General features: G+C 41.2%; 3 protein-coding genes and 1 long non-coding RNA gene across 8 annotated transcripts; 2 read left to right on the top strand and 2 right to left on the bottom strand.

Moving 5' to 3' along the window:
• Positions 1–28,939: 28,939 nt before the first annotated feature.
• On the top strand, positions 28,940–42,141 carry LOC141580623 (uncharacterized). 2 transcript variants are annotated; one of them, XR_012512886.1, is made up of 5 exons: positions 28,940–29,763; positions 31,048–31,169; positions 35,194–35,403; positions 38,121–38,320; positions 38,824–42,141. It is a non-coding gene; the product is annotated as an uncharacterized LOC141580623 (long non-coding RNA). The 2 variants fall into 2 exon arrangements; XR_012512885.1 differs by having other exon boundaries at positions 38,121–42,141.
• A 4,810-nt stretch (positions 42,142–46,951) lies between these two features.
• Positions 46,952–106,669, top strand: DCP2 (decapping mRNA 2). 2 transcript variants are annotated; one of them, XM_003920693.4, is made up of 11 exons: positions 46,952–47,211; positions 60,627–60,778; positions 68,939–69,066; positions 69,479–69,577; positions 83,997–84,149; positions 84,266–84,378; positions 84,481–84,588; positions 87,667–87,802; positions 90,963–91,064; positions 96,575–96,626; positions 98,951–106,669. In XM_003920693.4, exons 1-11 carry the CDS (start codon positions 47,159–47,161, stop codon positions 99,112–99,114), a joined length of 1,260 nt encoding a protein of 419 aa, XP_003920742.3. In that variant the 5' UTR covers positions 46,952–47,158; the 3' UTR covers positions 99,115–106,669. The 2 variants fall into 2 exon arrangements, with proteins under 2 accessions (XP_003920742.3, XP_074238656.1); XM_074382555.1 differs by lacking the exons at positions 60,627–60,778; positions 68,939–69,066 and having other exon boundaries at positions 47,119–47,211.
• Positions 106,670–110,206: 3,537 nt separating this feature from the next.
• Positions 110,207–556,063, bottom strand: MCC (MCC regulator of WNT signaling pathway). Of its 3 annotated transcripts, XM_074382537.1 has the most exons (19): positions 555,888–556,063; positions 468,593–468,837; positions 422,704–422,915; positions 234,196–234,309; positions 224,072–224,214; positions 204,870–205,012; positions 186,295–186,458; positions 183,765–183,971; positions 167,144–167,290; positions 166,084–166,173; positions 164,835–164,983; positions 159,631–159,771; positions 156,962–157,065; positions 152,905–153,088; positions 140,970–141,204; positions 135,309–135,515; positions 130,139–130,239; positions 114,277–114,399; positions 110,207–112,885 (listed from the first exon to the last, which is right to left on the bottom strand). In XM_074382537.1, the coding sequence occupies exons 1-19, from the start codon at positions 556,028–556,030 to the stop codon at positions 112,705–112,707; spliced, it is 3,033 nt and encodes a 1,010-aa protein (XP_074238638.1). In that variant the 5' UTR covers positions 556,031–556,063; the 3' UTR covers positions 110,207–112,704. The 3 variants fall into 3 exon arrangements, with proteins under 3 accessions (XP_074238638.1, XP_003920740.1, XP_074238640.1); XM_003920691.4 differs by lacking the exons at positions 422,704–422,915; positions 468,593–468,837; positions 555,888–556,063 and adding an exon at positions 383,583–384,241; XM_074382539.1 differs by lacking the exons at positions 422,704–422,915; positions 468,593–468,837; positions 555,888–556,063 and adding an exon at positions 321,622–332,679.
• TSSK1B (testis specific serine kinase 1B) lies at positions 507,239–515,552 on the bottom strand. Its single transcript, XM_074382531.1, has one exon. It carries the CDS (start codon positions 508,792–508,794, stop codon positions 507,658–507,660), a length of 1,137 nt encoding a protein of 378 aa, XP_074238632.1. The 5' UTR covers positions 508,795–515,552; the 3' UTR covers positions 507,239–507,657.
• Positions 556,064–566,296: the final 10,233 nt, after the last annotated feature.

The raw sequence follows: 566,296 nt of genomic DNA, 5'->3' as shown, positions 1-566,296 counted from the left end.
GTATCGATCCGCTTCACCCTCAAGATCGTCCCAATCAATACCCTCATCAATGCCTTCGTCCTCTGAATTATTGGCTCCACTGGCTAGCCATACAATCCTCTTTCGATATTTTGGGTTAGCTAATTTTTGTTTAAGGCCTGCGGCTACACGTTCAGCAAATTTCTCTAAGGAGCACACAGACCCATCGCTCTCCGCGGGTTTCTGTTCCTCTTTACCAGAGTTGCTATTAAATGACATTAAGTCAGCTTCCCCTGACTTTTTCTCCTTGCCCTCTTTGGGTTCTGGTTTCTCCAGAACTAATGAATTTTCTTTAAAGGGGGGACTTTTATCGGACAAATTTTTACATGAGTCTCTCAGGCAAGTTTCCCACTGGGTTATGAGATTAGCAATGACTGGATCGTCATGTTTTCGGGTAATGACCTCATTTATCAGATTCCAGTATGAAAAAGCAATTACAGGGACCTTTTGAAGCCCAAAAGCATCATAATAATTTTTTAGGGCGTCCCCTACTCTTTTCCAACATTTTTGATCTATGGTTCCTTCCTGAGGGAACCAGGGACAAACGTCCTTAATATAATCAAAATATTTAATTAACTGGTTTACTTTCACCTTTACTCCTCGCGCCTTTAATGCTATGCTTAATTCTTCTACAAACAACTCATGCTTACTAATTTCCTGACCCATAATATCGTCGTCCTCTTACCAGAGAGCAAGGCCGCAGCTGGTTCCCGCGGTGACTCCTCCTCTGGATTTCTTCCTTCAATCCGGCCGGCTTCGACGACGTCCCTCACTGTGTCCCTCGTACTTCGAGCCCCACGTTGGGCGCCAAACTGTCCTGACCTGCAGGACGACAACAAGGGCCTGAAGGGAGGGAGTGGGGATGGATGGGCAGGAGACGCGAGAAATGGAGACAAGACAGGAGTCTGATCAAGTCTTGTTTATTGTTGCTGAGCTCACAGCTTAAATAGGCCAGGCAGGGAGGCAGGGCAAAGGAAGCTTGCAGTTGGAAAATTTTGGCCTGGTGTGCCTTGTGCCGCTACCAGCCCCGTGCCGCCTCGTGCCGTCCACGGGCTGGACCTGAATCATCAGGACTTGAGCCTTCCACAAGCGGCACCTGGGCTCTCTTGGCCCCAGGATTTGGCCTGTGCTCACAGCTTCCCACACCTTGGCCTTCCGAAATGCTGGGATTACAGGCGTGAACCACAGTGCCAGAACTTCAGTTGACTTTTAGATATGAACCCTAGATAGAAACCAAGCTGACTACCTTTTTTTTTTTTTTTAATGTCCTAGGTTTATTATCCACTTAATTGTTCAGCAAATGATTGCTGAGTGCCTATAAAATGCCAGTCATGCTGTTAAGCTAAAATAAACATTTTTTTTTCACTTACTCTGTCACCTAGGCTGGAGTATAGTGGTGCGATCTCAGCTCATGGCAACTTCTGCCTCCTGGGTTCAAGCGATATTTGTGTCTCAGCCTCCTGAGTAGCTGGGATTGCAGGCATAAGCCTCCATGCCCAACTAATTTTTGTGCTTTTAGTAAAGTCTGGTTCTCACCATATTGGTGAGGCTGGTCTCAACCCCAAGTGATCCATCTGCCTTGGCCTCCCAAAGTGCTGGGATTACAAGCAGGAGCCACCACACCCAGCCAAAAAACTAAACATTTTTATTGGCATTAATAACATAAAACAAAATGGATAAGTATAAATTTGACATGAACCTGTGATATACTTACTTATTGATTTATTAATTTATTCTGAGACAGAGTCTCACTCTCTCTGTTGCCCAGGCTACAGTACAGTGGCATAATCTTGGCTCACTGCAACCTCTGCCTCCTGAGTTCAAGTGATTCTTCTGCCTCAGCCTCCTGAGTAGCTGGGATTACAGGTGTGTGCCACCACACTGGGCTAATTTTTTTGTATTTTTATTAGAGACAGGATTTCACCATGTTAGCCCAGCTGGTCTTAAACTCCTGAACTCAAATGATCCTCCTATCTCAGCCTCCCAGAGTGCTGTGATTACAGGCATGAGCCACTGCACCTGGCCTGTGTTGTATATATTTAAAGAAAAGTATATAACCTGACTGGGGAACATTATAGTCTAAGAACATATTCATATTATAAATAATTTTCCTCAAATATATATGTAAGTTTAACACAATCTCAACATTTGGGATTTGACAAAATGATTCTAAATTTCACCAGTAAGAATAAACAAACATGTGAAAGGAACTAGTAACATTTCAAAATAGAAAGGTCTGAGCAGAGCATGCCTTATCACATATATAGCTACAGTAATTAAAACTATGGGTCCTGGTGCAGGGATGGGCAAACCACAGAAATACAATATGTGGACAGTTCAATATATACATGACATTAGCATGTCATATGGTTCGAAATTGTCTCCTCCACAATTCAGGTGTTGCCAATGTGACAATATTAAAAGGTGGGCCCTTTAAGAGGTGATTAGGCCATGAGGGCTCCTCCCCTGTGGTTAGGATTAAGTACCCTTGTAAAGCGGCTTTATAAGGGACAGGGAGTCAGACTTGTTTTTTGCCCTTCCACCTTCTGCCATGAGAAGATACACTGCTTCTCCCCTCTGGAGCAGACAGTTTTCAAGGAATCATCTCAGAAGCAGAGACTGGACTCTCAGTAGACAACAAACCTGCCAGCACCTTGATCTTGAACTTCCCAGCCACCAGGACAGAAAGAAAAAAAAAATATGTTCTTTATAAATTACCCAGTATTAGGTATTTTGTTATAGCAGCACAAATAGACTAAGACAGCATGTGAACAAAAGTGGAGGAGAATGGTGAAAAAACAGACAAAACAAACATGAATCTAAGAATCAAAAAGCAAACCTGGAAAAATACTTTATATATGTGTACTGTAAAAGGGATCAATAATTTTATATATAAGCAGTTATCTAAGAAAGCCATAAAAATTCCAAGAACAGTGTACAAAATATATGAATAGGAAAATACAGAAAATAAAAAAAAATAAGTAAAATAGGCTGGGCGTGGTGGCTCACACCTATAATCCCAGCACTTTAGGAGGCTGAGGCGGGCAGATCACCTGAGGTCGGGAATTCGAGACCAGCCTGACCAAAAAGGAGAAACCTCATCTCTACTAAAAATACAAAATTAGCTGGGCATGGTGGGGCATGCCTGTAATATCAGCTACTCTGGAGGCCAAGGCAGGAGAATTGCTTGAACCCAGGTATAAAGAGCTGTTTGTTATGTGTACTTTGATGATTTTCTGACATAGTATTTTTTTTTTAGAATAGATAACACATATATGTATAAAGTAAAAATTTGAAGTTTCCTCTGCTTATCCACCCTTCCCTTCCATCTCATTGTCTCATGTTAAAAATCTGAGCCTGGGCTTGGGTACCTCTCAAGTACAAAAAAAAAAAAAAAAAAAAAAAGAGAGAGAAAAAAATCTGAGCCTGGGCAACATGGCAAAACCCTGTCTCTACAAAAATTACAGACGTTAGCCAGGCATGGTGCCATGCACCTGTAGTCCCACCTACTCAGGAGGCTGAAGTGGGCAGATCACTTGAGCCTGGGAGGTCTAGGCTACAGTGTGTGGTGATGGCACCACTGCACTCCAGCCTAGAAGACAGACTGAGACCCTGTCTCAAAAAAATCCACAAAAAACAAAAATTGGTTTGGATCCTGTCAGATGATTTTCTTTCCTTCTTTCTTTTTCTTTTTTTAGATGAAGTTTTTCTCTTGTTGCCCAGGCTGGAGTGCAATGGCGTGATCTCGGCTCATTACAACCTCTGCCTCCTGCTTCAAGCAATTCCCCTGCCTCAGCCTCCCACGTAACTGGGATCACAAGCATGCGCCACCATGCCCAGCTAATTTTGTATTTTTAGTAGAGACGGGGTTTCTCCATGTTGGTCAGGCTGGTCTTGAACTCCCAGCCTCAGGTGATCTGTCCACCTGGGCCTCCCAAAGTACTGAGATTACAGGTGTGAGCCACTGTGCTTGGCCCCTGTCAGTAATTTTCTGTACAAATAAAATCACATATTTGTGTGTCTACATATGGATTTATATTCGTATCTACATGTAAGCATACAGGATTTTTATTTTTTATTTTTTTTTAAAGCCAGTCAAATTTAGCAGTGGAACATACAGGATTTTTAAATGAAATATGGGTCATACTATGTACATGTATATACATACATATATATTGCATTTTAGGATTTGGGGTACATGTGAAGAACATGCAAGATTGTGGCATAGATACACTCGTGGCAGTGTGATTTGCTGCCTTCTTCCCCATCACCTATATCTGGCATTTCTCCCTATGCTATCTCTCCCCAACTCCCCATCCCCTGCTGTCCCTCCCCTATTTCCCCCCAACAGATCCCAGTGTGTAGTGCTCCCCTCCCTGTGTCCATGTGTTTTCATTGTTCAACACCCACCTATGAGTGAGAACATGCGGTGTTTGATTTTCTGCTCTTGTGTCAGTTTGCTGAGGATGATGGTTACCAGGTTCATCCATGTCCCTACAAAGGACATGAACTCGTCATTTTTGATGGCTGCATAGTATTCTATGGTGTATTTGTGCCACATTTTCCCTGTCCAGTCTATCATTGATGGGCATTTGGGTTGGTTCCAGGTCTTTGCTATTGTTAACAGTGCTGCAATGAACATTTGTGTGCACATGTCCTTATAGTAGAACGATTTATAATGCTTTGGATATAGACCCAGTAATGGGATTGCTGGGTCAAATGAAATTTCTATTTCTAGGTCCTTGAGGAATTGCCACACTGTCTTCCACAATGGTTGAACTAATTTACACTCCCACCAACAGTGTAAGTGTTCCTATTTCTCTACATCCTCTCCAGCATCTGTTGTCTCTGGATTTTTTAATGATCACCATTCTGACTGGTGTGAGATGGTATCTCAATGTAGTTTTGATTTGCATTTCTCTGATGACCAGTGATGATGAGCGTTTTTTCATATGTTTGTTGGCCTCATGTATGTCTTCTTTTGTAAAGTATCTGTTCATATCTTTTGCCTGCTTTTGAATGGGCTTGTTTGTTTTTTTCTTGTAAACCTGTTTTAGTTCTTTGTAAATTCTGGATATCAGCCCTTTGTCAGATGGGTAAACTGCAAAATTTTTTTCCCATTCTGTTGGTTGCCGATTTATTCTAATGACTGTTTCTTTTGCCGTGCAGAAGCTGTGGGGTTTGATTAGGTCCCATTTATCTATTTTGGCTTTTGTTGCCAATGCTTTTGGTGTTTTGGTCATGAAGTCCTTGCCTATACGCCTATGTCCTGAATGATTTTGCCTAGATTTTCTTCTAGGGTTTTTATGGTGTTAGGTCTTATGTTTAAGTCTTTATATGTACATGTATTATTCAATAACTTGCTTTGTCTACAATATATCAAGAATATGATATATTAAATTTTTTAAGTAAGTCAGGGTAGAGAAAGGGGTATGTGTGCAGACCAAAAAAGTCTGGGCAAACAGATTTTTTAGTGGAGAGAGCACTGATGATTTTTTCTTTTTTTTTTTCTTTTTTTTTTGAGACAGACTCTTACTCTGGCCCCCAGGCTGGAGTGCAGTGATATGATTGCGGCTCACTGCCGCAATCTCCCAGGCTCAGGTGATTCTCCCACTTTAGCCTCCCCAGTAGTTGGGACTATAGGCACATACCACCACGCCTGGCTAATTTGTGTATTTTTTTTTAAGAGACGGGGTTTCACCATGTTGCCCAGGCTCATCTTGAACTCCTGAGCTCAAGGGATCTTCCTACCTCGGCCTCCCAAAGTTCTGGGATTACAGGTGTGAGCTACTGCACCTGGGCAACTTTTATTTGTTTGATATATATTAATGTTTAACTTTTAAAAATAATGAATATGTATTACATTTTTTTTTTTTTTTTTTTTTTTTTGAGACGGAGTTTCACTCTTGTTACCCAGGCTGGAGTGCAATGGCGCGATCTCAGCTCACCGCAACCTCTGCCTCCTGGGTTCAGGCAATTCTCCTGCCTCAGCCTCCTGAGTAGCTGGGATTACAGGCACGCACCACCACGCCCAGCTAATTTTTGTATTTTTAGTAGAGACGGGGTTTCACTATGTTGACCAGGATGGTCTCGATCTCTTGACCTTGTGATCCACCTGCCTCGGCCTCCCAAAGTGCTGGGATTACAGGCTTGAGCCACTGCACCCAGCCTTGAACAGTTATTTCTAGTAAGTCCAGCAATAACAGGACAAACAGAAGCTACCACAACGGGAAGGAATTAAAAACCGCAATAATTTTGTTGCCATTTTTGTTATTGCTATAGCTGATGAGATTGATTTCCTTTTGGAAGCCAAGGAGCTGAGCTATAAATGACACTTCCAAGGTGAACAGAGGGAGAATGCCTTCTATGCAGTCAGCGTTCTGTACCATTCATTTTGTTAGGCTGCAGGGCTGCAAGGAACACGGCCTACCTGGTGTGTAGATTGAGTCCTGGCTAAACTGGGGCATTTACTGGGGCACATCTACAGCCCCTTCAATGTCTTTTTTCCTCTGAGGATGAATACTCTTCTACTCCCACCCTCATTTTCTTTTTCTTTTTTGTTTCTTTTCTTTCTTTCTTTCTTTCTTTTTTTTTTTTTTATTTTTGAGGCAGAGTTTTGTTCCTGTTGCCCAGGCTAGAGTGCAATGTCACAATCTCGGCTCACCGCAACCTCTGCCTCCTGGTTGCAAGTGATTCTCCTGCTTCAGCCTTCCAAGTAGCTGGGATTACAGGCATGCGCCATCACACCCAGCTAATTTTGTGTTTTTAGTAGAGATGGGGGTTCCATTGTGTTGGTTAGGTTGGTTTCGAACTCCCAACCTCTGGTGATCTGCCAACCTCAACCTCCCAAAGTGTTGGGATTACAGACTTGATCCACCACGCCTGGCCCTCATTTTGTTTATAAAATCTGCTTTCAGAAAAAGTCTGAAACGTACTTACAATGTGCTACCTTGACCCAGGTTATTTTATCTAAATAGGGAACAAATCTTAGGGCCATGTTGGGGCTAGAATGAGCAAGTCTGGCACAGTCTTTAGACCTTTACTAAATATCTGAAGATGAGGGCTCCAAGACAAGCTGCCCCTGTATCTATACAGTCATGAGTTTGTAGCTATAATAAAATATTTTACTCCGTGAAGTTCTGGCCCTGTGGATGTGGATGTTTTTAATGCCTTTGTGGATGTCTTTCTCCTCTATGTATGGCCTCCTTGCTTTTTATGCCCCTATTTCTTTTTCTCTCATTTCTTTTCATCTTTACTTTTTCCTCTTACTTGGCCATAATATATTGCAAAAGCTGATTTCTTACTGACTTTTTCAAGTAACTTTAATTTCTGTATACTTTATGTTAAGAGTGAAACTTGGCTGGCACTTATTTGGAGGTTAGGGGTCGACTAGGTTTTATATTCCATTATCACTAATTGGCGTTGCATTATTCATTTATTGGTTTATTTCTCCCAATAGGATGTAAACGCCCTGAGAGCTGGGCCTTGGTCTTATTCTTTGCTGTATCCCAATTGGGTCCACTCTGCCCCCACAGCAGAGGTCCTTCTTTTACCCTGTCCCAATCCCAATCCTTTCCTTTTCCCCTGAAAGTAATTACATCTTGAGTTTTATGTTCATTGCCTCCTTGCTTTCTTTATAGTTCTGTCACCCATGATGTACCCCTAAACTCTGAAGCTTAATTTGGCTTCTAACTATACATCTTTTAAGTCTCCTCCACTCTACCCCTTCAATTCCCTTTGCCTCACCTTTTACAACTTACTTCTGAAAGAAACTGTGTTGTTTTATTTGATTTGTAGAGTTTCCCACATCTGTATTTTGCTGATCACATTTCCATGTAATTTATCCTTTTCTGTCTTCTGCATTTTCTATAAATTGGTAGTGAGATTATGGGCTTGATCAGATTCAGGTACAATTTTCTGGCTAGACTCCTTTGTAGGTGACATGTAGAAAATGTGTAATAACCTATTGTCTCTCTTTGTGTGATGTTGGCAACCACTGATCCATTAATTCATCAGGAATGGAAAAACTTATCTACTTCTACTTGCTTACTTTGTATAGAAAAGACAGAATAAAGCCAGGCGCGGTGGCTCAAGCCTGTAATCCCAGCACTTTGGGAGGCCAAGGCGGGTGGATCACGAGGTCGAGAGATCGAGACCATCCTGGTCAACATGGAAAAACCCCATCTCTACTAAAAATACAAAAAATTAGCTGGGCATGGTGGCGCGTGCCTGTAATCTCAGCTACTCAGGAGGCTGAGGTAGGAGAATTGCTTGAACCAAGGAGGTAGAGGTTGTGGTGAGCTGAGATCGCGCCATTGCACTCCAGCCTGGGTAACAAGAGCGAAACTCCGTCTCAAAAAAACAAACAAACAAAAAAAAAAAGAAAAGAAAAGACAGAATAAATGCTTAATGAAAATGCAACTTTAGGTCTACAAAATATTTGAAATAAATATATAAAAACAGGAGAATGTACTAACCATCCTACAGCAAAAGATCTACTAAAAACACACTTCAGTTAGAAGAACAGTAAACCCAGAGAGAGAGAATTAGATGTAAGCAAGAATGAAGAGCATGGAAATTGATAAATTAAGTTGGTAAGTACAATTGACTATCTTTTTTTTTTTTTTTTTTTTTTTTTTGAGACAGAGTTTCACTCTTGTTGCCCAGTCTGGAGTGCAGTGGCATGGTCTCAGCTCACTGCAACCTCTGCCTCCCAGGTTCAAGCAATTCTCCTGCCTCAGCCTCCTGAGTAGCTATAATACAGTCATGTGCCACCATACCCCAGCTAATTTTTTGTATTTTTAGTAGACATGAGGTTTCACCATGTTTACCAGGCTAGTCTGGAACTCCTGACCTCAGGTGGTCCACCCTCATTGGCCTCCCAAAGTGCTGGGATTACAGGCGTGAGTCACTGCGTCCAGCCATACCATTAACTATCATATAAAAAATAATCTGAGGGTTAAAAATAATGTGAGGGGCGGGCATAGTGGCTCACACCTGTAATCCCAGCACTTTGGGAGGCTGAGGCGGGCAGATCACCTGAGGTTGGGAGTTTGAGACTAGCCTTGTCAACATGGTGAAACCCCGTCTCTACTAAAAATACAAAAATTAGTTGGCTATCGTAATGGGCACCTGTAATCCCAGCTACCCGAGAGGCTGAGACAGAATTGCTTGAACTGGGAGATAGAGGTTGCAGTGAGCGAAGATTGCGCCATTGCACTCCAGCCTGGGTGACAAGAGCAAAACTCCATCTCAAAGTAAAATAAAATAAATAAAAATAATAACGTGGGAGTACTTAATAGGTAATTAAATCATGTTTATCTTTGTGTCTTGTTCAGGAGAAGGAAAAAACACTGTATAACTTGAGACTTTATAGGAAAAATGTAGAGATAGATATTTATGATAAAAAATAGCAATGCAACAAAATAAAAGAAGAAGAAAAAAGCAATGCTACGCATAGCTTTAAAACCAACAAAGAAGGAAAGAAGAATATACAAAACTTCAAAAGTCCCAAAGAAGAGAGAGGAATAAAAGGAGAAATAGAAAAAAGATAGTAAAGCGGAGACCTAATTTAGATGGTACAAATAAACTTAAATATACCAGGATGATTATATAAGTTAATTAGATAAAATTCATTTACTAATATATAAAAATTATCTTGTTTGATTAACAGGCAAGCAAACAATAGTGTCAAGAAGCCCACTTAAAACTATTCCAAAATTTGAAAATAAAAGTAAAGAAAAACATAACAATCAAATACAAATTAAAAAAAAGTATGCAGAAATGTTAATAATATGTAATGGAATTACAGCAAACAAATTGGAATTTTTTTTTTTTTTTTTGAGATAAAGTCTCGTTCTGTCACCCAGGCTGGAGTGCAGTGGCACAATCTCAGCTCACTGCAACCTCTGCCTCCCAAGCTCAAGCAATTCTCATGCCTCAGCTTCCCAAGTAGCTGGGATTACAGGCACCTGCCACCATGCCCAGCTAATTTTTGTATTTTTAGTAGAGATGGGTTTTTGACCGGGCTGGTCTCAAACTGATTACCTCAAGTAATACCCCTTATTTAGCCTCCCAAAGCCCTGGGATTACAGGCATGAGGCCTGAATAAAACTTAAGATGAAAAGCATCATTTGGGATAAAAATTGAAACTTTTTAATGACAGAATAATTTAAGTCAGGCATGGTGGTTCATGCCTGCAGTTCCAGCACTTTGGGAGGCTAAGGTGATTGGATTGCTAGAGTTTAGGAGTTCAAGACCAGCCTGGGCAACATGACTAACCCCATCTCTACAAAAAAATACAAAAATTAGCCAGGTGTTGTGACATGCACCTGTGATCCCAGCTACTTAGGAGGCTGAGGTAGGAGGATTGATTGAGCCCAGCATATAGATGGTTACAGTGAGCTGTGATTAAGCCATTGCACTCCAGCCTGGGGGATAGAGTAAGACTTTGTGTCAGAGAGAGAGAGAGAGAGAGAGAGAGAGAGAGAGAGAGAGAGAGAAAGACTTAGTATGAATCAGCGCATGAGAGAGAGAGAGAGAAAGAGAGAAAGAAAGAAAGAAGAAAGAAAGCAAGCAAAAAGAAAGAAAGAGAAAGAAAGACTTAGTATGAACCAGCACATCCCCAGCTGCATTGACTACAGGAAGAAATTCCTGTTTGAGAAAAGTAGAGGGAAAAGTAAAGGGGACTTTATCTTGCTCCTGAGGTATGAGCTTCGCAACAGTGAATATAGAGCAAATAAGAAGGCTCTTAGAGTCCCTGAGTCCAGACCTAGGCCCTTGGACAGCATTTCTGGACCCACCCTGGGCCAGAGGGGAGCCTACTGCCCTGAAGGCTGTATTGTTTTTTTTTTGTTTTTTTTTGTTTTTGAGATAGAATCTCACTCCATCGCCCAGGCTGGAGTGTGCAGTGGCGCAATCTCTGTTCACTGCAACCTCTGCCTCCTGGATTCAAGCCATTCTTCTGCCTCAGCCTTCCAAGTAGCTGGGATTGCAGGTGCCCACCACCACAGCCAGCTAATTTTTGCATGTTTAGCAGAGATGGGATTTCATCATGTTGGCCAGACTGGTCTCGAACTTCTGACCTCAAGTGATCCTCCCACCTTGGCCTCCCAAAGTGCTGGGATTACAGATGTGAGCCATCACTCCCAGCCTGAAGGCTGTATTTTTAGTAGAGACAGGGTTTCACCATGTTGGCCAGGCTGGTTTCCAGCTCCTGGCCTCTAATGATATGCCTGCCTCAGCTTCCCAAAGTGGTGGGATTACAGGCATGAGCCACCGTGCCAGGACTAATCGTTTCAATTGATTCTGAAAAAACATTTGATAAAATTCAATATCCCTTCATAATAAAAGCCTCAAAAAACTCGATATAAAAAGAACGTATTTCAGTCCATGTATGATGGGCCCACAGCTAGTATCATACTGAACAGGGAAAAATGAAAAGCCTTTCCTCTACTATCTGGAAAAAGACAAGGATTCCCACTGTCACTACTGTTATTCAGCATAGTACTGGAAATTCTAACTAGAGCAATAAAACAAAAGAAATAAAGTTCATCCAAACTGGAAAGGAAGAAGTCAAATTATACTTACTTTCAGATAATCTGATCTTATATTTGCAAAAACAAAAACAAAAATGCACCAAAAAAGTATTATAATTGACAAACAAATTCAGTAAAGTTGCAGGATACAAAATCAACATAAAACAATCAGTTGCATTTCTATATGCCAACAGTGAACAATCTGAAAAAAAAAATTTAAAAGTAATCTCATGTACAATGGCCACAAACAAAATAAATACCAAGAAGTGAAAGTGAAAATTAACCAAAGAAGTGAAAGATCTTTATAATGAAAACTATAAAACACTCATGAAAAAAATAAAAAGATATTTTATATTCGTGGATTGGGAGAGTCAATAGTGTTAAAATGTTCATACTACTCAAAGCGATCTACAGTTTCAATGCAATCCCTATCAAAATATCAGTGACATTTTTCAGGAAAACAGAGAAAGGAATCTTAAAATGTATATGAAACCACAATAGCCAAAGCAATCCTGAGCAAAAAGAACAAAATTGGAGGAATCACATTATCTGACTTCAAATTATACTGTATAGTAACCAAAATAGCATGGTACGGGCATAAAAACAGTTGTATAGACCACCGGAACAAAATAGAGAACCCAGAAACAAATCCACACACCTACAGTGAACTCATTTTTGACAAAGGTGGCAAGAACATACACTGGGGAAAAGACAGTCTCTTCAATAAATGGTGCTAGGAAAACTGGTTGTCTATATGTGGAAGAATGAAACTAAACCCCCATCTCTTGCCACATACAAAAATCAAATAAGAAATTGATTAAAGACAAATCTGAGACCTCAAACTATGAAACTACTATGAGAAAACATTGGGAAAACTCTCCAGAACATTGGTCTGGGCAAAGATTTCTGAAGTAGTACCCCACGAGCACAGTCATCCAAAGCAAAAAAATGGATCACATCCAGTTAAAATGCTTCTGCACAGCAAAGGAAACAATCAACAAAGTGAAGAGCCAACCTACAAAATGGGAGAAAATATGTGCCAACTACCCATGTGACATGGGATTAATAACGAGAATATAGAAGGAGCTCAAACAACTCTGTAGGGAAAAATCTAATAACTCCATTTAAAAATGGGCAAAATATTTGAGAAGATATTTCTCCTAAGAAGACATACAGATGACAAGTATGTGAAAAGGTGCTCAACATCATTGCTCATCAAAGAAATGCAAATCAAAACTACTATGAGATATCACCTCACCCCTGTTAAGGTAGCTGTTATACAAAAGAGAGGCAATAACCAAATGCTGGAGAGGATGTGAAGAAAAGGGAACCCTTTGTACAGTTAGTGGGTATGTAAATTAGTACACCCACTATGGAGGTTCCTCAAAAAAAACTAAAACTAGAGCTACTATATGATCTAGTAATTCCACTGCTGGATATATGACTAACGAAAAGGAAATCTGTATGGCAAAGAGATCTCTCTCTCTCTCTCTTTTTAAAATATATATTTTATTGCATTTTAGGTTTTCAGGTACATGTGAAGAACATGCAAGATTGTTGCATAGGTATATACATGGCAATGTGGTTTGCTGCCTTCCTCCCCATTACCTATATCTGGCATTTCTCCCCATGTTATCCCTCCCCAACTCCCTACCCCCTGCTGTACCTCTCCTAGTTCCCCCCTCCCCAGTGTGTGACGCTCCGCTCCCTGTGTCCATGTGTTCTCATTGTTCAACACCTGCCTATCAGTGAGAACATGTGGTCTTTGATTTTCTGTTCTTGTATCAGTTTGCTGAGAATGATGGCTTCCAGGTTCATCCATGTCCCTGCAAAGGACACAAACTCATCAGTTTTTATGGCTGCATAGGATTCCATGGTGTATGTGTGCCACGTTTTCCCTGTCCAGTCCATCATCGATGGGCATTTGGGTTGGTTCCGGGTCTTTGCTATTGTAAACAGTGCCATAATGAACATTCGTGTGCATGTGTCCTTATAATAGAACGATTTATAATCCTTTGGATATATACTCAGTAATGGGATTTCTGGGTCAAATGGAATTTCGATTTCTAGGTCCTTGAGGAATCACACTGTCTTCCACAATGGTTGAACTAATTTACACTCCCACCAACAGCGTAAGTGTTCCTATTTCTCCACATCCTTTCCAGCATCTGTTGTCTCCAGATTTTTTAATGATAGCCATTTTAACTGGCATGAGATGGTATCTCAATGTGGTTTTGATTTGCATTTCTCAAATGACCAGTGATGATGAGCATTTTTTCATGTGTTTATTGGCCTCATATATGTCTTCTTTTGTAAAATGTCTGTTCATATCCTTTGCCCACTGTTGAATGGGCTTGTTTTTTTCTTGTATAACCATTTTAGTTCTTTGTAGATTCTGGTTATTAGCCTTTTGTCAGATGAGTAGATTGCAAAAATTTTTTCCCATTCTGTTGGTTGCTGACTCACTCTAATGATTGTTTCTTTTGCTGTTCAGAAGCTCTGGAGTTTAATTAGGTCCCATTTGTCTATTTTGGCTTTTGTTGCCAATGCTTTTGGTGTTTTAGTCATGAAGTCCTTGCCTATGCCTATGTCCTGAATGGTTTTACCTAGATTTTCTTCCAGGGTTTTTATGATGTTAGGTCTTATGTTTAAGTCTTTAATCCATCTGGAGTTAATTTTAGTGTAAGGTGTCAGGAAAGGGTCCAGTTTCTGCTTTCTGCACATGGCTAGCCAGTTTTCCCAAGACCATTTATTAAACAGGGAATCCTTTCCCCGTTGCTTGTTTTTGTCAGCTTTGTCAAAGATTGGTTAGTTATAGTTATGTGGTGTTGCCTCCAAGGCCTCTGTTCTGTTCCATTCATCTGTGTCTCTGTTTTAGTAACAGTACCATGCTGTTTTTATTGCTGTAGCCTTGTAGTAGACTTTGAAGTCAGGTAGCGTGATGCCTCCAGCTTTGTTCCTTTTGCTTGACCTGGCTATGCGGGCTCTCTCTTGGTTTCAGATGAAGTTTACGGTGATTTTCTCCAGTTCTGTGAAGAAGGTCATTGGTAGCTTGATGGGGATAGCATTGAATCTGTAAATTACTTTGGGTAATATGGCCATGTTCATGATATTGATTCTTCCTAACCATGAGCATGGAATGTTTCCCATCTGTTTGTGTCCTCTCTTATTTTGTTGAGCAGTGGTTTGTAGTTCTCCTTGAAGAGGTCCTTTACATTCTTTGTTAGTTGTATTCCTAGGTATTTTATTCTCTTTGTAGCAATTGTGAATGGCAGTTCATTCTTGATTTGGCTCTCTTTAAGTCTGTTATTGGTATATAGGAATCTTGTGATTTTTGCACATTGATTTTGCGTCCTCAGACTTTGCTGAAGTTGCTACTCAGTTTCAGGAGATTTGGGGCTGAGATGATTGGGTCTTCTAAATATACAATCATGTCATCTGCAAATAGAGACAATTTGATTTCCTCCTTTCCTAATTGAATACCTTTTATTTCTTTTTCTTGCCTGATTGCTCTGGCTAGAACTTCCAATACTATATTGAATAGGAGTGGTGAGAGAGGGCATCCTTGTCTAGTGCCAGATTTCGAAGGGAATGCTTCCAGTTTTTGTCCATTCAGTATGATATTGGCTGTGGTCTCTCGTAAATAGCTTTTATTATTTTGAGATATGTTCCATCAATACCTAGTTTATTGAGAGTTTTTGGCATAAAGGGTTGTTGAATGTTGTCAAAGGCCTTCTCTGCATCTATTGAGATAATCATGTGGTTTTTGTCTTTGGCTCTGTTTATTTGGTGAAATACATTTATAGACTTGCGTATGTTGAACCAGCCTTGCATCCCTAGGATGAAACCTACTTGATCGTGATGGATAAACTTTTTGATGTGCTGTTGCAATTGGCTTGCCAGTATTTTATTGAAGATTTTTGCATCTATGTTCATCATGGATATTGGCCTGAAGTTTTCTTTTCTTGTTGAGTCTCTGCCGGGTTTTGGTATCGGAATGATATTGGTCTCATAAAATGATTTGGGAAGGATTCCCTCTTTTTGGATTGTTTGGAATAGTTTCAGAAGGAGTGGTACCAACTCCTCTTTGTTTGTCTGGTAGAATTTGGCTGTGAACCCATCTGGACCTGGGCTTTTTTTTGGTTGGTAGGCTATTAATGCCTGCCTCACGTTCAGCCCTTGTTACTGGTGTATTCAGGGTTTCGACTTCTTCCTGGTTTAGGCTTGGGAGGTTGCATGTGTCCAGGAATTTATTCATTTCTTTCAGGTTTACTGGTTTATGTGCATATAGTTGTTTGTCGTAATCTCTGATGGTGGTTTGTATTTCTGTGGAATCTGTAGTGATATCCCCTTAATCTTTTTTTTTTTCTTCATCTATTTGATTCTTCTCTCTTTTCTTTTTTATTAATCAGGCTAGTGGTCTGTTTTGTTGATCTTTTCCAAAAATCAGCTCCTGGATTTATTGATATTTTGAAGGGCTTTTTGTGTCTCTATCTCCTTCAGTTCTGCTCTGATCATAGTTATTTCTCGTCTTCTGCTAGGTTTTGAATTTTTAAAATCTTGCTCCTCTAGCTCTTTCAATTTTGATGATAGGGTGTCAATTTAAAATTATTCCTTGCTTCTCATATGGGCATTTATTGCTATATATTTTCCTCTAGACACTGCTTTAAATGTGTCCCAGAGATTCTGGTATATTGTGTCTTCATTCTTGTTGGTTTTGAAAAACATCTTTATTTCTGCCTTCATTTCATTGTTTATCCAGTGAACATTCCAGAACCAGTTATTCAGTTTCCATGAAGTTGTGCAGTTCTGAGTTAGTTTCTTAATCCTGAGTTCTAATTTGAATTGCACTGTGGTCTGAGAGACTGTTACGATTTCCCTTTTTTTGCATTTGCTGAGGAGTGACTTACTTCCAATTATGTGGTCAATTTTAGAGTAGGTGTGATATGGTGCTGAGAAGAATGTATAGTCTGTGGATTTGGGGTGGGAGTTCTGTAAATGTCTATTAGGTTTGCTTGGTCCAGGTCTGAGTTCAAGTCCTGGATATCCTTGTTAATTTTCTGTCTCGTTGATCTGTCTGATATTGACAGTGGAGTGTTAAGTCTCCCAGTATTATTGTGTGGGAGTTTAAGTCTCTTTGTAAGTCATTAAGAATTTGTTTTATGTATCTGGGTGCTCCTGTATTGGGTGCATATGTATTTAGGATCATTAGCTCTTCTTGTTGCATTGATCGTTTTACCATTATGTAATGCCCTTCTTTGTCTCTTTTGATCTTTGTTTGTTTAAAGTCTATTTTATCAGAGACTAGGATTGCAAGTCCTGCTGGTTTTTTTTGTTTTTTGTTTTTTGTTTTTTGTTTTTTTTTCTCTCTCTCTATTTCCTTGGTAAATCTTCCTCCATCCTTTTATTTTGAACCTATGTGTATCCTTGCATGTAAGATGGGTTTCCTGGATACAGCACACTGATGGGTTTTGGCTCTTTATCCAATTTGCCAGTCTGTGTCTTTTGAATGGGAAATTTAGCCCATTTATATTTAGGGTTAATATTTTTATGTGTGAATTTGAAATTGTCATTTTGATGCTAGCCGGTTATTTTGCCTGTTAGTTGATGCAGTTTATTCATTGTGCTGATGCTCTTTACCATTTGGTATATTTTTGGAGTGGCTGGTACTGGTTGTTCCTTTCTATGTGTAGTGCTTCTTTCTAGGAGCTCTTGTAAAGCAGGCCTGGTGGTGATGAAATCTCTGAGTAATTGCTAGTTCATAAAGGATTTTATTTCTCCTTCACTTATGAAACTCAGTTTGGCTGGATATGAAATTCTAGGTTGAACGTTCTTTTCTTTAAGGATGTTGAATATTGGCCCCCACTCTCTTCTGGCTTGTAGAATTTCTGCTGAGAGATCTGCTATGAGTCTGATGGGCTTCTCTTTGTGGGTAACCTGACCTTTCTCTTCGGCTGCCCTTAGTATTTTCTCCTTCATTTCACTCCTGGTGAATCTGACGATTATGTGCCTTGGGGTTGCTCTTCTTGAGGAATATCTTTGTGGTGTTCTCTGTATTTCCTGGACTTGAATATTGGCCTGCCTTGCTAGGTTGGAGAAGTTCTCCTGGATAATATCCTGAAGAGTGTTTTCCAGCTTGGATTCATTCTCTTTGTCACATTCAGGTACACCTATCAAATGAACATTAAGTCTTTTCACACAATCCCATATTTCTTTGAGGCTTTGTTCATTTCTTTTTACTCTTTTTTCTCTAATCTTGCCTTCTTGTTTTATTTCATTGAGTTGATCTTCGACCTCTGATATACTTTCTTCTGCTTGGTCAATTCAGCTATTAAAACTTGTGTGTGCTTTGCGAAGTTCTCGTGTTGTGTTTTTCAGCTCCATCAGTTCATTTATATTCCTCTCTAAGCTGTTTATTCTCGTTAACATTTTGTCAAACCTTTTTTCAAGGCTCTTAGTTTCTTTGCTTTGGGTTAGAACATGTTATTTTGGCTCACAGAAGTTTCTTATTACCCACCTTCTGAAGCCTGTTTCTATCAATTCATAAGACTCATTCTCCATCCAGCCTTGTTCCCTTGCTGGTGAGGAGTTGTGATCCCTTGGAGGAGGAGAGGCATTCTGGTTTTGGGTGTTTTCATTCTTTTTGTGCTGGTTTCTTTTCATCTTTGTGGATTTATTTACCTGTGGTCTTTGTAGTTGGTGACTCTCAGATGGGGTCTCTGAGTGGATGTCCTGTTTGTTAATGATGAAGTTATTTCTCTCTGTTTCTTAGTTTTCCTTCTAGCAGTCGGGTCCCTCTGCTGTCTGCTGCAGGTCCTCTCCAGACCCTGCTTGCCTGGGGATCACATGCAGCAGCTGCAGAACAGTTAGGGTTGCTGCCAGTTTCTTCTTCTGCTATCTTTGTCCCAGAAGGATACCCGCCAGATGTCAGCCTGAGCTCTCCTTTATGAGGTGATTCTTTGGATATATGGGGGTCAGGGAGCTGCTTGAGGAGAAAGTCTGTCATTTTTAGGAGCTCAAGTGCTGAGCTGTGAGCTCTTTTGTTAGATTCAGAGCTGCTGGGCAGGTACATTTAAGTCTGCTGTAGCAGACCTCATAACCGCCTTTTTTTCCCCAGGTGCTCTGTTCTGGGAAGGTAGCTCTTTATTTATAAGTTCTGTTGTGCTGCTGCCTTTTTTCAGGGATGCTCTGCCCAGCAAGGAGGCAGTGTAGTCACAGTCTGCCAGCAGAGGTGTTGCTGAGCTGCTCTGGGCTCCACCCAGCTGCCGTGTAAACTTCCCTGCAGTCCTGTTTATAGGGGTATAGTTAGAACTGCTCAGCAATGGCAGCCGCCCTCTGTAATGGTGGACTCTCTCTATAAGGGTGGACTGTCTCAGCAATGGCAGGCTGCCTCAGTAATGGCAGACTGCCTTGGCAATGGTGGACCACCTCAGCAATGGCAGACTACCTCGGTAGTGGTGAACTGCCTTGGTAATGGTGGAGGCCCCTCCTCCACAGAGCTGGACCATCCCAGGTTCAGCTGTTCTTGCTGCGAAACTCTGGATCCAGAGCGTTTCAGATTGCTGGTCTTTTCAGGGGTGGGACCAGCTGATCCTGATCACCTGGCTCCCTGACTCAGACCCCTTTTTTTATTAGTTGAATGAGTGACTCTGTCTCCCAGGCATTCCAGTCACCAATTGAAATGGCGCCTGGATTTGTGTGAGATTTTGTGCTGAGACCCATGGCTCCAGCTGAAACAGCTGCGCTAGAGACTTGTCATGCTTTTTCACCCAGAAATCTCCTGGCCTGGCTCCCTGTTTCAGTCCCCTTTTCATCAGTTGAATGGACGACTCCGTTTCCCAGGCCCTGCAGTCGCCAGCTGAAATGGCACCCCGGACCCACGTGAGTTTTTTGTGTGGAGACCCACTGCGCTGGCCTAAACAGCTGTGCTGGAGACCCGTGGTGCTCCTCTGCCCAGGAATCTCCTGGTCTGTGGGCAATACAAATCTATCTGGAAATGCAGCGACTACTCACACTCCATGCTCTCGCTGGGAGCTGCACTCCAGAGCTGCTCCTACTCAGCCATCTTGGATTTCTCCTCCAGAAATCTCTTTACTGTGGCACTTTCACAATAGCCAAGATTTGGAAGCAACCTAAATGTCCATCAACGGATAAATGGATAAAGAAAATGTGGTACTTATACACAATGGAGTACTATTCAGCCATAAAAAGGAATGAGACCTTGTCATTTTCAACAACATAGATGGAACTGGATGACATTAGGTTAAGAGAAATAAGTCAGGCACAGAAAGACAAACATCACATGTTCTCACTAATTTGTGGAATCTGAAAATCTAAACAATTGGACCAGGTGCAGTGGCTCACACCTGTAATCCCAGCACCTTGGGAGGCTGAGGTGGGTGGATCACTTGAGGTCAGGAGTTCAAGACTAGCCCGGCCAACATGTGAAGCCCCATCTCTACTAAAAATACAAAAATTACCCAGGCATGGTGGCTGGTGCCTGTAGTCTCAATTACTCAGGAGGCTGAGGCAGGAGAATCACTTGAACCTGGGAGGCAGAGGTTGCAGTGAGCTGAGATTGTGCCACTGCACTCCAGCTTCTGTGACAGAGACTCTGTCACCAAAATAAATAAACAAAAATAAAAACACTGAACTCATGGAAAAAGAGAGTAGAAGAATGGTTACCATAGGTTTGGAAGGGTAGTTGGTTGTGGGGAGGTGGGGATAGTTAATAGGCATAAAAAAATAGAAGGGATGAATAAGACTTAGTATTTGATAGTACAACAGGGTGATTATAGTCAATAATAAATTAATTATACATTTAAAAATATTAATAACTAAAACAGTATAATTGGATTGTTTATAACACAAAGGATAATACTTGATGGGATGGATACCTCATTCTTTATGATGTGATGATTACACATTGCATGCTTGTATTGAAATATTTCATATGCCACATAAATACATAGATCTATATAACCACAATAATTAAATATAAAAAAAATTTTAAAGAATTTACCAGAGGAAATGGCAATAAAGAGCCATGGTTTTAAAACAAATAAAAGGGAAAACGATCAAATTAGAAGGTTAATGAACCAAATCTCAATCAAGGAAGAAGATGTTAACCCTCCTCTAATGAATAAATCAAGCTGGTCAAAAGAAATAAAATTAGTAAGCTTGATTGAATTGATATAAAAGAAATAGAGCCTCATGGACCTAAATTAAACATTTTGCTAATATATAATTCTCTTCATTTTATCTAATTTTACTCAGGTATTAAGTAAATCAGATGTGGGCAAACCTTTTGCCAAATTAGTGAGTAGCTTTTGAATAACAAGAAAAATGATCATTTGCAATATTCATTGAATCTTGTTAACATGAATTATAGTGAATGAAGACCTGCAGCAAGGTTAATTAAAAATTCAAACTTTTAACAATTGCAGCAAGGATTTGGCTATTGACTCAGGAGAAGCAATACAAAAAGAACACTTTGAAACTTTGCAAATTAACTTGGTTAATCACTGCACAAGGGAGCAGAAAATAGATCCAAATGTTTTCTTCCACCTAATAAAAGATTTGCAAAATAAAAAAGAAAAGAAAAGAAATAGAACAGAGCTTGCACTTGATGGGCCACAAGATATTGATCCCCATAAGCCATACGGTGGGCAGGGTAGGAACTGGGTTGCTGAAGCCTCTGCACTGTGACAGACTGTATTAACATTAATCAAGACAGGACATGGGGAGATGGTAGCTCTCATGTTTTACTTGTGAGAGTCTAAATTGTTATAACCGTTTTGGAGAGCTCTTTGGCATTATCAAATTTGGAGATAAGCATACTGAGCAATTCTACTTGTAAGTCTGCACCCTAGAGAAACTCGACTGTGTGTGCATAAGTAGATATGAATAAGAACATTCCTTGCAGTATTTTTTCTGAACCTGGGAAAAAACTGGAATTAACTAAAACGTCCATCAACATGAAAATGGATTTACTAAAATGAAATTCTAGATAGCAGTTAAATGATGTAGAGTACTGTATAAATATGAGATAAACTACAAATATATACTGCGATGAGAAAAGAGAAACTGCAGAATGCTAGGTAGAATAATGATAACACTAAAAAATTTTTTAAATGTGCTGCATTTTATTACATAAAATTATAATCAGTAAAATAATATACTAATTTAATTTAGCTTCATTTTAACTAAAATTTAAAATGTTTTTCTTTTATGGTAATGCAGAAAATTACTCTGAACACCTAACTCACACATCACTCAATATTATAAGTTAAGCACTTACAAAGATTATGCATCTTACATTTTAATGTCCTTACTCTTCTAAAGGTCATAAATAATGCTGACCTAATAAAATATTTCTTATCACTGAGGTAGCTACAATTGACTATGTGCTTTCACATGTTAATACAATATAAATGAAAAAATAGTATGAAGTAATTTGTGAGTTTAGTTACATAATTTGCTTTTCAAAAAAATGTATATTTTTGAAGGAAAAAAATATACTTCAAATGTGAGTATAACTCTCCAAACAATCTTCTACTCCTTTTAAAGTCATATACAAATAAGCCAGGCATGGTGGCTCCCGCTTGGTAATCCCAGCACTTTGGAAGGCTGAGGCAGGCAAACCACCTGAGGATAGGAATTTGAGACCAGCCTCGCCGACATGGCAAAACCCCATCTCTACTAAAAATACAAACATTATCTGGGCGTGTTAGCATGTGCCTGTAATCCCAGCTACTCGGGAGGCTGAGACAGGAGAATCTCTTGAACCCAGGAGGCCAAGGTTGCAGTGAGCCGAGATCATGCCACCACACTCCAGCCTAGGTGACATAGCAAGACTCTGTCTCAAAAAAAAATAATAATAATAAAGTTATATACAGATAATTTATCTAACAACTTTAGATTTGCATTATTTTCTATATTGAACACTGTGATTTATTCTAATATCTGAAGCATTGGGGCCACATATTGATTTTACTGAATTGTCCTTCACTTTATTTATTTATCTATTTTTTTTTTTTTCAGACGGAGTTTCACTCTTGTTACTCAGGCTGGAGTGCAATGGCGCAATCTCGGCTCACCGCAACCTCCGCCTCCTGGGTTCAGGCAATTCTCCTGCCTCAGCCTCCTGAGTAGCTGGGATTGCAGGCACGCGCCACCATGCCCAGCTAATTTTTTGTATTTTTAGTAGAGACGGGGTTTCACCATGTTGACCAGGTTGGTCTCGATCTCTTGACCTCGTGATCCACCCGCCTCGGCCTCCCAAAGTGCTGGGATTACAGGCTTGAGCCACCGCGCCCGGCTTCACTTTATTTTTCATTTATAAATACACTCAAGTCAAGTCAGGTTTGCGTGACTTAAGTAGAATTAATTAGTCAACAGTTGCACATTTATTGAATGTTATCTCTGCAAAGTCCTGTAGGAATTTCAAAATAAATGTAAGATTTTTTCCTTATTCTCAAAGAATTTAAAATCTAATCCTAGGCTGGGCATGGTGGCTCATGCCTGCGATCCCAGCACTTTGGGAGGCTGACGCGGGAGGATTGCTTGAGCTCAGGAGTTGGAGACCAGCCTGGGCAACATGGCAAAACCTCATCTCTATAAAAATACAAAAATTAGCTGGACATGGTGACATGTACCTGTAGTCCCAGCCATTTGGGCGACTAAGGTGAGAGGATTGCCTGAGACTACAGTGAGTTGTGATTGTGCCACTGAACTCCAGTCCTAGAGGTAAGACCAACAGAGAACAATAAAACAACATGTGGTCTACCCTTGCATGTTATGTGTCATGAGAATTTAGAAAAGTTGGAGGTCAGGGTGGGCTCTGATAGCAGTTGGTGAAGGATCATGAAGTGAGTGAAATCTGAGCTGGGTTTTTAAAAATAATAATTTACTCTGGTGCAGAGAAGGAATTTAAAAGTAAGACTTTCCTTGCATTATGTTCTACTTCCATATCTGAGGAAGATGGACTTCCATCAGACATTGCACTGGATTTAAAAGCTACACAACCCATTAAATATTGGTCCAGTAGGGAACCTTGGGATTGGATAACTCAGTGCTCAATACTTTCTCTGCCCCAACTCTTTACTTAGTTGGAAACCTAAATTGGAGTAAAGATCATGGCATCCTTTCTCTCCCCTCAGAATCTGATATAACTTATTGCAAGGAGCTATACCCATTCAGATGTGCAAAAGTGAGAAGAATTTACTAAACACATATTGAGGTTTAGTAGACATGGACAGTCAGGATTCAGAGGGTCTGTGTATTGGAACGTCAGGCTTGAAATCTGTTCCCTCTGGCTCTCCTGTCTTTCTTCCCTTTCTTTTTCTGCCTTGGTTCCTTGTCTTTGTTGTGCGGCTTCCTTTGTTCACTCATCTTGAAGATAACCCAAAATGTCAACCTTGATTTATCTAAACTTTATTGAGTGATTTTTAAAAATATATAGAGAGAGACAGGGTTTTCTTATGTTGCCCAGGCTGTTCTTGAACTTTTGGGATCAAGGGATCCTCATGCCTCGGCCTCCCAAAGTGCTAGGATTATAGGTGTAAGCCATTACACCCAGCCAGTCTATCTAAAGTTTAGATGCACATTTCCTTTGCTTTTGCAAGTTTACTCCTTGGAATTTGTACTGTAGATTCTCATACAAATGTGCAGAAATTAAATGTATAAATATCTTTGGGGAAAAAAGCTGAAAGCAACCTAAATGTCCATTACCAAAGGACTATGTAAATAAATTATGGTATATACATTCTTCTTTTTCTCTTTCTTTCTTTTTTTTTTGAGACAGAGTCTCGTTCTGTTGCCCAGGCTGGAGTGCAGTGGTGTGATCTTGGCTCACTGCAACCTCTGCCTCCTGGGTTCAAACGATCATACTGCCTCAGCCTCCCACGTAGCTGGAATTATAAGTGTGTGCCACCACACTGGCTGATTTTTTTTTTTTTTTTTAAATAAATAGAGATGGGGTTTCACTATGTTAGCCAGACTGGTCTCAAACTCCTGACCTCAAGTGATCTGCCACCTTGGCCTCCCAAAGTGCTGAGATTACAGGTATGAGCCACCTCGCCAAGTCAAATTATGGTATAACTCATTCAGTACATTTCTAGTGGTTACCAATATTTCTTTTCTCTTTTTTCTTTCTTCTCTTTTTTATTTCGAGACAGCGTCTTGCTCTATCATCCAGACCGGAGTGTAGTGGTGTGATCACAGCTCATTGCAGCCTCTGCCTCCCGGGCTTAACTCATCCTCCCACCTCAGTGCCTTAACAGAACACAAATTTATTTCTTGTGCATGTGATTTTGGTGGTATTTATCAAAGTATAACCTAGATCGTTTTGATTGACACAGTATACTGTGGAGTTGGTAAAATAAGTGAATATATGTAATTAAATGGAAAATGTCCAAGGTATATTAAATAATAAAAAACAAGGAACATAACTATATTGAATTGTTCTATTTGTAATTTTTTTTTCAATAAAGTTGTCTATAGAAAAAGAAAGACTAAGGAACTCTTCCAAGTTAAAGGGAACTAAAGAGGCTGACAACTAAATGGCATATACATCTTGGATTGGATCCTGGACCAAAAAAAGTTCTTTTTCTTTTGCTATAAAATATGCTAGTAATTAGTGAAATTTTAATAAGGTCTACAGATTAGGTAATATTACATTGGTGTTAATTTCTTGATTTTTATAATTATGCTACAGTTATAAAGGAAAATGTTTTTAGGAAACACACTGATGTGTTTAGTGGTAAAGTGGCATCATATTCGCAATTAAATCCAAAATTGTTCTGAAAAAATACACAGAGAGAAAGGATAATGAAGCAAATATAGTAAAATGCTAATATTTGGGGAGTCCGGATGAAGGGTATATTTTTTGTGCTATTTTTATAATTTTTCTGTAAGTCTGAAATCATTTTTCAAAACAAAATCCCAAAATATCTTTCTAGATACATATATGTGGTTATATATGCTTAGAATTTTTTAAAAACTATAGAATATGGTTATCTTTAGGTAGGGAAATGGGTAGATGAAACTGAAGTCATAGGGTTGAAAATAGACTTTTATTTTTCTTTGGGTACTCTTGTATTCCACTTGAATTTTCTAGAGATAATAAACGTTTGTTGTGTTCAGACACAAAGTTTTGAGGTGGCTTGTTTTGTAGTAATAGATAACTAATGTATCAGATGACTCCTCACAAAATAGAAACTTGTTGTCAGGGAGAGCGACAACAACCTAAACCACAGCCAAAAGAGTAAGAATTTATCAAGATTCAATTATAACAAGAAACAGTTTCTGGAAACATTAAGAATAGTTTTCTAATTTTATAATTTAGTAGATAAACTTTAAATAAAGGTGGTAATGGTAAAATGAATTAGTGGTCTAGAAAATTAAGTGGAAGTAAGATTTCAAACCACAGGGAAAAACAGTAGAAGACAGATTTAAAGATACGGAGAAGAAATAAGCAATTGAAGTGGTGAAAAAATATAAAAGACTTGGAGGATAGTGAAGATGCAACATGTAAATATGATTATCAAAGGCAGAAAAGAAACAAATGGAGGAGACGCAATAATTAAACAAAAAAAAAGAAGAAAATTTATCTGAGTTAAAGAACATTTTGAATTAAAAGATTACAGGTTTACCTGAGTTTCAGTTAGTTGCTTTTTGGTTTCTGATTTTTTTTGAGACAAGCTTTCACTCTGTCATCCAGGCTGGAGTGCACTGGGTTGAATATGGATCACTGCAGCCTCAACCTTCTGGTCTCAAGGGATCCTCCTGCCTCGGCTTCCCCTACAGCTGGGACCATAGGTGCATCCTACCACACCTGGCTAATATTTTTTATTTTCTATAGAGATGGAGTCTCATTATGTTGCCCAGGGTAGTCTCCAACCCCTGGGCTCAAGTGATTCTCCATTCCTCAGCCTTGCAAAGTGCTGGGATTACAAGCGTGAGCCACTGTGCCCAGCTTTCAGTCAGATTGATTAAAAAATAATAGCAACAATGACAAAAATATATACCTCCATAGAGCATACTCTGGTAAAAATCTAGAACTCCAAGAATCAAAAGTAATAATGTTAGAATCTGTTGGGTATAGAGATAACATAGTTTAAAAGGAAAATATCAGCCTGGCATCACTTTTCTCATCAAAAACCTGAAGCTAGAGAAAATGAAGTAAAATCTATAGACTACTGAAAGAACAAACAATGCTACCTGAGAATCTTTACCCAATTGAGGTACTGTTAGGGTAAAAGAAAGGTCTATGTGGACCCACAAAGATTCAGAGATCACAGAAGTGCCCCCTTGATGATACGGATAATTGAATCAGAACTGTGGTGAAGGGCGGCCAGCACACTTATTTACTGTGAAGTAAAAATGAATCTGACTCTGATCCAGAACTCCTTTTGTGTGCATTCAAGATAAAATTAATAAACATGAATACATAAATATGAATTAATAAAGATGAATACCATGAATAGAGATAAAACCCAACAATCACTTTTTACCAAGATGCAATAATTGAAAAGAATATTAACTCCTATGACTGGGGGTAATAGAGGTGACTACAAGAGTGGACATGCTTGTCTGTTAAACTTGGATAGAGAAGTTCAATAGAGTCCATTGGGAACACAATCTGACAGTAGCTATTAAAATGTATTTGTTACTATTTTATTTTATTTTTGAGGTAGGGTCTTGCTGTGTTGCCCAGGCTGGAGTGCAGTGGCATGATCTCAGCTTACTGCAACCTCTACCTCCTGGGTTCAAGCAATCCTCATGCCTCAACCTCCCGCGTAGCTGGGATTACAGGCATGCACCACCATGGCCCAGCTAATTTTTGTATTTTTAGTAGTGTTGGAGTTTTGCCATGTTGACCAGGCTGGTCTTCAAGTCCTGGCTAGAAGTCATCCACCCACCTCGGTCTCCCAAATTGCTGAGATTACAGGCCTGAGCCACCACACAGGCCTAAAACTTAAAATATGCATTCCTTTGCTCCTCTTATCTTACTGCTGCTAGTCCTTAGAAATAAAGGCACCAGCCGGGCGCGGTGGCTCAAGCCTGTAATCCCAGCACTTTGGGAGGCCGAGGCGGGCAGGAGAATTGCCTGACCCCAGGAGGCGGAGGTTGCGGTGAGCCGAGATCGCGCCATTGCACTCCAGCCTGGGTAACAAGGGCGAAACTCCGTCTCAAAAAAAAAAAAAAAAAAAAAAAGGCACCAGAACATAAGAACTTGAATACAAAGATTTTCATTGTAGCACTTTTTGTAGAGACAAAAAGCTATGTGCCCTTCAAGAAGAAATTATTACTGAGTTGTAGTATATTCACCTCAATGAATATTAAGCAACACAGAATATTAGCTACTTAAAAGAATGAGTGAACTCTCTACCCGTTGACTTGGAGAGATGTCCACTATGTGTTTTTAATAAGAAAGGGAAATGCAGATAAATTTGTAGTCTTTTATTTTGTAAACAGTGAGGAGAAAAATTCCCATGCATATATGTTTGTTTAGACAGGCGTCCCCAAACTACAGCCCGCGGGCCGCATGCAGCCCCCTGAGGCCATTTATCCGGCCCCCCACCGCACTTCAGGAAGGGGCACCTCTTTCACTGGTGGTCAGTGAGAGGAGCACAGTATGTGGCGGCCCTCAAACAGTCTGAGGGACAGTGAACTGGCCCCCTGTGTAAAAAGTTTGGGGACGCCTGGTTTAGAGAGTAGGGAGAAGGTATGTGAAGATACACACTGGGTTGTTAACATTTCTAGGAGTAGAGGAACAGGGTTAGAAGAAAGAGGAAAGAGAGGAGAGGTAAGTAAGACTGGGGACATAGCAGGGCAGGGGAAATGAGCAATAATCCAGTATTCATGATAAGCATAGCACCTGTTAGAGTGGGCTGTTGCTTTGCAAATAAAACTTTAAATTTGTGAAAACTAGCATATGTTTTTGTATAGCTTTTATGGTTGTTTTCTAATTATAGAGCTCTGGCAGAATGGATGTTTTACCTAAATTAGGGATACATGCTGTATTATTCAAGTTTAGCAATGCAAATTTTCTTCTGTAGGAAATTTAATGAACAGAAAATTTTAATGTAGGTACTGAAACAATGCCAAACCAGCAGTTCTTTTGAAACTTGGCAGTCTGCCTGTGGGACATTATTTGTTATTCTTTCCCAAACAAATATCTCTGAAGAAATGGCATTCAAAAGCCAGAGGTAGATAATCTTTAAGATTTATATACTTTGGGTTCACATAAACTCACTGTCATGAAAATAATGGTATATATGGCCAAATGTATGGAAATTGACAATCCGCTTTTGCATATTAATAATATCATGGCTTGGTCTTTGTAAGCATAAAAGATGCCTACATTCTTTATTCCCAGAGTGAGTCCTTTCATTGATTTGTATTAATTTTTCATATTCAAAGTTAGGAAGATTAACTTTTAGAAAGTCATTTACTACTAAAAATAGTGAAACTCTCATAGGTAGTAAAATAATGTATACTAATTTTTGCTTAAAAAAGAAATTTTTTGTTAAGAATGTCTGTGTGAGTGATGAAGGTTAATGTATTAACTCCCTTCATGAACATTTGCATTTATAAAAGGAAGAAAGCTTTAAGACAATGGGATAATACTCTAAAATGCTATTTTCAACATTAAGGAAAACAAGGATTGGGCCCCTAAAGGGCAGGGAGCTGTCTACTATGCAAATAGCTAGAGCCTAGAGAAGTGGGCCCTGTTGCTGGCCACCTGGCTCCCTGTCCTTAAACCAATTCCATCTCTCAGAGGCTACTAGCCAGCAAAGGCCAGATGCAGACCCTCCCAGTTTAATCAGAACAGTTACCAAAATCTTGTTCATTTCTTCGTCTCTGACTTGGAAAGTGTAGTGTCCTTATGCAACACCTCCATTCCAATTCTGCATCTCTTCCCCAAATTCTGATTCTGCTTACGGCCATCTGTATGTGCTATTTGTACCTGGCTTCCAGGGTGCTGTTTGGCTTTTCATTTTCTCAAATGGTTTTGAGCTGGACTGTCTTCATCTGTTTTACAGGGCTCTTTGTCGTGCTGACAGAAAGTTACATGGGATGGAAAAATGTGCTTTCAGGGTTGCTTGAAGAGTGTTGAATTGAAATGAAGACTAAGCGGAGTGATTTTCAAGGTTAAAGGTCCTATTAGAGCCATTATATGCAAGTACTACCAAGCAGATGGGTAAGTTGGTTACTCAGTGTTTCTTTAGTCTGTGGGACTTGAGGTGCAGTGCCAAACACTGCAGCTCAGATTTCTTTCAGGCTTTCACCTCTGTAGCTTGTTGACTCATTGTTTTCTTAGAGATGTGAATAATGTTAGCGAACTGTCTAATTCAGCTCTTCCCACTCGGACCTATGAGACAGTTTTCTGCAAATATCATATTTCACTTATGATATAGATTTTATTATTGTAAATCAGAGTGTTCCCAATTTCTCCAAGTGTTGGTGGTCATTCTTGTTTGTGCCAAATTAGCGGGTTCTAAGCTTCTGTCTCTATTTCCAAGGTTGTCCTCTTGCTTTGGCCAGTTGATCCACTCCTGCCAATCATCTTTTGCTCTCTTATCACTTTTTAAAAAATGCTTTTTTGCTTTCCTAATAACCATATATTCCAGATGTAGGTACACACCTCTCCTTTGATTCCCCAAAACATAGTGAGAGCAGACTCAGTGTGTTAGTTAGGGCTCTTGATTGTAAGAGACAGAAATTCTATTCAAACTGGTATTAAAGAACAACAGCCGGGCTTGTTGGTGCGTGCCTGTAGTCCCAGCTTCTCCGGAGGCTGAGGTGGGAGGATCACTTGAGCCCAGAAGCTCTGGGCTGTAGTGCACTATGCTGATTGGGTGTCGGCACTAAGTTCGGCATCAATATAGTAACCTCCCGGGAGAGGGGACCACCGGGTTGCCTAAGTAGGGGTTAACTGGCCCAGGGTGGAAATGGAGCAGGTCAAAACTTTCGTGCTGATCAGTAATGGGGTCGCACCTATGAATCGCCATTGCACTCCAGCATGGGCAATATAGTGAGTCTCTGTCTCAAAAAAAAAAAAAAAAAAAAAAGAACAACAACAATGACTAAAAAGATAGTGTGTTGGCTAAGGTAATGAAAGATCCAGGGAATATATGTAGTTTGAGGCTCATTTGGATTCTGGGACTCAAACAGTAAGATAAGAAATTGGTTCTTCAGAGTAATGGAGTTTGAAAAAGAAAATAAAAAAGAAAAAGAAAGTGGCTTCTCTTTATCTTTTTCCCCTGCTTTCTTCTGTTTCGGCTTCGTTCTCATGCAAGCTCTCTTGAGTGGTAGTAGAGAAAGCACTAGAATCCCCAGGCTTATGTTCCCAGCACTTTAGCAAGCCCAGCAGAAAGAAGCAGCTTTTCTTTTCCAATCAGTTCAGAAAACATCTCCATGTTGGGTCTTTGGCAGCTTGGCTTGGGTTAATAGCTTCTTTCTTTCTTTTTTTTTTGTTTTTAAGATGGAGTCTCTGTCACCCAGGCTGGAATGCAGTGGCATGATTTCGGCTCACTGCAACTTCTGCCTCCGGGGTTCAAGTGATTGATTCTCTAGCCTCAGCCTCCTGAGCAGCTGGGATTACAGGTAGGTGCCATCACGCCCGGCTGTTGTTCTTTAATACCAGTTTGAATAGAATTTCTGTCTCTTACAATCAAGAGCCCTTTTTGGATTTTTTAGTAGAGACAGTTTTCACCACGTTGGTCAGGCTGGTCTCGAACACCTGACCTCAGGTGATCCACCTGCCTCGGCCTCCCAAAGTGCTAGGATTACAGGCGTGAGCCACTGCACCCGGCCTCCTAGCTTATTTCTTAATCAAGGTGACAAGTACTCTTGGAGGTTGGTGTGAGGGTGGAGGGGTGGGAGGTGAGGAATCAAACGCAGCCAGAGTACGTGAATGAGAGTGGGGAAGGAGTTGTTCCTGAAGGAAAAAGAGGTTTATGTTTCCAGAGAGAAAATGAACACTGAGAAGTTAAAAAAAAAAAAAAAAAGGCAGATACTCATTACACTTGGACATTAGCAAAGAAAATTACCTTGCAGAAAAGGAAAAAGAATCTCCCTTAAAATGAAAGCATGTTGATATTCTGGCTCCTAGATCCATCTGTGCAGCGGGCTGCTCTTCTGGCTGTCACCCTCCTTAGGCCTCTGGTGCCAGGAGCATCTTTGAGATCATAGGTGAGAGATGAGGATTCTCTACCTGGAGCTCTACACAGGCCACCACACCCAGCTAATTTTTGTATTTTTAGTAGAGATGGGGTTTCACCACGTTGGCCAGGCTGCTCAAACTCCTGACCTTGTGATCTACCCACCTCGGCCTTCCAAAGTGCTGGGATTACAGGCATGAGCCACTGCACTCAGCTGCTAATCGGCTGATTTTAAGATAGAGATCACGGGATCATGGATCATTCAGGTGGGCCTGATATAATCAGAGAGGCTCTTAAAAGTGAAAAAAGAAGGAGTGAGTCAGAGGGAAGACGAATGATGAAAAAGCTGAGTGATGCAGCATAAGAAGGAATCACTTGCTATTTCTGCTTGGAAGATGGTGGAAGAGGAGCGTTAGCTGAGGAAGGTAGATGACCTCTGAAAGCTGGAAAAAACAAGCACACTGATTGTTTCTTACAGCCTTCACTAGGGAGCACAGCCTTGCCAACACCTTGATTAGAGCCCAGTGAGATTCGTGTTGGGCTGCTTACCTACAGAACTGAGATAATATGTTTGTTTGTTTGTTTTGAGACAGAGTCTCACTCTGTTCCCCCAGCTGGAGTGTAGCGGTGCAATCTCGGCTCACTGCAACCTCTGCCTCCCTGGTTCAAGCCATTCTCCTGCCTCAGCCTCCGGAGTAGTTGGGATTATAGGCGCCTGCCACCATGCCCAGCTAATTTTTGCATTTTCAGTAGAGAAGGGGTTTTGCCATGTTGGCCAGACTAGTCTGGAACTCCTGACCTCAAGTGATCTGCCCACCTCAGCCTCCCAAAGTGCTAGGATTACAGGCATGAGCCACTGTACCAGGTCATACGTTTGTTTTGTTTAAGCCAGCAAGTCCCTGGTGATTTGTTATAACAGCAGTAGAAAACTAATTACAAAGTGAGATTGTATCACTCTTTGGCAGTGCTGTAATGACTAAAAGAAGGGTAACTCTAAGGAGGAGGTTTCACTGTATGAGAAAGGGTTTCTTCAGAGACCTGAATCATTTAACCAGAAAATACTGCCATTTCCTTAACTCCTTAGAAATGGAGTCCTATATATGCCAAAAGCTGCAGTTTTAAAGTCGTGTTCTTGTACTAAAAATGTTACTCAGCAGTATGATGCAAAATTTAAAAATGGAAAAAAGGAATGAACACCCTCTGCTGGTAGCAGATAAAACAGACTTGACTTATTGTGGATTCTGGAAGTAGGTCTACCCAGGTTGGGCCTCTGGAGAGGGTTACACAACTGGGGATTTAGGAGGTACATGAAGACCAGGCACTGTAGAGTTATGGGGCCAAACATAGCTGAGTTTACCAGTGAGTGATTGCAGAGGTGCTTCTTTGTATTTCTTTGTTCATCTCTTTTTTTTTTTTTTTTTTTTTTTTAGACGTAGTTTCGTTCTTGTTGCCCAGGCTGAAGTGCAATGGCACAATCTCGGCTCACCACAACCTCCACCTCCCAGGTTTAAGTGATTCTCCTGCCTCAGCCTCCCGAGTAGCTGGATTACAGGAATGTACAACCACACCTGGCTAATTTTTGTATTTTTAGTAGAGACGGGGTTTCTCTGTGTTGTTCAGGCTGGTCTCGAATTCCTGACCTCAGGCGATCCACCCCCCTCAGCCTCCCAAAGTGCTGGCATTACAGGTGTGAGCCACCACACGTGGCCTTCATCATTGTTTTTTTTTTTTTTTTTTTTTTTTTTTAACAAAACCTCTTCTTTTAAAGAATTCAGCGTAAGGGACACTGTAAGACAAATCTGTTTTTCCAGTTAAGATGCTTACAAGGTCATTAAGAAAAGAAACACCAGCCTTGGCCAGGGGTGGTGGCACACGCCTGTAATCACAGCACTCAGCTGAGGCGAGTGGATTGCCTGATATCAGGAGTTCAAGACCAGCCTGACCAATATGGTGAAACCCCGTCCCTATTAAAAATACAAAAATTAGCTGGGCGTGGTGACATGTGCCTGTAATCCTCGTTACTTGGGAGGCTGAGGCATAAGAATTGCTTGAACCCAGGAGGTGGAGAGGATTGTGCCACCTCCTTAGTAGCTGGGATTACAGGCACTTACCACCATGCCTGGCTAATTTTTGTATTTTTAGTAGAGATGGGGTTTCACCATGTTGGTCAGGTTGATCTTGAACTCCTGACCTTGTGATCCACCCACCTCAGCCACCCAAAGTGCTAGAATTATGGGTGTTAGCCACCGTACCTGGCTGCTTAAAGCTTTTCTACTTGGGTGTGACAATTCCATTTGTCCTCTTTCAGCTGCGTCCTCCCATTCTGGGCAAATATATCAGTGCACAGGAGTTACATATGACAGGGAACAGGAAGGCGAGGGCAAAAGGAAAGGGGGACAGTCTAGAGTTCAAGAGTTGTTTTATGTACAGTGTAAAATACATTTATACATATTATGTTTATATTTCACATACATTTACATATTATTACACACTTATGTTTGTTAGAATATTATATATCTCATGTATTTAATATATACAGATAGAGCAAGTGAGCTCTGTATTAGGACTCTGGTCAAAGTAACAAAAACCTAACTGAGCTAGAATGAGTTCATCTTTTCCTACAGGTTAGAAAGATGAGATTCACTCTTAGAAAGCAGAGATTCACTCTGGTTTCATTTTATTTTGAGCTAGGGTCTTGCTTTGTCACCCAGGCTGGAGTACAGTGGCACTATCATGGCCCGCTGCAGCCTTGACCTCCCAGGCTCAAGCAATTTTCTGTCCTCAGCCTTTCAAGTAGTTGGGACCACAGGTGCCACCATACCCCACTAATCTTTTTTGTTTTCATAGAGATGGGATCTCTCTATGTTGCTCCAGCTGGTCTCAAATTCATAGGTTCAAGCAATCCTCCTGACTCATCCTCCCAAAGTGCTGGGATTATAGGCAGGCCACCATGTCTGGCCTCTTTCTGTTTTTTAAAAAGAGATTCTTACCCATTTTGAGGTCTTGCATCTCATCACCTTCCTAGTCACCTCAGCACATATTTGGTGATAACTCACTCATTTGCCTATTCTTTGGTTAACAAATGTTTATAGAGGTCATAGATATGACTGGGATATTCTAAGCACTGGGGAATCAGTGGGTAAGTTAGAAAAGACCCTGCTTTCTTGTAAACATTATAGTATATTGGGGGAGAGGATTGAAAACATTTTAAATTGAAGAAGCATAGTATGAAGGAAACAAAAACATGTGATAGATAATGACAGTAGAGACTATTTATTTATTTACTTACTTATTTAGAGACCGAGTCTCATTCTGTCACCCAGGCTTGAGTACAGTAGCGCAATTGTAGCTTACTGCAACCTCTGTCTCCTGGGTTCAAGTGATTCTCCTGCCTCAGCCTCTTAACAATCTGGGAGTACAGGCATGTGCCACCACACCTGGCTAATTTTTGTATTTTTTTTTTTTAGTAGAGACAAGGTTTCACCATGTTGGCCAGGCTGGTCTCAAACTCCGGACCTCAGCTGATCCACCTGCCTCGGCCTCCCAAAGTGCTGGGATTACAGGTGTGAGCCACTGCGCCCAGCTGAGACTATTTCAGTGGAGTGGCCAAGGAAGATTTTTTGAAGAGATGACATTTAACCTACATATAAAAGATGAAAAGGAGGGAATCATGGAAGGTGGGTGCAGCATTCCAGGCAGAGTGAATGGTATATGGAAAGAGCCTGGGGTGCTTGATGAATTTCAAAAAAGCTAATGTGGCTGGAGTATAGTAGCGACAGATGAAGATGGACACAGGATGAAGCTACAGTGACATTTAGTGCTGTATCATGTAAGGTCTCTTAGGTAGCAAACTAGAGGTTGCTCTGAGAATCATGAAGATTTTTAATCAGGAAAGTGATGTGATTAAATGTATGTCTTTTTTTGTTGTTGTTTATTTTTATAGAGTCAAGGTCTTATAGAGATGCAGTCTTGCTATGTTGGCCAGGCTGTATTGGGCTTAAGGGATCTCCTGAGTAACTGGGACTAGAGGCACATGCCACCATGCCCAGCATTCAAATTTGTGTTTTAAGATGATCACTCTTAGGCCAGTTGCGGTGGATCATGTCTGTAATCCCAGCAGTTTGGAAGGCCGAGGCAGGAGGATTGCTTGAGCCTGGTAGTTTGAGACAAGCCTAGGCAACATAGTACAACTGTCTCTCCAAAAAAATACAAAAATTAGTGAGGCATGGTGGCACACACCTGTAGTCCAAGCTACCTGGGAGGCTGAGGCAGGAGGATCACTTGAGCTCAAGGGTGTGAGCTATGATCACACTACTGTACTTCAACCTGGGCAAGAGAGTCAGACCTTGACTCTAAAAAATTAAAATAAACAAATAAATAAATAAGTAAAAGATTATTACTCTTTTTTGCCTAGGTTGGAGTGCAGTGGTGCAAGGTTACAGTGGTTCATAACTCACTGTAACCTTGAACTCCTGGGATCAAGGGATCCCCCCACTTCAGCCTCTGGAGTAGCTGGGAATATGGGTATACACTACCACACATTTTTTTTTTTAAACTTTGTAGATACAGGATCTTACTATATTGCTCAGGCTGGTCTCTAACTCCTAGCCAGGAGCAATCCCCAAACCTCAGCTTCCTTAAATGTGGGGATTACAGGAGTAAGCCACCATGCCCTGCCTGATCACGCTTGCTGCTATGTGGAGAACAGATTAAAATGGAGCACGGGTGCAAGACAGGAGACCAGTTAGAAACTGACTGAAGTGGTCTAAGTGAGAAGTGCTGTGGCCTGGACTAAGGTGGGGAAAGCTGAGGTGGAGGAAATGGGGATGGATCTTAGATTATGTTTTGGTGGTAGACTGGATAGGAATTGCTGATGTATTGGGCATAGTGATACATGAGAAAAACAGAAATCAACAGATGCTCTTAAGTTTTCTGGTTTAAGCTACTGGATGGAGAGAGGAACATATAAATTAAAATGATTTAGGCTCAAATAACAGATAGCTTTGGCTTAAGAAATATTTAGTTCATTGTAAGTTCAGAAGTAGAATAGGCTTTGGGTTTCACTTAGTTCTTGAGGAGTCCAGCTCCTGGTTAAAAACCTACATGTGGTTTTTCAGGTCTGTCTGACCATAGGTGATTACAGAGCCTCTACCTGGCAGGCCTTATGGGGGAAGGCTGTCCTCCTCACCACAGGCTTGGTACACAGCCAGTGCGCTGCAGGCGCTGATACAGTCACGGGCCACATGACAGCATTTCAATGAACAACATATTCGAAGGTGTTGGTTCTATAAGATTATAATACCATATTTTGACTGTGCCTTTTTGTGTTTAGATATTTTTAGATATATAAATCCTTACTATTGTGTTACAATTGCCTACAGTATTCAGTATAGTAACATACTGTACAAGTTTGTAGCCTGGGAGCAATAGACTGTACTAAATAGCCTAGGTAGGTTATGCCATCTAGGTTTGTGTCAGTATACTCTATAATGTTCACACAATGACAAAATTCCCTAACGATGTATTTTTCAGAATGTATCCTGTTCTGAAGCAACTCATGACTGTAAATATTTGCATTCCTATCCCTGGTGCCTCTCTCATTCCTAGGTTTCTAGGAATGCAGAGGCTTTTTTTTTCTTTTGAGATAGGGTCTGGCTCTGTCACCCAGGCTGGAGTGCAGTGGTACAATCTCAGCACTGGAGTGCAGTGGTGCAAGTTTACAGTGGCTTCCCGGGTTCAAGCAATCCTCCCACCTAAGCCTCCTGAGTAGCTACAGGTGGATGCCACCATGCCAGGCTAATTTTTTGTAGCTTTTGTAGAGACAGCGTTTTGCCACGTTGCCTAGGCTGGCCTCAAACTCAGTAGCTCAAGCAATCTGCCAGCCTCGGCCTCCTGAAGTGTTGGGATTACAGCCGTGTGCCACTGTGCCTGGCTGGGGAGAGGCTTCTTTAGGCTTCTCTGCCGAGGCATCCTTATGAGGAGGGAAGGAGAAACCTTGACATTCTTTTCCAGGTTGTCTAGATGCTCAGTACTTTTCCACTCCTAGCCCATTCCCCCTTGCCCTCCCTACTCCACCTCAGAGGCCATAAAACTGCTAGAGCTTTTTCTTCGGGGATCCCTTAACAATGATATGACTCCATGACCCCCCACATATATGCTGACCCATGTGACCCCTGGCTAGTGCCAGTTCAATGGGGGAAATGGAACAGAAACAGTGGGCACTTTCTCTGGTTTTAGACTCTTGTTTCTATCATTGTAGTAAAGGCTACTCTTTCATTTTTAGCTTGTTAGTCTAATTGGCTACGCTAATACCTGTTAGCTCAGCTAGTACTCTCTTTCTCTCTCCCTCTCTCCTAGCCCAGTTCCTGACTGTTCTATATCCATTTTCCTACAGCTCTTTCATCTTTGTCGTACTCCACATGTTAGCTTCAACCTCAAGGTGATAGCGAGTAGTAGTATCTCAGTCACTGAGTACTGGCTGTAGAAGTTCCAGACATCATATCCTGACCTGATGACATCTTGAAAGAAGAGAGACTTTTTCATCATGAGGTTTTAAGCAAGAGTTCTACAATGTACACTGACTGGACTATGTAGGTATGTACCTGTCCAGAGAATGGGTACATTTCCAGGGATTGGAGTGTAGTTTTTGACTTACCAACCAGATCTTGGCCTTTGATCCAAAAGTGTTTCTGCTTCCCCAAAGTCATATGTGCTGTGGAGGGAGGCTAACGGATACATGTCTTAATCAGGATTCTGTTAGGAAAGGGTAAGGGGTTAATTCAGAGCCTGCTATTAATATATAATTTGCAGAGCCTATTCCCTGCATGAAAATATGGAGCTCCTTCTTCAAAAGCAGGAAAAAAGTGTCACTAAAGGTACTAGAAAGCCAGGTGAGGTGGCATACACCTATAGTGTTAGTTATGCAGGAGGACTGCTGAGCCCCGGAGTTTAAGTCTGACTTGGGCAATAAACCAAGACCCATCTCTTAACCACATCAACAACAAAAATACTAAAATATAAAGCCTTTTCCTTTCTTTCAAAGTTTCTCTCTTGACTTATGGTGTTTTGACATTTAATGTCATTCTTTTTTTGTTTAGACGGAGTCTCGCTCTTGTTGCCCAGGCTGGAATGCAATGGCACAATCTTGGCTCACCACAACTTCTGCATCTTGATTCTCCTGCCTCAGCCTCCCGAGTAGCTGGGACTACAGGCGCACGCCATCATGCCCAGCTAATTTTTGTGTTTTTAGTAGAAACAGGGTTTTACCATGTTGGCCAGGATGGTGTTGATCTCTTGACATTGTGATCCACCCACCTCGGCCTCCCAAAGCGCTAGGATTACAGGCATAAGACACCATAATGTCATTCTAAGTAAAAACAAATTAAAATCATTGCAAAGAATTTCACCATCTTTATATTATGCAATGCTAGTTTTAAATGCAAATATAAAAACATTTAACTTGTATGTGGAATCACTGAAATTACACAATTCTTATTTCACACTTTACACATATATGATGTATTTCATTGTTACCAGAACAGTAGAAATGCTGTACAAAAGTCATCTGTTGTTATGTCACTTCTTGACATGCACAAACATATTCTACCACATTCTCTACCTTCTTATTGATGAAGAAAAACTGAAAAGAAAAGGAAAAGATGGGTTGCTCTATCTTCCCCTTTCCTTCTGTGTCATCATTTTCCGTGTAAGTGATTGGCTAAATCAGAAAAGCAATAGGAAAAGATATGGTAGAGTTTCTTGGTTCTTTGTGTTTTCTAGACTGCCATTATCTTCTTGCATTGGAACAAGTTCTGATTCACAGGAAGCTTGGCCTCTTAGGGCTGACAGCGATCCAACCTATTCAGTTGTAATGTGCCTCTGTCTTTCTTACTCTGAATCTTGCTGAACTTTCATGCATTGTGAGTTCAGTGAAATTCTGTTTAAATAGGACAATGCAAATGCTATATGCAAATGGCATGGCAAGGAGTGAATGGACATGCATATCGCAAGTCTCAGCTCTGCTCATGCTCCATTGTCCCTCCACTTTCACTTACAAAGTCCAAGTTCAAAAACAAAACTGAGAATTTCAATATGGTAACAGCAGAGCATTAAACCAAACACGGGGTCTTTCTGAGTGCAGGGTTCGGTGCAACTATATGGTTTATACACATAAGCACACAGCTGGCACTGGGTAAATGAGTGCTGGGTAGGCAAACAGGAATGACCACTCCAATGGAAAAGAGTTTGTGTGTAAAAAGTAAAAAAACCCAACAACAAAAAGCAAGATACTTTAGGCAGCAAGTGTTTATATTTTGCTCATGCAGAATCTGGAGCAAATGCTCCAGGGTAGCTCTCCTCCAAGCAGTAAACTTAAGGGTCTGTGCTTTTTCCATAATGTGACTCCACTATCTAAAGTGTTCTTTGCTTTCAGCTGGGAAGAGAAAAGAGAGAATACAAAAAATTACATGAAAATTGCATGAAGCATTTCAAGAGCTATACTTTGAAGCTGGATATATTACTTTATCTTCATTCTACTGGCCGGAACTCAATTGCCTTTTTCCCTCTAAATGCAAGGAGGCCTGTGAATCCAGGAAAAGGAAATGGGATTGTCAGTGACATGGTTTGGCTCTGTCCTACCCAAATCTCATCTTGAATTGTAGCTTCCATAATACCCATGTGTCATGGGAGGGACCTGGTGGGAGGTAACTGAATCATGGGGCTGAGTCTTTCCTTTGTTGTTCTCGTGGCAGTGAATAAATCTCACGAGATCTGATGGTTCTATATAGGGGAGTTTCCAGCACATGTTCTTTTCACCTGCTACCATGTCAGACGTGACTTTGCTCCTCCTTCACCTTCTGCCATGATTGTGAGGCTTCCTCAGCCATGTGGAACTGTGAGTCAATTAAACCTCTTTCTTTTATAAATTACCCAATCTTGGGTATGTCTTTATTAGCAGTGTGAGAACGGACTAATACAGTCAGCATCTAGTAAGACTCTGCCAGAGAGATCAAGGGAGATTTTTGTTTCTTGGTAGATGTTACTAAAACATTTTACATGCTTTGGGAGACAGAATACTAGAAAGAGGGTGGGGCTAACAGAAGGGGCAATTATGTGTTGCTCCATAAACATTGACTTGAACCATAAGAACTTTGTAGGGATGTGAAAAAGCTTTGAGAGATTTAATTTAACCTCAGTCAATTTAAAAGACCAGTAAGCAAGTTAAATATTTTTAGGATTCTCTCAGCCCCAAATCTCCTGAAACTGATAAGCAAATTCAGCAAAGTCTCAGGATACAAAATCAATGTGCAAAAATCACAAGAATTTCTATACACCAATAACAGACTTAAAGAGAGCCAAATCAAGAACGAACTGCCATTCACAATTGCTACAAAGAGAATAAAAGACCTAGCAATACAACTAGCGAAGAATGTAAAGGACCTCTTCAAGGAGAACTACAAACCACTGCTCAACGAAACAAGAGAGAACACAAACAGATGGAGAAACATTCCATGCTCGTGGTTAGGTAGAATCAATGTCGTGAAAATGGCCATACTGCCCAGGGTAATTTATAGATTCAACACTATCCCCATCAAGCTACCAATGACTTTCTTCACAGAACTGGAAAAAACCACTTTAAACTTCATATGGAACCAAAAGAGAGCCCACATAGCCAAGTCAATTCTAAGCAAAAAGAACAAAGCTGGAGGCATCACACTACATGACTTCAAACTCTACTACAAGGCTACAGTAACCGAAACAGCATGGTACTGGTACCAAAACAGAGTTATAGACCAATGGAACAGAACAGAGGCCTAGGAGGCAATGCCACACATCTACAATCAACTGACCTTTGACAAACCTGATAAAAAAAAAAGCAACGGGGAAAGGATTCCCTGTTTAATAAATGTCGTTTGGAAAACTGGCTAGCCATGTGCAGAAAGCAGAAACTGGACCCTTTCCTGACACCTTACACTAAAATTAACTCCAGATGGATTAAAGACTTATACATAAGACCTAACACCATAAAAACCCTAGAAGAAGATCCAGGCAAAACCATTCAGGACATAGGCATAGGCAAGGACTTCATGACTAAAACAACAAAAGCATTGGCAACAAAAGCCAAAATAGATAAATGGGATCTAATCAAACTCCACAGCTTCTGCACAGCAAAAGAATCGGACTTTAGAGTGAATTGGCAACCAACAGAATGGGAAAAAATTTTTGCAATCTACCCATCTGACAAAGGGCTGATATCCAGAATCTACAAAGAACTAAAACAGATTTACAAGAAAAAAAACAAGCCCACTCAAAAGTGAGTGAAGACACTTTACAAAAGAAGACATACATGCGGCCAACAAACATATGAAAAAATGCTCATCATCACTAGTTATTAGAGAAATGCAAATCAAAACCACATTGAGATACCATCTCATGCCAGTTAGAATGGTGATCATTAAAAAATCTGGAGACAACAGATGGTGGAGAGGATGTGGAGAAATAGGAACACTTACACTGTTGGTGGGAGTGTAAATTAGTTCAACCATTGTGGAAGACAGTGTGGTGATTCCTCAAGGACCTAGAAATAGAAATTCCATTTGACCCAGCAATCCCATTAGTGGGTATATATCCAAAGGATTATAAATTGTTCTATTATAAGGACACATGCACCCAAATGTTCATTGCAGCACTGTTTACAATAGCAAAGACTTGGTACCAACCCAAATGCCCATCGATGATAAACTGGACAGGGAAAATGTGGCACATATACACCATGGAATACTATGCAGCCATAAAAACTGATGAGTTTGTGTCCTTTGCAGGGACATGGATGAACCTGGAAACCCTCATTCTCAGCAAACTGACACAGGAACAGAAAATCAAACACCACATGTTCTCACTCATAAGTGGGTGTTGAACAATGAGAACACATGGACACAGGGAGAGAAGCATCACACACTGGAGTCTGTGGAGGGGAACTAGAGGAGGGACAGTGGGGGGTGGGGAGTTGGAGAGTGATAACATGGGGAGAAATGCCAGATATAGGTGATGGGGAGGAAGGCAGCAAACCACACTGCCATGTGTGTACCTTACATGTTTTTCACATGTACCCCCAAACCTAAAATGCAGTAAAAAAAAATTTTTTAAGATTCAACGACAGCTTGTTTTGTTGTAAGATTATTATACTTGAATTTTATACTATAATGTGCTGTACAGTCATGGATAATAATTGTTGTGTCATCCTCCCTAAGGCAGAATTCCTCCTATGAATTTAGAACTGAATTCTAGTCCTGACTCTATTACATACCGTCAATTAATCATTAATGTTTGAATCATTTAATCTTTATAAGCCTCATTAATCTCTATTTAATGTAGTAATAAAGACTAAATGAGGCCAGGCACGGTGGCTCATGCCTGTAATCCCAGTGCTTTGGGAAGCTGAGGTAGGAAGAATGCTTGAGGCCAGGAGTTTAGGACTAGAATAAGCAACCTGTGAAACCTTGTCTCTACAGACTTTTTTAAAAAAAAATAATTAGTTAGGCCTGGTGGTGTGCACATGTACTCCTAGCTACTTGGGAGGGTGGGGTGGAAGATGGGGCCCAGGAGTTGGAGGTCACAGTGAGCTATGATAGTGCCACTGCACTTCCACCTGGACAACACAGTGGGATCTTTTTACAAAAAAAAAAAAGAAAAGAAGAAGAAGAAGAAGAAGAAGAAGAAGAAGAAGAAGAAGAAGAAGAAGAAGAAGACGACGACGACGACGACGACGACGACGACTAAATGAGATAGCGTATTTTAAAACTATGAAGGTTTTAATCAACCCAATTATTTAAAAATCAAATTAATATCATACTTTAAGAATCCTACCATCTCCTGTTCTCCTGCTCCCTCAACAAGCTCCACTTTGTTATTCTTTTCACCTGGGTCCTGTGAACAATTGGATGGAATTGAGGCCTTGGTGTCCCTCTTAATTTTGACAGGGATGGCACCAGGTTCAAAAGGCTGAAGAAGAGACCCAGAGCCAGCAAATGAGTCATATGGTTTATTGAGGGGAAACTTACATACAGAGTGGTCCACCGGCAGTGGGCTGGACACGAGAACCACACCATCTGCAGAAAGCATGCAGTTTATATAGCATTTTCATTTAGAGCCCTCTCACTAACAGCTGTCACCTGGCAACCTTCATTTAGCCCAATATAGAGGGTCTAGACCTCCTGTACGGCCTGCATTCTACAGGGCTCAGATGTTCCTCGTAGATGAGGAATGAGTCTTGATTGTCCCCACTTGGAACTGCGAACATATTCAGCTTGTCTGCCATACAGAGTCATTTCCCTGGGTATACTTAAGTTACTGCTGTCAGGTGCCTCTACCATATACTTGGGTTCTTTGGAAGCCATGGCTGGGGGTGCTGCTATAAGGGTTGCACTAGTCTAGCTCCTGAAAATCTGTGTGTGAGGAGGCAGCAGAGGGATGGGATGTGGGCAAGATAATATCTTGGACCACAGACATCTCAGAATTTTTTTTTTCTTTTTTTTTGAGACAGAGTTTTACTCTGTCGCCCAGGCTGCAATGCAATGGTGCGTTATCAGCTCACTGTAACCTCCACCTCCTGGGTTCAAGTGATTCTCCTGCCTCAGCCTCCCCAGTAGCTGGGATTACAGGCATGTGCCACCATGCCCAGCTAATTTTTTGCATTTTTAGTAGAGATGGGGTTTCATTGTGTTAGCCAGGATGGTCTCAATTTCCTGACCTCATGATCTGCCCACCTTGGCCTCCCAAAGTGCTGGGATGACCGGCGTGAGCCACCGTGCCTGGCCAGAAACTTTTTTTTTTTTTTTAGACAGAGTTTCACGCTGTCACCCAGGCTGCAGTGCAATGGCATGATCTTAGCTCACTGCAACCTCTGCCTCCCAGGTTCACTCGATTCACCTGTCTCCTGAGTAGCTGGGATTACAGACTCACACCACCACATCTGGCTAATTTTTTTGTATTTTCAGTAGAGAGAGAGTTTCACTATGTTGGCCAGACTGGTCTTGAACTCCTGACCTTGTGATCCACCTGCCTATTGTTTCACTGCCATCATGTAGAGTACTATAAAGACTAGACTTGAGCTCCAAGTGGGACAACTAAGAAAACCATTATAGTGTCCCCCACTCAGAGAAAAGACGTTTAGTCAAAACAGGTAGAATGCACACCCAGCCAAATAGAACTGAAGGGGCTCACTCTTACCCTTATCAATCCACTCACTACACTGGCTAGCTGTTCAACTGCTAGCCTCTGCATTTCTTTGCCCGAGGGCTTTTTCTGGCCACCAGAGCCCATCTTGCTGCCCATGTAGCAGGCTGGAGTGCAGGCCCCAGGAGCTGCCCTCAGCCAATGAAGGAAGTTGGTATATAAATCCCCATCTCTCTCAGCCTTTGAGTGGGGTAACTCTGAGGTATATATTTTACACTGGCCTCCGGAGTTCTCCAGTGACAATAAGCTCCAGTTGACCACAGTGCTAATTTCCTTGATAATAAACCCTTTGGCATTCTTCCCTTCCCTGATTCACTTTCCTGCTCTGCTACCAGTGTTTCCCAGGGGCGCCTCCCTCATAGGCTATCTGCACTCAAAACCTTGTCTCAGTGCCTGCTTCTTAGGAAATCTTAAATAAAACTTGGGCTGCACTAGGAGAACTGAATAAAGTAAATGGAATACTGTGCTTTGTACTGGACTCCCAGAATACTTGAAGCTGTGCCTGGAAGCATTTTTTCTTTAGGGAATTTGATCAGCAGAGAGAATTATGTACAGACCCTGATGCCATGTGTTCCCAACCAACAGCTCAGCCAGGTCATCCTCCAGTGAAGCTGTCAGGAAACAAGTCCCACCTACAAGCTGCGAGTTTCCAATTAGCTTCCAATTGACTCCAAGTTAAGGCCTTACTCTTAAGTGTAAGTTAATAGTCAAGGACTACAGAAGTTTCTAATAGGATAGATGAGACCAATATAACAGCTAAAAGCAGCTGAGAGGAATAAGACTAGACAGGGAGAAGAAAATGTCAAAATCTATTATTAATATCCTCAGAAGCATAAAATATATGAAGCAAGAATATGACACCACAAGAAAGGGACGTTTGAAGAACAAAATAGAACTCTGAAGAAGTAAAAACTAGTTGTCTGGAAGATAAATTTGAGAAATTCTCCAAGAAAGACGAGGAAAAAAAAAAGGAAAACAGGGTAGCAAAATAGATGGTGATGGGCCCCTTATGCTGAGAGCTTGGGCTTGATCATACAGCAGAAGCTGAAAAGATAACTTGTTCATATCTGAGTAGAACAAAACAAAACATAGGCAGTTGCACAGGCCAAGAATGGAAGCAGGGTCACTGGTTAGGCACCTCTTGCTGTAGTATGGAGAAAGGATGCAAAACTGAGGTATACAGCAGCATTTACAAATTTAGACAAAAGATGGCAGATTAAATGGCAGAACAGACTAAACTCGTGACGGAGCAGGTGTGTGTGGGCCTGTGGGTCTGATATAAGACGAAGAACAGATGGATCCAATTTCTCTGAAGAATCCAAACGGATGGGACGCCATTAAGCAAAATGAGGAATGAATAAGGACGAGCAGGTTGGGGTTGGTTTGTGCAGGGGGTGGAACACAGATCAGAGTGCAGGTTAAATCAATATTTGCTGAGATTTCACTAGGTTCTAGATACGGACATAAAGTCCTTCATACTTGGAACCAGGTGCCTCAGGAAGGACAGAGGTAAGCTACCTCGAAAACAGATAACCCTCTGCAGGGATTTGTAGTTGAAGAGGCACAGCTCTTGTCCTGGAGTTGGTGGGGGCAGCGATAAGTACAAGATACTTGGTGACAGGAATCACGAATACACTCTTGTTTTGAACCGGGTCAGCCCTGCAGAGGAACGAGCGACTGCTCAATCACTACGAGGTCCTTCAGAACAAGCCAAAGTCCCGGATGTGTGTCTCCGGGTCCACACTGAAGCCCCGAGCCCTCCAAACTTCCTAGAAGCGCGCAGGACGCATGGTGCGCATGCGTATAGCCACCCCGAAGGCGGCGGGAAGTTGGTTTTCTGAGTAGCAACAGAGCAGCTTGAAGACGGATTGGAAGTAGCGGACCAATAAACAAAGGTCTCATTGGCTTAGCGTGCTCAGGCTCACAACTCTTCAGCTTCCCATTGGACCTTTCAAGCGAGCAGGGGCGTGACTCCACTGGCTCCGCCCCGAGCCTTGGCCCAGTATCGGGGTCCAAGGCTGAGGGAGCGGGACGGAAGTGAGCGGGTCCCGCCCCTTCCCCTTCTCGTCTCGGTTGGAGTCGTCTTCACCGCGGCTGCCTCGGCTGCTCGCTCTCCGGTGAGCCGGAGTCCTCGTGCAGTACCCTGAGTCCCCGGCCGCGCGGAGCCGGGATGCACTGTTCCTGCTGTGGGTCCACATCATGGAGACCAAACGGGTGGAGATTCCCGGCAGCGTCCTGGACGATCTCTGCAGGTACCGCGCTGCCCCCTTTCGCCCCCGCCAGGTTTTCTGAGTTTCGCCGATCCCCAGAGGCCTCCGGGTCTCCTTCCCCGCCCACGTCCAGGTCCTGGCTTTCCTTCCCCGCCGCTGCTTGCTTTCCTCCGTCGACCCTGCTCTCCGACGACACCGCCCCTCTCTTTCCGTCGCAGCCTCCCTGTTTCTCACGGCCCTCCATCCTTCCCCGCGGAACACCCGGAATTTCCTCATTTTTTAAGTTACCCAACTATTTTGCTTTCCCGCAGGCTCAGCCGCTTCGCCAGAGCCTGTCTTAGCGTTTTTTCGCCGCCGCCTCCCTCCCCCATTGTTTTTTCTGCTTCTGTGACTTTCCCATCCCGTGCAACACCCCCCCACCCCGTCTCATTCCCCATTCTGAAGGAAGACCCCCAGAGTAGTAATTTAAGCCTTAGGATCCCAGGTGCGCGTATCTGCGCAAGGAGCAATATTCGGACTTACTGTCACGCCTGCGTGTTGTCTATGGCATTCTCTGTAAATTCCTGTAAGGAATTACTCTCTTCCACATCCCTAGATTTGTCTTTAGGGGAGAGAGGGGAAAAGTCTAGAGCTGCTTTTCTTTTTATCCTTGATTATCCTATTTTAAAGGTAATTATCAACCACGGGGTTTTAATTCTGGGTATATACTTCACGGAAGTATTTGTCAACTCTGATTTCAGATAGTCAGACACGTGTATTTTACTTAAAAACATTTCTTTTCTGAAGGTAAAATTTGGGGTGCAATGATACCCTGAGTTGTCGCCAAGTGTGTGTGGATTCTGAAGTAAATTTAAATTACAAATGAGTAAAAGCTCTGATAAATAACACCTTTTCCCTCACACTATTTATGTTTTGAAAGGCAGGGCTTTAGCAGTTGTATCTCCTTCACGCTGTTTTTTTTAATGGGAAGGAAAGAACTGCTTTTGCAGAGGTACCCCCTGCCCCAAGACAGTCTCGCTCTGTCGCCCAGGCTGGAGTGCAGTGCAGTGGCGCGATCTCGGCTCACTGTAACCTTTGCCTTCTGGGTTCTAGCAGTTCTCGCCTCAGCCTCCTGAGCAGCAGGGATTACAGGCGCCTGCCACCACGCCCAGCTAATTTTTTCTATTTTTAGTGGAGAGGGGGTTTCACCGTCCTGGAGAGATAGCGTAGGTCTTGAACTCGGACCTCGTGGTCCACCCGTCTCGGCCTCCCAAAGTGCTGGGATTATGGGCGTGAGCAATGGCTCCCGGCCTGGAGTGTCTGCTGTGTGCCAGGCACTACACATATATTGTCTTATTTAATCCTCAGTTAGCCCTGTTTGGTAGGTGCACTTACTGTATTTCCATCTTCATCTGCGCAGACAGATTCAGAAACTTTGTAATTTACGTAACAAAGTTAGGTGACATTCATACTAATTGACAAAATCAAGATTTGAAACCTATTCCTTTTTTTTAACGATGCCTGTGCTTTTTCTCTCACACCAAGAGGATGTAATAAGTTTAACGTTTACCTCACGGAAGTACATGCAGAGAAGTAAATAGCCTAATTTTACACCTAATAAGAATGGTGTTGTATTTCTTTGGTGATGGTAGATTTATAATTTTTGAATTATGGTAGAGTCAAGTGAACCACTGAAAAGGCATTTAGTTTCTTGTCCCAAATTTTGTTAAAAAAGAAAAATTTGATATGTGTATGTTGGTAAATAGTGGGATTTATGAGATTGTGATCTTTATTTTTTGTTTCCAAGATTTTTTTAACGGGTATGCATTTTATAGTTAGAAAGAAATTGAAGATAAGTATTTAGAAGGGTGAGCAGTAATTAGCTGTGGGTTAATAGGGGTAAGAGTTGATGTAGAAAATTGGGAGGTAATCTTACACATTTTACAGACATCAGAGCTAGTCTTCCTACTAGTATTGAGGTTAATTTGCACCTTATCTAGGATTACATCATTTAAAGAAGTGGTGTCAGCTATTATGATTTTGTGTATGGAACCTATTCACAATATAATTATGTTGTGTTTTGTAAACAATATGTTAAACACCTGTCAAGTGTTAAAGATACTTGGTTTCCCAGTGAGTGTGTTTACACTATTTATACACATATTTTTGAATGAAGTAACATTTGTTTCCTTTCAAGAAATTTCTTTTTGCAGTTACTGTTTTTGGCTGTATAAGTAAGGATATGATCTATTTAAAAATTAGGGTTAGCTTTAATAGTGAAACTAACCATTTTTCAGAACTTCAGGTTTTAAAATAAATGCCATTTTCAAGTTGCTATTTATAGCTTTAACTAATTGAAAGATTTTTAATGTTACTGATTCAAGCTTTTGATTTTGGGTTAAAAAATTGTTTACACTTAGAATTTGGTAAACTTCTGTACAAATAAAGCTGAATTTGAGGTTAATTTTTCTGGGCTTCTTTGTTCTTTTTAATGTACCTCTTGATTTATGAATTCAATCTAGATGCTTGTTTTTACTCCCTTCATTTTTTGCCCCAATTCTGTTGCTTGTTACTGTATTTAGGAAGTTTTTTTTTTTTTAATGTTTTACTTTGTTTTTTGATAAATTATGTTTCTGTTAAATCTTGCCTTTTAATGTGAAAAATTAAAGCAGGAGACTTAAATTTTCAAAATGTGACTTTGTAACCATTAGACTGCTCATAACCTAAGGCAGAGTGTTATTTTTTCAGATGCTTTACTCTGTAACATTTCATTTGTTGGAATATTGTGCAGCTATTATAAATTCCTGAGGCAACTAGCACACGGTAAACTGAGGGAAAATGTTTGTGTATTAAAAAGACGTACAGAGTATACTGAGTGAGATACTTACTTAGTCCCTTGGTGCCTTTTGTTAAATTTTTAAGTGTGTGTGTTGAGGGGGGCTTGGGGGAGAGGGGTGGGTAATTTGTATATGTATTTGTATGCAGAAAGAATATGCACCAAACTAATAACACTGGTTGGGTTCAGAGTGGAGTGGAATTAGAGGAGAGTAAGGAAAGAGCCTTTTGTCTTTTTAAAAATTAATTAGTTAATTAATTAATTATTTAGAGACAGGGTTTCACTGTGTTGGCTAGGATGGTCTTGATCTCTTGACCTTGTGATCCGCCCCCTTCGGCCTCCCAAAGTGCTGGGATTACAGGCGTGAGCCACCGCACCCAGCCTAAGAGTCTTGTCTTTCAGTATTCTAGTGAACAAAAACTGCCTCATAATTTAAAATGTATGTGTAAAGGTAAATCTGCAGCATTTTATGGGTATACTTGTTTTTGATGTACCATGGTTTTAGCATTAAAACTCAAATACAGAGTTTTTTAATACTGTTTAGCTTATTAAAGAATTGAAAAGCATGTTTTTAAAGTAGAAACTGAAAACTGCAGTTTAAGTTGTTTGCTTCAAAGAAATGCTTGGAATTTTTTTTAAGCCCTTTGAAGAACTGGTTATAGTAAGGCCTAAGGCCACACTAGTGTTAAAAGGAGAAAGGTATTTTCTGGCAGCTTGTGTTGCTGCTATTTTGGTGATAGTGTAGGTTAATTAAATAATTGGTGCTTATCTTCAGCTAGCCATTTTAGTGTTGAATTCAACTGGAACATTTTTCTACTAAGTAATTGCAATCCTTGGGCTAATGTTGTATCTGTAGGAACATTGAGAAAATAACATTTTGTGTGATGCAGTTTTCCCATAACAAATTGAAGGCATTTTATTTCAGCTGTTACTATATACATGTATACGTACTTTTAAATCTTTAAAACAGATCAAAAGCATTCACAGAATGACAGCATTAGTTGTTTAATTTTCATACATCAGCTTTTTCTTTTAAGTCAGCTTTTTACTATTAAAAATATGTAATCATGTGCATGGTTTTTTACTATTAAAAATATGTAATCATGTGAAAAGAGAAAGATTTATAAATGACAGGCAACAGTCTTAGTTTCTTACTCTACCCTTTTCTATTCCTGTTGAGGCATTGACTTTTTTGGGGAGGGGGGTATGTGTGTTTTTCTGGTGGATACCTCAATATTTTAAAATATGCCAGTTTCTTGTTTTAACTTTAGTTATTGAATTGGGGATTTGGTTCAACTTGGTAGATGCTAGGTGAGAGTTCAGTTTACCACACCCACTATTGCCCCCATCCTACTTCTCATATGCCTGTTTCAGTATTTTAAATTGTTCTATTGTTTACCTTTCTGATTTTATAATTTTTTTTTTTTTTTAAGAGATAGGGTCTTGCTGCATTGCCCAGGCTGGAGTGCAGTGGCATGATCATAGCTCACTGTAACTTCCAACTTCTGGGCTCAAGCTATCCACTTGGCTTAGTCTCCTGAGAAGCCAGGACTACAGGCATGTACCACCATGCCCAGGTATTAAAAAAAAAATTTTTTTTTTTTTTTTTTTTTTGGTAGGGCTGGCATCTTTGCCCAGCCTGGTCTCAAACTTACTTATAGCCTGAAGCAATCCTCCTGTCTCAGACCTCCCAAAATGTTGAGATTACAGGTGTGAGCTACTATGCTGGCCCCTTTGTGACTTTAATGTACTTAAAATTATATTTCTTTCTTTTTTTTTTTTTTAACCAACTTACACTATTTCTTGAGTCTCTGTTTGATAAGTTGAGATGACTAGTGCCTCTTTTTTTTCCTGTCCATTCCCTCGGCTTCTATCCAGATTAAGTTTTAAAAAATTAAGATTCATAATCTTTATATCCCATTTTGTAAATTTAAGTCTGTTATATTTTGTACTATTGATTGTAAAAGCTGAATAGTAATAATGCAGTGTAGTGTAAATTGGTACATACTTTTTACAGTAGAGGCAAATCTGCAGTGGCTAGTTTCTTTTCCGTCGGGGTATAGTTAAGATCCCTTTGTAAGTGTCTTGCAGGATATCTGAATGAATTCTCCATTCTTCATTCTACAAATTGGTCAAAATGATGCTACCATTTAGTTTTTTCTTTGGGGAAAGAAATATATGCTTTCATTATTATTGCCTGATGCCTTCTAATTTTCTGAGACAGAGTCTTGCTCTGTTGCCCAGGTTGGAGGCAATAACGCAGTCTCAGCTCACTGCAATCTCTGCCTCCCGCATTCAAGCGATTCTCCTGCCTCTCTGCCTCCGGAGTAGCCACGATTATAGGTGCCTGCCACCATGCCCTTTTTTATATTTTTAGTAGAGACAGAGTTTCACCGTGTGTTGTCCAGTCTGGTGTTGAACTCTGACCTCGGGTGATCCACTAACCTTGGCCTCCCAAAGTGCTGGGATTACAGGTGGGAACCATTGCTCCTGGCCTCTTCTGGCTATTCTTGAAATCCATTTGTTGAGGGGGTGGTGGGGGCAGTTGGCTTTCTGTTCTAACTTTGGTGTTTTTGCTTCACATCTGGGCTGCGATTCTGTTGTACGGATACTCCTCTCTCCAACATGTCCAAAGTTTCTAGCTGCTTTTTTCACCCCTTCTCATCTGCTTCCTTATTTTATCCTCATTCATACTTTCTACAGAATCCTTTTTTCCCTTTAGACTGTGCTCTTGGGGACCTCTATCCTCCTAGTCCAGTCTGGACTGGTTGCTCCCTAGACTTGCCAAGCAACTGGCATACTAGAATTCACTTTCACAACTCTCCAAGGTGGTACTTATTCTTTCTTGAATCTCATGTTTTATCTTTTCTTGATTTTCATTCTTGTTTTGCTTGTGTACATTTTAAGTTAACTTCTTTTGGGGGTCATTAGGAAGTAAACTGAGTCCTTTAATGTCTGAAATACCTGTTTCTCTTTGCACACTTATGTTCCCACGTGGTCTAGGGTCCACATTTTGAGTACCAGTGTCCAGGTGATATCCTCCATACTGTTTTCCACTGCTTCTGTTGGTTATAGTAATGATAGCTTTTTCCCCCCTGCCAAGGGATCTTAACTTAGTTATTGTATATTTAAAAAAGGAAAAATACAGTTGTTCTGAAAAAGAAATAGTCTCTTCTAAATTTCTTTTAGGATAATAATTCGACCTTTTGACCCTCACCCCTGTTTTCTTATGGTTCCTCAATTAGGTTTTTGTCGGGCTCAGTTAATTTTTTTTTCTTGTCATGCTTCGAATTTCCCTTAGATGGTAGGTGATTTTTGGTTGCCTTTTTATATTAATGATGAGACAGTTGAGGGGTTTATTCATTAATAGGTTTGTTTATGTGAGTAGGGAGCTGGCTCTTACACTTGAGGGTTTTTCATTTTTTTTTAGTAAAAATAAAGCAGACTTTAAAAGATAAACGTGGTGGTTGTCAGTTTTGGTTAATCAAGTTGGGCTCAAGTGTTTCACAGGTTTTAAATGCCATCACATGGACTGGCATGCCAAGGGCATTCTGAATGCCAATTACAGATTGAAGTTCTTTCAGAAACCAAGGTGTTACCAAAAACTGGTGGAGTTTGGGTTTCTCTTAAAGTCAGACTAAAACACTTCTTAACTAGAGTAAATAGATTACTTGGTTCTGAAAGTTAAAACTCTATGCTGAGTAATTACCCTCCCTTTCTCCACAAGTCCCTAAGGCAGTATTACAGTTGCAGCTGGCAGTTAAAATTTCAACATTTCAGCAGAGCAGGGCTGAGGAGAACGGGAGAAAATGAAAAGCAAAATTAATGTAATTAATATAGGGAGCTTTTAATATATATATATGTGTGTATATATATACGTATATATATACACACATATATACGTATATATACATATATATATACACACACACACACACACACACACATATATATGGGATCTTGCATTGTTGACCAGGCTGGATTTGAACTCCTGGGCTTGAGTAGCTGAAATTGAGTAGCTGGAATTTTAGGCATGTACTGTCATGCCTGGTAAGGCAATATAGGAACATAAAGACTCATAGTAGGATTGACTTATGAGACCTTTGAGTACTGAAGGATGTGACTTTCCAAGTACGTATGGTCTATGGAATGACAATGCAGAGGATCAAAAATAGACACTGCAGAATTTCTCAACACTGGGGACAGAAGGGAGATGTTAGAAGCATCCAGACTGAAAAAAATGTCATATACAACACATTAAGAATCTGAATGGCTTTTGTCCTTGGCATGAATTAGAAGCAGAAAGAAAAAAACCTAAATGGCTTCAATCTTCTCATTATCAAAATTGGAAGTTGAAATGAGAGAGCAATGTTGAAAATTCTGAAAGAAAATCATTTCCAACTTAGAATTCTTTACCCAAATTATCAAATGTGAGGATAAAGACATTTTCAGATGTACAGTATCTCAATATTTATCTCCCCTTCGTATCCTTACTCCACAAGATAAGTGAAGACGTACTTCATAAAAACAAGGAAGTAAATTAGGGAGGATGAAGAGAAAAATAAAAGAAACATGACCTCTGTGGGATAAATGTCTGGGGAACTATAGGATGTTAGTGAAAGGGCAGTGTAGTGGTGACATGTGTAGCAGGTGTAAAAGACAGCCGGTTTAGACTAGAACAGATCATAAGACTAAAAGTCTTCAAGATGAAACTGATGGATCTGAATTGTGAAAAAAATCACAATGGAGATGGTTATATCCAAAAAGGAGTCAGGTGGGCTTAAGGAGTTGGACCCCAGTCACATACACATCCAGATGGAGTTTTACCTGCTGAACTGGGCCATAGTCTAAAACTAGCTGCATTTGATTTGAGCTGTATATACTGGGCCTCATCAACCTCCTGGAGAGATAACCATGCCCAGCTACAATGATCATGGACTAGAGACATCCTAAGCTGACAACTATTCATCATTAATCATGGACTGTGCTAAAACATTCCAGATACGTAAATTTACAGTAGCCCTTAAAAGCTCTGCCTAATCTTGCCTGGATGGAACATGATTTAGCTGCTTGCTAGATTTATGTATCCCATATTGCAATTCCTAAAAACCAGATTAAGATGCCGTTTCTTTCATTTGCTATTCCAATGTTGTTTTTATTTCTTAATTAAAAAAAAAAAAATAGGCCGGGCGTGGTGGCTCAAGCCTATAATCCCAGCACTTTGGGAGGCCGAGGCGGGTGGATCACGAGGTCAAGAGATCGAGACCATCCTGGTCAACATGGTGAAACCTCGTCTCTACTAAAAATTCAAAAAATTAGCTGGGCATGGTGGCGCGTGCCTATAATTCCAGCTACTCAGGAGGCTGAGCCAGGAGAATTGCCTGAACCCAGGAGGCGGAGGTTGCGGTGAGCCGAGATCTTGCCATTGCACTCCAGCCTGGGTAACAAGAGCGAAACTCCGTCTCAAAAAAAAAAAAACAAAAAACGTAAAGGGCAAATTTCATCCAACCCCACTTTTCTTGAGGCCGGGCGCGGTGGCTCAAGCCTGTAATCCCAGCACTTTGGGAGGCCGAGGCGGGTGGATCACGAGGTCGAGAGATCGAGACCATCCTGGTCAACATGGTGAAACCCCGTCTCTACTAAAGGTGCAAAAAATCAGCTGGGCATGGTGGCGCGTGCCTGTAATCCCATCTACTCAGGAGGCTGAGGCAGGAGAATTGCCTGAACCCAGGAGGCGGAGGTGGCGGTGAGCCGAGATCGCGCCATTGCTCTCCAGCCTGGGTAACCAGAGCGAAACTCTGTCTCAAAAAAAAAAAAAAAAAAATATATATATATATATTTTTGAGACAGTGTTTCGCTGTCACCCAGGCTGGAGTGTAGTGACATGATCATAGCCCACTGTAGCCTTGAACACCTGGGCTCAAGTGATCTTCCTGCCTTAGCCTCCCCGGTAGCTAGGACTACAGATGCATACCACTATGCCTGGCTAATTTTTAAATTCTTTTGTTGAGATGATTCTCTTGTAATTGGAGAAGAATATTCTTATTCCTTAGAGTTTTAGACTGTGAGTCCCCATTGCTACCACCTTTGTAACTATAATGGGATTGCTTAGGGGCTGTGGTGTAATAGAATGGAGAAAAGGGAAATTTTTGCCAATGTCTCCTGAGTGTTAGTCTCACTATGTTGCCCATGCTGGTCGCAGACTCCTTGCCTCAAGTAATCCTCCTGTCTTGGCCTCCCAAGTGTTGGGATTATAGGCATGAACCACCTTGTGCAGCTTATTTCTCATTACTTGACTGAATTAACACCCTGAGAAAGAAGCGTAAGAAACTAGTGGAAGATTGAATTAGTGACAAGTGTAGAGAAAATGAAACAAAGGCAGTGACAACAGTTACTAATTATGAGGAAAACAAGGGATTGTACAGGAAAATAATCAGGTTTGCCTTCACATGCTTTGTTGTGAATTGCATTTCAGTCATTGCAATGTAAAGGCTGTTTTTTTTTTTTTTTTTTAAATGGAATCTTGCTCTGTCACCAGGCTGGTGTGCAGTGGTGTGATCTTAGCTCACTGCAAACTACCCGCATCCAGGTTCAAGCGATTCTCCTGCCTCAGCCTCCCAAGTAGCTGGGACTATAGGCATACAAAACCAGGCCCAGCTAATTTTTGTATTTTTAGTGGAGATGGAGTTTCACTATGTTGGCCAGGATGGTCTTGATCTCTTGACCTCGTGATCCACCAGCCTCAGCCTCCTGCTGGAATTACAGGCATGAGCCACCATACCTGGCTAAGGCTGAATTTTCATCTAACCCAGTAATTATCAGCTGGGAGTGATTTTGCTCCCCTCAGGGAATATTTGACAGTACCTGGAGATATTTTTGGGTCACAACTTGGTGGGCAGTACTGTTGACATTTAATGGGTGGAAGCTGGGGATGTTGCCAAACATCCTGCAACACTCAGGACAGCTCCTTTTAACATAGGATTATGTGTTCCAGAGTGTCAACAGCGTCAGAGTTTAGAAGCTAGCAAAAACTATAATTTTGTTGGGAGAATGTAAAGATGAGAAAGGTATATGGGATGGAAGTGGACATAGAGTTAATTCCTCATCTTTCATAGTGGAAGTCTGTAGAAAATGTTCCAAACTGAAAAAATAGCTTTTTTGTTTTTTTGGAGACATAGAGATACATTAAATACAACTAGATAAAACAGTGCTAGTTTTTGCAGTGCTGTTTTCCTGTGTGTGCCATGCAGTGGCCAGTATGTGACGTGGGCAGTGGTTTATATTGTAGTTTAGTTCTTAAAAGACTATGATCTGTTTATTGTCGAATCATAGCATGTGTAGCTCAGGGTTGAGCCCCAAAGTCATAAACGATTTTATGGGACCGTTTTCCTGAGCTGCCATCTCTCTCTCTCCCCTTGTGTTTCTTAGGTCTCCAGGGCTCTCTTTTGGTTCCATGGCCAGAAAACCACTCTTAGTGCGAGTGCCAGTATCTGGGACCAAGCACTAGAGGACAGACAGAAAAAGCAGCAGTGGTTGGCTTTACTCTTGGGAACACATAGCTCTTGTAATTGGAGAAGAATATTCTTACTCCTTAGAGTTTTAGACTCTGGTCCAAAACTGCTACAACCTCTCTAACTGTGATGAGATTGCTTAGGGGGTGGGGTGTGAGAGAATGAAGTAAAGGAAAGAGAAATTTTCGCCACTGTCTCCTGAGTCTTAGAAGACCCCATTAGACTCCCTTCCTGATCCTTGAGACAGAACTAGAGGGCTTCTGGGGCGCACTCTGCAGATGCCCACTTTTAAATCCTAATCCAAGCCAAAGGGTGGGAAAATGGTAAATTTACTTTGAATACTGGTCTTCTCCAGTTATTCTACTTTTTAGGATTCTCAAATACCTGTTCCATGCATTGTGTCCAGGTTTTATAGCTGCATTTTATGGGAAGGACAGAGTAATGTGTGCTTACTCCATCTTATCAGGCAGAGGACTCTCTGTAAGCATTTAGAAGATAAATTATATCACTCAGTATGTGTTAGACAATTTGCTAGACTGTGGGAGTAAATTATGCAAGGATACAGTATTACTGTCTCAGTGAACTCATTTGGAAGGGTTTGTGGATGATAGTAAAACTCAGATAATTGCTGTAATGGAGTGGGAGACTGAGAGTATGTAAGTCTGTTCAGGGTAGTCTGGTATACCTACATAAAATAAATAATGTTTGTGGGAGCTAAGCTATGAGGATGCAATGGCATAAGAATGATACAATGGCCAGGCACTGTGGCTCACGCCTATAATTCCAGCACTTTGGGAGGTCGAGGCGGGTGGATCACGAGGTCAGGAGATGGAGACCATCCTGACTGACACAGTCTCTACTAAAAATACAAAACCCTGTCTCTACTAAAAATACAAAAAATTAGCTGAGCGCGGTGGCATTTGCCTGTAGTTCCAGCTACTTGGGAGGCTAAGGCAGGAGAATCACTTGAACCCAGGAACCAGGAAGTAGAGGTTGCAGTAAGTTAAGATCACACCATTGCATTACAGCCTGGGTGACAAAGCGAGACTCTGTCTCAAAAAAAAAAAAAAAAAAAAAGATGTAATGGACTTTGGGGACTCTGAAACAAGGGTGGGAGGGAGATGAAGGATTAAAAAAACCTACAGGTTGGGTACAGTGTGTACTGTTTGGGTGATGGTGCACCAGAATCTCAAAAATAAACATTAAATAACTTACCCATGTAACCAAAAACCACCTGCTCCCTAAAAACTATTGAAATACAATAAAATAAAAATAAAGGTCAGGGGTGGTGGCCCACACCTGCAATTCCAGCACTTTGGGAGGCTGAGGTGAGTGAGTCACTTGAGGTTGGGAGTTTGAGAGCAGCCTGACCAACATGGAGAAACCCCATCTCTACTAAAAATACAAAATTAGCTGGCTGTGGTGGCACATGCCTCTAATTCCAGCTACTCCGGAGGCTGAAGCAGGATAATTGCTTCAACCTGGGAGGCGGAGTTTGCAGTGAGTGGAGATCACACCACTGCACTCCAGCCTGTCTCCAAAAATAAATACATGAATAAATTAAAATTAAAAAGGAGTGGTAAATCTCAAAGGGATGAATTAGGAGTTTGCTAGATGGGCAAGAGAGGAGAGTAGACAGAGCATATAGGTGGCAACTTATGATAGTTTTGAGAATTAGGTGTCCTTGGGTATAAAGAACATCAGAGTCATAAAAGAGGTTACACATGTGGGCAGGGACCACATCCCAAATGCCATGTAACAGAATTTAAGTTTTTATGTCTTACATAATGCCGTAAGAGTTACATGTTACATTTTTTGTTTTTAGTGTATATGCAGGCTAAGCTGCTTTTCCCCATGGTGGTTCTGTATTGAGATGATTACTGTACAAACAGCCCTGTCATTCATTTGCTATTAAAATGTTACATTTATTTTATAATTTAGAAGTACATTTTTGAGATTTAGTTTGAAACTTGTAAACAGCCGACAATTATTTAGTGTGTTAGTGATTAAACAAGTAGTTAAATTGGTTGGTACTATTTAAAAACATATATATATATATATATTTGAGACAGTCTTGCTCTGTCACTAGGCTGGAGTGCAGTGGTGCGATACCAGCTCACTGCCACCTCCGCCTGTTGTGGTTCAAGTGATTCCCCTGCCCCAGCCTCCCGAGTAGCTGGGACTACAGGTGTGTGCCATCATGCCTGGCTAATTTTTACTAGAGACAGGGTTTCACCTTGTTGGCCAAGATGGTCTTGATCTTCTGACCTTGTAATCCACCTACCTTGGCTTCCCAATGTGCTAGGATTATAGGCATGAGTCGTCATGCATGGCCATTATTTTTAATTTTAAAAAATGACTCTAAAAACCAGTGGACTTCAATCTATCTCTGACAGTTGCTGGGAAAAGGGATTACCAAAAATGCTTAACAGTGGAAAAAGTAATTGATAACTGCTTAATGACTATTGTAAATTGATGAATTTTAACTTATATGTTTTATAATAAAGGGGTTTATTATCTTAATTACATATGCGTACATGCAATATACTGTGAATTTCTATGTAAAAGAAATACGTCTTTCCCTCCTTTCCTTATTGTACATGGAAAAGACAATTTAGGGTTTTCAAAAATGAATATATTTGAAAGTTAGAGGCTCTGCAGATGAGGCTCTTTGGGAAGTCTAGTGTATTAATGAGCAACAGAATATTGTTTTTTTATCCAGTATTTCTTAATATTTTATATGCGAAGATTATGTAGTAACAAACATTTTAAAATGTAATTTTATGAATATATTTACTTGTGTTCCTGGAAATGTTGCCAGACATGAGAGGAAGTGGAGTTTTTGTTGCTCACTTTTGTTAGTGAGCTCTTAAGCATATGTCTGTATTTGTGAACAGAGGGTCCACAGATTCAGAACAAATTGTATTAGAAGTGAGATACATTTGGTGTCTTCTCTTTAAGACTCATCTTTCCCATAGTAATTTCCTTCAAATGTTAATCGCTTCCTTGAACAATTCTGCTCTTGGTCCCTTTTTTAAATTGGTGGGTCAGGTATGAAGCACTTAAATAGGTTAAGATAAATCATTAATAGTTTGTAAATGTAATTTTTGTATGTGTTTTGTTTTTGACAGCCGATTTATTTTGCATATTCCCAGCGAGGAAAGAGACAATGCAATCCGAGTGTGTTTTCAGATTGAACTTGCCCATTGGTTTTACTTGGATTTCTACATGCAGAACACACCAGGATTACCTCAGTGTGGGATAAGAGACTTTGCTAAAGCTGATATCCTTTTTATTACTGTAATGACTATCTTTCTTGTTAGTAAAATATTTTAGCAAAATTTCCTTTTGCTTGTCTTTTCAGATTTTAAAACTAATAGAGAAGAACATATTTGATTGCTAAAAATTGTCAAACATAAACAGTAAACACAATTTAATATTCTTTTATACAGAGGACTCCTTGAAATGTACACTGATTACATTTGATTTTTTTTTTTTTATGAATAGCTATTCTGTAACTCTTACTCTTGCTGCTCCATGTAACCAGATGATCTTTAATCAGATTATGGCTTTTCTGATTTTTCTTTTTTTTTTTTTTAGAGACAGGATCTTGCTCTGTTGCTCAGACTGAAGTGCAGTGATGTGATTCTAGCTTACTGTAGTCTTGAACTCCTGCTTAAGCAATCTTCCCGCCTAGCCTCCGAGTAGCTGGGACTACAGGCATGCACCACCATCGCTGCTAATTTTTTAAAAATGTATTGTAGAGATGAGGGTCTCTCTTTGTTGCCCAGCTTAGACTTGAACTCCTGGCCTCAAGCAATCCTCCTACCTTGGCCTCCTAAAATGCTGAGATTAGAGTTGTGAGCCACTGTGCCCAGAGAAATTTATTAAATAATTATTGAATGTTTACTATGTTTAAAGCAGTATTTTTAGTTCTGTGGCAAATGAAAAGTCCTTGCTTGGTGCGGTGGCTCACACCTGTAATCCCAGTACTTTTGAGAGGCCAAGACTGGTGGATTGTCAGAACTCAGGAGTTTTGAGACCAGCTTGGGCATCATAGAGAAACCTCATCTCTACCAAAAATACAAAAACAGTTACCTGGGCATGGTGGCGTGTACCTGTGGTCCCATCTACTTGGGAAGCTGAGGCAGGAGGATTGCTTGAACCTGGGAGGCGCAGGTTGCAGTAAGCTGATACTGCACCACTGCACTCCAGCCTGGGCAATAGAGACTCCATCTCAAAAGAAATGTCATCCTTGCCTTCAGAGAAGCTTTTCGCCCCATGTACATTCCAGGCAGAAACTTGTCGTGATTTATTAGTTATGAAAGATTCACTTGAATATTTAAGATTATAAAAGAAACTGTCATAAGGCAAATAATTGAATACTTTCTAATGGTTCTGATAGTACATGTTTTTAGATTTTGGAAAACTAGTGGAAATATTTTAGGCAAAGCTATAGGATCTTCTCAGAAAGGGGGAATATGTTTTAGATAAAGAAAAACTGGAGATTTGAAAAAATGTTATCTCAAGAAATAAGTTTACATTGAACAGGTCTTCTCATGGGGCCAGAATATGGTTAGAAAGTCATATGGGGAGATGATGGGATTGTATGGGTTCTTAAATCTTGAGCCAAAGCACTTTGATTTTTATTTATTTATTTATTTCCAAGACAGAGTCTCGCTTTGTTGCCCAGGCTGGAGTGCTGTGGTGTGATCTTGGCTCACTGTAGCCTTCACCTCCAGGGTTAAACTAGAGTTGGAGTAGTTATTGGGAACCTGGAATACCCTCATTCTCAGCCACCTGTCACTTTGCTTTAGCTTCATGAAGTATGGAACCCTTAGGGCTCTGCAGAAAATGGATGAAACAGTATATATTCTATAATAGTTAACTGTTAACCATAGCACATTTTTGAGTAAGGGTAAAGAATATTACTCTGATCATTTGAAAATGGTATCCAAGATTTATTGGTTGATCTGTTACATCACTTGAGATTCAAGGCAATAAGGTCGTGAGCTACAGTAGTGGGAGTAAAAAGGAAACACTGATGCGAGACAGATTTCAAAGGAAGAAGTGATCAAACCATTTGATTAAATGTATAGATGTTAATGAGGAATCAAAGGGGAATAGAAAGATATTGAGCACTATCTTTGTTAAAGGCCTTGGTGATAGGGTCTCTGGAGAAATCATAGTAGACTGGTGTTCAGGAGTTATAATCTAGTTATGGAAACACCAAGAGGTGGCTTATGCCTGTAATCCCAGCACTTTGGGAGGCTGAGGTGGGCAGATCACCAGGTCAAGAAATCAAGACCATCATGGACAACATGGTGAAACCCCGTCTGTACTAAAAATAAAAGATTAGCTGGACGTGGTAGCGCATGCCTGCACTCCTAGCTACTCGGGAGGCTGAGGCAGGAGACTTGGTTGAACCTGGGAGTCAGAAGTTTAAGTGAACCGAGATCACACCATTGTATTCCAGCCTGGGTTACAGAGTGAGACTCCATCTCAAAACAAAGAAACAAACAAAAACCAAAAACACCAAGAACCTTGTTTTAGGCTTTTTTTTTTGAGACAGAGTCTTGCTGTGTCACCCAGGATGGAGTGCAATGGTATGATCTCGGCTCACTGCAATCTCTGCCTCCTGGGTTCAAGCAGTTCTTCTGCCTCAGCCTCCTGAGTAGCTGGAATTGCAAGCATGTGCCACCATGCCTGGCTAATTTTTTTTGTATTTTTAGTAGAGGTGGGGTTTCACCATATTGGCCAGGCTGGTCTCCAACTCCTGACCTTGTGATCTGCCTGCCTCAGCCTCCCAAAGTGCTGGGATTACAGCATGGACCACCAGGCCTGGCCCTAGGTGTGTTTCTTTTAAGTTGATTAACTAAGAATAGTTAAATGGAGAAGGAATGTTTAATGTGGTACACTTGAGTAAATAACTGCATGGTTACTCTGTGCCAGGCATTATGCGGTGAACAGAATGGACTCAATATCTTCAAGAAGATTAGACAAAGACAGGAAAGGAAATGATTACAGTGCAGTGTGGTAAGATGTGATAGGGAAGCACAGTGTTCAGTGGGAACAAGAAGAGGGATACCCACTTAAGATGTGGGGGCTATGAATTTGATTCCCATCTTGGCCACTCAAAAATCTTAGGTAGGTTTTAAAATTTCTCTTAGATGAGGATCCCAGTTTTCTCCTAAAAAATAAAGTTTTTAATAGTATCTAATTTAAAGGGTAAGTTTGAGAAGCAAATATATTTGTAAATGTAAATCATTTACCTGGCAGAGTGATCAATAAAGTTAATAAGTAGTCAATAAATGTTAACTAGTACTCCAGTAAAAAAGATTTGGGAGCTAGGTAGAAGCCTTCTTTGAGATAGTGATTTATGTGAGGAAAATCTGAGGAAGTGAAAAAAGTGAGTGTATTTTAGACTAAATGAGAAAGATAAGAAATAATGCTACAGAATAATTCAGGAGCTTAAACATGTAGGGCTCTTGTGAGCCATATTTCTTTAAAAAAAATACAAATTCAAAAATATCTTTTAGTTTGGGAAAAAACTTCAACTTTCAGAGATGGTGAAAGCACATGACTCAACCGCCATCATACCCGTCCGTATTCATCCATTATTAACATTTTTCCACATTTGCTAACTTCTCCCTATAAGGGTGTTTTTGCAAGACCACTGTAGAATAGTGTGAACAGTGAATTGGAGGAAGGCAAGACTGGATTCGGGGAGTCTAGTTAACATGCTGTTTTATATTTCCTAGAGAGAGAAAGAAAACCTGTGGTAGTAGAAATGAATAAAAGAGGTTAAATTTGAAAGTTATCGAGGAGTTAAGATTGGTGATAACTTAGATATCTGAGGAGAAGTAGAAGAAAGGATGGTACCCAGGTTTCTAGTGTGAGCAGTTGAGTGTATGAGAGTGCCATCCCATTGATAGGAAAATGAGAAATGTTGTAGGGAATTGATGGGTTCAGTTGTGGGCAAATTGAGTTTATGTTTCATGTGGGATATTACAGTAGAGAAGACTGTACTTTGATAAGAACATAAGTTCTAGAGCCATGCATCCTTTGAGTTAGCATCCTTTCTTTGCCGCTTACTAGCTGTGTATCCATATTGTGGAATTTGTCTATGTCTGTTTTCTCTTTTGTAAGTTATGGATAGTTTTGTGGTTTTTTCTTTTTTTCTTCAGTAAGCACTCAGCAATGTGGATATAGACAAGGGTATCCCAGATTTGCTCCTTGGCTGAAGTTGTGCTAGGGGTTTTACTAAACATGTAAAGCCAGACTTTTAATACCTTTTAGAATCTTAGCAGGCCCTTAGAGAACCATAGAGCTTCCTGGAATGGTTAATGTTGTATCCAAGCCTTTTTTTTTTTTTTTTGAGACAGTGTTTCGCTCTGTTATCCAGGCTGCACTGCAGTGGTGCAGTGTTGGCTCACCACAACTTCTGCCTCCTGGGTTCAAGTGATTATCCTGCCTCAGCCCGAGTAGCTGGGATTACAGGCGTGCAGCACCATGCCTGGCTAATTTTTGTATTTTTAGTAGAGACAGGGTTTCATCATGTTGGTCAAGCTGGTCTGGAACTCACCTCGTGACCCACCTACCTCGGCCTCCCAAAGTGCTAGAATTATAGACATGAGCCACCGCGCCTGGCTGTAACCAAGCTTTTATCTTTTTTCGCCTCCCCAAATGAAGGCATGAACTAATTACATTGAGATTAACTTTGCGCTTGTCTTTAAAAAAAAAAAAAGTTATAGGGATAGGGTCTCACTATGTTGCCCAGGCTGGTCTTTAATTCCTGGGCTCAAGCATTCCTCCTCCCTTGGCCTCCCAAAGTACTGGGATTATAGATATGAGACACCACACCCGGCCAAATTACAGTGTTGCCATAGATGGCTGACTGGCTTGGGCTCTGAGGACCTATTTCATTTTTGCTACAACTGAAAAACTGAAACAAATTTTAAATTACAGAATTGTAGAACAAATAAAATTCAAATTAATTTGATGTGATTTTTTTAAAAATCATTTTTCATCACAATGAATGAATATTAATGCTGACGACTTTGAGGGTGTTTTGAGTTTGGTATACCTGTACTAATACCACCTTTCTTGCTCCATCTGTTACGAAACATTCCTTTCTGTGTTACGTTGTGTGTCATTTGATCGTAATGCATCATTTGTATATTAGGTTTATTTCTGTTTTTAATAGTCTGTAGCAATTAAAGTAGTGCTAGTAACAATATGGTCTCTGAAATCAAGTGGTAGTATTTGATACATATGGTCATTTAGATAACTGAAAATATGCTGAGATTGTGTGTTAGATTAACATCAAAATGAAAACATGGAGTATACACATTTTTTTTTCCCATAGCAGAGACAAATGAACATTTATTTTTGTGCCTTTCTTCCTATGTGTATTTCAAGTCTTTTTCAAAACAAGGCCCTAGGAATCTCCAGGTTCAGTTATATCCTTGGGCCTGGTCAACAGCTACAGAAGTCTTAGGGAGCCTTGTACAAATGCTAGAGTTACTGATTTACCAACATTAAACCCTAGGATAGAAGATGAAATAAAGCAGGACTCCTTCCTCTGTGGAATGTGCTGATTTCACATGAGGTGGCAGCCAATGTAGAAAACGCTGGAATTTTTCCTTGGAACCAGACTCTGACGAGAGGTGCTTGCTGCCTCCTGGGTTCAAATGATTCTTCTACCTCAGCCTCCTGAGTAGCTGGGATTACAGTCATGTGCCAACAATGCCTGGCTAATTTTTGCAATTTTTGTAGAGACAGGGTTTCTCCATGTTGGTCAGGCTGGTCACAGACTCCCAACCTCAGATAATCCCGCCTCAGCCTCCCAAAGTGCTGGGGTTACAGGTATGAGTCACTGCGCTTGGCCAGCTACTACTGTCTTTTCCTAGGCCCTACCTTTCCAGTTTTTGAAGATAAAGCAGGAAATAATCTTCTCTGAAGATACTTGATAAAAATTCCCAAAAAACAAAAACACATACTTCTCCTTGATAAAGATTTACTGCAGTTTGGTACCTGGGTCTAGTTGAGATGGTAGATGAGCTGATTGATGTGTTCACCCTGATAGCCAGGTGTGCCCATCTTCTTGAGGAAGCCCATTCTATTTTTTGTAGCATGATGGGGCCCCTGAGAGGTGGAACGAGCACAAGAACCATGAGATCTGGAAATACTTCCCCGAGAAGGCAATTTCATGAATGAGGTCTTCTAAGCAGATGACACCAGACTTCTCCAGGAGTTCCTCAATCACTGAGTTGTCTGTCAGAGGGATGGTCTTATTCTTGACCTTGGCTTGTCTACATTTCAAAGTGAGTTCCTGGACTGACTTCAGATTTGGAATTCCCCTGGTCACATAAGATTCCACTATACGCAGCATTTTTAGGTTCTCGGGGTGACTGTAAAAGTCACCATGAAAAATTTTATTTAGGTGAAGTCTTACAGTGGTTCTCTGCACCAGTAAACTCACGCCATCCATCCTTTCAATGCGTATAGCAAAGGCCAAGGAATTTTTATCTGGCAATTCCAAGGCATGAGGTTTCACTTTTTGTCATCTGAGGTACACCTTGTCATGTTTCTGCCACCAGGAATCATATAGGAATTATTACAGTCTCTTAAACTTGAGCTCTTTTCCTTTCCTCTGCTCCTTCTTTGCCAAAAGTGGCTGCTTTGCTTGGGTGGCTTTGAGGGCTTGGTAAGCCTTCCTCTTTTTCAGGAGGTTTTCTGGAATCAAAAGAATTTTTCTTTGCTCTTGCACTGCCATCTTCCTAGTGTTGCAACTATGATCCCGCACAACCCCACCACATGGGGAAAACAGCATTCGCTGTGTTTCTTTGCCCTCTGTTTTCTGCCTTCCCCCCTTTCTTCCCCCCTTTCTTCCCCCCTTTCTTCCCCCCTTTCTTCCCCCCATTTCTTCCCCCCTTTCTTCCTCCCTTCCTTTCCCTTCCTTCTCCCTCTCCTCTTCCCCTCCTTTGTCTCCCTCTGTTGCCCAGATGTTGCAGTGGTGTGATCTTGGCTCACTGCAACCTCTGCCTCCCAGGTTGAAACGATTCTCCTGTCTCAGCCTCCTGAGTAGCTGAGATTACAGGCGCATGCCACCGTGCCCAGCTAATTTTTGTATTTTTAGTGGAGACAGAGTTTCACCATGTTGGTCAGGCTGGTCTCGAACTCCTGAACTTGTGATCCGCCCATTTTGGCCTCTCAAAATGCTGGGATTATAGGCATGAGCCACCACACGTGGCTGAGTATACAAGTTTTTACTGAAGAATTGAGGACCCTTAAAAGTGTGACCTCAGTTTGAGAGATACTATTATAAATTATTTACTCCATTTTTAATAATTAACAGTATTATAGTCATGAGGCGTTTGATAGCATGTAGTGTTGGAGTCTGAGCATATAATTTCTGGGTTTAGATTTTACATACTTTATTAATCTTTTACAGTGGCCACTTTTAGAGGGAGGCATGCCTAGTTTCTTTGAAACGGGCTCTTTTCCTTAATAACTAGATTTGCCTCTCTGTAATCCTTAAAGTAAAACTTCAGGCCGGGCACGGTGGCTCAAGCCTGTAATCCCAGCACTTTGGGAGGCCGAGGTGGGTGGATCACGAGGTCAAGAAATCGAGACCATCCTGGTCAACATGGTGAAACCCCGTCTCTACTAAAAATACAAAAATTAGCTGGGCATGGTGGAACGTGCCTGTAGTCCCAACTACTCAGGAGGCTGAGGCAGGAGAATTGCCTGAACCCAGGAGGCAGAGGTTGCAGTGAGCTGAGATCGCACCATTGCACTCCAGCTTGGGTAACAAGAGTGAAACTCCGTCTCAAAAAAAAAAAAAAAACTTCATAAAAGTGTTCTTCATTATGGAAACAATACATATGTGGTAAACAGTGTAGAACGGCATACCTCATCTGTGCTTCTTCCCAGAATTAATCACTTTATTTTCTGATGTAATAGTTTCCTTCTCTTAGCAATATATTTTCTTCTGTTTCTTGCTATCACTTTATGTATGTACCTCTGTTTCTTATTAACACATTAGTATCTCTAACTACCTGGTATTATGAGTTTGACTCACTTGATGAGAAGTGTTCTAGGTGTTTACATGGTCCAGAATTAATTTGTGTTAACTCAGGGATCCAAGACTGTGAGTACTCAAAATTTACTTGATTTGTGTGTAGGCTATAAATGCAAAAGTTAACCATGACTTTTTAAGAGAAAACGAATGTGGAAAAAACAAAAACACCACCTGCCTCAGCTTCTCAAAGTGTTGGGATTACAGGCGTGAGCCACCATGCCCAGCCAAAATGCTACACTTAAATGAGGGAAGATTAATTTCACAAAAAATACATGATTGATTTAAATAGGTCTCTTTCTGTATATAATGTCTCAAACCATATTAGGGAGAAAGTAACTTCCTTGACACTCTTTATACTCTTCAGTCATTGTCCGTTTTTGCTGCCTCAAGGTGAAGATGTGGAAAAAGTTTTGGATGAATGGAAGGAATATAAAATGGGAGTACCAACATATGGTGCAATTATTCTTGATGAGACACTTGAAAATGTGAGTGTAATAAAATAAAGATTTTTATTAAATGGTGATTGTTAGTGTGCTAACAAAATTTCTTATGTAGTGTTCTAAATTGAGGTTTTAAAATATACTTAGATTTTTAATGCTAAAAGACCAGGTTTTATATATTTTATCTGCATGCTAGGTCCGCACATTTTTTACTTGTTGCAGTTATGGTGTGGTACAAAGAAGTGTCGCTTTATTGTTGAAGAAATACGTTTTGAAATAAGCAGAATGCTTTCATACTAGTGGTGGTATATTCAGACTCATGGAAGATACTTTAACCAAATACTGTGTAAAATTATTGACGATAATACCTCAAGTAAGAAGAAAAATGCCTTTGGTTTTTAGAAAGGAGCATGGAAAAGGAGGGCAAATTTGATTTTTACCTCTGTTTGTTTTGTAGGTACTACTGGTTCAGGGGTATCTAGCAAAATCAGGCTGGGGATTTCCAAAAGGAAAAGTAAATAAAGAAGAAGCTCCTCATGATTGTGCTGCTAGAGAGGTAAGTTATTCCAGTGTGATACACAATAAATTTGGCTGTTAGGCTCTGAATGTGTGTGTGTGGTTTTTTTTTTTTTAGCCATACAGACTTACTTCTTTGGACTGTCTTAACTCTTTCTAGAACTTGAGTACATGAAGTAACTTAAATTTTTTGACAACACTGTTGATTCTTTTATCTGCATCTCTTTTGATTTTTTCTTCTCTTACCTGTTCCCATATTTTTACTGTCCATTTTGTATTTTGTTCCCTTCTTTATGATGATATTTTCCCCACCTTTCCCTTTAGAATTAGATTTGCACTTGGTGAAACATTTTGGCTATTATAGGTCTTGTTTTATGTTTGTAATCTTGGCTTTCAGACAAGTGCACAATTTGGCTTCTCTAAGAAATTTAAATTTGTTGCTGAAAACCTATTCAACCTTCCCACTACCTATAGGATCAAGTTTAATTCTTTAATTATTTAAACTCTGTCTCCTCTCCCCAACAGAAATATTAACAGTTTCTGAATTTATCACATTCTCAGTCAAAGCAATTTATTCTCTGTCACTTGAACTTGACTGATTTGTTTCGGCTTTTAAATTTTTGCTGTTATTTCCCTACCTGGAATGTCCTCTCTTGTTCCTTCCTGCTCAGCTCCTATCTAGATATGTTCCTAATCCCAGCTGAAATCCCTTTTCCCTGGAAGACTGCCACTGCCACCAACTAACTCTGTGTATAGGGCTTAAGTTTCTTTTCTCTGTCTGTCTGTCTGTGTATAGATATACACACACATACACATATTATTTTTGGTATAGGATCTCCCTTTGTTGCCAGGCTGGAGTCCATTATAGCTCACTGCAGCCTTAACCTCCTGGGCTGAAGTGATCCTTCTGCCTCAGCCTCCAAAGTAGCTGGACTACAGGCGTGCAGCACCATGCCTAGCTAATATTTTTGATTTTATTTTTTGTAGAGGTGAAGTCTCACTGTGATGCCCAGGCTGGTTTTGAACTTCTGAGCTCAAGTGATCCTTCCTCTTCAGCCTCCCGAAGTGTTGGGATTACAGGCATGAGCCACCGTGCCTGGCTGGGTCTTAGTTTCTTAAAATAAAGTTTGGAATGGATGTTCTTTGTAGTTCATTCTTTTTTTTTTTTTTTTTTTTTTTTTTTTTCTTTTTAAGACACAATCTTGTTCTGTCATTAAGGTTGGAGGGCAGTGACGTGATCATAGTGCACTGTAGCCTCAACCTCCTGGGCTCAAGCAGTCCTCTTGCCTCAGCCTCCCAAGTAGCTGGGACCACAGTTGCATGCCACGAGGCCTGGCAAATTTTTTAATTATTTATTTATTTTTACTTTTTAGAGATGGGGGTCTCACTATGTTTCCCACGCTTGTCTTGAACTCCTGGGCTCAAGTGAACTTCCTGCCTCAGCCCCACAAAGTGCTGGGATTATAGGCATCAGCCACCATGCCCAGCCTTCATTCTTATGTAGAATTCTATTTTAAAATCTTACCAATTAGCTGTAGTGAACAGTAGTCTCTGAACTTCAGTAGCAATTACTATCTTTACTATTCATGTGGCACTAATTATGTAATACCTTGTGATGGATTGTTTATTATTAATTTCTTACTGTTTATCACACAATTTATCATTTGTTGCACAATTATGTATTCTTGAGATTTGAGAAGTAGAACTAATAGGAAGTATGAAATAAAGGAAAGCAGATTGGCCTAGGAGTTGAAAGATTTTTGTTCTAGGATAGATTTTGTTACCCAGTACCCTAGAGAGTTTAGACTAGTCACTTAACATCTTTAAGCTATAAAGACCTTTAAGGAGATTTAGTCAAATCCTTTAGAGGTAATATCTTTAAGGAAAAAAACTAAGGTGTTAGTGATTTGAATTTAAGACTTTTTGAAATGGTAATAATGGAGTTTGTGGCATGTTTTGTTAGTTTATTGCCTTGACTATTTACTGCTTACTTTTAAGTTTGGATGTAACTATTAAGGAGGGATAATAGTTAAAAATTTTTAAATTGCTGGTGGTTATTATAGAAAAACCATTAGGGGTTATTCACTTTGGAATAGGATTTAAAAAAAGATTGAAAATGCTGTATTTTAAATTTGTTATGGAACAGGTTTCCCATGCTGTTATTTACAACAGCCTATAGACGAAGCTGTTGTCTATGAGTAAATGAAGATCAGTTCACACCCCTTAAAATTGAAAGAGAAGGTGAGGAATTGCCACATACTCGAAGAGCTTTTCTTGGTATAGAGGGTAGGAAATGACGTGAGCATTTGTAAAAGTTTTCCCTTTTATATCCACAAACTTGGTAGTTCTCTTGCTCGTAAGCAAGGAGAAAATAGAAATCAGTAGTATCCTACTTAGAGGAATTGATTGTAGTGCTGTGCATTCAATTAGACTGGTTTACAGCAGTAAGGTGGTCGTCTAGGTAGGAAGAAGATATTACATCAGTTGGAATAATGAAACAGTTTCATTTTAGGTTTTTGTCCTGCTTTGGGGAAGTACAGGCATTCTGAGGAACCATAGTCTCTTAATTTCAGGGAAAATTTTTTCTTTTTTATAATAAAAGTTAATCCTAACCTCTAAACATTCTTTTTGATGTTCATGACATCCTTTTATAGCTGACCAAGGAACTTCAATTTCAGTAAATTTTTGGATTAGAATTTTTAAAGGCAAGTTTGACTTTTACTGTTTTTTAAATGACCTACTTTGTCATAAAGTTTGGGATTAGGGTGAAGTGTTGCTGTTTTAGTCTGCTGGGGCTACTATAACAAAATATCACAGATCGAGTGACTTAAACAATAGAAATTTATTTTGCAACAGTTCTGGAGGCTGGGAATGCCGAGATCAAGGTGGCTTACAGATTAACACCTTGCTGAGTGCTCTCATGGCCTTCCGGCATCTGTGTAGAAAGAGCTCTGGTGTCTCTTCCTCTTGTAAAAATGGCACCAGCCCTATCAGATTAGGCTCCTGCCCTTATGGATCTCATTTAACCTTTATTACTTCCTCACAGCCCTATCTCCAAATACAGTTACATTTTGGGTTAGGGCTGCAACAGATGAATTTTTGGGCAGGGGTACATAATTTAGTCCGTAGCAGTGGCCATTTTTGAATGATAGTATTAAGCTAGGATTACAGTTTGTCCTTCTGCCACTTGGTGGTGCTGCAGTATAAAAGAAGTTGCAAGGCTTGACGAAGTGACACTACCAGTTGTAAACGAGATGGTTATTCCATTCTTTATAGTTTATTAATGCTTCGTTTTTCCTTTTCATTTCCACTTGTATTAACAAATGAGGAAATATTTTGTTGTAGTTTTCTGTCTAGTGATTAGACTTAGAATGATGTCTTAAGCACTTTTCTTTTTTCTTGCATTTAAAGTTACACAGTTCTGCCATGAGTACTTAAAATTTTTAGTTGCTAATAGCATTTTTATTTAGCTTACCATAGCATTTATGCAGTTATATTAATGTTGTTGATTTATTATATTTGGCAATCCAGACATGTTTTATTACACTGTAGCAGAATTTGGCACATCCCCAACAGGGACGTTAGGTGGCCAACAAGCTGCTTAGAAGGTGTAAGTAATTATCAATAGAAAGCAAAGGGAAAACTGACTTTTTTTTTTTTAAAAGGGCAGTCTTAATTAGTAATTTCACTCTTCTATTTTACCTTTTGGTTCACCCTTGTTGATTTGAGTATTTCTGAACGGTTTATTCAGTGAAACAGATTTAGGACTGTCCAGAGACAAAATCACAACAAATTTAAAGATTGTGATGAGTTTATTTGTAATTTTAGAAATAAACAGCTTTTGGCTGGGCATGGTGGCTCACACCTGTAATCTTAGCACTTTGGGAGGCCGAGGCGGGCGGATCATGAGGTCAAGAGATTGAGACCATACTGGACAACATGGTGAAACCCCATCTCTATTTTAAAAAGTAGTATTCTTTTTTCTTTTTAATTTTTTATATTGCACTTAGGTTCTGGGATACATGTGCAAAACATGCAGGATTGTTGCATAGGTACATGCATGGCAATGTGGTTTGCTGCCTCCATCCCCCGTCACCTACATGTGGTATTTCTCCCCGTTATCCCTCCCTAACCTCATTACCCGCCCTATTCCCTCTCAATAGACCTCGGTGTGTGACGCTCCCCTCCCATTGTCCATGAGTTCTCATTGTTCAACATCTATCCATGAGTAAGAACATGTGGTGTTTGTTTTTCTGTTCTTGTGTCAGTTTGCTGAGAATGATGGTTTCCAGATTCATCCATGTCCCTACAAAGGACACAAACTAATTTTTTATGGCTGCATAATATTCCAGGGTGTATGTGTACCACATTTTCGTTGTTCAGTCTATCATTGATGGGCATTTAGGTTGGTTCCAGGTCTTTGCTGTTGTAAACAGTGCTGCAGTGAACATACGTGTATATGTGTCTTTATAATAGAATGATTTATAATCCTTTGGATATATACCTAGTAATGGGATTGCTGGGGCAAATGGAATTTCTGTTTCTAGATCCTTAAGGAATCGCCACACTGTCTTCCATAATGGTTGAACTAATTTACACTCCTACCAACAGTGTAAAAGTGTTCCTATTTCTCCACATCCTCTCCAGCATCTGTTGTCTCCAGATTTTTTAATGATCACCATTCTAACTGGTGTGAGATGGTATCTCAATGTGATTTTTGATTTGCATTTCTCTAATGACCAGTGATGATGAGCATTTTTTCATATGTTTGTTGGCTTCATAAATGTCTTCTTTTGAAAAGTGTCTGTTCATGTCCTTTGCCCACTTTTGAATGGGTTTGCTTGTTTTTTTTTCTTGTAAATCTGTTTTAGTTCTTTGTAGATTCTGGATATCAGCCCTTTGTCAGATGAGTGCATTTCAAAAGTTTTCCCATTCTCTTGGTTGCCAGTTCACTCAAATGATTGTTTCTTTTGCTGTACAGGAACTCTGGAGATTGATTAGGTCCCATTTGTCTATTTTGGCTTTTGCTGCCAATGTTTTTGGTGTTTTAGTCATGAAGTCCTTGCCTATACCTATATCCTGAATGGTTTTGCCTAGGTTTTATTCTAGGATTTTTATGGTGTTAGGTCTTATGTTTAAGTCTTAATCCATCTGGAGTTAATTTTAGTGTAAGGTGTCAGGAAGGGGTCCAGTTTCTGCTTTCTGCACATGGCTAGCCAGTTTTTCCAGCATCGTTTATTAAACAGGAAATCCTTTCCCCATTGATTGTTTTTATGAGGTTTGTCAAAGATCGGTTGGTTGTAGATGTGTGGTGTTGCCTCCTAGGCCTCTGTTCTGTTCCATTGGTCTATGTCTCTGTTTTGGTACCAGTACCATGTTGTTTTGGTTACTGCAGTCTTTTAATATAGTTTGAAGTTACGTAGTGTGATGCCTCCAGCTTTGTTCTTTTTGCTTAGAATTGTCTTGGTTATGTGGGCTCTCCTGGTTTCATATGAAGTTTAAGGTGGTTTTTCCCAGTTCTGTGAAGAGGGTCATAGGTAGCTTGATGGAGGTGTGTTGAATCTGTAGATTACTTTGGGCAGTATGGCCATTTTCATTATATTGGTTCTTCTAACCATGAGCATGGAATATTTTTCCATTTGTTTGTGTCCTATTTCCTTGAGCAGTAGTTTGTAGTTCTCCTTGAAGAGGTCCTTTATATCCTTTGTTAGTTGTATTCCTAGGTATTTTCTTCTCTTTGTAGCAATTGTGAATGGTAGTTTGTTCTTGATTTGACACTCTTTAATCCATTTGTATAGGAATGCTTGTGATTTCTGCACATTGATTTTGTATCCTCAGACTTTGCTGAAGTTGCTAATCAGTTTCAGGCGCTTTTGGGCCGAGAGGATGGGGTCTTCTAAATACACAATCATGTTGTCTGCAAATAGTGACAGTTTGACTTCTTCTTTTCCTAATTGAATACCCTTTATTTCTTTTTCTTGCCTGATTGCTCTGGCTAGAACTTCTAATACTATATTGAATAGGAGTTGTGAGAGAGGGCATCCTTGTCTAGTGCCAGATTTCAAAGGGAGTGCTTCCATTTTTTTGCCCATTCAGTATGATATTGGCTGTGGATATGTCATAAATAGCTTTTATTATTTTGAGTTATGTTCCATCTATACCTAGTTTATTGAGAGTTTTTAGCATAAAGCGCTGTTGAATTTTATCAAAGGCCTTCTCTGCATCTATTGAGATAATCATGTGGTTTTTGTCTTTGGCTCTGTTTATGTGGTGGATTATGTTTATAGACTTGCGTATGTTGAACCAGCCTTGCATCAAGTAGGATGAAGCCTACTTGATCATGATGGATAAGCTTTTTGATGTGCTGTTGCAGTCGGTTTGCCAGTAGTTTATTGAAGATTTTTGTATCTGTGTTCATCATGGATATTGGCCTGAAGTTTTCTTTTCTTTTGTGTCTCTGCTGGGTTTTGGTATCAGGATGATGTTGGTCTCATAAAATGATTTGGGAAGGATTCCCTCTTTTTGGACTGATTGGAATAGTTTCAGAAGGAGTGGTACCAACTCCTCTTTGTATGTCTGGTAGAATTCGGCTGTGAACTCATCTGGACCTGGGCTTTTTTTGGGTAGTAGGCTCTAAATTGCTGCCTCAACTTCAGTCCTTGTTATTGGTGTATTCAGGGTTTTGACTTCTTCCTGGTTTATGCTTGGGAGGATGCAAGTATCCAGGAATTTATCAATTTCTTCAATGTTTACTGGTTTTTGTGCATAGAGTTGTTTGTAGTAATCTCTGATGGTAATTTCTATTTCTGTGGAATCAGTGGTGATACCTCCTTTATCTTTTTTTTTTTTTTTTTTTTTTTTTGCATCTATTTGATTCTTCTCTCTTTTCTTTTTTATTCATCTGGCTAGTGGTCTATTTTATTGATCTTTTCAGAAAACCAGCTCCTGGATTTATTAAATTTTTTTTTTTTGAAGGGTTTTGTGTGTGTCTATCTCCTTCAGTTCTGCTCTGATGTTAGTTATTTCTTGTTTTCTGCTAGCTGTTAAGTTTTTTTGATCTTCTCCTCTAGCTCTTTCATTTTTGATGATAGGGTGTCAATTTTAGATCTTTCCTTGCTTCTCGTGGGCATTTATTGCTATAAATTTTCTTCTAGACACTGCTTTAAATGTGTCCCAGAGATTCTGGTATGTTGTGTCTTCATTCTCGTTGGTTTCGAAAAACATCTTTATTTCTGCCTTCATTTCATTGTTTATCCAGTCAACATTCAAGAGCCAGTTCAATTTCCATGAAGTTGTGCAGTTCTGAGTTAATTTCTTAATCCTGAGTTCTAATTTGGTTGCACTCTGGTCTGAGTGACTGTTATGATTTCCGTTCTTTTACATTTGCTTAGGAGTAATTTAGTTTCAATCATGTGGTCAATTTTAGAGTAGGTGTGATGTGGTTCTGAGAAGAATGTATAGTCTGTCAATATAGGGTGGAGAGTTCTGTAGATGTCTATCAGGTTTGCTTGGTCCAGATCTGAGTCCAAGTCCTGGATATCCTTGTTAATTTTCTGTCTCGTTGATCTGTCTAATATTGACAGTGGAGTGTTAAAGTCTCCCAGTGTTACTGTGTGGGAGTCTAAGTCTCTTTGTAGGTTGTTAAGAACTTGCTTTATGAACATGGGTGCTCCTGTATTGGGTGTGTATAAATTTAGGATCGTTAGCTCTTCTTGTTGCATTGATCCTTTTACCATTATGTAATACCCTTCTTTGTCTCTTTTGGTCTTGTTGGTTTAAAGTCTGTTTTATCAGAGACTGGGATTGCAACTCCTGCTTAATTTTGCTCTCCATTTGCTTGGTAAATCTTCCTCCATCCCTTTATTTTGAGCCTGTGTGTCCTTGCATGTGAGATGGGTTTCCTGGATACAGCACACCAATAGTTTTTGACTTTTTATCCGGTTTGCCAGTCTGCATCTTTTGACTGGGACATTTAACCCATTTACATTTAAGGTTAATATTGTTATGTGTGAATTTGATCCTACCATTTTGATGCTAGCTGGTTGTTTTGCCCATTAGTTTTCACAGTTTCTTCATTGTGTCAATGCTTTCTACCATTTGGTAAGTTTTTGGAGTGGGTGGTACTGGTCGTTCCTTTCTATGTTTAGTGTTCCTTTCAGGAGCTTCTGTAAGGCAGGCCTGGTGGTGACGAAATATCTCAGCATTTGCTTGTTTTTAAAGGGTTTTATTTCTCCTTTGCTTATGAGGCTTAGTTTGGCTGGATATGAAATTCTGGGTTGAAAGTTCTTTTCTTTAAGGATGTTGTATATTGACCCCCACTCTCTTCTGGCCTATAGGGTTTCTGCTGAGAGATCTGCTGTGAGCCTGATGGGCTTTGCTTTGTGGGTGACCCAAACTTTCTCTCTGGCTGCCCTTAGCATTTTCTCCTTAGTTTTAACCTTGGTGAATCTGACAATTATGTGCCTTGGGGTTGTTCTTCTTGAGGAATATCTTTGTGGTGTTCTCTGTATTTCCTGGACTTGAATATTGGCGTGCCTTGGTAGGCTGGGGAAATTCTCCGGATGATATCCTGAAGAGTGTTTTTCAGCTTGGATTCATTCTGTCCGTCACATTCAGGTATGCCTATCAAACGTACATTAGGTCTTTTCACATAATCCCGTATTTCTTGGAGTCTTTGTTCATTTCTTTTCACTCTTTTTTCTCTAATCTTGCCTTCTCGTTTTATTTCATTGAGTTGATCTTTAATCTCTGATATCCTTTCTTCTGATTGGTTGATTCAGCTGCTGAAACTTGTGTATGCTTCGCAAAGTTCTCTTTTGTTTTTCAGCTCCTTCAGGTCATTTATATTCTTCTCTAAGCTGTTTATTCTTGTTAGTATTTTGTCAAACCTTTTTTCAAGGTTCTTTGTTTCTTTGCATTGGGTTAGAACACGTTCTTTTAGCTCAGAGAAGTTTCTTATTACTCACCTTGTAAAGCCTATTTCTGTCAGTTCATCAGACTCATTCTCCATCCAGCTTTGTTCTTTTGCTGGTGACAAGTTGTGATCCCTTGGAGGAGGAGAGGCGTTCTGGTTTTGGCTGTTTTTATCCTTTTTACGCTGGTTTCTTCCCATCTTTGTGGATTTATCTACCTGTGTTCTTTGTAGTTCTTCACTTTTGGGTTGGGTCTCTGAGTGGATGTCCTTTTAGTTGATGATGAAGTTAATTTTTTTCTGTTTTTTAGTTTTCCTTCTAACAGTCAGGGCCCTCTGCTATAGGACTGCTGGAGGTCCACTCAAGACCCTGCTTGCCTAGGGGTCATCTGTGGTGCCTACAGAAGAGTAAGAGTTGTTGCCAGTTTCTTATTGTTATCTTTGTCCCAGAAGGATATCTGCCAGATGTCAGCCTGAGCTCTCCTTTATGAGATGGCTCTTTGGATCTACGGGGATCAGGGAGCTGCTTGAGGAGTCAGTGTGCCCCTTACAGGAGCTTAAGTACTGAGCTGTGAGCTCTGTTGTTCTGTTCAGAGCTGCTGGGCAGGTACGTTTTAAGTCTGCTGCAATGGAATTCATAACCACCTTTTTTTCCCAGGTGCTTTGTCCTGGGAAGGTGGGGCTTTATTTATAAGTTCCTGACACACTGCTGCTTTTTTTCAGAGATGCCCTGCCCAGTTAGGAGGAAGCCTAGTCACAGTCTGCCAGCAGAAGTGTTGCTGAGCTCTCCAGGGCTCTGCCCAGCTGCTGTGTGAACTTCCTTGTGGTTTTGTTTATAGAGGTATAGTTAGAACGCTCTCGGTAATGGCAGTCTGCCTCAGTAATGGTGGACTCCATAATGGCAGATACCCTTCCACCAACAGAGCTGGACTGTCCCAGGTCCAGCTGTGCTTGCTGTGAAATTCTCAGTCGAGAGCATTTCAGATTGCTGGTCTTTGTGGGAGTGGTACCCGCCAAGCCAGATCATCTGGCTTCCTGTTTGAGCCCCCTTTTTTTCAGTTGAATGGGTGGCTCTGTTTCCCCAGTGTTCCAGGTGCCAGTTGAAACAGCCACCCCGATTTGTGTGAGTTTTTGTGCAGAGACCCACTGTGCTGGCTCAAACAGACAGGCTGAAAACTCGTGGCGCTTTTCACTCCGGAAATCTCCTGGTCTGTGGGCAATAATAACTCGTTAGGAAATGCTATGTTCACTCACGCTCTGCGTTGTTCTCGCTGGGAACTGCACTCCAGAGCTGTTCCCATTCGGCCATCTTGGATCTGCCTCTCAGGCAACATTTTATTTCATAAAATAGAACGAGCATTTCAATGAGCTGAGCAAAGGAGGTTGGCTTTAAAGACAGAAAAGAGCTGAGGAAAGCAGAACCGAAAATAAAATGCAGACTGGCGTTTCAAAGTTACTTTTCTTTTTATTTTTTATTTTATTTATTTATTTTTTGAGACGGAGTTTTCGCTCTTGTTTCCCAGGCTGGAGTGCAATGGCACGATCTCGGCTCACCACAACCTCCGCCTCCTGGGTTCAGGCAATTCTCCTGCCTCAGCCTCCTGAGTAGCTGTGATTACAGGCACGTGCCACCATGCCCAGCTAATTTTTTGTATTTTTAGTAGAGACGGGGTTTCACCATGTTGACCAGGATGGTCTCGATTTCTTGACCTCGTGATCCACCCGCCTCGGCCTCCCAAAGTGCTGGGATTACAGGCTTGAGCCACCGCGCCTGGCCAAAGTTACTTTTCTTCTAAAGGTTAAAGTGGAGAGAGCTTCCTTGTCATGCTAAAACTGGCCTGTTTTAGGATTTGGCTGTTAGCTCAAAACTCCACATTTCTTGGAGGTCAGCAAAACAGCTTAGTTTTGGTTTGGTGACATGGAATGTTAGCATGAGTAATTCCATTTTGCTTAGGTCTCTTGGGGCCTACTGCGGGAGTGCAGTCCATACCATGGCCTCCTGTAAGTTTTATTTAACAGAACAAAGAAAGGCATAGTAACCTCAGTTGTATTTTTGTTGTCATTTGTGTTGAAACATCAACTTTCTTGAGAAAAAGCAAGTAATACTTAGCTGTTTACTTGTGGTTTGAAGATTTAATATTGTTCCTTATTATTTGGCAAAACAGTATGTTTTATTGTAATGAAACTGACTTTAATATGCACTTATATAATTTAATAGAATTTTTACAAAGCATCTGTTGGTCAGTTTATTCTGCCTCTTTCTATAGGTTTATAGGATGAAGATTATAGACAGGAGTTCGTTGTCTTTGTACACTGCTGCTCTTTGGTTAACACTTTAAAAAAATTTTTACATGTGGATTTTTATCTGATAACGTGAGAAGTTGATGCTATTCCTTGTGCCAAGAAAATTAAACAATGCCTTATAACACAGGAATAGATTTGATTCACTTCACAGGAGATGTAGTAAGAAAATTTTTGTGTTTGGTGTCTATTCATATATTTTAGCTATTTAAACTTTTTCCTGGCAAATATTTGATGAGAATACTTGACTAATTTTAGAGGCAAATCTGTCTTACCACTTTAAGAATTGATTGGACAGTTTGAATCTACCTCTTCTAGTGCTGGTGGCCCCTGTTTTTTTGCCTCATATTGTACTAAACCCTCCCATGTAATTCTTAAGCTATAGCCATTCCCAGCTATCTAAACAGAAGGCCTTTTTTCTCCTTGTTGGTTTGGCAAACTCCTATTTATCTTTTAAATCCTAGATCCTGTGTATCCAGTGGATGGGATGCTGTCCATAACCAAAAGTGACCATTCCGCAACTCTCAAACATGTATACTAAAAGCTGAGTTAGGCACCCTCCTTCTCATAATACTTGCATTAAATTTTTTTCTATTGTAGACTGAACTCCCTAAAGGGCACTGCTTGCTTTATTCATTACTGAATTCATTGCCTAGGACAATGGCTGTCACCTATTATTTTTTGAGATGGAGTCTTGCTCTGTCACCCAGGCTAGAGTGTAGTGGCGCAATCTTGGGTCCCTGCAACCTCTGCCTCCTGAGTTTAAGCAATTCTCCTGCCTCAGCCTCAGCAGGGACTATAGGCATTTGGCTAAGTTTTGCATTTTTAGTACAGACACCATGCCCAGACGCCTGTCACTTATTAAGTACAAATTACATAATTGAGTGAAATCACTAAAAAGAACTAAACATGGCTGGGGGTGATGGCTCATGCCTGTAATCCCAGCACTTCGAGAGGCCAAGCTGGGTTGATCACGAGGTCTGGAGTTCAAGACCAGCCTGGTCAAGATGGTGAAATCCTGTCACTACTAAAAATGCAAAAATTAGCCTAGCCCAGTGTGGTGGCAGGTGCCTGTAATCCAAGCTACTCGGGAGTCTAAGGCAGAGAACTGCTTGAACCCGGGAGGCAGAGGCTGCAGTGAGCTGAGATCGCACCAGTGCACTTCAACCTGGGTGACACAGTGAGACTCCACCTCAAAACAAAGCAAAACAAAAAAACTAAACATTCTAGTTAAATGTGACCCCATAAAAATTACATTAAGGATAAGATAATTTCATATGTAGAGAAGCATAGATTAATTCATAGAATAGACTTTAGTTAATGTTTTGCCATATTTGCTATATACTTTTGATAAATGTATGTGTAGAGTTTTTTTATTATTGCTGAATTATTTAAGAATAAATTGCGGACATGGTGCCCCTTTGTCCTTAATTGCTTTTGCATGTATGTTTTAAGAACCAGGAATCTTTTTAGGGTAGTGACAGTGAAATTCTCAAATTCAGGAATGTAACATTGATATGGTGCTGTTTGTTTCTAATGGACAGTTTATATTCACATTCACTAATTGCGCATTATGATTCTTTCAGCAGTTGACACCCGCTTGTCTATCCAGGATCCAATTCAGGCTCATTTGTTGCATTTGCATTTAATTGATAGGTCTCTTCAGTCTCCTTTAATCTGAGGCTGTTCCTCACTTTTTCTTCAGTACTTTTTTTTTATTAAGCATATATTTAGTTGGATACTATTTGTAACACAAAGATAACAGGCTCTGCCCACAAGGAATGTAGATTATATGATTTACTTTTGGCATAATTTCTAATTATGCAGATTCACATGACTAGCTATCTGTACTTCTGATTTTTGAGGGATTAATCAAAGAATGGAGCTAAAGAGAATATAAAACTAGAAATAAGAACTATATAAAAATTACTTTTTAAACCTTTTTCTGTTTTTTTTTTTGTTGTTGTTGTTTGTTTTTAAGACAGAGTCTTGCTCTGTTACCTAGACCGGAGAGCAGCGGGGCAGTGATCATGGCTCTCTGTAGCCTGGAACTCCTGGGATCAAGCGATCCTCTCACCCCAGCCTACTGAGTAACTAGAAAAATAGGGTTGATCACCCAAGGTCAAGAGTTTGAGACCATGTGGCCAACATGGTGAAACCCTGTCTCTACTAAAAATAAAAAATTAGCCAGGCATGGTGATGGGTGCCTATAATCCCAGCTATTCAGAAGGCTGAGGCAGGATAACTGCTTGAAATTGAATCTGAGAGGTGGAGGTTTCCATGAGCTGACAGACCCTGCCATTGCACTCCAGCCTGGGCAACAAGAGCAAAACTCCATCTCAAAAGAAAAGAAAAAAAACATTGTGCACCACCATGGCACGCTAATTTTTATTCTTATTTTTTGTATAGATGGAGTCTCACTATATTGCTTAGGCTGGTCTCAAACACCTGGGCTCAAGTGATCCTCCCTTTTGGCCTCCCATAGTGCTGAGATTGCAGGTGTGAGCCACTTTTTGAAGTCCCATTTTTTTGAAGTCCAGTTACTTGTCTTACACACACACACACCCCCCCCTCAGTTTTTAATATATTCTGAATATTGAATGTATTGTCTCTTCTGGTTTATCTTTTGACTCTTAATGGTGTCTTTGAAGACAGTTGCGCATACTGGTAAACTTTTAAGTAAACCAGTCTTAATTGTTAAAATTATAAATCTAATCCATCAAGATTGATTTATTAACCAAAAACATTAAGCTCTGTCTCAAGCAGTAGATTAGACCTTAGTTTTGAAGAAAAAGAAAAGCATCTGGACTTTTACTCTGATGTGAATGCTCAGACACCATGTATAAGTCAATTCCACATGATTGATGGTTTAATTACCTTATCTTCTGTATATAAATGTTAAGTTTTGGGGAATGGGACATTTTGAAACCTCTATCACTAGCCTTCAGAATTTTATTCTGGGAAATATGTATAGTTGTGGTGTGTTTGAATGACAGCGATCAGGTCTACAGTGGACTGGTTCTGCATATACCTCTAATACCACCTGTGGATACAGTATTAGAAACAATGTTGGACAAATGAACTTTTCTTAAAATCTCATATACACTTCTATACTAATCTGTCATTTCTAGAAATAGTAAATACAAATAAAGTCCCACTTTTCTAGGTTTTTGTTTTTGGAATAAATTTTAATGAATTGGAGACGTACAGCTAAAATGAAAAGTTCATCCGAATGTGTTATTTCCAGGTGTTTGAAGAAACTGGTTTTGATATCAAAGACTATATTTGTAAGGATGATTACATTGAACTTCGAATTAATGACCAGCTTGCTCGTTTATACATCATTCCAGGAATTCCAAAAGATACAAAATTTAACCCAAAAACTAGAAGAGAAATTCGGGTATGTAACAAGAATATTTTCAGGTTATTTGACAATATCCCAAATGAATAAGTAGGGAATTCCATTTATAAACTCCTTGATAAGAACTAACTAAATTATCTCCTTCTGTGTTTCAGAACATTGAGTGGTTCTCCATTGAGAAATTGCCTTGTCATAGAAATGATATGACCCCCAAATCCAAACTTGGTTTGGCACCTAACAAATTTTTTATGGCCATTCCCTTTATTAGGTATGTTCATATTTTTTGAAATATAAAACTGACTTTCATGATTCTGATAGTCCTCTTCTGTCGGTAGCCATATTTTGAAAGTGAATTCTTACATTTCTGCAGACCATTAAGGGACTGGCTTTCTCGAAGATTTGGTGATTCCTCAGACAGTGACAATGGATTTTCATCAACTGGTAGCACACCAGCTAAACCCACTGTGGAAAAATTGAGGTAAAAAAATATATTCATGGAATCCTGATTATCTGATAGTTTTTAAAAGTAGAATAATAGTATTTTGCTCCTAAAGTTTGCAAAGGGCGTAATATTTCTTTTTATAGATACCCTTTTGTTATTGTTCTCACAGATAATAGAAGATTTTTTAAAGGGTTTCTTTTGGGATGAAAAAGGTTAATTGAAGTTGGAAAGGGGCTTCAGGCACATTTTAAAATAGTATACTCAAGAGGATACCAGCTTCTTCGATGGATAGGTAGAACACTAGGAAAAGATGAAAAATTCCTGTGTCGTGTGTTCTTAATGTTACTTCTCTGTTTTCATATCCTACTTTTAAGATAATTGAGTTTTCTGAAGCTGTTTGGATAGAGGGTATATTGAGATTTGTTTTCTTCTAGGGATAGAAAGGTTGCTAATATAGCTTGTTAAATTGGAGATAGAACAGTGAAGACTTGGGTTTTAATAAAAAAAACTTCCCTATCAGAGACTATATATTACTAAGAGTAACTACTACATGGACATGAACCTTGAAGAACATTTTCTTGCTTGGAACTTTTTGTTTTTGTTTTAGAAGCAGGGTCTTGCTTTGTTGCCCAGGCTGGAGTACAGTGGTGGTATGATCATAGCTCACCATAGCCTTGACCTCCCAGACTCAAGTAATCCTCCCACCTTAGTCTCCTGAGTAGCTGGGAACACAGACACATGCCACTAAGCCTGGCTAATTTTTTTTTATTTTTTGTGGAGATGGGGCTCTCTCTATTTGCCCAGGCTGTTCTTGAACTTCTGGGCTCCAGTGATTCTCCTACCTCATCTTCCCAAAGTTTTGAGATTATAGGTATAAGCCATCATGCCCAGCCTCAGACTTATAACTTATTTGCATCCCAGTCACAGTTACAGAGCTGGGCGTGGTGGCTCATGCCTGTAATCCTAGCACTTTGGGAGGCCGAGGCGGGTGGATCACGAGGTCAAGAGATCGAGACCATCCTGGTCAACATGGTGAAACCCCGTCTCTACTAAAAATACAAATAAAAAAATTAGCTGGGCATGGTGGTGCATGCCTGTAATCCCAGCTACTCAGGAGGCTGAGGCAATATAATTGACTGAACCCAGGAGGCGGAGGTTACGGTGAGCCGAGATCGTGCCATTGCACTCCAGCCTGGCTAACAAGAGCGAAACTCCGTCTCCAAAAAAAAAAAAAAAAAGAAAAGAAAAGAAAAACACAGTTACAGAGTAGACTGGGGAAGTAACTTTGTTAAATAAGTCTATATTTTTAAGCATACATACATAAATGTTAAGCATAATCACCTTGTTAGAAAGTTGCCTATGTTAGATTCACAGAGAGTTGATTTTTACATTTTCTGTAATTTGGGTTTGTTTTTATAACAGAGCTTCAGAAATTAAATAGCAGTAAACCACCTCTATAGTCAGTATTTCTTAAATAGGTAGCATTCTGTTTTAGATGTGAGGACAGGAGCTTGGACTAAATGCCTTGGTATCTTTTAGAATATATGCTTATAGTCACCAAAATACATAATATTAGTCAAAGGTGGAACAGTAGAGAAAAAGTAGGCAGGAATTGCAGTCATGATTTAAAAGAAGCAAAGACACTGCCAGAAAGTTATTAAATAGTGACAGTGTTTGAAAAAAGAGTGTATGTATGCTCATGTTTGGAAGAACCTATTCAATGTAATGTGTGATATGATTCCCCTATCTTTTAGTCTAGAGTTTGTGGTCTTGGGGAGTGGGTAGGGAAATGATAAAGCAACTTCTAGTCATATTTCAGGTTTTTTAATGGAGAGTAGTATGTATTTTTAAAATACAGACTAATGTCTATGATGATGTATTGGAGGAAATGTCTAAATTCTGTTAAAAGAGAGGATTGACTGAAATTTTATTATGATTTTTAAACGGGAAAGGAATAACTGAACTGAAGTAGTCTGAAACAATCTTACTATGACATGATTCTTGGGATCAGTGACTCTGGACTATGTTATACATGTAAATGGTACTATCTTACCTTATTAACTACTGCATAAGTACAACCTTTTTTTTTTTCCTGAGGTGGAGTCTCTGTCACCCAGGCTGGAGTGCAGTGGTGTGATCTCGGTTCAGTGCATCCTCCACCTCCCGGGTTCAAGCAATCCTCCTGCCTCAGCCTCAGCCTCCCAAGTAGCTGTGACTACAGGTGCATGCCATCACACCCAGCTAATTTTTGTATTTTTAGTAGAAATGGGGTTTCACCATGTTGGTCAGGCTGGTCTCGAACTCCTGACCTCAAGTGATCTACCCTACCCTCAGCCTCCCAAAGTACTGGGATTATAGGTGAGCTACCATGTCTGGCCTACATGAGTACAACATTTTAAAATTAGATTCTTTTGCAGAAGAATTCGAGACTGGCTCTTCACTTAATTTGCTTAATTTTCATGATCTTATCCCTTTAATTTTTTACTTTAGAGGGTAGCTTCTTCACTTAATTTTCATTATCTTATCCTTTTAATTTTTTACTTTAGATGGTAGCTTACTTTCTCAGATCCTCTTCCAGCTAGGATGTGGTCTGTAACTTGACTTGTTCAGTGTCAGAAAATTAGCAGGGCATGGTGGCGTGTGCCTGTAGTCTCAGCTACTTGGGAGGCTGAGATGAGAGAATGGCTTTAACCTTAGAGGTTGAGGCCGCCTTGAGCTGTGATCCTGCCATTGTACTCCAGCCTGGATGACAGGGAAACCCAGTCTCAAAAAGAAGGAAAATGTACATTCATTTACATTCTCCATATTTTTAAAGAGTATACTATAATCACTTATAGGGAAAAGATGGTCTGGATAATTTTTTAAAGTCTAGGATGAAAAATAATAATGGCTTATTAATTCATTCAAGAAATATTTACCGAATACCAGGCACTTATCTGGGTGATGGGGATAAAGCAGTAGACAAAACAGATTAAAATCTCTGCTCTTGTATAACTTATATTCCAGTGGGGGTGATAGACAATAAGAAAATATGTAGTCTGTAAATTATTAAGATGTTAAAAGAACTGTAAGTGAACATTTTCTGATCTGATTATTTTTTAAATCTTGGTATAGTCGAACCAAATTCCGCCACAGTCAGCAGTTATTTCCTGATGGTTCTCCTGGTGACCAGTGGGTAAAGCACAGGCAACCACTGCAGCAAAAGCCATATAATAATCATTCTGAAATGTCTGACCTTTTAAAAGGAAAGGTAAGTGATACACAATTACAGTCTTTTCAGAAATTTAGATCATTTTGCTTTGAAATCATTCTCAATTAATGAATTACATCTTTATAATTACAGAGAGCTCTGAGTTACTGATCAAAGTCTCTATGTTACTTACTTGTGATTTGAAACAGGGCTGAGGCTTCTTAACGTTTACAGTTCTGGTGTAAATCCAGTGCAGTGGATAATAGGAGTTAACATCCGACTTTGGTGTAAAAGCTGCCAATGAAAGGTTCATTTAAAAACAAGTCATAAGGAAAATATTTTCCAAATTAAGATAAGTGGGATCTTTTGGCTTTTGTTCAGGAAGAAGTAACAACGTATTGTGAACTTCTATTTTCATCATTGTATTCTAGTGTATAATTACACTGCTATTAATATTTGTTTTCCTTTTTCCACATGTTCTAAGCACCACAGTTTATTTATACCACCGTTAATGCACGTTTTGGTTGTTTCCAGTGCTGCTATGAACACTTTTTATACATGTCTTTTGATGAATATACACAATTCTGTGTAACTAAAAGGAAAGAAAAGTAGAATTGTTGGATCACTAGATGCGTCTGTGTTACCTATTTGCCAATTTTCTCAAGTTATTTATATCCTCAGCAAAATACATGAGAGTTCTAATAGTTCTGCACCCTTGCTAATATTTGGTATTATCTGTCTTTTTAATTTCAGGTTTCAATGTTACTCTTGTTTTTGTTTTTTTTTAATTAAAAAAATATACTGGGCTTGTTAAAATTAAACTTTTGTGCTTCAGAGGACATTATCAAAACAGTGAAAAGACAGTCAACAAAATGGGAGAAAATATTGGCAAATTATATGTAAGATAAGGGGTTAATATCCAGAATATGTAAAGAATTCTTAGGACTCAACCACAAAACAACCTAATTTAAAACTGGACAAATGACTTGAATAGACGGTTCTCCAAAGATGATATGCAAATGGCCAGTAAGTACACCAGAGATGCTCAACATTATTAATAATTAGTGGTATATCAACAGTGAGATACCACTTCTTACCCATTAGGATGGCCATAATAAAAAGAAAAGATAGAAAACAAGTGTTGGTGATGATGTGGAGAAACTGGATCCCTTGTGCATTGCTGGTGGGAGTGTAAAATGGTGCAGCTGCTGTGGAAAACAGTTTGGCAATTTCTCAGTTAAAATAGAGTTACCATATGACTCAGCAATTCCATTCCTAGGTATATACCCCAAAGAATTGAAAGCAGGAACTTAAACAGTTAATTTGTAACCAGTGTTCATAGCAGCATTATTCACAATAACCAAAAGGTGGAAACAACCAGTATGCCTGTGAAAAGATGAATGGATAAACAATGTGGTGTATACACATAATGAAATATGATTCAGCCTTAAAGAAGTGAGATTAAGAAATGAAATTCTGCCCAGGCTCGGTGACTCATGCCTGTAATCCTAACTCTTTAGGAGGCCAAGGCAGGCAGATTACTTGAGCCCAGTAGTTGGAGGACCCACCTGGGCAGCCTGGCAATACCCTGTCTGTACCACTAAAAATATAAAAAATTAGCCAGACATGGCTGTACTTCCTTTAGTTCCAGCTACTTGGGAGGCTGAGATGGGAGACTCACCTGAGCCTGGGAAATCAAAGCTGTGATAGTGCCACTGCGTTCCAGCCTGGGCAACGGGAGTGAGATTGTGTCTCATAAAAAGATAATTCTGAAACATGCTACAATATGGGTGAACCTTGAGGGCATTTTAAGTGAAATAAGCCAGACACAAAAGGATAAATATTGTGTTAATGTTATTCCATTTCTAAATGGATATATTCATAGAGATACAAAGTCAGAGATTACCAAGGCTAGAGGGATGGGAGAATAGGGAGCGATTGTTTATTGGTTATGAAGTTTCTGTTTGGCATGATTTTAAAAAAGTTAGCGAAGTGGGCAGTGTTGACTGTATACTTAATGCCTCTGAATTATACACTCACAAATGGCTGATGTGGCAAATTGTATGTATATTGTACCACAACTTAAAAGTATACTGAGAAGAGTGGAATGAAAGTAAATCACAAGTGTGTAGTAACATGAGTCACTCAAAGCCATATTTCCCTCACATCACTTACTTAGGTTTTTGTTTTCCAGCAGTGTTAGCAACTGGTTGTTTTTTTCTATAGGTAGGAATATAAATATTCATATATATTTATATATTTAGAAGTTCTTCCTATTTATACTGTTTTAGCTAGTCCTCAAATAGCTGTTGTTTTAAGGTCTCAAAGGACAAATTAACGTTTAAAATGTTCGTTTTAATTTAAAGTTAAGAATTTTTTGGTGGGAAAATTAACTCATTTTAAAGCAGTTTAACAGAAGGATTTAAACTATTGCATGTCTAACTAGGAATAATGGTCCAAATTTTAAAAACATTAGTCTTGGCTGGGCATGGTGGCTCACGCCTGTAATCCCAGCACTTTGGGAGGCCCAAGGTGAGCGGATCACTTGAGGTCAGGAGTTTGAGACCAGCCTGGCTAACATGGTGAAACCCTGTCTCTATTAAAAATACAAAAATTACCTAGACGTAGTGGCATGTGCCTGTAATCCCAGTTACTCAGGAGACTGAGGCTGGAGAATTGCTTGAACCTGGGAGGCAGAGATGGCAGTTAGCCAACCACTGTGCTGTAACCTGGGCAACAGAGTGAGACTCCATCTCAAAAAAAAATTAATCTATTATTATTTTATAAAAAGTGATTATTTACTTAATAGTGCTTATTAATAATTTAAAGCTGATTTCTTGGGTAACAATTGATTACATACATCTACCCATTTCCTGCTTTAAGAACTGTGGCCAACGTGCCATCTGCATTCCTTTACAGAGAGGTTCCATTTATGCATTAGAAACAAGATCTATAAGCAGATATTGGATAAAGTAAGAGGTATGGAAAGCTTTCTAGGGGCAATTTTATTTGCTATTTCTTAGCTTTAGAGAACTCTTGGTTTGGGAAGCACTGACTTTTATAAGAAAATACATTGATAGGGTGATTCGTGAAAATTTTGGGTAGGAGAAGCTTTGCTAAAAAAAACTTAATTCATCCAGCTAAATGTAATTCATGGGTATTTTTTTGTGCTATTACATTATACTATAGATTCATATTTTATTTCTTATTGGAAAAACAGAATCCGAGTATGAGGGGAAATGGCAGAAAACAGTATCAAGATTCACCTAATCAAAAGAAAAGAACAAATGGGCTTCAGCCAGCGAAGCAGAATTCTTTGATGGTAAGTTACAGTTCTCACACTAAGTAGGCAATTCATCCTTTGAAGAGTGAAACAAGGGCATTGCCAACGCACAGGAATGTTACTTGCTTTGTTCTTATTTTAATTGATATACCGATAGGATTTTTATGTAGCTGAGTTGTGCACTATTCACACACTAAAAATCTCTTTAGCTCCTCTTATTACAAATTTGTAATGTTGATTCAACAGCATATCTAATGTTGACTGGATAAACAATGAAATGAAGGCAGAAATAGAGATGTTCTTCGAAACCAGCGAGAATGAAGACACAACATACCAGAATCTCTGAGACACATTTAAAGCAGTGTCAAGAGGAAAATATATAGCAATAAATGCCCACATGAGAAGCAAGGAGAGATCAAAATTGACACCCTAGCATCAAAATTGAAAGAGCTAGAGGAGCAAGACCTAAAAAACTCAAAACCTAGTAGAAGACAAGAAATAAATAAGATCAGAGCAGAACTGAAGGAGATAAGAGACAGAAAAAACCCTTCAAAAAAATCAATAAATCCAGGAACTGGTTTTTCGAAAAGATTAACAAAATAGACCACTAGCCAGATTAATAAAAAAGAAAAGAGAATAATCAAATTGATGCAATAAAAAACGATAAAGGGATATCACCACAGATTCCACAGAAATTCAAACCATCATCAGAGATTATTACAAAGAACTCTATGCACATAAACTAGTAAACCTGGAAGAAATGGATAAATTCCTGGACACTCGCATCCTCCCAAGCCTAAACCAGGAAGAAGTCGAAACCTTGAATAGACCAATAACAAGGTTTGAAGTTGAGGCAGCAATTAAGAGCTTACCACCCAAGAAAAGCCAAGATCCAGATGGGTTCACAGCCGAATTCTACCAGACATTCCTTCTGAAACTATTCCAAATAATCCAAAAAGAGGGAATCCTTCCCAAATCATTTTATGAGACCAACATCATCCTGATACCAAAACCTGGCAGAGTCTCAGCAAGAAAAGAAAACTTCAGGCCAATACCCATGATGAACATAGATGTAAAAATCTTCAATAAAATACTGGCAAACCGATTGCAACAGCACATCAAAAAGCTTATCCACCATGATCAAGTAGGCTTCATCCCAGGGATGCAAGGCTGGTTCAACATACGCAAGTCTATAAACATAATTCACCACATAAACAGAACCAAAGACAAAAACCACACGATTATCTCAATTGATGCAGAGAAGGCCTTCAACAAAATTCAACAGCCCTTTATGCTAAAAACCTTCAGTAAACTAGGTATTGAAGGAAGGTATCTCAACATAATAAAAGCTATTTACAACAAACCAACAGCCAATATCATGCTGAATGGACAAAAACTGGTAGCATTCCCTTTGAAATCTGGCAGTAGACAAGGATGCCCTCTCTCACCACTCCTATTCAGTATAGTACTGGAAGTTCTAGCCAGAGCAATCAGGCAAGAAAAAGAAATAAAGGATATTCAAATAGGAAAGGAGGAAGTCAAATTGTCTCTATTTGCAGATGACATGATTATGTATTTAGAAGACCGCATCGTCTCAGTCCAAAATCTCCTGAAACTGATTAGCAACTTCAGCAAAGTCTCAGGATACAAAATCAATGTGCAAAATTCACAAGCATTCCTATACACCAATAACTGACTTAAAGAGAGCCAAATCAAGAACAAACTGCCATTCAGAATTGCTACAAAGAGAATAAAATACCTAGGAATACAACTAACAAGGAACATAAAGGACCTCTTCAAGGAGAACTACAAACCACTGCTCAACGAAATAAAGAGAGGACACAGGCCGGGCGCGGTGGCTCAAGCCTGTAATCCCAGCGCTTTGGGAGGCCGAGGCGGGTGGATCACGAGGTCAAGAGATCGAGACCATCTTGGTCAACATTGTGAAACCCCGTCTCTATGAAAAATACAAAAAATTAGCTGGGCATGGTGGCGTGTGCCTGTAATCTCAGCTACTCAGGAGGCTGAGACAGGAGAATTGCCTGAACCCAGGAGGCGGAGGTTGCGGTGAGCCGAGATCGCGCCATTGCACTCCAGCCTGGGTAACAAGAGCGAAACTCCGTCTCAAAAAAAAAAGAAAAAGAGAGGACACAAACAGTGGAGAAACATTCCATGTTGATGGTTAGGAAGAACCAATATCGTGAAAATGGCCATACTGCCCAAAGTAATCTACAGATTCAACGCTATTCCCATCAAGCTACCAATGACTTTCTTCACAGAACTGGAAAAAACCACCTTAAACTTCATATGGAACAAAAAGAGAGCCCGCATAGCCAAGTCAATTCTAAGCAAAAAGAACAAAGTGGGAGGCATCACACTACCAGACTTCAAAATATATTACAAGGCTACAGTAATCAAAACGGCATGTTACTGGTACCAAAACAGAGATATAGACCAATGGAACAGAACAGAGTCCTCGTAGGCAACACAACACATCTACAACCATCCGATCTTTGACAAACCTGACAAAAGCAACAGGGAAAGGATTCCCTGTTTAATAAATGGTCTTGGGAAAACTGGCTAGCCATGTGCAGAAAGCAGAAACTGGACCCTTCCTGACACCTTACACTAAAATTAACTCCAGCTGGATTAAAGACTTAAACATAAGACCTAACACCATAAAAACCCTAGAAGAAAATCTAGGCAAAACCATTCAGGACATAGGTGTAAGCAAGGACTTCATGACCAAAACACCAGAAACATTAGCAACAAAAGCCAAAATAGACAAATGGGACCTAATCAAACTCCACAGCTTCTGCATGGCAAAAGAAACAGTCATTAGAGTGAATTGGCAACCAACAGAATGGGAAAAAGTTTTTGCAGTCAACCCATCTGACAAAGGGCTGATACCCAGAATTTACAAAGAACTAAAACAGATTTACAAGAAAAAAAACAAGCCCATTCAAAAGTGGGCAAAGGATATGAACAGACGCTTTACAAAAGAAGACATACATGAGGCCAACAAACATATGAAAAAATGCTCATCATCACTAGTCATTAGAGAAATGCAAATCAAAACTACATTGAGATACTATCTCACGCCAGTTAGCATGGCGATCGTTAAAAAATCTGGAAACAACAGATGCTGGAGAGGATATGGAGAAATAAGGACAGTTTTACACTGTTGGTGAGAGTGTAATTTAGTTCAACCATTGTGGAAGATAGTGTGGTGAGTCCTCAAGGACCTAGAAATAGAAATTCCATATGACCCAGCAATCCCATTACTGGGTCTATATCCAAAGGATTATAAATCGTTCTACTATAAGGACACATGCACACGAATGTTCATTGCAGCACTGTTTACAATAGCAAAGACTTGGAACCAACCCAAATGCCCATCGATGATAGACTGGACAGGGAAAATGTGGCACATTATACACCATGGAATATTATATGGCCATCAAAAACGATGAGTTCGTGTTCTTTGTAGGGACATGGATGAACCTGGAAGCCATCATTCTCAGCAAACTGACACAAGAACAGAAAATCAAACATGACATGTTCTCACTCATAGGCGGGTGTTGAACAGTGAGAAAATAAATAAAATTCAATAGCTGTTTCTAACAAAAACGAGATGGGTAACTTATTGATAATGTACAAGTGTTAATTGTCCTCAAATTAACATATAAATGCAATATGATACCAATAAAAATTTCTTACAGATTTTTTTGGGAGAACTTCACAAATTACTCAGATTTGTCTAGAAGAACTTGAATAGATTTTAAAAAGTTTTTTAAGAAGAAAGTTGATGGAGAGCAAGTACATGAGCAGTTTTTAAGAGAAGAAATAAAAAGGACTGATAAACATAAAAGTCTTAAATTGTTTATGTAGTCAAAGAATGTAAATTGAAATGGGATACCATTTCTCTGTTCAGATTGGCACAGATGAAAACATTGTTAACCAGTTGTGTATTGAGTATATTGGTAACACATAAAAATTACTAATTGGTACATCTTTCTGGAGAGGAGTTTTGCTGTATCAAAACCCTCAAACAGTGCTCACTTTTTCCTTAGAAGAGGAATTTAAACAATGTCCACCCCCTTTGTAATAATGAAAACATGGAAAATAATCTAAATATCCAAGAAGATGATATTAAATATAGTATCGTATATCTGTGCAGTGGATTACCGTGAAGTTGCTAAAAATGTGTATTTGTTGAAAAAGAAATTTGTTCACAATATATTCTATTTTAAAAGATTATTGCCGGGCGCGGTGGCTCAAGCCTGTAATCCCAGCACTTTAGGAGGCCGAGGCGGGTGGATCACGAGGTCAAGAGATTGAGACCATCCTGGTCAACATGGTGAAACCCCGTCTCTACTAAAAATAAAAAAATTAGCTGGGCATGGTGGCGCGTGCCTGTAATCCCAGCTACTCAGGAGGCTGAGGCAGGAGAATTGCCTGAACCCAGGAGGCAGAGGTTGCGGTGAGTCGAGATCGCGCCATTGTACTCCAGCCTGGGTAATAAGAGCGAAACTCCGTCTCAAAAAAAAAAAAAAAAGATTATTGGACACTAATATGTATTGTATAATTCCATTTAAAGTTTGTACAATTGTATGAAAAGATTTTAACACACATCTTCATGTCAAGAAGCTAGAAAGATGTAATAGTGATTAACTGTGAGTTGAGAAATGTAATGAATAATCTTTTTTTTTTTTTGAGACAGGGCCTCTGTTGTCTATACAGTGGCACATTCATTGCTCGCTGTAGCCTTGAACTTCTGGGCTCAAGGCATCTTCCTGCCTCAGCTAATTTTTTTTTTTTTTTTTTTGAGACAGGGTTTTGCTCTTTAATATTTTAAATAAGTAAATAATTGCAGTCATCCAGGCGGAAATGCAGTGTTACAATCTTGGCTCACTGCAGCCTCAGCCCTCCTTGGTTCAAGCAGTCCTCCCACCTCAGCACCAGAGTAGCTGGGACTATAGGTGTGTGTCACCATGCATGACTAATTCTTGTATTATTATTATTTTTTTTAGTAGAAATGGGCTTTGCCATGTTGTCCAGACTGGTCTTGAACTCCTAGGCTCAAGTGATCCTCATCGTCTCGCCTCCCAAATTGCTGGGATTACAGCTGTGAGCCACTGTGCCTGGCCACCTCGCTAAATTAATTAGCTCTGGATGATTTTTATGTTTTAGAAATACAAATAAAATGTGTTTGCTAGGCTGGTCTCAAACTCCTGGCCTCAAGTGATCTTCTTGCTTTGGTCTCTCAAAGTGCTGGGATTACAGGCATGAACCACCACACCTAAGCACTACTTGTCTATTTTTTAAAAATTTCTTTATAATATATATGTATGTAATACAGACCTAAAAAAAAATTTAGGTGTAAAAAGTAAATACAAAATACAAAAATACTGGTGAGAGAATGGGATGATGATTATATTCCTGGTTCAATTTTCTCCCTGATAAATTTGATAATATATCTTTTGATTTTTAATAAGTGAAATAACTGGTAACTGTGTTGTGTGTATGTGTGTGTGTTTTTTAAATAGAAGTGCGAAAAGAAACTTCATCCACGGAAACTTCAGGATAATTTCGAAACAGGCAAGTCATTTCCTATCTTTTTATAATGTCTGCCTTGTGGGATTTGCTTTGGTTTACCTAACTTTGCGTATGCGATATATGATAGTTAAGCAGGAAGAGTTGCATATGTTCTGTAGAAAGAGTTCATAGAGTTCTCTAAATAAGAAATCATTTAGATGATGAAGTTACTTGCCTTCACACTGCTATTTGTTTTATGAATGTTAAGCCTTAGTGCTGTGCATGAATATTTTAAATAAATAATTGCATATGGATTTGTGGGGAGGGTAAAAAGATTCCAGTATTGTAAAGGCCAGGAATCTCATTCTCACATCTGTATAAGGGGTTCACTGACTTTAGAAGTTGAAAATTTTGGGGGTAATCACTCTTGTTCTTCCCACATACACATTAGTAAATTTGTATGCCTTTTTTCCAATTAAAAGAAAAATTTCACCCTTTTTGGAGGTAATGTTCAACTTTTTAAGGTGATACTAAGTATAGGTTTTATTAAAAATGCTTGCAATTTGTCCTTTGATTATGAAAAGTAGATGTGTTACCTGATTTGCAAAGTAATCCTGATGAATGTAGAAAGCGCTTTGTTAAATACTGATTTAGTACCTCCTATTTGAAAGTGCAGTAGACTATTTTTTCTTAGGTGCTATTTTGAATTGTATGAAATTCCCATTTATTCACCATCTAAATTTAAGGCTTTTGTGTAGAAAAGTCTAAGAAATGAAAAGCATTATCATATTCTTCTTCTGTAATACTGTCTGTTATTTAAGCAAGATAATACTATTTTAAAAGAGATGCCTTAACCCTATTATGGAAAGTGACTGTTAACTGTGAAGAAAGGAACTCTCATTAGAATTTAGTTTGATATAGTCCCACTTGTTTATTTTTGTTTTTGTTAACTGTGCTTTTGGTGTCATATCAAAAAAAAAAAAACCATTGTGAAGATCGGTATCAGAGAGCTTTTTTCCCTGTTTTCTTCTAGGAATGCTACAGTTTCAGGTTTTGCATTTAAGTCTTTCATCTATTTTGAGTTCATTTTTATGTCTCATATATGATAAGGATCTATTTCTTTATATGTGGCTATCCAGTTTTCCTGGCACCATTTATTGAAGAGTCTATTATTTCTCCTTATTGGATTTTAGTATATAGAAGTTAATGGGGGTATAAGTCCTCTTAATAGGATTTTTTTCTGGCCGTTTTGGGTGGTGGGGACGTGATAGGCTGATAGCAAAATTTAATTAACATATATTCAGAAATTAGTTATTTCACAGAATCTTTTTAAAGCCCTAAGTTCAGGGACATAAAAAAGGTACACCATGCCAGCCTGGGCAACATAGCAAGACAACATCTCTACAAAAATTAAAAATTAGCCAGCTGTGCTGACATATGCCTGTAGTCCCAGCTACTTAAAAGGCTGAGGCAAAAATATATCTGTCTTAGTGGGGCATTATATGGATATATAAAATTTTGAGTTGTCTTGAGAACTATAAAAGAATTTGTAACCTGGGAAGCCTCATCCTCATTTCAGACTTTATTTCTGCCCCAGCTTCTTGATGTTCATTCCAAACCTGCTTTCTAGTCAAGTCCCTGATTTATTTAAAAGGGGTTGGGGGGTGGGGGGGAAGACCAGATAAATTGGAGTTTTGATGTACTATTTTGAAAATTTGAATTTTTTTTTTTTTTTTTTTTTTGAGACGGAGTTTCGCTCTTGTTACTCAGGCTGGAGTGCAATGGCGCGATCTCGGCTCACCGCAACCTCCGCCTTCTGGGTTCAAGCAATTCTCCTGCCTCAGCCTCCTGAGTAACTGGGATTACAGGCATGTGCCACCATGCCCAGCTAATTTTTGTATTTTTAGTAGAGACGGGGTTTCACCATGTTGACCAGGATGGTCTCGATCTCTCGACCTCGTGATCCACCCGCCTCGGCCTCCTAAAGTGCTGGGATTACAGGCTTGAGCCACCGCGCCCGGCCTGAATTTTTCTTTATGGTGACAAATTCCTGGAAATCTTGGTAAACCCCACCTTTATTTTTTTTATGAGAAAACACACATATAGGAGGTAAAGGTACTCATTTTGAAAGCAAAGGAATATCTAGGGTCTTAATGGCTGAGATTAGGATTTTGAATATGAGGAAATAGTAATAGATTGAAAATGTAGTTGAGCACCAGTTTAGGGAAAGGAAACTACATGTCTTGGTGGTTCTCTTTAGGGTTAAATTTAGTGTGTGGGAAGATAAACGTACACTCAGAACTAATTCTTTTGTAACAAAAGGCAAAGGACAGTATTTGATTTCTTACTAAGGTTACTGAGCTTATTTATTTTGTTTTTTTAAACAGATGCTGTATATGACTTACCTAGCTTCAGTGAAGACCAGTTGCTAGAACATGCTGAGGGACAGCCTGTGGCGTGTAATGGACATTGCAAGGTCCCCTTTTCATCCAGAACTTTTTTGAGTTTCAAGTTTGATCATAATGCTATAATGAAAATCTTGGACCTTTGATAGGAGCAGATGTATCGTAAATGTTGCAGGACCAGAGACCTGTTGCATTTAAGTGGGTGTCTCCTCAAGCCTTACCTTTCTCAGGTGTTTTAAAGAAATGCAGGGAGGCAATGTTTCTGAAGACATTTTTTGTTTATAAGAGAGAGTAGAAAGAAACATGAGTTTGCACTGTAAATGCAGTTATAACCTTTTATACAGATATACCTTTTCAGTGTTTAGTGCAAGTTTAAATTGCTTTTGTTGAGGGCATTCTGTGTGACTGTGGGTTTTATTTTTTATTCTGGTTAAGAAAATAATGTATTCAGTTACTGTCAAATAGCCAAGTTAATGGGAATGCTCCATCTACGTATTACAGTGATTGCAATAATGAAGTATTTCAAAGAGACTTAAAATAATGCCCAATTATTAATGCAAGAGCTGAGATGTCACATTCGTCAAGATTACAGGTGATCTACTTTGGTGGCATTTTGTACTTCTGCTTCTAACCACTGAGGCTCTCTAATCTTCCTCTGGTGTTTAGTTGAAAGGATTTATTGAAAATGGCTTCTGGAATATAATATGCATGTCCAAAATGAACTCTTAGCACTTCATAAGGACAAAGTCTGTAGCCTGGAGGGGATTGAGTGGATGGGAGTTGATGCTGTGATTTTGAGTTTGGTTGCGTGCAGTCAAGTGAGACTGCTGAAGAAAATGTAGCAGAGAGTATGGAGGCTGGGACCCAGCAGCTACTTTGGGTCATGTGTTTACCATCCTGCCTCCAACCCTTGAGTATTATAGACTTTTGTTCTTGTGGGAATTTCTTCTGTATTCCAGTTGTGTAAATATGTATGAAAAACTGACATTACTAGGTATTACATTGCATCTCCAGTATTGATCTTTGGAAACTGATGTTATATTAGGTTCCAATTTGCAATAATAGCAGAGACTGACATGCTTTTATTGGCCTGCTAAGCTCCTGGATGATGGAGTGAGAAGGGAAGGGGTATGTAGTTTACCCAAGTCTAAATAAAGCATTTCACTAGGTCACATGTTATGTATATGTGTTACGTAACAGTAACATACATAACTCACTCCTAGGAATGTATTTTGCTTCAGGATTTTTAACTTCAAATAAGGATGGCAGTGCCCATTTTAAGGACGATTTCAGCTATAATTGAGGACAATCACCAGGGTGTTAAGGGGGCTTTAGTGTTTTGGCTGCATCTGACCTCATTAAAGGAATTTCTTTGGAATGCGGGTGGGGGGTGTTTGAGTATATGTGTGTGTGTGTATCTGTCATGTGGGTTTTAAAAATCCTTTTTTACAGTGGTATCCACAAAATACTTCTCTGCTTATAAATGTAATTGTAGAAATCTTTATTCTGTATAGGTAGCCTATTTAATCAGGTTCCACTGAACCTTGTGGGACTTTTAAAAGAAGGGCTATTTAAGGAATTCACTTGTTAGTACTTTGCTTTAGCTTTTAAATGGCTTGATTTTAAAGAAGAAATTCTATTTATTAATGGAAGAGTCACCCTTTTGGTGCTAAGCAGGAGAATTCACAATTACAGCAGTGTGTATAGAATTATGATACTCAGAATCCTCCATCTTTTAATGTGACAAATTTTTGAATCCTGTGACCTTTGCTTTTTAATGCATTATATGATTGTGTTTGAAAGCTTTTACTGTTCTTTTCAGAAATACAGCTGCTTTGCTTGGGTCTCTTTGAGCCATATTTATAGTTGGTCCCAGCATTCCAGACTTCTGTTAAATTGTTAAAGGAGTGAAAATGTAGTTTGCCTGGCAGATGAATAATTTTCACTCATTTATTATCTTCTAGAAACCATTTAACTTTTACTGCTTGTGTGTGTGTGTGTGTGTGTGTGTGTGTGTGTGTAAGTGCATACTTTGGCCAGTCTTTCTGGTGCCTGTAGAGTTGGATTTTTCAGCTCTCAATACTGAAGCAAAAGAGATTAGAGTTAGTTACCAGAAGTATGGCCTCTAACGGTGTTGAGCCTTTTCAAGAACCAACAGATTATCTTGTGATTACAGTAGTAATGTTATTGCTGTTGCGCTGCTTTATTTAATGCACTGTGGAACAAAATATATAAGGGTATTGTTGGGACGTGATTATGATTAGTGGGCTTTTAGCTCTCCTCAAAGTTTGAGGTTAAAAAAATATTAAAAGATATGAGTTAAAGTTTATGTGTATGATGTGACTTAACTATGCAGAAAAATATTTAAGTTGGATGTACCTGTTTTATGTACATCTGCTATACTTACTCCCTCAGACCTGGGTATTAGTTTCTCAGTGTTCAGGTTACCTTGAGAATGGCCATGCTTAATGAACTAGATTTCTCATTTGAGAAATTTTGGTATGGTTTGAGGAAATCAAGTGATAAAGGAGTATGCTGAATATGCAATAATTTACTTCTGAGTGCTGCATTTTAAGAAGCTAGATGAGAAGAGTAGTCAGTTGGCTTCATTATGTTTTATATCTTTGAGAGAGATGCAGGTCTTAGAATTTACTTTTTGAATGTTATGTTCCAACCTTATATGTTCCAAGGTGCAGTGCACTGTGAATCTTTTATTTAAAAAAAACCTTGTAGGTGCTTTTATGTATAACTTTAATGATTTATAAGATGCTAAATGAATTGTTTTCATACCTAACCATTGTAATCCAAAAGAAGGATGTGGTTTACATGCTTTTCAAAAATTTTTGTTAAGAAATAGCAAATGAATGGTTTAGGATTTCAAATAGTGATACCCTCCTGGGACATGAGCATTTGGAGAAGTCTGAGCACCTAATATAACTCATTTAGTATTGGTGAAATTTGATTAAAGATGTTGGAAAATTAAGTTGGATTTTTGTATTCATATATAAAGGAAAGTTTCCCAATGCTGTCAAAGGAATTGTGGTCACTACTTGCTGTTCTGAGCTTTGAATATCCTTATTTTTCTATCAGATATCAATTAGTAAGTATGGTTAATGAAGACATAAAATGAAAGTAATTGTATGCAGTATGATTGAGTTAGTACTTTTCCTTTTGAAGGCTTTAGTAATTTGTATGTAGTGTCAAAAGGAATTCAAATCTAAGTGAATACAGCCTCCTCCTATAGGATTTAGATTCTTCTATAAAATTCACTATATTGTGTCCTATAGAAAAGTTAAGGTCTGAGTGCATGTGTGCATTAAAAACATTTCACTACCTATTCTCTCATGGACCTGCTTTTTGCCCTTTCTTTTTTCATCTCCAACAGTTAAACAATAAGGAGAGCAAAGTTAATTATAACAATTAGACATTTTGCCACGTTACTTTTGTTACCACAATACCCAGTCTTGGCTTTTTATCTTTATTTTTGTACCAGTGACCTCCCTGCTCCCTGAGATTTTAACATCTATTGTGTTTCTATATTTTCTAAGACAGTATTTTTTTAATATGTTAATCATAGTTATAATAAATCAGATTCATTAACTTTTCTTCCTAGTAATTTTGATTTGGATTATTTTCTAACCTGGGGGATGGGGTTCATATGTATTATTGTAACTTTAGATTAATAAGCAAGACAAACTTTTTTTTTGTTTGTTTGAAGGTATTCTTTACATACCTGTCTCTAGAAAAACAAATGTTAGGCTGGGTGTGGTGGCTCATGCCTGTAATCCCAGCACTTTGGGAGGCCTAGGCGGGCATATCATCTGAGGTTGGGAGTTCGAGACCAGCCTGATCAACATGAAGAAACCCTGTCTCTACTAAAAGCACAAAATTAGCCGGGCATGGTGGTACATGCCTGTAGTCCCGGCTACTTGGGAGGCTGAGACAGGAGGATTGCTTGAACCCAGGAGGCAGAGGTTGCAGTGAGCCGGGATCACACCATTGCGCTCCAGCCTGGGTGATAGTGCGAGACACCATCTCCACAAAAAAAAAAAAAAGGAAAAACAAATGTTAGTAGAAACAATTTGGTCAAACCTTACTCCTGACAGCTTGGTAAAGTCAAGGTAGAATTTCTCACTGTGTATTATGTCCTAAGACTTTAAAGTGTCTAGTTGCCAAAAATTCTAAAAATGAGATTATGACGGGCTTTCTTAGCATCTTTTTTCTTCTTAAAATTGAATTGCTCTTAAAGTCTGTACTCTTCTGTCAGAAAGATGGCAGATTGCAAATACGTAATACAGGCTTTGCCCCATGTTTTCAAAGTAGTATTCTGGATTGCAGTTTCAAAAAAACATGATAGATTATTATTATAGAATCAAAGTGTCCTGAAGGGAGAATAGCTATAGTTGCTGGGCAAAGAGTATAAGAAAGAAATTTTAGAGTATTTATCAATACTTGAGTGCTACATTATGTTCCAGGCTAGAAATGTGATCATTGCATGGCCTAAGTGTAGCCATTCATATATATATATATATATATATGAAAAAAATACATATATATGTATAGCCATTATCAAGTGTTTTCTACCCCTGGTTAAAGTTAATTTTTTCAAGTATGATTGCCAAGCAATCCAGTGAATTTTTTCTCATTTTAAAGACCAATGTTGAGGAGTCTGGTCCTTCCTGTGCTAATACCATAGAACTCTAGTCAAACTGGAGTGCACTGCTTTCTTACAGGAAGACAACCCAGAGCACACAGCCATAATCTGCTGTGGTGTCAGTCACATCACAGTGTAGGTATACATTTGTCCTGAATGTGATTAATTTCCTTTCCATCTCACTTCCTTGTGACAAATAGCATTTACTATTGAAATAGTAGTCTGTAAGTTGGGAAAAGAGTGAAAGTAACTCTCATACTTGGGAGTGGACTTGAAGGGTTGACTTCCACCAGCTGAGGACAAACAAGTACAAAGAAAAACTGTGATAAAGTATGGAGGTCTTGAGGGCTGTTCATAATGGAATTTTTAATCTGGGTTATCAGAGTAATGAAATCACCAATAAAACATTTCATGTATCTTGTATCTTCTGTGGTTAGCAGAGGAGTATGGTCTCACTATGTTAGCAGCTTGAAGGCACAACCTAAAAGGAATGAGCCTTCACAAGGTGCTTCACATTAGTTGGGTAGTATTGGTCAAGGGTACTCTGAAGAATGAATACAAAAATCAGTTGCCTGTGTTTGTAACATTGTCCCACATGGACTCTAGCCTTCAGTAGACCAGTCTTTCAGTCTGGTAGGAGACTAAGGCCCTGAATATGTTTTCTGCTTTTTGGTGGAAGGCTTTCTGCAAGTGGTTGGGTGGTTTTTGGATTATTGGCCACTGTTCGTTCAGTGCCATTTGAAGACCTGTTTCTTAATCCCTTTTCTTGGTGTGACTGGCCAGGAAAAAGCCACTGAGTCCTTTTTTTCCTCCCTGGTGACTTGTCCCTTCTGTAGAATAATCTTTTTAAATTTATGTTGCATCTCTATGATAAACCTTCCAGACTTGCAAGCAGTGATTTTATCTTTCCTTCCTGAGAAGCTGATCTCACTTTTGATGTTTGGGTCACAAACAGATAGGAGGGCTGTGGATACCTGTGCTCTTTTGAGTCTCAATGCTTGTAGCTTTCACATTGGCTTGGAAACAAAGAACAGACTTCTGTGGGGTTCTACGGTGAAATGGACAGTGTTCTGCTGGTCCTCAGTCTGAGAGGTCTTAGGTAACATTCTTAGTATAGTGGAATTTCTGAGGTCAAATTTAACATGTTATTTTTTTCTCCTTTTAGTTCATTAAATCTGAGGTTCTAAATCTGTAGCTTCATTTTGGGCACAAGTCTGCATTGTCATTTTTTAAGCTTTAAGAGATTGACACATGCTTTTGTGATATTTAGGAATAGACTGGATGGCAGCAAATGAAAGTAAAGGTTTTCAACCGTGAATGAAATTTCGAAAGATAATTTTTCAGCAGTTGGTTGATTAGATAAGTTAGTGCTTTTGGAACATATGAGTAACAGTAGACTTGTATTCTTCATGCACAATACATATGATATGCACTGACAGAAAAGCACAGAAGACATAACTGCTAGAGTTTCATTGTGCATTTCACTACTGTTCTAGGGCACTGCTGTCTCTTTGGTTCATTTTAGATTTGTGTTAGGATATTGCACAAATAATCATTTAATGTTAAATGCACGTGTTCAAAGAAATCAGTATTAAAGTTTTTCACTGATATTTCACTTTAGAGTTAGGACAGGAGACAGCTAACCTGACTTCCATATTATAAATAATAGAAACTTTTTCTTCAGTAACAAAAATAGGAAAAGACAATAAAACCGTAACTATTTTGCTTTATGTCTGTTTTTAATAAATAATTGTTTTGCAGTTTGCTTTATTAGCTTAATACCTTATAGTACTTAAAAAAAAATCATCCTTGGTAAGTATTGGACTCATCCTAGATCCATGTACAATTCAGACTTTTATCTGTTAGCTTTAGTAAAAATTTAAAATGATCTCATTTCAGAATAAAACAAATGGAATTATAGTTCATATATTAGCAATTTAAGTGAAATTCTCTTAATAAGATTGTCTTTTGTCTAACCAAAATAGGGCACACAGATTAGTGTGGATGGAAAAGGGGGTAAGACTTGACTTTTTAATACTGTGCCTATTTCCAAAATAAGATTTGATGTGGCTTTTTACATTATGCTGTAAAGACTAGGGTTATGTTAAAGAAAGATACATAATCTACATAGTCTTAAAACAATTTGCTTGGGAGTAAGTTTTAGTCGGAAAAAGGTGAAGATATTTATGTTAAGTCATATTAAGCAAATTATTTTGAGACCTACTTTTGCTGGTAGACAAATTGAGGAAATGTTTCACTTAATATATGACGGTCAATGAAAAAAACCAGACTTTAGAGTAAATGTGATAACCAAGTAGATTTGTGAACTTTATTTCTTTAGTAATTATTTTTGTCAGACATGAAATGATTTAACCTTTAATTTTTGCCTAGATTATAGCAGTGTTTCATGATTTTACCTTATAGGGCATTTCAATGCTTGGAGAAAGACTGTATAAGTAAACCTACTTCAAATGATTCTGTTCATGGTAGTATAGAGTCCTTGGTGCATTTTTTGGGAACTGTCAAACATTTACTGACAGAAGAAAAGGAACCCCAAAACACTTGTTGTGTTCACCTTTTTATAAGAACTGAAACATTTTGAACAGGTTGTATTGTGTTTCTGGATTTATGGTGGCGTGGTTGGACAGCAACTTTGTCTTTTTCCCTCAGTGTTAATGAAAGGATAAAGACTGATTGACTTTAACCTCTCGTTGGGTATGACTATCAAAGGATTTCCAGTGATTCACGTATGTGAATTGGAGTTTAAATGTTTGCAGGATTACTGTACTTCCAAAGACCCACTAGAATGTCAGCTGTACTCTATATTCTCCACTAAGAAAATGAACAAAATCCTATGTCTTAACAGGTATGCTCTAACTTTTTGAAAGCTTTTTGATGTAAATAATACTAGGTTAAAAACTAATCTTACAAAATACAGTTCGAATGATGGAAGATTGTTCACATATTGGCTTTCTGTACAAAAACATTGTGTTAGACTGTAATGTAATATCAATAAAATTGGCTGCTTGGGCAGTTTTAGTTACTACCTTAGTCTGGTTTCTGCTACTGTTACTTGTTATCATAGGTTCTGAGTTGCTCATTGTGGTTGCTGTTTCTTTGGACCAATAAAAAATGTCAAGTATGAGATGAACATAATAAAATTATGTTTGTGTAACAGGAAGAAATATTAAAAAGTACAGAATCTCTGAAAAAATGAAAATATCTCAAACAAGTTTGTTGCTTTAAAGCAAGATTATCGTGAATGGCTTGGGATGTGAATTAATTAGGTATTTAAAATCCAGCAATTCTTAAGTTTGTGCTAGAATCAGGTTTTGCAATAGGAATACCTAACATTGGATCGAGACAGAAATACATTCTTTTCCATCAGAGACCTCAGCTCTATGACAGTAATTTTTATTTAAAATTTTCAAAAGGGGAGTGACCAGGGTGTTATACTTACTGTCAGAGGTACTTTGCTTCCTTAGTGACAGCTTGACAACATTGTAATCTTTCTGTAACAGACATGTTGCAAAGCTGCTTGCCATCTTGTTGTCCTGTATTACTTCCTTGCACTTCCAGTCCTTGATTACATTCCTTGTTTTGATGATCTTTAAAGAGGGGGAAAGACTCTTCAATAGGAAACTTCCTGGTTACGCCAAATATGAAAAAGTAGCCAAATAAAAATGGGCTATAAATGAGATTTCTTGTCCATTTTGATCTAATAAAGTCTTTTTTCTAGTGCCTCTGCTTTGACCAGGGCTCTTGATTTCATTTAAGCATCATGGATTTGATACGCCTGTATGGCAAACAGTTCTACAGAAGGATAGGCTTACTCTTTAATTAACACAGTTAAGGTACACCATGGAATTAGAAATATTTATTCAGAATATAAGAATGTTTGTAAAATATTATAAATGTCTCTGTATAAATAAATGGAGTCTTAAAAAAACAATTCTATATCAAATAACAAAGTAGCTGTTTTACAGCAGCTAAAGCTAAAGGCATCTGGAAACATTTAAAGAGTACAAGTGAAGAATCTAAAAAATTACAAGGTATAGAACAGTGTTAAGTAGCAATTTTAAAATGAGATTTTTCAGTACAAACAGTAGAACAATACTGACAAATGCAAACTTAGTCACATGTGCTTTAATAACTGACAATACATTCAGGCAGGTTTTTCTAATTCAAGTCTATAGCACATTTTCAAATAATAGGAAACAAATCTCATGCAAAGTAAATAAGTCTTGACAAGATGTCTAAAAACTGATTAGAACTAGAAAAAAAGTGGACATGTTTTATTACCTTTGCATTAGGTACAAACTAAAGATTATCAGGGGCTCTTAATCACTTGGCGGTCCTGACATGAGCACTATAAGTGAATACTATGAGTTCTACAAACAGAACATTTTTCCACATGAATTTGATTTGCAAAAAGTGCAAAAGTGGAAGAGCAAGAATTACTAAGTAGGGGATCAGTTTGACTGGCAGGGGGTCATGGAATTTTGTATGTAACTTGCTTTGTTCTGCTGAGCTGGTATTTCATATGATTTGCAGATGAATGGCCATGGGAAGATGAGGGTACTAGTCAAGGATGTGGTTTTTCATAGTAGTTGCTGTTTCTGGGACTGAATGATGTTTTTGTCTTGGTCACATGCAAAATCTCACCCAGATGTAATGTGACAGAGAATTTACCTAGTGTAACCCTTAGGCAAAAATGTATAATGGTCTGCATGTGAAACTCTCTCTACACAGGTATTAGCAAAACAAAAATACATGAACAGCTGCTATTCAACTTTTGTACTCCTTTCCACTTGTTTATATTTTAACAGCCACTGAGAGATCAGTGATGCTGTGGTGACAATGGTCAGCACTATTTCTTAGAGAATACAAATGTATTAGCTTAGAGAGTAATTTCAGGTGTGTGAAACAGGAGATACTTCTGAAGGCCACAGGTTCATAAACTTTTAAGATTTGTAGGATGTAGATAAACTTTAAGAACTGGGTAGTGAAGGCATAATTTTTGTTTTGTAACCAGTTACGCCTCTTCTATAAACTCGATAGAGTGCTCAAAGGTGAGTCAAACTTGTATCATTCCTTGTCGGATAGGCTGTTCCCATTGGATAAGAAAAACTGCTAAATGTTGTTCTGAAAATTTTTATAGTGTTCTACAAAGCCATCACCTTCTGCAGAAAACAAGTTACTTATGTTCCACCTCTCCATCCCCTGCTAAAAACTTTGGCCGTCTTATGGCTGCACCCTAATCAAGGTCAGTGCAGAAATCTCAACCATTATAGAAGTCTGTTACTGTCTGGCTCTAAAAATATTCTAATAGTTCTGTTTGCTGAATCTAGAAGTAGGTGGAGCTATAAATAGTTTAATAGAATGAATGGGACATACTCCCAATTAAGAATTTGCAAATGGTTTAAAGACTTAAGGAGGAAAAGACACTTGCAGAAATTACTGTTGTTTTTTTTTATTATCTTGATATCAATTTATTTAAAAGCTTGGTAATTCAAACTCTTGGGAGCTTTAAGGTTGACTGATAGACCTGAAAAGTGATTGCTGGATAATTCTTGTGGGCTGCAGGAACATCTTAGAAAGGAACAGGTAGCTATGGAGGTTCTTTAATTCATGCCAGTGACAGGCAGTCCAATCTTCATCAGGTAACTATGGGGCTTTTTTTTTTTCTTTTAAAATAATTTATCCAGTTAGGAACTAGAAGATTTTCCTATAGTTTCATGTTTTCCTTAGAGTGGTAAATATCTAACTACTCCCTAACAGTTTTTAGGAAAAAGCCTATGCGCTCTGATTTGGACTGCCTTTTGGAGTAGAATGTCAAGGCTCCCTGTGATCCCTTTAATATTTTGCTGCAAGCTTAGAGAAGACTTAGTCCATGCATCTGAAAGGAGGAATTAAGCAATTATGTTTAACTGGTACTTAATTTTTAAAATTAACATTTCAGTTTCAGGCAGCTTGGATATCAACTTCAGAAAGCTGACAAGCCAGCAGATGAGAGTGATGCAAGTTTCAAAACGGAATCTTACTGCTCCTCAGTCCATGACAGGTTTTGTAGCTGGTAAGCTCACACACTGATGGCACTCTAACTATGAACAGAAGTCTCTTTTGCTTGTGATTTGTGCAGTTGGTTTTGTTTGCCTCAGTTCCACAGTGGGAAATATGCTCCAAGAGAACTGTGAAATGTGTCCTTTTGCTCCGTGCCCATTTCTTCAAAAGTCAAAGACTGAACAGAGATGGTGACTGACTGAAAGGGCGGGGGGTTAACCACTGAGGAAACTAGAGAAAACAATTCAAAATATGAGATCTGAAGGTTTTTAACTTCATGTAAGTTAGAATCAAGTTCATTGTTTGCCCCCAATGGAGATGTTAATGTAAAATAGCTCCTATTTAGAGAAAAATTCAGGTAGAGCCAGGTTATACACAAAGGAAAATTACCCAGGCACCTGCAAGCATTTATTTAATCAGTATACAGTAGCTCCCACAATTAGCATAATCAAGTGCCTGCTAGTTCACCTTCAACAAGGAATATGTCTTGAGGAGTATTTGAAAAATACAAGGAAAGGAAAAACTTTTATAGCTTTTTTATTATACATATTTATAAAAGTAACACTTTTGCCTGCAAAATAGTTTTTACCAAATCATCACATATTTGAAAGTATTAAAGTAAGGTCAGGTAGGATGCGTAACACTGGGGCCCTTAACAAAGGAGCTGAAAGCCTCTTCTGCCTGGAGGAATTACAGGGCCAAAAAGGGAAGGTTCTCTTACTTTTACCTGGAGCAAGAATGGAGGCAGAAGTCAGTAGGCAGGATTTTATTCTTGGCATTGGTGAAAATGAAAACTGTCCATTTGATGCCTGCTTAATCACAAAAGAGAAAGTCATGCACATCCCAATTTGCTCAGGGGAGAACATTTCCTTAGGCAAGCTGGAAAAACGGTGAAAACTTTTTTTTTTGGCATATGTTTTTCAGCCAAAACATTTTCCTCATGAAAAAAATGCAACTTTATACAAAAAGTGAAAATTGATTTTTAAAAAATCACAACAGTGGCAGGGCATGATGGCTCGTGCCTGTAATCCCAGCATTTTGGGAGGCTAAGGTGGGTGGATTGCCTGCAGTCAGGAGTTTAAGACTAGCCTGACCAGCGTGGCGAAACCCCATCTCTACTTTAAAAAAAAAAAAAAAAAAAACTAAAATAACCCAGGTGTGGTGGCAGATGCCTGTAATTCCACCTACTGAGGAGGCTGAGGCAGAATTGCTTGAACCTGGGAGGCGGAGGTTGCAGTGAGCCAAGATAACACTATTTGCACTACTGTACTCCAGCCTGGGTGACGAGAGTGAGACTCCATCTCAAAAAAAAGCACAGGAACTAACTTTGACCAAATGATTGCTAGACACCAGTGGGCATTTTCATAGTAATCAGAGCACCCCAAAGGTTGTCCTTCCAGACTGATAACCAGTTGATTTGTTTTGTTTGGAGATGGGCAGTCTCACTCCTGGCCTCTCAGTGGTTGCTTTTAGGATAGAACTGTCTACCCTCCGGATTGGTGGCTGGAGTATCCTCCATTGAACGGAAGGCTGTAGAATTTGTATCATGCTCTGAAAATAGACCCACCCATAGCTCGTGGACATAAAAGATTCTACTGCAGAAGCCTCATCAACTTTAATTTGTAGTCAACTGTGGCATTCAAACACATTTTTCATAGGGAACTTTGGATGGATTCTCTGATGCTACAGAAAAAAAGCAGGAATGGTCCTTTAAGTATCAGTATAGAACTGAAGGAGAAAGGGTAAAACTGAAGGTTACAGCAGAAAAAGAATAATGAATTTAAGATGGAAGACCTTCCTGAAAGAATTCAGGTACTTTGGTCCTGCCTAGTCCTGTCAGCATTTTGCTTGAAATTTAACCTTTTAGGCACCATATGCTAACCATCATAATGTATCTAGGGGCAAAAAAAAGAAGCCTTAGCATCCATTCCCTTACCCTGTCCCTCACATGACAGCAGAGCTAAGTCTTGAACCAGGGGTTAAGCAGCACTCTTAAGTAGGCATGATCAGTTTTGCAAAATGTTCAGTATCTCTTATGTCTTGTCCTTAGGTAGAGACAGGTCCAGAGCTACAAAAGTACTTGTGGAAGAGATTTGATTCAGCAGAACAGCAATTATGTAGTGCCCTGGGGCGAGAAGTGTTAATAATGCTTCTCTGCTCTTAAAGAAACCCCTGATAAAATGTTCGTTCCACTACAGGCATCAAAAAGATTCTCAGCTCTAAGTCTTGGATATTAATAAGGCTCCACTGAGAGGGAGAAATCCCAGAATCAAGAGAGCGCTCCCTTCCCAGCCCTGCTTCCAAAATGAAGGCTGAAGGAAATTTTTATTCTCTAAATACAAAATTGTTCAGGTGCAGTCCTGGTGGTGGTCTATTTGTAACTTTAGTGTATCTGGGACTGTAAGTAACACCTGTTTACCCTCTTCCCATGACCTGTAACTCCCAGAGAATGCCTCTTATGACTGATTCTATCTTAAAGTTGAGTCCTGAGACTTGAAAAACAAAGCCTTGCTGCAGTAAGCAAATCAGCAATCCTTTTAAATGCAGGAGGCACACACAGGTCTGTGTGTCAGTTTTCCCATGAAGCAGGAAGAAAGAGGGAAACGAGATGATAGAAGATGAGCCCACCATCTACCAGAAAGAGGATAGAATGGAAAATCTTACAGAAACAAATGCTTGGGACCCCACTGATGCACAGTCGCCAGACCAGAAAAGGAGGGTGAGTGAGTGCTGAAGGCAGAAACGAAGTTCTGCTGAGCAGGCACAGAGCTTGTGTTTACACACTGTCGTGGGCTCTGGAAGGAAGAGCTGGCACCTCTGAATACAGTCCACAGTGTCACCATGGCCAATTGCCCCAAAGACTGAGTTGGGCCACTCCATTGTCCAAGTGCCATCCTACCTGCCAGCCTTCCCTTTCCTCCTCCTCCCAACAAGTACTTTGTCTCCAGGGGCCCCTCTGTCCTCAGTGGCCTGCTGTGGTTTAGGTCCCATGGGCAGAACTCCGATGCCTGAGTGCTGATTACAGTGAAGTTTCATTGGTGTGTGGCCTGGAGTTCTCTTCCTCCAGCAGAGCTATTCTTTGCTTGAGCATCCTCACTTGAGTCTCATGTCTCTCCACCATGGCCATCATCTGAGACTCCAACTTCTTCAGTTTGTTTTGATGCTTCTTCTTTGCTTTCTCATAGGCAGCCACCAGGTTGCTAGGTGGGAATGAAGGGAAATCAGGATGAAGATTCATCCTAAGTAGTATTGGGACACACTGTCCTGTCCACTGGATAACCAGCTTTAGTGAGCACTGCTCTGAAGAAAGATCACTCAGCCTCCTCAGTTAAGAATCTCAAACCTAGTAGTCAGAGGAGCAGCAGCACCAGGATATCAACACTCATGGCCAGTCACCTACTGGCTTCACCAAGATGAATGAAGCCCAGCTGCTAGAGGCTGGTCACTATCACATATTAGAAGGGGTTCTAAGAGTCAAACCAACAATCCAGATCAGCCAAGTCCAAAACAGTGTGGGTCTATTTGTTGCTCCATGGTTACTTGCCATATAGTCAAGTGTACCTTACAGGAGAGTATTCCTGAGGCACTGCACTCAAAGTGACTGTACCTGGGATGAGAGTAGAGCGGTTGTTTTTGTTCCCACTTCCCTTTAATGCTTTGGGCTGGTGGGACTCAGAGTACTCAATTAGGCCATAAGCCAGTGCTGCAAAGCCAGACATGGAATAAAGAGGCCTTGGAACTATCTCTACCAGAGTCTGGTGGGTGAGGGTATACAGTAAGCCCACATAAGTCCAGTCCATGTACAGTCGTCATCCCTACAGCTGCAGTTCTCCCAAGTGATCTGAGGACTCACCCCCAGGTAGTTTTAAAACCCATTCAGGAGGTCTGTGAGGTCTTGAGCTTTTATTTCCAACTATAGAGCTGGATAATGCCAGGTGTTATCAATATACATCCACATACTGTTGACTGCTGAAGCAAATATGAGAAACCAGCTGTCTTCTGTTAAGCCAGACATTAAAGATTTGCAAAACCAGTGCCACTCTTCTAATTTCTGGGAAAATAGTTTTTGATTAAAATGCCATTTCTGTTACATCTAGTGTGTTTGGTTTTTTTTGTAACCGAATAAAAAACTGAGTTTATCTTGGTTTCAGTTTCTAATAAAAGCTGTTTAAATTCCTTCATTTTTTTATAGAGTCCTGAGCCCAGTCTTAGAGCATCATTTCCTAAAGTATTCCAATGGATATTGTATTGCTCAAAACAATTCCATAGCCAATTTTGTTTGGAAAATATTGGCTTAAACAGACTTTTTATTGTATGACTTCTCAGAACCTTTAAGATACATAGTATCAGGAGAAGGACACCACAGTATGCCACGTTTGGCCAAAGGATGCTGATACTGAGCATTTCTTAAGTTTCCGGAACATCTTGGGAGATGCTGCTCTAAGACGGCCAGACAGGGACTCACCTACTCTCCAGAGTTGGTTCTCTGGAGTTAGGGAAATGTCCATCCCTGATGCTATGTCTACATGCAGTTGTCAGTGTAAGTACTGCAGGGGGAGGGTGGAGGCGCTGGGTATAGGGAGATTTTTACCTGTTGGCCCGCTTTAGATCATTCACAAACTCTGCAGATTGCTGATGTCGGATTTCACTGCTCTTGGTAAGTCTCTCCAAGGCACTCACCAGCTCTTGAACTCTGGCCTTCAACTTCTTTTCTCTATATTGAGACAAAATATGCCATAAGTAGTTTGAGATGATACTGGAGGTTCCCACTACCTGGGAAGTGGTGACAAATGAAGAGGAAGATTTAGCTTGCAAAGCCTAAAGGCAAGGGAGAGGAAAAGATATTCAAGAGCCCAACAGCACTGCTGTCACCCAAATGAATGCCTCTTCACCAGTGCACTCAAAGCCCATTTCTTCAATGATAAAGGCTTTTTAAAGATCTTCTGTGTCAAAGAAACAAGACAGGAATTTGTTTCTAGTCTTCCAGCTAATCTAGAAGTTCCCTTCTACTACTGGTGTGCCAGACCCTCAGCAATGAGTGCAGCCTGACCCAAAACCCTGTCTCAGTCTCCATCCGTTTCTTTTTCACGTGTCCGAAGCAGGCCTGAACCACTCACAGATTGAGCAACCTACCTTGGACAGGTCCCCACTGATTGAGACCAACATGATCCTACCTTGCCAAAAACAAATGGTAGTAGAGGGAGTAGAAATGATACTCTTCATTGTAAGGGTCCTTATTTCCCATAAAATTACCTCTGCACTTTTGACTACCTGCTCTCCACAGGCAAAGCAGCTTCAGGTTCTGTGGACTCTCTACTTTGGTAACCCAAACTAATTGACTTAGAGTCAGCTCAGGGAGGTTTCCTGTGTTGTCAGCTCATTGCCTTACTGTAATTCCCACAAGACCCAGCAGGGAAACACTAATCAGTGCCTTCCTGACTACCCTGCTTCCCTTCCAAGGTCCCCATCACATGCACAGTGTTACTCCACTTAGTATCACACTCAGCACTCGGCAGTATGTACTGGAGCCATTAGGCTCCCTCATGGGCATATCGGGTTCTAGAGTGGCAAGGACGTTACTTGGTTTGGTTCCCCAATGCACCCCTAGTGCCGAGCACCGTGCTGGGGTGACAGCTTCTAGTGACTGTTAAAAAAGCTTTAGAACGATTCTTTGGGACATACTCAGAAACCAGAGTTTAGGGAAGGAATTCCTCTGAAAAGGACTCACTGAATGTAGAATATAAGTTAGCATGTTTAATATATAAGACAGTTGGGTAGGATTTAGCCAAATAATAATGGACATATCCCTTGACTAAGCAACTAGGAATTTACAGAGGTACTAGAAGCACAAGTTCCTAAAGACAATCACTTACAGTTGGATTCACTTCGGCATTGGTTACAATGATGCCTAATAAAGAAAGGGAGACAACCAGGGAACTGGTTAATCAAGGCCTACCCATGCTACTGAAATGATCTGCTTAAGAATATTATTTAAATGCAGGTGGAAGGCTGGGGGCAATGGCTCATGCCTGTAATCCCAGCTTTAGGAGGCCAAGGAGTATGGATTACTTGAGCTCAGAAATTCAAGACCAGCCCGGGCAACATGGCGAAACTCTACAAAACTTAGCCAGATATGATGACTCATGCCTATAGTCCCAGCTACTCAGAAGGCAGAGGTGGAAGGATTGCTTGAGCCCAGGAGGTTGAGCCATAATCACCCCACTGCATTCAGCTTGGGTGATAGTGAGACCATCTCATAAAAAAAAATGGCAGATGGTCATGCACTGCCATGGGAGGATATCTGATACATTAAGTGAAAAGGGTGAGTTCTAAAGATGCTATTTTTGTAAAAACTGAAAAGCTGAGTGTGAATATCTGACACTAATGAGACTAGAAGGCTAAACACAAACTCAACAATGCTTAACCCATGCAAGGGGGTTTCTGGGAGGCTTTCATTTTCTACTTCACTCATGCACTGCTTGATATTTTTACACTTGTGTATGTTTTGTGTAAAGTGTGAGTTAGAGTCGTGCAGGAAGGGCATGGGAATGTGACCTTGGGGTAGAAGGCTCCTTTCTGATGCCCAAATGGTTCAGACCCTGGTTCTCCTTTCCTGGCTTTTCATGTATCTAATCTTTTACATTTCCGCATTTAGCTACTACGAGTAGCTAAAGAGCTTGGTAAGTCAAGCCCTCCAAACTGATCAATGAAGAAAGGAATTAAACATAAAATTCAGGACTGCTTTTGGAGAGAGGATGGAAGGGGCAGGATCTTTAAGGGAAGTCTAGCAACCAGCCCTCTGCCCAGAACTCATTTTTCGGTGAGTCTTCCCACCCGCCTCTGCTAAGCCTGAAGGAACCTGTTTCTCCTGGGCCCTAGCAGCTGCAACATCTTGGATCTGGCTGCATTTCCTCCTGGCAATGGAGAGTCAAGCCCTACCAGTATATATAAATACCTGGCAGCATTTCCTACCAGCGGTGAGGATGGTGTTTTAGGAAAGGGGCTCCCTTCCTCCTCGCCCACCCCCCAACACTTCCTCAGCCTTCACAGCAGCCCTCCTCCAGTGAAGAGAAACTAGGGACTCCAGCTTCCCTCCAGCTAAAAAGAGGGGAGAAGGATTATTTGCCCTGTATTTTATTATTGTTTAGAGCCTTTATCTTTTCGTTCTTATGTCAATAGTGTAAAAAAGGAAAAAAGAAAACTGAAGAGTTAAAAATGTAACCACAAACTCAGTAAGAAATTCACAACAAAAACTATGGGATGCTACCTACAGCAGTCAAATCCCCTGCCTCTCCCAATCCTATCCACACTTAGCAAACAGGGAGAATGGAAATCCCAGCCCTTCCACCAGACAAAAGCCTTCCTTTCCCAGCACCCAGGCTCTAAGGGGACCAGAGGGAACTTTCTGGTTCTGGCAGACTCCAAAGGAGGACAGAACCACAGGAGGGCAGAAGAGGATCTCTCAGACCCAGTCCAACCCCAGCTTGGGGTGTGGCAGGGGTGGGGAGTAGTCATTGCTGGGAGCTCAGAACTGCCTGGCCTCCAGAAGGGAAAGGGAGTGAACTGCTGGGAGAAACCCCTGGAAAGAACTATGATGCTCATTTATTTAAAGATGCAAAGATGAGGCCAAACTGCAAACTTAAACCTAAAATTTGGGTTTATCTGTTTTCATTTGAGTGAGACAGACACCTGCAGTATAAGAGTGATGACTTCAGCATCATTCATCAGGACCCAAAGAAACGCTAAACCATTGCCAAGTAACAGCTGCTCTAGACCTGCGTGTCCAACACAGCAGCCACTAGCCACGCAGGTGGCTGTCTGAGCTCTTGAAATGTGTCTGGTCCAAATTGAGATGGGCTCTAGGTGTAAAATGCACATTGGAATTTGAAGACAACTACAAAAAAATGTAAAATCTGTTTTGTTTTTAAAATGCTGATTACATATTGAAATATTTTGGATATACTGGGTTACATGTTATTAAAATTAATTTCATGTGTCTTTACTTTTTCCATGGGGCTACTAGAAAATTTAAAATTACATACATGCCTTGCATTTGAGGCTCATATTATATCACTAGTGAACAGTGCTGCTCTAGAGCAATTGTTCAATGTTGTCAGAGGCATGTGAACCCGAGCAATTCTATCTTAAATAGGAGCTAGGTAAAAAGGAGGCTGAGACCTACTGGGCTGCATTCCCAGATGGTTAAGGCATTCTAAGTCACGAGATAGGAGGTCAGCACAAAATACAGGTCATAAAGACCTTGCAGATAAAACAAGTCACACTAAAGAAGCCAGCCAAAACAGCAAACCCAAGATGCCCATGAGAGTGACCCCTGGTTGTCCTCAATCCTACACTCCCACCAGTGCCACGACAGTTTACAAATGCCATGGCAGTGTCAGGAAATTATCCTATATGGTCTAAAAAGGGAGGTACGAATAATCCACTGCTTGTTTAGCATATCATAAAAAAAAAAAAAAAAAAAGGCAACCAGCAGCCTTCAAGGCTGCTCTCTGGAGTAGCCATTCTTTGATTCCTTTACTAATAAACTTGTTTTCACTTTACTCTGTGGACTCGCCCTGAATTCTTTTTTGCACGAGATCCACGAACCCTCTCTTGGGGTCTGGATCGGGACCCTTTTCCAGTAACAATATTACCAGGTATTTTCCCTGGCTTCTGACTCAGTAGGTGTGGTTTGAAACTCAGGAACTGCAGTTTAACAAGCGTCCCACAGCTGACTCCTGTTATCAGGCAAACTTGGGGGACTGGTGTAAGGCAGAAGAGTTCCTCACCTGGACCTGATGATGAGCTTCAGTTACCCTGGAACTGACTTTCTGAATTGATGCAAAATTGCAAGCATGGGTACGTTTTGCTCAAGTCTGCGGTTTTCCTCAGATTTTCAAAGGATGACTTGGAAAATGTAAAGAAACATATCTTACTAATTCGAGTCACATTGAAACCTCAACCATTCTTGTTCCTTTCTAGTTCTAATTTAAATTTGCTTGGCCTTTAGTTTTTATGTATGGTTTAGGTATATAAGGTAGGCCAAAATGAGCACTTCCTTGGCTTCACACAGATGAGAAAGCAAAAACTCAACACATGTTCCATATGCACCTTCAATAGTCATGTATTCACCCAGTGTTTCCTGGAATAGCCAGAAATGCATAATCTATTCCTTTTTTATTCCTAGGAGTATCAGCACTCACAAATATACCCCAAACCATCAAGCAAAAACAATGCTAGATTGTAATGACTGTGACAACCCAGTTCCCCCAGTACACACAGGGATTTCAGTTCCATGTCTTCCCACTTCAGTATTTGGGCTTCTTATTTCTGGTCACAAAAGGTCCTACAGAGCCAGGGTGAGACTTTTTTTCAAGAGATAGGGTCTTGCTCTGTCATCCAGGCTGGAATGCAGTGGCACAAATCACAGTTCACTGCAGCCTCGACCTCCCGGGTTCAAGCAAACCCCTCATCTCGGCCTCCTGAGTGGCTGGGACTACAGGTGTGTTACCACCATGCTAGGCTGATTCTTAAAACTTTTTTTGTAGAAATATTCACAAACTACTGGCTGGTCACAAACTACTGGGCTCTCATGGTCCTCGCACTTTGCCCTCCCCAAATGCTGAGATTATAGGCCCAAGCAACCCCACCTAGTAGGTTCTTTTTAATTGAAACATAATGGGGTACGTTTCAATGCAGTGGAATAATCACAAGGAATTTAAGAGACAGACTCGTGGTGGGAATTTCAAGGTAATAGGAAAACCAAGGTGGCTTGCCAGTAAGCTGGGCAGAGCGAGCTTACTGGTATACCTGGGTAGCCTGGAGATACAGCTTTGTGAGCAATCAGTAAGGAGGTTGTATTCTCCCTAAAACAAAAAGGCCGCCGGGCGCGGTGGCTCAAGCCTGTAATCCCAGCACTTTGGGAGGCCGAGGCGGGTGGATCACGAGGTCAAGAGATCGAGACCATCCTGGTCAACATGGTGACACCCCGTCTCTACTAAAAATACAAAAAATTAGCTGGGCATGGTGGCACGTGCCTGTAATCCCAGCTACTGAGGAGGCTGAGGCAGGAGAATTGCCTGAACCTAGAAGGCAGAGGTTGCGGTGAGCCAAGATCGCGCCATTGCACTCCAGCCTGGGTAACAAAAGCGAAACTCCGTCTGAAAAAAAAAACCAAAAAAAACCAGAAAGGCCAGCAGCAGTACTCTATGATTAGACAGAGGCCAAATGAGCTGCAGGAGTCATCGGCTGAGAGCCCAGTCCCAATGAGGCTTATGAGTGGCTTCGCAGCCGGCCAGGAAACCTTTCAGAGGAGCTGTAATCAGACCAAACCGCAGGGAGTCATAGCCATGTAGCCACAGGGCCTGGAATTTCTTAGTAATTGCTGATTATATGGAATTAGTTACTAAGAGAATTGTCTGCATATGTGATTTCTCTAGTCCTCACCTTCCATTTACTTTTAACCCATCAGGCTCTGCCTCCAATGACAGGGCTCGCTGGGCTCACCAGTGATCTCCATGTTGTTGCCTCCAGTGGTCCTACCTATCCTTTTCTTACCTGCCCGCACCACCTGCAGGCTGACCAACTCTTTACTCATGGCTTGTACAAGGCCTCCAGAGCCTGCATTTCATCCTGATTCATTAGCTGCTCCCTTTCTATACTCCAAAATACTAGGTGTTGTTTAGGACTTGGGCCTGGCCTGTATTTTATCCTACCCTTTTCTCTTTATTTTTTATTTTTTTATTTTTTTAGTAGAGACGGGGTTTCACATATTGGCCGGGCTGGTCTTGAACTCCTGATCTTGCGATCTGCCCACCTCGGCCTCCCAAAGTGCTGGGATTACAGGCGTCAGCCACTGTGCCCGGCCGCTATTTTACCCTGTTCTCTAAGGGACTCCCTCCATTCCCTTTTCCTAAAAAATGTGTGCTAAAAACATACACATTCTTATCTCCAGGCCTTTCCTTGAGTCTCTGGACTTGCCTATCTGCAGCCTCTTAACTGGCATCTGCGATTTCACATGTCCAGAGGATGACTTCCCAGATGACCTCCCACAGCCACTCTCTCTCGTGTGTCAGCAAATGGCACCACCATTCACCTGGTTACTCACTGGGCTCAGGTATCTCTCACTGTCAGAGTGTTCTCACTGATACAATTTTTGCAAAGGTGGTTTCAGTTACTTAGAGTCAGCCTTAACTCCTCCTCCCCTCATCCTCCACACCTGTTCATCAGCAAACTGTATCTACCAATTCTTGTCCTGCCATTTGTCACCACACCCAGGTCCAAATGGTCATCACTTCTCACATGGACAACCGCGACAGCCTGCTAACTGGTTTCTCTGTCTCCACCCCTGCCCTCTGTCCTGGTTTTCACACAGCAGCCTGGGTAGCATTTCACATGACAGATCTGATCATGTTACTGCCCTTCAGTGCCTTTCACCTACACTTAGAATAAACCCTGTGGTCTTGCCCGGACCTCTAAGGCCCTGCTTGACCTGAGCACTGCTTGCTGGGCCTTTGGGCTACGGGAATCACCCTGGCCCTGCTGGAATCCTGCAGGTCCTCAGCACACCCCTACACACCCAGGGCCTCTGCCTGGGATGTGTTTCTGCCTCTCTCCTCCTCAACTCAGCTTCAGTGCCACCTCCCAGAGAGGCTCAGCCTGACCACCCATCTAAACTCAAGTCCCAGAGCTATGACATCACCGCACCTTGCCATTCCTTCATATTATTCATTGGAAACTATTTATTTTATTGGAAAAAAACAAACCTCCACAGTGACTATTACATCACCCTATTTCCTTCATGGTAATCACCACAATGTTTTGTTTTGTTTTGTTTTTCAAAAATCCAGGCAGCAGGTAAGTCCTTTATAAGGATAAAGTCATTCAATTCCCACATAAACTTTGAAGTCAGTGCTACCATGATTCACATTTTTAAAGATGAGGAACTTTTTTTTTTTTTGAGAGGGAATCTTGCTCTTTCCCCCAGGCTGGAGGGCAGTGGCGTGATCTCAAGCTGACTGCAACCTCCATTGCTTGGGTTCGAGCAATTCTCCTGCCTCAGCTTCCTGAGTAGCTGGGATCACAGGCGCACACCACCATGCCAAGCGAATGTTTGTTTTTTAGTAGGGATGAGGTTTCACCATGTTGGCCAGGCCAGTCTCGAACTTCTGACCTCAGGTGATCCACCTGCGCTGGCCTCCAAAGCACTAGGATTACAGGCGTGAGCCACCACACCTGGCCGATAGATGAGGAACTTAAGATTAGTTAAGAGACTTGCCCGTAGCCAGTCACCTGCAGAACCGAGACTCCCACCTGGGATTCTGTCTGCAGAGCCTGTGCCCTTACCCATCTCGCTGAAGTAGCCTGTGATTCATAAACGGAATACAGTAGAGTGCAAGATAAACAAGACCTTCACTGAATAGCACAGGCCCGCAGACTAAGGAGTGTCCCCAGATAATGAGGTTCTGCAGGTATGCATGTGGCTGTGTTTTGCCAGGAGGAGCAGCATGAGGACAATAGCAGATTTTTTTTTTTTTTTTTTTTTTTTTTTTTTTTTTTTTTTTTTTTTTTGCCCAGACTTCACCACAAACACTTTTCTTGTCCAGGAAAAGTACCTGGAATTTTCACAAGACTTGCCGGTGGCTACTGTGTGTTCCAGTGCCCTCCACCACTCTGCCTTTATGAGATACCAGGCGAGGCCGCCTTCTCTTTGAGCTTTCGGGATGTTGGGGGAATGATAGAAAAGTCAAAGAAATCTGAGTTACTCAAGCCACAACTCCTTCAATCCCTTGAGGGAGCCTCAGTCTTTACCCTCTGTGCTTCTAGGCCCTTGGCTCTGGGGCTCAGCATTTTATTTGCGTGCTAATGAACCCACAGGTGCACTTTATGTTTCATTAATGTCCTGCAGACCCATGTGCTTTTGTGGAATTCTAAGTACAACTTCCATTGCTTGATTGCTTTAATAAATCAACCAAATATGAAGGATCAGCAAGTGCATGTTTAAGAACAGCACCTTTTATAATAATGGTCCTGCTAATGAACCAGTGAAGATTCTGCTGCTTGTTTATTCAGTGGGGGCTCCCTTTTAACAAGCACCCCACCCAGTTCCCTCTTCATTTTATCCCACTCTGTGTAGCTCAAAAACAGTATTCATCCACAGCTGCTGAAATCGGGGTCAACTAGTGTCATTCTTTTTCCATTCATGGCCAAATGTTGGTTCCTACAAGTCTGGAAGTTTTCTACAGTTGGGAGGATAGTTTTGAACTTGGACATGGATTTGAACTCCGAGGAGTCTCGGTTTGTTCTAGGGCACTGTTAATAGGCAACGGCTAATCCCGAGTATGTTTTCAGGTATTTTGGTGGCAGAATCAAACAGCAGAATGACCCATCAGGACACTACTTTGTGAGTTCTGAGGCACTGAGGGTCAGTGTAATAGAAAGGAATGGAAGGGATTTTAAGGAAAGAATATGACCTACGGACCAGAGGCTGGGAGGAGAGACTTACAAGTTACAATCTTGGATCGTTAGGAGAAGGGGACTTTTAACCTAAATAGGAACTCTTCAAAGGGCAGGAAAAACGGAATTGTTTTGGATGTGCTGTTGTGAGGCTCTGGCATATTTGGGTGGAGATGTCCAGTGAGCATGAGGTTGAGATGATTTAGGGACCATTTAGAAGAAACAGCTGAAGACATCAGAGTTGAAGTCATGTACTTGGCTGAGGAAGCCATGATCCTTTCCCTTAAAAGGACTCTTGTTTTGTGGGGGGATTGAGGGTTAAGGAGGGTAGCTGGCAGTAGAACCCAGCCCATTAAGAAATGAGCAGTGGAGTGTTTTATGATAGAAGGAAATTCAGGGAATAAGGGAACCAAAAAAGAAGTGGGAGAGGGTGTCATTTCTGCTGGGAGGAGGGAAGAGAACATCCAGATCCATTTTACAGACAGGCTGAAGTCACACTGATGTGAATGTTTGGGGAACGGGGTTGGGCAGGGGCAGGGCCAGGGCAAAAGCGGCTGTAAGAGTGAAGCCCCAGAGGCATAAGAGGAAGAGCAGTCTGGCGTGTGGGTGTGGGTGGTGGGGGCATGGGTAGGAGGTGAGCGAGGGGACGGCTCAGGCAGACCACACAACTGGCCGAGGAGCCTGGACACCCTCGGGGCACGGGAGGTTGCCAGTAATTGGGTCCAGTAAGCAGAATACTAAAATGCACCCAGGATTTCTGCCTTTTAGTGTATATATACCTTCCCTAGTTATTTCATCAAACCTTAATCTAGTTGCTGCTGTGAAGGAATTTTCCAGATGTAACTAAGGTCCCCAAACAGCTAACCTTAAGATAAGGAGATTTTTTTTTTGAGTGGACCTGACCTAATGAGGCGAGTCTGTAGAAAGGCCTGGGCTCTTCCTGGAAATAGAGATGAAGCATGGGAGGGATTTGTCTGAGGGAGGTTCTCGCTGCTGGCTTTGCAGAAGGAGTGTGAGGGCTCTAGGAGCTGACAGCCCCCAGACCAAAAGCCAGTGAGAAAATGGGACCTGTGCCCTGCAGTCCCAGGGAACTGAATTCCACCCACAAGCAAGAGGAGTGTGGGAGCAGAGTCCTCTCTAGAGTCCCAGAGAAAACACAGCCCCAGAGGGCACTTCGATTGCAGCCCTGCAAGACCCTAGGTGGAGAAGCCAGTCATGCTGCGCCCAGACACCTGATGCACAGAATCTGTGGGCTAACGACGGGTGTTGTTTCAGGCCACGTTCATGATAATTTGTTACACAACAATAGAAAACTATTACAGGGGCACCATCGGGTTTACATCCTGTAAGGTTACTGTTTGACCCTGAAGGATTTCTGTCCTTGTATTGGATTATTCTTAGGAGCACACTGTGCTCTGCTGCCTCCTCCTCCTCCTTTTTAGAAGAGCAGAGGGTCTCACTGTGGACCAGGCTGGAGCAATCCTCCCGCCTTAGCCTCCTGAGTAGCTGGGACTACAGGCATATGCCACTACACCAAGCTGTCCCTCCTCCTTTTTTTCCCTGAGGCAGAATCTCGCTCTGCCACCCAGGCTGGAGTACAGTGCGTGATCTTGGCTCACTGCAACCTGCGCCTCCTGGGTTCAAGCAATTCTCCTGCCCCAGCCTCCCAAGTAGCTGGGACTACAGGCGCAGGCCACCATGCCTAATTTTTTTTATTTTTAGTAGAGATGGAGTTTCATCATGCTGGCCAAGCTGGTCTCGAACTCCAGACCTTGTGATCCGCCTGCCTTGACCTCCCAAAATGCTGGGATTATAGGCATGAGCCACTGCACCTAGCTCAAGGTGTTGCTTCTTAAAAAAAAATTCCTTGATAGTTTTGCTGCCTGCACAGCAAAGGTTCTCAAACCACTTGTCTTCACTTCCTGCCTCTCACCTTCTTAATCCACCCTCATCTTGACGTGCTTGGCCTCCTGGCTTTGAAGTAGTTTCTTTTCTCAGCTTCTGATCCTCCCCTGCTAGTAGATGTTCTAAGGTCTGCCCCCAGGAAATCCCCCATCTAAGTAACCTGCACAGCAGCGGTGCATGACCAGGGATGATGGGGGCAATTCCCACTCTGTCTCTTTGAACCCTGGGACTCTGCCTCCTGTGCCTTCCCCTTCCTCTGTGGCCACCTCCACTCCCCATCAGGGAGGGTTCAGGCCCTCCAGACCTGGTCTCTCGTGATCACACTCATCAGATGGAACCCTCCTGCCACTGGATGTCTCCTTACAGGGCTCTGGCATGCAGTCCTGTGTCCCAGCAGCGGCAGCTTGCCTGCTTGCTATTCAGCAGAAAGAGGGAAGGATGCCCTCCTCTGGTGGATGAGTCAGGGGCATCCTGTCCCTGGACAGAACGGCCGCTGTGATTTGTCCATCGCCTTAATGTGGCACTTTACGGAACCATCTGGCACACACGCAGACACAGGTGGCATATCCCAGTTCCCCGGAGGGTGGGTGCAGCCCCTGAAGGATCTGAGACTGAATGACTGCAGCCTCCTGGAGGGAGGGATAGTGTGTAGGGCTTGCCTTGCCCTGCTCCTGGGTAGAGCGAAAGGCGAATGCCTGTGAGGCGGCACCACGCGCTGCGCGTCACCACGGCACAGGCCCCTTCTGTCTACTCCCGGTCTCCTAGCACTGAGGAAGCACAGATCCTTTCTTGAAAAATGTATTTTTTACTTATTTTTTTAAAGACGGAGTCTCGCCATGTTGCCCAGGCTGGATTTGAACTCCTAGCCTCAAGGGATTGTCCTGCCTCAGCCTCCCCAGGAACTCCAGGTGTATGCCACGGCTCAAATCCTTACTTTGTTATCAGCAAGACTAAGGCTGACATACGGCATTGCTTAGAAGCTCTGTGTGTTTAAGGAGGTCTTCCTCCTGTGACTGCACCTCATTTGCCTTCCACACTGGCAGACCAAAGCATGGCTGTTTAGTGGAGGCACAGAGGTTTCTCACTGCCCAGACCAGTCACACAGGGGGTAGTGTCTTCAGGTAAATGAGTGGGCTCAGCTCCCTTATCTGCAAGCAAACTCAACGCTGCCAGCACATGTGGGTGCAAGGGCTCCCCGCAGAGAATGTAGAAACATGTGGACTTCCTCACTGCCTCACTGTGTGACCTTGAGAGATCACTCAGCCTTGCTGTTCTAGTCCCCCCCAGATCATATGGAGAGCAGCACCTGCTCCCAGCTGCCTCCCAAGAACATGACGGAGACGAACTAGTCTGCTCCTCTCAGCTGTGCTTGGGTCCCGAGGGCAGGCATCATGTGAGTACTAAAAAAGAGTCATTTCTGAAAATTCCCTTATTTAGCTGCCTTTTTATAGATCACTTATTTGGTGGAAAGATCATTCAGTTAAATTTTACTAGGACCAAGGGCGAGAGACAGATCTGAGAAAGAGAGGTTTTTATAGCACACAGGCTGGATGGACAAGAGTGAAAACAAGATACCCTGATAAGAAAACATCTCATGTGCCAGACTGGAAACCTGGTCATCCAGATGGGGTTTTATGGCAATGCCAGAGCCAGCAAACTGCAATAACTGTTCACTGAAGTGGGGGCAATGAAATCAGACCAGATGGGAGGTATACATACAGTAAATGTGGGGTGGCATGGAGCCCTGGTTTTGTTCCAAACAGAAGAAAGTTAGGAGAAGACACACAGAGAGCCAGGGCTGGGTGGCAAGGCCAGCCAGGTGAGGGGAGGTTGGGTTGGGGACAGTCATGACCCAGAACCAGTGACTGAAGTGTCACAGGGCCCCTTCCCTGGGATGGCTGATTCTCCTTAGGGACAGCCCATGGCTTAGCCTCTTCCTCCTCCCTTAGCAACACCCGATCTTTTCAGTCTGGCTATCTGGGCCCACAGTTGTGGTGTCTGGAACCATCCTTTTTTCAAGGGAGAAACATCGCTGAAAATGCTGGTAAGATTCCCCCAGCTGACCTCAACCTTGAGCTCGGCAGTGATTTCATACCTTCAAAAAAGGTGTTAGTTTTCATTTGATTTTTAAAAATAAAAACCTCAGGAATAGCCACTTCGAAGGTATATAATACAAACCCAAACCGTAGCCCTGAGGTGTGTGCCCTGTACACCCCATGAAATGACGGTTCCCGTTTCTAAGCTCTATTTACAGCATCATTATGTTATTTTCCTTTTTCCTTTACCTCTGTGGGTTCGTTCTTGGCTCCATCCATCTAGGTCTTGATTAGAAATCCATGCTAACCAACTTAAGGCTGGTTATTGGAAATCCACTGCGAGTGACAGGACAAATGAAATCTCTTTATGTTAAGTCAGCACAACCTGCATCTTCCTTGTGCCAGCAAAGGCCTCTGAGGTTTGCGGAATTTGAAACATTTAGGGCTTAGCTTACAGATACAATATCCAAACAGCTCCCAGTTGGAAATGGGGAGTGGATTTCCATCCCATGTTTCTGGCACACTTAAGTCATTAGGATTTGTTGAGAGCATTTTTCTGTGCAGCTTTTCTCTTCCCCTCTCCAACCAGAACAATTACCATTTAACTACACAGCCAGAGGTGCTGGCAAAGTAAAAACAGAGCTATTACAACTTGGAAGGAAAGACAAAAAGTGACAGTAAATCAGGAAGGTAGTGAAGTTCCCCATAACGCAACCTTCCATCCACCATCAGCTTGGAGGCCATCCTCAAACAGGCCTGCTGGATCAAGTTCGAGGACTGAGAATACACTGTAGCCTTCTCCTCCCACCCTAAATCCCCAGAAATGACAGGAAAGACATTTTTTAAAACCCCTGAGCATCTTAGAAAGGAGTGCTCTTTGTGTACCAGAAACCATGTGCAATCATAAAAAATGAAAGGCAGATGTTTTCTTCTTCCTGAAAAAGGAAACCACAACTCAAAATGCAGGCAGAAAAATGCTCTGCAAAAGGAAGAAGGGGATTCAGAGGTGCTCCAGCCAGAGGTGTTGGCTACCAGAACGGGAGGGGATCAGACGCTCAGGTCAGATACGCAAACTAGAGAGCTGTTATTAACCAGGAGGCATAGAAAGCCCAGGAGACAGATTCTGATATGACCCAGCTGACCGCACTCTAAAGGAACTGGCTACATTTTCTGGGTAGCAGGCTGTATTAAGTAGATACAGAACTCTCAAATAGGATGGCTGGACATGGTGGCTCATGCCTGTAATCCCAGCACGTTGGGAGGACAAGGCAGATGGATCACCTGAGGTCAGGAGTTCCAGACCAGCCTGGCCAACATGGTGAAACCCAGTCTCTACTAAAAATACAAAAAATTAGCCAGATGTGGTGGCACATGCCTGAGTCACAGCCACTCTGGAGGCTGAGGCAGGAGAATTGCTTGAACGTGGGAGAAGGAGGTTGCAGTGAACCAAGATCGCACCACTGCACTCCAGCCTGGGCAACAGAGTAAGACAGAGTCTTACTCTGTCTCAAAAAGAAAAAAAAAAAAAAAAAAAAACAAACAAACAAGAAAGAAAAAACCCTCAAACAGGTGACCTAGGAATTTAAGGTATAAGAATGAACACACAAACAAGAACCATCAAATATTTAAAGAAAGCCAACACTAAGAGTCACAAAACTCAACTATGAAAAGAATTACATGTGAAGAAACAGAGTTAATACAGCAGACAAAAAAGATTAAGGAATGTAAGGGCTGGGCATGGAGGTACATGCCTGTAATCCCAACATTTTGGGAGGCCAAGGCGGGAGGATCACTTGAGCCCTCATAAAAAATGAAAGGCAGATGTTTTCTGACCTTTCAGTTTTGAGACCTGCCTGGGGAACATAGGGAGACCCTGTCTCAACAACAACAACAAAAAATTAGGTGTACGGGCATGTGCCTGTGATCCTGGCTACTTGGGAGGCTGGGGTGGGAGGATCACTTGAGCCTGGGAGGTTGAGGCTGCAATGAGCTGTGACTGTGCCACTGCACTCCAGCTGGGGCAACAGAATGAGATTCTTTCTCAAAAAAAAAAAAAAAATAAGCATACTAAAAATCCTCAAAGAGATCCAAGAAGATATCATATCACTTAAAAAGAGATCATAGATTTAATCACCAAAATACAAAAACTCAATATATAGGTCAAACATCACAATGAATCTAAAGAATAAATTCGTTAGCTGGAAAACTGAGCCCAAAAATCTCTCTCTCCAGAACTCCAACTATCTGATAGGGCAGCCACTAGCCACATGTGGCTCCTGAGCATTTGAAATGTCTGAGTTTGAGATCTGCTGAGGTGTGAAATACATACCAGGTTTTGAAAAACTTAGTTAAAAAAACCATAAAATATTTCATTAATAGTTTTAGAAAATATTGATTATATGTTAAAATAATTTAGACATATTGTGTTAAAATGCTATTAAAGTGAATTTCAGCTGTTTTCATTCTTTTTAATGTGGCTACTAGAAACTTTAAAATTATGTATGTGCTTCACATGACATTTCTACTGGACAATGCTGCTACAGAAGCCAGAAAAAAACAAGTGATGGAAAGAAGGTATGAAAAGGTAAGATATGGAAGACAGAGCTGGATGAATCAGGATCTGTTTCCTCTTACAGAAAGAGATAAAGAATTGGGGGATGGTGAGGGGGAAAAAACACTGAAATAACAGAGGAAAATTTCCCAGAACTAAATAAATACACGCTGAAGGAAAGCATTCCTGCCGAAGTTGGAAACAAGATAAGAATGCCTGTTTTCACTTCACGATTCAACACTGTCCTAAAGTTTCTAGCCAATGCAACAAGTAACAAAAAAGGACAGAGAATTTTCTTCTTACAGACAAAACAACTGCCTAAGTGCTCTCTCCTCACTCTGTTTTGAAAGTCGGGGCACCAACAGGCCTTTTCCATTTCTAGCCTCCAAGACACGGGCAAAGGGGAACACATCAGCACCTTCTCCTTTCTCGAGCAGCTAACAGAACTTGGAACAAAGCCTCCAGGCGCAGGATAAACACCTGTGCGGTAAGGAAAGGGTGCTTACCGACGGATGGCGTTGGTGAACTCCGCTGCCAGCTCACTCTCACTGCACGTAGTCCTGAGTTCGGCTAGGGACAGAGCTGGGGAGGCAGCATCAGCACACTCCTGATAACAGCAAACACATTCCTGTTAGACCTGAATCCAAGCCGGACAGAACCCTGGAAATCTGCCGCAGTGTGGTCGGTGGCTAGGGCAATGATGGCAGCAGTGTGGGTGCTGGACGGTGCTCTCAGATCGTGCTCATGGGGAAAGCCTGGCAGCAAGCCAAAGAGCCCCCTGTGCTCCCAGACCTCTGGCTCCTTTTGCAGGCTGGCCATTGCGGTGGGGATGACACCCGGCGTGCTCTGAGCTCACGCAGACGCCAGGCACTGGTTTAAGCGCACCATATGCATTCAATCACTTAATCACCACAAGTACTCTCGGAGGCAGGAACTATTATTACCCACATTTTACCAAGGAGGAAATTAAGGCACAGAGAAGTTACGCTGCCCAGTCACCAGCTAGGAAATTGTGGAACCAGGATCCAAACCCAGGCTGTGTGGCCCCCAGATCAATTTCTTGACTACTAGGTGAGGCCTCTCGTAATCATCAAAGACAAGTGAGAAATACCTGTGAATATCCTTGTTGCCCCACCCACTTCTCCTTGGAGGAAACCAATCTCCTCTAGATTTAGGAGCTTTACTGGGTTCTTAATCATCAAGAAAACCCAGGTGAGGAAGAGGAAGACAGAAGTGTGCCCGCACCCCCCCACCCTGCAGATAAGGAAACTGAAGAGCCAGAGCTCCAGATCCTAGAGTGAAGGCTATTCAAGGCAGTGGCCATGGCTGAGAGCTCTCTGTTTCATGCACACAGCGGGCGGCAGCCACACTACATAACAACGGCCAGGGGAGGGCATTCATTGGATGATCTCTCAACAGACACGAAGAGCTGCCGAGCTGCCGGCCTCAGAATAAAAATCTTGTCATCTGTTGCAGGAGATGGAATGTAAACAGAAAATTGTATCATAAGATGTGAGCTACAGAGAAGCAAGGGTTGAGTGCTGGAAGTCCAGGCACGTGGTCTCCTGAGGCAGTTCCTCGGCAGTGGTGCTGCCAACACCCGAGCGCTCTTCCCTCTGCCGTGTCCTCTGCCTGGACCGCTTCCCACCTCCTTTCTATCTACCTGTGCTCGGAGACCCAAGTCCCCTGTCCACCACCCTTGCAATCTGTTGAGATTCCCACAACATCCTCACTTTTTGTACACCCATTCCCATTTGATGTTAACATTTCAGGAGACTCCTTAAAGACAGGGACTGCTTTGTCTCATTCACGGTGCCTCGCACTGAACATACTTGGCAGTAGCTGGTGCACACGGACAAGAATTTCAAAAACCTAATACAACTTGGATAAAATTTGGAATCCAGCTGTGGCAATCAGAGGGGAGCTTTTTAAAGAGGCATGAACACTCACCCAGCGGAGCAAGAATAAATGTTTGACACCCAAATGTGGCCCGCCGGCTGTTTTTGTATGACCCACAGGATAAGAATGGCTTTTCTATTTTTAAAATCATTTAAAAAGTCAAAAGAAGAATATTTTGCAACAGGTAGAAATTACATGAAATTTAAATGTCAACGTCTACACATAAAGCGTTACCAGAGGTCAGGCTTGGTGGCTTATGCCTGTAATCCCAGCACTTTGAGAGGCCAAGGTGGGTGGATCACTTGAGGTCAGGAGTTCAAGGCCAGCCTGACCAAACAGGTGAAACCCCATCTCTATAAAAACACAAAATTAGCTGGGTGTAGTGGTACATGCCTGTAGTCCCAGATACTTGGGAGGCTGAGGCAGGAGAATCACTTGAACCTGGTAGGTGGAGGTTGCAATGAGCTGAGATCACACCATTGAACTCCCGCCTGGCAACAAGAATGAAACTCTGTCTCAAAAAAAAAAAAAAAAGTAATAATAAATACATAAATGAAGTGTTACTGGAACACAGCCATGCCCACTCGTCTCCCTGTTGCTTCTGCCTTTGCTCTAGCATCTGACAATAGCAGACCTGAGTAGCTGCAGCTGCGTTCAAATGACCCATAAGCCCTACAACATTCACCGTGTGGCCCTTCACAGAAAAGTGCTCACTCCTGCTCTAGACGCTCTGCCTCATTCACCAACAGACCAGATGAAGAGCCCAGATGAGAAACTTTATTTAAACAATAAATGGATCTACTATTTAAAAGGCAAGATAATCAGCTCATTCTTATTTCATTACCTTAAAAACACAACATACTCTTATAAAGCTTCTTACTGTAATGTTAAAAAAAAAATCATCTGGCCGTTTCCATCAAAGAGATTTTCTTACTTTTTTTTTTTTTCTTTTGAGTTGGGAGTCTTGCTCTTTTGCTCAGGATGGAGTGCAGTGGCATGATCTCTGCTCACTGCAACCTCCGCCTCCCAGGTTCAAGCAATTCTCGTGCTTCAGCCTCCCAAGTAGCCAGGATTACAGTTGCCCATCACCATGCCCAGCTAATTTTTGTATTTTTAGTAAAGACGGGGTTTCACCCTGCTGGCCGTGCTGGTCTTCAACTCGTGACCTCAAGTTATACCCGCTTTGGGCTCCCAAAGTGCTGGGATTATAGTTATGAGCCACCATGTCCAGCCAAATTTCCTTACTTTGAAGCCACTCCACATAACAGTGTTTCCCCCAGACAAAATAAATACCAGGAACTAGGGGAAACTGCTCAGTTCATGGGCCTTCTGGCAAGAACCTGGTAAGTCCATTTCCACCACACCCTAAGAACACATACACAAACACTACTGCTCTGTCTCTCAGGATCTGTCCCTAACTGACTGCTAACAAACTCAAAAGCCAAAAAAAAAAAAAAAAAAAAAAAAGATTTTTTTGAAAGTGTGTGTATGGAACAGGAAAACCCACCTTCCCGAGCCCCAGACACTGCCACGTGAAACAGCACTGCGTGGCTGGTGTCCACCCACACTGCACAGCCTGATTCGCCTCCCCCAGCCTTGGGCAGATGGCTTCATAGTGCAATTGGCGCAGTGACTTCTCTAAAGCGCAAACTTTATCACATCGTCTCCTGCTGAAGCCCTTCCATGATTCCGCAGGGCCCTCAAGATAACTCCAGCCAATGCATCGATTCCACTCCTCTCATCAGCCGAAGGGTGGCTTCTTCTCTTCCCTCTTCAACAGGCTGGCTCCCACTCTCTACTGGGGCTCAGTTCAGAAGTTCATTTCTTCCCGAAAACCTGTCCTCAATCTCCACAGTGGACATTTGTGTCTTGCTTGTGGCCTCCCCTGGTGCTAGGAATTGATCCTCGCACTGGGGACATTCTATCACTGCTCTGTGATCATCTGTTTGCCCACCAGTCTCCTAAGAACACAGCTTCCTGAAGGACAGACTGCCTGTCTATCACAGAGCTGCCTCTAGCACCCTGCCTCGGTTCTGCCGTGCTGTGGGGGCCAAATCACATTTATCAGCTGAACAGATGAATAGAAAGCAGCCAGGGTCTTGGGAGGGTGGGCCTGGCTGGGTGCTCAGCACGTGGGAGGTGGGAAAAGGCATAGCTGTGGCCATTTGTGAATCATGCTTTAGAATTCTTAACTATTTTTGGAGTGGCAATTCACTGCCACATGATATCCGCACTGTTCCTTCTTTCCCAGGTACGTGGCTCCCCTGGAGACGATCCTGCTCCTGTCCTATGAGAAGCCGCGTATTAGACTAGCAAATTGGCGTATGACTGCGAGCCCCAGGTCTGAAACAAACGGGTCGAGAGAAGCTTGTATTTATTAGGAATAGAAAAATATGATGCACAGAATATAGGGGACACTTGGACAAGAAATATAATTCTTTAGAGTCCACAGTTTGTTTTTTTTTTTCCCGCAATGCAGTATTTGGAAAATTCTGAGATGCAGGATAATGGAATGAACTTGGATTCCAGAAACAAAACAAAACAAAACAAAACACTTGGGGGCTGATAAGAGAGTGAGGTTGCAAAATTCTGCCACCAGACAGCTCACTCTCAGATGACCTAGGCTCCGTAAGCCAAGGCTTCCTTCCTCCTCCTCTGTCTGCAGGCGGCTTCCCGCTTACTACCCCATGACAGCAGAAATGCCAGCAGGAAGGAGCTGAGGAGGAAATCCAGCGAAAGGAAGAGGGCCCGTTAGTGGACCTGGGCTAAATCCCAACTCTGCCATTTGTCAGCTGTGAGACTCTGCACTTCTTTGAGCCTCATTTTCCTCATGGAAGTGGGGATAACTATTCTTTCCTCAGACCTGTGAGACTTAAGGGTGACAATAAATGCAATCATTGGTACAGAAGTACCATAGCTCCCCCTTAACTGCGGCTTTGCCTTCTGTGGTTTGTTACTCAAGGCCAACCATGGTCTGAAAATATTAAATGGAAAATCCCAGAAACAAGGAATTCCTAAGTTTTAAATTGTGCACCATTCTGAGCAACGTGATGAAATCTTGCACTGTCCCGGGCCATCACTCCTTCTTAGTCCAGCGCAGCCACAACGTGGATACTCCACCACCAGCTGTCATTTAGTAGCTGTCTCAGTTATCAGATCAACTGTCCCTGTGTCACAGTGCTTGTGTTCAAGTAACCCTATGTCATGCAATAATGGCCCCAAAGAGCAACAGTAATGATGCTAGCATATGGTTCAAATTGTTCTATTAATATTTTATTAGTTGTTGTTAATCTCTTACTGTGCCTAACTTATAAATTCAACTTCATCACAGGTATGTATAGGGGAAAATGTAGAATATATAAGTTCAGTATTATCCGTGGTTTCAGGCATCCCTAGGGGATTTTGGATCGTACCCCTTGCAGATAAAGGGGGCACTGTTGTACCCATAAACCAACAAATGAGGTCTGCCGTGTGACAGAGGATTAGACGAAGGAGGTGAGACCAGTATCAGTGGACAGTTGCAGAGACTGCTCCTCTAATGTGACTGCGATATGTGAAAAGGTTTCCACTACTACATAAAGTGAGATTTGGTATTTCTAATATGTAGACTGGTTTCGTTACACTCAGAATGTCACCTCCTTAGATACCTAGCAATGGCCTGCAGTTCTTATGCAAATACAAGAACGGAGGCAGCTGGGCAGTGAGGTGTGGTCAGTGGTCACTGGGCATCACGGGAGACCTGAGCCTAAGGGTGTACCTGAGCCACTCCGGCCCTACCTTGCTGGGTTTGTCTTTGCCACCGCTGCTGGTGGAGCTGAGGGACCGCATCCGCTGCTCCTTCTGCTCCTCCACCTCGGACTTCAGGTGCTCGATGTGGACCAGGTAGGCCTGCTCCTGAGCCTCCCGCGTGCTCAGCTTCAGCTCCAGGGCCTTCTTCTCTTTCTCCAGCAGGTAGAGCTGGGCCTTCAGCTCAGCCATCTCCTCCTACAGAGCAAGGAGCACAAAGCACATGAGGCGCCTACGATCTGAGAACAGGGCTGGCTGCTGCCAAGTGGGTGGGTGGGTGGTCCTCGGCAATGTCCCACAGACCCATGGGAGAGTTATCACTTTGAAGTTGTCAGTAGGATGAGTGGGAAGAGACGTGGCAGCTGTTGCCACACTTCCGAAGAAATGACATGTGGACAAGGCCATGCATTTATCAGTCTATGAACTAGACCCGAGACAAAAGGGTAGAAGTTAAAGGCAAGTGGATTGTGGTTCAATATAGGGAAAAGCTTTCTAGCACCTGGAGCCCCCACATGGGTACATGGGCCTTGATGGAAACCTGTTCTCTGGCCTGCAGAGGCTTAGCTTCATCTGCCAGAGGCTATAAAGTCACCTCTGTGTGGAAGGCTTCTTCTGGCCAAGTCCCTTCCAATTCCCATTTTGGTTTCCACAGCACCAAAGGGATATTTAACCACTCCCACAACAATTGTCGCTGGGCCAGGCAGGCGGCAAACACCTGCGGCTGCATCAACCTCCAGCTCTTGCTTACTTCTCAGGGCCCAAATGAAATCAATGGAAACAGTGTCCTTCACAGGTGACTGCTCATCAGATGACTTCTACAAGTAGCCTAAGAACTCAAAAGAGAATGATGCGTGGAGAATAAGAAGTGAATCCAAATAGGACAGTGCCATCCTGGGACTAGGAGCCAAGAACAATGACAGCCACCAGCCTTTACTGAGCACGTGGCACTGTGCTCAGTGTTCACATGACGTGGCTCATTTAATCTTCCCAACTTGAGGTAGGCATTGCAACAATTTCCACTGACAGACGGGAAACTGAGGCACACAGAGAAAAATCCCGCTGCCTATGGCTATTGGGTAAGCTGTGGAGCCAGAAATTGCAGCCAAGCTGTCTGGCTCAGAGCCCAGGCCTATAACCACTAAGCTACACTGCCTCCTTCCCTTTCAAGGTGAGTCCACGCACGACTCTTGTCCCTTACCTCTGCTGGAGGGTGACTCCACCACCCCAGGGCCACCAGGTCCAGCATCCCCAGACCACCTTGAGACGGACCACGGAGGCTGGACCTTGAGTCCTCACCAGAGGTGAGTTCAGATTCCACCCACCCGTGAAGTGGCCTTTCTGAAATAAGAAGCCACAGGCCTGGTGCAGTCTCCGGTGAACTGAGGGGTAGCTGTTTTCACTCTCCAATGTGGAGAAATAGCTAGAGGGCACCCCTCAAGAGGGACGTCAGCCAATGTGCTCAGTAAACTTCTCAGAACAGGCCAGCCCTTCTTTCCCCTAAATTTCAGACATAAAAGCCAGAATGAAAGGTGTGCCATGCCCAGAGCCTTCTCATCTTTTGCCATTGGAAGCAGGATGCTGAAGGCTCTGGAAACACTGCATACTGAGCTAATGTGATGGTCGCTCCCAGAACAAACATATAACTGCATGCCTGAAATAAGGAAAGAGAAACCCATGGGTGCCAGAAACGAAGAGGGATCGCTGCCAGAGGGAACGGCAAGGAGGACGCGTGCCGGCCAGCGAGGCGTCAGGCCGTCTGCGGGCCCTCCACACGGGGGCTTAGCATTACACAAGGCCAGGGCCATGGCCTCTGAGGCAGAGAGCCACAGCTCAGACCCCAACGTGAACAGGACTCTCAATGGGCTGCCCAGAATAAGACACTAGAAAACTTCCTTTGTGGAGATGTGGCAAGGACACTTGTCATCTCTCAGGCTCTGGGTGGGAAAAGAAAGAAAAATCTCTTTCGAGGAATTAAACCTCAAGCTCTCGTCATGTGTAGGTTTGGTATAGGATTCCTGAGCCGAGAACCTAACGCAACTAGTCCCACACCTCAGAAACTGATGAGTCCCAACAGATCTAAACACAGAACTACTCTGTAAGGACATCTGCAACCCAGGATCCACAGGGCCCCACGGAAGACAGTTTCCTCGGAGGAGGAGCTGGTGCTGGCATTCTACCCGCTGCCCCCGCCACCAAGGAAATGAGAATGAATCAGCACTGACGTAGAACCAGCAGATGCAAAAAGTAAGAGTCAGCATTTAGAGGAAGCAGAAATAACAACGTGAAAAACTAGAAAATAAAAAGATACAGAAGTCGTAATGGAGAGATAAGATGTTCAAAAAGGAAGAGAAGGCCAGGCCTGGTGCCCCACACCTGTAATCCCAGAATTTTGGGAGGCTGAGGTGGGTGGATGACGTGAGCCCAGGAGTTTGAGACTGGCCTGGGCAACACAGTGAGATCCTGTTTCCACAAAAAAATAAACTTGAAAAATCAGCTGGGTAGGGCGGTGCCTTCCTGTAGTCCCAGCTACTTGGGAGGCTGAGGCAGGAGGATCACTTCAGCCCCAGGGTGAGGCTACGGTGAGCCATGACAGCGTCACTGCACTCCAACCTGGGCAACACAGCGAGACCCTGTCTCAAAAAACAGCAAAGAAACAACAAAAACAACAAGGGTGGATTTGAGGAGGAACCAAGCAGATCATCTGGAAATGAAGATGTACTAAAAAACAGAAACGAATTTCTCAGCAGTTGGATCCTAGAAAACGGTGAAAATCTGACATAATCTGCTGGGTAATGGATTTTTTTTTTTTTTGGAGATGGAGTCTCACACTGTCACACTGGGGATAGAGTGCAGTGGCGCTGATCTCGGCTCACTGCAAACTCTGCCTCCCGGGTTCAAGCAAGTCTCCTTCCTCAGCCTCTCAAGTACCTGGGACTGCAGGGGCCCACCACCATATCCCGCTAATATTTAGTATTTTTAGTAGAGACAGGGTTTCTCTATGTTGGCCAAGCTGGTCTCAAACTCCTGACATTGTGATCCACCCACCTCAGCCTCCCAAAGTGCTGGGATTACAGGTGTGAGCCACCACGCCTGGCTGGATGATGGATTTGGTATGGGTGAGTACATGTCCCCAGGCAGACTGGGAGGGGCTCATAGGAAAAGGAGATGAGTGAAGTTTAGCCTTCAAGAAAGCCATAGGGAACTGAGCCAGAGTGCCAGCAATGGCTGCCCTGGATCATATTATGGATTGTTCCCCTCCGACCTCTTTATAAATTCTACTTTTTTAGAAAATGTCTAAGATGAGTATACATTTTATTTTCAAGTAGCAAAGGGAGTATCAGAATTTTTATCCGAACTAAAATGTCTTTCTTGGCTAGAATACCTGTGAATTTATCACAGGACGTACTGACCAATTTTAAAGAGGAAATCCTTGGTCTTTGGCCACAAGAATCAAGATGTTTGGAATAAACAATGGAAGAAGGGTGGCCTCAGGGCTCGTGCCACAGGGTGCAAGGGTCTGCAAAGGGGGCTCCAACTGGGGGAAAAGTCACTACAATGGTGGACCCAAGGCTGGCTTATAAGCAATGAGACGTGGAATCAGCCAAAGCAGCGTGAGAATTCTCCAGAGAGAGGCCGGAATGGGAGCAGGGTGGGTGGATGAAGATGAGCCAGTTTGGAAATCACTGGGGTGGGGGCAGAGGTGAGATTCCTGCATCTGTTACCACTGCCTAGTGTCTTCCCACACATCACCCAGATTCTAGCTCAAGAAGCCCCCGGGGGCAGGGGGCCGGGCTGTGCTGAGTGAGTCACCCCTGAGGGTGTCAGGATGGCTGCTGCTGCCAGCTCCCTTCCACTCTCCAGAGGGGGTTGTTTTTCTCCCTGCCACGGACAGTACTGATCACAACAGGAGCCATTAACTCAGCACTGCCACGACCCACTCTGGCTTGCTAGACTCCGGTTCCTGACCATTACCAGGCTTCTGCCTGAGAACAGCCCCTTCCTATCCTCACTCCTGGGAGCCGGCGGCGCAGCAGAATCCAAGGCTGTGCAAATTCAGGCCTTTGCTCACAGGAGAGTGGAATTCGGAAAGCAGGTTAGGACCAGCAGCAGAGTCCGGTGGTTGACCCAAGGCCCACAGGAGTGGCTCCAAGCAAGTTCCCACCTGTGCTGTGGCCTGAGACGCAGGGTGCAGTGACAAGGGACCACGCTCCTGGCAGGCTGTTCTTTTGTTCCCACTCCACCTGTGCGCACTGCAGTCCAGTTCCGATGCTAACTACTTGGAGTTGGTGCAGACCCCATAGGTTAAGGACAAAGTCCTCCACAGGCTCCCCTCCCTTCAGACGCCAGCCCCAAGTCTCCAGCAGGACGAGCCTCTCTGGCCACTGAAACACTTCTGACTGCCTTGCCTAAAAATTCGGGGGAACCCATGACCCCTCTGAGGGGTTGCTAAAACATCTTGCAGAATGAATGAAAGCACTATCCTTACGATTACATTTTTTTTTTTTTTATAAAGGGTGTAAAGAGGGTGAAGGCTGAGAGAGTCCCAAGCGCAGATCATCTGGGCCCTCTCCCCACTGAGTCGTGGTGTGGCCCTCCTGACTCATTAATGAGCTTCAGGTCCATAGTTTTCATGAGGGCTTCATTACACAGGCATGACTGATGAAATCATTGGCCACAGGATGGAACTCAGTCTCTGGCTCTCCTCCCCTCCCCGGAGGTCAGGTGGCTGAAAGTACCAATCCTCCATCACACACCTGGTCCTCTGATGACCAGTCCACATCCTCACATTGTCTAGGGTCCACCATAAGTCACCTCATCCGCATCACAAAGACACTCCCAGCACAGCAAGAAACTCCAGGGGTTTCTGAAACTCTGTCCCAGAACCAAGGACAAATACGAGATACGGTCTTGCTTATACCACAGCTGCCTTCTGAGAGCACGTATCAGGTGAAGGGCTGGTGCCTGGCACTCCACACCAGAGAAAAAGGCAAAGTGGTGTCCTGCTGAGGGATGGTAGTTTAACCACTTCCCAGCTGGGGAGCCCAGCTTTCCAAGAAAACTCCCTGCTGTACAAACTCCCTGCAGATAGCTCCACCTGCAGCTGCAGGGCCCAGTGTTCAGATCTGCTGAAACACTGACCTCATCAGCACTGTACACCTTCACTGGAGGGCACTATGGACTGAGCAGGCTCCACACAGCACCAAAGGTGCAGGGTGTCAGGAAACCAGGGCTTTCGGCCAAACTCTGCAACTGGCCTCACCCTGTTCTCCCCCTGCCGGGAGTTAACGGCAGCATCAGCAACCCAAGACATATTTCCAAGCATTCTAGTGGGTCAACTTAGATGGGCAGAGGCTCCACCATGCAGAGGTCTGACCTGGCTTAACTTAGAGGATGAAGGGGTCCAAAGTTGGGCTGGGATACCCTGAGAAATTCCTTAGAATTCAACTGCCCTGTCCAGAAACACCCAGCCCAAGTGACCCCCAGACACAGTGAAATCAGCTCTGTCTATAAATAAGGGTCTGGCTCTTCTCTGGGCAGAGGTGACTGAACACAGAAGGGTCGATTCCTCCTTATGGGCTGGACCTGCCTTGAAAGGCTGTTCAGATTTCCTCCTGGGGGCAGCCTAGCACACAGGACCTGCCCACCGCATACCTTCATGGCCATGAGCTCCTGCATCAGCACGGCGTTTTCCAGGTCCAGCCTTTGGCTGTCTCCCCGGGGCTTGACGTCATAGCTGAGCGGATCGATGTGGATGCTTTCCAGCTCCAACATGGTCAGCTTGACTGCAGCCCTGTCATTCTTGAGCTGCTGTATATAATCCTTCAGCCTCTGCTCGTCTTCTTTAGTGAACTCGGTGTCGCAGCTACTGGCTGTGGAGCTGGTTGTGCTGAGGAAGAAAAGAAAAAAGACCCACCACCCTGTGGTATTCCAAGTCATGGCTTATAGATCTTTCTCCTCACTCTTCCCCACACTCCCTCTCCCCAGTGTTATTTAGATGGCAATCCAAAAATAAGTATTCTTCACAGCATAGGAAAATGAAACCACCTTTTAGGAGATAATTAAGTATGAAGAATAAAAGAAATGTTTACACTCTTTGACGCAACACTGTGGACTGCAGAGACGAATTTCTAAGGAAATAATTCCACAGAAGCAAAAAGATACACATACAAAGAAATATAATCCAAAATACAGTTTAGTGAATTGTCACACCTATCAAAAGGAGGGAAATCATGTGGAATTTACAGCGATCATTGTAATACATAAAATTATAGTGATATTGACAATGGTGGTGATATTTTGAGGAAATAAAAGATATTATAAGACATAATAAAAATGATATTCATGTGGTCAGAACTTTAAAAAGCAAATCTGTTAAGGCAACAAAAGGTGAAGCCCAGAACACCTAGGGCATGATCCACGATATGTGGCACATACTCACACGTGCTTGCAGGTATCCCAGGCTGCGGCAGCTGTCCCTGCAGAGCAGCACTGAAGGTGACTGTTATGCTGTGATTACTTCTGTTGTTTGCAACATGTACCATGAAAATCACAGGGGTGATAACACAGCAATAACCACTATGGGAGGGGGTACCCCCAGGCCTCCACAGCAGAGTCCGAGAATAGTGTCCACCAGAGGGACTCGGGCTGGCCCAAGGGCCCTTGACAACCCAAGGGGAATGGTGATCAGGCGGGAGCCCTCAGCTGAACCCCAGGCCTGTGGTGGCCGGGGAAGGTTTCTAGGGGACCAAAGTACCATGAAAGGGGGAGCATCACTGGAAGACTGAGGCTATGGCTCTCAAGTGCGCTCTGGCCTTTCCCAGCAGTGGGCAGGCTGCTCCCTGTGCCTCTGAATAAGGCCCACTCTCCTCAGCGGGGACTCTGAGGCCAGCGTGCACCGACAGTTTCTCTGCACTTGGGCTGGGCCTTCCTGGGCTTGACTCACCTCTCATGGAACTGGTCTGAAGATGCCAGAGGAACAAGCAGAGGCCTACTGACCTTGCATCAAAACAGGCCAGGCTGTGTGGTCATGTCTGTTGCTAAAGATTTGGAAAGTGAAGCTCAGAGACGTTAAGTGGTCAGCTGAGTCATATGGCTGGAAAAGGTGCAACTAGATTTGGGCCGCAGCCTCATGCCACAGCCCTATCCTTGTCCCAAGACTCCTGCAGATAGATAGAAGCTATGCCAGGGACCAGGAGTGACTTCCACAGGCTGCCAGATGCCACAAACCCAGGCCTGCCCTCATCTCACACTGCAAAGGGGTAACAGCCAGGACCCCAACTCAGCAGGTGCAGTCCCCTCCCCACAGCCTGGACGTGGGTGAGGGCAGCCCCATTCTTATACATGACACATTGCTGCGAAGACAAGGCTTCCGGGGAGAGAAAAGGTAAACCGAGATAATGGCTGGAGCTTTGCTGCTCACAGGAGGAAGAGGCTACCGTAGGGCTTGGGGTGGTCCTCAGGTCAGAGAACCCCTTCTAGGATGGGAAACTCCTGAGCACCAGAAACCCTTTGGGGATGCATCTCACCCCCTCTGTTCCATCAGGACAGGTGGGAAGTCCCTTGGAGATAAGGCCAGCAAGATCAGCCTGACCATTAAACACCAACTCTTCAGAGGCTGTGCCCGGTAAGCTTCCGTGTCAGCTGGGCTAGGCTATGTGCACAGTTGCTTGGCCAACCACTAGGTTAGGCATTGCTGTGAAGGTGTTTTTTACATGTGATTATCATTAAAATCAAGAGACTACAGGGTGACTATCTCCATAACATGAGTGAACCTCATCTAATTAGAGAGACCTTAAGGGAAAAGACTGAGATTCCCCAAAAGGGAAGAAATTCTGCCTGCAGACAGCCTTCAGAGTCAGGATTGCAACATCAGCTCTTCTCTGGGTCTCCAGCCTGACCTGCAGACTTCAGATTTGCCAGCTCTACAATCAAATGGGCCAATTCCTTTTTTTTTTTTTCCTTAGAACTTAGAACAATTCTAACAGGCCAATTCCTTAAAATAAATCGCTATTTGTGATTTACATTTTGTATCTATATCAATAGATCAATCTTGAACTCTCTCTTTATATCTAGGTATAGATATCTCCATACAGATCTATCTCCCATTGGTTCTGAATCTCTGCACAGCCCTAACAGCAAAGCGCTACCTTTACATGTGACCCGAGCGTCTTATACACTTTGCATATTTCCCGTCTTCTCATCTCTAAAACAAAGGTAATCACAGTACATGCTTCATAAAGTCAGGGTAAAGACTAAATGAGGTAGAATTAGAAGTGTTTATAGTAGCAAAGACATGGACTCAACCTACATCTCCATCAATGGTAACTGGATAAAGAAAATGTGGCACGTCTACACCACGGAATGCTACGCAGCCATAAAAAAAGAATGAATGTCATTTGTAGAAACTTGGATGAAGCTGGAAGCCATTATCCTTAGCAAACTAATGTGGGAACAGAAAACCAAATACCACATGTTCTTACTTATAAAGGGGAGCTAAATGATGAGAACACGTGATCACAAAAAGCGGAACAACAGATAATGGGCCCTACTTGTGGGTACAGAATGGGAGGCGGGAGAGATCGGGAAAAATAACGAACGTGTACTAGGCTTAATACCTGGGTGATAAAATAATCTATACAACAAACCTCCATGACAAGAGTTTACCTGTATAACAAATCTGCACATGTACCCTTCAACTTAAAAGTTAAAAAAAAATTAGAAGTATTTAGAACAGTGCCCAGCACATAGTAAGCACTCAATAAACAGCTTTCATTTATTAGAAAAATATGAAAATGCCTACTATGAGGTTCTGGAAAAATCCCTTCCCTCGGAAAACTCGTATTGTATTACAGGAGACCAGGAAGTGAAATACACAGCACGTGAGATGGTGAAAACTGAAGCAGGGAAGAGGTGTGGAGAGTGCAGAGTGGGCACGGGGTGATTATTTGGGATTGAGCTGCAGGGAAGGCCTGTGTGATCCAGTGACAGGGTGAAGCTAAGGAAAGTGAGAGAGGGGGCTGCGTGGATGTTTATAGGACACAGTAAATGCAAAGGCTCTAGGCAAGGAGTGCGGCCAGCAGAACGAGATGGTGGCTGAAGCAGAGTCAAGCAGGGGAGAGGAAGGAGGAGAAATGGTCAGAGAGGAAGTGTGTGGGAGGGAACGGGTGCCAGGTCACACAGCATTTTATAAGGGCTGTGTCTTTTTCTCTAGGATTAGGATGGAAGCTGTTGGGGGTTTTAACAGGGAGGGACGTGATCTGCCTTACATTACAACAGGATCCCTCCGGCTTCTACAATGAGGAGAGATGCAGGGAGGCCAGGGAAGAGGCAGGGGTGCCTCGGGAGCTACAGCAACAATTCCAGGGAGAGACGGTAGAAGCTTAAAGCAAGGTGGGAGCAGGGAAGGCAGGGAGAAGGATAAAAATGACTACTGATCTTCAGCATTATGTTTCCTCAAGCTGTGTTTTAAAGGGATGAGAGGGGAGCAGCAGCAACACCCTGCAGCTGGAACACTTCACAGGCTATTCCACAGTGAAACGAGGCCGCTCAAGGGAAGTGCAAAGACAGCAAACGGCGTCAACAGCAGAGGGCACTGAGGAGCCGGGCTCTGCATCAGCGGACGCATCCGAAGGACGCTCAGCATCTCAACGAAGGCCTGTCTGCCTGCAACGAGCCCAGCGGCAGGCACGCCTCACACAAAACCCCCAAGTAGATCTCGGGAGCTCACCTTCACAGATCGTCAACACTGATGTGGAGGCACAGACATCTAATGTTCCACAGGCGAACGAGCAACAAAATTAGAGCAAACTCAAGTGCTGGCACTGTTCGCAAAGCGTTCCACAGGCCGAGGGTGGAGATGTCCTCCCAGCCTCGGCGTGTTTGGACAGAGTGGCGCTGGGAGACGGCAGCGCTGCTCTTCCAGTTACTTGGGAGGTTTCAGGAATAAAATCCTTCCTTGTGAAGCTGGGACACAGGGCGTGGGGTTAACTTACCCCTCTAGTCTTTCCTTTCATTAAAAATTATTTTGAAACATTTCAAACCTACAGAAAAACACAGAATAACCAACACCTGTGTGCCCACCACCCACAAGACATTGTGGTATATTTTCTTCAGACTATTTTTTGGGAAATATAAATTTATACTTAAAACACTTTCTGACTTTCATTTAAAGTAAAAATCATGAAATTCCAAGAGCTGTGAAAGCTAGCATTCTCTAATTACCCTGCAGGAACTGAAGTGATAATATTTTGGCAGATTTTCCATTTAGCAGGACTCGTCTACCCCAGCAGTTCTCCAAGAGGGGTCCTGGGCTGGCCAAATCAGCAGCCCCTAGGGACTTGCTAGAAACACACACTCCAGGGCCCACTGTCAAGACCTCCAGAGTCAGGAACTCTGAAGGTAGGGCCCAGAAACCTGGGTTTTAATACATCCTCTAGGTGACTCTGATGCACGCTCAGGTGTGAGAACCACTGGTCTACCCCTCAGGTTAAGTGGGCATTTGCTCGGTATCCTGCAAGGTGACTGGATGTTCCCAGGTTTTCTATATAGAGGCCATGATGCTCCTGGCATCTCCGGTGGGTGTCAGGGTCTATGAACAGGTCTCTGATGTCAGTCAGACCTGGATAAATGTTCCTTCTCTGCCACATCCTCACTTTGTGGTCCAGAGTAAATTAGCCGATGTTTCTGGGCTGCAGGAAACAGGAATGCTAAGGATTCCTGCCTCACCAAGTTGTGGAAAGGATACCACAGGCCCTGAAGCAGGCAGCTGGTGCTGTCACACAGCACCCGTCCTGTGGGAGGAGAAGGGACGGGTCGCCACTTTCCTAATGGCTTTGCCAAAAGCCCCACAATGCCCAACACCAGGCTCAGAGATCCCCTGAGCTGTCGGCCATCTGCAGGTCATCCAGAATCCCTCCATCCCACGGAGAACAGAAGCCACCAGCGGTTGAGTGGACTTGAGAAATCACCTAGCCCTGTCTGGGAGAACATGAAAGTCAGCAGGCAGACTGCCAGGTGTGGCCCCCGCTTAGGGCCGGGAGCCTGGTCCATGCCAGGCAGGGAAGGCTTCTGTGTCACCCTCTTTGCTATGAGTATAGTTTTCAAAGAGGAAGGAAATAAGAAAAAAAAAATAACAAAAGATCCCAGTCCACAGATCTTGCCCTGTTGGAAGCACAGAGCTTTAAAATGCTTTTAGTGGAGGAAAGTTTAATTTCAAGATAAACCCCACAGCCCCTCCGGCTTCCCTCTCTCGCTTCCAGGACAGCAGCGGGGAACAGATCAGGCGAGGTTAATTACAATTCTGCTTTGAGCTCTTAACGTTTCACTGCAGAATATGATTATGACAATGGTAGGGGAGGGGAAGCCACCGGCCTTTTCTCTGGCCTCACAGACAAAGGCGCTGGCGGTCTCCCGAGGCCTGTTGCTGGCTGCCGGGCGAGGGTTAAGTCATCCATTAACTTTCCCAGCTTGGAATGCTGGATGATCTCAGTTGTCAAGGGAGAATCAATCACCTTCTGTGGCTGCATTATTCCTCCTCTCCAGATCGGGAGGCTGTCCATATATTCTCTAAGAGAGACTGTGGGGGAAGGCTAATGACAAAAACGCTAGCCACGCGTGTGTGTCTTACTCTGGCTTCTTGAGGAGCTAGTCCAGGACGTGTGGGTTTTTGCTTTCCATGATCCACTGCTGGCGCTCCGGTCATGCTGGCTTTCCTCTGCATCTGTTCATTGCCAGCAGCTCTTCCAGCACACAGCACAGGCAGCCAGCCTGCATGTAGCCCTGTGGGAGCGCGGGACTGGCTGGTTCGAGACTGTTCAGGCCAACCCACCCTCCACCTACCAGGTCCGCTATGGGAGATGCTGTTCAAACCAGCTGTTGATGTCAAACATTTTCTCTTCTATCCCTCTCCACCATGCCCCATCTCTCCTCAAGACAGCTCCCCAGCCTGCTCATTAGAATACAAATTCATATTTCTTAGCCTTCTCAGCTTGCTTTGGCAGAAGGCTAGAAGGATATTTCGTTTCTTTTGCCTTGAAAATCCGTGATGGCATTTTCCTGAACTTTTCATCAACATTTTACCTGGCCCCAGCTGAGATCTGATTTCCATCAAGGAGCAGCTCGTTTTTAGAAGGAAAGTGTCCTGGGGGTGGGCATCTGTTTTGCTGAGCATGTGAAATTTATTTGAACGGAGGGGGGGGCGGGGGGTGTCAGTCCAGGTGATATTTGGCATTTAAGTCATTCCAGAGTGACCCCCATTCCTTTAAGCAGAAGCTTGAGCCTTGGCTGCTTTCCTGTACCTTTTACTGCTGTGCTGAGGGTATACCCCTATCCCTTCTTTTTTGAGTTTATAGCAAAGGACTAAAAACGCTTAACAAACTCTAAACCTCTTATGTTTGTATGCTCTTGAATGGTTATCAGAATTCTCGAGGAGAAGATATACATTAAATGAGGGTAGATTATATAATAAATAGTCCTACAACTGTCTAGCCAAAAAGTCCTATGATTGTCTAGCAAAATATAGGCATGGGAAAACGTGCTGTCAGACAACGAACGTCCTCAAAAACTGCTTGAGTCCAGAAAGGTCCTAAGAATTTAGCTGATAGTGGAAGTCAAAATAAGAAACAGAAAATTTTAGAAGAAAAACTCCGTATATGCAGCAATTTTTAAAGGTGCTGTCATAAAGGTTACTCATAGCACACCAAGATAGATACCATCCAGGTTTCTATCGGCAGGGAGCTGAGATTGTACCACTGCACTCCAGCCTGGGCTGGAAAAATTAAGCATTATAAATTAAGCATTAGAAAAATTAAGCATTATAAATGACTTTAGATGCCACTAAAAATAAAGAGGTACGAGTTGAAATTATAAGGTGTTTTTTTTCTTACACATTAGCCAAATTGTGAAAAAAGACTTACTACCAGTATTGCCACAGATTTGGAGAAAGAGCCTGGCTGCAGTGTCCGTGGCTGCAGGAAAGTAACTGGATGATGGATGGAGGGCTATTTGACATTTGAAGCATTAATCATCTTTGAGGCAGCCAATTCCATCTCTTAGAACTGGTCTCACAGAAACTGCACAAGAGGAACAGCTATAAGGACAAGGACAGTGGCTGCAGCAATGCTGTAATTGTGGAAACTGGATACAGATGTGTCAGAGGAAAGTGTTCAAATATACAGCAGTGTTGTCAGCCAATGGAAAACTGCAACTACTGGAAACAATGACACATACAGGAAGATGTTTAAGAGTATAACACTAAGGGGAAAATGCATGTTTCAAGAGTCCACATCATTGGATCCTCATGAGCTTACAAATGAGATGTAGTCAGCCAGGCACGGTAGGTGGCTCACGCCTGTAATCCCAGAACTTTGGGAGGTCAAGGAGGACAGATCATGAGGTCAGGAGATTGAGACCATCCTGGTCAACATGGTGAAATCTCGTCTCTACTAAAAATACAAAAATTAGCTGGATGTGGTGGCAGGCGCCTGTAATCCCAGCTACTCGGGAGACTAAGGTAGGAGAATCACTTGAACCTGGGAGGTGGAGGTTGTAGTGAGCCCAGATAGCGCCACCATGCTCTAGCCTGGGCAACAGACTGAGACTCTGTTTCAAAAAAAAAAAAAAAAAAATTGAGATATAGTCACGTTTTTGAAGATGTGTTTTGGCGTACCAAGTACCTGCCTTCCAAACTCTTCTGCTGAGACTTATCCCTTTTCTTCTCCCTCCCCGGGCTCCTCTGAAAACCACCTTGGCCTCCCGCTCCCATGGCCACAGACCATCACAGCCCACCTGGGCAAGATGTCCCTTTCCCAGGATTTTCTGACTTGACACCAGGGAAACCAGCCAGCTTTGTGTACAAATGCAGGTGGTGGGCTGGTTGTCTGTCACCTGGGGAAGGCTGCCCCCCAAAACAGGAAGGATAATGTAGGCTGTGTGCAAGGGCCATCCACACTAGACCCGGAGGCTGGGTCTGCTGCTGTTCTGTCTTAGGCAGCCCTCTGCCCAGGTATGCAGCTCATGCGTGCGAGATCTGACACCCTTCCAGTAAGACCCCTTTCCATTTAAGCTATTTGAGCATGTTTCTATTCTTTGCAACCATGCATCTTAACTAACAAAAAAGGCAGTGAAATCTGTAGGCATATACCCCAAACTGTTCCCAGTGTCCTTTCCAGTGAGAGTCCTAGAACGGAGAATTTTACTATCCTATGCATTTTGCAATGCTGAGATTTTAACTGCTTATTTTTACAACAAGCATACAGTTCTTTTGAAATCAAGAAGATAGATCTCACTTGAAAAAAGCATAAAAAGCATTTCGTATCTATACCTTGTTCTCACAGAACCTAAAAGGTAAGTGACGAGGACATTTGAGCAGGAGGACTTATCGTATGCTGTCATGTCAAGGATGTGTCTGAGCTCGTCTGTAGAGCTCACTCACACCAGTAAGTGTTCGTCCCCAAGGACTTTGGACAGACTCTCCTGACACATGGATGGAAAAGCGTCTCTCTTCAGTAAAGATGACTGTCAGCCAGATCTAGTCTCTCGTTGCCTGAAACTTCTTGATGGTGAGATAGGACAGGCCTGTCCTAACTAGGTGACTGTTTCAAAACACTCACCCTTTCAATGGACATAATTTCACTCTCCTCAACTTTTTTTTCTACCCCAATGAAACTTTATCTTAACCCAGACTAGTTCAGAGAGTGACAGCTGGGCATCTCTTGAGCACTTGCTGCCGTCCAGTCCAATTTGAGGATTACGCCCCAGAGTGAGTGGCCAGACAGGCAGCACCCCGACTGCTGGAGGTACCCACAGGCTCATGGCAAGGCTGCAACCAGCATTCTCACGGCTCTCCCTGATCCCCATCTGGTGCTGAGACAAGGGCCTCAATTTCAGTCTCTGAGAGTGCAGACTTGCTGTGGCCGATCCCGTCTTGGCCACAGTTCCTTTGTGGACCGAGATCGGTGACTGCACTGCACAGGAGATGCACTGTGAGGCTTGGCGCAGATGGTGGGCTTGACCAAGGATTCCTATGTCCACTTCCCAACACCTTAGTCCATGTGCCTCTTTGTCATGATACGTTGATAAAGCCATCTAGGCAATCAACCTAGTCACTCTGTCCCTAAGACTATTAGACTTTCTGATGAGGCCATGGCTGTATTTTTCACAAATGAAGTAGCACCAACCCTGGGCTCCTGCCAAGTCAACCAAGAGCTGGCTATCACTTTTATTTTTTTGCTGGTTAACTACCCCTCTCCCGCTCCGCTCTAAAACCATTCACTCTCCTGTCATTAGGAGCTGCCTACGGGCTGCCAGGAATGCCATTGGAGGCCTGATACTCAGCATTCCTTTCCTGAACCTTTGAGGTGGAGCTCAGATGTTCTGATGAGAACTCTCTAGGCTGGTGGTTACAGTAGAAGGAAAGGGGATTTGCTGGGCCACATAAAGCTTCAACTCAGAAACATCCTTTTCTTTAAGTTCATAAACTCGACATGGGGGAATGTCTGAGCCAGAATGGCAAGATTTACAAACAAAATTACTATAATTATCCTGGTTAAGAAAGGGGTCTGGTGGTTTGGGACTTGATTCTAAACCCACGTTTAACATAAAGCAGTAGAATTGCATCAGGTTCTAAGAACGTGGAGTGACAAATGAGTGCCCTGTGTGTAGCTCTTCTGCGCTCACTCAGAGCTGCTCTGATTTGGGCAGGAGGGTCAAAGTGAGTTTTTAAAGGAGAACTGAGTGAAATTGGAGCTAAAGACCTCTGTACTTGGATGGGAAGACCCATTTGAGACTGAAATCAATTTAAGAGCCATTCTTTGGTGAGGTTATCCTTGGAAATAATGACTCTGTGTTTTGAATTTATCTCAGTCTGCAGAAACATAGGATCCCAAAGTAAATTTCTCTAAGAAAACTGTCTCAAAATCAAGGCTCACCTGTAAGTTCAAGAACTTCTAACAAATATACAAAAAGCTAAACAGATGGTGATAACATTGTCTTCACTCCTGACTCATTCTAAATTTGTCTCTGATTCAGAATAAAACAGTAAAATTCTTTTTGGGGATAGGGAGGTTTGGGCAAATGATCTGTAGCACAAACCTCAGAAGCTACTGAAACAGCACACGTTTCCTGTCAAGCAAATTCTTATGTTCGCTCGTGAAACACCACAGCATCACTGACATGAGAACTACGTTTCTATACTAAATAAACACACAAATTATAGATTATATACATCTGGAAAAGTCATTAGGAAGAGCATCTGCTTTCTGTGTTTACACAGTAGAATCTCGTTTTATGAAAATAAATTATGATCTGTGCTTCACTGAATGAGACAACTGTTGCCAAAGAAGAATTAAGTCCCCTGTGTTTGTGGGCACCTGGCTGAGCGCATTACGGGGCTTGTCCCCTCTCCTGGGACATCTGTGCCAGTACAGGTAAATGGAGGCACTGAGGTAGATGGTGGGTCCCACCAGGGGGAAAGAGAGAGGCGAACATTAACTTGCTTTCCAGCCCCAAGAAAGCATCAGTATTTCTCCTCTGGCTCTCAACAGTCTATCTATCTTTACGCAGTACTGGTCACTTAGTCTGCAGGTAGATGTTGTTTTGCTATGTCATGAGGTCCCATGTGGGAAGAACAATATGCTCAGTGCTGAAATCCCACGTTCCCGCCCAGGTTTCCCTCTTATTCATCAGGCAGGTCGCTGACAAATCCCTGAGCCAAGGTTTTCTCACCTGTGAAAATGGGGTGAGTTACCCTTCCAAGTCTTTCACAATTTGGCAATTATGTAAGAATCTCTAACAAAGTGCCTTCTAGACTGTGGACTGGCAAATAAAGGGAAGGCATTCATGTTTTTAGGGCTTTGGTGGCAGGAAGTGAGAAGGTAAGTCAAAAGGATTTCATTCTGACTCTCCACTCCCATCCAAAATAATCAAATGACTTCAGCAAATTACGCTCAGCAAGTCTTCACTGCTTTCTTCCTCATCTTTTTCAAGCACCCACTTTAGTTTCCGTGCTTCACAGGCAGTGAACTTGACCTCCAGTCATGACTGAGCACCTATAAGCATGTGCTGTGAACGTGGCATCACTCCATGGGACAAAGGAGACAGGAAGAGACACTCTTGCCTGAGAAGAGCTTATAGAGGATGGAGGCGCCAGAGCACGGGAGAGTAGTATCTGGAACTAGCATGGGCTGCACTGGGCCTTGGGACCCGAGGGGCCATTTGCAGCAAACAGGTCTTAACTATCCCAAGTGCTTCCTGGAAATCACGAATTAAAAAGCAATGGAGAACAGAACAATGCAGGGAAAATGGATCTGACAGAAAGGTAGGTTTGCATTCCATCTCTACCACTTTCCACAGCAAACCACTCCTCTCTGGACCGTAGTTTCCACATTGGCAAAATCAGAGGGCCACTTTCTAGCTCTTCTGTTCTGATCCTTCGATTCCTTTTGAGATGGAGCAGGCTGCAAGCCAGAAGCCATGTGTGCCTTTTCCCAAGCCACACAGTCCCCAAGAGCTGGGTCACTGCATACCAAGTCCCATGAACAGATGCCACTTGGACACATGCCCACCTCGGGGCAGGAAGGCTGAGCGTTACCTGGTGTGGCTGTTGGAGGACAGGCTCTCCCAGGGCTGCACGCTGCAGCCAGCCACGGCGAAGGCTCCCCCACAGCTGCCGTCCAGCTTCATGAGCAGGGCCTTGGCAGCGTTCTCGGCTGTCTTCCGGCAGTCATGAGCTCGCTTGAGCATCTGAGTGATGTTTTCATCCCCCGACTGGTCTCCTATGTGGCAGAGAAGCCAATGGATTAATCGACATAGGCCTGGACAAGGCAGGCCTGAGAGTGACTGTGCATAATTCACTCTCAGTTCCTTAGGGCAGAGGTGGCACTGTGGAAGGGAACTCGCAGTGCCCAGCTGAAGAGAAAATCTGTGCTCTGGGCCTGCCACTATCACTTAGAAGCTGCACGTGGGAAGGTATTTCTTTGCTCTTTCTCTGGGCTCCACTGGCCTCATGGACAGATGTAGGGGTTAGCCATTGGGATCCCCATATTTCTGTCTCCAGCTCTAACATACTCCCATTTTTCTAACGATCCAGGCTCCTGACTTCTCCTCCCATTCAGTCACAAGTCATGTGGCCATTCCTCTGTGAATGAGGGAAGGAGAAAGTGGGGCAAAACTGTGCCATTTTTCCGTATGTCTGTAGCTTTGGTTAGAGTCCTGTGTCAGGGCAAGAGAGACAAAACTAATGGTTCAGACAAGAGCTTTAGATTGGCTGTGTATCATATGTACCCAAGCCACCCCGCCCCTGCTCTTGGCTTGGTAATCGTGCTGAACTCAGATGCCTCCGGGAGCCAGGCAACTGGGCTAGTGCAGAACATTAGGGTGTGCTGGGCACCCCCACAGACCAGGCAGTGAAGACTCTGCCCCAAATCTTCACATTTCTGTTGTGTTTAAAAAACTTTGCTGGAACAGACAAAACTATACAGATATTGAAAAGATCACGGGTGGCTGAACTGAGATGGGAGGACTGCTTGAGCCTAGGAGTTCAAATCCAGCCTGGGTAATAGAGCAAGACCCTGTCTCAAAACAACAGCGAGAACAGCAGCAACAACAATGCTTGCCAGGGGTTGCGGGAGGAACGAACCGGTGGAGCCAGAGAACTTTCAGGGCAGTGAACTACTCTGTATGACATTATTAACAGTGGACTCACATTATTATGCATTGGCCCAAACCCATAGAATGTATAGCACCAAGAGTGAACCCTGATGTAAACGATGGGCTCTGGGTGATGATGATGATGTGTCACTGCAGCTTCATCACTCGTAACTACTACACTGCCCTGGTGGGGGATGCTGAAAATAGGGGAGGCTGTGCGTGTTGCTGGGTCAGGCATATGGGAAATCTCTATACCTTCCTCTCAATTTTGCTGTGAACCCAAAACTACTCTAAAAAAACAAAGTCTTAAAAAAGCAAAACAAAACATCAACTGTGCCGGCTAAACAAATCATTGGTTTGCTACCTATACAGCACAGATCCATGCTCTTCCAAATATTTTTAAATGAAATCTCATGCCAAAGCATGCAAAATGCTATCCTAACATACAAAAAAGGTAAACATGGAATTGGATGAGGTGGGCAGAATTGGGGGATCACACTCAGAGGCTCACCCTCCAACTCCACTGCTGAGGCCAAAGAAACTCCTCCAGCTTCCCAGGGCACAGTTTGAAAAGCACTGGCCTACAGCATCTATGCATGAAAGAATGAACAGAAGGCATGCCTGTGACATCAACGAGAAACAAAGAGAAAAGACCCACAATTATGGACACTGTGGGTGCATGTCGCAAACGAGTTCTTGCTTTGCTGTGCAACAGCTCTGCAGCATGGTGGGGCCATATGACGGCCAGCCACTGCTATAGCAGCATGCAAGGGCGAGGCTTGAGGGGAACCTGCTAAAAATCAAGCCTGCCCTCAGCACTGGAGAGTGGGCAGGAAATAGGGTGGGCCCATTCTGCAGGCCAAAAATCTCTGAAACTCCCTCCTGTCATTTCTCTGACAACCTTCATGCCTGTCTTCTCTCTACAAATAAGACATTTTACATACATCTCACTGCTGACTGCTATTTGGAAGTAGGCATGACATTACTGACTGGCTCATCTTATAAATGTACATATGAGCTTCCCAGTATTAGGTGAATACAAAGCATTTAATTACTGATTTTGGATATTTAAAAGCCAGATTTATTTAAGCTCTGTCAGCTCCTAAACCAAATAACTGCACTGAGTAGGTCCAAGCCTTACGAAACGTACCTTGTGAGGCCTGAACAGGTTAAGACATTCCTCTGATACCAACTGGAAATACAATGATTGACTTTTTTCCTTTAATTTATCATTTTTAATACGTATTTTTTTAAAAAAACCTGACAGCAGGCCAAGATCATTTTAGAATCTGTTTCATATGAGGAATAAAGTTTTATGGTTCAGTTAAAAGACCCTGAAAAATGAGGTTTCTAATGGAAATGCTGGCAGAGTTTCTACTTCTAGGCTGGGCTGGTAATACTATTAAAAAAAAAAACCAGAGGGAGGAGCAGAGCGTGGCTCCCCATACAAATGAAGGCGCGCTCTTTTGTGGGATCACTTGGATATGAAGCAGGAAATTAATACCCAGGATACTGCCCTTCCTTCAGATTTGCTTCAGATTCCTCTGCAAGTCAAAACTGAAGGATGAAACACATGTGAGTGTTCAGTGCAAAAGCGAGCCCCCAGGCAAGGGGGAGGAGCAGGGAAGGAGGACAGGAGGGTGCATTCAGAAGGAGCCTGGATGGTGACCTTCTTTGCAGGGTGTGTCCTGGATGGACAAGTCCTAATGGAAGCTCACAGCAGAAAGCCGGTCCGTGACAGAGACCTGGCCACCATACGTGGGAATGCCTGGCCTGTCCGTCTTTGACTCCGGAGTGACCTGGTCACCTTGGCTTTCTGTTTACTTGCTGCCGCCTCTCTGAAGGCTAAGGGGATGGCCAGGGCTTAGCTCCACATGGAGAGAGATGGCCACCTCTCTCCTTGGGTCTCCCTTTCCTCTGAGCACTATTTTTATTGCAGTCCTCCTCACATCACTGCAGGCTCAGAGCCATAATCACTGGCCATGTTTTAGCAAATGCTGCTGCTGCCTAGAATGACATGCTTGTGTCTGTTCCAATCAGATATTCCTTCCAGCTTACTCAAAATTGAGGGATAGAAGTGAGTGGACAGTACAGATCTCAAGGTACAGGTCAGGCCAACAGGGCACTGGACCCTAGGGCTGGGGCAAGGACAGGCACAGGAAGGCGAGGTGGGCCAGCAGGGTCAGCATTCTGTGACGCTGACATGAGCATGGGGTGAAACTACTACTTCTTTATTCATAAAACACCTGGAGACCTGGCAGGGGAAACCATGTTTCAAAACTACTCAAAAGCTGGGTGTGGTGGCTCATGCCTGTGATCCTAGCACTTTGACAGGCTGAGGCAGGTGGATCACCCGAGGTCAGGAGTTTGAGACCAGCCTGACCAACATGGTGAAACTCCGTCTCTACTAAAAATACAGAATTAGCTGGGCCTGTAATCCCGGTTACTTGGGAGGCTGAGGCAGGAGAATGCTTGAATCTGGGAGGTGCAGGTTGCAGTGAGGCAAGATCGTACCATTGCACTCCAGCCTGGGCAACAAGAGCAAAACTCCATCTCAGAAAAAAGCTAAACAAAACAAATACTACTCAGAGAGAGATAAACTTGGAGAAGCTCAACCAACACAGCGAGGTGAGGTGAAGGCCACGTGGCAGCAGTGTGCACCTTGACAACTGGCATCACAGTAGGGGCTACAGCCACGCTGGCCCCTTTCATCGCTGATGCAGCCCCAGCTCCATCTGGCCCCACTGTCAGCCCAGGAGAATGCCGCTCCTAAGAAGGCTTGTTTGTTTTAACTTGTCGGTAATTCTGTTTCCACTCCAGTTCTTGCTGCATTCAACATAAACAATTTACCCATTCAGTCATGAGGAAAAATGAAAAACGCACTTGACAACCCAATTTTGTGTTGTCAGGAGATGATTCAATGCCAGCCGCTGAGACAGGGGCAGGAGAAAAGGAGGCAGGGTGACAAGAGGAGGAAGGGGGACTCCGGAGACACTCACCAGGGGAGGACCCCACGCCCGCTGCTCGGAACTGCCCCAGGATGAGGCTCTGCTCACTCTCGGCCAGCGCCAGGAGGAGTTCGTAGGCTTCGATGCACTGCTCGCTGAAACAAAGCACACGTGGCTTCAGCCCTGGCAGGGAACAGCGGGCACCTTCAATGCAGCACTGCTGGTTCCTGCCTGGGAGGCAGCTCAGGTGCTGTCTCAGCCTCACTCTCCACACAGGCAAGGAAACCACCCATGCATATTCCCAGGACAGGGCCAGGGGCTTGCTCTTTTATTGGCCTTTTTATTTTGAAACCTTTAACTAGGCTCTGGAAAAATACAAGACAAACAGTGAAGGTGGGAGAGGCCACGTGTCGTCCCTCAGTGAGCAGCTGAACGAACCATGTGATTCCCTGTGATAGGCCGCTCCAGGCAGCTCTGCTGAGCCCACACCCCGGTGTGCACACCCTTGTGCTGTCCCCCATCCACACTGTACCAGGGTTGGTCTGTGTGACAGAAGCGATAGCAGGTCACTTTCAAAATTAGCTTAGTAAAAAACCCAAACTTCCATCTTGGTCACTCTCTCACTTCACTCTCTCTCAGACCATCCTCTCTGGTGCAGGCCAGTTGATGCGTTGTGAAGACTCACGAGCAGCCCTATGGAGAGGCCCGTGTCGGGAGTAATGACTAAGCCTCCAGCCTCTAGCCACGTGAGTAAGCCTTCTTACAGCAGATCCTCTAAGCCCCTCGCTGACGTCTCAGATGACACAGCCCTGGCTGACAGCTTGACCAGAACCTCACAAGAGACTGCGAGCCAGAACCACCAACTAAGCCACTCCCAGGTCCTTGAAACTGTGATGCAGTAAGTGATTAGCCATACAACAATAGGTAACTAATATAACATCCCACAAAGAGATGATTTTGACTTAGACCTGTACTATTCAGTATAGTATCTGCTAGCCACAAATAGCTACTTAAATGGAAAACATTTTGAACTAAATAAAATGAAAAATTCCATTCCTTCATTGCAGTAGCCATACTTCCTATGTTCAATAGTCACACATGGCTAGTGGTTACCATATTGGGCAGTGCATATAGAGAACAGTTCCATCATCACAGAAAAGTTCCATTAGATTTTCATAAAACTCTAAGTGCTTAAAGTGCCTCATGAAACATTCTTAGGCCTTCACAAAATCTCTAGCAGTTTGAGTTTGGATTTCAAGGAGGAGGAAACACAATCAAGTCTTCTTTGGGCCCATCATTCATTGGGCAAACAAGGTAAAACTGAATCAAAGAACAGTCTCTTTCCTGTAGCCTGAGACCCACATGGACCATGTCCACACAAGAGGAGGTGAAACATTTACACAGCATCCTCAGGGTTCCAGATAAGATGCCTGCAGTAGAAACATCTCCTCTTTTCGCAAGTAATTGTCTAGCTTCTTCAAGCTGAACAGGGGATATGGTGCTTTCTTTAGTCAACACACCATTTGTTTTGACTGCCTTTATTTTCATTGTCCTTTACTAAGCGTTAAGACAAAGGGCTGAAATGCTAGCCCTAGGTGCTGCCAGCTGCTCATTTCAAGGGCAGTTCATATTCCAGGGCTGTGAGGACATTTCCTTATCCATGAGGTGTACTAATATGGAGAAAGACCTTTCTGCTCAAAGGCAAATTGTGGGTGGACAGCAGCCAGTTTCAAGGGTTATCACAGATGGATTATCTGCTTGCTTTGGTGTGTGTAAACCAGAAGGATTGCTCTCTAGCGTTGGTCTCATTTATTTTGCTTTGATTATTTCCTGAACAAACAAGAATGTTTCTTAAAACAATACTGAACTTTCCAGAGGATGCTAATGTATGATACAGTCAACTACTCTGAGGCCTTGGCAAATATGCTTAAGTGGTAACACTAATAAAAGAACCCCATGATGATAATAAGAAGGCATAGTTTTGCAGCTTTAAACAAGCGGTGACTTTAAAACAGATAAATTTCAAAGTGACAAGGCAGAAAAAAAAAATGGTCCATTCAAATGACCACTTGTTCACCAATGACTAAATTGTAGTTATTTAAATTGGCTTGTTTTCACGACAAAAAATCAGCAACGCACCTGAAGAGCCAGGAAAATATTCCTATCCTTTGACCTACCGTTCCTGCCTCAGGGATTTTATCCAGAGGAAAACATTCAAAACAATGAAGATCTTATCTGCATTAAATTATTCATCAGAGAATTATTTTTAATACTAAAAGTCTAAATGTCTTTTAGAAAAGAGAGTAATTAAAATAACAATATAAAAACTTGATGCAAGGGTTACAGCCATTCAGAATAGAGACTATTAAAAGCAACATTTTAAAACTATGACAAAATGAAGAAACAGAATGCACTAGATTTGTAACAATGTAAACAATGAATATGAATAAAAATCTCAAGAACAAATGAATATCTAACACAAAAATTGATATTTTGAGTGACAGTACTTAAATAAATTATATTTGAGGTGAATATGTGAGGAGGAACATATCTGTTTACTAACATCCTATTCATTCCTCTTAAATGATATTTTCCGGTCCAAACCCCTAGGTATGCCTTCTAAAAGCCTATTTCTGCTTTATGCTGAAGGTTACTCTGGATGCATTTCTACACTGAAGTGGCTCCAAACATCCAGTGTGTGTGTTGTGCTCTTTTCCTACCTGTACTGCAAGGCCAGCCTCAGCGCTGTGGCGTTGGATTCGTATTTTCCCACCAGCATGCTCATCCTCTCGGCATTGCTTTTACATTCCTCCAGGGTTATGGTCAGGAGGTCATTTTGGGATTTGAGGTGCTCAATGCGGCTGCAAACAACAAAAGTCACTTTCACCCTAGGGTTGTAATTCATTTGCCAATATTCAGTTGTCTCGTTTGTATTCAGGCCAGAAAAGCATGTTAGGATGTGGGCTTGTCAGATGAGTAACTGACACAGTATTTTGTCAAAGCAGCAACTCTACATAAAAGTATCACTGAACTCTGTGTGAATAAGAAATAAAAAATAAGCTCCCGGGTTATTTCCCACCCAGCCATTGGCAGGCTCACTGCAGGTCTATCATGAGCAGGGTACAGCGCTAGGCTCTGGGGATACTTCAAGGAAAGGCGACGGCTGTGCAACCTCCAGGCCCCCATCATGGGGAACATCTGGTGGGCTTAGATACGTCACCCTCCACATGCAGGAATGAAAAGCTGCATCACAGCAGTCATGGCTCTTTGTTAAGCTTTTGCTTTAGTGATTCTCCCAGTAGCCCTTTGAATTCAGTGTTGTTATTCCCATTTCTCAGATGAGGAAATAGAGGTCCAGCAACATTAAGTATCTTGCCCTGAGATTTGAATCAGGTAGTTTGACCCCGGATCCTGTCCTCCTAATCACAAACTACAGAGAGAACCAAAGGATGAATCAGTGAGCGAACAGGAACCTGCCCTGGTGGGACACGGACCAGGAGCTGCGGAACGTACCCAAAGCTCCTTTCAGGTTACAGAGCCTAGCAACTCTAACTAGTGGTAGGATAAGCGGTGGGAACTTGGAAGTTTTATAGGATTCACAACTGTAGATTCAGGGCAAATGGGTTTGTGGCAAAGTCAGCGAACACATGAAAAATACAATCCTTTAGCTTATCCATTTTCTGTCTTAGGGCACAGATGCTCTCGATGCCACAATTCATTTTCCATGGGACACATCTATTTGTAGTACTCTGACCATTAAGTCTTAAAGAGAAACAGTTTCACACACACAAAATGCAAACGATTTGAAAAGTTAAGGGGTCTGGAAGCCATTAGCTTCAAGGAAAAATCTTAGACTCACACCTCAGAGCAGAGTATGAAGACATTTGCCAACATGGGAGACACCTGGTGAGTGTATAACTAAGAACACTGCCAGGCTCTGGCCATTCCAAGGTCATTTCAAGGTAAGGTGTTATGAGAATGCTTTTCTGCCTCTGTTCATGTTAAGACTTCTTGAACAGAGTCCCTGTTCTCTCATTTACTTTTCAACTTGCTCCAGTCTACATTTAGTCCCTGCTAATTTGATGAAGCCTTTATCCAACTCTTAGACCTCCATGTGGCCAAACCCATCTTAGGGTCCTTCTCAGGCAACACCCTACTGACCTATTACTCTTTCCTTCTTTTTTTTTTTTTTTTTTTTTTTTTGAGACAGAGTCTCACTCTGCTGCCAGGCTGGAGTGCAGTGGCACAATCTCGGCTCGCTGCAACCTCTGACTACCTGGTTCAAGCAATTCTCCCACCTCAGCCTCCCAAGCAGCTGGGATTACAGGCACGCACCACCATACCCAGCTAATTTTTGTATTTTTAGCAGAGACTGAGTTTCATTATGTTGGCCAGGCTTCTCTCCATCTCCTGACCTTGTGATCTGCCTGCCTTGGCCTCTCAAAGTGCTGGGATTACAGGAGTGAGCCACTGAGCCCGGCCTACTCTTACCTTCTTAAAGAGCTCCAGGTCTTAAGCCATGGTGGGTCTCTGCTGGTTTTCTTCCTGTCCAAGAAGCTATTTCCTTTCAGTCTTCTTTGCTAGATGCTCATTCTCTATAAAACTGGTAAGGCTTGGCATTCCCTTGGGGCTGTCCTAGGGTCCCCTCTGCTATCAACACTCCCACACTAGGGGTGATTTCTACCCAGTCCCACGACTTTCTCTAGCCTAGAGCTTTCTTCTGAGGGCCAGGTTCACATATCCAGCTGCCTTCCTGACAGTTCCCTTTGCTGTCACATTACCACCTCCAATTTAACATTCCAAAGTGGGATCCTTGATTTTCCCTGAATCTTTTCCTCCCTTATCTTCTCCATCTCAGTAAATGCCACCACCATCTACCCGACACTACATGCTAGACCAAGCCTGTCCAACCTGTGGGCTGCATGTGACACTACACAAATTTGTAAACTTTCTTAAAACATGACTTTTTTTTGCAGTCTGTTTTAGTTAATCAGCTATTAGTGTTAGTGTATTTTATGCTTGGCCTGAGACATTTCTCTTCTTCCAAGATTGGACACCCCTGCACTAGACCCTTGAGAATCTTTTTTGAGACCATCCCTTCTCTCATCCAGCTGGAACCCAGCTATAGTCTCCAGTGCTTTCAGCTCCGCACATGCCGTGCAGAGCATGAAGCATGAAGCCCCTGGACCCATCCCGCTACATGCCCTGGCCCACTGCAAAGATAGTGCTGCTTCCACTTTTTTTTTTTTTTTTTTTTTTTGAGATGGAGTTTCGCTGTTGTTGCCCAGGCTTGAGTGCAATGGCATGATGTTGGCTCACTGCAACCTCCGTCTCCCAGGTTCGAGCAACTCTCCTGCCTCAGACTCCCAAGTACCTGGGATTATAGGCAAGTACCACCATGCCTCCCTGGCTAATTTTTTGTACTTTTAGTAGAGACCGGGTTTCTCCATGTTGGTCAGGCTGGTCTCAAACTCCTGACCTCAGGTGATCCGCCCACCCCAGCCTCCCAAAGTGCTGGGAATAGAGGCGTGAGCCACTGCGCCTGGCTTGCTGCTTCCACTCTTACCCCTCCCTTCCCATTCTCCACAGCCGGGTGAGCTTCCACTGTGTCAATCAGATCTTGTTCTCCCACATTTGAAACCCTTTAATGACTTCCAATTACACTTAGAATAAAGAGTGAAATGTGTCCATGGCATCAAAATCCACACCGAAGCCAGCCCCTGCTCTCTGCCCACTTGTCTCGTGTAGCTTCGTCCCCTTACTCCATTTCAGTTCCACTGGCCTTTGGACAGTTCCTCTTTCTCCCCTCATGGCTGTTAAGTGGCCATAAGAACATCAGTTTGCCTTATGGCTACTTTTTAAAAAATTAATCTTAACGTAAGCCTCCCCTCTTCAGACACCTTCCCTGATTACCCATCAAAAAATAAACCCTCCCCGAGCTTCTGCTGGTGTCCTATTTATTTCATTCTTGTGTCTTTCTTGTCATCTTACTTGTTTTCTCTTCGGTTTATTTTCCCTAACAGAATACAAGCTCCAAGAGAGAAGGCACCTGATCTGTTTTGCTTTGCTTTGCATGCCACACAGCCTAGCATACAGTAGACGCTTAACACAGATTTGTCAAAGAAGGAAAACATTTTGGTGAGTAGGGATGACACCTCCCCTGCCAGTCATGAAATTAAAGGCTAACGTACTTTGAGAGTAATAGGCCTCCACCTCTGAGGTAGGTAGTTAAAATAGCAGACATCAGGATATACTGGTAGATTATTTCTAAGTACTTCCAGGTTCCTGCAGCAGCTAGGATCACAGAGATGACAACAGAGGTGAGGTCAAAGGGTAGGGGTTGGAATTCCATCTCAGCTACTTAATAGCTCTGGATTTAAGGTAAGTCACTCAACTTGCAACTTCAAAGCCTTTGTTTTCTCATTTGCAAAAGGGACTACTTTACCCTCAGAAGTTGAGGATTAAGTGGCTGTCTGTGAGAGCCCTTTGTAAGGTGTTGAACACCATAATAACATGAGCTACAAGCAAAATATTTCCCCCTTCTTTGGTATCTCTTGGGTGCATGTAACTAAGTAGGAAGCAACTCCCCTATTCAAGTTCAGCCACAAAGCCAACTTGTTAAATCTCGGAATCTGTAGAGAGGAGTTCCTCACTAAACTGAGGTCCCCCTGAAGGCATCTGACTTCATTAAATTGCAAAGGGCGTATCTGATTCAATTTTTAAGCACTCCCAGGCCAGTGATACAAAAAAGACCGCTCTTTACTGCCATGAAGTAATCATCAGGATTATCACTGTTAAGTATTTTGGATTTAATAAGGAAACCATTTAATTTCAAGATTTAAAATGACCTAGATTGCCAATTACCTTAGTTCTCAAGAACTATATTAAACAGCCTCAAATCAGGGAGGACTAACATGATAATTCAATTTATTCAGGTTTGCCACACACAAGGGGAATGGAATTAAGGAATGGTGGATGGGGAATGGTATACATATTTCTTCCTGGTTAGCTCATAAGCCTGTCAAATTCTTACAGTGCTCTCCCACTAAAGATTGGAAGGTCAAGGCAGCCGTACCACACTTGGATGTGACTTAACAGGCCATTCTGCACTGCAGAGCCAATTCTGAGGCCCGATGGTTTCCATGGTTTGGCCCTGGTCCTTCTCCTTTGCTTTGTTAGCAACTCCCTCATCACTGGGATGACTCATAAGACAGTCTTTGCCAGCAGGCAAAAGGGCAAACTGAAATTACCTCTTTTGCAAGACTTGAAAAGAATTCACAAACAGGGTATGTATACGGTAAAATTACTCTAGGTAAAGACAGTTAGGATAGGATGTAGGGAGCCAAGACTGAGCACATCTGCAAAGAACATAAAATCAGGCAACCCTCAGGAAGAGGAAGGACAGAGTCCAGTAGGCCTGGTCTGGAATGGCTCTACCAGACTGCCTTTGCTGGTTCCAGTAGTTCCAGGTGCCCCTGGGATGCTGACTCAACATTCCAGAACTTCCTTGTGTGGTTCTCCGGAGCACAGGCCTGCATGCTTGGCAGCCACCTGTGACCTACTTGCCATTCTGTATGAACTGCTCCCAGGACTTTGTAATTTGCAAGGTCCAGGGTGAAACAAAACAGCGGGCTCCCTTGTTCAACAGTATTAAGAATTTAAAATGGGACAGCAGAGCAGTGAAGCAAGTACAGCACCTTTCTAAGCATGCGGACCATGTGAATGCCCAGGCCACAGCTGCGATGGCAGCGCAGACTACCGTGAGCACTTCTCTGACGACAAGGTGGTGGGAACTTCCAACCCCAGCAGCCTGAGAGTGTTGCTCTATGTCATAATACATAAACCACCTTGAATAGATCTTTGGAAAGAGAGGAGTAGCGGCTCCTCCCTGCCCCAGAATCACATCCATAGCATCTCTCCTTACCTGTTCAGCCGTTCTGTTTCCACCTCAAACTCTCGAATCTTGCTTTCAGAGATGGCAGATCCATGTGAGTAGAGTGTTTGGAAAATCTCCTGGATGTTGGAGCAGTCCTGAAGTGAGTGGGCCAGGTGTTCCGCTACACTGCTGGATACCTGTAAGAGTAAGCATTAATTCCCCTTTGGAATGTGTCATTTCAGAGATGCTGGTCCCCAGGCACGTTTTGTATGCAAAATAATTTAAAGCTGATATTCCTTGAGAACTGGGGACAGGAAGGATGGTTACCCTGATGGTTCTCAGTTTGTATGACAGCATCCTAGTATGAAAAGCTAACTATTAAATACTATAAAAGCAGTAGGAAAAAAATAAAAATCACAACAGGATCAAAACATGGCTTCATCCCCAAGCATGTGGTGCTGGGCAGCCAGGATGGGGACATCATGCCTTCCTGGAGTTCCTAAAATTCTGAATGTTGAACAGAGTCAGGACTTCTTTCCCCCATCCTGAATTCTCTGCCACTCCAGGCCACTGTCCTGGTTTCTGTAGCCCTGGAGAGGGGCTGACTCCTTCATTTTTCACAATTTGGCTTTGGCATGGAATCTGAATGCATGCAATTTTTGCTCAGTGTAAAATTCTGAATTAGGGCCTTCACATGCTACCCAGGCTCTCTCTGCCTCTGAGGATCAAATAGCTGACTCTCCGAGACTCATCTCCAATCCTAAAAAAACTCGTAAGGAACTGAAACTACTTCCTTTTCACCATCCATCAGCTCTTACAGTCCCAGGGGGTTCCAAGACTCCACAAATAAAAACTCTGGGACTGAACTGAAGGTGCTGGTCTTTCCTACCACTGGGCTGGGCTTCAAAGACAGTATTCCTCCTCAGCAGAGAGCACACCCCCTTTCAAGAGATGGATGTACAAAAGGCAAAGTTCTCCTGGGTAGCAGGGTGATATAAGACAGATACTTCAAGACTTTCATCTATATCACCAAGAACTGGACCTAAATAAGTTCTTTCTGAATGGTTTCAAGGAAAGGAAAAAAACTCTCCCTTAAAGCTGAAGAAGTAATTCACCATATGGATGGAAATCACCATACATTTTAATTTGATCCTTTGGAGGGAAATCAGGTATGATTTACTATTGTAACTAACCAGTTTATTGGAGATGGACTTTGGAAGTTCTTCTGTTATCTATAATCCATCATCTGCATAGCCCTACCAAGTACTTTCTTGCCTTGCTTCTCGTGAACACTCACCCCTATGCTACTGATTTCTGAGCCCAGGACTGGCCGATCAGATGACGAAGATTCAGACCTTGTCTTTGATAGCTTCACCCTCTCAGCAATCTTAAAAGAGAAAACAAAACATTATCAAAAACTATACACCACTCCCCGAGATAAACTGCTGGGACTATGTTTATACAGGGCTACTGTTTAGCCATGTCAGCTAAATGATTAATGAACTTCTTAAGAAAAGCTCACTTGTCCAATTTTTCAACCACCAGCTTAAGCCAGGACCTTTCAACTTCAGCACTGCTGATATTTTGGCTTGTATAATTCTTTTTGTGGGGGTCTGTCCCGTGCATTGTAGGATATTTAGCAGCATCTTGGCCTCTAGCCACAAGATGCCAGTAGCACTCCAATTGTGACTATCAAAAATGCCTCTAGATGTTGCCAAATGTCCCCTGGAGGACAAAATCACTTCTGGTTAGAAAACACTGGTTTAACCTAACTTATTAAATTTGATAGTTAGGAATCAACCTTACTGTGGGGGCTATGAGGGCCACCAGGCACCATTTTAATAGTCTCTCTGAGGCAGACTCAACAATATGTGCTGGGGGGCTGTGGCAGCAAATGGGTGGGGCTACTTCTCCTGGCTGCTACAGCCTGTCCATCATAATCTGTTTTTCTTTTTTCTGGCAGAGCTGTCAGTCTTGTGAGTGGGGAGATCATTGGATCATTACTCAAGGTCCCTCACTAGGCTGAACCTTAGTCTTTGAGAGCAACTCTGTCCACTGTGAAGTATTGGAGCACTTGACAAAATGTCTCACTCTCCATAATGACTTGTCAGCTGTGACATTCTCCAGCTGGCTGATTAATGAGAGCTGGCGTCTAGGTTGCAGCTGAGAGAGACTTAAAACTATTAGTGGGTTATCTCTCCTTGCAGCTCCTGCATAGAAGGCCTGTACAAGGTCCCAAGGGAAGTCTCTTGGGCTGTCTCAGCTAAGGGCATGCCTGTACAGTGGCTAGGATGAGCCTGGTGCTTCCAGATAACAGGAGGTGTTCCCGCTCATCGGGTCCATCCCCAGGAACTCACTTTGGCGATGGGAATGTCATTGCTGCTGCTGCTCGTGCTGAGTTCTCCAGTGCTGGGGTTAATCGGGCGGTTGGTGGAAGTGAGGCGGCCAGGGCTGGAGGGACCTGTGGCCTGCACGCTCTGTAGTCGAGTTTGAAGCTCTCTGACCTGAAATCATAAAGATTTTAGACAGAGTTGGTGGTTTCCCTGGCTAAAGAGCAAAACATCTGGATGGGTAGATGGTGGGGGTTTCATTTACATTAAGGGATCAGCCACTGAAAAGCTAGGTTTGGTGAGTCCACATAAAAGTCACTATTCTTTTTTTTTTTTGGACTAACAATGTTTTTTAAATGAATCAGTTTCTTAAATCACATATAATACAAAAAGTAGAGTTACAAACCAAAATAACAATATTACCACTTTTTATAATTGCTCAAGAGTCACCATATTCTTAACTGAATCTGCCACAGACCATCTTCTATGCTTCACAAGCATGAGGTGAACATATTATGGAAGGCACTGGAAGCTTCCAGGATGGATGGCCACCTTTTTTTTTTTTTTTTTTTTTTTTTTTTTTTTTTTTTTTGAGACAGGGTCTTGCTCTGTTGCCCAGGCTGGAATGCAGTGGTGCAACCATGGCTCACTGCAGCCTTGATCTCCTGGGCTCAAGGGATCCTCAGCTTCCTGAGCAGCCGGGCCTAGGTGCACACACCACACCTGGCTAACTTTTACATTTTTTTTGTAAAGACAGAGTTTCACCGTATTGCCAGGGCTGGTCTTAAACTCCTGTGCTTAAGTGGTTCTCCCACCTCAGCCCCTCAAAGTGCTGGGATTACAAGCATGAGCCACTGAGCCTAGCCACTGGATAACCACCTTTAGGGAATGTTTATTCATTCAGCCCCAAGTACCTGGACAGCGCTGGGGACTGCAGACAGAGGACCCAGGATGAAGTCACTACTCTCATGGAACTCAGAGCCCAGAGGAGAGAGGAATGATTTCAACACAAGGGCACCTCAGAGTTATAAATTTATACTTCAAGTGTTACGGATAGCAGAAAAAGGGAAGCGTGTAACTGCAACTGAAGTCATCCAGAGAAAGCTGAAAGGGCAGTGGTACTTGAGCAATCTTAAAGGAGAGCAAGTGAGGAGCTGGCTTCAGTGGTGATATGCTTAGGGGTAAGGGGGAGGGGAGCACAGGTGCTGGGATGACATGCTATGTTTGAAGAGCTACAAGTTAGTCAGTATATGTGGTTTAGAAGAAGTGCCTGCATTGGGGAAAAGATTAGGCTAAGAGAAGAGACAGCGATGGAGCCAGCACCTTTTCCCCAAGGAATTGGATTTACCTGCAATTTACCTACAGATGGGATTATCCCTTGGACATTAGGTAGGGAAGTCTAAATAGATGTTCTATATATAAAAAAGAAACATGGGACCCTTGAATTACATTTAAAACACATATTTACCTGCACAGAAATTAATGTCCAAGTCCTGCTTCTCTTTAATTACAATTGTGTGACTTCCAAAGAGAGTATTCCAAGTAACTGAAGAGAGTTGCTAGAGATGGGTCTTTCATAACCTTGGTCAGTTTCAGAATGAAGGCGCAGCGTCTACCTGAAGGGGCAAACTGACCACAGCACCTGAGGGTCCTTAGAAATGGGCACCAGACTTTGCCAGGCTGAGAAGAGTTAGCACTAGGATATTTAAAGCAGGGCTTTTCAAAGAGAGTAGTATACTCGAATCCCCCAGAGGGGTTGTTAAAACAGATTCCAGGTCCCCACCCCCGGGATTCTGATTTAGGAGGGTTGGATGAAGCGCAAGATCTGCATGTCTAATAAGCTCCCAAAAGACACTGATGCTGCCAGTCAGGGGACCATACCTTGAGCAGCGCTGACCTAAGGGACTTCCAAGGTCACAAAGCACTTTAATCTCATAAACAGGAGTGGAGCGATGCCCTGCCGCCAAGAGCTTCTAGACAAGGGCAGAGAACAGGCACATGGCCCCTTCTCTTTTAAAAGGCACTGGAAAGCTTTTCATATTAAATGTCTGGGATGTCTCCATCCTGCTAACTTGGGAACCAAAAGTAATTGAAATTTCAATAATTCATCAACATATTAGAAGCCAAAATAGGAAAATTCCCTCAAAGCAAATTGCATTCAATAGTGGAACAGTTCAAAAGTGCCTAATGGTCTGCCACGGGTTCCAGTAATAGAGCATCGATGGAGATGCGTGCTGTCCTCAAACCACACCAGACACAGGGCTCAAAATAGCCTCAAGAACAGGAAAATACATCCAAGTAGAAGCCAAATGGTACTGCTGGTGAGAGATTACAGGATTCTTTCTGAAATGGTCCCTGACAAACCAAAAATGGGTACCAGGGTAGACACCTCATTATGCCACAAAGAGAGAATGGGCAAAGAGAGGGGGCTCATTCACTCCCCCAGGCCTGGGGAAACCTCCCAGGTGAAGACCATGAATTCAGTTTTTACTGCTGATGAGTCTGATAAGGTCCTGAAAAATTAACAATGTTAACACCATTCCAGAACCTAAATGGTGTCTGCACTGCATGCAAGACTATCAATGGTCTGTTCTTCGAATCCCTACAGGCCTACTCAGCTGCTTTTTTATTCCGTATTTTCTTTTGAAAAAATACGGATACAAAAATTCCTGGGCAATTTATAAAGACTTTATTAAAACTATCAATGTTTTAAAAACATTTATTCTTCTAATCACAAAAGTAAAACAGGCTCATTATAGAAAACGTAGAAGACACTAAAACATAAAAACAGTTGAAGTGCTTAAGTTCTTTCTTACTCTACAGAGGCAATTACTTCTAGTCATTTTTCTTGCTGTATGTGCGCACACATGTGCTTAAAATAGTTTCAAAATCTAAATATCTACTTTCACTTTAAAAGCTTTGGACCCAGAGAATGTCTCTGAAAAATAAAGGATGATAAATATGTTTATTTTGGGCTATGCTTTATTATTTAATGATAATTGCTAGCCAGTAGAAAGAAATCCAGCTGAAGGGAGTGCAGCGTGCCTGTCAGGGAAAGAAAGACAGCTGGTTAAGTGGTCTTCTCCCCATCTTTTGATTTGAGAGTGAGAATCTTAATTTATAGGAATAAAAGCAAGAAATGAAGGCTGAAGCCAAAATGCTGAGTCAGCTTAGGCATGGCCTGGGAAAGAGGCAGAAACATAGTTAACAGAGTTCTCACTTTTATTCTCACCCATTGTAGTGGATTGGATTATGTCTCCCCCAAAAGATATGTCCAAATTTGAATCCCCAGTACCTGTGTATGTGACCTTATCTCAAAAGAGGGTCTTTGTAGATATAACTTAAAATTAACGATCTTGAGGCAAGATAATCTGATTTGGGGTGGGCCCTATGTGTGATGACTGGTGTTCTTACAAGAGAAAAGCAAGAGATATTTAAGACACAGTCACAGAGACACAAGGAAGAAATGTCTTGTGAAGATGAAGACAGAGATTGGACAGAGCCAAGGGACACCAAGGGCGATCAGAAGTTGGAAGAGGCAAGTGTGGCTCTGCCAGCACCTTGAGTTTGGAATTCTAGACTCCAGAACGGTGAGAGTTTGTGGCAATTAAAATATCCCTCCTTCACTGAAGATTTATTTTTTTGAGGCAGGGTCTCACTATGTTGCCCAGGCTGGCCTCAAACTCCTGGGCTCAAGGGATGCTCCCTCTTAGCCTCCCAAGTAGCTGGGGCTACAGGGGCATGCCACTGCACATGGCTATTTTGTGTGTGTGTGTGTGTGTGTGTGTGTCTCACAGTCCCACTCTGTTACCCAGGCTGGAGTGCAGTGGTGTGATCTTGGCTTACTGCACCCTCCACCTCCTGGGTTCAAGCAGTTCTCCTGCCTCAGCCGCCCAAGTAGCTGGGACTACAGGCACGCACCACCATGCCCAGCTAAATTTTTTATTTTTAGTAGAGACGAGGTTTCACCAGCACATGGCTATTTTTATTGAAGGAAGTATGTTTCTCTCTACAGAATATATATTTTGGAGTCAAGTGATAGCCAAGAATCAAGGCTGAGTCAGGGACTGCTACTTGTGGGAATATCATTCATTGCCCTTTTTCTCAACTGGGGTTCCTCAACACCAGAACATGACCTGATAGGCCATTTTTTTTTTAACTACTCCTGAAGTTACTGTATAGCTGGTAAACATTACAATGGCAAACATGCTCTGAAAGAGGGTTGCCAACAAGGAGTGTCAAAGAGCAGAAGAAACCTGGCTGGTCCCTGCCTCCCTCAAGCAGGCAACACTGGAACTGAACCTTGAAGGCTGAGCTGTTCAACGAGGAAACAGAGAAGGAAAGATAATGGGGAGACGCTGGAAGGTTCAAGTAGGGAAATGACATTAAAAGGCCACAGTTGTTTCTCTCTCACGTTTAACGGTTTTGTAAAAATCATTCGATTACAGGAGAAAATGGACTGAAGTAAGGAAGAGAAAGTTGGTAAGCCAAGAGCTCTACTGATGGTTGAGGTGGGAAATTAGGAGTCAGCGAAGTGGGAGAAAGGATGGCAAGATACACTCTAGACCAGCACCAGCCACCAGAACTTCCTGTAAGGACGGAAATGCTCTAGACTGGCGCTGTGTGCTATGGTGGCCCAGCGCCACAAATGGCTGTACGCACTTGCAACGTGCCTGGTGTACCCAAGGAACTGAATTTTTAATTGTGTTTTAATTTATTTAAATTCAAACCTAAATAGTTGTATGTGGCTAGTAGTTACTGTATACATCAGTGCAGTTCTAAAAATATTCAAGGAGGTTAAAAAAAAAAAAAAAGACCCAAACTTGTGTCTGGGGTGACTTAGCGGATCACAGAGTTACTGAGCAATGAGAAAGGAAAACCTAAAGAGAAGCTCATCTTTTCAGAAAGAAATGACCAGGGCCGACGAAGTCTGCAGCTGACAATGATGTCAGCGTTGGACGTGCTGAATTTGAGAAAACAATTGGGTATGTGAGGGAGGGTTTATCAGTCAACAATTAGAAATGTAAGTCTGAAGGAAAGCGATTAGAACCGGATAGACATAGGAACGCCAGGCGTGGAGAAGGTCCAGGGAGGAGGTGTGGCAGTCAGGCGGGCAGAGCACCTGTGTGTAGCTGGCAGGAGCGGAGGGTCAGTGGAGGACAGGGAGACAGGGACACCTTTTTCTCACAGAGGGGAGAGAAGGAGGTGAGGATGGGTAATAAGAAAGGTGGTTTGCGGACTGTCAGGGGAAGATGGGAAACAGGGCCTCCCATCAGATGGCTTCTATTTTCTCTGCGAGGCATGAGGGGGGATTGTCAGAAATGAGGAAGGAGGCTGACCTAGGACCAAAAAAGGAAAAAAAAAAAAAAAAAAGGAAGTAGCTTACACAGCAGTACTGAGAGCTCAGCTGAACTCCCTCTTTGAAGATAGTAGACTGAGGAACATACTGTTTTCTTCCAACTCTGGAGACCTCATTAAAATAACAGTACAAAAGAAAAAAGGATTAAAACCACAACAGAGATAAGAATGGGCTTGGGGCATTGGCAGAAACAAAATTTGGAAACATTCCTCAATGGCCAAGCGAAAGGAAGAGTACTGATGAAAGAAACAGAATGAAAAAAATTGTGTAATGTATACAAAGAGAGGCCGCCGTGTATAGAGGGAGGATGGCAGGCTCTGATTCAGCTTTGGCAGAGAGCAGGAAGGACAAGAATGAGAACAGAGGCTTTCAGAGGTTAACAGAGGTTAGAGTTCTGCAACTGTATACAACAACTGAAACTTCCCAGCACATGACAGCCTCAGCTAAAGTCAGCAGATGTCCCTATTAAAAATGCATAGAAATGCTGCATAAAAAAGTAACAATGAGAAATAAGTTCATTGCCAAGGTTAAAAGACAGCAAAATCTCCAGGTGCCAGAAATGAGAAATAAAGCTGAAAGGGTTTCCGGGAGATGGTACCACCGCAAGCCCAGGGGCTAGGAGCAGGGCGCAGAATGTGAGTGTGGGAGGCAGGAGACGGAGGCGCCTGTGAGTCCGGCTGCATGAGCTGATCCTTCTGCCTCATGCCGGGAGCTTCTCTGCCTCAGCCCTCGGCAAAAAACTGAAAGTGCTGTCTGCAGAAGGAGTCCCAAGGAAGTGCAGAGGGGTCAACCTTCAGGAACCCAAATCCCAGACCAGTGGCACCTTTGGGTGTGAAGTCCAACTTTATACTATCTGTATACTGTGGGACTCCAAACTTGACATGAACACTGGCAACTGGCTTGGATTTTGCCAGGCCACCTACTGCCTCGGAAACCGCCTGATTTGTAAGTCATCCGGTATCATGAGAGAACAGGAGATGTGAGCTTCCCATGACTGGGAGCCCAGGCCCTCAAAGCTGCCAGACACAGAGCAGGGACAACTACAGAGAACAGAAGATAAAACAAGAGAGCAAGCAATCTTAATCAGGAGCTGAATTCACCCTGGAAGAAATGAAAATAAAGCAACTGGTAAACCACATCACAATAGCTACACTGAGGATCCTTAAAGAGATAAAGGAAATAATTCCCTTAAGAAGTAATAAAACAAAAATAGATATTAAATCTTAAAAGCCTTCTCTTGGGGTGAGGGACGGTGGCTCCAGTGGTAATCTCAGCACTTTGGGAGGCCAAGGTGGGAGGACTTCCTGAGCCCAGGGGTTTGAGACCAGCAACATTGCAAGATCCTTTCTCTATAATAAATAACAAAGAAAAATAAATTAGCCAGGTGTGGTACATGTACCTGTAGTCCCAGCTGCTCAGGAAGCTGAGGTGGTAGGATTGCTTGAGCCTGGGAAATCGAGGCTGCAGTGAGCTAGGAGTATCACACCACTGCACTCCAGCCTGGGTGATGGAGTGACACACACACACACACCCTCTGCCTGGGATAGAGGCATCTCAGGGTCTGTGGCTCTGTGGATGCTGTTCTGTTTCATTCAGTACTGCACTCCCAACACCTTCAACAGGGACTGACACAGTCTCAATAAAATCTCTTGAATGCCCTAAAAAAACCTATCACCCCAAATCTAATGCCTTAGAATATTGTATTAGCCTGAATAATGGTCCCCAAAGGCATCCACGTCCTAAAGCCCGAGAATTGTGAATGCAACCTTGAATGGCAAAAGGGAATTGAGATGGGTAGAGTACCACGGATCATCTAGGTGGACTCAGACACCACAGGACCCCTGTGAGAGGGAAGCAGGACTGCCAGAATTAGAGTTCTGAAGATGCTATGCTACTGGCTTTGAAGATGAAGGAAGCGGCAGAGTCAAAGGATGCAGGCTCCCTCTAGATGCTGGAAATGACCAGGAAGTATATTCTCCCCTCCAGCCTCCAGAAAGGTATAGCCCTCATGACACTTTCATTTTCACGAATGAGATGCATTTTGGACTTCAGACCTCCCAGAACTGTAAGATGATAAAGTTGTGTTGTTTTAAGCCATTAAGCTCGTGATGATTTGTTACAGCAGCCAAAGGAGATTATACAGCTATCATCAAGAGTGTGGGCAAAAATAAAAACACTCTCAAAGATTAAGAATCTATCATCTACAGATCTTTGCTGAAAGAATTTCCTAAGGATACATGATTTTCAGTAGCAAACCTGAGAAAAATGGGGTGAAAGAAACAATGGAGTACAAGAGCTGGCAGGGATGCAGGGGTCCTCCTTTGCTGCTGCTGGGTGGATGGACTGACCTGCATTCCTGAAAGCTGCCCTGCAGAACACGGTCAAAGCAAGACTATACATACTCTGAGACTCAGCAGTTTCACTCCTGGACATGTGATCCTGAGAAATTCCCACCGGGCCGCTGGAGACACGTGCAAGGGACCATGCCCTGGAGCATGTTTGTGGTCATGGGAAGTGAGAAGCAATTTGATTGTCAGCTGCAGTAAATAGGTCACTACAGAATGCTAGAAGCCCTTTGACACATAGGGCCAGATGTACACACAACCATATGGACAAACCTTAAAATCAGAAGGCTGAGGAGAAAAATGTAAGAGGACAGCACAGTAACATATAAGTAAATTAAAAGTAGCACAAAACACTATCTTAGGACACACATGAAATGGGGGGAAGGGAATGGGATATTATAGGGGATAAATTATTTATAAGGAATAAATAAATTAAAAGAGGGACCAGTGAATGTGACTGATGAATATAATTAGCTTCTCTCTCTGCCCTGAGTTCCGAATTAGAACAAACAAAAACCAGGCGTGGTGGTGCGCACCTGTGGTCCCAGCTACTCAGGCAGCTTGACAGGCAGGAGGATTGCTTAGCCCAGAATTCAAGGGTCGAGTGCACTGTGACTGCACCTGTCAATAGCCACTAGGCAACATAGTCAGATCGCCCCCCCCCACCCCACCCCCGACCCCAATCAGTCCAAAAGAAAGTAAATGATGCAAGCCAGGAGCACGACAGATTAGGCAGAGTGGGAAAGTGAGATATTGGGGGAGTTTGGCGCCAGAGCTGTCAAAGACAAAGGGTGTGCACAGAAGCACGTTTCCAAAGTGATAGGAAATTCCTTGGAAACGTTAGGCTAGGCAAGCACAAGGCAAGTCAGCTACGCAGACACTTCAGTCTCTGAGGACAATTGCAGGAGCACAGACAAGAGTCAGCTGATGAAGTCATCTGTGAATATGGCTCACAGATGAGTGACAAGCAGGAAGGCACTGGAGTCCGGAGCAGGATCAGAAACATTTTTGTTAGCCATGAAAGAAAAAGTCTGTTCCGCTGATGATATGTAGCTGATGATATGCTCACTGGGTAGTTGTAATTTCAGGCAATTAGGTTGTAATTCATAATTTCATTGTGTAATGGAGCTGGTTGAGATGAGATGATTTCCACACTGTACAAGGGTGAGAATCACTAGGCTGGAAAAGCTCTACTTAATGAGCTTCATACAGTTAGTCCCTATGCAGTTTTTGGAAAGCTGCTGCCTCAAAGTCCAGGGTTTGTAGGTATTTTGCTGAGAAGCACACCTCTTATTGGAGATTGTATAAGATTTTTCTTAAAGCCTTCAAGTAAAGAAATCAGAATCTATTTACAGCAAATACATATTTCTTCCTACAAATTGAATTTACATAGTATTTCAAGAAAGTGGTATTTTATTGTTAATGGCAACTTTAACTAGGTGGAAACAGAAGAGAGAGACCATGAAATAGAAGGAAAAAAAATCCAACAGCATTTCCATCTCTCGGTAGGTTTCTTAAGTGTGCTATTTTCTCTTCTGTTCTATAGCCCACTAAAGTACCTGGATGTGATTATCAAAATGGTTATTGGAAAAGGCCAGCATTTTGGCAATCTTCTTATTTTTTTTTTTTTCTTTTTGAGACAGAGTCTCACACTGTCACCTGGGCTGGTGTGCCGTGCTGGCTGGCTGCAACCTCTTGCCTCCTGGGTTCTAGTGATTCTCCTGCCTCAGTTTCCTGAGTAGCTGGGATTACAGGTGTCTGCTACCACGCCTGGCTAATTTTTTGTGTTTTTAGTAGAGATGGGGTTTCTCACTCTGTTGGCCAGGCTGGTCTCAAACTCCTGACCTCATGATCCACATGCCTCAGCCTCCCAAAGTGCTGGGATAACAGGCGTGAGCCACCACATCCAGCCAATCTTCCTAATTTCTTTCTTTTTTTTTTTTGAGACGGAGTTTTGCTCGTTACCCAGGCTGGAGTGCAATGGCGCGATCCCGGCTCACTGCAGCCTCCGCCTCCTGGGTTCAGGCAATTCTCCTGCCTCAGCCTCCTGAGTAGCTGGGACTACAGGCACGCGCCACCATGCCCAGCTAATTTTTTGTATTTTTAGTAGAGACGGGGTTTCACCATGTTGACCAGGATGGTCTCGATCTCTTGACCTCGTGATCCACCCATCTCGGCCTCCCAAAGTGCTGGGATTACAGGCGTGAGCCACCGCACCCGGCCATCCTCCCAATTTCTTAACAGCTTTTAGACAAATTGAGTCAGCTTCTTTTGTGTTAGCCAAGAGCTAGCCTTTAAGCAGCCTGGCCTCCTCATAGGTAAAGGGAGGCCAGGGTGAGTAAGCAAATACTGGTGCCCACAGCCGAAAGCTGCCTCACAATCTCTGTGGCTAAGTGTGTGTGAGGCCCTTGTAGAGTAACTAGAAGCTATGTCCATGGAAGAGGTGAAAGAACCAGGATTCTGGGAATTCTCTGCTTTGGATTCCCCCTAAAACTCCATCAGTCTACGGAAAGGAAGGGAACACAGCACTGGACTCAGGTCAAGATAAATGCATGAAGACCATCAGCTTCCTGTTTCTGCAACAAGCTCATTGTACCTTCATGCAGCATTGTCTGAGAATGCCAGGAGTGGGTCTGTGAAACCCTAAGGAATCTGGCCCCCATGGTGCCGTAACAGAGGATGTTTTACCTGCTGCTGGTTTGTGTGGAAGTCGGGCTAGGAGGAGGACAAAGGTGGACAGAAGGCCACAGGAAAGTGGTCTAAACAAAAGAACAATGACAAGCGCCTCTCCTACTAAGGCCACCAGATCCCAAATTTTGGTACCAAGAGTTAATATCAATGTAGACGTGGTTGTTAAAACTTTTGTGAATCTCTGTTTTCCCATCTCTAAAAAGGGTATAATAATAGTATCTATCAGGTAGGAGTCTGGCACAGATTAAACAAAATGTGCATAAATCACTGCCCATCACAGGTGTTTGAAATATGTTTTGGGCTATAATTTAGGTTTTTAAAATTATTTCTTTTTAGAGACAGGGTCTTGTGTTATTACCCACGTGGGAGTACGGTGGTGTGACCACAGCTCACTGCAGCCTTGATCTCCTGGGCTCAAGCCATCATCCCACCTTAGCTCCCTGCGTAGCTGGGACTACGGATGCACACCATTACACTTAGCTAATTTAAAAAAATTTTTTTTTTTTTTTTTTATAGAAAAGGGTTCTTGCTATGTTACCCAGGCTGGTGATTTAGGCTTTGAGTAAGTACTGCTTTGCCTTTAGAGGTATCTGATTTTAGTCTGAGAGAGGTCCAGTTCGAGAGGGGTTCAGACTGCAAATGTTCACAGAATGTCATTATCAATATTATTAAATAAACCCTACTGAACTGGCACTGGTAGACAGCTCCCTGTGGAACTGATTTCCTTCACTGGGCAAGCTGGGGGATTTGGCACTGTGCCAGGCAGTGCCTCTATGCCTTGGGAGCCCTGGGGTGCCTGTGCCCTGCTGGCTTCCACCCTCCCTCCTCTTCTAGCTCAGATCACCCTCCTGAAGAGACAGCGCAGGGCGGGCTCCACTGAACAGGCAGCTTCCCCAGCAGACACCGGGCTCATCACTGTTACATCGTGGGCCCACGAGGAGCCGGCCAGGCACAAGCTGAAGGCAGACAGCCTGTGGCGCTTTCTCTCAGTTCACCTGCAGAGGGCGAAGTACAGGATGCTTGAAGAGGCTCTTGGCCCACGTCCAATGAGAGACTGAAGGACACTGCCTATCCCTTCCCTGTCTCCAAGTGCTGACCGCAGCCATGATGTGGGGGAGTGTGCTGGGGCACTACCCTATTCACGGACTCAGTGGCTCATGGAAAGGCCTGGGCAGACATCCTCTGAAAGAGCTTCTCAATGATTCTGACACAATGTGTGAAATCACCACAAAATGGATGAGTGAAACCGCCTGTTTCTCTGGAACTCTGATTCACAGCCAAGCCTGACTGGTATCATGGTCGAAGCATGTAAGTCAGCTGCATCAGAAACTTGTACTGTTGGACAAACATCCATGTGCTCCTCCATGTTCCTTAGCCCCTTGATGGTTAGGTAACGCTGCCTGTCTAGTTCTGGAGAACAGGCAGTGAGCAGAAGCATTTAAACGCCATGGTGGGACCTTCTGAGTGGGCTCTTAGGTGGTAGACAGCTAACAGTCTGAGTTTCTGAGTGAATGTATGGATTAGAGATGTGCACCTGTGCCCTAACCTGCACTGAACATATGGTGCAAGCAAGAAACAGTGTGCCATGCCGCTGAGATCTGGGGAGTGAACCTGTTATTGCAGAAAGACCTAGCCTCATACTGACTAATATACCAGCCACACAAAAGAAGAGCCATCTGAGCCCCCACATGGAAGGAGCACCCGAAAGCCAGATCTGGCTCCTTTCAGCTCCCTCCCACGCAGATAGATGAGAGCTGGGGAGAGCTGGTAGGAGTGGGGTTGAGACAGGGCTTGTTTTTTACAGAACTTTTATGAATTTAAACTCAGCTAATACTGGCATCCTCTTCCTTATCCTGTAAATAAATTCCTATAAATAAATGGGACAAATAAGAAATGAACAAAGTTCCATAAAGGACAAAAAAAGAAGACTCAGTTTATATGTGAATATCAAATCGTCAAAAGCTGTGAGATACAGATCATTCTCTATAATCCATACTTTTTGTTTTATGCTTAATTTAAAAATCAGAGGACAAAGAAAAAAAAAGTAATCACATACTGCCCAGATTTAACCTCTGTTAAGATTTTAGCATATCAGTGTCCTCTCTATTTCTATGTATATACTTTTACATATTAAAAATCATACAATGATATGAATATATTCACTTAAAAATAAATTAGAATATGATAGAGAAGTTTAAGGTCCCTTTGAGCCCTACACAACATATTATCATTGTGATATTGGTTTGTATTTTTCTGGTCTATGCTCAATATTTTTATATACACACATATGAATATATGGAAAATGGAAATTTATACAGCTATACATTCATAATAAATATAAAGTACTATTTCAGAGTCTGCATTTTCTCTATATAGCCCTGTGGTCAAGAAAAGCAACACAGAGAGGAGATAGAGTGGGACCAGCTCATATGGGATCATGGCCAAATGAGGCTAAAAAAGATTTGAGGGAAAACACAGATGAATCTTTATTGAACCTCCATAAGATCACAACAGTTATACTTCCAGGCTGGTCTCAAACTCCTGGGCTCAAGCAATCCTCCTGCCTTGGCCTCCCAGAGTGTTGGAATTATAAGTGTGAGCCACTGTACCTGGCCGAGGGTGACTTTTATTTGGTTCAAAATAACATGTCTACTTGTCTCTTGAATTTACTGTGGCAATGAAACCAGAAGCCAGACCCCCAGGGTGAAAGAAATGCAGGACAGACAGATGGAACTCCTTCCCAGACATGCAGAAAATAACCAGGTAGATAGAGCACACTGCGTAAGGAAGAAATTGTCAACACCACCTTATGATGTGAACAAGCAGAACTTTCTGAAGAATTTCTACAAAATCTCAGAAGGAACTTAGGTGGCTGATTTGTGTTCAAGTCTATGATTCAGTGGGACACAGTTTCATGTGTTTCATGTGTCTGTGGTCACATCAAGCTTGCTCTGCCAAGCACACTGAGGAAAGCACTGATTATTTTTGCCACATTGTGGCTGACTTAAATAATTTAGCTTAAAAAATACAAACGACGTGGAGAAAGTGGTCCCTGCCAACACACGACTCTCTGGGGAGCTCTCAGGGCATTCTCTGTATTTATGTGTCCCCACCACTTGACATATACCTTTCCAGTGACCTGTTTACTTGCCTGTCTCCCCAGCATCCTTGAGGTCAGGGACTGTGTCCTATATATCACTGTAACCCCTTTGCCTGGCACAGAGATGACCAACCATACTTATGAAATGAATGAATGAATGAAGAATAAAGTGCTTCCTTTCTAGAGTAATTAATTGTACCTTGCCTACATTAAGCCCACTTCTTTAAGTGTGAGGAAATACATAGTTATGTTACAGAGAATACAGAAATAAATGATTGCCTCATTCAATAATGAACTAGGACCAATAATAAAATTGCCTGTTGTTCCTTAGTTACTGCTCTGCCCCTAGCCCAATTTGTTAACTGACTACATTAAAGATCTAATTTAATTAAATCTTGAACAAAGCTCAGAAGACCTACAGAGAGCACTTTGCTTAATTACAGGCAGGGTTCAAGCACCAATCCTATTGATCTGGTCAGTTAAAATTCCATACAATGAAGGAGGACAAAGAAAAAAAAAACTGGCTCCAATTCCTTGTCAAGGAACTTTGATGAACTGTGGATTCATAGCTGCTAAAAAGACAGCAAAGGCAAACCAGTCTTGTACTCTACTGTCACAAGGATAAAAATAAAATGGTACCTCAGTCGCTCTGCGGAGCTACACATAGTGAAGAACAGAAGACAGTGACAACCACGAAGGACAGATCCCTCCAGAGGGAAATAAAGTATACTAGGTGGGAGAATGGGTGGTGGCTGGAAGAAGGCTTCCGGCACTTAATGCCTAGTAAACGGGCATTGAAATGCATCTAGGAACTTTTAGGGATCCACATTCATCTTGAAATAAAAAGAAATAAATCCAATTCATGGTATGCATATAAATTCCTGAGAACATCTCTAGTCGAGGAAGAGATAAAAGTTACTCAACATTATTTGAAGGTAACTGAAATAAAGGTCATATAAAACCATACCAGCTGCACAAACTTTAAAAGGCAACAGATGTGACTGGAAGAAAGGTTTTGATTAAAATGTGTGCATGTGTGCAGGCCTGTATGTATATGTATGTAAATATCCAATGTCCATGTTAGAGTTCTTGAAACATCTAAGGATTCCTATTAAAAAAATGACAGGATCGTGTTCAACTTTGCATGTCACTCAATAGGTAACTCTAGATTTTACTACAAAGAACTACTACTAATTTTCTGAGCATTTACTATGTGCCAGATATCGCCTAACAACTTTATGAACTTTATGAAATTCATAACAACAATATGAATATCATCTAATGTTTGCTTTGGGTGCTATAATTGTGCCACTTTGTGGCAGAGTAAACTGAGGCACAGAGTGGTTAAGCAACTTTCCAAAGACTCGTGGTAACTTGGCAGTAAGGCTATGCACGACCCAGGCAGTCTGGCCCCACAGCCCAGGTACCTAGTGTAGTACCTTCACACTGCGCTATTCTTAATACTGATCTCCAGAGTTGTAAAACACACTGGAAGGTCGGGAGGGGGTCTTTTCATTGTTTGCTAGTCCACAATCAAGGGCTGGCAAGTGAGAGGAGAAAATTCATTCTATACCACAGTATGTAATTACACCTAAGACCAACAATTTCCCTCACAAAACACGTACCATCAGAATGCACATGCTAAGAGCAAGCACATACCTAATTAGGGCATCAGTCATAATCACTGGGGAGTGTAATCCAGGAAATTACAGGTGGCGTAGGCTTTAGTGCTAAGCAGATTTCATCATGTTGCCCAGATAAAGCCTTTGCTGACTGGGATGATTTACACCTGCTGATACAAGTATGGAGACTGGCATCTGATATAGCTGTGTGCTGAAAATACGCTTATGCACGTGAGTTAAGACAAAATGGTGCTCAGATGAGACGCAGCAGGGCCAGTCTTTTAATTATGACATTAGCACAAATGAAGAAGAGTTGATAACATTCAAAAATAGTAATTTCTTCCATATTTTTTAAATGAGGAAGAGTTTACAACATTCAAAAATGGTAATTTCTTCTACGTTTTTACATAATGGCAACTAAGAATACTTACATGTGGATTAAAAACAAAAAGACGTACATATGCTGATCTTGTTGAAGAATAGAAGGCCGAGTTATTTACAAGGTATTTTTTATGGCTAAAGGAGCAAGAGCAATGGTGAAGGATGATGAGACCCGCTAGATGTATTTCTCCCCTTCTAAGTCTACTTTATCTGTATTCAAAATTACCAGTCAGAGCACAACTAGAAAACAAGTTTCTAATATTGCCAAGACCGAGAGAGAGTAAGGCAAATCTAGTAATTCAAAGCGAAGTTCAGAGGGAATTGTCTGATTGAAGAATTCACTGCTTCGCCCCTAGTCCAATCACAGATCAATCTCACAGCCAAACACAGAAGTGCTTGTCGGTTCCTGGGATTTAAGACTCCATCTTGGATAAATTTAGGGCTTTTAACAATTCTGCCAAACATTTCTATCCTGAAACATTAGTTCCTTCAGTAATGAATACATGTCCTAAACAAAATGGTACTCAAACTAGTTCGGGCCCTAGGTGAATAGCAGGAATCATATACACATCTGCAAACAGAGAGACACATACATAATACGCATACGTACATTAAACAGACGCGTATACACACATACATAGGTTCACACGATGTACAAGATATGGTGATTTTAACTTCTTATCTGCACCAGAAGAGATGACATTCTACCCTACATTCACTCTAAGTAAATGAGAGCAGGTGCTATAAAGCTCAAGAAAATTTTATAGAAAACGTTAAAAGGGGAATATTCCAGATTTCTTTTTCAAATTCTAAAAATACTGTTAGTTTATCTTAGAGAAGAACATTTTAATTGAGCTTAGAAAAGATGCGCTTACCCTGGAGAGTTGAGAATCATTGCCCCGATGTATTTTTACCTACCAGTCAGATTTAAGATTCCAGAGAAAAGTGCTTTTTTTAAAAAAAATCTTACCTCTACACCTTAGCAATTTCAAACTATTTTTCTTTTAAGAAGGACTTCATAACAAGAAAGAGATGGTGATTCCCAAGATTACAAATGCCACAAAAACATGGTGCCCCTGGTGCTACACACCAGCCTCTCTCAGCCCCATGCCCGGGAAGGGCCTGGCCATGGTGGATGCAGCCCGCTCACCCTCCTCCGGAGCCGGTCCCGCTCCTCCCGGATTGCATTCATCGTGGCCTTGGTCCGGTTCAGTTCTTCCTCTTTGCTGCACAGCATGGCGGTCAGGCTCTCATTCTCTTCCCTCAGTCCAGCGAGCTCCTTCTCCCACCGAGACCTCTCTTCAGCCAGGTTGGGATATAGGTCCCGGCCAAGCACCCCCTCAATCTCCTCGACTGTCTGTAAAACACAGCCCCAAAGAAAAATCAAGTAAGTTACCTTGGAGAAAGGGGATGGGAAGAAAACAGGCCGAACAGGAGTAAATGTCCACAGAGGAGTGTGGACATCTAGAACCACTTTGTTATAAATACTGATCATGAGTAGGGACCACCCCAAAGTTATCTTGTCCCCAGTTTCAGAGGAGGATCTGCCACTTGCCTGGGGTACAGTCTGTGTTACCCAGCACCCTTCAGAGTAAGAAAAGCAGTGAGTCCTCTCCTGGCGGCTGAGTCTATCTGTGGTGCTAGCTGACACATCCACACAATGCTTATTTCCTTCACTTGAGTTCCAGAGTTGGTGGATACACACAACCAGGCAGAAGGCCATTTAGTGATCCTGGTAATGCGAGGACAAACATGAGGTTGTAAACTGCATACAAAATCTAACTTGAAGTTTCCTAAATTATAGGCCTCCCACATGCCAACTCAGCAATAAGATAGGTCACATTACCATTTCCAGCTTTTAGTGCCACATCCAAATTCAGATGGTGTGAATGAGGTTCAGTCCCAAGATGTGAAAGACAAAAATAAACCTCATTGACACAGAAAAGAGGAAGCTCATTGGAGAGATTTCTAAGACAGCAGGGATTTAATTAATCAATAACACAGCTTCGAACTGTAAAGGAAAATCCTAGTTGCACATACAGAGTTTTTAAAAATACATTTAAAAACATTTAATAGGGAAGAAACATGCATAATATTAGGAAAAAAGGAAGAAGTCATTCTGTTTACTCTTATAAACTGTTCATTCACATTTACTGTCCTTCGAAAAAGGAAGCACAAGTCAGTGGATAGTGAAACAAGAGGGAGAATTACTATGCAGAAGTAGAAGGCAGTGAAGAGATGGGGTAAGAAACAGAGGGATGACCAGGTGCGGTGGCTCATGCCTGTAATCCCAGCACTTTGGGAGGCCCAGGCGGGTGGATCACCTAAGGTCAGGAGTTCAAGACCAGCCTGACCAACATGGTGAAACCCTGTCTCTACTAAAAATACAAAAATTAGCCAGGCGTCATAGCAGGCGCCTGTAATCTCAGCTACTCTGGAGGCTGAGGCAGGGAGAATTGCTTGAACCTGGGAGGCAGAGGTTGCAGGGAGCTGAGATCACATCACTGCACTCCAGCCTGGGTGACAGAGCAAGACTCTGTCTCAAACAAAACAAAACAAAACAAAAAAGAAATGGTAGGCCTCAGATACTAAATAAGGGTACATCACTCTAGGATGCTCACGTTGGTTCTCAAATCTGGCTGCCCTTTGCCCATGAGCTGCTTTATCCTTCCTTCCAATCTAAAGACTCTTCTCTTACTTGGCTCTGCTCCAGACCCTGTGCTTTGTCCCTAGATGGTTGGTAGAGGTCCTTGGCCTCCTCCTTCCCTCTCAACCCTGAGGCTGGGGCTAGATCTAAGTTGTCATTACAATCAAATACAGGGTCCAGGAGATTCCAGATAAAAAAAAACACCAGGAACTGCTTCTCCCTGCCCTGAACCACATCAACTACATATTTGCAACTGAGATGAAGAAAGATGGAAAGCCGGCAGTGTTACAAACATGCATCACAGTTTACCTTGTGACGCGACAGTTCTTTCGTGCAAGCCAGAATTCCGACTGATAGAAACTTGGGCCTGCATTTTCTCTTTGCATGGGCTACTCTGAGACTTTTAAATTTGAATTGCTATGCCCAGGCCACTAAGTTATGCCAAAGGAATATAAAGATACGATTTTTTCTGAATTCAATAAGCCTTGACTTTCCCATCATTCACAATGAGTTTGTGGATGCAACAAATTCTTCTCACCTCCTCAAACAGCAAGAAGAAAACACGTTACAGGCGTGGCTGAGACCCGGCTCCAGTGTGCTGGGGATAGATGACTCAGTCAGGCCTGAACCTTCCTCCCTGTTAGCACCATGAATTGATGACTCCTGAAATGATATTCTAGAGGCCTTATAGCTTTAATAAACCTTCCAGGCTAAATGCGCAACTTAAGAGTGCTCTGTGATGAACCACACTAAAATAACATGGTTCAATTCTAGCAGTCGAATGGTTTCCAAGTCAATTGTCCTTTCTGCTGCAAAGCCAGTGAAACTGACTGCTGACATCATGACTTTTTCTGAAGTAATTCAGCCCAACCAGAATTTACAGGGCCCCCTACACCATGGCCCCATCTATAGTATGGCTGTTATGGAAACATTCATCCCTAACAAGCATGTGAAAACTGCACTTCAAGAGAAGGACTGGACCATTTCCCTTACAGAACCTCCAAGGGCCTCACCAAGGGTGAGGGTGGTCTACCTTAATCGCCAGGTCGCAGTGCTCGCTGGCCGTGGTGAGCTGCTCGATGTGCCTGTCCACCTCGGCCACGGAGAGGCTGCAGCTGCTCTTCTTCCTGCCGCAGACGACATTCTCCAGCCCTGTCAGCACCCTCTGCAGTTCGGAGTTCAGGTCGCTGCAGTTGTCTGCGAGTGAATGAAGACAAAATGCATTAGGCAGGGCAACAAACGCTCTGTTTTGCTTATCATGAGGGACCCATTCAGGTAATGGGATGGCAATGGAGCATGACATTTCAGAGTTCACCACCAGCCAACCTAACCTCACAGGCACAGCCTCTGAGGCGTGGAGCCAATACAAAGCTCTTTTAATTAAGGAGTTTCAGATGATGGTCATTTTCTGAATTTTCTTGTCTTTTACTCAAAGCAGCCACATCTTGAGTTTCTTTAGTAAGAACAAAGAAATATCGGCCAGGCGCGGTGGCTCAAGCCTGTAATCGCAGCACTTTGGGAGGCCGAGGCAGGTGGATCACGAGGTCAAGAGATCGAGACCATCCTGGTCAACATGGTGAAACCCCGTCTCTACTAAAAATACAAAAAATTAGCTGGGCATGGTGGCACGTGCCTGTAGTCCCAGCTACTCAGGAGGCTGAGGCAGGAGAATTGCCTGAACCCAGGAGGCGGAGGTTGCGGTGAGCCGAGATCGCGCCATTGCACTCCAACCTGGGTAACAAGAGCGAAACTCCGTCTCAAAAAAAAAAAAAAAAAAAAAAAAAAGAAATGTCTAGAAGAGGTTGTTGGTACTAACGGAGCCTTCTGGTCAACCTGTGTGCTCAGTCGCTCTGACAAGCACTAACTGTGGAAAAATCCCGAAACTTCACTAAATATAAGAAAAACTCTCAGAACGAGCAGAGACACTAGGTATTTTGAAAAACAGAAACTGTGCAAGAGACAGTCCTTGCTCTCAATGAGCCTGGAAACAGGACTTTTCTATGACAGAGCCAATACGCTCCACCTTTGCGATTTAATCCACGTTCTTTCATCAGGGGAAAAAAACCAAACTGTTCTAACTAATTCCATCTTGTTCTCCACCTAAGGTAACCAATGCTAATAATTTGATTTTGACTTAAAAACCTGGGTTGCTTTGAACTGCTGGACATGCAGGGCCTGGTCAGAGAAGTAAAAAATAATTATTATGTGACCTAGATGTATCTTAGAAAACAGTTTTACTGGGGAAAAAAACTTCCCTTAAAGTCAAATATGAATTTTGCAACCCACTTTTTTGGATTCTGTATATCGCCATGTCATTCAGTTATTGCTGCAAGGCCGATGCTGACTGACCATATACAGTCCTTCAGAGTACATCCTTCCCCTACATCCAGCCTGACTCTGCATGAAAGTCACTCAGTGTCTTCCAGTTCCTTCTTCTCTCCTGCATGCTTCTCACCGCAGCTTCCATGTACTAACATGGTCGACTGCTTTTGGGACTTACCTTTGGAAGACTTCAAGAAAACTCTTGGCATAACAGGAACAGGACTTCTCAGAATATTTTAGTCAACCTCATCTGGTTGCCTGTATCTGTAAATTACCTAAATCTAGAGACACCAGCCTAAGGCTTTCACTCCAACCAGTACACACAACTACTCCACCTATTCTCAAATCTGTTCCTTCCCGATCTCTCCCATCTCCATGAATGGCACCTCTATCCACCTGGTTACTCAGGTTAGCTCTGAGGCAACCTTCTATGCCTTTGCCTGACATTCTAAATCCAATTCATCTTGTGACCACAACCTCCAAAACTTATCCTCAAACTGACCTCTTCCTACCATCTCCACTGACACCACCCTGCTCTAAGCCGTCATTCTCTCTCGACTGAGCCACTCTAACAATCTCCCACCTCCACTCTCCACGTGGTCACCAAAGTGAGCCTCCTAAAAGCACAGTTCAGAACAAGTTACTTTCTTAGCCCAAACTGTCCAATGGCTTCCCATGATCATTCATCTAAAGTCCCAACTCCTTACCAGAGTCTGTAAAACTCTGCATGATCAAGACTGCTGTGCTCCGTTCACGCTGCACCATGGAATTCCCTGGGGAGCTTTTATAAACTATGCATGCCCAGGCCCCACCCCAGACCAATTAGATTCACAATCTCTGGGAGTGGGGCTTGCACAATGGAAACTTGAGGTTCCTCAGGTAATTCTAACATGCAGTCAGAGTGAGAACCACCCATCTGACCTTGCCTCACCAGTCAATCTTCCCCTTGTTCATGATGCTCCATTCACACTCCTGGTCTTCTGTTCTCTCCTGGAACATGTCAAACTCCTGTCTGCTCCATGGATTCCTTTTCTTTTGCTGTTTCCTTTGTCTAGACTGATTTTTTAAAATTTTAATTAAAAAGAAACACAACCTTTTAGAGACAGGGTGTTGGTCTGTCACTCAGGCTGGAGTGCAGAGGTGCAATCCTAGCTCACTAAAGCTTCAAACTCTTGGGCTCGACCTAGCCTCCCACCTCAGCCTCCCAAGTAAGTAGGACTCCAGGCACACATCACCACACCCAGCTCATGTTTTTATTTTTGTGTAGAGAGAGGGCCTATGTTGCCCAAACTGGTCTCAAACTTTTGGCCTCAAGTGATCCTCCTGCCGAAGGCTTCCAAAGTGCTGAGATTACGGGCATGTGCCACCATGCCTGGCCAACCAAATTTCTAAATATCATTCAGCTCTCAGCTTAAATACTACCTCCCCAACAAGCTCTTCCCTATCTAAAGCGCAGAGTTTCACCTCCTTCCTTGCCCGGTCCCTATCTTCTTATCCTATTTTGTTTTCATGGCAATTATCGCTATCTGATCTAACTTACATGTTTGGTTTTTCTCCTCTATTAAAACATAAGCTCCAGGAAAGAAGGGACTTTGATCTGCCTCATTATTGTATCTCCAAAACAGAATAGTGTTGGCGATCAAATATTATTTTTTTAAATGAGCAAAAAGAAACACATCACCATTTATTTAAGAGACAAGAAGGCCAGAAACAGACTGTCAATTGCAGCAAGTTTTTCTTTTTCTTTTTTTGATTTGGAGTCTCACTCTGTCTCCCAGGCTGGAGTGCAGAGGTACAGTCTCAGTTCACTGCAACCTCTGCCTCCTGGGTTCAAGAGATTCTATTGCAGCCTCCCAAGTAGCTGGGATTACAGGTGCACGCCACCACACCTAGCTAATTTTTGTATTTTTAGTAGAGACAGGGTTTCACCACGTTGGCCAGTCTAGTCTCCAACTCTCTACCTCAGTTCTTTTGTTCCTTGATATGAACCTGGACCTGAGCTAAGAACTAGGACACTCATCACTGCAGAGACCCTCTGAAGATGGAGGCAGGTGGACACCACCAACTGGAGGCAAAGGACCCAAGTGAGGAGCAGCACTCCTCAGGACCACACTACCAGCCTCTGAATGACCGTGTGCCCTCTGGTGCCAGTCTCCTGGTCTCCAGAGCTGGTGTGAACACACTACCATGTGCATTAAGCACTCATGAGTGAGTTACTCATGAAATAGTCATTCTGTGCCGATTTCCCTAGTGCAAGTCCACCAGATGCAATAATCACACTGCACATGTCTGCAGAGGGGTTCTCACAGCAGGGCTGGAGGGGTGGTAACAGACGCTTCCTGAGGGTGCAGGGTTATAGGGAGCAGGAGCGGGGGCTAGGGATGTGACCAGTATTTCTTTCTCATACTTTAATTGGCCAGTTGCCGAGCCCTGGACTCAGGCCAGAAGCAGAGGGAGAAGATGAGTAAGAGGCCAACTTTAACTGTGAGAGACTCCCAGTTGTACAAAGCCACTGCCCCACCTCTCAGCTGCCCATCACTACTGTAAGGAAAGTAACCAGGGGCCAGACACTGTGGCTTATGCCTGTAAACTCAGCACTTTGGAAGGCTGAGGCGGGTGGATCACCTGAGATCAGGAGTTCAAAACCAGCCTGGGCAATATTGTGAAACCCTGTCTTTACTAAAATTAGAAAAACTAGCCGGGTATGGTGGCACACACCTGTAATCCCAGTTACCGGGGAAGCTGAGGCAGGAAAATAGCTTGGACCCGGGAGGCAGAGACTGTAGTGAGCTGAAATTTCACTCCAGCCTGGGCGATAGAGCAAGATGCAACACTCCATCTCAAAAATAAATAGATAGATAGATAGATAGATAGATAGATAGAAAAAGAAAGGAAAGTAGCCAGGCACGGGGGCTCATGCCTGTAATCCCAACACTCTGGGAGGCCGAGGCAGGCGGATCATGAGGTTAGGAGTTCGAGACCAGCCTGACCAACATGGTGAAACCCCATCTCTACTAAAACTACAAAAGTTAGCTGGGCATGGTGGTGCACGCCTATAGTCCCAGCTACACAGGAGGCTGAGGTAGGAGAATTGCTTGAACCCAGGAGGCAGAGGCTACAGTGAGCCGAGATCGTGCCATTGCCCTATAGCCTGGGGGAACAGAATGAGACTCCATCTCCAAAAAAAAACAGAGCAGACACAAGACAGAGAGTTGGCAAGATGTGGGGTTATTTAAATTGATGCACAGATTTTAAAGAGAATCTGCCCTTCAAACTAAGGAGGGCTAATACATGCTTTCTTTGGTCAGAGGGAGCTGAATGTATAAAAATACAGATGGGGTGATAAACCCCACAAAGTCCAGTTTGTGCTGTGGAGCTCTGTACTGTGTCTTCACACAGGCCCATCAGTGACAAGTTGGCACTTGGCTATTGCTATTGGACAAGCTGTCCATTGCTATTTTTCCCTGTTTGGAGTCTCATGGGAGGACGAGGATGAGTACACCCATCACCACTCACCCCCAGCATCCACAAGGCTCCAGACAGGACAGAACTGTCTTTCAGAGTCTGTGGCATGAGGTGCCACAGTAGGTCCTAAGTACAGGAGTAGAGTTGCTGTATAATATGGTAATTCTATGTTTAACTAAAACAATGAAAAGCAGTGACTCAACTGTACTCCAATATTCACTGCAGCATTATTCACGATGGCAAAAGGTGGAAATAGCCCAGGGGTCCACCGACAGATGAAGGAGCAAAATGTGGTCTCTTAATACAATGTCATGTTATTCAGCCTTAAAAAAGAAAGAAACTTCGTTTACATGCTACAACATGGATGAACTTTGAAAACATTATACTAATTAGAATAAACCAGATACAACATGACAAATATTTTCACGAATACAAAGTATCTAGAACAGGCAAATGCACAGACAGGAGACAGACTTTACCAGGTGGGGGGGATGGGAGAATAGGGAGTTATTGTTTAATGGGTACAGAGTTTATGTTGGCATGGAAATGTCCTGCAAACAGGTGGTGGTGATGGTCATATCAACTCTGTGAATGCCACTGAACTGTACACTTAGAAATGACTGCCATGGTAAATTTCATGTTTATGTTACCACAATAAAAATGATATAATACATGTATTTCAGTGAGTAAATGAGGAGATAAAAGCAAATAGGCATCTATGAAATGGAAAACAGTAACCTTCAAGAGTGGCAGTACATTCAGAAAGGATTTGAGGTACTGTAATTCAATTCAAAAAACTTTTTCCCCTGTGGGTTGGAGAGCAGGAGAAGGAAGAGCGAGCTAGGGGAAGTCTTTGGACAAGAAGGCGGAATGTACTCTTTAGACAAACCCTGGCCCCCTGCCGTGGCCCCTGCCTGCGACTCCATGAAGGGCAGCACTGAGGCAGGCCACTGGGGTTCTCCCTCAGCCTCTGCTGTATTTAATTTTTTTATTTTAAAAATTATTATTTTTTTTTTCCCGAGATGGTCTCATTACATTGCCCAGGCTGGTACTGAACTCCTGGACTCAATCAATTCTCCCACCTCAGCTTCCCAAGTGGCTGGGATTACAGGCGTGAGCCACCTGCGCTGTGCTTTCTGCATAAAAGGAAACTGTTCTATGTCCAGGGGACAGAGAGGAGGCCTTTGGTAGCAAATACACATTCTTTTATCTGTACTGTGCTCTTTCCAAAGAAGAATTTGAGGTTCCTTATCACAGGCAACCACAAATAAGGGAAAAACACGGCAACTGGATCAGGGCAAGGCTGTGAGCAATCAGAGGCTGACATAGCTGAGGGCTGACTCCCCCAGCTAGCCATGAGCTTCCTGGCAGCCAGAGCAAATGTGAATCATCTCCTGACAGAAAGGAAGAAGGATTCTAGCTTCACAAGGGAGACAATATGTTTTTGGCAACAGACGCTAGAAGGATTTAGGTACACGGTACTTCATGCGTGCTGTGAAGGGATGTGATGGCAGTCTCCTCAGCCAGCTTCACACATACACAGATTTCAATATGGTTTCTTCTTATACTAAAATTAAAGTTGTAGACCATTCAAATTACAAGGTAAGGGAACTCTGGGGAGTGCTAGGCTGACATAATCTTGGCACTCAGTCTTCAGAGTTGCCTGATAAGACGGAACAGGACCCAGAAGACTGGACGGAATGGACCTCTCCCTTTCACCAGCAGACGCAAACCAGCCATTTGCGGCCAAAGATGTATTTGCATATGGGGTGGGGCTGTGGTGTCTGGCATGAACTTTGTAATTTTTAAAGTAGTTTTTGAGTTAATTGTCAACATTTAAAAATCATTAGAATTTATGGCTATTCTTGTAAAATGAGAAGATCAGGCAATGCTGGGCCCAGCTTCTCACACCACAGCCATCTGCGGAGGGGAAGCCACTGATCCCCAGACGCAGCACGCCCACCCCACGGTGCTCCCCCACTCTGCCCACCTTCTCTTTTCTAATGCAATTTTCCTCAGTTGGCCTCCTGATAAGAGCTCAAGAATACACACTCAGGTTATATTGTTCTAATGAGAACCAGGGGTCTTGGGTTTTTATGTTGCTCTTTGGGGAAAGACCCACATATGCCAGGTCCTCAAATAACATTTTGTTGCACATTGTCTCATTATAACATAGATGAGGGGGAGAAATGGATTCCCGGCTGGGGCCACTGCCTGTGTGCAGTTTGCACGTTGGCCTGTCCCTGTGGCTGTGTGGTTTATATTTGGGTACTCCAGTTTCCCCTACGCCCCAAAGCTCTGCATGTTAGCTTCATTGGTATATGTCTAAATCGTCTCAGCCAGAGAGAGACAGAGAGAGAGAATGAACGTGTGTTCCCTGCAATGGGATAGCGCCTGGCCAGGGTGAGTTCCCATCCAGCACCCTGAGCTGCTGGGACAGGCCTCAGCACCTGGGACACTGACCTGGAATAAGGGGGTTAAATAATTATCTTATATTTATTAATCTGCCCTAAATGTACATATAGCACATTTAGTATTAATAGTGCTTTGGGTCTCTCTATAGAAATTTAATGTTTCTGTGACCACAAATACACTATAGGAACTTAACTCTTGTTTATATCAATCAGCCTAGGGTAAAAAGGGTATCGTTACACATAATTTTGTTTAAAGTTACAGGTTCCAGGAACCTATCAATGCTGTTGAGAACTTAACTGTACTGTGGAAATCTGGAAAGGAGGTAAGAGGATGTTCACGGCTATGAAAACTAAGAAGCCTAGCGAGCCTTCTTGCTCAGTTAAACACACACCAGTGGGCAACGCTGATTTTCTTCTTTCTCACTCAGGCTCAGCTATGCCTACACCCAGAGCTGACACCATTAACTATGGCAGAGTTGCTTCATTTTGAATCAGGTGTCAAAAGTTGCTTCCTTTATAAAAAAGAAAAAAAAAAAATCCAAGCCCTGTTAAAACCCTAACTCAAACAAAAATGCAGCTCCAACAGGGGAGACGTTACAAACCTTCCCCTGATCCACCTGATTCCAACCAAGCAGTCCCCTCTTTACCAGAATGACTCTGCTCCAAAGCACGGTCCCAGCTTCCAAAAGCACGTTTTCCTGGGGACTGGTACTTGCTTCACACTGGAGGTTAGGTATCTGCCTAGTTTGGAAGCCTTCCAATCATGGGTCTTTACTAAGCTACTTTGATATGATTTGGGTTTGTGTCCCAGCCCAAAAATCATCCTGAATTATAATCCCTAATGTTGGAGGAGGGGCTTGTTGGGAGGTGACTAGATCATGGGGGCAGACTTCTCCCTTGTCGTTTCTGTGAGAGTGAGTCCTCATGAGACCTGGTTGTTTGAAAGTGTGTAACGCCTCCCCTCTCTCTTTTCCCTCCTTCTCCGGCCATGTGCTTGCCTCCCCTTCACCTTCTGCCATAATTAAAAGTTTCCCAAGGCCTCTCTAGTCATGCTTCCTGTACAGCCTGTAGAAATGTGAATCAATTAAACCTCTTTGCTTTATAAATTACCCAATGTCAGGTAGTTCTTTATAGCAGTATAAAAACGAACTAACACAGCCTTGAAATCTCTCTTTTTTTTTTTTTTTGGAGACGGACTTTCGCTCTTGTTACCCAGGCTGGAGTGAAATGGCGCGATCTCGGCTCACCGCCACCTCCGCCTCCCGGGTTCAGGCAATTCTCTTGCCTCAGCCTCCTGAGTAGCTGCAATTACAGGCACGCGCCACCATGCCCAGCTAATTTTTTGTATTTTTAGTAGAGACGGGGTTTCACCATGTAGATCAGGATGGTCTCGATCTCTTGACCTCGTGATCCACCTGCCTCGGCCTCCCAAAGTGCTGGGATTACAGGCTTGAGCCACCGCACCCAGCCTGAAATCTCATTTTCTAGGAAGCCTTCCCAGCCCTTTGACACTCAGCCCTAAAAGCTGATGATTTCATTCATTCAACAGTGTGTTCCCACCTCACAGCGCTGGGCATGAAACATGTACTCCATAGACACTGGATGAGATGAATATGTAAAAGAAATGGAAGACTTCTTATAAGCCAGCTTTTTAAAGTACCAAGTTTTTGTTAATCAAGTATCATCAAATTTAAGACATAGCAAATGACATTATCACAGCATGCTACAAAGGCAAAAAGCTTTCAATTAAGATTCCCAAGCTATAAAGCTGTCAGTGAAGTTAGAGACATAAGCCACAGAGAATTGTACCAGGCTAAGAAACAGAAGCAGCTGCTGGCCTGCTACAATGTGGGCTGTAGCGGGACTGGCCATTCACCATATCCTTGCCACCTCCCGAGGGCAAGCACACACCACCCACCCCTCTGTTCTGTCTGGGCACACACCATGCCTGGTAAAGCAACTCCAAGGGGAAGAAAAACCTACAGATTCTTTCAGCATCAACGCAGACTTTCTGTAAAGGCAAGATGTTATATCCCAGGGACGTAACAGTTCAATTCTGCTATAGCTCTGAGGCTGAAACCAGGAGGGCTGTTGCTTTCTTTTCAGCAGTCCTCTGTACCCTGCATGCAGCAGGGCCCTCTTTAATTCCATCGAAGAACAAACACAAACCGAACAAAATAATAGGAAAATTAGAAAACAGAATAGTTAGCTTTTAGGGCTGAGCCCCAAAGAGAAGACGGAAGGGTCTGAGAGGAAGGGAGAAAGAATATCCATAGAGGTTACCTTTTGCTTCATGTCCCATATTGCCTCTGTCTACTTAAGACAAGAGGACTTATGAGAACAATGTTGTGGTAATTTAAAAACTCCTCAACATCCCCTATAATGGACAAACTGACTGTAGGAAGCTCCTGCTGCAACATGGTAATGAGGACCATAACCCACATGTGTTCATGCAAAAAAAAAAGAGAAAAAGCTAACCTTCAATCTTATAAGAAAACAATCAGATCATCAGATTGAGGGGCATTCTATGATACCACTAACCTGACTCCCTCAAAATGGCAATCTCAAAAGAGACACAATGGAAGGAGGGAGGATCTGTTCTAGATTAAAAGAGTCAAAAGACATGAAAACTAAATATAATGGATGAGCCTTGACTAGATCTGGGACTAAACAAAAGCAACCAAGGACATTAATGGGACAGTTGGGGAAACTTGAATATGGATTGCGGATTGTCACTGCTGCATCAGTGGTGAAATTCTCAGGTTTATTATAGGAAAGTTTCCTTCTTAAGAGGTTTATGCATATGTCTTTAGGGGGTGAAGCATCATGATGTCTGCAAATTTTAAATGGCTCAGGAAAAATGTATACACAAACACATGAGAACAAGAGAGAAAAAAACAAAATGTGGCAAAATGTTAACAAGTAGTTGATCAAGATGAGTGGTTTATGGAGGTTTGTTTTAGCTTTTCTGTAAGTTTGAAGATTTTTCAAATAAAAAGTTGAGAAAACACATACCTCATCTGGATATGTTGCAGTGGAGATTTAACATGGAGACCACAAGATGACCAATTCTCAGTGCAGCCATCAGAACAAGAGTACTCTCCTGCAAGTGTGTCGGCCACATCCAAATGATCACTGAGTACACAGGCACAAGTCAACAGGGAAAGGAGGCAGAGAAATTCCAGGCAGAAAAGGGCAGGGTCCCTGGCAAAGCCCCACCGTGAAGCCTAGAATCATGGCCCAAAGTGAGAACATGCATTCTTTTTTCCCCTCACTGGGATGCTGGCTTTTTCAAAACCACCCATGGTCTGCTTGCCTCCTGTCCTCTATCCTTAAAAACCCTGACCCAACTGGCAGAGAGCAGAGAGAGGGAGAAGAGGAGAAGCTGCTGGAGGTCAGAGACTGCTGTTTGATGTCGGAGAGCAGCAGCTTGACTTCAGACTTATGGCTTGACAGCACTGCTTCGGTGGAGTCTGCCTGGGGACTGCCAGAATCCAGGGGAAGATCACCTTCTCATTCCATCCCTCTTCTAGCTCCCTTTCCTGCTGAGAGCCACTTTTATTGGCAATAAGATTCTCTGTATTCACCACCTTTCAATTCTTTGTGTGACCTGATTTTTCTTGGATGCCAAACAAAAGCGTGGGTGACATGGGTGCAGATGCTAAAGGCTGTCACACTGAGCCTCTGCCCTCACTGGCAGAGAGCAACTGCCTCACATGAAAAGGCAGAAGGCCCACTGAGCTGTTTAACACCGAAGCTGTCCACAGATGGATGGCAAAGCTAAAAGAGCACTGTGACACATGCCCCCTGGGGTTTTGGGGGTTGCAGGTCCTCCCCTGCAGAAGTTGCTGAGTGGTCTGGCTCCTGCACCTGCTCACCTGCATGCTCCCCCCTCCATCAAGGGGCTGAGAGCTGCAAGCTGAGTAAGCAAGGCACCCCTGTCAGGAGGCCTGCAAAGGGGTCAAGGAAAATGTTCTATTTCGAAGTCAGGGTGAGGGGCCTGAGAAGACGCCACCCCACCACATTCTGACTCTATAGATCTCCATGTTGCTTTTCTCAAAGCAACTGAGACTGTTTTCAGGGCTTCTATTTTAGCGAAATCTTACCAGCTGGAGATTTGTTTTCATTTTCACTGTTGCTACTTTGGATTTCTGACACAGTTTGTTTCTGTGAAACAGCAAACTTGATCGTAAATATGAAGTAATGAGGAAGATAACCTAACATCAACTCCAGGAAGCTGTCCTCAAGGGCTGTGAGCCTCTGCTGGCCTTGGTGCCCAACTAGGATCCCCTGCTCTGCTCTGCCACTACACCCCATATAACTTCCAGCCATCCACCTCCAGCCTCGGTGGCATTAAAGTTCTGTCAGTGGCTGCTACAGAGCAAGGTTTTGATAAAACGTATGTGAAAAAAAGTTCAAATCTACATATAATCATTTTACTTATTTGATGACTGAGCACCTAAACTGGCGCAGCTTTAAAATAAAAATGATATCCAGTTTTGCAGAAGATGGGAGGAAGCCTTTGGGGTAGAGGGGGGTAGCAACTGACAACATGCAAAAAAATACTTCATCATTCAATACCTTTGAGAAGTAATCCTGAAGAAATAGTTAGAAGTGTGTTTAGAGGATAAATTCCAACCCCGTTTTTGTGCCTTGGTGGCTCTCTGTCACCACTGACCACAGCCCAGCTCTCAGGCCTCGCCCCTGCCCACTCTTCCCCAGGCTCACTAACCTTCAGTCCCAGTGGCCCTTTCTTAGTGCCTGGGTCACCTGTGGTAGCTTCAGATGCCCTGTAGACAACCAGGCTATCTTCAGCCCTTGAGAGCAAACAGTGGGTCCTCCATTAGCATTCACCCCAGGCCCTGTGGCCCTCATGCTAACAAGAGTGAGAGGATTTCCACGCCGCCACCAGGAAGGGAAGATGTGGTTCTGGCATCCAAATGTGATCTACAAAATATTTTCTCATAGCAGCAATGTTCACAGTGATGGCTGGGGATGCAGTAACACCACCAGTAAGGTCCCAAAGTTATTTCATGACGCATTGCATGGGCTTTCTGAGGCTGGTTTCAGAAGCTAACACTCCTTTATTATAATGCTGGTTTTAAGAAAAAATTATGCCATGAATTTCAAATAACCAAAACCAAATCAACCTTCTATTAGAAGACATGGTCTGTTTAGAAAATACAGACTGTTTATATTATTAACAGGAGTTCATGAATTCCAAGAATTGTGTGAGTAAATGCTATACATTAATGCCGTTCCATTTCCGTCTCATACCGCAAGTCTCTTTTGAAAACTGAAAAGTTATGGAATGGCAGAATTTGGGGAAAATATTCCAAAGTAACACCAACTAAAGTCGAGCAATAACCTCTCCTGCTCTCAACCCTGGTTACTCTAAGGAAGGTTCTGGAACGACTTTAGGGGGTTCTCCTCAGTCGCTTAGCTCAGCTACCATTCACAAACAGGTCTTGTTTGACCAGGCTCCGATTCCTGGGAGAAAACACAAAGTCACAGTCACAGAGAGTGCTCTAGTGAATCAGTGTTCAAACTGTTAGCTGGTGCTCAGGGATGATCCGTATTGAGACCCTCCCCAGAGAAATTGAGCTGCCCAAATAAAGAAAAGAAAAAGGTAACAAAGAGCTTGGCCTGTTACATCAACTAGTTAGGGTACAACTTTCAGTCCAGTCTAACCTTTTCAGTCTGTGGACTAGAGGATAACTGACTATCTAGCCACCTCATTTCTAGCAAAAATCGAGTATTCTCCAGATAGCCTGCCTTACCTGTGCAAACACTTCTCTCCATGTCTGCAGAAACTGCTTTTGGAAGAGGCAGGGCTGCCTTTCCCTGCCCCGATGTTCTCTCCTCACTCTGAGTGGCTGCTGAACACTTGTAAACATTATTTTCCTGAAGCCATTAAGCCTCATCAGCCACTAAGCCAGGAAAATCTGGCTTTAGCATTAAACATATTTCACAGTCACAACTGCACCAAAAAGCCAGGTTTCATGTGTAAATTCTTCCTTGGTTGCCCTCCAAAAACTACTCATAGAGAGGAAAAATCTAAGTGATCATACCAGCAAGCAAGGTATTCTAAGTATACAATATTTAACATAAGAGTAGATTTCAACCCTAAGGGCATAAACCTCAACCCTGAGGGTATAATGGTTTGATATTTCAACCCTGAGGGTATAATAGTTTGATATTGCTAAGTTCCAGAAAAATAAAAATTTCTCTCCCCAAATCAGAAGAGATCTCAAAATAGCAGAACACTTCACTGGCTGTGCAAAGGCCCATACAATCAAGGATTTTGTTTGTTTTGGAAACAATTGCTTCAAAAAAGCATCGCTGTTGCATTAACAGAGGTGGGAAAATGATCAGCAGGAGGGGACACCGAAAATGCTCTAACATGCATGATGCAATGAGCCCGGGTGCGCACATCTGTGCTCTGCTCTATTGCAATACCCACAATCATTGGGTCCAAGTGTGTTGTTTCGATTATAATATGAAGGGATACAAAATCTGATGACAAACGCTTCGCTATTAAGCCAGGTGCTTGTGACGGCACAGCTGCTCCCTACTTCCTCCATCAGCCCTAGAGACCTCAAAGGACTGCAGTAAGCACACGACATCAACCACTGGCCTGTTTTCAAAGGAAAGCCATCTATACAAACACAGGCAGCAACAACCAAACAACCTGGCTGTGTGGCCTTGGACAAGTGACTTATCCTCTCTAAACTTCACTATCCTGATTTTACAGACAAGGAGATCCCCGGGGCATCCTCTGAGGTTGAGGATTAAACATGAGGTATGCATAAATGCTTGACACAGAGTAAGTGAGCAAAGTGTCTTGGCTGGTATATCCAGCCCCTCTCTTAATGGCGAGCCTCTGCCGGATGGAGGACATAAACATTCTAAGCAATGACTCCTACCTTGGCCTTGTCCACTTAATTACCTTTATTTTCTGGGACACCTGTGTGACCATTTTTGAAAAGAGGTAATTTTTTTAAAAGATGCAATATGACAGAGGCTGAAACTTTTCTCCTTTATTTGACTGCTTAGGTGAATCAAAGCACTTTTTAATTGGATTGTTTCTCCAGGCTCAGAAGACAATGTCCAGGAACTAGTCTACTGAAGGGGCAGCTGAGCTCTGATGGGTGGGGTGTGAAAATAAAAGAAAAGTGTTTTTTGGTGAAGCAAATAGGCTGGACTTAGCCCTGTTATCTTTGGAGATCGGCAAATATACTGCAGCAAATTCTGCAGCTCAAGGAAACCTCTGGGTTACTAATGCAGGTTTGCAAATATAGCAACCACAATGAAATGGCTACTTTTAAATGATTTCCTATAATGGTGCTTATATATGGAAGCTTTTTTCCCGACTGAAGAAATTTAATTGGAAAATGGCAAAGGAATAAGAAGAGGCAGATGGCCAGTTCCGATGAACAAACACACTGCGCCGTGTGAGCAGCCTTAATGAACTCCTCTGTGTTGTGTCCAGGTCCTCCTGGGGAATCTAGCAGAGCTGCCCCTGCTCAGAGCACCCTCCTCCTCACCTGCTCCAACCCCACTCAGCCCCGGATTCCTGCTCGGCTGTGACTTCTGGGAAGCATTCTTCCACGCTCCTGCCCAAGGGTATCAGCAGGGCCACTGCAGGCCTGCTACGGGGTCATAACTGCACTGTGAGGTCTTCCCTGTGGACCTATCTGCATCCTCCAAAGAACTGTGAGCTCCGGGATGGCGTTCGTTCACTGCTGCTCAAGCATCTCCTACGTGCAGGCACTGCTACGCTGGTAGCTAGGCAGGTGAAGTCCCTGACTGCATGGAGCCTGCACTCATATATGACAGCCAGAAACACACAAGGAAATGAGTACAAACACAGCATCCACAGGGAGTGCTCCCTGCTATGAAGGAAAATGAAGCAGGGAAAGGGAGGTGAGTGGCTCCATGAGAGTGAGGGATGCGGCATGACTCTAGAGGCGCGGGAGGGGGGAGCCTCTGCGGAGACAGCAGGTGAGGAAGGAGGGCTCCAGGCCCGATGGAACAGCCAGCACAGGGCCCCGGGGCAGAAGCAGTTCAGGTTGGAGGCACAGTAAGTCAGGAGGCCAGAGTGGCTGGAGCTGGAAGGAAAACAGGACAAATGGCCAAGGAGGAGGCCAGAAGCAGGGAGTGCCCTGTCAGCTGCGTGCTGAGGAATCGAGAGGTCACTCTAGGCTTGAAAGACTCGAGGGTGGGCGCACAGCGACCTGCCAGCAGGTTCTGTCTTTCATCCCCAGTACCTAGCACAGCCCCAAGTGCGTTTGCTGACTAAATGAAAAAAGGCTTCTATGTGTGGGCAGAGAACACATGCCAACATGGGGCAGGGAAGGTCACTCCCCTCCAGGAACTCAGTCTTCTCAGGAAAGAGGCTACCACCACTCACAGTTATCCTGTATATTTTAAAATGAGAAACAGGGTGAAAAGAATGGTTTGGGAGAATGAGGCTGCCCCAAGGTGCAGGCAGGAGGACTCTGGCTTCTGTGCGGGGCACAGGGCTACAGATGCCACCTCACGTCAGGAGGCCCAAGAAGTCCTGCAGGAACGACATCCACATAAATGGGTTTATCCCTGCATTTCCCAAACTTACTTAATTAGGAAACTTTGTTCCAGTGCAGGTCACTTATTAATTCCATAAAATACAATTTGAGAGAAGTGAATAGAGGAATCAATACAGGGCTGACACTCTGCAATGATGAGCAGTTTCTAGGCTGTTTAAATCTGTCTGGCTGCCTAATGCTGGACAACAACAGAGTCCTGAAGCTTGGGGCTGGAGGGTTAGAGATTTATGATGCCTGTATGAACTTAGCATGCTGGTATGAACCTGGCACATGCATGGTCTGGTTGCGGGGGACTGTGTGTATTGTAACATAAAGCCCGGGGTCTGGCTTCAGTTTAGTTGGGGGAATTGTCTTCACTCCTCAACACACTTCAGCCTGGCTTAAGCTGCTACCAATCTACAGCTCTCAGTGGCTTTGACGCATTTTATATGGACTTAGATGTAATCCAGACTTCTGATCGCTCCTTCCTTATTAGAGCCTCCTCTGCCCCACTGGCATCCAGAACACCAGTCTCCTCATTTTATTTCTACATCTTTGGCTGGCTGACTGGTGCACTGGTTGATTACCTCATTTATCCATTCCCACTACTATCTTTAAAGACATGTTATGTGCCAGGCCTTTTGACTGCCTCTGAAGATGTACTAGGAGATGAAACAAACACACTTCTGCCTAGTGGAATTTAGTAGGAGAGTCAGTCAAGCAAATAAATACGATTACATAATTTAAAACGTCAATGTGATTAGAAAGATACAAATAGGACAAAGATGGAGTCGGCAGTTATCATCTGCAAACACCCAGATGTCTCCCAGCTGCTTTTCTTCAGCCCAGGGTTAGAGATTTATGAAGCCTGTATGAACTTAGCATGTTGGTATGACCTTAGCATGCTGGTGTGAACTTGGTACATGCATGGTCCGGTTGCAGGGAGTTGTGTGATTGTAACATAAATACACACAACTTTAATTAGTTCCCTAAATGAATAAAAAGCTCCTCTTGGTTTTTTAACTGCCTTCTGAAGCATCTCTGCTTGAATACTTCAAGACACTAAACCCATGGACAAACAAAACACACGATGCCCACCTATCATATCATTTTCGCCCCAAGCAAAACAAAACTCAAAGCAAAACCACCTGGTCCTACTTCTTATGTGCCCTATTGGTGAGTGGCCCTGTTGTCCATCTATTATGCAATGCAAACTCTTAGGGGTACATACACCCCTCCACCTTCAATTGATTTCCAGTCCTTCAGCAAATCTTGCCAATTTTACACCTTTATTAAATCTCAGCTGCTACCACCCTAATCCTAGCAACAATTTTGCCCATCTAGACTTCTGCAATAGTTTCTGGGCTAGCCTCCTCAACTCATTCTTCCTCTATGGATTCTTTCTCCACACTACGGAGTGACTGATTCAAAATGCAAATCTGATTATCTCATTCCCTTCCCCCATTATTAAAATCTTTCAGTAGCCTCTTGTGGATCTTTGGGTAAAGGCTCAACATGGTCTCTAGAGTGGCCTGTAAGGTTCTGCATGGTCTAGTTCCTGCCTATCTCTACAGTCCCCCCTCACACCTCTGTGGCCTCCATCCATGTCCATCTTCTGTCACCTTAAATGCATTCCTCCCCCTCACTGGATGCTATCTCTTCCTTGACCTGCTTAATTCCTACTGATCCTCCAGATCTGAGGTCAAATGCCTCCTAGAGAAAGGCTTCTCGTCATCCTAGACTGAATCAAATTTCTTTGGATACACTAAAAGTACTGTGTTCCATAATGTTGTAGCACTTACAGGATTTTAATCAAACCCTAGTATGTAACATTTGATTAAAATCTCTCTCTCCAACAAAATTTTAACTTCCGAGAAAAACTCACTATAAAACTCAAGAAAACTCACTATACGCACTCTTCTTTCTCCTGCTCCTTCTTCCATCTCTCCTGTACATCTGAACATGTCCTAAGATATGATGCTCCTCCCTCTTTTGACTCCACACCCTTCAAACACAGGGATCACCTTAGCTCAGATAACTTCCAAGCCTCTTCCCTCAACCTCGATCTCTTTCCAAATATCCAGGTAGGCAAGACCAGTGGTTTTGCAACATTTTGACTCAACCCACAGTTAGAACATTCATTTGACAACTTACTACCTACAAAGATGCAAGAAACAAATTTCATGAAACAATATTATCACTTGCTTTCCTATTTGCTTTCATTAAAAAAAATACTTTTTCATATAATTTCAAGACCCAATACTAGGTCACAACCTGCAGTTTAAAATATACCATACCGGATATTTACACATGGGTATTTCTCTGCAACCTCAAACATAATATGACTATTTCCCAACTCATTTCTCAACGAAGCATCCTTACTAAGGAATATATGACCATTCTCTTAGTCACTTAGGAACAACACATTGGAGTCATTTTGGATTCCTCCTTCTCATCCAACCCAAGGAGTTGTTAGAATCTACTGGGATTCTTCCACTACAGTGTGTTGGCCCCCATCCCATCCCTTCCTTCCCACCATCATAGTTCAGATATTATCGTAACTTGGAATACTGAAATGGCCTTTTAAACTGGCTCACTACTGCCAGAATTTTCAAATGTAAGTGACTTATGTTTGAATCACAATTGTATCAGGGCAGAAAGCTTCAGTTCCATTTTGACCAACAAAGTAATGTGTAAGGGACTGAAATACGTGTGACTTCATCCACTCAGCAAACTCCTTGAAAAATTAAATTTTAATTCAGGCTGCCTCACATTTATAAAATTTCTATTGCAATTCAGAAACCAAACTCTGGCTTGGTGGTAAGGGCAGGCAGACTCACCCATGTCAGCGGTGACCATGGTAGACTGGTTTTCGGGGATGGAGACGGAGGTCTGGTCTTGGTCAATGCTTCGAGAGTCTTCGTTGACCTCGTGTTGACTCTGGCTGAGCTCTGATCGCAGTTCTGAGTACTCATCTTCCTCCCTGAGGAAAAAGGAGAGTTAGCCGTCACTGAAAGAGGATATAAGATACCCCCCTAGAGAATGTCTTTTAAGGACAAGAAAAAAACATGCAGAGAGAAAACAGATTTCTCCCCCAGGCCACATGGACCAGGATTCCTCTCAGGCCAAATAGATGGTAATATCTATGGTTGTAAGTGAAGCTGAAAGATTGCTTCTGTGTCCATATAACATACCCATATATCGAACGAGATTCATCTTTCAGCCTGCAGAAACTCTTCCCCTCTAAAGATTTCCCGAAGAAACTAGATTTCTTCACCTCCTCAAATTCCGAGGGGAAAGAGAACTAAGACGAATAGCACGGAGACTACTGTGAACCAAATAACTAGGAGTCTAGCACACAGCAACACCATGCTCCACCACCTGGAGGGGCCCACAGGGGGGCTTCCTTCTTGGAGGAGGCTGAAGGTTGGAGATAGGGTTGGAGCTATCGGGAAACCAGCACCACATCAGTGCAGATCAAACTAGACTTTTTTGAAAGGTATATGGATCAGCATGTCCAAGACAGACTAGGCTTCCCCAAAGAAAGTAGGTGGAATTAGGGGGTAGGAAGAGAGGATGTAATGGGGAGAAAACAACACCGAGTGAGAGAACACCACTCAATGGTCTATTTCCTTTAATTTGCACATGAAAACAAGAAGACAACATTTAAACCCCACTGGGTTTTATTTGTATACACACATCTACCTCTTCTCAGCCCTTCAGCCTCTAGTCTCTCCATGGTACTATTAGCAAGCTGGGAAACTCAGAATTGCAATATGAATTTCAGAGCACGTCTACTGTCCCCTTCCCCCCACCACCATCACCACACATACACTCACCACAGGCACGAGAGAGCAAAATGAACCTTCTTTGAAAGATCTACTTTGCAATTGAGCCAGGAGGGGAAACTGTCAGGGGATTTAACTGGGAGTAGAAAGCCCACTCGGGTCTGCTCAGCTTCAAGGCCAGGGTGTCTGTGAAGAAAGCTAGGAATAGGAGAAATCTTCTCAGCCTGGAATTCATTTTAAGTTGTCAACAATCAGAGGAGAAGAAAGTCTACAGTGTTGGATTCCGGGTGAAGCAAGATGATGAGTGGTGATCATTAGGGTTTAGGGAGGTAAGTGGGAGACACATCTATAAATCAGAGGAATGTGAAGAACAGAAATCTTAGTCCTCTCAAGATATCAAATTTCTCCCCGGAAAGGGATTCAGCTAAGCCCCTGCTTTATAGGTATTGTTAATAAAAGCTACCCAGAAAACTGGGAAAGCTTTATGCAGATATAAAGCCCCATGACATGCAAAATATGAATTAGAAAGGTAGTGATAAAGGCCAAAAAAAAAGCAGACTGATGTTCTATGAATGAGTTAATTATTAGACATCTGCAAAAGTCAACAATAATTAGAGGTTTAGGAAAGAAAACGATTAAAAAGCACTCTTAAGTGCCTTTTTGGGCTACAGAATAATTGTGCACTGATAGATACATTAGCTCTCCTTTCAGTCAGCACTTAAAATTCTGATTTTAGTTAAGGGGGGATTGTGTGTACGATGAATAAATTACCTTTGTTACATGGCCAACGTAATCAGCTTTGGCTCAGTTGAGACTTTTTTGCAGCCAAGAAAGCAAGTGATAAATGCTGCTGCTGTTTCTTTGGTATAAATGGCATTTGCAAAATCTTTAATATCCACCTTAAACCCTCCTGGTTTGGCAGGTCCCAAAACATACAGTTCCTGCCAAATATCCTGCTTTGTACTGAATTACTTCTAGAGATTACTAGGAGTGAAGCAGGAAGGTATGGGAGAGGGAAGTTGTTATTGTAAAAACATTCCCTCATGGGGTCAGAGAATAGTCTGAAGGAGAATCATACCACATGAGGCAGAAGGTTTTCTGTGTCATAAAATGCAGACTAAAAATCCCCCATTCAACGTATTTGAGCACCAAAACAAAGACAGGAACACAAAGACTGTATAGATTCTGTCTTCGAGGAGACAGAGATGTTCACAACCTAAGGAGGAGGCTGTGGGTGAACACAGGTGGAATACCTGGGGCTGCCAGTGGGGAGCAACCACAGATGATCTCCTGGGTGGAGCAGTGCTCAAGATGAGTCTCAAGGCAAGTAGATTTCAGTTATGTCACGAGTGTGGAATAGCACAGGCAAAGGCTCAGAGGAGCTGCAAACGTGCAGAACTTGGAGGGGAGCAAGTGGTTCGCTATGGCTGAAACCAAAATATGGACGAGGATGGAAACGTGAGGCTGGAGAGGCACTTGGGGTAGTTTGAGCAAAAGGAAAATATATTGTACTGGAGGACAGAAATAATCAGGGTTAGATGGAAGAAATAAAAATACAACATGGGAAGTCTAGGAATTCAGGGGAAGGAGTAAATATCGCCAAGGTGTTTTGTGGGAACAGATAAAATGAAAAGAGAAATATTCTAGAACAAAAACAACACATGCCAACAAAGTAAACAGTAATTAGAGGTGGAAAGCTACCTTGCGAGAACAAAGAAGATTTTGTGCCACAAAAAATGAAGTATAAAAAGGTTAAACTGAGCTTAAATATTAGAAAGTGCATGCAGCCCTGTTGTGTCTCCCACTGACTTTGGTGAAAAATCACAGAGCTGCATATCCTTATCTCCCATTGGCATCATTCCTGAAGGGAGGCTGTAATCTGGGACTGGGAAATGACAAAGGCAATTCTCAAAGGACCCTCCTGACAATCCATTTGTGATTGCAGCATATGTGGCAGACTGATGATTGGGGGGTCTTCTCTACCATTCAGGAACACTGTTCCACCAGGAGCAATGGATTAAGTAAAAAAAACACTAAGCGTCCCTGGCAGTTTTTACGAAGACAAGATTTTGAGTTGTGCTTCTGCAGTGGTTGTGCACAGCCTGGAGGGTGCCTGGTGAGGACGTCTGGCTAACGACGTAGTAGCGACAGCATCTCAAGATGACTTCTGTTTGTTGTATATACAGGCATTCTTCTCAAGCAATGACTTACTTCTTTTGGAAAAAATGCCTCCCCGCCCCATCCCCCACCCCCGCCCCCACGCCAAAAAAAAAAACAAGACGAAAATGTAAGAACACAAAAAAGTGGCCATTTAAAACCAGAAAAATGGCAGCTGCGATAAACTGATAAATATTGAAAGTGACACTCTGTAGCAGTAGGTTTATAACACTGGAATGACAAAGCTCTCAGGTGTTTCTCCTTGGAACATAAAGGTCACTTCAGATGCTTCCAAATGCATGTCATTTCATTCACTTAGAAGTATCTGTGAAGTGCTTCCAAGTTGCTTTAAGAGATGCAATGATTAATGCTTGTTCCTAGCTTAAACAACAAAGCACAGCAAATGCTCCTAAGGAGGCAGGCATTGGGTTAGACACTTGCCTACGTAATGATCAGCAGTGGCAGAAAAGTTACAGGCTGGCAGACTGGAAAGGATTTTAAAGACTGTCTTAGCCAGGACCCCAACTTTATTTTATAAATGAGACAAATGGAGCTTCAAGAGGCAACTTACCTAAGGTTATGCAATCATTGCTCAAACAGCCTAATTCCTAAATTTTGTACCATTGAGACAACATGTAGTTGACCCTTGAACAACATGGATTTGAACTGCATGAGTCCATTTACATGCAAATTTTCTTTCAATAAGTGTGTTTGGAAATTTGTGACAACTTAAAAAAACTCACAGATGAATTGTGTAGCCTAAAAGTAAAAAAAAAAAAAATTTAAAGGTATATCATGATTTCATGAAATATACGTTAGGTTGATGCAAAAGTAATTGCAGTTTTTGCCATTGAAAGTAATGGAAAAAACCCAATTGCTTTTGCACAACCTAATAGATACTAGTTTATGTGTTAATTGACTACTTATGTTACCTGTAAGGCTTCAAGTCAACAGACTATTAGTCATTAAGTTTTTGGTTAGTCATAAGGTATATGTGGATTTTTAATTGCACAATGTAGGGGAGGGGTTGGTGCCACTATCCCTCATATTGTTGGGGGTTTTTTAACTCTTAGGTTCACGAGTACATGTGAAGGTTTGTTATGTAGGTGAACTCATGTCATGGGGGTTTGTTGTACAGATTATTTCATCACCCAGCCCAGTACCCAGTGGTTATCTTTACTGCTCCTCTCCCTCCTCCCAATCTTCACCCTCAAGTAGGCCCAGTGTCTGTTGTTCCCCTCTTTATGCCCATTTGTTATCATTCAGCTCCCATACACAGCATTTGGTTTTCTATTCCTGCGTTAGTTTGCTAAGGATAATAGCCTCCAGCTCCATCCATCTTCCTGCAAAAGACATGAGCTTGTTTTTTAATGGCTGCATAGTATTCCATGGTGTATACATACCGTATTTTCTTTATCTAATTTGTCACTGATGGGCATTTAGGGAGATTCCATGCTTTTACTATTGTGAATGGTGCTGCAATGAATATTCACATTCATGTGTCTTTATGGTAGAATGCTTTATATTCCTCTTGGTATATACCCAGTAATGGAATTTTTGGGCTGAATGGGGAGTTCTGCTTTTAGCTCTTTGACGAATTACCATACTGCTTCCCACAACTACTGAACTCATTTATACTCCCACCAACACTGTAGAAATGTTCCCTTTTCTTCTCTGCAACCTCACCAGCATCTGTTATTTTTTTTACTTTTTAATAGTAGCCATTCTGACTGGTGTGAGATGGTATCTCACTGAGGTTTTGATTTGCATTTCTCTAATAGGCAGAAATATTGAGCTTTTTAAAATATGCTTGTTGGCTGCATGTATATCTTCTTTTGAAAAACGTCTGTTCATGTCCTTTGCCCCCTTTTTAATGGGGTTGTTTCTCTCTTGTATATTTGTCTAAGTTTCTTATAGATGCTGGATTGATCTTTGTCTGAGGCACAGTTTCCAAATATTTATATAAGTTGTCTGTTTACCCTGCTGATAGTTTCTTTTGCTATGCAGAAGCTCTTAAGCTTCCTTAGATGCCACTTGCCAATTTTTGCTTTTGTTGCTATGCTATAGCTTTTGGTGTCTTTGTCATGATATTCTTGCCCATGCCTCCGTGCAGAATGATATTGCCTAGGCTGTCTCCTATAATCCTCACATTGTCTAAGGGTCAACTGTAACGTCATAATCGAAGGAAAAGAGATTTCATTGTTGACTATTTTAAAAGATTCCTTCTCACTGGTTAGGTGCAAAATTATTTAATCAGAAAAGGAAAAAGTCAATGGAAATATAATTCTTACCATGCTTTCCAGACTTCAAGCTGAAAGTACTATGCAGTCAACAGCATTTGATAGACTATCATGTCACTAACCATCTGCATATCTATTTTGTTTTGGGTGCACATTCATGTCTTCCACTCAATTGAAATGATTTGTGGAGAAGACTCAGATGGTCATCTGCCTGCCTTGACAGCTGTCAGTCATCTGTGGAATAACCCACCCTACTTGACCTGGTGTATTTTGGGTGAACCATATCCTTTCTTAAATTAAATGTAGACTTACCTTTAAATGGCTGGCTTGCTTTTAAAGTACAAAGTTTCTTTTTTGTTTTTAGCGACTAGAAGGAAATGTATTCCTTTTAGTTCTCTGAAAGAATCTATTATAGGAAATAAGTGATGAATAAAGTCCTAATTCTTTCTCCAATACAATCTCCTCTCATTTTTTCAGATAGCATAGAGAAGATCAAACTAATCTATGAATCTTTTACTGAATAATTGAACAAATGGGATTTTGAAATGCTCTTCTATGAATATAGCAATCCATTCTTGTCTTAACAAGAGTTGATATAAGACCCATATTCAAGAACTTTCAAATATTAAAAAAAGGTTTGATATAGACCATTACACAGGAAAACAGGAGAGAGAAACACATCTTATCTTTCTGGGTTTTATTTTTATTTCATTTCATTTTACTTTTCAGACTGTAAATTAATCAGAACAACATGTTTTGCTGGCAGACAAGGAGGTTTTGGTTACAGTGTTTGAAACACAACAACATGAAGATGAACAGACACCTGTGTGTTGTTGGCTGCATGTACATCAAGATGTACATGTTACCAACAACACACAGGTAAGTGTGTGCCCTAAGATCAGGAGAAAGATCAAGCTCCTGGTGCAGGCCTGAAATCTTAGTGGTCAGATTATATTACAGTAGATAGAGATTCTAGGATGTTATCTCTGTCCTCAAATGAGGGGGTATTTTGCAGACCCAGTAAGCAGAAGGGTTGAGTGCCAATGCTGAGATCCCAGAGAGAACAGGGGTCTATGCCTTGGGGCTGCTGCTATGAGGTGAAAGGTGTGAGGGAGAGAGCTCAGGATAGGAGCTAAGGACAAATTCTGTGGAGGGAAGAGAAGATCTACAGTCTGCAGGGTCCTAGAGGTTTAAGAAGAGTACATCAGTAAGCAAAGAGGACCTAGGGTCAAATGCCATAGAAAAGGACCAATGACAAGAAAAGGTCACTAGATTTTTCATTTAAGAAATCACTGATGATTTTCAAGAAAGACGTTTCAGTTGGCTCAGGCTCTGATAAAAAAAAATACCATAGATAGTGTGGCTTAAACAACAGAAATTTATTTTGGATAAATAAATTTATCAAAATTTATCTTGGAGCCTAGATCCTCCAAGTTCAAGGTCCAGCATTGCTGCTTTCTGGTGAGGGCTCTTCCTGGCTTGCAGATGGCTGACTTTTTCCTGTGTCCTCATATGGCTGGGAGAGAGAGAGTATACATGCAAGCTGTTTGGTGTCTCTTCTTAAAAGGCAGTATACCAGAAAAAAGCAAACCCATCAAATAGTGAGTGAAAGATATGAACAGACACTTTTCAAAAGAAGACATTTATGTGACCAACAAACATGAAAAAAAGCTCATCATCACTGATGATGAGAGAAATACAAATCAAAACCACACTGAGATACTATCTCACGCTAGTTAGAATGATGATCATTAAAAAGTCAGGAAACAACAGATGCTGGAGAGGATGTGGAGAAATAGGAATGCTTTTACACTGTTGGTGGGAGTGTAAATTAGTTCAACCATTGTGGAAGACAGTATGGCAATTCCTCAGGATCTAGAACTAAAAACACCATTTGACCTAGCAATCCCATTACTGGGTATATACTCAAAGGATTACAAATCATTCTGCTATAAAAACACATGCACATCTATGTTTATGGCAGCATTATTCATAATAGCAAAGACTTGGAACCAACCCAAATGTCCATCAAGGATAGACTGGATAAAGAAAATGTAGCAAATATATACCATGGAATACTATGCACCCATAAAAAAGAATGAGTTCATATCCTTTGCAGGAACATGAATGAAGCTGGAAACCATCATTCTCAGCAAACTAACACAGGTTCAGAAAACCAAACACCACATGTTCTCCTCATAAGTGGGAGCTAAACAATGAGAACATACGGGCACAGGAAGGGGAACATACACACTAGGGCCTATTGGGGAAAGGGGACAGATGGCATTAGGAGAAATACTTCATGTAGTTGATGGGTTGATGGGTGCAGCAAACCACCATGGCACATGTATACCTATGTAACAAACCTTCACATTCTGCACAAGTATCCCAGAACTTGATTTAAAAAAAAAAAAAAAAAAAAAAAGAAGGGAAAAAAAGGCAATACTCCTTCTTAAGGGCCTGCTACGGTTTGAATGACTGTCCCCTCCAACTCTCATGTAGAAATTTTATCCCCAGTAATGGAGATGGAGTCTATTGGGTCTGAGTCATGGGGGTGGATCCCTCATGAGGAAATTAGTGCCCTTCCTTGCAGGTGAGTTCTCACTCTGCTAGTTCCCCAGAGAAGGAGTTGTTGAAAGAGGCTGGCACGTCCTTCCTCTCAGGCCATGTGATCTCTGCACAGCTGGCTCCCCTTTCCCTCCTGCCAAGAATGGAAGCAGCCTGAAGCCCTCACCAGAAGCAGATGCCAGTGCCATGCTTCTTTACAGCCTGCAAAACCATGAGCCAAATAAACCTCTTCTATTTATAAATTAACCAGCCTCAGATATTCTTTTCTAGCAACACAAAGGGACTAAGACAGGGCCCCACTCTTCTGACTTCATCTAACCCCGATTCTCTCCTAAACGCCTCATCTCCAAATACCATCACAGTGGGGGACAGGGCTTCAATATATGAATTTGGGGAAGGGGGCACCACAGTTCAGTTCATAGCAAGAGGGTTTGGGTAAACTTGGAGTTAGAAGCCAGACAGCAGCAGTGAGCTAACAAGTAAAGGGGAGACAAAGCAGAGAACGTGAACAACTCATGAGACTTGCTAGTGAGAGGCTGACGTGAGAGTCGCTTACAGAAAAGAAAATAACTTCCTTGGGAAAGAAAAGATCTCATGTATGATTTTCTTACAAATCCTTTTCTTTTTACATCAGGTGAGCTACTGATGTATTTTTCTATTTCTTGCATCCCATTTATAACCTCCCCAAGTCAGACGAACATTAAAAAAAGCCACTCGTAACAGTTAAGTGAAAAAGCACGTATCACAAAACAGTGCATATTGTATGATCCGATTTGTTTAAAATATTCATGAATAAAGTTTTTCAGAAGGCTATATGTATAAAGTGTTCAGTGTTTAATCCTAGGAGATAGGATTTGGGATGCATTAGGCAGGGTTCAGTTAGGAAAACAAACTGCACTGCATGCTTCAAGTAGAAAGGATTTAACTTCAACAGTTCCATGCCTGCAAAATTGTTGGAAGGGCTGGAGAAGAGAGAGGTGAGGAGAGGCCACCAAGATTTGCGAGATTTGCCATTGCGGCCTTGAGCCCCTCAGAGATCAGGAACTGCTACTGCCTTTATACCACTGTGGCCTGAGAGAGAATGGCTCCCACCTCCCTCTGCCTTCCAAACCCATGTGAGTGCATTTCATTGGCAGAGCTCAAACTCTATCTAGAACCCAGCTGGTCAGAGAGGCTGAGAGGTAGTTCCCAGGTCCTCTTTGATTCTGGGGAGAATAAAGAGAGGGATGGGAATGGTATCAACTGCCAGACAACAGCTACCACAGTCTACCCTCTTTAGCTACTCAGTGACCAACTGTATGCACCCTCTTATCCATACCGCAGCTTCTCAACTGCAATAGCAATGCCACTAACCTTCTCTGTAGTCATCCCTCAATTCAGTTCAAATAGGTTCATCTTTTCAAAAGGAGAGATCCAAAGTACCATCATTTATAGTATTGTGAAGTGATCTTCACTCTTCTAGTTCAATGACAAACCCACCTAGAAATCATATAACCTACCTACTAAATTATGAGTTTCACAGCAACTCACCCTATGTAAAATAATAGGAGAAAATAAGAAAAAGAAAAGTACATATAAATATTTTCTCCATTATTATTACATACATTATTATACACACACAAGCAAGAAAATATGTATTGCCTAGCCATCCTTTCTGCAACTGGTCATGAGGCTATACTAGGAAATCTGTATTTTCTTTGTTTGGCTAGCATTTCAGCTAGTTAGAATTAGTTTTCTACTTAATGAACTAATCCAAAATCTTTATTCCTCAAGGGCCTAGCCCTTAGTGGCCTGACTTGTATTGGGTTGTTCTAATCTACTAACTTTTACCACTGGATAATTACTAGAAGGTATCCTAGGGATTCCCATGTGTTTCAGACATGCTACTCACTGTTCCAATTTCCTCTTGATAGTTACTTTGCCAGTAGAGTAACTTCCTTCTTTGCCTGTTGGTTCAGTGGCATGGGGCATCACAAAAGGCCAGGTGGCAGTCAATGCAATCATTTTTGTATTCTCTGGTGGAGAACTCTCTAAGATTTCAAACCAGCAGAGTTCAAAGTTGCAAAAATGAGAAGTTGTAACTTTTTCTTTGATACAGGATAGATATATATTTTCAGGGTACCAGTGACATTTTGATACATTTATACTGTGAAATAATCAAGTCAGGATAACTGGGATATCCATCACCTTCAACATTTATCTTTTCTTTATGCTGGGAACATTCAAATTATACTCTACTAGCTATTTTGAAATATAAAATACTATAGTCACTCTAGTGAATTATCAAACACGAGGTCTTACTTCTGTCTACCTATATATTTTTTACCTATTAATCAACCTCTTTTTATCCCCCTCTTCTCCCTACCCTTCCTAGCCTTTGATAACTACCAAACTACTCTCTCTCTGTATGAGATTCGCTTTCTTGGTGCCCGCATGATTGAGAACGTGCGATATCTGTCTTTTTGTGCTTTCTGGCTTTTTTCATGTAACATAGCAACCTCCAGTTTCACTCATGTTGCTGCAAGTGAGAGGATTTCATTCTTCCTTTTTTAAATAGCTGATAATATTCTATTATGTACATCTTCATCCATTCATCTGTTGATTGGGACTTATACTGATTTCAAATTTTTGACCATTGTGAATAGTGGTGCAATAAACAAGGGAATGCAGGTGTCTCTTCAATATACTGATGTCCTTTCTTTTGGATATATAAGCAGTAAGGGAATTACTGGATCATATGGTAGTTCTATTTTGAGTTTTGTGAGGAATCTTCATGCTGTCTTACATAGTGGTTGTAGTAATTCACATTTCTGCCAACAGTGTATGAGACTTCCTCTTTCTCACACATCCTTGCCAGCATCCATTATTCCCTAGGTTTTTGGTAGAAGACATTTTAACTAGGGAGAGATAATATCTCATTGTGACTTTGAACACTTTTTCATTTATCTGTTGGCCATTTGTATGTCTTCTTTTGAGCAGTGTCTATTCAGATCTTTTCCTCATTTTTAATCAGATTTTTTTGTAGTATTGAGTTTTGTATATTCCTTGCCAATGGACAGTATGCAAATACTGTCTCCCATTCTTTAGTTTTTCACTTTTATTATTTCCATTGCTATTTAGAAGCTTTTTGGTTTGAGGTAATCCCACTTATCTAGTTTTGCTATCATTGCCTATGCTTTTAAGGTCTTACTAAAAAAATCTTTGCCCAGACTCAATGTCCTAGTGCATTTCTCTAATGTTTTGTCTGAGTAGTTTCATAGTTCAGGTCTTATGTTTAGGTTTTAATCCATTCTGATGTTTGTATATGGTGAGAGATTCATGTCTGGTTTCATTCTTCTACATAAGGATGTCCACTTTTCCCAGCAACATTTATTGAAGAGACTGTTCTTTCCCTAATGTATGTTCTTGCTGCCTCTGTCAAAAATAAGATGACTAGATGAGTGGATTTATTTCTGGATTCTCTATTATGTTTCATTGGTCTATGTGTCTGCTTTTGTGCCAGTCCTATGCTGTTTTGGTTACCACAACTTTGTAGTATAATTTGAACTCAAGTAGGGTGATACCTCCAGCTTTATTCTTTTTGCTCAGGACACTGGTTTTGGCTATTTGTGTGTGTGTGTGTGTGTGTGTGTGTGTGTGTGTGTGTGTGTGTGTTTCCATATACATTTTGGGATTCTTTTTTCTATTTCTGTGAAGAATAACATTGGTATTTTGATAGGGATTACACTGACTCTATAGATCACTTTGGGTAGTACTAACATTTTAACCCATTTATGCTGGAGGCTGCATTTTTGTGTGTGTGAAAAATCAGACCTTGGCGATGACCTTGAAGAGTAGGATATAAATAACTCCCACAAGCTTAGCATTCCAATAATGGAACACTGGGCATAAATGGGTTAACAATATTAATTCTTCCAATTCATGAGCATGGGGATCTTTCCATTTGTTTGTGACCTCTTCAGTTTATTTTAATGAGAGTTTTGTAATTTTACTTGTAGAGATCTTTAACTTCTTTGGTTAAATTTATTCCTAGGTATTTTATAATTTTTGTAGCTATTGTAAATAGGATTGCTTTCTTGATTTTGCATTTAGATTCTTCACTGTTGGCATATATAAATGCTACTGAAATCCCTCTAGATATGTAACCCACTTACTAACTTGTAAGTTTCACCAATACCAACTCATCCTATATAAAACGATAGGAGAGGCTGGACATGGTGGCTCATACCAGTAATCCCAGCACTTTGGGAGGCCAAGGTGGACAGATCACCTGAGGCCAGGAGTTTGAGACCATCCTGGCCAACATGGTGAAACCCTGCCTCTACTAAGAAACAAAACAAAACAAAATTAGCCAGGTGTGGTGGTGCACACCTGTAATCCTAGTTACTCGGGAGGCTGAGGCATGGGAATTGCTTGAACCCAGGAGCTGGAGGTTGCAGTGAGCCGAGATTGTGCCACTGCACTCCAGCCCATTTGTGACAGAGTGAGACTCTACCTCAAAAAATAAATAAATAAATAAATTAATTAAATAAATTAAATGATAGTAGAAAATAAGAGGAAAAAGGGAAATGCATGTATACATAAAAGCAAGAACATATGCATAGCCTAGCCATTGCTTCTGGTTACAGACTACGGCTGGTTACAGGCTACAGTTGATATTTACTACTTCCTTCTCCTACTAGGAAATCCTTACTTTCTTTAGCTAGCAACTCAGTTGGTTAGAATTAATTATTTATTTAATTAATTCTAACCAACTGAGTTGTAATCCACAATCTCTACTCCTGAAGGAGTCTGCTTTTAGACCTAGTGATATAAACAGGGATGCAAAATGATAAGAAAATATAAATAAATCTAGACCTAGTGATGGCACAGGTAGGACAGTAAGACATCTTCTGATAAGATTAACAATACGTGCATTAATATTCCTACAGGTAGAATTAGTTGGTTGAGGACTGAGTAATCATAGCTCTCCTGGTTTGGAAGCAGTTATAAGAATTATATAAGAATCAAAATTAACAATTAATTAATTAATTATATATTTACCTGCTAGGATTGCAAGCAAGAAATCAAAATTTAGATCTTTTTAGATCTAAAATTTACATTTTTTTTTAGCTACTGTAAACGAAATTGACTTACTTGGTTCTCTGATTATTATTGGCATATATAGATGCCAATGATTTTTATATGTTGATTTCGTATCCTGTAACTTTACTGAATTTACCAGTTCCAGGAGTTTTTTTGTTAGAGTATTTGGGGGGTCCTATATATAAGATCATGTCATCTGCGAACAGGGTAACTCTGTGAACAAGGCGAATTTGACTTCTACCTTTCCAATTTGGATGTCCTTTATTTCTTCCTCTTCCCTGACTGCTCTAGCCAGGACTTCCCATATTACACTGAGTAACAGTGATGAAAGTGGGCATTCTTGTCTTGTTCCAGTCTTTAGAGGAAAGGCCTTCAGTTTTTCCCCATTCACGATGATGTTAGCCATGGGTCTGTCATAGGTTGCGTTCATTATTTTGAGATATGTGTATTAGTTTGTTCTCAAACTAGTATAAAGAACTTTCCTAAGATTGGGTAACTTATAAAGGAAAGAGCTTTAATTGACTCACAGGTCCTGCATGGCTAGAGAGGCCTCAGAAAACGTACAATTATGGTAGAAGGGGAAGCAGGCACCTTCTCAAGGCAGCAGGAGAGAGTGTAAACATCTGAAGGATCAACTGTCAACCATGTATAAAACCATCAGATCTTGTCAGAACGTACTCATAATCCTAAGAACAGGGTGGCGAAAACCACCCCCAGGATCCAGTCACCTCCCTCTCTCAACACGTGGGGATTACAAGTCCCTTCCTCAACATGTGGGGATTACAATTCAAGATGAGATTTGGGTGGAACACGAGCCAAACCATATCAATATGTCCCTTTTTATCCATTTTGATGAGGGTTTTTATCATAAAGCAATAAATTTTATCAAATACTTTCCTGTCATCTATTGAAATAATCATGTTTTTCCTTTATTCTGTTAATGTGGTATATCGAGTTTACTGATTTGCTTATGTTGAACCATATTTGCATCCCTGTGATGAATCCCACTTGATCATGATGAATGATCTTTTTACTGTGGTGTTGCATTTTGCTTGCTAGTATTTTGTTGAGGATTTTTATGTCTATTTTCATTGGTGATATTAGCCTGAAGTTGTTGGGTTTTTTGTATTGTTTTGTTTTCGTTATGCCCCTGTCTGCATTTGGTATCAGCGTAGAAGAAGCAATAATTTTTAAAATAGATTTTTAGGTGTAAGCATAAGAAGAACCACTTCTACTCTCTCAATCCACAAAACACAACACCATATACTGTTGCTAACTGGGAGCATTTACCACATCTCTAGGGCGTCAGAAAAAGGTTACCTCTCAGATGGGGCCATAACTAGGTCCACTATTGTTTGGACTTAGTCCATAATGCTACTTATCAGCTGACTTTCAGTAACTTGCAGTGTCTGATTCTTGGCTACGTTAGCCCTGTGGTTATAAGGGATGAGAGAGTCTTCTAGGGTAGTCACAGAAGGTCCTAGGAACTAACCGTGCATCAAAATTCTTTCCTTCCTTCCCTCCTTCCCTCCCTCCCTGCTTCCTTCTTTCCTTCCTCCCTTCCTCCCTCCCCTTTTCTTTCTTTCTTTCTTTTATCTTTTTTTTTAGAAGGAGTCTCAACTCTGTAGCCCAGGCTGGAGTGCAGTGCAACCTTGGCTCACTGCAACCTCTACCTCCTGGGTTCGAGCAATTCTCCTGCCTCAGCATCCCAAGTAGTTGGGACTATAGGGGTGCACTACCACACCCAGCTAACTTTTGTACTTTTTGGTAGAGATAGAGTTTCACAGTGTTGGCCAGACTGATCTCAAACTCCTGTCCTCAAGTAATCTGCCCGTCTTAGCCTCCCAAAGTGCTGGGATTATAGGCATGATCACTGTGCCCAGCCCCCACCAAAACTCTTATGTTGAAGCACTGATATCCAATATGATTGTATTTGGGGATAGGGCCTTTGGACAGGAATTAGGTTTAGATGAGGTCATGAGGGTGGGGTCTTCATGATGGGATTGGTGCTCTCACATGAAGATACAGCAGAGAGCTTGTTTCCCCTTTCTCTCTTCCCTCCATGTGAGGTCACAGTGAGAAAGTGACCATCTGCAAGCCAGGAACAGAGCCTCAATGGGGAAATAAATTAGCCGTGTCTTAATCTCAGAGTTCCCAGCCACCAGAACTGTGAGAAATACATTGCTGTTGTGTCAGCCGCCTTGTCTATGATATTTTGTTATGGCAGCCCAAGCTGACTGATACACCTTTATAAGCCCCTACTCTGACTTGTGAACCACCAGTATTTTAGAGCTCCATGGGCTATCACCTTAGAGCCACTGTCTAGTAATCTACCTCAGACTTTAGTTCTCTTTTCCCCACTGCACACTCTCCCTTCTAAGTGCCTGCCGTTCTCTCTGAAGGGGTAAAAGGAAAATTTACTATATCCACTTGTGGCATGATTGTATACATCTTCCCCTTCATACAGGGGCTCTGGTTCTATGACTGGCCTGTTACCCAGGTAACGAACTGGATAAGAGATCCTGATTATCCACTGTGATGGCATGTAAAGTCTCTATTCACCAGACCAGAGTTTGACTACAATGATCAAGTAAAACTTTAGTAGGCTCCCCATTTATATCAGTTCTAGAGATCTCATGCTTAGTTAGCCACTACAGAAATCCCTAGCAGGTCAAACCTTTTTGATTACTATTGTGACCTTGTGGACCAATACAGTAACCAGGACCACATTGACTCCAGTTACTCAGTGGTATTAAAGACCCCATTTAAAGATGTTATCTCCCAGTCGACATTTCCGACTCCTCACACCTCTGAACTTTTTCTTGATTATACTAGGAAAGTTCCGGCATTTCAACATAATTTAACGTAGAGTCCTTTGTTGAACCTTGTTTTCGGTCAATCAAACTGCTGAACACCAGTTTGATTAGTATAACATACTAACATACTGAATCCAGAATTTCTTACAGGAAAAGTCCTATCAATAAATTCATGATCAGTCCAACACTGGATTCTTCTCTTCCTGGTCTAGAACCCTCAGTTCCTAATCTCACACATATTCCCCAAGTGTTATTAAATGTAAACTAATGGAATCTTTCAAATCTTCCAGTGCTTTACCTGTATCTTTCCAGGTGGGATTTTCTACTTATCTCTTTGGAACATGATGATATTTGACCACTTTTAGGCCTAAAGATAAAGATGAATTAAGTAGGAATGGGACACGATTATATTTGCCACCTCCTACCTGGCATGGAATAGTCAGAGTCTCCAAGGAAGATAGAACTTGCTTTATTGGACGAGGAGGGAGAACTGTTTCTGTAGGAAAGGGGAGCTCAGTGGGACTTGTAGTTTCTAGGTATTTAAATTTATTTGAATCTACCCAAACGTCCTCATTGAAATTCTCACAATTTCATCTTTTCCTACCAATGCTTAATCTTCACTTAAGAGATCTGATGTGGCTATGAATTCAATTTATATTAGAATTATTCTGCAACCTGCCATATCTGATTTTTGGCTACATTAGCATTGTGACTATAAGGCATGGGAGAGTCTTCTAGGGCAGTCAGAGAAGGTGCCTGGTGCTTTTGATTGTGACCTGAGATTAAAAATAGAAAACTATGAGATTGTCATTTTCTTTCCTTCAGCAATTCAGCATAGCTTAAGGGTGGATACAGCATAGCTTATATAAACTATTCCCTTAATAATGATTTTTAGCTTCTCCAATAAATTCTTAACTGAGGCCAGATTTAAATGACACCAAAGTCTATAATGGTACTAGCACATGGTGTCTGTCTAGTAGGACAAGCAATTCTGTAGACGCTCAATATGCTAGGGCAGTCAGAAGTTCATCCACGGTGCCTACGTCCTACTGCATTTGGCCCATCACAGCGTATTAAGAGCTGAGACAGTGATGATTAATTTTAGGTGTCAACTTGACTAGATTAAATTATACTTGAGAGAAATGTTAAAGCATTATTTCTGGGTGTGTATGTGAGGGTGTTTCCAGAGGAGACTGGTGTGTGAGTTGTTGGACTGAGGGGGGAAAATCCACCTTAGTGTACGTGGGCACCATCCAACTGGCTGGGGGTCTGGATAGAACAAAAAAGGAAAAGACAAATTCACCCGCCCTCTTTCTGGAGGTGGGATATGCTTCTTCTCCTGCCCTTGGACATCAGAACTCCTGGCTCTCTAGACTCTGGACTCCAAGACCTGCACTTGCGTTCCCCCAGGTTCTCAAGCCTTTGGCTTGGACTGACAATTACACCATCAGCTTCTCTGGCTGTGAGGTTTTCAAACTTGGACTGAGCCACACTGCCAGCATCCCAGGATCTCAAGTTTGCAGTCAGCCTATCGTGAAACTTCTCAGACTCCATGATCGCATGAGCCAATCCTCCTAATAAATCCCCTTTCATATCTTTATAGATGTATCTCTATCTCTGTGTTCTACTGGTTTCTGTCCCTCTGGAGAACCCTGAGTAATTCAGAGACCAAACCGATTTGCCGGAGTGCTGGGGGCTGGGGAGATGCCTACGCCTCAGGAGCTCGGAGGACAAGAAGAGCCTTGTCTCATTGGTCTACATGTCTACGTGTCTTCCAGCCTTGCAGGGAATCCCCTCAAGGAGGGGCCAGCTCACTTACATAATACAAACTGGCAGAATTTAATATGACATCTCCACAGATGTAGTCTTCGTTTAAATTAAAGGCACCAATAAATGTTTCTGGTCAAGAAGCTCACTGCATTTCAGCGTGAAGCAGTTTGGTCATTACATTCAATTTAAACATCTGGAAATTGAGATTTCTAAGTGATGTGTATTTTTTTACATTTCGTATTTTTCATAATGTACTGAGCCCATTTGATTTCACTTTCTCAAGTGTTTAAAAGTGCAGTATGTTTCAATAAAAATCGCAAATTTGCCAGTGTCCTATGTCAGGCTCCCTTAAATCTGCTATAATCATTCCTTTGGGCTAAAAATTCTTCTCTGCTCATGTACTTCTAACCTACAATCACTCTGAAGACCAATATACAATTTAAAGGCCTTGAGGTTCTAAATCAGAATATGCAGTTTATTGTGTGGCTCCAGCTCAGTGCCAATTTTTCCACTATTTTGCCCAGAAAACAGATGCCCTTAGTAGCCTCATCAAGAAGCCCCATTATTACTGTGACTCTTGGTGTCGGAACAAAATGCATCCAAAGTTTCCTCTGGCTTCTAGAAGAAGAGTTTAAAGTAGCTGCCTCTGCAACTCTTTTAAAATTGTGGCTTGTATAAGCATTCGGCGAACAAAGCACTCTTTCTTCAAGAAGGTAGGTGCCGGCCATTTGCTGTCCTCTGGCTCTTCCCTGAGCATCACCAGGAACAGGAAAATGTTCTCATCCATGGCTTAGTAAGGCTCTTAAAGCAACCTCTCCTCTGAAGAACAGGGCAGATAGAACCAACTAATCACTGTGGCAGGAGACTTAGGAGCCAAGGGATTATAAGTAAGGAAGGGAGAATCCCCATTTGTTATGAAAAGAAAATTCAGTAAAAGCAGAGATATTCCGGGTTCTGACCTACCTCTATCCTCTGCTAATATTAACAAGGCAGTCACTCTCTTTAAGCCCCAGCTTTTTCACCAGTAAAATGATGGGTCAAATCTTGCCCCCTGCCTTAGTAGTCTGCTAAGAGGATAAATCCATGTTGGTAGAGCAATTTGAGGTAAGCTCAAAATATAATCAGATTATCTAGAAGACTACATAATGCTTAGTTATAAGCTACATTCACAAATCTCTCAAAATCTCCAAGGGAGGGGCACAGTTTGCACATTTAGAGTCGACCCAGTGAATAAAAGGGGCAGCAGGGACATTTGTATCTAAGACAGGAGGGGCTCAATTTAGAACTCATGACTAAAGCATTTCACTCAACTTCTCATTTCATTTTCTTATCAATAAACTGAGGACCACAACCCCCATCCTGTCTACCTTCCAGGGTTATTGTAAGGACCCAAATCAGAATGTAATAAGGGAGGTGAAAGCACATGATTAACAAAGCAAGGAGAAATACATACTTTAAAAGACTTAGATACAAAGAAAACATCATTATAATCTAGTTTATAATCCGCAAACCAGAACTTTGGTCTTGGAGTTAAAAGTATTAATAGCAAGGGCTACTTCAGCTCTAAGACACGTGTCTAGCATAACCGGCAGAATGGAAGCCGACGGGAGCCATGTACCTGATGGTGGTGCCTTGCAGACGGTCTATCTTCTTGTTGAGCTCCGCAATGACGCTGTGGAGCTCTGTGATGCGTTCCTCATAGCGAAGCGTCGTTCGCTCCTGGACATCCTCATGCTCTCTCATGAGGTGGGACTGCTCGCACTGAGAATAAGGGAAAAGGACAGAAGTGCTGATGAATTCGTGCACCTATAGGTGGGTGATTCCAAGCTTCATGGCCTCAAACCATTACAACTGCCAGTGCTGAGTATGCGCCAATTAAAATGTATGTCAGCCCGTCGGCTGACAATCCCAGGAAACAAATCCGTGGCTGGATTTTATAATTCCCCTGGTGGATACTAGGGTGCCTTTCTAGCACTCTTTCTCTCTTTGGCAAACAGTCCCTCTGCCATTACACACTACCTAAGTACCCCGCTTTCCCCTAGCCAAGAAATGGGCAAGTGGTTCAAGCTAGATCCAGCAGACACCTTCTGCAGAGAACTTCAGTCTTGAGCAAATGGATACCAGGCTGCACGGAGCTGATTCAGAGAGCCTTGAAGAGCCTCTCAGTTCCTGCTACCTACAGCTTCCTTCCCAAGTTCCTCTACAGCTGTTCATTTTCCCTTTTTACCAATTCATTCCTTTTTTGCTGAAGTTTGTCAGGAACTGTTTCAGCTATTTTTTCAACCAAATAATCCTAAATGGTATGATCCACCTTCTTATCTGGCTGGATTATCTGCAAATTTAATGCTTTCCAATATCATTGTCTCCCAGACTATAAGCTCCCGGAAGGCAGGAAGTAGGTCTTTTCATTATTTAGCCCAGCACTGGTAAATGGCTTGGCTCACCATGGGTGATCAAGGAGTGTCATGGAATGAACAGATGAAGATGAATTGCCATCATGAAAATTGCTTAGCAGAAATACTGATAAAAGAGGCAGAGGAGCTTCCCTTGCTCAGCGTTTCACGGGCTAAGAGGCAGCAGAGTTACAGAAGCATTTCTGTAGCCAGTTTAAATCCTGAGGAACCTGTTCACCTCTTTTACTTTTCTCTATCCCTCTCAATCCTGACCAATCACTGTGCATGATAACACATTTATATAATATTAAAATACTCCTCAGTGATGGAACAAGTAGTCTAGCTTGTGTCCTTGTCTACTACATTCAGCTGTGATTAATTTCCTGTCAGCAGAGGAACTTTAATTGCATCTTCAACAAGGTTTTCTTAGTGCCAAAAGCCATATGTGCTTTCCGGCTCTGCAGGTTTGCACCTCCAGGTCTGGTGGCAGGCAGTGAAAGAGAAGGACTTCTCACCCACTACCTCCCCTGTCACTCCCTAAACTGGCTAAGTTTCCAAAGGCATAACCCAGGGCAGGGAGAAAAGGCTTTCAACGATAAACTGAACATTATGCTAAGCCTGACTCAAGACTGAAACAGAAGTACTCAACAAAGAAGTCTGACAAAAATTGGTATCAGTCATGGTAGGGCCCGCACCTCAACAACAGCTGAATCAGTATTTATGTCACTTCTTGGGGGTTACCTCAGAGCTCCAGAAACAAGATCGGAGGCAACAAGGTTATTGAATGCCTTATCACAGCCCTAGAAGGATAGTTACTTTCAGGAAAATACTCCTGTGAACGACTGTTCTTAGTGACAATCTGAAACATCAAATAACCTCCCCTCAAGGTCAAGCACACAAAAAATGAGTGGGAACAAAGGCAAGGATCAAGGTCGAGTGAAAGGCACATCTATTGGAAGCTTTCCTAAACAGATTGCCAGCCACAGACAGTCTTTCCATGAAGTGAGGCCTTTCTCATCCATGATCCTACATACTTAAAGAACAAGAGAAGTCCACAAAATGACAGGATCTCAAAGGCAATTTCTATCAGTGAATGAAAGAGCTTCATATTTCTCTGGAACACACTTAAGAAGAGAACACTGTTCCTCTCAGACCTGTAGCACATCTACGAGCTCCTGCTATTAGCCTCTCTCTATGCCCAACCTCAAAGTGTGTGTGTGTTTGTGTTGTGTGAACATGTGCAGTTGTAGTGGACAGTCTCATGCAGGTCACGAGTTCTAGATCTTAGTGTGCCTGTAGGATAAAATTCTGTCTCTGGGGCTGGGCTTGGTGACTCACGCCTGTAATCCCAGCACTTTGGGAGGCCAAGGTTGGCGGATCACCTGAGGTTGGGAGTTCAAGACCAGCCTGACCAACATGGAGAAACCCAGTCTCTACTAAAAATGCAAAATTAGCTGGCGTGGTGGGGCATGCCTATAATCCCAGCTACTCAGGAGGCCGAAGCAGGAGAATCGCTTGAATCTGGGAGGTGGAAGTTGCAGTGAGCTGAGATCCTGCCACTGCACTACAGCCTGGGCAACAAGAGTGAAACTCCATCTCAAAATTAAAAAAAAAAAAAAAAAAAAAAAAGATTATGTCTCTGACCTGGATCTCGTCCATGTTGTGACTCCTAAGGTGCCAAGTTGCTAGTTCCTCCTCTTTGGTTTTCCACGTTCAGTTCTCTAGGGCTCCAAATTACTGTGAAACATTTCTGCGTACACACTCACTGAGCTCCCACTTTCCCTTACTTCCCCACTCATTCTTCCTTCTTTTAAGCCAACAGGTCACTACCACCACCTGGGCTGACAAGAAATGGCAAAGTCCAATGAACAATGAAGATGTTCAAAGGTTTATATAGAGAAAGGCATACCATCAGTTGATAACCACCAAAAGACCATGCTTCGGCATCCCTACTGACCGATGTGAACTGCCTAAAAGATGTGACCCTGGCCAACCAGCAGCTTTTGCTGATGCGCTGCCTATGGAGTAGCCATTCTTTTGTTTCTCTAATAAACTTGCTTTCACTTGAAAAAGACCCTGTGGGGCTGCCCAGGCTCCCAGATGGAGAGGGAGAGCGTGCTACCTGGTATTGCACCATCTTTCCCCTGCCTCTAACTGGGAAGCCTGCCTGGAGGATACCTGCATGAACAAGAGGCAACACGAAACCTGGTGACTCAGTCAGATGGATAGGGCTTGGAGCTAGATGGACAAAAAAAGACTCGATGTATATTTAGAGCTCAAGCATTAATTTGGGAAAAGTAACAAGAATATATTGGAGGGGAAAAAAAAACCTCTTTTAGCTAAGGGCAAAGGTATTTAATTTACATCCCTGTATTTTTCCATAAGTACGTTTTTAAAAAGATAGCGTAAAATGTAATATTATAATGTAATACTTCCTCTATACATATCAGACCTTTCTTGATTTATTATTATGTAGATGAGACTGTGCTGGGTGCTCCAGGGGAGGTGATTACACACATTTTGAAGGTAACTGTCGTCACAGCTTCCAGGGGACTGAAAGAATCCCAGACTTCTTTTCTGGTGAACATGAAACAGGGATAGAAGTGGGAGGGTGGGGAGAGGAAGAAATACCAGGATGGCGTCCTGAGGATTCCTTCCCCATCAAAAAGAGAATACTGGAAAATAATTATCGAACAGACTCCTAGCCAGTGGATGTATCAATGACTGAGAAGCCACTGCTCAAAGGTCATTTGTACAAATCAACCTGTTCTTATTAAATATACTTCACTCACTTGTGCACACTCATTGTACCCAGCCACAGAGGCTGAAACACTGATCACAAAGCTTAGTGGAAATTCACCGAGCATTTCCATAGCGCAGGGAAAAGTAGAGCAACTCCCACAGGACAAGGGCGCAGGAGGAAACACGCCATCACCTGCAAAAGCCAAAAGAACCAACACAACACGCTTGTTCAACAGCATCCATCCAACTGCTCACAAGCCAACCCCGGGAATGTGGCACTTTACTGTAGGAAAAGTGGAAGATGAGCAGGTGGCACCCAGGGCAGACAAAGCCATTCTGTGCACCACTGCCAGCTTTCCTGCCTTGGCGAACTCCCGCATAGGCGGGAGCGGCCTATTAAAGTAAGGCCCACTTCTGTCACCACACTCTAGTTTATTACTGACCTGTTGCTCCTCATCACCTTGAGTTTTCATCACCTGGGAGGGCACTTTTTTTTTTCTTTTTGAGATGGAGTCTTGCTCTGTCGCCCAGTGTGGTGGGATGACCTCAGCTCACTGTAACCTCCGCCTCCTGGGTTCAAGTGATTCTCATGCCTCAGCCTCCCCAGTAGCTGGGATTACTGGGATGTGCCACCACACCCAGCTGATTTTTCTATTTTAATAGAGATCTGGTTTCACCATGTTGGCCAGGCCGGTGTCGAACTCCTGACCTCAAATGATCCGCCTGCCTCAGCCTCTCAAAGTGCTGAGATTATAGGTGTGAGCCACTGCACCCAGCCCTGGAAGAGTACTTTTTAACTCTTGATGGTGTGTGATTTCAGGTGTTTTGTTTAATAAGGACACAGGGTAGGCCAGGCTCAACACTGCACCTTCACTTAAGAGTCACCTAGGAGCACGTGTTCCTTTAAGGCCTCATCTGGGAAGGTAACACAATGATGAAGATCAAAGAGGGAAAAGAGGTTTACTTCTACAATTACTGCTTAATATTTGCATACATTTTCCAGTTTTTAAGTTAAACATTTAAGTATGTTACAGGCTTTCAAAAAATTGATACAAGACCCACCCATTTTTTTTTCTTAATTCCCCTAACACATTGTTTTCTGAATACTGTTCTTTTCTCCCCATTAATTTCTTATATACATAATGCTCCATCCACTAGGACCACCACGTGGTATAAGTACCCCTGTGGCACCCAGCCTCTGATTTGCCTCCATCCATGCACATGGCAGGATTATGCTCCTTCTGTTTGAAGCTAAATACAGCCATGCCACTTACTTTGGCCAGTAAGATATGAATGAATATACACCATTTTGCCTAGAAGGTTTTAAGAGCTCCTGCCGGACTTGCCACATTCCCTTCCCCAGGCCATGGCCACTAACAACATTCCAGATGGTAAAGGCCCTCAGCTTGGGAGCCTGGGTAGGGACAATACAGCACAGAGTCTCCTGCCAGGCCCAGTGAGCCCCCAATAGAAAACAAGAAATAAATCTTTGGTAACTTAGGCCACTGAAAATTTGAAACTTTTTGTTTCCACAGCATGGCTTGAGGATACCATCACTTTGTAGATGAGAAAACAGACTAAATGTGGAGCAACTGATTTATTTACTGTAACCCAGGTTAACAAATACCCCTCTGATTCCTGTTTATGCCATCAAGGGAGAGAAGCTGTTGTAGCCACAATCTTCTCCCCTCTTCCTCTTCCTCCCCTGGCTCCCTGACCTGTGGGCTTACATCCTCTTCACCATTTACCTAAGGATCTCAGGTGGTGCCTTGTCCTGAGACCCTGAAACTCCTCTGTGAACTCCAGGAAGCGAGAATGTTAGGCCTCACAATACCAAAGAGAGCTAGGAAAGGCCAAAGAGCTCTCTCTTCAACCCCCTGGGAGGATAAAAACAGGAAAGGAGACACAAGGGGGTGTAGAACAGGGAATTCAAAGTCTCTCCAGCTTCCAACAAGCCAGCTTTAGCTTCCAAAGTCAATTATTCAGTGATAATTTACTTAGCAGCCTCTGGGACCAAAGGCAGTTGCTTCTACTACAATTTATAAGTTAGAGATTATTTTCTTCTCTGTACTGGACAGAAACACCCCATACAATTTCAGCTGAATAAAATAAAAAAGGGTCTCAGATAACATGCTATTTTTTTTCTATCATTACAGGTAATTGCATCCAGGGTTCTCCCTCCTCCTAGCCCATATTCAGTTTTTGACTGAAGGCACAGTGCCAAAAAGCCAGAAAGCCTGTGGTTGCAATGTCTTGCCTGCCATTAATTTCTGGAGGTCAATATCATTAGGAGTCTAGATTTGTCTCACAACTACAGATTTTCAGTTTGAAGGGAAAAGAAAAAAAAGGATTGAAATTGGATATGACGAAATTTGGGTTTTCCCAGATTTCATCTGGCACCTAATACATACCCTGAGTTTCTTCTTGAGATCTTAGCTTTCCTGTCATGATGATGAAGCAAATTAAAAATTCATATAAATGCTTGTGTCTAGTCACATAAATTGGTGAAATTGCCTATATGCAAAAATGTGTAATAAAAACAAACAACATCGTCATTTCAACCACCGAGAACAAAATCCTTTAGCCTCATCCCTGCTGTGGTGCAATCCAGGGATAAAGCCCTGAGTCAGCCTTGAGACAGTCTGGCCTGAGAACTTGAGCCCCTGTTGGAAAAACCCTGTGCAGTGTGGTGACTCTAAGCAGCTTTATGGTTTTGTTAATGTTCTTCCCCAGGTTTTATCTTACTCCACCGAGGCCACTGATCTTTAATCATCGCATTACTGTCAGCTGTCAAATCTAAGAGCATTATGAACTAGGTTCTTGGAAAATTCAAGGCCATCCTTAATTTGTTAACTCTCTCAACCATCCTGTGAAGCAGGTTAGTACCACTCCCTTTTAAAATACGCTAACAACTGTTGCTACCCTCTCAAGGTCACACAGGATTTGTCACAGCTAACACTATTTGGGGTGCTTCCACCCTCACTCTTAAGCTCTTGCCCAGATTCCCTTGCTAAGAGGAAAGTGGGCTGGCTAAAAAGGGGCACCAGGACAGGTGGAAATGCCATTAAGGAGCAAAGCAGCTGGAGTAGTTTACCAAACAGAAGTATAAACGAATAAGAAAGGAATGGAATGGGGTGACCCTAACAAAGAAAATACATACCAGCTACATCTCGGAAAAGTTTTCTCAGAAAACAAGGGAAGAAGAAAACACTCTCTCCTATCCACTTAAGGAAAACTGTGTGTGTTCTCTTCCCGAAAACCAAGAGGTAGAAAATTCAGGAGACTTGCTTTCCAAAGATAAACAGCTTAGAAATAGAAAGTGTTCCACATTACTGCTCACCGATTTTAAATGGGTTCATAAGCTTGTTTGATATGTTTCCTTCTGAAACACTTAAAAATGCAGTGATCTAAAATAACTGTTGGTACTAAATAAATAGCAAATATGCTAAAAGCATCAAATCAGGACTGTAAATGATCTTAGCCAGTTTCCCACAGGCTCGGGCCCCGCCGGGCTGTAGGATGTTGGTGCATGTCTGTGCCCTATTCCATTTGGGAAGATAGGAGTGTGCTGTTTTCAGCCAGTAAGTTCATGGCAATTTATTATACAGCAATAGAAAACTAATATAGAAGCAGTAAGTCGTCTCCATCATATTGATATTGGGCTCTTCCCTTCATACCGCTATTCTCAAAACTCTACCTACAAGCTGACATCATAAGCATGTATAAGAAACCTACTTTTATTCAACCAGTTCCAGTGCCACCATTAATGATTATTCAACAGATGTTGCAGCTCTCTTGGTAATGCCTGTTGAACATAACCACCATTTACATCTTACATTTTAATCATAGCACTACAATATTCAGAGAGCTGGTAAAACTTACTAGAGCCACAGAGCATACATTTACACATGAATTTGCTCTTCCACAATCTGGTAAAGCCTCAAACATGAATCTTTTACCACGGCATACAACACAGAAAATGTGGCACAGTCATTTCATTGTTCTTATTTTTTTCTTGCATAAATTTCATCTTTTTAAAGATATGAGATGGTAAGTCTGACATTTTTTTCATGTTCTCTTTCCTAGGTTCCAGTATATGAACTGGGAAGAAATTTCCAGTGAGAAGAGCAGAGAGTAATTTTAAAATCTATTTCGCCTAAGAACGCAAATAAGAGAGTCAATAAATGGTTCTATGATGTGACCGTCATCATCAGGGGTAAAATCAGTCATCAAAAGCTATTTCATGAGGATGGCTTGACCGTAAGTGAAAAAAAGAGCTGAATCAATCCTTGACTTAGCAGAGAAAAACATTTCTATTATCCTCTTACCATCCTCTGCATAAGCTGCCTTTGTAGGCTTAAATTTTAATAAATACCTTCCTGGTCACTTTTTAAAATCCAAGACTATTGTACATGCCAGCTTCCAATTAAACACATTCACAATTTTCTTTTTTAAAACAAATTCTCATCAATAAGAATTGCTAATGATGGTTGACTTTGGGTGGGTATAAATTAGAAAGCATAGTCACCACCATTTAGTTGTTTTAAAATACAAAAATAACAATTTTCTCTTAAAAAACACCGTAAAACAAACAAACAAACAAACAAAAAAGCACTAAAAGTTTTAGTTCAGAGATTACCACTGAAATATTCTAATGCTTTCTAATTTCTTCTATCACTATTTTATTACTTTTATAATCAGAAGGAAAATATTTTAAGCAACATTTTCATCTAAGTAAAAACTGAAAATTTTTGTCATGTATAATACCCTGTAGTAAGAAAAGGCACTGGTGGCCTTGCTGAGCTACTTATTTATCTTTGGTTAATCAAGTTAATCTCCCTCAGATGCCCATCGAACGTGAAAGTGGATGATCTTAAGCACAGAGAATCTTTTCCCTCTACTCAAACAATCTTTGATTATGAGACATGAAAAGTTTTCCAAAAATTTCCATAGGTCATTCTGGAAGGCTATAGAAGCCTGGTTTTTAAATTTCTCTGAATTCTCACATAAAAATAAACAAAGCACCTACACAGTAGAGCCCAAAGCCAAGAGAAAGGTATGCCTGAGAACAAGAAAATACAAGCAGGTACGAAGCAGCCAACGTCATCCATAAGATCTGAGTGGCATCACCATGGCAAGAATCAGAGGGAAACAAGGTTGATGTATCTGAGAACTTGAAAAACTCCTAAAAAACCAAAAGGTATTCACAGGAACGTAAGGATGCCCAATTGGGGAACATCAGCTAAAACTAGGAGGGGTTTTGCCTGACGGAAGCGTTAGTGCAGGGGGCCCACAGTCAGATCTGAAGAGGCTACAGCAGGCTAGTCCCTGTGAACTTTGGAGACTGCCCTCAGGGCTGCCTTCCAGGAAGAGAAACTGCTGGGAGTGGAAATAAAATTGAAAAGGATGGGAATTACAGTGACAAAGGAAAGAAAAGATCCAGATAAAAGCAGGTGAAAGGAACAGAGCCAGAGAGTGACAGAAAGTAGGCTGCCACTTTTGACAACAAGAAAACAACAGAAGGCTAGGTTCACAACACTTTAGAAAGCCGTTTTAAACCCTGCCCCCTGAAAGTTCAAGGAAATTATTTTTCACATGAAAATGAAAAACAGAAAAATACTGACGTCAAATCCCATACTAAGTTATACAAAATAAGGTCAAAACATCCTTATAAACCATAAAAGCATGCCACAACACAGACCAAAAACAAACAAAATCCCCCAAACAAAAACACTCCAAATAATAGCCTACTATTTCAAAATAAACTAAAAGACTCAAGACAGAAAAGAACATAATTAAGAATAAGAAAAATTCAGAAGTGAGAAAAGAATCTGAAATAGATTGAAAATGTTTTTCAGAAATGACTATACTAGAAGGCAAAAAAGGCTAAAAACAACATATAACACCCCAAGAGAAACAGAAAAGAGAAATAATTTTAAAAAGATATAAAATATTTAAGATAGTAACGGATAAAGACTATCTAACATACAAATAATAGAAGTCCTTGAAAAATCAAAGCAAGGGAAGAAAATTAATATTAACAAGGTAATTAAAAGGCTATGTATGATGGCTCACGCCTGAAATCTCAGAACTTTAGAAGGCCAAGGCAAGAGATCGCTTGAGCTCAGCAGTTCAAGACCAGACTGGACAACATGGCAAAACCCCAAATCTACAGAAAATATAAAAAATTAGCTGGCAGTCCCAGCTACTTGGGAGGCTGTGGTGTGAGGATTGCTTGAGCCTGGGAGGTTGAGGTTGCAGTGAGCCATGATCGTGCCACTGCACTCCAGCTTGGGTGACAGGGCAAGACCCTGTCTCAAAAAAAAAAAAAAAAAAAAAAAAAAAAAAAAAAAAAGTAGCCATCTGGAAGGGATCCCTCGATAGGCACCCTGGACTTCGTAGCTTCTGGAACCGTCAGAAATAAACGTTGTTTAAGCCACAAATCTATGGGTATTTGTTATAGCAGCCAGAGCAGACTAAGAGTATTTGCTGCTAAAGCTGCAATTCGTTTTGTTGGAATTTCTATACCCATGTTTTATCTTAAAATTAAGGTTGGTTTGTTTTTGTTTTTTAAAGGAAAAATAAAAAAACTTTCCAGATCCCTTACCTGTGCCTTGGCCAATTTCTTTTCCAGAAGGTCCCGTTCCCTCTCTGTTTGCTGGAGACGTTTATTAAGCTCCACTATATCTCCCTTTAGTGATGCCAGGGCTGCCGAATGGAGCTGTGGTAAGAGAAAGGAAGAGATTAGAGTACCGAAGCAGAGATGCATTCCTTCCCTTCATTCCCACAACTAGCATAACCACATTAAAAACCTATCATCCAAAATGCAACGCTTTTGAGAATGAAGGTAAGTGTTACGAATCTTGAGGACAAAAGACACAAATCAGGTGTGTTACCAGCGTGCTGGGTTACATGGTGACCCTAAATACTATGTGTGGGCCGTGGGACCTAATTTTGGGTGGTATAATCTGGCCAGAGAACAAAACTTCTTTCTAATGGCTTTCCCCAAGTTACTCTGTGAGGAAGAGCCTGACGGCTAAAGGGGAGCGGCCTGACTCTAATCATGAGAGAAAGAAAAGTCAGAACCATATAAATTTTCACCTTTGGAAAACACAAAAGCTGAATTGGTTTTTTGGAATTCAGTCATCTAAATTGCATGCATCACAGGCAGACAGGGACTGAGCATTAAGAAAACCAAGTGGCAGAGCTGATTTTTAAATGGCCTTGTACAGTTGGCCCATTTATTTTCTTGTTGGTTCTTGCTTCCTCTTTGCCTCCCCGCTTCCCCTGCGAAGCTGTACTGGCCAGACAGATGCTTCTTATGTGCTGGCAGGCCCTCTTTCAGGAGCAGCACCCAAACTCTGAGAAACGATGCTGTGAAAAGACAAACTAACAATCAACTGAGATCTCTTTCCCTAGCCAGTTCTCTGGGTTAACAGGAGTTAGAAAGAACGCTCTTCAACAGATTAACAAGAGGCCCACATACATCCAGAACCTCAACCTGTTCAAGTTCTAAAGGCTGGGCTTTGGCTACACACACACCCACCACACATATCCCTTCTTTGACTTTTCAGGTCGATGGATGGAACTATTTTTAAGATCTGTTCAACACACTGGTCCCAGCAACACCCCGAAACTTCCTTAGAAACCTTGAAAGCTTCCATTCTAGGTGGGGCTCAGACCATCCCCTGGCTGAATTCCATACTTCATTTGGGTGAACAACTGGAATCAGAACAAACCATCCCCTGTCTTTCTAGGCTTTCTGTAGCCTCTGCCAAGAAGGATTTAAAGTAAGAAGTGAGCAAATACATTTGATCTTTAAAGCTGGACACAGGATGATGGTACATAACTCAACTTTGAATACTCTCATTTGAGGCTTAGAAAAATGAGCTTTTCTGCAACCTGTCCTCCACGCACAGCATGTTGGCTGACAGGCTTCGGGGTGAGGGTGGGAGCGGGTGGTGAGTGAGGGAGAAGCAGATACAGGGGAGGGTGTGGGGTTTCAAAGCAGTTGTTTTTGTTAGACTCTAACAGAAGTAAATGTGCCTTCACTTAATTGCATTGGAGCAGCAAACCAGCAGATCAATAGCTGATTTGAAATCAGGAGTGCTTAAAATTAAAGAAAATGTCAAGCAAACTGGTAGTATTTGTCTTCTGATGTAGGGCTAAGGCCGCTTGGAAAAGGTCACTGTAGGTTTCAGATACAACATTTTGTGTGACGACTTCTCAGCACAAATACCACAGTGTTCCCATTGTATAATCTTTTGGAGATTGTTTTGTTGGGTGCAGAGGGAAGAAATCCACTCCCTTTGACAGCTGGTTGCCCCCTCAGCCTGTGAACTATCAATCTGAGGATTTTCCTTCAGCATCCGACACTGTGGCACTTTACGCTATTATACAAAGTCTTGAGAGCGGATTTGCCACCTCACCTCCGATGAGAGGGATAAAATACTTGAGAGCTGACGTGTTCTTTAAGAAATTGAGGAATGGGAATAAGGATCCCAGTTCTGTGAGCCTAGTCTTGCTTCCCTTCCTCATTATATCCCCTCTTCTACTTCCGGGGGGGAAAGGCTGCTTTAAGGGATTCGGGGAGGCCCAGAGGGACAAGCTGAGAGAATGCTGCATACTCTTTCACAGACTCCATGAACTGAGCCAGATGGAGATAGACAGAGTACTTACTTCCATCACAGACTTGGAAGAGGGGTCCAGGATGGTCACTGCTCTTGGGGATAGCACCGGGCTTGGAGTGATAATACCTTCTGGCCTACCAGCTCTCCAGACTTCCTGGAAGAGCGGTCAGATGCCCACTGGGGGCAAGTCCCTTCACTTCTTTGGATGGAAGGTGCCTATCTATGAGGTAAGAACAGATTCCTTGAGAATCTCGTGAATGCAATGGACCATTCTCCCAGGGCAGAGATGAGTTTGGGATGCACGCATATTTTCCACCCAATTACAGTGATGACCCACTCTGGAATCTATCTATAGACCCCTCAATAAGAAACATCTGGACTCGACGTCAGCTCTGTGACCCCACATACATTTCACAGTCTGTTTCATGTGTCATCATCACAGATGTCTGAGCAGGGAAAAGAACTTTGGTACCAATGCCCCCCACTGCATAACTGCAGGTGAGGATCTGAAATCCACAGACTGACTTGCTTACTCAAGGTCTCACGGTCAGCTGAGCACCAGGCCAAGCCACAGCACTCTTTTCTGGCTCTATGATGTTGTACATGACAGAAGTTTTCAGTTTTTTACTTGGCTGAGAATTGTACTTAACTGATCTTCTCTGATTGTAAAAGTAATGAAAATATGACAGAGAAATAAACCTGAAAGAGCATTCTTGTGTGTTAGTGATGGGGTTTGAGTGGTTTTAAACTGTTCTTGCTTGGGTACTTTTTGTTTAAGGAGCATTTTTCCCTACAAGAAGTTACTTTTATATTAAAGATGCAATAAAATAAAATGACTGTTTTCTGGGCAGCATAAATATCGTATAGGGTTATTCTGCTTCCTTGCTGCAGTCTGTCTGTTCACGTGCTCTTCTGAGAGAAGGAAAAACTGTAACAATGAGGTAGAATAAAACATGTCTCTTGCTGTTACTGAAAATTACTTGGCAGAGGCTACAACTAGAGAGCGCAGGAGGTGGAGTGGGGGAAGTACCAATGAGCCACGAGCCACAAGCCACACCACCTAGAATCGGCTGACAATCCACCCCCTGACCTCCTGGATGAGCAGGAGAGGAATGGGTTTCCCATGACAAGTCTGAGTGCTGGACACTCAATCTCTGTGCTTTTGAGTTTAATGGCTCTCCCTGTCCCCCTTCATTACGAACTCAGTTATCAAAAACGGACATAACCTCCCCTCTTTTGGGGTTTCACTTGCCTCTGGCTGAGTGGGTGGCACCCATGCAAATTCAAAAGCTAGAGTGTTTGTGAGTGATTCTACACAAGGGAACTTGGGTCACTGTGTGTAGGCAAGTGTGAAAAAATTAGTTTAGTTGTCCTTCTGGGCAATTACAACTTTTTTACTGAAAGATAATATTTACACATATTTATGGGGTACATGTGATATTTTGATGCATGCATGCATACAATGTGTAATGATCAAATCAGGATATTTAAAATAACCATCACCACAAACATTTTTCATTTCTCTGGGCTAGTAACATTTCAAATCTCTTCTAGGTATCCTGAAATATACATTAATGCCAGCTATAGTCACCCTGCTGTGCTACCAAACAGCCAGACTTATTTCTTCTAACTGCATCTTGTCCCCATTAACCAGCCTGTCTTCATCCCTCCCCCTACCCTCACGTTCTTCCCTGCCTCTGGTATCTATCATTCTATTCTCTATCTCTGTGAGATCAACTTTTTTGGCTTTCACATATGAGTAAGAACATGTGATATTTGTCTTTCTATGCCTGGCTTATTTCACTTAACATAATGGCCACTAGTTCTGTCCACATTGCTACAAATGGTGAGATTTCATTCTTAATATTAAAGCTGAATAATATTCCACTGTGCATATGTACCATATTCTCTATATCCATTCATCTGTTGATGGGCATTTAGGTCAACTCTGTATCTTGGCTGTTGTCAACAATGCTGCAATAAACATGGAAATACAGGTGTTCCTTTAACATGCTGATTTTCTTTCCTTTGGACAAATACCCAGTAGTGGGATTAGATCATACGGTAGTTCTATTTTTAGGTTTTTTGAGAAACCTCCACACTGTTTTCCATAATGGTTGTCCTGATTTAAATTCCCACCAATAGTGTATGAGAGGGCCTTCGGGTAATTTTTAAAAGGAGTGAAAGTGGGTTTAAATCTTGGAAAGATAAATGTACTACAGCAACCAAAATTGTCAAGTATGTATAAATAGGAAATTATATTTATGCCAATTTTTAGAATCCCTTTAATCATAATCTGGTTTCTGAAATGGCCTATAACTTGAGTGAGAGATTCAGACATATGAACTATGAAGTATGATGAAAAGAATATGTTCCATGAACCAAAGAGAAAGAAAATACATGCTGTTTGGAGGCTGTGCTAGTGTCTTCCTCAACACACATTTCTCTTCCTCTTCAGGAGTTAGATGCTGATTTTTAGCTGGTCATATTGCTGCTTGGCTAAAATATCCCAGTTCCCATCCTTCAGTGCCAGTGGAGCCAGATATAGCCATGTGACAAAGTTCTGACCAATGCAATGTAAGCAGAAACACTGTGTGAGAGGTATGGGAAAACCTTTGTGAGAGGCCACACCTCTTTTCCTGTCATCCATCCTTGCTGCTTGGTATCTTACATGATGGATGGAGCTCTAGCAGCCATCTTGTGCCATAAAGCTGAGATTCTAGGGGGCAGAAAGGTGCCTGAGTCCCTAGCAACTTTGCAGAGCCACCCCACCAGCTTTGGACTGCCTAACCCCAGACTTCGGTTACGTAACTGCTAGAAATAAACCTCTGTTGTATAAAGCACTGTATGTTGAGAGCTTCTGGCAAATGAAGCTGATCTAACCCGAATTCACAGAATCAGAAAAACCTGGGTTCAAATCTTATCTATGCCACTTGTTGGTGGACTATCTTTGCACAATTTAATCTCTTTCATTGTAAGGCTGTGTTAAGACAGATTAGATGGCATTCAGAAAGTGACTATCATGGTGGCTAGAATCACATAAGCACTCAACAAATGGGTTTGTTTCAAGTCAATAACCTTCTCAGGCAGACCAAGCACCATCAGAGGTGCTAGGGACATTCTGAGGAGTAAAACAGTCCTGTCCTGGAGAAGTATATCGCCTGGTGGATAGTACGAGACTAAGAAGATGATAGATGCCTTGCCTGATTCTGCTGAAATCCTAAGGCTTAAGGAGCTGATAGCCAGGGCTCTTAATTCTCAGTGAAATTTTAACATGAGCCCTAAACGAGGTTGGATAGGACCCTGACACTTCCTATACAAATCTGGGTCTAGCGCATGAAGGATAGAGATCCATACATTCCTCACATTTCTGGAGATAAAAAGCCCTACTTCCCTAGGCTGTTTTGAGCTCTGCTTTACATTCATTTTACGCTGTGTATCCAAACGAAACTAAACCACCTGGACATTTGGCTGCAAGCTAACTGTCAAAATGGTTATTTTTGGATAAAACATAACTCGAGTAAAAAAATTTCACTGTTCAACTGACTGCAAGGACAGGGCCTCTTAGCCTCTGAGAGGAAAGGTGTCCAGCCCCCTGGGGCCCAGGTGAGAAGTGAGCAGTGCCCTCATGACACTCTCTCCCAGGGGTTCCTTCTGTGCTAAGTGGATAGATGTCTATTTCATTTCATATCTGCTGTGCGACAAAAGGCTTCATACTTCATAAGGTGCCCTTGAACTCTGCCGTCCAGTGACTCTGCTGAGAGCCCCTACAGAAGCGTCACTGTGTATTTTTGGTTATTAGGTGCGTTTTCATGTTGCTACCACTGGCAATAAACACAGCAGACAGGCCTGCACCACCCAGTGCACATGGCACTCTCCGGGCATCAGGTCCTCTGACCTTCATCCCGCCAAGACTTTGTGGCCTCAGGGGAAGCTGTGATGCCCGATTTGCTGAGGGACAACTATTTTTCCCATGAAGCACAGTTGGTAAAAGGAATGCAGGATTTGAATAAAATGGTGGAAAGCCTAGATTCATCTTTTTGGGACTTCAGTCTGCACTGTGAACAGCACTGTCTTCAAAGGGCCCAAAGGCTTCTGCAGCCACAGCTGAGGCAGAGGAATGAGTTCATCCCCACAGTCCCTATCCAGATACAGGCACCTCGAGCTGCGGAGGCACTTCATGGTGCTGAGGGCTGGACCAGTCTTCCCTGCTTTGTTGGGAGGCGGGTTCATCTGGGGTAAACCATACTTGCTCTTTCTTTCTCTTAACTTGGTCTGGCTACTTGAGGTGCTCATTAACACACAGCGCCAGCATGCCTCTATCTCCTTCTCACTGAGTCATGACAGGAGTTACAGGGGTCCCCCACTGAACGGAGGGAGATCTGCTCCAAGACCCGCAGTGGACGTCTGAAACCTCAGTTAGTACTGAACTCTATATACACTATGTTTTTTCCTATACATACAAAGCTATGATAAAGTTTAATTCATAAACTGGTCACAGTAAGAGATCCGTAATAATTAATAGAACAGACCAATTATTAACAACACGCCAGCATTGCTACTCTTGTGCTTCGGGCCATTGTGATGTAAACTAAGGATGACTTGAACACAAGCACTGTGATTCCATGGCACTTGATGTGATCACCCAGCTGGCCAATGGGCGGGGAGCACAACCAGTGCGGATAAGCTGGACAAAGGAAAGAGCCCTTCCCCGGCTCGGACAAAGCAGCCCAGCACGCGAGTGCATCAGGCCACTCACAACGGCACACAATTTCAAAACCACTGGTTGTTTATTTTTGGTATTTTCCACTTAATATTTTCAGACTGCAGTTGATTGCACGTGACTGACCCCATGGGTAAGGGGACACTACTGTACATTCTTTCTAGCTGAGCCACTTGCTTTCCGGAGTCAAAGTATGCACAATTTTTGCTGATGTTTTAGTGATGACAATGGGTAGTGCCAACTTCTCTCATCCAGTGACCTCTTCCTTAAAGGCGCAGAAATGAGAACAACTCAATTTCACTGAACACCTGTTTTTGGCAGGTCCCACACTGCATGCTTCATACACTTTACCTGTTCCATCAGCTGCAGAGGAAAGGCAGTGTCAAATTTCAATGCCAAAGTCTGGGAATATGCTTGAGAATTCCAAGCCACTGGGCGGTGATTATGAAAGTAATAATTCTAACAGTTACCATTTGCTGAGTGCTTACGGGTATCAGGGGCTTTGGCTAGGCACACTACAGGCCATATCTTATTTAACCATTACCACAATGCTGTGAGATAGATATTATCACCTCCTTCTGGCAAACGAGGAAATCAAGGCACAGAGGAGGGGTAGAGAATAGCCCAACTGAAGAAAGTCATAAATATTAGGTTGGTGCAAAAGTAATTGCAATGGCAAAAACCACAATTACTTTTATGCCAACCTAACAGTACCAGAGATAATGACACACAGGCACTCTATGCTCAAATCTCTACCATGTACATCGCTGGCACCTCCAACTGAACATGCCACAGCTCTCCCGTGCCCGTATATCCCTGTGTGTGTGGAGGGAGTGGATGTGGGGTGGAGGTGAGGTGTGTGCACTGGCAGGGCTAGGGACAGGGAGAAGCAGAGTCAGGGTTTTCACGATGGCAGCACTCATGTGATTTTGGGTGAGAGCAGGGGGAGGGCAAGTCCTCCAATGCTGTGAGGAAGTTTGGGGCTCAGTGTGGTACAAATTTGGGTGATTCTCTTTGTCCTTTCTGTGCTTTTTCATACTTTGTAGAAGGGTTTGTATCAGATAGATTATCCCTAAGATTCTTCTAGTTTTTTTTTTTTTTTTTTTTTTTTTTTTTTTTTTTTTTTTTTTTTAGTCAGAGTCTTGCTTTGTCGCCAGGCGCCAGGCTGGAGCGCAGTGGTGCAATCTCGGCTCACTGCAACCTCCGCCTCCCGGGTTCAAGCTATTCTCCTGCCTCAGCCTCCCGAGTAGCTGGGATTACAGACGCGTGCCACCATGCCCAGTTAATTTTTATATTTTAGTAGAGACGGGGTTTCACTATGTTGGCCAGGATGGTCTCGATCTCTTGACCTCGTGATCCACCCACCTTGGCCTCCCAAAGTGCTGGGATTACAGGCTTGAGCCACTGCGCCCGGCGAGATTCTTCTAGTTTTAAATCTGTAAGCGTGCATGCCTGGCATGTTCACCTCTCCAGACACCTGAGTTCTGCACTGTGGGCTTTGCATACTATATTTGTACACTGGTCCCAGAAAGAATCTGCTGAAGCTTAAACATTTAAGGAAGCTTCACTCTATACAAAACTGTTCAGCCAAGATCTTTTCCCTAAAAATGGAGTGAGTTCTCAGAATCACACATCATCTTACCACTGGCAAGGGAATTTGAGAACATCTAGTCCAATTCCTTCATTGTAGAGAAATGAAACAGACTTAGACGGGAAGTTCAAGGTTCATCAAATTCAGATTTCCTGGTTCCCTGTCCAGAGGCCACCTCTCTCCCAGTGACCATCCAACAGCTCATGGGTAGTGAATAAAATGCGTGTGTCCCAGCTATACTTAGAGACAGTAAGAAACATCTGGACATGAACAAACAGCCTCATTCAGCTTCCCCTCCAAGACTCCACAGCCAGGTATTCTAATTCAGATACACAAAGAACAAAATGTCTAGCAAAAGGGTAGCATTCCCTGCTAGATGGACACCATCAGGCCTGTTCAGTCACTTCTAGGACTGAAACTTTCCTCTTGACTGCTAGAATTCCAGCTAGGGGCACCTGTTACGTAGTATTTCAAGAAAAGTTACTCATAGTCTTGAAACTTAAAACTCACTACATTTAATCTACAAGATGTCCCACTGCATGTAAATCTTTGGTGTGCCCTAGATCAACTTGGAAAGCAGCAGCTTTTCATCTTTCACTTTACCTGATCATGTCATTGAAAGGTCAGGGCCCCTGAATTATTTCTTAAAACCTCCTTGAAATTCAGTTGCTCAAAACAGAATTTGAAGGCTCCTTCAACATGGCAGCACTGGGACACCGTTTATTTAAGAAAAATTAACCCTACCCAGTGAAGGTTAGCTGGTATTGGGAACAGTGCCAGATCACAAAGCAGGACCAGGTACTCACTGTGAAAGCTGTCAAACTGGTCCCCAGGACCCACTTAAAGCCACACCTCCCCTTCTTCAAATAAATGGTTAGGAAATGGCTCCCAAGGGGGGGGGTGTCTGAGACTGACAATCGGCTTTGAAGATGACCCTCAATCCCATCCCATCTGTAAACATATGCTCCTCTGAAAATAAGTCCCGCAATAATTTTAATTTTACCGGCAATAATATTAGCCAACACAACTGCTTGCTATGTGCCAGACTGCTATAGTCAGCACATAACATGCATTTTCTCAACGATTCTTCACATAGCTTTTTGAGATGGGTATTGCAGTTACCTCCAATTTAAAGAGGTAGGAACTGAGACTCAGAGGTTAAGTAACTTGTGAAGCTAGTAAGTAATAGACCTAGAATGAAATCCCAGGACTGTCTAACCCCATGGTCTTGTTCATAACTACCATGTATCATGCTTTGCAACAGAGTATCATAGTACTTCTAAGATCTGTACAAATACCCATGAAACTGTTGAGAACAAAAGGTCTCAGAGGGTTATTCTGATAAGAGGGGAAAGCAGAATTAGCACAATTAGAATGAAGAAGAGAGAGGTATTCATTCTTTAAAACTTTAAACATTTTGAGAAACAGAAGACCATTGAGATGGTATCAGACCCAGGAAGGAATCAGCGAAAAATTAACCTCCAGCTATTTCCACATTCTATGTGGGAAAGTTAAAGAGGACAATATTGCAGTATAGGGAAAAAAAAAAAAAAAAAAGCCCTTACAAACACCTAACTTTGCTTAAAGAGAGAAGGAAAGTTTACTTCAACTGTTGTGATCTTTAAAATCTAAACAGAAGATTATTTTATATATCTTGTAAAAATTTCCTATACAAATATTATAAGACAACAGTAGCTATTAAAAATAAGTTAGGATTTTCCACTAAAAACAAATCTTAACTTGTAATATTTATTTTCAAGGGAAACCAAAGTTATGTGGCTATACAAGCATTTCTGGAAAGAAACACAGACAAAATAAAGACGCCGCAATAAGCTGCCTGCACCAACTTAAATTTCAAGGTGGGTTGCATCCTAATGACACATCATGAAGGAGATGAAGATGTAACAATTAAATCCAGCTAATCAGAGGACATGAATATTTCAGTGCATGCTAAATACTGATGTGATCCCACAGGCGGAAACTCCCACAGAGAATTATATGAACATGAGTAAAAGAGTTCTCTGACAAGGTCTGTATCGTTCATAAATTTTTATATTGATCCAATTTAGAAAGTATTGAATTCCCCATTCTAGAGAAACCAAGAACCTTTAATGGTGAAACAGTCAATACACTCCACAGATCAGTAACGGCCCAAGTATTTTTACAGCAATGGCTGAAGTGCTTTGAAGAGACCCTAGATTTTAATGGATTAAGGACAATACTTTTTCTTTGGGAAAGCAAATGAAAGTTTAGACTTACATGTGTGTATATCTCTGTGTGTGTGAGTCTGCATATGTATAAATATACACATATACATATAATTACCTACATATACACATGTGGAGTTTACATAAAACCCAAGGCACATGCTTCCAGACTTTCAAGTAAAGCACAAGTCAGCCAAGATGTCAGCTATTTAGATATTCAATACAATCATTTTAAAATGCATTCCCATCTTTTTAAAGATACTTTAATATGCATTATTCCATTGAAAGAAAATCAGTTTTAAAATGCCTGATGCCACAGCATGCTCCGTTTCCAGGAAGGCCCAAGCAGGCCCTGACTTGTCTTGCCTCACCACAGGGCTGCTGACGGATGAGCCATTTACCGCTTGCTGGTACGTCTAATCCAAAGCACTGGGAGAGGAGAGAGGAGACACATTTCAAATCTGCTTTGTGTTCGCTCTCTGATGTGCCCAGCTGACTGCTTCAGAGAACAGTGTGTTTAGATAAAAGAAGGAAAGGCTTTTAGGTCTGAATCTTCTCTCCTTTCCAAATCACTCTAACCCAGCCAACAGCAGTCCTAACCCAGATCACTTTGTTCCCAGAAAAGGAAGAAAATAGGAAAGAGACTCGATAGAAAGAAAACAACAGGGAAAAACAGTTTAGTGGTTAAGGACCTAGGCTTTGTCACAAAGCAAAAACAAAATACCCTGGACTTGAGTATTAGTTCAGCCTTGGGTAACTCATTTAACTTTTCTAAGCCTCAGTCTACTCATCTGTAAAATGGGAATGACACCCACTCATTCTGAGTTGAGAAGATTAGATGAAATACTGCAGGCAAATCACTTAACCACAACGTCAGCTGGCAGAGTGTCAACCATAGTGATAACTGCAATCTTTTTTTTTTTTTTTTTCCTGAGACAGGGTCTCACTCTGTTATCCAGGCTAGAATGCAGTTGCAAGAACACAGCTCATTGCAGCTTCGACCTCCCAGGCTCAGGTAATCTTCCTACCTCGGCCTCTCGAGTAGCTGCGATCACAGTCCTGCAACACCACATCCAACTAATTTTGTTCCTGTAGAGATGGGAACAAAACACCATGTTGCCCAGGCTGCTCTTGAACTCCTGGGCTCAAGCAACTCTCCCATCTCAGCTTCCCAAAGTGCTGGGATTACAAGCTACAACCATGGTGCCCCGATCCACTGCCACCTTACTGACCACAATCATCATATGCCACCCCATCTGCCTGCTGAAAAGTGTCAAAATAAAATTGGGCTTTGAAAACAGTAGTACATTACTATCCTATCTCGTTTTCACAAGTCCTGATTAAGCAATCAGAACAATTCATCACATTGGAGCCTAGATCATATTAATCATAGTAATCTAGACTCTGCCTTTCAACATGTGTAATTGAATCAGCTGCTCCCTGCACCCAGGCTGGGCCAGCAGGTAAGCAGGCAAACACATTCATCCTAAACAGCCTGGAAACTGGAGTAGCCTCAGGCCCACTCTGCACCCTCCACCTCCTGGGTCCTCCTATCATTCAGGGAAGAGACAGTAGAGAATCAAGTGGGACATACATAGTGACCCCAAAATCAATTTCCATAAAAATGCATCTCAATAGTACATAAGAGAGGACCAATTAAGTTATTTTAAGCAAGGACCTACACAAAGATAATCTATTCATGATAGAAAATGATTAAAAAAGAAAGTTTTTGAATTAATTGTGTCACAAGCATAGAATACTAAGTTGTCAACAAAATAGAGAAACATATAATTAATTTGGCGATCATTATTTCCCACATGTATGACTCATTTCCTAAATTCTTTCCCGCTGGTTTCCAATTGTCCCCACAGACCATTCATTCTCCCCCATCCACTCTCGATCTCTTTCCTCCTCTTTTTCATAACCCTTACTATGACCTGACATCATATCGTAACATTTGTTTTCACTGACTCACTGCCCCCATAACATTATGAGTTCCAAGAAGGCAAGGATGTTGACAGGCTGGGGAAATAGCTCATGAACAAGATGAACTGTGGCTGGCACATGTAGAATTTCATACAGTATTTGTTGAAGGGGTAAAGTTAGCAAATTAGATAATACAGACAAAGGAACATTATCCTTACCTCTTTCCACCACCATGAGATGGTATGACCTGCAACTATCTGTCAAACATTTTTGAATGTGTAGCTACACTTAAAACGTTTAAGCAAAAACAATTTTTAATATAGTACTATTTTTGGCCACGATATCTAACTAGAAAGAAGTCCAGAAATATGTGTACCAAAACATGAATGGCATCCCCAGATTATCTCTGTGTAGTGTGATTACAGATGATTTTCTTTCTTAGGTTTATTGCATTTTTTTCTGTAACAAACATACATTAGAATTAATAATTTTTAAGTGTTTTCTTGGGCCTATTTCCAAAGTCTTATGAAGAATACAAATAATTAGGTAGTCCTTGCTCTCAATAAGCTCCCAGTGTATTCAGAGAGATAAACCAATAATTTTTTAAATCTAGGAGTTGGAAAGATAATTACTGTCCTCTTACCCATTAGTCCAGCCAGTGCCAGAATCCTATCTACAGCATGACCTGCAGGTGGTCACTACGTCTATGTGATAAAAAGTTCGACTGCTCCTCAGACAGCCAAACCTGTTCACTGTTGAATAGCTACTGGCATTTGCAAATGTTACCTTACAAAGCAACTCTGAAATTGCCTCTGTAACTTGTCCCATTGGTCTAGTTCCATAAGTAGGATAAAATTAACTCTCTTCTGTACTCCAAGCCAGGCGTCCCCAAACGTTTTACACAGGGGGCCAGTTCACTGTCCCTCAGACCGTTGGAGAGCCACCACATACTGTGCTCCTCTCACTGACCACCAATGAAAGAGGTGCCCCTTCCTGAAGTGCGGCGGGGGGCTGGATAAATGGCCTCAAGGGGCCGCATGCAGCCCGCGGGCCGTAGTTTGGGGACGCCTGCTCCAAGCTCTCCAAATAATTCACTCTATCAATACCATCCTTTCTAAATCATCAAACCTCCAGAAGAACCCTTGATCACCCAGGGGCCCCTAGCGTGTCGATTTTCCTTTTGGTAAATGGTAGCCAGGACCATGCACAACACTCGAGATGAATTCTGCCTAGCACATTTCCTACGTGCCAATCACTTTACAAGAGTTTTCATGAAATTCTCATAGTAAACCGAGATAGGTGCTACAATGACCTCATTTCACGGAAAAGGAAAATGAGGCACAGTCAGTTTTCTAGTAGTTGAAACCACAAACTTCCAAGCTGACCCGTCACATTTACGACGGGTATCCAGGGTCACACATTTTGAGATCACATATCTAGTGTGGGCTAAGGGAGACAGCCTGAGGAGTCAAGACTGCACACTTGGATGGTGCTCAGCACCAGATGGTTTCTAGCAGTGCTGCTCAAATGGGAAAGGCCACTGGTATGAGAGGGAGTTTCAGTGGGATCCGCACACTTGCTTTGACAGTGCCCGGCAGCACAGGGAAGAAGCTCCCCTATACAGGTAAAGGGCAGCCTGAACTCTGTAGTCAAAAAGGCACTGTTCTACCCAAAAAGACCTTGTTCCTGCAAGTAAGCCATGCATCTACCAAAGCTGCTGCACCTCTTGCACCCCACCCCATCTGCCAGCACTAGCCTGGCAAGGGCTTGTGAGTGTTTTGCAATCCCTTGCCAAATCAAAGATGTCAGAATTGCAAATAAAAGCTCCAACACAATGCAAGTCAGCCACAGACCAGAATGTAACCCGGTGGTTTGAGTCTAGCTTGACAGCATTCCAGCTCTTTTCCTGTGAGGAGCTACCTCTCCCTCAAAAGCAGCCTGTCCCCCTACTTTGTCTCTAGAAACCACAGCATACTAGTAATTCGGACAGGTATGTAACATCTCAGCATTATCTTAATAGAAAAAGCCTCCCTGTTTCTCTCCCTACCTACAAGAAACAGCAACATTCTATCACATATTGTCTTGCCAGTTCTCTCCCTTACAAACTGACTTATTCCTTTTTTGCCCCCTTAATTTCATGAGCGAATTCTGAAATTAATAAAGTATGTCAGGAGTAGTGGCATTACTGACTGCAGATGGGATAGCTAAGAACAATGCAAGGTCTCCTACAAATCAGCACTCTCCTCCACCCTTCTGCCATTACGAGGACTCTGTGACACCCTCAAAGAGAAAGCAGGGAAGAATAAAGAGGAGGGCACAGGGATGGGTGGATAAAAGAAAAGTTCCTTTGGGGATTTATGTTTATCAGTTGTTTCTGACTTTCTCTACATCAGGTGTCCCCAAACTACGGCTCGCGGGCAGCATGCGGCCCCCTGAGGCCATTTATCCGGCCCCCCACCGCACTTCAATATGGGGCACCTCTTTCATTGGTGGTCAGTGAGAGGAGCACAGTATGTGGTGGCCCTCCAACGGTCTGAGGGACAGTGAACTGGCCCCCTGTGTAAAAAGTTTGGGGATGCCTGCTCTACATGGTAGGTGCCCCCAACCCAACGGCATGGTCTTCCAACCTGTAACCACCCAATAAGTCCATATTCTCTTCCAGACCTAATGGTAACAGAAACAGCTTGGTTGCTGAGGGAGGTAGGGAGCTTTTGGGTAATCACAAAGAAAACACAGCTTCCTAGAGGTAAGGCTTCTTTCATCACATCATCACACATTTTTGGGAATGACATTGCTTTCTGCCCCATCACATACATACATTCATTTGCAAACTAAATTTCTCTTGTGCTTATTAAGGGAGGTGGGCCAGGGAGTGAGGGCTGCATATTTTCCCAAGCTCATGAAGCCCAGCCTAATCATTACTTCAAACATGCCACAGCAAAAGAAGTGACATCTAATCCTTGTTTTTCTTGTCATGTCTACCATTCCCCCACCTCCTTGTAGGCATAGTACTAGAAGGCAAACAGAAAAATTCCCTAAAGCTGCCTTATTTTGTTTCCTGAAAGCAGAAGGCAGTGAGCAAAGAAACTACGAAAGACTCCTAGGCTGTTTAGGAATGACACATTTCCAACCTAGATAAAAATATCAAAGGAAAGTCTAAGTCTGGCAGTGACTAGAAATGCTGTCACTTTAACAATACAAAAACTAAAATTTACCCAAACTCTTAAAGCTAAGCCTCACTGCTAAACAAGTTTACACTGACCATCATTAGGCACGGGACCAAGTACAGCGGTGAAAAAAATGTTGAGCAAGCTTTTGCCTGTTATTCAGAGGGCGTTTCCTCAGAACCCCACAAGTTACCCTGTGAGGTCAAAATTCTGAAATGCTCATCATGGAACAGTGTGAGTAATAACACAGTTTAAATGCAAACATCACTCTGAGATGGCTACGCAGGACTGTAAGATCCGAACATGTAACATGTAACATTCCCATTACCCACAACACAGGGCATCATTTATTTAAAAAAAAAAAAAAAAAGAAAAGAAAAGAAAAAGAAAAAGAAAAAAAGCTTACTTTTGGGCTCTCAGAAAAATATCACAAATTTGAAATGGGATGATTTAGCTCAGAGTTGAGGAGGATGAAGGCAAATTAGCACTAGTTGCCAAGCATATGATGAACTCTTAGACTGCAGGGACTCACCAGGGTATGCAGCAAGAGATAATGGGTTTACATTTCAGCATGAGGGATTCAGGCTTGCTCTAAATGTCTTTCCTGACAGTGAAGCTTGTTATGTCTTACAAGGTACAGTGATGGTCGTAGAATTACTCTCCCGGAAAACCTTTCCAGACAGGGGCGAGTCTCATCTCTCTGGGATAATGTGGGTGCAGCCCTGCCTTGGAGTTTGGTCGGCAGCCTTTCGAGATTCATTCCAGTCTGATGATTCTCACATTTTACACCAATAGATGCACTGGGGCAAAAAAGGTGAGTCAACACACAGACAACAATTACGGAGGGCATTTCTTTTCATGTGGCAAAGGAAAACAGTGGTAATTCCAAAGAAAGAACAGGAAACTCAAAGCTAGTTTTTTATTATATTTTCTTAAATCCTGACAATTGTGACTCAGAGCAACATTTACAGAAGTATGAAATTTGTGCACTTCAGTCCCTGATGTGCTTTGGGCTGAGAGCTATGGCATTTACACACCTGCAGGCCTGAGGGGTACATAGAAAAATGACTTAAATAGAACTGGACATTTATTTAAAGTGATTGATACATAAAGAAAGAACTTCCTCACTCCCAAAATAACAGGCTAGAGTAAAAAGTGGAAGGAGAATCACCACTTTAAATTTTAACTTCAACAGATTTAAACTCTTTAGACTCTTAAAACAATTTTTTTCTGGGGCAGAGAATCATGACCTACAACAACCACCTTCCCCTTTCATAACTTTTTTTTTTTTTTTTTTTTTTAAAGACAGAGTCTTGCTCTGTTGCCCAGTCTGGAGTGCAGTGGTGCAATCTCGGCTCACTGCAACCTCTGCCTCCCGGGTTCAAGCGTTTCTCCTGGCTCAGCCTCCTGAGTAGCCGGGACTACAGGTGTGCGCTACCACGCCCAGCCAATTTTTTGTATTTTTAGTAGAGATGGGGTTTCACTGTGTTAGCCAGGATGGTCTCTATTTCCTGACCTCATGATCCACCCATCTCAGCCTCCCAAAGTGCTGGGACTACAGGCATGAGTCATGGCACCCAGCCGATTTTAAACATTAACATCGAACCTACCTCATTTCAGATATCACAGTTTTGGGAAACAACAGTTTTTTGTTCATGAAGAAAAAGTGCAAACATAGCAGATCATTTCCTAGGGAAACACGCAGCCTTTGAGTATCCTTAGGAAGCAACAGAGTTATGCAGAACTTTCTCATATACGTAGTGCAATAGTAAACCAAGGGCAGACCACAACAAGCCTATTTGGAGCTTTATAGATACTGTACATGCTTGCAGAAACATGGCAACTAGAGAGCCATAAAGAATTCTTAACTTACATGTGGAATATTAAAATTTTGATGAAAATGTGCCCTTTTCCAGATAAATGCCAGATGTTAAGAGTACCGTCATATCCGTTCAGACTAGTGCTTTACATGATTCAGTTCTCTGAAACCTTCTGAAAAAATATACTTGTACTCCTTTCCCTCATTGTATTTATGGAGAAGGATTGTCACGTACTTTTTATTAAAAATTTGATTAAGAAAAGATTAGCTGTGCTGCATAAGCTAAATGATTTCCACAGAAATACATTATTAGAGGATACAGAATGATAAATCTATGCTATGAAAGAATAATACAAAGCAGACCCTTTCTACGGTCAGTTCAAATTCCAGAACATACCACGGGCACAAAACCTTTGTGGTTTACAGAATTCTGAATCTCGAAGTCTGAATAGTGGGTGCAGGCCACAGCAACTGTGATTTTTTGCTATGTGTGTGTTTTTAAATTAAGCCCTCCTAATGGGTAGGGTTGGGGGGCAGCAAAGGGGACAGATCTGAGGTGAGCAGCAGAGAATGGGGCAGGGGCAACAGACCTGTCCACAAGGCAAACTGTATTTTACCCCTAAAGTCTATAAAGCAAAGACCCTCTAAATTCAGGCTTGACCAGTAGCAAGCAATAGCTTAGGCAGGCATCAGCGCCCCTGATATCCACCAACTCTCTTGCAGGCATCCAACAGACACAATCAGCGGACGTAAAGATTGTGCTGACTAAGCAAACAGCTTTAACACAAGCCCTGTGTGCCACCCCTTCCCCAGGCCCTAACCCTGGACCAGCCTAAATGCCTTTCTTTTTTTTTTTTTTTTTTTTGAGACGGAGTTTCGCTCTTGTTACCCAGGCTGGAGTGCAATGGCAAGATCTCGGCTCACCGCAACCTCCGCCTCCTGGGCTCAGGCAATTCTCCTGCCTCAGCTTCCTAAGTAGCTGGGATTACAGGCACGCGCCACCACGCCCAGCTAGTTTTTTGTATTTTTAGTAGAGACGGGGTTTCACCATGTTGACCAGGATGGTCTCGATCTCTCGACCTTGTGATCCACCCACCTCGGCCTCCCAAAGTGCTGGGATTACAGGCTTGAGCCACCGTGCCCGGCCATGCCTTTCTTAAAGAAATCTTGAAACTCCCACCATCCCAGACTCCCTGCTATCTGTCCTATGAAGAGAGAAAGAAGAAACGCCTATTTGCACTGCTCTTGCTGCTTATGGGTAAGATGGGAGGAGAAAAAGGGGTAAAGAATCCAAAGAGCAGGGGGAAGACAATGTAGAATCGATAGGCTGTATACACAGAGACGGTCATTAACCCTAAAGGAAACCAAGAAACCCAGAAGGAGAAAGGAAAATAAAGATAACTGGTAAATTAGCATTACGGGTTTTTAAAAAAACTCTTTTTGAAAGACTTCCCTCTGCAAGACCCTTCCTGTACCCAAATGTGTCAAAGCTGTAATCCTGCATAGTCTCCTGTAATGCCACCCCACAGCCTATGACCAGCGGACCAGCAAGGCCAAGCACACCAAGGAATGCTGATGTTTAGATAATTGGGTGAAGATGAGGTGTGGACTGAGAAACAAGCAGAGGTTGTTCTTTTAAGTGTTTTCTCATTAAGACCCAGTCACTGCTCAGGTGTGGTGCCAAGGGGGTTAATGTACAAATTCAGAAGCTCTATGAAGGTTACATTCTGGTCATGGGGAGACACAAGGGGAGGTTTCTTAAAATGCATTGACTTGACCTCTTCCCCATGAGCAGTCACCTTTTGAACTGCTTGGGATGACCTGGGAGAAAAATAGAAAGCTCTGCAACCAGGAACTCTGTGTGAGTGTTTGTAGAGAACAATCAGAGAGCTGTCTAGAAAACGAACGGCCTCATTTCTTCAATAGTAGCTATTCAGGCAGCAAGAGGCAATTTAAAGACTGGCCAGCAAAGTTAAAGTGCACTGTCTGGGAGATGGGCATAAATTATAACATTTCTATTCTACTCCAGCTTTTATGCGTTGCTCAACTTCACAATGCTTAAATAAAGTGCTTTCTTTTGGGGATGTCAAGTACATGATACCTCAGCTACAGGTACTATGATGGAATTACATGGATATATCCCACACATCTAAACTCCAATGCAGAATTCTTAGGGATTTTTAGTAAGATGCACGAGTGGGTATTTTTAGGCACAAAGTTATTGGCAAGTCTGGTCTTCACAAAAAGAAGTAATTGATGTAGTGTCTTAATCTAAATTTTTTTCTTTATAGCATCTACTTCTTTTAAATAAGGACAGATGGAGCCATAGGGTGTTAACTGGACTTTACTTCTAATCCATGGCAGAATCATCCCTCCCTTACAGAATTGGACAATATACCACATACCACATTCTTAGGCAAGAAGGGACATTTCCAAAAATTTCTGATAAACCACAACTGCATGAATGCTGCGAAGCTTGGCTGCTTTTTGCTTCTGTGCCTGTCACTAACGTACCACAGGTCCCAGCCTCTGCTATACACACTCACCCATGTCCCCATTTGCTTGGGGGAAGCTAATATTTACCCAACCCACTTCCTAGGGACACTGGGGGCCCGTAGGCATTCCTGTAAGTGTTATTTGTTAGCACTATAAAAATGTTACAGTTCAAGGTGATAGGTACTGACTTATATGTAACTCTCCTTACTGGTGTCCTTAAAATTCATCTCTAACATACTTTATTATGTTTGCCTCTGTTTATAAAATGTAACAAGAAGTTATAGACTCTTCATGATGGGGTCAGTAGTTACACTATAAGCAAGCAACTCATATGGTTTGCTCCCAGAAGTGAAACCTTAGGAATACTTATCTCTAAGGACCAGACTTGAAATCTGAGAGTCAGATCCAAATATTGCCAGATGGCTGGCAATACCTTTAAGCTCAAGAGTGGGTGTTTGGCTCCCACACTGGGTGTTCTGCATCCTGAACTGAGACTCTGTGGAAGCACCAGGTATGTGCATCCCCAAAGCTTTGGCTTCAAATATGTTGGATGCTCTCCTGAACCATTTTTATTTGTCCAAGGCATCTGACCATATCCTGGCAGTTCACTCAGGTATCTGCCCTCCGCAAAAAACTCCTGATCACAACTGCCTACATCCACAAGAAAACTCTTGAGTCAAGTTTAGCAGAACATTATTGCAGCACGGTACAAGATAATTTCCCATCAGACAGGCAGCCATTCTCTTGAACCTAAAGACTAAGGGAGAAAGCACAGAAAATAGAGATGTTTCATCACTCAGGTGCTACTGAAAATTGCATCTTTAACCCAAAATGTATTAAGATTCAGTCTGACAATTAGCTAACAAGGGCAACACTGCCCAGAGGCAAGCAGAAGGCGGAAACCTCTTATTTATTTTTCAATTTTTGAGCCAGAGTGTTATTCTGTCACCTAGGCTAGAGAACAGGGGCACGACTTGGCTCACTGCAACCTCTGCCTTCTGGGTTCAAGCGATCCTGGTGCCTCAGCCTCCCAAGTAGCTGGGACTACAGGCACATGCTATTACACCTGGCTCATTTTTGTATTTTTACTAGAGACAGGATTTCACCATGTTGCCTAGGCTGGTCTTGAACTCCTGGCCTCAAGTGATCCACCTGCCTCAACCTCCTAAGTACTGAGATTGTGTCGAAGAGCCACTGTGCCTGGCCCCAAAATGTAGAAACCTCTTTAACCCAGAAAACCTAATTGGTGGCTCTGTGACCTGTATCATTTCACAGGTGGTTACTGGGCAGCCTCCAAGAACAGAAGCAGCTGTGGCAAGGGAATTCTCCAGAATCTGTGAGGTTTCTAGCTACAAAGAGCTTCAGTGATATCTGCTTGTCACACCAGCAAGTCCTGGAACTCATCAGTAACTGACTCTTACATGAGCCCCTAAATAAGGAAGGCTCTCCCTTGCCACCCTCATGATTCATCTCCTATGGTTCTCAGCAAACCATCAGTGCGATGTTTTGACAGAGAATAAAATGGAAAGCTATCCAAATGTTGACTGACTTCGGGTACTATGGGAGCATTGGGGGAAAAATAACTGTTTTTTAGGAGAAGGATTCTGTATGAGAACAGGTAGAACCTTTTTCTCTAACTCTAGGAGTGGAAGAGAAAAGAGACACATACCAATGGGCAGTTCATATCCAACAGACACAATTCAGCTCACACAATCCAGACACCTGACTTAATATCGATAAAGTCTCACTGGATCACTTAAGACAGGATTCAGAGGCAACAGCAATGTTTCTGTCTGTCCGAGGGTCTCAGGCATCAAACTTCCACCTCTTTAAGGTTACTTAACAGCCTAGGCAAAATTTTGGTGGTTAGAACGGCTATTCAGCTGCTTTAGCAATTCATTTGCATACAGAACAAGCTTCATTTCCCCTTCACACTCTCCTTGGTCAGCCTCAAGTTGCCATTTCCTACAACTTTATAGCTGAAAACTCTACTCTGCCCTGTATATCTCTTCTTCTAAGTAACCTTGTTTGACTAAAGAGGCTGTGGGGAGGTAAATGTAAAATGTTGTTCTTTCCTCACCTCTTATGCACTTTGACATAACACAGAACAAACCAGGTGGCAAGAAAGATTCCACCCATGTCCATCTGTCCATCTTAATACAATTACCTACGTGCTACGTGTACTATAACTTAGCGAGCAACCAATTATTAAATGTGTAACCAATTTTCCTTGTATATTGCTACAGTGACAAACCTTAGAACAAATTCCTAGAAAGGGAATTATCTGGCAAAGGCTTCCGAATGTGAAATTGCCTTCTACCAAAAGCTACTGCAATATATATTTCTCCCATCTGTATCTATTTCACTTTACTCCTAACAACTGTAGATATAACATTTATATATAACATTTTTCTGCCAATTTGATTTCAAAATACTAGTCTTCATTTTATTATTCGAGAATAAACTTTTTGTCATAAATTTACTGGACACATGAATTTGTTTTTTAATTGCCTGTTTATGTTCTTTGCCTGTTTTGACAGGATGTTGATTTTTTAGAGTTTGATGTATATAACAGATATTAACCTCTCACCAAATATATTGCAAATATTCTTTCCCAGTGAGCTGTCTTTTAATTTATAGAGCATTTTATGACATCTGTATGTTTCATATTTTTACATTGCTTCTATAAACCCTTTCCTTAACAGATTCTCTCTCTGCTTTTTTTTTTTTTTTTCTTCAGAAAGACCTCCACTCCACTCAGATATAATAGCTACCTACATTTTCTTCAGTGTGGTTTTCTTCTATGTGGTCATTTTTTAAACCTTTTATTCATCTGGAATTTCATGGCGTACATGAATTAAAAATCAACTTTGTTCTTTTCATGTATTATTTGTCCTAGTACTACTAAATAATTATAGCCTCATCTTCTTTATGTTACTCTAAATGACAGTATTATAATGCTTAATGTCGCATAGTATAATATCTCCCCCCTTTTTAAAAAAATTATATTTTAGTTATTTGTTTATTCTTCCAGATAAACATAAGGTCACTGTGAAGATTTTTTTTTTTGAAATCCCGTAAGGCTTTGGATCACAGCACCACTAAACTTCTATTCTCCCCCAATCAATGTAATCATGTGCATGACTGAATTCCATCTAATAACATGAGCATTCCATTTATCAAATTGTATTTTTCTTTGCAGAGTCTCTCTTTAATCTAGACATAAATTCTCTGAGGACAAACTTTATTTCCATTTTGTTGCTCAGTATATTCTATTTCTAGTAGGTAGTAGAGTGTACTAGTAGTTAACTGAATGAATGAAATCGAAGTGACCTAGAACATACATCTCGAAATCTTATTTAGCATTTCAAACCCAAAATAGCTAAAACAGCACCGTAACCCTGAATACACTTGATGTGTGTAACTCAGCAAAGTTCTAAGTGCAGGGACTTACAGCCCACCACATCACTCTGATAACTGCATAACCAACTCCAAAGACAGATACCTTTCTAAATTACTGCAACAGCAATGCAAAGGGGAAATGAATACAGAGGGTAACACTGGGTAGATCAAGATGAACCAAAGCCAAAAGAATTGGAACTCATGCTTGAGAACTACAGAAACGTGTCTAAAGTTAGATATATCACTGCCATGGTGAAGTAAAAAAGTCAGAAAACTACTTTAAAAGGTCCTAGGCCCAATGTTAAGAGAGATTTAGGACACTGGGAGAGCAAAGGTTCAAGGTAGGTGTGTGTAGACAGAGAAATATCCTATAAAAAAAGACCTCAGTCAGTGTTCCTGACCTGTCTTCTTCCTGGCTCCTTGCTGAAGGGACTCAGCTAACAAAATCCAACCCACTGGTGGATGCTGGATGGAGTCACGGTGAATCGTACCTACATTGCTGGAAGGGATCACCTGCACTGTTTGGCTTCTAACGAGCACCTCTTTTGAGCTAATGATTTACTAGTTTTAAGATATATTTACAATGATATTTATCATAGCACTGTAATGACAAAAACTAAACAAACACGCTAATGCCCATCTACAGGGGAGTGAATAAATATATCGACATATCCATACTTTGCAGCTGTGAAAAAGAAGGGGCTATTGGAGACCTTGGAGAAAAAAACCCACAACATACAGTTAAAGAACATTTGTTTTTTGGAGACAGAGTGTTTCTCTGCCACACAGTCTGGAGTGCAATGGTGCAATCATGGCTCACTGCAGCTTCAACTTCCCAGGAGGATCAAGAGATCCTCCTGCCTCAACCTCCCAAGCATCTGGGACTACAGGTGTGAGTTACGTAGTTTTTGTAGAGACAAGTGTCTCCCTATGTTGTCCAGGCTGGTCTTGAACTCCTGGGCTCAGGCGATCCTCCTGCCTTGTCCTCCCAAAGTGCTGGGATTATAAGAGTGAGCCAATATGCCCGGCCAACAGATTTTTCTTTTTTAATGGTAAGAAGAGAATGTACATAGTCTGATCTCATTTTTATGAAAATGTTCACATTTATAAACATTTGCATATTTTATATGAGCTTAGATTGGTATTGAAGAATAAACACCAAATTGTTAATGCTGGTTAAAGAGGAAGACAGAAATTTAAGAGGAGAAGGGGCTGAGTTAGCTCTTCCGTGATATTCTTCTGTGTTGACTTGTTCTGGTGGCCATGTATAGCTTTTGTGCCTTGAAAAGAGAAGCTAGTAAGTTATTATTTTTGAAAATAAATAGACATGTCAAATTTTGAAAACTGAATATTGACGATGCAAATGTAAAATTATCTCGGAATTCTCAAATGTAGAACAAAAAAAATAATGAACCCTATTAGAACATACTTGCGGTGGTCAAACTTTAATGACTAAAAGCTGCAAAGAGGTACTACAATTAGTTTTCCTTTGATTTCAGGGATGTATTTATTCTCCTTTATCTTAAGATAGAACTAACAGACCAAATGGTTTTGAAAGGTCCTAGATATTCTCAACATCTGGGTATATTCCAGGAAGACTAAGTTAATTTAGATATTCACAGGGTGGCACGTTTGACAAGGAAAATGCAAATTTGATCACTGTAGTTGGTATTCAATTAGCTACTCAAATAGAAGGGGGAAGTAGTGACAGATAAACAGATATGAAGCTATGGGTACCATAATGTATTTAACTTTTGAAAGCCTTGTTCAACTTTCTCAGGAACCTATCTAGGAAATTGGATGAAATTTGTATTAGATTGCAAATATTGTTTTGGTGTACCCCCAGGGGATTAATTAAAGAGCAACCACGTAATACTCCTTGTAATATACTCTAAAATACATTCAATGTTAAGGAAGAGATACAGTTGTCCCCAACCATCCCAGGAGTACTTTTCATGAATATTTTTCAACATGTGGGTCATGATCCATGAATAAGTCTTGAGAAATTTAGTGTGCTGTGATCAGCATAGGTCTAGATTAAAAAAAAAGTTTGCCTCAAATACTCCCTTCTTTTCTGCATCCTACCCCGTACATACTATACCCCAACCAGCAGGAAAAAAACACTTCCTCTGAAGCCTGGATAGCCATATCCTGGGTTGATTTTCAAGGAGCTGATTTTGTCATTAAGAAAAACATTAAGTATACGTTCGAAAATTCAGGAGCTAATTCTATTTCCTCTACTTCCCAGCAAGGCATTTGTTATAATGGGTAAATGGCTTTGCCTTAGGATTTCTTGCTGAGAAATAGCTCCTAAATGCCCATTTCTTGTACTGTATATTAAAACATGACATAAGCACAAGGGGGATCACAACAATAAAGTCATAATGCTGCAATCAGGCCAGGCCCCTAAGGACTGCGTTAACAGCCCAGCACTAGCAGTGGATATACAGAGAGGAGCTGTGTGCACCCTGAGTACAACAGATAGTAAATCCTCAATTGAAAAGTTATCTCTTGCAGCTGTGCTGCCAACATGCAGACACCTGAAGACTACAATTGTCCACAGAATTCTCAGAGGAAAAGACATCTACTATTGAAGCTCTAGCATGTCCTCAACACACAGAGCAAGACACTGATCTCAAAGTCCAACAGCTAAGCGTGACAACACCCTTGTGCTCCAGGCTTGTAAAAATAGCTGCCGACCACACTCCTGCACCCAGAGGGTCATACTTTATGTGGCCCAAACTCACCTTGCCTTCTTTCCCTGCAGGCTAACTCACCCTGCGCATCCACCTTGCTAGGCGATTTAACTGTACCCAGTTCAATTATATGGACAAACAGGCTAAGAACCAAGGTCTACAGCCCGTTTGCCTAAGCCAATAACTTGGCTATCTTTTTTTTTTTTGGAGACAGAGTCTTGCTCTGTCGCCAGGTGCCAGGCTGGAGTGCAGTGACGCGATCTCGGCTCACTGCAACCTCTGCCTCCTGGGTTCAAGCAATTCTCCTGCCTCAGCCTCCTGAGTAGCTGGGACTACAGGCATGCACCACCATGCCCAGCTAATTTTTGTATTTTTAGTAGAGATGGGGTTTCGCCATGTTGGCAAGGATGGTCTCGATCTCTTGACCTCATGATCCACCTGCCTCGACCTCCCAAAGTGTTGGGATTACAGGCGTGAGCCACTGCGCCTGGCTGTTGGGTATCCTTTTTGAATGCTTCCTCCACATCTCGCTTAGCAATTTCTGTTGATCTTGCCTCACAAATCATTCTGGAAACCGTCTACTCCTCCCCATGCCAGCATCGTCATTCTAGCTCAGGGTCCACTGCTTGTCTGGATTGCAACAGTGTTTTCACTGGTTCCCTACCTTCAGCCTTCTCTCTAAACTGTTCTCCAAAGGAAGTATAGACGCTCTGAAGTGTAATTCTGAGGATATCATTTCTCTTGCTAAAAGAGAAATATAAACAAACAACAACCCTTCAGTGGCTGTCCTTCACCCTCAGGTAGGGTCCACATTCCTTGATGCGGCCCGAGAACCCCGCTCCCACCCCCATGCCATCTTCAGGTGGCCTCTGGAAGAACTTCAGTCCCGGTGGGCACCTCTCCTATCACCCTCCTGGTTCCCATCAAGCTTCTATCACACTCCCTCAGGGGCCTTGTTTCTTTGGTCTCCTCTAGTAGTCTGGAAACTCCTTGAGGTCTAGGATTTTGCCTGACTGGTTTCCAACAGGCAGCATTGCGCCTGGCAAAAAGGGGGCCCTGAATTCATGCATGTTAAAGACTAACACTGACCAGTTCCTCTGCCGTGGGAACTATGATACAAAGCTAAACCAGGTGTGGGAGGTCATTGTGTGCTTTGCACAATTACACAATGTGGACTTCCAGCAATGGTTAGGAAACCATCCCATCAAATCTCTCAGGTACACAAGGATGGAAAATCTAGGGCTAGACAGTCCCATGACTTCAGCCACACAATCTGAAAACAAAAGGGAGCACTGAAATCAATGATGTAAGTCTCCTTATGATGACAATGTTAACATTATTTATCATAAATACATTTTGCCCCTAAAGCCATTCCACATAAAGACATCATGCCAAAAAAACAATCGTTAGAGCAATTAAGTACCTCCATGATCCTATTTTTTAAAATCCATGTTTGCGTTTTTCTTTAAAGCTGTGATCCTAACATACAGATATGGCGAATTTTGTACCATTTTGTATTGGTTTTCCCAAGTGGGTCCACAGTCTTCGTATCTACGGTTTCAATGCCTGAGTAAATGCCATCAAGTTAATGTATCACACTTTCCTTAATCACATTTAGGCATTTAAAAAATCTTTACTAATTTAAAATAATGCTGTGACAAACATAAAATGATTTCCTTCTTTTCAAATTAGGAAAGAGTTATTTTTTTCTCCTTATTTTAGAAGACTATTTTGCTATGTGAAAAAACTTGCAAGAACAGACAGTCGGAACCCATCTACATGAACAATACCCCCAAACAGTGGCTAATGTAAGAATGGACCGAAACAGGCTTGCAGATCAGAACACATGCAAGAAAGGAGGCTGTGAGTGGCAGTGGAGAGGACCTGGGAAGGGAAGAGAGGCGCCAGAATGGAATTTAGAGTGCGCTCCTGAATGACATGGGGGGAAGCATTTCCGGAGTCAGTCTTGCCACTTACAGTTTTTTTTTTTTTTTTTAATTGTATTTGGGCTCTGGGGTACATATGCATGTCCCGCATCCTGCAGGACAGTCTCCCTCCCCACCACCCCTCCCTTTCCTATATCAGGCATTTCTCCTGGTGTTATCCCTCCCCATCCTCCTTGCCCGAAATGTCTCCCCCTGTCTCTGCCCCTCCACCCCCACCACCTAGCCCTGTGAGGGGTGTTCCCTTCCCTGTGCCCAGCCACTTAGACAGTGAACAAAGACTCCACCCTGCAGCGGAATGCGTTATGGAAAAAGACAAGACAGTGGCGAGTGGACCATCTCAGCGGCCCTGAGAATGCAGCAGCTTTCCTAGCAAGGTGGCTAGGGGTCAGATTTAGACACAAAGGGCAGATGCTATCAGGGGCAGCAAAGGATTCTGGCCCGTGTCCAGTAGTTGGAGAACTAGAAAATATGAGAAACAGCAAACAGGGTGGTGGTGGGCGGGGGAGGGGGGGCGCAGGGTAGAAGATTTATTTATAAGGGATATGTTGGGAAGGGTTATCCAGAGAAATAATAGAATCCCAACCCACTTTGCCTATGACAAGTGGCCACTCAACCACACTCCCTCCTTACCCCCAAGTCTGGCCCTTGCAGAGACAGCTAAGCCAACAACCAGATTCCTTTCTATAATTAAATTTAATTCAGCACTCATGCAAATATTATTTCTCACACTACTGTCTTCTATCATTGTTGTGTTAACCTCAACAATTTTCCCATTACACTTCTAGTGTCAAAGAATAATAAAATCCTCCTAGATACCTGTTCTTAATTAACATGTTCTATTTTCTTTTCCTCCTCTCCTATCCTCCTGCCCTCTGCCAGAAGGCAAAGGGGATCGAAAGTCTTCCTGCAAACAGAGCTGTGGTCTCAAGTGATTCGTCCCATTTCTATCTCTCTCATTTTTTTTCAAAAAAATCTTTTTTATTAAAAAAACTTGTAAAAATATTTATACATACTTTAAGAAGCCAGGTTACTATTAAGACTTGAATTTAGCAGAGCTTAAACAAAAGAAGAGCAAAAATAGTCAAGAAGTCATAATTGACTGTTAAAGTGTTATGCATCTCATGTACCATCCCCCATACCACACTCTTCCACGCCTCATTCAGTACCTTACAGAGACCCTTTAAGAACACAGCCTGTGCTTTCAGCAGTAACTGACATCCCTGTAAATCCAAGTAATGTTCAGAAAATAAATCCACTGCTCTCTGCTGCCCATATAGCACCATTAATCTTACGAACAGTACCACAGAACACCATCCCCCAGTCCCCTCCATCTGCTTTAAGTAGGGCAAGTGTTTTACTCATGTTAATTGTTCTGACAGATGAGGATCAACACTGCTCTAATCCATTTGCAGCCTAGCACGGGGAACATTTGTCTTCTCAAATGCTGTTAGGGGCAAGTACGCTGGCTGTTGGTAACACGAGAAGTACTTCAGGCAGTGCTCAGTACTCTGAAGTGATTGGCTCTGCTTTCCTCATAGAGGGAATGCAAAGGAAATTCTTCCCAAAATGGGTTCAAGATGTTCTGGCTGCCACTGTGGTTGTGTTTTGATCCTTTAAAAACAGCAGATAGTAGAATTTTATTAAAGTAAGATACTGAATCAATTTCTATTGATTTCTTTCAAAATGCCAGTGTATCTTCTCATTTACCAACTAATAACATGCAAGTTTTCAAAAAGACAAATGGATGCAGTTGAATTTTTCAGAAGGGATTTTGCCACAAAATGCAACAATCCAGTTAGGAACACATTTTGCAAGGATATACCTCGCACCAATTTATACCACACACGGAGAACATTAGAGCCAAGGCCTGCCATGTTTACAAGAGTATGGGCCCTAGATACAGCACATCTGTGTTCAAATCTCAGCTTCACCATCTTTTATCTTCTCAACCAGCTGCTAGGGGTATTGCGGGGATTCCTGGTCAAGGGACATACATACCTAAATATATACATACCTAAATCTTGGTTCTGAATTACCTCAAGATGTAGCTTCAAGGGATGTGTCAAATATTTCCTAGAGATTTCTACTCTCACCCCAGAAGTACAGTCAAAGAGGATTTCCATACAGAATGAATACAGTGGCCCGAGAGCCTCCTCCTCTGATTTTAGGTTGGGCTCGTCTGCCTGGTCCTCCATCAGCAGTATTTCTTTACCACCATTTGGACTTCACGGGCCTATCTCTACTGCTTATCCTCATGTGGTTTTCAATTTGCCATTTTCTCCTTCTTATTCCCTTGTTTTATTGCTGTTTCTTCTTCAGTTCCACCCTGTCTCCCGCGCTTCCAATTTATAATAATACCCTTATACATTTCAACACTTCAGTACAGTGCTTCCAGCTCAGAAATCTAATGAAGAAAAACAAATACGGCACGACTCAGATTTATGGAATATATTGTATAAAGAACCCACCAGAAAAACCCACTTGTTACTCCTTAGAGGCAGGACTACTGACTTCTTCCTTCTGCCTCTCCTAGGCTCTCAATGCTGCTCAGCATGCACTGGTGAGATGAGAGTAGATGGAAAGGAGAATATTCTTCTAGTTTGGGGACTCTTCTTCAACTTCCAGGTAAAGGCATGGCCCAAGATTGGATACTTAACAAAAATGCCTACTGACGTGAGAGATGTTGCTATAGTGCCAGCTATTACCTGACAAGCCATTTTTGCCCAAGAGTATAAATTTGCATAAATGTTAGATAGTCAGGCGCTGATGAGCTAACACGGTGGTGAGGGGCCATGCACCCTCTGCGCTCACTAGGTTCAGCTGGAAGCATCCTTGTGCTTGTGTAAGGTAAAGCCACAGCTCTCTTCTTCGCCAGTGTTCCTTGTCCATTTCTTTTCTATATTATGGTGATTCTACCCCCACCAATGAAGTGTTTTTAAGGGGGTAGAGAAGGGAATGAATTGCATTACACACATTATACAGATTCTCTTCATTCAGTTAGTATTTACTGGATGGCCTCTGCAGCTTGGTATCTGTTCTTCCATTACTGCACTCCAGGCAGACCCAGTGTTCTAATGTGGTTAACTGGGCACACATCCTTTTTCACTAGACCACACTAATGAGATGGTAAATGATTCATTCAAAATACACATATTGGGTATCTACCATGCACCAGTCATTCTGTTAGTTATAGAAGTAAAAGATTAAGATATTCTCCTACCTTCAAAAGTCAAGACTTCAAAAGCTACATGAAGATACTCATGTGGAAATATGAAGGCACTTTTAAAGCACTTGATATTTCCTTTCACATATAACATATATCACAGTGAGTTTTGTATTTACATGCCCCAGACTCCATAGCTATTGGTGAACTCCTGGATTTATCTACTTCTGTTGCCCAGCATGAGCCTGGCACATAGCCGCACTTAATGCATGTGTATCCCATGGGGAATTGACAATCCAGATGGTGGGAGGGTATACACCCAATAGCCATGTGTCCCAGGATGCTTGTGACGAGCCCACAGTGAAGGTCTCAGGAATGTACCACAGACAGCACAGGAGAGTTCAATGCAGTCTCATTTGAGATGATTCAGGAAAATTTTTTTTGGAGAGAGGGCATTTGAGCTAAGTTTGGAAGAAGGATTTCAACAGGCTGGAAGAATGAGAACTGGGCAAGGTGTCCAGGTGGGAAGAGCACCTTAAATGGAAGCATGATAGGATTTATACCGGGTCCATGTCTGCCAGATGACAGGCCTTATGCAGTGGGGGCTCTAGATCTCTCAGCAGCCCCATCTGCTCCTCAATGTAATTGATTTAAAAGGTCAGCTCTTTTACACTCCTGAGACAGGAGCTCTGATTCACGCCAGAGAGGTCTGGAAAATTTAAGTGGGCGTGCACCCGCGCTCGCGCTCTCTCGCTCTCTTTCTCTCTCTCTCTCTCTCTCTCTCTGTGTGTGTGTGAGTGTGTGTGTGTGTGTGTGTGTGTGTGTGTGTCTGTCTGTCTGTCTGTCTGTCTGGAGGGTGGGAGGGGAGGGGAAGAGAGACAGAGAAATGTCTCCTTTTAAATAAGCTTCTCTAACTTTTAGCCTTTTCAATATATGCAATTTAGTTCAAATCTATCTTTTTTTCCTTCAGGTACCAGGTCAGAGAAAATCTGTCAGACCACTCTTAAAAACATTCTTTTCTGTCTTAGAAGAAAGGAGTGTAGATAGGTATTACGGTCTCTGATGGAAACATCCTGACAAAGTCAGCTACCTCCCTCCCGCAAACATCTCCCTCCTCAGGAAGGGCCTGGCTTTACCCAAGGGTTTTGGTTCCAAATAGGCCTGGAAGGGGACACTCATTGGCTGTGTCGAATTACAACCCCCATCAGCTGCATTAATAGGAATACTGTATCCAGCACAGAGCAGGGCCAGAGTCTCAGACACAGAGCTACTCAGGCATCTGGAGAAGTGTGCAGACCCAAACAGCCCATCTCAAGAGCACCAGGGGGAAATGGGACCAGTCAAAATGGATGGGAATTAGCTGGAAACCATAACTATTGCTGAAAAACAGTCAGAATTCTCTTCGTTCTGTCTGAAGCGAGACTGGTGGGGAGAAAGGGTGTAAGGGGAATAAAGGGCCGACACCCATTAGCCCTTTTCACATGTCTGCTGCTCTCCTCCCTCCTCTGCCCACCCCACCATCTTCACAATTCCCCATGCTATTTTTCAGGTGTGCAAACCGAAGCCCAAAGAGCATAGAATATCCAAAAATCACAATCCTGGTACGTACAATGAATGTCTGATGCCCAAATCAGTTTTTATTCTCCCCTAAACCTCATTAGGGTAGACAGCTGGCACTTAATTTTTAGAGTGATCTCAAAAGAACTGTAATCTCTTAACATTAGGATCTGCTCTTATAAGATTGTTTTCCCACTTATTAGCACCATGCATTTGTTGAGTTGGATTTGGATAATACCAATACTCTGGCAGAACATAATAGGATAATTCAGGTCCTTAACCCAAAGCTCTGTTTCTATTTAAGATCGTCTAAAAGAGCTACAACAGCATTTAATTCTTCACCACCCACCCACCCTCCTCCCTGCAACTCAACTGGTTTTCCTTAACTGCTAAGCATAACTTAGTTTTTCTAGTATGGACTGGCTAGAAAGATGCTGAAAGAAAAATTAGGCCAACTTGTAAAACTTAACTTCGCTGCTTTGTGGAATACCAGTTTTCCTCTATAGCTGTTTAGTTAGTTTCTTTCTTTCTTTCTTTCTTTTTTTTTTTTTTTTGAGGCAGGATCTTGTTCTGGAGCACAGAGGTACAATCACAGTTCACTGCAATCTCCTGGGCTCAAGTAATCCTCCTGCCTCAGCCTCCCAAAGTGCTGGGATTATAGGTGTGCACCACCACGCCCAGCTTATAGCAGTTTGGTTTCTATAACCCTATAGAACAGAGGTCAACAGGGATTATTTTTATTAAAAATATCAAAAGAAGAGGTGGACCGGTATAAGTAAAGTGATTAAGTCTGAAACTATAGAACACAGAACTTCCGGGTAAAATTCTTTGAGTGCACTGATGGACTCCAGAAGGCTAACAGCTTCAACTTCGCATCTCCAATTCTAGAATTACCAACTGAAATAGATGGGCAGACCACCTCCACTTCATACAAAGTACTCATGACACACACTGTGCAGTGAGAGAAGGAAAGAAAACATTACCCTGAGAGTAACTTTCTATTTGTCTACAAACCCAAAGTTTATCTCCTCCACCTTTTAACTGAAAGGGACAAGAGAGAAAAGGCTGCAAAGGCACCAGGGAAGCCGGGAAAAGACCAAAAAATAATGTGCAACCATACCACGTTAGGTCATTCTATGTGGAGACATCCTCTGCACAATGATCCAAACATCACCTTCATGAAGACAGAGGGGGCATAAAGGGTTGAATTCATCCCATTTTTGATCCTGACGATCTAAACTGTCTCTAAGATGATGTCCCAATTCTGTAGCAGTCAGGGGTGAGGAAGGAGAGTTGTAAGAATGGGAGTAGACTTTATGCAATCAAATCCTAACAAGACACAAGCCCTAGAGGATACAACTCCAGGCAGAGACCATCTATCATGCTTGAAATTCTAAAAATCCTGGTTATTTGATTCTAAAATTCCTGGGCACATGATGTCCTAACCCATAGGAGATGAGAAGCAGCAGATTAAAAGGCTAGCGAAAGCCACACAGATATCCGCAAGAACTGACAGCTGACAAAAAGGTAAAAAAGAGAATAATTATTCTCAAAAGTGAGAGTATTTTAAAACTCAGCAGTCTAGGAGCATTGAGAGGAACTAACAGCTTTACAAACTTCCATCACTCTCGAGTCATTGCCATCCCCAGGCATGTGAAAAATAATTACAAGTGTAGGAAAGAAATACAGCTTAGTAGTAGAACATATTAAAGAGATTTAGGAATTCTAGTTCACACTAAGTTCACTGTGAATGAAGCATGCTGTAGCATGACACTCTGCAGTCTTAGGATATAGTAACAGAAGCCATATAAGGAAATGAAGGAGGAGGTCACCCTTCTTTACCCTGTACTGCTTAGTAAGTTCAATTTGGGATTCCTTAATTTGAGAAGGAAGAGCAATTAAGTGTACATTCAGATGAGAGCCACCAAGACCCTGAGGAGATCTAAAAACAGGGACTATAAGATTTTTAAGTACAAGGACAGTGGTGTGTGGGGGGCAACAATGCATAAACCTAGTTTGTGGATTGACTGACAGCTGCTGCTGAAGCAGGACAGAGGTCTCAGGGATTTCCAGGGTATTAACATGCCTGTGCTGCAATGGATCCTTACAACTACTACAGGTGATCTGGCCACATCTACACAGTATTTCTGACTCAGTCTTTCAGCCCTGCTTCTCACACAGGGAAACCCGGAGTGTGGGTGGCAGGGGATGTGCCAGCAGGAACTTGAAGACACAGTAAATGGGGCTCCGGGGGCTACAGACACATTTTGATTTGCACAGTCTCCCTTCCACCCCCTCATCCGGGCCTGTTTTAAATATGAATGGCTTTGATATGAAAATACGTTTCTGAATTTTCCAAGGCCTGCATCGGGCACGGCGACAATGGACGAGAAACGTGGGCAGCCTCCCCCTTTGGCTACTGCCCTCCAAAATTAACATCACTTATTTTCCAACAAAACAAATCAAACCTCCTAGCCTACTTCATCTATTTAACCTGCCCTGCCGGGTACTCGAGTGTGTAAAGCCTGCCCTAGAGCAGCACTGGATGTAAATGCAACTTAAAGTATTTTTATTTTTAAGACCAACACATATATTAGAGAATAAAGCAAAACACATGTGGTCGAGAAAACATCTACCTCTTAGCCCTGGGATGTTGAAAAAGCTTCAAGCCTATGTATCTTTTCAAGGGTCACCGTGGGCACTCTTGCTTCCCGAAGAGTAGAAGCTTTCCATCTCGCTTTATTTCAGAGCAGAGCTTCTCAACCACATGCAAGGTTGTTGCCAAAGGACATCTGGTAATGTGTGGAGACATTTCTGATTCTCACAATGGGAGGAGGGCAGGGGAAGCTACTAGCTCTACTGGGCAGAGCCCAGGGATACTGCTAAACATCCTATAAAGCATACGACAGCCCCCACAACAAGAATTATCTAACAGAAACCCTGCTTTAGGGAAGTTTTCAGGAAGTGTTGGCCTATAAGATACATGATACTTTGAGTCTCCTGAACATATGCACCAACCAACCATTCCAAGCTCATCTAAACTTTCATCTCCTATAGTTTCTCCTCTACTCCTCATCTGCCCCATCATACTAGCATTTTTTAAAAAGATATTGTTTTGCTCTGTTGCCCAGGATGGGGTGCAGCAATGCAAGCTCAACTCACTGAACCTCTGCCTCCCAAGTTCAAGCAATTCTGTGCCTCAGCCTACCAAGCAGTTGGAATTCCAGGCATGTACCTCCATGCCAAGCTCAGTTTTGCATTTTTAGTAGAGATGGGGTTTTGCCATGTTTCTCAGGCTGGTCTTGAACTCTTGGCCTCAAGCAATCCGCCTGCCTCGGCCTCCCAAAGTGCTGGGATTACAGGTGTAAGCCACCGCACCTGGCCTCCTCTGTTTCTTTTTAAGAAGATGAGGATAAAAGTACTGTCAACTCACTGAGTTGTTGTGAGGATCAGAGGAGCCCAGGATATCTCAGGGCTTAGCCAAGAGTCTTCCATGCTCTGGGGCTCCCAAACTTTCCTACAAGAGAAAGTTGTAATAAAATATACCAACAAAAGCAAACACGTACCCCTGTGACCAAAACAGGAAAACTAAACAGACTCTCTCACATCACAAATGTGAGCCATACTTCAGACAGACCACCCCACGTCACAAACCAGGCACCTTACCGCTCTAGTGCATGCTCAGAACAAATTGAGGAGCTAAGACCTAACAACAGGAGCATAAACAAATCTGGTGTGTGGCCCTGCTTGAGCATGATCCCATTATCATTCTAGAAAGGGGAAAGCAGAAGTAAACCAAGCCAGAAAGGAGCCTCTCTCACGCCTGGGATTTTTGAAAAGGGGATGTAAAAGGGGCCATGCCTTATTTACAGCCAAGGAAGCAAGGACCTCAGATGGAACTGAAACAATGAATACAGCCTATGTTAATGGCAGCTTGTCCACATTACATGCAAGCCTTGTGGTTGTCTCTGGATGCCCCGTTTTCTATTATAAACTCATCACAACCATGATTAGATATTGTCAAGCATCACAAAAAGACAAAAGCCATCTACCAAACTAAATTCTTCTCATTGTTTACCAAAAGGAGGTAAAAAAGATTCTAATTATTCTCGTCCCATGAAACAGGTAAACAAGAAGCACAGAGTCACATGCTCTGCCACAGAATAACCAGCAGTTAGAATTTATTCTGTTTCCAAGGACAGCCAGAGTGACTGCAGGGGTATGGCTGCAACGTTCAAATTATTTAATGAGCAAATTGGATCAAGAGGCTGAAGGCTTTATGTTTTCATATTTATTACATAAAGATGCATTACAAACACAAAAGTAGAGAGGGGAAGGGGAAATCAAGGTTGAGGGTACACACGCTTTTCAGAGGGGTATGGTATGAAGAGACCAACCCACATCTAAGCTGAATGGACAGTGCACACATCATCCTGCTTCATCATCACAACGGGCCTGTGAGGTAGGTGCTGTTGATTCTTCTCATCTTCCAAGTGTGAGATGACGGACTCCCAGAAGCAGAAGAACGTGCCCAGGGCCACACAGCTGGTCAGTGGCAGAGCCAGGAATCAAGATGTCTACCTGACTCCACAGTATTTAATTCAGATAAACTCTAAGCTCAACTAATTATAAAAGCAGAACAAAGAGTATTAGGAAGCCAGTATTAGGTAACACAGATGAGAAATGGATACTAAGTAAGAAAAAGTAAATGTGAGAAGGGGAAGCCCTGTTACTCTGTGAGACACAGCTGAACTTGGTGCAAGAAATTTTCTGAATGCAAAGCCCAGAGACAGCATCACCTCCAAGGAGAAAAGCTGTCTACCAAGCCCTGTGAAAAAGAACACCTGAATAGAACCCAGAGAACCTCAGACTTGCTTCAAGCCTGTGTTCATAAAATAATCCAATGTGTACACTGAGCCCAGTGACAGCTGCTGCCCTCACCTTGCTCTACATGTCCTCTTTGGAAGATGCTAGCATTTTATATGGCAACTCAACAGTCAGCTGCCCCTTTAACAGTGAGACTCTCAGGTTTCACTCTGGGGGAAGTACTCACTAGAGACCATCTCTCTGATTTTATAGGTCAAAAGAAAGTAGCTTTGAAGTGTTAGCCCAATTTTACATTTAAACAGAAGAGAATGCTGCTTGAAGGATCAGATGATCAAAGCAGAGACTGACCATGCTCTTCTGTAAAAGCCTGCCCATTAGGTGTAAGCCCATTTTACAGGTAGCAAAACTGAGTCTGAGAAGTTAACTGGATGGGCCATCCAGGTTCATTATGACTTGCTTAAAAGCAGTGTCAGACTCAGGTGACTCTAAGCCTCACAGTCTATCACTAGGCTGCACAGTCATACTTACCCCTTTATAGTCACACTACAGAGAAAAAATAAAAGTGAATCAACTGAGCAGATCAAAATAAAAAGAGAAATAAATCAATTGAGCAAGTAGGAGGCTGGCTCCAAGTGCTCAGAGTCTAGTTGGAATCACTGTTTAACCTTTGAAAAAGGAAGCAGGTTGTGTTTAAGGACATGGATGCTACCAAATTTAAATTAAATAGGCAAGTCACTCACTTTTAATTAGCCATAATTTTAATTAAGCAGCCACCCATAAAAAGCCCAGTAACCACCATTACCAATGAAGCTGTATAACATTCCTGCAGGAGAAGACTTGGCTCTTGGATGTGGATTCTCTAGAGAATCTCGTTAGTCCACTGAGATCCCACTGGCTAATGGACCACTCAGCCTTAATCCCAGCCTAGCCACCTGCAGCCCATGACTCCTCAACCTAGGGTCTTCTGTTAGCACCTGATCAGGTGTTAAGGTGTCTATAAGGTCCGGTTATTTTCTGCCTGGGCAGCTGCTATTACAGTCTTGGTCAAACTGCAGTTGTAAAGTGAACTAAGTCCATAGCTAAGCGGTCAGGTGGTAAGATGTGAGAACTGGCTGTCCTTTGCTTGTGTTCACAGGCTGCTCTAGGTCGGTAAGGCTTTGACAAGACACTTCACCTATTTCCCCATGAAACTGAAAGGTCTGCGGAGAAGGATGATAACAAATAGTGGTGGCAAGTAATCGCGATTTTCTAGATCCAGGATCTCTGGCCTACACAGCAAGGGCAAAATCACACACAGAGGAGGGGCTATAAGGATTCTCCAGTGTCAGGAAACTTTAAATGATGCATATCAAAGGAGAAGCTTAGAACACCAAGGAGAAAGGCTCCAGATTAAAACAAAGAAAAGCCTGAACTCTAAGGGGAAAAACTTGTTCCTGAATCACAGCTAAAGAATGCAGAGGTATTCCTGTTAGTATCCCGTCTGTGGCGGGGAGGGGGAAGGGGGGGCGGCAAACAAAACAACCACAAAACTTAAGAGTGGGTTGGGGTGAAGAGCAGGATCTGGCACAACAATAAACAGATATCTGAATGGTTTCAGGATCTCAGTATCTCGGGCTGCAAAAGGGCAGTGCCAGGAAAACCCAGGGCAGGGGCAAGAGGAAGTATATGAAACATCCTCTGAGTGGATTCCCTTACTGGGTGTGAGGAACAAGGATTGTCTAAACCTGAGAGGCAGAGAAAAATAAATGTCTCTAAAGTTTGCCGTCTCTTGAACACAGCCTCATCATGACGTGATGATCATCCGTAGGACCAAGATCAAGTATTCTGAAGTGTGCAAGGAAGATGGAGTCGAGGGCAGAGCATGGTGCCTGGCATGAAGCGGGCACAACCCTGACAGCTGGATCTCAGCAGCAGGCTGGAAAAGCCCATCCTCTCCGGATTATATAGAGGCCTTAAAATGAACAGAAATCATCAAATGCAAAAAATGACAATCACCTCCTTTTAGTATTCTCCATTACATTGCATTCAAGTTCTCAAGTGTCACTGAGCGGAAAGTGGGAGGCTGCTTACCTGTCTTTGCTTCTGATCTCTTCCCCACCAATGTTAGAACTGGGAAAGGCTGGCAGGGTGTGGTGGCTCACACTTGTAATCCCAGCACTTTGGGAGGCCGCGGTGGCCAGATCAGGGGGTTAAGAGATTGAGACCATCCTGGCCAACAGGGTGAAATGCCATCTCTACTAAAAGTACGAAAACTAACTGGGCATGGTGACACGTACCTGTAGTCCCAGCTACTTGGGAGGCTGAGACAGGAGAATAGCTTGAGGTTGCAGTGAGCTGAGATCATGCCACTGCACTCCAGCCTGGTAACAGAGCCAGACCCTCAAAAAAAAGAAGAAGAAGTTGGAAAGGCTGGTCTGCCCTATCTGCCTCTGCACCAGTACTCTACATTTTTCTGACCCTTATTATTCTTCTTAGGTTTGTGGGCTTGAGCTTTGCTTCTGTCATTTTCTTCTGTCTCTTTGAAGGAATAAAAGGAAGTTCTCTCACTTTAACATCGTTTCTTCTGGCTACAGCCTAACCAGGAATATCGCTGGCCATTGTGTGGAAACTGGCCCTGGAGGCCCGTCCCAGGCATGACCCTACTAAATCCAGAGGGCACCTACAAGCCTTCCTGCTGGGCCATGTTCTTTTAGACAGGCTGTAGCCCTCAGCTAAGCAAAGGGGAGAAACAGGAGTACAAGGGAACTGAAGATGATGATCACGGACCCCCTGACCTCACAGTGATGCAGGCAGAGGTTTCCTCGCCACATCTCTGTATATCAGAGAACAGAAAGGAAGCAAGCTCATGGGGCTGAGGATGGGCGACTTTATTTTGAAGAGAGGAGGATGCAACAGTTTCTTTTTTTCTAGGACAGTTGAAGTGACACAACTGATTATAGAACAGCAATGAGAAAGAGCAGCCCCCTGGTGGGCCACCAATCCCCCATTAAGGTCCTAAAGCCATAACACTGTGATTCAGGTGTAGTGTGAAGTTGTTTTTCTCTCTTCTCTGGGGCAATGTTGGACTTTAACCAATTCAACAGAAGTTTCTCAAGAGTGTTTGCATGTACTGAGTACTGCACAAGCCCTGGATAAATTAGGTCAGCACCATGCACACCTGCTGGATGCCTGGATTTCTTTATGATATATCCAAGACAGATTCAGTCATTTGTCAAACATGACCTTTTGTCTTGTTTTCCCCCAACCACACACTAGAAGATGAGGTTTATGTCACTCTTGGAGCTTAGATCTCATTCCATGTGGCTGGGCCCAGTGCCACACGCCCCTACCTTCACCATGGCATTAACCCACCAGACCCTAAAGAAGTGCTGACACCTAAGAATAACCGAAGACAATACCTAAGACATTTAGGTGAGGCCAAGCTATTAGGCCAAGGTCACCCTTTGAAAACACTTTTGAGACATGCAGTCTAGAAGGCTTTCCCTTCAGATAAGAACATTCTCTGGACAACCTTGTCAATGTTGATAAACTGTGAAACACAAGGTACCATTCTTTCACTAAGAAGTTTTTCCTTTTCTCCTGAACATGGGATTATATATTCTCTGTAAGAAATTTGTAAGTTATGAAAAAGCACATGCAGAAAATAAAACCTATATCCCCTATTTACAATTAGCATATGTCTTTGCGTGTACTTGTATATGTGGATTGAAGACACACATGCATGGGATTTGGATCGTGTGTGCCAGAAAGAATCCTAGCTCTGAAACTAACAGTGTGATGTGCAACTTAACACGTTTTACAGTTCACTTACTATTAAACCATTTTGTTAGGCCTAAATGGAGGTGTTGTCAGGGCTAGGCTTCCCAGAAAGGCTCTGGGGGAGAATTTATTTCCTTACCTCTTCCCCTTCTAGCTTCTGGTAGCTGCCGGCATTCCTTGCTCATGACCCCTTCCTTCATCTTCAAGGCCAGCAGCACTGTATTTTCAAGTCCCTCTCAGACTCTGACTCTTTGCTTCCAATAAGACATCTCTTTCTTCTGACTTTCATCTTCCTCCCTCCCTCTTATGAAGACCCTTTTGATTATACTGAGCCTACCTGGATAAGAGCCTCATCTTAAGCTATTATTGATGGTAGTCAGCACGCAAAAAGACATATGCAAAGTCCCTTTTACCATGTAAGGTAAAATATTCACAAATTATGGGGATTAGGACATGGTGAGGGTAGGGCAGGCATTCAACCTACCAGATACTCTTACTATATTAAGCCATTTGAGAATAGTAACATGGAGTTGTTGGAAATATTTTCTATTTGTCTACATTCTTTCCATGAAAGTAACATGTTTGTTGTCAAATCCTGTTATCTACCCTTTTGTCATTTCTCTCACTAATGTTAAGCCTAGGAATTCCCTCCATATCTTGTCAGGTTAGTATTTGTGTATGCGTGGCTGTGTGTGTATGTACTTTCCTCATTGTTACAAAATCAAGCGACAGAGAGATACATAAAGTAAGAATGAAATTCGTTCCCCACCTCCAATTCTGTTTCTCCTAGGAACCCGCTTCATAGCCTGTGATCCACTCTTCCGGAGTTTATGCTATTCAGTCACACACAGGCACCTCCATTTGTTTATGGGATCAATTTGTACACCTAAGTCTATAGTCCAACTGAGATTTACTTTAGTGAATGCTACTATACACCTAAGAATTCCTCCTCTCAGTTTTTTTTCTAAAGAATGATTAACCAAAGCATGATTTGGGCAATAGTTATTTTTCTATAAAAGCGTGCTTTGTCAACGATTCCTGTTTTTTTCCAGTACCACACCTGGGGATCATCTACCTGCCAGTTCTGCCTCATGTTTACAGGTACCACTATTCACGTGGTTGCAGTTGCACAAACTGAAGAAACAGCACTTGGGAAAAAGTATGCAGGCTCCAGAGGACTCCTACAGATCTAAGCTCACAAAGTAACATAATCATCATCTTCTAGTTCTGTGGCTGGGGGAAAACAAAAACAGGTCATATTTGACGAATGACTGAATCTGTCTTAGAAACATCATAAAGAAATCCAGGCATCCAGCAGGTGTACATGGTGCTAACTTAACTTATCCAGGGCTTGTACAATACTTAGTACATGCAAAACACTCTTGAGAAACTTCTGCTGAATCAGTTAAAGTCCAACATTGCCCCACAGAAGAGAGAAAAACAACAGCTTGACACGATTCAAAAGGCCTCTTGGTCTGTATTGTGTGCTCACACCCTGAATACCAACAATTTAGGAGGCCCAGGCAGGAGGACTGCTTTAAGTCAGGTGTTTGATACCAGCCTGGGCAACAAAGTAAGAATCTGTCTCTACAAATAAATAAAAACTAACTGAGCATGCATGTGTGTAATCCCAGCTAATCAGGAAGCTGATGCAAAAGGATCACTTGAGCCCAAAAGTTGGAGGCTGCAGTGAGCCAAGATTACGCCACTGCACTTCAGCCTGGGTGACAAAGAGAGATTCTGCCTCAAAAAAGGAGGGGAGGGGAGGGGAGGAGAGAGGAGAAGAGGCCTCCTGATGCCATATGCTGCTGAGTGATGAACACTGCTCTGTAGGAAGATTTTGTCAGTCTTCAATTCCCTTATCTACAGTCATTTCTTGAGGACTCATTGTGAAAATGAATCTAGATGCAGTTTATAAAGCAAATCCAATAAACCAAGTCCAAAATAGCCATAAAGTCAACAAAAGAACATGGCCCCACAGCAGGCCTCACTTCTGTTGTCAGTGACAACATCACACCCAGGCTGGTGGTTCCCTTGTTACGAGCAGTGATGTTTAACTCTGAATAGAACCAGGTTGCCCCAGAAGCATCCACATCCATTTCAGACAGTGATTGTGCCAAGGGCTTTCCCAGTGCAGTGTGGACTAAACATACCAAAGCGTTTGTTGAAGGGAACAGCAAAGGAAATCAGCTCCAAGATCACACACAGATCACACTTGGTGTGAAAATGGACCTCGTAGGGTATCAATCAACATCCATGCCACAGCAGCAGCATTCTCAACAGAGCGTGCTCGGAAGGGGTGAGCAGTGCTCCTTACCAGCACCAGGAATGTAGAACCTTTGCCAGCACATACAGGCAGAAAGCAAATTATAACAACCAGAACACAGTGAGTTTCACTTACAGAATTAGACTACAATCTGGTCTCAACCAGACACAAACACTGCCTGCTTAGATCTGTGTAATTTAGAGCAGCCTCAAATGTGTTTCCCATCTCTTCATATGACAGGCAGGTTCAACTTTCTCAGTGTCACCACTCCCCTTTAATGCACTTCCAATTGCATGTGAAATTTATCACCCATCTGTGGGCTCTGGGCCTCCTGAGATCACCAGGACTCTGCGAACTGACACACCCATGGGCCTGGGAAAGAGGCATTTCTTTCATTCTTCTAAGAGTGCTCCAATGATGTCAGAAAAACATTTTCACGATGTCTTTCTCACATCATTGGTGTACTTTTAGAAGAAATGGGCTGCAAGAAAAAGCCAGATGGAAGGTGCAGAGGACATCCTGGCAAACAGGTCAGTATGCCATCTCTAGCTCTGGGATACTAGCTAACAGGTGAAGATATTTTCACTTCTCAAAATCCTTTGACCACAATACTCCCCTTCTCAAAAATCTTTGGCAGCAGCACCCTTCCACCTGTGTTCCAAATACCACCATCTGGCTTTCAGGGTCTCTCACGCGGCACCACATCTCTCTCAGCTCCTTCTACTTCTCTACGTGTGGGTCATGGTGGTCAAGTCATAGCTGCCTTCTTTTGCATCTGTCACCTCCTAAGGGAGAAGGACGTTTTCTCTTCCGGCTACTGAAATCCTATTATCCTTAAAGAGCTAGCGCCAAACAACCTCGTGCATGAGACCCCATAGGCAGCTCAGGCAGCAGCAGACTTCGCTTTTTTCTATTGTCTACTTGTGCCTCAGTTGGCACGTAGTCTTTCACTGGAGTCATGCTGGGAGTCACTCCTATTGGTGATATGCCTATGGATGAGATACCATAAGTAATGGGAAATACTTTCATTCCCACCTCCCTTGCTTGTCCCAACATTTAGGGTTAGGTTTTAGAAGCAGTGGTGGATGGACGAATGCCCCTCCTTCCTGGTATCAGGCTCTTATGACCTGGGGCATAGTCCAGTACCCAGAAGGTTAGTGGGTGAGCCCTGATGGAAGTGGGTGAGGTGAGCAGGAGGGAGCAGAGGGGCCTATGGGATGAGAGGGCACGTCTCATTTACCACCAGTCATCTGCTTCTCAACTCCAGCATTTGTTGCCAGGTGGGAATATGGGTCCCATGTTGCTAGATATTACTGTTTTTAAAGAAAATCCAGAAATGGGGCTTTTTAAGTGAATTATTTTGACGTGTAAGGACTACTTACCAATGCTAATTAAAAAAAAAAAATACTTGGCCGGGCATGGTGGCTCACGCCTGTAATCCCAGGACTTTGAAAGGCTGAGGTAGGCAGATCACAAGGTCAGGAGATTGAGACCATCCTGGCTAACATGGTGAAACCCTGTCTCTACTGAAAATACAATTAGCCAAGCATGGTGACACATGCCTGTAATCCCAGTTACTCGGGAGGCTGAGGCAGGAGAATCGCTTGAATCCGGGAAGCAGAGGTTGCAGTGAGCTGAGGTTGTGCAATTGCACTCCAGTCCAGGCGACCAAATGAGACTCCATCTCAAAAAAAAAAAAAAAAAAAGAAAGAAAGAAAGGAAAAAAAAAAAAAAAAAAACTGTGGGCAATCAGAACTATGTCTACAGGTTCAGGTTGACTTTGGGTCCTGTGATCTGGAACTCTACTGATGGTCTTTGGAACAATTAATTAAGGGTGCCATCCTACCTGTAACATTGAAAATAAAAGATGCAGTGTCTGCCCTCATGGAGCTTGAAACTTAGTTCTGAAAACATAAGATTTATATATGGAAATATGAGCAAGAAATGGTGGCACATGTTGATATTGTGGAATTAGGACTTCAGACTTTTTGGAGCCAAGGGCTATGGTGGACTGGGGGTCCACTCCACTGTCACAGGCTTCTTTCTTATTGAAGTAAATTCTCAGAGATGGGGAGACATTGGTCAAAAGAAATATAACTACAATTTGAAAGGGGGAAATTTTTTTTTTCCTAAACCAGTTATCAGACCCAAAATATTGTTTTTAAGCCCAAATAGGCAAACAGAGAGAGAATAGATAGGTGACTGCTTGGGCTAGGGGAGAGGACAGGTGGGTAGGGGGAGAGAAGTGGAGAATGATTACTTAAGGTTATGAGGTTTCTTTTTTAGGCAGTGAAAATGTTTTAAAATTGATTGTGGTGATTGACACACAACTCTGAGCACACTAAAAACCACTGGATTGGACACTGGAAGAAGGTGAATTATATAATGTGAACTATATCTCAAAGCTGTTGAAATCATAAAGTAAAATAAGCTCCCTAGCACATAGGAAACCTGATGACAGCCAGTCTCTTTCATTTTCACCTCCCACTATTTCTTGGGTCATGAGAGGCCAAAACAATAACTAATGATGGCATCAAATATTGAAAACTTACTATGCAGAGGGCCCCATATATTAAGTGCTTTATTTCATTCAAACCTCACAGCAACCCCTCAAGAGTGAATCACTATCCTCACTTTCCAGTTGAGGAAAAAAGGAGGTGGTGCATTAAGTAATCTGCTCAAGGTCACAGAGGAACTGCAAAGCCAGGACTGAAGCCCAAGGTGGCCAACTCCAAAGCCTTTGCTCTGTGCTCCACGCTATGCTGCATCGATAAACCCAGGTAGGAGAGGCAGAGGAAAGTACAGAGGCGACACTTGTGTCATGTGACTACAAGAGTGAAGGTGTGTCTGAAAAGCATCTCAGTCTGGCTAAACGGAAGGTATGGAATGGTGCAGATTAGAAAGGGAGGAAGAACTGGCGGCCAGCCATGCTGTGAGCCTATACAATTCAGTTAACAGGAAAGCTGGTGCACCATAGTATCATGTGTCTAAGTTTATGTATAATGTATACATTCATAGTAGGTATAAATTTAGCATAAAACGGGTCTCATACCACACACAGTAATGATATCACCTATATAAGGCAGTTCACCTTGTTCATGTCTTTGCTGGTGTCACTATTTGAGTTTAAAGGGGTTTCGCATCTTCTTCTTTAGCTACTTGATAGTAGAGGCTGCCATTTGAGACCTTCCTCCACTGCTACCTCAGGACCTAACACCTAGGAGGTGTTCAAATATTTTAAAATAAATGAACCTTGGAGAACTTATACATTTCAAGAGAGAAGCCAGGAAATAAATCATATCTAACCTCTTAGAAATGTACAGATGTGGGGCCAGGTGTGGCGGCACATGCCTATAATCCCAGCACTTTGGGAGGTCGAGGCAGGAGAATTGCTTGAGCCCAGGAGTTAGAGACCAGATTGGGTAACACAGTGAGACCCTGTCCCTACACATAATTTTTTTTTTTTTTTGGAGACAGAGTCTCACTCCATCACCCAGGCTGGAGTGCAGTGGCACTATCTCAGCTCACGGCAACCTCCACCTCCCAGGTTCAAGTGATTCTCCTGCCTCAGCCTCCCGAGGAGCTGGGACTACAGGTACGTGCCACCACAGCCGACTAATTTTTTATTTTCAGTAGAGATGGGGTTTCACCATGTTGGCCAGGCTGGTCTCAAATTTCTGACCTCAGATGATCTGCCCCCTCCTTGGCATCTCAAAGTGCTGTGATAACAGGTGTAAGTCACTGTGCCCAGCCCCTACAAATAATTTTTTAAATAATTAGCTGGGTGTAGTGGCCTGCACCTGTGGTCCCAGCTACTTGGGAGGTTGAGGCAGGAGAATCTCTTGAGCCTGGGAGGTCGAGGCTGTAGTCAGTAGTGATCATGGGCCATGTACTCCAGTCTGGGTGACACAGCAAGATCCCCATCTCAAGAAACAAAATAACCAAAATGTATAGATGTAACAAAACTACCTCTGAGAAACACAAGGAAACAGCTGGCACAAGATTTAGGAGAGAGGCTGGGCTGGGTTGGGAGGTGGGACCACACAATCTGAGGTGCATGCAGTCACCTTTAAGTTTCTGTGTGTGGGGTGGGCTCACAAGGGTTAGATGTTATATAGTAATGAAATCAATAGGCTGGAGGTGGTGGCTCATGTCTGTCATCCCAGCACTTTGGGAGGCTGAGGTGGGTGGATCACCTGGGTAAAACTCCATGTCTACTAAAAATACAAAAATTAGCTGGGCACGGTGACGCACACCTATAGTCCCAGCAACTTTGGAGGCTGAGACAGGAGAAGTGCTTGAACCTGGGAGGTGGAGACTGCAGTGAGCCGAGATTGCACTGCTGCACCCCAGCCTGGGTGACAGAGCAAGACTCCATGTCCAAAAAAAAAGAAAAAAAAAAAAAAAAAAAAAAAAAAAGAAACAAATGAAACCAATAAAAGAGTATCCTGCATGAACAGGTGTTAAGTGTGAACCAGGGACCATGACTAATCTAGTATTGTGTTACCTGAGGTCCCAGTGTAAATAATACATAAAACCACAAGACACACAGAACAGGAGTAAGGCCCTCTTCAGGGAATCAATAATAGAAACCACATGTAGTAAACTAAATTGCCAAATCTAAAAGCAGTGTGGGCAGTTTAAATAAGGGGTTCTGAAGCTGGAGTCCACTTACTTTGAATAGACAAGATGTGCTATCCCTGAAACTGGACACCAAATTGTATGTGCACATCTTTTCTGGGAGGAAGGTGTGCTGCCTCCAGATTCTCAAGAGGATTATCTAAAAAGAGTCAAAACTAGGGTTGGAGAGTGAATGAAATCTGAAGCCAGCAGCACTGCAGCAGACACTGTGCTATGGGCCGTAGAACAAAGTCTCAGGACGCTCCAGTAGAATGGTGAATGGGGTGAAAGGAGCTGGATTTCATCCCCATGTGGATGAGATCATTATTCCCCAATGATTGCCAACTTGCTGAAGAAAATAAGGCCAAGAAGAAAAAACAACACAACAGACCACCAAAGCTAACACCATCCTTTCCTCTCCAGGTCTGATTTTCCCAGGAATGAGCGACACCATTCCAAACGCCCTGAACTTTCTGAAGAAAACCCTGAAACCCAAGGAGGATATTTTTCTGGCTTCTTCCAGGTGAAGGCTATTGATTTTGAAAGATAAATGTGGCCAGGTAACACATACGGGAATCTGAAACAGAATTTTTATTTTTAGGAACTCTGTGTGAGACACTAGAATTATGGCTCCTAGCTGGGGAGAAAGGGCATCTCATGGGCACGGGCGGAAAGAGTTTTGCTGTGGACAAACTGACAAGGTAAGTTTTAATGTGAAATTTGGAAAGTGGAGGAAAACAGGTGAAATTTATATCCTGGAAGCAGTAGAAGACGGTAAATATGATAGGTTACTACAGAAGAAAGGGATTTCAAACCTAATAGGAAAAAATAAAAGGGAGCCGGAATATCATTATAAATGCATAGTCGATGAGTAGTAAACATCATGAATTTCCAATTACAAAGGAAAAGTGATCTCATACAAATATAGTAACAGGAAGGTATTGTTTGTTCGATGAAAGCCATCTGGATGGAGGGTTCAGGACAGTAGCTCTGTGGGTCAAGATGACTTTACAGTGAACCACGAGTTGCTGTGAGGATACATCACTGCCTGCCTGCTTCCACAGATCCCCTCCCTTCCAGAAAGCGCAAGACTGTACAAGGAACGGTGGTGGGAGGGGTTCCTTCTAACACCAAGACTATCTGATTCAACTTAAAGAAACATTCTCCCATATTTAACTTCCCTGTTCCATTTAGTTAGGCTAGACCTTAGGTCTGTACAGCAGACTGAGCTGATACAGGAAGCCCTTCCTCCATTTAAAAACATATGGAAATGTTGGCTACAACTTAAAAAGCAAACAAAAGCATAGCCAACCTTATAAGCAAAAGGGTCTATTCCCAGAAATAAAGAAGAATTTCAAAGACACAACAAATAAGGGGGTTTGAAACTAGATGGTGCCCAGGTGGCTATGTAGGTGAGGCCAGCAGTAAGTTGTGAAGACATCTCAACTTGCGAGAAACTGGTGCTGTGCCAGCAGCAGGGAAGGGCCTTTGTTAGGCAAAAATCTTCCAATGTTAGTGTTCAAGAAAAGCCAAATTTTGAAGATTTGCCTTGTTAGGCAAGGCAAATCTTCAAAATTTGGCTTTTCTTGAACACTAACTTGACTAGGTATTGGATGAAGAAAGGGTTAACAGTCTGCCATAGGTGATCTGCAGGTTATTTGGAGTATGATGAATTGAGATCATTTAGTTAAATTCTCATGTGAAACCCCTTACACGGGGAGAAAAAGCCTCTGATGTATCCCGCTATATGCTTGGAACCGGAAATAAGAAACTACTGGCCCACCGCAATGTGGTATCCCACCCTCCCTAAATCTACAGCTTCGAGTCAGATGAACCCTAATCCATAGCTCCTTTTGGTGACTTTAAAAACCCAAGAACCTACTTGCTTTTGCTTTTCTCCCCAGCAATAGGTTTTGCTAAACACATTTCTTGCATTTCAGAGTCAATACTTTTGACATCCTCATTTTCTAAACTTTTATGAAAGCTTGAAAGAAATATTAAAAATATGTTCGGGATTTTATGTCAAGCCTTAATTTTTAGGTGCTTTTATAACTTCAAAGTAATTTAATTATGCAGGAAGGTTGGTTTAGTAAAGGTTCATTAATGCCCAAGACAACATTCCTTTCTCCTTAAAGGGGAAAAGCCTTATTCTGTTAGACGGCTAGATTAAAACCAAGCAAGTTTTTACACTTAAGCTAATTGAGACCAGGGGAGCCAGGAATGAAGTGGTTTCCTGTCCCAGCATCCAAGTAACACGCTGTCAGGCAGGCTATGCTCACTCCAGGCAGTAAAGGGGCAAGAGCAGCAAGGAATGACCCCACAACCCCATTTTTCATCTCTCCTCTTTCCCTCCCATTTTTACTGGCTACCAATGCAACTAAGTCAACAGCAAGCTTCCTCTACCATATAGGCTTTCCTTCTTCCCTAAACCTGCTCAACCCTTAGCCTCCATTACTAATTTTTCCCTGTTAACTGAAGCCACCAAACATCTGCTGCCTGCCTTCCCTGCCTTAGACGCTTCTGAACAAATTGTGATTAAATGATTCACTGTTCAGTTTTGCAAAATAAAAATAAAAAAAAGAGAAAGGATAGGGGAAGAAGCTCAAAACAAATAAAGCAATCCCAGGGTTCTGCTGGAACACACACAGAGCTTCTACGGGGAACGACTGTTTACTAGTCCCTTAAAAAACTCACTTAGGCCAAGCAGCCACTTCTTTATCGAGATTTGCCAAAGTCTGTTCTCCAGGACTGATAACCTACACGGGGTAGCCCTGACACTGGGTTTACTTTGAAAGGGTTTCTCCAGTTACCACCAGCTGCCAGTCTGTTTTGACAATACGTACATAGTTTGCCTACAGGCTCATCGTTGTCATTCTTTTGGACAAGTTCATTTATTAGCAGTCATTCAGATATGCCGACTGTATGTGCAGGGGACAGAAAAACACACGCTTATACACACAAGGTATGTTAGATGTCTAGGACTGGAAAAAACTTAAACACATAATTAGCCTCTGCTTATGGAGGTGAGACACAGCTTATCAGACTTCGTGACTTCTGCTCCCATTCTCCAGTCCCCCATATAACTTTAACTTTGCCCTTAGCCCCAACATTGATGAAAATTTGCTTAAAAACAAACAAACAAACAAACAAAAAACACTTTTTTCTAGGGATATAGAAGCTTCAGATTTTTAACTATATGGCATCTGTGTTAGAACACTGACTTGACATACTCTCAACCCTATTTTTCATCAACAATGCCTGCTCACTGCCAAGTTTAGATGTGACTTTAAACTGCACCCAATCTGGCAAAATAATATCTGACTGCGGGCTACCAGTAAAGCACACACAATTTTTCCTTTCAGATCTTGTGAGCCACCAAGCCAGGAAATCTTTTGGTGCCCACTCCCCTTCCCATTTGTAGAGAGAAGCCACTACTCAGGAGGGGGTGGGAGGCTGGACTTGGGGAATACAAGCGTTCCTGCATTTCAGCCCAGCCTCCCTCTTGCCCCACTGAGAATCTACCCAGGGGCCTGAACCTACAAGAGGTAGAAAGGCATGGTGAGCTGGGCCAGCTCCCAGGGCTTGTGTTCCTACCTCATCACGCGCTCTGGTCCTCCTTGCTCAAGAGGTGTGGGGATGGGTGTGGTGGAGGCACAGTCCCGGGTTGGTCTGGCCTGCCACGCGCCTGTTCAGTAGCCTTTTAATGAACTCAGTGACTCAGCGCCGCCCCTCCCCCACCGGCCTCGGCTCTCACTCCTCTCAGTCGCACTGATGCCCATGTGACAGCACGTTGTCTCCACCGAGACTAATCCCATATCAATAAGAGCTTTCAGCAGGACCCAGACCAGATTACTCTGTCTCACAACCACTTTGCTGACCTGCCCGGGGGCCCACCAAATACTCCCTGAGCGCATACTATTTACAGAAGAGTCAACATAAGCCAGATCACTTGGTGTGATTATTTCGCTTCCAAAGTTTGTGGCTTTAACAAAGCAAACCCACATTCAACCACTCAACCAGGCGCTGTGCAAGCCACCAGAATGAACAAACAACGCTGGATCTTACACACATGCGATCATCAAAATATTACAAATAAAGGCTACCTGTGAAACGACAGGTTACGATGAGGGCTAGATATCAGATGTGTGGAGTTTGCTTTAGATTTCTTTGCCATAAATCCAGGGCAAAGCAAACATGGCATTTCTTTGTCTTATTAATGTGGACTTATGATACAATTTATAAGAAGGCTTTTAAAAAGTCTCCAAGATTGGTTTTTAACTTTGCCCATTCAGATTCTTAAGAGCAAACCAAACCTGAGGAGAGATGCCAGATGCCAAACTGAGTACAGACGCAATATCCCTTACTTCTCCATCCTTCCTTTTCCTGTAATTTTCATCCCACTACGTCTCTCATCCATAGCCTTTCTGGGCAGCTGAGATGAGTAAGAGGAATGAGTATAAAGCCTGTAAACACCTTGACGACTGGGAGTAACTACCTCTGTGCCTAGAGGATGGTCTTGAGGGTGTGTGAGAACCATTATGGCATTATGGGCAAGAACAAGAATGTCAGGGCATACTTAAAATCATTACAAAGCCTCTTTCTAGCACTAAGTGTGAAGTAATGAAGCCATCATGTGGCAGATGAAGCCCTTCGCACACAAAACTCCCTTCCTCAGAAAAGCTCTATTGATCGATCTTGAAATACAGATTTTTAGTTCCAAAACTGTGAGGATAGCTACTTAAAATTCAATCTATTTCCCTCAGAAATGCATTAAAATTCTACAACAATATGCACCAAATAAAAATTTATTTTTACTATTAACATACTTGATGCTCATTTCATCAAGTCTCTGTTCTCTCATCTCTGTTCAATGCAGTTGGGCAGATCTGAGAGCGCTGCAGAGACTATCTGAGGAGAAATGCCAGGGAGAGAGCCAGCAGGCCCTGGGCTCCAGAGACAGTGCTCCAGGCAGAAGAGCATGGCTGGCAGGAAACCAGGACAAATCGTGCAAGGAAAGAGCCATTACAAAGCTGCTCTCTGTCCCACAGTTATGATCACAGGGGAGGGTAATTCCAACTACTTCTGATCATAATGCCTTTTGCCATTTGTCAGACAGCAGAGACCTCTAATTCAAGGTGGGTTAGTCTGGAAAACTAAACTGAATCAATTTTGAAGTCTTACTTTTATATCCAACAACTGATCGATGCAAATGTGAATAATATAGAAAACAGGCAAACACCTAGAATGAAAAGTGGAACCCTAAAATAACTCCCCCACATTCAACAGATGACAGGGCTGATACAGGGAGTTTTGAGCTATAGGCTGGTTTTATAGCCAAAGCCAAAGAGAATTCCAACACCAAAGACTGCTTCCTACTCTTGGGTGAAGGCAGCAAGCAATTCACATGCCAGTCTCAATCTTTTCCTCTTTTCCCTCTCCCTCCACCCCTGCCTGATTGGTATTTTTCTCGATGAGTTTCCCTTGATATATTTGATGTATATATTTGGAGGACTCAGCCTGCAGCTTTCACAGGAAGCGCTGATGCAGTGCAAAGAGCAGGATCTAAGAATCAGAGGAGGCGGGCTTAAGATCTAGACTACGTAGTTAAAGGCCTAGAGGCAAGGAGCTTCACTCTTGAGACTTGATTTCCTCAGCTTTAATGAGAACACTACCTGCCCTGCTTGCTTACTAAATAGGACTGACCTGGTGGTCAGGTATGTGAATGTGGGCCTGTATCACAGAGAAGGTGGGCAAAACAGGACGGAGAAAACAAAGTCTGAGGCCCTGCTCTGCCAGGTCCCTTGTGGGGCTTCCCTTCCTCTTCTAGGCTGCATTTGTAAAATGCAGACAGTCATACCTGCTCTGTGTATCTACCAGGGTCAACAGGAAACTTAGGCAATGCATTTGAAGGTAAATATTACAAAACTTACGATGCTATCAAAGGGCATGTTCTTACCAGTCTGTCCAAATACTGTGTTTTAAAAGCATGAATACGTCTAAGATTGAAAGAAAGTCTTAAAGAGCATTTTTATATTACACTATAGAAAAACATCTTACTTGCTTTAAATAAGAGAAATCCAAGTTTCAAGTCAGCAGATTAGAGGTGAGAGAGTAGTGAAACCATGAGGGGTGCCACGGGGTAGAGAGCATTCTCCCAAATAAGATGACTGAAGCCAGAGCTAACAGGGCGAACAAGGACGTTCAGTCGACCAGCTTTGGGGTCCAGGGCATGTCCATAGAAGGTTCCTGAAGCCACTCCACAGGGATGGGTCCTTTCCTGTTGCTTCACTGCCTAGCCCTTTTGTAAGCCCGAAGTTAGCAGCAAGCACTGTGTGCTGGCATCCGAAGTGGGCAGTGGCAGCTACACCACTGGACAACTCAATCCTGCAGAACTGTTCCAAAACTGAAGTGCAGATGACAGGTCACTGGGGCTTGCGGTCATCGACTCTGAACACCTCATTTTACAAACAGGAAAACTGAGGCCTGGCGGCAAGGTGGAGGCGCTTTCCCAAGAAAGGCAGCATGCAAGCTCTACCGAGTGCCCTGGTCCTTGGACGCCCCACCCAGGGTGTACTCACTACCTTGGGGTGTTTTTCCTCCTAACTGGAATCCTATTGTCCACCCATTTGCTAGTATATGCATAATACCATAGAGCCTTAAAAATGATCTTTGACAATTTTCTCCTCTTGGCTTTATAAAAATCTGTCCTTCCCTTATGCAAGTTATTTTCCAAATATTTAATTTTGGGGGGATGGGCCCAAGTAGCTCACGCCTATAATTCCAGCATTTTGGAAGGCTGAGGCAGGTGGATCACTTGAGGCCAGAAGTTCGAGACCAGCCTGGGCAACATAACAAAAACCCTATCTCTACTAAAATTTAAAAAAAAAAAATAGCCAGGCATAGTAGCGCATGCCTGTAATCCCAACTACTCGGGATGCTGTGAAACAAGAATCACTTGAACCTGGGAGGCAGAGGTTGCAGTGAGCCAAGACTGTGCCATTATACTCCACCCTGGGTGACAGAACAGACTGTCTCAAAAAATAAAAAAATAAAATTTTCAGACACTTTGAGGAACCCTAGTCTTGAATCATCTTGTACTTGCAAAGTAAATAAATAGGTAATTTATTTTATGAATCCTTCTTAATATCTGTATAGCTCCTTAGAAAGTTTTTGTAAGCTTTCCCTCATTTGATCATCACAACAGCTCTGTGATGTAAGCAAGACAGGGATCATTACCCTTAATTTCTTTGGTATTACAGAGAGATGAAATGATTCATCTAGTACTAGAACTAGAATAGAATCCAGTTCTTCCTAACACTATCTTGGTCCTCCTTCTCATTCCATCAATTCAAATAAGAGCCTTTGCATACTGGGCACTACAGTTGGAACCAAGGGGGCAAGGATATGTAAAACAAAGTTCAGTTTTTTCTAAGCAGCTGGCATCTGGGGGACACACATACACACAAAAAGATTACAAACACACGAATTTGGGGGTTAGAAACTTTGGAATCAGACAGATTTGTATTTGACATTAGACCTCACTGTTTACTAGTTATGCAACTGTGGGTAAATCATTCTGCCTCTTTGTACCACCGTGTTCTCACCTTACAGAGTTGTCAGAAGAATTGAATGAGATGGCAGAGCAAAGATGTTTAGCATCTTTTTAGAGTCTCGTTCACGGTAAGCATCCAGTACGTATCAGCTATTTAATGACAGAGACACACGAAGGCTATGAGGAGAGCAAGGTCTGGGGACACCTATCCTCCGTTTGTAGGGGGCAGTGTATCTGGAAGAACTGAATCTTAGAGAATGACTCTAATGAAAGGATTGGTCTTACAAAACAGTACTTATCTTTGTTCTTTTCATCTGTCCATCCATGTAGTTATCCGATGCCTACTGTAAGCATAGCACTTCACAAAATGATTCTCAGCAGGGCTCCCTTGAATAAAGGGTTTTCCTAGGGCACTTAAAATATGAGCACATTTACAAAAATTATACTCACACACCTTTTCAGAGTTATACCTACTGAATGAAATGTGGTATATCAGTGATTCATTCTGATCCTAGCTAGAGGTAACAGCTTAAGAGAAACACTCCTATAAACAGAACTTTAACACGATGTCCTTTGGTAACATCCTTTGGCCCCTAGAGGCCACATTAATGTGGAATGCTGAATGAAAACTCTACGCTCATCAGCAGAGGTGGGGCCTGAGCTACCGGAGACTTCAATCATGTCTGCCTTCACCATTCACTTAAGAGAAAGAAATTATCCAGCTAAATGCATACTCATATGCAGTATCTGCTTGCCAAAGGTAGTACAGATAATGATTCCATACTTTCCACTTTGTACAATGATTACAACTTTCTCCCCATTCATCCTCTTAACTGATCTGTAGCCAAACGAGCCAATCTGGATAAAGCAGAGACATAGCTAAGGTGTGCTGGCCTGTGAACTTTCTTTGGAAAAAGGGTTCTGCTGTTGAAGATACGTATCTTTAGTACCTATCAGAGTGACATATCACAGTCAACAGATACGGTATTTTGTAAGCTGGGTAATTCGTTCAAATCAAACCCTTACAGAGCACACTTTGTGAGAAGGAAGTTGGCACCTCTGTTCCCCTGGTGGACAAAACTGATTCCTTTCTACAGAGTGCCTGGAACTAATGCAGAAGGAAAATCACCATCCTTCAAGAGCACCCAGAAGCTGTGTGCAGCTGGACTCCTGGACGCTTTCCCTGCCTCAGGATGTTGCCCCGTATAAAAAAATGTAGGACCAGGTCCTCTGGGTAATGGTATTTATGGCTTTCTTTCTCAAAGAACTAAGTTCTTCAAGATGGGATTAGACTTCCATTACTATCTGAAATGTGAGATAAAGAAACTGAAAAAAAGCAAGCCTTTCAATCATGAGACAATGCAGTTGCTATGATGCCAAAATAGAACCTAAAGTGTTTTTAAGTCTTCTGGAAACTGAGGAAAAGAGAAAATTCAGCTAGCAAGAGTATCATGGAAAAACAAACAAACAAACAAACAAAAAAACACCAAACATCTCTGTTTCTTAAAAGATTCAGGGCTTTAGAGAGATACTCTTACCTGAGGAATTACAGTTCCTCACTATATTGCTCAAAGGCAATGTCCCCAACATTGTGGCCACAAAAGTGTAGATGTGGATTTCTTATGCTCCTAATATATTACAATTCACTAGAAATTCAGAGGCCTAACACCAAAGTCAGATCCAAAAGCCAATCCTTGAGGGACTAATGGTCATGGTATGTATTGCTATCATATAGTGGTCTAATTTCATCCGAGAATTAATCCTAAAATACTTCAAAAAGTACATTGGTACAGGCTATCTCTTAAAGTACCTTCCCTAAACAACATCTCTTGCAACCAGAATCTTAACAGAAGCTGTACGTCCAAAAGAGCGAGATTATATTCTGTATCAGAGGTCTGGGTTCCCCTGAGAGGGAGGCTCCTACATTCCAAGATTGATGCTCTAAGCCAGGCATCCCCAAACTTTTTACACAGGGGGCCAGTTCACTGTCCCTCAGACTGTTGGAGGGCCACCACACACTGTGCTCCTCTCACTGACCACCAATGAAAGAGGTGCCCCTTCCTGAAGTGCAGCAAGGGGCCGGATAAATGGACTCAGGGGGCCGCATGCGGCCCGCGGGCCGTAGTTTGGGGACACCTGCTCTAAGCAATTCATTAATTTGTGCATACAAAACTCATCTGATTTTAGGGAATAGTTGACATGTTTACCTAAAGCTGTAAAAACCAGACTCATTAAAATATCTCAGAAGAAGAAGACTTCAAAAATAATTTTCATTCTCAAAATGTTACTGCTCCCAATTGTCATATATCAATGGCTCCCCAGTCAGTCATGCCCTGCCTAAGCAACACTACAAAACATCAGACAGTGCCAATGGCAATTGCGCTGGGTTCCTCCAAACCCAGCCCATAAAGCCTGCAGAGGAAATAGAAAGATGACAGAATACATACACTTTACTTTTGACCTATCCTGATTTCCATTAGGTTTTGGATACGGGACTACTTTTATGGCTGCAATAATTTAATCGTAAAGACCCAGTATAGGAATCTCCTCTGGGAAAGTGTTTTATATTAAGTTGTCAAGCAAAAAACAAGGTATGTTTTCTTCTTACTCCAAGACACCACTGAACTCAGAGCAGGAACACAGCTGTTTTCAAACACTAGCCTGTAGCTCCTAGCGTCAGCGAGTCAGGAGCCTTCCATGGCCATTCCTACAGGGAACTGTCTACTTCCTGGGATGTCACGTTTATGGTCGGGCTTCCACTGCATTCATTGTGTCTACTCTTTAAAAAGAGAAACACCAAGTCTGATCAAAACAAACACACAAAAAACAAAAAGGGGGGAGAGGAATAATTCCTGTTAAGTTTATGAATGATGTGTCTAGAGTGCTATTTCACTTTTGCTTATTAAAATGGCATCCATGCTTAAAACCATCTGTGTCAGAGTCATAAGATTTGTATGATATGGTCTCCACCTGACTTAAAGAACATATGTTTGACTGTCGTTTTTCTCTTTTCACCGCAGCCACAATGTGATCTACCCTATGACATTCATTAGGCTCTTGTAGCACACATTTGACATTAACACAAGGATATAGTAGGGCAGGGAGTGTGGTGACAGAACTGTGGGTGGGAAGAGTGAAGCTTTCAACCCTCAACAGTACAAGTTTTCCCCTCCCAGACAAGCGACTCTAACTAGGAATTAGAAGTCCTCTAAATATACCTTCCCATAATTTGCCCATATTCTCTCTTCCTTCCCAATTCTCTCTCTTAAATATTTATTCTGTGTTAATACAAGTTTGGTGTTCTGCTAAACTGGGGGGTAGTTTAGAAAATGCATATGAGGGCCTTAGAAAATACGTATGAGGCATATCTTAAAACTTCTGTTTTAGTCTGGAATATAAAGAATATAAGCCTAACAACATCTTCCCCCAACACACAAAAAACAATGATCAGTATGGGCCAGCCAGTGTATCAGATAAATGTGTATCCCCAGACTGGATACAACTGGGATTGAGAAGGGGGCTGGGAATGATCAAGTACAGGTGCAGTAAGAAATCTGAAGGTAGAATTTGCAGAGGTAAAAGGAAAGAGGATGTCTGGGGTAAACACGAACCCAGGTACTCAGTCAAACATGACATGAATGAAAACAGGAAGAAGGAGAAACCAAGGTAGAAAGCTAATATCCAGTAAAGATAGAATTATATAAACAATAATTTGAGTAGAGTGTCGCATAGGCAATAGGATATGGCTCTGTCAGTTTTAACCTATTTTCCAGGAGCTGAGAGCTACCCTAACCCTACCCTACTCTACTCAGCTACTCCAAAGATGTTCTGCTGCCACTTGAAAGATGCTCATCAGAATGCATCTTCTGGAGACAGCCACTTCAAGCTCTTTGCCTCTCCCTCAACTCTAAAGGCTTTGTTAATCAGCTCAATGGAGGTTGGAAAAGACTTCTCACTGGCGGAATTAGTGGTGTTAGAAATGTGGATTGTCTATAAACATGATGATATCAGTTCACTGTGTCTCCTCCAAATTCATGCGAAATTCCTCATCCCCAGTGTGATGGTTTCAGAAGGTGGGCCTCAGGAAGGTGATTAGGTCATGATGGTGGAACCCGCATGAATGGGATTAGTGCCCTTATAAGAGACCCCGAAGAGCTCCCTTGTCCCTTCTACTATGTGAGGACAAAGTGAGAAGCTGGCTGTCTATAAACCAGGAAGCAGGGCCCTACCAGATGCTGAATCTGCTCTTGCCTTGATCTTGGATTTCCCAGACTTCAGAACTGTGGGAAAGTTCTGTTGTTTATAAACCACCCAGCTTATGGCATGTTGTTATAGTAACTCAACAGATTAAGACGTGGTATTGGGCACTTCACCTGTGGATGACAGAGATAAGAAAGCATCTGACAGACCCAGCCTTACTGTGCAATGGTGCCCACAGCTTGTCTAAAACAATCTTCTGCATAGCCACTGGCTTGGAAGGTTCTTGTCACCTAACGCTGACAAAGTTAAAGGAATTCTGCCCCATGTTAACTTTTCATGTAAGGTACTGTCAGCATATCTAAAAGTTCAGAAAACAGGCTCAGTGACTGCTTATGTAATTAATGTTTGTACAAATAGCAGGATTTCGTAGGTGTGTACTTTTTTATGTGGGAACACAATTGAGGGAGGAGACCTATAACTCATTATCTCAACTACTGGAGGGTTATTCTAAAACTCCCCTTAATTAAATATAAACAAATTGGCTTAGCGGTTAGTTTTCAGCACAGTTGAAGATATTTATTAGAAACAAACATAAAAACTCTAACATTTTTAGAAGCAGGAAAAATTGGAATAGTTATGTTTGACACATGCCTGAGAAACAGCAAACTTTTAATACAATGCATTTTTATTAAATCAGAACCTAAACACACACACACACACACACACACACACACACACACGGAGTCACGTACCTCTAATTTCAAACACATACAATACATGGCTTCCCTAAGAGAGTATCTCTAAGATGCAGTAAGATCCCAGGCAATTATGGAAAGATTACATACTTGCAGCTTAGCAAAGTGCATTGTACTTTAAAAACAATGGCTGCTTGGTAACATTCCACTAGTTCTCTGAATAACAACAAATCAGTATATAAAATTATGTTGGTACATAAATTACATAAATATCCGATCTTTATCGATTCATATAGAGATAATACACACCTATCTAATGCTCAAAGGCAAGAAAAAACCATTCACCTTACTCTACACCAAGCAGCATGACACACATTTCTTTCTCACTAATCTTGAATCCCTAGATATTTTGAACATGGACATTTGTTGCTGACAGCCACCGCTAGACAAAGCTCCATGACCAGGCTCCTCTCCCAGAGGGGCCACAGAGAGGGCTTCTTACCATTCTCGAAAAGCATTCAATTATCACATGCAGCCTCATCTCACACCGAAAAAAAAAAACAACAACAAACTCACATTGTAGACAGCTTCACTACAATGTTAACTTTCTTGGTTGTCACACACACGCTTGACAAAAAATGCAAGCCTCTAGATACGGTCACGTTTATTGCACAATGCCAATACTGTATTCAAACACAAAATTCTCTGCCATTTCAGGTAACATTCATCACCACCTGCAATTTCATTCTCTGACTTCCCAACTTAAGCCAAAGACATGCGAAGGTGTTCTTCCTTCTATTCAATCCCCAACACCTACTGTATGTCAAGGCACTGTGCCAGCCACAGAGAATGTAACACTGGTTAAGACTCAGTTCCTGTCCACAGGAGCTCAGAGGGATGCATTCCTGTACTTTCTAAATTGCACAATTTCTAACTCTCCCTCTAACTATGGCTAAAAGGACGAAAACCAGGCAAAACCAAAACCCACCTTGCTCTAGCTCTTTAAGCTGCCCTCCTTCCTACTAATACCTTTCATTCTCATCTAGTCCGGATGTTTCTTTACCTGTCATTTACTTTACTTACTTCAATCTTTAATTCCTCCCAGACACATGTTCTCTCTGGTTCCAGTGTTCCTTCTTTATAAAATGTATTTGTTTTTCTTGTGTTTTATCAATTCTATTCTACAAGGCTTGCTTTCCTATGAAAATGGCCCTTGACCTGTATTGTAGGGGGACCCAGACTGTTTTCTACAGGATGATGAGATGCAAAAGTGCTGCTATCACAAGCAATGCCATTGCAGCTCCTATTTGCCTCTTTCCGAGGGTCTCTGCAACTTTCTGTGAACCCCATACATACCTCTATAACCTTCCACTGAAAAAGTACATTCATGGAACTAGGAATAAACATTAAAGCAATCAGAGGCCTCAAGGGACTAAGTTTAGCAGGGTAATAAATACCACAAGGTGTCCAAATATTAAGCAGAATGCGAACACTGCCTTAAGAGTTACAAGTGCCATTCAGGCTTGGAAGGGGGAGATAAAGAAATCTGTTTTATAGATGCCATATGAAATACAAGGCATGATGGTCTCACAGTGCTCATGGCCTTCAGTAAAGGCTCATAACCACCATGACCCTTCAGGCAGTTCACAGCAAGCAGTGTCCTAATAAAAATAGTTAGTCATAAAGAGAGCAACGGCATAACCTGAAGACTGCTTGGACCCTTAATGATGGAAGGCAGACTAGCTACACTGACGGGCTGCCCATGGCTATGACAACCTCACATCAAAGCACACTGGTAAGAGAGAAAAGGCAAGCTCGGGGCTCTTTTCAGTACTGAGAGTGGTGGCACAGTAGCTCTCCTTCCCCGTTTCTGAAGCTGCCTGCCTAAAGAGTAAGGTCGGTTTCTAATTCCTGACACGTGCTCTCTTTCACACCCACTCACAGTGAATGACAACTTCCCTTTGTTGCCTCTGTCACTCAGAATTCTGTAATTCACTTACCCAAAGCTACTTTGTCAGAAAGAGGACAAATCAGCTAATCCTTAAGTCCTTTTCAGCACTAAAGAATTTCCCTGCGGGGAGCATCATTTATTTTTTTCCTCTACTTCCTAAGTCCTCCTCATTCCTAATGCATAAAACACAACATGAAGGACCCAATCAGCCAAGTCCGGAATTTGTGGGACTGGTGTTTTTTGCAATGGTGTTATTGTCTCTCTCACCTCCCTCCACCCACCCCTGTGCCCATATTCCACACTTAAAATACAAGGTCATGCACAATGGTGTGAATTAACAAAAACCCAAGGCCACACACCGAGCAGCTCCAACTTCAGCCATGAAAAGCATCCTGGGCTACGGCCAATGCCCTCCTCTCATTCCCCTGGGCCTACTTTGAAAGCCACAAAGAATGACAGAGCTGAGAAACAGCCCCACTCAGCCACCAGGCCACATCCCAAGGGGGAGACACCACTTCATGCTCAGTCCTCTGCTCAGAGATCCCTTCTCCACCACATCCACAGAACTGTTTCATCAAACTCCATGAACTGATTTGCCTTGCGTGGTCATTTGCTGTGCTTCTATACTGGGTGCTCTACAGATACAATGGTAGATCCTTGAGTAGCTTATAGGCAGACTTGAGAATCTAAGAGATAAATACTTAAAATGTAAAGTGACATGTGCTGGATCACAGGAGGGCATGAGATCCTATAGCAGGTTAGGTTTGTTTCTTGAGTCCTCCAGCTTTTTCATTCGAGCCCCAGCCTTATGAGTTTCAGCGCCTAAATGTTTCTGAATCTCTACACTCCTGCAACTTCACTCACTCAGTTCAAGTCATCAGCATCCTCCTCCTCCAAGATCACCTGGGTCTGCTAACTGTTCTTACCACTTCTAATCTCAGCACCCTCCCAATTTTCCACACTGCAGCAATTTTCCACACTGCAGCCAGGCGCACCTTCTAAAGCTCAAGTTTAATGGGGTGGCCTGCCCATTCTCCACTTAAAAAATATCAGACAATGGCTCCTCGTTGCCATCAGGACAAAGCCCACATCGCAATGCCATCCGTAACCCCGTTTGCCTTCCCCATGCTCCAAAGGCACCTGGTTCAGCCCTGCTAGAAACCTGTAGTACCTCCAAATCCCCATGCTCAGCCCTTGGCGCTTTGCACACAAACCATTTCCCTTACCTGGACCACAGTCCCCATATCTCCCACCATCCGCTTCACCCTTTACTTGGCTGGTTACTGCCAGCCCTTTAAGCCTGGGCTCCCCTATCACTTCCTACAGAAGCCTTTGCTGAGGAATCTCAGCCGAGTTGAACACCTTCTCTTTAGGTCTCTGCTGTTGGACTTACTACACTGTATTTTAGTTGCTTGGTATAATAGTTTATCTATTTCCTCTACTAGGCTTCAGACAACTTGAGGGGGTGGGGATTAGAATGCAACCTTAAAAGACATCTCTTAATATCTGTTGAAAAACATATCTAAATTATGACTTGTTTACCTGTGTATCTTTGTCCTTAGCATAATGCTGGCTATGGTTTGAATACTGAATGCTTCAAAACTGAAGTGTTGAAACTTAGTGGCCAATGTGTTAGTGGTTAAGGGTGGGGGTTGGTCTTTGGGAAGTGATTAGGTTATGAGGCTTTTGCCCTCATGACTGGGATTAAGGTTCTTACAAGAGAGGGTTCATGTGGGGGTGTTCAGATCACTTGCCCTTCTGCCTGCCATCACATGCGGACAGTGTTACTTCCCTCCAATGGCTGCAGCTTTCAAGGCCTCTCAGAAGCAGACATCAGAGGCTGGGCACAGTGGCTCATGCTTGTAATCCCAGCACTTTGGGAGGCCGAGGAGGGTGGATCACGAGGTCAAGAGATCGAGACCATCCTGGACAACATGGTGAAACCTCATCTCTACTAAAAAATACAAAAATTAGCCTGGTGTGGTGGTGCACGCCTGTAGTCCCAGCTAGTCAGGAGGCTGAGGCAGGAGAATTGCTTGAACCCAGGAGGCGGAGGCTACAGTGAACTGAGATGGCGCCACCGCACTCCAGCCTGGCACCTGGTGACAAAGCAAGACTCTGTCTCAAAAAAAAAAAAAAAAAAAAAAAGCAGACATCAGAATCTCACCAGACAATGAGCCCGCCAGCACCTTGATCTTGGATGTCCCCAACTTCCAGAAATAGCAAGTAAATTTCTGTTCTTCTTAGTTAACTAGTTTGTGGGATCCTGTTTCCTCTCCCTTCACTACCAGAGAGCCTCAGTTTCATATGATCTCCAGGCCAAGTGGAAGCCATTAGCTAGTCATTCTACAAATACTAAATGCCTACACTTAGTAGGGGTTGGAATTATCACACCCTGAGCTCTCAAAGAAACCACCAATTGCTTTGCTATTCAATCAAAACTGTTTCTTCTCAGCTGTATCTTATTTGATGGCAAGCCCCTCTCCTTTCCCTGTTCCAGAAGTGAGGAAACTATGGCCATGAGCAAAATCCAGCCTTCTACGTGTTTTCGTGAATAAAGTTTATTGGAACATAGGTATGCCCCCTTCATTTACACAGTGCCTATGGTTGCTTTTGCTGCAAAAATGGCGGAATTAAGAAACTGCACCAGAGACCACATATCCTGCAAAACTTGTATTTTCTGTCTGGTCCATTACAGAAAAGGTATGCCAACCCTTGCCCTCCCTATTTTAACTTATGGGTTTCCTTCCTATCTTTGTGACTGTGACTGAACAGGCCTTTGTTATTCTGCTGCCCAATGAAGGTATGAGCAGCCCTAGGAACAACAGCTCCCCAGGATTCTGTCAGTCTGCTTCTTAACCTGACACATTCCTCCTCTTTATAAGATAGTTCCCATGGCCCCTAAACACCCCTTCATCAGTAGGTGTAAGAACATACCTACAGTATCAACAGTCTGTGAGTGTTTCTGTTTTCCCCAACAGATGGGACTCCTTGAGGACAAGGCCCATGTCTTATAGACATAATTCAGCACAGTGAGAGGCACACAGTAGCCATCAAAAATATTAACTAGGTAGATGAGTGTTTACAAGGTATTTTTAAAATAATTATATTTAAAGGCTCTTGATAAAAGTTCAGCCATAGTCCCTTGGTGAGAGCATAATCATTCAATTGATGAAGTTTCTATTTTTTTGTATCAGTTTTGACTTGTCTACAACTGGGTGACAAAGTAGAAACTCTGAATAAGGGATTTCCCAGCAGGATAAGGGTTGAAAGTCTGACTGCCATTCACTAGCTGTAGGGTCTTAGTTAAGGTGCACACTCTCAGTTGCCTCATCTGAAAAAGAGAGATAATGAATTCCTCTGTCTCACAGGGTGACTGTGAAACAAAGAATATGTGTAAAATGTCCACCACCTTTGTCAAGCAATTTTGGTGCTCAAGAAGTAGGAACAATTATTACTGCTATGGACATGGTCTTCTGCCTCAAGGCTCCAAGTAAACTGACAATGAAGGCGGCTAGGATCACCTCAGGTATGTTATAGCATCACCTTCCATGTTTTCATAGCAGGAGCCCTGACTCAGGTGGTCGTTTCCTATTTTAAATTTTGCAAACAAGCAGCTAGGTCTTATATTAATACTAATTCTTCAAGATAAAAGATCAAACTCTAAAGGAGGAGCTTTTCTCTCTCTCTCCTGTAAAGATTCATCAGTGAAAAAGCATTAGTGCTGATACTAAGTTGAAGCATCAACAAACTGTTCTGTAAATTGTCTTTTCCTGATAGAATCTACCATAATTTGTTTTTTCAGCTACAGCATATAGCTTAGAATGTAATGTACACATTTTGAAGAGTAGACATTTTGATAATCAAAAGGACAATATTGATTTTTTATAGCCTCATTATTGCAAAGGTATTCTTTTTTAAGCTAATGTACATATGAAACATCATCTTTCTTTAAAGGTAAGTACTTGGGGGCTAGAACAGAGATACGTCAGTTTTGCAGGCATCAAAGCGAAAACAGGGAGTAATACCAACACTTTTAGCAAAAAGGAAAAAAAAATGCCAGTGAGATCTGTTTTATGAAAATATTTGGAGGAGCTGGGGATTAAGGGGGAAAGTGGGGTTGCAAGCTAATCAGGGGAAACTCTGACTTCCACCTGTGCCCCTAAACTGATGCTCCGGTTGCATGACGCGACTTTGATGGATGGCCGGGGCGCTGTCGTTTATCTTTTGGAGTGAAACCGGAGAATTCAGGCAGAGCCCACTGAGCACTGCTCATGAAAATGCCATCCTATCTAATCCCGGGAGACAAGAGAAACACTGGGAGGTCAGAAAGGACATGAGCATGTGTGTATGCACACCACGCCCGCGCGTTCGTCTCCTCTTCCAACACGTTTTCGGGGGCTGGGGAAGTGTGCCGCTCATGTCCAAAACAATTTCTCAGTATTTTCTGCAGTTTGATCTGTTCCATGTTGAGCAGACACGGTGAATAGTTTAGTTTAGAAAGCAGCCACAAATCCTAAGTGAGCATCTGGCTTTTAAGAAGCCAGAAGGATGGTTGCAGGAGGGTGGGGGTGGGTTGGGAAATTGGGGGGAAAAGGAGTAGGGGGAGTCGGGGTGGAGCCCTTTATCCAGCTTCTCTTAACCCACCAGCACAAGCAGCATTGGCTTATCGCCTCAGCTAGGATAAATAACTCTGAATGTGCACTGGTAGGTGCATTCATGCCCTGCCCTTCAGTAATTTCATTCTTTCACATCTCTAATGTCTGCAGCTTCCTGAGATTGGCTGGCATTTTTGTCACTGGGCTTGCGGGCTGGGGGCTGGGCAGAGCCGAGTGTCAGGCAAGGGTAAGGGGCACCCTGTGATCTGCTGAGTGCCTCCGCTTTCTCCTCCTTTATGTTCCAGACATTACCACCTGCTCAACCAGGAGGGCAGAAGGTGGGTCAGAATAATCAGTTAAGTGCATTAGAGTTTTCTCCTTCCCTACAAATCCCATATGTGCAACTAACGAGACAATGCCCAGACGTAGAAATGAACTTCCTAACACCAAAGTCTAAAAGTTAAACAAGAAAAGAAAGTAAGTTTGAGAGGCATTTTTTCACATTACAAAGGGAACTCAATACAGATTTTAGAATATTCCTCTCAGGCATTTAAGATAATTTGTTCACAAGCCTTTGATTTGCACGTGATGTTGGCGGTATCTTTTGTGCAAGATACACTCAGGCTTGGAGGAAAATATCCTCAGTTTTAGATTTTTTAGTTACTTTCAAAATAAGAGATGTAAATTCATAAGTATTCTTCCAAATAGAAGGGAAAGCATTATAAGAATAGCTTTTGAAATAATGCAGAAGATTATCCACAGAAATTCTCAACACACTACGGATAATACATAATCCATCTTTTGTTTTGGTTTTGAACGGGAGTGAGGGTGAAGACTCTAAAAAAAGAAATTTTAAAAATTCTCGATAGAACACAGAAATGCAGTAAAACAGCAGTTTTTAAACTGTCCTCAGCCTTCCGAGAGTGTTTCCACGTTTCTACAAACAATAGAATATTTGCTGTCAAACCCAGAGTAAAATGCCCAAAAAGATAATAACAAGTTTGCTGCTTTTCCTTTTGGGTTGTTTTAAATGTTGGGGTGCTGAGGATTTCATTTGAACAAAGAGTTCTGTTACCAAGTAAGTTTGGAAGCTATTGTTTGGAAGGTGCCGTGCAGTCTCTGTACACAGGAAGGTTAAAGGAAACGGCCTTTGGCAATGAAATCTGGAGCCCTTTCCTGGGGGACCCTTAACTCCTGAGATGACTTCCAATAACAAGTCAGTAGCATTAAGAATCAGCAATTAAAATTCAATGATCAGTGGCTTGGTTTAACCACAAATGTATCTAAAAAGTTGGTGTGAACCTGTTTTTATTTTTCTAACTTATTTGAACTTATTTCTAGCTTATTTGAAAAAATGTGATGTTAAAACAGGATCTCAAAAACAGATGACTTTTTATTATGTTAGTAATAGCATATTACTGGTCTTTTATAATCATTGCTTTACAATTTCAATATTAGGTCTCAGCTGGAGGGCAGAATAATGAATTCCCTCATACGATTTTTCTCTATTTTTGTATATGGCTGGAAAATTCCAATAATAAAGTTGGGTTTGTTTTCTTAAAAGTCCCAGCAGGCCAGAAACTATGTGAAAGGCTAAATGTCATGTCCCTCAACCACAGTGGAGAAGGTTTAGAGGATTGCTATGAGGAGAGTATTGATCCCTCTTCAGCCAATCCAACCCGGCCTTCCGAATGACTCCTACTGATGTTTTTCCTACGGCATTTTCTACGCACACCACACAGCTGCACAGTGTGGTGCAGGACCCAACCAACCTGGTACAAATAAAGGTGACTCACAGCATCCTCCCGATCAGATCAGTGCCAATCCCTTACTGAAATTAGATCCTATAAATCCTCCAAGCTCATTGTTTTTCTAAGTCAATTTGGCTAGTAAAAGTCCTTTACATTTCCATGTCAACTTTGGAATCGGCATGTCAATTTCTACCAAAATATCTGCTGAGATTTTAATTGAGATCTATATAGATCAATTGAGAGAATTTACATCAGAGCAACATTGAGTTTTCTGACACAGCAGCTCTCTCCAATTATTTAGATCTATCATGTCTTTTAGTAATGTTTGTATTTTTTAGTGTACAATCATGCACATCCGTTGTCAAATTTATCTGTAAGTATTTCATATTTTTGATTTATTGTGATATTGTTTTAAAATTTCAATTTCTGATTGTTCATTGCTAAGATACAGAAATATAATGGATTTTTCTATATTCCCTTGGTATCCGGTAACCATGTAAAATATACTTATTAGTCCTAACAGAACAGTTTCTTTGTAGATTCTGTAGGATTTTCTACATGGAGTTATGTTGTCTTTGAATAAAGAAAATTTTACATTTTCCTCTTAAGACTTGGATGCCTTTTATTGTTTTTCCTTGCTTTACTGCACTGGCTAGAACATCTAGCAGGCGTCCCCAAACTATGGCACGCGGGCCACATGCGGCCCCCTGAGGCCGTTTATCCGGCCCCCCACCGCACTTCAGGAAGGGGCACCTCTTTCATTGGTGGTCAGTGAGAGCAGCACAGTATGTGGCGGCCCTCCAACGGTCTGAGGGACAGTGAACTGGCCCCCTGTGTAAAAAGTTTGGGGATGCCTGAGCTAGTGCAACATTGAATAGACGTGATGAACACTTTTAGTTGGCACCTAATACTAAAAGAAAAGAAGCAGTGAGGCTGGGAATGGCAGCTCATGCCTATAATCCCAGCACTTTTGGAGGGCAAGGCAGGTGGACTGCTTGAGCCCAGGAGTTTAACACCAGCGTGGGCAGAATGGCAAAACCATGTCTTTACCAAAAATACAAAAAATTAGCCAGGTATGGTGGTACACGCCTGTGGTCCCAGCTACTCAGGAGGCCGAGGTGGGAGAATCACCTGAGCCTGGTAAAATCAAGGCTGCAGTGAGCCGTGATCGTGCCACTGCACTCCAGTCTGGGTGACAGAGTGAGACCCTGACAGAAAAGAAAAGAAGTAGTGGCTTGCAATTATCCCAGTCTGCAAAAATTGTAATCGAGAAAGTGAGGGAGACCTGAAACTAACCAACTGCATCTTGCTTCTAACCTCCAAGCTGTCTTTGTCCGTTCCTGGGCACAGGGCAAACTAACTTTGGTAGGAACTTAGTTTATGGTTTAGCTTTGAAACAAAGACGATAACAGCACTTTCCCAAAACAAATCCCCTTCCCTCCTGGGGACTGAACTGCCTTTGTAGACTAACAAATTAGGCATAAGATTAGAAATTATGGTTTAGGAGTCATGCAACTCGAGGCTATGAGATTCTAAACTTCCCCACATTGCTCCTGGCCAATAACATCACTATTGTAAAACTTAAGATCAGTGCTTGAGGTATTTCGCAGACCCCATACTCCATGGATCAGCTTAGCGGCACCAGCAGGTGGATACACTGGCTCATCTGGTCTTGTGGCCCTGACTCAGGAACTGACTCAGTGCAACAGTTCAGCTTCAGCTCCCTAAGATTTCATCTTTGACCTGACCAATCAGAACTCCCAATTCACTGCCCACCACCACCACCACCGCTGCCGCCTTTAAAACTCTGATCCCCAAATTCTTGGGGAGACTGATTTGAGTAGTAATAAAACTCCAGTCGCCCACACAGCTGACTCTCCATGAATTACTCTCTCTTGCAATTCCCCTGACTTGATAAATTTGTCTAGGCAGCAGGCAAGGTAAACCTGTTGGGTAGTTGCAGTAGGAAGGGGGAGATACTTTCAGTCTTTGTTATGTATATTAAGATGTTGGCTATAGGTTTTTAAATAGCTTTCTGGTGTTAGAAAAGTTCTCTATTCTTAATTTTCTGAGAGTTTCGAGGGTTATTTTAAATCGTGAATGCATGTTAGATTTTGTCAATTCTTTTTTTATGTCTATTAAGATTCTCATGTCATTCTTCTTTAGTCTGTTAATATGGTGACCTACACTGATTTTTGAATACTGAACCGGCTTTGCATTGCCAGAATAAACCCCGCTTTGGTCATGATGTATTATCATTTTTAATACATTATTAGGTTTGATTTGCTAAAACGGTCTTTAACATTTTTACATCTATGTACATATAGATATTGTATTACTCTGTACTTTCCTTTCATTATAATATATTTTCTGATTTTGGCATTAAGGTAATCCTGGCCTCATAGAGTAAATTCTTAAGTATTCCCTTGACTTCAATTTTTTGGGGAAGAATTTATCTAGAGTTGGTATTTTTTTTTTCTTAATTGAATTCACCAGTGAATCTAGGTCCTATCTTTAGTACTATCCAAAGTCACAGAGCCAACACAACTCATTTGTCAGATGTTAAATGTATAACAGGATAAAAATACATTTGTAATGAAATGTATAGGAAGAAAAGATTAATTTTCACTGGGGGAGAAAAGAAGAGAATATTCAAATCACATTTTGAAATGGTACATAATTCTGTTGTTTGACTTATGGGGCAATGATACAGTGTCAAATCCTCTGCCAGGAGTTGGCAATGCAAACATGACCAATATACAACCCCTGTCCTCAAGGGGACCACTGCACCCAGTGCACTGTCAGGGGAAGGAGATATGCATGGCAAAAAGAACACTCAACCCTGGGGTAGGATGTCGGAGTCTTTAAGGAAGACCTTCCTGTGGGTATGATACCTGAGCCAATCAGAGATTGCAAAGGCAAAGAAGACAAGGACTATCCCACCTATCATTGGAACTCAGTGCCTAGGGCTCAGATATTTTTCTGCAGGTGGGTTTTGCCAGACTATGTGTCAGGAAGTCAAAATGTGTATTCCAGGTAGCCAGGAGTTCATCAATAGGGACAGTGACATATGTATAAAAATGAGACACAAACAAAACTGTCAAGGTGACTTCAAGTGTGGTATAGGGCATTCAAGAAGATGAGGCTGACAGGGAGCAGGAGACTTATCATGCAACAACATCTCATGTGCCTAGGGCAGGGCACTGAGAGCAGAAGTTGCTGGTGGTCCATAAGCATGTTCTGTTTGTGAAACAATTGAATTAGTTACCAAAGTTCAAAACTCTGGGCTTCACAAACAAATTTGGGTTTTTGGTTTCTCTTAAGAACATCTGGCCATGTAGAATCCACGATCCCTTGAGTTGGCAAGCACCTGCTCCCCTTGGAGCTCTCCTAGGTCCCCAGGGTCTCAACATACCCTGGGCCCTGGGGACACGCTGGAATTTCTGAAACTGCCATTAGATAAAATCACTCTGGTGACAGTGCCAAGCCTGTAACAGGAAAACTGGTGGCAAAGACAGGGTGGGAGATGCAGTAAGTCATATTAGGGTAGTGGAGGCAGGAACTGCAGAGGAAGAGCCGCTACCTGAGAATTTTTTTTAAAAGCAGGGATTAAATGGTAATTAAATAAAGGGAGAAGTCAAAGTTCCTAGCCTAGATCACAGAATGACCGATCCACCAAGAAGGGCAGAAATTGGTAAACTGGTTGGGGCAAGAGGGGCACAAGGGCAGAGAAAATAATGCATCATTTGTTCACAGGTTTGTTTCTATTACCTGGCTAGAGATTTGACATTTAACCAACAAATAAGTATTTCATCTTCAGTACATCTAGCCTCAAAACTGGCACTCCCCACAAACCTCCTGTCTCGCATAACTGGCATTTCCTCCCTGCTGGCAGGCCAGGGACTCTTGAGGCCTTCCCCATGTGAATCACAAGCTCCTTGCTCTGCTGCTCTACCAACCAGCAACACTTCCTGGGACTTACCATTTTAGGTCTGTTACAAACAGTAACTCAAACAATACTCATAGTAATTTTTGGAGGAGTAGGTATTGTGATACGGTTTTGTTTTTTTTTTTTAAGATGGGGTCTCTCGCACTCTGCCACCCAGGCAGGAGTACAGTAGTGCAATCTCGGCTCACTGCAACCTCTGCCTCCCAGGTTCAAGTGATTTTCCCACCTCAGCCTCCTGAGTAGCTGGGATTACAGGCACAGACACCATACCTGGCTAATTTTTGTGTTTTTAGTAGAGATGAGGTTTCACCATGTTGGCCAGGCTGGTCTGGAATTCCTGGCCTCAAGTGATCAACCAGTTTCGGCCTCCCAAAGTGCTAGGATTACAGGCGTAAGCCACTGCGCCCGCCCAAGTATTGTTATATAGTTTTTATAGTGAATGCATGCCAACTATTTTTCTTTTTTGAAGTCTGAATTGGAGAGCCCTGAAACTGAAAACGCCTGTTTTCCTCAGAGGAACTGTCCCTGTTCTTAAGCATTTTCTAATGGTAGCATAACCACTGAATCTTTTAATGGCACTGCAGGAAGATCAGAAGACTTTAAAGGCTCCCAGACTTGGTAAACTGTATGTTTTCTTCTGTGTAAATTCCAAAAGTATCACCACTAATCCAAACAACAGCTCTTCAAGCAGGAGTAAATAGAGGAAAAACCTCAACTGAAAGGTCAGGAAAAGGACTTTCCTGAAGTACAAATAATGGCCTTGTGTGGTTGCTACTAACTTTAAATCTTTTACAGATGCAACAAGTTAAGTCTAAGTTCACACCCCTGTTTGCAAAAACAATTCAGCCAGAGAATATGGAAATGACTCCTTAGGAAAGGATTTGCCACGTAATCAATTACGTAGGGCAGACAGGCTGAAAATTGAACATATGGACCGTGGTCTGAGAGGTACCCAGACAGGATATAAGAAATGTAGGAGTGATGACCCTGTTCCTAGTTGATCCTATACTTGGTTAAAAATAAAAAGAAGGGCCGGGCGCAGTGGCTCATGCCTGTAATCCCAGAAGTTTGGGAGGCTGAGGCCAGCGAATCACAAAGTCAAGAGATCGAGACCATCCTGGCCAACACAGTGAAACCCCGTTTCTACTAAAAATACAAAAATTAGCTGGGCATGGTGGCATGCGCCTGTAGTCCCAGCTACTTGGGAAGCTAAAGCAAGAGAATTGCTTGAACCCGGGAGGCAGAGGTTGCAGTGAGCCACGATCATGCCACTGCACTCCAGCCTGGCACCTGGCAATGGAGTGAGACAGTGTCTCAAAAAATAAATAAATAAATAAATAAGCTAAAGAATGAGACCACGTCCAGAAGAGCCAAGTGACTGATAAGTCTGTGTAATACTTTGTTTATTATCCAAAGCCTTATATACAATGCCCTACTTGGTGATAACCTCTGAGCTGAGTATGTCCAGATTCTTATGTAGAGTCAAAGATGTCATCACAACACTCGTTATCATCTGCATTCTGATCTGACTCCACGTATGACACTTATGTGTTTTCCCCTATATTCCACCTAATTAATTTGCCCTCAACTTACTCTGACAGCCACCAACCTAAAGATCTCAGTTCCAATACATTCATGCAGTCATTGCTTGAATTCTGCCACCAATTAGAATTGCTCTGCCTCTAAGAGATCAATGTCAAGATTCTCTTCTTCAACCAAAACTTCTCAACCACTCTTCCACTTTCCCCACCTCACTCTTACTGAACTATCTCTGGGCCTCCCGAGTTACCTTCTGGAATTCACTGAAAGTTGGTGACACTAGTAACATTCTCCCAGTCACTCCCTCTTCATGAATACTCGCATCCTCATACAGCCTGAACTTAAAGAGTACTTCATGAATATATGCTCCTAGGAGTACTTCACCTCCTTGATCTTCTAATACAATCACATTAAGGGGATAGGAATCACCACCCAGGAAACCTATACCAGGCACCTCCTTTGTTCCTGGTTCACTGATGTATGCTGCAGTCACAGACATAGGCTCACAGGCATCCCAGGAAGCAGTGAGAACCACGAAATGTCAGAGACATTAAGGATATTCGGTGATTATGTCTAATGTGTTAACTTTACAGATGAAGAAACCAAGGTTAAAGGGAGAGAGCTGGCAGGTGGTAGAGGTAACACAAGAAATGTCATCTTGGGCCAGGCACTGCGGCTGGCTCATGACTGTAATCCCAGCACATTGGAAAGTCAAGGCAGGTGGATCACTTGAGGCCAGGGGTTCCACACCAGTCTTGCCAGCATGGCAAAACGCTGTCTCTACTAAAAATACAAAAAAAAAAAAAAAAAAATAGCCGGGTGTGGTGTGGGGCACCTGTCAATCTGACTACTAAAGAGGCTGAGGCTGGAGAATTGCTTGAACCCGAGAGGCAGAGGTTGCAGTGAGCCACGAATGCACCACTACACTCCAGCCTGGGCTCCGTCTCAAAATAAATAAATAAATAAATCCCCCGCTACCCCAGAAAGGTAACACAAAAAATCTCTCTGGAAAGAAAAAAAGTTTTATTGGGATAAATTTATTCTCTTCTATTCCATGGAGTGGAATTGAAGGGCTAGGATAGGACCAAAAACAATGACTCTGAGTCCCTCACAGGGATGAATGTAATTGGAAAGGCAGGAGCCATGAAAAATGAGATGTGGTCAAATTTTAGTTGGCAGGCAACAGGATAGCCACGAACATACCTGCACAGGAGTGTAACAAGGTGAAAAGGTTGGAGAAGAGTGTTGTAGCACCCAAGCACAGATCAAAATCAGGCTTTCAAATCACAGCTTTTATTTTCAAATTAGCATATGTGTGTGTTTAAACGGTACAACATTTGCAAGTAAGTAACAATTTACTGTGAGGGGCTAGGGTCATTAACTACCATTTTAGAAAGAAACATGTTACAATTTAAATGATTCCCATATGCTTTTGGGGAGCTTAAATTAAGCTAATTCAACACTTTCATAAACCAATAAGGAACAGTATCTCTTAAAATGTTAAAAGTGTTTATCATTTGGCTATAAAATTATGGGTAATTTTAGTTTTTAAAATTCTGGCTTTATGTGGTATTATTTATCACTGGGTGAAGAGGCCTTCTAAGACAGTCTTGACTCAGACCTGAGTTCAAACTCTGTCTCTGCTATTAACCAGTTGAATTATTTCAAGTTGGTTACATTAATTATCTTAACAGTTTCTGCATCTAAAATGGGGATAACTATACCCGACTGGTACCTTACTGCGAAAAAATAAGAATGTCTATTTTGTTATTTGCTAAGGATAAGGCAATGCAGTTATGCCAGGGATATTTAACAGCAGCAGTGACACCCAGGCTCAGTTTTCATTTTCCTTTTTCAATGTGATATGACAACTTATTTCTAAAAGGGACTAAGTGACTTTGTTTAGCATTAGAGCATTATAAAACTTTGAATCATTAACAAAAATTGCCCATATTTTTCCCTAGACACATTTGAGACTCTTGCAGTTATCTCTGCCTATTATCCTATCTCTAGGGTAACTTCTATCAATGGTATCCCAACACCGTCTTCAAAGAATACACTTCACAATATCTTCATTGCACCAGAAAATATAAGCCTGTTCGAGTCTGCCAAATAATCTGGTGGTAAGCACCATAAGAATTAAATAACCATACCTTAGATAACACAAACACCAATTTTCCAAATATTTCATTCCTGAAGTAGACCATACTTTACAGTAACTCAAGTTATTTACATGGTGTTTTCCAGCTACACAACATAGTTTCCAAATTTGAATTCAGCTCCTGTCCTATAGCTGTGCTTATTCATTCATGTAACTAATATTTGTACTTTATTTTTTTTCTTTAAGAAAGAAAGAGACAGAGAGAGAGAGAAAGGAAAAGAGAGAAAGAAAGAAAAGAAAAAAGAGAGAGAAAGAGGGAGAGAAAGAGGGAGAGAGGATGAGAGTCTTGCTCTATCGCCCAGGCTGGAATGCAGTGATGTGATCATATCTCAGTGCAGCCTCAAACTCTTCACCTCAAGCCACCCTTCCACCTCAGGCTACCCTACCAAGTATCTGAGACTAGAGGCATGCACCTCTGTGCCAGGCTAATCTAAAATAAAAATTTCATTTTTTCCTTTTTTTGAAAACTGTTTTCTAAAGTGACTATCTTCTTTTGTATTTCCACCAGAAACATACGAGTTTTGCTTCAGTTGTCCCATATATTCACCAGCAGGTTGTATTATCAGTTGTTTTATTTTAGCAATTCTAAAAGGTGTATAGTAGTAGTGTCTTAATGTGATTTTATTTTGCACTTCCCTAATGAGCTATGATGCTGATTATCTTTTTTGGCGTGTGATTATTTTAATATAAATTAAACTAAACATTTAATTCCTTAGTTGCACTAATCATGTTTCAGAGGCTCAAAGGCCACATGTAGTTAGTGGCTATCTTATTGGATGGCACAGATTATCAAACATTTCCTTTATTGAAGAAACTTCTGCTAGACAATAGGATGCCTTAGCTAAAGTCATGAGTTCTTTCACATCAGAATTCATGGTTAATCTTCAGTAGGAATAGAGGAATTTTATAAAACTATAACATTTAGTCCTAAAGCATTCAAAGTCCAGTTTTCTCATTCCATGTTACAGTTACAAATTTCTCTAGTTTTGATTTAAAAATTACCTGACCATATTTGCTATCTCCCCAACTAAGCTGGACGCCTTTTAAGAATGGGGCCACTTTTTAATCCAATTTGCCAGCCTGTGTCTTTTGATTGGGGCATTTAGTCCATTTACATTTAGGGCCAGTATTGATATGTGTGAATTTGATACTGCCATTTAAAGTTAGCTGGCTGTTTTGCCCATTAGTTGATGCAGATTCTTCATTATGTTGATGCTCTTTACCTTTTGGTGTGTTTTTAGAGTGGCTGGTACTGTTTGTTCCTTTCTATGTGTAGTCCTTCTTTCAGGAGCTCCTGTAAAGCAGGCCTGGTGGTGATAAAATTGCTGAGTACTTGCTTCTTCACAAATGATTTTATTTTGCCTTCACTTATGAAGCTTAGTTTGGCTAGATATGAAATTCTGGGTTGAAAGTTCTTTTCTTTAAGGATGTTGAGTACTGGCCCTCACTCTCTTCTGGCTTGTAGGGTTTCTGCTGAGAGATCTGCTGTAAGTCTGATGGGCTTCCCTTTGTGGGTAGCCTGACCTTTCTCCCTGGTTGCCCTTAGCATTTTCTCCTTCATTTCAACCCTGGTGAATCTAACAATTATGTGCCTTGGGGTTGCTCTTCTTGAGGAATATTTTTGTGGTGTTCTCTGTATTTCCTGGACTTGAATATTGGCCTGTGTTGCTAGGTTGGGGAAGTTTTCCTGGATAATATCCTGAAGAATATTTTCCAGCTTGGATTCATTCTCTTTGTCACATTCAGGTACAGCTATCAAATGTAGATTAGGTCTTTTCACATAGTCCCATATTTCTTGGAAACTTTGTTCATTCCTTTTTACCCTTTTTTCTCTAATCTTGCCTTCTTGTTTTATTTCATTGAGTTGATCTTTGACCTCTGATATTCTTTCTTCTGCTTGGTCAATTCGACTGTTAAAACTTGTGCATGCTTCACGAAGTTCTCGTGTTGTGTTTTTCAGCTCCATCAATTCATTGATATTCCTCTCTAAGTTGTCTATTCTTGTTAGTATTTTGCCAAATCTTTTTTCAAGGTTCTTAGTTTCTTTGCATTGGATTAGAACATGTTCTTTTAGCTCACAGAAGTTTCTTATTACCCACCTTCTGAAGCCTGGTTCTGTCAATTCATCACACTCATTCTCCATCAGGCCTTGTTCCCTTGCTGAGGAGGAGTTGTGATCCCTTGTAGGAGGAGAGGTGTTCTGGTTTCGGGTGTTTTTGGCCTTTTTGCCCTCGTTTCCTCCCATCTTTGTGGATTTATCCACCTGTCATCTTTGTAGTTGCTGACTTTCAGATTGGGTCTCTGAGTGGACGTCCAGTTTGTTGGTGATGAAGTTATTTCTGTTTCTTAGTTTTCCTTCTAACAGTCTGGCCCCTCTGCCGTAGGACTCCTGAGGTCCACTCCAGGCCCTGCTTGCCTGGGGATCACCTACAGCAGCTGCAGAACAGTAAGGGTTGCTACCAGTTTCTTCTGCTATCTTTGTCCCAGAAGGATATCTGCCAAATATCAGTCTGAGCTCTCCTTTATGAGGCGACTCTTTGGGTATACAGGGGTCAGGGAGCTCCTTGAGGAGACAGTCTCTCCTTTATAGGAGCTCAAGTGCTGAGCTGTGGACTCCGTTGTTCATTCAGAGCAGCTGTGTTATTTCCCGTGCAGTGACCCACTGCGCCAGCTGAAACAGTGGCACTGAGATTTGTAATGCTTTCCTGCCCGGAATCTCCTGGCCTGGCTCTGTCTCAGTCCCCTTTTTAATCAGCTGAATGGGTGACTCTGCCTTCCCGCAGCTTCATTCACCAGCTAAAAGGGCACCCAGTCCCGTGTATTTTGTATTGAGAACCACCACACTGGGGCGCTGGCAAAACAGCTGCGCCGGCCAAAAGAGTCGCGCTGGCGACCTGTGGGAATCTCCTGGTCTGTGGGCAATAAAAATCCATCTGGAAATGTGGTGTCCACTCACTGTCTGTGCTTTGACTGGGAGCTGCAATCCTGAGCTGCTCTTAATCGGCCATCTTGGCTCTCTCTTATATTTGTACTTTAAATAAATGATTTATATAATACTATCCCTTCTATTTTAAAAAATCTTTAAAGAAAGCCAAATCATATGTATCTATAGACAGTAGAACATAAGCATGTCTAGAACAAACAATATGGGCATGGCTTATACATTTTTCATAAGCAGGATTGAAATCTTAAAACTGCTGTATAGCTATAATACTATACAGTAGGAGATGGATGCCAAACACATTCCATTCCTATCATAAAAGTAAAAAGTAATCTTTTTCCCTACAAGATCTATAATTTTCCATTATTCTGCATTTTTTAGACCTGTCATAGAAATCCTGCAGTAAAGAGAATCTATAAAGGAAGACTGCTCATCAGCTGCCAGTCTGATCTTTCATTCTTGGAAGCATTCATCCTTCTAGTTACAGGCTGGTTGAATTTAGCCAAAACCAGATATTACAGCACAACAGAGATGATGCCAATCTACTTTCAAGAAAATCACAAGTTATACACTGTAGCCCCAGTGACCCTGGGCTCAATTAAACCTAATAGATTAGAGAATTCGCCTACTTAAGTAGGTGTTGAATGAACAAATTTGCTTCCAAGCCTAAAATACTGAAATCACAGGAGAAAACTCAAACATTCTGAGTAAGTATAGGACCTGTTATGGATTGAGTATGGTTTGTTCCCACCAAACTTCATGTTGAGGCATGGTCTCTAATGTAATGGTGTTGAGAGGTGGTGGGAACTTGAAGAGGTATGTGAGTCCTGAGGGACCCACCCTCAAGAAGAATTAATGCTGTCTTGTGGGAGTGAGTTCTTGCACACACATACCATACACACACACACACACACACACACACACACACACACACACACAATGGTGTTGCAGAATTCAGGCAGTGGCGGGAGCGGTAAGGAGGGTATTGTCAGACTTATAGAAAGTCCAAATGGCCTCAATGAAAGGTACCATTTGAGCAGAGACCTATAGGAAGTGAGGAACAAGCCTGGGGAAAGCATTGGTCTGAGAAGTCACTGTTGAAATGCTAGAGGAACAGCAAGGTGACTAAATGTATCTGGGTCAGCAAAAAAAAGAAGGAAGGTAGAGGTGGTGGTAGGGGTAGGGTATGGATCATACAGGGCCCATTTTCAGGACTTGGAGGCTTTTATACTGAGGCAAGGGAAAAATGATTTTGAGCAGAGGAATAACATGAACTGACTTATATTTTAAAAGAATCGCTCAGCTTCTGTGGTGAGAACAGACTGTAGAGAGTAAGGGTGGATGCAGAGACCAGTTATAGAAACAAAAAACATGGAGCAAATAAGCCAAACCATCAAGAACAGGTGATCCAAGTGCTCACAGCTTAGCTGTGGGTTTGGTGACAGATTGCTGTGAGGTATGAGCAAGAAGAATAAAAACACACGTCAATGTTTTTGGCCGGAAAAATGGAAGGATTGGGTTGCCATTTACATATATGAAAAAGAACGTGGACTCCACAGAGTTTGATCTTAGAATGTTTAGTTTTAAATATCTATTAAACATTCAAGAAAAGATGATCAAGAGGCAGCTGAATATGAGTCTGGAATTATGGCCTGGGCTGGCATATGGACTGAGAAGTCAGCGTTCGGATGGTTTTTTACAGCTCTGGCTCTGAGTGAGAAGAGATGGGGGGATAGCACTTTAGGAATTCCCAAATGTGGCTTGGGAGGGGCTGAAGAACCAGCGGAGACCAAGAAGGGATAGCTATGAGGTGACAAAACAGCCAAGAGACAGTGGTGTTCTGGCCACACTACTACATCTGAACTAAATGCCTATTTAAAATGTACAGAATCTGAAAAAAAATTGATGTTTCTTTAGAGAAGTATAAGGTTAAATACCCTGCAAGTAAATACTTAATGATAACTAATAGCAACCAGAAACTGCAATCACATGTTTTTTCAAAACACCCAATATTCTGAAATATCAGTGATTTCAATTAACAGACAAATGGAGGAGTGAGCTTAAAAAGAAAAGATGAAAAGTTTTCAGGTCAGCAAAAGTGATCCTTGTGAGGATTTTCAGCCCAACTAAACCTTTTCTAATGCCTTTCGCATGGGTTTGGATACCATCACTCTGGCAAGTCTAGGCAGTGATCTAGACAACTATTCTGCAATTACACTCATGCACTGCCTGAGAACATTTTAGTCAAGGACAGACCACATATACAACAGTGGTCCTGTAAGATTGTAATATATTTGTACTATATTTTCTATATTTAGATATGCTTAGATACACAAATACTTAACCACTGTGCTACTACTGCCGACAGTACTCAGTACTGAGTATAGTAACAGGCTGTACAGGTTTGTAGCATAGGGGCAATAGGCTATACCATACGGCCTAGATATGTAGTAAGCAGACTGTGCTGTCTAAACTTGTATAAGGACACTATGGAGTTTGAACAATCCCGTAATGGCACATTTCTCAACATATATCCCAGTTGTTAAGAGATGCATCACTACCACATATGCCACATTTCTGCTCCAATGCAATCTTCTCTCTAGCTAAGGTGTAGTCAAAGGATAGAAGCAAACTGAAGTCCCTATAGAATTCTTAGTCCCCAATCAAGAAGATGTTAAAGAGTGGATTCTAAAAGTGGCCATTATATAGTTAAATTGTCTAATCCTTTATCCTACAAAATTAGGGCAGCAATAAGTTGGTGGTGGTGGTGTTGTTTTTAACTGTTACTGGATATTAACAGTTGCTTTCATCATTTAAAAATATCTTCATTAAAATTTCAATTTGAAGACTCTCTTAAGAGAGCTAACACATCAATGTCCTTGAAATATGACTCTCAGGTAGTACAATTTTAGAGAACAGAGGAAGGGGGAGAACTTATATCTCATACATAAACAACACAGAACATCAATGTGTTTTCAGAAGCTAATCAATGTGCTATCACAAATGTTAATAAGAGGGCCCTAATCAAATTCTTATATGCAACATTGCCCATCTTATCATTGCTGTTAGTATAATGAGCTGAAAGCTATAATACCTTGACGTTTATTCCTTTAACAGACAGAATTTTTCATACTGACTTCTCAATTCAGCAAAGCTATACTGATCCAACAAGAATTATGGATATATTCTATCTAAAGCAGTAAGAACATATTAACATACCCTAATTTGGAAAAAGGTTTGCTCTTCCTTGTCTTTGGAGGATACAAGTTAATGTGCTAATTTGTGGATATAAATATTTGGTGCAATGAGGAAAGAACCCTCGTATCCATTTTCGCCTCAGTTATCTGAACCTAGCTGCATGGCTATCTTCACATATTGTGATTTCTCTAAAATGAGAACTACCATTCCATTGACTTTCTCTTCAGTCAGTTGAGCTGTATTGCAAAACAGACCATTATGTCAGTTCTTATGAGCATGCTCCTACGTGCTCCCCATACCTTAAAGGAATTTTCCGATTCTAAAGAGATGAGCCAATCACTTCCCTAGCTACAGAATTTCTTCGACTGCAGAATTTATATATTGCAGTCAAAAATTTTAAAGGCTGCATTCTGAAAAGCAAATCCTCTTCTCCAAAACTCTAATTCCAGAAATGTTTCCTCAGGGGGAAAAAAGTCTCAAGAGCTTGACCTTCAATCACTGGTGAGAACTGCAGAGTAAGCCTTTTCTGTTTCATTTTGTTTTTTACTGAGGATTAAGGTAACTAAAACATTTCCCCATTTCAGTGCTTCTCATTCCCTGCCAGTTTCTCCCTTTTCCCGTAAGAAGAGAGTTTCCCAGTTTTAGAAATTTCTTAATGTCACACTTGCAACTCTTTAATTCAGGAGTTCAGTTTGTATTACCTTCTCACGCATCACCAGTCATTAAATGCTCCCATTAAAGTTTGTCTTAGGACACAAATCCTTACAAAGTAGTGTACTCTTGTTTCAGTTTTATAGATTAGATATTTTTAACAAGTTAAAATAAAAGAGACCTGCTATTTAGCCAGACCACAACTCAGAATATTCACATGACCACAGCACATGGGTGATGTTTCTCCCATTAGTCATGGCTGTCTCCCACGTTCACTTTGTTCCTACAGCCAAATATGTTAATGAGCTTTCTCATTAATCCTCTTTCCCCCGTATCATCTCTAAAATGGAATTTCCTCCTAGAAAGGAAATGCCAACAAATTTTCTTGACAGGTATGAAAGTTACAAGTAATGTCTCTAAGATAGTCACGATTACCAATTTGACAATTTATGTGAGAGAAATAGCAAAAATATGTATTGAACTTTGAGATGAGTATCATGGTTTTGTTGATATTCACTGGGTTTTGCAAGATGTCGTATTTATTGCAAAGTTATTTCACATAGTCCATGTTCCCAATGAAAATCCAAATTATTGTCTACCTTAGTATACTTCAATTCTATTAATCCACAATAATCTCTAGTTTTTACTATATATCTGACAATTTATTGACACTAAGTTGTAAAGGACCTATATAATTTTGAATTTAAACAACCTTCTGGTTTTATACTGTAGATTCAAACTATGAAATATAGTTACCTAAATAGTTTATTACCACTTCAAGCACAAAGATATTATTCTATTTGTTAACTAGCTTTCACCTGAAAGGAAACTCTAAAATAAAAGCAAAAATAAAATTTATCACTTTTAACATTGAATTTTCTAAACTCCAGGGAAAAAAGAACCAACAAGCATGAAAATCAGACCCATCCACATTGAAGTAGGAAAACAACATATCCAGAATCATTTTCAGATTTGCATTTCTGCTTAATGCATTTAATGTAGTATGGCGGTATTCTGTCTTCTATTGCTGGGATACTGGGTCTCCGTGGATTTCAGTAGGTGAATGAGGAGTCCAGTTACATGACGTTTGGAATCAGTCTTCCAGAATTAGATGCCTAAACACCAGCACATGATAGCAAGAGGCCATGTGAGTCAACATGTCCACACCCTTGCCCAAGTCTATCAGCTTTCAGGTATCTCCAAATGCTCCCTTTGCCTTCCTATTCTGAATTCACATGCCCAAAAAGCTGAGATCAGAGAATCTGTCAGTTTATACGTGGTAGTTTTTTTACATTAACTTTCAAATTCAGATGAATGCATAATTATACAGACATCAATGTACCAACACTTCAAAAAATGCTTAATAAAAAGTACTTTGAAAATTTATTAAAGCAAGAAAGGACTCATTTGAACACACCAATATAGAATTGCAAATTAAGTATAATATAGTATTTATATGAGGCAGAACTTTCATACAGATCTTTAGAAAAACCCAGACTCTTTACCATGTGCAGAGTGCTTTAAGGAGGCCAGGAGCCAGATGGTCTGGGCTTAAAGCCAGGCTCTGCCAGTTACTATGTGACCTGGGGCAGGTTCCTTAAATTCTGTCTTCTCAACTATAAAATGGAGATGATTTAAAATATCCACCCAGGAGTAGAACCAGGATTTGAGAAGTCTGAAGCGTATGGAGCAGGCAGTGATTTGCAAAGACTTATAATCTTGTGAACCCACAGCTAGTGTTTCCAGAACTTTGAAGTGGCCATGCAAGTTAAAAACCTTGAGTCTCAGCTTCCTTAGCAACAGTAAGTTCCTCTCTGTACCTTCCTCAGAAGCTTGTTATGGGGCTAAATGAAATACCTGTAAAGCACATAGCAAAGAAGCCAGCAGGCAGGCACTGCTTTATAATCCTATCACTAATATTAGTGAAGCAAAATTATACAAGAGAGGAAATGAGTGTTATAGACCCATCCACTTTGTTTGATCCTATCAGAGCAGAGCAAACAGGCTTCTTTTAAACAAATGGTTTTGGAACCAGATGAAATATTTAGTTACATGACAAGTTATATTGGAAAATGTATGTAACACCTACCGTGAATTACAAAAGCTGAAAATACACATAGTCAGGGGGAAAGTAACTGAAAGGTTTGATGTTTTCTCATAATTATCTCTGATAATGAAACATGCACCTCAAATGCCTACCCCAAATGCCTCTCAATGTCTCAGACTACAATGGACCTCAAGTCATGAATTTAACAAAAGGTGACCAAAGTATTCATACTACCCGCTCCAAACACAAATAATGCATTGAAGCTTCCTTAACTTGATAGTTTCTCTGAGACCCTGGGTATCTTAAGCCCTCATTCCAAGAAACAATCTAGTGACTGAGAAAAAGAAGAAAATGGCTGTTACTCTGTGATTTATTGTTTTGGGGTGATACTAACTGGCACTTATGTGTCTTCTCTCACCTCGCTCACTGTCCCTTTGTCTCCCTCCACCCCAACTCCAGCCAGATGTCAACAGCATGTTAGAAACATTTATTATGAAATCAACATTTCTTTGAGAATTAGATTCAAATCAATCCTGAGTCACCTAAGATATATTTGGCTGCCCCAAATCCCTAGATTACAAATAACATTCAATCCTAACTACTATGAAATTTTGTCAGTTTAACAGATGGTCTAGGATGACTCTGTCAGAAGCAACTCTGTTCATCTGATCATTCTCTGCTCTTAAATGGCAAAGAACTCAAGGATAGGGAGACACTGGAGAAAAAAGAATAGGGAGACACAGTGTATATGCAACAGAGTAAGTCCTACCCCTCTCTACCACTGACAGTGGAGGGGGATGTTCTTAGCCACTTGTCATTAACACAGAGTTTCGGTTTAAACCGAAAGCACTATTCTGATTAGCAAATAGAAGAATCACAGAGGGCTGGGCACAGTGGCTGAGGCCTCTAATCCTAGTACTTTGGGAGGCTGAGGCAGGTGCATCATCTGAGGTCAGGAGTTCGAGACCAACCTGGCTAAGATGGTGAAACCCCATCTCTACCAAAAGTATAAAAATTAGCCAGGCATGATGGCAGGCATCTATAATCCCAGCTACTCAGGAGACTGAGGCAGGAGAACTGCTTGAACCCGGGAGGCAGAGATTGCAGTGAGTCCAGATGGCACCACTGCACTCTAGCCTGGGTGACAAGACCAAGAATCTGCCTCAAAAAATAAAAAATAAAAAAAAAATAAAAAATCACAGGTGCTCAATACTTGTTGACTAACTGAATTTGGTGGTGCTTATTTACTTTCATGAACTGATACCTCATGAAAATGAAATGGCCTAATCATTACTTTGATTATAAAGGACATTAAAACCTATTAAGAAACCTATTATATAATACACCATCATGATACTGAAAATTACCTTTAAATGAAGCTGCTACTTTGCTCCATGGTCACTTTCAACATTTAGCATATATGAGATAAATTCTTCATATATAAAAATATGTTTATTTCAATGAAATCAAGGGTCATGATCCTGTCAAGCCAAGGAAAGCTCTGAGAACAACAATTCAAGAAGAAAATGCGATTGGCCTTATCACCTTCTTCCTTTGTAGAGCGTGATCAGAAGCAGCCACTCTGCATCAGATCAGAGTGGAGGAGCACACTGCAGCATCTCCCTATGTTTCAGCACACCAGGTAAGCCCCCCTAGACAGGCTTTCTAGTAAACCCAAATCCCTCAAAAAAGGTCTCTATCTCTACCCATAGTTTCCAATTTCCCTTTAAAAAGGCAGAAAAACAGAGACTATCTGTTAAGTGCAGATATTATATATAGAAAACAACCAGAGTTAAAACAGGACTCTTCTTCCTGCCCATTTCCTCAAGGAAACTCAAGGCTCCACCCAGCCTTGTGCGTAATACTACACTCCCTCATAGGTCCCAGACATGCAGATGACAAACAGAACACAAGCTACTAAAAGCAGTGGCAGGTTTCTTGTAGAATTATGAACTCTTGGGTTCTAGCAATTCAGCCCAAAGATACATGAAAGCGACATAAATACCTTATGAAAAGAGATAAAACCAAGGCTTGATCCAATTAGGATTCTTGAGTTTGCTGCCAGAAATTCAGGTGGTAGCCTCAGTCTTCTGGAAAACTTCCAAGAACATGCAATTACCAACGATGCTCCTAACATCCTCCCTGTAAGTTCTGCTTTTCCTAGGCTGTGCCCAGCACACTTTCTGGAATCGTTTATGAGTGAGCTAATTCTGTTTCTAAAGCTGCCCAAGGTGAAAGAAAGGTGCCATATAAAACTTTAAACAGCTCCAAAATACAAATGGGCTTTTTTTTTTTTTTTTAATCAATTCAGAGAACACCACAAAATTCTCCTCATCCTTCTTTTCACTTCACATTCTGGCGTCTTCAAAAGTCTGACTTCAGTACGTTTGAGAAACAAATCAAATAAAAACACTAGCTTCCTTGTTAACTTAGATTCCAATAACCAAACACACATATATTCCATATTACTTCCCAAAAGGAATTTACAAATAATTTTTACATCTGATTTGACTATTCAAGTGCATTAGTTTCTTTATCCACTTAACGAGAGAAAGGTAAAAATCCTCAGAAGAAGATATCAATTTAAGCGGAATTTAGCACTTGAGAATGAGAAGGATACAACTGAATTATACATACAGGAACTGCGTGAGAAAACACAAATAAAATGGCAAATGTGGATTTAATAATCCTGTCATTTGAAGGCACAGTGCTGGGAGACTCTCTCCTGGCCCATGTCCCTTCATGATAAAATCACACGAGGAGATTCGGGGCTTGAAGAAGTACTCCTTCGCTTAAGGTATAAAGAAGTTTTCTGGACTGGGAATGATTTCTCCTGTAGAGAAACCATTTCGGTAAAGATGTTATGCCCAGTTCTGCAACTCCAACACTGGAGAACAGAAAGAACTGGAGTTTAAATTTGTATCTATCCTGCCTCCTTTACCTGATTTTGGTAGCTGTTAAGATTCAGTCAGGGTCTGCTAGAGTTTTAGAGCGTCCAGAAGACTGAGGCAGCCTGGGTGATGTTCCCATTTCCTTGGTCTCCTAACCTAGGTAGGTAGGATTTCCTCATGTTCAAGTCAGGCCCCTTGAGTGCCTTCAATGAGTAAATTCTATGACAGCTAAAAATGCTGGCTGCAAGATCCTCTTTTAAGGGCTCTCTGATCTGTGCAATGAGCCACCTCCTGAGAGTATGAGATGGCGGCTGAGAGGTGAGGTATGCTTGAGCCTAGGTTTGAAATGATACTGCTGCCTTTGCTGCATGAACCAAGAAGGACACCAATAATCTGGAATGTAAATTTCAATAAATCCTAGACATGCCGGTGGCAGAAAAGCTTTCTGGGCTCGGAGGGAGGCAGTATAGAGGATAAGAGCATCGTCTCTTGGAATCACAACCCCATGACTAAAATTCAGTTGTATTGCTTACTAGCATTTGACTTTAGACATATTAACTTTTTTCTGTCTCCACTTCCTCATCTGAAAAATGGGGATAATTATGTCTACGGTTGTTGAAGATTCATTAGATTATGAACTATAAAATACTTAAAGTGAGTTCAGGCATATAATTGAGTGCTATATAACGTTTATCTTCACTGTTGGTGTTGCCAACGATTAATATTACAATTTCCAAGTCAGTCACTCTGAGGTACGACAGTAAATTTTGAAGCTAAACACCTGGGTTAGGGCAGAGCAGATGAAAAAAACAGAAGAATACACAGAGAGGAGAACTAAGGCTCTTCCCTCCTCAAGCTGATCCTGTGTTTGCTCAGAGGGACAGTTGGCTACACTTGGTGGGTGGCTTCACCGGGAGGCTGGGCCAGGAGTACATTCCCACTCCTTCCTTCCTCAGCTGAACTGATCAAGCAGTTTTAAAAACCTGAGTCTGCAGTGAATATACTGAAAGAAATCAGACTCTAAATGTCAGTTGTTTTCACTCTGTCAAGTTAAAAGTTGAGAAGGAAAGTGGCAACAGGGCTCCTGATCCAACAGATGTCCTTGGGGAATTTATTAAATACTTGCTAATTGACTGAACTTGCCTGTTCAAAGGAAACCTGGAAATGTATATGCCTTCAGGGAATAAATCCTGGTGTATACAATCCACCAAGTATTTTGCTTCTTAAGAGTAATATTGAATGTGATTTATACATAAGTTAAATATTTAATTGGTATAAATATACTGCTGAGATCACTGAGGCAAAAATGTGAACATTTTATTCCTACTTTTTAATGAGTACATTTTGGGCCATTATGCTTAAAGCTAATACCATAGAAATTTCTGAGTTTTATGGCACAGAAACATTTTAATATGACTGAGTTATTTTCATTGATATGTGGAAATAAATGTGTTCCATGAAAAGCAACTACCAACTGCTTCCACTACCCATTTAATGTTCAAAAATATTTTTATGGAAAAACCTAAAACCAAAATGGCAAACCAGGGAATTGTTGCCTCTGGGATTAGGAGGTCAGAAAATTATCTAATCTTATTCCTGTCAAGAAGGGTTACTTGCATTAAAATGACAGCAGTCACCAAGGAGCTGGGGGGAAACACAGGCCAGAGGACAGTGGGCCAGTTGCATTTTAGAGAAAGCACGAGGACACACTGGCTACAAGAGAAATTATATTTGAAAAATAAATTGAGCTTCCTCACTGATTAGTCTCAGCTCCGCAATAATTTCTGACTGATTCAGAAACTTGCCAAGGCTCTCACACAACCCAGATAGGCAAGAGCTTTGATGTGTGCTGGCTGGATGCAACACACTGCTGGTGATTTAATTTTGTTTAAGGCAAGAACCTAAAAAACAATCAGAGTCACCTCATGCCTGAAGTATCAGAATCGTGTTATTTTCCGGTGACAGCAGAAAAATAATTTCCATGAATGAGTATGGGTTAGGGAGCTGGGGAGGGAAAAACCTGAAGTAGGGAAACAGAAGCAGAGGAATTGTGCTTTGGGGATTTTTTCTCCTTCACCAAAGAGAGCTCAAAAAGTTCTGGCTACGAGACTAGTATCAGACAGACATCAAGAATGCAGCTATATCCGGCTTCCCTCATGGCATAAGTAGCACTCACAGCAAAACACATGCAACCACACAGCCATTTAAACTCAGATACAAAAACTACCAGGCTTTGGGAGTAGGGGCACCTGGGTAGTTTAGAATACAAAATGCAGTCAAACAGCAACTGATGTTTTGAAGCCCTTCGCTCACTGTTGAAATAGACATTAAATCAAACTGATGAGCTCCTGGCACTTTTCAGAATGGCAGTAATATTTGGAAACTTTTTTCCTGTTTTTTAAACACAGCAATTATTTCACTTTAAACTAAGAAATGAAGGGGAAAAGCCACCTTAAAAAAAATCGCTATCCACAACTAATGCTAGAATTTCGTATATTCATTCCAGTCTTTTCTCCTACTTCCCATTTGGCAATTATATATGACAGATAACCCAGAAGAAACCAAGTCCTACATTTCACCCTCTCTCCTATTAAAACAAACAAACAAACAAACAAACAAACAAACAAACAAACAAACAAAAACTCTTCAATAAAGCTTTCAAAACAAACAAAAAAATCCTGGTGCTTTAAGATAGATCCAATTTTTCTTACAGATTTTCCCTAAATTTAAGGTTTTGTTGTTTGGTTATATACAATTCAAAAATGAAGGCTGTTGATGCTGAGTTCATAGTATAAACAAACCACAGATTAGGAAACAATGTCAGCACATTCGATTAGTGTGATCTTCCCAGACACCAATGCGTGTGGGACGTGGGAAGACTGTGATTCCATTCTTACCATGGTTTGCCTCAACTATCAAGGTGATACCATATGGCAGGAGAAAAAGACTAATGGTCTCAAAATTATAACAAAATTGTATTTCCAATTTTCATAAAATGTTTGTTTAGAACTTGTATTTTTCAAAGAAGCAGTTACAAGAAGGGGGTATACGGTTCCACTTCACTCTGCAACATCTATTTAATCCCTGGGTTTAAATCGAGGTGACAAAGGGTTTAAAAGATGTAGTAACTGACAATTCATTGAAATGGGAAGAATATTCATCTATATGTTTATTTTCATCTTATCCTTTAATGCCTAGTTTGTTTCTGCTTTTTAGGATATATAACATTAATTCAGTACTAAAGGTATTTAATTTGTACATATACATAAATTGGAGATACAAGCTGTTAAAGCTCAAACTTTTTATTTCAATAGAGAAGTTTAGACACCATTAGTTGAAACAATAACATCAGCATTACTCTCATTTGCTGCCATATTAATAACAAGATCTCTTTAGAAAAACATGTTCCATGTTTCAACTGGGATGGTCCCAGGAATAAATCTGCCATGGAAACTTCTATTATATTGTGGGTCTCTTTCGGAGATAAATTGGGTAATAGGAGTTTGGAATCCCAAAAAAGAAGCTCTGAGAGGAAGCTGGGTACTCCTTTTTCCAGGGGTCCTCTCATGTAGCGGAGTTCTCATGCACCTCTAGTTTAGCCGCCTCTTAACCTGGTAGTTGGAAGAGACCTTCTCCTAATACATTTTTAGGGGTTTAAGTCACATACTTGCTGAAATCCATTTGTGGATTTCTGGGACCACGATCCCAGAGGAGAGAATGTGGGCTCAGCCGTAACTAGGACGGATCTCTGAAGTCAAGTCCAGATGGGGAAGAGGACTGGGGGTCTGATACCTCAAAGTGCAGCCTATTTGTGGCAAACACTTCAGTGAGAAATGGCTTCTGTTGATGGAGTCTAAGCCTGGAGTGCTTATTTTAGGCAATTATGGTATAAACACTCCCTTTTATATACACATTTTTCATTTGTCAGATTTCCCACGGTGAATTGGCAGCTCCCCTCTGGGTAAAATCCAAATGTGGCAGAAGACAGATTCCTGGTTCCAGGCCAGGTCCTGTCAGTTTCTGATCATCACCTGGTCTATTTCCAACTCAATTTAGGTGATTGATTCTCCGCACAGAGCTCAGGTTGAGCTTTAGACACAAATTTCATCTGGTCACTCATTATATGATTTGGATCCTCCAGAGGCTCCTTTCTGCCTTTTTGAAAAGTCCAAACTTCCTACTCCTTTCTGGTCTCCTTTTCTGCAAATTAAATCTTCACGAGTGATTATACTTCCTACATATGGAGGAGAGGGTGGTAGAAAGCTGTCAGGTTGGTCTCTCCCATTCCGCCACTCCTCTCCCTTCTGTGTGACGGCATAGGGCTACTGCCTTGTGAAGGACAGTCAGGATGCCCTTCTCCCCAGCACAGTGGTTGGCTTGGGATTGAGAGCTTCACCCCGTTAAAAGATCAGGAGAGAGTGAGGCCTAAATATAATACCCACAACTCAGGATCTAGCCATGGGTAAAGTCACTCCTGGATTTATATGAGCTAATATTATTTTTTAAACTAATTTGAAGTCAGTTTCTAAACTTTCCACTGAAATAAACCTAGAACTCAGACCATATTGAATTGTTTATAAGGGTTTGAGACTAAGTACATTCACATCTTTCAACTGAACAGGACATAAGTCGATGGCATGATTCATGATATCCACTCTTGTGTAAGTAGCTTGACTCCACTGAACCCACTCCCCTTCCTCTGACACGTCTTCTTTAATAGATCAGTGGCACTATTTACAGAGAGGGTGGCTTCAATGGAAGTTGCTCTAATATTACATTTCCCTTCCTCCAATAGTCTAATGCCAACGATAACAGGGTTTCTTGTCTTTTTTCTTATACTCAGAGAGCAAAGTGGGCCATTTAAATCACCCAGTTAATGTACCAGTCGCTGTGAAGGAGCAGATGGAGGTCTGCGTTAGGAGTCCACCAGAATCTGTGCTCCAGGAGGCACAGCCTCAGGACCAGAGAAGCTGAGAACACCTCGGGACCAGACCCGTATTCACAAAATAAGGATCTGGGTACTAGGCAAGGGGAATAATTTGAATCAGAGCATCACAGAGTCAGGTGAGAGGACACCCTTGCCCTACCCCACAACACTACTCCTCTAGGACAACATGCAGTTCCCACACAAGGAACAACTGCCAGATCTTCTGGATGTCCCATAAAATAATCAAATCAGAAACTGAGTAATATCAATGTGTCATTATAGGTCATTTAGAAATAGCTTTAGTTGGCCGGGTGCCATTGCTCATGCCTGTAATCTCAGTACTTTAGGAGGCCAAGGTGGGAGATCACCTGAGGTCGAGAGTTCGAAACCAGCTTGACCAACATGGAGAAACCCCACCTCTACTAAAAATACAAAATTAGCTGGGTGTGGTGGTGCATGCCTGTCTTGGGAGACTGAGGCACAAGAATCACTTGAACCTGGGAGGCAGAAGTTGCAGTGAGCCAAGATCGTGCCATTGCACTCCAGCCTGGGCAACAAGGGCAAAACTTCATTTCAGAAAAAAAAAAAAAGTTTTAGTTTCATAGTAATAAGGTCTTTGCTATATAACATATTGCTACTAACTGTACAGAAACTCAACTAACTTGCAGTCTTTTCTTAAGAGTATTATATAGGCTTTTGGTTAAATGTAGTAGATTGACTACACAGTTCTTACTTCTTTCCAAGAATGACTAAAATGACAGCAAAGAAAAATTAAAGAAATAGATTAGGCAAAAGAATAGGAGGGAATATAGTAGAGAAGCAATTTCAACAAATTTTGGAAAGACAACATAGAATGATGCCCGATTTAACTTCCTCAACTCTTCTATAGCCTAAAGAACCTACAGAGGAGAAGACCAAGAAAAATGATTTACTCTAATAGAAACCCAGAGAGGCTCAGGTTTGGAGAGACTGTAAACCACAAAAAACAGGAGTGAAACATGAGGATGGAAACTTACAAAACTAAGTGAAAGTTTATTTAGAGAGAGAATGGACCCCCAGGTCTCTGCCTTAACCCTTTACCCTTCACAGGTACAGGACTACTGTCTCTCACCTTGGCCTCCTTCCCTGAAGAACAGAGAACTCTGTGGTAGGATGACCACAGACCTCAGTTACTACAGGCTTTGACTGAAAGAAAAAAAAAGGTATTAAATAAAAGCATGTAAATCTGAACTATGAGCCCCATTGTTCCTTTCCTTCTCCAAAGTTTCATTCTGCCAAATGTTGGAAGCGAAGCAAACATCTCCAAGGTAGACGAGACAAGGTTTCTCTGTAAAAACTGCACAGACATTCAGACTGACAAACAGCTGGCTTCAAAACCCACCTGTTGGCTAATCCAGCTATTCCCATAGAGCTTCAAATCAGATTTTTTTACCTTCTTTTAGGAAAAAACAGACGACCGTATATTCAAGGAATGAATTCAACAGAATGGAGAATGACCAAATCAAACATCAGTATAAAATGAAAACCCTCCTTCTCATAAGCCACACTTCTTTTCATTTCTTCTAACTCCTTACTGGTGCTAACCTAATCCCACATCATGACCATCTATGACAGCAGACCAATATTGCAACGTATACCCAGATTTATTTGACATATTCTGGACTTAAGCAAGATATTAAATTTTGCCAGAATATCATTTGAGCTCATGTGTGTCAGGAGAGTAATAGCCAGGCTGAAAGAATAAACTTGGATAAAAAGCCTTCGGTGATAGGTTACAAGGCATTCATTCTAGTTTATTCTCATTATGGTAAGTATGTCAATGGTATAGTTCTCAAAGCTCTAGATGATGCCACTTTAGGAGGAGGAACAACCAGTATAGAAGCTGAGAGAACCAGAATCCCATCCAAGGAGAATCCGAAAAGATGCAGCGAATAAAGAAGAAAATTAAGTGGAACAAAAATTAAGTCTTATATTCACATTTAAAAACAACTATGCAACAGAGATATGAATTAGTAAGAGTTCATTGCAGTTTAAAAAAAATCAAGAATCTGAGTTTCCTATATATTAAGTGACTCATCAATGAAGCAGCTGCCCAAAAAACTAATGCCTTCTTAGACAGCAGCAGGAGAGGTAGAGTGTCCAGGACATTCCACTTCAAGGGGGCGGTGAACAAGGAACATGACCACATGGGGGTAACGAGATTCACACAGTTCAAGACTGCACCACAGAGAACTGTGTGCTTCCCATCTCGGGCACTTCAGAAAGCCATTCCCTTTCACCTCGCCAAAACGAAAAGAAAACTGCGTGCTGTGGAAATCAAGAAAGCAAAGCTGTGACTTTACCAAAAGTAACAGGAGTCAGTCAGGCAAGACTAGGATGAGCAGGGTTATAGGAGCCAGTGGTGGTGAGAGTTTCCTCTCCCCAGTGAGAGGAAGATCATCAGGCAAATTCAGTTCACAGTCAGATGCCATGGAGGGAAAGTCTGTTTCTCTTGAACTTAGTTTAAAAAGTTTAAACCACAATATCCAGTGTAGTGGTCTAATGAACCCTGAAATGAACAACCATGCTATTATTTTGCAATCAACATTTTTAGCTTTTTAGCATAGCTCTAAAAATGGCTCTTATTAAGCATGTTTTTCTTTTTCCTTTTTTAATGGAATGGTATCAGGTACTGGCACGATCCAGAAGTAGCTACACCAGCCCTCTTCTGGTAATGAATCATCAGCACATACAAATTGAAGGTAAAGACAAGACTATTTTATTAATAGAAACAATTATTAACTCACAGGGCAATAGAGCTTTGGCAGCTGTAGACTACTACTTGTGAGAGCCAAACGCTGGTTTCTGGAAAACAATTCAGAGGTGCTGGCCCCGACAAGTGTGTTTATCCTTCTTTCTGTTTAAAAATCTGTCATTGGCTCCCTTTGTCTCCTGAATGAAGTTAGCAACTCCCAGCCAGGAGCTCAGGCCTTGGGGATGGGCTCAAGGCTCTGGGACACACCTTTCAGGCCTGCCCTCCATGTGTCTGAAGCTCCAGCCCAGCAACAACATGGTAGTTCTCAGCACACCCAGCATTTCCCTCTCTCTTTCCTTGCTTCAGGCTCTACTAACACCCTTCCTCTGTCTCTGCCACCCATCTAACATCCGGCTTGAGCCAGATTCACATTTTGTTCATGGAGCCATTCAATGGATTGGAACATCAATATAGTTCAATACCCAGCAACAGTGAACAGATGACAGGATCCACTTCTACACTGCAGGCAAAGTCAACACACACAATTCTGGTTAAGATGTTTCTTTGGATAGCATACATGGAAATATCAAAATCATCTAAATCTACATGATTGATTCTAACAGATCTGGCTTCTCTAATAAACAAATTTATAAGTGGGAACATGCCTCTCTCACCTCCAAACAGCATATGTAATGGGGATGTAATTGTTGGCCCCAATTACTGATATACTTCTGACAACACAAGGCATGATCATTCATATTTTTATGAAATGTCGATCTGTAAAATAAATACTTAAATAATCTACGAATAGGTTTACATATTAAAGCCTACAGGGACAAATATATTTTGATCTTCCAAGAGATTACACTGAGCAAATGGAGGAAATACTTCAAATTATGTAATACTCTAATCTCCAGAATTAGAACAAGAATGTATTTAACATGTGCTCTGAAGTTTAGTCTATACATTATGAAACTTCAGAAGTCTCAGCTTTAAAAATAAAAAGTAACAGCTTTAAATAACATTTCTAAATACAACATTTGGTTACTAGGAGTCCCTCATGATTGAAATTTACTTAGTCTGAAAGATGAAATGTCAAACTCCAAAAGGAAGGAAGCAAAATTAGTGCAATTCCGTATCTGCTCTTCCACCAGAAAAATGACTTCACTAAGTGAGCTTACTGATTTCTGCTCTTGAAGGCTAGAAGATAGCTAAATAACAGGAAGAAATGCTTCCCTGAAGAAATTAAGAAAACAGTGTTTCACTTTATTACTATCCTCCAAGCACCAGATCTATATATTTTTATAAGTATAACACACCCAAATATATAGAAAATGAAAATCTACTATACAACTTTGTCAGATAAAATCTGAGTGTCTCCACTGTTGTTTAAGCAGCAATCCTGCCTGCAAGTATGAGAAAATCAATACTGATTAGTCATTGTGGGTTAAAAACTGCACAGACCTGTAGATTAAATCATCTGGGTAGCTTTTGCTTCTGGAAAGCACATACAAAGTTACAACTTTTTTCCATTAAGGTTCAATCCAACCTTGAGGAACAAACCAAAGACACCTCTTATATCCTCTCTGTTGTGTTCTCCAAGTCATCTGTGTGTTTTTTTTTTTTTTTTTTTTTCACCCAATGGAACATTTTAAGTATCTCCACAAGCCATTGACAATCTAACTGGTCACAGAGAAAGGTAAGCAAAGTAGAATTCAGTCCTTGCCACAACCAAGCCTTATGTCCTTAGAGCAACCAAGGACATAAGGCCAACAAGAGGTGTGCCAGCGGGCTAACAGTAAGCTTGGAATCCACTGTGAGAAACAAAACTCCCGGTGATTAACTGTGAAACTGTGCTTTCACCCTGTAACCTTCCTGGAGAATATAAGGCTTCTCAGTTTCAGCTTCTCAGTTTCAGTACTAAATGTCTGACAAAGCCTCATACTTTTATTTTCTCCGTTATTCAACCCCTCCCCACAAATGATGGAAAATCCAAAGGAATTCTAGCTATAAAGAACTCATACTGTGACAATTTAAAACCCATTCAATCACAGCAACTGCCGCTTTGAAAGGAAAAAAGTCACCAGGAGTAAGGGCCAACAATGTTATCAACATCTAATGGGATGAGAAAGTGTCTGGAAGTCTGGGCTTCACATGACACCGCAGCGGAGGAGAACAGTCTTACTTCAGAGGTTTCAGTAAAAGATTTTGTTATAAAGGCTTTTGAGATAAGGTCCCTGCCAAACCTATTTCCCGAGGGGAAGACAGGGAAGGAAAAAGAATAAAGTCTTGGTAGAAAAGAGAGACATTTAGATCTAGTTAGAAAAGGTGACTTACTAGCAGAGAATTTGATAAACCATGGAAGGAAAAGAGCCTTCAGCCAGAATTTCAAGACTCCGTAACAAGTCAGATTCTAGACATTTTAGAATTCTGGAGACAATTAAAACATGTTTCCACTTCTTTCTAACATCTAATCAGAGGTTTAATACAATCAGATCCCTGCCCACTGAAATACTTACTTTTTAAACTGATAAGCTGAAAAATTCATCTTTTTGAAAAAAATTTCTTAAGTCTCATCTTGATTCAGAGGAAGAGGGAAGTAGAGGGGAAAAGCTTACCCCACAGAAAGATAGGCAGTGGTGGTACATTGCAAAATTTAAGGGAGGAAATTCAGCCACGTTTCTGGGGAGAGGGTGGATAGGGGAGGAGTGGCTTAATTTTTAGGAGAACAGGAAGGCCAAGTGACTGCTTTGTGAATGCTGGAGGAATGGAAAGCAGCAGCAAATCCTATTTTGGATACAGACAGAGGCTGAGAGCCAAGAAAATGACTCCCAGGAGGAGATACTGTCTTTTGTCTCCAGCTCTTGGCTTTTTATTAGTTTTTTCTTGAAAGTTGTCTCATCACTTTCTGTGACTGTGGTTAGGAAAAAATCCTACTTTATTTTGTGAACTTTATATTGTCTTCATTAGGATATGTGTTGCTTCTGCAAACTACTCTACTCTCCTTGTTTAATCATCACAACAGGGAAGGGGAGAGGCTTGCAACACAGTGTTTCCCAAGCCAGTCACTGGAGTCATTCACGTAACATTAGTTTTAGGACCTGAGAAACAGATTCTGAGGTCACAGACCAGCCCCCTTCATACTGACGTAGGAGGGAAAAACTGAGGCTAGGAGAGATCCGGAGTCTTGGCAAGGCTCTCTGTGACTTCCAGAGGCTTTCTCCACTCAGTCCACTGTTCGGTCCATTTCAGAGCCCACTCTGTCAACTCTGTCCTCAAATAGCTTATGACAAAGGCAGGTGATGGACACTGGAAAGGAAAAGTCTTAAGACACAACCCCTGCCCCAGAGCAGTTTACAAATACTGAGGAAGGTAGTGCTTATAAAACACAAGTGATAACATGATTACCAAAAAAAATCCTACAGGAATCCAGAACAGGGGGCTTCACCAAGGGGCAACTGACAAAGGCTTTGCGAAGGCAGGCGCATTAGGTGGAAAGAGTAGACCATATGCAAAGACCATGTTAAGAGAAGGAGGGAGCTGGGAAAACTGTCGCACCCCCAGCACACAAAGGTAGACCTTGGAATGGCTCGCAATACATTTAAGTCAACAGAAAGCTAGGTGAAGAGTAACGAGAAGAAAGAAGGAAAGCTACAGAACGCTTTCAATGGCAAGCTAAGGAATTAAGACTATTTTCCAGATAGTTACTAAAGATTTCTGCTGGTAGAAATTATTTCATATGGAAGTTTTAGTAGAAATAAAAGTGGCATACACAAAGCAGCATTTTACAGATCGCTCTGGAAATGCGGTACAAGATAGACTGAAGAAGGGCTGGAGGCAGGGAAACTGAAAGGAGACTCAGCGTTTCAGGAATGAGGTGACAGAGGGACAGACGGACATAAGAAAAGATGTGCTAAGGAAAGGTAAATGGGTTTTGGCCCTCTACTGGATGTGGAGCACTCAAGGCTCTAAATCTTCATGTAGAGATGTACGGGAGAATGATGGCACCATAACCAGAGGGAGGGATGAGAAACGGCAGCGAGGGAGAGTATGGTCACCTGTAAAGATCTATCCAACAGCCATTTAGAAGTCAGATGCTGAACTAAAGCCCTGGAAAGCCATCAGGAAGCACCATGTTGAGAGTCATCCAAAACCAGGAGCCTAACCTTGAGGGTGAATGAGACATCCAAAGAGTCCCAGATCTAAGCCCCGGCACACCTCATAGTTAGTGGGCTGGAAGAAGCATAAGTCAGGCAAGTGGGCAGATAAGGAAAAGCCTCAAAGGAAGCTAAGCATAATGACAGCATATATCCTGGTTACCCCAGGCTAAGGTGGGAGGATTACTTGAGCCCAGGAGTACCAGGTTAGAGTGAGCTATAATCATGCCACTGTTCTCCAGCCTGGGTGTTAAGAGTGAGACCCTGTATCTTAAAAACAACAACAACAACAAAACAACAAAAAGACGGCACATAAAAGAAAGGCAGGAGGGAGGTTTACAACTCAGTAATGCAGTATTAAATGCCCAAGGAATCAAAGTAGCAGAATACAGAAAAATACACTGGATGGGGTTATAAGGTCATGGGCATCAAGGCAGGTGCTATATGGTCAGTTTTATGTTACTGCTGCTTCACTGTCTCAGTAAATATAAAAATAAATTTTATATCTGCATAAAGTCAATACAGGTTGAGCATCCCAACTTTGAAAATCCAAAACCAAAAACACTTCAGGCCCCAAGCATTTTAGATAAGGAATTCTCAACCTGTATATGAAGAGTATATGAAATTGACTATTCTTGAATTTCCTTAGTGTTGAAGCCCTGGTTGACCTTCTAAATGCCAAAAGAGACATAGCTGAAGTCTGGTTGGTCCAACACATTTACCAAGAAGGGTCTTCAATAGCAAAGCTATTTCTACCCTCCTTTCCCATGATAATGGTGGGGTTTTGTTATAAAACCATTCCCCTCAGCAGAAACAGGACAGAACAGTGTTCTCTGGTTCTCAGTGCACATGCTGCACATGCTCTCATCCTCTCTCTCTCTCTCTAAACAACTGACTATCACCACCAATCCCACAGAAATTCAAACCACCATCGGAGATTACTACAAACACCTCTACACAAATAAACCAGTAAATCTAGGAGAAATGAATAAATTCCTGGACACCTACATCCTCCCAAGACTAAGTGAGGAAGAACTTGAATTCCTGAATAGACCAATAATAAGGTCTGAAGTTGAGGCAGCAATTAATAGCCTACCAACCGAAAAAAGTCCAGGACCAGATGGGGTCACAGCCAAATTCTACCAGAGGTACAAAGGTGAGCTGGTACCATTCCTTCTAAAACTATTCCAAGCAATACAAAAAGCGGGAATCCTCCCTAACTCATTTTATGAGACCAACATCATCCTGATGCCAAAACCTAGCAGAGATGCAACTAAAAAAGAAAATTTCAGGCCAATATCCATGATAAACATTGATGCAAAAATCTTTAATAAAATATGGGCAAATCGAATCCAGCAGCACATCAAAAAGCTTATCCATCACAATCAAGTTGGCTTCATCCCTGGGATGCAAGGCTGGTTCAACATCCGCAAATCTATAAACATAATCCATTACATAAACAGAACCAAAGGCAGACACCACATGATTATCTCAACAGATGCAGAGAAGGCCTTCAACAAAATTACACAGCCCTTTATACTAAAAACTCTCAATAAATTAGGTATCAATGTCATGTATCTCAAAATAACAAGAGCTATTTATGACAAACCCACAGCCAATATCATAATGAATGGGCAAAAACTGGAAGCATTCCCTTTGAAAACTGGCACAAGACAAAGATGTCCTCTCTCACCACTATTATTTAACAGAGTATTAGAAGTTCTAGCTAGGGCCAACAGGCAACAGAAACAAATAAAGGGTATTCGAATAGGAAGAGAGGATGTCAAATTGTTCCTGTTTGCAGATGACATTATATTTAGAAGACCCCATTGTCTCAGCCCAAAATCTCCTTAAGTTGATAAGAAACTTCAGCAAAATCTCGAGATACAAAATCAATGTGCAAAAATCACAAGCATTCCTATACACCAATAATAGACAGAGAGCCAAGTCATAAGTGAAGTCCCATTCACAATTGCTACAAAGAGAGAAAAATACCTAAGCATACAACTAACAACTAACAAGGGATGTGAAGAACCTCTTCAAGGAGAGCTACAAACCACTGCTCAAGGAAATAAGAGAGGACACAAACAGATGCAAAACCATTCCATGTTCATGGTTAGGAGAATCAATATCATGAAAACGTCCATACTGCCCAAAGTAATTTATAGATTCAATGCTATCCCCATCAAGCTACCAATGACTTTCTTCACGGAATTGGAAAAACCTACCTTAAACTTCATATAGAACCAAAAAAGAGCCAACATAGCCAAGACAATCCTAAGCAAAAATAAATAAATAAATACAGCTGGAGGCATCATGCTACCTGACTTCAAACTATATTACAAGGCTACTATAATCCAAACAGCATGGTACTGGTACCAAAACAGAGATATAGACCAATGGAACAGGACAGAAGCCTCAAAAACAATGACACACAACGACAACCATCTGATCTTTGACAAATCTGACAAAAACAAGCAATGGGGAAAGGATTCCCTATGTAATAAATGGTGTTGGGAAAACTGACCAGCCATATGTAAAAAGCTGAAACTGGATTCCTTCCTTACACAATGTACAAAAATTAAGTCTCGATGTATTAAAGATTTAAACATTGGGCCAAAACCATGAAAACTCTAGAAGAAAACCTAGGCAATACCATTTAAGACATACACATGTGCAAGGACTTCATGACTAAAACACCAAAAGCAATGGCAACAAAAGCCAAAGTAGACGAGTGGTATCTAATTAAACTTAAGAGCTTCTGCAGAGCAAAATAAACTATCAATAGAGTGAACCAGCAACCAAGAGAATGAGAAAAAAAATCTCACAATCTACCAATCTGACAAAGGGCTAATATCCAGAATCTACGAAGAACTTAAACAAATTTACAAGAAAAAACAAACAACTCCATCAAAAAAAGGGCAAAGTATATGAGCAGATGCTTTTCAAAAGAAGACATTTATGCAGTCAACAAACTTATGAAAAAAGCTCATCATCACTGGTCATTACTGAAATTCAAATCAAAACCACATTGAGATACCACCTCAGGCCACTTAGAATGGCAATCATTAAAAATCAGGAGATAACAGATGTTGGAGTGGATGTGGAGAAAAACAAATGCTTTTACACTGTTGGTGGGAGTGTAAATTAATTCAACTCTTGTGGAAGACAGTGCGGTGATTCCTCAAGAATCTAGAAACAGAAATACCATTTGACCCAGCAATCCCATTACTGGGTATATACCCAAAGGATTATAAATCATTCTATTATAAAGACACAGGCACATGTATGTTTATTGAGGCACTGTTCACAATAGCAAAGACAAAGACTTGGAACCAACCCAAATGCCCATCAATGATACACTGGATAAAGAAAATGTGGCACATACGTATCATGGAATACTATGCAGTAACAGAAAAGGATGAGTTCATGTCCTTTGCAGGGACATGGATGAAACTGGAAACCATCATTCTCAGCAAACTGACACAAAAGCAGAAAACCAAACACTGCATGTTCTCACTCATAAGTGGGTGGTAAACAATGAGAACACACAGACACAGGGAAGGGAACATCACACACCGGGGGCTGGTGGGTGGGTGTCCAAGGGAGCAATAGCAGGTGGATTGCAGAGGGATAGCATTAAGAGAAATACCTAATGTAGATGACAAGGTGATGGATGCAGCAAACCACCACCATGGCACATGTATACCTGTGTAACAAACCTGCACGATCTGCACATGTACCCCAGAACGTAAAGTATAATTAAAAAAAAAAAACAATTGACTGGACACCACACTCTCTGTGGATCCAGAAACAGAAGGGTGAGCTGATGTGGAACAAAACGGAGTCCCTGCTGTTTACTCTAAAAAAACCATTCTCCTTCAAAGACGCCAAACTCAACAGTATCAAGATCTGCTTAGAACCAAGTAAAACACAGAAAGCTCAGCAGAGAGATGAGGACAGTGAGATTCCCAACTTTACTGAGGTGAAGTCAGAAGAAAAACAATTCCTTATATCTCTGCACCGTCTAAGCTACATGCTACTCATTCTTTTCCTTCACAGCTTTCTGTGGAGACAAGATTTCCTTTCACGTCTGTGAAACACATACCCTCTACCTGTGTTCTCATCCCATTCTTTCCAGCCTCTGCTCAGCTGCTGTTCCATTAGTTATTAATATTTCCTCTCCTGTCCACTTCTCATCTCTCTTCTTTCCTCCTGGCTCACCCCACGAAAATAAGCAGGTAAATGTGGCTGTCTCTGTATATCCATGTGTTTGGGGTGTGTAAAAGCCCACCTGCCACTGCTGGGTTTCAGGGCAGAGAGCAGAACTAGGCAGAGCAGTGTGCTTCATGTGACTTTCAAACCTGCTCACCCAGGACCAGGGCAGGACAAATTTATTAGACAGACGAAGCTGGCCTTCAGGCCCCCTTATCTACCGCTCCTTATTCTGTAACACCCTCTACTCCCAAGCCTTTGGTTTTACCATCTGCTAAACTAATTCTCTGTGACTTTAAGATTTGCCATGTTAATAGCCTCTTCAGATTCCAATGCACGGTTTCCAAGAAGCCAAAAAAGTGGTGGAGGGAAGGTAAAAAAATGTAATGCAGTATTTCAGGAACCATCTCCAAATAATAAGAAACACCTGAAAGGAACAGAACTTGCTTGGCATGCTGAAACTCAGATGGAAAAGACTGTCTCCCCATAAAGCCAGCCTTGCTTCCCACAGTGTCTGAGATGTACTGCCAGCAGCAGGAGCTGAAGATGGTCAGGGAAGACCCACCAGCCATGTAAGTCACACAGGGCCCTCTGTCATTATCTCAGGGAAGAGGAGGCCAACCACTACGTTTGAGGACAGAGTCACTGAGGAGCGTCACTCCCAGGATTCTCACTCTGTAAAGCAAAGATAATGAGAACAAGTGACTGCTCAAATGTCCAAGATGGGAAAACTGGAAGACTGTTTAGTGCAACCTCCTCAGTTTACACAAGAGAAAAGGAAATGTAGGAAAACTTGCTCAAAGGTCATGTAGCATGACAGAGACAGAGCTGGGGTTAGAACCTCTGTTTCTTGAGTCCTCACCCCAGTGCAGCCTGCTCCCACAGCACACTGCCTCCCGACATCTGTTCCTTCACACAGACATACGCCTTTATAACTAATTGTTTTTAAAAAGTTACTCAGGTTACCAAACCTTTTCTGTGATCCTGTGTTCTTGTTATTGGAATCCTAACATCAATCACAAAGTTATGTCACACGCTTCCTGAGGAGTGCATGGAACTGTTTGTGTAAGTAGAGTGGGGAATTCAGATCAAATATTCAGTGACTCAAAGCTGAAGACAAAGACGGCCAGTGCTGGAAAACGCATGTGGCTTTCTCTAATGGGCTGCGTTCCAAGCATGTGTAACTCAACTCCCTCTACTTCCTACATTCTGATGACTGGAAATCTTGGGGTCAGTCCAAGGCCAACCTACACAAAGGGAACTCCCGAGGATAGCCTTAGAAAACACAGCCCCCACAACAGGTAAATTTAGGGTACATCATTCCAATCAACCGGCTTGCTCGGCAAGGTTCTCTGTAACAGCTAGGTTACACAAAGGCTTTATACCTTTTCCTTACTGACTTAAGAGTTGGAGAATTTATCCGGAAGGGTTTCTTAAGGTACTGCTTTAACAATACAATCAAAAGCGTTCTGTTCGCCCTCACTTTTCCACATGTTAACACATCGTTACTGTTCACAGGAAAGTAATGCCAAAATAACGTCCAGTCTCCTAGCTTACAAACCTCAGGCATATTCTAACTGTCACTCCACCATCTTTGTGAGTGGCATATGTGCTAACTACGTCGTTAGAAATATTTACCTCAGTCTGGCCAAGCCAAAAGGTATTTTCTTCCATAACTTTAATCAACACTGTTTGTGTTTTTCTTAAGTTGGTATTGCCTACATTTGATTTCAACTGTTAGAATCATGTTTCCATTTCTCCCATTTGTAACTGCTTGGAAAAGGAATACCACCATAATGTGTACTACAATAAACTGAGATACAGACAGCTTCTCTGATAGTTGGAAATCTCTTGCAGTGGGATCTCTATGGCCAGGGTGACAAACACCGGCCCTGGCAGGCAGTTAAATGATTCAGGAAGGCAGCGGTAAGTTCACATATAGATCTGGACTGAGGGGTAGGGGCTGTGGCCTTGTGAAGAAGGTATGACCCTTCGAAGCTTCCCATGCTTGCTCCATTATCACAGTGAAGAAGACTGTTCTAGTTTTGCCAGATCTTCTGACTTCTCAAAAAAAGGTGATAAATTCAGAGTTTTGGGGAAGTCTGTTTTTAAAACCATTAACTCAAGTTGAAAACAAAACAAAAGAAAATGCTGAGCCCAAATATGCCTATGGGCTGCTGTGCTTGGCTGCTGAGTTTCTAGTTTGCTCTCTCCCCTCAATAGGAAGTGGGAATGATATATATTCACCAACTCCTACAAAAATTACTTTAGATTGATAGTCTCAGAGACCCACTGGTGGCGTGAGGGGACATGCATAAGGAAGAGGAATGGGAGCAGAAATGGCAAATTATTAAGGTTTCAAGACCTTAAAAGAGACAAGCAAAGCCTTCGGATTCTCTGTAAAATTACCAGATTAAATCAAATAAAACCCCGCCCTTTTTCCATTACAAAAATCAACAGAGAGACCTGCTTTCTTTTCACCACAACCCTATTCCCCCATTTATCCCTGATATCCTGCCAACACCAAACCAGTGGCAAGATCCTATTTACTTCTTAGCGGAATTATCTTGATCAAGCATCCTGCCCTTCATTCCCATCCCATTATCTTAGTGCAGGGTCTCACCCATTGCCTACACTACAGGGGGCCCCAACACCTGGGGCCACAGATCTGGTACAGGCCGAAAAGCAGGAGGTGACTGGCAGGTGGGTGAGCAAGAGAAGCTTCATCTATATTTACAGCTGCTCCCCACCGCTCACTGCCTGAGCTCCGCCTTCCGTCAGATCAGTAGCGGCATTAGATTCTCACTAGACCATGAACCCTACTGTGAACTGTGCATGCAAGGGATCTAGGTTGCAAGCTCCTAATGTGAATCTAATGCCTGATGATCTGTCACTGTCTTCCATCTCCCCGAGAGGGGACAGTCTAGTTGCAGGAAAACAAGCTCAGGATTACCACTGATTCTATATTACAGTGAATTGTTTAACTATTTCATTATATATTACAATGTAATAACTATAAAGTGCACAATAAATGTAATGCACCTGAATCATCCTCAAACAATCCCCCACTCATCTACCCACCCCACCCTCCAGGTCCATAGAAAAACTGTCTTCCAGGAAACCTGTTCCTGGTGCCGAAAGATTAGGGACTGCTGGGTTCGACCACTGTAGTTGCTATGGCACTCCCAGACTCCAGTCTCTGTCTCCTACTACCCCACCCCCAACCCAGTCCATACTATACACAACAACCAACATGATTTTTCTTAAATGTACATATCATAACCTCTCTGCAAATATGCAGGAAACTGCTAAAAGCAATTGCTTCTTGCAGGGGAACTAGAGAACCTAGAGAGTGGGTTCAAGAAAGGCTTATTTTCCCTTGCATGTCCTTCTGTGCTTTTTGAATTTTTATCGTGTGAAAATTAATTTCTCAAAAATATAATTTTAAAACATATAATACCCCAGGGCTTCTAGGTGAAGAAACAAGACATCTCCCTATCACAGCCCACTGAGGCACATAAATGAACTAAAGATTTTTATAGGTGAGATGATAGTATACTTGAGAAATAAACCACAGCAGAGCTTGGGACACATGCAGGTGGAAGACAAGAATGGAGGTGGAAGCTGGTAGCATCTGAGATTAGAAGTATAGAAACTGAAAGGAGGGTATATCTGCAAAACGGCCTGCAGGATGGTGGCTTGGCATGGCCTCCCTTTCTCCAGCCTGTAAGGGTAGTGGCAGGGTTGACTCCTAGTCTGAAGTCAAACATCTACTCTCCAAATGGGAGCCAGCAATCTGCCAGGAGGGACTAGCAGACCCTGGTGGGGATCCCTCCTCTGGCATTGTGGGAACCTCTCCCCATCCTGCTTGCTTCACCTTAACATACCCTAACGTGAAACCTGCTCTTTGACATACTACGTCCTCAATTTTAGAGCTCACAACCCATACTCCTAATGAAGGAAAAGGCCAACAGGAACAGCAGATGAGCATGAGGAGGAGGGAAGTGAAGTCAGCTGCTACACATCTTTCATTCATGCATAGGGATAGGTAAACAAGGATGAGCAGACATGAAGCAAGCTGGGGAATAAAGAGACAAATACGGGAAAAATGAAACCAATCCCAGAGAGGACAGAGAACGTTAATTCATGAAGCTAAAGCAGAAGAGAATTTTAGGGAAAAAAACATCTGAGTGTGGTCCAAGATATTAGAAAACACACAATACACATGTGAAACAAAAACATCATTATGAAAAAGATAGCATATTAAAGATTCAATAGAAAAGGTGAAATGATAAAAGAATGATGAAATACCCAGAAAACTGGGTGAGTGGAAGGAGGAAAACAAAAGTCTTGTAAGACAATTAAGAGCAAATCCAGGAAGCCTAACACCAAGCTACTGAATTTGCTAAAAAAAAGAGAAAGAAAAAAAGGAACAAAAGGTGGTAGAAAGGAAGTATTTATAAGAGCTGAAGAACCCAAGTCCTCAGACTGGAAGAGCCCCCAGGTGCTGAGCAGAATAAAAGAAAAAAAGATGGATTCTCATGAAATGTTACAGTATCTTGATATTAAGAAAACATTGAGTCTTTAAAGAAAGGTTCATCAAAGGTACAAGAGTGAGTAGCACTGACTGCTAGAGAGAAATTCTTTCAGATGCTAAAGGAAGATTATTTTGAACTCAGAATTTCATCTCCAGCCAAATTACCAATTAAGCATGAGGACAGATAAGCACAGGCTCAATGTATACTTGCCATGTACTCCTTATGAAAACTTACTTTATAATATACTCCAGCAAAATTAAAAATATGTCTAAGAAAAAGGAAGATATAGAGTCCAAGAAAAAGCCAAGAATAAAAGGAAAATAAATGTCAGGATGGTAGTTGTCCAGCAGGCCCTGAAAGCAGTCAGTTCATAATAAAGCATTTGAAAAGTTTGTAAAATTTTAAAAATTACAGTTTTGAGAGAATGAAGACAAATATTACTTCTGTAAATGAGAAAATGGAATTAGAAATCCCAGGAAGAACAAGGCTGTATAAGAATGTCATAGCACATCCATAAAGCAAACGAAAGTATGCCATAAACCTAAGCCACTAACCAAATGTAAAGAGAATTTGACCTAGATGCCCAGAATATCTCTGTTCAAGTAGCCTATGCTTGGTTAGTAACCTAGGATTCCATCTCTATGGTGCATTCATATTTTTGACACCACCTTGAGGGAGTGGTATTGGATCCTCTGGATTCAATCAACAAAAGCAAACCATCTCCTTGGATTTTCCCAATCAAAGAATGTGAAAGACACTGTTACCTGAGTAAACCTCCATTTCCAACCCCTTTCTCCTTTGCCTGCCTCTAATATGTACCTTAAAAACATATGAGCTATTATTTCCCCACCCCCTTTGCAATCTGATCACAGTGAAAGCAGAGATGCAAGCCAAAGTCCCTGAGGAGGTTTCCTTTATAAATAAAAAGGCCAAGTCTTGCTAAGAAGGAAGTTTTGCAATTTTCCCTTGTTTTTCCTATGAAAGCCCCATATTAAGAATGATGGGACAGAAGGGTAAAAGGTCCAAAATGAATTCCATGAGTGCCTATAGCAGCCTTGGGATCAGGAAACTAACCCCCATATCTACTTAAGACTTCAGTTGTGTATTTTGTGTTGTTGATGGGGAACACATTCCTTAACTGAAACAAGGAATTGGTTCCCTATTCTGAATGAAGCCTAGTTTGGGTTGGGTTTCTGTCATCCACAAGTGAGAAAGATCCAATTCATACATATCTACTCTGCTCCAGAGAAAAAAATATTAATAGCCTGTCAATAACCAAATCTTTTACCTTCAGCCTCAGGAGGAATATGCTGAGTAGATTTCCCACAGAGCTTTCACTTAAATATTTACTTGTCCCCAACCACAGGCTAATTCTTGTGGTTACATGGGACACTAGGCTTAAAAAGCCACATTTGCCCTCCTGGACCCCAGTAAAACAGGGGCAGAGAGTTTACAAACTCATAAAATGCTGCTTGGAGTGTGGGACTATGTTATGCAAGCACAGCAAAGGGAGTAATTTAGATCCATCTGGTAATATTTCCAAACCTAGCACATCCTAAAATCCAAAAGTGCTTATTTGATCTGATTCAGCCACATCAACATTTTTATCCACCAGCTAACTCTTATTCACTGAACAATAATGGCACAGATGAGCCAAAATAATATTTGCTTTGAATGAATTTATATTTTAAATTGGGTGTGTCTCTTGTTCCAGGAATTCACCACACCCCAAACAAATCGAATCCAAATGGAAGGTTCTAATTCAAAAGAAACCAGCACACAGTTTAGCTGCACCAACCCCAATCTCTTTAGTAGAGTGATTCCTGGTTCTCCTGTTTCTATCCAAGAGAAGTAGGTAACACCATTACTCTAACTGAATCGAAACCCATCCTCCTCCCAGCACTGCTTATTTCATTCACTTAACAATACGAAATGAATATCTTCTATGTCAGAGACTCTGCCAGGTGTTGTGGATGTGCCAGAAAATAAGATAATAACCTGCCCTCAAAGGGCTTATGTCTACTGAGGCCAGCAGGCATAAGTAGAAGGTTCAGACAGGAAAGAGTCACCAAGTTATTACAACATACTGTGCTGAGTTTCAGAAAAAATAAAATGTAGCTGGGTTGAGTTCTCTAGACAGAGCGAACAGCATATGCAAACGTCTAAAGGCAAGATAAAACATGGCATATTCAGGAAACTTCGAGTTCAATGAACTTGCCTACCTATATATTAGGTAGACAGCTGTAGTATTTACTTGAAATGTGTATGTTTGATGAGGAATATAATGAGTCCACTTCTGGACACGTTGACCTTGGGAGGCCTGTGAGATATTTGAACTTAAGAACTAGCTGGCCACTGCAGACACTGCTACCTATCTGCCACCCTGATGCAGACACTTGGCATAGCCTCAAATCTGTAAAGAGTCACTGTGGCCTTCAAACCTGGGTTAATGCCAATTTTTGCTTTATTTCCATACCATATCAGCTTTTTGCTTACTCTGCAGAAAGTGCTAGTAAAGCAAAACCCATAAACCATTCTGAGGGCTAGATTAAAAGTCTGAGTTCTCCAAGGTGACTAATTTCAATTCTTACCTTTACAGGAAGAGAATTTGGCAGGAGGTCTGGGAGGTTACTAATCAGTTATCATCCTCCCATTATCTTCCTATATATTCCTATATCTTCTATATCTCCTTGTACCAACTCCTTGTACCAAGCAGTTGTCACAAATTTGTCTCCTGTTGTGTTTTCCCCAGTGAAGATTAGCAGAAGTTCGTGGTATTAGAATTTGTAGGCAACTGAGGATTTTTGGCGCTGAGCATGTTCACTTTTAAGGTTCATGGGCTTCCGGCATACACTCCAGGTACCACTTCTGGTCATCCTGACCCAGCCTGGTGTGTGGGTCCAGAATTCAGGCTGGTGACAAATATGGGCATCAGTACTAAGGCTGTGATAAGGCTATGGAAACTTCTAGAGAGTATGAGACTCAGGAGAGAGAGATGAAAGGGAGAACTCCAAGGAACTCAGCAATAATGGAGCAGACAGAGCAAGAGGAGACAGGAAGGAAAGATAAAAAGGACAGAAGGACTCCAGGCCGTGAAAGCCAAGGTCAAAAGGAAGGAGCAGTCATTTGACAGAATCTGATCAGGAGCAGAGAGTTCAAGTGAGAAAGAGAGTGAGAAGCACGTTCTTACTAACTAAGGGGTCTTTGGTGACCTTGGAGAGAAAAGTGGGTTGAGAAGGTAAAGAAAACTGAGGACTCAGACAGGAGGTACAGAAAACCCTTCAGAAAAACTGGTAATACATAAGCTACAGATAAGCAGAAAAAGAAAGTAGCAAAGGCCGCTGGTGCACAAATGGATATGCGTGGGGGTGTGGATGTGGGAATGTGGGTATGTGAAAGAAGAGTTTTAAATACATTTAAAGGCTGTTGGGAAAAAGTCATTAAAGAGGGAAAGCCTGGAAGCTATGGAGAAGTGATAACCAATATCACATGTTCCCCAGGAAGGAGAAAGTGTTCTATCTAGAGCACAGGTATAGAAAGGAAACCTCTTCCATTACGGAAGGGAGGACAGATGGATGGATAATACCAATGCAGAAACTTGCAGGTCTGTTGACAAGTGGAGGAAGTCACAACTCAAAGGCTCTCCCTAAAGCAGGAGGCCAGAGCATCTGCTAAAATTGAGAAAAGTGAGCAGGTAGGAAGTTGAATGAGAGTAGAGAAGATATCAAATAATCATTGTGAATTAGTGAGACGTTCCCAAGGCAGTTTTTCAGTGAGTACATTGCAAGGGGTCCTGAAATCAAAAGTTTTTGAAGAAGGGAATAAAGCTGGGCATGGCAGCTCATGCCTGTAGTCCTAGCACTTTGGGAGGCTCAGGCGGGCAGATTGCCTGAACTCGGGAGTTCAAGACCAGCCTGGGCAGCACGGTGAAATCCTGTCTCTACTAAAATACAAAAAATTAGCCGAGCACGCTGGTGTATGCCTGTAGTCCCAGCTACTCAGGAGGCTGAGGCAGGAGCATTGCTTGAACTCGGGAGGTGGAGGTTACAATGAGCTGAGGTAGAGACACATTGCACTCCAGCCTGGAGACAGAGTGAGACTCTGTCTCCAAAAAAAAAGAAGGGAATAAAAAAACCAAAGTACATTGCTTATAGTAAAGGCAAATACTGTATATAATAACATTAATATAACATATAACATATGCTTATGTGTATACTGAATTGTGATATAAAAATGTTCTGGGTGGCACTCAACATATTTGAATCCCAATACAGTAAAACAAATAAATCACTTAGAACAGGGGATCCCCAACCCCCAGGGCATGGACTAGACTGGTACTGGTCTATGGCCTGTTAGGAACCAGGATGCACAGCAAGAGAGTGGCAGGCAGCCAGCACTAAGGCCTGCACTCCACCTCCTGCCAGAATAATCACAACATTAGATTCTCATAGGAGCAGGAACCCTACTGTAAATTGCACACAAAAGGAATCTAGGGTGCTCACTCCTTATGAGAATCTAATGCCTGATGATCTGAGGTAGAACAGTTTCATCCCAATATGCCCCCAGCCCTGCCGCTATCTATGGAAAAATTGTCTTTCGAAAAAGCGGCCCCTCTAAAAAAGGTTGGGGACCACTCAGGAGAACTGAGGTCAGGGTGGAAATGATTTGTTTGTGGTGGCACTAACCATCGTTATGGCTCACGTCTCACACTTAGCCTAAGTCAGAAGTGGTAATTAAGTTGAAAGGCTCCTGTTAAATGCTGTGACTCAAGAAGAACACATAAAGTATTATATCTTATCACTTACTCTACTTAATTATGCTAATTAAAACTTTTAAAGTAATTTTACAGTAAATTAACACGCTATACAAGAACAAGGCCTGTACGACTCGGACCACATAATTATGCTTTTTGCTATCTATTAAAATTCTTACATCAAAAGATCTTTAAGTGATCTATTTAACTTGCAGATACATTCCGAGTAAAAAGGTTAAATGGTGTTTTATTTTAAATCCACCCACAGTTTTGTAATTTACAACAGCAAAACACAAGACAAAAAACACATAAGGCCATTAATGTTAAATACTCTCTAATAATTGAAGGCAAATCCCTTCCGTCTTAGAAAGGTGGTATTCCAACTTCTAAAGGAACCAAAGTGACTCCATTAGTGAGGAATGCATTTATTTGCCATTCTGTCATTTGTGAGATGCGCCATTGTTACAGATGAATCCCAATTGAAACAGTCAAAAATGAACACTGCCATAGTCCTCAGTGAGCCAAGTACCCACTATTATTCAGAGACTAAGATTACCACTCAAAAATCATTCAGCTCTAAATTCTAATCCCATAAATCTACTTTGTGGGTAAGAAGAAAGCCTTTGAAAATACAGTATGTCAAGTAATAGTCTACCACACCCCTAAGTCATTTAATAGACCCATTATCATTTACTAAAGAAAAACAAAATTAATTAGAAAGCATTTTGCTCTTAATATGCTTGAAAAGTTATTTGTAAATATAGCTGTGAAGTCACTGTTTCTTTATTCTGAGTAATTAAACCTGTTTGCAGCAGAGGGGGGCCAAGAGAAGCATGTGACCATTATTTTTCTCTTTAGGGTGATCGAGACCCTAGAGCATGTTAACCCACTGATGCCTAGTGTTCCATTATTGGAACACAAAGCTTGTGGGAGTTTTTTATATCCTACTGCTCAAGGTCATTGCTAAGGTTTAATTTACCACACACAAAATTTTTGCAACCTCTAGCATAAATGGGTTAATTTTCATCATAGCAAAATGATGCTATTTGATATGTGTCACATTGTACTAGGTACCAGAGAATGCAATATTTTTCTCAGGTAAGTCTTTCTTTTTCTTTTTTTTTTTTTTTGAGACAGAGTCTCATTCTGTCACCCAGGCTGGAGTGCAGTGGCATAATCTCAGCTCACTGCGACCTTCGCCTCCCGGGTTTAAGCAGTTCTCCATCTCAGCCTCCCAAGTAGCAGGGATTACAGGTACATGCCACCACATCCGGCTACTTTTTTGTATTTTTTTTCTTAGTAGGGACAGAGTGTCACCATCTTGGCCAGGCTGGTCTTGAATCTGACCTTGTGATCTACCTGCCTCGGCCTCCCAAAGTGCTGGGATTACAGGCGTGAGCCACCGTGCCCGGCCCGTAAGTATTTATTTCTTTAAAAAAAGTCAAGTCGACCAAAATGTGTAAGTAAGCTCTAATTACAAAATGACTCTAGAAAAGATAGATGAGCAATTTTGTTGATTAATAAATATTACCTTCCCATGTGGCCTGCATTCATTATAAATGCAAGAGAATCAATGACATTCAACTCTGGAAAAAAAACCTCTTTAAATACAGAAGTTCATCTAACTCAGCAGTATTCAAACTTTTTGTTTTCAGAATCCCTTTATACTTTAAAATTACCAAGGACCTTAAAGAGTTCTGGTTTTGTGGGTTATATCTATTGTTATTTGCCACATTCAAAATCCACTAAGAATTTTTAAAAAATACTTATTAAAAATACCCTTAAAACTACATATTAAGCTAGGTACTATTTATTTTCCAAAAGAAAATTTAGTACGAACGGTACTGTTTGCACTTTTGCAAATATTTTTTCAGTGTCCTGCTTAACAGAAAATAGTAGTAGAGTCTCATGCCTGCTTCTGCATGCAATTTGTTGCAATATGGTATTTAGGTTGAAGTATATAAAGAAAAATCTGGCCTCATACCAATATACAGTTGGAAAATGAAGGGTGCACTGCAATCATCTTTTGAGATAGCTGTGGGTATTCTTTGGTACTTTACCCAAATTCAACAAGTGGTACTTTTTAGAAGTTAATTACAATATGGAATCCGAAATCTGACAAAATCTGACAAACTTTCTGTACTCTGTTACATTAAAATCCAATGGTCTGTTTGCGACTTCAAAGGGTCTTTTACCCATGTATGATTTTGAAAAATCCTGATTCACTGAGTTATTGTAGCAATGCCTACACATTCTTTTAGAAAACATCCCCCGAAAAGCACATTATTAATATTACTATCAATCTTAGCAGACACATCTTAAGTACTGGAAAGCAGTCAAGCACAGGGTTGCAAATAAGAGTTTTCCAAGACTTCAGTTTTCACTTTCACTTGACAACTCTAATTTTATCATTGGCAAATACCTTCAGGTAGTTTTCCTCTTCATTTCTGAGAAAGTATCAAATGGTTTAAATGTTCAAAAAGGGATTGTTAGGATATACCTTTGTGATAAATTATATGACCAACATACAGTTTACAAATAATATATGGTTGTTGACTTGCGATGGGGTTATATCCTGAAAAACCCATCCTAAGTTCAAAATACTGTAAATCAAATATGCGTTTAATATACTTAACTTGCCAAACATCATAGCACTAGCCTACTTTAAACATGCTCAAAACACTTGCATTTGCCTACAGTTGGGCAATATTGTCTAACACAAAGCTTATTTTATGCTTAAGTATTGAATATCTCGTGTAATTTATTGAATATTGTATTAGAAGAGAAAAACAGAACGGCTAAATGGCTACTCAAAATATGATTTCTACTGTATTTGCTTTTGCACTATCCCATCATAAATTAGGCACCAACTATGTAAAATGCCCATAATATAACTATGTAAAATGCTCATAATGTTAACTGGAAAACACAAAAAATTGTTTGTTACTGTGGTATCAGCCATACTTCAAGAAGTTTGCCCATCTTTTCCTGAGTTTCTTCTGTATTAGACAAAATAGCCATAAAACCGAACCGAAAACTCTTACCCAGAGAGCAGGTATTTATGCCTTTCGGAGAAGAATTTACAAATAGAGTCATAAATACCAATTATTAAGTTATGAGAAAAACTGACATGTTATATTTAAGTTAGATTTAATTTTTTTTAAGCATTCAATTTAACTGACACAAACAAAAATAAATTAAATACATCCTACTACACCCAACATGGAAGAAATGAAACCTATTCTCTTGGCACAGAGAGTATAAAGAAGGATGGGTTTACATGTTCTTTCTAAAAGCACTCTCCTTTTGAGATGTTGACATAGCAGACTGGCATGGTGGCTCATGCCTGTAATCCCAGCACTTTGGGAGGCCAAGGTGGGCAGATTCCCTGAGGTCAGGAGTTTGAGACCAACTCGGGAAACATTTTTAGTAGTCAAACGCCTGTCACTACTAAAAATGCAAAATTAGCTGCACATGGTGGCACATGCCTGTGATCCCAGCTACTCAGGAGGCAGAGGCAGGAGAACTGCTTAAACCCAGGAGGTGGAGATTGTGGTGAGCCGAGATTGTACCACTGCACTCCAGCCTGGGCAATGAGAGCCAAACTAAAAAAAAAAGATGCTGACAGAACAAATGGGCTTTGTCCAAAATTCAAGGCATTTTTGCTAATTACTTATATTGCAAAGTATCCACATGATGCTGTTAACTCCTAAAAAGCTATTTTCATTAACATGACTACAGTATACAAAAAACTATTTAATTATTAATAAAAAATTCCAGTAGCCCATGTGTCTATCTACCCATCTGCTAATAAAGAATTGGAGAGACTGATTAACCAATCCCTCACCAATTCAAAACAAGGCATTAACTTTTACATAAATGTTCCAAGAGCTTTTTTTTTTAAATACAAAGTCCATGCAAAACAAAGGGCCTATTTTCCCAAGGTTCCCTGAAACAAATGGATCCTCTAGAATGTCCTAGGCTTTCAGGCTCCTTTCTTTAGTACAGGCCTAAACATATAAGCTCAACAGATTGCCAGCAAAAGTAATGTCAGTCCCATGACTCTAGGCATATTACTGTGTCTGCTTTCAACTATCACATTTGCTATCAGGTGGAAAGAAAAAAAAAAAATGAAGAGAAACCATCCTTGGTTTGGGTTTTATGAGAAAAGTTACCATTTTTCTGGTCTAATCATCATTTATACATAAGTCACCTCTTCTTTATTGCAAGCCTGTTAGGGCTGAGCCCATCTTTTATGCCTCTATCTTCTCACTGTCTACTACCATGCCTTTTAAAAGATGGTATCAAAAACCAGAAGTTATTGTTTACCAAGCACTTATGTGCAAATATTTATACATACCATTTTAATTCCCCATCATGACCTTAAAAGGTAGAGAGGGTTGTCTTCTTTCTGTAGAAATAAAGAGGTCAAAGATAAAGTAACTAGTCCCCAGTTAGCTTCCAAGTAACACAACTGGGATCCAAGCACAGGCTTGGGACTAAACAAGTGATTCTCAAACTTTGGTGAGCATCAGAGTCATCTGGAGGGCCCATCAAAGCAAATTCCTGGGCCCTGCCCCTTGATTTCCTGATTCAGGAGGTCTGGAAATGGACTTGATAATTTGCATTTCTAACAAGTTCTCAGGTGATGCTGATGCTGCTGGTTCAGGGACCACTGAGAATCGCTGCTCTACTCATGTTAGCCTCAACAATGCCGAGGGTTCAATGTGTTGAAAAGACAATGATGGCTAACAAGGCTATCAAATTCATACAGAGTAAAAATGACAAAATTCTGACACATTTTAAAAAATTCAGTTTGAGAGACGCTTTTTCCTACTTGTACATTTTTCTACCCTACCATCCTGGCAGAGAAAGGCTGTAAGAACATCAAAGTCCTCATTTCTCTACCTTATAGAGGGGGAAAGTTCAAGACTGGCCCTACCGAGTGGAGTGTGCTGGTGCCTCTTCTAAGACAATCAGCAGCTCAGTGGCATCTGGTGGAGTTAGAGAAGGCAGACAGCTTTCAAACTAGCCCTTTGGAGAAGATTGCAGCTAAATCTAAGTGGCTGTGATGGAGAGGACCCTTAATAGGAATGGAAGCTGAAGGGAGGAGGAGGAAATGGAATCTACAAGAGGAGACATCTCCTCCGAACATTAACTCTGGATCAGATATTGGCTACCATACCAAAGAATCATAGCTATGTTACTATTGATTAATCAATAGTTGCCCTGATTCACTTGGACAGCTGAAGACAAACCTCTGCCTAGAAAGCTGCAGAATTGGTACCATTAAAACATGGCTCTTTCAAATTGTTTAAAACTCTCGTACTGAGATGTACATGTTTTCAGCAACATTTCATTTCTCAGAGTAACATGACTTGCAAGGACAGGGCAAAAAGACTGCAATGATTTTATTGCAGGGAATCTACACTAAAAAGTAAAAACTGTAACACAAGATTGCAATAATTTTATTGCAGGGAATCCACTCTGAAAAGTAAAAGCTGTAATACAGCTATTACCTGCGGGGGTTATTTCCAGGAGCATCTTAATTTTCCTGAGACATTTATGGTGTGGCAGGAAACAGCTGGACTCTTACACTCCACATAGATCAACACACAAGCCTCACACTTCATCATGGCAATAGCAAAGTAACTGAAGGGAATAAAAAAGGAAACAAGGAAAGAAAAACAGTGGGCTTATATATCTAAAGAGAAGTAAAAGAGAAAATCTGGTCAGATTGGAAACCAAACCATCTGACTTTGCCTAAGTCATGCATTTCATTTGGTTCTTTAATTCTTTATTTTACAATGTTCTGGGAATGAAAAAAAGCACAAGATACTAGTGCTCTTTAGAAACAAAAATTAAGTGATTCTGAAGGATATCATTTTTCAGTATGTAAGACTTTGTAAATATCCACTAAAACTGCTTCCTAAAACCAGCACACTTCATTAGAGCAATACTTTGTGAATGTAGGTTGTCCCTGCCAAAACTTGCATTGACGTTTACATACAAAGCATTACACAATCTTCCAGGAGACTTGGTTTCTTTACGTAATAAGACAACAGCATCTGCCTCCCTTTCCAGTGATACAATGAACAGAGGGGCCTTAGTCATGGGTCAAGCACCTAAAGATTGGCCTGGTAATTATTAGCTCCCAGCTTGAAAACTAGCTCAGGGAACTTAAAATCTTTTCTTCCTCTCAAAGGTTAGTTAGGATGCTGGCCAGCTGTCTTACAGAGGTCTTGTGGGATTAATGAAAAGGTTAAAATATTAAGGACTTACACTCAATGAAAGCTATTCTCACCCACCTCAGCTATTATAAAAGCAAACACTCCCCCTTGCTTCCCTGTGATATTCTAGGGGGCTGCAAATCACAGCCTGTGGGCCAAATCCACCTGCCACATGCTTTTGTAGAGCCTATAGGTAAGAAGAATTTTCCCACTTTTAAATGGTTAAAAAAATCAAAAGAATATCTTATGATGTAAAAATAGATGAAATTCACATTTCAGTGTCTGTAAATAAAGCTGCACTGGGCTGGACACAGTGGCTCATGCCTGTGATCGCAGCACTTTGGGAAGTCGAGGCAAGGCAGGCAGATCACCGGAGGTCAGGAGTTCAAGACAAGCCTGGCCAACACAGTGAAACCCTATCTCTACTAAAAATACAAAAATTAGCCAGGTGTAGTGGCTCCTGCCTGTAGTCCCAGCTACTTGGGAGGCTGAGGCAGGAGAATCGCTTAACCTGGGAGGAGGTGGTTGCAGAGCTGAGATCATGCCACTGCTCTCCAGGCTTGGGCTCAAAAAAAAAAAAAAAAAAAAAAAAAAAAAAAAAAAAAAGCTGCATTGGAACACAGCTGTGTCTGTTTTGTTTACATATTGTCTATGACTTTTACCCTACCATGGGAGAGTTGAGTAGTAACAGAGACCATAGGACTTGCAAAGCTTAAAATATTTACTAAGAAGCCCTTAAAAGTTTTGCCTATCCCTTTGCTCTGGGCCGAAGTCTGCTATGCCTCTGAGTATCCTGAGACCCTTAGAGGATTAGCCCTGGAAAAGGGCAGTTGTACTGAGAAGCAGCATTCTAGTTTTATCCCACCCCAGCCTGGTATCTAACAAATGCTTCTCCTTCTAGTTCAGAGCAAGGCTGTGATGTCACAGAATAAAACCCAGCCTCAATGTCCGTGCTGAGGGAAGGGTAGGGCAGCCTTCTCTTTAGGGCCACATTTTCAGAACTTGGCCCCATACTTAGAATCCTATACTCTGACTTCTAATAGGTCTTCACAGCAAATCAAAATCTCAGGCTTCTTTTTCACCACTATATTAGGGTACATTTGGTTGTATGTTCCCAAAAGCACTTCAGAAAATTTAAGCAAAATGTGAACACACTCCTTTTTCATTTGTTCTAAGTACACCGGGTCTCTGGGAACTCGAGGGCTACATATGGGAACTTGAGTACATCTCTTGATTTTTGCTTTTCTCCACGCATCTCCTTCATGCTTCCCTCACTGCAGGCCAACCCCTCTAGTTCATATGTCACCAGGATTTACAGCTCCCCTGCTTCAGAGACAGACTGGGAATAGAATCATGCCCTGCTTCCAGATGCCCAGGAGCAGGTCCAATTCACGGGTCTAAGTGTAACAGTGTAAATGGAGTGCAGGGCAATCCCTAGAAAATGAGAAGGGGGAGATCTGACTAGACAATACCTTAAATATCCACTTTATCTGCCATAATATAGGTAGGAAAATCAAGCCATTTAAATTTAGGAAGAGAGACAGTAAGTCTCCTTCCAAAGACGAGTCTAATAAGACCCTCACAGTATGGGGCAGTCTCAGGCGTTTGGATTTCAACTTTCATTAAAATCCTAGGTCTCATGCCAAATGCTAGGGAAAACTGTTCTTTTTATAGTTCCCCTGAAAAATAACTACATTATTTTGGTCCTTGCTAGAGTCAACCTCTACCTTCAATCTACATTTCTTTTGTGCTTGCTTGCTTTCTCCCTTTCCCTTCTACACATAAACACACACACACACACACACACACACACATACACACACAGCATCACCAGCAACTCTGAAAAATCTGTACAGGAAAAAAATCAGGCTAGAGAGTCACTCCTCCAAAGTGGGACTCTTGTTTGCCCAGCAACGATCAATGATGCCACTTACAAATACATTACACAATACGCAGGGCTTCTTACCCATGCAGCCAGGGACAGTCCTTGGGAATTGGCAGTTCTTGGGAAATTCCCAATATCTCACATTTGGTTTTATTTGTATTTATCTGGGAGAGGGATGGGCAGGAGATGGGATAGTACTATTCCCTCACCTTTTTTTTTTTGAGATGAGGTCTCGCTCTGTCACCCAGTCTAGAACACAGGTGGAGAGAACTCCTGGGCTCAAATGATCCTCCAGCCTCAGCCTCAGGGTAACTGGAATTAAAGTCTTGAGTCGCCATGTCCTGGCCACTTCCTTACATTTAAAGACACCTTAACACTTACAAAACTTTTTTGCACACCTTGTTGCATACAAAGTGATCTTCAACATCCCAGCAAGGGAACTACCTCCCTCACTACAGATAAAAAAAGAAAAAACCCTATCAAAGATTAGCTATCAGGTTCAAGCCAACACAATGGGTCATAGAATCAGGCCTGGGATCCTGTTTCAAGCCTCGGGTATTTATTGTTTTGTTTCATTTTGTTTTTAAAATAAGAGTCTGAGTTACTGACCAGTTAGCATGTGGCCTTGGGCCAAAAATAAATTGGGTCAGAGAATCAGGCACAGACATGACTTGGCCAACAGTTGGCTAATTAAGAGAATTTAGCAATGATTGCATTATTAAACCATTTCAGCAGAACAGGTTTCGCACTCCCCTGTATCCCAGGGCACTCTCTCTGCAGCTCCTTTCTTCCTATCCTCCCTTTAGCAGGCCCTCAGTGCTCAGCCCTCTGCTCCCTTTCTTTAAAAGCTGCCCTGGAGATCCTCATCAGCTCTCAGAGGCAACCACTGGCACACAAAAAGCAACTTTCCAAGAGACTCTCCGGTCTGGTAATCCACTCATCTGCTACTATCGACCCAAATATAATTATGCCTAAATTTTATCCCCTCACCCCTAGAAGTCACCTTCTCTTCAGTAAGATATGTTGTAAAACCTTCATGTTTATATAAAATCCACCCATCGATGTTCAGATACATTATCTGATCTTCACGGTAACTCTAAGAAGTAAAGAAGGTAGCACGATCATTTCCATTTAATAGGTGAGGCACGCAACTCAATGTCTGAGCTTATTCTGTCAGGGGAAATCCAGCAACATACTGAATGTGCTACAAGGTGATGAGCCATGAAACCACGTCAAGTGAAAGAGGCCATTCACAAAAACCACATCCCATACAATTTCCAGAACAGGCACATCCTCAGTGACAGAAGCTGATAAGGGAGGCAATGGGAGGCAGGGGTGACTACTAATGGGGTTCCTTTTGTGGGTGACAAAAATGTTCTAAATGTAGTGATGGTCACACATTCCTGGGAATATACTAAAAACCACTGAATTGTGAGCTTTAAATGGGTAAGTTATATGGTATATGAATTATATTTCAAAGCTATTAAATATAATTTCTGTGTTTATGTATAATGGCTTATAAAAAAAAAAGTCTGCTAAAACATGATCTTAAAGTAGAATGAAATAAAGTGGAATGGAAGATGAAAAAAAAACCCAAACCAGCTACATCTTCAACTCCTTTCTGCATCCTTCCTTCACAATGACTCTCACTGAGCAAATTCTGTCACTATTGTGGCCAACAAATCTTCTATCTTAATCCAGGCCTCAACTCTACAAACCTGGTTATTGAAACAACTCCTCCCTTATTACCATATCTCTAATCCCTTCCCTATCCAAACAATCCTAAAGATTTCTGAAACTCCTCCTTGCACATTTTCCTATACCACTTCCCTGCTAAAATATGAGCAGGTAACTTAGCATGGAACTGAGGTCCTCAAGGGTCCAACTGAACTCTACCTTTTCCCAGTTCATTCTGGTGGTCTCACCCAGTCCTGTGACTCACACATGTGCACAGCATCACCACTAGAATCCTTTATTCTGCTTACAGAAAGGCCTTTAGGATGTACCATCTTCATCTATTTCACCTGAACATTCTAGACCATGATGTGGTTTCTTTGAACACCTAACATTAGTAATCTGACCCACTTGATACTTAGATAACAAGAGTAGTTTTGTAAGGGCCAAAAGGTAGCTAAGGTAGGTAGATGATATGACTTCTTCTGTGCCCTGCTCCTGCATCCACTAGCCTTTGGATACTGTCATACACAGAGCATCTCTCAATTTAGTGACCATTAAAGATGAGCTCCCATAAATTTACTATCCTAACTTAATACTGCAGAAGCTGCTGGCAAAATAAAAATTTTTCAGTTTGGGAGATGGATTTCTTTAAAAGGTTCCCTTAGTGAATCTTTGGTTACCTGGGAACTGTGTTAACAAGCATCTAGAATGTCCAAGCACTGAGTTTAAGGGGAAAAACACATTAGCTAAAACATACCTCCTTGGAGGAGCCAACAGTTTTACTCAATGGTATCCTGGTTAGTACAGTACACAGGACAGGAATATTAACAATGACTGATGTTATCTATAAAAGTTAGGCTTTCTTTTCCTAAAGGGGAGAATGCAGTAGAGAAGCAAAAGGTATCAAAGGAACAAAAGAAGAATCGCAGCAAAAATTAGATGATGCAAAGACAGCAGCGCAAATAGATGGGTGGGTGAATATTTGACAGAGAAGACAGGGATGAAGAAACAAAAGTCAGACCAGCCTTGCAACCTGGAGGGAAACAAGGCAGATTAATTCTCTGCTTACGAAACCCATGGAATACCAGCAGGCAAGTTCCTTTCCTGGGGTCAGGGCCGGGCAATCTCTCTCCATGTGGGGACTGGGCCTTTTGACTTCAACAGGCTCTACTGCAGGGAACCAGAGGCCAATGAACCTTTATAATAAGCTTTTTCAACGATACCTTAAATAATAAAGAATGTTTATGTGGCCAAATAATTCCTATCTCTTGAATTAAGCTACTGCAAAGAGGACACATCCAAAAAAAAAAAAAAAAACCACTTCCTTTATATCTCTAGAATAATGTGGGTTTAATCCCCCCCAAGGTGACACCGAAACAAATGATTAAATTGTGGTGGCTTTCTAAATCTGATTAATGTTATTCAGGGACTCCCACAAACTGTTTGCCATTTATTACACTTGCTAATTAGGAGCTGTAAGGTCTTTATCTTCCCCAACCTACAGTCACATGCTCCGGATGGAGCTTTGCTAAAAGCAGGACTCCTGGCTAATACTGTTAATGAGTTTAACACTGCCAAAATGTCAATAGTTTTTTATTTGGTCAGAAAGGGCCTAATTTACCTACTTCAGCTGCCCTGGGTAATTTTCATGGAAATGTCAGAGCAGCAATCAGGGGAAACAAATGGCAATAAAGATGATTACTACAAGGATAGCAGAGAATACCCCACAGACAGACTGTTTTTATTTTTCTCTCACCACTCCAAGAGATAAGGCAATAGTACACTGAGTTCAGCACCAAACATAACCACCTATTTTGTCTAAAGTACCATCACATTTCTGCAATTTTGAAACAGACACAATACAAGAAGCTTAACTGTAAACTTCCTGAAAGAGAGAAGAGAGCATAAGAGAATGTTTCAGAGAGAGAGATGGGAAGAGCTGAGCTGTTTAACATAATTTGCTTTTATTTACAACAGGGTGCAGGATGCCAAAGAAAAGGGTACCTGCAAGAGCTAGATTTAGATCTAACTCTTTTACCACTTTGCACCAGAAAAAAATGTTTGACTTATTGAAGGCAAAATAAAGATTCCTTCTTTAGCATTTTCAACTTATCCTTTCTTAGGTGGTTAGCAATGTAATAGTTCTAAGTCAGTAGTGAATAATACAGCTGTTCATCTTTAGGTCATCAATGCCAGGGTATCCAAACATGGGCTATATTCACTAAAAGGTACAGCGGAATGTGGGGAAACATACATGTGCTGATTCGGGTGGCTGGACTAATCCTTTCACTGATAGAATTCCAAAGTTTACTGAGGTACACATCAAATTTATTCAAGTTTTTGTAAAGAAAGAGAACCATACAAAATAAAGAAAAATAAAGCACTCAGCCTAGTACCCAAGGGCTCACGTCCCTTAGAATAAAAATCCCAGGCTCCCAAGATAATAAATAACATGTCGTCCTCTTTGCACCTGCCACATTCCCTACCTAATTCCCTGTATCCCACGCAATAGAATATAGAAATGCTTCACATTTTCTGATGCGAGACCTTTTAACTTTTCAGTGTACTAGATGAAGCAGAGAATAACTTTTCTGCTTAGAAAGTTGAGAAACAGAACTTTCAATACCAAAATCCTTGTGACCTGAGCTATATCCCTAACTTCCATGCATGTTACCTTCCAGGTAATTCATGTGTCTGTGCTTTTTAAATCAAAGGGCTCACATACTATCAACACACTGGTGTTAACACTGGCCTTTGCCAGACAGATAACTGCTTCACTTTACCTCTTAAATTTCCCTGCAAAAAATAAATAAAATATACAAATAAAAAGATGGCATATATGAGCTTAATTCAATCTCTCCTTGGGGAAAATTAACATTTCGCTAAGATAAGAATAAAAATATTTGCTTCATTTCTCTATCAGTTCTCCTAGATTAATACTGTAACCAAGTCATTGATTACAGCTGTATCACTCAAAATCGGATGCTTAATGAGCAAGTATGTCCACGTTAAGGCAAGGGCAGGCCATATACCTATCTAAGACATCTTAGTTTACATTTCTAAGCCCAGAATTGCAGGGATATAAGGAGGCTGACTCAGCTGCCTGTGGATTCCTATGGTCTTAAGAAATGTCTTGGTTTTCCTTGACTCAGTTTCCCATCATTAACAATAACACAGTGATCTTTTCTACCACCTACCTAGAACAATGGATTCACAAATGGTTGGGTAAGGATTAAGCACTGTGTACACAGTGAGGATACCTTGGCTCAAGTCTGGAACCAGAAGACAAACAAAACCCCTAGACAAAGAGGCCTAACTTATAATGAAGAAAAAGAAAAAGGTTTCTTATGATCAGTCAGCCTTACTTTCGTAAAGAATTTACTAGTGAGAAATTACAAAGAAAATCTGGAATCAACATCTGAAATAAAGTGAGCAACCATCCAGGATTGCTCAGGACTAGCATGGTTTTTGCAGTGAAATTCCTGGGCAAACAAATAGTTGGTGCTATAGTTTGAATATGTTCCCCGCGTTGGAAATGTGTTCTGGGGAACACTTAATCCCCAGGGCAATAGTGTTAAGAAGTAGAACTTTTAAGAGGTAATTAAGCCATGAGGGCTCTGCCCTTACAAATGGATTAATGCCATTATCAGGAGAGTAGATTCCTTAGACAACCATGAGTTTGTCCCCATTCCCCTCTTGCCATGTGATGCTGTCCACCATGTTATGAAGCAGCAAGAAGGCCCTGGACAGATGACAGACCCTCGGATAGCTCCTCAATCTTGGACATCTCAACTTCTACAACAATGAGCCAAATAAACTCCTATTGCTAATAAATTACTCCATCTGGGTGGCACAAAATGAACTGAGACAGCTGACTACCCTTAACAGAGACTCAAATGAATAAGAATATTTGCATAATCAAAGATAACCAATTAACTTAAATAAAGTCACTTTAAACTCAATTCTCTGCATTAAAAATTGGAGCTTGTTTGGCTTTAGCTTGTTTATATATTATCTTTTTAAAAAATTTATTTTGCTTGCACCAAAATGGAAATGGGTATGGTTTAATTATCTGAGATTTTGCCACTTACTGTGGGACTCCAGGCAGGTTATTTAACTTTTCTGTCTCAAGTTCCCCCTGTCAGGCACATAGGAAGCATATTCAACTATGAGCCAGAATTATTATCTCTAATATTGTAAGTCTAGTGGAATGGCCATATTTGTTCTGCTGGTGATTTTCAAATACCACTCATCTGAATTAATACTATGAATTTTTTTTAATCTCAGAGGAGCCTGCAAGTATAATCAGGTTGACAGGCTCTCCTTTAATTCTTCTCCTTTTCCCTGACAGATTTAAATATAAAAATAAAGAAGCAATTTAATTTCCTTCAATTTAAAACTGGGCCCTACCATGCTCATTTTAGCATAACCAACTGATAGAAAATTATTTTAATGACAAAATATCGTTATTTCTTTCTCAGTAATTTCTAATTATCAGGATACACTTGTCCATGTTAGGGTATGTTTTCCCGCTTCCAACAGCTAACCTAGAAATAGGAATAAGCTCATCAGAATTCTAGCAATACCAGTAACAAAACATAATTAGCTTCTTGGAATTTATGAGCCCATTCTTTCAATAAAATACAGTAATTATTCTTTTAAAAATGAAAACGATAATGCTTAGATTGCAAGGAAACACTTCAGTGAATGAATTATAGGACATTACTCTGCTATCATATCTGGCAAGGTTCCCTTTACTTAGCTGTCCCTTCAGTCATTTAAAATTTCAATCTCAAGCAAATAAAACCACTGATTATCACGTGGGTAGGCAGCACAGCATCACGAAAATATAATAATGTTGACTAAGTGGCTGCTGATCCTTGGGGCTCCCAGGAATCAGAGATTACAGAAATGGGGCAAGAAAGTTTAAAAAAGTTACTGTCACTTATTACTATTTCACTAATGTAAAAACATTAATGAACTAAGAAGAGAGAACTATTAATCCCATAGTACTAGAAAGAAAAATAAAAGACTCTTAACCTACTGAGGGGCTGAAAGTGACAATGAACAAACTTTGGGAACAGAGAGATAAAAGCAACATTTCCTCCATAAATTGATTAATTATCAGTTACAGTAGGAATGCCATGAATATGTGTCCTTTCCCCTTTCTAACAAAATATTCTAAAGGGGATAAGAGGTTTCCCACTTGCTCAGGGTGTTTTAAGAACCACCTGCAGAGAAAGTACTGTGGATCAGCAATGAGATTTTAGGGAAGTTCATATGAAGCTTGAAGTCAGGGATTCTACACTTTATTCTGAGTTATGCCTACAACACTGCAGGGTCTTTTTCACTTGGGTCTTTGATGTTTTTGGTATTCGATTAAGTATTACAGAGAAATCTAATAGGACATAAAGTACCAGGCACTCCCAGCCAATGAAGATATATACAAGCTTGTAGCAAACTCCAAGCAAGACTTAAACATGAGAAAGAGGATCAGGCCACATTTTGAAGAATTTAGATGTGTGCATAGAGATGAGGAAAGAGGGATTAAAGTGGGTATGTGGTGGTGCCAAGGAGAGTCAGTTGTGCTAAATAAGTGTATTTTCCTGATTAAACTGTATTAAGCAAATGAATGCAATTAACACTACGCAAATGCTCACAATAATAAAGATCAGGAATCTTCTCATCCGTATTAGACTGGATTTAAAAAAGTGGGTAATATCAAGTCTGGATAGGTTAAAAAGCATTTCCATCTTGACATATGCTCTGTTCCTGTCTCCTTCCTTCACCTCCCAAGTCTGCCCACTATGTTACACTCCTAATTGCACTCCTAATTATGGGCTCCTCTCAGGATTTATGTGTGTGACTGACATCCAGGGGGAGAGAGGGCTTGGCCTCTGCACAGAGAAACTCTTGCTTCTCCAGCACACACAAACAGGTAAACATTGTATACCCAACATGGGTACGAAGCAGGATAGGGGACCTCCAGAAGCTCACCAAGAGTGCCACACAAGGGATTTACTTCAGTCATTCCATCAGACAGTACCACTTCCTAGGATTGCTTCAATGCTTGTCACGGGTGGTAGCAATTGCAGTGGAGCATAAATCAGATCTGGGTATTAGAAACTTCTTGGTCTCTTCTTCTCCATGATGTATGTTTTAGCAAACCTAAACTCCCTAGGCTTTAGGGTCCCAACAAGACAGGCCCATAGGCACCCTCTCCCCATGTCCATTCTCCTCTGTTAAGCCAAGCTCATAACAGAAACAGCCCTAGGCCTTGTAAACAGGGCACCTAGGTTCCAGGATGTGGTTGCACCTGGCTCTCGGACCCCGAATTTTGACCCAGTTAAGCAGGATGTCAGCCCCTGAGAACCAAGAAGTGGTTTTTCTTAGAATGGCATCCAGCTACCAGCAAACTCCCTATATAACCCTCATAGTCTGTAAGCCTGGCTGCTGCCTTCACTACCTGTGGTGAGGCAGCCTGGCAGGCTGAATAAACTTGCTAAACCTGACCCTGGGTCTGCCTCTCCCTTCTTTCTGTCAACCTTATACTAGGAAATGGAGCAACCAATAGGGAGGCATTTGTACTAAGCTGAGCTCTTTTAGTTTTGACTAAAGATACTCTTCTTTGAGATGGAGTTTTGCTCTTGTTGCCCAGGGTGGAGTGCAGTGGCATGATATTGGCTCACTGCAACCTCTGCCTCCCAGGTTCAAACAATTCTTCTGCCTCCGTGTCCAGAGAAGCTGGGTATTACAAGCGCATCCCACCACACCTAGCTAATTTTTGTATTTTTTAGTAGAGATGGGGTTTCACCATGTTAGCCAAGCTGGTCTTGATCTCCTGACCTCTGGTGGTCAGACCTCGACTTCCCAAAGTGCTGGGATTACGGGTGTGAGCCACCCTCCCCAGCCTAAAGATACTTTGAAGGTTAATAGAATTGAGGTCAGACTAGCATTCTGGAAGCTACTTCCCATCATTGAAAGGGTCAAGTTTCTATTACAATCCTTTGATGGGTCTAGTGCTGGGTGGGCTATGGAATCACTAAATATAAATGTGTTCATCATCCAAGGTCCCGCAATCAACTCTGTTTTCATAAATACTCATTTCTGAATAAATGGTATACCTCATGCTTGAGAACATATGTTGGCACTGAATAACATTGCTGGCTAGGAAGCCAGGCTCTGACACCTCCCGCACCATGCCTAGATTCTCAGCCTGGCTTTCAGCATGCCAGAGAAGTAGGGGCAGAGAAAAATAAGGCCAGCTTGCAACTGCTTCACTCACACAGCTTGTGGCCTTCCCTTTACTTCCTGAAAGCCACAAAAACCTAAGACCATCCTAGCAACCAAAGGCTCCAGCCAGTCCATCAACCGGGTGGGCCACTGCATTAATGAGCTTCTTAACGGGAAAAAACAAAAACACCCTGAAGCTGCAAACAGCCCTTCCTCCATTGTGCTACAAAAATAGTAACCCTGATTCCAAGAGCTAAATTGATTACATGACATAGTTTGCCAAACCATTAGGTTAAATGTTGCTCTAGATTAGCATTTTGGTCAGATATAGTTTAAACAAAAATTAAACTTTTAATGGTAGCTAGCAACACAGTTCAGTTTAGGAACTTCTCAGTAACAATTTTGTCATTATTTATAGGAAGTCATCATTAAAACACTAGCAATGCATAATAGTAGGAATTTGGGGCCAGAAAATAAAATTCAGCTACCTCTGACTAAGAAGGACTCCACTGGGCCCCAGGGATTAAGCTTCATACATTAGATTGGTTCATGGACTTTGCAAAATAAATTGATACTAGGATCATGCAGAGACAAGTATAGTCTGCTCTCCATATCCATGGATTCTACCAACCATAGATCAAAAATTTCAGGGAAAAAAATACAAAGAAAGAAAGAACACAGTATAACAACTACTTACATAGCATTCCCACTGTATTAGCTATTATAAGTAACTAAAGATGATTTAAAGGAGGATAGCTTACATGCAAATACTACACCATTGCATATAAAGGATTTCAGCATCCACAGATTTTGGTGTAGGGGAAGGGTCCTGGAACCAATTCTCTTTGGATACCAAGGGAGGCTGTACACGTAAAAGAGTCATCGGTTATTAAATGTTCAAGTGAAATACGTTTTTCAAAACATTCTAAAATTAGTTTCACTTGGTCATTTTTTTTTTTTTTTTAAAGCACGTCAAGCCTGACTCCCATCCCACACCCATGGATGGGATGTCAAGGACCATAGGTGGCAAGAATGTCAAGGCTACAGTGGCCACAGTGATTCTGGCTCCAAAGGGTAACCAGTGCGGGAACCGCATAGCAGCCCATGCCGGCTCCCCAAGCTGCTGCCCTCCTCCTCGCCCCACACTCCTCCTGTGGCTACCTCCAGACACCCTGGCCGAACTCCTTCACCATTGTAAAGGCATTCTTAAATAAGCAACAGGCTGGAGACTGACTAAGCAGGCCTGGGGAGAACAACATATGGTCCCAATTTATTACAGTTACGTGTTTGGTTTTTTAAAACTGACCTTTGTAGTCTTTGGATTATTTTTACAAAGACCACCCCAGGGCATCAAGGTACCCTTGTTTTTTCTCCTTTAACATCAGACACCAACTCTGCACAATACACTGCTCAGTTTCTTCATTTACACCATTTTCTCTCTCTCCCTTCCTTCCCCCTCCCGCATTTTCTCTCCTTTGATCTGCCCTAAAGATGTAAGAAATCACAAAGTTATGTAGGTGTGCTTATAATGAACACAGACTGAAAACCTACATATTTACTCAGTAGTTAACTGTATATGATGATATATAAGATGGACTATTAGAGTTATTAAAAATCAAGTTATTTGTTTTTTAAGACAGGGTCTGGCTCTGTTGCCCAGGCTGGAGTGCAGTGGCACGATCTCGGCTTATGGGGGCCTCAACCTTCTAGGCTCAAGTGATCCTCCCACTTCTGCTTCCCGAGTGGCTAGGCCTACTACTTGTACTCATCACCACCCCCAATTGATTTTTAATTTTTTTTTTTTTTGTAGAGATGGTCTCATTGTGTTACCCTGACTGGTCTAAACTCCTAGGCTCAAGTGATCCCCCCACTTCAGTCTTCCAAATCATTGGAATTACAGGTATGAGCCATTGCACCTGGCCAAAAAGAATCAAGTTTTTTAAAACAAGCTATATCAAGGAAAACTTGAAAAAAATGCAGAATATGATTCTGTAAAACTCAAGCATGAGCCCTTTAAAGAAATATTTATAACTAAAAGACATACCAAAATGTTACCTGATAGTAAAATACAAAATGTTTTGTTTACTCATTTCCCAAGTTTTGTATGAACATAAATTACTTTTATGATCATGCCTGCACACCCCTTACTCCTTACTCTGCCCTTTCTGTAAGAAGGAGCCTAAGCTGTAAATGCTCATGTGATGTGAGGTAATGAATTTTTTCTTAAAAACAATTTTAAAAACCATAGTCTGCTTTAACAATGGCAGATTCTGAACCATAAACGTGTATTACAAAATGCTAGAAGATAGACCATGGTCCTTTCACCACATTTGAGTACACATAGTACCAAATGGTTACTTCATGTCACTATTTATGTGCTACATGTGATATTAGCATCTACCGCAGAGAGACTGGAATAAACTATATGTCTGCATCGGCCATCAGCATCTGCATTGTGAGTGAACAGCCATGAAGACCAAAGATGCCCAAATCCTGACCTGTCTCTGAGCCTTATTATCTAACAGTCTGCTGCACATTTCCACTTAGATGACCAGCAGGCATCTCAAACTCAGCATGCCTAAATCTGCACTCATCATTCCTCACAAACTGGATTTTACTATGAGATCTCCAATCTCACCTATCAGCATAATCCCCTCAGAAACCTGGCCATTATTCCCAATGCCTCTCCTTCCCTGCAACCTACCAACCCATTCTCCAACTTCCAGGTCTTATAGATGCCAGCTCCAACAGCCATGACTACATGGTCTGAGACAGCAGTAAACATTATACAAACAGCAGGGACCTCAGGAATCAGACCCTAACTGAAACCTGGCCCTGCCACCTACCAGACCCGTGACCTTGGACAAGATCCTTAACCTGTCTGAGCTTCTATTCTCTCACTCAAATGTCCCTGAAGACAGGATCTGTGTCATGGGACTGCAGCATGCTTTAAATGAAGGCCATTCACTTGAAAGTGAGTGTTGAGGGTTAGGCACTATACCGGTACTAGGATCAGTGGTGACTAACAACCACTCTGGTAGGAAATACCAAGTCCACAGGCCTCTACAGTGTATTAACTGCTACAATGCAGAACTACCCAACGTGATGGGGAACACAGGACAGGAGATGGAACCTAGACCAGGGTGGCAACATCAGAAACAGTTCTCCAAGGAAACTAACATTTAAAACAAGTCCTGTATGATGAGCAGGAAGTAGATAAGCAAAGTTTAAGGATATGGATAGTGTACCAGGGGAGGAATAGCAAATGTGAAGTTGTAAAGTCCAGAGACAACTAGGCACCTTGAAGGTGCTGAAATTAGTGGTGTTGGCTGGAGGATAGAATAAGAGAGACGTGGCCAGAGATAGAGATGGAGTAGTCAACAGGAGACACGGGGCTGGGCACCTCGAAATGAAGGGTTCTGAGCAGGGAAACGACCGAACAAATGCTTTCAAAGTGCTGAGCACAGTTGATTGCTCTTCTTAAATGCTTTAGCTGCCTTCATTCTCACCACCACATAGTCTGGTTTATGCTGTCCAGAAATTTACAAATCAAATGTCTCTTTTTGTAAGCTGGCCTTGTCCAATTATTAATATGTTAGAGGTTTTTTGTTTGTTTGTTTGTTTGTTTTTTTGAGACTGAGTTTCGCTCTTACTACCCAGGCTAGAGTGCAATGGCGCGATCTCAGCTCACCGCAACCTCCGCCTCCTGGGTTCAGGCAATTCTCCTGCCTCAGCCTCCTGAGTAGCTGGGATTACAGGCACGCGCCGCCATGCCCAGCTAATTTTTTGTATTTTTAGTAGAGATGGGGTTTCACCATGTTGACCAGGATGGTCTCGATCTCTTGACCTCGTGATCCACCCACCTCGGCCTCCCAAAGTGCTGGGATTACAGGCTTGAGCCACCGCGCCCGGCCTTAGAGTATTTTTTTTTAATATTAAAATGTTTCAATGTTGTTGGTGGATTAAAGGCAAGAATATGAAGGAAAAAGCCCATGAGTTTTTAACTGGGGTTTTGATAGATGCGCAATGAAAAGGGTAACTTCTTTTCTGAGTCATAAACCTCAGAACTCTCCACACAACTGATGTAACTTCCCAATTCTAAGTGCTGTGTTAAGTAGCACTTATAAGACAGTACATCAGCCTCATCATTTCATGACATGGTATGCTCCAATTTCCCACCCAACCCACATAAGCGCCAGTGTTCAATGCTCAGAGTCACCCAAAGCATTGCAGGCTGATTGCTTTGATGAAAACCTAATATTATCACTAAGGAATAGTACAGTGTCATATTGTGAATAAAATTTACCCAGGAACCCAGACCTCATTGGAATACCTTATTAACTCTATAATCTATGAACACTGACATTAAAAAAAAATTAGTGAAATGAATTTAAAACTCTTTCATTCCTACTATATTAAGAACCATTCACCTAAGAAAAGCAATTAACATATTTGTCTCTTCCAAATGGATACTGATGCTTAATTGCATGGACTTTCTACCTTTGTAAGAAAGGATGTCTTTTTGCATACACAGCACAATTATACATAAAATTATCTTCCATGCCCCATTTTTAAATATTACATATTCATTTTTAATTTGAAAATAAACCTCGATAAGGCCAGAAGCATTAGGTTACCATTCTCACAAGCTCTTACCAATTTTTAGAGTAATCAGAGTAGCAATGGATAATATACATTTAACAATACTAATTTGTGACAGGACACTCTGAATATCAGAATTATTGTGAATTATTTTTTAAAAACCAGTTGTATTAAAGACAACATGTTTTAAAAGGTATAGATGTAGCCTTGAAATGCATAAAGAAAGGCAATACTTGCAAAATGAAATTCAAGTAATTCTCTACCAGATTGCTTCACTAGAAGTATTTCAACAAAATATCATGGTATTGCCATTCTTCACATTTATCATTTCTAACACAAGCTGCAATAATTCCAGCTCCTCTCGGAGCTACTCCCACCATCCCAGGACTAGAACCTGCTTCCATTCGGCCTCCCCACTGATCTCTTCTCTTCCTGAGAGAGGACACCCAGAGCCAAGTTCAAAACTCCCATGTCATCTCTCCGGAAACAAAGCTTTTCAACCCCACTTGTACTGGGCTGGCCCCTGGGCTCAGTGTTTACCTTCCGAAGCAGACGGAGGGGAGCTGTAGCCAAGATATTTTTTTCATGGAGAGGGAACTTGGGGGTGGTGGGTTCCAGGGGTTCACACCACTCACTGGTTGATATAAAAGTAGTTGCCCCATGTGTACCTTTTCTATCTCCTAGTATTATTTTACTAATTTTTATTATTCTTGATTATCATGTACTCTGTCAAGCACACGGCAATAGTGTGCTGTGAAGAGAAAGCACATCTCCAGCTATGAGCCACTCTCACCAGCTGAGCTGCTGAGACAGAGACACAGGTGAACAAATTGTATTACAGAGTTCTAAGTGTTAACTCAGAGGGGTTAGGAGCGTTGCCAGACTTAATGGGGTGCTTGGCACTCACTGAGAGTTGAGAAAGGCTTTCCAGAGAAGGTGACCTGTTGGGTCTAGAAGACAAGCTGGTATCACCAGGTGGAGGAACGTCATCACAGGAAGAAGGGGCAGTACGAGCTTTGTTTTGAGAGGGCAGGAGGGAGGAGGAATACTGACTACAAGAAGATTTCCTATTGCATAAGACCTGTGCTTCTCCTTTTACCTGTTGGATATTCAGACCAACCCAGGTTGGAGGTGACTTGTGAGGCGACAGATTAGAGGTGGTAGTCAAAGCCATGGAAATGGAAACCACCATTGTAGGAGAGTCCATGGCCATAGGCCAGCCATGGAAGTCCAAGGGTCCAAAGCTCGGGAACCAAGTGGGAGGTGAAAGAGCCCAGGGCTTAGGTTTAGGGCTTCTTCAGTTCCCTTTCCATTGCCCTCATGGTATATGCTGGTCAGCAAATGACCAAACTGCTTAACAACTTCAAAACACCAGCAGGGATATTGTACCACTTCCTCCTTTTGATCATTAGACAAAACCTCAATAAAGTACCAGGGGCTTTAAGAAACTTCTTGCAAATAAAAAACACTGGCTGTAAATGAAATAGGTGGCCTTCATTCCTGTGGGGGACATTCCAAGTCCTCTCAAATCTCCAGCCATCATTGCTGCTTCAAAGCAACGCTCTCACTGGTGCTTCTGTAACCTTCTTCCAGTTAACGGACTGCAACTCATACAGTAATTCACTAAGTGTGCATCACTGATAAAACCTTTACAGTAATTCACAAAGTGTGCATCACTGATAAAACCTTTACAGTAATTCACAAGGTGTGCATCACTGATAAAATCTTATCTCCATGAAAGATGATCACGTACCACGTGAATGTGGTCTGTTTCTCTGCAGTACATCCTTATTCTGGACACAGGTAGTGAATGCAATGCCATCCCTCTCCCATTACCTCGATCATGATGGTCATCCAACAGTTACTGGGCACAAAACTGAAAACAATAAAGCTGGGACAAAATTAGGAAAAAAAATGATAAAAAATTAAAAACAATTAGTGTTGCTACTTGTTAGCTCATTAACGTTCTGGCTCTGTGAATCTAAAAAAGAACATATCCGGTATTCTAAGACCTGACAATATTTGGATAAACATTTTCCCAGGCAATGAGCTTTTGGCATTAAGGTCGAGAAGAAAAAATATCAGCAGGTGGTAAGACTCTCAGGATTCCTGCATATTGTTTTCATGACATATTGGTCTACACTTAAGTATTTTTCTTAAATTATTTGAGTGCTCACAATTATAGCTACTAATGCTTCTGCTGATAAGGTGCTTCACTTCCACTTGGCATCTTCAGCAACTAGGCACTGTAGTAGCAAAATAATAGTAATATTATTATTATTATTTTTATAACAGCAAGAAGTGACAATTACTACGTATTTACTAGGCACTGTGATAATCATTCTATGGGTTATGTTACTGCCTTCACAACATTTATCTAGGGTAAGTACTTTTATTATCACTACTTTATAACAGGGAATGTGCATCCCAGAAAACAGAAAAGTAAACTTGCGTGCATCACCTAGCTAGAAAGTGACAGAGCTATGATTTCAGAGTCTGCAACTTTACGAACACATAGTTTCACAGACAAAGAAATTGAAGTGACTTGACCCAGTGAAGTTAGCAGAGAAGGTGCCAAAAAACAGAGGCCTTTCCTAGTCATTCAACATATTATCCTGACCCCAATATGTCATCACTGCTAGCTGGGAATGTTTTAATGCCAAATAAAGAAGACGCCCCATCTTTGACACTCAGGGAATTAAAGGGTTTGAAGGCAGCTTTATCAGCATCAGACACTTTCTTTAGCAGTAATTACATGTGTGTCCAGACAGCATTTTCATAAGCAGTTCAGCAGCCCAAAATGAGAAACAGTTTGGGAAGTTGCTCTGTCAATCCTAACAGAAGGCATACTGACTTCTGTTCCATGCTTCCATCAGATTACGCCAGAAGAGAGACAGAGACAGAAAGAGGATCCCAAATTTGATTTTAAATCTACCTATTCTAAGCTGGAAGTAAAAACTCTTCCTGTCCTGGAGTCCAATGCACTCACTTTTCCCTCTCCTCAATCTTAACACCCTGTTAATAACCGGCTGAGGCACAACAGCCCCTGAACGACTGCATTCGTAGAGTAGTCCCGTATGGCGCTTTCTCTTATTCAAATATTTCATCAAAAGTGCTCCCAATCAAGCATGAAAATAAATTAAATTTTGGTTGAACCATGATTAGAGTCACATCACCAAGAAATAAAGTAACAGAGTTACACCTAATCTAACAGACAAGCCTGACTTCCTGGCTACTTTCCACAAGCCCTTCTTGCTAAAGCCCTCTCCTAAAACTCCTCTTGGAAGACAGTGAAATCACATGTTGGTGTAAAACTGTAACTTCCAATGTCACGGACATAATTCTTAACTCTGTGCCTACCTGACATTGCGAGTCAGGCCACAAGTAGAGTTGCTGGGTGTCAGCCTGTGAAAAATACCCTGGCCACACAGAGCATCAGAATGCTTCTTATTCTTGGGCACCCTGGAGGAGTCCCCAGGCTTGAGCAGAGCCCATTTATTTTCTTTGGAGAAGCTATTCACTCTCGGGCCTTATTTTGAACTCACTCTCACTCCTTCTGGAAATACCAAGGCGTGAGTACTGTGCAAAGCCTCAACATGGAGAAAATCAGAAATGGACAAAGGAGAAGAGGACTAAGGGACTGATATCCAGAATACACAAAGAAACCCTGTAACTCAACAACAAAAAACAAGCCAGATTTTCAAACGGGTAAAGGACTTGAATAGATATTTTTACAAAGAAGATGTATAAATGGCCAATAAACGTGTGAAGAGATGCTCAATATCACTACCCATTAGGGAAATGCAATTCAAAACCACAATGAGATACCACTTCACACCCATTAGGATAGCTACTACTAAAAATATAAATTTTTTTTAAAAAAAAGAAATGGAAAAGAACAAGTATTATCAAGGATGTTGAGAAATTTTAAAGAAAGGATGACAGGCTTGACCAATAATGCTGTCAACATACAGCAGCTAGCAAACCAGCCAAAGAGTAAGCCCATCTCATTATTCCCCCACCAGAAGAATGGCATACTGTACCTGCTAGGCCCCAACAATCTGACAATAAAAGCCTGTTGAGAGCAGGCAATTACAACACACCCCAAAGCCACGGTTAAAGCTAAAAATAAATTCTTCCAATTACAGTTGATCATTGAACAGCACACGTTTGAACTGGAAAAGTCTGATCCACTTACATGTGTCAACTTAGCTTCTGCCACCCAAGACAGCAAGACCAAACCTCCCTCTTCCTCCTCCTCAGCCTCCTCTACATGAAGATGATGAGGATGAAGACCTTTGATGATTCACTGCGTGAATAGTCAATATATTTTCTTTTCCTTATGATTTTAATAACATTTTCTTTCCTCCAGCTTACTTTAGGATTACAGTATATAATACATATGTCATATAAAATGATATATAATACATATATCATATACTGATGTTCTAAGTAAGGCTTCTGATCAACAGTAGGCTATCAGCAGTTATGTTTCTGAGGAGTCTAAAGTTAGGTACAGCTTGGGTGACATGGCAAAATCCCATCTCTACAAAAAATACAAAATTTAGTCAGATGTGGTGGCATGTGCTTCTAGTTTCAGCTACTCGGGAGGCTGAGGTGGGAGGATCACTTGAGCCAGTGGGTAGAGGCTGTGAATTGCTCCACTGCACTCCAGTGTGAGAAACGGAGTGAAACACTGTCTCAAAAAAAAAAAAAAAAAAGTTATACATTAATTTTCTACTGCAGGGGTGTGGGCAGGATAGGGCATGGTTCAAGGTTCAACTGTATTTTGGTAGTGTGATCTGTAATAATGTCATATGTAGATATGATTTACTGAAGAATTACACTTTTTCCTTTTAAAATGATCACAGAATATTCCAAAACACGTACCTTAATGTAAATATCCTGTAATATAGAAACAGAGGAAGTTGAGGCAGAAGAGAAAAAAATATCCCTGGGAATTAGGAAAAAAAACCTCAGTTCTACACTTTCCCCTTTGCCACTAGCGACCCTTCTTCGGGCCTCAGTTTCTTTATCAGTCATACAAATGCTTAGGACAAGATAACGCTTAAGACAAATAGAAGCTTACCAGCACCACCCAATAGAAGCACTTCCTTTGTCTGATTCCACGCTTGCCAGGCAATTTTGTGGTCATAATCTGACTGCCAATAGTTTTTCAATAGGAAATAAGTATCAGCATTCCAGTCTCCTTGGAGCTATATTTGTTATAAATCAATAAATGCATACTAAAGTTCATAAAAAACAAAATCAGTGCTTCTAAATAGTTGAAAGAAATGGGTCCAAGTGACAGTGGAAGGTAGAGTTCAGTTTTCCTAATTCAAAACCCACCTATATTCTACATTATCAGCATCCATCAGTACTGAACCATCAATCAAGGGAAGGCAATTTTCAAATCATTCTTGGCCAGTGTCTATGTCACTCAGTTTTTTAAACCATTCCTTTTAAGGAAAAAATGAACTCACATACTCTGAAGATGTCAAAAAAAAAATTACAGTGTATTTTTGTGGCACATAATAATTACTTCTGATTACAGAAAATGGCACAATTTGAAAGTTGGGGAATATATACAGGCTTCAAAGGCGGGAAGCCAAAGGAGAGGCATCTGACGACGGATCACTCTGCCCTCTTCTGAAAATACCTTCTTTAACCGGCATTTGGAACACACTTTCCTGGCCTTTTCTTTGCTAATTCTTCCTCTTTCCTACATCTCCCCCTGCCCCACAATAAAATATATGTATATAAAAAGAATAAGAAAGTCAAATTCAGGCCTGTATTCAAAACTCTCCAGAAAGATCCAGATACTCTTCCAGGGCTATGAAGCCCTAGGTGATCTTGCCAGAACCGTTTTCTCCGACCTCATCTCCTTCCACTCTCCCCTTGCTCACTATGCTGTCAGTCATTGCTGCCTTGCTACTCCTGAAACACAGCAAGAGTGCCTGGGGCTCTGCACCTTGGCCCTTACTCCTCCTTTCTGTCTGAAATGATTTTCCCCATCTTCCCATGGCTATGCCCCTCATTTCACAGACTCCCACAGCGAATCCTCCCCGATCACTAGAACAGCATCCCTCCCGCTTCATTACCAAGAGTTTTTTCTTTATAGCACATATCACCACTGACCATGTGCGCATTATCTGTCTCTGCATCTGTGTAGGATACGTAGAGCAGGGACTACATCAGTTTTGTTTGTTGCTGTATCCCCAGTCTTACAGCAGCATCTGGCATGTAGAAGGCACACAATATTTGTTTACTGAATACGTGAACAGGTACAAGATAATAAATTACAGTCAAAATGACCAGACTAAATTCCATCGAATAGGTGCTTCAACCAAAATAGAAAAGTAGTTAATCCAACACATCCGTCACAGTAAAATGGCAACTGGGATTTGGTCCAAACAACAACTTCAAAGTCTGTTGATTTCCCAACTAGCACATATTGACTGGGTGCTGGGAACACAGTGATCTCTGCCTTCAAAGATCTCAAGGCCTCCCCTAGGAGGCCAAATTTAAGTATTCTGAACACAGATAAGGGAAGGAACAGGTAACCTGGAGACACTGGGAGGCACTAGCAGAAGAGCAAGAAGATTCTAAGTGTGCTGTGTGTTGTATGGGCAAGTTCACACAACCCATAGGAAAACAGGAACAAGCAATGACTCCCACTCTCACCAGACAACCAATCAGAGGCCTACATTCCTTTTCTAATTGCAAGGCAATCTTTTCCCATGTTGGCATTCTTCCTTTGACAACTGCTTCAGTATTTCTCACAACCCCAGCTGGAGTTAACTGACATGCACACGCACACATACTGAGGTTTCATGAAACTTTCTGTTCTCAAATAATCACACACTACAGCCTTTGGTTTAAGATGCATTTCCACCTCTGGCCCCAAATACCCTACTGTGCGTTCCAGGCACTGATCAAATCTCATGACATGGGATCTGCTCAAATATTCCACCAACCGAAGCATGAAGTCACTACACAAATTTCCCAGCTCAATGGGCTTTTTTATTGCTTATTTACAAACTTAACAAACTCAACCTGCTTTTTGTATGGCAATTGGAATCAATAGCTGCTAATTCTGAATTTTTTTTTTTCCTAAAAGACTTTCTCAAGGTTTAAGGTGTTTGCTGAATTTAAGAAATATCTTGAAAAATTCACACATATGAAGTGATTCACAACCTTATTCACTTAGTCTCCTGTGGCAATGAAAAGCTTCCAAAAGGTTTCCTCTTGCCTCCCTGTACTGATTTTGGCTATTTTTAGTCAACAAGAGAAAAAGGACATTCACTAGAAAGACAGGGTATCTCTGTAGTTCCAGTAAATATTTACTCTATAAATTGAACTTCTGTTTATCTGTGTAATCCAGGTTACTTGCTTTTTTGCTTTTTTTCACCCCCAAGACTAAAAGATACCACTGCTGGGAATCTGGGTAGATGTACAGGGGAGGCAAGAGGGTTCAAGAAAATAATTACATACAATTTATCTCTGCTATGACATCCCCTCACCAATGTAAATAATCCAAGTCCTAATACCTATCAATTCTTCTTGTCTTCATTGGCTTGTCTGATTTTATCATCTTGCCAACATAAACCCCCCATCTTGGAATCTAAGGATGGCTTAAAATTTGGTTTTCTGTAATTTGATTCCTTGGATCAAAAACTAACTTTGAAATTTTCATGCATCAGCAACTTCTTAATTTTGCTATAAATGCAGGTTTGATCTTCCAGTTGCAGCCTCACCTGGGAGAAAGCCTTCCTCATGACTTGCATTGGGTAAATCAGCTAGGCAGTTATTATAACCACACAACTGCACCCATGACTTTATTTCCTAAGTATCACCATGATATTCTCTACTCTAGATAAGTGTGCCCATTCACTCAGCGTTCTGGCAGGTCCAGTTGGTAGCAACTATCCTGTAAGGTGCTTCCTTAAGATGAGAAGTCTTGAGACTTAGAAGCCTCCCAATTGGTCAAAGCACTGTCTCAGAATCAAGGATCTCTCCCTGTTTTCAGTCCTGTGGCCATCCCAGTTCTGATCATCTACCTGGTCTTTGACTAACTTCTCTGTTCATATAACATGACTTCCTTTTTCTTGTTTTTTTTTTTTTTTTTTTTTTTTTTTTTTTTTTTTTTTTGTCTTTCACCTGGTTCTGGCTACATGAACCATCTCTGTGCCTTGATTTACTTCACCTTATCCACTGTGTTTGACTCAGGACCTCAATGCCATGTTTAGCATGCGCTTCCTCAAGATCTGGCTGTCAGCCACTGCCTTGCTATGCAACCATGGACACTAACTTCACTGGGACCCCTTGGCTTTCTCCCCCAGCCTCCGCACTCTGCAGCCCCACAAGGGATTTGGACAACTGTAGAAGGAACCTAAAGTCCTGACTGCAGGGGTGGGAAAGCCCTAATTCTTAATATATTTAAAGTTTTATTCTTCTCTTTCTGGTACCTCAAATATTATAACATCAATCTCTGAGATGCCTCTGAATGTACAGGTAGTGGATCATAGGTTATAGTACTCTACCTTCCTTGCAGTGAAAAGGAATAGAAGCCTCTCTCCCAACCCCCACTGAATGAGGATCACACTATTCCTTATCGATGAATCTGCTTTTAGGCTCTGGAAAGTCAATGTTTAGAATTCCCCCACCACTTGGAGGCTATGGCAGTGACTATATCCCTTTACTCTAATCGTATCCATTTCATTTTTATCAGAAACACTTATCTGGGTATTTCATAGGGATTACAATATAAATCAAGTTAAACAGGCTTATTAAAGAGAATACTCCCTCCTTGGAACATGTGATCAAAAGGTGAGGGCAGTAACAGACGCTAATGAAAGGAATTAATGTACAAATGGTGGAGCTCTGGAGAAAGACTACCTGGGCGCAAATCCTAACTCCACCTTCTACAACCTGTGTAGTTTCGATATGCTTTTTCCCCTCCTTATGCTCTGATTTCTACACCTGTAATGTGGGCATAACATAAGGTACCTCAAAGTTTTTGACAATTAAGCATGTCGGTATCTGGAAAGTGCTTAGAAAATATGATTCAGAGCTATTACAAACCACACAATGAATAGCTAAAAAGCAAAACAAAACAAAAAACTAAAAACCATTGCCAGGCACTGGGAATTAAGAAATCAGGGTTTTAGACAAGGCTTTGTCATTTTGTGGCCTCTGGAGTGGATTAAAATTGGTTGCAAATTCTTTGTGACACCCCTCTTGGGGAGGTGTTTTCTGCTTACTTCTTTAAACTTAATCTTGGTTGGGCATACAGCTGTTTTGACCAATAGAACACACAGAAGTGATCCTGTGCCAGTTTCAGTTCCATATTTTAGAGAACTGGCACCTTTACCTCCTCTTCCTTGGAACCCAGCTGCCATGCTGAGAGGAAGCCCAAGCAGCCACATAGGGAGGCCCATGTTGAAGAAAATTAAGCTGATCTCCCAGTTCACAGGCAACATTAGTTTGCCAGCCATATGATTAAGCCATCTTGGAAGTCTATCCTCTTGCTCTAGTCACTGACAGAAGTCTTACCTCCTGAACTGCAAATCCATGAGCAAATAAGATGGTTATTCTCAGCCTCTAAATTTGGGAGCAGTTTGACGGATTTGGCACCAGGTCTTGACCCTGCGTCTCATGTTTATGGGCTATGGCTAAGACAGACATTCAACAACTCATTACAATGAAGTGTAATTTTCTAAAGATAGAGAAGTATAAAGAGGCAAAAAAGGGTGTGTGAATACTAGGTGATCTTTCAGGCCCCTTCCAATGCTGATATTTTATAATTTATTTGATGATGAATAGCACAGCTGTGAGATGGCCACTTGGAGACAGTCACACAAGATAATCGAGGTAGAGAGCAACTTTCTTCTATACAATTCTACTTCTTAATTAGCGCATCAGTGAAGAGGTGGCATTTCAGGAGTTACTGAACATGCAGATGAGGAAAGCATGGAGAGTGGCCTGTGTGGCCTAATTCAGACATGAAATGATCTGATACAAAATGCTTTGAATGAAGATGTAAGAAGAAATTAAGAGAAATACGATTTCCAGGGGCAAACAATGTTTCCAAGTAAATGGGGATGTAGAATTTTGCCTGTCCATTGTTTAAATAATGTTTCAAAGGCAAAGAGTTTAAGTTGATTGCTCTGTACAAATTCTTTGAGTAAGAATGTTTTTTCATCTCCAGAGGTTATGATTGCCAAGGGGCAAATTTTTTTAAATAAAATTTTATTTTTGTACATAAATAGGCAACCGTCTATCAGACAACCAGATCAAGCAGACATCTATTCTGCATGAATGAGTAAAGTCATGTTTTACCCTAATATTACTAACCCTTAAGATATCTTCCTTCCAGGTACTTGGGATTACTTAACAAGATTAAACTATATACTGGCCCCACAAATTTTACCGAAACCAACAGAACTAACTGCTGACCTAAAACTCATGACCATGAAGAAGAATATGCCAGAGCTATCCCCTTGACAGATTTTGGGAGAATTTAATGCTGCCGAAAGTGTGACCATTCAGCTTCCTGATCATGGGGGAGGGAGGTTGAATTTCAAACATTTAATTTTTAAAATGCTTTTGATTTGTCTGATGTTGACCAAAGTCCTTCCTTAATATCATATTTAAGAAGACAGAAACAGCAATCGCCAAGAAAAAAGAACAAATCACTAATCCTTCTAAAATTTTCCTTTTGTGTTTCTGTTGTTTCTGCTATAGATTCCTTTGCTTTCCAAAAAAGGTTCAGACTTGACATAAGTCATTTATGGTCAATAAATACATAAAATATGTTTGAATGTTCATGGCTGCAATTTTACTATCTGCAACTCACAGGATCTTAAATGGCTACTGTCCAAACTAAAGACACAAAAGGAACACACTCATGAATTTCCTGTTTTCCATCTTGAAGTACTCACACATGCAAAACACCTCATGCCCAACACCCAGCTCTAGGTCTCCTAATTGCATATCCCTCATACCCAAATCCCTCTGACCTCCCCAGTATCCAAGCATTCCTGGAGTACTAGGTGTAGAGGCTAACACCTCAGTAGCTGACCAAAGCTTGCTGCTCTCACTAACGGGATCAGCAGATTATAAACTGAAATTGATTAAACTCACTCTCTTTTTAGTCCAGGATGTTACAGAGTCAGCGTCAACATTACTGTCAAAGAGTCAATGACTCCTGTGGTGAGGGGTCCCTTACAGAAGGGATAAGCACACAAGTAAACACCAATGAGAGGCATTTTGTTTATGATACCCAGGATAATGGCAGGTTTTTGTTCAGAGTTCTTCCTGCCCCTGAAATGCCTGGTGAACATCAGGCTGAATCTGACCCTACAGTGACCTCCAGACAGCATTGAGGCTCCTGGGCAATCAGAGAGATGGCACTAAAGGGGCCCTGAGGGGTTTTATTAGTTCTGCTTCCAGGTGAGGAGGAGGACTTAACTATCAAAAGTGAATGGCAAGTTTGCCCTGCAAGATATTAAGGGAAAACCAGTGTTTAAGAGGAAAATGACAGGGAAAAGAAACTCTACACCAAAGATCTAATGTGAGAAATACAATCAAACTGTATTTGAATCTATGGATACTGCTCTGTGGATGTTAGAAAACTGATAAATACTAAAGTTAATGCCTATGTTAAATTGAACAGAGATTTAGGGTTCACAAAGTATGAACCACACTCTCCCTCTTGCCTTACATATCATCTTTACACATATTCTAATTTAAAATATGTATACGCTGAGGTGGGCGGATCCCTTAAGGCCAGGAGTTCGAGACCAGCCTGGCCAACACAGCGAAACCTCATTTACACTAAAAATTATCTGGGCACGATGGCATATGCCTGTAATCTCAGCTACTCGGGAGTCTGATCTATGAGAATCACTTGAACCTAGGAAGCAGAGGTTGCAGTGAGCCAAGATCACGCCACTGCACTCCAGCATGGGTGACAAAGTGAGATTCTGTCTCAAAAAAAGTAAAATAAAAAAATATGTACAAAGAGTACAAATAGCTACCATTACAGACTACTGCAACTATTCAACCGGCAAGATAACTAAGATTGATTGGAAAGGGGTAAAACTAAATCATGGAACCTAAAACTGGCTCAAAAGAAAGCAAAAAATGAATGAGTAGACACTGACGACAAGAAAAAAAAAAAAGAACATTTGGTAAAGGGTATAGTAGAGGAAGGAACTTAATATCCTTAGGAACAATACTATGTCATATACTGCTCAAATATTTTTCTGACCAACGCAGGGACCACAAAGCACTCTCAACTCTTTCATTTACCTACAAGCTTTATGAGGATTATTTAAGGAGTGGATACAACTAGGCAAGAAATGGATAATTTTACATGGCACCTGAGTATCATATTCTCTGCTCACCCAATGTGCTCAAGGATGAGCCAATAGGACTAAAGTCAATCCCCATCTCCTCTTCCTTCACTCTGGGTTCTCACCCCCCTCCTCCTAAGTCTGTGATTCATTTAAACGAAGGTTACTGGACAGCACACTTCACTCTGCTGCATTGAAAAACATTGTAAAGGGCCTGGCAAAGAGTCTGCGAGAGAAATGCCTTCAGTTTTGGGGTTTTCAGTGACCTTAGAATATCACCAAAGGCTTCTCCTGAAAGTGTTAGTGATGGAGCAGGGCTCTGAGTTCTGGTTCAGATTCGAGACTGTTCTCTAAATATAAAATTGGCAAAAGCCGCTAAGTCCTCATGCCTCCTCCCTCACCTCCCATTTTTAAGTAAGTTCTCACTCTTAGCATTTCTTGAGCCTTCTACATCCCAGGCGCAACAGCCATAAGGATTAGGAAATGCTCTACTTCATTCAGCCAACACCTCAAAATGCTATTTCAAACCGGAGCAGAACGGCACAGCACCATTACACTTAAAGCACCAGGCGGGGCCCAACAGCACTCCAGCCCGATGGCAGACCTCGTGGGTTTCCCCCAATCCCATTTAATTCCCCCTCTTTCCCATCACCAGGTTCCTTCCCCCGCCCCCCACCCCCCACACGCCCCCAAGGGCTCCATCCTTTCATTTTTCGCTTCACCATTGGTAATCCGACATCACCATTATCTGCCTTCCGGCTGCTTTTACACTGTTTTCCTCTCTTCAGCCATACTCAAGAAACACAGACTACTTAGGCTACTTCTGCCCATAAATGGCTCAGTGATGGCACCAACAGGGAAACCCACAGACACCAAGCCTTTAGCTGTAGACGCTAAACACACAGACTTCCTTTTCTTTTGAGCACTCAGTTCTACCGGCTTCTCAGCACCACTTTTCAGGTATTCAAAGCTTTGGGGGTGTGCCCGAGGCATCCCTAAAGTCATGAAAAAAAAAAAAAAAGGTGGCTTTGAGCATCTTACCGCTCACATATTTGCATAGTGTTTGATGTAGCTTTAATTTCAAAGCTGGTCTCTAACACTCAAGAGGGTAGGTTACAGTGGGAGCCCAGGAATTGCAAATGCGCTTGCCTCAAAGACTCAGGAGTCCAGACCCCGGCAGGAAATAAAGTTCTAAAGTGGCTTTGAAGTGCTTCCTCCCCAGACCCCTCCCCAGCGCGGGTCATTCATCTTCCCCGAGGGAAGAGACCACCTTGCCCGAGCTTAACCAAACGCGTCGCACGTGGGAGCCAAGTGGGAGATGAAATAATCCAATGAGTCCTCCTCACCACCACCACCGCAGCCCCACCGAAGTAGTTACTGTCGGCTTAAATTCCGCTGGAATGTCCGTGTATTTTACCGACCAGGCAAATAAAATGGTGTATATAAATTAGTGGAAGCGGGTGGGAAGGAACAGGGGAATGCAGACTGTCGCGAGTAAAACGCCTCGCGGCTTGGTGAGAGGTTGTTTCTTTTTTAAGCCACTCATTTCAGACTGAAATATCAAGCCAGTTCAGGTCATTTCCTGAGTAGCACTACAAGTTGAAACGAGAATCAGAAAATCTATTAATCTTCAATTGCGCTGTCTCCAGACTGGGAGCACAGGGGGATGGGGTGCCGGGCTGTGGGGAGGTCGAGAGGAGGGGGATTTGTGGAAGAGCAAATGCCCGAGAAATCCTCGCTCCCGACCTCAGCTGTTTCTTCTTACCTCACTCAGCTCGGCCGAGGAGTCGTTTCCGTATTTCATGGCAACTCCAGAATTCATGATGCACTTTTCAGAGCAGGGCTCTCAGTCCCCCAGGTCTCGGAGCTTAAGAGTTGGTTTCACAGGCTCAATATCCACTGCTTGGTCCCTTCTGCCACATTTTAGTCTAGACAGCCATTTTCACCCAGGACAGTTGCGAAGCCCAAACGGAGGATGCAGGCACTCCTAAAAGGAGCAGCCGTGGCTCGCGTTTCACGGACGAGCCATTGCTGCAGGAGGCTCGGTGGCGTGGCGCGCTCGCAGCTGCGGCAGCGGCGGAGCCCGCGCGGGGACCCGCCCGCGCGCACCCAGCGCCCCGTTCCGGGGCAGTGCCACCCTGGGCGCCGCCTCGCCACTCCTACGGTGCCTCACTGCCCCCCATTACCGGGCTGGAGGGCACCTCCAAGTACGAGCGGACACCCTAGAGGGCACCGGCGAGCTGGGGGAAAAACTAGGGCGGTGGGGCGAGGAAGATCCGCACCTCGGATTCCAGGGAAGGAAAGAAAGCTGGAGGGAGCCGGAGCCGAGCTGCACTTCACGCCGAAGTTTCCCCTTTGAATCGTCTGGAGTTGTAAGTGGTTTCTGATTGAACACAGCTGTCTAGCTGCTGGCCACGGGGTGCGCGGAGGAGGCGGGGCTACAGGGAGAAAAGGCGGGGGCGGAGCCTGGAGGCCGAGCAGAGAAGACCGTGCAGGGAGAGCAGGCATCCTTCCAGTTCTCTGCAATAGTAATTAAGGACCCGAGTCCAGGAGGGGGAGAAGAAACAGGAAAAGCCACCTGAGTAATCGTGCAGGAAATTAAAAAAAAAGAAAAAGAAAAAAAAATACACACTTCACTCAGAGGAGCCGCTTTCCATGATTTAATGTCAAGACAAACCTAAACACTGTACATCAGACAGTGCGGTGCACTTCTCACGGAACATTAAGATTTTACAAGGGTGCAGGGCAATCATTTTCCCTGATCAGTCTAAAGTCAACACTATGGGTGTAAATTCACTGTCAAGCTCCCTCTGTCTGTCAGCGGGGCAGAGTGCATTTTTTGCATGTCCATAATGAAGATAGAGACCCCATCCCTTGAAAAATGTCAAATAGGCTCACATTTAAATCCTCCCCAACTCCCAGACCTTCCTTAAAAATCTTCCTGCTCATTTGAGCGGAGGTAGATTTGTGTTTATGGAGTGTAGAGTATGATTCAGAAAAGATTCAAGGGGCTGTTATACCCTGGAGTCGGCCGTTGAGATCTGAGCTCCCCTGCAGCTTTGAGTTCCCGAGGTAAAACATCCTGTGTTTACTGGACGAGAGACAGGGCAAGAGGGAAACTAGGATTTTTCTCGCCACAAAGTTAAAGTTCCACTGAATCTGAGATTCACAGAAAAATGTTCTCATGCTTCAAAACAGTAAGTCTGTGAGATTGCTTAAGAGACCTCATCAGTCTCTTTCTACACAATGGGAACAAAATGTCTCCATCCCCAATAACAGAACTTGGCATTTCCTGAAGCCTTCTGTGAAAAGGCCATTGCATTGTTAACTTCCATTATCTTTTTTAAAAATCGTGTTTATTTTGCTCTTTAAGAAGGAGCAGAGTGCAACTATTTGCATATAATGTTTTACCCATCCCCATTCCTGGTGAGTTTATTCATTGCCTGATGGAAGCACTGCTGGGATTAGGAAGAGTTTGCTGCTCTTTCTAGAGTACTGGGTCCCACGTTCTTGGACACTGCCAAACTAGAGCACATTCTGCATGGGGAGGAGATGGGAAGCTATATTATTTTATTTATTTTTTCATTGAAATCTGTTGAGTACTGCGTGCTTGAAGCTGGAAATGGTGGTGTATGCATAACTGTGAAGAAGTCTCAAGCACTGCCCCCGCCCTGAAGGTGTTTCTAGTCTTGTAAAACATGAACAGAAATGACAATTCTAGGTAGAAAATGACACTTGCCATAAACACAGTACAAATGAGAGCTACTGCAGTTCAGAGGAGGGAAATATGATTTTGGCCAGGCTGGGTGAGGGCACAAGACTCTGAAGAGTCTTAGAGGAGACAGCATGTGAGTGGACCTGTGAAGAGTGGCTGAGCCCAGCAGAGATGGGAAGTAAGGGGAAAGCATTCAAGGCCATTGTGAGAGAAAGTGGATGGAGACTGGAATGTGCAAAGCGGGCATGGGGAATCCCAGGCATTCCATTCTGGAGCATAAGCTGGCTGGGAAAGGAGGGTTGACATCAGATAGCGAACAGCTTTAAGTGCCATATTAAAGAAATGGGCCTTCTCAGGAGGCAGTGGAGTCACTAAATGGTTTTTTAGCATAGAAATAATGACGATCAGAGCTGGGCTTTTAGGTATTCCAGTAGATTTGGATCACAATCATGAGTAACTAATATGAACTCAAATCGACTAGTGTTGAATGTGATTCTGGTGTTTAAAGATACATATTTTTCATACGACACCACCCCTAAAACCAGGCAGATGACTTCATCTGGTGTTCAACCAAAAGAAAAGTAATCTGTTCCAAAAGTGCAGGAAAAATTAGCAGTGTTGAATTACTGAGAAGCAGTATGTCTGTAGATTCTATTTTATAGACAGTATAAGGCATTTTCAAGGATAATGTTGATTGTATGAGATTTTCTTCATAAACAATGACTCACATAGTTCAATACTTATACTTCAGTAAGATTCAACTCTACCACAATCTGGCAGGCGTAGATGTGGTAGGTTGAAAGTGGGAAATGAATATGCCAATTGTACTATCAAGACAGTTCAGCAAGAGGTTAAAAGGGCCTAAATTAAGAAGGGATGGCCAGGCAAGGCACGATGGCTCATGCCTGTAATCCCAGCACTTTGCGAGGCCAAGGTGGGTGAATCACTTGAGATCAAGAATTCAAGACCAGCATGGCCAACATGGTGAAACCCTGTCTCTACTAGGATCATGAGGCCGAGTTCAAGATCAGCCTGATCAGCATGGTGAGACCTTGTCTCTACTAAAAATACAAAAAATTAGCTGGGTGTGGTGGCAGGTGCCTGTAATCCCAGGTATTGGGGAGGCTAAGACAGGAGAACCACTTGAACCCAGGACGTGGAGGTTGCAGTGAATCAAGACCGTACCACTGCACTCCAGCCTGGGCAATGAAGTCAGACTCTGTCTCAAAAAGAAAACAAACAAACAAAAACAAAGCCAGGCATGGTGGTGCACTCCTGTAGTCCCAGCTACTCAAGAGGCTGAGGCACGAGAATCACTTGAACTGGTAGGCAGAGGTTGCAGTGAGTTGAGATCACACAACTGCACTCCAGGCTGGGCGACAGAGTGGGACTCTGTCTCAAAAAAAAAAAAAAAACCGAGATAATGGAAGTAGACAGGAGGGGGCAAATGCAAGAGACTCTCTAGAAAGAAAGCAGATGGAAATTGTGGAGAAAAGAGAACTTCCAAGTGACTTGTAGATCTAGAACTTGGCTGACTGAGGTTAAGGTAATGTCCTCAACAAAATTAGGAATTCCAGAGAACAAACAGCTTTGGGAAGAAATTAAGTTTGTGATATCATGAGTTTGAAGTGGCATGTGGATATTCAAATATAGATGTTCAGCAGGAGCTTGAAATGGAACTATAGAGATAAGTCCTGGTTGAGTTGGAGGTTCAAGGTTTTCTCTGTTAGAATAATAATAAATAAAACCATAAAATCAGGTAAATTTGCCATGGAGGAGGAGACAGTGAAAAGAAAAGTGGTCTAAGGATACTATCTTAAGGAAGGTTGTTTTTTTTTTTTTTTTTTTTTTGAGACGGAGTTTCGCTCTTGTTACTCAGGCTGGAGTGCAATGGCGCGATCTCGGCTCACCGCCACCTCCGCCTCCCGGGTTCAGGCAATTCTCCTGCCTCAGCCTCCTGAGTAGCTGGGATTACAGGCACGAGCCACCATGCCCAGCTAATTTTTGTATTTTTAGTAGAGACGGAGTTTCACCATGTTGACCAGGATGGTCTCGATCTCTCGACTTCGTGATCCACCCGCCTCGGCCTCCCAAAGTGCTGGGATTACAGGCTTGAGCCACCGCGCCCGGCTTGTTTTGTTTTTATAGAGGCCAAAGAATAAAAGAGGAAATGATAGACAAGGTTATTTAAGGAAGTAGGAAGATAACCAGGAGACCGCTGCATCTGGGAGTCTAAAGAAGATGTCAAGGCAGAAGGAGGAGCAGCATCAATATTATATGCTACAGAGGGTAGAGAAGCCTACAGACTGATGCAAGGTCATTTCGAAGACATTACTATCCTTCAAAGGTAGATTCCTAGAGAGCTGAGGAGAAAGAAGGCAGGTAAATTGCCACAAGGAGTGAGAACAAACTGGGGGCAATGACCATGCAGGACTCTTTCCATAAATTTGATGGTGACAGGAAATTGGGAGATGAGACTCTCTCTTGGAGCAGGTAAACAATGTTGAATAGAGAGTAGAATGGGCGTATTTCTGGGCTGAAGCTAAGGGAAACCAGGAGATGAAGCGCAGTTCCTAGAAAGGGAAAAAGGAGGTACCAAGGACAACAATGATGAGATTAGCTTGGAGGAGGCTTGGAGAGGAGGGGATGCTGATACTTCTTCCTAGGAGAACAGAAACATTTGGGAGAACTATAGAATGTCTACACTAGGGAAGACAAGAATTCAGAGATATATGATAACTAACAACATGTATTTGACGAGTAAACTAACTTCCTCTTTGCAATTGTGGAGGGGAAACAAAGACTAATGATAATTTATCGTCAGATTCTGACTCAAGGAAAGTAAGACAGAAAAATGTCTGTCAATGCAAGGGAATAAGTAGTTGTGATCCCCACTCCTGAAACTGTCCAAGTGTAGTTGGGACATGCTGAAGCCCACTGCACATAAAAATTAGAGCTTCTTGCATTGAGGGAGAGTCTAGATTGGTTTTCTTATCATCTAAAATTCCATAAAATGATTTTTTTGGTGGTAATTTAAATGTCTTACATTTTTTTTTTAACCTCATTGTCTTGGATCTCTGCTGTCAAGAAAGCTAAGATACTGCTTTGAACAATAATGCAACTGGGTCACTATTATAAGAACGTTACAAATGTAAGGACCAACTCATCATGTCATCTCAATACACCAAAGAATAAAGTCCAAAGCAGGTTTCAAGCTATAAAAATTAGAGCTTTCCAGGGTTTACCAAGCATATAACTCTACATGCCTACAAATCCTTTTATATTGTGGCTGCCTTAACATCTCTCCAAGAAAGCTTCTCCAAGTCCTCCTGCTTCAGCAGGGATTAAGCTCCTATGGTGAGGCGTGGGCAGGAGGTGGCAGGGGAGTTTATCGAGATGAGGGAGCAGGTCTAGGAGGAGGAGGAAAACTTGCTTTGCAATCAGGCAAGAGCCTGGTGCTTGGGTTCATCTCCTTCCTGAGGCCTTGTCTTCTCTAAAGTCCAATCTCTTCTCATCGGGTCCCTGGGATGAGAGGAGGCAACAGTAGTCCTGGGAACATTTCTGGGTAAATGGAAGCTGCCCCAGGCATGACTGGATGAGGCTGTGCCATGCTGTGAGCACACTGCATCGCCTTTCTGCTGTTGGTGCAGTCTGGCCTCTCTGTGTATGGCTGCTGACTTCGGTGAATCTATCTATACATGGCAGAAACTCTATTCTGGGTCTGGTCTGTACCCTATACTGGTGATAAACATCAGGTTAACTGAAGTGATCCTGAGTAAAAACCCAGAACTTCCACCATGTGGGAAACGAATTGAAAACCTTGGGACTAGTTGGCCTGGTCCACTGTCTCTACCCCTGGGGTGCCCCAGCCATCCTTGCCTACCCCAGCAGTCCAATGTGCTGAGGAAGCCTGTCCTCCTCCAGCCCACAAGAGTACCCAAACTCTAAAATTGTCCCCTTCTTGGGCCGGGCGCGGTGGCTCACGCCTGTAATCCCAGCACTTTGGGAGGCCGAGGCGGGTGGATCACGAGGTCAAGAGATCGAGACCATCCTGGTCAACATAGTGAAACCCCGTCTCTACTAAAAATACAAAAAATTAGCTGGGCATGGTGGCGCGTGCCTGTAATCCCAGCTACTCAGGAGGCTGAGGCAGGAGAATTGCCTGAACCCAGGAGGCGGAGGTTGCGGTGAGCCGAGATCACGTCATTGCACTCCAGCCTGGGTAACAAGAGCGAAACTCCGTCTCAAAAAAAAAAAAAAAAAATTGTCCCCTTCTTTATTGACTCTCTCAAGCTAAACAAAACGTTGATACCTCAGATTTTAGGATGAAAGCAGCCTGGTTAAACTAATTCACACACATGTGAATAATCTTCTCAACCATGCCCGAAATATTTACATTGTAAAAGGAGAATGCTTTGAAACAATTCTTAAATTGGTGGAATTTTCTGAAGAAAGGGAATTTTGAGGGCATAGGGGGATTTCAGAACCCTGTGGAGACTCAGGAAATCCCAGTCCTTTGAGTCCTTGAGGATCATAAAAATTAGGGAGCCCTCAAAGTATACACTCCAAACAATTTCCTGCCCTAAATCTATAAGCTTACCCCACTCTCCCACCCCTATGACTCCAGAAATGTTCTCCCTATCCAAACTCCTGTGGCCTTCTGATCCATTTCCAGACCAGCTCCTCTCTCATGTCCTGGGCCAGGCCTGGGTCCTGGGTTGGGAGCTTCTTATCAGCCTCAGTGGCCTGCCCCGTAACAAACATCGTTTGTTCAAGGAACTACAACACAAAGAATTCAGGAAGCACTGCACTGGATGATCTGTATCCTCATCTCTCTGTCCTCAGAGAAAAACATGGCCAACCTGCAAGGAAATCTGTAGTTACCTAGCTCCTCCCTGCATGCCATTCATATAGATGAGGATATGTGGGGACAGCAAGTTTGCGGTGTTCATTCAGAAAAAGTAAAGCACTCACTATATGCTAGATACTGTCCTGTGTGTACCCTGGTATTCAGTGGTGTATGGGATGGGAAAGATCCCTGCTTTCACAAAGCTAGCACTCTTGATGGAAAATGATTAATAAATACATTTAAAAACATAGAGTTTCTGTTGGAGTCTATAATGGAATTGAATAGGAGCTGTGATAGGGGAGAGCAAGCCCTTTAAGCGAAGAGGTCAGAGAAGGCCTTTGTGCAGAGATGACATTTCAGCATATAGGTCAAGAAGGGGCCAACTAGGCAAAATGTGAGGGAAGGGTGGACAGGCAGAGGGAACAACCAGAGCAAAAAGTCTAGAGAAGCAAAGGGCTTGACCTTTTCAATACATTTTAATAAACTTCAAGTTTTTATTTAACTGAAATTTAAGGTAATTCTCCTAGTTTACTAGTAGTGACAGAACATGATGAAAAAGATCATGTTAGAGCTAAATCATGCAGGATATATATAGGCTACATATTTCACTGTGTTAATGAAGATGCCACAGGAAGACTTTCTGCAGGACAAAGACACGATCCAGTCTACATTTTTAAAAGGTAAACCTATACCTTTACAAGCTTTACCACTAGGTAACCTAAAAAGTAAAAACGAAGTAAAGTTCCTCCCTTATGCAAGTATTGCTGCTAATAAATTAAGGGTTGACAAAATATCCCCATTTTGCAACCCTTAATGAATAAGCAGATTTAAGTATTTAGCATAATGACTACTAACATTACAAAGGGACATACAATCAGATGCATGATTTCTGATGGAAGAAAACATTACAACCTTCAGAGCCACTTTAGTGGTTTTTACACGAAGGAATGTTATATTAACCACAAAAAAAACCTATATAGGCTTGGCCTTGTGGCTCATGCCTGTAATCTTAGCACTTTGGGAGGATGAGGGTGGATAGAATGCCTGAGTTCAGGAGTTCAAACCAGCCTGGGCAACATGGTAAAACCCCATATCTACTAAAAATACAAAAAAATTAGCTGGGCGTGGCAGCATGCACCTGTAGTCTCAGCTACTCAGGAGGCTAAGGCAGGAGAATTGCTTGAATACAGTAGGTGGAGGTTGCAGAAAGCAGAGATTGCACCACTGTACTCCAGTCTGGGCGACAGAGCGAGACTCTATCTCCCCGCCCCGGGGGAAAAAAAAAAAAACTATATATCTGGACAAAACAATCTGGTTTCTTCATCAAATAAAATGCAAAGGGAAAAAGGCAAGCAAGTAAGAAATTGCCCAAAGAAAAACTCCATATATTATTATTATTATTTTTTTTTTGAGACAGAGTCTTGCCCTGTTGCCCAGGCTGGAGTGCAATGGTGCCATCTTGGCTCACTGCAACCTCCACCTCGCAGGTTCAAGTGATCCTCCTGCCTCAGCCTCCCTAGTAGCTGGGATTACAGGCACATGCTACCATGCCTAGCTAATTTTTTTGTACCTTTAATAGGTACATGTTGGCCAGGTTGGTCTTAGACTCCTGACCTCATGATCGACCTGCCTTGGCCTCCCAAAGTGCTGGGATTACAGGTGTGAGCCACCGTGCCTGGTGACCTCCATATCTTAAAAGAGACTCAAAGACATATCAACCAATGGCAATACGTGCACTTTATTGAGATCTTGATTCAAACAAAGTAACTATAAAAAATTATGAATCATGAAAATTACACATTTATACAGTATTCAGAAATATACTTTTTGGATATTTCATGATGTTTAGAAATTATTAATATTTTAGATGTGTTAATGGTCTTGTGGTTACATTTAAAGAAAAAGAATCCCTATGTTTTAGAGATATATATTAAAATATTTTGGGGTGACCAGGCGCGGTGGCCCACATCTGTAATCCCAGCACTTTAGGAGGCCAAGGTGGGCAGATCACAAGGTCAGGAGTTCAGACAAGCCTGGCCAACATAGTGAAACCCCATCTCTGCAAAAAATGCCAAAATTAGCCAGGTGTGGTGGTGGGCACCTGTAGTCCCAACTACTTGGGAGGCTGAGGCGGAAGAATCGTTTGAACCTGGGAGGCGGAGGTTGCAGGGAGCCGGAACCACACCATTGTACTCCAGCCTGGGTGACAGAGCAAGACTCCATCTCAAAGAAAAAAAAAAAAAATTAGGGGTAAAATGACATGATGTTTGGAATTCACGTCAAAGTACTAGAGGAGGCAGGAAGATGGAGTTATTGATGAAACAAACTGTAATGGATGAATTGATAACTGTTAGAGCTCGGTGATAGGTATGTGGGAATGTGGGAATTCATGCTACTCTCTGTCCAGTTGTATGTTTACGAATCTTCAAAATCAGTAAGTTAAAACAAGATAACTCTTCCTTCTGTGTAAAAATGGGTCGAAGTGCCATAAAAGTAAGGCAAGGCAACCTGTTACAGGCTATTGCAGTGGTCCAGGTAAGAGGATGCTTGTGGCTTAAAACTTGGTGAAATCAATGAAGATGGTGAGAAATGGATTGGGGTGTTATTTTTTAGATAAAACTAACCAGGATTCAGTGAATGATTGAATACAGGTAATTAGAGAAAGATAGGAATCAAGGAAGACTACCAGTTTTTCGGTTGGTGTGGGGAAGGACCAGGTTTGGCAGAGAAAATCAAGTGTTTCATTAAATCTGAGATTCCTATTTGACATCTAAGGGGATGTCAATAGCAGTTGCATATTTGCATCTTGGGTTCATGAGACACTGTAGCATATGGTGATGATTTGGAACTTACTGGCATATAGATTGTAGTTGATGATGAAAGTCATGAGAACATATGAGGTCACCAAGGGAGAGAGTGAGTAAAACATAATGCAGTCCCAGGACTTATCCTTGAGATGCTTAGTATTTTCAGGTTGGATAGGAATTACCTTCCTCCAAAACCAACTTTAATTGCAGATAACAAATTTCTGTGAATAGAATCATGAGAAAGATTAAGAAAGAACATTCAGAGAAGAAGAGAAAAACTGAAAACTGTGTCATGTTTTAAGAAGGACAGTGGTAACCTGTCTGGGATGCTACTGAGAGTTTAAGAAAGCTGACAATGAAGAAGTGTCATTTGGCTTTAGAGATTACTAGTGACCCTGAGAGAATCAATGTCATTAAGTGGTAGTGATAGAAATTAGATGAGTGTGGATTGAATGGTGTGTAGGAATTGAAAACACTGAGAGAGTATACAGAGATAACTTTTTTTTTTGAGACAGAGTCTGGAGTAAAATGGCACAATCTCAGCTCACTGCAATCTCCGCCTCCCAGGTTCAAGTGATTCTCCTGCCTCAGCCTCTGGAGTAGCTGGGATCATAGGAGCTGGCCACCACACCCAGCTAACTTATTTGTGTCTTTAGTAAAGACAGGGTTTTGCCATGTTGGCCAGGCTGGTCTCGAACTCCTGACCTCAGGTGATCCATCTGCCTCAGCCTCCCAAAGTACTGGGTTTATGGGCATGGGCCAACACACCCGGCCTGGAGATAACTTTTGGAAACATGCTGCCCAAAGCCTCACTACTAGTAAATTAGGAGAATGAGATCTTGAACCACGGTCTCTACTTCTACTTCCGAGGTTTTCTCCTTTTACTATATCCCTTCAGTCAAGTTAGTAAGAGCACCTTGGCTAGAATTAGAGAATCTGGGCTGTTAGCATGGTTGACCCCTCCTGAAACTGCTCACAGAAGCCTGTCCCATCATGGCCAGGTCTTCTCCTTATTGTTCACGAAGTCAGCTACATTGCTTTAGAGTCAGTGACTTACCGCTAAAAAACAGTTGGGATGCAGTAGATAATTTGGTTAGTCTATGTTTAAAACTGGCTAAGAAAAGAAGTACTTGAAGACTATTTCCAGATTACATCTCTCATACAGAAAGAATAAACAAAACCCAACCTTCTCCAACTGCCGATATAACTCAAGCAAAGAAAGAACCCCTGTGGTGTTTGTCTCATTAATTACATTTACGGACTGCTTCACATCCAGCCTAGGCATTCAATAACCCACAATCATTTGGCATCAATATCTCCGACATTATCAGAGGGGATTTGATAATGATTTGAGATTCTCTACTTTATGCAAGCATCATGTGATGCATCAAAAACCCCTTCACTAATTAGATATTTTTGAGCCTAAAACTTAGTATCTGTGTCATTGTCAATATTCAGAGTATTTCCAAAAATTTTTACTCATCTGTTCTCCAAATTTCTTTAAACTGTATCACATTTTCTGTGGAAAAGAAAATTAGGGGACCAGGTGTGGTGGCTCGCACCTGTAATCCCAGCACTTTGGGAGGCTGAGGCAAGTGGATCATGAGGTGAAGAGATCGAGACCATCTTGGCCAAGATGGTGAAACCCTCTCTCTCCTAAAAATATAAAAATTAGCTGGGTATGGTGGCACGTGCCTGTAGTCCCAGCTACTCTAGAGGCTGAAGCAGGAGAATCACTTGAACCCAGGAGGCAGAGGTTGCAGTGAGCCGAGATCATGCCACTGTACTCCAGCCTGGGTGACAGTGACAGAGTGAGACTCCATGTCCAAAAAAAAAAAAAAAAAAAGAAAAAAAAAAAAAGAAAAAGAAAAAGAAAAAGAAAAGTGGAGATTAAGGATTTGGAAATCCAAGGAAGTTAATAAAAAAAAAAAAGTTTTAAGTCCTCCCAGAAGTACCTGCATATGGTCAGTTTCCTGGAAAGGAAAACATAAAACGTATATTCAATAGATACATAAAAATATATCTAGTAAAATTTGGAGAACATGCTTAAATTAAATGAATTCCAAATGCCTGCAACTGTTATTTCTGGAGCGCTTTGGGCTAAAACAGCATCATTCCATTACTATCTTTTAGCTAGAATGTTATAGCAGCTACCAAAAAGGGGCAAAAAAAAAAAATCAGTTTAATATAATGCCTCATATACTTAATGATGAAGGAGTCAGTTAACTTGGTATTTTATGAAGCTGAGGGGTGAAGGAAGGTCTGAGGTACAGGCAGGGAAAGCCACCTTCCCAGCCTTTGGGTTCATGAAGTGCCCAGCGATGGACTGCTATGGTAGGGATTTCCTACAGAGAAAGAACTTCATGCTGAGGCATGAAGAATGGGCTCCTGCCTACCTTGATAAGTCAACTTCCCTCTCCAAGCGATCCGAAGTTGTTTTGCACGATTATCACGAGCTCAAACTTCCCCTTCTAAGCAAATGCTCTTAATTTGGCATCTCCAGACACTCTTACCTGTGCTCCAGTTAATGTTCTTTATGTGACTACCAGACACTCTTGCTAAGTACTGTCATTACTATAAAAACATGTTTAAAACGGAATTTGTCACCTCCCACCAAAAACCAGGTTTAATTGCAGCTTACAAATGTTGGTAAATGGAATCATAGTTTCCAGTCTAATAAGTTTGGAGTCATTTTCAGTTCCCCCTCCTTCATCTTCTCTTCCAGTCATTTAGCCCTTTCTTCCCCACCTGCTCTCCACTTTTACTGCTTAGCAGCACCCTTCCCAGGCCTTGTCCCCTTACATTTTGGTTACTATAACTTAATAATAAGACTCCGAAGCATTTTGCTTACTCTAGCACAGTGATTTTTCTCCAAAGTACAGTTTTCCATCATGTCATTCTACAAGTTACATTTTATGTTTTATTAACAGATAATCCACATATCATAAAATTTACCTTTTTTGGCTGGGCATGGTGGCTCATGCCTGTAATCTCAGCACTTTGGGAGGCCAAGGAAAGTGGATCACCTGAGGTCGGGAGTTTTGCTGGCCCAACACGGTGAAACCTCATCTCTACTAAAAAAAATACAAAAAATTAGCTGGGCTTTGTGGCACACACCTATAATCCCAGCTAGTTTGGAAGGCTGAGGCAGGAGAATCGGTTGAACCTGGGAGAAGGAGGTTGCAGTGAGCCAAGATCACTCCATTGCACTCCAGCCTGGGGGGACAAGAGCAAAACTCTATATATAAAAAAAAATTGCCCTTTTAAGATAATTTAGTGGTTTTCAGTATATTCACAGAGTTGTACAGACATCACCACTATCTTGTTTAGAACATTTCCATCACCCCCAAAATGAAATCCATATCATTAGCAGTCACTCTGTACGTATCCCTCCTCCAGCCCTGGAAAACACATGTCTACTTTGTGTCTCTATGGATTTACCTATTCTGGACACTCCATATAAATAGAGTAAGAACATTTCTTTAAGAAAGAGATGTCTGAGCTAAGATCTGGAAGATACACAAAAGTTAACCAGGTGAAGGGTAGAGGAAAGAGGTGTTCAAGTCACAGCAACTTCAAGTACAAAGGTCCTGTAGAGAAGGAGCACAGATGCTGAGTTACCTATAAGGCCAATGCAGCTGGAGAATGGAGATCAAGAGGATGCAAAGAAAGGAGGCTGGAATGATAGGCAGTGATTGGAACAAAATGAAACGCTTTGTAGATGATGTGAAGGGTTTAAGGACTTGATCTAAAGAACTATGACAACTACTGAATGGTTTTAAAATGTATACAAGTGGTTTTTCTCACATACTTACTTTGCTATAAAATGGGTAGGGAGTTTCTCATATTGAAGAAATTTGCCCATGAATTTCACAATCTAGTTCTGAAAAAAAGGTATTTATTTATTCATCCATTTAGTCAATGAACATTTATTGAGAGGTTCCAATGGGCAATAAACAAATGATTCAGAGATTAAATGAATGAGCCTGTGTCAAGCAATCTGATTGGCACTGGAGAGTGTCAAAGACAAGATTCCTGCTCTTGATAAGCTCACAGTCTAGTAGGAAAGATAGACACGCAAAAAAGAGACTTCCTTGTTAACCCAGAGAAAGATGACGAATATGCTTTAAAAGCATAGAGAAAGAACATCCTGTTCTGTGAGGGTCAAACTGCACTCAATGAGAGCAAAATGAGCTTGAGGAAATTATGGCTCCTATTCTGGCCTGAGAGTTCCTGTCATATCTGATAGTGGTGGTTGAGGAGGAAGGAGGATTGGAGTTATGCTGGCAATGGGGAGCAAACAAGGAAAAGAGATGTGGGGCATGTTCTACTCTGGAAATCCACCTCCTAATCCAGGAGTCACAGATCAGTATTGGCATTCAGCTATTTTCTTGGGTTCCTATTTACTAGGGATGTTCTTTGTACATCATCTGGTGGAAGACTTCGTAGTCTGGAAAGATATTTACAATTCTAAATAGATATTTCATATTCTCTCAAAGCTCCCAGGGGTACCTGTATAATAATCTGCCATTTTCTTTTTCTTTTCATTCTTTCTTTTCTTTTTCTTTTTCTAAGACAGGGTCTTGCTCTGTTGCCCAGGCTGGAGTGGAGCAATCACACTGCAGTCACTGCAGCCTTGGCCTCCTGGGTTCAAGTGATCCTCCTGCCTCAGCCTCCCAAGTAGCTGGAACCACAGGTGCAGGCCACCATGCCTGGCTAATTGTTTCTATTTTTTGCAGAGAATTGATCTCACTATGTTGCCCAGGTTGGTCTTGAACTCCTAGGCTTAAGCAATCCTCTGGCCTCAGCCTCCCGAAGTGGTGGGATTACTTCAGTGTGAGCCACTGTACTCGGCACGTATCTACAATTGAAAACAGATATTCCAGATTCTCTCAAAGCTCCCAAGGAGGCCTGTATAAAAATCTGGCGTTTTCTAGGCAAAATGATAGAATATAATTTAAAAATCATGGGGCTTCATTTTTCCTTTAATTGGCCTTTTAAAATGATAGAATAGGCAAATAAGAGCTCATTTTTCTGATTACAGTTTGGATGGATTTGGGAGTGAAGGCTGGATGACTGTATCTTTCAGTTTTAAGGATTTTTAAGGGAATTCCTTTCCCTGCAGGTCCTGAGTTGTTTAAAAATTAGAAAAGAGCATGTAAGTGCTGTTAGTGCCAGCAGCTTCACTGAAAGAACTGTTTTTTCTCAAGTCCACACAGCATGCAGCCAGATAGTCTGGGTATTGCTGAGTGTTCATGGTGACATGACTAAGAAAGAGTCTCAGAGGAACCCTGAACTCTCCACCTTTGACCCCACTGGATCTTTTTTTTTTTTCTGAGTTGGAGTCTTGTTCTATTACCCAGGCTGGAGTGCAGTGGCACGATCTTGACTCACTGTAACCTCTGGCTTCCAAGTTCAAGCAATTATCCTGCTTCAGCTTCCCAAACAGCTGGGACTGCAGGCTCATTCCACTATGCCCAGCTAATTTTTGTATTTTCAGTAGAGACAGGGTTTCACCATGTTGGCCTGGCTGGTCTTGAACTCCTGACCTCAGGTGATCCACCTACCTCGGCCTCCCAAAGTGCTGGGATTACAGGCATGAGCCACTGCACCCAGCATCCATTGGGTCATAACGTTCACTTTGGGAAGTCAGTTCAAAAGTTCAGCAAGACGGATCTTGGTGCTCTTCCAATAGTTTTGCTCATTATCCTGGATTCTGGCCTTGATTCTCATCTTCTCTTGATTTGTAGAGTTAATCTGCCAACAAGCTTTGCTCTCCATCAGTAAATAAGAAACTGTTTTATGATGAAATACATTACAAACTCTATTCAGTATTCACGTTCTCTGCAAATAAAGTTTGCAATCCTTATTATTGGCTGAGGTGTTTTTAAGGTAAAGATTAGAAGATGTTAAATATAAATCCCAAATTTATCTCTGGTGCTCAATTCCTTTTATAACTTCATGGCTGCTAGGAAATCCCCAAATTCCTAACAGTATCCATGGCAGTGAGCTTTTCTTCCCAAAGATACTGCCTGTTTTATTATTAGAACTTGAATATTCTTTATATACTGTATGTATGTATGTATCTAGTTATGTATCTAGTGGGTGCTCAATAAATTATTAAACCATATGAAATTGCTGCTTTTAACAGAACAAAAATAGAAAATATTGACCATTTTAAATACTTCAACTTAATACTAGTTCTGCTGCAAACAGCCAACATAGAAAGTCAAGTTTGAATTACCTTAAGTAATTTCAGCAGCAGCCAGAATGGTCAAATGCTCTTCATATGCTCCTTTTGAAAAAAAAAAAATGACAGCAGGCCAGACGCGGTGGCTCACACCTGTAATCTCAGCACTTCAGGAGGCTGAGGGAGGAGGATTGCTTGAGCCCAGGAGTTCAAGACCAGCCTGGGCAAGATGGCAAAACCCTATCTTTACCAAAAAAAATAAAATTAGCTGGGCATGGTAGTGCACATCTGTAGACCCAGACACTTAAAAGGCTGAGGTGGGAGGGTCACCTGAGCCTCAGGATGTCGAGGCTGCAGTGAGCCATGATCACATCACTGCACTCCAGCCTGGACAACAGAGTGACACCCTGTCTCAAAACAAAGACAGCAGAAGATTGGAATGATTGAGTCATTTCTTATTTCAAAGTGCCCAGAACCAATGGGTACAAAGCAGACCTTCAAGAGATATATGTTTTATTAAGTAGGTAAATCTACTTATCATAAGTCATATTCACAATTGAAAGGCTATAAAGGCTATAATTTGATAATATTGCTTAAGACCCTTTGCACTAACTGAATTAAAATACCAATAACAAATACCAAGAAAAAGAAGAGAAATAAGTTTGCAGGCCTCATCTGCTAGCACAGCCAACTACCCCTGTCTTGACGGAAATGAATTCTTGTAAGGGTTGAATATTCTCCTAGAGCTCATTTATATTTCTGTCATGATCCAATAAGTTCCAAGAGTGAGAGAAACTACATTTCACATAGCCCACATGAGCCCTAGAACATCTAATCTGCAATCTCTACTTTTAATTTATATCTGAAAATGAATGAATGAACATCTACAGGGATATAAAATCCAGGGTCACATAAACACAATGTGTAATTCTATTACACCTGATACCCAGCTCTGAACAAATAAACTCTATTACATATGCTAGCTTTGTATCAAAGAGAGTAAGCCAAACTGCTCCCCGCCAGGAGACATGCAAATCTATCAAATAATACAGCATTCAGCCCAGCCCACTGACTTGATCATATATGTGTGTGTGTGTGTGTGTGTGTGTGTGTGTGTGTGTGTATTTAAAACCAAGTTTTAATTTTAATAGCAGTCTTTTTTAATTTAAGCAAAGCAAAATGGAAGTGACAGTGAAACAGATGCAAAAGTATGGTGAAAAATATCTCCTTGGACAAAGCTATTTTAATGAAAGCAACACTCTACGCAGGCTTCCTGATTCCTTTTAGTTATTCAACCACCCAAATTAGATTCACTTCACTGGCTGTCTTCATCAGATTGACAAAACTGGGGACTATCCAAAAGAAATAAAAGGTGAGGGTTTTCTTTAAAACAGGATATCAGGTTTTGAACACAAACATGCAGATTAAGTGAAGGAACTTGATTAAACCCACAATTCAAAATAATGATGAACTGAATGCTGGAATTCAGCTGCCTGACACACTTTAGCATATGAATTAAATTTTCTGTTCCCTAACCCACTTAAAAAAACTATATTCAAACATCTCCTTTCAAAGAATTGGCCATATGTGAAATGAACAGACTCTTGGGTCAACATGGGGCTTGGCTTGCAATTTCTGAGTTTGCTAGAAAAGTGAGTTTATTGCCTTCTATTAAAATGGACACTGGTAGATTTGCGTATATGACACTATAATAGCCATGCCTATTTAACCAAATGTGCCATCACCAAAATACATACAGGTGTAACAGCAGTTGTTCCTTGAGTTTAATACCATAAAGGGATGTTTATGGCCAGGTGCTGAAGAAGGCACTTCAAACAATGAGGTGAGTACATGTGATGATAGGGAAAGAATTCTCATGATATATGACATGTATCTTCCTAGCACATTCACAATTCTGAAGCAAAATGTTTTTCATAAAACCTTCGTTCCACAAATAGAATTTAAAAATGGCATTGTAGCATATGGCCATGTAAATTGTAAATGCAATCCACATGTCTTCAGCAATGCCAGTGTGGATGGGCTAATGAAGATGCAAATGGAAAAAGGTATACTACTGAGTTGGCTACCTCAGAATACCCAGATGGCCCAGAAATTCCAGACCATTTTGTGAATACCGAAAGGAAAAATGTGATCAGGATATAATTACAGCCTTTATAATTACGGTCTTACAGATCTAAGATTTCACATAGTTTAAATATCATGAGATGCAGAGGGAGACCTAAATGCTTTATGAATCATATAAGAAGGAAAAAAGGAAGCAAATCAATTATGAAGAGGTGGAGGTTAGATGATTTCCAATTATTGATACTGCACTGTAGGGAGACGGATTGAGTTTTGTGGTGGAGATTAGATACAGCTGATTAAGTCCTGAAGAGTTTAGTTAGCTGGGGAGGAGCTACAGTTTGAGTACATTTTAAGTTCATTCTTTAAAGCACTGTACTTTACACACATTGCATCACGGTTATTGCCATTTTGAGATTAAGACAACTAAAGCTCAGAGAGATGAAATAATTTCCTCAAAGTCACAAAGCTAGTAAGTGCCCAAACAGCAATGTGAATTCCAAGTCTAACTAATTCCAAAGCCTACATAAGAGCTAACCAAGGCAGCCTTTCATGTATCACCTTTACAACTTTTGCCAGACTATGTACCATCTGGGCTGTAATCTACTTAATATGATACTCTAAACTTATACATTTATACTTTAAAATGTTTATTTAAAATGGTACGTATATACCATGGAATACTATGTGGCTGTAAAAAAGAATGAGATTATGTACTTTGCAGGGTCATGGTTGGAGGCCATTACCCTTAGCAAACCAACACGAAGAGAAAACCAAATACTGCACATTCTCACTTATAAGTGGGAGCTAAATGAGGAGAACACATGAATACTGAGAGGGGAACAACACGCACTGGGGCCTATGAGAGCGTGGAGGCTGGGAGGAGGGAGAGAATCAGGAAAAACGACTAAAGGGTACTAGGCTTCATACCTGATGAAATAATCTGTACAACAAAATCCCACTACACAAGTTTACCTATGTAACAAACCTGCATGTGTACCCCAGAACTTAAAAGTTTAAAAAATGAAAAACGTATAATGGTATTTTAAATTATTTTTTATTTTTACTTTTTTGAGACAGGGTTTCATTCTGTTGGCCAGGCTGGAGTGCAGTGGTGCAATCTCAGCTTACTGCAACCTCCACCTCCTGGGCTCAAGTGATCCTCCTACCTCAGCCTCATGAGTAGCTGGAACTGCAAGGCACATGCCACTACACCTGTCTAATTTATTGTACATTTTGTAGAGACAGAGTTGTACCATGTTGCCAGGCTGGTCTCAAATTCCTGGGCTTAAGCAATCCATGCACCTCAGCCACACAAAGTGCTGAAACTACAGGTGTGAGCCTCTGTGCCACGCCTTCTAATACTGTTATTAATGAAAAATAGTTAACTGTCAGTGGCATAAGCAGAAGGCAACTGTAAAAGTAAAAGTAAATTTAGTCTAGCTAAATACTGTTGCTTACCAAAGCTCTGATCCTGGGGCCTTCCTTTTCCTTGTAAAGAGGGCTCTGAGAACCAGGGAGGTTTTAGAGAACTTCTTTCACCCAAATGAGGCTTTTCTCAGGATGTAAACATAAGGCCTGAAAGAGAACTAAAAAGGGAATTCTATTCTTGTCGTGTAATGCCGTCCTATTTGATGCCATGTGGTGTGCCACCTGTATTCACTGTGCCTTCCACTTGTGGCATGCTGGCCTTGTTTTGGGAAAGCATGTGCCCATTGGCTGAGCATGTTTTGTGAGCTGGATCAAGGGAAGATGGAAGGGTGTGATTGAATCTGATCATTTTTTTTCAAACCCAAATTCAACTTGAAGGAAACTAGATGCCTGTTTCCATGTATGGCTCAATTAAATTTTATATATAACAAATCTGAGATCAAACTCAAAATTAAGCATAGAGCTAAAAATCTTACATGATATTGATGTCCAACAGCATTCAAACATGTTGGCTCTAGGAATTACTTGATATTGTTTGTCATGCTTCCTGGATAAACAATGGGATATTGGTGTGCAAGCCACACCAGGCCTCTCCCTCTTGCAAAACTCTGCCTTGGAGAAGACAGGCTGGAAGTTCTTAGTGCCTTGCCTATTCCTGGGCAAACCTCAATGGTTATATGAGGCCCCAAAGTTATTTCTTAGCATAATTTTATCCTGGGCTTCTCCTTCTATTTAAAAATACAGAACAGACTGGTGCAGTGGCTCACTCCTGTAATCCCAGCACTTTGGGAGGCTGAGGCAGGCGGATCATGAGGTTAGAAGTTTGAGACCGGCCTGGCCAATATGGTGAAACCCCATCTCAAAAAAATTACAAAAAATTATCCGGGTGGGGTGACGCACACCTGCAGTCCAAGCTACTCAGGAGGCTGAGGCAGGAGAATTGTTTGAACCCTAGAGGCGGAGGTTGCAGTGACCAAGATTGTGCCACTGCACTCCACCCTGGGCGACAGAGTGAGACTCCACCTCAAAAAAAAAAAAAAATACAGAACAGCATGGCTATTAGAGTACCAAGACCATCACCACAAAATACTAAGACCCAACTCCATGGTCAAACATAATGATCAAAAGATATTTGTACATTCTTATTTCAAAGGTATTTTATTTCTTAATCTTCTATCATTTGACTCACTAGTATGCTTAACAGTGTATATAAAATTTTACAAAAATTCAACCAGTAGCTTGGCTTTTTTATAGCAAGTACTGTCAACCCAGAAAAAGCCACATTCATGCATTCAAACCTACTATGTAGTACACACACACAGAGACACACACACACATTCTCTCATTAGCTGTTTGTTTTTAAATGACTGAATTTCAGTAGCAGCAAGGGTAAGGGATCCTAAGTGGTAAATATATAGAAACTGAAAGAAATGCAAATTCAGATTCATGTCAGGAAACAGATTTTCAAATGGTGATAAAATTGTACACAAGACTGTTTAAGAAAAAGCACCAGAGTCACTGGAAAAATGAAACAGGCAGTTTAAATGTCATCCTAGGAGGAATAGCATATTAACTGGCAAAGCAGCATAAGAACCTACAGGCCCTCTACATGTTCCAAGTATTTAGACTTCTGAGGAAATACATGTTTATTTTACAATTAGGAAAGCATACTACTTGCCTGTTAAAGTTTTCAGGAACCAGTAACTGGTTTAATTATTAGCAGAGTTCCTTGGCTAAATTATTGCTTCCAAAAAAGCTGATATCCTCACATAATACACATTCCTTTTTGCAATCCTGACGCCTGGCACAATGACTGGCACACAAACATTGCTAAATGAAAACCCATGATGGGTAAATTAGTATATAGGTGAGATCTTGCTCTTAAATACAATATAATTTGGCCAGATTTTGGAAATGTGAAGAGAGAGTTGATGTGAATGCCAATTGTTCCACCTTTCTCTAGCAGAGTATCAATGTAACACTCACAATCCTTTCTCAAATATTTCAAATAGCATATCCTACACTTTCTTAGTTGGCACAATTATAGAAATAGTTTTAGAAAATATGGTCTAATTTTCTAAAGGTACATTTTTATTTAAAAGAAAAGCCTGAAACAATATTCCACCACACACTTGTGGTTCAGTAATCATTTTGCTGTTTTAGTGAAATATCCTCAAAGCTACTGAAAGTGCTAAATATAAAGGAATGAAAACAGAAACAAGGATGATAAGCAATTTCTATTTCTACTGAAATCTGAAAATATAGAATCTCTATTTTTAATCTGAAGTCTAGAAATGAAACCAAAATATATCTTTTCTATAGCTGAGTCTAAAAACCAAGTTTCTTTGTAAAATAAATAGGAAAACTTTTTTTTAATAGGGGAAAGTATTATTCTCCAGGTCATACCATTTTAATACATCAGACCCCAATTTTTATATCTTGGTTTCTGGAACTTGAAGCAACTGGTTCTCTGTTGATTACTAATTTGAGGGAGGAAAGCTGTCAGGAAGGAGGTAACCTGTAAGTCAGAGCTCAGCCTTCTGGATTTGAGAGGAACTGCACACACCAGACAAGTGTGGAGGCCACATTCAGAAACTCCCAAGGGGGATGGTGGTGTTCTGTAGTTAAAACTTAAAGTCTTCTCAATTAGAGAATTGAGAGATAGCTTCTCAATTAGAAACACCTCAGTTCTAAGAAGATGCTGTCTTTTATTCCTGAACTTGACTACATAAAAGCAAATGCTCCCTATTTCTCCAATTCAAAAGACTTCATCAAATGCAAAGCCTGGGTTAAGCACCAGAGAGCAATGCTTCTCAAACTTTTAGAGTGCATACAAATCCCAGAGAGCTGGTTAAAATGCAGACTTTGACTCACTCGGTCGTGAGGGATGCCCACAGTTTGTATTTCTGATAAGCTCCCAGGTGATGTGGATGCTACTGATTTGTGGACCACACTTAGTACAAGAACATAGAGAATACACATCTGTGGCTTCCTTGACTTTACCATCTGGTGGGGAAAGTCTGTAAGTAAATATGTAACCATTATCGTTTGACTTCACACTGTTCCTACCTACTGATTATCTAATATGGTTGTACCACAACTTTTATTTTTATTTTTTTTTTTGCAGACGGAGTCTCTCTCTGTCACCCAGGATGGAGTGCAGTAGTGTGATTGCGGCTCACTGCAATCTCCACCTGCGGGGTTCAAGTGATTCTCCTGCCTCAGCCTCCTGAATAGCTCGAACTACAGGCATGTGCTATCACGCCCAGCTAATTTTTTGTATTTTTAGTAGAGACAGGTTTTCACTGTGTTAGCCAGGATGGTCTCGATCTCCTGACCTCATAATCTGCCCCCTTGATCTCCCAAAGTACTGGGATTACAGGCATGAGTTACTGCACCCAGTCTGTACTACAGTTTTATTTTATTTCTGCTTGAAAACTTCTTTTCATGAATATGTTGAAACATAATTGTATAAAATTACACAAAAAAGACAAATCTGTTATGAAGTTTTACTTTAAAAAATAAATCAATTATGAGAAAACAAAAATTACACATTACACTTTCTTGACTGAAATAAATGAAAGTGTTTCAATAAAAGAGGAAATCAACTCCCCCCATAAACATCCAATTATTCAATTAAAGTTTCTTGGGTAAAGTTAACATCAACCAGAAGTGTTGATTTTATACCTATTTCTACCTCCTGCTTTAAACAAGCAGGTGTCAAAAGATAAGAGTTCCCTACTTATTCCATAAATATTTACTGAGCATCAACTATCCGTTAGGCACTGGGCTGGGTACAGAGGTAAACAGTTAATGAATGAGGGGAGCCAAACAAGAAACGTGTAAGCAATGAATTGGTAATAGAAAACTAAGTGATAGAAGATGAAGAACCAGTCTCCAAGATAGCCCACAATGATCCTCATCTCCTGGTATTCATTTTCCTGTACAGACCTCTTCTAAGCCAGCTAGAACAGACCTGTGTAACCAATAGGATACCGTGGAAATGACAGTGCGTGACTTCTGAGGCCAGGTAATAAAAGACACTGTAGCTCTGCCTTGTTCTCTTGGCTCTTTTGCTCTGAGGGAAGCCAGGTGGCCTGTCCTGATGGTACTCATGCAGCCTCACGGAGCGATCCACATCATGAGGAACTAACCAAGCGCTGATTTGCCAGGTTTTTGAGTAGGCCACTTTGGAGGCAGATTCTCCAGCCTCCATCAAGCCTTCAGAGAGGACTACGGCCCTGGCTGATGACCAACTGCAACCTCATGAGAGACCCTGAGCCAGGACCACCCAGCCAAGCCACTCCTGGATTCCTGATCCACAGAAACTGAGTGAAACAATAAATGATTATTGTTTAAAGCCACTAAGGTTTGGGGTAATTTGCTGTGCTTCAGTAATGGAGAACTAATACAGAAGAGAGGTGGGTGAGAAGGTGAGAACACACTTCCTTAAACAGGTGGTGAGGAAAAGCTTCTTTGAGAAGGAGACATTTAAGCTGAGAATGGATAAAATGGAGCCAGCTCTGGAGTAGAAAGAACTGCCTCAGTCTCCCAAATAGCTGGGATTATAGGCATCTGCCACCATGCCCGGCCTTTTTTTTTTTTTTTTTTTTTAGTAGAGATGGGGTTTCTCTATGTTGGTCAGGCTGGTCTCAAACTCCTGACCTCAGATGATCTGCCCACCTTGGCCTCCCAAAATGCTAGGATTACAGGTGTGAGCCATAGCACCCAGCCACCCAGAATGTAAATAATTCTTACAATAAGAATGCCCAAACTGAATTTTCAACCTCAAAACAAAACTTGTCTGGAGAAGTGTATTAAATTCTGACTGTTTTCATCACTTGGGCTTCTCGCAGTATATCTTTACTGACTTAAATCTAACTTTGAAATAGAAATTCTTCTTCTCATGGACAGTAGCCATTCTTATTTTCATGTGGCTCTCCAGACTTCTCTGCAAAGTCTTCTGCTGCTCTTAAGCAATCAGGCAGAATCACAAGTGCTGTGGTCTCAGAGAAACTTCAATCTCGGTGGTGATCTTGACTACTTAATTGAACAATGAAAAGTCATTTGCTTAATGGAAAGTATTATAGCATATGGTACCATTCCAATCAAGGTTTAATCTATTTAAAAGTAGACTTTCAAGAACATAAACCTGTATTTTCTTTCTAAAAAGAATCACTTCACAGTTGAAGTTCACAGAAATTTTAAACCCTTGATCCACAGCCAACACTGACATGGTTTTACTCCTCTGATACTACAGTTACCTTTCTGAATTCACTGGAAACATTTTTAGCCAACAAGGTTTAACAGACACATGATCTTAATGTATCTGAACTCTGGAAAACCGAAAGCTGGAAATCTGGACCATATTGTAAAAAGTAATCTGAGATGCCAGTGAGTGTGGAATGCGGGGCAGAGAGGCATTAAGCAAACATACGAATTAGGGTTTTATTTACATCTATGATTATGAATTAGATGTTCTGTCTAGATTAAAGCCTTTCATACGCACAAGTAAAAAAAAATGTGTTTGAATGTGATATGGTTTGAATTTCTCACATTTAAGTCTGACAAGATAACACAAGAATAATATGGGACACATAGAAGAATTGAGACAGAACCATGGCTGCCTGGTTAAAGGTTATTTCTGGTTCCATAGTAAAAGAAAAGTTAGGACACATAAGAGAAATCACTACATACTATTTATGTATAGTTTGGGTACTGTCTTAGTTCATTTGTGCTATAATAACAAAATACCTGAGACTGGATAATTCATGAAGAACAGAAATTTACTCTCACAGTGCTGAAGGCTGGAAGGTCCAAGATCAAGGTGCCAAGATCTTCCAAGATGGCACCCTGTTGCTGTATCCTCTGGAGAGGCCAAATGCTGTGACTTCACATAGCAGAAGAGATGGAAGGCCAAAAGGCCTAAGTTAGTTCCCTTTTGCCTATTTATAAGGAATGCTCATTAGTTAATCACTTACCAAAAGGCCCTACCTCTCAATAGCACCACAATGGCAATTAAGTTTCAATGTGAATTTTGGAGGGGACATATTCAAACCATGGCAAGTGCTATATGAAGTTTATAATAAATTTTCCATAGTTCTCACTACAGTATATGGATTCAGTCATTCTTAACACTCTCTGTGTTATTTTCATAATCTTCTATGGTAATGAATCCATTCCAATATTATGTTAAACACAAAATGTCTGAATTAAAGTAGATTATATTCAACTATTTAGAATCAAGATTCTGTAAATGATCTCTTATTTCAGATTCATCAATAAGATATTTTTGTGTAATGAAATAAACATTTTATTTCCCCAAAACATCTCTTACAGAGAGTGCTGCATTTCCTTGCAAGGAATGCTTTTATAATTCAAATAGGGTAAAAGCATAAGATGTTAATGTCATGTTTAGCAACAAAAATGGTTCTTAAATTACAACGTATAATATTAGGAGAGAAATTTGCATCCCTCCAACAAAAAAGGAGGAAGTAGACAAGAGTAAGTAGGCAAGGGCATTGTTTGGGAGAGGGGTGTGAAGGTAGAGAGGAAAGCTTCAGATCTGGGATAAAAGAGGATCTCTAGTTGACAGAAGTATTGAATATAAACTCTTAAGCTGTTTGCTTGAAAAGAGAAGTATGAGTGTGTTGGGGGGTGGGATTTACACGTAATATAAATCTCATCCTCTATGTGCTCATTCCTTACTAAGATAACGCCCACCAATTCTTTTGTGGTCATAGATTCCTCACTAAGTTCCAAGTCTGGGTTGCAATGAGGAGAAAACAGAGCTGGAATGAACAGAAACAGAAACTGAAAGACAGAGAGCAGATATTTGGGTTTTTAAAATAATAATTATTAGGTTGGTGCAAAAGTAATCGCAGTTTTTGCCATTAAAAGTAAGGCAAAAAGCACAATTACGTTTGCACGAGCTTAATAGTATTATACCTCAGTATGAAAAATATTAGGAATATTTAGGAAAAACATTAGGAATACCTAATAGTATTATTCCTCAGTATGAAAAATAAACCTGATCTATATAAACATGGAATAAAATCTACACACTAACAAATGATTATTCTTCTCAATACAAGTATAATTGACACCATAATTTACAGATCTGCTAATCCTTTTCTGCCTTTGTATCTGGCAACACTCACTTCTTGAGCTAATGTAAATGCCAGTCTTTTTTTTTTTTTTTGAGATGGAGTCTCACTGTGTTGCCCAGGCTGGAGTGCATAATCTTGGCTCACTGCAACCTCCACCTCTCAGGTTCAAGTGATTCTCCTGCCTCAGCCTCCTGAGTAACTGGGACTACAAGTGCCTGCAACCACGCCTGGCTATTTTTTTTTTTTTTTTAGTAGAGACAAGGTTTCACTCTATTGGCCAGGGTAGTCTTGATTCCTGACCATGTGATCCATTCGCCTCAGCCTCCCAAAGTGCTGGGATTACAGGCGTGAGCCACCATGCCCAGCCAAATGCTAGTCTTATAAATACCTCTCCCCTAAGAGAAACAAATGGCACAATAAGTGTTAGTTTGGGAAGGGGTGGAGAGGGTTTTTGAAGAGGGACTGGCCATCTGAGAATTAAATGAGATAATGCTGGCAAAGAGCTTCTATCAATATCCTACATGTACTAAACACAGCGAATGTGACCAGTTATTCGTAGGAATAATAGTAGAAACACATTAATTCCTTCTGCCTGCTTCTGTCTCTAGGGAAGGGTTTTGCCCTGATCCATGAGAGAGACTATTACCTAAAAGATACAAGGGGGACAGGGCTAGGGAAGAGATTATATCTCTGCCCGAGAATAATCCACTGAGAAGTTCATGTGGGATCCACCTCTCTTAGTAGTAATGGTTTTTCTCTTCACTTTAAAGTCTAGCTGAAAAAAGCCTCTAGCATTCTCAGCAATTAGAATGAAGTCTCCGGGTTCCAAATGCATCTTTGATAGATGCCTCTAACTGCATCAATGTGGCTGGTGCATTTCTCTCAGCATTTCATGCGAATTCTCCCTATTGTCTAAGGATAAATAACTACACAATCATGTCAGGAGTCCCCAGTATAAACTCACCAGGGGTTTTAGTTACTCTCCAGTGATGATGTCTCATACAAAATCAGGGAAATGAAAATCCAGTCAGCGTGTGTGCATGTGTGTTGATGTCCCAGGCTATCCCCAGAATAGTCGGGACGTCATTTCAGTTCTAATAGAGGAATAAGACAGGAACTCATGTCCAGTTCAGGTGTGTGAGACTGCACCCTGTAGAATGGGTCAGAAAAATGAGTGATTTCCCAGTGACACTGCCTGCAGCATCCCTCCTTCCCTTGGGACACATAAATGAGTAGCTACAAACTCAAGCTGTGGAGCCAAACAAACCTGGGTTCACATCTCAGCCTGCTACATGCTCACTGTTTCATCCCAGGAAACCTCTGTAATCCTCAAATTTCTCATGAGTAAATGGTGATCACCCTATATATCTAGCATAAAGTTGTGAGGATTAAGCAAGACAATCTAAAGACAATCCCCAATGAATTTAGCAACACCAAGAGAAATGCAGAGGGAGCCCTTATCCCTTTGTTGCAGAGGACATGTTGCTATGAGGGTCCAGGTGTTCTTCCTCCCACTCAGGCCTCTAGTTGGGTGAATCAGAAGAAAAGCATCTTTTTTTCCCACATGGGCCTAAGAGTAAACATGTTGAACAAACTACACACACACACACACACACACACTCACACACACACTCACACACACACACAAACATATGCACACATACATACATACATATACATAAACACACATGCATATATACGTATACACACATACATATAAATATAACTGCTATAGATCTCACAAATGAAAATGCCAATCTCTGCAAGTTCATTCTATACATAACTTTTATAAATCCAGGAACCCATACAAACTAGTTTCAGAGGATCATCCCTTTCAAAGAAACAGTCCAACAACAAAAAGTAATTAATCATAGATACAATTCTTTATTTAAGGTCTCATATTTCATCAAAGGAACACTCATCAATAATCTATTGACATGATTTTTAAAGTCCCTTTGCTTTCTCCTCTTGAAATCCATTATACTATCCAACTGCAATGGAACTTCTGTCCTCCCTACCTTACCCACTTACCTCAAGCCCATCCTTTTAGTATACAAATCAGCCTAGCCTCTCCTCCAGAAAGCAGGGCTCGCTTCTATTTAGGAGAGAGAAAAGTGAGTGAACTAAAACATGGTTGTCCTTGGTGATCATGAAGAAAGGGGCAGCAGTGCAGACTCATCTAAGTGACTTTTGTCTCTGTTAAAGTATATTTGGTCTGAATTACATAAGGACAGTTGAGTCTTCATGTAATTAACTGCCATCTAACTTAGTACATAAACTAACTGAAAGTCTAACTTACGAGTATACTTTTGTAACAATCAGCCGGTCACAGCAGCTGGGCTTGAGTCAATCACAGGCAGCCAACTGATCAGACCATATTCAAATAATGCAAGTGCCAAGCTGTAATCAATCAAGTTTCCGTACCTGACTTTTGTCCTCTAACCATAGATGCTGCCTACCCATGTAGTGGAGCAGAGCTCTCTGAACTCTTCTGATTCTGAGAACTGAGTGATTCCTTTGCTCAATTAAACTTTGTGAAATTTAATTTGTCTAAACTTTTTCTTTAACACCTCTGCACATACAAAATACAAGAATACATCCCTGTACCTGTTTTTCTCCTTCATTCTTAATTCATGGCTTTATTTTCAAATATAAAGATGCAAAGATAGAAAACCTTCATACCCCAAAGTAGAAATGCATGTTTCCTATCTCTCCTTTGCCTTTTCTTTAAAAAAAAAAAAAAGCAAAAAGTCATTAAGATGTTAATGCTGAGATAAGTCATTGGAAGAAGGATGGAAAGAAATTACAAGAAATGATAGACAGGGTGCTGCCAAGCAGTTAATCTGTTTTTATAAAATACTTCAGACATAAATGGCATTTGTATTATGTGAAGAAAACTCCTCTTCCCCTCCCCTACACAAAAGGAAAGGCAAAGAAATGCAAAGGAAGTAGCAATTGCCAGGTGTCTAGATATGGGACCACTGCCCTCTAGTGTACTTAAAAATTTTCTAAATCCCTTTGTCAGATACCGTTACCTGAACGATAGAAGGAAACAGAATAAAACATGAACCTCTGTTGAACTATCCAATAGAATCATTTTTTAAAATGCTGTCAATTATTGAGAGCGATATGATGGCTTCCCACCACCTCACTATCTGTTGGTGCCAACACTGTCTTCAGGCCCTACACATTCCTTGTTTCAATCCAACAGATTGCCAAAGGGCAGAAGAAATACTAAAGATATTTCACAACTGGTATGGCATAGGCACTAGCCAACCAGAACAGATGCCAGAAAGATGACAGCTGGCAGCAATTCTGCCTCTTCCCTTTACAGAGCCAGAATTGACCCCTTAGATGCTGAACTGTGGAGAGGTTCTGGGTTCCTGGGAGAGGGACCAGGTAGCCAAGAGAGTTGGGGGCCTGGGACAAAAGTATGTCAATATTTCAACCACTGGCCATCTGCACTGGGGTGTTCTGGCTGAACATTTGCTCTGCAAAGAGGATTAGAAAACGTAAGAAAAATGACCCAGTACCACTAAGCAGAGCAGAAGAGTGACCCAGAGTCCACTAGCAAATATCTGAAGAAGCTCTTCCTCCCAGCAGCTGTTCCTTCTCTTCCCGATGGCCAGGAACATCCTCTAGACCAGGACAGGGATGTAGTAATGTCAGTAGTAGATGTCAGAAAATCCAGCCTACAGTCTTAGTTCTACTACTTTCATAAGTCCTTAGGTGGATATTCTGATCTGGGTCTCCATGTCTCTGTTTTTAAAATAAAAAGGTTAGACTGAAATTTTTCAAGGACCTTCTCTCTGTAGGTAGAAATTATTATGTTTTTCCTAATCTGTTTTTTTTTTTTTTTTTTTTTTTTTTGTGAGATGGAGTTTCGCTCTTCTTACCCATGCTGGCATGTAATGGTGCAATCTCGGCTCACCGCAACCTCCGCCTCCTGGGTTCAAGCAATTCTCCTGCCTCAGCCTCCTGAGTAGCTGGAATTACAGGTGCACACCACCATGCCCAGCTAATTTTTGTATTTTTAGTAGAGACGGGGTTTCACCATGTTGACCAGGATGGTCTCGATCTCTTGACCTCATGATCCACCCGCCTCAGCCTCCCAAAGTGCTGGGATTACAGAGCCACCACGCCCGGCTTTTTTTTTTTTTTTTTGAGATGGAGTTTCGCTCTGTTGCCCAGACTGAAGTAAATACAGTGGCACCATCATGGCTCACTGCAATCTCTACCTGCCTCAGCCTCCTGAGTAGCTGGGAGTACAGGTGCCCACCACCACACCTGGCTAAATTTTGCATTATTAGTAGAGATGGGGTTTCATCATGTTGATCAGGCTGGTTTCGAACTCCTGACCTCAGGTGATCCACCCGCCTCGGCTTCCCAAAGTGCTGGGATTATAGGCGTGAGCCACCACGCCCGGCTATGATTTGATATTTCTAAGTGAATTCTACATGCACGATTATTCAGCATAATTTTAAATGACAATACCACCTTCAGAGCTCCTGATGGCAACATCATCTTGAGACAGCTCTAGGTTATAAAAAAGTGATCAGTAAATTCTTGAAATTTCCTTGAAAGAGCTCATTTCTTTAGAATTTTTTGGTTTCTATTTCCAAATACTACCCCAAATTTAGCCACTTGTAAGTAACTTTCTTTTTAATGTTTTCTTTTTTTTTTTTTTGTGACAGTGTCTTCCTGGGTTGCCCAGGCTAGGGTGCCGGCATGATCATAGCGCACTGCAGCCTTGAACTCCTGGCCTCAAGCAGTCCTCCCACCTCAGCTGCCCAAGTATTTGGAACTAAAGGCATGTGCAACCATCTCAGGCTATAAATGAGTGTTTTCCTAACATTTACTTAATTCCTTGAGGAAACTAGTAAGATAATAAAGCTGATTTAAAGAAGAATAGAAGAGGCCAGGCACAGTGGCTTATGCCTATAATCCCAGCACTTTGAGAGTTTGAGGTGGGAAGACTGCTTGAGCCCAGAGGTGAAGACTACAGTGAGCCAGCACATTCCAGCCTGGGTAACAGAATGAGAACCTGTCTCAAAGAAAAAAAAAAAGACAGAGAGAGAGAGTAGAATAAACTGGTAAATATAAATTCAGTAGAAAAAAATAATGCTGGCATAGGACTGCAAACTTATAAAATGGTCGCTGTTTTACTAGGGCAAATAAAATACAACATTTGGGGTTACCTTCCACGCTGGGCAAAAGTAGTTCATATCTCTGACAAAATCATAGTAACTTATCAATGTTCTGCAAATTATTATTCAAATTTTACAGAGTCTAGACTTCAATTAATAACAAACGGCCAAACAAAGCTACATCTCCTGAAGCATCAGCTGATTCTTAGAGGATCTAATATGACTTTGAAAGAGTGCCCAGTAATCTTTTTGTTTTATTTCAAAATTTCCAAAAACTCTTCTTAAGAACTTTTTAATCCCGTGACTCTAAAACATCAAGGTAGCATATCTCAATAAGAGAGAGAATAATAAGGACTGTGGGAATTGAAATGTGTAAAAACAAATAAAAAATACCCTCAGTATTGTATTGTTGAAATGAAGAAAGGGGGAAACAAACCAAAAACTAATGTGAAAAACAAGAAGTTGATCAAGTAGTTAAACCAAAAAGAAGACCTCTGTCTCTCTTACCACTACTACACCAACTCTTACACACACACATTTTAAAGATGTTTCTGTATTGGCTGAAATGTATGGATGTGTAGTATTCTCCAAAGTAACAGATAATGTTCAGTTAATAATGACTATATAATTTTGATCATAGCAGCAAGTGATCATGATAATAGACACAATTTTAATTCAATTTCCAATTCACAGATGTTAAACCAGCCTAAAGTAAAAAGCCTGCTTGAAGTTTTTGACTGTTGGATACACAGAGGAGCAAAACGTGCTATGTCAGTTTTTTAATTTGCATGATTTTATTTGCACAACTCATGATTTTTTTCTCCTTTAAAAATGTAAATTACTTTTGCAAAAAAGCATTAAACACAAAATTAAATCTTAAAATGGGCAAAGTTGAAGCCAAATCATCCAAAGGAAAAGAAGACAGCCTTGAGCAGCAGGGTGCAGAATACAGACATTACCATCTTCATCTGCATAGAAATGAGTCTGACTGTGTTTGCAACTTCATCATTTGAAATATTACAGAAAAACTCACGAAACAGTGCACTTCCCCACAGATAGCTGGTCTGTGAGATAACTAACAGCACAAAATCAAAATGTCTTTGCTTCATATACATATGTATTTATATATGTATATCTGTATATGTACATGTACATACATATATGTAAAATATGTATTCATATATACATGTATTTTTATATAATATGTAGCTATACCTTTTTTTTTGAGACAGGGTCTAGTTCTGTTGCCTAGGATGGAGTGCAGTAACGCGATCTCAGCTCACTGTAACTTCCACTTCCCAAGCTCAAGTGATACTTCCACTTCAGCCTCCCAAGTAGCTGGGACCACAGGCATGTGCCACCACACCCAGGTAATATTTGTATTTTTTGTAGAGACATGGTTTCACCATGTTTCCCAGGCTGGCCACACTCCTGGGCTCAAGCAATCTGATCTGCCCACCTTGGCCTCCCAAAGGGCTAAGATTACAGGCATGAGCCACCATGCTTGGCTGTATTACATATATGTTTACAATACATATTTTTTAAAAATCAGCATCAATCACTTGGAAGTGACAATTGAAGGTTCTGATTTTTTTTTTTTTTTTTTTTTAGATGAAGTCTCACTCTGTTGCCCAAGCTGGAGTGTAGTGGTGTGATCTCAGCTCACTGCAACCTCTGCCTCCTGGGTTCAAGCAATTCTCCTGTCTCAGCCTCTTGAGTAGCTGGGATTACAGGCATCTGCCACCATGCCCAGCTAATTTTTGTATTTTTAGTAGAGATGCAGTTTCACCATGCTGGCTAGGCTGGTCTTGAACTGCTGACCTTAGGTAATCCACCCTCCTCAGCCTCCCAAAGTGCTGGAATTACAGGCGCAAGTCACTGTGCCCTGCCAATGTTCTGAATTTTTAAAAAATTAACCCTATATTCTAGGCCATTCCTTAGCCCTTTTCTTAAAATTCCAATATTTTGTTTGTACTATTCCGATTCCCTGAAAATCTAAAGGGTGACAAACATGCCCTATGCTGAATAATTTTTTGTTCTTTGACTCTGAACAATGCCCAGAAGAGGGTGCTCATAGAACAATTAGCCTTGCTTTAAACATGAAGCTAGGACATATCCTTTAGATCAAAGTTTGGTAACCCCAAATTTGGCAAGTGTGTGGCCAGTTTGCTTCTTGGATAAAACCATGACTGCTGTAATGATTGTAGTGTCTTAAGATTGCAGAAGGAGAAATGAAAAGTTCCTATATTAAAAGCAATTCGAGAATACATTTTAAAGTTGGTGAAGACCTTTTAAATGAGGAAAGACAGGGAGACAAATGATTACTTTTACTTTTCATCAACTTTCTGTTGTACACATGGCTTCTTTTATAGTATAATTAATTTTAATGTATATCAATTAAACTTTTATTAGTAAAAAATAAAGCTAATAATTAATACTTTAAAAACCAAGTAGTATAGCTGACAGAATCTATCAATATATTGCTGTTTCATTCAGGAATGTATCTTTGCTGTATCTAGAAAATGAAACTTCTGTTATGTTTTATGTTTTAGAATACTTAAGTATGTTACTACTCAGAATCGATAACATTGTAATTTGTACTTGCGTTCTTCCATGGTAATACAATCTTTCCAGAAAAAACTATCAGAAAACAGCCAGCATATTTTTCCAACTGCATCCCCTCTTTACCAAACTCTTAAAATACCTCATATTGCTTAACCCATAGTTTTATGAATAGGGATTAGATTACACTGAGTTTTGCTGCTGCTTTGTGGTGACTTAGTACTAAATTCAGCTCAGCTAGAACCATACTCATGAGAGTTCTCCTTCCTGTACGGTTCTTTATGGCCATGAGAGACATTCTGTGTGAAATCCAAAAGAAAGAAGTAAAGAAGTCTTTTTATGCTCTGAAACTTGGTGCAGGGTACTGTCTTAGTCTGTTTTGTGCTACTATCACAGAACATCTGAAACTGGGAAATTTATAATGAATGGAAATTTATTGCCTCCACAGTTCTGGAGGCTGGGAAGTCCAATATCAAGGCACTGTCATCTGCAGGTGACTTCTTACTGTGTTATCACATGGTGAAAGAGTAGGACAAAGAGAAGGTAAGAGAAAAACAGAAACAGAGAGAGAGTGGGAAAGAGAGAGAGAGAGAGGAACCTGCCCTTTTAAAATGGTACCAATCCCACCCATGAGGGTGGAGCCCTCATGGCCTAATCACCTTTTAAATGTCCCACCTCTTAATATTGTTACAATGACAACTAAATTTCCACATGAATTTTGGAGGGAAAAATAATCAAATCATGGCAGATACTATGCGCTTTGTCCACTTGCACACATATTACTAATCTGCTGCTTAACTACTTGGTGCACCAGGCTTGCAGAAATTCTAACTCACCAAATCTCCTCCTTCAGCTTCTCTTGAGTCCTGGGCGAAGTGTGCATGCAGGAGACACACTGTAGGAAATAAAAAGTGCCAGTTTCTCCTGCAGGTCACCCATAGCATCAAGGCTGGACATGGTAAGACACAGAAGAGGGTTCCAGTTTGTCCTCAATGGTCCCATTGGTCCTCATGAGTTCCAGTTTGTCCCTACTCTCCTCTACATCCAGCTTTCCCTCCTAACAGCTGATCTGACAAACCTATGGTAACTTCAGGCGCAACACTGGATACAGAACCAATAGCCTCCATAGATTGCATCACCAGCTCTCACATTTGTGTAAGATAATGCACAATTGTATTGTGATAATAAATCTCTTACTCTGTATAATGTGTGGCCATTTTGCTTCTTGGATAAAACCATGGCTGCTATAAGTATCTGTGTACAACATTGTCTTATTGCCTTTGCATTGTGAACAGTATGTTAAACCTTGTGGTGCCCACTATCTTAGGTAGAAGGAAGACTGGTCACTGGTGGTAGAAGAAAAGGAAGAGATGCTTAGAAAGGTAAAAAGCTTATGTAGGAATCTCCCAGAAAATCCTCAAGGCTAAAAATGCCTGTGCTAGTTATCATTTGTTGCTTCTCATCTCCAAATCCAGCTTTCTTTGTTCTGTTTTGTGGTCTTGGAGCTGGACTCTGTAAACATTTATCCTTTGTCAATAGAAGGTGCTGGAGGGACACTGGAGGAAGAAGGGAACTCAGCTTGACTGTTGTGGCTTGACTCTGTTGTGCTCTCCCTTGCTAGCTCTTGTGGTGGGTAGGAGTCAGCACATAGGACATCTAGTGACTCACCCAATTAAGTTTCAGTGGCACCATTTGGGGGACTTCTCAGTGGGTGTCCCACCACTCTAGCAGGCAGCTTCCCAGTGAATCCCTCTGGCACCCCAGTGGACACCTCAGTGATGTCTGATGAGTCTTGCAGATGCCCCAATGGGTGGCATCCCAGGAGGTTGGACCAGAGGTTCAGAAGTTTGGTGTCCTGCTGCCAGCCCTGGCCTGCAACATATCAGGTAAATTCTCTGCAATTCAGTTGGCCACAGACTTCCTTTCAAAGGGGTCTGAATCAGCCCTGGGTGAGGGGAGGGCCCTCTTCCAAATTTGTTCCTTCCCTGTACCCCTGTACTCCTTCCTTGGGGTAGTGGCTTAGGGGTAGTGGCCTTAGGGGTAGTGGCTGTTCTTTGTATGTTCTATTCCTGTGTTCATTACGGTTTTCTTTACCCTTAGTAGGCAATCCTCTGCTACTAGTTAATAATCATTTATATTAAACTTTCCCTGTGTGAACTAGACACTAATAAAATGCCTTTTGCTCTTAGTAGCTATTTAAAAGAAAAAAATATATGAAACTTAATTTTGTTAGTTCAAGATTTTTCCTTAGAAGGGACATAAATTATTTTTAATGTGATTATATAAATAAAGGGATTGCCCAAATGTGTAGTTTAGAGGGACTATTTGCTTTCTTTGGCCACCTGGGAAGGATATTTCTCAACTTAGGCTCTATAGACCCTTCTGAGGAAACCCTGAGTCACTACAGCTATGAAACAAACCACCGCAAACACAATGGTTAAAATAGCCATCATATATCACTCTCACATGTCTGACAGTAGGACTCTCAAGTTGTATGACAAATGGTGAAGACACAGGGAAGTATGAAGAACTGGGCCCCAAAATGTCTCTAACACAGGGTCCATGGGCATTAATAATGGGTCTGTGAATTCAAATGATATTTCTAAAATGTTACTTTTCCATTTGGTGAGGAAATATATAGTGTAATCACTGTCATAGGACTTCAGTGCCTGCATTTGCATTTATGGTTCAGTTGTTGCCAAGGGATCACCTTAAGTGAGTGTGCAGAGCTTAACCAGTAATGTAAAAAGAGGGTTACATATGACTGTGGGGTATTTGAGAGCTCTCTGTGCCTTGACTCCCCTCAACAGCCAACTCAGAGAACCTGGCTCTGGGAACCCTAAGGGCTGAGCTGGCCTCTGATCAGGAGAGACAGAAAAATTGAAATTAATCCAGGAGTTTACTGTAGAAGCTGAGAACCATGGAGTTATACAGAGGTAGAAAACAGCCAACTCCCACAGTTTTCAATAGTAGGTTTGCTGCAGAAAACTGGTGGGCCATGAACCTGGAACCCTCCAGAGAAGGTACCATCAAATTTTGATCTCTGTATAACACTGATTTCTGCTATAACCCATCCTGTTATGGCAATGTATGTCTTGAGAAAATGCTGAGCTGATGTAGTACAGAGGAGGGTCCAACTTTCGCTGCAAATTATTTGAAGCAGGCATAGCCTAAGTCCAGGCCTATGCCAGAGAAAGATGACATATTTACTGATAATTGCCTAATCTTCTGAGCACATAGGAGGGCGAGTTTAGGATCGTTAGAGTTCTACTTAAACTGGGCAAGAATGTCTTTGAGGTGTGGCCATGTAACAAACAGTGCAGTAACTATGAATGTTTTTATAGATTTTACAAGACATTATCATACCATAGCAGTGATTGTGTGTGTTTATATGTTTTAAATATATTTTTTGTTTTATAATAGTTTTAGGCCAAGGCAGGTGGATCCCTTGAGGTCAGGAGTTTGAGACCAGCCTGGCCAACATGGTAAAACCCTGTCTCTACTAAAAAAAAAAAAAAGTACAAACATTAGCCAGGGATGGTGATGGGTGCCTGCAATCTCAGCTACTTGGGAGTCTGAGGCAAGAGAATTGCTTGAACCTGGGAAGCGTAGGTTGCAGTGAACCGAGAATATACCACTGCCCTCCAGCCTGGGCAACAAGAGTGAAACTCTGTCTCAAAAAAAAAAAAAAGTTTTAGACAAAATTTGCAAAGGTAGGAGAGAGAGTTCTCATATACCTGACAAATAGTTTTCTCTATTTTTAACATTTTACATTATTATGGTATACTAGTCACAATTAATGAACTGATGTTGATACACTATTATTAACTTATTAAGTCCATACTTTATTTAGGCTTCCCTGGTGTGTGTGTGTGTGTGTGTGTGTGTGTGTGTGTGCATGTGCACATGCATGTGTGTTTTAATCTAATGCCCTCTTTTTTTCTAATCCAGGATCCCATTGAGGGTATGCATCACATTTAGTTATCGTATTTTTCTTAGGCTTCTCTTAGGTGGACAATTTCTCTTTCTCAGACTTTCCTTGCTTTTGATAACCTTAACAGTTCTGAGGAGTTTTGGTTGCGTATTTTGTAGAATGTCATTTAATTGGGATTTTTCTGATGATTATGTTTTAATTACTGTCACCGTATTTACAATTGCTAGTTCCTTCCAACATCCCACCAAAAGTGTTAGAATTAGAAAGTGTGCTTCAGACACAAAGAGTTTGAGAACCACTGGTCTACATCAAAGCAGACAGTAAAGAAGTGTGAGTCAAGGTTATTGTGATGCTTAGTCTACCATTTGAACTTTAGTTTCAAAAAGCCAGGTAGGCTTTTGGACCTTTTCCACAGTGGCTGGATGGATAGCAATCTCAATTTGTACTGTCTGCATGTCACCCAAAATGGCCAGGCCATCAGCCACCCACTTCATTTAGCAGCCCTGACTTAGAAGAGAAAACAATAGCTCTTTGCCCAAAGGTTGCTGTTATAGTGACTCATCTTGCAGTTAAAAAGGAAGGTAAACTACACATAATGACATTCTAAGTTGCCCCACAGTTTTCAACAGAAAATACTCTTAAAGTATAACCAGAAACAAGAAACCTTCAATGCCATATTTTCCTTTTTGTTTTTCGAATGAGTAAAGTCCAAATTAGGGTACAGAAACAAGTATATCCTATGAATTTGTAACGCCTACAACCATACAAGTATTCTAGTATGGAAGAGCTATTGTGCCTCTTCTAGTAATTAAACCTGTGCAAGTTACAGCCTTAATTAAAATACCTTTTAGGAGTCTAGTCTGGTCTTGATGAGAGTGAAGTTCCTAAGTGCTGGCAACTTTGTAGCACTAAACATTACTGACAGTGCTGGAAATGGTACAGTCTTTACCTCAATAAAGAAGAAAATACCCGATATGTCCCCTGGAGCTCAAAATTAAAATATTTGTATTGGAATACAGACAGGCTGAAAGATGTGTTCCATGAACCAAAAAGTACTCACCGTGTTGGCCAGCTCTAGGTAGCTTCCTCCTACAGAGTTGCCAACATGCAGGGACTGTGTGAGCAGTTTGTGGAGGGCAGCCTGCTGATGCAAAGAGCTTCCGCCATACTCGAGCAGCTTCTGGAGGGCTGACTGGCTCTGCACATCCGGGCTCTGAAGGTCCCTGGCACCAGAATCGTATTCCCAGCTCTCCTTGGCTGCTGATAAGGCACCTAAGTCCGGGAGAAGCAGAGAAAATGAAAAGACATTTCCTTCGTTAGCCTGTGGGTGGCCAACAGGCAATGATTTGGAACCTCCTAAGCCTTCCATGCGCCAGCATCTCGGAACACATGTGGCACCCAGGCTGCATGCTAAGCACTTTCCCTTTCAAACCGACACATGGGGAGCCTGGAGATAAAAGCAATTTCAGGCAAAGCATTCAGAAATAACTATCCAATGAATATGTGCCCCCTAAACAGAAATGCTTAGCATAAAAGCAGGGGGAGCCAAGTAAAAGGAATCCAGATCAGGGTCACATCTGTGATTTGCACAGGGCTAGTATATTAGCCTTAGCACTGGTCATTCTTCCTTCCCAAAAAGGAAGAAGGAAGCAAGAGAAATGACAGAAAGTTAAGATATGGCACTTTATCATGACTTTCTTTTTCTTTCTTCCCTTCATTTCCTTCCTTCCCTCCTTCCTTCCTTCCTTTCTCTCTTCTTCTCTCTCTCTCTCTCTCTTTCTTTCTTTCATCCTGACAGGGTCTTGCTCTGTCATCCAGGTGGGCGTGCAGTGTCATGATCACAGCTCATTACAACCTCAACCTCCTGGACTCAAGTGATCCTCCTGCCTCATTAAATTTTTTTTTTATTTTGTAGACCTCATTTCTACAGTATGTTGTCCAGGCTGGTCTCAAACTCCTGGGATCAAGCAATCCTCCTGCCTTGGCTTCCCAAAATGCTGGGATTACAGGCATGAGCCACTGTGCCCAACAGTATTATGACTTTCTAATGCTGATGTATTCTTACCTGAAGGAAGCTAGATTGCCTTTTCCATTTAAGGATTGCAATGAAGCTGAGTTCTGGGCAATAGAATATGAATAGAAATGATCAGCATCACTGCTGGGCCTTGCTTATAAAGCCCCACAGTGTGTGATTCTCCATGCCCTTTGCCTTCCAGCCTGATTCAGATGGGAATGGTACCCTTTAGCCATGTGGTACAGATGGTGGAGCCACAAGGTGGATGAAAGATGCCTGGATCCCAGAATCATCACTTGCAGAAGAGCTGTCTGCTCATCCTAAGTACCCTGTTTCGACATAATATGATTAGAAAAGAAACTTTTTTAAACATATTTTTTATTTCATTGGTTTTTGGGAAACAGGTGGTGTTTGGTTACATGAGAAAGTTCTTTAGTGGTGATTTCTTTTCTTTTCTTTTTTCTTTTTCTTTCTTTTGAGCTGGAGTCTTGCTCTGTTGCCAGGCTGGAGTGCAGTGGCATGACCTCGTCTAACTGCAACCTCTGCCTCCCTGGTTCCAGCAATTCTCCTGCCTCAGCCCCCTGAGTAGCTGGAACTACAGGCATATGCCACTACTCCCAGCTAATTTATTTATTTATTTTTTAGTAGAGATGGGGTTTCACCAAGTTGGTCAGGATGGTCTTGATCTCTTAACCTTGTGATCTGCCCGCCTTGGCCTCCAAAAGTGCTGGGATTATAGGCGCGAGCCACCACACCCAGCTTTAGTGGTGATTTCTAAGATTTTGGTGCACTCATCACCTAACCAGTGTATGCTGTGCTCAGTGTGTAGTCTTTTATCCCTCACCCCCCACCCATCCTTTCCCCTGAGTCCCCAAAGTCCAGTGTCACTCTTATGCATTTGTGTCCCCATAGCTTAGCTTCCACTTATGAGTGAGAACATACAATGTTTTTTTTTTTTTTTTTTTTTTTTTTTTTTTTTAAGTCCTGAGTTATTTCACTTAGAATAGTGGTCTCCAATTCCATCCAGGTTGCTATGAAAGCCATTATTTTGTTCCTTTTTATGGCTGACTAGTATTCCATGGTGTATATATATCACATTTTTTAAATCCACTCATTGATTGATGAGCATTTGGGCTGGTTCCATATTTTCACAATTGCAAATTGTACTGCTGTAAACATGCATGTGCAAGTATCTTATTTCCCTCTGGGTAGATATCCAAGAGTGGGACTGCTAGATCAAATGGTAGATCTATTTTTAGTTATTTAAGGTACTTCTATTGTGTTTGATTCACCGTATATTTTTGGTTTATTGTTAGAGCAGCTAGTATCATCTTAACTATTACAGACGATAAGAAGGTAATAAAAGATGCTAATATTTATAATACAAATAGGAAAGTGCAATGAAAAAGTAGAGCTAAAGGGGGGATATCTAGCTCAGTCTACCTGGAGATGAAGGGGAATGTTCAGGGAAAGCTTCCTGGAGGAGGAAGCCTGATGCTTCAGTTGTTACTCTTTCCGGAAAAAATGGATTTGAGGTAACACCTGCTTCCTTGTGTTGTGTTGTTCACTTCTGAATGGAAGTTTCTTGCGGGTGCATCCGGTTGGTGAAGCCTAGGTATCATGCCTCTAGCTGCAAGGAAAGCTGGGTAAATGTGTTTTCTGGTTTTACTTTAGAGAGGTAGTATTTATAAGGTAAGACATTTCCTAAACAGGAAAGGGTGCTCAAAAGGCCTGGGCAGCCAGAAAACAGACAATGGTCTATGCACAGGACATGTACTGGGTCCTGGGGATATAGCAGTAAACATGATAAACTGTAGTCCCTGCCTGCAAAGATCTCAATCTGGAGAGTCTTTAATACATGGCTTTGAATGACAAAAAAGGGACACAAAATGATCCAGTTTGTACTATAACATGAGAACATACATAGATTACTCTATAATTTACTTGAGAATAATTACATACAGCAAACTGCAGTTCATGTACAGTGAGTTCTGACATGAATGTCCAGTCTCCCCTTATCAGGTATTGATGAATTTAATCATTGTGAATAGGAAACCTGTCTTCAGATGGTTTCCTACTGTTCTGGCTCTGCTGATCCTCTCCAGTTGGTCTAACCCAACATTCTTTTTATACAGTGCCTTTATAGCTGGGACGCATCAACTGCTTTTCTCAAAGCAGTCAATTCTGTCACTATGTTTGCAATTGCTCCAAGTTTATTTTAATGTTAAAGTCTATTGATTGTATTGCAAGGGAGGTTTTGCTTTCCTTAACATAGACTGGCAAATGCCTGCCCTCCCTCCCCCTGTTCCTCTGAACATTGTCTGTTATCTGCCTAAATGCTTCAGGGTCTCTGTTCTGGCTCCAGCAACATGTGGCAAGAAGACTAATGGAGGTCACAGTTGAAAAGTGGAGCCCTCACATTGGATCAAGTCATGGACTGACTTATATCTCATAGGTACGACATGGTGCTGGGCCTTGCCTCATATGTTCACCACAGTACTCTCGGCATCATACAGAGGGCTTGTGACATATTTAGCATTTAATAAACATTTATTGAATGGATTACTGAGTTATCCATGGTTGTAGTACTCCAGAGTTTCACTTTTTAACCTGGAAATACAACATGGAAGTTACTTTTTTAAATCAAAATAAATTATACACACAAACTTTTTCTTTATGCAAACATGAAGCTTCATTCTCAAATAAGAAAATACAATAGTTCTGAGGTGGAGCAAGATGAATAGAAGCCTGAATAGAAGCCTCTACCGATCATTCCCCTGTACAGAAACACCAAATTTTAACAACTATCTACACATAAAATAGCACCATCATCGGAACTAACAATCAGGTAATCAATCACACTTCCTGGTTTTAACTTCCTCTCTCTGAAAGAGGCACTGAAGGGTTGGAAAAGACAGTCTTGATTCGCCAACACCACTCCTCCCCTACTTTCCAGCAGCAGCTATGTACTGTGGAGAATCTGTGCTTATGGGAGAGGCAAAGCACAGCAAGTGGGTGACCTGGCATTGAACTCAGTGCTGTCCTGTGACAGCAGAGAGCCAAACTGTGCTGGGCTCAGCCACTGCCTACCCATGGAGGGAGCATTTGGATCAGCCCTAGCCAAAGGGGAATTGCCCATCCTAGCAGTCAGAACTTGAGTTTCTCAGCAAGCCATGCCACAGTGGGCTAAAGTGCTCTGGGCGGGTGGTGGTTCTAGATAAACCTGAAAGGCAGTCTGGGACACAAAGACTGCAATTATTCCTAGGCAAATCCTAGTGCTGGACTGGGCTTAGAGCCAGTGGACTAGGGCAGCATGTGACCTAGTGAGACATTAGTGGGGATGGCTAAGGGAGGGCTTGCGTCACCACCTCAATAACCCCAGGCAGCACAGCTTGCAGCAAATAAAGTGACACCTTCCTTCTGCTTGAGGAGAGGAGAGAGAAATGTAAAGAGGATTAAGTCTTGCATCTTGGAAACCAGGTCAGCCATAGCAGGACAAGGGACCAGGCAGAGACCTGAGGCCCCCATTCTAAGCTCTAGCTTCCAGACATTTCTAGACATACCCTGGGCCAGAAAAGGAACCTGTCTTGAAGGAAAAGACCCAGTTCTGGCCAACATGGTGAAACCCTATCTCTACTTAAAAAAAAAAAAAAAAAAATTAGCCAGGCACGATGGCAGACACCTGTAATCCTAGCTACTCAGGAGGTGAGGCAGGAGAATTGCTTGAACCCGGGAGGTGGAGGTTGCACTGAGCCAAGATCATGCCATTTACTACAGCCTGGGCAGCAAGAGTGAAACTCTGCCTCAAACAAACAAACAAACAAACCCCAAAAAACAAAAGTTTACTGAAAGGGATATTTTCAGAATACCTCTCAAATCTAGAGAAAGATATCAATAGTCAAGTATAAGAAGGTTATAGAACACCAAACAGATTTAACCCAAAGAAGACCACCTGAAGGTATCTAATAATCAAACTCCCAAAGGTCAAGGATAAAGAAAGGATCATAAAAGCAGAAGAGAAAAGAAACAAGTAATATACAATGGAGTTCTAATATGTCTGGAAGCAGATTGCTCAGTGTAAACCTTATAGGCCAGGAGAGAGGAGCATGACATATTTAAAGTGTTGAAGAAAATAAAAAATCTTTTACACTAGAATAGTATATCTGGTGAAAATATCCTTCAAACATGAGGGAGAAATAAAGACCTTCAAAGACAAACAGAATCTGAGGAATTCCATCAACATCAGACCTGACCTATAAGAAATGCTAAAGGATGTTCTTTAATCTGAAAGGAAAGGATATTAATGAGCAAGAAGAACTCATCTGAAGATATAAAACTCAGTGGTAATAGTAAGCACATAGAAAAAGACAGAATGTTGTAATACAGTAACTGTGGCATGTAAACTACTCTTGTAAGTAGAAAGACTAAATGATGAACCAATAAAAAACAATGACTACAACAACTTTTTAAGACATAGACAGTACAATGAGACATAAAGAGAAAGAAGAAAAAGTTAAAATATGGGGAAAATGTTAAACTAAAGAGTTTTTATTAGTTTTCTTTTTGTGTGTTTCATTTTGTTGTTTATGCAATTAGTGTTGTCATCAGTTTAAAATAATGGGTTATAAGATATTACTTGCAAGCCTTCCAATAACATCAAATCAAAAAACATACACTGAATACACAAAAAATAAAAAGCAAGAAATTAAACCACACAACCAAAGCAAATTAACTTCACCAACAGGAAGACAGAAAGGAAGCAAAAGAGGAAAAGAAGACCACAAAACAATCAGAAAACAAATAACAAAATGGTAAGAGTAAGTCCTTACTTACCAATCATAACATTAAATGTAAATGGGCTAAATCCTCCAATCAAAAGACCAAGTGCTTGAATGGATAAAAAATCAAGACCAAATGACCTGTTGCCTACAAGAAACATGCTTTTCCTATAAAGATGCACATAGATTGAAAATAAAGGGATGAAAGAAGATATTCCATGCCAATGGAAACCGAATAGTAACTATACGTGTATCAGGCAAAACAGATTTCAAGAAAAAAACTAGAAAAAGAGATAAATAAGGTCATGATATAATGAAAAAGGGGTTAATTCAGCAAGAGGATGTAACAATTGTAATTATGCACCCAACAATGAAGCACACAGATATATAAAGTAAATATTATTAGAGCTAAAGAGAGAGAGAGAGAAAGATCTAAATGCCCTAATAGCTGGAGACTTTAACACACCATTTTCAGTGTTGGACAGATCTTCCCAGTAGAAAATCAGCAAAGAAACATTGGACTTAATCTGCATAGTAGAACAAATGGACCTAATAGATATTTACAGAATATTTCTTCAATGTCTGTAGGATACACATTCTTCTCCTCAGCACAAGGGTCATTCTCAAGGACAGAATATATTTTATGTCACAAAGCAAAAGTATTAAAACATTCAAAAAATTTAAATAATATCAAGCATCTTTTCTGACCACAATAGAATAAAACTGAAAATCAGTAACAATAGGAATTTTGAAAATCATACAACCACATGGAAATTAAATAATATGCTCCTGAATGACTAGTGGGTCAATGAAGAAAATAAGAAAGAAATGGAGAAATTTCTTGAAACAAATGATAGTGGAAACACAACATTCCAAAACCTATGGGATACAGTGAAAGCAGTACTTAGACAAGTTCATACCTACCAATGCCTACAACAAAAAGTAGAGAAACAAATAAAGAACCTAATGGTGTGTCTCAAAGAACTAGAAAAGCAAGAGCTAATCTTTTTTTTTTTCTTTTTTTTCTTTTTTTTTTTTTTTTTGAGACGGAGTTTCGCTCTTGTTACCCAGGCTGGAGTGCAATGGTGTGATCTTGGCTCACCGCAACCTCCGCCTCCTGGGTTCAGGCAATTCTCCTGCCTCAGCCTCCTGAGTAGCTGAGATTACAGGCATGCACCACCATGCCCAGCTAATTTTTTGTATTTTTAGTAGAGACGGGGTTTCACCATGTTGACCAGGATGGTCTTGATCTCTTGACCTCGTGATCCACCAGCGTCGGCCTCCCAAAGTGCTGGGATTACAGGCTTGAGCCACCGCACCCGGCGCAAGAACTAATAAAAGCCAAAATTAGTAGGAAAAAATAACAATAAAGATCAGAGCAGAAATAAATAAAATTGAAACAAATAAAACAATACAAAAGATCAGTAAAACAGAGTTGGTTTTTTGAAAAGATAAATAAAATTGACAAACCTTTAGCCAGACTAAGAATAAAAAAGAGAAGACTCAAATAAATAAAATCAGAGGTGAAAAAGAAAACATTACAACTGATACTGCAGAAATTCAAAGGATCATTAGGTGGTTACCATAAGCAACTATACCAACAACGTGGAAAACCTAGAGGAAATGGATAAATTCTTAGACACATACAACTTTACTAAGATTGAACCATGAAGCAATCCAAAGCCTGAATAGACCAATACAAAATAGTGAGATTGAAGCTGTACTGAAAGTCTTCCAGTAAAAAATGCTGGGACCCAATGGCTTTACTGCTGAATTCTACCAAACATTTAAAGAACTAACACCAATCCTACTCAAAGTGTTCAAAAAAATAGAGGAGTACAGAATACTTTGATACTCATTGTATGAGTTTAGTATTACCCTGATACCAAAACCAAAAAAGCCACATCAAAAAAACCTACAGGCTAATATCTCTGATGAACATCGATGCAAAAATCCTCAACAAAATACTAGCAAATTGAATTAATCAACACATTAAAAAGTTTACTCATCATGATGAAGTGGGATTTATCCTAGGGATGCAAGGATGGTTCAAAATATACAATCAATCAATGTGATACATCATATCAACTGAATGAAGAACAAAAACCACATGATCACTTCAACTGATGCTGAGACAGTATTTGGTAAAATTCAATATCCCTTCATGATAAAAATCCTCAAAAAACTGAGTATAGAAGGGACACACCTAAACATAATAAAAGCTAAATATGGCAGACTCACAGCTAGTATCATACTGAATAGGGAAAAGCTGAAAGTCTTTTCTCAAAATTCTGGACTATGAAAAGGATGCCCCGTGTCACCACTGTTATTCAACACAGTATTGGAAGTCCTAGCTACAGCAATCAAACAAGAGAAAGATATAAAGCATCCCAACTGGAAAAGGAGAAGTCAAATTATCATTGTTTGTGTAACATATGTTCTTATATTTGGAAAAACCTAAACACTCCAACAAAAACCTATTAGAACTGATAGACAAATTCAGTAAAGTTTCAGGATACAAAATCAACATACAAAAATTAGTAGCATTTCTATATGCCAATAGTGAACTATCTGAAAAAAAATTTAAAAAGCAATACCAGACATACAAAGAGGAACTGGTACCATTCCTTCTGAAACTATTCCAAATAATCCAAAAAGAGGGAATCCTTCCCAAATCATTTGAGAAGACCAACATCATCCTGATACCAAAACCCAGCAGAGACTCAGCAAGAAAAGAAAACTTCAGGTCAATATCCATGATCAACATAGATGCAAAAATCTTCAATAAAATACTGGCAATCCTATTGCAACAGCACATCAAACAGCTTATCCACCATGATCAAGTAGGATTCATTCCAGGGATGCAAGGCTGGTTCAACATACACAAGTCGATAAACGTAATTCACCATGTAAACAGAACTGAAGACAAAAATCACATGATTATCTCAACTGATGCAGAGAAGGTGACAAAATTCAACAGCCCTTTATGCTAAAAACCCTCAATAAACAAGGTATTGACTGAATGTATCTCAAAATAATAAAAGCTATTTATGACAAACCAACAGCCAATATCATACTGAATGGGCAAAAACTGTAAGCATTCCCTTTGAAATCTGGCAGTAGACAAGGATGCCCTCTCTCACCACTTCTATTCAATATAGTACTGGAAGTTCTAGCCAGAGCAATCAGGCAAGAAAAAGAAATAAAGGGTATTCAAATAGGAAAGGAGGAAGTCAAATTGTCTCTATTTGCAGACGACATGATGGTATATCTAGAAGACCCCATCGCATCAGCCTGAAAGTGCCTGAAACTGATTAGCAACTTCAGCAAAGTCTCAGGATACAAAATCAATGTGCGAAAATCACAAGCATTCCTATACACCAATAACAGACTTAAAGACAGCCAAATCAAGAACGAACTGCCATTCACAATTGCTACAAAGAGAATAAAATACCTAGGAATACAACTAACAAGGAACATAAAGGACCTTTTCAAGGAGAACTACAAGCCACTTCTCAATGAAATAAGAGAGGACACAAACAGATGGAGAAACATTCCATGTTCATGGTTAGGAAGAATGAATATCATGAAAATGGCCATACTGCCCAAAGTAATTTACAGATTCAGTGCTATCCCCATCAAGCTACCAACGACCCTCTTCAAAGAACTGGAAAAAAATACCTTAAACTTCATATGGAACCAAAAGAGAGCCCGCATAGTCAAGTCAATTCTAAGCAAAAAGAACAAAGCGGGAGGCATCACACTACCAGACTTCAAACTATTCTACAAGGCGATAGTAATCAAAAAAGCATGGTACTGGTATCAAAATAGAGATATAGACCAATAGAAGAGAACAGAGGCCTCGGAGGCAATACAACTTATCTACAACCATCTGATCTTTGACAAACCTGACAAAAACAAGCAATTTCGGGAAAGGATTCCCTATTTAATAAATGGTGTTGGGAAAACTGGCTAGCCATGTGTAGAAAGCAGAAATTGGACCCCTTCCTGACACCTTACACTAAAATTAACTCCAGATGGATTAAAGACTTAAACATAAGACCTAACACCATAAAAACCCTAGAAGAAAATCTAGGCAAAACCATTTAGGACATAGGTGTAGGCAAGTCTTCATGACCAAAACACCTAGCAACAAAAGCCAAAATAAGACAAATGGGACCTAATCAAACTCCACAGCTTCTGCACAGCAAAAGAAACAGTCATTAGAGTGAATCGGCAACCAACAGAATGGGAAAAAATTTTTGCAGTCTACCCATCTGACAAAGGGCTGATATCCAGAATTTACAAAGAACTAAAACAGATTTACAAGAAAAAAAACAAACAAGCCCATTCAAAAGTGGGCGAAGGATATGAACAGACACTTTACAAAAGAAGATATACATGAGGCCAACAAACACGTGAAAAAATACTCATCATCACTGGTCATTAGAGAAATGCAAATCAAAACTATATTGATATACCATCTCATGCCAGTTCGAATAGTGATCGTTAAAAAATCCGGAGACAACAGATGCTGGAGAGGATGTGGAGAAATAGGAACACTTTTACACTGTTGGTGGGAGTATAAATTAGTTCAACCATTGTGGAAGACAGTGTGGTGATTCCTCAAGGACCTAGAAATAGAAATTCCATTTGACTCATCAATTCCATTACTGGGTATACATCCAAAGGATTATAAATCATTCTACTATAAGGACACATGCACACGAATGTTTATGGCAGCACTGTTTACAATAGTGAAGACCTGGAACCAACCCAAATGCCCATCAATGATAGACTGGACAGGGAAAATGTGGCACATATACACTATGGAATATTATGCAGCCATCAAAAACGATGAGTTCATGTCCTTTGTAGGGACATGGATGAACCTGGAAACCATCATTCTCAGCAAACTGACACAAGAACAGAAAATCAAACACCACATGTTCTCACTCATAGGCGGATGTTGAACAACGAGAACACATGGACACAGAGAGGGGAACATCACACAATGGGGTCTGTTGGGGGGAGATAGGGGAGGGACAGCAGCGGGGTAGGAAGTTGGGGAGAGACAGCATGGGGAGAAATGCTAGATATAAGTGAAGGGGAGGAAGGCAGCAAATCACACTGCCATGTGTGTACCTATGCAACAATCTTGCATGTTCTTCACATGTAGCCCGAAACCTAAAATGCAATTTAAAAAAAAGTAATTGCAAGTACAATAGTCACAAATAAAATTAAATATCCAAAAATACATTTAACCGAAGAAGAGATATCTATAATGAAAACTGTAAAACACTGATAAAAGAAATTGAATATCGTTGGAGTAAAGCAACGTTAAGTTGATGCTGATCTTGGTAATACATTTGCAGAGCATGCTTATATTTTTAAATAATTAAAAAAAAAAGGAAATTGAAGAGAACCACCCCAAAATGGAAAGATAATCCATGTTCATGGATTGGAAGAATCAATATTGTTAAAATGTCCATACTACCCAAAGCAATCTACAGATTCAATGCAATCTCTATCAAAATACCAATGACGGTCTTCACAGAAATAGAAAAAAAAATCCTAAAATTTATATGAAACCCCTAAAGACCCAAACAGCCAGAGCTATCCTGAGAAGCAAAGAGAGCAAAACAGGAGAAATCACAATAGCTGACTTCAAATTATACTAACGAACTAAGTAACCAAACAGCATGATACTGGCATAAAAACAGTCATATAGGCTGGCGGAACAGAATAAAGAACCCAGAAACAAGTCCACGCACTAACAGTGAACTCATTTTTGACAAAGGTGTCAAGAACATACATTGAGGAAGAGAGTCTCTTTAATAAATTGTGCTGGGAAAACTGATACCTTATTCAGAAGAATAAAACTAGACCTCTATCTCTCACCATATACAAAAATAAAAATGAATTGAAGCCTTAGATCTAAGATTTCAAACAATGAAACTATCACAAGAAAACATTGAGGAAACTCTGCAGGACATCGGTCTGTGCAAAAATTTCTTGAGTAATATCCCCAAAACACAGGCAACCAAAGCAAAAACGGACAAATGAGATTGTATCAAGTTAAAGAGCTTCTGCACAGCAAAGGAAACAATCAACAAAGTGAAGAGACAGCCCACAGAATGGGAGAAAATATTTGCAAACTACCCATTTGGCAAGGGAATCATAACCAGAATATATAAGGAGCTCAAACAACTCTACAGAAAAAAAATCTAATAATCTTATTTTAAAATGGGCAAATAATATGAATACAGATTTCTTAAAAGAAGACATAAATAGGCATGTGAAAAGGTGCTCAACATCATTGATCATCAGAGCAATGCAAAACAAAACTACAATGAGATATCATCTCACTCCAGTTAAAGTGGATTTTATCCAAAAGACAGGCAATAATAAACACTAGTGAGGATGTGGAGAAAAGAGAACCCTCATACACTGTCGGTAGGAAGATAAATTTGTACAACCACTATGGAGAACAGTTTGGAAGTTTTTCAAAAACCTAAAAATAGAGCAACCATAGGATCCTTTGGTCCCACTGCTGGGTATATACCCAAAAGAAAGGAAATCAGTATATTGAAAGGATATCTGCACTCCTATGTTTATTGCAGCACTATTCACAATAATCAAGATTTACATGCAACTTACGTGTTTATCAATAGATGAATGGATGAAGAGAACGTGGTATGTATATACAATGCAGTACTATTCAGCCATAAAAAGAAAGATCTTGTTATTTGCAACAAAATGGATGGAACTGGAAGTCATTATGTTAAGTGAAATAAGCCAGGCACAGAGAGACAAATTCTACATGTTCTCACTTATTTGTAGGAGCTAAAAATGAAAACAACTGAACTAATGGCAATAGAGAGTAAGGATGGTTACCAGAGCTGGAAAGGGTAGTGGGGGAAGTAGAGGGGAAGTGGGGATGGTTAATGTGTATAATAAAATAGAAAGAATGAATAAGACCTACTATGTGCTAGCACAACAGGGGACTGTAGTCAACAATTTAATTGTGCACTTAAAAATAGAGTATAATTGGATTGTTTGTAACACAAAGCATAAATGCTTGAGGGGACAGATACCCCCTTTACCATGATGTGATTATTACATACTACATGCCTGTATCAAAGTATTTCATGTACCCCATAAATATATACACCTAAATGTACCCAAAATATTTTTTTAAAAAACTACAGTTCTAGGGTAACACGGTCAAAGGAAGCTTCATTTGAAATTTATTATGCCATATTAACAGACCTAAACCCAGTTTCTGGCAGAATCACTAAATTAGGCTAGCCAAGCTCTATATTAATCAGCAAGATTAAAAGGCCTTCATATTATTACCATAACAATTTTGCTGAAATTATGCTGAGGATCTCAGATCCTCTGCTGTGGAGCCAAAATCAATCATAATAGCATCCACATAAATGGACCATATAAAGGGAAGTGCATTTTACAAAAATATATACTAGACTGTTCCCATTACTGGCTTTTAATCTGTCTTCGTGTTAGATTTTTTTCTCAATAAAAACCAACATTCATGAGACAAAAACTAGTCATTGAATTGTGATGATCTCACTAAAAAACTTTGAAAATGTAGGTCTGGTAACCATCTTCCTTTGCCCTTTAAAGCATGATGGTAGCTGATGGTTCCTATACAGCCTCTTGACAGCCTGTGTTCACCTCCTTGTGAACCTCAGATTGCTTCCTGTGCTCCAAGAAAAGAAAAAAAGCTTACACTCTACCTATATTTTTTCCTCTTTCCTTCCTTTCTCCTGTCTTCCCATCCTTTCTGCTTGCCTGCCCTCCAACAGATTTTTAGAATTCACTAAGTAATAGATGCTACAAGAAATACTAGAAATATTAATTCAAAGCTAAGATAAAAATCTTTGCTGTAAAGAGCTTACCATCTGGTAGAAAGGTAGAACATTCTATGACATTTCTGAAGCATTCAAATTATTTCCTTTTTCTTCCCCCTGCATCAGCACTGGGGGGCAGTGGGAGAAAGGGTTCATGAATGCACTCTCTCAAATTTCACTTTTATCAAATCTGTAGTGAGATGAGGAAGGGACTCCTTTTTCCTCTTAGACATTTGAATCGGTATTTGTGTATTAATATGAATGCTTTTCCTTAATGTTCAAGTTATTCTTCATCAGGAGAAATTTTGTAAATACATTATCAGGTTACAACCCTCAATTCCTGCTTAATATTTCTCTTTTAAGCCTACTGTAAGTGAAAGAAAAATTAAGAATGTAATTTTAATATGATTTGGGTTTTGTCTGACATCTGCACATTAGGTCAATGGTCTCATGAGTCCTCTTGTAGTATGGTTTTTCATATTACACCCATTCCCCACAGGGATATGGCTCTGCATTTTCTCCTTGACATGGACATCATTGTGTCAATGTCCCCTGGCTCACTACGTTCCAGCCAGGCTGACCTTCTGGATCTTCTAACATGATGGGTGCTTTCAAGGCACAGGCCTTTCACGTGCTGTTTTGTGCTAGAAATGCTGCTCCTCACATTCTTCACTGGGCTCAGGTCTCAGACTTACTGAGTTCCCAAACAAATGACAAAGCCATTTGTCATTTTTAGGAGCACTCCTAGCACTCTCTACACTCTCAGGCCAGACGCAGGAGGGCCTGGGGGTCATGAGCATAGCTTTGGCTTTAGACTTTCTGCATTGAGTCCCAGCCATGCCCTTAACAATGGTCATGAGAAGGTAATGAGAAGGAAGACAGTTTTTGCCATAGAGAAATTGCAAAAAATGAAAGAAAATAAAGATTATAGGTTTAAATCTCTCTCTATATATGATCTCGCAATAGTACTTAAATGTTGAGTTCCCTTTTTGTTAGGAGGCTTTAGCACATAAATCCCCTAATAATAACCAAACATAAGTGGCCCCACAGATATATGTAAACATTTAAACCAATACAGAGTTGATAACCTGCGAAAGCCTCCTTAAATATTCCATCTGGCCTAGAGGGTCAACATGGGATTCTTAATATTGGTCAGTCTACACATGATTAGGCTCCCTATACCTGTCTATACTGGTCACTTAGCAAAGTACATGAGACACTTTAGCCATGATGTATCTTTATTTTTGGCAGACCATATGAAGATAGATATCTATCACCTGACATAGCCACTTGTGCAGGACTGTTGTCTACAATAACTAGAGTGGTCAATGGAATCTTCAATCATTTTTCTTTTCAGGAATGGTATGAAGACAACTGACAAAGGTCACTTCTAGGCATTAATTCCTTCATAAGCTTACCACTGTTCCATTGTCCACTGGGAGTCAGTATCAGCAATTTGTCAATATAATTCTATTAATTAGGACAAGCTAGATTATGCTGCAGTAACAAAAAGACCCCCTCCCTGCACCAAATCTCAGTGGCTTGAACATAAAAGACTTGTTTCTCTGCACACTGCCATCTGAGGGTCAGCAAGACCTCTCCTCATTGTAATCACTCAGCACTATCTGTCACTATCTAGTGGGAAGAGAGTATTCTAGAGAGTCTGACATTGGCAGTTGAATGTTCTGGTGCACAAGTGACTCACATGGCTCATAACCCACTGGCCAGATATAGTCATATGACCCAACCCTATCCTCAGGGGATACCAGTCATGTAAATCTTACCGTATGTCCAGAAGGAAACATCTGGTGAATACAAGAGCAAAGTTTAATATTGATTGGATTTTTGTATTCTCTCAAATATGATAACATCTGAGGGTTTCTTTTCCTTTTTCTTTTTGCTTTTCTTTTTTTTTTTTTTTTTTTGAAACCGAGTCTTGCTCTTTTGGCCAGGCTGGAGAATAGTAGCACAATCATCTCAACTCACTGCAACCTCTGCCTCCCAGGAACAAGCAATTCTCCCATTTCAGCCTCCCAAGTAGCTAAGATTACAGGTGTGTGCCACCACACCAGCTAATTTTTGTATTCTTAGTAGAGACAGTGTTTCACCATGTTGACCAGGCTGGTTATGAACTCCTGACTTCAGGTGATCTGCCCTCCTCAGCCTCCCAAAGTGCTGGGATTACAGGCATGAACCACTATGCCTGGCCCCTTTTTCTTCTAGACTTTTTATTGTACTATGACCAAGTACATACCCTGTATTATTATTATTATTGTTGTTGTTGTTGTTCAACATCCAGAATTAATGGCCTTATTAAGACCTTATTCTTCGCCTGTTAATGCAAGAATGTGGCAATAGCACTTTGTTCTTACATAGAAAAATATTTAGAAAAAAAATATCTTTTCTATCTGAATATAATATTCTTTTTGAGAAATCTGTATATGTATATATGTATACACACATATGATATAGATGCCTGCATACATATGCATATATTCCAGCTTTTACATTAATGACCAAAGAAGGAAATACTAGTTAAAAAACAGTGGCATAAGAAAAAAATCCTAATTCACATTTTGCCTGTATTTGGACAATCAAAAAAGAACTATAAAAATAAGTGCTGACCAACTTCACCTTAGTTAAAGTGTCCACAGAAAGATCAGTGTGTTAATCAAAGGAAGTAACAGAAGTGCCAGCCTCGAAGGCACCAGCAAGGACCCTTCACCAAAGCTAGAGGATCCTCTTTTGGGTTTGGGAATTTGCCTTCTTTCAACATTATTTCTATTACCTTTTAAAACTAAAATTTCATCTCACTCCTACCGTGCATTTCATAGGCCATCTTCTGAAGAGCTAAAACAAAGAGTCAAACAAAGGACTAGTAGGTAGGCAGGGCTCACGCATGCCAGCACTCGCTCTTCTTTTGCTGGTTTTTCTGAAAGGCTCCTCAACGAGATTACCACTGTATTAGTCGGCTTGGGCTGTCATAACAAAATACCCAAGCTTAGGAGGCTGATGCAACAGAAATATATTTTCTCACAGTTCTGGAGGCTAGAAATCCAAAATGTGATGCCACGGTGGTCAGGTTCTGGTGAGGGCCACATTCCTGGCTTGCAAATAGCTACCTCTTACCTCACATGGCAAGAAGAGAGGGCAAGAGCAAACTCTGCAGTGTCTCTTCTTATAAGGGCCCTAATCCATCACAAGGCCCCAGCCCATGATCTCATCTAACCTTAATTACCTTCCAAAGGCCCCATCTCCAAATGCCATTACACTGGGGGTTAGGGTTTCCACATACCAATGTAGGCAGGGGACGCAAGCATTCAGTCCATAACAGCCATTAAGCAGTTGCTCTCCAGGCCAGTACGGAAGCTGCATGGCACCTGGTATCCCTGTAAGTAGACATCCAAAGCCCTCCCTATGCCCAGAGATCATGGTCTCTGCACAAACAGAAGCAAAGGAAGCCATCATATCTGCCACTGTAATGCCTATTGGGCCTTCTGAAGTGAGAGGCAAGGTGTATTTTGTTTTTAGACACAGGGTCTTGTTCTGTCATCCAGGCTAGAGTGCAGTGATACAATCACAGCTCACTGCAGCCTCCAACTCCTGAGCTTGAGTCCAGCAGTGGTCCTCCTGCCTCAGCCTCCCAAGTAGCCGGGCTAATTTTTTTAAGAGAGACAGGGTTTCACTACGTTGCCCCAGCTGTTCTCGAACTCCTGGCTTCAGGTGATCCTCCTGCCTTGACCTTCCAAAGTGCTAGGATTACAAGTGTGAGCCCCCATGTCTGGCATGCATATAAATATATATTTATGCATTTATATATAATATTCCAGCTAAAAATATATATTATTATATATATTGCACATTATACAATATATATTTTATATAATATATATCAAGTTATATATATATATAAACTGTAATATTTAGTGTTTGAAGGTAGCAGAGCATAAATTCTAAATGTTTCATTTATCTGAATAGCACAGGATATGAGTGGCAATTTGACATATTTATAAAACATATCACTGGAAAATCCTGCTCTCAGAGAGAATGCTAAAACAGAAAAGCCTGCCAAACACTGAGATATTTGCCCTGCTGGGTATTTGGCAGCTACAGGTTAGTACTTTAATCCCATCTTCAAAGTGCCACCCAGGTTTGGCTCCAAGGCCTACAATTACAGTGCTTATTTACCTAAAGCACCAAGCCACCTTCCCAGCAGGCCAAAAATCCTGTGAGAATAAGACAAGCCAAAGCATCTGGAACACCTAAACTTTACATTAAGGATGGTAACAATTCTGATAGCTAACAGCTCTTCAAAGCCCACCACACCAAGGCCCAGGTACTCTACTAAGCATTTCACATACATTACCTTTGGTCCTACCAGTAGCCTATGAATTACCACAATTATTTTTCCCATTTTTAGAAGAGGACACATTTTCTCTCTTTCAGTTTAATTTTGTAGATATCGCTCATTGGCATAGAATAGTGGTTAAGAGCTGGGGTTTTGTAGTCATGCTGCTTAGTATTAAGTTTAAAGACACCATAACCAGCTATGTGACTTCAGGCAAGTTATTTAGCCTTAGTTTCTCAATCTTTAAAATAGGGATAAAAACGTGTACTTTCATGGGGGAGTTGTGAGAATTAATAAAGTTAAAATATATATAGCATTTAAGATAATCCCTGGCTTATAATAAACTGATCAACAAATGTTAGCCATTATCTGATCACATTTCACAATTATTTATTTGGAATTGATTTTAGATAACAGATAGCAAATATATAGGGAAAATGTATACTCCCAGCTTCTGAAAGTTACCAATTATAATTACCAATTAAAAAATACAAAGTCATTGGCACCTAACGACTGCCTGAAATTTTAAACAATAGTTTTGTTACAGGGGAGGGCCGTCCACCCACCAGGAATGTCAGGTGGCCATCAGGTGATGGTCAGGCAGTTGTTAAAACTGTCTATTTAAAATAATTGGTCACAGTTGGCACCAGGGAAAGGCAGTCTCCCAATAGACAGAAAAAACCTGAAACTGGAGATCAGCAGCTTCCCGATAAGATCTCAGGAGCTGGGGCAAGCGGGCTCAAGCAAGTGCACTAAGAGGCAAAAGGGTGGAGTTTAACTCATGTCTGACCTTCTAGGAACACTACTGGTAATGGAAGAACTCCTCAAGTGAGCGAGCATGTGTCCAACTTCAGTAAACATACTGCTCTTGCAGCCCCTCCCAAGTGCTACCAGGCCACTGAGCATGTGGACAGCCCAACCCAAGGGAAGGCTCAGGGAGAAGCGACACAACTTCAAAAGCAGGCCACTGTGTAAGACCCAAAGTCAGAGGTCAAACCGCACACCTGAATCTCTCAAGTAGCCCACTGGCCCTCTTCCAAGTGTACTTTACTTCCTTTTGCTCCTGCCATAAAACTTTTAAATAAACTTTCATTCTAAAACTTGCCTTTGTCTCTCATTCCGCCTAATGCCCTTCAGTTGAATTCTATCTTTTTAGGAGGCAAGAATTGAGGTTGTTGCAGACCCATACAGATTCACCGCTGCTAACAGTTTTATTCCAGCATTATTGTAAAGAAAATGGAAATAGCCAATTATGTCAGGGCCAAAGTTACATTTCTCTGAGTATGGAATAGTCCATTAGTAAGTCAGTCTTTGGTTATTGGGTTTGACAGACTTAACTTCCCTATTCTACTTGGCCAGCTTTAATCTTGAGAGGACATTGGCCTTCCCAAAACTTGTGGCCAGTACTGTGAGGAAATCCGCACTTCCTGGCAGGAACAACGACTTAAAAGCGGCGTGGGCATGATTTGTTAATTAGATCTGTGCTCCGGCCACCCCGCTGTTTTCTACCTCTAGCTTCTTTTCCATCCTTCGAGTGCTGGACTGTCTCATCACAACTCAGGCAGATGAAAATGCAGAGTGTTTAGGGGATCCTGAGACCTGTATTAACAGTATCATATGATATTGTCTCTGTTTAGTGGCCCTGTATCTTTCAGTTATGCAGGTTGTTTAGAGAACATTGACTAATTTATTACCCTCATTGGCAAGAAGGAAAATAATCCTTTCAATATACCAGCAGCAGCTACCTTTATGAATTTAAAGCTACCACATTGCCACAAGAAGCATGGGATAATTTTAACAAATTGGCTGCCAGGTGTCGCTGTCCCTATCACAGCACATTTAGTATTTCTAGATAATACTGACATCAACAGAAGCAGCAGTAAACTGTTTAGTCCACAACAGAATCACCATGAGTCTTTAGTCATTCATTAATGTCAATGCTTGGTATGAAATTCAGGAACGTGATCCCCATGAGAGCCACTAGCCTCCTCCACTACAAATTACATTGTGAACACAGGCCAATTGTCTTAAAATCTGTGCCTGTGGTCACAAGGAGAATTGGATGGGAATGTACAGATAGAGTTTATTTATCCTTCTCCTGAGGAAAAATAAAAAACAATTCAAAAGACATGTCTACTAAGGGGCGGTAAATAACATTAACTCTCAGGTAGTTCTTTGTCTCCTTTGTCTGTCTTCAGGAAGTAAGCCTATTAGTGTCTTATTTAGAGCATACATATGTCACATGTATCCTATCTAGGGCCAATGTACTGAATTTCAATGTAATATTGGAAATAGAATGGAAGATATATTTTGAAATGCAACTCCCTCTCCCCCTACCCCAAGACTGTTGATATGTGCCAAGAAAGAAAGAAATGAGGAAAAATTTCTGACTGAAGCATGCTTATCAATGCCATCAACATTAGTGGATAGTTTTAATGTCCCAATGTGCCCAAGTGAGTTCAGCAATCCTTGATGTCTTTAAGCACAGGCCTGAGAATGCTTAATGGGAGATATTTTAGAGAAAACTAACCCAAGGAGCAGCTGCAATAAACAGACTTTAAAATTCTCCTCCAGCTCTAGCTTCTGTTGTTCTGTTCTTCATCAAGTCTAATATAACAAGCAAAGTGTCTGCCCTTGGGCAGTTAATAATCTGGTTATGAAAGCACAGCTGAGGCAAGCATCTTTAACCTTTAAAAAAACAATTAAAAATAATATTCGGCAGCTCATTATCTTGGTTTGTCTAAACTAGGTATAATGAAGGAGATAAGCAAGAAGGTTGATTCAGGGCTGAAGAATTCAAAGGAGAGTTTGGGGAAAGAACATTAAAATGAAGAGATATTAAAGCAAAGAAATAGTAATTGAGTTTCACTTCATAGAAGATAAATAGATGTTTGGTCTTTTAGGCCCCTGAAGCTGGCTGGGGAGTAGGGGGTACCACCCATGGTCCATATGAATTTAATATATTTTTTCTTTTTTTAAAGATTTGTCTCTCTTGGTTAGAAGGCAGATATTGCATTTTTGATCAATTTATCTTTCTCTTACAAGGCATATTAATGGGCCATGTATTCAGTAAACCCTTGGTCGTCACTAGTTTTTAAGTGCTATAAATGGACTTTTTAAGTGCTATAAATGGCACTGTGAATGGTGATGATGAGCCCGCTCTCTGCCATGAGAAGCATCACATGCAACCTCTCGTCTGGTATGCCCATAACCTTGTCATATTTCTTGGCTGAAAATCAGCCTAATCAAAATGGAAAATGACAAAGGGAAAAAATACACCAATGGGAATACAAAAAATGATTTTGATTCCAGCTCTTTCACAAAAAACAGAATATTATCCTTTATTCATGAAAAGTTGATATTTTTCATTTAAATTTTCTTAATGTGGTGGATTACACTGATTTTCTAATGTTAAATCAAGTTTGCATTCCAGAGATAAACTCTATATACTCTAAGTCTTGTTTATATATTACTGATTTTGATTTGCTAGTATTTTGTTTAGGATTTTTGTATCTCTGTTCCAAAGTAAAATTGGCCCATAATTTTTATTTCTCACACTGTCCTTGTTATGTTTCTGTATTAGGTTATGTGTGAGCCTGTCTGTTTTCAAATGTCAGGTAGAACTCACCATTGAAGCTGTCTGGGCCTGGACTTTTCTTTGTGGAAAGATTTTTTAAATGACTTTTAATTTCACTCATAGTTATGGAACTATTTAGATTTTATATGCCTTAATGAATCAGTTTTAGTAAATTATGTTTTTCTGGAAATCATCTATTTTTTCTAAAATTTTGCAGATATCGACATAAATCTGTTCATAATCTTTTCTTTCCAAATGTGTTTCCAGCATCTGTAGCGGTCTCCTTTTTACTCCTGATATTAGTTATAATAAACCCTGACTTGGCCATCTTGCCTGCCAATGTCATTGCAGAGTTGGCTGGATGACCCAATCTTGACTCAGTTGCTACATCTGCAAAGCAGAGGCCCCTGGATGTCCTACTGCTGCTATGTATGTATCATACTTACACGGCACATGCCCTTACCTAGCCCAGTGTGTATGGAACCAATAAGCCCAGATCCTGCCAGACAATTTAAAATATCCAGGGGCTTCGCAGTCCTCATTTGGGACAAAGACAATTGTGGTCCTTTCTTTTCTCCTCCAAGCCTCAACCTGGAGAACCTTCCTAGACTCCATGCTTTATTGGATTGCCTGCTTGCCAGTACAACTCTTCTACTCAGCAATCAATCTTAGCTAATGGTCTTTTTTTTTTTTCCTTTAAAAGTTGTTAGTGCCTTCTCTTTTTTTACTTTAACATTCTTGCCGAGAAGTTATCAATCTCATAAATCTTTTCAAAAAGAACCATCTTCAGTCTTTGTTGTACCTCTATAGTGCTCTTCTATTTTATTCATTTTTGTTCTTATCTTTATTATATTCTCTTTTTTATTTTGTTTGCTGCTCTCTTTCAAAATTCTTGGAATGGATGCTCAACTCAGCCTTTTTATTTTGTTTTCTCATATATACATAAAAGCTGTCAAATTTCTCTAAGAACTGCTTGAGTTGTGTTTCAATTGATATTTACATAATCTTTCAATTCAAATTATTTAGAATTTTCCTAATTTCATCTTTGACCCATGGATTGTTTAAGAGTATATTTGTGATGGTTAATTTTAGGTGTCAGTTTGACTAGGTTAAGGGATTCCCAGATAGCCGGTAAAACATTATTTCCAGGTATGCTTGTGAGGGTGTTTCCGGAAGTGACTGACATTTGAATTAGTGGACTGAGAAAGGAAGATCTGCCTTCACCCAAGGTGTGCAGGCACCATCCAATCAGTTGATGGACTGGATGAAGCAAAGAGGAAAGGTATATTCACTCTCTTCTGGAGCTTGTATATCCATCATCTCCCCTGCCCTGGGGCCTCCAAATTCTAGGTTCTTTGGCCTTTGGACTCTTGGACTTCCACCAGCAACTCCTCTGGATTTCAGGTCTTTGGACTTGGACTGAGATTTGCACCATAGGCTCCCCTGGCTCTCAGATCTTTGAACTCAGACGGAGCCACATCAGCAGCTTTCTTGGTTTCCCAGCTTGTAGATGGCATATTGTGGGGCTTCACAGACTCTATGATCACGAGTCAATTCCCATATTAAATATGCTGTCATGTATCTACGTCTATATATCCTATTATTTCTATTGCTCTGGAAAGCCCTGACTAATACAATGTTCTTGAATTTCTTATGATATTTTTAGTAATGTTATTAGTGTATAGGTTCATAGCATTGTATTCAGAAAACATGGACTGTGTTATTTTATTTTACTTTCTTTTAAATTAATTAATTTATTTTTGACATGGAGTCTTGTTCTGTCACCCAGGCTGGAGTGCTGTGGTGCAGTCTCGACTCACGGCAACTTTTGCCTCCAAGGTTCAAATGATTCTCTTGCCTCAGCCTCCTAAGTAGCTGAGATTACAGACAGCACCACCATGCTCAGCTAATTTTTGTATTTTTAGTAGAGATGGGATTTCACCATGTTGGCCAGGCTGGTCTTGAACTCCTGACCTCAAGTGATATGCTTGCCTCAGCCTCCCAAAGTGCTTGGATTACAGGCATGATCCATTGCATCCAGCCGTCTGTGTTACTTTATTTGTAAATTTGTCAAGACTTGTTTTATGGCATGTACATGATAAAACTTTATGAATGTTCCATATACATATGAAAAGAAAGCATATCTTGCAGTTGAGTGGAATGGACTTTATATGTGAATTATCTCAAGCTAATTAATTGAGTCATTCAATTCTTACAGATCTTTACTTTTTTTTTTTTCTTTTGGTATGCCTTGGTTCTAACAGTTAACAAAAAACATGTTAATATCTCTCGTAATGATTGTGGACTGGTGTATTTTTTATGGGTGTCAATGTTTTGCTTTTGTATTTTGAGGCTATATAATTAGGTTGAGACAAATTTTAAATTGTTACATCTTTCTAACAAATTTAATCCTTTGTCACTTAAAATTTAGCCTATTTCTAATAATGCTTTTATGGTGTAATAAAAAATATATATTTAGATTTTGTCCCTTGTTACTGGCACAGAGCTTCAAAAATCTTTGAAATTTCCTGAAACATAACTGTCTTTTTTATGCTAATGAGATGACTCCAGGGTGGAGGGAGGGAGCTTCTGCTTCATTTTTTCCCCATTTTGGAAATCAAATTTTATGTTATGTTAAAAACTTCCTGACTCTAGTCTCTTGTGTTAGTCTGTTCTTGCACTGCTATAAAAAAATCTGGTAACAGATAATTTATAAAGAAGAGATTTAATTGGCTCACCGTTCCACCGGCTGTACGGGAAGCATGATGCCAGTATCCACTGGCCTCTGGGGAGACCTCAGTATACTTACAATTATGGCAGAAGGCAAAGGGAAAGCCAACATTTCTCATGGCTGCAGCAAGAGGAAGAGAGAGATGGCGGAGGTGCTACACACTTTTAACCAAATCTCATGAGAACTCACTCACTAAATAGTACCACACGGGGATGGTGCTAAACCATTCATAAGAACTCTGCTCCATGATCCAATCATCTCCCACCAACTCCAACTCCAACACTTGGGATTACAATTTGACATGAGATTTGGTGGGGACACAGATTCAAATCCTATTGTTCCACCTCTGGGCCCTCCAACTCTCATGTCCTTCTCACATTGCAAAATACAATCATGCCTTCCCAATTGTCCCCCAAAATCTTAACTCATTTCAGCATTAACTAAAAAGTCCCAAGTCCAAAGTCTCATCTGTGACAAGACTAGTCCCTTATGCCAATTATCCTTTATAATTAAAACAAGTTAATTACATCCAAAATACAATGGGAGTACAAGCACTGGGTAAAAAGTCCCCTTCCAAAAGGAAGAAATAGGCAAAAAGAAAGGAACTATAGCTAGGCATGGTGGCTCATGCCTGTGATCCCAGCACTTGCGAGGGCAAGGCAGGTGGATCACAAGGTCAGGAGTTCAAGACCAGCCTGGTCAACATGGTAAAACCCCATCTCTACTAAAATACAAAACTTAGCCAGGCATAGTGGCAGGTTTCTGTAATCCCAGCTACTCTGGGGGCTGAGGCAGGAGAACTGCTTGAACCCAGGAGGCAGAGGTTGCAGTGAGCTGAGACTGAGCCACAGCAGAGGTTGCAGTGAGCCGAGATTGAGCCACAGCACTCCAGATTTAGCAAAAGAGCAAGACTCTGTCTCAAAAAAAAAAAAAAAAAGTTAGAAAGAAAGGAACTATAGGCCCCATGCAAGTCCAAAACCAAAAACCAAGCAGGGCAGCCATTGAATCTTAAAGCTCTGAAATAATCTCCTTTGACTCCCTGTCTCACGTCCAGGGTATACTAATGCAAGCAATGGGCTTCCAAGGCCTTGGGCAGTTCTGCCCTTGTAGCTTTGCAGGTTACAGCCCCTGTGGCTGCTCTCATGGGCTGGCATTGAGTGCCTATGGCTTTTCCAAGTACAGGGTGCAAACTACCAGTGGCTCTACCATTCCAGGATCTGGAGGATGGTGGCTCTCTTCTCCCAGCTCCCTAGACAGTGCCCCAGTGGGGACTTGTGTGGGGGCTCCAACTCCAATTGTTCCCCTTCACATTGTCCTAGTGCAGGTTCTCCATGAGGGCTTTGCCCCAGCAGCCATCTTCTGCCCAGATATCCAGGCTTTTCCATACATCCTTTGAAATCTAGGTGGAGGTTCCATGCCTCAACTCTTGCTCTCTGCACACTGGCAGGCTTCACACCATGTAGAAGCCACCATGGCGTATGGCTTGCACCTTTTGGAGCAGTGCTCTGAGCTCTTTCTGAGGCCCTTTGAGCCAAGGCTGGAGCTGGAGTAGTGGGGATGCAGGGTGCAGTGTTCCAAGCCTACACAGGGTAGTGAGTCTCTGGGCACAGCTATGAAACTCTCCTAGGCCTCCGTGCCTGTGATAAGAGGAGCTGCTGCGTGGGTCTGTGAAATGCCTTTGAGGTCTTTTCCTCCACTGTCTTGGCTATTAGTACTTGGCTCCTCTACTTACTCAAATTTCTGTGGCCTACTTGAATTCTTCCCCCGAAAATAGGCTTTTCTTTCTACCACATGGCCAGGCTGCAAACTTTCCAAACTTTTACACCCTGCTTCCTTTTAAAATTCCAGTTTTATGTCATTTTTTCTGCTCACACGTATGAGCATAAGCTGTCAGAAGCAACTAGGCCACATCTTGAATGCCCTGTTGCTTAGAAATTTCTTCTACCAGATACTCTAAATCATCATTCTCAAGTTCTAAGTTCCACAGATCCCTAGAGCAGAGGCACAATGCAGCCAGGGTCTTTGCTAAAACATAGCAAAAGTGACCTTTAGTTCCAAAAGTTCCACATTTCCATCTGAGACCTTATTAGCCTGGACTTCATTGTCAACATCACTGTCAGCATTTTGGTCACAACCATTCAACAAGTCTATCTTCTTCTGAGCCCTCCACACTCTTCCAACCTCTGTCCATTACCCACTTCCAAAGCTAATTCCACATTTTCAGATATCTTTATAGCAACATCCCACTACTTGGTTCCAATTTTCTGTATTAGTTCATTCTTGCATTGCTATAAAGAAATACCTGAGACTGGGTAATTTATACAGAAAAGAGGTTTAACTGGCTCATGATTCCACAAGCTATAGAGAAGCATGATGCTGGCATCTGCTCAGCTTCTGGGGAGGCCTCAGGAAACTTAGAATCATGGCAGAAGGCAAATGAGGAACTGGCACTTCACATCCAGGAAGAGGAGAGAGAGTGGGGAGGTGTTACACACTTTCAAACAACCAGATCTTGTGAGGACTCACTCACTATACAGTACCAAGAGGGGGACAGTGCTAAACCATTCATGAGAACTCAACCCCATGATCTAGTCACTTCCCACCAGGCCCCACCTCCAATACTTGGGATAACAATTCAGCATGAGATTTGGTGGGGACACAGATCCAAACCATATCACACCTCTCTTTCATATTTCACATCTCTTTCTTCCTTTGTGCTTTCAAAACTAATGTCCTCAAACCTCTCTTTCAGTTCAGAAATTCTCTCTTCCTTTCTAATTTGTTAATTTTAATCAGATTTTAATTTCAATTATAACATTTCTCATTCCTAGATGTTCATTTGATTGTTTTTTGAATCTGCTTGGTTGTTTTGGTTTTCCTTTCCTCTAGCTTAGATTTTCTTTCTGAACATAGTAAATGTAATTATATTCTAAATTTGATAATTTCAATAAATCAAATCTTGGTAGGTTTGTTTTTTTATGCTAATTCTTTCTCATGTGTGTAGTCTCTTTATATACTAAGTAATTATAGATACTGCATTGCCCATATTCTTTGGAGAATTATTTGTGGATATTCTTTTAGAATTGCTTTAATCACCTTCAAGGCAATTTTCCTGTTAATATTCTGAGGGTAATATATGGGTAGAATACTTCTGCTCAAACTTACCCAGAATATATAGCCCTCTAGGCTTCTAGATTTTTTTAAAAAAGGATTTATCTTATTAGATTCCCTACCTGAGAAGACCCTGGAATTTGTCTTCTGTTCCCAGGGCCCATAGGTCATGTAATTTTAATGAGCTTCACACAATAATCTTAAGTAAGAGTGGTTTGGTGTTCCAGGTTTCCTCATTCACTTAGATTTTAGATGCATACATGTTTACTATTTTGCTGGATATTCAGCACGTTTACAGGAGAACCTTTAAAAACAAAGTTGTTTCAGCTATTTAAAATTATTTATTTATTTACTTATTTTTTTGAGACAGGATCTTGCTCTGTCTCCCAGACTGGAGGAGTACAGTGGCACGATCACGCTCATTGCAGTCTTGACCTCCTGGGCTCAAGTGATACTACTAATTCAGTTTCCCAAGTAGCTGGAACCACAGGTATGCACCACCATGTCTGACTAATTTTTTAAATTTTGTAGTTACAGGGTCTCCCTATGTTGCCCAGACTGGTCTTGAAACCATGAACTCAAGATCCTCACACCTCAGCCTCCTAAAGTGCTGGGATTACAGGTGTGAACTGCTGCACCTAACTTTATTTCAGCTTTTAAAGTTATTTTCAGCTGGAAAATATATTCTGATATTTAATCATGTCAATTGATAATGGAAATCAATATTCATTACATAAATTATGACTATGCAAATTATTACAATAAAAATTTATATTTACAGATCAGCCAAGTTTTTTTTTTTTTTCTTGAAAGATTTTAAAAATTTCCTCAGGACTAATTTTTTTTTTTGTATTTTCATTTGTTTATTTTTCTATGCATCATGAGTTCAGCCTCAAATTCTTAGCCAGTTATCTAAGTCTCTTCTCAATAATTTAAGATGTATATATATTCCATCAAATTTAGTCTGAAGAGTTTCTCCTGGAGCTTTTTTTGCCTACTCTTCTGGACTTGCTCCAATGTCCACTATGTTTCACTTCTCACCTGTTTTCATTCTCTTTCATGTTTCTGTTACCGACTACAGGTTCTTGATTTCTCATTGCAATAGAAATTGACATGAGGCCAAAAGAATTTTCCCAGACAAGGCTTCATAGGAACTTATGCTTGGGCATAAGGGAGGCAGCACGAGAGAGAGAGACAGAGAGAGAGAGAGAGAGACAGAGAGAGAGAGAGAGACAGAGAGACAGAGATACACAGAAAGAGACACAGAGACAGAGAGACAGACAGAGACACATAGAGACACACACAGAGAGAGAATTTCCTGACTAATTCTAAAAAGAGCAAGTAGGGCTTTTTTATTAGACTAAGCAGAGGAATTGACATGGGGTACGGTATGCTGGCTGAGGGCTAGGGCATGTAGCTCAGCATTATCTGTTCATTAGAGTTATCTTGAGTAATGGGCCACCTAGTGGTCCGGCCAGTGGCAACAAGACTATAAATCAATTGTCTAACATTCCTTCCAGAGGTGGAACACTGTGACCTTGCTTATCTCCTAAGGCCAGTTCCTAGAATTCTTTAAGTAAAAGGCATAATAGCAGTGAGCTACTGGTGTGCCTTTTATGATCAGTGGGAATACATGAAGAATGCTCTAGTGGAGGTAAGCTGAAACCAAGCCCCATCTCATCTCTGTCTAATTTCCAAGTACACAACATATTTATATTCTATTCTAACACTTACATTAATAATTTGATTGGTAAGGAATTCCAGGTTGGAAATAATTTTTCTTCACAATTTTGCATTGCTCATTTAACATCTGGCATTTGTGAGATGTCTGAAGCTATTCTGATTCTAAGTATTTTGAATTTGTCCTGTTTTGATTTGAAGAATCTTTTCTTTGTCCCTAGTGTTATAAAGTTTCACAATTATGCATGTCTTAATGTTGGTCAACGTTTATCTTTTATGCTAGGATACTTGCCAGGCACTTTCATCAATAAACACATCTTTCCATTTGAAGGAACATTTCATGGACCATTTTGTTGATGAGTTCTTCCCTTTGTTCTCTTTGTTTACTCTTTCTAGAGTGCCTAGTATTTGAATGGTGAACATCCTACATCAGCACTCTAATTTCTTATCTTTTCTTTCCTGTGCTCTGTTTCCTTGCCTTTTCCCTCCTTTCTCTGGAAGATATTCTAATCTATATTTCTTATTTTTTCCCACTGATTTGATCATTTATGATATTCTAAGTATAGAGGAAAAAGTTTGTTTTTGTTTTCCTATTCCTTCACTTGACAACACTCAATGTGGAAGATTTCTGTGACCAAATGTATGGGGATGTTTCCCCACCAACAAGCAGGAATCAATTCTGCAGTGGACACCAATTGAGTGTCTTCTAATTCAATTAAGTTCTTATGCTATCTACCTGGAGACAGCGTCAGCTCCCACAGGTTGAGGGTTCAGTCCCTCAGGATGCCCACCCTGCCACTCTGCCTTAGATGCCAATCACAAGTTCCAGGTTGTTTTACCCATGCTTCTGATCAACTGTGTATTAATAGGGGTTCAAACAATCTTTTCCTTGGATTTGATTAATTTCCTACAGTGGCTCATGGAAATCAGGGAAACATGTTTACTAGTTTATTATAAAGGCTATTACAAGGGAAACAGATGAAGAGATGCATAGGGTAAGGCATATGGGAGGGGACATGGAGCTTCCATGCCTTGTTCAGCTAGCCAGAAACTCTCTGAACCCAGTTCTTTTTTTTTTTTTTTTTTTAAACAGACACTTCATTACATAGGAATGACTGATTATCACTGACCATTGGTGATCAACTTAACTGTGAGGCCCCTCTTCTCTCCCCAGAGGTTGGGGCCTAGGGCTTAAAGTCCCAACACTATAATCCTGCCTTGATCTTTTCAGTGACTAGCCTCATCCTGAAGCTACCTAGGGGTTGGCAACCATCAGTCAATTCATTAGCACATACAAATGCCTCACTTTTAGAGATTTTAAGGATATGAAGTGTATGCCACAAAATAAGGACAAAGACCAAATATATATTTTATAATGTCACAAATATATTTCTCCAGACTTTTAAAAAATGCAATTTTCCCCTATTCTTTTTTCATGGATACAATATTTTCTCCTCTTTTTCAGAGTATATTCATGGTAGATTTTTTGAGTGCTCTCTCTGCAGAGTCTCTGTTCCCTTTAAGTTTCTTTTTCTATTTATTTTGATCTCTATCTTTCACTTTAGAGGAGTTCTTCAGATGCTAGGTGCTCTTTGGTTGTTTCCACCTTTGGGGCCATATGACCTATTCCAGCTCTGAGATCTCAGCTCACCATTCTTAAAACTATGGTAGTCTATCGGGCCCAATTTGGGAAACACTGATCTATGTCATACTAGATGAGCTTTATCACATCAGGCATAGACAAAAGTGAAACAGACAAAATGTACTTTTCATAAGCCCTACCTCCCTCTCCCTTAGGTTTCTTCCATAACTAATTCTCCCTCACCCTACTTCCCTTCAAAAGCTCTCTCTTGTCTGTTTCCCTCATTAAAGTCAGCTCAAGTAAAAAATTTAATCATTTTATTCATATACAGTATGAATGACTGGTAAGACTAAATATGTTCACCGGTATTTGGCTTTTAAAACAAGGACAAAAGCATTTCTTGGGGATAAACCAAAGGAATAAATTCTGAGGGTGTACCTTAGTAAACATCAGTGTGAATCAGCAGAAAGGTGTAAGAAAATAGACAACTGCCTAAATAAAAGCAAACCTTTTATTCTACACAGTTGGCAATAGAGGGAGAATCTCCAATGGATAATGTAGCAGAATCCTCATAATCCCAACTGTTGTCTTCTATGATTCACCTTTCCCTTTCAGGATTTTCCTCTAATTATTCCTGTAACCATTCTCGGGCCATGAAGAAGCAAAGCTCTTTCCCTTTCGACACTGAGGGCCCAAAATGGAAGCCTGTTCTTTGACATCCCAAACAGAGCAAAGTGGCACCATTATAAAAGATTTTATTAATGTTTAAGGAGAAATTCACAGAAATATCACACAACTAGATAATAAAGACTATCAGAAGTGACTGTGGGTACTAACCAAATCCTATCCTCATTTCCATTCCCAGCATTCAGAAACACAAGACTAGTTACTCTGATTCCTCTTTTTCTAAAAGCGGAGATGAAGGCTCAGAAAGAAGCCACCTCCTCCTCTGCCTCCTCTGTTGACTTAAGGTCTTTCTTCTGACAGAAGCTGCAGACTGGTGGAATGTAGACTGATCCACAAATATATTTTGTTAGTTCTGCTCTACTCAAAAATCACTTAAAAATTCAGTCATCAGGACTGAATTTTTGAGATTATATTTAAAAAAAATCCACCATTTTCTCGCATTCAATATATATGCTTTTACAGACACCCCTCTCTTCTTCAACACACAATTCTGTAGATTCTGAACATATATACAAAAATTTCTAACAAGAAAAACAAACCATCTTAGAGACCTAAAACCTGAAGTTTTATTAATATAGCACAAGAAAAAGGGAGAAATAACACAGCAGTGTGACTTAGTTGAAAGACAGTTGAGCCTGGGTGTGGTGGCTCATGCCTGCAAATCCCAGCACTTTGGGAGGCAGAGGTGGGTAGATCACTTGAGGTCTGGAGTTCGAGACCAGCCTGGTTAACATGATGAAAACCCATCTCTACTAAAAATACAAAAAAAAAAAAAAATTTGCCAGATGTAATGGCAGATGCCTGTAATCCCAGCTACTCAGGTGGCTGAGACAGGAGAATTGCTTGAACCTGGCAGGTGGAGGTTGTGGTGAGCCAAGATCATGCCACTACACTCTAGCCTGGGTGACAGGCTGAGACTCCGTCTCAAAAAACAAAAAATTTAAAAAGACAGTTCAACCAGAAGCCAGGAGAGTTCCATTGTAGTCCCAGCCGTGATATAATTAGCTTTGTGATCTCAGCAATATTATTTAATCCTCTAGGTCTCTATTTCCTCATCTATCTTATAGAGAGGATGAAATTATTTGATATTTAACAGACCCTCTTGGCTGTAATCTTCTAATTCAGGGCAAAATTTTATCAAAGTATTCAAGTCAGATAAATTTTTTAAAAACACCATAAATATACAAAGAAATAAATCTGACATGGTAATTATTTTGTGTTAAAATTTATCTAAAACTGACAAATATGCTTGCATACAATGAGAGCTATGCAAATATACGAAGTACCAGATTAAATTCTGTTTCAACTAGAAGCAAAATGTTTTTCTTGTAGATAGCAAACTTAAATGGATCAACTGGAAACCATACAAAATTCTTCCAAAACAACCATATAAATTTAACGGATTAAAACTAATACGCAAAACATTAGTTAAAACATTAGTCATTTACTAATGCCCTCTCATTTATGTTCTCCAATGAATTTGCATTAGTCTTACAAAAGATAAAACAGGAAGCAAAATAAGCCTTCCTGAGCTTTCTTTCTGTGATTATAATGTTGAGTGACAGATTCTGTAGAATGAACAATGGACAATGGAATAGTCTGGCCAAATTAAACACTTTCTGTAAGCAGACTGAGCCTTTATCTCAGCCAAGTAATCGTTTTTCTTCCATGAAAAATATCTAAAATCATGCCAAGTTGTATCACTGCCACTGAAATTGGAATGGCTTCAACATCCCATAAAAACAGTGACACTTAATGAATTGCTTCAGTTAAATCATACAGGAGAGAGAAAATAGATGAACAATTTTACTGTGTTATGTGTGGTTCAAAAGATATGATCAACACAGGTAATCACTGACTCCCTTCATGCCAGAATTACCACCTGAGATAAACACACCTGGATTCCCATGAATTTCTTGGTTTATGCTAACTAAAATGAAGTGATTAATGCTACTAAAAAGCAAGCTAAAATAATAGATTCAAAAAGAGCAGCACAAAATAGTGTGAAACACACAGACAAAAGACAAAATCAGCAAGTAAGACTGAACCAGTTTGCACAGTATACTTAAGACATTGTTTTAAAAGAATTTAGACCACCACAAAACAACATATGGTACTAATTACACAAGGTACTAATCTAGAAAAGAAATTTAAAATATTTAATATCTCAAGAAATACTTGTGAATTCAGTGACCTTTTACATGTTTTCTTACAAGTTTAAAAAATATATATATTTTTTCTTCTTATATTGTTCTTTAGTTTTTCCTTCTGCCTGCAGTGAATACAGAATGAAGAGATAATGTCCAACGTACCACAAATAGAATATAGCATCATAAGTACAGAATTTAAAGTTTACACTAAGAATAAATGTATGAATGTGATCACTACATTTTTCTGCATGTAAAACACTGCTAATCTTGTTTCAGAGACTGGGTCTCACTATGTCACCCAGGCTGTAGTGCACTGCAGTGGTGTGATCACAACTCACTGCAGCTTTTAACTCCTGGGTTCAAGTGATCCACCCACTATGGCCTCCCAAAGTGCTGGGATTACAAGCATGAGCCACTGAGCCCAGCCTAAAACACTGTTTAAAGACACATGTGTCAAAGATGTTTCTAAGAGTGCAACTTGGGTGTCTGATTGAGAAGAGGGTTGTTTCAATGAATGAAGTTGTCCACAACACAATTCTGCATGTAACATACTCTGAGATACCAGAGTATGTTACATGGGATGTTGAAGCCATTCCAATTTCAGTGGCAGTGATACAACTTGGCATGTATAAAATACGTTTCTAAAATACTCCAAAAAAATAATAAAGTTTGCACTAAGAAAAACCAATTAAATACAAAGGGCTGAAGTTCAAATATACCTAATACAGAAATATTTTCATTCTGATAGATAAATAACATACATCTGACTGTTGATTACTCTCACTGTCTTAGATATCAAAGTCATTTATTATCTTTGGTTTCATTAGCTGTTTTGTACTTACATTTTAATACATGGATTCAATTGTCTGAGAATGGGGTAGGGGAATGTTTACAGTTTCCTCTTTCATTCCCTTGTTCACAAGATCTCTTGGTCACTCCTCATGGCAGATGATGTAACCTCTCAAGATACACCTAAACAGATTCTTTCTCTATTTCAGTGTTTCATATTTTCCATGGGTTGGAAAAAAGAAAAATGTTTTGTTTTAATGGATTCTGCTGATCTGCAAGTTACTACAGCTGTGAAATATACAAAGGATATTGTCATATTATATCCTTAATTATGTTCATAATTTGAAAGCAAGATTTGTCACATACAAGTTACCCCTGCATATTCAAGATTTTCCTGTGTTAACACATTTTCACTGTGGGATTGCCTCCCTGTGCACACAGTTTTTTTTTGTTTGTTTGTTTGAGACAGTCACCCAAGCTGGAATGCAGTGGTGAGATCTCAGCTCACTGCAACCTCCTCCTCCAAGGCTCAAGCAATCCTCCCACTTCAGCCTCCTGAGTAGCTGAGACCACAGGCCCACAGGCACACACCACCATGCCTGGCTAATTTTAGAGAAGGGGTTTCACCATGTTGCCCAGGCTGGTCTTGAACCCCTTAGCTCAAGTAATCTGACCTCCTTGGCTTCCCAAAGAGCTTGGATTACAGGTGTGAGCCACAATGCCCAGCTGGGGCTTCTGTTTTTTTTTTTTAAATAGCCAAGCCATTGCAGTAGCCACTCCAGAAAATGTTTTTGCTATGATCTTAACAGTGTTTGACAGCCTTAAGCCTTCTTTACTCCTTGATCCTGATGGGCTCTGTAAATCAATCTCTGGTACTAAAGCAACTGTCAGCTCAAACACCAGGAGTCCCAAACAACCCAAAAAGAGAAACTAGAAGAGAAGTAAGTTCTGAGGTTTTACATTTTTAGAGGACTCTTTTAATGAAGCACTTCTCAGTTTCTTCCACCAGAGTATGCTGAAGGCAGACGAGAGTTGAAGAAGTCTGGGGGATAGACCAACTTACCTCTGAGCCAGAGAGTTCTTTGAAGTCACATGTTTCGTCTTAAATATTCGAGTGTTTAATTCTATGCCATATGTGCATGAATACAAATTTTAAACAATTCACCAAGTTATATAACTTTTCCTCCAAATAGTCAACTAAACTGATGCTTGAGAAGATGTAACATGTTTGCTGGGCATGGTGGCTCACACCTGTAAATCACAGCATTTAGGGAGGCCAAAGCAGGTGGATCACTTGAGCCCAGAAGTTCAAGACCAGCTTGGGCAACATGGTGAAATCCCATCTCTACAAAAAAATACAAAAATTAGCTGGGCGTGGTGGTACACAACTGTGGTCTCAGCTACTCAGCAGGCTGAGGTGGGAGGATGGCTTTAGTCCAGTAGGTCAAGGGGGCAGTGAGCTGTGATTATGCCACTGCACTCCAGCCTGGGTGACACAGTGAGACCCTGTCTGAAAAAAAAAAAAGATGCACCTCATTTGTCTTGGAGCTTTTAATACTTCCCACATCCAACCACAAGGTACTCCCTGGATGTTCACATAACTCAGTATGATGCACGAGGATATTGAGTTTAATTACAGGTTAAATACTTTCTATTGATCTCTTCTTCAACTTCTCATGGCCTGGGTGTGTTTCCTTATTTCAACATTGTTCCATTTTTTTTTTTCCAACTTTCTAAGATTAGCTTGGGCTTTATTTCTTCCAAGGGTCTTCTCTGGCTTCTGACAATGATTCTGCTTTCTCATCTCCTATAGCACAATTTGTTTGCTTCACACATTTTTCTCTTGATCATATATGACCCTGTACTAGTTCTATGTATATATTTTGTCTTGATTCATAATAACTTCACAAATTTCTTAAGGATAATTCTCTATGTATATCATATTTACTGCTACATAACTAGCCACCACAAAACTTAGTGACTTAAAACAGCAGCAATTTACCATTTCTTGTGATTCTGGGGATCAACAATTCTCAGCTGGGCTGGGCTTAGCTGAGCAGTACTTTGGTTTGTCCCATCTGGGATCACTAATGTGACTATAGTCATCTGGTAGGTTGACTGGGGTTGGAGGGACTAAGATATTCACACTTACATGTCTGGGGCTTGGTGCTGGCTCTTGACTGGGCCTCCCTGTGTGGTCTTTCAACCTTAGTCTAGTCCAGACATTCTTTCATGGTGGTGGGAGTGTGCCAAGAGATGAATGAGGAAGCTGCAAGGGATGTGAGGCCTCGGCTGTAGAACTTGCACAGTTTCATTCTTGTGACATTTTATTGTTCAAAGCAAACCACAAGGCCACCCTAGATTTAAGGGGTGGGGAAAAATACTCCACCTCTTGACGGGAAAAGCTGCAAAATACTGTGGCCACGTTTTGCAGTCAACCACACCACAACCTTCTCTTTCATTCTGTCAATTTAGCAGCAAGTGTCATAGTGAAGGCAAATACTAGATATTAGCTGAAGTGAACTCAATGTTCTGGTGCTTTTATTTCATCCAGCTTGAGACTATAACCTCAGAATAAGAGTAGATTTAAAATAAAAAAATTAATCTTGGTAATATTGATCTTTAACTCATTACTTGGACTCATTTTATCTTTAAAAATTGCCCAGTTCTAAGCACACATGTCTTATTTCAAAGGAATAACTGCACCTTGAAGAAACAGGTCCATGCTTTGAAGGCTGACAATAAATTGAACATAGTTGCTATCCATGGGATTGGACAACAATGGGTATGGGTATCAGAGAGTTTTGTTATGGGTGCTATGGGTATCAGAGAGTTTTGTTCACGATATATTTGTTTATTAATCAAACACTCATCCAGTGCATGCCCTGTGTCAGGCTCTGTGCTATCTGTCCAACATGCATAATCAAACAGAGAAGCTGGATATACAGTGGATGCTTATAACACAATGTGGTTCATAATTGCAATGACAGCTAAATGAACAAGATATAATGAAACACATTAAGAGACATAAAATAAAATGTTTACCAGTTCATTTAAAAATTTACAATTGGGTTGTGTGATAAGACACATATGAATCTCCTAGTTGCCATATATATATATATATATATATATATATATATACACACACACACATGTGAGTGTGTATATGTGTGTGCATATATCTATACACATACATATCAGTATTATGTAGCATTATTAAAGCCTTTTGAGGATTGTAAAAGTACACACACAAAGAAAAGAAAGGAGGCAAGACTTCCATTATAAGAGCATGCAATGGGCACCTGTTATTTTTGCCTGCCTAGCACCCATTCGCCCTTCTGGTAGTGACAGCACCTTGACTCCCTACCTGCTGTTTCCTCAGCTCTTAGTTCACATGATGGAGATAGAGCCAACTCCACCCCAATTTCACAAGCTGAGCATGTAATCCATGCCTGGCCAATCAGATCACTGCATTCTTATAGCCTGAGTGACTTGTTCAGAAATAGGTATATGGCCCAAAAAGAGCTAGTGAGACCAATTCCCAGGACTTTTGTGAAGCCACCATTAGAGAAGAATCCCTCTTTTCTCTGTGGCTACTCAACAGAATGGCCGTAAGACTTGGGCTGCTAGATATCATGACCAGGAGCCTGAGAATAAAGCCAATCCTAAAGGAAAGGGCTGAGACACAGCGGAAGGAAGGCTGATACCATTTGAGCCTTTGAATCCATCCATGCTGGAACTAACTGTCTAGGTTTCTATAATACTCACATTCTCATTCTCTCTCACCACCTCCCACTTTTTCTTCAAAGTCTTAGAGTTGGGTGTTTGCTGCTTATCACCAAAAAGCTCTAACCTATAGTGCAGAGGTAACAAAACTCAGGAAGTAGGTTTGAGGGGTTGTGTAGGGGTCATAAGAAGGCCAGCATTACTGAAGTGAAGGGTCCATGTGAGAAGTAGTGGGAAACCAGATGGGATATAGTAGGATGAGCCCACTGGACGGTTAGGAGTCTTGACATCCAAAAGCACCCAGAGGTGACAGCACAGTCAATTGAGCAGATGTAAATAAAAGAGAGTTGTATCATAAATGCATAGCAAAAATATTAGGAAGTAATAGCAGCATTTACTTAATCAATAGCTTGCACACAGAAAGAACAGCTCTAGTAATCAAGAGATGAGGGAGGATCCATACCTAGACCATGGTATTGCCAATCTGAAAGTATGAACAGAAGAATCAATGGGAATTAGGGATTGCTCATGGACAGAAAGGACAATGATTAATAAAAAGAGACAAAAATGAGCTGTTAATCAAAGACCTGGCTAAGTTTACCCAAACTTAATCTATAGATAGTTGCTTTACCACGTAACATGGTACCCATTACTTGAAGACTTTCAAGGCCTTTGTAACTCTCAATTAAGTAGTAGAATAAATTGTTTACCCTTTGACAGAAGGCTTAGAGTATGTAAAATAAAATAAAAAATGAAATAATAATAATAATAAAACAACAACAACACCCTTAAAACCCCCTCATACCTTCAAATAGGCTGAAGACTATTGTGTGTGACTTGAATCTGGTTTTAGGCTCACTGGGCAGTATTTTTAACAATAAATCACTCTCAAGAGTGATTTTATTTAAAAGGTTCTGTGTTAATTATTAAGTGTTCACCTAGAGCCCACAGGGGACTTAAGCCATTTTTGGTTTTCTGAATTCACCAGCCAGAACCCTACATAATAGGGCCAATCTGATAGGACTGAAAAATGCCTTATCTCATTTCATTTAATCTGCTTTAATGGTTTAGAAACATATCTATATACACAGAAAAAAAATACAATGATGTCTAACAGTAGCATTTATTCTGGAAAACTAGGATATGTCAGGACTGAACAGGTTTCATATATATTAAGCAACTGTGGTTTTAATTTTTTTAACAAGATATCAAACCCAGATTCAGGAGGCTGCTTATTTGTTCCTTTAAATCTGCCAAGGAATCAGCATATCTCCTCATACTTCCTCCCTCAGGTTTGTGGGTTTGAGGTCCTTCCTGTCTAAACCATATATTCTTTGATCTAACTTTTTTCTTTGAGAGCCCATTAAAGAGCACTTTTTTGTTGTTGTTGTTGTTAGTTTTTCTGAGAAACTTCAGCAATTTATTTTTTCCTTAGACCACTGAGGCACCATTGGAGCAGGAATGAAGGCTGACACATCAGGTGAGAATCTACCTCAAGGAAGAGGCAATAAAGAGTCTTTGGAGATATAGGTTATTAGAAATTGTGCCTGGCATTCTAATCTTAGTATAAATTAAAGTTAATTATACTAAATTAGCAGGTTGTAATGTCTGCTATCTTAAACAATGTTTTACAACTATGGAATTTGATTGAAATAAGTTTCTGGGCTCTTGGAGACCTGACCAAAGGAAGAAAAACAAGTGCCCCCAAAGCCCTGAGAAGCATAGACAGGTGACAGCCTCATTAGGCCAGCTCAAAGGGCTGCATCAGCTTTCAGGCAATCCCTGTCCCTTCAGTGGCCATCAGCCTGAAGCACTGCCTCTCTCACATAATTCACGTTTGACACAAGTATATGGAATCCATGTGTAAGGTTTACAGCTTAGCTGAAGTAAAAAAAACCCTATTTATTTAAAAGGGCATGTTTAAATAAAGGCTCTGTTGGAATTGCTATGTAAATATCCAATGCTAGAATTTCTTTTTTAACCCCAGTCTTTCCCAATCACAAAGAAAAGCACACTTTTCAACATGAAAACTCCAGTCTTTTCCAATCACAAAGAAAAGCACACTTTTCAATATGAAATCTATAAGTAATTATAATGAATCTAGATTGTTTTTCATTGGAAAATTAGGTAGAACATAGAATACCTCACAACTGTTCTGGCATAATGTATGCATCACTTTGCTGCCAACGAGATGGGCTTTCACTAACATGAATTGCCCTCAGATCCTGCCTCAAAACCATGAGGACCATATGCCTGTCATTTCTGGGAGTAGCCTCTGGATGGCAGTGTTATTTTCAGTTTGCACTTTGCTCTTCACGTCAGTTTTCTAAGTAAAAGTTGCAGGAGACTCAAAGAATCATCTCTTTCAATAGACAGAGTGTTCTCTACTCCTTACTTGCTCTGTGGCTTACAGGCTCAGTTTCCTCCTGTATAGAAGGAGGATTCTATTCTAGACGAGGAAAGTAGTTGCAAGGATTAGAGATGATAATGATAACACTATTATATATTGAAAATCTACTGTGTTATAAGCTCTGTGTAGGAACTTTACATGCAGTATCTCACTAAATCTTTCCAACTTCCCTATAATGTGTGTATTACTGCTCTATGTTTAGAGATAAGAAACTTAAACAGAAGAATCAGGAACTTAGGCTAAGTTCCATGGCAACTCAGTGGTGAAATCGGGATCTGTCTTTCTAGCACTGTAATACAAGTAAAGTGCCTAGCAAATTGTCTCATGCTAATAAATATTAGTAATTTTTAAACATTTATATTATGATTGCTAAAACTATTAAATTGTATAGCTGGCCTAAGAGAAGCTTTGTGAGTAAAAGTTTAGAGTCAATTAAGTGTGGAAAATGCCTATATTTTATTATTCTTCTGGAGACTCTCAAGAAACAATAGCATATTAAATGCTCCAAGATGTCTTGCAGCAAAGAAAACTATAATTTAGTTTAACCCAAAGTTTTCACATGTACTTGACAAAGAAGTTCTTTCTTCACATAATATTTGTAGCCATCTCTTTAAATCAATATTCTGCAAAAAACACTTGGGAAAAATGAATCTATCGAAATTCCTCTTCCAAGTTGAGCATGTAATGTTTTGACAAGTCTTCTTTTTCTGCCAACTCAACTCCCTGCCGTGAATGTGCTGTGAAATGTCAAGGCTGACAATAAAGTTCTTCTGACACTTAAGTATTAAACCTAAGTTTTTCTTCGGCTTTTCTCACAACAGTATGACACTTTTTCTATTTCTCTCCAGCCTACAGTCACAGGTAATCTTTCCTGAAACTCCTGTTCACAGTATTTCTTAGCTCCCCTTATAGAGCAGACCATATCTTCTGTACCATTCAATGGCTTCCCAAATTTCATTAACTTGCAACTTTAATGGCTTAAAGTTTGTTAAAGCTTATTGCCACTTAATTTGTCATGTGCTTATGTCTCCATAATCATATCATAAGTTATTTAGTGTCTGGAACTGTGTACTGCACTTCCCTGTGTCCCTAGAGGAGCATGACAGTGCATTGCTCATTCATTCATTCAACAAACATGCACTGAGCATCTTCCACGTGCCAGGCACTGTTCTAAGTGCTAGAGTATAGCAGTAAACGTGACAATCCAGGCCATTAGTTATCCAGTGGAAATCTATTTGTATGAGGAAAGACAGATAAGTAAATATTCAAGTAGGTACAAACTCATGTCAGATAATGGTAAGTGGTATGAAGCAGTAAGGGCATGTGAACAAGGAAAGGAGGAGAGGCTGCTTTAGCTTGGAAAGGCCTCTCTGAAGAGGAACTATTTAAGCTTAAATCTGAATAAAAGGAAAGAGCAATGAGCATGTTGGAAAGAAGATGTTGGAAAGGGCGGGAGACTGGCTGAGTTTGCTAGATTAGAGGAAAAGCAGGAAGGCCAGTGTGACTGTGACAAACACGGTAGTCAGAGGAGCAAGATGAGATCAACTGAGAGTGGGTGGTATGTGTCACATCGTGGTAGGAATTTGGACCTTATTTTAAGAAGATATGGAAGCCACAGAATGTTTTAGACATGGGATTGAACTAAGCATGATTTTATAACTTTAAAAGATAATTATGACTACAGGGTAGAAAATGAAATGTAAGGAGCCAAGGGAGGAGTCAGGGAGGACAGATAAAGATGATTTTAGTAGGCAAGGCAAGATATGATGTTGATTTGGACACGGTGATGGCCGAAGAGCAAAGGAAGTGGGCGGATCCTGGATATACTTGGGCATGCAAAACAGTGGGACTTGCCAGCTTGAGCAAGAAGGTGGACAGGAATATTTCCTAGATGCAGATGTTTACTAAATGCAGATATTTCCTATGTAAAGGTTATCTGAGAGGCTAATAAGCCTGGGAGAAAAAGTAGGGGACAAAATCAAAAGTTCTTTTTCACTGTGTTAAGGTTGGAAGTTTATAAGATATCTAGGAATACATGTCAATTTAACCTGTTTTGAGATCATGGGAAAGGGCAGGGCTATATATATATAGCCCTGCCCATACATACATATGTGTGTGTGTGTGTGTGTGTGTGTGTGTGTGTGTGTGTGTGTATATATATATATATATATATATATATATATATATATATAGGCATGATATCTAGGAATACCTGTCAATTTAACCTGATTACTTGATGTCAAGGGTTTGAAACTAGCTTGGGCAACATATAAAAGATTTAAAAATTATATATGGGCATGATGGTGCTAGCCTGTGATTTCAGCACTTTGGGAGGCTGAGGCAGGAAGATGGCTCCAGGAGTTGAGACCATTCTGGACAATGGCAAAACCCCATCTCCACAAACAAATACAAAATATTAGCAGGTCCTGGTTGCGCATGCCTGTAGTTCCAGCTACTTGGGAGGCTGAGGCAGAAGGATCACTTGAGCCCAGGAGGTTGAGGCTGCAGGGAGCCATGACTGCAACAGTGTACTCCAGCCTAGATGACAGAGTGAGATCCTGACTCAAATAAATAAATAAGTCAATAAATCCATGAAATCATCTAAGGAGAGAATGTAACCCCAAGGCACCACAAAATCTGGAAGTAGTATAGGCTGAGAAAGGAAAGCCAAGATGGTAAACAGGAGAACATGGTGTTAAGAAGTCCAACAGAAGCTAGCATGAAGGAATGGTCAGCTGGGTCAAATTCCAAAGATTTAGATGTGGGCAGAAAAGGAACCACTGGATTGGCCAACATGGAGGCAGCAAAAGCAGGGCCAGCAGAGTGGTAAGGACTGAAGACAGTAAGAGTGCACTGAAGGAAGAGTCAGAGAAATAGGGCCATACTAACGGGGACACAAAGTCAAGACAGGGCTCCCCTCCACCCCCAGAAGGGAGTTCCTGGAGTTTAAAGAGAGTCAGGAGATATTAATGGCATGGAAAAGAGAAGGACTAATTGAACATATACATAATGAAAGACTAATTGAACACATTTATCTTTGTTTAATTATTGTCATTTTTTTTGGACACAGAGTCTTGCTCTGTCACCTAGGCTGGAGTGTAATCATAGCTCACTGCAACCTCTAACTCTTAGGCTCAAGTAATCCTTCCACATCAGCCTCCCAAGTAGCTAGGACAACAGGCATGCACCACTGCACCACTGGCTAATTTTTAAATTTTTTGTATGTTGCCCAGGCTAGTTTCAAACTCTTGACCTCAAGTGATCCTCCCACCTGTGCTGGGATTACAGGTGTGAGCCATGGTGCCCAGCCTAATTAGTGTCAAATTTTAGATGTATTTGATTTAAATTAGGCTGAATAGGGGGTTGTTTTCCAAATCCCCAAGACTTAAAACTGGGTGGCAATAATAATAACAATATTAGTTTAACACGTATTTAGTGATCACGTGCTGGACATTGCTTTGTGGAATTTACATATACATTAGCTCCTTCATTCTCCCAAATAATGGTAACTGCCCTTATTTTACACTTGAGGAAACTGAGACACAGGAAGGTTAAATGATTCGTCTAGTGTCATGTAGACAGTAAGTGATAGAACTAGGATTCTCACTCAAATAATCAGACTTTGAACTCTTAACTACCAGGAGAAAGTGGTAGGAGGTTTCACAGCTGCTGGCACTTCCTCAGTTCAGGACATGTTTTATGAATCGCCTCCTGTCAGTTACCACCTCTTTTCCCAAGGGTATAAGGTTACATAAAAGGATGAAAGGGTATTGTTTCTCAATCCTTTCTCTGGTCAGGACAGTCTTACAAGCTGGTCAAACCAATTAGATGTGTGCAGCAATTCTTTCACACCAGTTCCTTTTAGGATTTTTATAAATATCTTCTACACATTAAAATATATTTTAACAAACACATTTTTTTCCACAAAAATTTTTCTTCTATATTATTTTAATGCTATACAGTATTTAATTATTGGGGTGTTCCACAATTTACTTAACCCTTCAAATATGTATATGTGTACACTTATGTGTTTATAGAAGAAATCCATGTTCTTGGCAGAAAAATCTGATAATATAGCTTAGCAGAAAAAATTCCTTCATTTCATCATTTAATAAATATTTACTGAGTGTCTATTTTGTGTCATGCAAACTTAACGAATCATGCTTTCAAATACCATTTAAAAGCATGAAGAAAATGGAAAAAAAAACTGCAAGATACAAAATATACAGAAGGTATGTGAAAAAATTAGTAAAACACAAATCTCACACATGACAAGAGAGAGAAGGAGAGAGATGAAGAGACTCCAGAAGTAAGTTTGCCAAATGTAGGCAGTAGTTATTACTTCCAGGTGGCAGAATTAGGATGATTTTTATTTTCTTCTGGTTGCCTTTTTCCCCTTTGTTTTTCTATAATGAACATACATTAGTTGAATACTCAGAAAGTTATTTCAATATTAAATATTTCTACATATTATGCTGAGAGCACATGCATTACCAGACATTCTATTTGCTGCCAGAGTAGAATCTATGAAGGTAGTAAGGCATGCAGTATATGTGGACATTTTTATTGTTTCCATTACTCAATAATAATGGCCCAAATGATTTCACTGTCAGAAGCGCTGTTTAAAGATGTGTGTGTCTGTATATATATATGCATATATGCATATTACTATATAATTATCCATGCTCACTTGTGTGTGTGTGTATATATATATATGCATATATGAAACAAATGATGGAAACTAACATGAAGCTTTACTTCTTGCCACTAGATCTACCTAGCACAGAAACAAATGGAAAAAGAGATCAAAGACACATTTTCAAGGAAGAAAAAATATCCCTGAAAATTCATATACTTTCTTCTGTCTCTTTGTTAAGGCTACCCTTTAAGATGTCTCCTTTCTTTCCTTTTTAACTTTTTATTATGTAAAATCTCACACATACTAAAAAATACATATAACTGAGTATTCAAAAATATGTATAAGAAACCCCATGTTTCTATCATCCAATTTCAATAATTATCAACAGTATTAAGAACTTTCTTTCCAACTCCTTATCTTGCACCAGTAAGAAATATAAACTTATGTACAGAAAAACTACCTTTATAGAAAGCAATTTTAACATTAAATTTAAAAAAATTGATTTTAAAAGCCTCTTCATGTAACTTTGAAACTTCTTCCCCAAAGAGTTTCTGAGAGCTGCTGATGCATTTGCTACCTTTCCTATGCATTTACCCTTCCTCCGTAATAGCTATTTGAATGTGTTATTATACCTGGAACATGGAAGAAGCAAAATAAAGAAAGCAGCAAGCTGGGAAATGTGAAGTCATCAGACAGAACTTGGGGAAACAGTGAGCACTCCCCTAGAGAAAGTGTGGCTAGGAAGGCAGCCTCAGTATGAGCTGGCCCCCAGGCTGGGGAGGCTACTCTCATTTAGAGAGATCATAGGCAAGTCCAGTGGAGTGCCATAAAACTGCCACCTGGTTATACCTACCCAAACTGTTGTCACTGCTTGTGGGCCAGGAAGCAATTCTGTCCCTGAGCTTCTTTGTACATGAGTTGTCTGATTTTGTAGAAAGGTCTACTTCCTCCTTTCTAATTTCTCGAACGAGCTGCATGCGGCATCTTGTGAAATCCTGAAAGGAAATCTTCCCATTTTCATCTGCTCCCAATTGGTTCATGATCTCAACCACAGACTCTTCCATATTCAATTGGCGACACACCATTAGCAAGTCATTTCTGCAGAAGGGGTTGAACAGAAGAAAACGTGTTATGAGAGACAATTAAGCTAGAGAAACTAGTTAATAAAAGAAAAAGATATGTCTTAAATATACTCACACATACTAGACCTATTTTCAACTTTCTCACTGCTTCTAGAAAGGTGGTAAGTGTACGAAAAAACATGTTTCATCTGGTTATTCTAAACAAAAACTCTATTATCTGGAATCGTGAGGTAACTTTTAATCCTTTGTTCTCTTTTTCTTCTTGTCTCCACACCCTTCTCACCCTTTCTTTGTTTTGAAATTGAAGATTATAAAGCTCTTTCTTTAAACCTGAAGAGTGTAGCACTGTACTCTCACTGTAAGATAAAGTTTCAGAACATAGAATAGACATTATTTCTACTCTTGGCAGAGTCCAAAATCTAGTCAAGTTAGAATTAACAGAGATTTTAACAAGCTTGATTTTCAGCTTTCTGGACCAGTCAGCTAACTTTAGTAATTGTGTAAAATGTCATTTAATCTTGAGGTTTGTGGTTCAGTGCTCAGCTGCCTTTGTTTTTTTCTGCTTTTCCTTGAATATTTTCCATCTTCCCACCAGCAATCAATAAGCCCTAATACTAAGAGAAGTGATCAAAATCTCAGTGTCTTCCAGGACTAGATTTAATGTGTGAAGTGGGTAGATCTAAGATAAGAGGGTTTAGTGGGGTCTGTGGTTGCACTAGAGAAGTATATCCAGCTTATAGGGTCTCAAATTTTAAAAAAGAAGAATAAAAAAGAATTTCAAAAGGAATAACAAAAACAATAACCCTATGCCAACCAAGAACATGTATATGGAGGACGTCGTTTTGATCCCTGACATACAGTCTTGTTCTTTTCTCTCTATCTAAGCTTCTTCAGTAAATGTTTTGTTCATATTGCTCCAACAGCAGGTCGCAACAAAGGTCAAAAGACTATAGAATTTAAGTGATGGAAGAGACATGAGAAATTTGTTTATGGTCACAAACAAAGCTAATTAGCGTTCCTGTCTCAACATACCACCAAAGTTGAGTTATCTGGAGAACATAACCAATTTGATGTTTGCTGATACCTGAAACCTAACCATGCTAAGACCACTCTTCAAGTTACCCTTCACAAATTCTCTCCTGGTCAGTGTTACAAATGACCTCTCTCAAGTTCCCTAGGCTCACAGCATTGTGGGCATTTTTTAATCTTCTCATTCACTCCACCTTACCCGCAATTCTGTGACCTGCACTCCCCTCCCCCACCTCTGCCCTTGTCCCTTTCTCCAAGTTTCCAAGGTCCAAGTTATCATCAAATTTTGGTTAGTCTTGCCCCTGAAATGCTTTTATACTTGCTCTTTATGGTGTTTTTCAATAAATGTAACAGATTCCAAGACCTTTTAATTTATGCCAGGCCTATGCCACTAGCCTTTTTAGCTTATCACCCTGCTTCCATATGTTATCCCATTTTCATGTTTTCTAAAGAATTTTTACACATAGCTACATGTTTTATCCTCTGTGTACATGTGTCTTTGTGTCCATATGTATATTTTATATCTATATATATGCCTGTGCATCTGTGTATATACACACACACCCCTATATTTGTAAAGTAGATGGATGAGTATCAGAATAAATACATACATGGAAGTGGGTATGGTAGGTTAAATTATTATTAGTCCTAATCTTGCATTATCCCATAGTGGTGTTTCACATGTATACCCTTGCCTTGTTCTCAGGGCCAAGGACATTCATGGTAGGTGTGTCTTTTCCTATCCCTTAACTTCAGGCTTCATATCTAACTTGCTTTGGCCCCTGGGATATCACTGAACAAGCGCCTATACTGTTGAGCTTGTCCACTTTTGCTTCAGTCATCATTATGAGAAAACATACCATAGTAGCCATTACCCCTATATCTAGCCTGGGTCCCCAAATAAGCCACTCCCTTCTACCTGAAGACTCATAGCTTAAGAAAAGTCATTCCAGCTGACCCCCAAATGTGTGATCAAGATTAAGTTCTTATTGTTTATGCAAATTAAAGTTCATTCTTAAGCTCAGATGCCTTCTAGCTTCCAATTTCAGCTCAATGCCTTCCACTTCCATGCAGTCCTGGCAGCCTGCTCAGGCTCATGGTGGTCTCTCCCTTCTGATAACATTTAGAACCTGCATCAGTCATTAGGTGATAATTTCTAGTTTTGTGACAGATTTTGGACTATCCTTAACTTTTATTTCTTCCTCTCGCTCTCTTTTTAAACATTATTTTCACATATTCAACCTTTATCTTCCCAATATGACCATGAGCTCCTGGAAGCCGTGTTGGTGCTACATCAATCCCCTCTGAGATGTGTGCAGCACCCAGCACACCACCCCGTGCACAGCAGACCCCATCACATTTGTTTTGATGGATTGATACATAAACTCTCGGAAGTTGACAATGACCTTTCTTTTAAAGGGGGTCCCCATTTTGGATATTTTTCCACATATACCTGTCTTTGTACTTTCCCACAGAATGCAGCACATGGGATGCTTAGTAAGTATGAATGACCAATGGCCTCCATAAAATACTAATAACCCTGTAGGCTTAGTGACAGACAGCAGGACATTTATCTGCGCTAGGCAAGGAAAGTTTCTCAGATGACGAGATACTAAATTGAGACTGTCCAAAACTAAGATAGTACAGCAGAGAACTATCTCAGTAGCAATAACAGCATCATGTAAGTGTTCTGCCTTAAAAAAAATAAAACTTTTGTATTAGTTCAGAAAACACACATTCATTGTAGAAAACATAGACAAGCAGAAAGAAAATACAGATTACATGCAATCTCTTTACCCAGCAATAACCACAGTGAGTATCTGGTGAATTACATAAAATTGTACTGAACATTTTTTCCTCTAAGTCATTATTGTTACAAGTGCCTTAAAAGGTGTTTCATACTCATATTCATGCATATATATCTTATATTCAGATGATATCATCATAACATGAGAAAGAAACAGACCTCAGTTTGTATCAGAGGAACTGGCCAAGTCAGGCTTTAGCTCTTAGAGAACACCAATCACCAGATAGCAGAACCAAAATATGACTTCAGTTATTTCAGAAGATTGATGCTTCTCACTCAAAACTGCACAGGTTTCACAATGCACAGCTGTTATTTTCTATATATAAAAGTCTTCTTTTTCTCTTGGCTATTCTTCCTTTAACTTAAAAGGAAATTGAGTATGAAGTGAAAATTCAATAAAACTCTTCGTCATTCAAGTAAATTTCTAGCCTAATCTTGGGGATGTGTAACGGGAAGGATGGGCTTTGGTCTCTCAGGCTCGGGGCAGAGAAAAACACTATTCTTCCACACAATGATAATAAATCCCAAACCCAGTTTGAATGAGGGCTATACAGAGGGAATTTACTTTAAGTAATAGGTTCCATGCTTTTGTTCAAAATTCTCAACTAACAGAGACCCCTGGACCTAGTAGGTAGTCCAGCAATAGTTGCTTGTGAAAGACTACAAAAAATATCTAAAAACTAATTTTGCCCCTAAGTGTTCAATTTGAGCCACACAAAAATGTAATTTAGAAGTCTCTAAATATTCAAAGTGTGAAAAATTATAATCAGGTTATAAAAAGTAACAGGTTTCTGGGCTATAGTTGGTAATTTCTATGTATAGCAGTTGAATGGAGTAAATGCATTTGTCCTTCTTTCATCATTGCTACCTAGTAAATAGAGTGAAGTACAAAGCAATAAGCAAATAAGCAAACAAAACCATATTTAAGATAAAAGGAGAAGATGTTATTAAATATAGGAAATTTCAACAAATTTCAGAGAGACACGAAAGAGATGGGAGCATGTTGATGGATGATACAGGTGCTAGAAATCCTTGCCTAGAATATGCAGCAGGGGAGCTGCTGGGCGGTATCGAAACGCTGAAGGCTCTGGGTTTACAGCCAGCCAGTGTGTTGAATTGTGAGAATAAGAAGTGGGGCTAAAAACAGTGGCTGTACTTCCTTTTCCTATCATGTTATGAAGAGATACTGTCCAAAGTTGGTGATCAGGGCTGAGCATGGTGGCTTATGCCTGTAATCCCAGCAATTTTGAAGGCCAATGCAGAAGGATCACTTGAAGCCAGGGGTTTGAAACCAGCCTGGGCAACAAAGTAAGACATCATCTTTACAAAAAAATTTTTAAAAATTAGCCAGGCATGGTGGTGTACACCTGTAGTCCCAGCTACTTGGAAGGCTAAGGCAGGAGGGTCACTTGAGTCCAGAAGCTTGGAGGCTGCAAGAGCTCTGATTGTACTACTGCATTCCAGACTGGGTGACACAGGGAGACCTTGTCTCTGGGGAAAAAAAAAAAAGCTGGTAATTAGGATACAGAAGTATTAGCATATTTTTCAGTGTTATGGAAGAAATGATCAGGAAAATTAGAAACACAAATGGTACCAAGACTTTGCCTCTGGGGAGCTGACATGGATGTGAAGAGGGAGGTAGGGCAGAAGGCTTGTGTTTTGTCACAAACTCTTCTGTACCATTTTATTTTGTTGTTTCCCATATGCATGGATAGGTTTTATTAAAGTAATGTTTTCAAATTTAAAAAACCAAATAGATTATTAATATAATCCGAGATATGATGGATAAAAGATAGTATTTAGATAGATAAAGAATTCCACAATGCAATAAGGAAAAGATAACAACCCAATAGAAAATGGGCAATGCTAGGCACGGTGGCAGGTGCCTATAATCCCAGCTAATTGGGAGGATAGCTTGAGGCCAGAAGTTCAAGGCCACAGTGAGCTATGATTGCCTGTGAATAGCAACTGCACTCCAGCCTGGGCAACAAAGTGAGACACGGTCTTTAAAAATAAAGAAAAAGTAAGAAAAATGGGCAAATGATGTAAACAGTCAACAGAAAAGAAAACCTGAATGGCCAACGAAGATATAAAAAGAGTCCTAACCTCACTAAGTATAAGGAAAATGTAAATTTTAATAACTGGATACCATTTCAGTATCCAATGGATTGCCAAAAACGTTAGTCTTACAATACCAAGTACTGACAAGAAAACAGAAACTTTCATGTGGTATTGGTGGGAGAAAAGCTAGTATCACCTCTTTAGAGAGGACTTTGGCAGCATCTAAAAAAGATAAATTCAAGCATACCCTTCAACCAGAAATTCAACTTTTAGTTACATGTGCTCAAGAAATTTATGCATAAATGGAGGAGACATGCACAATATCTGTAACAGCAAATAATTGGGAAGAGGTTAACAATAATTCCAATAATCATATTGATAATAATAATAATAGCTAATACACACTGGATGTTTATTGTATGCCAGGGCTTGAACTAGTGCTTTATATATATTAATTAGTTTAATACCACCACCCCATGAGGTTGGTACTATTATTGTCTCCATTTTACAAGTGAGGAAATTGAGGAACAGAGATGTTAAATAACTAGTCCAGATGCCTATCAACAGAGAATATGTCTATATGCAAATTGAAGTAGCATCACATAATGAAATACAATAGAATGGAGATTTGAAAGAAATGCATCTTCAATGTATCATCATAAAAAATCTCAAAAACAGTAGTGAGTAAAAACATCAAGTTGAAGAATGACAGAAACAGTATGACAGTATTAATCTAAAGTTTAAAAATATACAAAACAATGCTACAAACTGTATATAGATTTACACATAGGCAAGTAATAAAAACAAGTCCAAGAAGCATAAATCTCAACTGTAAAGAGGTGAGAGAGGGAGGAGAACAGGATTAGGGAAAGGCACATAGGGGCTTAACATGCATTTGTAACGTTTTTAAAAGCTGTGGACAAACAGAATGTTAACTTCTCTGCAATCTGGGTATGGTACATATGTGTTCATTACATACTTGTAATTTTCAGTATTTAAAATGTATCTTAACTTCAAAATCTAACATATATATAAAGCAATTTGAAGCAAGTCTGGTCTGAGGCTATAGTTGGAGGGGAAAATGTTTAAAATGAATGTCAATCATATTAATAGGCATTTATAGGACATGACCCTTGGAGTTAATCAAATCAGATGATCCAAAATGTCATTTTGGAACTTTTGTTCATCCTTACAGACTAGAGAGCATCTGATTATTTTCCTGGTATGATTTTCTAGAAGTGGAATTACTCATTGTTAAAAGGTCCAATCTCTCAATATAGTTTTCTGAATATCCTTTGAGAAACATCAAATTTATAGTCCCACCAGCAGTATCTGAGCTGCTCACACTTCAGCTATGTTTCTAGAGAGAGTAGTCTAATTCCCTACATAGAGAGTAGTCCCTATGTCCTCATTTTCTTTTCTGCAAAGGCATTTCATACCACGTAATTCCAGAGACACATTTCTTTCTTTCTCTTCAGTGCTTAACGCTGACTGCTGCCTTCTTGAAACTCTTCCTTCATTCTGTTAAACCCCATCTTCTGGTTTCTCCCATCTCTCTATGAAGCTCCATATCAGAATTCTTGTCCTTAAATACATGCTATCTTAGAGTCATATCTTTGGTCCTTTGTTTTTTCACTTTATAGACTCTACAGAAAATCTAATCTAAATCTGTGGCTTTAATCTACCACTACGCATGGCTGACTACCAAATCTCTACCTTCAGTTAAGTAGCAATCCACCTTCTACATGGTAGCTACAATTTAGTGTCATATATTTATCTTGAACTCAAAGTCCTGTGCTTAATTCACCATCTTGTACCCTTTCCCAAATTTTCTCCTTCTAGCTACATAAATTATACCATCTAGTTACCCATACTGGAAATCTAGAAGTTATCTAGGATGTTTCCTTCTTGGTTATCCCCATACTCAGTCACCAAGAACGAGAGCTTTTATTGTCTAAATAGTTCTCACGTCCATTCCATCCTGATCATCCCTACCCCTCTCATCACTTTCACCTGGTTTATTGCACTGGTCTCCTAACGGGTCTCACACTTTCCAACGAGCAGCCAACAAATTCTATCTGTTACACTTTCCTGCTTAAAACCCTTTATTTTCTCCCCACAAGAGTTTTAGCTTCAAATCCAAGTTTCTCATTTCATAGCCAAGGCCCATCAGAATATGGCTGAGCCTACCTCTTCTTGCTGAAGTAGGCAGCCTTCATCCCAGCCTCCAAATGTCTTTTAGCTTCTGTAAAAGGCACTATTATTTGGCATGCTCATGCTTTGCACATTTGTCCCTCTGCTCAGAACATCCATTTCTTTCCCTTTCTCCAAACTCTAGCCCATGTTTCATAAGTCACTTGAACAGTGTCTCCTTCAGAAATCTTCTATCTCTCACATAACCCCCAGTCTAATTTGATGGCCCTTTATTATCTTATCAAAGTACTTGCACAAGCTTCGATCACTTACCCTACTCCAGGGGTCCCCAAACTTTTTATACAGGGGGCCAGTTCACTGTCCCTCAGACCATCAGAGGGCCGGACTATGCAAGGTGTGACACCCTTCACAGCCAGCGCTGCTGCCTCCACTATCCCAGACAGCGGTATACAGTGTCACAGGCCCAGCACTGCCTCCAGTGCTGTACACAGGGATGGCAGTGATCAGCCTGTGACACTGGGTATACAGCGTCCTGGACACCTGCAGCAGCGGTGGGCCTCTTCTGTGGGAAGCCCACTGCTGCATGTTTCCCCTATTATAAGACACCTCCTAAAAATAAGACAGCCCTCGTCTTTTGGGGGTAAAATTAATATAAGACAGGGTCTTATAAGAGGGGAAACACGGTGTGTAGTAATGTGGGGGAGACTTTTGGGCAAAGGGAGGTTATAGGGGCCATTATGTTGTTGTACATTTGGGGCAGTATGGGGGCCATTGTACTGTGTAGTAATGGTTATAGTGCTTTGCCTTTCTTCCTACTTATGCTGTTATTTCACACTGCTTCTGGTGATGTGGGGCGCTGCAGCCGCAGACCGGATGTGCATCATATGACGCGCTTCTGGAGCCATGAAGCGTGCCTCCCGCATCACCGGAAGTAGTACTGTACGTTAGCCATGCTGCGCTTTGCGGCAATGCCACATACAGTGCTCCTCTCACTGACCACCAGTGAAAGAGGTGCCCCTTCCTGAAGTGTGGCGGAGGCCAGATAAATGGCCTTAGGGGGCCACATGTGGCCCAAAGGCCGTAGTTTGGGGACCCCTGCCCTACTCTATAGTAATTACTGATTTATTTTTCTCTCACTTCTAGTCAACCAGAGTTTGGCAAGTAAGGCCTGCAGCCAAATCCAGATCATTTCCTGTTTCTGTAAAACTAATTTATTCTAACACAACGTGCCCATTTATCTATGTAATGTCTATGACTATTTTTTTGCTATAATAGCAGAGTTGAATTATTGTGACAGAGACCATATGGCCCACAAAACCAAAAATATATACTCCATGACCCTTTACAGAAAAAGTCCACAAATCTGTACTAGGCTGTAAATTCCTAGAGGACAAAATTCATTCTTTGTTCGTTATCTTTGAGTCTGTAACACCTGGTATACAGTAAGTGCTAAATAAATGCATAACAAATGAATGAATGAGTGGGTAAATATAATGTTAGACTTGATGTAAAAGAGGTGGAAAGAGAACCTAAATCGTGAAAAACTTGAATGCCATTTCTTCTGTACTTTTTGCACACTTCATTATGTAATCACAAATTAAAACAAGTTGATACTATTAGGTTTTTAAATATCTTTTAGTATATATGTGTGGAAGGAAAATAAAAACTTGGGACCCTAATTTTACTGTGCCAAAAGAAACAAAAATTAAGCTGAAAGCTGAGTCATGCAAGAAGTCAAAAGCTTTTCCTTTTGTTCTAAGCAGATGGCTACAGATAAAAGTTAAATCTCTCCACAGGTAGCTACTCTATGTTCACCTTATCTTATGTAAAGTGGTGATTTACTGAGCACCACATGAATACATAATTGACTGTGCTCCTACTTGCTTCTTTTTTCTTGCAATATATGGATTCAGTAAAGTGATCACACCCTCCCTCTTTCCCCCCCAGCCTGCTGTTCCCCTTTAAATACTGAAGCCTTCAAAAATCATCTTTGGAGAAAGGCACAGAGCTGTCTCCTAGGCATGCACTCTTAACCTTGGAAAAATAAACTTCTAAATTGAGACCTGTCTCAGATACTTTGTGGTTTACATATGCTGGACTCCATACCCTTCAAGTCAGTAATCTAAACTTTCTATATTAATAGATATTAATTATGATGCTCAACTCATCGTAATTGACTGAGGTGATTAATTAAAACATTTTGATGCTTATGCCCCTTAGCCCATGCAACTAAGTCAGAATGGTGGGGGTAGGGGACTGGGAAATGGGAGAAGGGAAGGCAGCATCAGTATTTGTAAGTTGTTCAGCGAACTTCTGTTCTATACCAACAGTCCTAAGGAATGAGGGCTCTGAGGACACTCAGGAGTCTTAGTGATCAAAAACAAACAAGGCTGGGTGTGGTAGCTCACAGCTGTTATCCCAACACTTTGGGAGGCTGAGGCAGAAGGATCGCTTGAGCTCAGGAGTTTGAGACCAGCCTGGGCAACACGGCAGGACTCCATCTCCACAAAAAAATACAAAAATTAGCTGGGTGTGGTGGCACACACCTGTAGTCCTAGCTACTTTGGAGGGTGAGGTGAGGATCACTTGAGCCAGGGAGGTTGAGGCTGCAGTGAGCCATCACTGTGGCACTGCACTCCAACCTGGGTGAAAGAATGAGACGCTGTCTCAAAAACCAACAAACAAAAAAAAAACCAAGCCAGGCACAGTAGCTATTGCCTATAATTGCAGCACTTTGGGAGGCTAAGGCAGACAGATCATTTGAGGCCAGAAGTTTGAGACCAGCCTGGCCAGCATAGTGAAATCCTGTCTCTACTAATAATACAAAAGAAAGAAAGAAAGAAAGAAAAAAAAAGAAAGAAAGAAAAAAAAATAGCCAGATGTGGTGGTGCACATCTGCAACCCCAGCTACTCGGGAGGCCAAGGCAGAGGAAATTGCTCCGAGATCGTGTCTCTGCACTCCAAGCCTGGGTGACAAACCATATTGTGGTAATTTATGTACTTGCAAGATAAAACAAAATAGATATTTTGAAAAAAATCCTCTGTAAAAGTAGAAAAACAAAAGGATTCCTCTGGAATGCAAGCTATACAAAGATGAAGAATTTTGTCTATTTTCTTCACTGTTGTATTCCAAATACCAAGAACGATACCTGGCATATAATAGGTAGTTGATAAATAAATCATAAATGAATAATTTCTTCATTTGCTTTTGATCAGCCAGAAGCCCATGATTCCAAATATTCTACTTGATTGAAATTTTACAGAAGAAGAAGGCAACCTGGTACATATAGGCTTCAGTGAATCAACAGATAACTTTCTCTAGGGGCATAAAAATTATATTCTACAACTTAAAATAGTGTTTTAATGTTAAATAGGGAAAGCAAAGAGACACTGCTATGGATAAATGCACCTCAGCCTCTTTTTAAAACTCAGTTTTTACTTTAAAAAAAGGTCAGCTGCAGTTTGGAAATACATGTGGTAATAACATGAAGAGCCATGAAGGAACAGGAAAATCAATTCCGACATTACCTAAACAAACAAACACAATGCCCCATGACATGCATCTGAAGGATTTAACTGAAATCATCTTGGCTCCTCCCACTGTCTTAAAGCACTCATCAGGTGTGCCAAAGTAATGATCATCCTACACTGGCATCAAGTTGAGCCGATGAGTTTATTCTCTCTCTGTCTCTGTCACTCTGTGTTTCTAATAAAACATTCTGCTAGAAATGATGAAACTGTTTGTCCAATTCTTATATCTAAAAAAAAAAAAATGCTTTTGGTTGTGGTTACCAACTTGAAACAAATACAGAAAAATAGGAAAAACAAAACAAAAATCAAGTTTGAAAGAAAGAATAAACATATAAAGTCACCTAATTCATATTATAAAGATTATTTTTGAAATGTCAAACCTAACAGAATATTGAAATGTAAGCCTTTTCAATGAGGAAGGACTCCCTGTTCAATAAGTAGTGCAGAGATAACTGGCTAGCTATAAGCAGAAGAATGAAACTGGACCCTTACTTATCACTATATACAAACGTTAACTCAAGATGGATTAAAGACTTAAATATAAGACCCAAAACTATAAAAATACTAGTAGAAAACCTAAGAAATACCCTTCTGAACATTGGCCTTGGAAAAGAATATATGACTAAGGCCTCAAAAACAATTGCAAGAAAAATAAAAATTGACAAGTGGAGCCTAATTAAACAAAAGAGCTGCTGCACAGCAAAAGAAACTATCAACTGAGTAAACAGACAGCCTACAGAATGGGAGAAAATATTTACATACTATGCATCCAACAAGGTCTCACATCCAGAATCTATAAGGAACTTAAATCAGCAAACAAAAAACAAATAACCCCATTAAATAGTGGGAAAGGACATGAACAGATACTTCTTGAAAGAAGACATGCAAGTGGCCAAAAAACATGAAAAAATACTCAATATCACTAATCATTAGAAACATGCAAATCAAAACCACAGTGAGATACCAGCTTACACTAGTCAAAATGGTTATTACTAAAAAGTCAAAAAATAAACTTTTGTCAGTGAGGCTGTGGAGAAAGGGGAATGCTTATACACTGTTGGTAGGAATGTAATTAGTTCAGCCACTGTGGAAAGCAGTTTGGCGATTTCTCAAAGAACTAAACATGGAACTATTATTCGACTCAGCAATCCGATTACTGGGTATATACCCGAAGGAATATAAATCATTCTACCAAAAAGACATATGCACTTGTATGTTAATCACAACAATATTCACAATAGCAAAGACATGGCATCCTGCTAGGTACTTATCAGTGATGAACTGAATAAAGAAAATGTACATATACACCATGGAATACCATGCAGCCATAAAAAGAATGAAATCATGTCCTTTGCAGCAACATAAATGTAGCTGGAGGCCATTAACATAAGTGAATTAACGTAAGAGCAGAAAACTATATACCACACATTCTCACTTATAAGTGGGAGCTATGTATTGTGTACACATGGACATAACGATGGCAACAATAGACACTTGGGAGCTACCACATGGGAGAGGGGGGAAGGGAATAAAAAGTTGAAAAAGTATTGGGTACTATGTTCACTATCTGGGTCATGGGTTCAGTTGTATCCCAAAACTCAGCATCATGCCATATACTCATATAAGCTTTTTGCAAAAGTAGAATTTCCAATTATCAACTTCCTCAATATTGTCTATTTTGAAACCTATTTCAATTTATTTTGAAATCTATTTTAACCCTGTGAATTATTATTTGTAGTCTTGGACTGTACTGTTCAATACAGTAGCTACTAGTCACAGGTGGCTATTTAAGTTTACATTTAAATTAATTAAAATTAAATATAATTAAAAATTCAGTTCCTCAGTTGTCTGAGATCAACAGCCACATTTCAGATGTTCAGGAGCCACACTGAACAGTACAGATATAGAATATGTTTTGTTCATGACAGAACGTTCTAACACTGGAAAAAATAAAATAGACTACAATATCTTCAAATAGCTTCAGGCAATAGTATCAGTTAAGCAAGGAGATGGTTAAAAATGTCAGTTATTATTCTAGATAAATAAGTAATATAAAACTAGAAGCATTTTTTTTCTCAGAACACAAAAAAGTGGTTATGTTATGTATTTGTTAGTATTTTGCAGCTGATTTTCTAATTTTTGATTCACTTCTACTTATGGGACATATAAAAAATACCCACTTTTTGATTAAGGAAATCAGATTCAAATTCATGTCCAAATCATCCCTCCCTTATAAAAACAGTTTGGTTGAAAGATTTATTGGACTTCTGGGGCAAGCAGAAGGGTAACTACTTTTCCTAGAGAAAGCACCAGCTTTGCCTTCTTAGATTTGAGTTCCTGCAGTACTAATTCCTTCTGATGTTTAGCCTGTACTTCCTAAGAGGTCACAGAAATAATGAATAGCTAAGATCAGTCACTGACATGTTATTTTCCCCTTTCCAGATGACATGTCAAGAATGACTAAGAGGCAACATTCAAGAAGACAGCATCTGCAAACAAGGGAAGTATTATGTTTACATGTTTTTTTAACAACTTTTTATTCTACAGTTCTTTTACATGTGACTGTTTCCTAATACTCTCACCCTTTATGGTTTTGGTCCTCTCTTAATTTGATATTTTTTACTGACACTGCAGTGGAAGAAAATACTTTAATGCATTTCTCCCTTGAATTATTTCTTTAAATCAGTAAATTAACATCTGGAATTAAGCAAGACTCAGCCTATCTTCATAATGATTTGTAAAAACTTCTCAAAAGCAATGTCTGGCATTCTTGGGGAAAAACACTCATTCAGAGGCTTTAAAAAGTATTTTAGATATATTTTCTAATTTAATTCTCACAATAGCAGATCTTACCTTCATCTTGTAGGGTCTATCAGTGCCTTGTAAAAGGGAATCTGTCCCAAGTTCCTGGCACCATGCTTTGTACACAGCAGGTACTTAAAACAGCTTGGTGGATGAATGAATGAACAAAGAGCACCTTTTTGTTAATCTCAGTGACAGATGTAGAATCTTACAGTGAGCACTCAGTAAATCCTTACTAATTGAATAGTCTAGCAATAATAGTCAGTATGACAAATGAGTAAGTGGCTCTTAATATATCAATGTCCTTCCAAAAATCCCACTAAAGCTAAGCAATGGGCCCTGGATCCACATGGTTTGGGGGCAATAAAAGAATTTGGAAAGTGAATCGCTTTCAAAAAATTTATTTCTAAGTGTATTTTAATAACACTTCCAGAATAGTTATCCCTTCAGATCATTTTAGGTTACACTTTCATGGGAAAATTACACACGTAACACCATTATTATAAAAAGACATCTGCACTCCATTTTTTTTCACCAGGGTAAAGATGTATATTATAACATGTATTTAATATTTAAAAGATTTGCAGTGTGCTGTGAATGATAAACTTGCAATTATGTTTATTTTTTCCATTGTAGAAAATGAGGAATGGTAGAAGATAAAGCAAAATTTTTCATTAAGTGCTACTCAATAGAATAACCAAGTCTGAGCAAAGTTTTATTCTAGGCTCCAAAGGTATACTTGACCCTGTCTCTTTAAATTGAAGTGGCCCATCCACAGAGCTTGCTACCAGCCTTTTCAATCCTCTGTCTGTTGGCCTCGTTGTCTTTCTCATCTAGCAGCCTTCTCAGTATTTCTTGCTTCCCACATCATTTGAACCTGTATGTCTGACCTCCTAACCTCCCGACTCCGCTCACACAGTTAGGGGCTGCTGCATTCATACTGATAATAGACTTACTCAGTGTTTATTTTGGCTCCTTGGGTCTTACGTTGGTCTGGACAGAAACCCAAACCTTTCTCTGAGGCTGACACTGTGACATGTGCAAATTTCCCCAGATTTTCTTATTTATATATTCTACCCTAGCAGTTAAAAACTTTATTTTTATATTTTTTAAATTTTACTTATTTTTTAAATTACTGTTACTATTTTTGGGGACAGGATCTCCCTCTTTCACCCAGGCTGGAATGCAGTAGTGTGATCACAGTTTACTGTAACCTCAAACTCCTGGACTCAAGTGTGATCCTCTTGCCTCAGTCTCCCAGGTAGGTAGGACCACAGGGGCATACCAACACACTCAGCTAGTTTTAAAAATTCTGGGTGAAGATGGGGTCTTGCTATGTTGGCCAGACTGGCCTTGAACTCCTGGCCTTAAGTTATCCTCTTGGCCTTCCAAAGATGTGGGAATACAGGTGTGAGCCACTGCACCTGCCTACCAAAAAATTTTTTAAAACACTCAGCACATGGAGGACTTATTTTTTAACTGCAAAGTGATTGCATTAAAATTCTCCTAAACATCTTCCAAACATCTTTAGTTTTAGAAAATGGCATTAAAGCAAAAACAATATGAGGGAAATGGTATTTTACACTTTTTTTTGAAGGTTTAAAAAAATGCAATTTTTTCATGTATAATTTTCTTTCTTATTCTACTCACTCTCTCAGATTCTAATAAAAATATTATAGCACAAGAAGCAAATAAGGGCTTGTAGTATAATTACAGAAATGAGAAGGAGGAGACTTAATCCCAGTATATGCAACAGCCTCAGGCAGGAAATGTCATTGTGTCTAACATCCTCAAGTATTACATGAAGGTACCACCCAGGCTGGAGGGCAGTGGTGCGATCATAGTTCACTGCAGCCTCAAACTCTAGGGCTCAAGTGATCCTTCTGCCTCAGCCTGCACACCCAGATCATTTTTTTTTAAATGTAATGTAGAGACAGGTTAATTTTTACTATTAGATTCAATGCTGCCAAACTGCTATAAAAGATTTGAACACTTCGATACTTTCAGTGTTCAAAAACTTTTATTGCAATTTGGCAGCATCCTGTACTTACCTTGCTGCAGATTGGCAAAAAAAAGTCCAGTCTGTGGCCCCCTCTGAGCAGCACTACTCTAGATGTCACGAATATGGCTAAAACTATCCCTTACTTTATAGATTAGAGACTAATGTGGGAAGGAATGGCACAGAACAGCAACAATGCGAGTATTAGCCATGGTGGCTTGGCATCATTGTTTACCTTGACATATCATTCCAAGGAAAGTAAGTGCATACTGTAAGAACATTTAAGTCTATTTCAGTATTCATAAACACTGTATAGGGGAAATGACTCACAGTAATGCCATCTAAGTTTTATGTTTAAAATATAGTTAAGTTAAAGCTAAATCCAAGAATAAGAAAATCCTTCAACTAACCACGATCACATATTTAAGTGAGAACTGTGAACTAGGTGCTCTACATAATTGAACAGAAGGGACTCTTTATGTTTTAGAAGTTTGTAGTGCAACTTATATCACAGATTATAAAGTATTCATCACAAGGAGGGAGCTGCTTCTGATTTGGCCTGGACCTACACTTTTGCAATAGTGGCTGAGAGAGAGGCGGTAAAGTTCCAGCCAGAGTAATAACAAGCTGTTTGGACAAGAAGGAGAGAAGAGGAAGGTGGGAAATGGAGGAGGAAAGGAGAAGCAGAGGGAGCAGGCTGTAAGCTCCCAGTGGCATTGCCATCAGGGAGCCAGACCCGAGTAAGAATGTGAGGTCTGGTTAGTAGAGTGGCTAAGTGGTAAAGTGATAGCTACATGACACCACGAACCCTCTAGTTTTAAAAATGTCAAAACTTCAGTTTTTTCTTTTTTTGAGATGGAGTTTTGCTCTTGTCACTCAGGCTGGAGTGTAATGGCGTGATCTCGGCTCACTGCAACCTCCTCCTCCAGGGTTCAAGCGGAACCTCCTGCCTCGGCCTCCTGAGTAGCTGGGACTGTAAGCATGCACCACTACATCCAGCTAATTTTTGTATTTTTAGTAGAGACAGGGTTTCACCACATTGGCTAGGCTGGTCTCAAACTCCTGATCTTAGGTGATCTGCTTGCCTTGAACACCCAAAGTGCTGGGATTATAGGCATAAGCCACCATGCCCGGCTCAGTTTGTTTCTTTATTTGAGGGCAAGAAGATCCCCTCCTATAATTTTCAAGTCAAGGAAATCTCTAATGTTTCTTTGCACTGCCAAAATTCACAGTTCTGAAACATCAACACTTCCCTTATTTCCCCCATCTATGAGAAAACACACAGAATAAATCTGTTTTCCTGAAAGCAATGGTCTCAAGTGGTTGTAAAACAATGCAGTGGCCAGGATTGTTGAAAAATGAGTCCTGGTCACAAACAGAAAGTCACCAATGTAACACTGTGGCTAAGTTCAGAAAAAACACCCACCAGCGACAAAGGGCAGGCCTAGGGTATAAAAGCAAATGTCACTCTCATAGCCTGCTGCAACATTCATTGTAGTTTGGCAGTCTTTGTCAAAATGAAAATTGTACTTGCTTTTCTTTTGGTTCAGTGATTCTACTTCTAGAAATGTATCCTAGAGATATGTTGACAACTGAACAGAGTTATTTAATACAGCACTATTTATGTTAGCAAAAGATTAGAAATCATCTAAATATCCACTGGTGGAGGTCTGGCAAATAAATTATGATCCATCTATACAATGCAGTAAATACTAAACAGTCTTTCAAAATAACAAAGCAACTCTGTATAATGGTGGCACAATATCCAAAATCAATCAAGTTTTAAAAAGGCAGGTGCAGCTCAGTGCATGTCATACAATAATACATATAATGTATCTGCAGGACTTGATGTGCACAGACTACCTCTGGAAGGAGACCTAAGAGACTGTTAACAGGGACTGACTCTAAAAAGAGGACCATGTCTGGAGGACAGAGATGGGTCAGAAACTTACTCTGCCATTAACCTTTTTGAACACATTTGAATTTTTATTCATATCTATGTTTAAGGCATCTTTTAAAAAGCTACATACCAGCTCTATAATGGCAGTCAGAATCCTGATATCTAAATAGCAATGTTAGAGAAAAAAAAGCCAAGGAACTTAGCTTTGGCATCCAGTGCCCTGCCAAGAAAACCGAATGCCTCCTTACAGTGGATCAGCTTACAGGTTATTCTGGTTATTATCCTGTCAAGATATTTTAGTAGATTGCAATTTACACTTGGCCTTGACAGTAGTTCACTTCAATTGCCCAAAATGTACAGTTAATTTTCTGCAGGTGACTTATGTAATAAGAGCATCAGTATACAAGATATTTAAGCAGGATTTAATTATCTGGTAATTGGAAAGAATTTGAATTCTTTTCACTCTCCAAACTTTGTAAAGATAAAAAAAAGTATTAAAATCTGCCAGGTAAGGTGATTTGATAGAAAAAAACAGTCAGATAAAATATGATATGGACCAGGTGTGGTGGCTTATGCTTGTAATCCCAGCACTTTGGGAGGCAAAGGCAGGAGGATTTCTTGATGCCAGGAATTTGAGACCAGCCTGGGCAACATAGCGAGACAACCCCCCATCTCTGCAAATTTTCTTTTTAAAAATTAGCCAGGTGTGGTGGCATGTGCCTGTAGTACTAGCTATTTGGAAGGCTCAAAGGAAGATCCTTTGAGCCCAGGAATTCAAAACTGCAGCAAGCCATAATTGTACCACTGCACTCCAGCTTGGGTGACAAGCAAGACCCTATCTCAAAAAAAAAGAAAAGTTGTATATATTAAACAATGTATATATTATATACTTATTAATATTAATAAGTATATAAAATACTTATTAATATTATTTCAAATATTTAGCATATGTCCTCTTATGTTTTGCTTTTGAGTACCACTCTAAGATTTTCAATGCAAAGCATCATTTTTCTCCTGATCAAAATGCTCTCTCTACTCCATCCCTCTTCTAAATAATTGCATCTCAAAAGCTAGACAATTCAAGAGCTAATTACTTCCAACCAATATATAAATTAAAGTTCGCAGGTTCATCTTAGAAATAACAACCAAGAAAGAACATTTATACTTGTTAAAAGCCTTACTTCTTGCCTGCACTATTGAATGTGCAATTTGTTCATCCTGAGAATTACGATGAAGTTAAACACAAACAGTACTTTCTAAGTTAATTACAAATAAATCTTCTCTGTAATTTACATTTAGAATCCAGTTTTATACCATTTTATTTCCTTCCAGCTGAAGGAAAGATGTTGCTAGCTTAAGATTGTCTTGCATGAGATATATGATTTTAATAAAAAATTAAGGCAGTCACAAATTCATTTATGCCATCGAATAATAATTCTAGCCTCATTGGAGAGTTACCTAAAATGACCCAAATCAGCCACACTTCTGTGGGCATATAATTAACTCCTGCCCATATAAATGTAATGCAGATTCTCCTCCAGCTGAAACTGTCCTGGTCCTCTGCCTTTTCCTCTGAACCAGCAATAAACTACATCTTTACTCACTAATGAAAGTATAATTAAGCCATCTTTTTTTTTCAAGTCGATCTAAATATAACTGGCTATTCATTCAGAATAATATTTGAAAAATACTTTTCACTCATAGAAAAGCAAATGAAGAACAAATTAAAAAGTAAAAGATTATGTTTAGGAGTGAGGCTTTAAAGTTGCATGCATCTTACAAAGAAAATTTAGAGTCACTGATATCCTACCAGCAGGTTCAAGTGAAATCCCATATGTGGTGAACCTCAGTGAGGACTGCATGGATCTCTAAGAAGAGATTTCAAAAGATGGGAGCAAGTGCCATCCTTAGGCCTGCCTTAAAGTTTCTACATCCCTTGAGCCTGGCCCATCTGGCTCAATATCAATTGTAGCAGAATAGATAAGTAAATAACTATTTATATACTTAGTGAGAACAGATGCAGCCCCTAAATATAAATATGGAAATCCTGGGCAACATAAGAAGTGCTTATAATAAACTGCTTAAGATAAGAAAGCAGAAAAAATTGTATCTACAGTGCTTATCTCTAGAGTAAGTTAAAATAATTATTTATTGAGCACATACTTTGTGCTCAGCATTTGACATAATCCTCTTAATAAACATGCAAAGAGGTTATCATTATTCCTTTTTTGTAGATAAGGAAACTAAGGATCCTTCAGGTTGAGTAACTTGACAGCTATAAAGTTGCTGAGCTGAGATTTAGTCCAAAATCTACTTGATCTCAAAGGACCCACAGGAAATGTTGAAAAATGAAAACAGTTTAAGGAGAAACTGGGTGGTAGGTGTATTATGGCATTAGGCAAAGGGGAACGCATTCTTTATGCTCAGATAGGTTGAAATACTACCTTTGCTATTTTCTAGATGTATGACTTTTATTGTTACTGAACCTTTCAATCTCTACAACAGTGTTCAGCAGGCTCCACAAGACTGCTCCTGTACTTACTCCACCAAGCATCACCTGCAGGTTAAAAAATTTTAGACTTGCAAGTTATCTCTGAATTCATCTGGTTAAACTCCTTCATTTAAAAAACATTATTTCACTTTAAGTTATGGGATACATGTGAGACTGTGCAGGTTTCTTACATAGGTGTATGTGTGCCATGGGGGCTTGCTGCACCTATCAACCTGTCACCTGAATTTTAAGCCCCACGTGCATTAGGTATTTGTCCTGAAATTCTCCCTCTCCTCATTGCCCCCCACCCACAAGCCCCTGTGTGTTTTGTCCCCTCCCTGTGCTCCTATGTTCTAATTGTTCATCCCACTTATGTAACTTCCCTCATTTTTAAGATTAGGAATCTTGAAATGAAAACTTAGCCCAGATACTAAGTTAATGGCTAGTTAACACCAAAGCTAGGACTAGAATTTAGGCCTCCTAACTTCTTTCCACTGCATCAAGAGGCCTAGTTAGAAGAGAACAGAGGAAAAGCAAAGGGAGATATATTAACACAATCTCCTAATACAGCCCCAGCAAACAACCTCAAGTCATCTGAAAGGTAAATATCTTTCACATTACCTGGACAGATATGGCTCCTCATCTTATTCCAAACACTTTAATCACGAGGAATTAGTTGGTTTCTCAAAGTACAAATGTCACCTTAGGTCTAAGATAGAGGAAGACAAACGTATCGAGCAACAAAAGCAAACTGAACATACATAGTTTTGCCCTGTGTCTCAGTTTTTCTGAATTCTATCTCTGGCATACACATGATACTACTTTCCTTGTTTGTTCTATTTTCAAAAGAAAAAAGGGATGGGAACGATGTTCTGGGATCAAATACTAAATCCTATTCTTGGAGATACAACATGTACTGTCTTATATTAAACACTACGAACTTTAAAGAAAACTTGCTAAATTCTTCTTAGCCCAATTTGTACCTTACAATGAATTCTCCTCACTGGCCCATTGAGTGTGAAACAAATGCTCCACAGACTATATCGAGGGCTGAGGTTCTCAAAACGTAGTCCTGAGACCAGCAGCATCAGCATGACCTGGGAACTGGTTAGAAATATGAGCTCTCAGGTCCAAACCCAGACCTACTCAATAAGAAACTCTTGGGGTGTTTCCCAAGTTCTCCAGGGTTCCGATAAGCGCTAAAGGTTGATAACCACAAATGTAGACAAATCATCGAGGTGGTTTTATTGTGAATATTGGTTGTTTTGGGGGTTCTCTTAGGGATAGTGCTTTCAAACCCCTCCTTAGGACTGAGTAGAGCAAGGGAGCAGAAAATAGATGAACATGTAGCAGGCTTCAGGGCAGATCACCTAGCTTGTCCTTATCATGTTTGTTTGTTTTATATAGAAGGCTACAGACTAAGGCTTTATTTAAACGAAATTTTCACAGCTTAAAAATTTGAAACTTACAGTTTAGAGATTTTAAGAAGTTTAGGATGTGGATCAATTTTTGTGCCTGCTAAAGAGTAATAAATGCCCATTTATCGGTCTTAGGGTCCTTTGGTGGCTTCAGGTTGGAATAGAAGAACCAGGGACTCCAGAGCAACACAGAAATTGAGATTCCCACTGCATTACTCTATATTTATCTTTCTCACATGTCTGGAATGTGGCTGACTAGAAAAGACATTTCAGGAACTGTGCTCTGATTTTCATTTCCAGACCTTCTTAAGATAAATTGAAGTCTTATCACGAAAGCCCCATTCTCAGAAACAACAAAAAACGCAACATCTACAGATTCTATTAATAACACTGTTAAATTAATAGAATTAAGTCTTGCTCTGTTGTCCAGGCTGGAGTGTGGTGGTGTGATCACAGCTCACTGCAGCCTTGATCTCCTGGGATCAAGCAATCCTCCTGCCTTAGCCTCCCAATTAGCTGGGACCACAGGTGTGCATCATCACATCTGGCTAATTTTTAAGTTTTTTGTAAAGATGGGATCTCACTATGTTGCCTAGGCTGCTCTTGAACTTCTGAACTCAGGCAAATCTCCCACCTTGGCATCCCAAAGTGGTGAGATTACACACATAAGCCAGTATGCCGTCTTAAATATTTGAATGTTACATCTAAACCATTAGGATAATTCTTACCAATTGAGATGTGGTAATTTTAAAGAAAAATAAGAATCATGTACGACTCTCTCATTCCCACCCTACTCCAATACCAATGTAATTTACGTATCAGATAGTGAGGACAAGGATATTTAGTCTCTGTCCCTTCCTGGACACTTAAGACTACAGTCTCACATTTTGTGGTAAAAAAATTAAACATATACTCACTATAAAATTTTATTTAAATATAGGAAATAAGAAAAGCAAAGAAAAATTATCTCTAATCATATTTCCAATTAAAAACTTATATATTCTTAAAGATGCTGTTCCAGGGAAATATCTATATATTGATAGATATAGAAATACAGTTCTACATTTATGTGTGTGGATCTGTCTATGTAATGTATTTACTTCTCAAAAGACATATCTATGTATTTGTCTCTGCATAACTTCCCCCAACGGAACCTTGCTGAACATACTGTTTTATAACTAGTGTACTCCATGTAACAAAAAATCATAAAAACCTTTCCATGTTAAGAAATATGGTTCTGCATATGAATATGCTGTAAATATACAATGGATTCCTTGTGGATATCCCTTACAGATTTTGATATCCATTTGACATCATATTATGCGGTATCTATACAACAGATACAATGAATACCCACAAGCTTTTATCATGAATATTGGTTGCTTTAGGAGTTCTTTCAGGGGTAGTGCCTACATAATATGATTTTTAAATCTATTTAATTGGTAATTTCCATCATTTATTTCTCCTAAAAATGTTGTGATAAACATTCTTGAACACTTGTCTGATCAATTCTTTAAGTTAAATTACTAGAGTTAGAGTTCATGGGTCAAAAAAATTATCCTTGGCTGGGCATGGTGGGTCACGCCTGTGATTCCAGGGCTTTGGAAGGCAAAGATTTAAATATTTGACATTATACATCTGCATAATGAATTATATGCAACTATTAAAAAGAATAAGGTCCCAACTTTTCAGTATGCTTAAAAATGTTCATTTAAACAACATTAAGGAGCTGAGTGTGCTGGCACACACCTGTAGTCTCATCTACTTAGGAGGCTGAAACAGGAAGATTGCGTGAGTCCAGGAATTTGAGGTTGTAGTACACTAAGATGATACCTGTGAATAGCCCCTGCATTCCAGCCTGGACAACAGGAGACCCCTTCTCTTACAAAAAAGGGGTGGGCAGGTAGCTAAAGAACAGGGCAGCTATCTATGTATTGACATGGAAACATTTCTAATAATAATTGTTATGTAAAAAATGCAAGGTACGGAGTGTGTACAGTATATTCTACATACACATATATCTCTACATGAATGCATGTATATGTATACACAGACTCATGTTCATGGATGACCATTAACGGAGTCCATAAGAAACAGGTAATGGTAGATGCCCTTGGAAAGTTAGATGAAGTGGCTAGAAAACAAAATAGTGTAAGAGGAGAGAAATATACTTTTCATTTTAAATAATTTTTAATTCTGGAATTTTTTACTATGTACATATATTACTTCTTCAATGATAAACAGATAAAATTGACATCCCATTTTATTTTACATTTTTTGACAATTAAATAGTCAAAAATAATGACAATTATTTCTGTCAATAATTGGCAAATTATTGACAAATTGGTCAATAATTTTTTCATTTACCTATTGGATTTGCACATTGGTCATTGCTGTTTTTTACTGTGTGAATTGCCTTTTTATGTGTCTGCCTAACATATACCTTTCCAAAATGTCTGCAATTGTTTTAAAATCTACAGGCATTTTAGGAAAACTCCCATATTTCATAAAGCAGAGCTGCTTGATACTAAGCTACCAGTGGTCATGCTTTCATTTGGGGAAAGCTGTTATGGCTTTAACCATTGTTGCCTAAGAGGTCAGTGATTTCCCTGTGCACCAAGTGCAGCAAGGGAGGTCCACTGAGGCACCAAACAGTTTCCACATTGAAAAGTGACAACCATGACAAAGCTTGGAAATAATTTTTCATCTTGGAGTTCTAAAAGCCAATGACATTAATGTGCATTTTTCTATATTTATTATGCACATGTGTAAGGGACAACATTAAAATGTTTTACAAGGTGAGGCCCCAGTGGCTCACACCTGTAATCCCAGCACTCTGGAGGCCAAGGCGGGTAGATTGCTTGAGGTCAGGAGTTTGAGAGCAGCCTGGGCAACATGGTGAAACCCTGTCTCTATGAAAAATACAAAAATAAGCCAGGCATGGTGGCCCCCTCCTGCAGACCCAGCTACTCAGGAGGCTGAGGTGGGAGGATCACTTGAGTCCAGGAGGTCAAGGCTACATTGATCTGAGATGGCACCATTGCACTCCAGCCTGGGTGACAGAGTGAAACCCTGTCTCAAAAAAAAAAAGTCATACGAAAGTGAAAATAAGAAACAATTTTCCTAGTGTCACTTATAAAGGATATGAGACTTAAATACTACAGAATGTAGAAGGTGACTGCATGCTGTTTGCAGTTGTTTCCTCCCTCATATATTTTTTGGAGGTATAGCATCTAAAGCTACATGTTGGCTTTGTGTAAGGCCTTCTTCTTTTTGCCCTTCTATTTGATGGAGGTGTCAGGTATGATCTCAGTTTTCAAATACAGCAGCACAAACTTGAATCTAGCGAGCCCTGTTTAAACAGACGTATGTTCGTCTTTCCAAGCAGTGGGAGACCCCAGCTTAGCAGCACCTTTCTGCTGTTTTGCCATGCTCCAGCCATGTGAAATTTCTTCATCTATTTAGGCCTTGGTTTGGGCAGGTGAAAAAAGGATTAAAAATATTCATCTCAGGTGTATTGTGAATAATAAAGAAATAATGTATGTAAAGTTTTTAGTGCAGTGCCTGGAACGTAGAAAGCACCTAACAAGTGGCAAAATCATAATTATCATCATCATCATTATCAAGAAGATGAGTACAAGAAAGTAGTCATTTAGCAAGGTGAAAGCAGAACAGACAGAAAACGTATCACCACAATTATGGGTAAAAAGCATCTTAATTATTTCCTGACAAGGTATAGACAAAACCAAACAAAAAACACCTAATGAGTTTCCAAGCTGCATTAAGCAGCACCACATCGCAGAGCTCCTCTTCGTGTCTCTCCCAGAACATCACAAAAGGCACAACCAGAGGATAATGCATACTTACAGGAGAATTGAACAATTAAGGGTATGTGACTAACAGAAATGAATTAATTGGAAAACAGTTTGGTAGTTCCTATGAATGTTAAACAGAATTACCATGTGACCCAGCAATGACACTCCTAAGTATACATGTATCCAAGAACACATATCTGCTAATATGCATGAGATTTCTTTTGAGGGTGATGGAAATATTCTGTTTTGTTGTTTTGTGAGATAGGATCTTGCTCTGCCATCCAGGCTGGAGTGCAGTGGCACTATCATAGCTCACTTCAGCCTTCAACTCCTAGGCTCAAGGGATCCTCTCACTTTGGTCTTCTGAGTAGCTGAGACTATAGGTGCATGCCACAACACTTAACTAATTTTCACCTTTTTTTTTTTTTTTCTGTAGAGACTGGTCTCAATACATGCCCAGGCTGGTCTCAAACTCCTGGACTCAAGCAATCCTCCCACCTCAAGATCTCAAAGTGCTGGGATTACAGGTGTAAGCCACCGTACCCAGTTGTGATGGGAATAGTCTGAAATTTGATAATGGTGGTGGCCACATAACAGGATAAATATATTAAAAACCATTGAATTGTATACTTTAAAATGGTGAAATATGTTATATGATTATATCTCAACTGAAATAAGAAACGAATTCATTCATTGTGCCAAAGTTTATCCATATTTAAGATTGGGCAGAGTAACTTAGAAGAATAATTTTATGTTATCCATAGAAGAAAAAAAGTAAGTGCAACAACAACTTCAATAACACTTGTTTAATAACAACTGTTATTAAACAGTTAAAAGGAAAAAAGAAATCTGACAGCACCACTTGTCACTTGTAAAAATTTCTGTTATATGAAGATTATACCAAACAACTCAGGACAAACATTTTTGCTTTGTCCCTTGAGCAGCTTTATAAAGTTTTTTAGTTTACTTCAAGGGATAACACTTCAAGCAGGGATATCTCTATGAAATAAATTTTAATATACAAACCCGGTAGTAATTATTCTTCTCTCAAAGATATTATACTACAGATTCCCAAAACTGAAGTTTGGAACCAAAACTAAGAATCCACATGACGGCAGGTCCAGAGGTGTACCTTCCACTGCACACCAGTGTGCTTATAAATAGGAGGAAAAATTACTCTGTTTTATAAACTTAAGGGAAATACTCGTCTATTTTTCCAAGGGTCTCTTAAATCAGGCCTGTCATTAAGCCTATTAACCCAGTTTTTTCATACCAATGATAGTACCCCAGGAGGACAGCAGCACAACTAAAACAGAGTTTTTTCTCCTACATTGACTTTTTTTTCCCCTCGTAACTGCCTTTCTGGGGCTATATCAGGCAGTTAGCTCTTTTTGCTATTTGGAATCAAAGGAGTCTAAGGACTAATGTTAAATATAATATATTCAAACTTCTAAAATACTCACTGACTTTACATTATAAATCAGTAATTTGAACTTTATAAAGATTTATAATTAGTGGAAATTCTGCAAAATAATTTTTATTTATTTATTTAATTTTTATTTTTTGAGATGGAGTCTCACTGTGTCACCCAGGCTGGAGTGCAGTGGCATGATATTGATTGGTTCACTGCAACCTCCGCCTACTAGGTTCAAGCAATTCTCCTGCCTCAGCCTCCCTGAGTAGCTGGGACTACATGTGTGTGCCACCATGTCTGGCTAATTTTTGTATTTTTTAGTAGAGACAGGGTTTTGCCAGGTTGGCCAGGCTGGTCCCGAACTCCTGAACTCAAGTGATCCGCGTGCCTCGGCCTCCCCAAGTGCTGGGATTACAGGTGTGAGCCACTGCACCCGGCTTCTGCAAAAGAATTTTAAATATGCCTTTTACCCCTCACTGGATTTTACTGGAATAATTATTTCAGCAAACTTCCCTTGACTTATTGCTCAGAGAAAATAAAACTCTTTAATTTCACAACATTAGTACTAACTGGTCAGAGAAATAACATATTAATGGTCCATCCTCTGTTATTCACACATATTAAGACCTTCCTAGGCAGTATGATTCCAATGAGGCATTGATAATTTTTGTATCCCCTACTGTTAACTATAAAAGCTTTACTTTTCCAAGCTCACATTATAAGATTCTTTAGCTTAGCTGGGTCAGGCTGTCTGAGATAGGAAGGACCCAGATTCTCTTCCTGTGACTCTGTTCTGCTAGTTCTCACTTCATTTTCCCCACTATTTTGGCTAAATAAACATTCACGGAGCTAATGTAGGTCCTTGGATCTAGCTGCTCATTCCTTCCCCATTGCCTTTGTCAGTTAATTTCTATTTTCACTCAATTCCATGCTCCATGAGGCTCTGGAGTCCTTGAAATAGTCCATTTCTCAGGCTCCAGTGGTGATTTGCTATTTTCTTCACTATTTCCCAGTTCCCTGGGGTACTTCCCATTGCTAACGCTAGTGACAGTATAAATAAGAGATAGTAAGGTTGTTTCATATAAATGTTTTTGACACCTTTTCAGCTTTTACTGAGGTGTTTGAAGACCAGAGACAAGAGAATATAAATTAGTGAATCCCTAACAGCAGCTATAAAATTATAGTTAATTCAGTCAGTGCTGTGTTGGTGAAAGTTTAACAATGGGCTCTCTGGGGAGAGAAAGCCTTGATTTGGAGCATTTGCTGATTTCCATGGTAAATACACTCCTGCCATGGTTGATTTGAAACTATCATGGTCAACATCACTGAATATGACATCTAGTGAAGAGACTGGTTAGAGATGTGCTGTAGCACACCATGACACAGTATTTCCACCATACAGATGCAAGAGATAAATAGCCCCAAAGGCACAGGTAACTGTAAATATAGAAAAATAAATAGTAAATGATGAGTTTGAGCATATATTACATTTGTTGTTCATGTGATTTATTTGATTATAAGCTTCTATGATTTAATTTTAAGTTAAATTATTTTTGGTCTTTTTAATTGATTATATGATTTAATTTTAAACAACGGTTACATTTAATAATGGCTCATGAATTTCCTGAAAATTTAGCAGTTTGCTTTTGCAAGCAAGTATGAGCCAGCTCTAATACGTCATTGATTACAGGATATGTGAAAGACCTACACAAAATCTTTAGGATGTCGTGGCATGATCAGATATGGCCCAGCTTGTTGCAGCAGGCCTGAGTGACTCGAGGAGCCTTGGAATCCAGACCTGGATGGGCCCAATGGAGATGCAAAAGGATGGAGGTGGCAGAATGAGTTGGAGGAGCTAGAAGAAATCTGACATGGCATCAGATAAGTAGGAATTAGTGAGTCTTCTAAAAAATGACTGGGATGACAGAGACTTCTAGTTATATGCAGTGGATTTAATATACTTAGTTACCTTCTTTGTTCCCATTCAATCCCTCCTGAAAACACTCTAAAAGGGTAAAATAATTAAAAAAGCACAAAACTAAAAGAGATCTCCATGAGTCATGGATTCTCTTTGCAAACTTGTCTACTCACTAAAACTTATCTGTAGCCCCAAATTAATACTCATGGTGCTTTCCACAATTATTTGTAAATGTGCTCAGAGTGGTGAAAAATTTGAGTCCTCCAACACACAAGTTCTCAGCAGAGGCTGAACAAAGCGACACTCTGCCTTTGTTCTGGATCTCATACTGTAAACAATGTCCTTATCATGGTCTATTTAGTGCATGTTTTTCATACCTTTGTGCTTTTGTTGACTTTGCTGCCTAAAGTGGTCCCCAAGCATAGTGCTGTAGGGCTATCTAGTTTCCCAAGTGGCTTGCAAAGAAAATACATATTAGATAAGCTTTGTTCAGACACGAGTGTCGGTGCTGTTGGCCATGAGCTCAATGTTAATGAATCGACAGTATTTATTAAACAGGGTGTCTTTAAAGAGAACTATACATAACACAAAGCTATGTGTTGATTCTAGGCTCACAAGAATCTAACCCTGTGTTTCCCCTAGAAGCAACAATTCAGTATTTACTAGTTCAATATTTGCTGCAACTTTATAGAACATAATTACTGTGAATAATGAGAATTAACTGGTATAATAATGAGGCGAACAGAAGTCATTAGAACAACTAAATTTCAAGTTACAAGGCATATAGATGAGTGGAATCAGTTCACCAGAGAAAGCCAGACTGAGACAAGATCTTGGCCAGGCTCAGAAATAGAAGAGCCAGTGAATGCAGGTGAAACTCAAAACAGGAGAATTAGTTGAAGGTGTGTGCAAGAAGCCATTAGATCTCTATTTCCCATCCCCATCCTGACACAGTCAAATCGTCTCAACCCAGGCAGAAACTAACTTATTTTCTACAGTGGCTGATCCCTAGTTGATTCTGGACTCAGGGTTACCACTCATAGGATAAGGTTGTCACCCTGAAATTGGAGAATTCAGGCAAAATCTACATGGAGAATGGTAGAACTGTTGGCCCCTTTTCCCCCACTCAGCTCTGATAACCATGGCTACTAGCCTTATACCACCGAGATGGCAGATTGAGATACATCCCTCTGGGCATACTGCCTGGGCCAAAAGAAAATACCTGTATATATTAGGAAGGGGAGGGAAGATCATCCTACAGTTAATCCCACTGGTCAAAAAGTCCTCCTCTACACACATACAGACACACACGCGCGCACACACACACACATGCACACACACCCTCTAATCACCTTTGTTGTGCCTCATCCTTAAATATCAGAAACAACTAAGGACTATTAGGTATTTAAAGAGGGCATCTAATATAAAAGAGATAGAAACAAACAAAAAATATAAAAAAGAACTCAGAGGAAACAGAAATAGTGCTAGAAGATAAGAAAACCTCCAAAGACCTACTATGGACATCAGTATAGAGTTAAACAATGACATAATTTTCACAGAACAATAAGAAGCAGTTTTAAAAAGACCATTCGGTCCAGGAGTGGTGACTCGTGCCTGTAATCCCAGCACACTGAGAGGCCAAGGCAGGCAGATCACTTGACATCATGAGTTTGAGACCAGCCTGACCAACATGGTGAAACTCTGCCTCTCCTAAAAATACAAAAATTAGCTGGCTTATAAAGGCGGGTGCCTGTAATCCTAGCTACTTGGAGTCTAGGAAGAAGAACTGCTTGAACCCAGGAGGCAAAGGTGGTAGTGAGCTGAGATTGTGCCATTGTACCACAGTCTGGCGACAGAGTGAGACTCTATCTCAAAAAAAAAAAAATAAATAAATAAAAATTAAAAAATCAAAAGTACACTCAGAATAACAATAATATGAAAAAAACTCTTAAAAGCAGAAACTAAAATTTTAATATAAGAATTGAAAAATAAAATTGAGAAAATCTCCCAGAAAATAGAATAGCAATGCTAGGAGCGAAAAACAACGAACTAGAAAATATGAAAGAAAAGGTCAAAATAAGCTCACTTTAGAATATCTGACATTTGAATCACATTGGATGAGTTCCAGAAAGAATGGCAAAGAAGATAGAGGGGAGGAAACTATTATAGCTATAATTTAAGAAATTTCCTGGAACTTAAGGATATCAGTTTCCATAAGAGAGCATCCGCAGAATCAATTTTTTTAAAAAGACATGAAATATCAGAACACTGGGCAAAGAGAGGATCCCAAAAGCTTTAAGAAGAGAAAAAGATAAACAACAACAGGTCTCACAAAAGGACTGGGAATCCTGGCACCTACTTTTAACAACAATATTGAGTGCTAGAAAAAACACTCACTTAAAAATTCCAAGAGAAAACAATTTCCAACCTCAAATTCTATGCCCAATCAATCAATCAAATGAAAGGGCAGAATCAAGACATATCTCAAAACATTAGCTGTCACATATGCTTCTCAGGAAGCTAAAGGAGAGGGATACCATCAAAAGAAGGGTGTTCGCATGATAGAAACACGGTCTACTGGGCTTGGCTGCGTATAACCAATCACAGAGTAAAAGTTGCATAAACAAGAAACAATTCTATTTTTCTCCTATGTGACAATAAGTGAAAATAGTGATCTAATCAAACATTATGATTAAGAGAGTAAGTAAAGAGGAAATGAGTGCATATTTGGAGGGAGGGCTTAAATCCACATATTCCTTGGTGTAAAGTCAATACACAATATCTACAATTGAAGAAAACTTGAAGAAACAGTAATATAAGCAAGTTATTATAAATTATAGAGGTAAACATGAGAAGAAACAGCTAAAAGTGAGATCAGTGTTACAAAGAAAAGAATTGAAATAGGCCAGGTAGACAGAAGAGTGTTGTCTTTCCTTAGGAATTTTGAGTATCTAGTATCTATCTGACTTCTTAAACCATGTATAACCTTGTTCACCATGCTGGGGGTGGTGCAAGTCGATGAGGGAAGATGGTCAGGGACCTATGCCCTGGGAGTTGGAAATACTCTGAAGCTGTGGCAACCAAGCATCATCAAGTGAGTCTGTCAGCTGAGGGTGGAACCCAGGCAGAAGCTCAAAGATAATTTCCCTTCCTGAGCAGAGCAGACAAGAACCAGGCAGGCCAGGTCCTCAAGGGACTGAGGGCTAGTAGGTTTCCAAGGCAGGCAGCCAGGCCCAGGAAATAAGGCAACGTGGGGACATGAGTTTCTGAATCAATGCTAGCAGATGCAGAGCCCTGGGGTGCTTGGGACTCACTCCTTATCTCCCTGGGGCCTGAGATAAGGATCAGGCTCAGATTGAGCCTAGCAGATGAGGGCCACAAGGGAAGCACAACTAGAAACATGGGAGGCTTGACAAACACTAAGTCAACACCGGATCTGAGAGCTATAGGTCATTGTCATCCTGCAAAATTTCTGTTAGTCCAAGACTAGGTGCTATATGCAGCCCCTCACAATCTATCCCCAGGACTTGTTAGTTACGCTGTATTCACACAATGTAATAGTGTGCAGCCAGCAAAACAAATGCTGAAGGTTCTGGGAAAGCTCTTTTTTTTTTAATTGGGTGTCATCATTTCCTACTTCCTCTTTCTAGGTTCTTCATGCCTGAAACATGGTACCTGACAATGCAGCAACATCTGCGTGAGTAGAACCATCTTGTGACCCTGGGGCAACAGGCAGGTAAAAAGCCTATATTCTAAGGATGACAAATGTGAAGATGAACAAAGAAAAGGAAAAGGTTCATTGAAGACATCATTAAGCCATCCACCCCACACCTTCCTAACCAATGGGCCTTACTAATGTGATGGGAATGGATTTGATTGAAAACTACAACTTAAAGCCTTTTTGACATTTCAAAAACTTAAAATTTACTCCTCTATAAAATGATGGGAGTGCAAAATGAGTTCACAACTCTCCCGCAGTACTCCTGTTTGGAGTAATTACCTCTCTACAAATAAAATCCACAAAACTCATCCTCAAAATTGCCTTTAAAGACTCTGGACAACTAAAGGTGTACAAACTTAATCATATTTTGCCTTCTCACATCCTAACTGGCATATTTTTTCTATCTCTATCATGCAGGTGGGGACTCCGAAGGACACACTTTCTTCAGGTCTAACCAATTTATTAGGATAATGCATTACAAAATACATTTATCATCGTCAAAAGTTTGCTAAAAATAATTTTGAATGTATCACATACAGGACATTTATATCAGCTTAAAAGCCCTTAGCCAATTTAAATGAATTGCTTACTTTGAAAAAGCTATAATAAGAAGTTTGTGTCATTTCACTAATATGCAATTAAAGCAATTAAAAACATTTCCCAAATGCATATGTGGACTGCTGCTGATACAAACTGCTGTTGTTTGGGAGTTTACTGGAAAGTTCCCACTGATTTCTGTACATGGAAGAAACATATTGTTGACTTGTAAGAAAATCAAGTTATTAGACTTAATGGATCAGTACAGGAAACAAAACTTTGTTTGCCAAGCAGAATATTTTGCTGTGTTTATGTTTCCCCTGATCAAAATGTGCTAGCTTTGAATACCGATTTTAAACTAACATACACAAATGGCATTTGAAATGGTCTTCTTTATTCACTAAAACAAAGTGAAGATTATTATGGAGTCACTTTGAAAGGTAATTTGGGCCTTCTTATTTAATTAATCCATTATACTTAACCTTCCAGTATTTTACTCTCTGCAAGTCTTGCAACCATTATTAACACTATACGAATATGTTTTGCATTATTAAATTTAAGAATTTAGTACTCAATAAAATTCTCCACAGGAATATTGTTATTAAATGAGTTCATTAAACCTAACCACACTAATTAACAGCCAAGTGTTGAGGAACATTCAGACAAAAGTGGACTATATTCCATCTTCATAACCTCTCTGTTAATTCTAGCAAATGAACGTAAGCAATCTCAGGAAAAAAATTCCAGGAAGGTTGTAGAAACCACACATACCTCAGTGGAAACCAGCTCCTCCAAAATAAATGTCCAGGCCTGTCTGAAACTTGCTCCTCATCACATCATCTATCAGTAATTTTCAATTAAGTATACAATGGGGTCTAGCTCCTCCCTCCCTTATGCCTGTAATGACATGACTGGAAATGTAGGGCATTTTAATTCTACGACTAATAACCAGTCTCAGCTGGCCACAACCCAGCATCTTCAGAGGCTCCTACATATAAAATCTTCAACCTCTACTATGAGGATGATCTCATAACCACAAGAAAAAAAAATGAATCCGAAGTAGAGGAATGTCAACAGACTTTAATGTATAACAAATACCTACAGACCCCTGTCCCTGCCCTTATTCCCTGTAGTGGATGCTGGGTTGCAGCACCACACCCCTCTTTATCGACTGAAACATGTGTTCTCTCAGCTGCCAGCAGGGTTGGCTGCTGAAGGCTTATGACTGAGTCCCTCCCTGGGAACTGCTGTCTGTGGAAGGAAGACACTTATGCCCCTTCCCCAGAGACACTCCATATCCATGACTGTTTGATATGAGGCTACAAAGGCCTAGCCTTCTTGCCTCAACTCTTGCCTATGCTGAAGGACCATCTTATTTCCAGAACTTCCTAAGATCAGCTGAGACATCTCCTGTAAATGTGTCACAGTTCAGCTTCTCCATGTGCCTAATTCTGCTTCCTTCACTCCCTCACAGGTGTTGACCACAAGTGTACTCCTAGGGAACCCAGCTTAAGACCTCCCCTTCTGAAGAACCCAATCTCAAGGAAGAATTTAAGGGGAAACCTGTCTACACAGTTTGGCTTTTTATAAAGGAGTAAGTTAATTTCGACTACAGTTGGACTTTTTAGTTTAAGGGTTCAATTCCTCACAGTCCAAAAGACATTAAATAAAATGTAGGCATCTTAATAGGACTGTCTTTGAAGCCCCTAGGTTCATTTATCTAAGAACAAGATTTGCTTATCTGGCTGAATTATTTCTCAGTCTAGCTAATAACCTAGACCTATTAAGGTAATAATGTTGGCTCAGAATGTATACCTGTAATCACACTGTATCTGAGAATCCCATTATCCATGAGCTCTCCTTCACTGAGGAAATGGGACAAAACTTTACGTATACTCTTTCTGAGGGGGAGCACTGCACTCTGAGTTGTGTTCCCCTTCCCAAATTCATATGCTGAAGCTCTAACCGCCAATGTGACTCTATCTGGAGTCAGGGTCTTTAGGAGATAGTTAACATGAAATGAGGTAATAAAGGTGGGGTCCTAATCCAATTGGACCGTAGCCTTATATGAAGACACACACAAACACACACACACACACACACACACACACAGAGAGAGAGAGAGAGAGAGAGAGAGAGAGAGGAGAGAGAGAGAGAGAGAGAGAAAGAGAGAGAAAGGGATCTTTCTGTCTGTTCCATGTGAGGACACAGGGAGAAGATGGCTGTCTGCAAGCCAGGGAGACAGCACATTAGCCAGCACCAGCCAGCATTTTGATCTTGAATTTCCTAACCTCCAGAACCATGAAAAACAGAAATTACTATTATTTAAACCACCTAGCCTATGGTGCTTTGTTGTGGCAGCTGGGGCCAACTTACATAGTGGGTGAAGGGACAGGTAATGCAAGTAAACTAAAGCACTGTCTTATTCCTCACAAATGCCTCACTTGTTTTCCTTTTTAGCTCTGCGTCACTCCTTTTTCTCAATCTCTTTTCTTCAGGTCATTTCCCCCCCTCATTCAGTGTTAGTGCCTTTGACTCAACAGTGGTACGCATATTTTCAGGCCCTGGCTAGAGCAGTTGGTGGTGTTCTGTTCAGCGTTTCAGAGGCTGCTGGGTCATGGCCTAAAGTTTATTCAAAGAAATTTTGAAGGCACTCCATATCATGAGGAGAATTTGGAAATAAGGTAGCTGAGAACTAAATTAGCAAACATATAAGCAAATGAATGAAGAAAGAAACCAACACAGTGAACGACATTAGTGACATATGGAGGTAAACTGTTCTATGAGATAATCCTGCAGGTAGGAAAACACTAAAACCTCATCAAGGTCACATCTTTGTACATTCCAGCCTGAAATGCAATCACAACAGTCACTGTGATCTAAGCAACTGCCAGGAGAGCTCATGAGTTCACAGACAGAGGAAACCACTGGGATTAGCCACAGACTGCCCTTTTGGATCCAAGCAACCTTCTGGTTAGAACTTGGTTGCCTGTTTCTCTTCCCCACTTGGGAGTGAGAGAGTATGTGTGACTCTGTTAATACATGTGTCATTGCACTTGGTAGTTATTTTTTCAACACTAAATTCGAAAATTGGTAGCCTGGAATGTACATCAGTCTTTTATAAGTTTTATTAACATGAGTTAGCTCCACTGAGCCAGGTCATCCCTGATGGAACGCTAACATCTAATTTTGGACCATGAAGTTCCTAGTATGGCAGAGCACCAGGTAAAGTTCTTCCTATGTAGACAGTTGGCCTCCCTTAGTTATTTTAGGTAAGCTGGAGCTGTATTAAAGGGGAGCCTTGAATGCTAGATTTAAGATAGGCCTCTATTCTCTATACAACAAAGGTCCAGCCCTCTGAGGGATAAAGCATAAGTACAATTCTATGTTGAGAAGATGACATTGGCAGTATGAAAGACAGGCTGGAAGCTAGAGAGAGTAAACAGGAAGGGCAGTAAACAGGCTGTTAGAACTGCTCAGGGTAAGGATTTAAAATGGTCTAGTGGGAATTAGTAAGCATGTATATGAGAGGCAAGACAAAGAAAGAATCAGTAGGTCTTGCCAACTTTGTTTGTAGGACGGCGTGGAAAAGTAACTTTTGGGGTCTGGGTGAGTGTGAAAAATAGAGATGAAAGAAGAAGCTGGTACAGAGGTCAGAGCATGCTAGTTGGAGGGTCAGCATGAAGAGACAGCAGACAGAACTGATCATGAGGGCTTGTACTCTGAAGGGAAGCTGGGTTTTAGTAATAAGCTTCAGAGTTAATAGTACAGGGTAAACTTATGGAAATGAGAATGAACACTGAGAGGGGCACATGGGGAATGGAAAGGAGAGGAACCAAGCCTCGTGGAAAGCTAAAGCATGTATGGTAGGAAGAGAAATGGTTTAAGAAGGAAAGTAGCCAGTGGCAACAAAGAAGAATAGGGAAACTGAGAGCCCTCTTAAGAGGTAGCTATGGTCGCAGAAGAGTAGGAAGTGAGATCATCTGCTGAGGGAGGAAGGAAGGGGAGGAGCTTGATGTAATGAAAGGGTTGGAGGAGTTGTCCAGTGGATTATGGGAGAGAGTTGAGAAGAGGTGAAGAGATGGCTAATTGAACAGTGCTAAGGGCCTAACCAGTTTAGTTGTATATGCTGGTGTATTAGTTTGCTAGGGCTGCCATGACAAAGTACCACAAACCGAGGGGCTTAAGACAACAGAAAGGTAGTGATTTACATTTCTGGAGGCCAGAAGTCTAAGATCGAGGAGTTGGCAGGGCCTTGCTCCCTCTGAGGTCATTAGGAAAGGCTCTGTTCCAGGCCTGTCTCCTGGGCATCAGTCATATTTGATTAGGGTCTCAACCTACTCCAGTATGATCTTAACTAATTACATCTGCAATGACTCTATTTCTAAACAAGGTCACATCCTGAGGTACAAGGGGCTAGGACAGCTACATCTAAATGGGATGGGTCAAGGACTCCCTGGAGCATTAGAAAGCTAGAGGCAGAGACGCTGTTCAGGGACTCCTGATTTCTTCCTGCTCCTGCAACTGGCCATGAGGCTGTGGTCTTATTTTGAGGCCATAGTTTAACAGCTAACAGTGTGGGCTCTGAGCTGGAGTGCTTGGGGTTTAAGCTTGGCTCTGCCATTTGTTTGTCATGTGCCCAGAGACAAGAGACCCAAAACAACTTTACTCAATTTCACATCTATAAAATGGGAGTATTAATAGGACCCATCCCATAGGGTTGAGAACTAAACACATTAATAAATAGCATTCCTGATGAAGCTGTTAGTATTATCCTCATTTTGTAGATAAGGAAACTGAGACATACAGATTAACCAACTTGTCCAAGATCATCTAGTAGCAGAGTCAAAACCAGCCTACAGAAATCAAAAGTTCATGCTTTCCACTATCATGTTATCATGTTATATTGTTTCCAGTATTAGCTGATTCATTTGTCCACTAATTAGATATTAGCTTTTTTTTTTTTTTTGAGATGGAGTTTCGCTCTTGCTGCCCAGGCTGGAGTGCAATGGCGCCACCTCAGCTCACTTGCAACCCCACCTCTTGGGTTCAAGCAATTCTCCCATCTCAGCCTCCCAAGTGGCTGGGATTACAGGTGCCTATCACCATGCTTGGCTAATTTTTTTATTTTTAGTAGAGACGTGGTTTCATCGTATTGGTCAGGCTGGTCTCAAACTCCTGACCTCAGGTGATCTGCCCACCTTTGCCTCCCAAAGTGCTGGGATTACAGGCGTGAGCCACCACGCCTGGCCAGATATTAGCATTAAAATAAAAAATTGATAAGGAAGAAAGAAAAATAAAACATTTTCCTTTGCCTGTCAAATTTTCTTCTGGGAGCACTGGGGAGTAAATTAGTTACAAAATCAATTACGAGGAGAAAGATTAAGAATAAAGAGTTAAAAACAGGAATATAATTTCCAAGTGCTCTTTTCCAAATATTACAGGGTTTGAACAAGAGAAAGACAGTAGAGATAAGAAAAATCAAAACTGAATAAACCAGATGTTAAGTCAGCTTCTATTGCTTCTTGTCTTTCCTCCCATTTTCTCCAGTTGCCATGCTACTCCTGAGGATCTAATACTGAAAGAAGCACATATGGGGCACAAGATTTCTAGCACTTTAAAAGTATCTTTTGAGGCTTCTTTAAAAGTTTATGGATCTTGCCCGGGGCTGGAGTCGGAGCCTGAGGCTGCCGCCCAGAGTGCCAGCGAGCCCGCGGCCCAGCCGAAGCTCTTTCCTGCCGCCTCTGGCGCCTCGCCCCCGACCAGCCCCGCGCGACCCCCAGCCCGTCCCAGTCCCCTGACCCTCAGTCCGGCCCGGTTCAGCCTCCCAGCGGGATCACGCAGCCGTCCCAGGGACGATGAAAGGAGGATAAATGGTGCCCAAGGCCGACAGCGGTGCCTTCCTGCTGCTTTTCCTGCTCGTGCTGTCACCGGGCAGCTGTGGCCAGTGGGGCCAGTCTGCTGAGACAGGCCCTGTGTCCAGCACCTGCTCTGGCTCACGCCCTGGAGGAGTAGGAGTAGCATGACTGTCTCAGCCTTGGATTTGACTTTGGCCTCATCCACCTAGGGGCCACTGGAGAGCCATATGGGTTACCAAGTTCAAGGGGAGAGAGAAGAAACCGATGGAAATAGCCACTCATCTGGGCCTGCCTTCATTCTCTGGCTCGACCCTTGACTTCTTCAGACCTGGGTCTTGAAGCTGTGAGCTTCATCTCATTCCCCGGGCTGCAAGAAGCTCACTAGGCCCGCGTCTCTGGAGGCTGTTGGGGGGGCCCTTCCTCTGTCTCCCTGGTCAACAGCTCGCTGGGGAAACCCGGGATCTCCGACTGCCTGGACATCGGTGTTGCCGCCCCCTCGGGTTTTGTCTCAGGCTGTGCCTGGAGCTCTGCCTGGGACTGTGCCTGGGACTGTGCCTGGGGCTGTGTCTCTCCCTCAGGCTCCAGCTTGTTGGCAGACCTCTTGTCAGAGTCAGGTTCCGGAGTCCTCAAGGTTTCAGTTCCCCGGGAGCTCTCCCCCTCCTTGTTGGTGGTCACAGAGGGCAGTCCCCAGGCCTTGGGCTGCATCCAGCAGTGGCTGAGGATCTCGTCGATGTGGAGCCGCCGGTTGACGTCCGGCTGCAGCATGCGGTAGATGAGGTCCTTGCACTCGCCTGTCAGGTGCTTGGAGCGTGGAAAGTTGACGCGGTGCTCCTTCTGGATACGCAGCATCTTCTTGATGTTGGAGTCGTCATAAGGCATGGAGCCGCAGACCATGATGTAGAGGATCACGCCCAGGCTCCAGATGTCATACACCTTGGGCTGGTAGGGGATGCCCTGCAGCACCTCAGGGGCCGCGTAGGCTGGTGACCCGCAGAAGGTCTTGCTTAATGTCATTCGACCATTGTCGTCCCTCAGGCAGCGCTTGGAGAAGCTAAAGTCAGACAGCTTGATGTTGAAGTCCTTGTCGAGGAGAAGGTTGTCACACTTGAGGTCCCGGTGGACGACATCCAGGTCGTGGCAGTACTTGATGGCCAAGGAGAGCTGTCGGAACTTCTTGCGAGCCTCGTCCTCGTGCAGGGCTCCCCGGGTTTTGATTAACTCGAGGAGGTCACCCTGGACTGCGAGCTCCATGACAATGTAGACCTTACCATGTGACGTCTCAAAGATCTCGTAAGTCTTGATGATGGAGCAGTGGTTTAACATGGCCAGAATCTCAATTTCCCGGGGAAGGAATTTCTCCAAGAAGTCTGCAGGGGCTTTCTTGCGGTCGATGATCTTGATCGCCACGTTGAACTTCAGGCGCTCAGAGTAAGCAGATTTTACTTTTGCATAGGAGCCCTCTCCTAAATTTATCCCCAGGAGGTAGCCTCGTCGCTTGAGGACTGCAGCGTCGTCCATAATGCTGGGAGTGTCCAGTGCCTCTGAGGCTGCCCTCTACAGCCCCAAGGGGCATGGGCCAGCAGTGTGCTCATTTACATCCTGGACAGAGTCCTTTGAGCTGGCCAGGCCTGCTGTTCCTGCCTCCTAGAGCCCAAGACTCTGGGGTGGAATTTTGGCACTGTCTCCCAGGTGACTTCAGTGGGTGAAGTCACAAAGGAAGAGTGCCCTGTGGGAATGAGGCTCTGGCCTGAGGCACTTGGACTTGGAACCCTGAAGTCTGGCTGGTGGGCTGGAGGAGATGAGACAAGCAGAGAGTGGCCTCGAACCTGGCTGGGACCTGAGGCAGGAGGAAGTTGTGTGGGACATATGGGTCTGCCCATGTTTCCAAACCCAGAGCCAGGACTGCTTGTGCAGAAGTAAGGCCAGTTCTTGCAAACCAGGGCATCTAAGGAGGGTTTAATAAAGGGACAATTAATAAAGTTGTGAGCAGAGTGTAGGGAACCCTGAGGGTAACACAGGCACCCCAAGGTAGTAGCAGATCTCTGACCTGCATGGAAAAGAGTGGGAATGGTCCCTGGAACCCAAAAAGAGTAACATAGACAGGGGCACCTTGAAAGAGGCAGTGCCCTTCAGTGGATAGAAAAAGTCAGCTTTAGTGACCCTACAGGCTGGCAACAGATGGGAAGTCCCATCCCTGACCTCTTTTTCTTCCCTTCAGCCCTCGATGCTGTCCACACAGGCAGCCCTCAGGGGTGCAGAGCAGGGCCAAGAAGGGTGGTGTGTCAAGACGGTAGAGAGCCTCCTGACAATGGAGTGGCACAGTTTGAGAAGCACGGATTCTGCCCTTTTCCCAAACCTCTCTTCCCTCATCTGAGCCTTTGCTGGCTTCTTACAGCAGCTTTGTGGGAGGACAGCCAGCAGGAATTCTGCTCTTGGCTGTGAGCTCCCTCCTGAGGACCTTCCCAGACCACGGCCCTGGCTGGTCTCCCAAGGCAGATCTGGGGCTGGGGGCCGAAGGCGGGGCCTGGATGCCACCCTGAGCACTAGCAGCTGCTCGAAGGACATTATAAACAGCAGGGGCAGCACTGGACAGCGACCATCATTTCTGCTGGCCGTGGAGCTTCTGCTGTGACTGGCTCTGACTCCAGCACCTGCTCCAGGCCACATCCTGGGGTAGTAGGAGTCGCATAACTGTCCTGGCCTTGGGTTTAACTTTGGCCTCATCCACCTAGAGGGAGTGAGCACTCCTTCCTCACATGAGCCAAGAGAAACCCTGGGCCCCTCAGGATTGAGTTGGTAGGGCTGGATGTCACTCAGGCTGCTTTGGGTCCCCACCAGCCATGGCCCTTCTCCCTTTTCTCTGTCCTTTCACCTTCTTTCCCATCCCTGACTGCCCACTGCCAGTCCTTTGTGCGTGGTTGGTGCTCCTTCCTCCAGACAGCCTCCTTCTCCTTCCTGCTGGGGATACCCCAACTGCTGTCTCTTGGAAACCAAAAACAAAATTCTAAGCTCCCCAGCCATCTGAATGGACCCCTCCTCTCACCCAAGGGCATTCCAAAGCTAGGCTGAAAAACTAGTTCAGGCTGTGATAGGAAGTGGGGGTCAGGCAGGCCTCATCATCCCTCCTCCCTTTAGGTTTCAGGCACAGCTGAGCAAGGATAACATCGACACAGAGATCTTAAGACAACAGACTCTGGTAGTAAGATACAGCAGGACCTGAAAGAAACTCAAGTGTTTTACTATAAAACAGATTTCTTTGATGTATTTTGAAATGGCTCTGCAAAGCTATCTCTCGTGAGGAAAATCTACATTCTGTAAAGACTCTCCTTCCCTTTCCAGGTCTTTTCTCCTGAGAGAATTAACTAGAGTCTGATAAGAAACATCAACAGTGTGTTCTTTCTGAAGCCTGGTACCTAGAGGCTTCATCTGCCTAAGAACCTTTGTCTCCACAACCCATTTCCCAGAGACAGTCCCTCCTATTGATTCACTCCAGATCTTTAGATAAACTCTTTGAGCCAACTGCCAATCAGAAAATCTTTGAATCCACCTGAACTGGAAGCCCCCCTCCCACTTTCAAGTTGTCGTTCCTTTTCCGACTGAACCAATGTATACCTTACATGTACTGACTGATGTCTCGTGCTTGCCTAAAATGTTTAAAACCAAGTTGTAGCCCTACCCCTTTGGCACTTGTCAGGATCTCCCGGGGCGGTCCCAGGCCATTGGTCACATATTGGTTCAAAAGAAACCTCTTTAAAAAAAAAAAAGTTTATCTCCATTGCTGTCTACAATGAAAAATATCCAAAGTTATGTTTACTCTTTGTAATTAACAGCTAAAAAATTTATTTTGGTCCCAAGGCTGGTTTATTTTATTTTATTTATTTTTTTAAACCTAGTTATCCTTCTAAGGCAATAGGGAAAGACAAGCAGAGGCAAATGCTAAAGAGAGCAGGGAAGACAGCTTCTGGCAAACTGGGCTTTCTCATCTGTGTGTCCCCTGGCTGCCCTCAGCACAGAGCTTTACACACAAACCCTGGCTGAGTGACTGACCATGGCAAAGAAAGGGAGAGAAAAAAAAATCATTTTCCTTCATTGCTCCCTTACACCTGTTATGTTCTATGTCTTCCAAGGATAAAGACAATGAGATATGAGGTATTCACTCAAAATGATAAGTAATTTATTTGGGATTATGTAGAAATAATTACATCTAAAATCCTAAACTGACAGGATCATTGAATATTTATTTGCATGTTACAAAAATCTGGGCCACAGATGATACACATACACTCACACATATATATAGACATACAGAACACCTGGAGATGAAGCAGAAATAGTGCTACACTTGGATGATATCTGTTTTGGCTCAAAATTCCCTGAGCTATATTTCTAAAATCTAGTCTGCACTCTCTCCCACACCTTTTGTCTTTTGCTTCTTTAGATGTTTTAAATTCCAAAGGCTCCTTATCTACATCGCAGGTAGTTGAGTTACTCTAAAGCCCTGACCAAGGCATTTTGTTATTGATTTGGTTGCTCTTGGGTGTTGAGTGAATAGGTAAATATATGCTGTGCGGGAAATTTTGGCAGGAGTGGTAAGGGGCTCCAGCTCTTGGCTTCACACCTCAGGTCTGCTCCTTCAGTGCTATGTGGGATTATCTTTGGGTATACCATTCCATAGGTTGGGAAGGCATTCTAAAATTGATGCTGCAGCTGTCAATATTATCAGTCTACGGGACCTAGTGACAGAGCAAGCAGAACTGAGAACCCGGGGAAAAAAGCAGTTTTCTAATGCAGAACACATAAGAGGAGAGCCAATCTTTGGTCCTATGGCTATGACAACTCATTTTGTGACCTTAGGCAAATGATCTGTGTTTCTTGCCCCTAACTTTTTTTGTTTTTGGGTTAGAGGGTGGTCTTTAACTATAAATTGTTAAGGTTCTATGGAATGACACCTAACACTTTGTGATTCTATATCTAAAGACATGTTATCAAGGGTTCTATCTGCCATATGGTGAGGTGCAGGAGCTGAGGTAGTTAAAAGCAACAGACATGGAGCAGACAAATCTGGTTTTAAATCCCAGGGGTCATACCTTATTAGCACAGTGTGACTCTTGGAAAGTAATGTCATCTGTAAAATAGATGAAGGTATCTAATTTACCTAGGCATCTAATTTATCTTACAGAGGAAATAGGAAAAGTATATAAGGAAAAAAGGAATGCAAAATAGGTACGCACTTTACAGTGACTGTGAGGATTAGACATGGTGATTCCTGGTCTATTACCTCTTATGACATCGAAATGGTCTAAAGCAGAGGCATTCTACTCCATTAGACCCAAGTTATGTACAAAATAATACTCAGTATAATATAGATCTATTCTACCTCAGAATATCCCAGAAGGGATCCTGTAAACAATTTTCTAGTATCTGTTAAATACTTTTCTTAACACTATTAACCACTACAGGGAAGCTAAAAACACTATGATATGGCCTCATCTTCTAAAAATTTTATATTTAGTTGAAGAAATCACTAGAATATAGATACAAATGTTATAATATATAAAATATTAAAATTTAGTAGATTTTTTTAAAGTACTGATTTTGCGGTAAATTGCCTAAGCTTATGGGAGAGAAGAAATCAGAGGGCTGGGGTTGCCCAGGAAGGTGTTAGAGCTTCCTTGGGTAGGATCTCCTGGCTGGCAGGTGACCCAGATTGGGTGTGGAGGCAGTATCTTCTAAGAGCACAGTTCCTGAAACCAAAGGACACCAGGAACATAACAATGCAGGGACAAAGTCTGAGCTAAGGAAACAAATTTTGAAAACCAGGTTGAAAACTCCAAGAGATCAGATAGAAAAGTTTCCATGGTTTAATTTGGAAAAGATGTAAGGAGCCCAGGTTGCTGACCAGTTAGGCAGGCCAAAGCTGGAGTATGGGGGTGCAAGCCCGGTGGTAAAAGGTAGGCTCAGAGTGAAGTGTGTCAGTCAAGTCCTAGACCTGGTTGTGAAGGCATGCTGAGTGCATTTCAAGTGACTCACAAAGGACAACCAGAGGGTTTCACGGAGGTGATGAGACACACGAGGCCTTGAAACAAAGGTACATGTACATAGGTGAGATAGGAAAGGTAAATGACATTGGAACAAAACACAGAGAAATAAATGAATATGGCCAAGAACAAACCTTTATTAGATGGCATATGCCTTGGAAGAGACAGAGATGAATATAACATGGTAGGTACCCTCGGAAGGTCTCTCAGTGTCATGCCCTATCTCACAACTGGAAGCATTAGGAAGCAAAATCCAATGGCCAGTCATAAGTTTTCTGCGAGAGACTCATGTCACTGAAGAGAGATGAGGAGGCAAAATCCTAGGCTGTGGCAGTCAATCCTAGGCTGTGACAGTTAATAACTGATTCAATCTCTTTGAGCCTCAGTACACATATTTGTAAAATAGGGACTATAATAGTTTCTAGCTCGTGGGATTGTTGCAAGGAGCCAAAAAAGATAATGATATATAATGCTTAGCAAAAGGTTAGCACACAGTGGCTACCGAACAACTGTCAGCTTTTATTACTATTATTAATGGTCATTTTGTTTTATTTTTACAGACAGAGTTTTGTTCTGTTCCCCACACCGGAGTGCAGTGGCATGACCGTACCTCATTGTAGCCTCAACCTCTTGGCCTTAAGAGATCCTCCCACCTCAGCCTCCCAAAGTACTGGGATTTACAGGCTTGAGCCACTGTGACTGACCTATTAGTGGTCATTTTATCACATCTGAGCTATCATTGCTGCCTTAGTGCATACCCTCATCTCTTCTCACCCAGTTGCTATGATAGTGCCCTTACTGGTCTCTCTACTTCCATTCTGGCATCTCTCCTCATTGCAGTCCAGCGCTCTTTATTAAAGAGTAATCAGGATATTTTATTCCCTTGCTTAAAATTCTTGAAGAGATTCTTGTGGCCCTTAGAAAAAGTATAAGTTCCTTCAGAATCCGAGGTCCTTTATCATCTGGTTCCTGCTACTGTCTCCTGGCTCCCTCAGATACTCCACTTCAGCTACACCTTCCACTCAGCCCCAGGCAGACCCAGGACACCTTGATTTCATTTTGTCATGGACAGACCACTCTATAGTGTAGTTCATTTAATTCCAACCAAGTGTTTTCATGGCAAACGTTGCATCTGATTGGTCCTTGGAGTCTCAATGCACAATGCTCTATAGATCCTCAATAGACATTTATTTAAATAAAACAAACAAACAAAAAAGTAAAGATGAAATGGAAGGAGAAAGAGAGAAAGAGAGAGGAGGAGAGAAGGAAAAAACAAGATTATGTCTATATCCTTTAAGGGAACAGGTAGGAAACTCATTTTCAATAGATCCGTTGGCAAATGAAGAAAGAAGAGGAGGAAAAAGAAACAAGAAAAAGAGAAGGAAAAGAAAGAAATCAGGGATTATATCAGAAGTTTAACAATGCATATAATTACTATGGCTGACAATGAAAGATACCAGCTGACCTTTATATCAATGCTGGAATCATAGTGTGAAAGGGACATTTATAATCCCAACTACTTGGGAGGCTGTGTATGTGTTCATAGCATTAATGTGTATGTGTTCATAGCATTTCCCTCCTTTCTATCCCCATCCCCACTGCGTATTTGCAGATTAGGTTATTAGGGCAGATAAATAAACAAGAAAGACAGATGTAGAATTGGAGAAAAACAAGTTCTGGCAAGGCGTGCTGGCTCATGCCTGTAATCCTAGCACTTTGGGAGGCCAAGGCGGGCAGATCACTTGAGGTCATGAGTTTGAGACCAGCCTGGACAACATGGTGAAACCCCTACTAAAAATACAAAAAGTAGCCAAGTGTGGTGGCAGGCATCTGTAAGCCCAACTACTTGGGAGGCTGAGGCAGGAGAATCTCTTGAACCTAGGAGGCGGAGGTTACAGTGAGCTGAGATGGCACCACTACACTCTAGCCTGGGTGACAGAACGAGACTCTGTCTCAAAAAAAAGATTCAAAAAAGAAAAGAAAAGAAAAGCCCGAGCATGGTGGCTCACACCTGTAATCCCAGCACTTTGGGGGGCTGAGGCAGGTGGATCATGAGGTCAGGAGTTCAAGATCAGCCTGACCAAGATGGCGAAACCCCGTCTCTACTAAAACTACAAAAATTAGTCAGGTGCTGTGGCAGGCGCCTGTATTGCCAGCTACTAGGGAGGCTGAGGCAGGAGAATCACTCGAACCTGGCGGTAGAGGTTGCAGTAAGCCAAGATCATGCCACTGCATTCCAGCCTGGATGACAAAGTGCTGTCTCAACAACAACAACAACAACAACAACAAAAAAAAAAAAAAAAAAAAAAAAAAAAAAAAAAGAAAGAAAGAAAAGAAAAGAAAAGAAAACAAGTTCTATTTTAGTAAAGAGAACATGCAGAACTGGAGTTGGAAAATGTTTTCTATAAAGAGATAGATAATAAATATTTTAGGCTCTGAGGGCTTCATGTGGTCTCTATCACTTACTCTTTTTTGTTTTGTTGAGCACTTTTTTTTTTTTTTTTTGAGATGGAGTCTTGTTTTGTCACCCAGGCTGGAGTGCAGTGGCATCTTGGCTCACTGTAACCTCCACCTCCCAGGTTCAAGCAATTCTCATGCTTCAGCTTCTGGAGTAGCTGGGATTACAAGTGCTGGCTACCATACGCAGCTAATTTTTTTGTGTGTATGTGTCTATTTTTAGTTGGAGTATGTCTCTATTTTAGATGGAGTTTCATCAAGTCGGCCACACTGGTCTTGAACTGCTGACCTCAGCTGATCTGCCCCCACCATGGCCTCCCAAAGTGCTGGGATTACAGGTGTGAGCTACCACACCCAGCTTGCACAGCACTTTTAGAATATGAAAACCATTCTTACCTTGAGGATGGTACAAAAATAGGTTACAGGTCAGTTTTAACTGGCAGGTTATAGTTTGCCTAGTCCTGGAAAGAAGGGGAAGAAGGAACCAAACAGTCTGAAGACCTGCAAAAAGTTTTAGTTGAGAGATGAAAGTAAGGGATTCTTGAAAAGAGACAGATACTGAAGTATCTATGGGATGAAAGATGGAGATTGGGATTACTAAATCTATACCTGTAGGTTCTGAATGATCCTCCTTAGATGTCCTTCAAGGTACTGGATTGAGTTTCTTTGAAAGAAAAAAATTGTTAAATCTGGGGTCTACATGTCCTAGTCTTATTTCTTGCTAAACTATACATGTCCACATCTAGTCTTGTTTCCACATCTAAACTATACAGCCTTGAGGACAATTAAGGGATGGGTGGATGGCCATCTATGTGGTATTTGGCCTTCAAACCAATGCTTAGTTTCATTACTAGGACCCAAAGGCCATCTATCTCTTATTGTTGCTACTGGTTTCTGGCTCTGTTATTTATGCTAATAGAAAAGGCTTCTATTGTTTACTAATTATTACAGCTCTTTTAGTTTAACGGTTCATTTATTATTACATTTCTCTATATTGAAAGCCTACCATCAGTTTCTGGGCCAATAACAACAACAACAATAATAGTAATTTAAAAGTGGCTTTACCACTGCTCTATGTCATTTATTCCCACAATAACCCTATAAAGGAAGTATTCCTCTAAATGAGGAAAGTGAGGCTTGATGCATTTAAGTAACTTATCCAAGGGCAAAACTAGTAAAGGGCAGAGCTGTATATTTAATTGACACAGTGCAGTCTCTTAAAAACAATATCCCTTAATGCTCACAAACCAATACCCTAGATACAGCATAGAAAATTCAATTCTCTCCACCTTGGAGTATGGTCATGGTCTCACTTTCCATCCTCAGTTTCCAAGAAGGCTGAGGTACCCTTCTTTGTCTGAGTTCTCAATTGGGTTTAGGGCACCAGGTCTAGGGATGTTTGGGAACATCATATACTTAAAATTTCAGAAGTCCTAGGGAGAGCAATCAGGAAAAGAAGAAGTCAAAATATCTCTCTTTGCCAACGATATGATTCTATACCTACTAAACACTCCAACAAAAGGCTCCCAGAACTGATAAACAACTTCAGAAGAATGTCAAGCTACAAAATCAATGTATTAATATAAAAATCAGTAGCATTTTTATACACCAGTAACGTTCAAGTAAGAGTCAAATCAAGAACACAATTCCATTTAAAATAGCCACACAAAAAATAAAATAGGAATACATTTAACCAACAAGGTGAAAGATCTCTACAAGGAGCACTATAAAACACTCCTGAAAGAAGTAATAGGTAACAAGGACAAATCCAAGATGGCCGATTAGGAGCAGCTCAGGAATGCAGCTCCCAGCCAAAGTGTGGAGGGTGAGTGGATGCCTCATATCCAGACAGATTTTTATTGCCCACAGACCAGGAGATTCCCAGGCAGAGGAGACCCACAGGTCACCAGCGCAGTTGTTTTGGTCAGAGAGGCTGTTTTGCCTAGTGCTCTGGCGCGGTGGTTCTCCATACAAAATACACTGGTCTGGGCACCATTTTAGCTGGCGATTGGAGCTCGGGGAAGACAGAGTCGCCCATTCAACTGATAGAAAAGGGTACTGAAACAGGGAGCCAGGCCAGGAGATTCCTGGGCAAAAAAGCGCCACAAATCAGCGTGGCTGTTTCAGCCGATGCAGTGGGTGGCCACACAGGAAATCAAACAGATCCTGGTGCCTTTTCAACAGGTGACTGGAACACCTGGGAGACAAAAAAAAAAAAAAAAAAAAAAAAAAAGTTCTGAGGCAGGGAGCCAGGTAATCAGGCTCGGCTGGTCCCACCCCCACAAAAAAAAAAAAAAAAAAAAACCAGCAATCTGAAATGCTCTGGATTGAGAGTTTCACAGCAAGCACAGCTGAACCCTGGACGGTCGAGCTCTGTGGGGGAGGGGTATCCGCCATTACCGAGGCAGTCCACCACTATGGAGGTAGTCCGCTATTGCTAAGGCAGCCTGCCTTTGCTGAGGCAGCCCACCATTACAGTGACAGTCCACCATTAATGGAGGTAGTCCGCTATTGCTAAGGCAGCCCGCCTTTGCTGAGGCAGCCCACCATTACAGTGACAGTCCACCATTATAGAGGTGGGCCGCCATTGCTGAGGCAGTTCTAACTACACCTGTATAAAAAGGACTGCAGGGAAGTTCACATGGAAGCTGGGTGGAGCCCACAGCAGCTCAGCAAAGCCTCTGCAGGCAGACGGTGACTAGGCTGCCTCCTTGCTGGGCAGGGAAGCCCTGGAAAAAGCCAGCAGCACAACAGAAACTCATAAATAAAGCCCTAAGTCCCCAGGACAGAGCACCTGGAAAAAAAAGTTGGGGGGGGAGGGAGTTATGAGTTCAGCTGCAGCAGACTTAAACGTACCTGCCCAGCAACTCTGAATGAACAATGGAGCTCACAGCTCAGCACTTGAGCTCCTATAAAGGACAGACTGTCTCCTCAAGCAGCTACCGACTCCCATATATTCAAAGACTCACCTCATAAAGGAGAGCTCACACTGACATCAGGTGGGTATCCTTCAAGGACAAAGATAGAAGAAGAAATTGGCAGCAACCCTTACTGTTCCGCAGCTGCTGCAGGTGATCCCCAGGCACGCAGGGCCTGGAGTGGACCTCAGCAGTCCTACAGCAGAGGGACCTGACTGGTAGAAAGAAAACTAAGAAACAGAAAGAAATAACTTCATCAACAAACTGGACGTCCACTCAGAGACCCAATCTGAAAGTCAACAACTACAAAGATGACAAGTGGATAAATACACAAAGATGGGAAGAAACCAGTGCAAAAAGCATGAAAACACCCGAAATCAGAACACCTCTCCTCCTACAAGGGATCACAACTCCTCACCAGCAAGGGAACAAGGCTGGTTGGAGAATGAGTGTGATGAATTGACAGAATTAGGCTTCAGAAAGTGGGTAATAAGAAACTTCTGTGAGCTAAAAGAACATGTTCTAACACAATGCAAAGAAGCTAAGAACCTTGAAAAAAGATTTGACGAAATGCTAATGAGAACAAACAACTTAGAGAGGAATATAACTGAATTGATGGAGCTGAAAAACACAGCATGAGAACTTTGTGAAGCATACACAAGTTTCAACAGCCAAATTGACCAAGCAGAACAAAGAATATCGGAGGTCGAAGATCAACTCAATGAAATAAAATGAGAAGGCAAAATTAGAGAAAAAAAGGAATAAAAAAAGTCTCCAAGAAATATGGGACTATGTCAAAAGACCTAATCTACATTTGATAGGTGTACCTGAATGTGATGGTGAGAATCAATCCAACCTCAAAAATACTCTTTGGGATATTATCCATGAAAACTTCCCCATCCTAGCAAGGCAGGCCAATATTGAAGACCAGGAAATACAGAAAACACCACAAAGATATTCCTCAAGAAGAGCAACCCCAAGGCACATAATTGGAAGATTCACCAGGGTTGAAATGAAGGAGAAAATGCTAAGGGCAGCCAGAGAGAAAGGTCAGGTTACCCACTAAGGGAAGCCCATCAGACTCACAGCAGATCTCTCTCAGCAGAAACCCTGCAAGCCAGAAGAGAGTGAGGGCCAATATTCAACAACCTTAAAGAAAAAAACTTACAACCCAGAATTTCATATCCAGCCAAACTAAGCTTCATAAGTGAAGGAAAAATAAAATCCTTTGCGAACAAGTAAGTACTCAGAGATTTCATCACCACCAGGCCTGCTGTACAAGAGCACCTGAAAGAGGCACTAAACATAGAAAGGAACAACCAGTATCAGCCACTCCAAAAACATACCAAATAGTAAAGAGCATCAACACAATGAAGAAACTGCATCAACTAACAAGCAAAACAGCCAGCTAGCATCAAAATGGCACAACCAAATTCACACATAACAATATCAACCCTAAATGTAAATGGGCTAAATGCCCCAGTCAAAAGACACAGACTGGCAAATTGGATAAAAAGCCAAAACCCATTGGTGTGCTGTATCCAGGAAACCCATCTCACATGCAAGGATACACAAAGGCTCAAAATAAAGGAATGGAGGAAGATTTGCCAAGCAAATGGAGAACAAAAAACAGCAGGAGTTGCAATTCTCTCAGCAAGAAAAGAAAACTTCAGGCCAATATCCATGATCAACATAGATGCAAAAATCTTCAATAAAATACTGGCAAACTGATTGCAACAGCACATCAAAAAGCTTATCCACCATGATCAAGTAGGATTCATCCTGGGGATGCAAGGCGGGTTCAACATATGCAAGTCTATAAATATAATTCACCACATAAACAGAACCAAAGACAAAAACCACATGATTATCTCAATTGATGCAGAGAAGGCCTTTGACAAAATTCAACAGCTCTTTATGCTAAAAACCCTCAATAAACTAGGTATTGATGGAACGTATCTCAACATAATAAAAGCTATTTACAACAAGCCAACAGCCAATATCATACTGAATGGGCAAAAACTGGAAGCATTCCCTTTGAAATCTGGCACTAGACAAGGATGCCCTCTCTCACCACTTCTATTCAATATAGTATTGGAAGTTCTAGCCAGAGCAATCAGGCAAGAAAAAGAAGTAAAGGGTATTCAAATAGGAAAGGAGGAAGTCAAATTGTCTCTATTTGCAGATGACATGATTCTATATCTAGAAGACCCCATCGCATCAGCGCAAAAGCGCCTGATTAGCAACTTCAGCAAAGTCTCAGGATACAAAATCAATGTGCAAAAATCAGAAGCATTCCTATACACCAATAACAGACTTAAAGAGAGCCAAATTATGAACAAACTGCCATTCACAATTGCTACAAAGAGAATAAAATACCTGAGAATACAACCAACAAAGGATGTAAAGGACCTCTTCAAGGAGAACTACAAACCACTGTTCAATGAAATAAGAGAGGACACAAACAGATGGAGAAACATTCCATGTTCATGGTTAGAAGAATCAATATCATGAAAATGGCCATACTACCCAAGGTAATTTACAGGTTCAATGCTATCCCCACCAAGCTACCAATGACCTTCTTCACAGAACCAGAAAAAACCACCTTAAACTTCAAATGGAACCAAAAGAGAGCACGCATAGCCAAGTCAATTCTAAGGGAAAAAAAAAAAAAAGCAGGAGGCATCACACTACTGGACTTCAAACTAAACTACATGGTTACAGTAATCAAAAAAGCATGGTACTGGTACCAAAACAGAGATATAGACCAGTGGAACAGAACAGAGGCCTCGAAGGCAACACCACACATCTACAAGCATCCGATGTTTGACAAACCTGACAAAAACAAGCAATGGGGAAAGAAGTCCCTGTTTAATAATTGGTGTTGAAAAAACTGGCTAGCCATGTGCAGAAAGCAGAAACTGGACCCCTTCCTGACACCTTACACTAAAATTAACTCCAGATGGATTAAAGACTTAAACATAAGACCTAACACCATAAAAACCCTAGAAGAAAACCTAGGCAAAACCACTCAGGACTTAGACATAGGCAAGGACTTCATGACCAAAACACCAAAAGCATTGGCAACAAAAGCCAAAATAGACAAATGGGACCTAATCAAACTCCACAGCTTCTGCACAGCAAATGAAACAGTCATTAGAGTGAATCAGCAACCAGAAGAATGGGAAAAAAATTTTGCGATCTACCCATCTGACAAAGGGCTGATATCCAGAATCTACAAAGAACTAAAACAGATTTACAAGAAAAAAACAAACAAGCCCATTCAAAAGTGGGCAAAGGATATGAACAGACACTTTACAAAAGAAGACATACATGAGGCCAACAAACATATGAAAAAATGCTCATCATCACTGGGCATTAGAGAAATGCAAATCAAAACTACATTGAGATACCACCTCATGCCAGTTAGAATAGCAATCATTAAAAAATCTGGAGACAACAGATGCTGGAGAGGATGTGGAGAAATAGGAACACTTTTACACTGTTGGTGGGAGTGTAAATTAGTTCAACTATTGTGGAAGACAGTGTGGTGATTCCTCTAGGACCTAGAAATAGAAATTCCATTTCACCCAGCAATCCCATTACTGGGTATATATCCAAAGGATTATAAATCGTTCTACTATAAGGACACATGCACACGAATGTTCACTGCAGCACAGCTTACAACAGCAAAGACTTGGAACCAACCCAAATGCCCATCAATGATAGACTGGACAGGGAAAATGTGGCACAAATACACCATGGATTATTATGTGGCCATCAAAAACGATGAGTTCATGTCCTTTGTAGGGACATGGATGAACCTGGAAACCATCATTCTCAGCAAACTGACACAAGAACAGAAAATCAAACACTGCATGTTCTCACTCAAATGTGGGTGTTGAACAATGAGAACACATGGACACAGGGAGGGGAGCATCACACACTGGGGTCTGTCAGGGGGAAATAGGGGAGGTATAGCAGGGAGGTGGGGAGTTAGGGAGAGATAGCATGGGGAGAAACGCCAGATATAGGTGATGGGGAGGAAAGCACATCACACTGCCATGTGTGTACCTATGCAACAATCTTGCATGTTCTTCCTAGGTACTCCAAAATCTAAAATGCAATAAAAAAATTGGAAAAAAAAGAAAATTTTTAAAAAACCATAGGTAACACAAACAAAGGGAAAAAGATTCCATCCTCATGTATTAGAAAAATCAATATTGTTAAAATGGCCATAAAGCCTGAAGCAATCTACAGATTCAATGCTATTCCTATCAAACATCAAACTGTCAATCTCATTTTTCAAAGAATTAGATAAAACCATTCTAATAATCTAATAATTCTAATGAAAAGGACCCTATATATCCAAAGCATTAATAAGCAAAAAGAACAAAGCTAGAGGCATCACATTACCTGACTTCAAATTATAAGGCTACAAGTAACCAAAATACCATGGTACTGGTACAAAAACAGACACATAGACCAATAGAACAGCATACAGAACCCTAAAATAAAGCTGCACACCTACAGCCATCTAATTTTTGACAAAGATGACAAAAATAATCCAGAGAAAAGGATTCCCTATTCAATAAATGGTGCTGGGATAGCTAGCTAGCCATATGCAGAAAAATGAAACTGAACCCCTCCCTTTCACCATATACAAAAATGAACTCAAGATGAATTACAGATTTAAATATAAAACCTCACACTGTAAGAATCTTAGAAGTAAACTTAGGAAACACCATTCTGAACACCGACCTTGGGAAATAATTTATGACTAAGTTCTCAACAGCAATTGCAACAAAAAAACGGACAAGTGGGAGATAATTAAACTATAGAAATTCTGAACAGCGAAAGAAACTATCAACAGAGTGAAAAGACAACCTACAGAATGGGAAGTAAGTATCTGTAAACTCTGCATCTGACAACAGTCTAATATCCAGGATCTATAAGGAACTTAAATCAACAAGCAAAAAATATATAACCCTATTAAAAAGTGGGCAAAAGACATGAACGAACTTTTCTCAAATAAGACATGTAAGTGGCCAATAAACATGAAAAAATGCTCAACATCACTAATCATCAGAGAAATGCAAATCAAAACCACAACATCTCACACTAATCAGAATGGTTATTATTAAAAATTCAGAAAAACAGTCTGAGTGCCGGGGCTTACGCCTGTAATCCCAGCACTTTGGGAGGCTGAGGTGGGCAGATCAGGAGGTCAAGAGCCCGAGACCAGCCTGACCAACACGGTGAAACCCCGTCTCTACTAAAAACACACACACACACACACACACAAAAAAAAAAAAAGAAAGAAAGAAAAGGAAAATAGCCACACATGGTATGATCCCTGCCACTCAGGAGACTGAGGCAGAAGAATTGCTTGAATCCAGGAGGCAGAGATTGCAGTGAGCCGAGATCAGGTGACTGTACTCCAGCCTGGGCGACAGAGCTGGTGATGCTGTAGAGAAAAGGGGATGCTTATACACTGTTAGTTCAGCCAGCCACTGTAGAAAGCAGTTTGGAGACTTCTCAAAGAACTAAAAATAGACCCAGCAATCCCATTGCATGCATGCCACATGTTCTCACTTATAAGTGGAAGCTAAACATAGGGTACTCACGGACATAGAGATGGCAACAATAGACACTAGGGACTACTGGTGGGGAGGAAGGGAGAGGGCAAGGGCTGAAAAACTAACTATTGAGTACTATGTTCACTACCTGGGTAACAATATCGGTCATACCCCAAATCTCAATATCACGCAATATACTCAGGTAACAAACCTGCATATGTACCCCCTGAATCTAAAATAAAAGTTAAAATTATTTTTAAAAATAAGGTCATTTCTAGTAACTGGTCCAATCCTCCCCTCATCTTCCTTTCTTCATCTCTGATTGGCTCTTTCTCCCTGAAGGTTTTCAGGCATCTGTGTACATGGGAGCTTGGGAGGTAGAATTGGATAAAAAATAGGCCTGAATTTATCTCTTGGAGCACATTTGTCTAAACTGATCTTAGCAATACCTTCAAATCATGGCAAATAAACAAAATGGCTTTTAAAGTATGTGTATTGCCAGATTAGAAACTCTTTCAAATTTATAGTCCTGCATGAGACAAAGAAAACACCTTTCCTTGGGTAGGAAGGGGTGGGTGGTCTCATATTTAGATGAAGCATATGGCTGCATTTGGAGTATAAATTTTTTCAATTTTAAAATGTTTACTTTTTCCTTTATAAAAAGAACACATGCTTGTTATGTGCAATTTGAAAAATATGCTGCAAATAATTTATTGAATGTTTTAAAGATATAAATTTATGAATTTTGGAAGGGTGTCTCCCTATACAATGATTCTACTATGCTTTTTCTACAACTGAAATTAGAACTGGAAGAGGTTTTAGAAATCATCTAGTCTGACCACCTCCTTTGACAGTTGAGGAAGAACACATGTTCTGCATGATTACATTTTGATGTTCTTTTATAGTTGGCTTGTTCCCTAAGGATTTTTAACATATGAACATATATACATATATATACATATTTAAACTTGAGATACTATTAAATTGGCTAGAGTTCAAATAAACACATACTCCCTACATTCTCTCTCTCAATCTCTGCTCTGACTCTCAAAGATGAAGATGCTGCCTCTTAGACTGTTCAACACATGGGGCCTCTGCATTGTTGGCAAAGTCCAGCAGTGTCTGGAACTGCCACAGGGTGGCCCACCGAGGGAGAGTATTTTAAGTCAAAGGTCCAGCTGCCTCATTCCTGGGCAGTCACTGGAAGCAAGCCAGCAAAATAACTGTGGTTTTGCTGACCTTCTCAGGAGACCTATGGGCTTGAGGCTGGCCTTTATCTGGGGAGAGGTGCAGAGGGACCGCAAAAAGGGAAGAGGAGAACGGAAAGGAAAATGAGAACTACATTGGAAACAATAGTATTGAAAAGTGGATTAACCACCACTATAAATAAAAAATATAGACTGCACATTAAAGCTCACAATAGGATTTTTCTATCATGTGCTTTTTAGATTCCAAAAGTTTTTAAGTATGAAAAGATTCAGAGCTCTTTTTCAAAAGATGGAGCCTCCACAGGATGGGCAGGCACCAGGAGTGGGGTCAGTTGGTCTTTGCTTCTCCATTCTTCTCCTTTCTGGTACATAATCTTTGAAGAAAGAACATATGTAGAAGAGCTATGAGTCTGGTTAGGATACATAAATTCTGAAAATATCATGCTTCCAGACACAACTGGCTTCACATCAGAAAATTCTTTCCAGGGTAAACACTTCATTTAAATATTAAACTTAAGTAAAGCCAGACGCAAGAATATAGTCTAAATAGCAAAGAAAGGCCATAATGACTGTAAGTGAAAAGGAATTAATAAAAGATGCCCTAAGCTGACAAGCCTTTCTGTCACAGAATGATAGCTGCAGATACCAGTGATCCTTGAAGTTTTTCATTTTTCAGATTTGATGCACTGCCTTCGGTTATGACAAATACACACTGCAGTTTTTTTAAACCTTAGCCTTTGCATTGACAGTAGGAATAAGTACTCTGTTTTTGTACCTTAATATTTTCTTCTCTAATAATTTTTCCTGGAATTATCAAATCAACGACTTAAAACACCATTACTATGAAGTCAGATTTCAAAGCTAATGGGGAAGAAGAAGGTGCCTAAAAACAAGGAGGGAAATCTTTCAAGATGTCTCCAAGGCAGCTCCACAAACAGAGGTATAACATTTGATTCTGACCTTGTCAATCTTGTATTTGATTTATTCCTCTCAGTAAAGAAGGCTTGCAATGTCGATAAATTTTTAATCCATTTTGTGTAATATATATTGCATGAAGCAGGTAAAAGTTAACACTGTTGGATTCTTCAATTTACTATTAACCTTCAGTCAGTCATCAGTGTCTGCCCAGTCTCTAATGGTCATCAGGAAAATCCTATAGAGGGCCAGCTTGCCTCATTATTGGGAATAAAATAGCACACATGGCTCAGGAACTAATCAACTATGCAAATACCCTTGGGTCAGGACAGATCCTTACTGGAAACCAATTTGATATTCTTCAGCACCAGGGATGTAAGTGGAAAAAAAAAAAAACAAAAAAAAAAAAAACAAAACAAAAAAAACTAATTTAAAAGCTGGAGAATAGAACCTATGAGGAAAGCTAAAAGAAACAAATCACCCTCAGAAAGATAACGTTGAAGAATGTTCTAATAAAGGTCTTCTTGTATATATGAAAAGCAAAAAAGGTGGCTGGGGAAAGGAAGAAAGAACAAGAATAAAATGAGACCAATATGGCGATGCAAGGAATTTAACACTATAAACGGGAGCTGAGAAAGGGTTCATTTGTTCATTCACGTGATATTACCCCAAGCAGGTACTCTCAGCCAGACACTGGCTGCATGCTGCCTCATCAGAGACCAGGCACCCACCTTCCTGTGATGATTTCTGTGAGATCTTATCTAAACGAATTATTTACTTATTTTTTGAGGGAAGTAGGGCAGGGTAGACTGGAACAGAAAAAGAGCAGTCGTGGAGCAGGCTCAGAGGTAAAACTACCCACGCGTTGTAGCTGTTATGTCCCAGGACAATCTACATGTGGGTTTGGGAGGTGGAGGACAAAAAATAGGCATGAATTTATCTCTTTGGGCACATTTGTTGAAACTGATCTTAGCAGTTTCTTCAAATCACAACAAATAAATGATGATTTTTAAAGTATTTGTATTGCCAGATTAGAAACTCTTTTGCAAATTTATAGTCCTGCATTGGACAAAGAAACACCTTTCCTTGGGTGCGGAGGAGTGGGCAGTCTCTTATGTAGGTGAAGTACATGGCTGCATTTGGAGTATGATTTTTTTCTGTTTTAAAATGCTTACTTTTTCCTTTACAAAGAGAACACATGCTCAATTATGTACCATTTGCACAACTGCACAATGTACAATTTGCAGTGTATTTTACACTGCAAATAATTTATTGAATTTTTAAAAAAAGAGTTTATGGACATTGGAAGGGTCTCTCCTTATGTACACGCTCCCCTAAGTCTCAGAATGAAATTCTTTCATTACCTGGAGTTAGCGTAGAAGTTCACAGTTAAAATAAGATATTGAGTTGGGAAGAAATAACATTAAATGTTACCTTGTTATTAGCACTTTGCCTTGAATTAGTTTTTTAATTTAAGCCTAGAGAATGCCCTTCAGGAACCTGAGAAGCCTCAGAAAGACTCAGGCTGCAGAAGAATCTCTGGGAGGACAAAAATGAACTCCATCAGCTGCTGTGGAGTTAGCTGTGGGCCTGGCCTTGGTGGAGTCCTGGTGGCTTGAGGTAGTTCTTTGGCAAATACAACTGCCTTTGACTGATGTGATGCCCCCAAACATGGCAGCATCATGAAAAGAAATGAGTGAGAACCCCAGGAGATAAAGCATTTTGGCTAGGACCATTTGCTTATCATGACCCTTATGGGACTCAGCATGCTTTTGAAGCTATGTAACAGATGTTCTCGCAGCATATGCTACATTAAGAAATGCTTGTGAGGTAGTTCAGAATTTCCATTTCCCTTTTTAGAGGTGATTTTAGATTTCTTTATATAAGCATTTTAAAACATGTTCCACTCAAACTGCGTCTTCCATGGTACACATGTACATACGTGCTGAGAAAGTGTCACTCAAGAGGGAGCAGTTCGGTTAATGCACCATCAGCATTTTCGGTAAGGTCTCCAGAAGGCAACTTCTTGAAATGCTATTACAAAGCATTTATACCTTTCTATTCTGAAAGAGCAGCCTTTATGCTATTATCAAAATGTATTAGCAGAAGGGCCATGTAGGCTATAATTTATCCTTTCTGAAGACAGCCCCTACCCTCCCTTTTTCTCCCCCTGTCTCTCTCTGACCCACATCCTTTCTGCTTCTTTTATTCTAATGCATCTTTCCTTTTCCACAATTACATATTTTTTCTTTTCTACACTGCTCTAGGCTGTAACTCGGTTTGGTCTCTGTAAGCGGAATTTGGGAAGTAAAATAAGAATCCCTAGCTTGTGGCATACTCCTAACCACACCCATGAGATGCTTTATCCCAGTACACCCTTTCACCATTTCTTCAGACTCCTGAGATGAAGCCCACTACACTAGGAAGCCTTCCCTTGCTCTGTACCACAGCAAAAGGCCAAACAGGTAAAGCAAGGGATCTTTTAGGAGGAGATGAAGAAAGAATAACAATTTAGCAACTAGCATTTTAAATTAAATCTACAGTTTATCCAGACCATTTATTTTCATCATTATGCTGGTCACCATGACAACCCTGAGAGGCAGGCATCTTTTGTATCAACTCCATTTCATGGATGAAGAAAACTGAGGCTTGGAATAATCATATCACTTGCCCAAGACACACACCAAGTTTCTCAATCATCTACTGCTGTGTAACAAACCACTTTAAAATTTGATGGCTTAAAAAATCAATTTGTTTAACTACTCATGATTCTGTGGGTTGCCTGGGTTGGCTGAGCATTCCTTTGGCTCCATGTAGTGTCCAGCTGGGAGCCTGCCTAAGGCTGGAATGATCAAGATGGCTTCACCCTCATGTTTGGCTGCAGGCACTGGCTGTTGGCCAGGGTACTTCAGTTCTCCTCCACATGTCCTGTCAATCCTCCAAGAACTCTTTCTTCATGGTCTCTCCAGCAAGATAGGCTAGATTTGTAAATATGGGGCTTCCAAGGGGGTGCAAATGGAAACTGCCAGGCCACTGAAGCCTCAGGCCTAGAGGTCACAGCATCACTTCCACTGCCTTCTGTTGGTCAACATAGGCCACATGGCCAAGCAGTTTTCAGGGAGAGGAAATAGATTTACTTTCTAGACAAGGAAGCCACATGCATATGTAAGAATGGGAAGAATTGTGGGCAGCTATATGCTATGATCTGAGTGTTTGTGCCCCCTCCAAAATTCATATGTTGAAACTTAATCACCAATGTGATGGTATTAGGAGGTGAGGCCTTTGGGAGGTGATAAGGTCATGAGGGTAGAGCCCTTAGAAATGGGATTAGTGTCCTTATAAAGGAGGCCCCAGAGAGCTGCCTTGCCCTTCCACCTCAAGAAGAGAGTGAAAGACAGCGAGCCATCTATGAGCCAGGAAGCTGGCCCTTACCAGAGACTGAATCTGTCCCCATCTTGATCACTGGCTTCTTAGCAACCAGAACTGTGAGAAATAAATTTCTGTCTTTTATAAGCTACCTGGTTTATGGTATTTTGTTATAGCAGCCTGAACATACTAAGACACTATATTTGCAGACCATCTACTAATACCAAGAAGGTCATAACTGAAACTCAGAAAGATCAATGACAAGCCACTATTCCAGTAATTCTTTAATGTTTAACTCTAAGGTTATGATTTCATTGCAGGTGCATGCACAGGTGCAGGATGTTAGTTCCCCATTTGGTCTCAGGTGATATTGGCACCACTGCAACTCTGCCTTTATGTGTCCTTTATTTGAAAGGAAGAGATAAACTTAGGCTTGCATATAATTATTGTTAATTTGCCTTAGTAATTGGCCTTAATAATTAGCCTAATGCAAATGTTCTCAGTAAGAACTTTAAGAGCAGGGTATGAGGTGACAAAGTATCAAGAACTGGCAGAACAATGGATACTTGATGATTAATGTTAATGGCTAAGAACCACTTGGCAGCAGAAATCATGGGATGGACATTGTTTATGGGACTGTCTCGGCAGTCTTACTGAATTTTCTAGCTTGAACGCATGTTTGGTGGTCATCAAATTAAATCCTGTCTTTAGACAGACGCATTGTTACATCTGAGATTCTTTTGGGTCTGAAACTTCTCCAACGCCTAACTCACCTAACACATCCACTTGTGTGGGCCCCAGCTTGTACACACACACAACACGTACACACACACACACATGGGCACACATACAGAGTCTTACTATTAAGAAATGCTGAAGAACAGCTTTTTTAAACAAATGAAAATTAAGCTCAAAACTTTGTTTTCCAGAGTCTCACAAATCTCTTGAAGTGACCAGCGCCCTCCTGGAGTGTCACAGCCTAGACTGCTGTCACTGGGGCTTCACAAGCAGTCACCATGGCACCCACAACTTCGACTCCTCCTCCACCTCCCTCAGCAAAGGCATCCATGATTCTCTTTCTGGTTTTGAACCACCATGAAATATATTTCACTCCTCTTGAAGGCATGCCTCTTTTCTAAGAGACTTTACAGCTGCCTTCCAGCTGTTTATGTGTCTTCCCATTAAGCTGGATGGGATAAGAAGAAGAAAATCACAGAGGAAAAGATCTCTGGGTTAAGGGTGCAGGGACTAGTTTCAGGGAGAGGACACTCTAAATCCTGTTTGGTATTCAGTCACTGAGGCTTAGTTTAGTTTGGTTGTTTAAAAAATGTATTCATAGTAATTTAAAATTTAAAGTAATAAATGTATATTGAAGAATATTTGAAAAAAATCCTAAGATCATACCTTAATGCAGCCTTGATCTCCCAGGCTTAAGAGATCCTTCCATCTCAGCCTCCTGAGTAGCTGGGGCCACAGGCAGGTGCCACCACATCTGGCTAGTTTTTACATTTTTTGTAGAGACGGGGGTCTTACTATGTTACCCAGGCTAGTCTCAAACTCCTGGGGTCAAGTGATCCTCCCACCTTGGCCTCCCAAAGGGCTGGAATTACAGGCTTGAGCATGGTGCTTGGCCTTTGTTTTTGTTTTCGTATAATTTAGTAAATTTGTAACAGAATTGAGAGCCCAAGGCAGATGGATGATTTCCTTGAAAAGGTGTCACTTTTCTAGTTAAATGTCAGTCCTAATAAAACCCTAAGTGAGGCTAATTAGGCTACTAATTTTGAATATTTTAACAATGTTAACATGGGACTTCAAAGGGAGAATCAACAACAAAGATTCTAAGAAGGGCCTATAAATTCAAAAGATGTTCCCATATCATCAGCGTTAACTGAAAGTACTTAATATTTGTCCTATACGAAGGACAGACTTAAAGAATTCCATCACCTATAACATTTATTAGTAGAAAAATCAAATTATATACGGAGGGGAAAATCAATGAACATATATATACCTCTTGGGAGTTTTAGAAATATTTTGCCTATTTTGTTAAACTGAAGATAGTACTAAAAGTGTTCATCTGGGAGAGGAAATAGTACATGCATGCACACACAGTCATAAACTGAATAACATTAAACAAATAGTAACAGCCTGAAATGAATAATTGCAGCTGAGGATTCATTCATGCACATGCACACTCAGAGATGTCACTTTCATTCTTTGCTGTCTGACCCCAGGCTCCAGGGTAAAATCCAAGCTCTCTCCCCAGACACACCAAGCATTTTATGTGCACCCCCTTTCCACCTGTTTGCCTCATCCTCCCACCGCACCATGGATCCAGTCCAACCTGACTTCTTGCAGTCTTCAAAAGTACTGAGATCCCACTCTTTCGTATGCCTTATCCTCAACTTGGCAGACCCTTCTTCATGACCATCACTTGGCTCAGCTGATGCCCCATTCCTGGCCAGCTCCGGATCCCTTCTTGGCCAGCCAAGGCTGAAAGGCCACCTGCCTGCTAGCCCATGTTTTCTCATCTTCATGTTTGTCCCTCACTAGAGTAGGGCTCCCTGAAGACAAGGTGGCATCTTTCATCTTGCCCTTCCCCCACCATCACCACCACCACTCCACCCACACTTGGCACATGGTAGAAATTCAATAAATATTTATTTGGTGCCTAAGGCCACATCTTAGGGGTCTGTAACAACTAACAGTTTATCTGATAGGCACTTGCAAAAGATGGTCACCCTGTTGACCCCTCACAGCAGCCCTCTGAGATGGGACATACAGGTCCAAAGCCCTTTTCCAAATCTCATGGGGATATATCAGTTTAGGATTTCAGAAATTTGTGTATTTTAGAAAGGCAATATGTTGTATTAAACAGATGTTAAACAATAGTCCCAGAGGAATTTGGGGCCATACCAATAATCAAACATATAATTAACCAAACATAATCAGCCCCACATATGAATAATCACACAAAATGGAAAAAAGACTATAAATAGACTCTGGTCAGTTCAAGTTTTATTACCTACTGAGTTTTCAGGAAACTTATGAAAAAGCTGTGTGTTTTAGAGCTTTTTGTGTTTCAGAATTGCAAATAAAAAAGCATGGACCTGCACAATTATCCCTATATATTTTGGAAATAAAGGGGGGGGGGCGCACAGAAAGGGTAAATAAACTGACCAAGATCAAACAGCTGATAAACTAGAATTTAATGCCTTACATCAGAACTTTATTCTTTTAAAATGGTTAAATTATGTAATATTTGATATACACAAAAGAATATATGTGACACACATATAAATTAATGCATAGCAATTAAAATAATAAAATAAAACTGAACCTGCTATCTTACTGAGATATAAACCCCTGATCTTAACTCCCAGGCACACCATCTCAGGGTAGGCTAAGCCTAACTTATTTAAGACTATGTTACGTAGGCTGAATTTTAGTGGCTTTGAAATGTCAGCTTCTTAAGTGGGACCCAGGAGATCACACAACTATGACAGCAGTCAGACTCTACCAGGGGAAATCAAGTAGTTTAAAATGGGTTGAGTATCCCTTATCTGAAATGCTTGAGATCAGAAGTGTTTCAGATTTTGAACTTTTTTAGATTTTTGAACATTTTACATTATACATACCAGTTGAGCATTCCAAATCTGAAAATCCAAAATCCAAAATCCAAAATGCTCTAATGAGCACCACCTTTGAGTATCATGTCAGTGCTCAAAAAGTTTTAGACTTTGGAGCATTTCAGATTTCAGATTTTCAGATTTGGGATGCCTAACCTGTCTCTCAAGGGATCTATGAAGGTGAGAAGGGATGAAATCATATTGCTTCCCACATGTAAAAATGATGCAATTTGTGGTATAAATTAACAAGGGCTCTTTTAAAAGCACAGTGGATAAAAATATAACAGTAACAGTGTGTAAGACCAAAACAGACTGATGTGTGCTGCTTGTACAGGCTAGCATAACAAAAGCATTGGGCTACTGAGCCAAGCTGCTGAGACAATTAGGAGTTGGGAAGAAGGTGTGAAGGGTTATGCACAGAAAGAGTGCTTAAGGCCCTGTGTGTGGTGTGCTTATCTGCAGATAAGGACAAAATCCAAGTGGTCTGCCTTGTTTCATAAGCTCTCACTTTTAGAGTCCTCTAATTGACCAGAGGAATATTCAACTCACCTAGATCAAAGGTTCAGAAGATGAAAGGGTTTTCCCCTCAGCAAAGTAGAACTGATACTGTGGAACAGTTATTGAGTAATGGACCCTCATCCTCACATCAAACATCCCTAACCTTGCCAGACACCAGCCTCTCCCAGACAGCTCCCTGAAAAAGACAGATGTCTAACCAAGACCATGGCTGGAACCTGGATGCTCTAAATAGGTGATGGAAATGATGAAGTCTCTGGGGAGGAGTAAGGATGTGTGTAGGGGGAGGAGAGAGAGAGAGAGAGAGAGAGAGAGAGAGAGAGAGAGAGAGATGAATGAAGACTCTGGAAAAATGCATCTTTTGAAAAAGCCAGAATTCTGTGTTCACAGAATCTTACTTTGCCTATGAACACTGCTACTCCCTGACTGGTGGTGGAGTGGCACTGCGGATGGAAGGACTTACTGAACCAGCAGGAGCCATATTCATGTGCTACCTCAGAAACTGTGCTGCTGCTGACCCATTCTACCTTTGGCTCTCCAAGGTAATTACTGACTTAAAAGTTCAAAGGGCAGACAAATGCTTCAAACAAAACTAGATGACTCAGACATCCCTCGCAAAAAGAAGTCCTAGAATCACTATGGAAAACACACACACACATACACACACACACACACACACACACACACACGCACACATACATGTGTGTATACCTTAGTTGTATTCTGTGGATATTTAGATATATATTTAAAAGATACTTAAAGAAGGGACAAGTAAAGGAATCAAGCTGGAAACTTGCTTCATATACATGATATTCAGTGAACTCTGAGAAAAAGGGAAAATAAACTGAAGCAACATTAAGTGAAGAGGTTGCCTAAGAAGAAGCCCTTGTATGAAAACAGATGTTTGATGTTTATACCTAAACATATAAACAGTGTTTATACCTAAACCGTAAAAAACCCAAAACCTCCCACGTGTTAGCAGCTAAAGTCATTTCTGGCTTTTCATGACTGTCACAGGTAGCTTTGGGAACTATAATACTTGAAGGGAACCCTCTTTGCATTGGAAATCTTGACAATCAATCTGTGGAAGCAAGAAAAAGGGTGAAGCCTGAGGCATGTGACACATCCTCGGGGGCCCCTTGTTGGTGGACATTGCTCTCAGGGTACAGCAGCTGTCTGTTTGGATGTGACTATTTGCTTTTGTATTCAACTACTATTTGGATTAATACATCATCTTCTGTGAGTTTTCACATCAGTATTCCCTGCTCTTTACCTTGTCTTTTCCCCAAAGCACACACCACACACACACTGAGTCAGTAGCTCACCCCTAGATGGTCAGAGAACTAACCTCCAGCAATCATTTCTCCCCATTACAAGCTGTGGAGAACTATGTGAGCCAGCAGATTGCTCAGGGATACCCTAACAGCTCCACGCTGTACGCTGTGTGCCTTGTGCTCACAAAGCATCAAAAGATGCTCACAGGGTTCCAAAGAGAGCATCATATTGAAGACCTGGCTTCTTATAAATGCAGCCTGTCATATCTGAGCAGAGATTCTGAAACAGTTGTAGCTTGTTGCCTTATATTTGGCTACTGCTAAAGTGTGGCCCTTGGACCTGCAGCATCTGCAACACCTGGCTGTTTGTTAGAAACATAGAACCTCAGGCCGACAACAGAACTGCAGAATCTGAATCTGCAATTTAGCAATGTCCCCAAATGATTTTAGCTGCACATCAAAATTTGAGAAGTACTGGTTTATGGCCCTTTATCACATTTACTTTATTTAAGAAATATTTACATTAATATTTCTACAAGCTAAGCACTTTTAAAAACACATTTTTCAACTCAGGAGGCTGAGGTAGGAGGATGGCTTGAGGCCAGGAGTTTGAAACCAGCCTGGGCAAGACAGTGACACCTCATATCTAAAACATTTTTTAGAAATCAGCCAGGCATGGTGGTGCACACATGGAGTCTTAGCTACTTAGGAGGTGGACACAGGAGGACTGCTTGAGCTTAAGAGTACAAGGCTGCAGTGAGCCATGATCATGTCACTGCCCTCAAGCCTAGGCAACAGAGCAAGACCCTGACTTAAAAAATAAACAATAAACACCACATGTTTTTCATATAACTCATTTACTCCTAAGAACAACCCCATTTATAATTGTATGGTCAATAGATACTATTACGCTTCCATTTTACAGATGAGAAAACCAAGGCATGAAAATGTGAAGTGTTTGCTCAAAGTTACATGGCCACTATGAAGTGGAGAGGAGATTAGAACTCCACTGTATACGCCACAGTTTTATGCTGCCTACCCCTTGGACACATACGAGAAATAATTAGAAGGTCCAGGTGTGGTGGCTCATGCCTATAATCCCAGGGCTTTGAGGAAGCTGAGTTGGGAGGGTTGCTTGAGCCCAGGAGTTTGAGACTACAGTGAGTTATGATCATGCCACTACACTCCAGCCTGAGTGACAGAACGGGACCCTGTCTCTTAAAAAAAAAACAAAAAAAAACAAAAAAAAACTTTTAATTTTTTTGAAAATAAATAATTAGAATAGATTTTAAGAAGGAACACCTTACACCAGAAAAAAAATAAATAAATAAAAACCCCACAGGTGTTTACAATTGCGGAAGCTACAGATTATAGTAGAGATCCTCCACTCCAAAGGGACTACTATTCACTGAGGAAGGCATGCAAGAAGTGAAGGCTTTTCCCACAGCTGAGATTCCGTCCCTTAACCTGCATGCCTGAGAATCTTACCTGTTAATGCCCACAAAATGTATTAGCAACTGAGGAGAAAAGTAGGATTTCAAAAAATGATATTTTCTTGCTTTACTTTTCAAAGGTCAAAATACTTTAAAACTAGTTGCAGACCACCGGCAGAGCTAGGCCTCTGGTCTTCTGGAACTGTCCATTTGGGGATGTGAGTCTGGTTGACCCAGTCATTTACCCACTTCTACTTTTGTTTCGGGGCCTTGCCTCCTTTTAAAACACTCACTCACAACTCTGATCTCCAATTTGTCCACAGGCTTGAATTTTCCAGGCTTCTTGTTTCATAGTTCCCAGGGTAGCATTCAACAGAAGCACCAGGAAATAGCACCTCAGGCTGCAATATTTTCCTGAAGCCTCCAGAAAGTGGATTTCATTCCAGTCGAAACAACACCTTTAACACATTTGGAAACGTCATTAACAGTATTGTATAGCTATCAGCCTAGAATCTGAATTTATTCCATCTTGAGTCCAGATGGTATGTACAAAGGACGGAGGGCAGTTATATCAGATCTCGACAATGTAAGAAAAAACCCCAACAGCAATTTCTTTTTCAGTAATTCCAGAGAAAACCTAGAAACCCCTTAAAAAATATACTTTTTATGGTTATGAAAATAAACTGCTTATGCACATTTGAAGAAATGTACTAGTAAGCTGATTATGCAAAAAGGCAACATTTTGGATTAATTCTAAGAAGCAAAAGGACTTCATTGATTCTTTCCACAAATATTTACTGAGTAGTTACAACCTGCCAGGTTACTGTGCTAGGCCTGAGGATTCAATGGTGAACAAAAAAGGACAAAAAGGTTGGGTCGGCCAAAAAGATATTAATCAACAATTCCCATGAATGAACATATCATTACAAATGGAGATAAGTACTTGAACGCAAGAAAGATGAGAGGGCCAGGGAAGGCTGGAGAAGTGTCCCGTGAGCTGAGTTCACAGTTTGAGAATAGCTGGATGTATCCAATGCACAGGAGCTAGATAGTGAGTGAGAGCAGAACACACTGGAGAAACTGAAATTCAGAAAAGAAGAGAGTGGTTGATGTACCTAGAGCCTGGAGGAGAGACAGCAAGATGAGGTAGGAGAGGAAGGCTTTTTGGCCCTGCATGGTTAAGAATTATGACTCACTTGAAGGACTGTAAGCAGGAGCAAGGTGAGCAGATCAGCACTTCAAAAAGATCTCTCTAGCTACAGTGTGGAGGACTGGATTGGAGGGAGGCCAACCAAGAGATGGAAAGGCCAGTTAGGAGTATTTGAAGTGCTCCAAGTGAGAGAATTAGGGTAATCATAAGGGAGATGGAAAGACATAGACAGATTTTAGAGAGATTTAAAAGGTAAAATAATAGAACTTGGTGATGAAATCAACATGGGACTCGTGGAAAAGGAGAGCTCAAGGATGTTGCTAGCTTTGTTCTGGCTTCCGTAAGTGGGTGTACATGGTCACATTCACTGAGAGAGAAGCCTGGAAGATTAGCTTTTTGTGGGGAGACTCGTGAATCCAATGTTGGACCTGTGGAGTTTAAAATGCCTTAGAAATATCTGGCAATTGTATGATTTATAGGCAATTGAGTCAATTAGTTATGCAGGTCTGAGACACAGAAAAGAGGATGGACATTTACTAAGAAAGTAACTGGCATATATAAAGATAACTAAGCTGAAATATAAATAAGAGATGAAACGTAAATGCTTAGAGAGAATGTATGAGGTTAAAAGAGAAGTGAGCAAAAATGGAGGCCTTAAAAAATTCTAATAGTAGCTAGTTAGAGGAGGATACGCCTGCAAAGAAGATAGAAAGGAATGAGCCAGAGAGGTGGGAAAACAGCAAGAAGACTGTGGGGTCTTGGGAGTCAGGAAAAGGGGACTCATCCAGAGGCAGGCAATGGGCAAAGCAGGCAACGGGCAACACAGTCAACGGCTGACAGGTGAAACAAGCGAGGGGAAAACACCCTTCTTATTTATTGACAAGGTCACTAGTGACCTTAGCATTGATTCAATGAAGTGACAATAGAGCATGATGAGAGTGACAAATGCCAGAACTGAGTGGGTTGAGGAGTTTATGAGAAGTAAGAAAATGGCGACAGTAAGTATAGACAATCAGATAGAATCAAGCAGGAAACTGAATTAGACTAAAAGCCAAAGTCCACACAATAATCTACAAGGCCGTAAAATCTGCTCCCTCACTACTTCATTTTCTACTGCTCTTCTTTTCTCACTCCAGCCACACTGGCCTGCTTATTCTTGGAATGCACTGGCTTCCACTTCATGGCTTTTGCCTTTGCTGTTCCTTTCATCAGGAACTTTCTTCCTCCACAGAAATAAATGGCTGCTCCCTAGCCCTCGCGTCTTTGCCCCAAAAATTACTTTCTTATCTAGACCTCTTCTAACTACATCATTTAATATTAAAATTAGCCTCTCATCCCTGAACTCACTTTATTATTCCCTTCCCTGCTTTATTTGGTACTTTTTACTATCTAACAGATCATGCCTTGTTTTTATGTTTATTTATCTCACCTGCTGCCCCACATTAAGTTTCTTAAGGGCAGAAAATTTTGGCTATTTTGTTCACTGCTATAGTCTCAATGCTTAGAAGAGTAACTAGTACATAGTAAGCACTCAATAATTGTATGTTAAATACAATATTTGAATAAAATAAATAACTTTAATATATACGATCAAATAGCAACAAAAAAAAAGCTAAAAAAGCTCCATTCATGACAGCAACAAAATGTGAGAGGCTGGATAGAGAAACAAAATAAAATGAAAAATAAAGCATAAGTTGATTGTGTAAGGAAAACCACTGATTGGCATAAAAAAGACTTGAATAAATGTAGAGACATATAATCCCTCTTTTAAAAAAATTGGCTTGCAGAGATATCAGCTCTTTTTATATCAATTTAGAAATGTATCCTATTTCCAACTAAAATTCACTGGAAATTCTAAAGTCCTTTTGGGAGGAAAAATATGCCTGAAAATACCTGAGATTTTTTTTCTGTGTAGGGTGGAGGGAGACAAGGAGAAAGGTAGTTCACATAAAATATTAAGCTATATTATAAAGCACCAGTATTGAGCTAAGAATAGGTAAATCAAGAGGAAAAAAAAGTAAGATCAATAATGAGATGCAATTTTTTTTTTGAGATGGAGTCTTGCTCTGTTGCTCAGTCTAGAGTGCAGTGACACAATCTCGGCTTATTGCAACCCCCGTCTTCTCAGTTCAAGGGATTCTCCTGCCCCAGCCTCCCAAGTAGCTGGGATTACTGATGCCTGCCGCAGCACTCGGCTAATTTTTGTATCTTTAGTAGAGATGGGGTTTCACCATCTTGGCCAGGCTAGTCTCGAATTCCTGACCTCGTGATCCACCCACCTGGGCCTCCCAAAGTTCTGGGATTACAGCGGTGAGCCACTGCGCCTGGCCACAAATACATGTTTTTTAAAGTTGATGCACACATTAGATTATGTATTTTCAAGTCAGTAGAGATTCATCACATGGAATTAGGAAAAATGGTTAACCATTTGGGGAAAAAAAATTATGTTTTCTATCATGTGCTTAAATTTCACACACACGAAAATTCCTGAGGCATTAGATATTTAACTCCAAAATAAACCCATAAAATAATTATAGGAAAATAATGTCAATATCTACTGAGCTTAGTAGAGAGAGTTTTAACATATGCAAAAGGAAAAAGTAAAGAAAAAGATTGACAGTGACAGATTTGGCTGCATAACCATATAAAGCTTATATTTTGCCAAAGGTATCACAAAATTTAAAAGAAGGCAAACATTTTAGAAAAATATTTGCAATCTGTCAAAAGATTTGGATCTCTAATATAGAGACCTCTTAGAAATCAAAAAGAAAAATACAAATTTCTAACAGAAGTGAGCAAAAAGAAAAGTCACAAATTAGAAATACAGATAGTCAATAAATAAATGCAAAAGATGTCCAAACTCACTAGGCTTCAAAGAATTGTAAAGTTAAATAACATTATACCATATTCAGATGTTAGCTGATGGAGGTTTAGAAAGGTTATAATAGCTAATGTTACTGAATACATGAGGAAATGGGCACTCTTATAGACTGCTGATGGTAAAGTAAACTCTGAAAAGCAATTAGTAATACGTTAACTCAGATATTAAAAGAAGGATATGTTCGTTTGCTGGGGCCACCATAACAAAGTACCATAAACTGAGTGGCTTAAACAATACACATTTATTTTCTCTTGATTCTGGAGGTTACAATTCTAAGATCAAGGTGTCCACAGAATTGGTTTCATTGTGAGGCCTCTCTCTCCTTGGATGACAAATGGCTGTCTTCTCCATTTGTCTTTCCATGTACTTTCCTCAGTGTGTGTCTATGTTCTAATCTATATGTGTCTGTGTCCGATCTGCATGTTTCTGTGGCTCCTTGGTCTGTGGAAGGGAGTCAGAGCAGCAGGGAACAGTGTGAGCCATTGCTAGAGTCAGTCTGGCTGGAAGCAAAGAAAGAGGCTGAGATCTACAAAGGGAGGTGAAGTTGAGTGGCCATTCTGAGCACACAACATACTTCTTGCAACAAGCAGCCCTAACTAGAATAATATTCACCAACAAAGCCTAGTTGATTGTTTATTCTCCTTTTTCTGAACCTTCCTAAGCAGTTTGCATTTTTGTTTATGCATGTGTGTACTTATTACATAATACAAACTACTCCTTAAGGGCAGAAGTTACATTCATCTTTGTATTCCTCTGTGCCTACAGTGTGGATTTAACGAATGTTTAACAATAAAAATTAATATTCTTAAATTTGTTCTGCTCTGACAGTTATCAGATTCTATAAGCACAGAAGATTTAGGAGGTAATCTGTAAAGCAACTACTGATTGTGAACAGCAAATTATTCTTTTAAGAGAAGCTATAATTTATATTAACAAAATAAGGGGCTTTAACTAACAAGATCAGAATGCAATATTTTTTGTGATTTCCTCATTCCGTATTGTTTCACAGATGGTAATTCTGGAAGCATGTAAGCATATAGTTAGAGACATATTAACGTGGTACAGGAGTTTTCCTGTATTTTGGGGATGAGAAAAATAAAAATACTATTTGGGAGTGTGGAGTATCATATTTTGTCTTAAGGTAGTATTAATCTATTGGTTCATTCATTCAACATTGATTTAGCATCTAATCGAGGCATGGTGTCAGGTGGTGTGAGAGATACGAAGACATTGTTGCATTGATGAAGCTTATAGTCTAGTAGGCAAAAGAAGCAGAATAGAAATTACCATAATACAAGTTAGTATTGGGTAAACTCCTTTATTTTTATTCTATTATTACTTTTAAATGTTTACTCTGACTACTGGTACCTAACCACAGAGAGACGGCCTATGAAAAGTAGACTACATATTAATTTAAGCATCTCTTTCTAAACTTTTATATACCCTGGAGTAGTCAAGATAGCACTGGTTGGTTGCAGTGGCTCACACCTGTAATCTTAGTACTTTGGGAGGACAAGATAGGAGGATCATTTGAGTACAGGATTTTGAGACCAGCTCAGGCAATACAGTGAGACCCAATCTCTAGAAAAAAAAAATTAAAATTAGCTTGGCATGGGGGTGCATGCCTCTAGTCCCAGCTACTTAGAAGACTGATGCAGGAGGGTTGCTTGAGCCCAGGAATGTGAGGCTGCAGTGGGCTATAATCACACTGCTACACTCTAGCCTGGATGACAGAGCAAGACTCTCTCTCTCTCTCTGTCTCTCTCTCTCTCTCTCTCTCTCTCTCTCTATCTATCTATCTATATCTATATATATATACATACATACATACATAAAACTGTGTGGGCAACTATCCATCAACTTTTCAATAACAACTAGAACATAAAATCGTGAGAAGTTTTTTAGGTTTACTCCATCTCATAACTTTTATGTAAGAAGTGACAAAAAATCCTAAACAACAGTTCAGTGCTTTTGAAAATACTATAACTGCATGGAATTGAAGGAATTGGATAATAACAACTACTACTAAAGAGCAACTATAGATTTATCAGGGTGCGTTCACAAACAACCAGACAGCTGCGCAACAGAGACTAACTTAAACAACATGCCTTTCCGTAAGAATACGCTACCACTAAAACCCTGAGCTAGTACACACAATCCATAAAAATCAAATTATTTCAGTCCTGAAAAAGCTGATAGAAGAAGTCCAAAAGAAGAAGATGATACTGATTACAAAGTGCTGTGTGACGTATCTAGTTACATGACCAGTTACTGGCAGGGGCACTGAAGTTTGGTCACACTGGTAAAATGCACCTAGTACATATTTTCAAAATATAAATTTCTCAGCTAAATTGGACAAAAAGCTGATAAACCTTTCTCTAAAAATTATCAAGCATTTGAAGTATTTCTAAGTGCTGGGCCCTGAGGTTAGAAAGGCAAAAGACAAGAAAGCATGGTCTCTGCCTTGAATATGGGAAGAAAGGAAATGAAAACTATTAAGAATATAAAATGTGAGCAGCGCTGGTGCAGGAGTATGTGCAAGGTGCTAGGGTATCAGGAAAGTGTCCATAGAGGAGGAGCTGTATGGAAGCAGCCTAGAAAAAAGTGAGAGGGTGCTCACCAGAAAGGTAAGGGGGTATACAGGGAGCTGCACGTGCACAGCACCATGCACCGCCTGGCACGCGGGAGTGAGAGAGAAATGCAGCAAGAGATAATGCTGGAGGGGGAGTGCAGTCCCGTGCCAGATGGGCAGGGCCTTAAATTAAATGCCCCTAGAAGGAGTCTGAATTTATCTGTAAGGAACAGGCAACCGTGGAAGGATTTTAGGAAGAGCTGCCTGCTCAGTTCTGAGATATAAAAAAATGACTTCAGTGTCAGTGCCGAGAGTCCTGGAGGGGGCAAGCCTGCAGATTAGAATACTAGGATAATAATCCTGGTTCGAGATGAAGTAGCTTAGGAAACCAAAAAAGGAGAGAGGGATAAGCCACACTGATTTCATCCTTTGCCTATAATAAATATAAAACTGCCAACACATTTTCAGAAGAGTAAATACTTCCCCAACAATTTCTCAGTGACTTTTATCCTGTTTATTACTGTGAAATAAAGTCAGCTTAAGACACAGCACGTAAGACTGTACAAATAAAGCCCTTTCCTGAAAGCATTAACCTCTAATGCAGAATATTTTGTTAAGCTTCTCATTTCTCAGAAAGAAGTTCTGAAATTTTATAAATAAATGCAAAATTATGACATTTAAAGGAAATGAAGCCACATCATTATGAAAAAGCTTTCCTTCACCCCATCTATTTTTTCACTTCCTTTATCTATACTATAAATTTGGGCATGTGGAAGTTTTAAACAATAGACAACAGGTGTACTAAACAATGTCACTTGCCATAATATTGAATGGATGTCCAATTAACACCAACATTAAGTCTAAATGCTCTTTCAAGTATCTTCTATATCATTGATGTGAATGTTTTAAATAATTAAACACAAAACTCATCTATCTAGAATTTTCCAACAACAGTTTCACAAGTAAATATTCAACCAAGAGTTACATCAGACAAACATTTAATGTTTATTAGTCAGTTAATCTAGAAATTTGTTCAATTTACTTTTTCACTTTGTTAGGTGACAGGGATCCAAATGTCTGAAGAAGTAATAGGTCCGGAGAGTCCTTCTACCTAGCCATCTTTTTTCTCCCATCAGTTAGAGTCATTGATAATCAATGGCATAAATTTAGTGATGACTCATTTACATATTTAAGCCGGCATTTTGAAATGACAATGAGAAGCTGACAATTAACTGTTCTCTAAGGAAATGCCCTTTCTCTCCATATGGCTTCCACTCTGAGACTAAGAATTAAAGAGATTTTCAATTTATGGAACAACAGAGAGCCTCTCCAGCTGAGACTCCCATGTCATTTCATTTAGAATGCAAATACCAATATTTTAAATGCCATTCCTGATGCTAAGAAGGCAGTTATAAAGTGAAAAATCACCCTTACCATAGAGCTTTGGTAAATTAAAAAGTAAAGGACTTTAAGACTTTAAGGGAAAATAAGTTTTCTCATGTTAGCTAGGCAGCATGTATGGTGGGAAATACCCTCAAGAAACTATGTTACATTAGCCCCTCGCCTATTAATTCCTGTTGCAAAGATTACATAAAATAATGTATGGTCTGATTGTAAGCTATAAAGGTTTCTGTAAACACATGCCATTATTACTTTAGACTTCCACTGACACGTTGACTCAAAATAAAAAGACTGTAAAATGACATTGTGGGCAAGAGGAAAAATAAAAAATACCCTGAAAAACAGGCATTGAACTAAACTGGTTTACAGATTTAACACAATCCTTATAAAATTCTTAGATGTGGTTTTTGAAAAGATTGAAAGCTAATCCTAAAATTCGTATGCATACTCAAGGGCCCAACCGCAGACTAAAATTCTTGAAAAAGAACAAAGTTGGACAATTCACACTTGCTGATTTCAAAACTTAGAACAAAGCAACAGTAATCAAGACAGTGTGGTACTAGTACAAAGATAGGCATATAGAGCAATGCAAAGGACTTGAGAGTCCAGAAATATATTCTTCCATTTACGGTCTATTAATTTTTAACGAGGGAGTCAAGAAAATGGGAAAAAGACCAGTCCTTCCGACAAATGACTGTTGACAACTGAATTTCCACATTCAAAGGAATGAAGTTGGATCCCTTCTTCACACCATATACAAAAATTAACTCACAATAGATCATAGACTTAAAATATAAGGGCTAAAACTGTAAAACTCTTAAAAGAAAACATTTAAATTATTTCTGACCTTTGGTTAGACAAAACCTTTTTAGCGGCAGTATCAAAACACAAGCATTAAAAGGCCCCAGAATGTAAAATGTCCACAGCAGGCAAGTCTAGAGAGGCAGTAGACTAGTGGCTGCCTAGGGCTGGGGTGGTTGGGGGAAACTGGGTGACTGCTAATGGGTACAGGGTTTCTTTTTGAGGTGAGGAAACTATTCTAAAAATGGTTGCAATGATTGTTACAAGATTCTGAATATATAAAACCATTCAATTGTATGCTTTAAATGGGTTAATTATATAGTATGTCAATTATATCTCAATAAAGCTATTTAAATATACCTTAAAGAAATGTATGTGAAAAGCTACATCAAGTGGTGGTTATGACCTTCACTTGTTAAACATGAGTTTGAATTCAGGTCTTGCTAACTGTGGAATCTTGAGCAAATAACAATAACTCTGAACCAGTTTTTCTCATCTTTAAATTCTGTAATAAAAATTCCTTTCTCAAAGTAATGAGTATTAAATGAGATCATGCAGACTAAGTGCTTATTTGGTGCAGCATCCAGTAAGCACTCAATAATATTAGCTATTAAAAGAAAAGATATGTGGGCCTAGACTGCAGGTAGCTGCTAAAAAAACAGTAAATTGGTTGAGGTATTGCTGTGTTATTTTTAAAATTATATATAAACTTAATAATAAATAGGGTTCTTCCAAATAGGCAGGCTCACTTTGAAACATTCAGTAAAAAAAGAAAGCAGGTCATAACAGAAACACAGAGGCTGGATTTACCGTTCCACCTAAAATAGCTAGAAAACAAGACAACATACATGAAATAATGATTTTCAGACATTATTTAACAGTATAAGAATACAATCCATGAGTAAAGGGCAACAAGCAAGGTGGGTCTACACTTACATCAATTTATTGCCTGGAGGCAGTCTGTAGGCTGCAGAACAGGAGGGAAAATCTAGTCTACACTCAGTGGTCTCACTGAGTTGAGGAGAGAGAGAACAAAATTCAGGGAGGCTGAGGCAGATTAAATTTGTGGTGCAGGGGAAAGAGGAAGGAATGCCTTAAATAAAAGGAGCTCCAAAGATGTGGAAAGTATGCTTCAGTTTGGCATGACTAGAGCGGTCTTTACCCATAATAAATTAGCCATTGTCTAAAGACTGCTCCAGTTATGCCAAACAAAGCTTAAAGGCAAGCTTCCAAAAGAGCCAAACTCAACTGCCAAGCCAGAAAGAAGTATAGAAATACAATATAAAAACCAGCACCCAATAAGTTAAAATATCTGGCATCCAATTGACATAACTAGGCATGCAAAGAAGCAGAAGTAAGTTCTATAACCATGAGAAAAATCAGTCAATAGACCCAGAAATGTCAGGGATGATGGCAGACAAGAATTTTAAAAGTTATAAATATGCTCCATATGTTCAAATGGAACTTTTAGAGGTGAAAAATATAGTATGAATACAATATGAAGAATGCAGTATCACTCCACCTTTTGGGGATGACACTAAGACAGAGGGTCTGGTGCCAACTCACTGGTGCCAACAGTGGCAGAGCCTAGAGAAAACCCCAACTTTTCTGGCTCTGATCCAGAGCTCTTTCAACTAGATTGCAGAGAAATAACACAATCTGACAGACACTTTAGTTGGTTACCTAGCTGCTGTATGCCTGGGCCTTGGGTATGGAATATAGAGGAAGCAAGGGTAGAAGTTGGAGTCTATTATAATAGACTTGGTGAGAAACAAGTGATGGTTTGGACCTCGGTTGTGGAAAGGAAGATAGTAAGAAACAGTTGGATATTAGGTATATTTTAAAGAGTTGGTTGGGTTACTGATGGATTGGATGCAGCATTTGAAAAGAGGAGAATGCAAGAAGACTACAAGTTTTTTACTTGAGCCTCTAGCAAGAGAGTAGCCATTTACTGAAATGGAGAAAACTGAGGGAGGAGCACCTTGTGGAGAGGAGTCAGGAATTCAGCTCTGTAAGTGTTAAGTTTGGGATGCCATCATACATGGAAGTCAAGTATGCAGTTACTGCATATAGCTGTCTTAAATTCAAGGGAGAGATTGAGGTCAGAGAAATGGAAAGAGTATAGATGGTGGACAAATGACTGAAGTTTGGAAGCTCTGGGCTTTGAGAGTCCATAGATAAGAAGAATCTGTGATCCAATAATGTGGCATCATGTTCCTCAGGCAAAGCAGGCTCTTGCCAGTCTTGCAGAGAGTCCTTCCTATCATTATGGCTTCTCTCATTATTTGTCAGGATTATCCACTTTCTTTCCCTTTGTTTCTGTACCGTGAGCATTATGTAAGCTATATGAATACCTGGTGAACACTCCATACATGTTAGCTGTATCTTATCTGAAATAAATAATCCTGTTTCTCAAAAGTAATATGGTTTCACTTGTACATGAATGTTCATAATGCCTTTATTTTTAATAGCGTCAAACTAGATACAACCTAAATGTCCATCAATTAATGAACAGATAAACAAATTGTGGTACCTTCATACAATGAAATGTTAGTAAGTAAAAGGAACTACTGATACATCTAAAAGTATGCATGAATTTCACAAGCATGATGTTGCTCAAAAAAAGTCAGAAACAAAAGTAATGCATGCTGTATGATCCCATGTATGTGAAATACTAAAAGACAAATCCAACCTGTGGTATTGGAAAGCAGATCAGTGGTTGCAGGAGACTGGGTTTGGGATAGCAATGGACTAGGAAGCGGCACAGGAAACTTGCATTATGAAAATCAATCCTGATTGTGGTGGTAGTTATACTGGTATATAAATTTGTCAAAACTCATTGAAATATACACTTTAAATGGGTTCATTTTACTGCATGTCAGTAAATCAGAAAATACTGCATATCAGTTAGCTCTTCTCAAAAGTAATATGGTTTCACTTGTATGCGAATGTTCATAACGCCAATGTGTCCTCTTCAAAATTCTCTCCCATGTTACTTTACGATCCTAATTAAGTAGGGCTCTACTTTTTATCTTGAGCTACCTCAAGGGGAGTCCTGTAAGGTTTTTTTTTTTAACCTAATTAAAAAATGAAATAGGATCATATTTTTCTTTGACTTATCTTGGTAGGCTGATTGCTTTATGGCTGTTTTAATGGTTTTTCTTTTTTCTTCTTTATTCTCCCACTTAGGTTCAGATTATACTTTTCCTAGTGACACTATAGTTTCATTGTAGCTTTGAGGCTTTCAGTGCTATTCGGTTTCTTTGATGCTTGGCTTTGGTTATGCTGCCGTTTGAATCTCACAAAGGCTTTCTTTTAAAAATTGTGTTCCGGAGTTACTGCTTCCAAGTAGAATAAATATATTGCAGGCTTTATACTTTTGTCATGAGAATCTACTTTGCCATGAGACAAGGAATCTAGAGGTCATAGTCTTCCTGTTCCACTTACCTTTGGTTCAAGTGACTCTCTCAATCCTTTATAAGTCAGATGACTTTTCTGTCTTGCCTCCCCAAGTTCAATTTCTGCTAACACTGAATAAGGGAGAATAGTAGAGTATGTTTATGATGTATATAAATTTGTAGTTCTTTAGTTAAGCAAACTACCATATTCTTCAATAAATTTAAAAACCTTTTGTTGTTTACAGTTGTTGCTGCTGTTGTTTAAGGAGGATTGAACAAAGTGCCTGCAAGCAATTTTAGCTCATACATTTCACCGATAACTTCAGTTTTGACAAATTATTTAATAACAGTACATGGAACAATGAAGTTGTTTATTCTAGCATTATATAAAATACCATATTTCAAAAATTCTAAGATGTACAGTTTAACATTGTGAAATGTAAATGTTCCTTAAAATTTGTTGGCCTTGTACCAACATAGTTACCATTGCTTGCTTGGTGTGAATCAGGTTGTTATTTCTTGTAAAAGGACTAGATAACTGCAAACCTCAATGCTTCCTCAACAATACAAGTTGTGGTTACTGTCTGAGAAACTTCCATCAACACATTCTAGTAAGATCAGAAGTGTCAACATCAATACTTGCAGAAAAGGTGTAGACATGTTAGAAGAAAATACTATAGAAAATAGTATGCTGCATCCCTAAATATTTTGATGTCATAGAGGTTGATGTAAAATACAACATCAATACTCTAAATCAAAAAGTGATTTGGAAGACTTGGATTTTATTATTTTTATTTATTTTATTTTATTTTCAGACAGGGTCTTGCTCTGTTACCCAGGCCGAGTGCAGTGGGTATTCACAACTCACTGCAGCCTTGACTTCCCAGGCTCAAGTGATCCTCCCACCTCAGCCTTCTGAGTACCCAGGACTACAGGTGCAAGCTGCCACGCCTGGCTAATTTTTGTATTTTTTTTTTGTAGAGACAGGGTTGCTCCATGTTGCTCAGGATCGTCTTGCACTCCTAGGTTCAAGAGATCCACCTGCGTCAGCCTCCCAAAGTGCTGGGATTAAAGGCATGAGCCATTGTAGCTGGCCAAGACTTAGATTTCAAATGTGAAGATGTTTTAGAATTATTTTAAACAATCTGATTATCCTATTTTCCTTTTTATGTATTAGAAGAGTGCAATATGGTAAAAACCTGTAACTTAACAATTTTAAGTGAGTCCTTTCAGTAAGAATTCAAAAATTCTAAGTGGTAATAAGTATTTTACCATGTTTTAATTGGTACATAAAATAATGGTTTGTCCTAGTATTTGGCAACTTAGATTTAATGAAATTCTAAAACAAATAATTAGAAACAATCTAAATAGCCAATAATAGGACAATAATTAAACTAATTAAATAAATAATGACATTACAACAAATACAAATCTTTAACAGCTTTGTTGAGCTATAATTCATATACCATTATGTTCACCCATTAAAATTCAATTTTTTTTACTATATTCACAGATCTGTAAAACTATCACCACAATCAATTTTAGAACACTTTTATCACTTCAGAAAAATAAATCCTATACTCTTTAGCTCTCATTTGCCTATTCTTCCCATTACCCACAAACCTGAGTAACCACTAATCCACTTTCTATGCCTATAAAACTGCCTACTCTAGACATTTCACATAAATGGAATAATATAATATGTGGCCTTTTGTGACTGGCTTCTTTCCCTTAGCATTAATGTTTTCAAGGTTCATCCTTGTTGTAGCATGTATTAGTACCTCATTCCTTTTTATGGCTGAAAAATATTCCATTACATGGATACACAGCATCTTGTTTATTCATTCATCAGATGATGAACATGTGGGTACATCTTTTGACTATTATAAATAATGTTGTTATGAACATTTATTTATGTTTTTGGGTGAACATATATTTTCAGTTTTCCTGGCTATATATCTAGGAGTAGAATTGCTGAGGTCATACACCAATTCTATATTTATGTTTTAGAGGAATTGATAGACTGTTTTCCAAAGTACCTGCACCACTTCACATTCCTACCAGCAATATATAAGGGTTCTGGTTTCTTCACATCCTTGTCAACACTTATTATTATCCGACTTTTTGGTTATAGCTTTCCTGGTAGGTGTAAAGTAGAATCCCACTGTGGTTTTAATTTACCTTTCCCTAGTGGCTAATGATGCTGAGCATCTTGCTATATCTATGTCTTCCTTGGAGAAACGTCACCCATATGTTCAATGCAGAACTGTTCACGATAGTAAAGACATGGACCCAACCTAAATGCCCATTGTTGAAAGAGGAGACAAAGAAAGTGTGGTATATATACACTATGGAATACTATGCAGTCATAAAAAAGAACTAGATCATGTCTTTTGCAGGGACATGGATGGGGCTGAAGGCCATTACCCTAAGCAAACTATAACACAGAATTAGAAAACCAAATATCACATGGTCTCACATATAAGTGGGAGCTAAATGGTGAGAACATATGGACACATAGAGGGGAACAACACACACTGGGGCCTATCAGAGGGTGGAAGTCGGGAGGAGGAGGAGGATCAGGAAAAATAACTAATGAGTACTAGCCTTAGTACCCATAACTAATGGGTACTAGGAATGGGTGATGAAATCATCTATACAACAAACTCCCATGACACAAGTTTACCTATGTAACAAACCTACATATGTACTCCTGAGCTTAAAATAAAAGTAAAAAAAAAAATTTTTTTTAATATTACATAAATGTGAACAATATCTGGAAAAGAAAATGCTTGAAACATTTTCCAATATACATGAGCATACCACTGTTTATTCTTGGCCACTTTTGCATCGGAATTTGCTGATTGTGTGCCGCATGGTAGATACTGTGCTAAGCACTGAGTGTACTGTAAGAAAACAGACATGATATCTGCCCTCAGGAAGAATAAATTTAGTGAGAGAATGATAATAAACAGGCAAAGTAGGAAACGGAAATGCAACTGTAGGTTGTAAAGAGCACTTTGAAAGAAAGTAATCAGTACTAGGATGGACAACAATGGCAGGATAAAGCAAACCTGTTTTGATATAGTGGTCAGGGAAGCTCTAAGGCATCAACATTTGAACTGAGACTTGGGAACTCAATATATAAGTGCTGGTTTTCAACATTTGTCAAAGATATATTCAACATAAGCAGTTTCTTATATTGAACAATAAAAACAAAAAGCTTTAAAATTCCAAAGGAAAAATAATTTCAACAAATAGAGCAACCTCTACCACCTTCTATAGTATGATATACAGGGTCCAAAAAATCCAGTACCATAAAATATGGGGTAAAGTCATTGTAAGGTTAATGAAATGCACTGAAAGAGCTTACTGTGATCTCACTGTGTTGCCCAAATCCAGCAGGGTCCCAGTCACAGTTTGGAGCCACTTGATCATAGCTTTCTGCTCCATCTTAACTATAAATGGGGATGATTCTGGGTCCCTTTTACAGGCTAAAGTTCCTTGGCAGAAGCAGGAGTTCCAAGAATCTAGTTAGCTGATGCCTTTTTTTGTCAGCCTGATGGAAAGACTGAGACAAGAGAATGTTGAAAGCACAAAGCACCACCCCTTATCTGCCTGACATTTCCCCTCATGGCCCAGTTTCTCTTCCACTTATCCTTCCCTTAAACTTAAAATTTCCAGCCTACTCCTGTTTAGAATGAGGGCTAGGCAGAGGACCAGAGCAAATATAGTTGAACGTGGATTATCATGGTGGGATGGGGGAATTATTATAGGTATTAACTGCTACTTGCCCATCCAATATCTATTTCCTGCTCTTAGTAACAGAACCCAGATTTTGTTTAGGAGTAATGTGCCTAGTTGAATTACATGCTTCCTCAGACTCTATTGCAGTAGGCCCGGTTAGGTGATGTAGTTTGACCAATAAGATGTCAATTAAAGGATTTGGGAAAGCTCTGCTTTAATGATATAGGCACCACTTATTTCCATTTCCTTTTACATCTTCTTCCCTAGAATTTGGGGATAGGAGGGAGACAGGGCAATCATTGTTGGACTATGAGATAATCATGAGGATGAACGGTTTATGTGAAAAATGGTGTTGGAGAAAAGTGGAAGGTAGATGGGCACTGACACCACTGCAGAGCTGCTGCCCCAACCTAGATAGCCTACCTCCAGATTTCCAGTAGGTGAGAAAGCCAACCCTTATTTGACTGTGGTTAGGTTACTGTGATGACATATAGTCATCTGAAATCCTAACAGATACAGCTGTCTACCATAAACATAAACTTAACGCCTCTGGATGAATACAAAGTTTTTAAGGTTTTAATGTAAAAAGTCCAACTCTCATGCCTGATAAAACAGAAAATGCACAACTCTCCCAACCATATCACCCACTACAGAGTGGCAAGTACAGGTCACTAAACGAAAGCAGCACAGAAAAGTGACTTCGGAGAGGGAATCATTTAATGCCCCTTATCTTCATTAACCCCATTCCCCAAGTCATACCACATAAACATAAATTCCAGGTAAAGCTGTGCTTACCAGGTAAACACACTTCCAGACAAGTTCCTTGTTGCCCTAGATTGCCATCTCTAAACTTCTCCTAATTCTGCCACAGCCTAATTTCCAGGGAAGCTCCACCCACAGTTAAAGTTATGATTTAGGGTTCATCACTACATATACCTTGAAACTTTTTTTTTTTTTTTGAGACGGAGTTTCGCTCTTGTTACCCAGGCTGGAGTGCAATGGCGCGATCTCGGCTCACCGCAACCTCCGCCTCTCGGGTTCAGGCAATTCTCCTGCCTCAGCCTCCTGAGTAGCTGGGATTACAGGCACGCGCCACCATGCCCAGCTAATTTTTTGTATTTTTAGTAGAGATGGGGTTTCACCCTGTTGACCAGGTTGGTCTCGATCTCTCGACCTTGTGATCCACCCGCCTCGGCCTCCCAAAGTGCTGGGATTACAGGCTTGAGCCACCGCGCCCGGCCCACCTTGAAACTTTTAAGCAGACACATTCATGTGGCTCAAGGAATGTTAACAACTTTTTCCACTTTTGCCCCAGCCAGTTTCTACTCCAATCCAAAACGGCTTCTTTATCACCATCCACTTACACACACAATGCCTCACCCTCCAAAACAGAGTTTTTAAATTATGCTTACAGAATTCATTATCTTCCAGGGTAGATTACCAAAAATAATGTTAGTATCTATACAGAAAGTACAGTTCAGATAAAGCAACATATTAATAGGCCAAATTAGAAAAGGAGGATAGCATGCTGCTAGTTTTCTATATGCACTCTTGCCAGTGAGAAATCAAAGTTTTTTGCATCCATGCCGGGAGCAGCAACTCAGGCCGGAAATCCTAGCATTTCCGGAGGCTGAGGCAGGCAGATCACTGGAGGTCAGGAGTTTGAGAAAAGCCTGGCCAAATGGTGAAGCATCTTTTCTACTAAAAATACAAAAATTAGCAGGGCGTGGTGGTTGGTGCCTGTAATCCCAGCTACTTGGGAGGCTGCGGCAGGAGAACTGCTTGAACCAGGAGGCCGGAAGCTGCAGTGAGCCAAGATCAGACCACTGCACTCCAGCCTGGATGATAGGGCAAGATTCTGTTTCAAAATAAATAAATAAACAAAATTGCATTCAAAGTTGAATGGAGATTTCTTTTATTATTGCAAATAAGATAATAACCTTTCAAGCAGGAAAACAACAACAAAAAAACTGTATAATGAAAAATTTTTTTAAATCTCAGAACCAAAATATGGAAAGGCTTCCTCATAAAAACTTGCATGGAGTCAATCAGAATTACATATTATTTTCATTTCCGAGCAGAATTACTCCATCAAGTTTTCTGATATCTTTCTAAAGTTTCTCAGTAAAATTTCAGAAAAGTAATAAAAATTCACCTAAGAATGATAAAAATTGAGTTGAGTCCCAAATAATTATTTGAAATTGCAAATTCTTACATGTTAAATTACCTGTTTAAGAGAGCTTTTTAAAATTTTTAAGGGAAAAATTTGGTACTTTTTTTTTTTTTTTAGGTAGGCAGGGACAATCAGGAACAGGAACAGTCAGGGACAATCAGGACAATCAGAAACGCTCTTTAGCATCACCAAGACAAAGACTAAAGAAACGCGTAATGCACAGCTTTGGCTGCCCCTTCATCCAAGGCAATTCAAATTTCCACGGATCCTAAGTCTTCAGTGTCCAGTGTCAACTTTCACAGAAGCATACCAGAAAACGCTACCATTGCCTTCCTCACCAAGAGAGTCTAAGTGACACAAATTTTGCCAGAAGTAATTATTTGGCCAAGCCAGGAGGCACGAAGCTTAAACACTGCCCCTGTAGAGGGTCTGTGGGATCCGAAGCAAACACCCCAAAGTTTGTTTGGGAATGGAGGCGCTGAGGCGCCCGGAGCCACCCCGCGAGGTTCACCTGGTCAGCGCACAAAGCTGGGTAGGAGTCGGGTCTAGCCCCAGTTTGCTCCTGAGCGCTTCATTCCCCTCAGGCTAGTGTGTTTAAATCAATACTAGGTGGCAAACGATGCCCATTCTTTGGGCTCTGAAGTTTGGAACTCAGGGGTTCTAAGGCACAAGAAAGTTCTTCGCAGGTTATTTCCACGTCCAGGGCTGCCGCTGAGCGCGCGTCTCCTCCCGGTGCGGCCCCGGGCTGTCCGCCGAGCAGCCGGGCAGATCGCTGCCCCTTGCCGCAGCATCGTGACGCCCAGACCCCGAGGCTGTGGGGCAGCCTCTCCTACCTGGGAAAAGCAGCCAGAACACCTTTCCCACAGGGAGCAACGCTCAGGGCCAGGGGAGAGTGCGCATCCTAAGGAGATATCTCCCAACGCCTAGACAAAGAGTGCGCTGGGAAAAGTTGGACCAACTGGCACCCCCAGAAGGCGAGCAGAGCAGCCCTTCGGCCTTGGTGGCTGAGCCGGCAACGCGCTCTCGGAGTCGCGGCCAACTTTTTCCGCGAGCTTCTCAGCAACTTGCGGCAAGTTGGGGCGAGGGGGCAGAGCAGGGGTCAAGGGCGCGCGGAGGGGCTGATGTCGCCCCAGTTTCTGGTACCTCCCCGCGTACCTGCTGATGTAACCGTCCCCGTCGCCGTCGCACGTCTGGAAGAGGCGCCGCATCCTCTCCTCCTCGCCGGTGCTGGACGTGTCGCTGCTGCTGCCGCCGCCGCCGCCGCTGCTGGCGCTCCCCGCAGCCGCTGCCGCCATCATGCGCCCGCTCCCTGCTTGGGAGGAGGAGGACGCGCGGCCGCTGCAGGAACCCGCCGGGAGCGCAAGCTCCCTGCAGCCCAGAACCTGCCTGACAACGGAGCATGCCCAGTGGCCGCCGGAGCGCTCCGGGCGAGGGATTCCACCTCTCCGGGTTTTGCCCGGGCTGGGAAGATGGGCGCCCTGGAATCGCCCGAGTGGGCACCTCAGGGAAGAGGGAGGAGGGGAAGGTGGCTGGAACAGTCAGGAAGCCAAGGGTGGCAACGGGAACGCGAGAGGAGGCAGAATACACTGGAGGGCCCCGGGAAGGGTGTCGGCATCGTGCATCTGGCCACGACGCGGGCCCCGGACACTGGGGGACGCCTCAGGCAGAGGGCGGGTGTTCTCCTGACGGAACTCCTCCGACCGCCTGGAGTCGTGGATTCCTTTTCCAGAAAAACCATCAACACTCCCGTTCTGCAAACTCAAAACGGTGCTTGTCATCTCACTTTCCAGGAATGTTCCAAGTTTTGTACCCCTATCACCTAGTGAGAACCTGAATGACTGGCCTTTTTATGAAATTTTGACACCTGTCAAGAAACCTGGCCCTCGCAGCCCTGATCTTGGCTTCCACTCTGTACTGGAAACAGTCTGCAGTCCTGTGTGGCATTGTGCACGTTGGGTCCGTTTCTGGAAACGGCTCACTGTACTGGCTAGGGATCACTAGAATTTGTCCCCAACAGCTTTAGTAATGCCAAGAGCAAACATAAGAGATGGTCTCATTTGATCCACACTACAGACCTGAAAGATGCCTCTTTTACTATCAATCCTACGACTTAGGAAGTATTAATAGATAAATACCTCACAGAGGTATCTTGCATATAACATGCATAATGCAGTTAGGACAGTGTCCCACACGTACTAGGTGCTCAACAAATGTTAGCTCTCATTGTTCCCAATTTACAGATAAGAAACCTGAGGTACCAAGACCTGGTCAAGGTTCCAGGTTTAATAAGTGTCAGGGCAGAGGCAAGCCCAGGCAGCCTAACGCCAGAGAAGGAGCCTTTTAACACTGCACTATTCCCCCATAGCCAAAGGGGAACCACAATGAAGCAATTTGTGGTTTAGTGAATGACTCATTATTCTGTCCTAGATTTTCTGCCAGAGGCCTGTGAAGTTCTCTGGTGGTTTTAAAATATGTTCACAGATTTTTTGGTGCATCCCTCATCAAGAAGTGGAGTCTGTTGCTTCCCCTAAACCTGACTAGACTTGTGACTGCCTTGACTTCTGAGGCTAGGTTAGAAAAGGCAATGCAGATTCCACTGGCTCTCTCCCTTGGAACACATACCTTTGAAGCCCTGAGCTTCCTGAAAAGAAGTTTGGCTACCCTGAAGCTGGAGAAAGCATGCAGAGAAACCACGTAAAGAAAAAAGAAAAGGGATGACCAAAGAGCTAAAGCTGTTCTAGCCCCCGGATCTTTGAATCTTCCCAGACTAGGTGCCAGACGTGAGCATTGGATGCTTCAACTGCATTAGAGCCCCTGAGCAGAACTGGCTAACCAACCCCCAGAGCTGTGAAGTTAATAATTAAGAATTGTTGTTTTAAGCCATCAAGTTTTGAGGTGGTTTGTTATGCAGCAATAGATAACTGGAACAAGTTCATATGTCTGGGGAACATCTGCCAGGTCAGAGGGAAGGGAACTCTGCCCTCTTTCTCCCTGCTCCACCCCATCCACCTAGTCCTACTTCTTTATAATTCTCTAAGTTCCCAAGATTTCAGGGCACTGACATTGTAGATTAATGGGTTATTGAGTTAATGGGTTATCATGGGAGTGGGACTAGTGATTTTATAAGAGAAAGAGAGACCTGAGTTAGCAGGCTCAGCCTCCTTGACACATGATGCCCTGCCCTGCCAGCAAGGTGGCCCCTTGACCTTGGACTTTTCAGTCTCCAGAACTTTAAGAAATAAATTCATTTCTTTATAAATCACCCTAGTTTCGGGTCATCTGTTCTAAGCAACAGAAAATGGGCTAGACCAGAAATTAGTACTGAGAGTGGGGTGTTAACAGCAACAAATACCTGAAAACATAGAAGCAGCTTGGAAACTGGATAATGAGCAGAGGCTACAAGAATGAAGCAGCAATCTAGAAAAAGCCTAGGTTACAGAAATGGCTTAGAAGGCAAGAAGAACAGGGAAAGTTTAGAACTCCTTAGAAATTGATTAAATGGTCATGATCAGAATGCTGATGGAACTACGGACAGTAAATGCCATTCTGACAAGGTCTCAGATGGAACTGATGAACAAGCTGGAAAATGGAGTAAAGGCCATCCTTGTTATAAATTGGCAAAGAATTTGAATAAACTGTGTCTATGCCTGAGGGCATTGTGGAAGGCTGAACTTGAGAGAGATAAACTAGGGTATCTGGTCAAAGAAATATCTAAGCAGTAAAGCATTCAGGCTGCTGCGTGGCTACTTTCAACCACTTACATCAGCTGTGAGAGGGGAAAAAAACCCTTAAAAAGGGAATTTATAATCATAAGAGAAGCAAAGTGGAAAGACTGGGAAAATTCTTAGTCTGGCCATGTAAAGAGTGAAAAGATGTGTTTGGGAGAGGAAACCAAAGAGCGTAGTCCAGCAACCTCTTGCTAAGGAGACTAGTAAAGGGAGAAAGTATCAAGAGAACGAAAGAGGTCTTTGGTTCTCTTGGTGATACTTTCTCCCTTTACTGGCATTTCAGAGAACATTGAGTTGCCCCTCTCATCACAGACCCAGAGGCAGGAGGACAGAATGGATTCAGGAGACAGACCCAAGGCACTTTTCATGGGCTTGCTGCCCAGGGCTCTCTCAGGTCTTTGCTTCCCAGATTCTGGTACAGTGCTTCTTAGACATGCCATCTGTGGTTCAAGCAGCTCCAGGTGTGAATTGACCTGCCACTTAAGAAGTTAAGGGCCATAAGCCTTAATGGCATCCATATGGTTCTATTATAATTCTTCAGATTTGCAGAAATCAAGAGCAGTGGAGGTGTGGGGGCCTCCACTTAGATGTCAAAGGAATTTTGCTGAAAACCCGAGTCCAGGCAAAAACTTGTAATAAGGGAAGAGCACTGCAGAGAGCTCCAACTAGGGCAGTGTTAAGCAGAAATGTGGGGTCAGAGCTGCTGCAGAGAGTTTCCAACAGAGCAATGCCCAGTGGAGCTGTGGAACCAGGACCACTTCCAGGACCCCAGAACTGTGGAGTCACTAGCAGCATGCAACACCATAAAAACTCTAGAAGAAAACCTAGGCAAAACCACTCAGGACTTAGGCATAGGCAAGGACTTCATGACCAAAACACCAAAAGCATTGGCAACAAAAGCCAAAATAGACAAATGGGACCTAATCAAACTCCACAGCTTCTGCACAGCAAATGAAAACAGTCATTAGAGTGAATCAGCAACCAAGAGAATGGGAAAAAATTTTTGTGATCTACCCATCTGATAAAGGGCTGATATCCAGAATCTACAAAGAACTATAACAGATTTACAAGAAAAAAACAAGCCCATTCCAAAGTGGGCAAATGATATGAACAGACACTTTACAAAAGAAGACATACATGAGGCCAACAAACATATGGAAAAATGCTCATCATCACTGGTCATTAGAGAAATGCAAATCAAAACTACATTGAAATACCACTTTATGCCAGTTAGAATGGCGATCATTAAAAAATCTGGAGAAAACAGATGCTAGAGAGGATGTGGAGAAATATGAACACTTTTACACTGTTGGTGGGAGTGTAAACGGTGGATAAAGAAAATGTGGCACATATACACCATGGAATACTATGCAGCCATCAAAAATGATGAGTTCATGTCCTTTGTAGGGACATGGATGAACCTGGAAACCATCATTCTCAGCAAACTGACACGGAACAGAAAATCAAACACCACATGTTCTCACTCATAGGTGGGTGCTGAACAATGAGAACACATGGACACAGGGAGGGAGCATCTCACACACTGGGGTCTGTCAGGAGGAAATAGGGGAGGGACATCGGGTGGTGGGGAGTTGGGGAGAGATAGCATGGGGAGAAATGCCAGATATAGGTGATGGGGAGGAAGGCAGCACATCACACTGCCACGAGTGTATCTATGCCACAATCTTGCATGTTCTTCACATGTACCCCAAAACCTAAAATGCAATAAAAAAAATTACCACAACACAAATGTATTATCCTAACCTGACACAAATTTATTATTGTACAATTCTAGAGGGCATAAATCAAAAATGAGTCTCACAGAGTTAAATTGAAGGTGTTGGCACGAACATGTATGTTCTGGAGGTGGTGACAGAGAATCACCTCCTTGCCTTTTCCAGCTGCTGGAGGCAATTTGCCTTCCTTGACTCATGGCTCCTTCCTCCATCTTCAAGGCCCGCTGAATAGCATTTTCAAACCTCTCTCTGACTTGATTCCATTTTCTACCTCCCTCTTCCGCTTTAAAGGACCCTCGTGGGTATACTGGAACCTCCTAGGTAATCCAGGATAACTTCTTGGTCTTAAATTCAGCTGATTAGCAACCACATTTCTATCAATCGCCTTAATTCTCCATTGCCATATAATATAATATATTCACAGTTTCCAGGGATTGGAATGTGATTATGTTTGGGAGAAGGTATTATTCTGCCTAACAATATCAGACTGTCCTTTACTGAAATGAAATGGCTGGGCCTATATATCTCTGCTTCAATCACCCATTGAATATAGGACCCCATCCTATTGGATCCACAACCCAGGAAGATTGTGACTGTGGGTAAGGTAACCGTAGCTGAGACAATTCCTAACAGACTGACAGCCGCACATTATCTTCTGACAGCACTCCTAGCAGCTGGGCAGCAAATCCATTTTTTTTTCTTAAATTAATTTGTATATTTTACTTTTTTATTTTTTATTTGTGGGTATATAGTAGATAGATTTATTATTTACTTATTTATCATGTGCATGACACATTTTGATACAGACATACAATATATAATAATCACATCAAGGTAAATGGGGTATCCATAACCTCAAGCATTGATCCTTTCTTTGTGTTATAAATGATCCAATTAGGCTATTTTAGTTACTTTTAAATACACAATAAATTATCATTGATTATAGTCACCCTGTTATCCTATCATATACTAGATAATATTCATTTTATCTGACTGTATTTTTGTACCTGTTAACCATCCCCACTTCCCCGACCCCTAACTATCCTTCCCCACCTCTGGTATTCATCATTTTACTCTCTATCTCCATGAGTTAAATTGTTTTGATGTTCAGCTCTCAAAAATATGTGAGAACACATGAAATTTGCTTTTCTGTGCCTAGCTTATTTCACTTAACATAATATGGTTAATTTATGTTCCATCCATGTTATTGTATATGACAGGATCTCATTCTATTTTACGGCTAAATAGCACTCTATTGCATATATGAACCATATTTTCTCTATCCATTTATTTGTTGATGGACACTTAGATTGCTTCCAAATCTTGGCTATTGTGAATAGTGACACAATAAACATGGGAGTGCAGATATCTCTTTGATATACTGATTTCCCTTCCTTTGGCTATGTACCCACTAGGGGGATTGCTGGAACATATGGTAGTTCTACTTTTGTCTTTTTGAGAAACCTCCAAACTGTTCTCCATTGTAGTTGTATTAATTTACAGTCCCACCAAAAGTATATGAGGGTTCCCTTTTCTCTATATTCTCACCAGAATTTGTTATTCCCTATCTTTGGAATAGTAACCACTGAACTATGATGAGATGATATCTCATTGTAGTTTTGATTTGCATTTCTTTGATGATCAATGATGTTAAGCACCTTTCAATATACCTGTTTGCCATCTGTATGCCTTCTTTTACAAGATGCCCATTCAGACATTTTGCCTATTTTTAAATAGGATTATTAGATTTTTTTTCCTATAGAGTTGTTTGAGCTTATATATTCTGGCTATTAATCTCCTGTCAGATGGCTAATTTGCATATTTTCTCCCATTCTGTGGATTACCTTTGCACTTTGTTGATTGTTTCATGCTTTTTAACTTGATGTGATTCCATTTGTCCATTTTTGCTTTGGTTGCCTGTGCTTGTATGGTATTATTCAAGAAATCTTTGTCCAGAACAATGTCTCGGAGAGTTTCCCAATGTTTTCTTTCAGCAGATTCATAGTTGGAGGTCTTAGATTTAAGTCTTTAAGCCATTTTGATTTGACTTTTGTATATAATGAAAGATATGGGTCTAGTTTCATTCTTCTGCATATGGATATCTAATTTTCCTAGCACAATTTACTGAAGAAACTGTCTTTTCCCCAAAGTATGTTCTTGGCATCTTTGTCAAAAATGAGTTCACTGTAGATGTATGAATTTACTTCTCACTTCTCGATTCTGTTCCATTGGTCTACATGTCTCTTTTTATGTCAGTACCATGCTATTTGGTTAATATGGTTCTGTAGTACTTTGAAGTCAGGTAATATAATTCCTCCAGTTTTGTTCTTTTTGCCCAGGATAGCTTTGGCTATTCTAGATCTTTTGTGGTTTCGTATAAATTTTAGGATTGTTTTTTCTATTTCTGTGAAGAATGTCATTGGTATTGTGATAGGAATTGCATTGAATCTGTAGACTGTTTTGGGTAGTGTGGACATTTTAACAATATTGATTCTTCCAATCTATGAACATGGAATATCTTTCCATTTTTGGTGCCCTCTTCAATTTCTTGTATCAATGTTTTATAATTTTCATTGTAGAGATTCTTCACTTCTTTGATTAAATTTATTCCTAGGTATTTTATTTATAGTTATTGTATATGGAATTACTTTTTAAATTTCTTTTTCAGATTGTTCTTTGTTGGCATATACAAATGCTATTGATTTTTGTATGTTGATTTTGTTTCCTGCAACTTTACTAAATTTATCAGTTCTGATAGTTTTTTTTTGTGGAGTCTTTAGGCTCTTCCAAATACAAGGTCATATTATCTGCAAATAATGATAATTTGACTTCTCCTTTCCAATTTGGATGTCCTTTATTTCTTTCTCTTGTCTGCCCACTCTAGCTAGGAATTCCAGAACTGTGTTGAGTAACAGTGGTGACAGTGGGCATACTTGTTTTGTTCCAGATCTTACATGAAAGGCTTTCAGTATTCTCTGTTCAGGATGGCATTAGCTGTGGGTCCGTTGTATACAGCTTTTATTATGTTGAAGTGTGTTCCTTCTATTCTGTTTTTCAAGGATCTTTTTTAATCATAAAAGGATGTTGAATTTTATAAAATATTTTTTCATCATCAGTTGAAATGATCAGATGGTTTTTGTCCTTCATTCTGTTGATAGGATATACTACATTGATTGATTTGCATATGTTCAACCATCTTTGCATCTTGGGATAAATCCTGCTTGGTCATGATGAATGGACTTTTTAATGTGTTGCTGAATTTAATGTGTTAGTATTTTGTTCAGGATTTTTGTATTAGTGTTCATCAGGGATATTGGCCTGTAGTTTTTCTTTTTTTCTTTTCTTTTCTTTATTTTATTTTATTTTATTTTTTTGATGTCTTTGTCTGGTTTTGGTCTCAGAGTAATACTGGCTTTGTAGAATAAGTCTGGAAGTATTCTTGCCTTCTCTTTTTTGTAGAGTAGTTTGTGTAGGTTTGGTATTAGGTCTTCTTTAAATGTTTGATACAATTCAGCTCTGAAGCCATTGGGTCCTGGGCTTTTAAGAGACTTTTTATTATGGCTTCAATCTTACTACCTATTGGTTATTGGTTTGCTTGGGTTTTGGGTTTCTTTGTGGTTCAATCTTAGCAGGTTGTATTTGTCTAGGAATTTATCCAGTTCTCCTACATTTTCCAATTTATTGGCATATAATTGCTCATGGTAGCCTCCAATGAGGCTTTGAATTTCTACAGTGTTGGTAATAATCTCTCCTTTCTCATCTCTGATTTTATTCTCTTTTACTTAGTCTGGCTAAAGGTTTGTTGATGTTGTTTATCTTTTCAAAAAACCAACTTTCTGTTTGTTGATCTTTTGCATTTTTTTTGTTTCAGTTTTATGTATTTCTGCTCTGATCTTTATGACTTATTTTCTTCTACTAAGTTAGGGTTTGGTTTACTCTTATTTTTCTAGCTCTTTAAGACATTGTTAGGTTGTTTATTTGAAGTTATTCTAGTTTTTTGATGTAGGTGCTTATTGCTATACATTTTCCTCTTAGTACTGCTTTCCCCGTATCCCAGAGGTTTTGGTATGTTGTGTTTCCATTTACATTTGTTTCAAGAAATTTTTAAAATGTCCTTCTTAAATTATTCATTGACTCACTAGTCATTCAGGAGCATATTGTTTGATTTCCAATCATCTGTATAGTTTCCAAAATTCTCTTGTTATTGATTTCTAGTTTTATTCCATTGTGCTCAGAGAAGATATACAATTTCAACATTTGTGAATTTTTAAAGACTAGTTTTGTGGCCTAAGATATAGTCTATCCATGAGAATGATCTGCGGGCTGAGGAGAAGGATGTGTATTCTGCAGCCATTTGATGAAATGTTCTGTAAATATCTATTAGGTCCATTTGGTCTATAGTGCAAATTAAGTCCAATGCTTCTTTGTTGATTTTCTGTCTAGATGATCTGCCCAATGCTAAAAGTAGGGTACTGAAGTCTCTAGCTATTATGGTATTGGGATCTCTCTCTTTCTCTACGTCTTTCTTGCTCTAATAGTATTTGCTTTATATATCTGGGTGCTCCAGTATTGGGTATACATATATTTACAACTGTTGTATCCTCTTGCTGAATTGACCCCTTTGTCATTATATAATGACCTTCTTTATGTCTTACAGTTTTTGTATTGAAATTTATTTTGCCTGATATAAGTATAGCTACTCCTAGTTTTTGTTTGTTTGTTTGTTTCCATTGTCATGGAATATCTTTTCTATCCCTTTATTCTCAGTCTATGTGCATCTTTATAGGTGAAGTGTGCTTCTTGTAGGCAACAGATCATTGGATCTTCTTCTTCTTTTTTACTTTTTAATCCATTTGGTCACTTTATGTCTTTTGATTGGAGGGTTTAGTCCATTTATAGTCAATGTTATTATTGATACATAAGGAATTACTCTTGCCATTTCATTATTTGTTTTCCGGTTGGTTTTGGTCTTGTCTACCTTCTTTCTTTCCTTCCCATCTTCCTTTTAGTGCAAGTGATTTTCTCTAGTGGTGTATTTTAATTTCTTGCTTTGAATTTTTTGTGTATCTGTTGTATGTCTTTCAATTTAAGGTTACCATGAGGCTTGCAAATAACCTAATCCATTATTTTAAACTGATGACAACTTAACACTGACTGCATAAACAAGCTTACAAATAAGCAAAGCAAAACCTAGTAAAAACTCTATACTTTAATTTCATCCCCCTGCTTTTTAACTTTTTTGCTCTTTTTATTGTACTGTCTGTGCCTTAAAAAAATCATAGTTATTATTTCTGATAGGTTACTCAAACTGTGAGTACACACTACAATTACAGTGTTCTAATATTCTATGTTTTTCTGTGCACTTACTATTACCAGTGAGTTTTGTACCTTCAGATGATTTCTCATTGTTCATTAATGTCCCTTTCTTTCAGATTGAAGAACTCCCTTTAGCATTTCTTATAGGACATGTCTTGTGTTTTAATGTAATCTCTCAGCTTCTGTTTGTCTCAGAAAGTCTTTATTTCTCCTCCATGTTTCACTGAATATACTATTGTAGGACAACAATTTTTGTCCTTCAGTAGTTTGAATATGTCATGCCACTGCCACTCTCTCCTGGCCTATAGGGTGCTCACTGAGAAGTCTGCTGCTAGACATGTTGAATTCCATTGTATGTTATTTGTTTCTTTTGTCTTGCTGCTTTTAGGATCCTTTCTTTATCTTAACCTTTGGGAGTTTGATTATTAAATGCTTTGAGGTAGTCTTCTATGGGTTAAATCTGTGAGATGTTTTATAACATTCTTTTTTTTTGAGATGGAGTTTCACTCTGTCACCCAGGCTGGAGTGCAGTGGTGTAATCTCAGCTCACTGCAACCTCTGCCTCCCAGGTTCATGCAATTCTTCTGCCTCAGCCTCCTGAGTAGCTGGGACTACAGGCATGCACCACCAGTCCTGGCTAATTTTTGTATTTTTAGTAGAGATGGGGTTTCATCATGCTGGCCAGGCTGGTCTTGAACTCCTGACCTTGTGATCCACCTGCCTCAGCCTCCCAAAGTGCTGGGATTACAGGCATGCTATAATATTCTTATACTTGAATATCAAT

This window comes from Saimiri boliviensis, chromosome 1 (genome assembly GCF_048565385.1).
Source record: "Saimiri boliviensis isolate mSaiBol1 chromosome 1, mSaiBol1.pri, whole genome shotgun sequence".
Classification (NCBI taxonomy): domain Eukaryota; kingdom Metazoa; phylum Chordata; class Mammalia; order Primates; family Cebidae; genus Saimiri; species Saimiri boliviensis.
Note: the sequence above shows the minus strand (reverse complement) of the source record. Positions and strands in the feature narration are given on the sequence as shown.

Bases quoted from the DNA above. Each gene is read 5' to 3' on its own strand.
- DCP2 (XM_003920693.4), top strand. From the start codon at position 47,159: ATGGAGACCAAACGGGTGGAGATTCCCGGCAGCGTCCTGGACGATCTC. The intron at 69,067-69,478 runs GTGAGTGTAATA...TTTGTTTTGTAG, and splicing joins TTGATGAGACACTTGAAAAT to GTACTACTGGTTCAGGGGTA. The intron at 87,803-90,962 runs GTAAGTGATACA...TTGGAAAAACAG, and splicing joins CTGACCTTTTAAAAGGAAAG to AATCCGAGTATGAGGGGAAA.
- TSSK1B (XM_074382531.1), bottom strand. From the start codon at position 508,794: ATGGACGACGCTGCAGTCCTCAAGCGACGAGGCTACCTCCTGGGGATA.
- MCC (XM_074382537.1), bottom strand. From the start codon at position 556,030: ATGATGGCGGCAGCGGCTGCGGGGAGCGCCAGCAGCGGCGGCGGCGGC. The intron at 224,215-234,195 runs GTAAGGGATCTG...CCTTATTCTCAG, and splicing joins AGAAATTGGCCAAGGCACAG to TGCGAGCAGTCCCACCTCAT. The intron at 167,291-183,764 runs GTGAGCGGGCTG...TTATGATTTCAG, and splicing joins GGGACCGGCTCCGGAGGAGG to GTCAGAGAGCTTCAAACTCG.